This window comes from Ursus arctos, unplaced genomic scaffold (genome assembly GCF_023065955.2).
Source record: "Ursus arctos isolate Adak ecotype North America unplaced genomic scaffold, UrsArc2.0 scaffold_9, whole genome shotgun sequence".
Classification (NCBI taxonomy): domain Eukaryota; kingdom Metazoa; phylum Chordata; class Mammalia; order Carnivora; family Ursidae; genus Ursus; species Ursus arctos.
The window spans coordinates 41,784,263-42,360,978 of record NW_026623111.1 but is presented as its reverse complement, the minus strand read 5'-3'; the positions used below and the strand labels follow the sequence as shown (position 1 = coordinate 42,360,978).

The 576,716-nt window shown below is 39.4% G+C and overlaps 6 protein-coding genes, 1 long non-coding RNA gene and 1 other non-coding gene across 39 annotated transcripts in view; 5 read left to right on the top strand and 3 right to left on the bottom strand.

The window, feature by feature from the left end:
* The window catches only part of LOC130543233 (uncharacterized), a 136,211-nt gene extending 21,318 nt beyond the window's left edge, over positions 1-114,893 (top strand). The window contains exons 4-6 of one of the 2 annotated variants that reach the window (XR_008958407.1): positions 111,710-111,819; positions 113,530-113,763; positions 114,497-114,893. This is a non-coding gene — a long non-coding RNA (uncharacterized LOC130543233). Of the gene's footprint in view, positions 1-17,931; positions 17,998-111,709; positions 111,820-113,529; positions 113,764-114,496 lie in introns of those variants that run through there. The other variant, XR_008958408.1, reaches the window with a different exon arrangement.
* Positions 114,894-114,999: 106 nt separating this feature from the next.
* Positions 115,000-143,888, top strand: NMU (neuromedin U). Its single transcript, XM_026508929.4, has 10 exons — positions 115,000-115,290; positions 122,038-122,096; positions 129,006-129,053; positions 132,375-132,434; positions 134,065-134,094; positions 134,190-134,240; positions 135,841-135,915; positions 139,343-139,396; positions 140,652-140,691; positions 143,739-143,888. Exons 1-9 carry the CDS (start codon positions 115,182-115,184, stop codon positions 140,685-140,687), a joined length of 522 nt encoding a protein of 173 aa, XP_026364714.2. The 5' UTR covers positions 115,000-115,181; the 3' UTR covers positions 140,688-140,691; positions 143,739-143,888.
* Positions 143,889-157,644: 13,756 nt separating this feature from the next.
* PDCL2 (phosducin like 2) lies at positions 157,645-180,718 on the top strand. Its single transcript, XM_048211732.1, has 6 exons — positions 157,645-157,674; positions 158,693-158,813; positions 159,370-159,460; positions 173,027-173,170; positions 177,137-177,345; positions 180,561-180,718. Exons 1-6 carry the CDS (start codon positions 157,645-157,647, stop codon positions 180,716-180,718), a joined length of 753 nt encoding a protein of 250 aa, XP_048067689.1.
* On the bottom strand, positions 159,850-159,922 carry TRNAK-UUU (transfer RNA lysine (anticodon UUU)). Its single transcript has one exon. It is a non-coding gene; the product is annotated as a tRNA-Lys (tRNA).
* Positions 180,719-187,898: 7,180 nt separating the features above from the next.
* CLOCK (clock circadian regulator) lies at positions 187,899-325,398 on the top strand. 25 transcript variants are annotated; one of them, XM_044387756.3, is made up of 26 exons: positions 187,925-188,076; positions 189,316-189,394; positions 216,470-216,556; positions 219,964-220,106; positions 232,116-232,213; positions 242,032-242,123; positions 248,821-248,910; positions 251,292-251,351; positions 255,028-255,176; positions 258,420-258,511; positions 276,637-276,726; positions 282,440-282,560; positions 285,405-285,518; positions 285,645-285,763; positions 288,047-288,129; positions 288,821-288,927; positions 289,641-289,788; positions 290,325-290,400; positions 295,105-295,246; positions 304,450-304,550; positions 305,071-305,160; positions 308,373-308,525; positions 309,363-309,572; positions 310,288-310,493; positions 314,665-314,920; positions 317,826-325,398. In XM_044387756.3, the coding sequence occupies exons 7-26, from the start codon at positions 248,864-248,866 to the stop codon at positions 318,003-318,005; spliced, it is 2,544 nt and encodes an 847-aa protein (XP_044243691.1). In that variant the 5' UTR covers positions 187,925-188,076; positions 189,316-189,394; positions 216,470-216,556; positions 219,964-220,106; positions 232,116-232,213; positions 242,032-242,123; positions 248,821-248,863; the 3' UTR covers positions 318,006-325,398. The 25 variants fall into 25 exon arrangements, with proteins under 25 accessions (XP_044243690.1, XP_048067720.1, XP_044243691.1 ...); XM_048211764.2 differs by having other exon boundaries at positions 220,062-220,106; positions 310,291-310,493; positions 317,826-320,016; XM_048211762.2 differs by lacking the exon at positions 187,925-188,076 and adding an exon at positions 188,113-188,375 and having other exon boundaries at positions 317,826-320,016.
* Positions 325,399-326,367: 969 nt separating this feature from the next.
* On the bottom strand, positions 326,368-350,636 carry TMEM165 (transmembrane protein 165). Its single transcript, XM_026508928.4, has 6 exons — positions 350,182-350,636; positions 336,956-337,181; positions 332,086-332,261; positions 331,359-331,541; positions 328,074-328,179; positions 326,368-327,204 (listed from the first exon to the last, which is right to left on the bottom strand). Exons 1-6 carry the CDS (start codon positions 350,386-350,388, stop codon positions 327,128-327,130), a joined length of 975 nt encoding a protein of 324 aa, XP_026364713.2. The 5' UTR covers positions 350,389-350,636; the 3' UTR covers positions 326,368-327,127.
* Positions 350,637-370,162: 19,526 nt separating this feature from the next.
* Positions 370,163-384,999, bottom strand: SRD5A3 (steroid 5 alpha-reductase 3). The gene is made up of 5 exons (XM_026508915.4): positions 384,671-384,999; positions 377,728-377,870; positions 375,685-375,882; positions 372,021-372,155; positions 370,163-371,133 (listed from the first exon to the last, which is right to left on the bottom strand). Exons 1-5 carry the CDS (start codon positions 384,889-384,891, stop codon positions 370,874-370,876), a joined length of 957 nt encoding a protein of 318 aa, XP_026364700.1. The 5' UTR covers positions 384,892-384,999; the 3' UTR covers positions 370,163-370,873.
* Positions 384,866-565,557, top strand: KDR (kinase insert domain receptor). 7 transcript variants are annotated; one of them, XM_057309526.1, is made up of 34 exons: positions 384,866-385,219; positions 386,188-386,260; positions 479,737-479,825; positions 484,358-484,453; positions 485,670-485,819; positions 526,963-527,056; positions 529,041-529,237; positions 532,181-532,311; positions 532,546-532,714; positions 533,308-533,447; positions 534,121-534,298; positions 535,723-535,837; positions 535,924-536,087; positions 537,902-538,055; positions 538,970-539,093; positions 539,624-539,732; positions 540,575-540,916; positions 543,177-543,323; positions 543,659-543,790; positions 546,062-546,168; positions 546,601-546,736; positions 547,105-547,209; positions 548,536-548,649; positions 549,225-549,313; positions 549,897-550,050; positions 551,942-552,039; positions 554,281-554,403; positions 554,555-554,666; positions 554,893-554,992; positions 555,389-555,494; positions 556,589-556,740; positions 561,485-561,584; positions 562,086-562,171; positions 563,887-565,557. In XM_057309526.1, exons 5-34 carry the CDS (start codon positions 485,795-485,797, stop codon positions 564,107-564,109), a joined length of 4,026 nt encoding a protein of 1,341 aa, XP_057165509.1. In that variant the 5' UTR covers positions 384,866-385,219; positions 386,188-386,260; positions 479,737-479,825; positions 484,358-484,453; positions 485,670-485,794; the 3' UTR covers positions 564,110-565,557. The 7 variants fall into 7 exon arrangements, with proteins under 7 accessions (XP_057165509.1, XP_057165510.1, XP_057165511.1 ...); XM_057309527.1 differs by lacking the exon at positions 479,737-479,825 and adding an exon at positions 436,044-436,194; XM_057309528.1 differs by lacking the exon at positions 479,737-479,825.
* The last annotated feature ends 11,159 nt before the right edge of the window (positions 565,558-576,716 follow it).

Genomic DNA, 576,716 nt, shown 5'->3' with positions numbered 1-576,716 from the left:
TTGTCACACAAGCCTGTGTCAAGTGGAAAGCAGTTTTTCATTTTCATTATTTTGAGGGAATGTGATTTACAAGTGTTTAACAGTTCTTATAGCAGGCTCAGGTGTGTATTATAATTTCCTTTTTATTTAAAACATATTTCTTAGGTTAATCTCATGAGTCACATAGCCTTAGTTTCAGGGTGATGGTGATCTAACATTAGTGGCCCTCAGGTTTTTTTTTTTTTTAATTTATTATTACTCAAAACAAATGGCTTTCCAAAGCTATTTAGGCCATGTGTTCCTACTCTGCCTTATAAATCTTGATGTGCCAGGTACTGGAGCGATTGCTTAGTTGATCCCTTGGGAAGCCTGAAGTGAAAGCATTGATTAGGCTCTTTTGGGCTGAGAGCCCTATTCAGCTATTTAGCTGGCAGAAAGTCTTTGTTTTTTCATTAGGGAAACTAGTGGCAGCAGAGTCTTGCCTGGAGATATTTATTATTATTAGTGTGGTCATAAGCACTGTCTACTGTCTCCTCACAAGTACTGTTGGTAAGCCATTCTGGAAGCAGAGGAATGTGCTTCAGTCTGTATTTATTTAGAATATTTTAAATGGATACCTTTGTCAGTGCTTATCAGATAAATCTCATGAGATTTTATGTATATTTGCTAGGATAAATCATTCTGTAATATGCTTCTCAAATTCAGAGTGGAATGTACTGTAATCTGATTTGAAAGTGTCATGGGAAATTTCCTCAACGTTTTAGTATTGATGAATATCAATTTAATAGATGTATGCTGTGTACTTCTTTACTGAGCAAGTGCTGTGGGAACATGATGGACAGCCACAATTATGGCCATAGTAAGTGCCATGTACTCAAATGTCCTATGAAAAAGAAGCATCACAAATACAGTGATATGCAGGATGTGGTTTTCTTTTTAAATATTATATTTGATTTATTATTTATGGACTAAAAAAGAGAGGTGAGCTCCATTAACCCAGTGACCTTTATTTTTTCCCAAGAAGGATAATTGCATTCTAATGGAAATATAGGAACAGTAGGTATTATAAACACAACTCTCTGAAAGAGTGGGGCTGCTTGCTTCAATGTCTGAAAGCATCCAACGGGACTCAGCATAAATTTATAAGCAACTCAAATTCTTTACCAAAGTAGAAAAATACTGCCAAATGTGTTAGCATTGGGAAAATCTAATACCGCCCAATGTGTTAGCACGGGTGTTACTCTTATATTTTCTTCAAGCATATTATGTTCTATTTAAAGTAATAGTCATTAGTCATCAGTTTCATTCAAGACTGAAACTAGAGCCTTATGGTAGGTGTCACTTGGGGTATCTCAAAGATTGCAGTGATGTGTTCCATACGTGTGAGGGCTATGTGCATCTTGCATGAAAATCGTAAATTGAGGCTCCCACTCTGGTACTTTCCACAGACCTTCTGTGTTCTCTGATTTGATCCCATCTTCAGCTCGTTCGTGCACCACTGGTATTCTGTGACTGTTCTCCAGCTGTCAGAGGCAAATGAGAAAGATACAGATGGTGTACATTTTTCTCACAAAGCTGAATTTATTCAAGTTTTTATAACAAGGTCCTCTATGTTTTAGGTAGTGCGCTTTCTTTCCTCCTCCTTCTCTCTTCTCTCTCTCTCTCTCCCTCTCTCTTTGGTGCTGAAGTGTCATTATTTCATGAAATGGTTTTCCCTATCCTTGGCACTTGTTGTTTTAATGTTCTTACTCGGCACACAAAAAAGTTGTCAGCTGTACATCATATTCCTCCACCCTTACAATTAAAAAAAAATTTTTTTTTACCTGACCTGGGACATCCCCAAGTCTGGAACCTATCTCCTTTGTCCGACTTTTTTGTCATTTGAAGGCTCTGATCTCAGTGTTAGGAAATGCTTCCTCTAAACTGCCGGTTTGCTATTATTTGTTATGTTGTCTCTCAAAACAACAATGCTTAGTCCTTAAGAGCCTAGGTGATGAACCCAGGCAACCAGCATTCTGGTTTCAGTACTGCCATTTATTTGACCTTCAGAGCCTCAGTTTCCCATCTGTGTAAACGGCAACAACAAAGCACCAATTTATGGAGTTGCAGGGACCATTAAATGAGTTAATACATATTGAATGCTTAGCACAGTGGCTGGCATAGAAGACACGTATTGGCATATATGAATTTTGCAATTGATCATATTTTTCCTCCTTGTTTTGGTAACAGGATATTTATAAGATTTGCCCATATCTAGCCCAAGATTGTCTGGGACACGATCAGCTGAAATCATATGGCCGGCCTGCTATTTCCCTGTCTGTAGTCTCTCCTCCCTTTGACTTCCTCAGTTGTCTCTTTTTCTCCATTGATTATACGCATTAAAAAAAAAAATCCCATGAAATAATAATACAACCTTCCTCAGAGTATAGATATGAGGATGTACAAACTCAGAATTTCTGGGGGTGGAGAAATCTACTTTTTAATAAGTGCCCCAGGCAATACAGAAGCACACTCAAACTAGAAAATCCCTGGCTGAATAGAATGTGAAATATTTTATATTGTGAGAAATTGTTGTATAAAATATAAATCAATAATGCCAAAAGTATAACTAACTAAATAAATATCTCACTGGTATTTGGGATTGGGGTAAGATATAAATTAATTGATTAATTCTAGAAGACCCATTTCATGCACCAAGCCTTCGCATGCCTCTTCGGGCGAAGTGACTTCAGGGTCATCTGACTCCAGGGCTGCTTTGATTACACAACTCGCTTGGCCACTCATAGATTTCTAGAATATTATAGCTGGGAATTTAGAGGAGGTGGCTGTGGCCATGAGGCATTAGGGCAGTCCAGGGAGCTGGCTGCCAAAGAGGCCATCAATAGGGCACCTGGGTGGCTCAGTTGGTTAATCATCTGCCTTCAGCTCAAGTCATGATCTCAGGGTCCTGGGATCGAGCCCCACATCGGGCTCTGTGCTCGGTGGGTAGTGTGCTTCTCCCTCTGCCTACTGCTCCTCCTGCTTGTGCTCTCTCTCTTTCTCTGTCAAATAAATAAATAAAATCTTAAACAAACAAACAAACAAAAACAACAACAACAACAAAACAAAGAGACCATCAATAGAGCCAAGACCAAGCAAGATAGGATTAGAGGAACCAACACTGTTGTCACTCATAATATCAAACTCTACCATTTACCGAGCACCTTTAAAAAACCAGATTTGTACCGAGTATTTTCCTTGCAGTATCTCATTTAATATTCACAATAACTCCGTTAGCTACTATTTTATTCCCCCTTCATAGACTGAAGAAAGAAAGCTAAAAGATGTGAAGCCAGATGTTCCAGGGACCAAGACTAATAACAGAACTGACTGTCACACCAAGAGTACCTGACCCTAAAACTTCCACTCCTAACCACCATGGTTTCCGGTCTGCTGTTAATCCCAGTGAGCCACGCAAGGGAAGGCAGAGGCCTCCCATCAAGTTCCCAGACATTGTGCTGGCAAGCCTGGAGAGCTGGTTGTGAAACTTCCTGACTTCCAGGGTAATAAAAAAGGGCTCTTTATTCATTTGTGTCAAGATTGACTGTAGAGTGGCCCATCCTATAATATGCCACAGGAACATGCATGCGGCCTGACTCACCGTCTTAATCACAGACTTGTGCACCCGGTGCTTACTGCCTGGTTGAATTGTGGGCAGAAGACTTGCTATTGTATATACCTCAAATTTGCCATAATACAAAGTGGTGTTGGGTATGGAGAAGTAAGCAGTTGGCACTCCTACGCCACCTGGCACTTGGCAGCCGAGCTCCTCTCCTGAGCAGTAAGGGAACCCCGAGCAGTGGAAGTTCATCTCGGGATAGTAGCCAGCCTCAGAAGTCAACAGCTCCTGCTTATGATTCCCTGCTGGTGTGTCTGGTACCGCGATGGGTGCCCTGGTCTAGCCAGGCAGTGGTCCCAGCAGCATTTGCCGTTTGGAGAAAACAAATACTGTGACAGAGACTGAGTAGCCACCAGAAGCTCGAAGTCCTTGTTTTGCGTTTTGAGCACACACATGACAGGTTGGCCCTCAGATTGAGCCGTAGTACCTGGGGTGGTTTCCTAAGAAAGTTTCAGTGGGCGTCACAATTTCAGTTTTCTTTCACTGGTTTGGTTTGTTGTTTGCTCAGGAACTTGGTACATCAAAACCGTTTCAGGTTTTGTTGGATTGGAGTCCTAGAAAAAGGCTTCTGATCACTGACAAATAGATGTTCCTCTGAGAACAGTGATTAAGCCTCTCTAGCAGCGCAGTGCTGATTGTTCATCCAAGGGCCCGATTTTGCAAAATCTTGTCCCCAACAAGTTTAGCAAATTGAGCAATTTTGGGATGTATTTTACAGTTATTCACAGCACACTTGCAATTTCCAGTTTTACCTTTATTTCTAACTTGCTCAGCAGGAACAACTCATTTGATATGAGCAACTTATTCAAGAAGTTTGAAGGCACTGTAGTGTATAGTAAATACAGTTTTGCCGTCAGAGAGAGTGAAGTTCTAATCCTGGCTCTGCCACTCACTTCCTGTGGACTTGGGATAAATGTCTTAGCCTCTCTAAGCCTCTGTGGGCTCATTTTTATTTTTTTAATTTTTTTAAGATTTTATTTATTTATTTGACAGAGATAGAGACAGCCAGCGAGAGAGGGAACACAGGCAGGAGGAGTGGGAGAGGAAGAAGCAGACTCATAGCAGAGGAGCCTGATGTGGGGCTCGATCCCATAACGCCAGGATCATGCCCTGAGCCGAAGGCAGACGCTTAACCACTGTGCCACCCAGGCGCCCCTGTGGGCTCATTTTTAAATTGAGGATGATAATGCTTGTCATACAGAGTGGATGCAAAATTAATTCAATCACGGTGTTTATTGAGCCCTTACCATGTGCCAGGCACTGTTCTAGGTTTTATGGATACAGTGGTGAACTTGAGCTTGCCTTCAAGGAGCTTGTGTTCAAAAGGGAGAGCCAAGCTAACCGCTGATTACAACAAGATTAGATGCTGGCTAAGACAGTGAGGAGCTTGAGGGTGCCTCAGGTGCTTAAGGGGGAAAATAAATAACTCAGTTCAGGTCAGTGGTTCTCTGCCTTGACTGTTCATTAGGACCCCCTGGAGAGTTTTTTTAAAAAACTACCAATACCCTGGTCACACCATAGACTAGTTAAATCAGAATTGCTAGAGGTGTATCTTGGGAACCAGTAATTTTTAAGTTCCCCAGGTGATTCTAATGTGGAACCAGGTTTGAGAAATACTGGGTCAGGCTGTGATCAGGGGAGTTACTAGAGGAAGCCAAGGTCTTGAGGCTGAAGCCTGCAGCATGTTCCAAAGTTGGCCACGTGTAGAGAGGAGGGAGCTGCATGGAGAACAAGAAAAGGCATGTGTGTGTGCGCGTGTACGTGTGTGTGTGTGTGTGTGTGTGTGTGTGTGTGTGTGTGTGTGTGAAGAGCTGCAGGGGTGAAAGAATGTGATACATTCTGGGGAAATTCAAATAATTCTGTGTGGATTGAACATGGAGCCCAAGAGGAGTAAGGCAGGAGAGGTCAGCTGGGGCCAGAACACAAGGGTCTTTGAATTACCTTCTAAAGAAATGGCTCGTGTGAAGGGATCAGTGCTTGTACATAACAGGCCTTCAGTAAATGATAATGATGGCTATTAATAGTAGATGCTTGAGTTTTGGAATGGCAGAGGTCATTCTAACTATGTTCACCCCAGGGTCTTAATGGAAGATTAATTCTCAGAACATTTCAGTATACTGACCATGTGAGTGGGAAAAAGAGGTTGCCGTGTCTGGGCTACTGGTTTTGCTCCTTTCAAATTGTGCCTTCAGAGTCTAGAGAGTAACTAATTTCTTCCTGGATTTTGTGTGTGTGTGTGTCTGTGTGTGTCTGTGTGTGTGTGTTTTGAAATATACATAGCATAAAATTTATCATTTTAACCATTTTTAAGTGTACAGTTGAGTGGCATTAAGTACATTCACACTGTTGTGCAACCATCACCCCTAACCTTCTCCAGAGCTTTTTCATCATCCCCAAGTGAAACTCTGTACCCATTAAACACTAACTCCCCATTCCCACCCCTCCTTTCTGCGGCCCTAGAACCCTCTATTCTACTTTCTGTCTCTATGAAGTTGATTATTCCAGGTACCTCGCATAAGAGGAATCATCTAGGGCACCTGGGTGGCTCAGTTGTTAAGCATCTGCCTTCGGCCCAGGGTGTGATCCCGGGGTCCTGGGATCGAGTCCCACATCAGGCTCCTCGGCTGGGAGCCTGCTTCTTCCTCTCCCACTCCCCCTGCTTGTGTTCCCTCTCTTGCTGGCTGTCTCTCTCTGTCAAATAAATAAATAAAATCTTAAAAAAAAAAAAAGAGGAATCATCTAGTATTTGTCCTTTTATGTCTGGCTTATTGCACTCACACAATGTCCTCGCTAGATTATAAATCTTAGCCTCCTTTTCCTAAGGCCTTAGGTCTTTGGTTTGGACCTTAAACTCTGATGTTTTAAAAGCATAGAAGTAGCTTTGATGTTAGGGAGTTCATAATATTTCAACACAGCGTAATAGAAGATGACAAAGCAGCATACAGTGTGCAGAAGGCCGGCCTAGCCTCCATGACAAAGGCATGAACGTGCTGGGTTGTCTGCTCTGGTTTATCATGCTCTGTTCCCTTGGATAACAAGCACAGCATAAAGGTAGCTGTTTATCCACCTTTTCATGGGTTGTTATTCTCTCCTTCTATTCATTCAGGGACATTCATGTGCCTCTTTTCTTCAAGCTGGATAGTAAATATAAACAGGAAATGATTTTTAAATAATCTCAGTTTATAGTAAAGCATGTTAGTTTGCAACCTTCTAGGGAACTTCTCAAGTGTAACCCAAAACTAACCCCCATACACAGAGGGCAGGAAGACTGAAGAAAGAGGCAGTTCACTCCAGATTGGTAGGTGGCAGGTATAGTAAGCAAGAGAATTACATATGAGGCCTGTCTTGGGTGGTCTCAATAGGGGTAGATCTCCATACCTGCCTGCCTGGTTGTAAAAGTTGACATAAAGGCCTTAACTGGGTTCGGTCACAAATACTCAACGCCACATCACTATCTCAAGGCTATACCCTTGGGGGCAGCTTCTAGGAGCAGGAAAGGCAAGCAGGATGCACATTCCAAGGACAGGGGATCGGTGAGGAATCTCTGATTGCTGCGGTCCAGCTCATAGGTCACGTCCTCTCAATGACCTCCCCCAACAAACAGGAACACCACGAATCTTCACGGCCTCGTATTATAATGAACAGACCAATTACATGACTGATATATATTCATAGTTCTCTCTGCGTCCAAACTCTTTTATGAATAGCTGCTCCAAAGGATGGAAACCACTTGGCATGATAGTCATATGAAAAGTCATCACATCTCACTCAGCAGCTTAATCTGGAAAGAACCTAAATTCTTACCCTATTCCCTTATCTCCCTTCCTTTCTTAAATTTTTATTTATTCAAAAAAATATCTCTTGAGTTTGTAATACAGGTCAGGTAGTGTATTACGGCCCACAACAAACAAAATAGATATGGTGGCTACTCTTATACAATCTAATGGGTTTAATATTGGTTATTGATTTATATAGTTGATTTCTGATTCACATAGTCACTAGTGCTAAATTCACAGGATAGTAAGTGGATCATGTATTCTTACATTTTTTTTACATGTGGAGGTAGAGCCACTTAAGGGGGGGCTAACCAACTGGCTGCCAAGCTGCCCCACAAGGTGGTAAAATTCCTGTTGTCCTGGTTTGATGTTTGATTTGTGGTTCTAGAAGTTTCCATGCCAGTGCCTCATGAGACGCGTCCTGAGACAAGAGAAGAGGACAGACAGATGTTAACTTACAAGAGAATGGTGTATATCTGAATGTTGATTTATTAATTTCGATGGGGACTATCCCTTTTCAGCCACTAAAATATTTATTTTTATCATTTAATGAATCTTTCCTGTATCAGGGTGACTGAAAGGCTGAATTCATAGAGGGATGCTAAGTGAAGACAAAATTGAAGTAATGTTATGTAAATAGTCTCAAGGGATCTTTTATCCAGGCCAAGGGGATGCCTGATACAAATCCAAGTCCTGTGGCTAAGAGCACCTCTAGAGTGAACCAGTCATATTGCACAGATGCTCGGTTCTGAGTGACACATTCTTTCATCATGTATTCTGGTATCGTCAAGAGTGACTTACCATCAGATCACACTCTTAATTTAGCCATTCTGTCTCTTTAAAGTGATTTTGCTTATCTGTGATCTCATCCGTAGTGGATTATGATGACTGGCCAAACTCTTAGCGTTCTCAGACTTTTCTTGTACCCTTGTCTAATCAAATTGTTCTCTTTACCTCCATCTACCACTGCATTCCAAAAGGTGCTTTATTTCAAAAAAAGAAACATTATCTTTAAATAATCCATGGATTTTTCTTAAGTTAGGCCTTTCCATTCTTTCATCCTTTTAATCCATGTCTATCTACTATGCTTGCCTATTGACTAAATTTTAGGGAAGTGCTTTGAACTGAATGCAGACTGATGCTTTTAGAGAAAGAAAATCTGGTTATTAATCATGACTTAGACTCCCAATGGCTTAGTTTGGAATAATATCGATAACACCCATTTCTCACTCTTTTCTCGCTTTCTCAGGGTTCTCACTGTGCTCTGTGACTGGGTCCATTTCCCTGGTTCTGGATTCTCTGCCTTTCCCCCTGAGTCCATTCTAGAAGCATCTTGACTTGGCCCTTTTGAGTTGTAACCATCTTGGATTTATGTGCTCTTTTTATGAGAGTCTTTGAAATGTGAGAAGGTAAGCAGCTGCTTTACCTGTACTAAGTCTTAGCCTTTGGTTGGATGGCTAATCTTTATATTTTTAAAATAATGCCTACTTAAACTTCCTGCCTTTATATTATATCCCTGATAATTTTATATTATTCTTCATAGCTGCACAGAATTGAACTTCTTTTGTTCATGGACTCCTAACAGTGACTCCATGCCCCTGGACCTCATCATCCATTTGCCACCATCTGTTGGTAAATGCAAGCTATAGAGTTGAACTGCTCACACTTCCCTGCCAGCAACCTAGTTTGTTGGTATCACCTTTGTCATCACTTTTGCTGTTGCTTACTTCAGGGAAATTAAAGTGCTGGCTAGAGACATTTCACTTCCCATTCTAGGACTTTTGGGTGTGATGTGTTTTTAAAAAGCCTATCCAGTATATTAATAATGGACAAAAGATGGCGTCATACAAGCACACAGGACCTTGAAGACCAAGGTCTCAGGGGATTCAGGAGAGCAAATTATAGAGTACATTTTATGTCTTGGAAAGGGAACAGATACTATAATGAATTTTTAAGTTAGCAATTTGTTTAGTCTCCTGAGGCCCTGGCAGCTTGCTGAGGTTATGGGGATAAAAGCACCTGCAGAGAGGAATTTCTCAGTCAGAACCAACATTTAAAGTAGTGGTGTGTTAATGCTTAAAAAGAGGTCCCACATACATTTTTTATAACTTCTAGCTTTTGCAGCTGGATCTAACGAATGATGCTCCGAGAAGTTGAGCCAGCGTGCCATTGTCCAGGCTCCACTTTACATTATTTATGTTCTTTCCAATAGAGCTTACGGCACATTCTTAAATTAAAGACAGCTTTGCTAAAAGTACAAGGGCCTCAATGGAGGCATGTGGCAAATGCCATGGAGTCTCTACCTTTTTTTTTTTTTACACTACTCTTCTTATTTAGGAATACTCAGTGATTTAACTTAAAATTAAGTACATTTTCAAGGATTCTGATTTCATGGAGCTGATCTTCAAGTAAGGAACCCTTTTGTGATTAGTGTTTGATTAAATGTTCAAAGAGGACGGTTTCCATCGCAATGTCAAGTGGAGATGTGTCATAAAAAATTAGACCAGAGCTCAAAGGTAAATTGAAGATTCCATGAATTTTTATGATCTGGGCACAGAGTAATTTGAGTTTAAAAAGAGAAACCAAGTATTTTGGCAGTCTTCAGGAATAGGCTAAAGAAGTTATGACCTAAATTCAAATGTAGTCCTGTAGACCATATTTTTCTATGGCACCAGGAGCATGGAAATAAGAAACTTATCTATTGGAGCTCCTACAGGGCTTGAGTGCAAATGCAGCCTTATTCACATTGTTGCCCAAATCATGGGAAATCTTGGCCTCTATTTTATCTCCTCCCTGAAATTTTCTCCTTATTTCAGGCATCCCCAAGGTGATGTCTGCTTGTGTTTAGAAATTTATGCACTCACATTTTTCTCTTCCTTCCTCACCAGGCTCCTTCTGCTGCCCTGGGAACGTTGCCGGGCACAGGGCTGGTTCCACATTGTGGTCTCTCAGTCTGTTGTGGGATGGGGAGGGCTTCCTCTCCATGCCCTTTGGGTTCATAGTTAGACCTTCTCTTCATCACAGTTCGAAACCGGAGTCGTGGACTATGAAGGAGGCAGACTCCATGATATTCCACTCATCTCCTTGTCTTCCTCTTCTGGGCACCCCTCCTCACCTGGAAAAGAACAGCTTTTTCTTCCGTCAGAAGATGATCTTTTTGATGACTGACTCGGTGCTGATTGCTTTTCACAAAGATCTGTAGGTCACCAAGTCTGCAAACTAGATTGCAGACAATCTATTTGGATACAGGACACCCTGCTGCAAATGCAGTTTTACTTGAAAAACAGGAAATGTAAGGAGCTACATGCAATAGTGAATGTTCAGACAAACTTAAACAACAAACAGGAACATGTTCTGAGGAACATGAGTACCTTTTGATTGACCTTTGAGATTTTCTGCTGGCCATGATAGATAGACCCTTATTTATTTATTCCCTGTTCCTCTGTGCTACAACTGAACATGTAAAAAAGGTAAAGATGGAAGAAACTTAAAAAAGGAACATTCAATATTTCTACTCTAAAGAAGTAACCCCGAAAAAAACTATCTATCATAAGTAACTCTTTTTCCTGTGTGTATTCTTTCTGTGTCTCTCTGTACACACACATACAGTCATTCTGCATGTTGTGTAATAGTTCTTCCTTTTTCTCACTTTACTGGCATATATAGATATACCTCATTTTTTAATAGGTATATTGTCTGATATATTATGTAGTTGTATTATAATCTCATCAACCAGCCACTCATTTGTGAACAGTTGAATTATGAAATATTGTATTTAGAAACAAAACAGTATGTCCACAAGATTATCTGTCATAAATAACAAGTGAATGCCCGCCAACAGCACAGTGCCTTTTTCAGCAGAATCAAGTCTGAATACTTTCTGTTCTGATGATACTCATCAATGTTCACAGCAAGAAAGAACCCTGAAGAAGGATCTTGTTTATGCTTATTCCATCTAAGTAAATCATTTGTGTGTTTTAAGTCTGGATTCACTAAGTCGTTAGAATTCAAGTATAGTCAAGGGGCGCCTGGGTGGCACAGCCGTTGAGCGTCTGCCTTTGGCTCAGGGCGTGATCCCGGCATTATGGGATCGAGCCCCACGTCAGGCTGTTCTGCTGGGAACCTGCTTCTTCCTCTCCCACTCCCCCTCCTTGTGTTCCCTCTCTCGCTGGCTGTCTCTATCTCTGTCAAATAAATAAATAAAATCTTTAAAAAAAAAAAAAAGAAAGAAAGAAAGAAGCTGATTCAATACTTTCTAATAACTAATATTTTAAATCACCGTCCTATTTAAGCAGGTAAATTATTATTCTTTGTTATACAATAGAAGCAGAACTATGATGAATTAATTTTCTAATTCTTTTTTTCCACTCTGTTGTGCCTGTACTGCTAGCCCCTCCCTATCTCTGAACAGATGAAAAAGGCCTCACACTCTGCCTTCCAACAAGGGCCACCACCACCACAGTCAGCAGGAGAGGAATGTGGCCCTATAACCCCATGTTGTTTGACCTAATGTGGACACCAGGCCTCCCTGTAGGCTTATCAGAACTAATCCCATCATGCTTCACATACCCCAGAAGGCCACATCCCCCAGGCTTCCACATTGCCTGTACCCTCTGCTACTGTTCTCTACCTCCACTTATTTGACCCAATTTCCTGTTCTTCCCCAACCTCCCAAACTGTTCCCCAGGCCATTTGGAATTTATGGGCTATCACGGCAAACCCTCCAGATCCCCAGCTGCTGCTCTGAATGTCCTCATCACTTGTTTGTCCTGACTGAAACCTGGGTGCTTGCTGTGTACATCACTTCCGCTGCAGTCAGCTCCAGTGGAAGCAGCTTATTATCAGTGTTCTGGCATCATCATTATTATTATTCATAGTTCGAATACTATGGGGCCTGGAGATTAGGGTGAATGTCCTTCTAGCACCCCATTCATCTCTCTTCCTTCCCTTCAAACACCCAGTTCCTCTGGGTTTTATGCCCTCAGACTTTACCACCCCTCTCTGTTGCTGTATCTATGGCCCGTAGACCCTCCTCATTCACGGCTGGCCAGCCTGCCTCACTGTTGTCCTGTCACACATCCCTGGCATCTTTTCTGGAGGTTTTGCCTTCAGCACCTTGGCTTCTTTGATTCTGGATTATTCCTTCTACCTCAGCCACCACTCCTGACGTCTTAACTTTGACATTCCTGGTGCCTGTAACTGGACTATGTCTACATCTTTACTTCAAGTATCTGACTCTTGACCAGCATCTCCCATGCTTCTAGCCTGCCTGTTCTAGTCCTCCCAATCCAGCAGTCCTTCACATGCATCTCCCTTTAGTTCATTGAACTTTCTTTCATTTTTTAAAATTTTATTATTATCCTTCCTGCTTTTATTGTTGGTTCCCTCCATATCCAGCTTAGGTCCTTCGCTCTCAGTATAATCACACCCTGCAAATATCCTCTCCCTCTCCTGTCTCCCTCCCTCTCTCAAGCCTGAACCCAAACAGCTAAATAACGTGGAGAAAAAGCACTCAAGCGTGTTAGCCAGCCTCTCTTTAAATTCTTGGCTACTGCGCACCGTAATGTACTTTATTTCCTCAGTATATTAGCTTCCTCCCTCCCTAACATGACTATTTCACTTCCTTTCCTCTCTCCTAAATTCTTCTCCTCACTTACATTCATTTGATAATCTTGTCCTGTCTACTGCTTAATAAAGATACAAGAAAAGCAGGAGCCCTCTCCTCATCATCGCCTGTCCAGCAGACAGCTTCTCTCTATCTGTAACCAGAGTTTTTCTTTCACTCCTGTCTCTGCGAATGAAGCATCCCTGAGCATACTGAACACCAACATCTCTTCTGGTACTGGGCTCCCATCCCCTCGCACTTCTTGGGGACAGGGCCCCCTCAGTAGTTTGCCTTCGTGGCTAAGTACACAGGCCATGAGAGACTGCCTGAGTGTGAATCTTGGCTCTCCCACCTCCCAGGTGTGTGATGTACCATCTGTGTACCTCAGTTGCCCCGTCTGTAACATGCAGTGTTAATGGTGTCTACTTCACAGAGTCATGCAGATTAAAAGGGAGGATTCGGTGAACAGCTTAGGACAGGCTGAGGCTCACAGTGAGAGCTGTGTCTGCACTCGCTGCCCCTGGTCAGGGCCAACCCCCCACCCCCCATCCTTCCCTTCAGCATGCAGACATGCTCTAGTAATTTCAGGTCTTCAACAAACAGATAAACAAAACCTTCCCTTCTCTTTGCATTTCCCCAGCCCCGCCTACTACCTCGTTGTTTCTCTGGTCCCGCAAACAACAAAGTTTCTCAATTCCATCCACTTCTCTTCTCCTTCGGTTGTCTTACTTTAGTCCAAGCCTCTCTTACCTGGATGGTTGCAAGGGTTTTATGATCCATTCATTGTAAATCAGAGAATACTGCTGCACTCCTTAAAAACCTCTCCCAGGAATAAAACCGACACTTATTCTGGCAAACAAAGCCCTACACTATCAGTATTGGTTAGAGATTGCCGGGGCGATACTGAGGAACAAACCACCCTAAAAAATCTGGCTTAAAACAACTCTTTTTCTCATGGATCCGCTAGTCAGCCAGGGCCGCTCTGCTGATGCTGCCGGTTTGCTCACACGTGTGCAGCTTGGCTGGTGCTTGGATGGGCAGCTCTCCTTCATGCTGCAGGCTTGCTTGGGGCCATTCTGCTCCACGGGCCTCTCCTCTTCGTGGCACAGTCACCAACAGGCAAAGGCGGCACACCAGGGCAGACCTAAGCACTTAGCACAACTGACATCCCATCAACCAAAGACAATTTCAGGGCAAATTCCAGGGGTAAGGGCGATCTACTTCCTTTTTGAGAGGAATTGCAGTGATATGTCAAAGGAAAGGATATGAACGTGTGTGTGTGTGTGAGAGAGAGAGAGAGAGAGAGAAAGGGAGAGGGAGCGAGACATTGGGGCTAATAACTCATTTTACCACACCATTCTCTGACATCTCACACCAGTGACCTCCTCACCCATGGTGCTCCAGCTGTATGGGGGCCTTTTCTGTTCCTTGAACACAACAAATTCCTTCCTATTCTAGAGCTATTTGCACTATGTTACACCATGCTGTAAATTTACTGGTTGCTTTAGCATTGAAGTTTGCTTTCCAGAGGATTCCAGCGACATGACAGCTATTCCTTTTCTTCATTTTTTTAAGCCCTTAATTTTATTTTTGATGATCTATACCCTTAGAGCATTCATTGACTTGAGGATAGATCGGAAAGCCTTTCAGATGCACTAACAAGTCGATAAAACACTTTTATTTTCCTCTAATACTGTGAAACCTGCCAAAAGATGAAAAACAAATTAATTTGCTCTCCATTTGCTCAACGGGAGTAATGGGCTGTAGGTAGAACGCTGAGGAAAAGGCAAATTCAGTGGAACTTTAGAATTTGGAGGTTGAGAGGACTTCGATTTTGTGAGCCCCTGAATTTCATAGATGTGATTTTCTCAGCATTCGTAAGCTAATTTTGGTTTTCTTTATTCACATTACCACATATTTAGTGGTCGTTTGGATGCTAGTGTGCCTCCCAGGCACCTTGTGGGGTGGTCTGTGACCCTGAGGAGCAGAGCTGGCAAGGATAGCAGGAGTAGGGCTGGGGGCTGGCCCCAGAGGTGCTTTGGCACAGTTTCATGGATGAAAAGGCCTCATGGAGGCAGAATTCAAGGTGTTGTACTTTGTGCCTCTGAGGGAAGAAGGAAAGGAGAGGGATTTGGTGCCTGGGGACAAGGCATGCTGCTTCCTCATTCTGCTGGCTTAGGGAAAGGAGCTACCTTCCTGGTGAAGGGAAGGGGAGGGTTTAGAGAAGCACTGAGTGAATCCAGGCCCAATAGCAGGCCGTGTGTGTGTGTGTGTGTGTGTGTGTGTGTGTCCGTCCTGCCCAGCTGAGCAGCATATCATCACAATCATGATTAACATAACAGTAGCTAGCATAAGTGAGGGCTTTCTGCAGGTCAGATCATGGGAGAAATGCTTTACACCTGAACCCATCTGACCCTTACAATAACAACTCTTGGCAGTAAGTACTATTATCCTTTCCATTTTAAAGATGAGGTAATGGAGGGGCAGAGTTTTCAAAGGACATTCGACTGACAAGTGATACAGTCTGATTTATGCTCAGGGCTGTCTGATGGTGGCATTGTTGTGCTTCGCCGCTGTACCACACTGCCCAGAGCAGAGGGCGAAGAGTCCGGGTAAGAAGTGCTGGGACCCGCCCCAGCACGGTGGACAGGGAAGGCAGTATAGCTCCTGCAGCTCCAGGGTGGGGGAAGCAGCCCCATAAGAACCAAGGGACGCGGTCTACATGTTGCTACTGTCTGCATTTCAGCCACGGTAGGAGAAAAAGGTGTCGTGACTGTGGTGACCAGAAGTGAGGATCTACCTAGGATTGTGGCAGAAGCAGTGAGCAGGTTGACATGTGGGTCAGGAACAATCTGTGGGTCACCCAGGGCCCCTGTTGGAGACTGAAGAGTTGAACACCCTTGAAGGCCCTGGCTGAGTTTCATCAGCTAGGAAGCTCATGTACACCATTACCTATCTCAGCATGTGATTTATTAGCAATTATCCAGAAGGTTCCCCTGGAGCAGGCGCTCTGCGTTCTCGCTATGTAACACTTCAATCACTCTCCAGGACGTAGCTGCACTCTGGTGGTGGCACCATGTCCTCAGATCAGATGACCAGGCTTCACTACACTGGGGGGCCTCCTCATGTCCCATGGCAGCTCTGTCCTGTTGGTGATCACTCCTCTAGCCTCACCCACGCACTCCATTCCAGGGAATAGCAAAGAATACAAGGAATTGGGAGCACTCCAAGGCAGGAAGTAGGATGCATGAAGCTGGTAGGAAGCAGAGCCATTTGGAAGGGGCCTTGATCTGGCCTTGTCCCACTCTTTGCGCCAGTCTGATCAGCTGATGTGGAAGACCAGAAATAGCAGAAGCAGTGAACGTTGATGAGATGGTTCTGCTGAAAGGTTTTGCAGCACACCACCCATACCTTTCCCATACCTTACATCACAAGGGGTTGTTATCAGGATCAAATGAAATAAAGCAGAGAGCTGATTTCACAAACTATAGTCCTAGGCATAGAGCACTTTTAGAGCTTGTGGCAAACTGTATTATTTATAAATATTCGGTGTATCTCTTGGTGGAAGAATTGTTCATCCCCACCCTGTTAATACAGGTGTGGTCCTGTGATTTGCTTTGGCCAGTTGCCTGTGAGCAGAAGTGATATATGTCATTTCTAAGCAGAAGTTTTAAGAACCAGCACGTGGTTCTCCACATTCTCTTTCCCTCCTCTGACTTTGTCAGGACGCGGCCTCTGTCCACGTAGGTTCCCAGTGATTCCAAGAGCAAGCAAAGTCCACTGCGGACCCAGAATATGCACAAGAGTAAAGAATAAACATTGTTTTAAACTGCTGAGAGTTCTCAGGTTGTTTGATACTGCAGAATAGCCTCGCCTTGCCCAAATGATGCACAACTAAACCCTGGAAGTCTTAGGATATTTCTGGAAATTAGCTACTGGAAATGTGAAAGTTACTATTTATAACCAAGATTGAAACACTTAGGAAAAAGCCGAGGAAAAATCCTTAGTTTCAGTTTGAACCAAAGAGAAAGACTCCTTTTTACTCATTGTTATATTTTTAAATTTTCTTTGTATCTTGTACTTTGGTCTTTAGCTGGAGTTCAGTTTTTAACTGGCATATACATGTATATCCCAGTGTGCAGAAAATACCATACATACAGAATATTTCTTTTTTTTTTTTTAATGATTTTTTATTATATTATGTTAGTCACCATACAGTACATCCCCGGTTTCCGATGTAAGGCTCGATGATTCATTAGTTGCGTATAACACCCAGTGCACCATGCAGTACGTGCCCTCCTTACTACCCATCACCGGTCTATCCCATTCCCCCACCCCCCTCCCCTCATACAGAATATTTCTTTCCCTTCAATGCACAAATTTGGGTTTATACAAGTGTTAGGAGATATGGTAAAACTGATTATTGACTTAAAAATCATTTTATACATTTGAAATTCACTATCTTTTTATGTAGCATTGTGTGGCTTGTTGAAAAATATCATCTATGAGACAGAACAACCTGTTTGAAGGGTACTTAGTAATGTCACCACTGACAAAAATTATATAATTGAAAAATCAAGAAAGGGTCTATTTTTTTAAAAAATTAAGGCTACCTGAAACTATTAGGCATTTATTTTTAAGTGAAAAGAGGAATACTTTAAAAATATTACTGCCATTGGAATTTGTTTCATGAAATAAGTAAAGAATTATTTTTTAATAAATCTTTACTCCAGGAGAAGTATATGATATTAAAAAAAAATCATAGTCATGTGACTTGACCAGAGAGAAACAGAGCAAATGACTTTAGAAGGTTACTTCATAAGTGTGTATGTATAGTGTTCTGTGTGTGTGGTATGTATTGTATATATGTGTGAGTGGCGAGAAAGATTTATTCTTTTTAATTTTGTCTTTAGGATTTTTGCTGTATTCTTGCACAGAGTACAAGAACAATATCAAGAAACATGCAGTTTTCTAAGGTACACATTTTCTGTAGACAATTCTTACTGTAGTTTAAAGGAAAGTCATTAACAGATTCCTTTGATTTTTTTATTTGAAATTTAGGCTAATCTCCTATAAATGTTGACTGGGGTTGAAATTAATAACTGGGGTTGAAAAGTACATGGGCCTTGAAGACATACAGACCTGGATCTGAATCCTAATGTTACCACTTACTACTTATATGTATTTGGGCAAGTACATAAATACCTTCTGCCCTCAGTTTTTTAATTATATAAATGGACATATTAGTACTGTCCTCTATGCCATTGATTAAAAAGATAAGAGAGGATCGTCTTATCTTTTCTTGTTGCATCTGTTTGTTTTCATCTGGATACTTAGAACAGTGCCCAATACCACTTATTCAATAAAGGAATGAATGATTGAATGAATGCACAACATGGGTCAAAAAACTAAAACAGGTATATAAACTTTATGAGTTTGTATCAATTTCTGGATCTTTTATTCTCTCTACTGCACTATTTCTAGAACACCACCAAATCAGGCTGTGTAATCATCTATCAGAAACCAGTAGCATATTTTTGTGTGTGTGCACATGTGCACTCTTTAGAATATGGTTCATTTTAAGATTACCCAATGAGGTAATACAGCATCATGCTTTTAATTAACATATGATTCATGTATTCACCACAACTGATATAAGACCAGCTATGTGTTACCTTACCTACAATTAAATGCATGAATTAAACTATACTATAAGACAGAAAACGGGAACATTTTTAAAATCAAGGATAATAATCACCAACTAGTGGAAAGCCATATACCTTAAGAGCAGCTCAATTGATTTTTAAATTTCATTTATTTTCGGTTTTGTTATAGCAATATTCTGATAGCTCATTCATGCTCATGCCTCCCTCTTGTAGCCCAGACATTTATATGGGGGATAAAGGCTCAGAGAAAGAGAAGAAAAGGAAATTTGGCATACTTTTGCCAGTAAGAAGTTTTAATCTAAAAGGAGAGACCAGACACAAAAAATGCATTGTCCAATCAGTGCTCTAATAAGACACTGTGTAAAGTTCCAAAATGTGTAGCACAGACTATGGGAGCATGAGAGTAGATAACAAGGAACACGATGTGTCTAAGTGCACCAAATTCTGAAGTCAGCGTGGGGAGAACCAAGGTGAAAGGGCATTTTCAGCAGTGGCTTCACCTATCAATCTTGAGGTAAGGGCTATTGATCCTACAGTGGCATACTCACATCACAGTCTTAATAGCATCGTAGAAACAGGAAAACCACTATGTATCTTAGCAAAAGACCAACCATACCGTGATATGTAATATCAATTCCAAATGACAGGTAAGTGAAAAATGAGCCATTGATGTTCTGGGTAGGTGTGAATTCTGTGTTATTGCTTAAAGGGAACAGTGCTATTTTAGCTTGGGAGTTCGCTCCCTAAAATGGTATTTCCCCTCCCCTGAAGGATCAAAAAAATTCTTTGTGTTGGGTTTTGCTTTTGCTACTGTAGAGTTGGGGTCCTGCACCCCTTATTATCCTCAGGGACTGGAGGCCCCAGGCCAGCCCCAGGTTTAGTCAAAGCACAACAGAGGCAGTGTGGCATGTTAGCAAAGAACTTGGCTTATTTCATCCTGGTGTGGCCTCTGATTAGCCCTGCAACTTTGGACCAGTTTCTGAACCTATTTTAGAGCATGTTTGGATGTAAGTGTGTTAACCGTGTTCCTAGTTTCTGTAAATTTGATGCTTTAACATCTGCCCTACACGCATATGCTGGATATGCCTTGTTCTGGATAACCCCATCCTATGCCTCGGTCACCTTGCCTGGGCCTCCTGCATCCCTCATTCCCTCCCCAGCCTCCTCAGGAGCCCTGACTCCAGTGGCATGTTTTTCCAGTACAGACCAACTGATGCAAAGTCCACACTCCAGCCATCTCCTTTATCAGGCTCTTACACTCTGGGCCATTCGCACTGGCCTTAATGAGCCCAGAACCAAGTACCAGGCAACTAGGGACAGCTCCTGTGCCCCACAGCCTACTGAAATTGTTCGGATAATCCTAAACCTATTTACCTTCTTTACCCGTTCGTTCCCACGGAAGCCGCAATAGAAGCTTTTGCCCACAGTTCCCCCTTCTCTCTTCTTCATGACCAAGCCCAGTGTTTCCTCATGTGGCCCCCTCCTCTTGGGAACTCTGAGTAACAAACTAGCTTTGCCATGGCAGTTGTCTCTTGATCTGTTGGACTCAGATTTTCTATTAGTGCACTATATTTTATTTTATGTTAAAAACTTTACTTATTTTAGAGAGAGAGAGGGTGTGTGTGTGTGTGTGTGTGTGTGTGTGTGTGTGTGTGGTGTGAGCAGGAGGAGGAGCAGAGGGAGAGAGACAAACAGACTCCACATTGAGCACAGAGCCTGACATGGGGCTCAGTCTCACAACCCCGAGAGGATGACCTGAGCTGAAACCAAGAGTTGTATGCTTAACCGACTGAGCCACCCAGGCGCCCCGATGCACTGTGTTTTGAAACCGTAAAGAACTGATTCCACTGTAAGTCTTCCTAACTACAGTGGAGGCTCAGAAGGATGAGAACTGGGAACCATGGAGAAAGTCTTTGTAGGTTGCAGGGGCCTCTTGTCTTTGCCTTGCCCTGTATACCGGCTCCATTCTGCTTGCTTTCTGAGGGCTGGTGTCCTGTGCTATGGGTCATGACTCATCTAAGTCACCCTCAGTGGTGCCCTTGGGTGACAAGTCTGTTCAAATCCAACATCCGTATCTTAACTGCCTAAGGCTTTCTCTGTCTCTCTTCTGAATTCTTGTGAGAAAAAAATCTGATCAGGCCAGTAAAGCCTTAAATAAGCTGCCCATGAACCAGCTGCAGCCAGCGGGTAGGACAGACATGGCTGCAAGGCTTTGAGAGGGGAAGTGGGAGGAACAAGGTCACTGACTAACACCCGGTACCTGAGGGCGTCTCTCAGTATTATTTCAAAAAATAAAGGGATTCTATTTTTAAAAATTATAAATAACTGAAAATATTACAAGTTATTGTTCAAAACCAGATTTGTTTAGTCAGGTAGCTCATATCCCAAAGCACAAAGGTGAAATTGAGGTCTGCAATGTGCCTGAGCCCAGTCTCCTAGCAGAAATGATCAACCGATGACTCCTCAGCATTCTAAAGGAAATGCTGATAAAAGCCATACCTATTGTTCACACTGGAAGTGATGCCTTGGAGTTCTGTGGAAAGCTAAAACTTGGAAATTATTTAACAATAAAGGAATAATTGTTTCAGAGACTAAGTTGAGACATTACAAAAGGCTCGCAAATGTAAAAATTAAACACTGAGTGTGCTTATTCGAGTTTAGAAGGACTGTAGGTCAGGATAAGGGATTTAAAATAATTGGGTTAAATACAACATTAGGATTTATAATTTTTAAAAAAGGAGATGCTTTAATTATTTTAGTTTCAAGAGATACTATGCAAATGATAAAGAAGTACATCTGCCCCCCCCCCAATTTATATGTTGGCCCTAACCCCCAGCACGCCTGTATTTGAAGATAGGGCTTCGTAGAAGGAAAGTTAAACCAGGTCAAAAGGGTGGGGCCCTGATCCAACAGGAATAGTGTCCTATAAGAAATGACAGCAGAGAGCTTGCTTATGCTCCCTCCCTCGCCACATGCATGCAACGAGGAAAAGCCACGGGAGGACAGGTGAAGTGGTGGCTGTCAGCAAGGCAGGACGAGAGTCCTCACCAGCACCTGAGTCAGCTGGCACCTTGGTCTTGGACTTTTAACCATTGTGAAGAAATAAATTTCTTTCTCTTTTCTTTTTTTTTTTTTTTTTTGAAGATTTTATTTATTTATTTGACAGAGAGAGAGACAGCCAGCGAGAGAGGGAACACAAGCAGGGGGAGTGGGAGAGGGAGAAGCAGGCTCCTAGTGGAGCAGGGAGCCCAATGCAGGGTTCGATCCCAGGACCCTGGGATCATGCCCTGAGCCGAAGGCAGACGCTTAATGACTGAGCCACCCAGGTGCCCCAGAAATAATTTCTTTAAAAAAAAAAAAAAGATTTTATTTATTTATTTGTGTGTGTGTGTGAGAGAGAGAGAGCACAAGCAGAGGGAGTGGCAGGCAGAGGGAGAAGCAGTCTTCCCACTGAGCAAGGAGCCCAACATGGGGCTCAATCCCAGGACCTGGGATCATGACCTGAGCTGAATGCTTAACTAACTGAGCCACCCAGATGTCCCAGAAATAAATTTCTTTTGTTTAAGCCACCCAATCTATGGTCGTTTGTCATGAAAGCTGAGTAGACATCCTTCAAGTCTTTTTGGCCATGAAATTTATTATTAAAATATCGCTGTTACACCCTCTGAATTTTTTCCATGCTGAAACAAACCCCAAAAAACCCTGCACTGTTTCCCAGAGAATTCTGAGGAAGGAAGCTAATATTTTTCTCTTTAAAATATGGAAATGGCGTCAGCATCTTTCCTAAATCAATTAGCAGTAAAGTGCCCCTGGTCACCTCAGTAGGGCGTGTAGAGATAAAGATGGCCAAAATGTTAGTTAAGGTATTTTTAACTTAAATATATTTTAGAACTTACATATGAATTTGTTTGGAAATGCAATGCAAACTTCAAGCCCCTAAGCCCCACAGCTGTTTTTCATAGCTCTGCTAAATGGTTTCTAGTTGGAGCCAAAGTCTGAACCTGGGTTATTTCAAGGCTTGTGGACAGTCACAGGGATGAAAGGCTACTTCCAGGCCCTTCTGACTCTCCACGATCCTGTAATCTGACTATGTGAAGTAACAGGGGGTAATGACATGGAGTTGCTGATTGAGAGGTGGTTAGAAGTCCTGAGGCATGGCAAAAGTGATTTGTTTGGGACCTAGGGTGGACTGATTTAATAAAATAAAATTAAATTGCTTGATTATTCATATTCTGTCATCTGGTGAATGAAGTCCAAATTCCCACACCTTTTTTTATAATTTATTTTTAAAATTCAGGTAAAATTAACAGTGTTATATTAGTTTCAGGTATATAATATAACGATTCAGCAATTCTATACATTACTCAGTGCTCATCACAATAAGTGTACTTTTAATCCCCTTCACCTGTTTCACGCATCGCCCCCTTCCCCCTTGTCCAGTTCCCCTCTGGCATCCATCAGTTTGTTCTCTATATTTAAGAGTCTATTTTTTGTCTTTTTCCTTTGCTCATTTATTTCTTGAATTCCGTATATGAGTGAAATCACATGGTATTTGTCTTTCTCTGACTGACTAATTTCACTTAGCATTATGCTCTCTAGACCCATCCATGTTGTTGCAAATGGCAAGGTTTCACTCTTTTTTTATGACTGAGTAATATTCCTGTGTGTGTGTGTGTGTGTGTGTGTGTGTGTGTATACACCCCACATCTTCTTTATCCATTCATCAAAGGAAATGAAAACACTAATTCAAAAAAATGTATGCACCGCTATGTTTATTGCAGCATTATTTACAAATTACCACAATTTTTTTTTTTTTTGAGTAGGCCCCACACTTAGCATGGAGCCCAACATGGGGCTTGAACTCATGACCCTGAGATCAAGACCTGAACTGAGATCAAGAGTCAGACACGTAACTGACTGAGCCACCCAGGCACCTGTCCTACAACTTTTAATCAGAGGTTGGCCTGTGAGCCACTGTAAGTTGGCCTATGGCATTTTTATGAAAATTTGCTAATATTTAAACATGTGAAGATCTCTCATAAAAATCAAGCTTTTTGGCTTGTTTTTAAAAAACTGGAAGAACTGGCTGGATCCGAATAATGTATATTATTATACATTATTATAATATATCCCTGTAGACAAGTCATGAGGTCTCCAGGTCCTCAGTCTTTATGACTTCTTGATGTCTTTGACCTGTCTTTTCCACTTATTCATATTATGGGTCTTTTGAGATCAGAGACCTTTAAGAAGGTTGCTCTATACCCACCTCTTTCTCAGAACCATTGGTTGCTGGATCAGAACAATAGGCTAAAACACTGTAAATGAGTCAACTTTACTCATTATGTACACATAAATTATGAAAGAGGGGTTTCATTAGAATGATTGTTTCTGTCTTAATCAATGAAAAACCCCTCCTTGGGGAAACACAAACCCACCCCTGGGCACAAAGATTCAGTCTCGGCAAGAAAATCCAGTTTTGCAACTTCAAATCAATTTGCCTTTCTACTTGAATTTTAGAAACTTCTTAGATTTTATTAAGTCAGGCATAAGTAAACAAGCTTCTTCGCCACTCTGAAGACTCAGCAATACAGCTAGGTGGCATGGACAAACTGAAAGTAAACAGAGGCAGGGGAGGTTGGATAGGCAATGAAAAGAAGGAGAGGAAAAGAAGGAACCAGGGCCAAAGTAGAAAGAAAAGAAAAGGGATGAGCATCATAGGTTCCATTACCTACTATTTCAGAGCCATTTTGATTCACTTTTGTTTTGGATTGTTATTGTTAATTAATCCACCAGGTGGTGCTCTGAAATACCAAATAAACTTCAGTCTTTACATTAAAAATTTATATCGCCTGGACCTTCTGCTGTAGACATTTATCAAAACTGAAAATGATACATGTCTGATTACTCTTTATTTGAAAATATGTCTGTTATGTAAATACATCAAATATTCTTATTAGACGAAATTTGGGAGGAAAATTAGAGATTCATTTAAATTGTTATTTTCATATTTCTTTAAAAATGTCTTTATAAAGTATAAATTTAAGAAAACCAAGAGAATTACAATGGGTATTTGTACCCCCAAAAATCTATGTTACATATTCTCCTCCCTGTTTCTTAGGGATGAAGTCGGCCCCCTGTTAGAGCCTCCTGTCCCTGTTTTGTCTGTAGATGCTGTGGGATGCTGAGAAAACTTCATTAGAGGAGTCTAATTTTCTGCATTCCATCTGGAATCACCAAACACACTGGCTCCCTACTCCAAGTTTTGGTCTCTGCTTCTGGTACACCTCTGTCTTCTGGGGATCCCACAGAAGCTGAGGTCCACCTTGCTCATCCAATACCCTGGTTTCCTCTTGGCTGCCTCCAAACACAAATTCCTATAAAGGTCTGACTCTACTCCCCCTCTCATAGCTTCTGGAGGTGAATTTAGACTTTTTTTTTTTTCAAAGTCTTTATGGAACAATATAATTTAAAGAGGAAAAAATAAATGACAAGAGAAGATATGCACTATGGGCTATGTTCTCAAAGATTTGGCATTAAATAATAATAATTATGACACATGACATTGCGAATATAGCAATAATATCTTTGGAGTCAGACTGTCCTGAGTTCAAATCCTGCTACCCCACATGTCAACTGTGTGATTATGGCAAAACTGTGAACCTCATTTTTCTCTTCTGTATAATGGGAATAATGATTCCTACTTTGCTTGGTTGTTGTGGGGATTAAATGAAATCTCAAACTTAAGGCACCTAGTTTAGTAGGCTGTCTATCAATTTGAATGCCCTTTCCTTTCCCTTTCTTACCTTATTTCTGTGTTCCAACTCAAAATTTGTTCAGTATCAGTAACAGGGGCACTTCTATGTTCGCCTAAGCCTTGCTCTTGCCTTGGTCATTGGTTTCCAAATTTTCCTCATGTGACTACTGCCTGGCTCGCCACCACCTTGCCACTTCCAGGTCCTCATGGCCTCGAGCTCTGTGCTGCTGGAACAACCACCCGATGTGGTTTGCTGTACCTCTCCGTGGCCTGTCTGCCTTCTAGAATGGCTATTACCCCTAACAGCCAGCCCTCTGGGTACATCCTCCTCCACTCCCATGGCCCCAGTGAGGTCCCCATTCCCGCTGCGGGGTTAACTTCCTCAATAACTGCCCTATAGTGAAGGCCTCCTTTAAATTACTGGGCTTGATGATTTAGGAAAAGTGTTGCCCAGCTGCACTGTGCACAACATCTTTGCTACCTGGGCACGTGCAAAATGATGGTGATTTTTAAATTGGACGTGGAAGATGGTCTGTGTCCTGACAGAGAGTGCTGGCTTCTGCAAAAGTTTCACCTGAGGTGTTGTATCATCATAAAGCCTGGGTCCTTCCAAGACAGGAGTCCACTTAGGGGAGCCCCAGGCAGCAATGCCAAGGTTGTAATAGGAAGTCTGAAAGATGAAGTGGGGTCATCAACAGAAGACCAGATAGTGACCTCAGAAGCTGTATGTCCTCAGAACAGGTGGTTCAGGCCCAAGGCCAAATCCACTGACAGAATGAGTTATAGGAGCCTGTGGAACGCAAAGCTGCCAGCTGGAAAACCCCATTAGGACACATATTGTCTTACTATAGCGGCTTAGCAGGGCACTCCTATTTACATACATTTAAATACCAACCCAGTAATTCCTGGATATAACTTTCTATCATACTTCTGAAACTGTTTTTATGCTAAAAAGTGCCCTTTAGAAAGTCCATTTATCTGAATTATTTTTTATTCCCCAAACTGGTATAATAACCACAAATGCTTTTTCTGCTATGAGGAATTGACTCAACTTATATGAATTTTAGCCTCATGCAGATTTTTACTTTCAATGCTTAAAATCCAAGCATTTAAAATTCTGAGAGAAGTAATAAACATATTTTAATAGAAACTCTGCAAATGCGCCACTTTATTAATGGTGAAAATGGTTGTGAATATCTGCTAGTTTTCATAGTGTTCCTAATTATAGACACAGAAATATTCTAGTAATTGGCATTTTGTCAAGTTCAAGATTCTTTGAAATTGGTTCTCAATGCAAATTTTATCTCCAAAACTTTAGTCCGCTCTCCACAAACAATAGCACTATTTGAGCAATAACCCAAAATGCATATGGTCCCAGTGAACCTAATGTCATAGTTTTAAGGAGGCCAAGATAAGATGCTTCAAGTTTCCAAAACCATTTCTTCTTTATCTCCTCTGAAGAGTAACACCATTGGCAGCTCTGCAGTTTATTCCAAATCATACATGCAACCATTCTCTCTCTAAAAAGCAAAAACAAAACCCCAAAACACTGATTATTCTGAATGCTTTTTTCTCCCTGATCCTATTTTGATCATAAGGTGGTGTTGGTTTACTTTAAATTTTGCTTAACGGGAACTTTAAAAATCAATGTAAAGGATGGATCTTAAGGGCAAGCTCAAAAAGCCAATCTCAAAGGGTTATATATATATATAATATATATATATATATATATATATATATATATATATTATATATATATATATATATATATTGTATGATTATATAACAGCCTCCAAATGACAAAGCGATAGTACTGGAGGAACAGACCAGTGGTTGCTAGGGCTAGAGCTGGGTCTAGCACTGGGGGAGGGGTGTGACAATCAAGGATTAACACTGGGAAGTTTCTCCGTAGTGATGGAACCGTTCTAAATCTTTTTTTTTTTTTTAAGATTTTTATTGATTTATTTGACACAGAGAGAGAGAGAGCACAAGCAGGGGGAGCAGCAGAGGGAGAGGAAGAAGCAGGCTCTCCGCTGAGCAGGGAGCCCAATGTGGGACTCAATCCCAGGACTCTGAGATCATGACCTGAACTGAAGGCAGACACTGAACTGACTGAGCCACCCAGACGCCCCTGAACCATTCTAAATCTTGATCGCAGTTTTGGTTACTCAAATCTGCACATATGATAAAACTTCATAGACCAGAAAAAGAAAAGGAAAGGGAAAGAAAGAAAAAAGTGTATATAAAATCTGTGAAGTCGAAATAAGGTCTGTAGCTGAGTTAATAACATTGAACAACATCAATGTCCTGTTTTTGACAATGTGCTAAGGCCATGTAACATCTTATTGGGGGAAGTTAGGTGAAGGGTACATGGGAGCTCTACTACTTTTACAGTTTCTTGTGACCCTTAAACTATCTCAGAGATAAAGATTTTTTTTTTTTAAATCAGTGGAAAGAAGTAATTAGATGGGTGAAGGTTTTCTTTCTCTTTCTTTCTTTCTTTCTTTCTTTCTTTCTTTCTTTCTTTCTTTCTTTCTTTCTCTCTTTCTTCTTCCTTCCTTTTTTCTTTCCTTTCCTTCCCTTCCCTTCCCTTCCCTTCCCTTCCCTTCCCTTCCCTTCCCTTCCCTTCCCTTCCCTTTCCTTTCCTTTCCTTTCCTTTCCTTTCCTTTCTGCCAGCATGTAAGTTCTTGGAATAATCATATAAGGTAGTGACACTAAATGCTTTAGGGAAAAAGAAAGGTTTGCAATAATTCATAGCAATTCTCCAATAATAATTTCCTAAATAGCGTTTCCTTCCAGTGATAGTTTCTTCTCTCCCTCCTGTTTGTCCAATTTCTGTCAATCTCCTATGCTCCTTTGTAACGCATGAAAACCCTGTGCTTCTCTCTCTCCCACTGTCTTCTATTTCTTGTGCAAAATGTAATCTCCTTATTATCCTACAAAACCCAAATCCAGGTCAATAACTTCCATTTAGAGCTATGAATTTGGTCCCTAGTCTATGTGTAGTTTGTATTTCTGGAGAGAGGATGGGGTGTTGGAAGAATCTTGACTAGCTGGGGTAGTGGGACAGACAAGAGAATTTCTCTTTATTTAAACTTTACTAAGGGTAAGAGTCTCAGCATTTAAACCTCTGAATTATTTTTTTGCATGGCAAGAATGTATCTAGATTTAAAAAACTAAAACTGTAAGTGAATAAAGGTACTTCCAGCTGCCCCCAAATCCCTATATAGCTCACTTTTAGAAATGTTCTTCAGAAATGGGAAGGGACTGGAATAAACAAGAAATAAAGTGGTAATATTTTCTGGCCTTGGTCAAATGTTGGCAATATAAGTTCACACTCAAAATAGCTAATTTTCTCATTCCAATGCTTTTGCTTCTTGGTACTGCTGAGGTCAAAGTAGATTTTCCAGAATTGTTTTAGGGTTCATGTTTACCTGAATCTTTAGGTCAATATGATACCAAATCTCAAGACAATCATCTGTAGTAGATTTTTATTCTATCTTTAAAGGGGAAAAATTGTGGGTGCAGAAGTTTTCTGTTTGATATTCAAGAATGATTCTACATTGCTCAATTATATAAACAAACTTTAGAGGTTCTTGGAAATGACTTACTAAATTCAATTTTCTTTATGGTTTTGGCCAGTCTAAACTCTTCTCCAAAGTGTTTGGAAATTTGGGGGTCAAAGGAAGGCCAGAATAAGAATTGTAATTGCAGCTACACGGAGTGTCTATGAGGGATGGAGAAGATGACTTCTTTTATTAAATATGACACAAGAAATAATTACCAAAGTGGACCCTGGTGTCTACTGGTATATAATACAGTTTGGTGTTGTGGAGTAATAGTAGTAGCAGATGAATCATGAAATTAACATTTATGAGTATCAGTCAGATCCTTTCAGATATCATCAGTGTCTGCATATTTTTCTGGCCTTCATTGATTTTGAAATAAAGAAAAAAGATTACCCTAGTTCTAGAGAGCCTTATAAAAATGAATACAAAATTCTCGGGGGGGGGGGTTCTTATTGACTTAAAACTTGGCTAGCATTGTCATTCCTTTTCAGTGTCTCTCTACACTTTCTAGAGATATCTTAAATGATCTTAAATATCCTGAATGATGATTTGGGAACCCCTAGAATGTAGACTTTCTAAAGGCAGTGACTTTATTTGTGTTCTATGCTATGTTCCCAGTGCTGGAACAGTGCCTGACACAAGTGCTCAAGAGCCTTTTGTTGCGTTGGATTGGTAACTTGATATCGGGGAAAAAAACTTTGTCTCTCCACTCAGACCACCCTTGGTTTGGAGCCTGACTCTGCCATTGGGTGACTGGAACAAGTTACCTCACTTCCCAGAGCTTCAATTTTCTTGTGTATAGGTGCTGTACAGACTAATTAAGATGCACACACAAAGTACTGAGTACAGAACTTGGGAAGTACTGGGTGCTTCGTGGATGGGGATTGTTCCCTCATTAACTCACATGCATCCCATCCTTTGTCTGTTAGAGCTTTCTATTTTTCAAAATGCAATTGATTCAAAAGGAAGTACATCAGAGAAGACCATCATGATTTCTAAAAGGAGTTTCCATAAGCTGAATTCTGGGCAGAGGAACTCACTCCTTCCTGATTTCCTTTGCTTTGCTAACCCTAAATCAACTAACCGCTTCCACATTGGATCTGTGCCAATGTAAACATGGAAAACATCACATCACATTCTAGATTTTCATCAACCTTCACATTCGTTATTTTCAGGCAGAAAGGTAAATTTGGGTTTAGTTGTTTGTTGTATTTTATTTTCCACCCAAGTAGGTTGATAAATGGACCTCTTGGATGTCTAGGATGACCCAAGGAACTAAAAATGCAGAACTTTCTTCTCCTTTGACATGGTTGACATATTAAATTCCTCAAACAGGTGATTTCCAAGAATTCTTGTCTTTTAGTTTGATCATGAGTTCTTACTTTCATTCAGCTGTGGTAGGCCTTAAATCCCTCATTTACTTTATTAACTAATATTGTAATGAATTATTGGTTGCTCACTGTGTATCTGTGCATTCTAGTGCTGTGAGGAATAACTAAAAATAAGAAACAAATTGAGGGTATGGGATCTATTCTCAGCGAGAAAACAACTATAAAGAAAAATTTAAATATATTTATCGTATTATATGTGTTTACAAAATGTATTACATAAATACAGGAAGTGATTATTATTACATGTGATTATTATTATAATTACTAGATGTAGTTAAACTGAAAAGACAAATCTTGTATACATGAAACAACCAAGAAAAATTATTTGGGAATATAGGCAAATGCTTGACAGTGTGGTACAGCATATATTTATTTATATACTGGTGGGTTTTTTTTTTTTTTTTTTAAGATTTATTTATTCCTTTGAGAGAGACAGTGAGAGCATGAATGGGAGGGGCAGAGGGAGAAGGAGAAAGAATCCCAACCAGACTCTGGGCTGAGCTCAGACACTAGTTGGGACTTGATATCACGATGCCAGCTGAAACCAAGGGTTGGTTGCTCAACCAACTGTGCCACCAAGGTGTCCCTTATACATTGTTTTTAAAAAGTTTTAATTATTGAAGTATGTTGACACACATATATCATACAAATGTAGTTTCAAGTGTACAACATAGTGATTTGATAATTCTGCATGTTATATAATGCTCACCACAATAAATGAAGTTACCATCCATCACCACACAACATTACTGCAATATTATTGACTATATTCCCTATGCTGTACTTTTCATCTCTGTGACTTATTTATTTTATAACTGAAAGTTTATACTTCCTCCCCTTTAGCCACTTATCCTATCCCCCTCACCATCTCCCCTCTGGCAATACGACGTTGCTTTCTGTATTTACGAGTATCTTTCTGTTTGTTTGTTAATTTGTTCTATTTCTGAGATTCCACATATAAGTGAAATCATATGGCACTTGTCTTTCTCTGACTTATTTCACTTAACATAATATTCTCTAGGTCCATCCCTGTTGTCACAAATGGCAAGATCTCATTCTTTTTTATGGCTGAGTAATATTCTATTATATATGCATACACACATGCACCACATCTTCTTTATTGTTTCATCTATTAATGGACACTTAGGTTGCTTCCATATCTTGGCTATTGTAAATAATGCTGTAATAAAAATGGAAGTGCATATATGTTTTTTATTTTATTTTATTTCTATTTTATTTAACGTGTAGTGTTATATTAGTCCCAGGTGTACAATATAGTGATTCAACAATTCAATGCATTACTTGGTGATCAATGATATGTGTACTCTTAATCCCCTTCACCTATTTTACCCATTCCCTTACCCACCCACCCTCTGGTAACCATAAGTTTGTTCTCTATTAAGAATCTGTTTTTTGGTTTGTCTCTTTTTATCTTTGTTCATTTTTCTTAAATTCCACACTGGAGTGAAATCATATGGTATTTGTCTTTCTCTGACTGACTTATTCACTTAATATTACACCCTCTCTATCTATTGATGTTGCAAATGATATGCAGATATCATTTATGCAGATATATATACATATATATATCTTCTTTATCCATTCATCTATCAATGGACACTTGGGCTATTTCCATAATTTGGCTGTTGTAAATAATACTTCAATAAACATAGGGGTTCATACATCTTTTCAAATTAATGTTTTCATGTTCTTTGGTTAAATACCCAATAGTGGAATTACTGGATCATATGGTAATTCTCTTTATAAGTGTTTGAGGAAACTGTATACAGTTTTTCCATAGTGGCTGCACCAGTTTGCATTCCCACCAACAATACAAGAGGGTTCCCTTTTCTCCACATCCTTGCCAACATCTATTGTTTCTTGTTTTGTTAATTTTAGCCATTCTCACAGGTGTGAAGTGATATCTCATTGTGGTTTTGATTTGCATTTCCCTGATGATGAGTGGTGTGTGTTGAGCATCTTTTCATGTGCCTGTTGGCTCTGTTTGTCTTCTTTGGAGAAATGCCTATTCATGTCTTCTGCCCATTTTTAATTGGATTATTATTATTATTTTGGTGTTGAGTTGTATCAGCTTTTTATATATTTTGTATACTAACCTCTTATCAGATATGTCATTTGCAAATATCTTCTCCTATTCAGTGGGCTGTCTTTTAGTTTTGTTGGTTGTTTCCTTTTTTTTTTTAATTTTTTATGTTATGTTAGTCACCATACAGTACATCATTAGTTTTTGATGTAGCGTTCCATGATTCATTGTTTGTGTATAACACTCAGTGCTCCATGCAATACGTCTCTTCCTTAATACCCATCACCGGCCTATCCCAATGCCCCACCCTCCTCCCCTCTGAAGTCCTCAGTTTCCCAGAGTCCATAGTCTCTCGTGGTTCATTCCCCCTTCTGTTTACCCCCCCCTTCATTCTTCCCTTCCTTCTCCTACCGATTTCCCTGGTTATTTCCTTTTCTGGGAAGAAGCTTTTTATTTTGATGTAGTCCCAATAGTTTATGTTTGCTTTTGTTTCCCTTGTCTGTGGAGATATATCTAGAAAAATGTTTTTATGGCTGATGTCGGAGAAATTACTACCTGTGCTCTCTTCTAGGCTTTTTATGCTCTCACATTTAGGTCCTTAATCCATTTTGAGTTTATTTTTGTGTATGGTGTAAGAAAGTGGTCCAGTTTCATTCTTTTGCATGTAACTGTTCCATTTTCCCAACACCATTTGTTAAAGAGACTGTCTTTTTCCCATTGCATATTCTTGCCTCCTTTGTTGAAAATAACCATATAATTGTGAGTTTATATCTGGCCTCTCTATTCTGTTCTATTGATCTATGTGTCTGCTTTTGTGCCAGGATCATTCTATTTTTATTACTACAGCTTTGTGGTATATCTTACAATCTGGGATTGCAATACCTCTAGTTTTGTTCTTTTTCAAGTTTGCTTTGGCTATTTGGGGTTTTGTGGTTCCATACAAATTTTAGGATTATTTGTTGTAGTTTTGTGAAAAATGCTGTTGGTATTTTGATAGGGGTTTCGTTAAATCTGTACATTGCTTTGAGTACTACAGACATTTTAATATTCTCTCAATCCATGACTATGGGGTATCTTTCCATTTGTTTGTGTCATCTTCAATTTGTTTCATTAATGTTTTATGGTTTTCAGAGTACAGGTCTTTCACCTCCTTGGTAAAGTTTATTCTTGGGTACTTTATTATTTTTTGGTGCAATTACAAATGGACTATTTTTCTTAATTTCTCTTTCTGCTACTTCATTATCAGTGTATAGAAATGCAGTGGATTTCTGTGTATTGATTTTGTATCCTGCGACATTACTGAATTCATGTGTCAGTTCTGGTAGTTTTTTATTGGGTCTTTAGGGTTTTCTAAACATGGTATCATATCATCTGCAAATAGTGAAAGTTTTGCTTCTTCCTTACCAAATTGGAAGCCTTTTATTTCTTTTTCTTGGCTGATTGCTGTGGCTAGGATTTCCAGTACTATGTTGAATAAAAGTGGTGAGAGTGGACATCTTGTCTTGTTCCTGACCTTGGGGGGAAAGCTCTCAGTTTTTCTCCATTGAGTATGATATTAGTTGTGTGTTTTCCATATATGGCCTTCATTATGTTGAGGAATGTTCCCTCTAAACCCACTTTATTGAGGACTTTTATCATGAATGGATGTTGCACTTTGTCAAATGCTTTTTCTGCGTCTATTGAGATGATCATATGGTTTGTATCCTTTCTCTTATTGACTTGATGTATCACATTGATTGATTTGTGAATATTGAACCACTGTTGCATCCCAGAAATAAATCCCACTTGATTATGAGGAATGCTTTTTAAAATGTATTGTTGGGGGCACCTGGGTGGCTCAGTCGTTAAGCATCTGCCTTCAGCTTAGGGCATGATCCCAGAGTCCTGGGATCAAGTCCCACATCAGGCTCCTCCGCTGGAAGCCTGCTTCTTCCTCTCCCACTCCTCCTGCCTATGTTCCCTCTCTCACTGGCTGTCAGTCTCTCTCTGTCAAATAAATAAATAAAATCTTAAAAAAAATAAATAAAAAATAAAATGTATTGTTGGATTTGGTTTACTAATATTTTGTTGAGGGTTTTTGCATCTATGTTTGTCAAGGATATTATTCTGTAGTGGGTTTTGTTTTTGTTTTTGTAGTTTTTTAGTTTGTTTTGATATCAGGGTAAATGCTGGCTTAATAGAATAAATTTGGAAGGTTTCCTTCCTCTTCTATTTTTTTGGGCTAATTTGAGAAGAATAGGTATTGACTCTTCTTTAAACATTTGGTAGAATTTGCCTGTGAAGCCATCTGGCCCTGGACTTATGTTTGCTGGGAGATTTTTAATTACCTCTTTACTTTCTTTTCTGTTTATTTAGTTTCTTTGCTGGCCTGTTCAAGGTTTCTATTTCTTCCTGTTTCAGTTTTGGTAGTTTATATGTCCTAGGAATTTGTCCATTTCTTCTAGGTTGTCCAATTTGTTAGCATATAGTTTTTCATAATATTGTTTTATAAATTATCTGTATTTCTGTGGTGTTGGCTGTTATTTTTCCTCTCCCATTTGTGATTTTATTTATTTGGGTCCTTTCTTTTTTGTTTTTGATAAGTCTTGCTAGAGTTTTATCAATTTTATTAATTCTTTCAAAAAATTTATTTGTGTTCTAATCTTTCCTATTTACTTCCTTCTACTGGTTTGAGATTTTATTTGTTCTTTTTCTAATACTTCTAACTTAGGTGTTAAGGTTAGGTAGTTTGAGATTTTTCTTGCTTCTTGAGGTAGGCCTATATTGTGATATACTTCCCTTTTAGTACAGCTTTTGCTGCATCCCAAAGATTTGGGACTATAATGTTTTCATTTTCATTTGTCTCCATGTATTTTTTTATTTTTTCTTTGATTTCTTGGTTGACCCATTCATTGTTTAGTAGCATATTATCTAACTTCCATATATTTGTGGTCTTTCCAGATTTTTTCTTGTGGTTGATTTCTAGTTTCATAGTATTATGTTTGGAAAAGTTGCATGGTATGGCTTTGATCTTTTTAAATTTGTTAAGACTTGTTTTGTGGCCTATCATGTGATATATTTTAAAGAATGTTCCATATGCACTTGAAAAGAAATGTGCTGTTTTAGGATAGAATGTTCTAAATATATCTGTTAGATCCATTTGGTCCAATGTATAATTCAAAGCCAGTGTTCCTTGTTGATTTTCTGTTTCTATGATCTATCCATTAATGTAAGTGGGGTGTTAAAGTCCCCTACTATTATTGTATTACTGTTGATTCCTTCCTTTATGTTTGTTATTATATGCTTTATATATTTGAATGCTCCCAGGCTGGGTGCATAAATATTCACAATAGTTCTATCTTCTTGTTGGATTGTCCCCTTTATTATTATATAGTGTCCTTCTTTGTCTCTTGTACAGTCTTTGTTTTAAAGTCTATTTTTGTCTGATATAAATATTCCTACCCTAGCTTTATTCTCACTTCCCTTTTCCATCCCTTCGCTTTCAATCTGCATGTCTTCAGGTCTGAAACAAGTCTTCTGGGAGCATATAGAAAGGTCTTACTTTTTTATCCATTCCATCACCCTGTGTCTTTTGATTGGAGCATTTAGTCTATTTACATTCAAAGTAATTATTGATAGGTATGTATTTATTGCCATCATGTTAGTTGTTTTATGGTTGTTTTTGTAGTTCTTCTCTCTTCCTTTCTTTTGTTCTCTTCTCAAATGGTTTGTGGTTATCATTAGGTTTATATACAACATCATATGCATAATAGCAGTCTGTATTAAGTTGATGGCCGCTTAAGTTTGAACCCATTCTAAAATTAGTAAATTTTTATTCCTCTCTCTGCCACATTTTGGGTATATGGTATCATATTTTACATCCTTTTATTTTCTGAATACCTTGAGATAGATAGATAGATAGATAGATAGATAGATATCTCACTTAATTTTACTGCTTTTATGCTTCCTACTTTTTAAACTCCTGCTTATAGTCTTTCCTTCCTCCTCAAAGAGTCCTCTTTAACATTTCTTATAGGGCTGATTTAGTGCTCATGAACTCATTTAACTTGTCTGGGAAACTTTATCTCTCCTTCTGTTCTGAATGATAGCCTTGCTGGATGGAGCATTCTTGGTTGTGGGGTTTTTTCTTTCAGCACTTTGAATATATCATGCCACTATCTTCTGGCCTACAAAGTTTCTACTGAAAAATCACCTGATAGCCTTATGGGATTTCCCTTGTATGTAACTGTTTTATTTTTCTTGCTGCCTTTAAAATTCTCTCTTTATGATTGCTTTTTGCTATTTTAGTTACTATGTGTCTTAGTATGGACCTCCTTTGGGTTGATTCTGTTGGGCTTGCTAGATCTGGATTTCTGTTTTCTTCTCCAGATTCAGTAAGTTTTCAGGTATTATTTCTTCAAATACATTTTCTGCCCCTTTTTCTCTCTCCTCCTTCTGGGATCCCTATAATGCATATGTTATTACAGTTGATGGTTTCATTGATTTCCCTTAATCTATTTTTATTTTTTTATTATTCTTTTTACTCTCTCCTGTTCAGTTTGGTTGCTTTTCTAGTCTGTCTTCAGGTTGCTGATCTGTTCTACTTCTTCTAGTCTACTGTTTATACCCTGCAGTGTATTTTTAATTTTGGTTATTGAATTCTTCATCTCTGGTTCTTTTTAACATTTTCTGTTTCTTTATTGAGGGTCTCACTGAGGTCCTCCACTCTTTTCTCAAGTCCAGTGAGTATCTTTATGACCATTACTTTAAATTGTCTACCAGGTATATTACTTATCTCCATTTCATTTAGCTCTCTTGTGATTTTGTCCTGTTCTTTTATTTGGGATGTATTCCTTTGTCTTCTCACTTTGTCTAACTCTCTGTATGTCTGTTTCTATGTTTAGGAAAGTCAGCTATGTCTCCTGCTCTTAAAAGTAGTGGCCTTATGAAGAAGAGGTCCTGTAGTGCCCTGCAATGCAATATCCCCTGTCCACCAGAACCTGGTACTTCAGAGGTGTCTCCTGTGTATGTTATGTGCACCCTACTATTGTGGCTGAGCCACATTTGCCTTCAGCCAGTCATCTGCAATTGCTGTCTTTGTCTGGTACGAGTAGGGTTTTGTCCCTATATTGTTAGTGGGCCAGTTTGGGGCCATGCTGAACTTGAGTTGGGTCAGACCAGGCATTTGTCAGAGCTGTGGTAGTACTGAATCACTCTCCCTATGTTATCTCCTGAGACGTTTTCACTGGTGGGTGAGGCCCGCAATCAGACCAGATGTCTGCCCCAGCCCACTGCTGGGGCTGCAGTCAGACTGGTATCTGTGATTATCTTCCTCTTCCCAAGGTAGGAATCATTTTGTAATGGTGCTGGCCCCTGTTGGGACTCTTGCACACTGCCAGGCTGCTTGTGGCACTACTTTGGATGGACTCTTGCCAAGGACATTTTGGAGGGGGTGGGGCTGCAAGAGAAGGACAGGGCAAGGTGTGCTGTTAGTAAGCTAGGTGGAGAGTATTTGGGCTGTTCTGGTTCCCTCAAGTGTCTGTGTGTCTAGGCTGTGATGCAAAGGAGGGAAATGGTGCCCACCAATTCCTTTGTTTCCAGAAAAGTCTCCCAAAGATCCCTGTCCCTCCAGCACATGTTCCAATATTAATAAACAAATCTCGCTGCCATATACCCCAGGTGGTTTTCAAATTGCTGCTTCTGTGCTGTATCTCTGCAGGGCTGCTTTTCATGCTGTCTCTTTAAGGGTGGGGATTCAGTTTCCTATTGCCCTCTGGTTCTCCCAGAGCCAAGCCCACTGATTTTTAAAGTTCTAGGTGTTAAGATCCTTTGATTGTAAGAACTCATGAAGTTAGGTCATTCTTGTTTTCAAAGCCAAATGTTATGGGAATTCATCTTCCCAATGTGGATCCCCTGTGCCTGGGGTGCCAGTATGAGGTCTGCTCCATTCCCCTCTCTGTATCCTTGGCATCCCTCCTGCGGACACTTTGGCTCCCAACCATGTCTCTGCCCTTCCTGAACTGAAGAGGTTCAGTGTGCACTCTTCTCTACATTTAGCTATGCAGAATCTGTTCTGCCAGTCGTCAGACCATTTTCTGGGTTATTTACACACTGCTGTGGGTGTTATCTCATTGTATCTGTGGGATGAGGTGAGCTCAGGATCCTCCTACTCCACCAAATCTGCATTTATCTTTTTGAATTAGCATTTTTGTTCTTTGTTGAAATGTAAGAATTATACAGTCTGCTTACATCATAGGCTGTCCAGAAAAAAGGAAGTTGCCAACAAGGGCCGAAAGAAGGTAATGGGTATAAAGAGGTGGTGCCCTCTGAGGAAGAGATTAAAATCACCATGTCCATTAAGTGTGGAAAATTCCTTTCTGCTATGGGCCTGTAACACTGTTCAAGAGAACGGATCCAAGGGGTACGGGAGGTGTAGGTAAGAGTCTCTGGTAGGGATGGTCCTCAGGCAAGTGCCACAGTCATTCTGGGTAAAAGAAGTGTCATGATCAGGATGATCCTGGCTGTGAGGCATGCTGGGAGTATGTAAGAGAGAAAGGTGTGACTGAGGCTGGCTGGGGTTGGGACCAGAGAAATTAATTGGGATGAAAGGATTGACAAGCCCTCTAGAAAGAAACTAGAAATTACCAGGTCTACAAAGGCACAGCAAACTCTAATTCGGTATTTTCTTAAATGCCAAAAATTCCTAGGGATCATCTAGGATACCTGTTAAAAATATATTGTCAGGCGCTACCCTAGATGTCCTGAACCAGAACTTCTAGGAGGCAGCTTGGAATTCTGTATTTTTAATGAGTGTACTTGATGACTCTTTATGACTAAGTAATTTTGGAAAAGACTGCTTTAGTCCAGCCCAATCTGGAATCAGAATTAAAATTTTCTTACTCAAGAGGCAGGACAAGGCTGGAAAGCAGGGCTTTTGGGATTTAGGAGGATTATTAAAAAAGTATATCAGGAAGGGATCCAGGAAGCAAGATGCAGCCTTGAGAAATAAGACTGCCATGTTCTAGGTGTGGAAATCAGGGCTCCAGTGAACTACACCATTAAATGCAAGGCTCTAGTGCTTGTGGGAAAATAGAGTAGGTGAGATCTTGAGAGACAAGATATCAGTCAAGCACCCTGGCCACAGATGAGTGTGGTGGTAAAACTCCCATCCTCTTGATGCAAATGAAAGATTTAGCCTTGTGTGGTATACCTGTTTGATGACTGCAGAAGTTGTGGGGTATGACCATAAGCAGCAGATGATGTCTGTCTTAAGAAGGATCTTGTACTGTATGGAAGCCACTGGGGCAAATGAATGGTCCTCAGGAAAACAAAATTCTCCAAGGAGCCTGGACAGTTGGCGAAGGGACTCCAATTTTTCCTCAAGGCCTTGTTCTTTGGGTCTACATATACAAGTGTCTAGTGAATCTTCTGTTGAAGGTCCTTGAAGCTTCATCATCTGGAGTTCATTAGGGTCATGGTGGGTATAATAATGTGCCAGATCTCCATAAGGTGAAGGCAAATCTCAGAGGACTTGAGTAGTACTGTGAAGCCTAGGAAATCCTTCTCATAAGACAGCCTTAGTTTTCTGCAACCTCAGATGATGTCCTGGAAGTGGACATTACTTTCAGATGAGGTTCAAGAAGTCAGGTGGAGGTGAGCGTGAGATGTAAGGAGATGATTAGGGGATTCTATTGGACCAAGAGTAGGAACTGTTAGACTGGGAAGTAACACAATTTGACTTTAATCATTTTTATAGACTGAATGTTTGTGTCTCTTCCCTCCCTCCAAATTCATACGTTGAGACCTAATCCCTAATGTGATGGTGTGTAGAGGCCTTTGGGAGGTATTAGTTCATGAAGGTAGAGTCCTCATGGATAGAATTGGTACCCTTATAAGGTGCTCAAGAGATCAGAGTTCCCCCATTCCACACAGCAAAAAAACATGGCTTATGTAAACAAGGCAGTGGGTCCTTACCAAACACTGAATCTATTGGCACCTTGATCTTGGACTTTCCAGTCTCCAGAACTATGAGAAATAATTTGTGTTGTTTTTAAGCCACCCAGTCTATGACATTGTTATAGCAGCCTGAATAGACTAAAACAATCACAAGATAAATAATAGAAATTTTAGCTGCTTTTTAAAAATTCAAATAATAGCCTGGAGTATCTTTCTAAATTCTGATAAATTTGTTTTCCTCTCTCAACAGGAATCTCTCATTATTCTCTTCATGGCCAAAAGAAAAGATAGACTTTCTGGTTCACTGTTTTTTATGCTGATACGATAGGTTATATTGTCATGTTTTGCATCCTAAGCTTCTCTTTTAGAATCAGTAAATAACTGAGTAAAATTTATTGAATGAATTAGAAGACTTGGCTCTCTTCATCTTTCCGAATCCTCTCTGCCAGTCACACTCCTTTGTACTACTTATAACCGTGTCAAAATCACTTCTTCCGTGAAACGTCACCTGGCTACTCTGTCTGTGTGTGACTTCTGCATCCTTTGAGACCCCATAGCACACTGGTTTATAAGTCCTTTATGGCACTCCCTATTTACATTCTTCCTTTTACCTTTAACAGCATTTTGCTTCTGTTTATGTAGTATTTATTTATAACCCTTCCTGTCCCTTCCATGAAGGAAACCTATAGAAGAAATAGAAAATAAATGAGAAAATGGTAATGAAAGGAAAACAAAGATAGGACTATAAGATGAAGCCAACTGTTATAAACATTTAGTGGATACTTGCTATGTCCCACATGCTAGTCTCTGCTCTTCTGGAATGCAGAACTGAGTCAGGGCAGGGCTGTGACTTATGGACCAGTTCAACCCTCAGAGGCACTCAGGAATCAACTTCACACCATCACTAGAGGTTTGGTCTTAGTAATTTAGTCCCCTACCTACCTATTTCCTCACTGATTTACCCACTCTTACTAGTGTTGATGCTAGAAAATGGGCCACAGTGTATTCTCAATTGTGCTAGTATTTTTTATTCAAGGACTTCTTTTCTGACTTCATAGATACCTTGGTAGCTCTTCACCAAGTTTTCTTCAAGGTTCAATGGTTTCCATGCCAAGGCAGTAAGACCGTTCATATAGTTATGCTGGGGAGACAGGGTATCCCTAAATTTTTCCATGGAATTTCCATTCCAGCTTGTGTGTACTTACTATAGGTTATCTAGTAAAAGGAATCCTTGGCAGTTTTTCATCAAGTTACAGCTGCCTCTGTAAAAGAAACTGCATTTATAAGTTGTTTTCTCTACATTGGCTAAATGGCAGCAAATAGGATAATGATCATTTTCCAAATGTCGTAAGAGCAACTGATGGCACCAACATAGTCATTTATGGCTCCAGAGTAAACTATGGGTGGAATGTTATGACTGTACAGATATCTGAAAATGTAGATTATTACCATAGCAATGTAAAAAGCTGCAGATTTCCCCCGAATCAGTACCTAGTTTCTGTATTTGACCAAAATATGTGTAGAGGAAAGTCCCTTCTGGGCCATTAAAAACAAAGCATTTGCATTAGGAACTTTTTTAAAAATATAAGGATATTTCATTTAATTTTCAATTTATATTTTTATGTATGAAGTAAGAATAAGGAAAAGTATAATTGCAGTATAATGTTGATTCTAACTGACCTAGTAAAATAGTACTTTTATTACAATAACTATCACCTCAGATAATAACTAGTAATTAGAATTTTTCTCTCACAGGACTTATTCCTTCAAAAATGCTGATTTTTTTTTGCTGTTCTATTTTCGAAATTTGACTAAGTTCTTAATTTAAGATCATAAGTTTAAGTGCTCCTCCACAAATTAGAGTTTTACTCCTAGGCAGCTCTAAAAAATGTTAATTTCCTGAGTCTTTTCCTCCGTATATAGTAAAGTCAGTTATTTTAACAGAGAGGATATTAGATCCTGCCCTCCAAAAGCTCAAGTGTATGCATTTATGTATACCAGGAACTTTGCCAATATCATTTTTGGTCTTTTTCTTGGGGCAAGGTTGCATCTGGTATAGTGCAGGGGAAAGGGTGTCAAGAGGCATCCAGGCATGGTGGGTTGATGTGGATGGCAGTGTGCAGGGGTCAGCCTATGTTCCAAGGAGCAGGCAGAGTTGAAACTGGGAGGTCATCAGGTGATGCTTGGAACCAACAATGGAAACCACCAGCAAAAGCCAAAGGGAAATAAGCCAGAAACCTGGGAGCAACTGCTAAGGGGATCTAAATAAATTTGTAAAAGGTTTCACGCAAATATATATTAAATACCTGACCGTGTTTCCCAAGTGTTCCAACCACAATTAAGTAAGAACTACATTTTATATCTTAGCCTAACACACACTGACACATAGCCCTCACTGTGTCAGAGTTCTACAAAGATCGTTACCTTCACCTTGGGTGAGACACTCTGAAATTTTCCGTTCTCTTAGGTTCTATCCTATTGCATTTAAAGATGTTGATAGGATGGGTGCCTAGCTGGCTTGGTCAGTGGAGCAAGCTGTTCTTGATCTTGGGGTTGTAGGTTCGAGCCCCACTTTGGGTATAGAGATTACTTAAAAGTAAAAAATCTTTAAAAAAAATTAAATAAAGATGTTGATAGAAGACTTACAAATCGCTTTCATGATCTGTTAATTGATAGAAAGCCGTAACTTAAAATGTACTGTCTTGGGGATGGGAGAGATGGAATAAAGTGAGTTAAAAAAAAAAAAAGTCTAAAAGACTGGAGGATGTCGTTTCTGAATTTAAGGAGATGGAAAGCTCCTTAGGAAGTTGGAATGTAACAGGTGAAACAACCAAATATAACACATTTATAGTAGAAAAAATGGAAACAAGCAAATTAACAGGGAAATTAATATTAATACAAGTTAGTTATAGAAGTGTTAGCTTGAGAGTGAATAGCTGAGGTCAGCAATGAGGCCCCCCATAGATGGGGTTAACATCTTACTCATCTTCATAGCCCTTTACTGCTTGACACACTACCTTGCACTGAGGTTTGAATAACTTAGCACAATGAGACTACACAGCATTGTTGTTATTCCATGTCTCTACAGGGCTGAAGTTAAAATTCCTATTTTTTATTTAGGGGAATACCCTAAATGATTTCCCATGACACTTTAGTAGAAATTAGTTTATCAAATTACTGTAGTTATTTGATCTTGGATTGGCTCTGAGGTTGTGGATGGTGAATGTCAAAGGGAGACCTTAGGGAGGTGCTGGGAAGCCTCGGGGACACCCATAGGAAGGAAATATATATCAAAGCACTGAAGTTGAATTTCAGCTACTTAAATAATTTTACTTCAAATTATTCTGCCTACAGCACTGCAACATTTACTTAAATAATATTTTATAGTTGTCTTCTCTCATTTTTTAATGATATGTTTCTTCAATATCTCTACCACAATAGATTTTATTGTTGCTTTTCAAGACTAAGCACTATGAGTTCCCCCCACTTTCCCACCACCACTGAATCTATAATGTTAATACATTGAAGATGCTCAAAAATTACTTGTGGGTAGAAAATATATAAAGCTCCATGCAATAAGTAATTATCTCTGTCTTGCTCATTTTATCTTTAGCCTAGCACACAATAGTCATAATTTTTATATGAATAAAAAAATTTTCTCAGTGGTCTCTGAATTCCACACCCTCTTTTCTTTCAATTCTCATTTCCTTGTATTCATCACATGTGTAAGTACACAACAGAAGCATTAACTTTTGCAGTTAAAATTCTGACAGGGAGCTACAAGTGATGATTAAATACTCTAAATGACTTTCATATGTGATTAGCTCTAGAGCTAGCGGGCTAGTTGAATCTGACCACAGATTACCCAGTGACCTTAAATGATTCAGTAGTATCAACTCCTTTTTGAAGTTGTAAGTTAAATAATCTTTATATGTCAGTATAGAAGATGGTGCATTTAAGAACTCCCAAGTTTCTTTCATACTCAGCTATCGAGTCTTTTTTTTGGGTTGTTGTTGGCAATTGCTCAGATTAACTATGAGGAAATATCCATAAGTTCCTGTGGTCGTTAAGACAGGTTCTTCCACCCTGAAAAATTTCCATACTGTTCTTCCACCAAGAGCAACTCTTGATGTAGCTGGAAGAAGTTTGAAAAGTCACAATATTTCTGTGTAATAATGTTGCACAAATATTGGAGTGTATTTCTGAATTGCAGTCCACCAATTCTGCAGTTTATATCTATCACATTATATTTCTTTATATTAATTACATAAAATATTTTTCAATATCCCATAAAAAAGAAAAAAATTTAAACAGGCATTTCCTTTTTTATTAAATATCCTTCTATAACATCATTTCAAGAAGTGCCTAGTCTTCGACTTAAGGAATGGACCATAATGTGAATAAGTTTAAAATAGAATTTGCAACAACAAAATATCTTATTCAAGCATCCACAGTTTCTGCCAAGACTTCAGTCTCAGCTGCTAGGAAAATAACACTCAACACAAAGAAATGTCAGCTTCAGATAAGATAAATGATTTAAATTTGATGTTTCAAATTTGAAAGTCTGTTTCTTTTCTCTCTAAAATATCAAGAATCTTTGTTCCAGGGGATATAAAGACAGGAAGATCCTTGTTGTCTTCACACTCACCAAGGGAGGACCTAGAATTCCTGTGTTAATTTCTTTAATTTTTAGATGGTACCTAGAAGTTAAACTGGTAATTTACTCTTTCAGGAAGTTTTTAAGATGAGAAATCCACTCTTTGTGATACAGGGTAGTCTAGCAAGCTAGATAAGATAAATAGCAAGACTTTGTAGATCTTTCTTGATTATATTTAATAACACTCTTTATTAAATAAGTATATTTAATAAAGTGTAAATAAATATATTTAATAAAAAGTGTTTATAAGTATATAAATAAATAAGTATAAATAAATTTATAAGTATAAATCCAGTCATTTCTTAAGCAGCTACTCTTTGTTGGAATTGGGGAACAAGTATGAGTAAGACCTAATTTTGTAAGGAAGAGAGCTTTTAATCTTCATTGACAAAGTGAATCATCGCTTGCAATTGCTTCTGAAGAGTATAAATTATAGCAAATAACATTTGTAGTTTTTAAGAAAAATGTAATTCATTATTATATACACCTGTGGCACAGATGGCCTGGTCTGCTTCTTGCAGAGTATTAGACTTCTGTCTTGAGGCCCCATTCCTGGACCTTTGGGTTGCTTCCATATTTGCAAGTTCTTAGTAATAAATCACCAAAAAGAAATGTTTAATAACTACATACAGATAGTTGTATTTGATGTCCACATTGATCATCATTAACTTGGTGCCATTCCTTAATGTCCCACAACATCACATGCTCTTTCCAATAGAGATTCAGCCATTACGTCACCCTCCATTATCCTCTGAGGGATGTCCTATCACCTGTTCCTAAGGTTGATGGCTCCCTGTTCAAGAGGGTTTTTTGTCCTCCTGACAGCATTAACTACTTCTTTCTTTCATTGATTTGTCAAATATTTATTGAGCACCTAATCTATGGTGCTGCTGCTCTCTGCTTATAATACCACATGTCTTGTGCGTTTTTCAAAGTCCTGTTTTGATAATTGTTCTAGCATATGTCCTGAATACACTGGGGATTTCCTCTGGTACTTGGACAAAGTAAGGTAACTCAGATTTAATTGAATGTAGTATGTCTTACTTGATAGAACCAGTGAAAATTACAGGCATTTAAAAATTTGAATTACTTTAAGAAGAACAAAGTAATTTCCTAAATTAATTAATATATCATTTATTAACTGCCATTAAGCCCTTGTTAATTAAATAGAATGGTAAAGTTAAATAAAAAGATGGATAATTTCCTAAAGGAGATGTAATTGTGATTTAAATATCTTTCTTAATTGGTTTAGTAGACATGCCCACTATTACATAATTCATCTAGGACTTGGAACTGCAGGGTGATGAAAGACTCCACACAGGTAGAGTATTATGAGACAAGAGACAGTGAGGAGCACTTCCAGAGAATGACTCTATTCTGTTTTATTCTATTGCAGTGGTTATTAACTTTTTCTTGGTGAAGAATTCAATATACATAAGTCAACTAATGTTTACCAATTATCTTGTATATGCCAGGCATTAAAGGCATAGAAACTAAGGATTTATTTGAACAAAATAGATCCTTTTGAGAATTTGGTAAAAGCTAAGGACTCCTTCCAACAGAAAAAAAAATGAAATATATACATGCATACTCATACCAGTTTTTGCACACAAATTCTCAAGAGGTATATAGACCTTTGAAGTTCATCCATGGGAACCCCTAGGTCTGTGGATTCAATTTAAGGACCGCTGCCCTATTTGAAGTTATTCAAGCTAGGAATGTTGTATATGTGCCTTAGGACTAGTCACTTAACTTCCCGAGGCTTCCATTTTCTTGTCTGTTAAATGAGTCTTCCACTTCTAAAAATCTGTCTGTGAGCAGATGCTGCAAATATGCTTGTCTATTTATGTCATTATCTCTGTTGCTCATATTTGTGTGCGGGTATAGGAAAGAATAGTACAAGTAGAATAGGAATCAGAGAATGTCCTGGAATTTAGAGACCATTTAAACTCCATGAGAAGAGGCAGTGGGGCAGTCTAGGTGGTAAATGGTCCCTTGGTGAGTGAATGTCAGAGTTAGGACCTGGCTCTGTATTTCCTGACATCTAGCCCACGGCTCGTTCCATGATGCCACAGCATGTATGAAGAGTTATCCCCACCAGTGCCCATAAAGTAGTTATACTAGATTAAAACTATCTCCTTGGGGGGTGCCTGGGTAGCGCAGTCGTTAAGCGTCTGCCTTCGGCTCAGGGCGTGATCCTGGCGTTTCAGGATCGAGTCCCACATCGGGCTCCTCCGCTGGGAGCCTGCTTCTTCCTCTCCCACTCCCCTGCTGTGTTCCCTCTCTCGCTGGCTGTCTATCACAGAAATAATAAATAAAATTAAAAAAAAAACTATCTCCTTGAATTGATATGCTAAATCTCAAATGTTTACTTGTTGAATTAAGATATTTATCTTTAAATAGAGGTATTACTAATGAAAATATTCTGTAGACTTGGCATGAAAGATACTTGGTATGAAAGCCACTTATGAAATTCAAGGATATTTGGGAAATCCAGAAAGCTTTACCAGTGGCAATAATCTTAGTGTTATTGGTTGAATTGTGCTCCCCTCAAATTTATACATTGAAGTCCTAACCCTCAGTACCTCAGAATATGACCTTATTTGGATATAGGGTCTTTACAGTGGTAATCAAGTTAAAATGAGATTATTAGAGTGGGCCCTAATTCAGTATGACTGGTGTCCTTATAAAAAGGGGAAATTTGGAGACAGGCACTCACACAGGGAAAACACCATGTGAACATAAAGGCAGAGATCCTGATGTTAGGTAAATGCATGAGTCAATATCTAAAATAAGTGATAGTTGAGGCTGTTACAAAAGACTAACATACAAGTAACTTATGTTGACATAAGTTGTCAACTTATGTTGACAGTCATACAGTAATGTGATTTTAAAAGTTTCCACTTATTGTTACAATGTGCCAAATATTATGAGACATATGGGTATACTATAAGCTACTTTGTTACATTTATATCTTTCCAAAATCTTTTTGATAATTCAATAATGATAATTGCTATACCTTTTTTATTCCACTTAATGACTCATGTACTTACTGATGCCAACGGTGTTTGAGTTAAAGCTGTGGTTCCAACATTAAATCATTCTACCACATTTCACAATGAATATTTTTAGCAAATATTTTCCAGTAACTATTTTTGTAGAAAAATAGTAAAAAAATTCCACTAACTATTTTCCCTGATCTGAAAAATATTTCTGGTATCCACAGTTAAATATTTTAACAGTCATGTGAGTCTAATATGCATAAAGCAAATTCTTAGGTACAAGGGAAGACACGACAGAAAGAGATAATTGTTTTGGAGTAAATTATTATTTGTTCCATGGCATAATTTAAATGCATAAAATGAAAGCATTTTAGACGCTTATAATAATTTTTGTAAGCATATTTTAAAAATAATTATCACTATAAATTATTGGAGAATATTCTTAGCAATATTATAAAATGTATTGAATGTTTTAAGTTTGAGATATTTATGATGATGGGGTGGGTCAAGACAGCAATTTGGGACTCTGAGGAATGGACCCTTATGCAGTTAAATCAGTTTAACCAACATTTATAATTTGATAAAAATAATGTATCTTATTTTCACGTCCCAAATGTGTAATAATGTTTACATGTGATTCACATTTTATTACGTTTAATTACATCAAATTATTCATGCAAAGCACCAAGGTCATTGGCCTGGCACAAGGAAACATGTTCAGGGTATTAGTTGCAACCCCTTACCTCCTAATTAAATTTAACAAAGACGTCAGTTGCATACTATTGTACCCAACATTATGCTAAATTGTCTAATTAAGAAAATATATTTTTTGTTTAATTTACTTAAGGTATAGATGTATCTCATGGTTTGAGAAAAACTTTAAAGAGTAGTATTCAATCCAGCAAATGTAGATTGAAGTTTCAAGCTAAAGCAGGAAGGAATTTTAAAAAAAGATTATGACATTGTCTCTACCCTGGAGGAGTTTAGCTGCCACAATTTGAGAATGAAACCACATGTAAATAAGTACTCTGTTGCCTCATATAAATGGTAGATAAGTAGCTGTTTAGGGAAGGGCAATAATGTGACCTGGAGTGGTCAGATAGAACGTGAACTGAATCTTAATGAATGGAAAAGGTTTGGACAGGCAGTGAAGAAAGAGAGAGCTTCCTGGGAGAGTAAATGTTTTCTCATTAATAAGCAGACCAAGTAGTTTTTAAAACTATTTTAAAATTCACTGTACAAACTGTTGTGTTTGCTGATGTCCTCTTAGGTTTGAGGTTATAAGATCATCCCCTAATATAGGTGCTTTGCTTAGGGTCGTTTTTAAATCTCCTTGAGAGATTCCAAGGACCCAGAATAGCCAAAACAATCTTGAAAAAGAACAAAGTTGGTCAAATTTTGCGTAAGCCTTCTTAGCCACTTTGAGGTTTAACTTTTTACCATGGGGGTTGTATGTGGCTTCGAGTTCAGGGAGTTAACTTTTGTTGTTGTACCTTTTCAGCCAGGAGCTAGTAGCTTGGAGCTCCCTTTCCAGATGGCTCCTAAGTGTTGGGGAAATATAATTAAAAGCAAAATCTTCTCCTAACCCAGAAAACCTCACCATAGGTGTAGTGGAGAGAAAACAGTTCTGTTGTTGAATAAGCATTAAACCAGAATGTCACGTGCATCACGGGCAATCCTCTAAGACATGGCAAAGACTGAAAGAAATCTCACCCTGATATATAACCAAGCAGATACAACAAATTATGTACGTGTTTTCCAGATAAACAATGTCTTGTCAAGTAAGAGGACTTGGCAGTACTTTTGGCACACACAGTTCCTACTTGTTTTACCTGGTAGTTGGAGTGGCCATCTGTGTTGACAATATCCAGGAGGAAAACAAACTTCTCTTTGTGACAGGATGTAGTTTTGCAACCTGGAACAAGGCCCCACTGAATTTAGACTCCTACCTTCCCGCAGAAATTGGGAGACAGGAGTGCTCTCTCCCTTGATGACTCCCAGGTCTTTCTAGACATTACTGGGTCACAGAGTAAAAAAAGGCTGATTTAGTCTCCAAAGGGATTTATATATATTTTAAAGAGAGGAGAAAGTACTTACATTTAAAAGTTTTCTACGGCAAATAACCTGAGGGAAAAAAAGCCGGGGAAATGTCTTGCCTTGTTTTCAATAGGGAGAATTAAGCCTCTTATTTCTAATTGCATTTGCTTTTAAAAGGGGATGCAACCTTTGGCATGCCCAGGCTGCCAGCGATGACTGTGATGTTATTTTTAAGCCTGTTTTCCTAGGAGTTGCCCCTTAGAGCAGCTTATTGTTCAGTCTGTTTGGTCAAGAGGTTGGATCTAAGCCCTTTGTGCCAGTGAGTCTTCTCTCCTATGTTGATGAATCCATGTCCAGCTTGGGGAGGGCTTTCAACGGTGCCTCATGTCCTGATGGCTCTAAGTGGGGGCAGCTGAGTGCATTTGCACCGCCTTCCTGACCTCCAGAGTTGACTCTGACCCAGGACACCTCTTGTTGACTGCCTCTTTCCTTGACTGTCTGCATTAAACTTGGGCTGCTCTGCTGTTTTGCTCTATCAAGGAGCTTCCAGGCACTTCTTAATTGCCCTCCACTAAGATCTGTATTGTTTTCCAACAATGCCCTTAGGCATGGAGCTCCTCATTCTCAGTTCCAAATAAAGTCAGTTTTCTCAGAGCTGTAAAGCTCTTTGTCCATATGGCCTGCCTTTCCTCCAGGGCAGAAGCCCTGTACCACTCTACCATATTTGGATGTGAGGACCTGCTTACCCTGGAATGACACCCCTGCTCTATGAGTATGCACTGAGGTGGGAGGAGGAAGGTGTTGGCAGCCCCTGGTCTCCTCAGCTTGCCCCTCCAGGCGTGCAGCCTCCACCCTATGACCTCCACTCTATGAATGAGCTGGAGTGGCGGTGACTGGGGCCCCAGCACATTTGGCCTTCTGTGTATGGGGTAGAGCTTCTGCCTTATGAATAGAGGGCTGGGTGGAGGAGGAGAGACCTGATCCTCTTAGCTGGACTTGCCTAGAATAGAGCTTCCTAGAATAGATGAGAAACATCTGCACCCTGCCCATCTTGGACTGAAACTGTAGTCCCAGACTGCGAGCTGGCAGGGAGGTAGAACTCCCATTTTTTTGGCTGCACACAAATAGAGCTTCTGTAATGAAGAGCTAGGGGAATAGTGAAGTAAGTTATGGTACAAATACTACTATTTTTACTGATATTTAGTAGATTTTCTTGAATGAATGTTTCTCTATTTGCTGTATGCCCTTAGGACAATTTCTAGAGACTTTAAATAAGTAAAAATTATTTTTCACTAGTCAAATTGCTTTGCTAGAGAATCAGTTGAGCTCCTTACTCCATCATTCCAGAAGTCCCACTTCTCACTTTCATTTTGAAATAGATTTCACTGGATATAAAATTCTGAAATTATGGGTTGACTTTTGTTATTATTATTTTTTTAAGTATTTTAAAGACATTTCTATATCGTATTTTGGCTTACATAGTTTCTGATAGTCTGCTGTCATTTGTATCTTTGTTCTCTGTATGTAAGGCTTTTTTTTTCTTCCTCTTTTTTTTTTCCTTTGGTTTTCAGCAGTTTGAGTGTAATATGATCAGATATATTTTTTCCCCATTTTTTCTCACTTGGGATTCTCTGAACTTTTTGGATTTGTGTTTGTTGTTGATACTAATTTTGGAAAAATTCTCAGCCATTATTCCTTCAGATATTTCAATTCAATTGTTCTCTCTTCCTTCTCCTTCTGGTGCTCCAATTACATCCATATTAAACCATTTGATATTGTCCCCCAAACTCTCAGATGTTCTCAATTTTTATTGTTTTTGTTATTGGTGTTTGTTTTTTTCCCCCAGTTTGTTTTCACTTTGTGTTTCAGTTGGGATAATTTCTGGTGATTTATTTTCAAGTTCATTGATCCTTTCCTCTGTTACATCTAGTTGCCTCATAAGTCTATTGAAAGAATTCTTCAACTCTGATGCTGTGGGTTTTTTTATTTCCAGAATTTTTCTTTTCTTTTAGAGAGAAAACATGTGTTCACACAGGTTGGGGGTGGAGGGGTAGAGGGAGAAGGAGAGAGAGAATTTTAAGCAGGCTCCATGCTTAGCAGGGAGCCTGACACAGGGTTCAATCTCATAACTCTGAGATCATGACCTGAGCTGAAATCAAGAGTCAGACATTTAACCAACTGGGCCACTCAGGCACCCCATATTTCTAGAATTTCTATTTGACTGTCTTATATATATTCCATCTTTTTTCTAAAATTGTCCATCTATCATTCAGCTGTCTGCTGTTTCTACCAGAGAATTTAACATATTAATCATAATTATTTAAATCCCTACCTCTTAGTTTTAACATCTGTTTTTACCTCTGTTGGCTACTGTAGCTTTTTTAAATTTTTTTTTAAGATTTTATTTGTCAGAGAGAGAGCGCGAGTGTGCACGAATGGGGGGAGGAGGCAGAGGGAGAGGGAGAAAAAACAGGCTCCCCACTGATCAGGGAACCTGATGCGGGACTCGATGCCAGGACCCCAGGATCATGACCTGAACTGAAGACAGATGCTTAACCGACTGAGCCACCCAGGTGCCCCTGCTGCTTTAGCTCTTGACAATGACTTAGTTTTAGTTGCTTTTCGTATCTCTTATTTTTTTTAATTGAATGTCAGAAATATGTAAAACATCAAAGACTAAGGTAAAAGATAGTTGCTGCTGGAAATGGACCTGTTTCCTCTTCTTCAGGTTAATCAGTAGTTTAGCTGGGTTTATTATTGCCCTGCTTATCTTAAGTACAGCATAGACTTCAAATTCCTCCATCAGAGGTTTACTGATACTTGTACTTGGTGTGTAACCTGGCATGAAAAAAGGGTTTTTCTTAATTTTCCTACTTCACCCTCAGCCTTCAGTGGGCCCTGCACACTTGTGCCACAAAGTTTTCTCTTCATGCTCTTATTTCCCTACTCCCCACAAAGTGGCATACTGTTATTGCTTGTTACTTAGTGCAATAATTATGATGGGGCCTTGGGCTTTCTCAGTTCTCCTGCTCAGTGATGAATACCTGCTGTATGCCTGACCCTCCGTGCTAAGGCTTTCTCAGTCTTTCTGCCCTTTCATGGCAAGGCACTTTGCTTTGTATTGTTGGGGAACTTTGGTAGGAGCAAGTTTTTCACCTCACCTCCAATAATGGAAGACTTTTGCTTTATATCATGCAGGTTCCTGGGCCTGAGTAGGTTTTCTAACCCCGTTCCAGCAGCAGATAGCCTGTATTGCTATATTTCTACCTCTTCCTCAGTGGTAGAGAGCATGCTCCTGGAATGTGGGAGGATGGGGGATTTCCTATCTCTTTTCCAATGGCAGCAGGTCTTTGTCTGGGACCATGAGGTGGAATGTTTCCTTTTCTTCCCCTAGAAGCTAAAGGTTTTTGCTTTTTATGAGTCAAAGTTCTTTGAAGCAGATGGATTTCATGTCAATGTGTTCTCTGGGGTGGAGAGATTCTCTCAATTCTTGCACCCTGACCCCAGTCCTTTTTGTGAGCACCCAGTGGATGCCCATGGAAATAGCTAGTGAGAAAGTTCAGATTCCTGGGGTTCCTCGAAATTCTTAAGTGTTACGCTAGCCCACCCTCAGCCTTTAAGAATTCTTTGAAATTTCAGCAGTTTTCTTTTTACCTGCTTTGTGGGTGGCTACCTTTTCTTCCCACACTCTGTCAGCTCATCTCTCTTTGGAAGGGCTCTTTATCCTTTGGAATTAAACTTACCTGGTTATCTTATGACCTGAACTCTCTGACAGTGGTGTATCAATTTATTGCAGTCATTACTCTTTTGGTGCTTAATTGTAGCCTTTATTTTTTAAAAAATCACTTTAAATTAATATTGGGTCCTGTGCCTTTGAGGATAACCCAGTAATTTTAAAGTGTTTCCTTTCTTTCTGATATAATAAGATGTACCAGGTTCATTTTGTATTTTTCCTCCTCTAGACCTAGAACTAAATATTTCTTTAAGGATATCTAGTTCCTTTAAATGAGAAATAATATCTAGAAATCATAATCTGAAGACTAGGGCTGCTCTTTGATATTGAGTTGTCATTGCTTCTAGGCTTGTACAGTGTACAGAGCTAGAAAATACGTGCTTTTCTTTAAAAGGAAACAGTCCCATAGTTCATACTGATATTTCTAGTTCAAATATAAGATCACATAACATGTTTGATTTTATACTTGTATATTTTATGTTACAGTTAAAATGTTCCTTGGTTCCTAATGGCATTAACAACATACTTATTTGCTTTATCCTATTACATATGGAATACTTTCAAAATAACAATGCCTTTACTATTATTAACAATAAGATTCTTGAATGCAGTTTAAGATTACTTTGTAATTCTTTTTGTCATTAGGATATATACTAGTGAAGTACAAGGGTCCAACTCAAAATCTACTTCTTCTAAGAGGAAGATAATGTCAGAAAGTAATAAGATCTCTGACTTTCTGACATTTTCTATGTGCTGACCCACTCTGCCTCATGCCTTTTTTCCCCTCTGAACTTCTATAATTCCAACCTTAGATCTCACACTCTGTACCTGACTCAGATGGCCTTCAATTGACTTTTACTTATTTAAATACTTTAAATATGAAAGTTGAGTATAATGCAACGAGATCAGTCTTCCTGAGAGGTCTATGGAGTTAATCTAATTTATTATTGCCACAGTAAACTCCAAAGTGTAGGTGCATTTCTTCTTTTATATATCAGAAAGAACAGTTTCTTTTACTAAATGATTAAAGTTTAATTAAACTCTTTTGGGAACTTGTCTCAGAGTGAAATTAGACCATCTTCCAGGATCAGGAAACCAGACAGGTCTCCATTACCCAATGCCAAATGACAGGTGGAACTTGGGTCAGAAAAAAGCTAGGCAAGATATCTGAGGATCTGTGCCAGTCCACTGGGGCTGGATAAGTGAGCATAGATGGATCTTGTGTACAGAAACCTATGCTTTAGAAACCTATTTTCCCCTTCACATTTAGTAAAGTTTTCCTTTAAAAATTTTTTGCTCATCTCATATAAGGACAGAAGTATTTGCTAAAGAGAAACAAGGGGAGGAATACTTCTTTGTCCATGAATGGACCACCATACTTTAAGAACTTGGACCAGATGGGAATGATAGAAATCAGAGCAAAAGAACCCCAGAAAGCAGCCACATCCAGGAAGGCAGAGTGAGAGCTGGGGCATAGTCACCTCTTCCATGCCTTCCAGAGCTTGGTCAGCCTGTGTTTTATGTGGGTGAGTGGCTCTTCCCTCCCATGCTCCCCAGTGAAGCAGAGCGGCAAGGGGGAGAACAAAGGAACCTTGAACTGTAAGATCCAAGCTCTGACCCTTACTGTTTATGTAGCATCAGAATAATCCCTAGAGCCCAGCATGATCTGGCAGCTGCCTCCCTTGCCAGCCTCATCCCCCACTCACTTGGCCCACTCCCCGTGCTCATTGGCCAGTTGATTCTTGTTTCTGGGCTGACCACTGTGCTTGCTGTTTGTCTGCCCGGATGTTCTTCCCACACACTTTACACTGGAAGGCCCTTTCTCTTTGTTCCCATCTCAGGCTCACATACCTCCTCTTCAGAGAGGCCCTCACATCAAAATGACCTCTTTCCACCCAGTCCTCCACATGATTTTGTCAAACCTTTCGGAGAACTTACTACTTTCTGACATTTTCCTGTATATCTGTTTGCTTTCTTGCCTTTGTCTGTCTTCCTCCTTCTGGGTTATCAGCTTCACAGGCCAACAACCTGGTATGTCTTGCTAGCTCCTCTGTTACTCACACTAGGGCTTAGCAGTTGGTAGACACTCAGTAAATATTTGTTGAATTGATTGAATGAATTATTGTGAAATGAAAGAGACAAATAGTTATATACATGTGTATGTGTATACATGCATTTATTTATGTTTTGATTTATTTCACAAAAGGGTATGAAGTGGCTTACAAGAAGCACCCAACTTTGAATCTAGGAATCAATTAATTTTTCATTTTATTGATACTAATGCCATTTTCATTGTGACCTGCTTATTCAATTGCAATAAAGGGCAGAGATTTCATTTTCTGGTCCTCACTGACTATATAAAATGGCTGCTTCTTTTCTTCCTGTCTGTCATACTGTTATTAACCTATTGCTACAATTGAGTTATTTATCAAATCAGCCACTGATTGGTACAGTATAAAAATCTAGGAGCAACTAAAAACAAATGATATGCTTTATCAACAAAAAGATCAAGGAGAGGATAGTCCAAGATGGCAGAGGAGTAGAAGACCTTATTTTGTCTGGTCTCAGGAATTCAGCTAGGTAGCTATCAAATCATTCTGAACACCCTTGAACTCAACTGGAGATCTAAGAAAAGAATTGCTGCCAACTCTACAAACAGAAAAGCGACCACTTTCTGCAAGGTAGGAGGTGCAGAGAAGTGAATGCCAGGTGATATATGGGAAGATAAAAGTGGGGACATGGAGCCTCCATAAACCGACACCAGAAAGTGACAGAGCTGCAGAGCACAAAATCAGAACTTTTAGAAGTCTGATCCGGTGAGGGATGTCCCTGCCTGAAAGGTGCTCATGTGAAGACGTGGGGAAGAATCCTAGGTGGGACAGTGTGGTCTCAATCCTCGGGGTCACAGGAAAACCAGGGGTGCCTGAGTGCAGCAGAGTTCCCAGGTATCAGAGTGGGGAAGTCAGCTGCAATCAGTGAACCCAGGAGAGGGCTCAATCCTCGGGGTCACAGGAAAACCAAGGGTGCCTGAGTGCAGCAGAATTCCCAGGTATCGGAGTGGGGAAGTCAGCTGCAATCAGTGAACCCAGGAGAGGGCTCTCAGCTCAGGGTTACCATAAACTGATCTGCAGCATGGTCAGGTGACTGCTGTCCGAGCAGGGGCCCAGCAACCAGCAGAACCAGTGAGACCTTCCTTACTCCCCCTGGGAGAGTGGCCTGGGTGGGGGCCCACCCATGCTGCAGGAGTCTGCAGGGTTTGGAGACTTGAAACAGGGTCATGTGCCTGAGATAGAAATGCTCAGTCACAGGCCAGGTGAGCACGGAGTGCAGACAGAGACCAGGGAGAATGGAGTGACTGACTGCTTTTCCCTGAGGAAGCACTGAAGAGTGAGGCCCCGAACTTTCGGCCCTGGGGCTGGAGATTGGGAGGCCACCATTTTCATTCTCATCCTCTAAAGCTGTGAGGAAAGCCTTCAGGGAGCAAAAGCCGCATAGAGCAATCTGGAGCTGCTTACTTAGCCTGGCCCCCCTGGCAACGGTGGTGCAATTCCATCCAGGCAAAGACACTCGAGAATCAATGCAAACAGCCCCTCCCCCAGAAGATCAGCAAGAACATCCAGCCAAAACCAAGTTTACCAATCAATGACAACTGCAAAACTCCAGCACTAGGGGAATATAGCACATAGAACTCATGGCTTTTTTCCCATGATTCTTTAGTCTTTCAACTTTAATTTTTTAATTTTTTTTCCTTCTTTTAAAATTTTTCTTCTTTCCTTTTTCAACCAAATTCTTATTTTATCAACCTTTTTTAAAAGTCTTTTTTAGTTTTCATCTTTACACTCGCATCCTAACCCTTCATTGTATTTAAACTTATATTTGTATATACATACTTTTTTCTTACTTTAAAATTTGGGGATGCAGTTTCTTCTAACAGAACAAAATACACCCAAAATCTAGTGTATGGCTCTGTTCTATTCACCTGCTGATCATATGCTCTTTTCTTTTTTTTTTCTTCTGTTTTTTTGTTTTGTTTTGTTTTCGTTAAAGTTCTTTTTAATTTTCACCCTTACAGTTACATTCCATCCTCTCAAAGTATTTAATTTTATTTTTGTACATATAAGTTTCTCTTTCTTTACAATTTTGAGATGTGGTTTCCTCTAACAAATTAACCAAAATACACTCAGGAGATAGTGTATTGCTCTGTTCTGTTAACCTGTCTGCTTATATCCCTTCCTTGTGTGTGTGTGTTTTTGTTGTTGTTGTTTTTGTTCTCTTTTGTCTTTACGTGTTTTTTTAATTTCCATTATTACGGTCACATTCTATCCTTTCACTGTATTTAATTTTACTTTTATACATATACAAATTTTTCTTTTGTAATAATTTTGGGATCTAGTTTTATAAAAAACAAAAAACAAAAACAAAACAGACCAAAATACACAGAGAATCCAGCATATTGCTCTATTCTGCTCACCTGTCTGATTATATTCTCAGACCCCCCCCAACCCCCCCACCCCCAGTTTCAGGTCTCTTCTGATTTGTTTAGTGTATATTTCCCTGGGGTTGTTGTTATCATTTTAGTATTTTCTCTTGTTCCTCTATTCTTCTCTGGACAGAATGACAAGACAGAAAAACTCATCTCAACAAAGAAAACAAGAGGCAGCACTGACAGCCAGGGACCGAATCAGTATGGATATTAGTAAGATGTCAGAACTAGAGTTCAGAATAACAATTATAAAGAAACTAGCTGGGCTTGAAAAAAATATACTAGTCACTACAGAATCCCTTTTGGGAGAAAGAAAAGAACTATAACCAAGTTGAAATAAAAAAGGCTATCAAACGCAATAAAAAATGGAGGCTCTAACTGCTAGAATAAATGAGGTAGAAGAGAGAATTAGTGACATAGAAGACCAAACAATGGAGAATAAAGAAGTTAAGAAAAAGAGAGATAAACAACTACGGGATCACAAGGGGACAATTCGAGAGAGAAATAATACTATAAAACAAAACAGTATTAGAATAATTGAGATCCTGGAAGAAGAGGAAAGAGAGAGGGGGCAGAAGGTATATTGGAGCAAATTATAGCAGAGAACTTCCCTAATCTGTGGAAGGAAACAGGCATTCAAGTCCAGGAGGCACAGGGACCTGCCCCTCAGAATCAACAAAAATAGGTCAATAGCCCAACATATAATAATGAAACTTGCAAATCTCAGAGACGAAGAAAAAATCCTGAAAGCAGCTCGGGAGAAGAGGTGTGTAACCTACAGGAGTAGAAACATTAGACTGACAGCAGACCTAGCCACAGAGACCAGGCAAGCCAGAAAGGACTGGCATAATATATTCAGGGTGCTAAATGAGAAAAATATGCAACAAAGAATACATTATCCAGCTAGGATGTCATTCAAAATAGAAGGAGAGATAAAAAGCTTCCAGGACAAACAGAAACTAAAAGAATTTGTGATCACCAAACCAGCTCTGCAAGAAATATTAAAAGGGATCTTTTAAGTAAAGAGAGAGCCCAAAAGGAACAGACCATAAAGGAACAGAGATAATATACAGAAACAGTGACTTTACAGGTAATAAAATGGCACTAAATTCTTATCTTTCAGTAGTTACTCTGAATGTAAATGGGCTAAATGCCTGAATCAAGAGATACAGGATATCAGATTGGATTAAAAGGCAAGACCCATAGATGTGCTGTCTGCAAGAGGCTCGTTTTAGACCCAAAAACATCTCCAGATTGAAAGTGAGGGGGTGGAAAACCAGTTATCATCCTAATGGACATCAAGAGAAAGCTGGTGTGGCAATCCTTATATCAGGCAAATTAGATTTTAAACCAAAGACTGTAATAAGAGATGAGGAAGGACACTATATCATAATTAAAGGGTCTATCCAACAGGTAGATCTAACAATTGTAAATATTTATGTCCCTAACATGGGAGCAGCCAATTATATAAACCTATTAATAACAAAATTAAAGAAACACTTCGATAATCATACAATAGTAGGGGACTTTAACATCCCACTCCCTGCAATGGACAGTTCATCTAAGCAGAAGATCAATAAGGAAACAAGGGCATGGAATGACACACTGGACCAGATGGAAATCACAGATATATTCAGAGCATTCCATCTTAAAGCAACAGAACACACAGTCTTCTCGGGTGTACATGGAACATTTTCCAGAATAGATCACATCCTGGGTCACAAATCAGGTCTCAACTGGTACCAAAAGACTGAGATCATTTCCTGCATATTTTCAGACCACAATGATTTGAAACTCGAACTCAATCACAAGAGATAATTTGGAAAGAAATTTTTCAAATACATGGAGGCTAAAGAGCATCCTACTGAAGAATGAATGGGTCAACCAAGAAAGTAAAGAAGAATTTAAAAAATTCATGGAAACAAATGAAAATGAAAACACAGCTGTTCAAAATCTTTGGGAGGCAGCAAAGGCAGTCCTAATAGGGAAGTATATAGCAAGACAAGCCTTTCTCAAGAAACAAGAAAGGTCTCAAATACACAACCTAACCTTACACCTAAAGGAGCAGGGGAAAGAACAGCAAATAAAGCCTAAAGCCAGCAGGAGAAGAGAAATAATAAAGTTTAGAGCAGAAATCAATGAAATAGAAACCAAAAGAATAGTAGAACAGATCAACGAAACTAGGAATTAGTTCTCTGAAAGAATGAATAAGATTGATAACCCCCTGGCCAGACTTATCAGAAAGAAAAGAGAAAGGACCCAAATAAATAAAATCATGAATGAAAGAGGAGAGATCACAACCAACACCAAGAAATACAAACAATTATAAGAACATATTATGAACAACTATATGCTGACAAATTAGACAATCTAGAAGAAATGGATGCATTCCGAAAGACATATAAACTACCAAAACTGAAACAGGAAGAAACAGAAAACCTGAACAGACCCATAACCAGCAAAGAAATTGAAGCAATAATCAAAAATCTCCCAACAAACAAGAGCCCAGGGCCAGATGACTTCTGGGGGAATTCTACCAAACATTTAAAGAAGAATTTATACCTATTCTTCTGAAGCTGTTTCAAAATATCAAAATGGAAGGAAAACTTCCAAACACTTTTTATGAGGCCAGCATTACCTTAACCCCAAAACCAGACAAAGACCCCACCAAAAAGAAGAATTACAGACCAATAACTCTGATAAATATGGATGCCAAAATTCTCACCAAGATACTAGCCAATAGGATCCAACAGTACATTAAAAGGATTATTCACCACGACCAAGTGGGATTTATTCCTGGGCTGCAAGGTTGGTTCAACAACCACAAATCAATCAATGTGATACACTACATTAATAAAAGAAGGGACAAGAACCATATGATCCTCTCAATAGATGCAGAAAAAAACATTTGACAAAGTACAGCATCCTTTCTTGATTAAAACTCTTCACAGTGTAGGGATAGAGGGTACATACCTCAATATCATAAAAAACTGAGAGCTTTTCCCCTCAGGCCAGGAACGTGGCAGGGATGTCCACTCTCACCACTGTTATTCAGCACAGTACTAGAAATCCTAGCCTCAGCAACCAGACAACAATAATGCATTTATTCAGAAATAAAAGGCACCTGAATAGGCAAAGAAGAGGTCAAACTCTCACTCTTTCCAGACAACATGATACTCTATATGGAAAACCCAAAAGACTCCACCCCAAAACTGCTAGGACTCATAGAGGAATTCAGCAAAGTGGCAGGATCTAAAATCAACACACAGAAATCAGTTGCATTTCTATACACTAACAATGAGACAGAAGAAAGAGAAATTAAGGCATCAATCCCATTTAAAATTGTACTCAAACCTATAAGAGACCTAGGAATAAACCTAACCAAAGAGGCAAAGGATCTGTACTCAGAAAACTAAGAACACTCATGAAAGAAATTGAGGAAGACACAAAGAAATGGAAAAATGTTCCATGCTCATGGATTGGAAGGACAAATATTGTTAAAATGTCAATGCTACCTAGAGAAATCTATACATTCAATGCAATCCCTATAAAAATACCATCAACTTTTTTCACAGAGCTGGAACAAATAATCCTAAAATATGTATGGATCCAGAAAAGACCCCAAATAGCCAAAGGAATGCTGAAAAAGAAAACCAAAGCTGGTGGCATCACAATTCCGGACTTCAAATTCTATTACAAAGCTGTAATCATCAAGACAGATGCTATAGTAAATGGAATCAATTCCCTAATTTCTCTTTCTTCAGTCTCATTGTGGTGTATAGAAAGGCAACTGATTTCTGTGCATTGATTTTGTATCCTGCCACATTACTGAATTGCTGTATGAGTTTTAGCATGGTAACGGCACAAAAACAGGCACATAGATCAATGGAATAGAATAGAGAACCCAGAAATGGACCCTCAACTCTATGGTCAACTAATCTTCGACAAAGCAGGAAAAAACATCTAATGGAAAAAAGACAGTCTCTTCAACAAATGGTGCTGGGAAAATTGGACAGCTATATACAGAAAAATGAAACTCGACCATTCTCTCACACCATATACAAAGATAGACTCTAAATAGATGAGAGACCTCGATGTGAGACAGGAATCCATCAAAATGATAGAATAGAACATAGGCAGTAACCTTTTTGACGTGGACCACAGCAACCTCTTTCATGACATGTTTCCAAAGGCAAGGGAAACAAAGGCAAAAATGAACTTTTGGGACTTCATCAAGATAAAAAGCTTCTTTTTTTTTTATAATTTTTATTTTGTTATATTACTCACCATACAGTACCTCCCCAGTTTTTGATGCAATGTTCCATGATTCATTATTTGTGTATAACACCCAGTGCACCATGCAATATGTGCCCTCCTTAATACCCATCACTGGCCTGTCCCAATCCCCTACCCCCTCCCCTTTGAAGCCCTCAGTTTGTTTCCCAGAGTCCACAGTCTCTCATGGTTCATTCCCCCTTCTGTTTACCCCCTCTTCGTTCTTCCCTTCCTTCTCCTACCAATCTTCCTATTTCTTATGTTCCATAAATGAGTGAAACCATATAATTGTCTTTCTCTGCTTGACTTATTTCACTTAGCATAATCTCCTCCAGTTCCATCCATGTTGATGCAAATATTGTGTAATCATCCTTTCTGATGGCTGAGCAATATTCCATTGTATATATGAACCACATCTTCTTTATCCATTTGTCTGTTGAAGGGCATCTCAGCTCCTTCCACAGTTTGGCTATTGTGCACATTGCTGTTATGAACATTGGGGTGCATATGGCCCTTCTTTTCACTACATCTGTATCTTTGGGGTAAATACCCAGTAGTGCAATTGCTGAGTCATAGGGTAGCTCTATTTTCAACTTTTTGAGGAACCTCGACACTGTTTTCCAAAGTGACTGTACCAACTTGCATTCTCACCAACAGTGTAAGAGGGTTCTCCTTTCTCCACATTCTCCCCAACATTTGTTGTTTCCTGCCTTGTCAATTTTTGCCATTCTAACTGATGTAAGGTGGTATCTCAATGTGGTTTTGCTTTGAATTTCCCTAATGGCTAATGATTTTGAACATTTTTTCATGTGTCTGTTAGCCATTTGTATGTCTTCATTGGAAAAGTGTCTGTTCATATCTTCTGCCCATTTTTTGATTTGATTATTTGTTTTTTGGATGTTGAGTTTGAGAAGTTCTTTATAGATCTTGGATACCAGCCCTTTATCTGAGGTGTCATTTGCAAATATCTTCTCCCATTCCGTGGGCTGCCTCTTTGTTTTCTTGACTGTTTCCTTTCCTGTGCAGAAGTTTTTTATCTTGATGAAATCCCAAAAGTTCATTTTTGCCTTTGTTTCCCTTGCCTTTGGAAACATGTCATGAAAGAGGTTGCTGTGGTCCACGTCAAAAAGGTTACTGCCTATGTTCTATTCTATCATTTTGATGGATTCCTGTCTCACATCGAGGTCTCTCATCCATTTAGAGTCTATCTTTGTATATGGTGTGAGAGAATGGTCGAGTTTCATTTTTCTGTATATAGCTGTCCAATTTTCCCAGCACCATTTGTTGAAGAGACTGTCTTTTTTCCATTGGATGTTTTTTCCTGCTTTGTCGAAGATTAGTTGACCATAGAGTTGAGGGTCCATTTCTGGGTTCTCTATTCTATTCCATTGATCTATGTGCCTGTTTTTGTGCCGTTACCATGCTAAAACTCATACAGCAATTCAGTAATGTGGCAGGATACAAAATCAATGCACAGAAATCAGTTGCCTTTCTAAACACCACAATGAGACTGAAGAAAGAGAAATTAGGGAATTGATTCCATTTACTATAGCACCAAAAACCATAAAATATCTTGGAATAAACCCAAACAAAGAAGTAAAGGATCTATACTCTAGAAACTACAGAATGCTGATGAAAGACATTGAAGAATACACAAAAAGATGGAAAAACATTCCATGCTGATGGATCGGAAGAATAAACATAGTTAAAATGTCTATGCTACCCAGAGCAATCTATACTTTCCACGCCATCCCAATCAAAATACCAATGCCATTTTTCAAAGTGCTGGAACAAATAATCCTAAAATTCGTGTGGAACCAGAAAAAAACCCCGAAACACCAAGGAAATGTTGAAAAAGAAAACCAAAGCTGGGGGCATCATGTTGCCTGATTTCAAGGTATACTACAAAGCTGTGATCATCAAGATAAAAATTTTTAAATGATGTTATTATAAGGCAGATTGCCAGATCCCAAATAGCCAGATCCCTGTGAAAATTCCTTTTGCTATTCAGGCAGTAGAAAAGATGTATAGAATTGGTTTGCTTCTTGCAAATAATTGTGTATGGAAAGAGAGCAATCCAACATTATAGAAGAAATTAAAAGGTGTGAGACTATTATTTGAGGTAGCGGTCAGGAAAGTCCACTATTGTGGTTTTCAGTAAGTTTCTTATGTTTTTGTTTACTTTTGCCACCTGTTTTCTCATCTGTAAATTTAGAGGTTAGACACCCTAAGCATCAACTTATAGCTCTGAAATTCATTGACAGGTCTCCCTTCTTTCTTCCATCTCCTTTGGTCATTTCAGAGAACACCAGTAGATATCCCCAAACTAATTGAAATTTATTTAAAAGAACTGTTATGGGTTTGGGGAGAGTAGAGAAGTTTCCAGAAGAGCTGATAGACAATACTGCTGCCTGCTGGGAATCACTTCAAGTTCATGTCACAGTCAGCCATCTTAAACCTCAAGTCTGACCTGCCACTCGTGGTCAATTTGTTGGAGACCTTGCTTAGAGTATAAACATCGAAAGATAGGGATTTTCCTTTTGGCGTTAAGAACAATCTTCCTATTAAAATTGACCAATTATCAGCTATATCTGGACATCCAAGCTACATGTGGGATAGGTTGTTTTTATTAATCAGTTGCAATGCAGTTTATCTAAAATTATGGTTTGTGAATTTCAAGCATCAGAATCTTCCCCTATCATCTATAGTGTGGCTAAAAAGCAAATTCCTTGGCCTCATCTCAGACCTGCTGGATCAGAATCTGGTGGAAGGAGATGGTGCCCAGGGACCTGCAAGTCTCACAAAATCTCTAGGTGATTCTTATTCACAGTCACATTTGGAAGCCATCATGTTGATAAGTTGGAAATAGTTCCTCTCTAACTATCCTGCTCAAAGTGTAGAAACAGGTAGACTACACAACTTATTAGGGCAAATCCTACATTATTATACTGAAAGGAAATGAGCTTGACCTATGTAATAGGCTGATTTGCCTTGTAATATAATCCTTACATAACTTCATTTGAATATCTTTCTCCTTATTTTCTGTTCTTGAATTTATTTTTGAGTGATTGTGAAAACACGAAGAATTTGTGGTATTTCTGCTTATTTAAAGCTGCTATTTAATTCAAGGTACTAGATTAAATCACTTTATTCCCTTCTTAATGTTCCAAAAGTACATACTAGTTTAGTTTAATGTAACATCTAATGGCAATATAGTATATAATATTTTCTTTAACTATAAACCACTACCTCCCCCCAACCAAAAAACACAGAAGAAGAAACTCTTCATACTATAAATGTTTTTAAACTAACTCATTTATATGGTGATCATTATTCATACATCTCTTTAATGCATTTTAATCTATTAACAATCATCAATATATTTTTTAATTGTGGTAAATACGCTTAAGGTAAAACTTACCATCTTATCCGTTTTTAAGTGTATAGTTGTTATAAATATGTTTACATTGTTGTATAACCAATCTCCAGAATTTTTTCATCTTGTAAAACTAAAGTTCTATTCGCATTAAACAACACCTCTCTATTTCTCCCTCCCTATAGCCCCTGGCAACACTGTTTTACTTTCTGTTTCTATGAATTTGATTTCTCTATATACCTCATATAAGTGAATTCATAAGGTATTTCTCTTTTTGTGACTACCTTATTTCATTTAACATAATGTCCTCAAGGTTTATCCATATTGTAGCATGTGTCAAAATTTCCTTTTATCGTTCATTGCATGGATACACCACACTTTATTTATCTTTTCATCCATCGATGGACACTTTGACTGCTTCTACCTTTTGGCTATTGTCAAGAATGTTCCCATGAATGTGGGTGTACAACTATCTCTACAAGACCCTGCTTTCAAAGTTTTTGGATGTATATACCCAGAAGTAAAATTGCTAGGTCATACATTAATTATATTTTTAATTTTCTGAGGAATTACCATAATGTTTCCCATAGTGGCTGCACCATTTTACATTCCTACCACCATTGCTCAAGGGTTCCAATTTCTTTTTTTTTTTAAGATTTATTCATTTATTTTAGAGAGAGGGAGAGAGAGAGAGCATGAGCAGAGGGGAGGGGCAGAAGGAGAGGGAGAGAAAGAATCCCAACAGAATCCCTGCTGAGTGCAGAACCCGATGTGGGACCCCATCCCAGGACCCCAAGATCATGACCTGTGATGAAATCAAGAGTCAGACACTCAAATGACTGAGCCACCCAGGCACTCCAGGGGTTCCAATTTCTCCATATCCTCACCAACACTTGTTATTTTCAAAGATCATCAATATTTTGATTTATTCTTTTTAGGGACCTTCACCAGTAATATGTTTTGTTGAGATAAGAGTTCTAGAACAAGGTTGAATTCTTGTAAGTTTCCACAGTTATTTATTACAAATTCATTTCTGATTAAAGAAAAATACTTTGTTTCATAGGTTTATCTATTTAAATAAACACATAGTTACATAGAATTCATGTTTTATCAATCACACATGGTCTATAATATAGCAAATCATGACTTTTATTGAACTAATAATAAAGTCAAATATTTATATAGTGGTTATTTATATAGTGATCTGCAGTTTACAATAGGTCTTCATATGTTTTCTTACAATATTTTCATACTGATTCTTTATAGCCATAGTCTTTCTCAAATGCAAATCTGATCATTTCACTCTAACTTGTAGATTTCTAAAGATTTCCTAATATCCATAGAACAAAAATAAACCTTCTCAGCGTGGCAAATTATCCTCTCTAGCCCCATCTCTAGTTGCATTGTCCTCCCACCCTACATTTCAGATGAATTAAACTGCATGTAGTTTGCTGACTACCACACTATATCACATCTTAGAGTATTTCTTTATGCGGTTCCCTGTGGCTGGAACACCCTTCCCAATATCACACCTAGATTCACTGGGAAAAATTACTCTACTTTATCAAGACTCAGCTCGAGTGTCACCTCTTTTATAATGCCTGTCCTGCCTCTCTTGGTGCCAGTGAGATGTCCTTCCAGTCCATCTCTTACCAAGTAGAAGTGACTTCTCTTTTCTGCCCAATGTGGCCAGATTCTTTACAGGATCCAGCACAGTTCACTATATTCCTTTATACTCCCGCCAGACTCTCTTCTAGACCTTGGGTTTCCTGAAGGGGGAGGCTGAGTCTAGTTTAACTGTAAAGTGTGTCCAGTGACTGGTACTAAGTAAATGTTCAATAAATGTATATTGAATGAATAATTGAATTAATGGATGGATAGGTGGGTGAGTAGCTGGCTCTATGAAGTAAGTAGATAATAATATACATATAAGATTAAAAGTGATTAATGTGCTGCCCAAGATCATACCACAGTAATTTGGGGGCTACAAATCAAATCCACATCTTCTAGCCTAAAGCCCCCCCCCCCCAGTGTGGCCTCCAAAATATAAAATGCCAACATTAAAAACATTGTATAAAAGAAAAGTAGGGGTGCCTGGGTGGCGCAGTCGTTGGGCGTCTGCCTTCGGCTCAGGGCGTGATCCCGGCGTTCTGGGATCGAGCCCCACATCAGGCTCTTCCGTTATGAGCCTGCTTCTTCCTCTCCCACTTCCCCTGCTTGTGTTCCCTCTCTCGCTGGCTGTCTCTATCTCTGTCAAATAAATAAATAAAATTTTACAAAAAAAAAAAAAAGAAAAGAAAAGTAATACATTTATTCCAACTATTGAGTCTTTTTAAATAGGTGAATAAACTAATCTGATTCTTTCAACACATTTAATTGGATTTCTGCTTTCTGATGCTCCTACTTTGTCTCATTTATGAAAGATTTCATTAAAATTCAGTAAAGACACTATATAGTTTTGTTAATAAAGTCTTGTCATTAATATCATTCATATCCAAGCAGTTATAAACATTTGCAAATTCTTTTTTCTTTCAAAGTGATCTCACAATTTCTTTTCTCCCATTTTCCATCTCAGTGGTAATGAAAATAGCATGGACATTGGACCCAGAGTTTTTGGCCTGTATTGGCTTCTTTTAAAAAATTTTTAAAGTTATTTTTTGAAGATTTTATTTGTTTGTTTATTTATTTATTTATTTATTTATTTATTTATTTATTTGAGAGAGAGAGCGTGCAAGTGCGTGCGTGAGCACACAAGCAGGGGGAGCAGCAGGCAGAGGGAGAAGCAGGCTCCCCGCTGAACAAGGAGCCTGATGTGGAACATGATCCCAGGATCGTGGGATCATGACCTGAGCCGAAAGCAGACACTTAACTGACTGAACCACCTACGCATCCCAGCCTGTATTGGCTTCTTGAGACTTCCTTGTTATATGACCTTATCCGAGTCATCTTGTCTGTATGCCTTAGTTTCCTTACTTACAAAATGAGAAGAATTGTATCTACTTCATAGCACTGCTATGAAGATTAAGTGAGATAGTATATGCCCATTGCACATATTAGGTAGGCAAAACATGTCAATCCCCTCCTTACATGAATTAAGTTCATTTAAAAAAAAATAGATCATTGTATTTTTCAGAATGTGATGAGATCAATTTGAAGAGCAAGTCTTGTCTTCCAAAGGAGACTGAAGTTTCTTCAAAGCAAAGATCACATCTCATTCATCTTTCCTACAGTCTCTCACACATGCTAAATAAATATTTCCTGATTGCCGGTCATTTTCATCAGGCATGTATATTTATATACTTATCATGACAGTAACTTTTATGGATTATCATTCACTCTGTGCTTCAAAAGAAGAAATGTCTTTTCCAAACCTTCAGGTGGTGACCAGTGAAAGAAGATGATAGATTAGGGCCTTTGTATGTTGTCACCATACTGTGCCTTTCTGGATGGGGCTCAGGCAGAGAATCAGAAACAAAACTCATTTGGCCTCACATTCTGGCTTTTATACTGGCTCCGTTTTTGGTAAACTCTGGAGGAATGAGGCTTAAGATTAAATTACAGTCTTCTCAGACCCTGCTATTAGAAGTCCAATATATACTATATTTAATTTTTAGTTTGCATATATGTAATTAAAACAGTCATTTTCAAATGAATATTTACATGTTCCCTCATAGTCTAGACAACTGTTAATTTTTAGATTGAGGATGTCTGTGCTACCTCATACAAACAGAAAATCTCCCATTCATTGAGTAACCAAGACAAGGACATTTGGAACCGTTAGAGGTTTCATGTATGTTTTCTCATTTGATCCTTACAATGACCCTGTAAGTTAATTATTACGCCATTTTACAAGTTAAAAACAACAACAACAACGCTGGGCTCCATGAAGTTAAGGATTTGGCTCAGGGTCCCTTAGGTAGTAAGTTGCAAGACAGAAAGTGAGATCTATCTATCTGATTCTAAAACTCCTACTCTTCATTACCAATGAAGAGACAAAAAATAAGAATACAGAAACAAATAAGCTGGGATGATGTGGGTAAACGTAAATAAGAACAAGGTCCATCATGAACACAGGTACTGTAAAACATCACTGGACAAATTCAGATATATGTTTCAGAAAAATGTAGTGTTTCTTGAGGAAGAGAATTATTATAAAATTTCTTTTTGGCAAAACCTATATTTTATGAGAAAAATATTTTTTAATTATTTGAAATTGTTGAAGAAGGCCAAGATAGTTCAATTAATAATGGCTACATTAGACTAACCAAACTGTTTGTTGTACAGTGACATACACTCGCACTTTGAAATTTTCTATTTTTCCCTCCACAGACATTTCCTTCAGAGACATTAGGGACACCTAGCTTCTGGGGGCTTGCTCCTCAAATTGATTTGCAGGTTCCTACTTACTACAGATGTTTACTTTCCTGTGTGGAAGTGGAAGTTCAGTGTTGATCAGATGTTTAACAGTAAATGGTCTTGTTCTGGGTTCATAACTTAAGAGGAATGTGTACAAATTTGTCTCATGTGTTAAGGAATGATAATCATGTGTGGGTGGTAAATAAGACTCATACATATTGATTACTAGGTACATGGGAATTAATTTAGATCATCTGCCCTCCTGAGCAAAAGCTATTCTGACCTGCCAGTTCTAGCTCAAGTGCCACTATTCCCAAAAGTAATAACCATCCATTTGCCATTAAGAAGAATTTCTTAAAGTTAACAAAGATAGATTATCTGCTTTGGATATGTTAGGTTTTAATTGGTGGTATGGCTCATTTCTTGTGAACATATGATTCTCAGTTTTATGTGGATTTTAGAGTACTGTAAACAGAGTTTAGATTACCATTTTATTTGACTCCTGGAGAACCATGTGCAATTCTGTTGCTACAGTAGAATTAATCCAAAATCCATATTTCTGATTTGACTTTCCTTGTCTCTTGCTTAATTTAATTGATAAAGAGATACCTTTAGTTCTAGTGACTTGGGTTCTCTTACAATTTGGGGGCTTTCCAGAAGCAGTGGACAATTTGTGTCATCTTCATTTGTGCTTGGTGGGAGCATGTCTTTTTCCAAAGGGACTTCTGAATCATTCTTAGAAAAATCATATGCTTAGTACATGTGGTCAGCGCATAGGAGCTCACAGACAAGATGGAGTTTTTAGCAGTATTCACAATGTAGAAATCCAAAGAGGAGGATGACCTCATGGTAATCAAACCTTTAGTTTCAGAATTATTGAAGCAATTTAAATAGAATTAAACATTTTTAATTTGTCTTGGAATTTTATTTAGTCTCACTGTCTTTTTTTTTTTTTTTTTTTGTCAAGAGTAAATATCTTTTTTTTATTTGACATTTTCCATGCCGTAAACATATTCAGGATTTATCCTGTGTTAACTGGAACCTTAAAAGTCTCGGGCTTTTTTTCTTGCTTTTTGAGATCCACAGAAGTTTTCAAACAGTATAAAGTAAGAGCATTCAAGGAAGTTTTGAAACTCACATAACTAGAGCCTTGCCTGTAGAATCTATACAGAGTCAACCTGCAGAACAGTTCACTATGAGGTTGACCTCTGTCCTCTAGAGCAAGCAGTTGCAATGGAAGAATTTGTATTGGAACAAAGGGAAAACTCTAGAAGAAAAACTACTTACATAATAAGGGACTGCATTCCAGGCATATTCAACCTAGAATATTCTCTTTACTTCTTTTAAAATCTTAAAGGATTCTAATTCACTCCTACCAGGCTACAGACACTATTTAAGAGGCTCTAAAGTCTGATACATTGGTATTGGGCAATAGCAATATTTTGAAAAACACAAATTGCAAAACCAAAAGAAATAACCCTGATGAGCCTTGCGGGAGATAGAAATTCTGAATAATTGAAGTTAGAATGAAGTCTACTATGAGAAATTTTCTTATTCACAGTTCTATCGCTGTTATGTACGGACCCATCTAGAATATAGAAGTGTACAATAGAAGTCAGAGGCATAGAACCTGATCCAGTAGAAAAAGAGGAAGATCTGGACTTGGAGCAGAACAGAAGCACAGAGCACTATGTCCTCTGTTAACAGGACAGTTAACACCAGACTTACATTCCATACTGCTTGAAAATTGTCATTTAACTACTTATCTTATATATGAGTTGTGTATGGTTTGTCCCATTTAGAGTTCATATTTTCTTAACTAATCCTTTTATAGATAGTCCTTATGCAGATTCCCTTAAGATATTGCTAAGGAAGGGTGTTAGGATTGGATGGACCCAGAAGACTTTTACATTTGCCATCCTGGTTCCCAGATTGGGTAGACCAGTCATAAACCCACCACATCCATGTTGATTGATTAGACCCTTGAATTGATGGGCACTCTAACCCTTTAAAATCATGTTTGATTCTCAAATATATTTCCTTTGTGAATTAAACAACTAAACATCCCTGTATTTATATTCTTCTCTTCTAGATTAGTGGGGTAGAATGCATTTTTATTTCCCAAAATTTGTTTCTAGTGAAAGCCAGCACTGAATTCAGGAGAACTGTTTTAGAGAGGTGACCATTAGGGAGCACCTGGTCAAGAAACAAGTATAGAATGAGTATAAGGCCAGGCTGTAGGCTCAGCAAATGAAGATAGGAAGCTGACCCACTAGCTCAGGTCATTTTTATTTTTAATGAAAAATTTTAAAAGAGATTGAAAAACACAATTAGAAGGTATTTCAATATGCACTTAGGAGTGCCTTGGTAGGGGTCAAGGCATGGGGTTTATTTAATGTTTGCTTAAATAAATGATGCCACACCCTAACTTGCTCAAAGCTCCAACTGGTAACTTCCTCATACTGGAAAACATAATTGAAACTTGATAAGATATATTGTTGTTTTCATTGAATTGTGTATTTAAGATTTAATTAGTAAAGGGTATCACTTCACATTGGAAATTGTTCTCAATGTATTTGTTAGTGATAAAAGCAGTCTATAAAACCATGACTAATATGTTTTCAATAAAGATATATATGCATTTTTATCCCACAGTAAATGGCACACTATTTTAACAATGATAATCTATGAATGATGTATTTTTTTGGTGTTTTAAAGTTTTATTCTTTGCATATTCTTGTATTTTCAAAAATATTTTAATAACAGATGACTTTTTTAATCAGAAAAAAAAAATCTTTAAAAATTCCAGGCTCTGCCTAGGAAAAGTTCCGAAGGAGAGCTTCCTGTAATATGAGACGTGTATCTTGTCCTGGCAAAGTTAAAAATATTACTATCATAAGACACTTCGGTAGATGCTAATTGGCACCCCCACCTCACATACTCTAGCTCACCTCCGATTTCAGCTCTGGCATGTTGACAGCATCCCACCTCCAGTGCCCACTCTGGGATTGGGATTTTGCAGATAAATGCCTCAGCTCCCAATCTTTGGTGGAAGGTTTTTGAGGTATTCGTCAAAGAGTCCTGTATTAGTTACCTGTTGCTGTGTGGCAAACTGCCTTAAACTTGGTTTAAAATAACAAACATTTCTTGTTTCATAGTTTCTGTAGGTCAGGAATCAGGGAGCAGCTTAGCTGGGTGGTTCTGGCTCAGTCTCTCACAAGACTGCAATCAATGTGTCAGCCAGGGCTGCAGTCATCTGAGGCACGGGTCTGAAGGATTCACTTCCAACACACTCATGTGGCTGTTGGCAGGAGGCTTCACTTTGCCATATGGACCCATTCCTGGGGCTCCTCACCACATGGCTTCCCCCAGAGCAAGTGGTCTGAAAGAATGCGGGTCAGTGCCCAAAATGGAAGCCATAGTCTTTTTTATGACCTAATCTCAGAAGTGACATACCATCACTTCCATTGTTTGCTATTGGTTACTCAGATCAACCCTGGTAGAGTCTGGGAAGACACACACAGGGGTGACTACAAAGAGGTGGGTACCAATGGGGGCCTTCTTAGAGGCTAGCTACCACAGGTCCAGCAGGACTGAGAGATCAACAGGTAATGCATCGCTGGGTTGTCATTCTCTTTTTCTGTGTCACCCTCCTCATTCCCTTCTTTCTGCTTCCTGAGATCACCCTCCCCCCTAACCAAGACCCCCCAAAAACTGACCTAAACATAAGTCTGACTTAGGTTCTCATTTCAGAGGGAGCCCTAATAAGAGAAATCTTGGCCCATTATGCAAAATGTCAGTTACAGTCTTCATTGAATTTTGTTAGTTTAGAAAAAATGGCCTCACTTCAAATTTTTAATTTTTATTTGAAAATAATTTAAAACGTCAAGTTGCAATAATAGTATAATGAGCCTCCATATATCTTCACCCAGATTCACCAATTTTTATGTTTTGCCACATTTACTTTTATTCTCAAAGGCCTACATATTAAACCCAGGTAAAATATCAAGTATCATTCATGCTTTGCTTTTATTCTGTATTCAAAACATGATTTAATTTTATTTCATTTTAATTTAATTTGTAGCTTTCTCAGGGGAAGTCCCTTCATCTTCTTACATTTGTTTTTCTCATCTGAAATGTGAAGATAATAACATTTATGGGTTAGGGTTGTTACAAGGGTTAAGTGAGCTTCTGCACACAAGGCGCTCGGCCCAGGGCCTGGCACACAGTAGGCCCTCAACAAATATTAACCTTTCATTCATTCATTTTTATTAACAAATATTTACTGAGAAAGTTGTTGCTAATGTTCTTATTGTGTATCTTTGATGACTGATAAATAATTCAACCCCAGGAGGAAAACACTGGTAGTAAGAGTTAAAATTATAGTACATTGACACAGATGAAATAAATTGATTTCGGAGTTTTGCTTCAAAATAATTTGCAGGAGGAATGGGCAGGGATGTAGATAAAACAAGATTTTGAAGCTGGATGATAGGTACATAAGGTTTCATTATAATATCTTCTTTCTTGTATATGTTTGAAATTTTCCCTTATACAAAGTTAGAAAAAAAATACAAAGACACAGACATACAAATCAAATTAGCCACTCTCAAATGCCTAGTATATGTCATATTTTCTCAGATTCGGGTCATTTAATTGGTTTGAAAAATAGTAAAATGAGACAATGAATCTTACGCTTCTGACGGCCACAGAAGTTGACTTCATGTTCCTACACCATTAATGTGACAGCCAGTTTTCCACATTATTTTAGTATCGAGCTTTGACACAAATTATGTCTAGGCATTTTACCCATTGGCTATGCCTGAATAATAAATTGTTTACTTATATCAGGTTTATTTCATTAAGTAGGCATTTATAAGATTATATTTATAAATGTGATTCTTAAATCTGCTAATTAATTTAAGCCCTAATCAATGGACCCAAACATTTTCCATGCAATGAGGCTGGTATAGTTTAAATTTGTGTGATGGTGGCTGTATTCGGAGAGCCAAACAGCAAAATTTTCTTGAATGATCATTTTACTTTATTACTTTGATAAGAAACAAACATAAACAAGAGAGAGGTCGTAAACTTGAATAGTTTCCAAGTTAGAGATCCCTGAGTATTTTTAGTGAACCTCTTGAACTCGGTCTGAAAATGACTGTTCAGATGAACATGCATGTGTTCCACCCTTCCCACCTTCTCCAAAATCTTGCTCCAGTATCTCCTCCCCAAACTGATTTTTCAGCCTCTCTCCATGTTCTTACTTATTGTGGTTGTGTGGACTAGTCTGGTGTGGTATTCCTTATCTTAAAATCTAACACAACTCTTCTCACGCACAAAACTCTTGCTGATGTGCAAGAAGAGGACAAGAGTATATGCTGTCGGTGTTAAGACATTGTGGACAGAGAAAGCAGTTGGCTGCTCAGTATCCCAAGGGCAGAGGACATGAATTGTGGCACTGGTTTCCTTCAAGCTGATCCTTACAAGGCCATCTCTGGGCACCTTGTTCCAGGGTAGGTAAGAGCAGATATGTGTTTCATAGAATTCCATGAGGCTCCCAAGCAACTCTGAACAGGCCAGCAAGTAAAGAACAAAATGACAAGTTGCACAAAGAAATATCAGCAAAGGGTTCAGTTTTTCCTCTCTAAGCCCAGAACCAGCTCTGCCGTCAACCTTCCTGATCCACACTGCCTACCCCTGCTCACAGAAAGAGCTGCAACTCTGACTTCATTCTTTCATCAGAAGAACACAAAAGTGACATTTTTAAAAAGCAATGGATTCTAGGGGGAGACGCCTGGGTGGGTTAGTCGGTTAAACATCTGCCTTCGGCTCAGGTCATGATCCCAGGGTCCTGGAATGAAGCCCCACATCAGGCTCCCTGCTCAGCAGAGTGCTGCTTCTCCCTCTGACCTTCCCCCCTCTCATGCTCTCTCTCACTCTCTCAAATTAAAAAAAAAAAAAAAAAGCAATGGATTCTGTATAAGGACTTTCACTGCTGGTAACATCCTGGAAATTTTTCTCATCTCTGTTCTTACATATTTGAACTCTTTGGAAGGACTCCATGGAAACAGACTCAGTTGGGTTTTAAGTGTATACTCAGTGGTTACTAAGAAAGGTTAGTTTGAATCCCTGGAATGGTTCTTTATTTTCGTTCTCACAGTTGTTTTCCATAAGATATTAACTTAATTCTCCCTCTCTGTTCTCTGTTAATTATAGCTATGGCTTGCTGGAAATAAGTAATTCCAATATTCAAAGTCAATTATATGTATTTAATGAAATTAAATAGGACTGTAGTTTGGGATGGAAACCTGGTGCAGAATGCCATACATTTTCATTTTTTCTTTCTTTTTTCCATCTTAATGTACTAAATGGATTTGCTTCATTTAATCACCAGCTCTTAGAATCTAAAGGTTCCTTATACATTAGAGTAGGGATTGATTCAGTACTGTATCATCTGCATCTAGCATCTGGAACACTGAATGTGCCCAGCAAATATCTGCTGAATAGCTTTACTTCAGTCCATCTTCCCACTCAGTGCAGGAATATTTTCAACCATTTTCCTTCTGCTTGAACCTTTCTGGTTCCAGGGAGTCTCTTCCTTTCTCCTTCCTTCTCACCTCCTCTCCCTTCTCTTTGAGTAGATCCATGTTAAGTAAATCTGTGTTGGGCACTGTGCTGGGCTCTGGAATGTTAACAGTGAAAATATGCTTCCTGCCCTCATGAAATTCATAGATGAGTAGAGAAGACAAACACTTTTTTAAAGATTTTATTTATTTATTTGAGAGAGAAAGAGAGAGAGAGAGCATGAGCAGGGGGAGGGGCAGAGAGAGAAGGAGAAGCAGACTCCCCGTTGAACAGGGAATCTGATTTGGGACTCTATCCCAGAACGCTGAGATCATGACCTGAGCCAAAGGCAGATGCTTCACCGACTGAGCCAACCAGGCACCCAACACATTTATTAAAAGGTCAAGTGAGAAAAATAAAGATAAATGCTAGGATGGAGAGAGAGCACAGAGGGCAAAGTGGCCTCCTCCGGGAGGTCAGAAAGGATTCCATGAAGATGGGAGAACTGAGACCTGAACGGTGAATGGCAGTTGGTTTGGTATAGAAAAGAAGGAAGACCACCCAGGCAGAAGGACCTGAATGTTCACGACTGGGAGGTGGGGAGGACCTTATTGTGCACCGGTACTGAAAGAAGGTCAGTGTGGCTGCAGCCAGCTGAGTCAGGGGGGAGTGGGGACAAGCTGGGGCTGAGCACCAACAGGAGGGCCTGCCACAAAGGGCCTTGTAAACTCTCCTGAGGAACTTGGACTTCATCCTAAGAGCACTGGGAAACCATCCAGTGGTTTTTATAAGGGGGTGACATGATCAAGTTGGCACCCCACTCACTGCTAGATGTGTGTGTGTGTGTGTGTGTGTGTGTGTGTGTGTGTGTTACAAGGTTTTTCCCTCTACTGCCTTAAAACGGCCTCCATATGACTTTGCCTCACTGGTCTTTGTTCTGTCTCTCTTCTGGAGCTCTATAGAAACAAATCCACTTTTCTCAGTGAAGCCCTTTCAAACTGCAGGTCTGTCTCAGTGTCTTACTATCCTCATCACATTCTTCTGTCTTTTCTATATTATCAGTCTTCCTAATGACATGTGGCTCATGGTGTTGAATACAATCGTCCAGAAAGTTTTGGAGAATAACAGATACGCTAGTTTCTGTGATCTGGACACTATTCCAGAGACACATGCATCACCAACCATTTCATATTAAGTTTGTAGTTTACCAAGCAACCCCAACCCCACTTTCAAGGTGCAAAGCTAATAAATCAGAGGGTGTCTCTCTCATTCTGTTTTTGCTCTATTTTTTAGTACAAATAAATACAATAGCCCTGGGGTTCAACCCTGACACTGCCATCAACTTACTGTCTAATCCTGGAAAGGTCACATATTCTCTCCAGGCCTCTCTGCTTTACAGAGGAGAGAACTTCTTTCCCCAGTCCTGATGTATCATTCTGTGTGGTATGAACCCGATTCCTGAACAAGTCTTGGGCTGTGTCCATCCTTCTCAGTCAATCTCTCCAGAGTAGTGACTTAATCGGATGGGTGAGTTTGGAAGGAGAACATGGACACCTATAGCTCAAGCCTTTCTCTCTCTTCTTCCTTTGGGAGCAAGCTGGCCCACAGAAAGGATACACCCTGGTCTGCTCCCCTGTGCTAAAAGTTTTTGCAAGGAGTGTGAGTCCCCAGGGAGGCCTCAGCAGTCCAGTGGGGTTCTGTATTGGGAGGCCCACTTGCCTGCAGATTTAAGCCAGTTTCTTCATCATCAACTTCAACAGTAATAAAATAATAGTTCTATCCCTAACTGCCTTATGTCACTGTCCTATTTCTCAATTGGTTCAGATACAGTGCTATTTATTGGGCTCTCCCAAACAATGAGAGGTAACCAATGTTCATTTTGTAAAATTCCTTGTCTCTAAAAGCAGGACTTTGCATTTATCTCATTAAATGTCTTTAGGTTGGTTCCAGCCCATTCTTCACTACAGCCAAAATTAGCACTAATTGGTACCCAGTGGTCTGGAGGAGTTAACTCATGTCTTTAACTAATTAACTAACTCCGACTAAGTGATGATGACCCTGGAATACATTCAAGAAAAAGAATGCAGTATGCTGAAACGTTGCCATGGCATTACTCTCAATGCCATACTACACTAATATGAAGCTCCTATTAGTGAAATGCCATTTCTTTGGGAGGCTTAAAATCAGATATGTTCTGCATTTAATTCTACTCTATTGTAACTAATATCGTAGAAGGTCATATGCTGCACATATGACACATCCTCTGAAAAGTTTGTCCATGGTGCCTGTCATGCAACAAATGCAGAACTAATCATACACATTGGTGACGGTGGTGTGTCAAATTGTTAGTAATAGTAGTTTATATTTGCCAACTGCTTTATGTGATTCAAAGAACTCAGGTACAGTATCTCACTTGGGCTTGCCAGCAGCCCTGTGCAATAGACAGGATAAGAAGTATTGTATTCATTTAACAAATGAGGAAATCAGCTCAGAAGGGTTCAATAATGTGTACCAAACTACACAATATATTTAGTAATGGAGTCAGACTTGCAAATACTGTCTAAAATTTGCCTCTAATCCTCTGGCCACCCCAATTATGTATTATCTTCCAGCCTGAATGGGTTCTTATTTATGACCCTGATATAAATGTGAATATCACATATTCATCACTAGACTCAGTGCTCCTAGTAAATTGCCTCTTCATGTTGTTCACTAGTGGCCATAACACAGAACTTGTGGACATTAGGCCATAGCTTCCCCAGGTCGGGGTCCAAGTGCATGCTATGCTGTCCTTTCAGCACGACGTTTAATGTGGAATGGCAAAACCATATTCAATTTTTTAAAGAGAATGGAGAATGTGTTTGATATTTGCCTTCTCTTTTTTCTCTCTTGGCTTTATAGATACAATATTAACGCAGGGGAATGGCTCTAAGACCCTAGGTATCAGAAACAGAGTTCTATGTAGCTTCCATTCCTGGCTCTACAAATTGCTGTTTGGTTAAGGGCAAATTACTTAATCAACTTGCCTTATTTTGGGTTCTCCTGAAAGCAGAGCCTGAAACAAGAATTTGGGTGAAGATAATTTACTTCAGAAGTGATCCCAGGAAGCAAAGGTGGGAAAATAGAGATTTGGAAGGGAGAAAAGCCAACGAGAGATGTTTTAATGGTTTGGTTGCTGTTGTGGGCAAACGAGACTCACTTGTGCTGGGGACCTTTTGAGGACCTGTATAAGAACAGTCTCATCACAAGATGGGGATACTGGTGCATTTACCTACTGATTGCTGCCCCCATTGGTTGAGAATAGACCCTAAGGTCATTGTCTCTACTCCTCCCCCCTTCTGGATTGCTGTGTGGCTGAGGAGATTCTCAAGCCTTCAAAGAAACTCCTGAGGCAGCAAAGCAAAGAAATGTTGAGGCTCAGAATTGATGTGGGACCTTGCCAACATGCATGCAACTACATCCAAGATGCACTGGAATCAAGCATACTAGGGCATGTAGCATGGTCCTTCACAAGCATCTGCTACAGTCCTTAGGTCTTGATTATTGCATCTGTGATAAGTGGTTGCAAGATACTTCTTCATGGACTGATGATGTTTGAATGAGATAATGAACAATTCCTGGCAAACTTGATATAGTTGTTCAATATTAGTGATAATGATGATGGGGATAAATTATTTATCTTATACCAAATCCACAGTAGTTCCACCTGAAATTAAGGTCAATAGGCAGTTCATATATTTGCCATTTCTGTGTGATTATATTATTGGTTAGACTATAACTAATCTGAAACTATTTAGAACTAGCTATATGCTATATTGTTGCATTGAAGATAATTTATAATCTGTTTTTTAAGTTAAATATAATCACCAAAAAGTAAAAGTAGCAAATAATAATCCTGAATGTCTGTCACCATAGAATTAAAAGGAATACATTTATAGGAGTATGGGAACCCAAGGGGTGTGTGTGTGTGCCTGCGTATGTGTGTGCCCACATGCACACTTAATTTTAGTAATTCATGAAAGATTTAATCCATATGATCTTCATATTTCATAGGTCTTATATTTTGGATCCCTCATTATGTTAGTCTGCAGTTTGGCATTTTCTTTTTTTTTCTCCAACATTATTACAACAATATTGATTATACTCCCCGTGCTGTATTTTTCATCCTACTGATTTATTTATATTATAACTGGAAGTTGTACCTCTTAATCCCCTTCACCTATTTCTCCCATCTTCCCAACGCCCTCCCCTCTGGCAAACACCAGTTTGTTCTCTATGTTATTCTGTTTTTGTTTTGTTTGTTCATTCGTTTTGTTTTTTTAGATTCCACATATGAGTGAAATCAGATGACATTTGTCTTTCTCTGACTGACTTACTTCATTTAGCATTATATTCTCTAAATCCATCCATGTTGTTGAAAATGGCAAGATCTCATTCTTTTTTATGGCTGAATAATATTCCACTGTGTGTGTGTGTGTGTGTGTGTGTGTGTGTGTGTGTGTGTGTATACCGCATCTTCTTTATCCATTCATCTACAGATTTTGACACTTGCATTGCTTCATATCTTGGCTATTGTATACAATGCTACAATAGGGATGCATATATGTTTTTGAATTAGTGTTTTCATTTTCTTTGGATAAATACCCAGTCCTGGAATTACTGGGTTGTATGGTAATTCTATTTTTACGTTTTTGAGGAACCTCCATACTGTTTTTCGCAATGGCCGCACCAATTCACATTCCTACCAACAGTGCATGAGGTTCCTTTTCTCCACATCCTCACCAACACTTGTTATTTCTTGTCTTTTTAATATTTGTCATTCTGACAGGTATGAGGTGATCTCTCGTTGTGGTTTGGATTTGCATTTCCCTAGGGGTGAGTAATGTTGAGCACTTTTCACTTGTCTGTTGGCCATCTGTATGTTTTCTCTAGAAAAATGTCTATTCAGGTCCTCTGCCTCTTTCTTAATCAGATTGGTGTGTGTGTGTGTGTGTGTGTGTCTGTGTGTCTGTGTGTCTGTGTGTGTTGAGTTGTATACACTCTTTGTATATTTTTATATTACCCCTTATGAGGCATATCATTTGAGAATATCTTCTCTCATTCAGTAGGTTTCCTTTTAGGTTTGTTGATTGTTTCCTTCACTGTGTGGAAAAATTTATTTCGATATAGTCCTAATAGGTTTTTTTTTGCTTTTGTTTCCCTTGCCTGAGGAAACATAGTTAGAAAAATGTTGTTTAAGGTTGATGTCCAAGAGATTACTGCCTATGTTTTCTTCTAAGAGCTTTGTAGTTCGGGTCTCACATTTAGGTCTTTATTAATTTTGAGTTCATTTTTCTGTGGTTTAAGAAAGTGATCCAGTTTCATTATTTTGTATGTCACTATCCAGTTTTCCCAACACCACTTTTTGAAAAGACTGCCTTTTTCCCATTGGATGTTCTTCCTCCTTTATCATAGATTAATTGACCATATAAGTGTAGGTTTATTTCTGGGTTTGCTATCCTGTTCCATTGATTTAAGTCTATTTTTTGCCAGTATAATACTATTTTGATTACTATAGCTTTGCAATATGTCTTCAAATCTGGGATTGTGATACCTCCTACTTTGTTCTTTTTTTCTCAAGATTTCTTTGGCTATTTGGTGTCTTTTGTGGTTCCATACAAATTTTAGGATTATTTGTTCTAGTTCTGTAAAAACTACTATTGGTATTTTGATAGAGATTCATTGAATCTGTAGATTGCTTTGAGTAGTATAGACATTTTGACAATATTAATTCTTCCAACACATGAGCATAAAATATCTTTCATTTGTTTGTGTTCTCTTCAATTCTTTCACTGATATTTTATAGTGTTCAGAGTATAAATCTTTCATCTCCTTGGTGAAGTTTAATACCTATGTATTAAGGAATACCTAGGTATTTTATTCTCTTTGGTGCAATTGTAAATGGAATTGTTTTCTTAGTTTTTCTTTCTGCTACTTTGTTATTAGTGTACAGAAATGCAGCAGATTTCTGTATATTACTTTTGTGTCCTGGGACTTTACTGAATTCATTTGTTCTTTTTTTTTTTAAGATTTTATTTATTTATTTGACAGAGAGAGACAGCAAGAGAGGGAACACAAGCAAGGGGAGCGTGAGAGGGAGAAGCAGGCTTCCCACCAAGCAGGGAGCCCAATGCGGGGCTCAATCCCAGGACCCTGGGATCATGACCTGAGCCAAACGAAGGCAGATGCTTAGTGGCCGAGCCACCCAGGTGCCCCTCATTTGTTAATTCTAATAGTTTTTTGGTGGAGTCTTTAAGGTAGTTGCTTCTCTCTTACTACATTTAAGATTCTCTCCTTATCTTTAATTTTCAACATTTAATTTTTTAATTTTTTTTAAGATTTATTTGTTTGAGAGAGAGCACGTGTGTATGTGAGTGGGAGTAGGGGCAGAGAGAGAAAAATCTTCAAACAGACTCCACACTGAGTGTGGAGCCCAACGCAGGGCTTGATCCCACGACCCATGACATCATCACCCGAGCCAAAACCAAGAGTCGGTTGCTTACCCAGCTGAGCCACCCAGGCACCCCTTATCTTCAACATTTTAATTATTATGTGTTTTGATGTGGACCTCCTTGGGTTCACGCTTTCTGAACCCAGATGTCTGTTTGCTTCCCCAGGTTAGGAAAGTTTTCAGCTATTATTTCTTCAAATAAGTTTTCTACACCTTTCTCTCTTTCTTCTCCTTCTGAGACCCAAAATCAAGGGTCTAAGAAGTGCCATTTAAGATGAAATCCATAATTCTTGATTATGGCAGCATGCTTAAGTTATAATGTGCCCAAATTTATACTAAGAGGCCTCATTCTAATTTTGGTTCTAGGAACAATAATGAGATGCTGAAGTGAAGAGGGAGAGAAAGGTTGTTTTCTTTCTCTTATCTGAGCAATCAGTACAAAGTTCTGAACTGTCTTTTGCCTCTTACTCCTTTTTCTAATGCATCTCCTCTCCAGTCCTGTTTTCTACTTCTGCCCTGTTAAAAGGTGTGAGCCTAAATGCCCACCCTTCAAAATAATCCAAGGGTGACTAACCTGACTTCAACAATCCCTGCAGTATTTGGATTTTTTAACAGATATTTGTGAGCCCAAAGGAACTGCTAATTGATAGAATTTCTGGCTAGATGACGAAGCAAATTTTAAAGATCCAGATAGTGAGGGAGAGAGTTTAAGGTTTTGCAGACTTCAGTGAGGAGTTGGCAGCTCCTCACTCTGTCACTGCTTATCGCTGCTCCTTCCTTTTCTCTCCTTCCAGCCCCTATTTTTTTAAATAACTCTAAGATTATTCCCAGTTGTTCTTTGCAACCACAGAAGAGATATTTGGGTGAGGAACAGAGGGTGGAACATAGCAATGTGGCTCCTTGTGTGGACTGGAAGTGAACTGTGTCATATTTCTTTGTATTTACATGGATTTTGAATGGCTCAAAACTGCTATTTTCAGAAGAAATTTTTCTTACAGTCTGATTTATAATACTAATTTGCTTAGCAAATGTATCTCCTTCCCTCCCTCCCTTCCTTTCTTTTTTAAAGATGGGACCAGGTTAAATTTTATCCAGCAATTATCTTCATTACAAATTCTGAACTAGTCTAAAATAATGAGTAATCACAAAACATGAGCAATTTGGATAAAATTCATAATCTGCTGTTTCTCAAGGTGCTATGCTTAAAGAATAAGTAACAAACTGAGTACATGGGTAGGCAAATATGCATACACTCCTGCATGCTATTCCTTTTCTCTCACATTTTGTCACCATAATCTCTCTGAATAATAAGGCTACTAGGTTCTATTAGACTGTCTCTCACATCCATCTCTTCTCCACACCCACTGCCTAAATCTGCGCAGCCATTCCTATCTCCTGGCTCATTCTTCTCCCATTCAACCTCCCACACTACATTAGAGAGCTCTTTCTAAAATGCAGATCTTACCATGGCATCACCCACTTGAAACTCTTGATGGCTTCTCATTGCCCTCCAAATGAAGTCTGTACATCTTAACACAGTTAAAAAAAATGGCCTTTAATATTTTGCTGAGCTCATTTCTCCAGACTTGCCTACATCCATCCTTCCCCATATTTCTCACTGTCATTTACCTGGACATCCTGTGCAAATTCCCACCATTATATTGTCTCCCCTGCTTCTTCCTCTGCTTGAAATTTGTTTTACTTTGCTCTCCTGAAGTCATCCTACTAGAGCAAAAATAATCATTCCCTTCATTCTCTTGTACTTTATATAATACAAAACATTATAATTTATTGAATGTATTTATTTTTGTTTGCGTCTATGAAATGGGCACAACATCTGAATGATCCAGTGCACAGGGTATTGAGTGCATCCACAGAAGAATCAGATCCAGATCCCAGCTCTGGTGCCAAGCAGTTACTGTTCTCTAGTTTCTGATAGTAAAAGTCCACGAAATACTTTTTTAGTTTATTTGCAAAAAAAAATTTCTATATAGAGGCATGTATATAATACTCTTCAGCTTAACAAACTTCCACTGAACACCTGCTTTGCACAAGGCAGAATGTTGGGATTGGGGGATGAATAAAGTCTTCATAGTAAGGGTGAAGCTTATGATGGTCTTGAAAAGCCATAAAAATGGGATAATAGCCTTTTAGGAAGAGGCATAAGGATGAGCAAAATCAAAGGGCATTTCACCCCAATGTTCATAGCAGCAATGTCCACAATAGCTAAATCGTGGAAGGAGCCGAGATGCCCTTCAACAGATGACTGGATTAAGAAGTTGTGGTCCATATATACAATGGAATATTACTCAGCTATCAGAAAGAACGAGTTCTCAACATTTGCTACAACATGGACAGCACTGGAGGAGATAATGCTAAGTGAAATAAGTCAAGCAGAGAAAGACAACTATCATATGATTTCTCTCATCTATGGAACATAAGAACTAGGATGATCGGTAGGGGAAGAAAGGGATAAAGAAAGGGGGGGTAATCAGAAGGGGGAATGAAACATGAGAGACTATGGACTATGAGAAACAAACTGAGGACTTCAGAGGGGAGGGGGGTGGGGGAATGGGATAGACTGGTGATGGGTAGTAAGGAGGGCACGTATTGCATGGTGCACTGGGTGTTATACACAACTAATGAATCATCGAGCCTTACATCGGAAACCGGGGATGTACTGTATGGTGACTAACATAATATAATAAAAAATCATTAAAAAAAAAATCAAAGGGCATTAAGCTGAATACCTGAGGAACAAGAAAAAGTCAAGCATGAGCGATTGTAAGGTAAAGGGACAAAACTAAGGTGAATGACTAGGCTGGAAAGGGAGGGATCAACATAAAAATGTTAATGAAGGCAATGTGAATCTAGAGAAGTTGTTTTTAAAGATTTTTTTATTTTTAAGTAATCTCAAACTTTCAAATCAGAGACCAAGAGTCTCATGCTCCACTGACTGAGCCAGCCAGGTGCCCCAAGAAGTTTTTAATCAGAGAAATTACATAATTGGAATTGGAGTAGCCAGTATAGGTGCTAAGATTTTATGCCCTGAAGTTATATTTTCTGGTAACAACCCTAGCTCCACCAATCTTTAGGTGAAGGCTCTTAAACAAGTTACTTTAACTTTCAACTTTCAATTCCACACTTGCGGAATGGAGCAATAATAGGTAGGGCCTAGCTTTTGGCATTGCTCTAAAGATTATATGAGTTAATGCTTATATGGAGTTGAACATAGTGTCTGATACTCAGTAAGTATTCAATAAAAGTTAGCTATAATTATGATGATGATTTGATTTTAGAAAGAATTTTGAGTTGAGAATGGTAAAAAGGGTGGATTAGAAATGAAAAAGCAAAAGTATAGAGAACAGTATCCAGATGAGAGATGAGAAGGCCCTGAGCCACACAAATGTGTTTTGTGTGAGTAGCTCCCCAAAACCCTGCCAGGTAAATTATATCCCTGAGAGCTGTATAGCACTGTGGGAGGAGCAGAAAGGTAATATGGCAAATAGCATTTTTGGAGATGGCTGTGACAAAATCACTTATACCCAGTGTTGTTCTTAGAATGTGATGGTAATGTTTTTCCCATCCAAAGGTAGGCCCTGTGTTCCCTTCCCTTAGAATTTGGGTGGGCCTGTGAATACCAGAGGTGACTCTATCTGACTTTCGAACCTAGGTCATAAAGGGATACAACTTCCACCTGGTCCTCTTTGGACACTCCCTCTTGAAACCAAGTCACCAAGCTGTGAAGAAGAGTCATCACATGAAGAGGCCACATTTAGATGTTCTAGCCGATAGCCCTGGCCAAGGACTGGGTAGAGAGATGAGACAATAGGTTTAGGTTTTGACACATAGTATTTGAAATGTCTAAGGACAGCTGCATTTAGATGTCTTGCAAGCTGTTGACTCTCAAACCCAGAGGAATTAGGGCTACAGAGACTGATTTAACTATGTTAAGCCATGGGATGACTAAATATTCCCAGGAAAAGAGTATAAAGTGAAAAGAGACTCCAAAACAGAACTCTGAGAAAGCATGCATTCAAGGAAAAAGAACCAGAACAGATCAAGGTGTAATCAGAGAAACAGGAGGAGAATCAGAAGAAATGATTGGCAGAGACACCAAGAAATGTGTGTCAGGAGGGGCTGCTCATTGGTTCAAATGCTCTAGAGATGCAGAATGAAGTGTGAGAAGAAGCTGTTGGGTTTAGTTCTTAGAAGCCATTGTTGAACTTTGACAAAGGAATTTAGTAGAGGAATTGGAAGTCAGGTTGTAGATAGTGAGTAGTTAAGGAGGAATAAAGAAGCAGAAATGCAAATTACTCTTTCTAGGGTTTGTGGCAGTGTAGAAATAATAGAGCTAAAGCTAGGTGCAGTGAAGTTCAGAGAATCCACCCATGGTCATGAGCTGTGGAAAAGGAGCCATGAGTTGGGGAGATTTGTTTTGCAATTATGAACTGTACAGAGTTGGCATTTACAGCATAGTATGTTGGCCAAGGTGGGTGATTACACAGAGAAAGTTTATTTCTTGCTGCAAACTGAGGTGGAATACTGGTAAGTGAGACAGGTTTTGTTTTGTGGCCTGGAAAATGATTCTGAGGGAAATTCCCAAAGTAAAGTTCCAAAAAAGTTTTGTTTTGTTTTGTTTTGTTAATGTTGTTTTTAAGTAGGCTCCATGCCTAATGTGAAGCCTAATGTGGGGCTTGAACTCAAAACCCTGAGATCAAAACTTGAGTTGAAATCAAAAGAGTTGGATGTTTAACTAACTGAGCCACCCAGATGCCCCCCCCCAAATATTTTTAATAGTAACTTTTTTTTTTTTTGAAAGAATATATTGATTCTTAGGATGACTTTGGAAGACAGTGTTTATTTGTCTGTATAAGTTCTGGTGCCCTGGCAGGAGCAGATACTATGATTATTTCCATTCTACAGTGAAGATAGAGGTACAGACTATCCTGGTATCCTCCCTCCAAAGCGTGGGCTCTTCATACTGTACTGGCCCTCTTTGCCTCTGTGTTTAGAGAAAGTTTTCTTTTGTATATGTTTTTCCACATTTACTGCTAATGTGGGTAATACTGTCCAGTTTGAAGGTACGGAGGTCATCCGGGGTTGGGGGGGATTAGCTGGTTTTCCAATCTGTGAGGCAAGACCTCATAGATCGGCCCTACCTTGGTGAAATCACCACCTTCCAAGTCTGGTTCTTAGCTTTGTGCCCCAGGAGCTTCACTTTCCCAGCCTACCAAAAAAGCCAGCTGACTCAAGTGATCTGACTTAGACTAACCACAATGCTCACCAAATTATCATTTTATGCTGGGGGCTGTTCTTTTACAACAACATGTTCACATCTGTCCTCCAGGAAGCTCTTCCTGGTTTTGAGATATCTTAGAGCCTGTGTGGATACAAATCAGTTGGTTGCTTTGTGAGCACAAAATCAGAACAAAGGGAGGTTGATATTATGGCCAGATATATCAGGAAGCCAAATGAGTCATTTCTGACTCAGAGCAGGGTACTGCCTTTAGTAAGCATATTTACTTTCCTCAGGGTCAGTGTTTGTTCCCCTGGACAATGTTAGATAGAAGGACACTACCAACTTTAGTTGTTCTGATCCACATTTTCATATTTTGATGTAGACTACCCTCTCTTGCCGCAACATTCTTTCTTGTGAAATATTTATATCACACATATCCTGTGTGGGGGCTAGACTTTTTTTAAAATTTGGCTACCTTTTCCATATGTGTTGATATTTTCAGTCAACTCAGTTTTTTACCCCCTCTGCCTGCCTATACTGTACTGTCTGCACAGACACGGCATGCTCTGAACAGAGTAAGTCAGACAGCTCCATGCAAGAAGTTATTTTTATAATTCTTTTTTTTTTAAAGATTTTATTTATTTATTTGACAAAGAGAGAGACAGCCAGTGAGAGAGGGAACACAAGCAGGGGGAGTGGGAGAGGAAGAAGCAGGCTCCCAGCAGAGGAGCTTGATGTGGGGCTCAATCCCAGAACACCAGGATCACAACCTGAGCCGAAGGCAGACGCTTAACAACTGAGCCACCCAGGCGCCCCAAGAAGTTATTTTTAAAACTTGCATTTTGCTTAGTAAAATACCTGTAAGAACACTGCTGGGGAACATTAAAAAAATAGCATAGCGCTACTATTCCCCCTAAGCTATTATTATAGATTCCAGCCATTTATATTTTGCTCCTATATTGGTTTGTTCTTCATAAAACTCCCTTATCAAAACCCAGAAGAGATCCTTAAACCACGAGCACTGTGTCAGATGGCTATTCAAGTTCTTAATACTTTTCTCCTTTGGAATGTACTCTCCCAGATCCTATCTGCTAACTCCTTTGTTAACTTGATCTTTAAATGTCTTTATGTTTATTTGGCTTATATATCTGGGTAAAGGCCATGCTCTCCATTGCAATTTATGGTCTTTAACTAAAACCTTTTTTAAAATTTCTGGATTTATTGTGGATATTCACCTATTCCTTGAAGTTATAACCTCATTCATAATGCAAACATAATACCAGTACCAATTTATATTAGATTCTATCTGCTGGTTCAGTCTCATATTACTTTCAGGCTTCCAACTACCTATGTTCTCTAGCTCCATTGACAGGGAATTTGTGTTCTGTTCTAGGAGTTAAGAAACTTCACTATCAAGTGAGAGTGACTTAAAACCTTCCAAAATACTAACTCATGTTCCCCCTGTACAACCCTGGGGAATTTCAGAGTGAAATTCCTGCATTTGATTGCAGCACGTGCTATCAGTCTGTCAGTGTCTTGCCCACATTCCTCCTTTTGCCACTTCAGCATGACCTAGCCTACTTCTAGCAGCTGGTATCTCCACCTCTTTGAGCGCTCTCTCCTGATACAAAGGGGCAGGCTGGGAGGAAGGAATGGGGAATGAAGATACCTGAGCTCCCTCAACCAAGGACTGATAGGACATGGTGTACAAATACTCAACATAACACTTCCTCCAGAGTGGACAACTTTGAGGTGTATATTACACCATTTCCCCATGTTCCTAGCAGCACTAAGCTCCAGTTGCCCACAATGATAGATAGCTTGATAACGTACCCTTTATTGCTTCCTTCCTTTCCTGTTTCACTTCCTCATCCCCTACCAGTGCTTCCTGCACTTTACATATAAACTACTTTCACTTGAATCATTGTCTCAGGGTTTGCTTCTGAGCCTAAACTGAGGCATGATATAATGGAGAAAAGGAAACTCCCTACCTGTAGGACCAATCAAATTAATATTCATAAGTCACAGCTGATGAACTATAATGAACATAGTGCCTGATAAATAATAATAATTGTTTTATGCATACTCTGCAAACAATCATTGCTTGTGGTCCTCCTTCAAGGAGCACCCAACCCATTGGGAGAGGTTGACATATAAACTATGAGACTTTAATACAGTTACAGCTAGTGCTGTAAGGGAGGTATGAGAAACCTGCTGTGGGAGAATAGAGATGAATTAACAGTTCAGCAGGATGGAATTGGAACTGGAGGAGGGGTTACAGAGAAAGTTTTATTGATGAGGTAACATTAGATAGGGAAGTTGGAAAAGAGCATTTCAAAAGGAAGAGCATGAACAGAAAGAGAGAGAGGGAGAGATTTGAACAAGCTGGGAGAACTGCCATGGTAAAGGGAACAGTGGGCTTGAGCACAGGGTGTTTGGGCAACAGTGAGTGAGATGAGATAGTGAGAGTCCTCAAATGTCATGCTAAGGGGAGTCAGCCTCTTTCTGAAAGTGATAGTGAGACGTCAAAGGTTATGAAGCAAGGGAGCACTAAGATCAGATCTTTGCATTAGAAAATCCTACTTCCAGGGGCGCCTGGGTGGCACAGCGGTTAAGCACTTGCCTTCGGCTCAGGGCGTGATCCTGGCATTATGGGATCGAGCCCCACATCAGGCTCTTCCGCTATGAGCCTGCTTCTTCCTCTCCCACTCCCCCTGCTTGTGTTTCCTCTCTCGCTGGCTGTCTCTATCTCTGTCGAATAAATAAATAAAATCTTAAAAAAAAAAAAAAAAAGAAAATCCTACTTCCAGATATCTGTGGAGTAACTATGGGGCTTAAGACTGTTCTTGGTGCTCTGTTTACATAGATGGGACAGTAGAAGGTAAGTGGTTAAACATGTGGAGTGCTTTTGTTTGAATCTCAGGCTTGCCACTTGCTAATTGTGTGATAAAAATAACTAACCTTTATTGATTCTACTGTGTGCTTGGCACAGTTCTAGATATTTTACATATAAAATTACTAAGTCATTTTTCCTTCAGATTCCTCATCTATACGATGGAGATATTATTTCAATGACAATATTGTATGTGGCTGTCTGGCAGAGTAGTTACATAAATAAGTTTACTTGTGTAAAACTCTTAGAACAGTGCCTGGTACATAGCAGGTAGCAGGTGATTAGTAAATGCTATTGTTATTATTATATGTGCCCCTCTGCTCTCAGAAGAGCTGCTATTAAGGGGAATCCATGGCTTTGCTAAGTTCTCCTACATGTGAGTTCAGACATTACTGAACAGTATCCTTGGTAGGCACATGGCCCACTTAAAGAACAGGTGGGAGAATGATATGGTGCAATGTCGCATAGCCTTACTTTTCTTATACAGTTCTAAGAATTTTTCTCCACTGGAAAAGTGGCATACCTGCTAGACCAGGGCCTTTGGAGAGCTGTCCATTAGTGGAGGTGCTGAAGGAGTTAGAATAAGTTTTTCAATAGCCAAGGCACCTAAGCAGTGTTCTAGGTCTTGGAATCTAGGAGATAAAGGAAGCATGAAATTGGAAGTGAATTCCAGGATCAGAACCTGGAGCAGTGTCTGTCTGTGTTTGATTTCAAGGAGCTTCTGCTCTATTGTCTGTGGAGCTGTCTGTAGAGCCTCCAGTGAGCAACTAGTAAGTGGCCCAGCCCACAGAGAAGACTCACATGGCTTTGATTGTGAAGAGGGCTGCAGAGAGTTTCCTTCTGGAAGGACCTTATTTCTGAAGCTTAAGTTATGGTTCTAAATATCCCAAATGAATCAGGCATGACATCTTTTTTTTTTTATTTAAGATTTTATTTATTCATTTGACAGAGAGAGAGACAGCCAGCGAGAGAGGGAACACAAGCAGGGGGAGTGGGAGAGGAGGAGGCATGCTCCCAGCAGAGCAGGGAGCCCAATGCAGGGCTTGATCCCAGGACTCTGGGATCACAACCTGAGCTGAAGGCAGATGCTTAATGACTGAGCCACCCAGGTGCCCCAGAATCAGGCATGACATCTTGAGAGACAATGAAGACTATGGAGAGACAAGTTATTAAGCTTCTTACCCAGATCTTAGGAAATTTGAGAGTCATAATTATGAATGTGGGCTCTAGGTACCCATGATAATTTTGGATTAGAACTTGGCTTTCAGATTTCTAGAAACAAATGAGGTTTTCAAAAAGAGAGGTGCACTGTACTGTGATTTAGTTTTTATATAATTATAAGTTGAACTAATTTTAACTTTCATGGAAAAGCATTGCATGACCATGTTGCTTGCTTGTATGTATCCTTCCTTATTTTATCCTTTTCACTAAATCTTCTACCCTGAGGAGAGTAGAAGAGGTGGAACTCAACTTTCTCAATTAACATGAGGAACTTGAATCTTAAGAAATTTCATGTTCATGGGGCACCTGGCCGGTTCAGTTGGTTAAGCGACTGATTCTTGATTTTGGCTCAGATCATGATCACCAGATTGTGAGATTGAGCCCTGCAATGAGCCCTACATTGGGCTCTTCATCAGTATGTAGCCTGCTTAAGATTCTCTCTCTCCCTCTTCCTCTGCCCCTCTCCCCAGCTCTCTCTCCTAAAAAAAAAAAAAGAAGAAGAAGAAATTTCATGTTCATATGGAACTGATGGGCCATTTTCTGGTTTCCTAAAAACAATGGGAGAAAACTGTTTACTATAAATTGGGCCATTTATCTATTTTATTGGGTGTGTTTATACCAATGGTTCCTTAATTTAGATCAAGGAAAACTTTTTTTTTTAAGATTTTATTTATTTATTTGACAGAGATAGAGACAGCCAGCGAGAGAGGGAACACAAGCAGGGGGAGTGGGAGAGGAAGAAGCAGGCTCATAGCGGAGGAGCCTGATGTGGGGCTCGATCCCATAATGCCAGGATCACGCCCTGGGCCGAAGGCAGACGCTCAACCGCTGTGCCACCCAGGCACCCCAGATCAAGGAAAACTTTTATTATTGTATCCTCCTTCCTCCACATAGATTCCATGTTTTGAAAGATTTTGCTTACCAAACAAACTGCTTCTACTGAGAGATAATAATTGTTGGTTCATGAGAATTATAGTAAGGGATCCCCAAGAATTTAGATATAAGGAAAATGAAATTGAAATGATTGCCTAATGGATCAGAGGAAAGAAATCTAAAATGAAGGAGACAGAATTGATGCAATTATAATCAAAAGCAAATATACTTGATGTCTCATTACTATGTATAACCCAATCGTAGGTGACTATATAAATTCTGTAATGGAGCCCAATTGGCTAACTCACCATCCATTCTGACACCTTTTTAGTGTGTCTTCCCATCCTGAAGAGGCTCAGAAGTTAAGACCTACGTTCCTAAATGTTCCTTGCATCTGAAGATTTGGGTGTGAGCTGGATTCTGCCATACAGATGCACTTTCAAAGAGACTTGAATTGGAATGGAAATAAGTAGGGAAAGAGGCAGGGTGTTCTGGTACCCACTAGCTGGTGTGTACTGTACTAGAGAAGCATGGATCAAGCTGCCCAATTCAACAGGCAGCTCCCTGATTGTGTCAGGGGCAGCAGCTTCCTTGACAGCCCAGTTCTTGAGAAGTGCCTTCAGGAGATGGCCCAGAATGATTCTGAAGCCTATTATTTCAGCCCTCCCAACAATTCCATGAGCCATTAAATACCCTGTAAAATATCTCATCCCACTTAATCTAGCTAGAGTGGATTCTGTCTCTACAAATGGACTTTGACCTATGGAGTTTCCACTGGGAATATTTAAATATTGAAAAGAGATCAAGAACCCATGACTACCTTTTCATATCAATCTAGGCTTTTCCCAAAGGAAAAAAAAAAAGTTGGAACAAAGTAGAATCTTCATTTAATCCATTCTAAATGTTTAGCACCTGTATGGGTATTACAGAGAGCACTTGTTATGATGAGCATCGGGGGTTATATGTAAGTGATGAATCGCATAAATTCTACTCCTGAAACCGATATTGTACTATCTGTTAACTAACTAGAATTTAAATAAAAATTTGAAGGAAAAAAGAGTGTAAACTCCAAAAAACAAAACAAACAAACAAAAAAAACCCCACAAATATTCAGTAATTACATTAAATAAGTGGGCTAAATATTTTAATTAAAAAAAATAAATGGACCAATGCTTATTTCCATAAGTATGTAGAAAGTGTTCATTTTATATCAGCTTCAAAATCCTTACTCTCACAACTAAGAAAATTGATCATAAGTATTTTCTTTTTTTTTTTTTTAAGATTTTATTTATTTATTTGTCAGAGAGAGAGAGAGAGGACAAAGCAGGGGGAGCAGCAGGCAGAGGGAGAAGCAGACTCCCAGCTGAGCAGGGAGCCCAATGTGGGACTTGATCCCAGAACCCTGGGATCATGACCTGAGCCAAAGGCAGATGCTTAACCAACTGAGCCACATAGGCATCCCAGTCATAAGTATTTTCTATATCATGTTCATACCTCTCTATTGGAGAGTAAATAAGTTAATCAGCTAATGGTTTGTGTCTACACTGATACATTCCCCTCCTCCTCAGGGAATTTTAAGGTGTTTGGGAATTTTTAAGCTTCATAAAAAAAGCAAAATATGGCAGCACAGAATTAACTGTGGAATTTAAAAATAATTTTGAGGTGCTGCAAGTTTGCTAAGAACAGTTTGAAAATCTTTAGCTTCATGACAAATGAGTTATTTTGGGGGGAAAAAACTCTACTATTGATTTGCTAATGTTAACTAAGTCAGTCATAATTGACCAGAATATACATATTTTTCTTGGCTTACTAAAATAAAAAGATTATAGATCACATTATTTTTTTAATTAAATTTAATATTTTTCCTTGATTATATGTTCATTGTAGAAAAAAATTTCTACAAATCACATTATGGAAATCCATAATCCATAACCCTACTGCCTGTATATAACTATTGATAAACTCAGTACATATCCTTGTCTCTTTCTTTTGTGTGTGTGTGTGTGTGTGTGTGTGTATTTGTGTATTATTGAGATCATACTATATATGCTGATGTGAAACCTGTTCACTTTTTTTTTTCTTTTTTTAGAGAGAGAGAGCACGAGCAGTGGGGCAGGGGGAGGAGGAGTGGCGGAAGAGGGAGAGAGAGAAACTTAAGCAGGCTCCACACCCAGCACAGAGCCCAGGTAGGGGCTCGATCGCATGATTCTGAGATCATGACCTGAGCTGAAATCAAGAGTCAGATGCTTAACCAACTGAGCCACCCAGGCACCCTCTTTTTTTTTTTTTTTTTTAATAAAACATCAGATTACAAAAATACCTTTGATGTTCACCTAACTTTTAAATTTAAGAAGGATGTTATTTTGCAACTTGTTCTTTCTTGTGCCATGTAGGCAACAAATGGTATTTAATCTACATGTTATAGTTCTGTTTTTTAAATACAAACTTCAGCATCTCTTCAAAATAATGTTATAAAATATTGTTATTGTTTGTTTTCCTTATAACAGAGAAAAATAAAATATACTTGTGTCTACAGTTAAATTAAATTACTGTTCTTTACTACCCATTTGGTTAATATGTTCATTATTTTACGTAAAATCTGAAACATTAAGCAGGTTAGGTACCAACTAAGGAAATAATATTAGCAACTATTATCATCAGTGAGGTAAGAAACATACTTTGGAATACCTCCATCCTAAACATATCAGTGATACTAAATTACAAGAATGAAAAAGATTCCAATTATCACCACACAGCATCAGGAACCATCTGACTTTCCTTCTGCCCATCTGTAGAGCATTTCTAAATCCTATGAACAATTAGATAGGAGCAGCTTCACAGGCCTCTGGAGTGAAATGCTTCTTACAAAATCTATTTAACGAGAGGTGAGCCTGAGTTTATGCATTAAAAAAATATTTATGCATCCTATGGCCTTGCTACTCAAAGTGCAGATTCTGGACCAGTAGCATCGGTATTACTTGGGAGTTTGTTAGAAAGTCAGAATCTTGGGCTCTATTCTAGATCTTTGAGTCCAAATCTACATTTTAACAAGATCCCTGACTCATTTGTATGCACGTTAAAGTTTTAAAGGCATTGCATTGGGAGGTAAAATATATACTAAAGAGTATTTTTTCTCCCATCTAATTGTAGAACTTACAAATGCTCCCCAGATGGGCGAGAGAGAAAGTCAGATGGTCTCTTTTCCTTTCCCATATTGATTCTCTATGCAGTGAGGTCTACTATTTCATGTAAAAGATATCAGACCACCTTGGGTTGAACCCTGCCTTTACCATTCATATAACCTCTCCGTACCTCAGCTTTCCCACCTTTATAAAAGGAATAATAATAGTATCTCAAACAGTTGTGAGGATTAAATAAGTTAATACTTTTAAAACTCTTATGGAGTGCCTGGATGGCTCAGTTGGTTACGCATCCGACTCTTGATCTCGGCTCAGGTCTTGATCTCAGGGTCGGGAGTTCAAGCCCTGCATTGGGCTATGCTGGGCATGGAGCTTACTTTAAAAAATGAAATGAAAAAAAAAATAAAAAAGCTCTTAGAACAGTGCTTAGCACATAGTAAGTGTTCAAAAAAGACTCATTAGCATCATAATTTAATTTTTGTAAGCCATTCTCTTAAAACCTCATGTCCTACTTTAAGGCTGCTCCTGGCCAAATGGTCCAGAGACAAGGCTGGTCAGTTGGAAGAAGCTGAGATAAGCAGATCTGTCTGTAACTCCTTTAGGACAGGTCTAGGTCTGGCATGAGACTACTGTTTAATAGCTTAGTGCCCAAGTGTAAGGACCATGGGATATTAATTACTGACCTCTCTTTCCCTAAATTCCATTCATTAAAATTCACAGAAGATTTTTTAGCCAATTCCCTGAAACCTTATTATCTCTACTTTGTAAGAAAACAAACTTCTTGAGTATAGTGAAAAGCCACTGTTAACATATCTTCTTATTATATAAATTGATGTCATTGGTGGATTCTGGCACCTTTCCATTCTTCTCTTTACCCTCTCCAAATAAGTAAAGATGATAGACTGAGTGAAATGAAAATGACAGGAACCTGATTCAATCCTTCCTCAATCATCTATAAGAAAGAAATGTGCCAGGCCAAGGAACACTTATCAGCCAGAGATTTGGGCTTTAACCCTAACAAGGAGCCTGAGAGTACAAGGAGAAATCTATTGCCTAGGTCACTGCTTCTGAAAATATACAAATAAGTCACCCAAACATCTTGTTAAAATGCAGATTCTGAGTAGGGCCTGAGATAGCTGGGTAGGGCCTGAGATTCTGCATTTCTGACAAGCACTCAGGTGAAGTCAATGCTGCTGGTCCATGGACCACACTTTGAGTGAGTATTAGGCTGTAACTGGTTACATCTAAGTAAGTCAAAAGGATTCTTCTGCCCCTGACTGCCTGAGCCCTCACCCGAATCTTGACTCTCTACATCAGTGTTTCTCAGTCCCAATGGCACATTACAATCACCTGGGATCCTTGTCCCCACCTCCAGATGTTCTAATTTAATTGGTTTGGGGTTCATGGGTGGAACAGAGCCAAAAAAAAAAAAGAGTCAAAAAGAGATGATTCTGGGAAAGTTTGGACTTTCCATCCCTCTACATTAACAATGAAATTCTCCCTTGGTGTTGTGATAAAATAACCTTACCCTCCTGATCCAGACTTGGAGTAGGGAGTCAACAAGAGTGGGAACCCTTGAGCTTTTTGTGGAGGTGAATAATACTGCATGCAGTCAACATGGATGTCAAACCATTTTAATACAACAGCCCTGGCATGGTTTTTAAAATATAATACTAAAACATGTTCTTGGGAGAAAACTAGGTCCAGGAATTCAGAAATGCTAACTTGCTCTGACTCTGGCAAAGGGCCAACAAAGTACATATTCACTTGGGGGAACAATATATACATATACATAGATATAGATATAGATATATAAAATCTATATATGATCCTTTTCTTTGAGGACCTTATGCTCTAGTGCTCTAGTTAGGGAAATAAAACCTGCAGGTGTGCAGTAAAGTGTTAACTCAGCAGGTCTGGGTAGTTCGAACCCCGTACATTCCAAAGAAAGCCTATCTTTATAGGACTGGCCCTGGGCTAGCTCCTGGATCATAATCTCTGAGCCTTTAGAATATCCTGCCCTGTTAAGCATGTTTTTGTATGCCTGAGGCCCTGGACCATGTTGTATCAGTTTGACCTCTGGAGGGCTGCAGTCTGAGTAGTTAAGGTTTGTCATGTGGGCACTGCATGCCTACATGACTGACTTACAATAATAATCCTGGATACCAAGGCTCAAGTGAGTTTCTCTGGCTGGTAATACTTCACATGTGTTGTCATATATCATTGCGTAGAGAATGAAATGCATCCCCATGCAACTCCATTAGGAAGAAACACCTGAAAACTCGTGCCTGATTTCTCCTGTACTTCGTCCCATGCACCTCTCTCATTTGCTGATTTTAATCTCTGTCCTCTCACTGTAATAACAATAACCATGGGATAACAGTTTTTCTGAGTTCTGTTGAGTCTTTCTTACAAATCACCAAGCCTGAGTGTGGTCTTAACCATTGATAAAACATGGAACAGGCAAGACTAATCCTGGATCTCCCCATGAGGAAGTTTATTTGGGAGGTGATCCAGAAAGCAGAAGAGAGAGAAGGACATAAAGTATGTGTTATTGCATCGATCATCATCGTAAGTGTCTATGGCTTGATGTTCCTGGGACATTCCGAGGAGCTATAAAATACGTCTCAGAACTGTCTTCCTAAAGCTTGGCGGGAGCATTTATCCACCCTGCTCCCCATCAATGATTTCTTTTTTTTCAGAAGGATATTGGCTCCTTTAAATTTTGATTACTTAGATTATAAATTCCTGAGTATATCCCACCCTGAGGCATCAAAGAGGCTCCACAGTAGGAAGCAGGAGGTAGTTGGCAGAGCCTAGGCAGGGTGTTGTCAGAGCTGTGCAAAGCTGGTTGCCATGGTAATGGCTAGAGCAAAAGATGGCTGAAAGCATATGAGGCTGAGCATAAGAACTGTTTATTACAGTCCACCCTTTGTACCACAAGATCCACTTGTTGCCCTGCATTAAGTCCAGTCCAGAACCCTCAAGATAGTGGCTGGCCACAATCTTTATAAAAGATTCAGTTCGGGAAGGTTAATGGAACAAACTACAGTCACTACTGCGGCCAGTGGTCTCAAGGCTACAGCTGATATTTATGACCTACCTCTTCTGTTGTCCATTCTAGACTCCCTTCACCCTCGGCCTGCAACCTAGGCCAGCAAAGTGCAAGCTGTAGGAAGTAAGCATCCAGAACATTGAAAAGGAAATATATAAAATGTGTATATAAAATTATTAAAACTCAAACTGATACACTGTCTGGTTCTGCTGGACCCCATGCATGGGAATGGTTGCTGGTTATATAAACAATTTATTTTGCGAACTGCTGTTACTGAAGAGAATACGCTGTATCCTCAATGTGTTCTGAGGCGGAAAAAGGAGATTGAAAACTACTGATCTAGAAAACAGCAAATATTTGAAAATCTGATTGAAATTTAAAATTTTCTTGAGAGTAAAGAAATATCTTGATTAAATATGTACAACTGATCATCCATAATCTATGAGACAAAGAAACACGTTTTATGCTTCTATGAGAATTATACCCTGTCACTTTCTTAGTATCTGCTGGAATCCTGTTTCATAACACTGGTCACTAAGGCCCTAATCTATTACAGTAGTCTAATTATATTAAGACAACAAAATAAATGTTAATGCCATCCCTGTTTAAATCAAATCACCAGAGAGCCTTAGATTTAAGAAAAGCTCAGAAAGAAGAAACACAGACATATACACCCATATATATATATAAAACAGCATTCTCTATTTCTGTTTGAACTAATTTCCTATTTAAGAAGTTAAAACTCAGTTTGATGTCAGATATACATTTATCCAAAAAACATCATGAAGTCAAGAGTTTAGTCATGTTTTTCCTTCCTTCTAAATAGATAATCAGGGCAAACCTATTTAGAAAAGTTAGGACATATTCACATTATGATGACAAATGCTATATATAATTATATATAATCTTATATATATAATCATTTTGTAAAAAACATAAGGTGAGGGGTCCCGGCTGACTCAGTCGGTAGAGCACGCAACCCTTGATCTCAGGGTTGAAAGTTTGAGCCCCATGATGGGTGTAGAGATTACTTTAAAAATAAATAAATAAATAAATAAAATCTTTTTTAAAAAACCCATGAAGTGAGATAAATCTATAGAACGTAACCTTTACCATCATTGTTATTATTATTATTATTATTATTAATTATTCGGGTCTATAATTCCTTGCTAAAGCCCTTGGAGTTAGATGTGTGTCAGTTCAAAATTTTTTAGACTTTTGACAAGTAATACCATATATTTACAGTGTATTACAGAACAACTGCCATTTGGTCTGGGAAAGAATCCTGGAATGAACAAATAAATATTTATGCTACAAAATGTTGGAAATTCACACTAAATGGTATAAATGATATAAATAAACGGCTATGAGTAGTCTTTACATTTCAGGCCAAGTTTTGCTACCAAATTAATTTAGTTTATGTCAGTTTTCACTGCCAAATGAGTTATGAAACCTAGCTTGGGGCTTTTTGGATTTTAAAATTGCAGTTATGAGTTTGTGGACTCTTCCATTATTTTCATTTTATAGCTCAAGCTTGGATTAAAAAGGGCAAATATCACCTGCGCCCAGAATGTTTGCTCAGTGTCAATGCTTAAAGCCCCACATACGGCAGGAAGGAAATAGGTTTTTTTGTTAGACAGACCTGGTTTGAACCATCTTGAGAAAATCGCTTATCTTCCCTGAACTTCATTTTTCTCATCTATAACGTGTGCATAGTAACTCTGTGGACCTTCGACATTCCACAGGATGTATCTTGAGATCTTATAAAACTACAAACTTATGAATCTTGCTTGATAACTCCCTCACAAAATTCAATCTGTTTTTAGTGAACCCAGTTGCTTATCCACTAGTTAATCTGTTGGCACTTACAAGTAGTGAGACAGTCTAGAGTTAATAAAAAATGAATATTCAAAAAAGCACTTGGAACAAAAATTACTGTTGTTGGTTTTTTCACTACCTCACATACAACAACTCTTAAATTATTTATGTGGAGACATGCTTTATTCTTTATATGTAACTGGATGGTGCCTTGGGCATGACATATCCATGAGAAACATCCAAATATGAAAATAAAATACGAGGCTTAAGTATGACTTTTTAAAAATGTTTTATTTTATTTTATTTTATTTTATTTTATTTTATTTTATTTTGAGAGAGAGAGAGTACATATGAGGAGGGGGTGGGGGCAGAAAGAGAATATCTTAAGCAGGCTCCACACACACAGCCCAACGTGGGGCTCGATCTCATGACCCTGAGATCATGACCTGAGCTGAAATCAAGAGTCAGACGCTTAGCCAACTGAGCCACCCAGATGCCCCAGCTGGAACTTTTGATGCCATGAAAAGAAACTGCATTTGAAGGTCTCTACTTGGAAAAAAAAAAAAAAAAGTATGGAAAGTATTGAAAAGAACAGTCATTTACATGAAGTAATTCAATAATTTGAACTTAAAATTTCCCCCAAGAGATTGAGGAAAAATAGTAAATAATTTTTAGATAATGCCTACGAAAACAAGAGAAATTTAAATACTTAAATTTGCAGGAAGCTTTGTCATAAAACAAACTTTCAAAAACTTAAATTTTCACTTTTAAGTTACTTGTATTTCTTGTACAAAAAAGGCATCTGAAAATAGACATTTCACTGAGGTTGTTATTTTTAATATAATGAGTGACAAGTATGTAATTTCAGGTACTTTTGTGATGTTTAAGAATCCTCCATTTAAGGAGATATAGGATTTGGGGACTGTCTAGAGCCATTTGCATTTACCATAATCACTTACAATTTAGCTGGGCTTAAGTACAGTTCATAAATCTAGAGTTGCACAGGATAAAGTTAAATAATTCAGGGTGCCTGGAGTGTGTCATTTTTGGTATATAATATTCAAAAATGAGTCAAATGAATTTCAAGATTTTGTAATTAATAACCAAAAAGTAACACTTCAATTCTATTTCAGACTTAGGGAATTAAAATGACTCTCACAAAATCATATCCTCACAAAGTAGAAAGTCACAGAATTAAATAATCAATCAAGCCTTGGGAAGAAAAGAGACATTATGCACTTGATATCTTTATAAGTTTTAAATGAGTACTATGTGTGCCTGGAAATGAAAGTCTAGCTATCAAAGCTACTGACAGGCAATAGGACCCTTCTCTGTCCCAAGAGAATGTTAATAATTCTGAGAGATGATATTAAGAACGAACTATTTTCTCTGGTCTATCCTCTGACGTAATAAAAATGATCAGTTATTTTGTGAGACTGGGTCTCGATGATGTCCTTTCTCGAGTGTCCTTACTGTGATTTTTAAAAATGGCAACCGTTGTAGATGAGAATGCTAATAGTTGGCAGTTGTGGTGTCACTAATAAATATAAAAACTAATTTCTAACAGATGAGAACAAAAATAATACATTAGAAGTCTATACCCAAAAATAATATTTCTTACTCATTTATTCATCTATTATCTGGGCAAGTTATTTAATCTCCTTAAGAGATTGAAAATAATGCTAATGATTTAATAAAATTTGATTACAATGTCTTTAAGTAGTTTTCCATGCTCCTGGGATAATCAAAGTGCCCACTAGAATGGCTGTAATCAAAAAGACAATAACAAATGTTGGCAAGGTTATGAAGAAACGGACACCCTCATACATTGCTGGCGGGAATATAAAATTATGTAACCACTTTGGAAAATAGTTTGTTTCTTAAAAAGTTAAACATAAATGTACTATATGAGCCAGTAATTCATCTTCTACTTCTCTACCCAAGATAAATGAAAACATATGTGAAAACAAATACTTACATATGAGTATTCATAGCAGCATTTTTCATGCTAGTCAAAAAACAGAAACAACCCAAAATGCCCATCCACAAATCAATGGATTGAAAAAAAATTAATGGATAAACAAAATAAAATATGTCCACATAATGGAATATTATTTAGCCAATAAAAGGGAATGAGGTACAGATCTATGCTACAATATTAATGAAACTCAAAAATACTGTGCTAAGTGAAAGAAACCAGACACAAAGGGCCACATATTGTAGGATTCCATTTACATGGATTTTCCAGGAAAGGCAAATGTGTGAAGACAGAAAATAGATTAGTAGTTGCCTGGCTTGGGCGTGGGTTTGGAAATTACTCGAAAACGAACATGAAGAATCTTATTAAGATGCTGAAAATATTCTAAAACTAGATTATATAATTGCTCATCTGAGTAAATTTACTAAAAGTCATTCAACTGTACACTCAGAAAGGGTGAATGTAATGATATGTAAAAGAAGCCAGATGTAGAAGAGTATATTCATGTATTATTCCTTTTATATGAAGTTAAAGAATAGGTAAAATTAGTCAATGGTGTTAGGAGCTAGAAATTGGTTGCCCTGAGGTAAGAGTGGGGGACTACTGACTGGAAACAGAAGGGAACTTTCTGGAGTGATGAGAATGTTGTACATCTACATCTCATTTTGGGTGGTTGATATTCAAATTGTTAAAGGGGATACAATTGTTAAAACTTGACATACTGAGCACTCAAGATCTGTGTGTTTTGTTGTATGCAAATTATATATTCATTAGAAGTATAACAATAATTCCTTAATACTACCAAATATCCAGTTTTGAATCCCCTGTTTATTTCTATATACGTGATTTGTTTAAATTAGTATCTAAACAAATTCCACACATTGCCCTTAATTGGTATGTCTCTTACCTTTTTTTTTTTTTTTCTCAAGAAAAATAGCAAGGGGTGCCTGGCTAGAGCATGTGACTCTTGATCTCAGGGTTATAAGTTCAAGCCCCACATTGGGTGTAGAGATTACTTAAAAATAAAATCTTAAAAAGAAAAAGAAATATAACAAAATTGATTTGTTAGTAGTGTGTTTTGCACATACATTTCGTTTGCTCTATTTTTAGTACCTTTTTGAGAAATTATATATAATAAAATTCAAACGGTTCAGTGTATATAGCTTGATGATCTTATAATATGTACATGTATTTCTAATTAGAAAAGTAATTTAACCACATTGTGCAGTATATGAAAATGAGAGAAAATAAAACAAAAACAACCATAATTACCATTTTGGTGTATTTCTTTTTATCTTATTATGCAACTGCCTCTTCTTCTGTGAAATGATATATGTAAAATACAGTATTTATTATTATTACTATTATTATTTCTTCCACAGGCATATATTCCTGAGGAAATGGTCAAATTTGTAGCTATAAATCTTAGTAATGCAACCATATTGAATTTTGAAGCCCCAAGCATACTATCTGATACTACTTTATCATGGTCATAACTAAGATGTAATTAGGAAAAGGATATCCATGTGTGCAGCAGCATTACGCACAATCACCTGTCTTCTGATGGATTGATTTCTTTCTCTAGGGTGTACACAAACCTGCTGAAACGTTTCTGAGGGTTGCAAAGGTCTTTGTGTGAGTTTCAGGGGAAAAGATATGGAATTAGTCCATACACAGGCCCATATTCACTTTCCAGTAATTTTCCAGTTAACAGAAGGAATGTACGGGTCTTTCCTTTGACATTTTCAGGTTCTCAACTGAGTATGTTTTCTTGAAAATGAAGTTACATCCCAGCATATGTTTTGATCTCTTGTTGTAAGCTGACTTACTCCACACATGGGCTTTTTGAAAATAGTTTCCATGTAGCACTTGAAGCATTGATCTTTCTGCAATCTCATTAACTCCCATGTAAATGCCAGGTTTTGCTGAGGAAGAAGAAACTATGTTAAATGATGGGAACCTTGAGGTTTGGGTATTACTTTTACAAGCAGCAATTCTTCCTGGTTTGGAAAAGGTCATAGCTTTCCTGCTCTTGTGGGGCGGGGGAGTAGGGGAGGGACTGGGCTGCTGCTGTTCCTTTTCCTGAGATGTAATGAGATGCAATTGATCTGTCAACAAAAATGACTTTCAGAGGCTACAGTAAAATCAAATCAACACAAACAAGATTATCTGAAAGTGATTTTTGAATAAAAGTGGTTATCCTACTTTCTAAATAGCTTTGAAAATACCAAAAGGATGAAACACAACCATAGGTAACTTAATGTTTTTAAAAGTTTATGAGAGCTGGGTGCCTGGGTGGCTCAGTCGGTTAACCATCTGCCTTCAGCTCAGGTCATGATCCCAGAGTCCTGGGACCAAGCCCCATATCGCGCTATGCTCAGCCGGGAGCCTGCTTCTCCCTCTCCTTCTGTCTCCCCCCTCCCAAGCTCATGATCACTCTCTCTCCTCTCTCTATCTCAAATAAAAAATAAAATCTTTTTAAATATTGAGAAAAAAAAAGTTTATGAGAGCCTTTTCAAAAGATGGTGCAGGAGCAAGTGGACATCCACCCATCAAGATTGGACAAAATCTTGACTTAAACCTTATACCTTATGTAAAATTTAACTTAAAATTAATCACAGGCTTAAATATAAAATATAAAACTACAAAACCTTTAGGAAAAAAGGTGGGAGAAAACATTCAGAACCTAGAGTAGGTGAAAAACTTTCTTTCAGATGTGACACCAAAAGCATGATCCACAAAAGGGAAAATGTGATAAATTGGACCTCATCAAAATTAAAACTTTTGTGGCTGGCATAGTCAGTAGAGCATACAACTGTTGATCTTGCGGTTGTGAGTTGGAGACCCACCTGTGGCACAGAGTTTATTTAAAAATTTTTTTAAAAGATTAAAACTTTTTCTCTGTGAAGGACCTTGTGAAGAGGCTGAAAGGCAGGCTACAGACTGAAAGAAAATATTCAACATAGACCCTGTATCTATTATATATAAAGAACACTTAAAACCCAACAGTAAAAAAAAAAAAAAAAAATCTAATTAGAAAATGGGCAAAAAGACATGACCACACATTTCATTGAAGAGGACATACAGATGGCAAATAGGCAAATGAAAAGATGCCCAACATCAATAGCTCTTAGGGAAGTGCACATTAAAACCACAAGAAGATATCACTATAGCTAAAACAAAACACAATGATAACACCAAATGCTAGAAAGGATACAGAGAAACTATATCATCCACTGCTGATGGGAAAGTAATATGGTACAGCCATTCTAGAAAATAGTTTGTCAACCTCACAAAAATTAAATAAGCACTTAGCATATGCTTTATTCATAATAACCAAAAACTGGATGTCCTTAAACGGTTGAATGGCTAAATATACTATAATAAAAGGAACAAACTAATGATACTACTTGGAAGGATCTCAAGGGAATTACTGAGTTTTTTAAAAAGCCATTCTCCAAAGGTAACATACTATATGATTCCATTTATATAACTTATTTAAAATAACAAAATAATATAGAGGAAGAATAGATGACTGCTAGGATTAAGAATGAGGATGGGGGGGCGCCTGGGTGGCTCAGTCGTTGAGCGTCTGCTATCGGCTCAGGGCGTGATCCCAGCGTTCTGGGATCGAGCCCCACATCAGGCTCCTCCGCTAGGAGCCAGCTTCTTCCTCTCCCACTCCCCCTGCCTGTGTTCCCTCTCTCGCTGGCTGTCTGTCTCTGTCAAATAAATAAATAAAATCTTAAAAAAAAAAAAAAAAGAATGAGGATGGGGGTCTGAGTTTGACTATACAAGTGTACCATAGGGAGCCTTATGGTGATGGAATTGTCCTATCTTGATTCTGGTGGTGGTTATAAGAATTTATGCATTTGGGGACGCCTGGGTGGCTCGGTCAGTTAAGCATGTGCCTTCAGCTCAGGTCACGATCCCAGGGCCCTGGAATTGAGTCCCACATCCGGCTCCCTGCTCAGTGGGGAGTCTGCTTCTCCCTCTGCCTGCTGCTCCCCCTGCTTGTGCTCTCTCTCTCTCTGACAAATGAATAAAATCTTTAAAAAAAGAATGTATGCATTTGATAAAGTTGCATAAACTACACACACACACGAGTACATATAAAACTTACATAAAAATTATACACTTATGGGGGCGCCTGGGTGGCACAGCAGTTAAGCGTCTGCCCTCGGCTCAGGGCGTGATCCCGGCGTTGTGGGATCGAGACCCACATCAGGCTTCTCCGCTATGAGCCTGCTTCTTCCTCTCCCACTCCCCCTGCTTGTGTTCCCTCTCTCGCTGGCTGTCTCTATCTCTGTCGAATAAATAAAAAATCTTTAAAAAAATTATACACTTATGAATAATAAAACTGGACCTTTCAAAGGTCAGTTATCATCCCAGGTCTTCCAGCTAGCAGGTGGTGTTGCCATGACTCAAAGCCAGCTTGGCCAGCTCCACTGCTCTGGTTGTCAATCCTCAGGTCTTACTGCCTCCAAGAATTCTTGCTCTCCTGGTTAGATAATCCCAGTTCCAAACAAGATTTCCACATTTATTTTTATTTTCTACCATATGTTTATTGACTTTTTAAAATAAAATTTCAGGTTCTGAAGTCTCCCAAACTGAGTAGAACAGAATAGGAAATAGAACCCAGGAAGATTCTTTTTTTTTTTTTTAAAGATTTTATTTATTTATTCGACAGGACAGAGACAGCCAGCAAGAGAGGGAACACAGGCAGGGGGAGTGGGAGAGGAAGAAGCAGGCTCATAGCGGAGGAGCCTGATGTGGGGCTCGATCCCATAATGCCGGGATCACGCCCTGAGCCGAAGGCAGACACTTAACCGCTGTGCCACCCAGGCACCCCAGAACCCAGGAAGATTCTAAGCAATGCTTTAGACAGTGAAATATCTCTTCATTATTCTCCTATGATTTAAAGGTGTATCACCATTTATAGAGTAGATATATGCCTAAAGATTGTATAATATTATAAATAAAAGTTTAATAAATTAGATTATTTTCCTTATTCATATATATAAATACTTAAATTCATTCATATGTATATTAATTATATTGATATATGAATGAATATAAATGAATGACATATATTCATATATATAATATATAATAATACATAAATGAATATATATTTATATATATGAATAATATATGAATATAATATGTATTATATTCAATATATATATATATATATATATTTAGTGCCCACTATGTGCCAAGCACTCTTAACAACACCAAGAACTAGAGACAATAGAACAATATGAAAGTGAACATAAAATAAGCATTTTTTTAAAATTAGGCTTCATGCCCAACATGGGGGCTTAAACTCATGATTCTGAGATCAAGACCTGAATTGAGATCAAGAGTTGGGTGCTTAACCAACTAAGCCACCCAGGTGCCCCTAAAATAAGTGTTTTTAAAATGATAAAGGAGATTAAAATCCTGACTTGGAGTCCCCCTCCCATAATGGGAGACAGATCATAAGCAAAACAACAACTACATTGACAGATATCTAGTATGGTCTACCAGGTGGTAGTATGGTAGTAAGTGCCAAGGAGGAAAGGTCAAGCTGTGTCAAGGAGGTAGAAAGTGCTGAGAGGAAGAAGAGTGCTATTTATTATCAAGTGATCAGAGAAGGAAGACATCATCAATTAGGCAGCATCTTATCTGCCTCCAATGCTTTGTCCAGTAAAGAATTAATGATGTGGGGGGATAGGTCAGGAGTTAGAGGTAATTCCTTGATATATTTTTAAGAGAATGAAAGTACAAGGAAATAGAAGGGTGAGAAAAAGAAGTTCAGGTTGATTTTGATTGACCAATGACAATTGCCACAAACCAACTGTTGGCAGTTGAACCCATAGACATTAAACATAGATGTCATGACAGAGAAGACCAGGGTGACCTGCTTAGAAACCACTCAGTTAAGGCAGTGATCGCCTTCACTTTAGTTTGCAGTTTTCTCTAAGAAGTAAATATATTATCTAGTCTATTTCTGCTTTTTCCCTTAAGCTGTTTAAAACCTCTTAAATTGGGGTTGAAACTCAGTCAGATTGAAAGTAGCTTATACCTGAAATCCTACCAATGGGTGAAAACATAGGGAAAGGACCTGTGATTCATTTTTGAAAGAAAGGTATTTGATTACAAATGAACAAAGATATGGCATTGGCTAATTTTATCCTTTTCAGAAATTTCTTAAAATGATATCAACTAGTATTTGATTTAGAGCAGTATGACATACATATATATAGCACTTGCAGCATTTCATGTCTGCATGGTCCACTTAAAAAATCAGAGCTCAAATTATTTGAGACACTAGAGATAAAATGAGTAGTGATTACTCCTTTTATGAGACTAACTGAAATATCACTAGTTTTTATATTCAGAAATTTACTCCAGGTCTCTTTTGATTATTTTAACATTTTTTAGAAAGATCAAATTATACCATTTTCTACTCTTTATTTCTTCCAATTACCTTTGGCCAAACGCAATAAGATTTTTTACTTGAACATGTCTATGTAAGGAAATTATGTATTTTTTAAGTACCAGGTATCTTTAGAAAATGTAATAATGTTTTAATGCATTTTTAGATAGATTGAAAACCATCTAGTGATTAAAAAATGGTTTTACATTTCACCGTGTAGAAATAATAAAATTTACTTTATTTGCCCTTTTATTTTTATAGCTATCATTTAATTGTAGGTTCTGTTTTTATAAAACCTCATATGTCTGGAAGTGTTTGTTTTTCTGCCAGCTTTGCCCTGATGTGATTCATAAATATGTCAAGAAAATCTAATAAATCTTTCATTAGTATGTATTAATATTTTAATTGCAATTTAAGGAACAAAGAAGAGATTCTGCCTTCAACTGACTGAATTTTTTTTTGTCATCATGTTTCAAATTAACAGTAACAGTGCTGCTTCTCTGTAATGGCTTTACCCTCAGAACATCTATCATATGAAAAGTCTAGCCCCGTGGGCATTGATGTAACTGCAAAAAGTTATTGACTTTTGCCTTTTAAAAAATTCTCTTATTACTTTTCTCTAAAGGAATTTATCTCTAAAGGCTTTGAGATAAACCTGTGCTGCTTTCAGTCTGCATGTTAACATTCCCTGGACTGTGCTGGGAGAATTCATAGACAATATTTCTACCCACAGTGCCTCCTGACTTCAGGAGGTTGAAGAGATGAAACCTAGCTCCTTTTGCAAAAAACAAAAAAAAAATTTTTTTAAACAATAAAACCCCAAAACATTAGCAAGAATGTCTCTTGGACATACAAATTTTTTACTGGTCATAAGTCCATATCAGTCACCATGTGCTTTGGAAAACACCATTAAGGAGAAGGACTTATAATAATGTTGCTTATTATTTCTGAAACTGTTTAAAATTAATTCTATCAAAACATTAAATTAAATTAAATCAATTTTATCAAGTAATTAGAGAAAAATTTTAAAAAGCTTCTTTTTCTTGTAAAAGATGTTGTATTTCTTACAATTATGTGGCTGCTGTGTCATTATCAAGGCAGTTAATTATCCAACAACAGAAAGTCTCAAGAAGTGTAGATGTATTTGGTCTCTGGTCCTCCATTTTTTTGTATTCATTGTTCTTCTGTTGTCTTCTAGAGGAGTTTTTCCTGGAGTGATTTCTCAGTATAGTGTGGTTCATCCAAAAGTCCTTCTGAGTCAAGAGATTTTCCTGGAAGCAGAGAGGTTGATATCTACATAGTTTGAAGAGATAGATGGGAAAAGGAATAATTAGGATTATTGGAGTTACTATAGAACTTACGCCAATATTAGTGCTCAAAGAGAAGGCAAACTCAGTTATAAAATGGGAATTTCATCCAGATGCCAAAGATGTTTGTGGAGAGAGCTGAAAGGTATCCTTGTCACTAAATAATAAATACCCATCTTCTGAACCAAATAAATCCACAATCACTTGGTCATTTTCCTGTTGCAAATGACCATCTCCTGTCGAGCCTCAGCTCTGTAGCTCTACAACTAGCTTCTACCCTGAGTCCTATTTGGAGACCATAGGCCAAATTGGGTCTTTGGAGTCACTGGCTGTTTTATTTATTAATTAAAAATTTTTTTTGAGTGAACTATTTATTTACTTTTTTCTTTTCTCTTTTTTTTTAAGTGGACTCTACGCCCAGTGTGGAGGCCAACGCAGGGCCCGAACTCCTGACTCTGAGATGGAGACCTGTGCGGACATAAAGAGTTGAATGCCTAACCGAATGAGCCATCCAGGTTCCCCTATTTATTTACTTTTTAAATTTTTTTATTTATTTATTTTTAAGTGAGGTCTAATGCCCAAAATGGGGCTTGAACTCACCAACCCAAGATCAAGAGTCGTGTGCTCTACTAACTGAGTCAGCCAGGTGCTCTAGGAATTGTTAGCTTTCAACTTCCATAACCTCTATAGAGCTTTGACTCTTAGGTATTAGAAACTCTTAAGCAAAAAGTTTTCTCTACATTTCAAATTTGATATTAGGTTGGTATTTCTAAAAGATTTATCCTACATGAGTTCGGCAGGAAGTAACAGGAAGTAAAGAAATGGATGGTAGGTGGTCTTAGAGAAGACAGAACAGGACACAGACTTTTCAGCATTTTGTGAGTCTATAACTCTTACAGCTGACACTGGCTTAATAAATGCTCACTGAATGAATGAATGAATGAATGAACATCCTATAAAGCATTCAAGTTATCATTATTTCACAAATAGTATCCACTTCCCATGTTTTAGATAATGACAGTATTCATAGTTAACAGTTATATCAAAGTGACCATAAAGACAAGGTTCTCCATCTGGGTGTAATGAAGTATTCCCTGACCTGAAAAAAAATCAAAGCTAGCGACTATAGCATAGTCATTGATGCAAACATGACTTAGGTGAATGTCTTCACCAAGTGAGAGAGAAGGATCTCATAGTTGCCAAGAACATCCAGGAATTAAATAGCAAATTTTGTATATTTCCTGCCAAAAACAGGTAAAACTTCCCTATGCTAAATTTTTAGCAAAGACTGCCACCATCTACTCCAACAGGTCACCATCATCATATCTGACCTAGACTTCTTTCCTCTTTGAAAATTGAGGTATAATTTACCTATCATAAAATTTATCTTCTTAAGGTATGGAATTCAATGGTTTTTAGTATTTACAAGATTGTGCAGCCATCACCATTGTCAAATTCCAGAACATTTTTATCACCCTGTAAGAAAACCCCCTTACTTATTAGCCACCACTCCTGTCTCTCTGAGCCCCTGGAAACCACTCATCTATTTTCTGTCTCTGTGGAGCTGCCTCATACAATATGTAGCCTTTTGTGACTAGCTTCTTTGACTTAGCAAAACATTTTCAAGGTTCATCGAGGTTGTAGCAAGTATCAGTCCTTCATCCCTTTTTTATGGCTCTGGTATGGACTTCTGCAATGTCCTCCCACCTTGTCACCCTACCTGCATCTACTACGGTCCTCAAGAACCTGTTCACCATTGAAGCCAGAGTGATCTTTGGGCCATGTCCCAATGGGGACAAGAAACAAATGGGTATTTCACTGAAGAGAAAACAATTATAGCCAATACATTTGTGAAAAGACACTCACCCTCATTAATGATGGAAACTGTAAATTAAATCCATAATAAGATGCCACACCCACCAGGCTGGCAAAGCTTTTTGCAAGGACATTTCATGCACTGCTGGTGAGTGTAAATTGGTATAACACACTGGAAAATAATTTAAAGTAGAATTTAACCAGATTTTCTCCCATGATACCTCTACTTCTAAGTCTATACTCCTGAAAACCCTTGTGCACGTGCACCGAGGGCATGTACAAGGACATTCCGAGCTGCCAGGTTCATGCAGAGAAGCACTTGCAATACATGAGTTGTTTCTTTTGCTAAAAAGCATTGAGGCCACTATTTTCAGGCTTCTCTGTTCTCACTGACATCTCAACCCCCACAGGCTGCTGAGGCAGACATCTTTCAGTGCACCTCCAGCAAACCCAAGGAAGGCAGTGGGGAATCAGAGCCACCTCCACCTGCTGACATCCTTTGTACTACCTGTTGACTACTTTGGGAATAAATCAAAGCATAAGGAATCTTGAATCAAATCTGTCCTCATCCGTCCTTGATTCTGAACCATGACTCGAATCCGGCCTTGCTCACATGCTGCCTGAATATAAAGGACTGAAAAAAGGTAGTGATTATTATTTTTTGTTTCACATTACCTGTCAGGATTACACGCCTGCCTCACTCCACTTCTGACAGAGCACTATCCCAACCTGCCTTGTAATACAGCAGGGATTTCTTCCTGCTACTAAATGTCCTAGTCTCTAAGGCCATGCTTTGCCGAAAGTGGGTTGCACAGTGCATGTCTAACGCATTAAAATCCCCAACTTAGAGAAGAACCATCTTCACAGAGGGGCCTCCCTCACAGGCTGATGTCCTTGGGCAAACAGTTTAGTATCTCCAAGCATCATCAAATGAGAGTCATAATACTTTTATATCCCTGAGATGCCATGAGTGTTAAATTAAATAGCATGGGAAGATGTCCCTTAAGAAATGTTAATGTACATCCTTTCTACCCTTTCCTCTGTGTTCCTTTCGAAAGGAGGTCAGATGAGATCAGTCTTCCCTCTTTCTGTAGAAGGAAATTAAAACAGTATCAGCCAGTATTTCTGGAAGAGACTGCTTCCTGGACATTTCCACTTAGGAAGTAAAGAAAAGTATGGAGGGGGATAGCAGAGCTCCGATCACCCTAGAAAACAGAAGGCAACAGCTAGGGCGTGACAGCAGGAGAAATGCATAGAAAAAGGAGTAACCTTGGACTTGGAAATCCATAAGACAGCCAAAGACCTTCCAGACCTATTGGAACGTTTGTATGTGTGGTCAAATCTCAGCAATCCTTTCTTCTCGACCTTCTTCAACAGATAACTGCGTTTTCCTAAATGATCTCAGACCTTGCAGTAATTTGGGGCACACCAACATCACCACTGCTGATATGCACTGAGCTGGTGCTGGGAGCTGGGGATGAACGAGTCGTGAGCAGGACAGAGGCGCTTCTACAAAGGTAGAGGCATGCACAGTTGGTGGGCACAGAAGGCTTCCCGAGAGGGTGAAGAAGGGGCATCCCTGGCAGACGTGAGAAATGAGAGAGCGTCGCCACCAGCAAGCTTAAAACCCCCCGATCCCAGCCTCTCCCGGCCTCCTGGTTTGCCATCCTCCTCCGGCTCCCAATCAAATCCTTGCCAAGAAGCCAATGGACGTGCAGTGTTTCATTTCCATGCTCATCCCAAAGCCCGAGGGCGGGCAGAGAGAAAATGCGCGGTGCCCTGAGTCACAACTATGGCCGGGGGCGGATCCTGCTGCGGGTGGGGGGCCGGGGGTAGGCAGCGGGTCGCGAGTGACGCGACGGAGGCCGGGGGCGGTGGGCTGCGAGGTGACGCGCGTGGGGACCGCGCCGCCCCAGCCCACGTGTCCGCGAGATTTAAAAGTTGGCGGCGTGCGGAGCCCCGCGAGCAGCGCGCCGGAGACACAGAGGCACTGCCAGGCCCCCGCGTGGAGTGCTGGTCGGCGCAGCAGACTCTGAGCCCCGAGCCTCCCGCCAGCGCCGAAATGCCGCGAGCAGCCAACCGCCGCCCCGCGCCGGCCCCCGGACAGGTGCCCGCCGCTTCCCGGCCCCTGCTGCTGCTGCTACTCGCCTGCTGCGCGGGCACCTGCCTAGGTAAGCGGGCCCCGCGCGCCTCCCGGGCTCCCGTGCCACCGTCCCACCCCGCGCCCGCCGCTTCTTGCGCCTTTCTCCTGGCCACCTGCCGCGCTCTCTTCCCTCCTTTCTCGCCTCTTCGGTTGGCTTTTGGTTCTCTCCTTCCCCTCCTGCTGTGGGGCTCCCCAGCATCTCGCCTTTGACAACCCGCAAGCGTCGCCGCCCACGGGCAGCGAGCGGCGCAGGTGCTAGTGGCCGGGCTGGAGCGCAGTCCCTGCCCGGCCGAAATCCCCAGGCCCTGGGCAGCCTGCGGTTGGAGAAAACTTGTAGGCCTCCCTCACACTCGGGATGTCCCTGGCCCGCAGCCCGTGAAAACTTTAATAAATTAACATAGTGAAAGTTAAAATGCGTTCCCTTTCATTGCAACTACCAGAGGGATTGATGGCTGAAGTAAAACGAGAGTTTGGTATTTCACCTGCTGATGCCAGGTAAACTTGGAGAGGGCGCATCTTTAGTGAGTGAGCTCCTATTCCGTCTAGATAACCCTGACAGGCCCCATTCTAGCCGTTTAGAAGAGGCCATGGGTGGGCTCTGTGCCTTTTAGGTTTTGATGAACCAGATCAGGAAAAAGAATGGAGACTTTTTTTTTTTTTTTTTTTAATCATAGTGTTGGAGAAGCAAGTGCGCAAGCCGGTCTTCCAGTCCCTGCTACAGCTAAAGCCAGTGAAGGCAGATGTGAATCAGTAAAATAGGGACTTCTTGTGCGTGGTTTAGAGAAAAGAAGTGGGAAAAACAAAAGCGAGGTCAGGGAGGGCTGTCTGATGCTTAGAAGACAAGGTAGAGGCAAGCCCAGCATGTTCGAATGGGGAGATCACTTCCCTATTCCCTAAAGGTTATGTTTCTAGGGACCTTGAGGGATCCATCCCTTACCTCCCACCTCTAACCCAGAGTCCTCTCCAGGGCCAGCCACTATCCTGCTAAGACCACGAATTTTCTAACTCCACAGCAGCTTCTCTTAGCTTCCCTCTGCTCTCCTGTCAGTGAGGCAAAGGTGGGCAGGCCATCTCATCATTGTTCAGAACACTGGAGACTTGAAACCCTAACTGCAGGGACCTTTCAGAGCATGCAGGCCAGCCCTCAATTAGAAGTGGAGAAACTGGGGGCGCCTGGGTGGCGCAGTCGTTGAGCGTCTGCCTTCGGCTCAGGGCGTGATCCCAGCGTTCTGGGATCGAACCCCACATCAGGCTCCTCCCCTGGGAGCCTGCTTCTTCCTCTCCCACTCCCCCCGCTTGTGTTCCCTCTCTCGCTGGCTGTCTCTCTGTCAAATAAATAAATAAAATCTTTAAAAAAAAAAAAAAAAAGAAGTGGAGAAACTGAAGCTAGTCTTCTTTTCCAATGTATTTATTTTTATTGCTGTCCTTTCATTGTTGTGACTTTTCCCCCTTTCCTGGGGACGTTGGAGAAGGGGGCAAGGAGGGGCACTCCTGCTTAAAAAACGAGGTCATGTGGCTATGGAATCTAAGCAGTCAGAAGCTAGACCTAAATCTTCTCCATCACACAGCCAGCAATGATATAGCATAACTTATGCAAAGTAACGTTATTTACTTTGTTTTATTTTTGGGTTTTTTTGTTTTATTTATGTTTTAAATTTGTTATTGGTAGAATTAGGATGGCAGTTTTATCTATGTTATTAAGGAAGCAGATAATTAGAGGGTTTTTTTGGTTGTTTTTTTTTAAAGATTTTATTTATTTATTCAACAGAGATAGAGACAGCCAGCGAGAGAGGGAACACAAGCAGGGGAAGTGGGAGAGGAAGAAGCAGGCTCACAGTGGAAGAGCCTGATGTGGGGCTCGATCCCAGAACGCCGGGATCACGCCCTGAGCCGAAGGCAGTCGCCCAACCGCTGTGCCACCCAGGCGCCCCTAGAGTTTTTAAAGTGTCTTTTTCTTTGTAAAGCAAATGTACTTGCCATGCATGTTACATGTTATGTGCTTACAGTGATATTTGCATCAGCTGGAGACAACTGCTTTTTTGGGAGGCGGGGGAATTTTCAGGCTGCTGGTGATTAAGCAGAAACTGTGGAAGGCTGCTTTCCAAAAAAGACAAGTCTTGGGTTTTATTTCGAAAAAGAGCCTATCTGCTGGCTGACCAATCATCTCATAAATATTCCCAGTATTTCTCAAGCAAAGGGACAAGATGTTTTTTCACCTCACAGAGACCCCCTAGACTACCATTTTGTATCTTTTCCCCCTTTAGACCTGCTCTTGATATTAAAAAAACAAAAACAAAAACAACTAATCTTATCTCTCTAAAGATGTGTGGGGGAGGGGAGAGGGAGGACATATAGTGTGATCTTCCCTGATCTGGAGACCCTACAAATAGCACTGGAGGGGAAGCATGACATATATAACCAACCTGGGAGATAATCTACCAAGATTAATTATTATGCAAGATGCAACTGGATGTACCTAAAAAAACAACAAGACAAATGTCACAAAGCCAGAGGGAAATAAAAGTGTCGGTAAGCGGAGCATCCTTGGCAAAACGAGTTAGCCGAGCCTGCAACAGCAAGAGAAGATGAAGAGCCGCTACAGGTTTGGTGGATGAAGCAGTTTACTCTTCGGAGAACATTTTTAAAATAAAGAAGGAAATTTCCTAAAAAAGGACACATTTTGGATAACTGCAACAAACCTTGATTTGGTTTGTGATGGTACGTGATCAGAGACTAAATGAAGAAGTGTTTTTTCCTACTCAGACCCCTACCCATAGAGTAATTATTAAAATTCAGTCAGCAGTAACAATTTCTCCCTTTCAAACCCTACACTAGTGAAGTGCTAGCAACAAGAAGAGAAAATGAGCACCAGGTTTAATCAAGTCTGTTTTTCAGAGAAAGATAAATACTGTATGATCTGACTTATACGTGGAATCTAAAAGAATGAAAACAAAACAAAACAAAAAAACCCAACAAACCAAAATCAAACCAAGCCTGAGGATACAGAGAACAGATTAGCGGTTCATAGAGGTGGGAGGTGGGGGTGTGTGAAATGGGTGAAGGGAGTCAAAAGGTACAAACTTCCAGTTATAGAATAGATAAGCCATGGGCGCGTAATGTACAGCAGGGTGACTATATGGTATATTTGAAAGCTGCTAAGAGTAAATCTTAAAAGTTATCATCACAAGAAAAAAAATCCGTAATTATGTATGATGATGGATGTTAACTAGACTTATTGTGGTGATCATTTCACGATATATACAAATTTAGGATCATTATGTTGTACCCATGAAACTAATATAATGTTGTATGTCACTTATACCCCAATAAAAAGGTCAGCTTTCCTTTCTCTTACAGATGGTGTATTTACAGATGCAAAAGCTGTCTTTCTGTATGATTTACATTAGTTAGACTGTAAAAATAAGGCTAAAGGTTTTACTTTACTAGATAGTACGTAAGTATAAGTACCTCAAAACTGATCAAAAACAGTGCAGTTTTCATGATCTAGAAGATAAGGGCAGTATCTCGGACTATTATTTGAGAAAGTATCTAGTATCTGTATTTGACAATATAAAGCCCACATCTAGGGTATCTTGGTGGGGAGAGGTGGAGAATCACATCAACTTTCCTTAACGGTTACACAAAGGAGAGAAAAATAATTCCCCCTAAGGTTTGCGTTGGGTACTAAGATACTGGTGGGTTTCTAAAATTAAAAACATTTAAAAATGTTGGCTCCTCTAACCTTTTTACCTTGGAACTATATTTACATGTGTTGTGTAAGAGCCACAAAGTACCCCTTTTTGATTACATAAGTGCTTGGGACTAAGTTAAATATAATGGCAATTTCTGTGTGGTCCAGGCAAGCTCACCGTTGCTGGGAGAGAGTGTGGAGGTAGGAGCTTCCACTTGTACCAGAGGGTGGGAGACAGGCAGGTGTAGAAAGAATATAAAATTGTATTCTTTTCACAGGAACACCCTGTCACACAGAACAGTGGTAGAGTGAGTGGAGAAATCAGAAGTACGTCCCGGGGAAGACTGAATCCAGAGTGGAAATCTTTGCGTTTTCCCTTTGCATCAGTACTTGGCTCTCGTTCTGTTCTTTTCAGTCAAATCCTGCTCTTGCCCTCCATTCCTCTTCTTTCACCTTCCTATTATTCAGTTTTAGTAACTGTAGACAAGACGCGCATCCAAGTTGTGAGGAATGGATGGGGCAATGGCCTTTCATTTTTTAAAAAATATTCTTTATTTTTTTTAATTTTTTAATTTTTTAAATAATTTTTATTATGTTATGTTAGTCACCATACAGTATATCCTTAGTTTTTTATGTAGTGTTCCATGATTCATTATTTGCGTATAACACCCAGTGCACCATGCAATATGTGCCCTCCTTACTACCCATCACCGGCCTATCCCAATCCCCCACGCCCCTATGGCCTTTCAAGACTGTTTTCATGAAGACATTCATATCCCCCTTTTGGAAATGGTCAGACTTGTTAAAGAGAAGCTTAGACCCAAAATGTTTGTTGGAGCTGCTTCGTTCTGTTGAGTAAAGAGGCATCCTCCATTTCTTTCTACAATGCAATGCTCTGTCCCCCTGGATATTCAGCGTTACCCATGGTCCAGCAGCATTAGTGTCACCAGAGAGCTTGCTAGAAATGCAGACTCTTGGGGCTGCCCTGACTGACTGAATTAGAATCTCATTCAGTAAGATCACCAGGTGTTTTGTATGAAAAGTTGAGAAGCACTGCTTTAATCCCTTCTTGAAAACAGAATCAGCTCAGGGTAATGTCCACCAGGCAACAGAAACTTTGAGATATATGTTCGTATGTTGCTATGGTGAGAAATATGTAATTGAGAGGTTTACCCACCTTGAACAGCTGTCCTATAAAAGGGGATTCAATTACGTTCTGAGATAAATCAAAGCTCTATTACAGACTGCATTGAGTCCTGTAAGTTACTTTTAATGCTTGGTACCACAGAAAATGTAGCTAATAACGTTAATATTATTAGAACTTAAATAATAGTATAAATTTGTGTGAACTTAAGGCAAGACTTGACTGAAAAGTGGCAGAATTAGGGGAAAAAAATTTGTCAGGATTTGGAGTCTGCCAGAACTAGTTTGAAATCAGTCTCTGTTATGTATCTATATTGGTGACCTGAGACAAATTACTTCATCCATCCTTCCTTCGGTTTCCTCATCTTAAAGTGGGAATAAGATAATAGCTACTTCAAAAGTCTGGTTAAGGGGCACCTGGGTGGCTCAGTTTGTTAAGCGTCTGCCTTAGGCTTGGGTTATGGTCCCAGGGTCCTGGGATCCAGCCCCACATTGGGCTCCCTGCTCAGCAGGGAGTCTGCCTCTCCCTCTGCCCCCCCCCACCCCTGCTCATGCTCCGTGCTCCCACTCTCCCTCTCTCTCTCATGCTGTCTCTCTCAAATAAATAAAGAAAATCTTTTTTAAAAACTCTGGTGAAAAGACATATTTTAAATGCTCAGGATAGTGACTGACATCAAGTAAATGTTCAATCGGGGCTGGTAGATGCTATCTTATTATTTTTAAAAAGCTCTTTTCTTTAAGCCTGTTCTGTTAAGTATTTAACTTTGCTACATTTGAAATCTTAGGAAAATTTAGTCTTTTACTACAGGATGTTTTCTTGATTTTATTAAAGATAAATGTGTATATATAGGAAAATAAGTAGTATTTACATTTAATATTAATAAATATTATCTCAGTGTTTTTACTGAGATAACTTATATAGCATGAATTAGAAAATTGAATCTATGGAGAAATTATTATTTTAGAGGATGTAAGCTAGTTAACATTTTACTTCAATAATAATTAAGGGCCTAACAAGTTATTCTTTTTTTAAAAAGACCTTTATTGAAATATACTTTATATACAACTTAGTGGGGTTTTTAAAAAGATTTTATTCATTTATTTTAGAAAGTGACAGCACGACAGCAGGCGGAGGAGCAGAGGGAGAGGGAGAGGGAGAGAGAGGTCATCTCCAGCAATCTCCACACTCAGTGCAGAGCCTGATGTGGGGCTTGATGCCAGGACCCAGAGATCAATACCTGAGCAGAAACCAAGAATGGAACACTTAACCAACTGAGCCACCTAGATGCCCCAACTCAGTGGGTTTTAAGTAGACTTCAAGAACTGCGCAGCTATCACAATAATACAATTTTCCATGACCCCCCCAAAATCTGTTATGTCCATTTGTAGTCAGTCTCCATTCCTACCCCCAGCTCTAGGAAGCCACCAATCCTTCTATTATTATAGATTTGCCTTTTCTGGACATACCATATGAATGGAATCATATGATACTTGGTCTTTTTCATCTGGCTTATTTGATTTAGCATAATATGTCTGATATTCCCTTTGATGCAGCATATATCACTTCATTCCTTTTTATTGCCAAATAGTATTCCATTATGGGCACTCACCACAGTTTGTTTATCTATTCTCAGATAACAGACATTTGGGTTGTTTCCACTCTGGGGCTCTTATGAAAATGCGGCTATGCACATTCACGTACATGTTTTTGCATAGACGAAAAGAAATTCATTCTTAGAGTAATGTCTTTGAAATGTTATTAAGGTTTATTTAATAATTATGTTTCCTTATACTAAGTCAAATGCTGAAATATCTATTTGAATAGGAGGGTAATGATGTACAGTGAAAATGAAAAATGTCATTCAGAACTGAATTATATATAAATATTTAACTTTAGAAGAAGTGCTATAAAAATAACATTAAGTATAACTTTATTTTTAGGTGCTCCTGTATTATCTCAAGGATTGCAGCCTGACCAAGAACTACAGCTGTGGAATGAGGTAAAGCATTGTCCTTATACAAACTGGTGGAAACTTTACCTACTTTGAATTAGCAAATGAAATAAGATAGTTGAGTTTTGGGACAACTATGATTTTACTAACATTCTGATACCATAATATTCAGAATTATTATTCTTGAAATGAAAGAAGGAAAGACAAAAAGAAACAAAACAATTATAGTAAATGGTAAAGTAAGATGGCAGAAATAAGCCCTAATAATAGAGTAATTACAATAATGTGAATGTACCAGAAATACCACCTAAGGATAGAGATTCTCAGATTGGAATTTTTTTTTCTTTTAAAGATCCAACAATAAGTTGTCTATAAAAGTCAAAAAAGAAAAAAAGGCTAAGCAAAATGTATGGAAAAGGACAGACCAAGCAAATATGAATTGCAAAAAAATTGGAGTAGCAGTCTTAATATCTGATAAAACAGAATTCAAATAAATAAACCATCATAGCAAAGAGGAACCTTATTTTATGCTTTTGTTAAATTATGCTCAGTATCTCAGTATGCTCAGATCTTAAATTATGCTCAGTGTTTTATGCTGATAAAAGAACAGGGCAAAAGATACAACCATTATTAATATGTATTTTTAAAAACTCAAAATTTACTTAGTAACTGATAAAACTTAAGGGAAAAATAGATAAGTGAACATTCGTAGTTAGAGTTTTTAATATATCTCTCTCAAAACTGATAGTTAAATCAAATAACACATCAGTAGACATAGCAAAGACTTAACCATACAATTGATAAATTTGATCTCTTAGAAATATTTTTTAAAACCTACACTAAATAGTATACACATTCATTTTGAGTATAATTGGAACATTAAACAAAAAGAGACCCCTGGTTAGGACACAAAGAAAATTTCCGTAAGTTAAAAAGGAACCCTTTTAAATGTTTGCCAATCATAATGCAATAAAATTAGAAATTAACAACAAAAGTATGACTTCAATATCCCATCTGTTTGGAAAATAAGTAACATTTTGGTAAATAACCCCACACTAAAGAGGAAATTACAAAATAGTTAGAATTAAATGACATAAAAACATTAGAAGTCAAAATGTGGGGGCACCTGGCTGGCTCAGTCAATAGAGCATGCAACTGTTGATCTCAGGGTCATGAGTTCAAGCCCCATGTGGGGTGTAGTTGGACTAGAAGGACCTGAGAGTAAATGCTCCCACCACTAAGAACACCCCTCAATTGGTGACCCAAGGGAGTTGGTGGATAAATAGCACAGCTGCCTCTTCCCTCAGTTGGGATAACAGATGTATTCTGCATTGGTTCCTAGAGATCCCCAGACAGACTGATCCCAGTTACGCATGGTGGTAATCTGCTTGATAACATATCCTGGCTTCCTTCTCTTCCATGCTTGTCTTTTCACTATTCTACCAATCATCTCCCTAATAATCTACTCATAGCCACATCACTATTTCAAGGTCTGTTTCTGGGAGAACCCAAACTGTGGCCGAAATGCACAACTTACAATAAAAGTAACATTAAAAATCAGAGGAAAAAGCACAGATTGTTTGGCAAGTGAAGGCTGAGAAACTGGCTTGCTGTATGGAGAAAAATAAAGCTAACACCCCATTCACCATTTTGTAATGTATATAAATAACAAATCACTATGTTTGCACTTGAAATTAATATATTGTATGCCAATTATTCTTTAATTAAAAAAAACTAACAAGTGGGCTCTAAGTGGATTAAAGAGCTAGATATAAAGGGTAAATTATAAGAGTTAATAGAATCTATCTTTTCTATTAGGAAAATATCTTTGTGAGCTAGGAGCAGGAAATGACGTCTAAAACAAAATTTCATATATAAATCAGAGAGCCAAAAAGATGATGGATTGAATTACATTAAAAGTGAAGATTTCTTTCTAAAGGACTACATTTAAAAAATAAGAGCCTTTGAAAGGTGTTGGCTATGTCTAAAGTTGACAAAGGATTAATTTCTAAAATCTCTAAGATACTCCATCAAACCAATTGGATAAAGATAGCAAATGTAGTCAAAAGATAGAACAGAGAGTTTACAAAGAAGAAACCTAAAGCCCAACAAACATCTAACGAGATGCTCAGATTCATTAGTAATAACGAAATGAAAATCAAGACAATAACAAAGTGTCACTCTCTACTCATTAGACTGGCAAAAAATTGGAATCTAGATAATGGCAAGTGTTAGCAAGGATGTGGGATGTACAAACCTCATGCATTGCTGGTGAAGAGTGTGTAACTGGTGGAGCTATCTGGAAAGCAACCAAGAGAGCCCCAGGATCTAGCATTCCCTCTCCTGGGCATGTAGCCCAAAGATGTCCTCCTACAGATCCCGAAGTGGGGGACAGATACAAGGAGGCTGGTTACAGCTTTGCTTGTAGTGGAATTGGAGGAAACCCAGCTGTCTATCACTGGGGAGTGGGTAGGCAACAAACATAGGGTAGGTGCACATTATAGAGTATTCTATAGCAGTTAGGAGCAACATACTAGATGTCTCCAGGAACATGGATAGATCTCAAAGTATAGTGTTATGTGAAAAAAAAGGTAAGAAAATACCATACATGCACACTGAATAGCAATACAAATTTTACAAGAACATAAATAAACGAAGAATACACTTCAAATACGTTAGAAGAGTTGCCCATGGAAGGATGGGATAGGAGTAGGAAATTGAAATATAAAAGAACAAATAGGGGCGCCTGGGTGGTGCAGTCGTTAAACGTCTGCCTTTGGCTCAGGGTGTGATTCCAGCGTTCTGGGATCGAGCCCCACATCGGGCTCCTCCACTGGGAGCCTGCTTCTTCCTCTCCCACTCCCCCTGCTTGTTCCCTCTCTCGCTGGCTGTCTCTCTGTGTCAAATAAATAAATAAAATCTTACAAAAAAAAAAAAAAAGAACAAATAAAGAGAGCTCAATAATGATCATGAACTAGGAGCTGAGGAGAATATTCTGTATACCCGAGCCACCTCTAACAAAATACATAAAGGAAGAGATAAGATGGATAGTTAAGTGCCAAGTACTATACAACCCCTAACAGCATAGGAATTCATAAAGTCTATTACAAGTTTCTCTGCCTTGGTGTATCAAAATACATACTAGAGGTATATAAACAAAATGAAGAGTAATTTAGACAACAGACATTAATGTATAATACAGAAACTTTTATTTTAGCTTGAAATTATCTCTATTTCTGTGAAAATTCTTTGAAAAAATATTTTAGATGATAAAGCTGGGGGAAAAACTAGACTTGTAAAACACTATAAATTCTTTTACAGAAAAAGATTTAAAGAAATTAAGACGCTAAAACATGTACTTTTTTTGCTAGAGGTTTTAAAAAATGACTGAGCTATTCAGACACTAGAAACACATCCTTTTCAAACCTTAGACAGAGACCTAACCTTTTCAAACAGATTCATCAAAAGACTCTACAGAGTTCTCAAAAGCAATTAGTGGCACTTAAAACCATTAGGGCCACAAGCTGAGTAAAATGAACAAATGCTTATCCAAATGGAAAGTGGGTGAGCAGCGTTGCTGTGCCTTTTAAAGAAAAGAGAACAAAGACTGAAGAGCTTTGCAATTATCTCCTAATTTGATTAATTGGTGTTTTTTCTTATTCTGATATTTTTATTCAATGTTGATGCCTGATTAGTTAGCCCTTAGGCTCAAGGGTTGGCGGTTCTTGGTCATGGCCACCTCCCCTGGGGGGCAGCCTGGTCTGCAGGTGGGCAGCTTTGCCTTTGAGCACGTGGTATCCTCGGTACCTGCGGACCACGACAACATTACAGAGGAACCAGCCACTCCGACCCTATTGGTGCAAACGAAGTCACTTTTGGAGGTGATATATTAAAGCATCGGTCACAATTTGAATCTTTAGAAAGGCATCTTTTTGCCTTTCTCCTCTCAGTTGACTTCTCTTTTTATTTTCTTTCCACAAGTTCAGTGCAATTTAATTAAAGAATATTGATTGAGCGCTTATTCTGGGCAAGTCAGATATGGCATATAACCCCTGCCCTCAAGAAGTTTATCCCCGTGTGTGTGTGCCTTTGTAGTCATGATTCCGAATTTGTATGGCATGGAAGAGGAGCTGGAGGGTGGGCACAAGAGATGAGAGGAATAAAAAAAAAATTTCTAAATATTTGCGACATATGGAGAACATGACAGGCTCTGTAAAGATAAAAAGGAAAGAGACATTAAACCTTTGGTTTTCTGTAATATTGTATCCCTTCGTTATTCTCTAAATTGGAGAATCATATGTTATAGTACAAGTTCATCTTGGAAGCAATAAGAGGCGTGAGGAATTATGACCAAAGAGTATGATTATCCCCTCTCCGGTACAGTATAATAATGGAAACTAAATTAAGCTGATCAACAAAGAATTCTGAGATGTTAGGCCATAAACAGGACTCAAATCATCCCATACAGACAAGAAATCAGTACTATTGTTCCCAGTCCCATTTTAAAAGGCCACCAAAGAAATAAATGCCATAAACTACTCCAGACATCCAGCTTTAGGGCTTAACTTCACAGCACAGTTTTTTAATGTTTAATATAAATCTCTTACACTACAGTTTAAAGTCTTTCAGTTTTTCTCTTTAGGATAAAGCCTGCAAACGGCTGCAACTGTAGTTCAAGAAACCTTTTTTTTTTTAATCTGTAAAGATTTCTTTATTTCAACCACAACAGCTAGTATTCCCTACTTCTAACTATTGCCATGACAAAATGCAACAATATTTTGTTGTATTGCCACCTTCTTTTTCATCAAGATCATCTGATACCACATTTTATTTATAAAATTCAAAACATTCCTTAGTAATACAAAACAGGAGATTTCCTAAACATCTCTATCATGGTAACATACATGAATGTTATAAGTCAGCCACAAACAGTATCGCCATTTGGATTTTCATCATATATCGTGTATGATATTGTCGTTAATCTTCAAAGGAAAATTAGATGTGCACGAATCCCCGGAATGAAGAAGGGCATCATATTACCTTTGACGCAGCACAATCACCCATATGACTTCACACACCCACTAGGAATACAGGCGTTTCATGAAGTGATTGGAGAGTAGAAGTACATTAAAATTTGTCAAATAGGGTCAGTATAAAAAAGCATGTTGTACTTAATTATACCTGTCCAAAAACCCATCCCCTTTATCTTTTGAAGCATACTAGCAAATACCTAAGCATTTAACTCATATCCCTGTGATAAATGCTCTGACCTGAAGTAATGTCTGAAAAGAGTGACTGACTTACTTCTGTTGATTGTGACATTTATTGACATTTGATGTTCCATGAAATACTTTTCTCAATTTTTCTATCTGTAAAGTTATTTTTCTTTATGCACACCCCGGTGTTTCCTAAGGTGTATTTTTTAAAACAGAGGTCTTTTTTTTTTTTTTACATTTGTAGGGTTTGAATCTAGTGTGACTTTGGGGATCCTGAGTAATGACTGAATTTCAGTTAAAGGGTTTGCCACTTTCTGTACATGTTATGGTTTCCCTCCTATATGAGATCTGTGTTGGTGAGTAAGTTGTGAGTTCCAGCAAGAGGCTTGCTGCATTCTTTCTATTTGTAAGGTTTCTCCTCAGTATGAACTCTGTGACGATGGATGAGGGTTGAGAAGTCCTTAAAGATTTTACCACATTCTTTACATTAATAAGGCTTCTCTATGAATTCCACGATATTGAATAAGCTTTCAGCCCTGATTAAAGGGCTTCCAAATTCTTCATATTTGTAAAATTTCTCTCCACTATAAATGCTCTGATATCGAGTCAGGGATTAGCATTGTTTAAAGTCTTTCCACATTCTTTAACTGGCACTCAAGCCTTACTGAACAGCACAGAATTCAGAAATCTATGAACTTGTTAAACGTGGGACGATGCTTAACGATCCATCAGTGCCCAATAAGTATCAGAGTATCAGTCATCGGGAAGAACTTTACCTGTGCAGTGAAATGAGAAAGGCCTTCACAGAGGAGTCAAACATACAAAACTACCAGAGCCCCTGGGGGAGGGAAGGAAAAATAAAATAAGGAAAACAGAGAGGGAGGCAAACCTAAGAGACTCTGAACTCTAGGGAACAAACCAAAGGTTGCTGGAGGGGAGTTGGTAAGGGATGGGGTAATTGGGTGATGGGCATTAAGGAGGGCACGTGATGTGATGAGCACTGGGTGTTATATGCGACTGATGAATAACTGAATTCTACCTCTGAAACTAATAATACAGTTTATGCTAATTAAATTGAATTTAAATAAAAATTTTAAAACCCTACCAGAGCCTTTATAATGGAGAGAGAGTAGATCAATGCAGTGAATCTGAGAAAAAGTTTAAGCAAGGCTCAAATGCTATAAACACCTGAGGAGTCACTTTCCAGAGAACCATTATAAATGTAATAAATGTGCAAAGGTCAGACCTTATTATACATCAGGGTATCCAATATGGAGAGAATCCTTATAAAGGTAATGAATGTGGGGAAAGCTTTAAAGCAGTCCTCCAGTCTTGTTGAACATCAGAGAATTCCGGCTGGAAAAACCGATAGAGATGTAATAAATCTGGGAAAGTCTTTAGGCAGTGGTCACGTCTAAATAGAAGGATGACAAGCTGAACTGGAGAGAAAACTTTCAAATGTGAAGAGTGTGGCAAAACCTTTACTGATCCCCCAGTAAACCTTCGCTGAACTAGAACCCTTTCCTAATGCTGGCTCCCTGCTAGAGAACGGGTAGACTGCTGTTGTGTGGAGTTTCTTCTGTGTGCTATTTATCATTTAGCACTTATGCTATTATCTTGTTCATGTAGATGATGTGATCAGATTTATGTCATAAAGAACCACATGATAACAGGATGCTCCTTAATCTTGAGGCCGTTCTTTCTATTTCCAAGATGTAACCTGCATTTTTATTTTCTACAGATAGATGACGCTTGTTCGGCCTTGCTGTCCCTTGATTCTCAGCCTCAGGTAATTCCGATTGGAGGTGTTTTGTAGTGACATAAGTAGGTGTCACTCCATTTCTCCCTTTGGACCCGTCATAACTTTATGGACTCATTAAAACATGTCAACACATTAGAAATTATTACATCATCGGCAGGTAATAATCAGTGCCCTGAGTTTATGTTGTAAGGTCATGCTGGGGCCTTTCTCTCTAAGTGAAATAGATTTGCAGATAATATGCACATATTTTGGAAATGAAAATGCTAATTTCAAAATCAAATTCTGTGTTAGATTAAAATTAATGTATCTGTTGTTGCATTTGGAGGCCAATATCCTCTCCCTCAATTGAGTTTGAAACCCATAGAGAGAGAAACACGGAGTCAGACTTACAGAGATCAAAATATCACTGTAACTAAAAAGTCAATTTATGAATGTGGCCTTAGATCTGACACCAAGCGTGTTTGCTACTCCCAGAATTTAAACTGGGCTTAGATAGTGACTCGAGGCCTCCCGGCCAGTCAGGTCTCCTGGCCCAGGGCAGAGAAAGCCCCCACGAGAGTAGTCAGCCAGAAAGCTGGCTCCAGAGGAGGAAAGAGCTAAACGGAGCCTGCCCGGTTTCCTCCTCCCAGTCATCGATCAGGTGACTCCCTCCTCTTCCCACAGGAAAGAGTTCAGAGAGGGCTGGGAAGTGAGGAGTGTTTGTCTAGCTCTTCCTGTACGTGGAAGCGTGAGGCGTTGAACATAAGCATGCCCTCTCTCCACCATCTCGACCAGGTGCTGCTGCTTCTGCTTCCTAGTGCGACTGTGGCAGAGTTAGTGTCAGTAACTAGTATCTTTCATCATCAGTATCACTAGTTTCCTGGGTGGAGAGGAGGGCCTCATTCAGACCAGTCAGCGGTGTGCCTGGGGCGTAACCCCTACGTGGTCTGGCTAAGGTGCCATGCTATGCCAAGGTCACGTCGTCCTTCCAGAGTGTCATCACAACCCAGGTGCAGAAGCAGCCTTGTGCAGGGCTATATTCTTCCTGCCTCGTGCGCGGAGCTCGTGGCATGAGATGGAAAAGCGAGACCAGGATCACAATAGATGACATTTATGATTTGTATCTCAGGTTGCTGGAGGAACACTGATGGCTGTGTAACAGGAAGGATGTTAGCCAGCGTATGAACTTCTGCATTGTATTTAAAATTCACGAACACCCTCAGAATCATTTCATTTCTTCAGTACTAAAAGGATGAATTTAAAACACTCACCTAGACACCATGAAGCCAGACGAAGATTTACTAGATTTGGAGACTGTGCACCTTTTGAGGAGAGCTTTGGTAAATTTACTATGGAATCGTTTACATTTGCTGATACAACTTTTAAAAATCATTATTTTTCGCATTAACTATAATTTTATTATTTATGTGATTATCCAAACATTCACATATGAAACACTCACATTCAAAACACTTTTACTAAAGAGGAAAGAAAGGATCTTTAAGGTCCACAAATAAAAAAGAAAATATTAAAAACTTAGTATAAGAAAAATCCTTAAAGAATAGTTGTAGTTCAGAGAATAATGACTTCATGAGAAGAGTGGCTGGAGAAAATGCAACATGTTTTGAAACTTTTTCCGTCAAACTTCAGTCTTGTTGCCAAGCCTCGTCCGGCTTCAAAGCTGTGTTCTCAGGAGACACTGAATTTATTCTGTGTGTTAAAGACACATGACATCACTAGATATTTTCTTCTTATTGTTTTGTATTTTACAGCATTTCTAGATGGGCCATAAAAGGAGGTTTCAGGAATTTGTTTCCAGATTTTTATGGGGTGACCTATGTAGCCAGCCCTGATGGGAAAAAGTGGGAGGGAGTATATCAGTGTTACTCTTTCTCTCATCCAACCCCACAGCCACAGGCTTAACAGTCAATGCCAAGGAGATACAGGAATGTAGACGGCCGAGCTCCACACTGGATCAACTACTGGCCGCTTCCTTCACACACGAAAGATCTCACAGTCGTGTTTTAAGGACAGTATGCGAATTAAGTATCTGAAAGTGTTTTGCAATTTATTGAAACACTTATAAATAGGAGCCCTTTCATATTATTCCTAAATATCCCCACAATCTGCATGGCAGGCACACAAGTGGACGAGAACAAAGCGGACCTCTGATGTGCTGGGGGGATGCTCAGAGAAGCCAGTTCGGGTCTCTGTCTGGATCCCTAGCTACAACCCACCCTGTAAACACATTCTGCTCTTCCAAGGGTGAGACTCTTGGCGGCCCCAAACAATCCTTTATGGCATGTCTTCTAAATTAAGAGTCACTGCCATCGTAAATCCAGCTTTACAGGCCACACATTCTTTAATGCTATTATTGTCAACTAATTGCTATGTACCTGGCACTGTGCTAAGAGCTCTACCTACACTTAATCCTTCCAAGAACTCTCCGAGGTGATGTTGTCATCACCAACTTGCAGCTGAAGACACCGAAGTTTGGAGAGGTTAGGTAACCAGCCCAGGGTGACACAGCCGAAGAGCAGAACTGGAACTTGCGCTGCTTCCGAGTTGCACGCGGCTCCGCTCTACAGCCCATGTTTTTAACTACTAATGCTATCACCCCCCCCCGACCTTCAGCACTGTTCCAGCCCCTCCGTACTTCTATGCATTTATTAAGGAATCAATTGTTCATGGTGCTAGTGTGCTTAATTCTGTGCAAAGCAGGTTTCGCCCCTGCTTGTCCATTTGTGTTACTTCTCACCACACCCAGCTGGCTCCTAACCACAGGGAGCCCTGCCCTACTTCTGTGCTCTGATGCTTTGAAAAACCTGATCCTGGGGTGTGCAGTCAGCAGCCTGGAAGGGTGGTAACTCAGGTTAGGTGCACCGTGTGCGGCTTCCTCCCCTCCAACTCCCATTGTTTGCGAGCCACTGCAGGATTTTCAAATTAGCCAATAATGAGTAATATTCTGCGAGGCTCACAGCTTTGGCATGTAGATTCAAACCCTGCTACAAGCTGGAAAGAATAATCCCCTTTTGGCCCTGTTCTGGTTTCCCTCAGTCGTAGAATTTCATGGGCCCTGAGCAAGTACTGAGAACTGTGTATCTGGACCATAGCGGAAGCCTTAATCCACGCGTATGTCCAGCATATAACATTCACCCCTCTGGTCGCAAGGAAGGTTTTACTTTCAGGAGCCAAGTTTTTGTCATGAGAGAAAGCAATGGATTCCTACAGAGTTTTAATGGGACACAAGAAGGATTCTATTCTGGGTATTTGGAATATCCTTGCGCTCCTAATATTCGACAGTTCTATCTTCTACGTCAGTGTTGTGAAAGCAAAAGCTTGGCCTATGTATCTTCTCATTTGCATTAGGCATCCAATGCATTGGAGGAGCTTTGCATCACAATTATGGGGATTGCACCAAAGCCCCAGGTAAGGTTGAAATAGTGTTTTATTTATAGGCAAAAAATTGCTCAGTGATACCTTGGAATTCCTTCTGGAAGAAAACATGCCCAATTTAGGAAGCATTTCTTGAAGAGCTAAAAGAGCCTAAGTTGATTTTGGATAAGAAACAAATACTTCAGCTTCTCAGATGTCTGAGAATTTAGCATCAATAATAATGGAGTTTACAATCGTCTAATTGGAAAATCATATCCTCCCCTCATAAGATGTATTCTAGTTCTGATGAGAGAAATTTGGGGTCATTTTGGCTCTTTTGGTCTTCCTAACTTATACTACAATTGGAGAACAGATATGTCTCAACTTAGAGGTTAAAACATTGTACTTTGTCAGAGAGAATATGAAAAAAGCAAACTATATTGTCAACATCAGCTTGAAAATTATATTCTTACTGAGACACCTGGGTGGCTCAGTCGGTTAAGCATCGGACTCTTGATTTCAGCTTTGGTCATGATCTTAGGGTTGTGAGATTGAGCCCTACATTGGGCTCCTCGCTGGGTGTGGAGCCTGCTTAAGATTCTCTCTCTCCCTCTGCCCCCTCCTCACACACACTCTCTCTCATAAATAAATAAGAAAGAAAGAAAGAAAGAAAGAAAGAAAGAAAGAAAGAAAGAAAAAAGAAAATAATGTTCTTAGTGTGATGTCTTGGTTTCTTATTAAAATTATTTGATTCTTCTAGGAGAACTTTTTGTCCTGGAATGAGGATAAGTAAGAACTTGAAAAATAGCATAATGCACTGTACCTCAGATTGTATTCTGTATCCTATAGATGAACTTATTTTAAAACTACTTGATTAAGGATAAGAGCCACAGATTTAGAATTACATTTTTCATTAACAATTCTATCTAACTATGATCATTGGTGCATTCTGACTTACACCTTTCACATACAATAATTCAAAGAAATCTTGATATTTTAAAAGCATAAATGTTTCTGAAACTAAAATAAGTGTTTACAACTGTATTGTTTTTAGTGTTTTTAGTGGTGTTATTTTCCAAAACACTTAATTGACTTTTTTTCTTACTAAGATAGAAGAAATGACAGTGGTGTTTACCCATGAGATTATTTTTGTATTAAAAGCAATGAGAGCAAAAAAGAGCAACAAAAAGGAATGCTATGACTCATTCTTAATAAAATAGACTTTTGGAGGGAGAGAGGAATATAGAAAAGTTTATGGAAAAAAACAAAACTAACTCGTAATCTTATTATTTAGTGGTAACAGCTACAAGGATTTTGATGTGATTCCTTATAGCCGTTTTCTCTCACTAGTCTATCGTGTGATCATATCATAATTTCCCGTTGAACTATGAGGATGCTTCCAATTTTATTATTTACTTATAAACAGTATTTATTTAGTTTGCCATTTATTTTTAGAGCAATATATGCTTAACCAATTTCAGTCTTATACTTTATATATAACATATGTGTCACATATTTTTAAAAATTAGAATTAATTTTACAATGTAAACTTTATACTACATATATTACAGTATAGGATTATAAAATATTCTACAATAGCATAATATAGTATTTTATATATTATATATTATAATTGTATAATATGTTATATATAATATGATATTTATTTCTCTTTTTTCAACAGGAAACAGATGAAAAAGATAATGCCAAAAGGGTAAGGTGATTTCCATAAATACATGTGCTAAAAAATAATAAAAGAAACCGGTAACCATCTATAGTAAATCTCACTACTTTTTTTTTTTTTAACAGTTCTTATTTCATTATTCGAAGACACGGAAGTTGGGCAATTCAAATGTTGTGGTAAGTTGTAGAATTACTTCTTATTAGTTACCACTGGTATTTTTTTTAAAATCTGTTTTTGCAGTTTCTCTACTAGAGCTAGATCAGAATTCATGTTTTTTCCTTTAAAAGTTTATATGTGGATAAACAAATGGAATTCAATTTTTATTACACATTTAATTTATTTTATATCTTAATAACTACATGTACATTAAGTTTACTTATTCGTTCATTCAACAGTTATTTACTGAGTATCTATTATGTGCTAAGCACAAGTCTAGGTACTAGAAATATAGCAGTAAATAAAATATAAAATTAAAAAAGAAATCCCTCCTGGTATGAAATTTACATTCTAGATGACAAAAAAAAAAAAAAGCACAAATGAGTAAAACATATTGTTTTAGATATCGATTAGTACAAGAAAAAAAACAGATTTAACCAAAGTCATTTTAAGAATTAGTTTTTTAAAAATGATTGCCAAAAATGTCATTAAATATAACTAGAACTATCCACTTCTGTTCCTCAGCTCTCTGTATTTGTAATTAGGCTTTTAATGTGAGAATTTACTAAGATTAGCCAGATACCAGTAACGTGAATTCAGTTCACTCCTAAATTGTGTGGTTTTCATGGTAGTTTTTCTCTTTATATGAATGGATTTTTAAAGTGCTATTCTGGTGTTTCAATCTGGAATGCTTAGTAATTATTCGACTATAATGTTCCCTCTATGCTTGTGACTCACTCCCATGGACCAACTTAGGGAATGAGGAGCATAGTGTATTTTAAACATGTGTGTACCTGTGAAAAGTTAACTATAATATAAACTCAGTTTTAAATGTTTGTCATATTGAATATTCTTATGTATGAGGAGTTGAATGTTAGGTTGAATTAGTTAACAAATAACCATTACATAGGGCTTAAAGCAATCCATTCAATAAATGAATTTAATATTTGTGAGAAGGTTCAATTCAAGCCATGCCTTTGAAATGAAACTGTATCAGGTAGCCACACGTCTCAAATGTACTTTCATTTTCTTCCACTTGACACCTTTACATTTTGAGAAAATGTATCTTAGTCACATTGGTTCACGATCAATGACACGTCTGTCACTTTTTGTGTCCCCTGTTGTCTTGTCCCGTATGTTCAGTTTTAAATATAATATATATTTTGTGAAGGAGATTCCCAGACGTGTGTCCAGAATAATTTTCCAGACAGACATCTTCATAGTGGGAAACTGATTCTCACAGAGTTGGTTTCATCTGTCCAAACCATTTTGCGTAAGTCTGGGAGCAGACAGCTTTTTGCCTCTCAGAGACGCGGGCGGATGACTTATTTGCTGGCAACTCGTGATGGAGCTGAGGCCCTAGAAAAGTGTTTCTTCAGCGTAATGACAAGGATCCTAGCATTGAGCCACCACATTTTATTCAATCTCTTGGCTTAGTCTCCACGTTCTTTGAAGTGCTCTCAAAGGGCTACATTACGTAACATCTTTCTTGTTCTTTTTTGTCTGGAGCAAGTAGGGTGGGTAAAACCAAAACCAAAACCAAACAGATAGGAAACCGTCTTTATGCCCAATGCCGAGAAGCTTCTGTGCTCATCACGTGTGTGTGTTCGTGTCTCTCAGTCGTCTGTCGTGCATCCCTTACTGCAGCTTGTGCCTCAACTGCATGAGAGAAGAATGAAGAGATTCAGACTGGACGTATGTAACACAAACTGCATGCTTGCTTTGCCACTCTTCGTGGGGCCGTTAATTCCCAGTTGTGGTGATTTGTAAGACACTCTTTTTCAGGATAAGCCCGACATAAACACCCTCTGGAAGAGCATCTGTTTGCAGAAGTGTTTTCACTCAGGAAGAAGAGAATGGTTCCCCGGCACCATAGGACTTCCCCTTGCATTCAAGCTGAGGGCAATGAGGGAGGCTGGGGTTACATTCCCGTCCAAGGCCCGTGACCCTCCCAGTGAGGAAACCTATTCTTGGTTTAAGGAAAGGACACAGCAACCTGCCTAGTCCTTAGGTAGGAACAGGAGAAAAGATGAAGGACAATTTTACCGCCCCTCGGTGGACAGGTTGGCTGTTGGCTAGGATGGTAAACTTTCTACCCAAGTATTAAAATGTTAGGAAGAGTAAGGCTTGTGAGGTAAATATATCAGAAACTAAACACAGGCATTTTGGGCTTTTCACTATGAAACAGAATTATGGCCCCAATCCAGAATCTGTGTTTAAGAGGAATACAACTGAGTTTTAATACGTTTTTAAGTAGAGATTGTGGAGTTTTAATTGTCATTTAAAAAGAATGTTTAACTCTTTCATTGATGAAAGTTTCTAAGTATTATTTTTAAGTAATGCCTTACGTTGTCGTAATTCATTATAGTTTTAAGTCTTATATTATCTCTGTTTATTCTTTTGGCAATTCTGTTAGTACTAACACAAGTATTGCTATCCCCCAGTTTACTAAAAGAGAAACAGCTCAGAATAAAGGTGTTTCCCCAAATCATACTAGTAAGTGAGATTAGAGATTACAGCAGAGTTTTCTGACTTCTAGTCTAGGCAAATATTTTTTTTTCACTATGCTGTCTTTTTATTGTCTAATCTTGGATACTACTATTGTTTCTTTAAAAGATCTTAAGTAATATCTACAACCTAACATGGGGCTCCAACTTACAACCCTGAGATCAAGAGTTGCACACCCCACCGACTGAGCCAGCCAGGCACCCCACATACTTCTATTATTTTATTGTTAGATTTTCCCTTAATTTAAGTACCATGTTAATTTTATTCTCAAAATACTACGAACAAACGGTCTTCAAATACTTTTTAAAAATGCATACAGTTTAGGCAAATAAATTCCTCAAAATTCATTTTTATGGTCACTATTTCCTTCCTAAATTCTTCACATTCTTAAACTAAGCTTCCATCAGGGAAGACAATATCTGCTGCCAACTCGAATAAGAAATGTAAGAGGGACCTTAATAGCCTCTCAAAATTTTAGGATTTCCAGTATGAAAAAAGGAAATCGAATTTGTTGTCAACAAACTTCCTAGAAGTAATATATGCTTTTTTGAATTAACTTTTACTTTCCGAAGACTTTGCTTGACTGATGAATAGTGTAAGATTTCAATTTAAAGATGCACTTTCTTAAAACACACCAATAAATTATTAGTTTACTCTATCACTTCAGTGTCATTGTTTACCAGAGCTAAACACTCATGTTGTGGCCAGTTTGGTACTTTGTCTGAATGTTCCACCTTGAGTGAGCCTATATTTCCAGAAAACTAGCTGAATATGTAACCTCTGACTTAGCAGTCTATCCTGTTGGACAAATAACTCCTAAAAGTATTTTGCAACAAGCCAAGTTTCAAAGGAACCGATGAAAGAAAAGAATGTAAGACATGAACAGAAAAAAAATTACAGTAGAGTGTTAGCTTTGCTGGGCCTAAGTCACCTAATTTTTAAAACAGATTTTTGAGGGTGAAATGTTTTGGGTTCCTAAAGAAAATGAGTTTTCAGATCTTAGTGCTTTCAAATACTGTTCTTAAATGTTCTTTGCTAGACATCTTCACTTCCATCCCCACATCTTTTTTATCTCTACTTCCCAAATTCTTTCACCACGAATAAGACTAAAAAGACCTGTCTGTTTGGGCTTGAAAGTTTTAAAATTTGACACTATTTATGTTACATTTTTCCCTGCCTTTTTTTCTGTTTAATATAACATACATAACTTTTCTTATATAAGCATATAAATATATAGTTTTTATGTGTACATTTAAAAATATTAAGTAATTTGGGGAGTTTATAGTCAGGATGAGAATTAGGTACAAAATATTGAGAATTTAAGATACATTTCTTGTAAAGCAAGGATTTCAAAGTTTTTTTTTAAGTTTATTTATTTAGGTAATTTCTACACCCAATGTGAGGCTCGAACTCATGACCCTGAGATAAGTCATATGCTCTTTCGACTGAGCCAACCAGGCACCCCAAATTAATATGGGATTTCAGAATTTTAATAGATGCCAGAGCCATTTCTTAGAATTTAAAAATTTGATTATACTTACATTATGGAATAATTTCAAAAGGCCTTCATGCCAAATTCCATGGTGATTGCCATCCTCATACTTACTATAAGAAGTAGTTGTTGAAAATAGGAAACCATAAGAACCTATTTTATGGAAACCATAAAACATTAAATCTTTTCCATTGTTTATTTTTTTAAAAAGATTTTATATTTGACAGAGAGAGAGACAGCAGCGAGAGAGGGAACACAAGCAGGGGGAGTGGGAGAGGAAGAAGCAGGCTCCCAGTGGAGGAGCCTGATGTGGGGCTCGATCCCAGAATGCCGGGATCACGCCCTGAGCTGAAGGCAGATGCTTAAGGACTGAGTCACCCAGGCACCCCTCTTTTCCATTGTTTAAAATGAAATGTTTTAAGAAAAGAAGAACTTCAAAATATACCCATTATGAAAAATTAGTTTGTTCTTATTTGGTATTTTTTTCATGATCATTTCTGTGAATATGATTATATTTGGAAAATCTACTCAAGTCTCCTTGAGTAAATATAGTTTACCAAAGTTGTCCCTCAATTTCAATTTCAGTTCCTATAGAAATACAGTATATTTTAGCTCTGACATGATCCTATTTTATATTCTTTCCTGTTTCTGTGTTAGCACATACAATATGTATTTTAAGGAAACTATTTCATTGTAACAAAATGCTGAGAGGAGATTTTTAAGTACAGGTAGTTATCTATGAACTGTCATTTCTCATTCTGCTTACTGATGAATATACACACAACTGACAAACTTCCTAGAAGCTGTTATGTTGATAAGGAAATTATTTTATTATAAAAAAATTTTTTAAGTGGGCTCTACCCCCAACATGGGGCTCAAACTCATGACCCGCGATCAAGAGTTGCACACTCCACCGCCTGAGTCAGCCAGCTGCTCCTAGGGAATTATTTTAAAATACAACATTCTGGTGATATTGCTAGGTGAAAAGGATTATTTATTGATAGGAATGATGTACTCAAGTCCTTGAGTTTCATTATGGTAGTTAAAAATAACTTGGAGCTTCACTAAGAATTTGCACTTATTTTTCCTGTTGATTTGTAATGCCCTCATTTTCTCTTCCAGGAAGAATTCCAAAGTCCTATTGCAAGCCAAGTTCGAAGACAGTTTTTGTTCCGGGTATGCAAATACCATATTTTAAAAAATCACTCAACATTAAAATTGAAAAATACCCTCACTGTGCATGTATTTACATTAAGTTTTTAAGTTTGTTTATAGATATTTGACATCAGGTGTTATAGTCTGAGATTCACTTCTTCCCCCACCGTATTGTTTTAATATTATGGTGTCTCTGATCTTTTCTCTAATCCACTCCTCATGTTTGTAAATACCCCAAGTGACATTCACCTATTAAACAGTTTAGTTCTATAAAATTTCATGTGCAGGAAACAAATGTCTTCAAGATGCATTACTCCTTAAGTTCCGAAGAATCATTTACTAAATATTTGATTCAGGAGACTGGAAGAGTTATGACTATTTTCATAAGTTTTTAAAAGTAAAAGAATCAACTATTCTAGAGGCTGTAAGTAGACAAAACTTTGTAATTGCATTTCGTATTTTGTATGTCCAAATTGTGTACAAAATATGAGTTTGATTCTTTTTTTTAAGATTTTATTTATTCATTTGAGAGAAAGAGAGAGATCTAGAGAGTGCACAAGCAGGGGGAGAGGCAGAAGCAGACTCCCCACTGAGCTAGGAGCCCCAGGGTGGGACTCAATCCCGGGACCTGGAGATCATGACCTGAGCGGGAGGCGGATGCTTAACCATCTGAGCCAGCCAAGCGCCCCTATGAGTTTCTTTCTAAGCAGCTTTACTTTCTATAATGTTTGTATCCTGACTACATTACCAGAGATTTTTTATTCATTCGTTTAGCAACTTTTAAAAATTTCTCCTGGGTGCTGGGCAATGTTGCAAAGACTAGAAGCATACGGATAGATAGAATTCCATTCTTATGCTCTAAGAGTCTACAGCCTAATACAGAAAACTGACAAATAAACAAATACAAAATTCTCTGTTAAATGCACCTTCAATCCAGGCGCTGTGGTTTCTAAAAGAAAGGCATTTAACCAAGCCAGAGAGTGGAGGAGGTACAGAGAAGGCTTTAAGGGCTGAATTTGAAGAATCAACAGGAATTAGCCCGTGAAATAGTTAACTAAGGAATTTCAACTTTATTGTTAGGCTAAAAAGAGCCATACAGTAAGATTTAAATTTTGGAAACTAATTCTAACAACAAATTGGAGAATGGATGGAAAGAAGAGCAAAACTAGGTAAAAGGAGAAAGAAGAACTCCCACCAAAATCGTTAGGTTGCTTTGTACGAAAGTTAACTTCACTCCTTAGTTACACTGATTTATTTCTTATTTATTATTTTCTAGCCACGCAATGGAAGAAGGTCAGAAGGTTACATTTAAAATAGTATGTATTTCCCAATTCAACCCAGTTTGAAAATTTCTGTCATTTTCAGATATTCACAAATTAAACTATGCACAGTATATTTCTATTACTTGATTGCATGTGTACATTAATATTCTGTATCTACTCACCATTATGGGGCAGTGGGGGCTTTATATGAGGGAAAATGTCAGCATTTTAGGGCCAGATTTTCTTTGCCCATGTCGTGTGTTCCTCAGACTATGCCACAATAGTCCTCATTGGTTTTGTAGACATTTACTTTATCATTTATTGTGCAAGTGATATATCAGGGATTGTGTTCTTATTCTGGTAATAATTATTGTGTTAACGTCCACAATAATGGGCCGGAACTCACAGATTGAATGCATTTCTGTCTTCCAAGTGACCTGTATTCAAAGATTCTTTATAAAAGCTGTGATTTACCACTTCTAGAGAACTAAGAAAATGTGGAAAGAAATGAGAGTGTGACTTTTACTTTGGGACCCACAGAGTTTCCACATCAAGCCTGGAGATAGAGTAGATATATGGGTGGCCCTACATAGTTAATAAATACGTTAATCCTAGTAACTTATTAGTCTGTGAATTTTGAAATTAAACCCAAATGCAGATTGATAAATTTATACCACACAAATAAAAGTACGTTTTATTAACTTCATGTAATCTTAAATGCAGATTCTATGCTTAACATATTTTTGCAAATATTTTTTCATATCACTATCTCAACACTTAAATACATAGTTAGCTTAAGAATGTTAAAATTCTTAGTATTTTCTTATAGAAACAAAAATCAAAATGCACTATTTCTTTTCTTTTTTAAAGATTTTATTTATTTGACAGAGGAGATACAGCGAGAGAGGGAACACAAGCAGGCGGAGTGGGAGAGGGAGAAGCAGGCTTCCCCCTGAGCATGGAGCCTGATGCGGGGCTTGATCCTAGGGCCTGGGATCATGACCTGAGCCAAAGGCAGACACTTAACGACTGAGCCACCCAGGCACCCAAAATGCACTATTTCTAACTAATGAAGATAATACCAAAAATTATACAATATCTAGAAAATAAAGAGATAATAAAAACACTGCATGTTAAAACTTATGGGCCTCTGCCAAAGCCATATTCAGTGGAAAATCAAGGCCTTAAATGCTATCAAGCCAGAAAGAATGAGTGAATTAAGGATTTAGTTCAAAAAGTTAAAAAAGAACAACAAGGTGAACCTCAGGAGAGCAAAAGGGAGGAAATTATAAAATGAAAAATGAAATTAATAAATTGTAAAATAGTAAAACAGAAGAATTGGTAAAGCAAAATCCAAGTATTTGCAAAAAATAAAATGAACTAACCTAATCAGCCTACCCTAATCGAGGAAAAAAAAAAAAGAGAAACCATAAATATACAAACATACAAATGAAAGTAAGGAAATTAAAACAGATATAGAAGAAATGGAAATCATAAGTCAGTACTTTGCAAATCTCTGTGCCTATCAGCTTGAAAACCTGAATAAAATGGAGGATTGTCTGGTAAAGTAGGTACTACCAAAATTGGTGTCAGAAGAAAGAAAAAAGAACCTCTGAACAGACTAATGGCCATGGGAAAAAAATTGAAAACATTATCTAGAAACTCCCCCCTCAAAAGTACTAGACCAATAGATTTTGAATTTTTATAGCTCAGAGATAGAAGAAAATCTCAAAATACTTTTTATAAAGTCAGCAAATACTAATACCAAAACCTTATAAAAGTAGTATAAAAAAAGAAACTCTAAGTCAATCCTATTTATACATATCAATGTAAAATGTAAAGAAATATTAGTAAATTGTATTCAGCAGTATATTTTTAAAATTATATAACTCCACAGAAGTGAACTTTGTTCCAACAACTCAGGGTGGTTCAACATTAGGTCTATTAAAATATTTTCATTATTAGAAGAAAAATTACTTGATCATCTCAAAACTCCACATCCGTGTCGGATGTTTTAAAAGAACATCTTATAGAAAGAGATGAATCTTTATTAACATTATTTATATAATGGTCTCAAAGTCAGTAGCAGTCTTGATAGTAAAACACTTTGGAGAATTTCTGCTAATGTCAGGAACAAAACAAGAATACTCCGTCACCTTTTATTTAATGTAGTTCTTATACATTAGCCAACTCAGTTAGATAAGAAAGAAAGAAAAAAGACAAATATATTGAAAAAGTGAAGAAAGAAATTAATGTGCTCATGGGACATAATTAGGAACTTAAATTTTCAGACTATATTTGGCATTAATTCCTGTTTCAGCAAAGGCCTGTTCACATCAGAAATACGAGCAAATATATTCTGAATTTTTTTCTTTTTTTAAGGAACTAAGAACAAAAGGATAATGGAAAAGGAGCTATCTTTTATAATATTACAAATGTAGAGACATTTATAAAATGTGAACAAAAAATAGTTTGATACTAAGTGGAAAAAAATGTCTGTACTTGTAACCCCAAACTAAGCAGTAGAGTGCTCACAAATGTGAAATGGAATTTAATCTGTGATTTGGTTAATGTCGTAAAAACTTGTCTCTGAGGAAAATAGATTTATTTGGATTTTTTTCAAGATTAGGGCTTACACGGACTAAAAGATTTCATTTTATTTTGTCAATAGCAAAACAGTTCAATAATGATTTTTTCTTTGTTTTTCTCTTCTGAGGACTTATATTTATTTAGAAAATGGTTAGACATAAAATAGGGTGATTTAATTGCAAAACAAAAGGAAATAAATACATGAGGAGTAACTGCAACTTTTGAAATATTTTATTCATATATCTTATTGACATCAATGAACTTTAGGAAACCACTTTTATATAGTTAAATACTATAAAATTTTGGAAAATTCAAACATATAGAAGTGTTCTATCAGAGAGATATTAATAGCTAAAAATATACAGACTGAAGAAGAGCTGAGAAATCTCTCTGATGTCGATTTTATCATATATGAAGAAATATTTATAGAAATGTCTATATACTAACATTACATATACACCTTCACATACTTACTTATACTTGACTCTAATATAATTTTTCTTTTTATACAGGATACCAACTATTCTCCACAGAAGCGGCCCCAGGGAATGCAAAATGTTGACATTTTGTTTTCTTCTCAGAAACAATTCTTGCTAAACTTACCATGTTTGAGAATCCCTGGGTTGTAAACATTCTCAATAAAAGTTGGTTGAGATTATAAATGTTTAATTTGTTGACAATTTTAAAAGCATCTTAAAATGTTTGTTCTTATGTAATAAAGCTCTAAATAATGCGGTTCCTTAGATCCCTGCAGCTTCTGACAGTACTGTCGACCCTTGAACAACACGGGTTTAAACCGCAAGAGCCACGTGTACATAGACTTTTTTCAAAAAATACAGTACAGTACTTTAAATGTATTTCCTCTTATTTTTTTTAAAAAGATTTTATTTATTTGAGAGAGAGAGAGCACACACACAAGGAGGGAGAGGGGCAGAGGGAGAAGCAGACTCCCAGCTGAGCCCTTTGCTGGGCTCATCCCAGGAACCCAAGACCATGACCTGAGCTGAAATCAAGAGTCAAAGGAACGCTCAACTGACTGAGCAACCCAGGCACCACTGTTTCCTCTTATTATTTTGTTAATAACATTTTCTTCTGTCTAGCTTACTTTATCGTAAGAAAACAGCATAGAATACATATAACATACAAAATATGTGCTCAATGACTATGTTATTAGTAAGGCTTCTGGTCAACAGTAGGGTATTAGCAGTTAAGTTTGGGGGATTTGACTGTGTGGGGGTCCTTCTAACCCCTGTGTTGTTCAGTGTGTACTGACACACGTGCTCTTTTTTTTATTTTTATTAAAGTCACTCCGAAGAGAGTTGAGATTTAATGAGCTATATTTTAGTTCATCCTATTTGGATTTCATCAGTGACAAAATCACCAGCTCTTATAAATACCATAGTGTCCAGTAGCTAACTATCTTAGAATGTGACTAGCAACTGAAACTACACTAGTTGGAGAATTTGTCCGTGATCCATCCAAACAGTCCAAGAAGCAAGTTCTGATTTGTCTACCGTAGAAGAGATGTCTGATTGCTACAAACATATCAGGGGATTAGCTTTTTCTACCAACTGGTAGTGTTCAATTTATCTCAAAATAAGTCATTTCACCTGCAACATCAGAAATTAAAATTGTGTCACTAAAAACATCTTTTCTTCTTTTCCAAATCCTATCAGTGTATCTCTGTGACCATGTATATAACCTTATTTGGTGATAATATCAAATGTTTTCCTCATGTTCCTGGCAGCTCCCAGTAAACATCCTTTCCTTAACGTAACCACCAAGGAACCCGACTGTCTAGGTTTCCTACCTAAAGCCAGAGCTCCTGTCTTATAGGGCAGTGGGTTTTTAAGATGGGGCTGGAGAGCCATTTGAGAAGCTGATGAAAGCTCTGGTCCTAAACCACCAATCCCTCCCCCTCCTCCAATCAACAAATGTACACATACACAAAATTATGTACCATTGGGGGTTGTGGGCTAGGGATCCCCTAAAATCCATCCAAATATAGGCTATGGGCTCGGGTTAAGAAACCCTCCTCTGGAGGGTTGTCTCCCCAAAATTTTGTTATTTCTCCATGAAGACAGGACTCGGGGTTGAAGGGTGCCAGAGGCTCAGAAACCACTTGCTGATTTGGTGGTAGTGGAAAGAAGGGTGGGAAGAATGCGAGCACCAGTTCTAGACTGTCAACAGGTGAGGCACCACTTAGGATACAAGCGGCAGACCTGGTGCATCTGTACCCACAGCAACCCCCAGGCCACGCCTCCACGTTGCCTGGCAACAGAGCCGCACCCTGCGCACAAGCGTAGGAGGCCGTTGTTCTCCCCTCCCCCTCCCCTTGGGCGGTGGAAAGCGCTAGGCCTGGCTGGCCTCCGCCCGGAAGGAGACTTCGGTGTGAACCAGGAGTCCCTCGCCAGGGGCAGGACGAGGTCGGCACGCGAGGGGCGAAGGGGAACACCATGCAGGTGGGCACCCAGGGGATTCCGGCTGGGCCTACAGTGAGCACCAAGGTGGAGGGCGGCCTACCACGGGTGGGTTCTAACGTTTGTTCTGGTACCAGCTGTGTTTTGTGTGCGTCTCTGGCGAAGTTTGAGGGAAGTCCGAATTGGCTCCAGAAGAGCACCATTTTTCAACACTCAAAACTTCGGTTTGTCTCTGGGAGGAAGCATTCGGGGTTGTGGAGGATTGTGTGTCACGCCTGAGTCCTTGGAGCTACTGCTGCACTATTTCTGACTTGAGAAATAGACCAGCAACTTCAGCCCAAGTGTAATTCCATTTTAGTATTCTGCTCCCCTATCTTAAAAAAGATCAGAACGGAAACCTGGTAGTTGCATTGTTTTGAGAGAAACCAGCTGTCCTGGAGTTTCTCCTACCTGATCGCAAAAGCTATTAGACTTCTATTTATTCCTCAGAAGGAGGCTCCTCTGTCTAAAGCTTCCTTATTAACCAGAAGCCTGTGCCTTTGTCTCTTCTTTTATCAGAGTAAAATTCTCACTTCCTGACTTTCTGAAACAGCTTCTTCACACCTGCTCCCCCAAATTAAAACCAGTGTGATTTTTCTTGTTTTACGTATTTTTTTATTTGCATATACTGTATAATTTACTAGGATATTTTGAACATAAGTTATGTATAATTTTTAATGGATAGCCCTTTTGTGTGAATAGATTCCTAGCAAGTACATTTTATCCAATCTGTAAAAACATTGCAGATTTCTCTGGACTTACACCTGCTCTTCAAGAAGTAGGCCAACAAATAATTGAGAGTGAAGTTAACAGCACATTAACCTTTTTTCATTTATTCATTGATTTATTCAATAGCCAGTTATTCAGTGTTTATGTTTAGTTATGGACTTATTCTAAAAGAGTTTACTATGGGGGAATAAGAGGGAGACAGATGTAACTATTTGTGATATGATAAAAGCCATAATATTTCAACAAATAGATTATACCTATTTTTTTTTTTTAAGATTTTATTTATTTCTGTGACAGAGAGACAGCCAGCGAGAGAGGGAATACAGCAGGGGGAGTGGGGGAGGAAGAAGCAGGCTCCCAGCGGAGGAGCCCGATGTGGGACTCGATCCCAGTACGCCGGGATCACGCCCTGAGCCGAAGGCAGACGCTTAACGACTGCGCTACCCAGGCGCCCCTTGTACCTATTTCTATCAGATATAATTTCATAGATAATTTCTAAAAGTGAAGGCAAGAATAGACTAGAGAGCATTTACTGTTAAATTCCATTGTAGTGAACTCCTAGATCAGTTATGGATACCATGGGAATGTGGTATCATGAATATCAAGGAAGACCATTTTAACAAGAAAGGAATGAGAGTCTCTCCAGTTCTGCTTAAGAGATCAAACGATGAATATCCATTGAAATGAACAGCATGGAGCTCGTAGGTGACATTAGCTAGAGCACTTTTGAAAGTATTGGAAGCAAACTTTGGAGTGGGTTTAAGAGTTAATGGGAGGTGAGAATGGTTACAGCTTATGTAGACAATTGTTTCAGGAAGTTTATGAAGGAAAAAAGAGAAGACGGTAGGGGATGTCAAAGGCAGAGGGAGTTTTTAAAAAGGTCGTGCTGGAATTTCTGATGATAGTGAGCTACTCCCCTGCTGCATACAAGTAAAAATGTTGGCTAACATGTAAAACATAGTTCCTTAAAAGCGTCAAAGGGATGACATGATGGTAAGAAACTATGAGACCAGAACTGAAGGCAAATTGGAAAGCTAGGTAAATGGATTTCCACAATTCCAAAACCGCTTTTACCCTGGAGGCATTAGCAGTCTGTGTTTCCATCCTGGGTATAATCACAGGGTGAGAAGGAACCAAAGCAGTAAGGTCCACCAAAGGATGGAAGACTAATGGGAGTAGGAACAAGAGATAAACTCATGTCTAGGGGAACTCAGGGAAGGTTGTCTTGATGCTTAGTGGAACAGGGGAGAAAAAGAAAAGGAGTAATACCTGTCCCCAAGAATTTGTGGCCCAAGGCAGCTCTCACATAGATTTTAACCTAAGGCATGTTGTCTGGGTGGTCTAGCAAGCCTCAAATTATGAATTTGATACATATTAGTTATATACTTAGTGCCCATAAATGCCTGGAAGAAATAAAAAATTCCTCTGTGTAGGGGCGCCTGGGTGGCTCAGTTGTTAACCATCTGCCTTCGGCTCAGGGCGTGATCCCAGAGGCCTGGGATCGAGCCCCACATCAGGCTCCTCCTCTGGGAGCCTGCTTCTTCTGCTCCCACTCCCCCTGCTTGTGTTCCCTCTCTCGCTGGCTGTCTCTCTCTCTGTCAAATAAATGTTTAAAAAAAAAATTCCTCTGTGTAGGGAGATATCTTTATCTTAGGCCTCAAAGAATTCCCTCAGGTAAGTTCTCAAGGACAACAAACAAAATAATCAAAACTAACCAAGCACACAAGGAAACAAGGCACCATGAACATGAACCAACAGAAGACTTTTGTTAGAATAATCAGAAACAGGTTATAAATTATGTTTATTAGTTTAAAAAAGTAAAAGACTAGTTGAAATTATCTGCAGGGAGTAGTGAGCTTAAAAATTTGATGAAGACATATCTATACACTACAATGAATAATCCAAAAGAAAATTAAGAAAGCAATTCCTTATACATTTGCATCAAAAAGAATAAAATATTTAGGATTAGGGATACCTGGGTGGCTCAGTCGGTTAGGTGTCTGCCTTTGGCTCAGGTCATGATCCCAGGATCCTGGGATCGAGTCCCCCACATCAGGCTCCTTGCTTAGCAGGGAGCCTGCCTCTTCCTCTCCCTCTGCTTCTCCCCCTGTTTGTGTGCTCTCTCTTTCTCTCTGACAAATAAATAAGTACATCTTTAAAAAAAATAGAATAAAAAATAAAATACTTAGGAATAAAATCCAAGAAGATAAAAGACTTGTACACTGAAAGAAAGTGTTACAAAACACTGCTGAAAGAAATTAAAGAAGACATAAATAAGTAGAAAACAACCCATGTTCATGGATCGGAAGACTTTAATTGTTAATGTGTCAGTACTTCCCAAAACAGTCTACAGATTCAGTGTAATCCCTACCAAAATCCCAATGACAGTTTTTGTAAAAATAGAAAAACCCATCTTAAGCTTCATATGAAATCTTAGGAGACCCAAAATAGCTGAAACAGTCTTTTAAACAGTGAACAAATTGGAGGACCCAATTTCTGATTTCAAAATATACTGCAAAGCAGCGGTAATCAAAACCATGTGGTACTGACAGAAAGATAGACATCTAGACCAATGGAATAAATTAGAGAGCCCAGACAGAAACCCTCACTGGTCAAATGATTTGCAACAAGCATGCTAAGACCATTCAAGTGAAAGGACAGTCTTTTGACAAATGGTGTTGGGAAAACTGGATATCCACATGCAAACGAATGAAGTTGGGCTTCTAACTCACATTATAAACAAAAATAAACTGAAAAAGGATCAAAGACCTAGATGTAAAAACAAAAACTATAGAACACTTAGAAGAAAACATAGAGGGAAATCGCTGTGATATTGGACTGGCAGTGATTTCTTGGATATGACACCAAAAACAAAGGCAAACAAAGAAAAAATAGATAAATTGGACTTCATCAAAATTTAAAACTTTTATGCATCAAAGGACATTGCTCTATCAATTGAGGAAAAAGACCACAGAATGGGAGAATATATTTGTAAATTATATATTTGATAAAAGATTTTAATATCCAGAATATATAAAGAACTCTTAAAATTCAATATCAGAAAGACAAATCAGTTAATAATAAGCATAGGAAAGGATTCTCCACGTCTATGTCATCAGGGAAATGTAAATTAAAACAATAAGAGACCACGACACACCTCTCAGAATGGCCAAAAGCTGGAGCTCTGACACCACCAAATGCTGGCAAAGATGTGGAGCAACAGGGACTCTTGTTTATGGCTGGTGGGAATGCAAAGTAATGCAGCCTTTGGAAGACAGTTTCTTATAATATTATACATACTCTTACCATTCATTCCAGCAATCACATTCCTTAGTATTTACCCAAAAGAGCTGAAAACCTGCACATGGGTGTTAATAGTAGCTTTATGCATCATTGCCAAAACCTGGAAGCAACCAAGATGTCTTTCAGTAGGTGAATGGATAAACAAATGTGGTATATCCAGAAAATAGAACGTTATTTAGTGCTTAAAAAGAAATGAGTTATCAAGCCCTGAAAAGACATAGAGGAAACTTAAATGCATATTACTAAGTGAAAGAAGGCAATCTGAGAAGACCACAAACTGTATGATCCCAACTATATACCATTTTGGAAAACTATGGATACATTCAAAAGATCACAGGTTGAAAGGGGGGAAGGGATGAACAGGCAGAGCACAGAGGATTTTTAGCACAGGGAAAGTACACTGTATGATACCATAATGATGAATACGTGTCATCATGCACTTTCCCAAACTCGTAGAATATACACCAAGAGGGAACCAACAATATACACTCTAGACCTCGGGTGATTATGGTGTGCTGATGTAGGTTCACCACCTGTAACAAATGTGTCATTCCGATGGAGGATGTTGGTAATGGTGGAAGCTGTGCATGTGTGGGGCAGAAAGTATATTGGAAATCACTGTATCTTCCACTCAGTTTTGCTGTGAACCTAAAACTGCTTAAAAAATAAAGTTTTAATAAAAAAATTTTGTTGCTGTTTTATTTTGGCTTTTTTTAAAATGTTGAACCACCATTTTATTTATCTGTTTATTTAAGATTTTATTTATTTGAGAGCATGAGAGCAAGAGAGAGAGTGCAAGCAGGGGGAGTGACAGAGGGAGAGGAGCAAGTAAACTTCCTGCTGAGCAGGGAGCCCGACTTGGGGCTTGATCCCAGGACCCTGAGATCAGGACCCGAGCCAAAGGCAGACTAAACCACCCAGGGACCCCTTATTTTAGGTTTAAATGAGGAATTTGCTTTAAACAAAGGTGCCACTCTGGTGGAGGATGTTGATAATGGGAGAGGCTATGCATATGTGGGGACCAGGGTATATGGGAAATCTCTTTACCCTTCTCTCAATTTTGTTGTAAACCTAAAACAGCTCTGAAACAATTGTCTTAATAAAAAAAATTAATAAAAGGTGTTTAAAGATGGGCAAAGAACTTGAATATATATCTCTTCAAAGAAGATATACAAATGGCCAATAAGCACATAAAAAGATGCTCAATACGATTAATTGGTAGAGAAGTATAAATCCAAATCACAGCAGTACCGAGCTAGCTCAGTTGGTAGAACACATGACTCCTGATCTCGGGGTTATGAGTTCAAGCCCCACATTGGGTATAGAGCTTATGTAAAAAAAATATATACATAAAAATTAAAAAATAAAAATAAATAGGGGCACCTGGGTGGCATAGTAAGTTAAGCATCTGAATCTTAGTTTCAGCTAAGGTCATGATCTCAAAGTCATGAGATTAAGCCCCATATCAAGCTCCATGCTCAGCGCAGAGTCTGCCTAGGATTCTCTCTTCTGGGGTGCCTGGGTGGCACAGCGGTTAAGCTTCTGCCTTCGGCTCAGGGCGTGATCCCGGCGATCTGGGATCGAGCCCCACATCAGGCTCTTCTGGTATGAGCCTGCTTCTTCCTCTCCCACTCCCCCTGCTTGTGTTCCTTCTCTCGCTGGCTGTCTCTATCTCTGTCAAATAAATAAAAAAAATCTTAAAAAAAAAAAAAAAAAAAGGATTCTCTCTTCTTTTCCCTCTGCCCCTCTGGCTTGTGCTCTCTGTCTCTGTCTCTCAAATAAATAAATAAATCTTTAAAAAAAAATAAAATCAAACCACAATGAGAGACCACACTCACAGGATAACGATCAAAACAGAAAATGACAAAAAAAATTTTTTTAAAGATTTTATTTATTTATTCGACAGAGATAGAGACAGCCAGTGAGAGAGGGAACACAAGCAGGGGGAGTGGGAGAGGAAGAAGCAGGCTCATAGCAGAAGAGCCTGATGGGCTCGATCCCATAACGCCGGGATCACGCCCTGAGCCGAAGGCAGACGCCCAACCGCTGTGCCACCCAGGCGCCCCAGAAAATGACAAATGTTGATGAGGATGTGGAGAAATTGAAACCCTTGTGCATTGCTGGTGAGAATGTAAAATAGCGCAACTGCTGTGGAAAACATTCCTCGAAAAGTTACACATAGAATTAACATATGATCCAGCAATTCCACTTTGAGGTATACAGTCAAAAGATTTGAAAGCAAGACTCAAACATATTTGTACATTGATATTTATGGCAGCATTATTCACATTAGCTGAAAGGTGGAAACAACCCAAATGTCCATCAGTGAATGAGTGGATAAACAAATTGTGGTATATACTTAAAATGGAATACTATTCAGCCTTATAGGGGAAGGAGATTCTGATACACGTTTCCACATGTGTGATATTTGAAAGCATGCCAAGTGAAATACACCAGTCACAAGAGGACAAATATCGTATGATTCCACTCATATGAGGTAGCTAGAACAGTCAAATTCATAGAGACAGAAAGTAAAAGAGTGGTTACCAAGTCTAGGGGTACAGCTCAAGAATGGGCAGTTATTAACTAGTAGGTACAGAATTTCAGTTTGGGATGATGAGACATTGTGAAGATGAATAATGGTGATGGTTGTACCACAGTGTGAATGTACTTAATGCCACTAAACTGTACCTTTAAAAACTGGTTAAGGTACTATTTTTTTTTTTATTTACATTTGCCACAGTAAAAAATTTTGGTAAAGAGGGGCACCTGGGTGGCTCAGTCGTTAAGCATCTGCCTTCGGCTCAGGTCATGATTCCAGAATCCTGGGATCGGGCCCTGCGTGGGGCTCCCTGCTCAGTGGGAAGCCTACTTCTCCCTCTCCCACTCCCCCTGCTTGTGTTCCTTCTCTCACTGTCTCTCTCTGTCAAATAAATAAAATCTTCAAAAAAATATATATTTTTTTTTGGTAAAGAGCTAAATGAAACCTCTTGAAGTGAAAATGTGCAATAAAAAAAGTAAAAAAATATTGGTGGATAGGTTTATCAGGTCACTATAGAAATATGGAAAGACAAAAATTAATAAATAAGGAAAAATCTGGCATTTCAAATTGGATTTCATTTGTAGAGGTGAATTTTCTAGAACTTTTAAAAGATACTATTCTACAATTTCTAAAAGCCCAGTGATTCCACACATGATAAATGAAAGAAATATGTGAAGGGAAGGAAAAATTCTCTTCTACCCTCAAGGTCTTCCAGCTGGACTAAATTAAATTTGCATGAGATATATGAACAAGAGAAAAAAACCAAAGTTTTATTATGTGCACATGGAGACCCAGTGATGCTACTGAGATTTAAAGAAATGACGGAGGCAGACAGTTTTATACTTTTTAGATAGAGACAATAAATGTGTGAGGAATTGACAAATCAAAGAAAACTTAACTTTGGGAGCTTCTGTTAGTAAGGAATTCTAAACAGAATTTGGGCTGTGGTAGTAAATTAGTAAAAAGGAAAAACGGTTATTAATACAGGCTTCTGGGCTCTTAATTTCCCATCTCTGATGATAAGGATGTGTCTTTACCTCATGGTGCAGGGATGGTACTTTTCACATGGAAGATTTCTTTCCTGCTTTCAGAGGGACAGAAGACAGTCTGAGCGTCCTTGCATAAGGCTGTCTCTCAAGTAACTTTAAAATACCCAGTGTGCCAAAGTGGCCCATCTTGAGGCAGCCTGCCCGTGGGCCCTACATACACAGCTAAATACATTATGCGAAATGCAGAGAACTACAAAGAAAATCTCAAATGCAGGCAAAGAAGAGACAGATGATCTTCAAAAGTTTAAGAGACTGACAACTGATTTCTCAACAGTGGATCTAAAAAGTGACTATCTTAAAAAAACTATACTCAGAAAAATTATTTTTTTAGGCTTCCAGATTTGTTAGATTCTATTCTATTTCATTGTTTTTTATTGAAGTATAATAAATATACAGTGTTATATTAGTTTCTGGTATACAATATGATTCAAAAGTTCTATATATTTTTTCAGTGCTCATGAAGATAAGGGTACTCTTAATCCCCTTTAACTATTTCACGCATCCCCTCACCCCCCACCCCTCTGGCAACCACCAGTTTGTTTTCTGTATTTAAGAGTCTGGTTTTGTTTGTTTGTTTGTCTCTTTTTTCTTTGTTCATTTGTTTTGTGTCTTAAACTCCACATAGGAATGAGATAATATGGTATTTATCTCTCCGGCATTTCACTTAGTCTTATAGCCTCTAGGTCCTTCCATGTTGTTGCAAATGGCAAGATTTCATTCTGTTTTATGGCCAAGCAAAGAAAAATTATTTTTATAAAGAGACCAAAATAAAAACATGCTTAAGATATTTGAGAAAATAATGCTCTGGCAAGTCCTGACTAAGGGGAATTCTCAAGGTCATACTTTGGGCTGAAAGAGTATTTCCAGACAGATGGTCTGAGATTCAACAAGGAATAAAGAAAAAAGTGGTAAGTAATATGAGTAAATCTAAGGAAATGTTGGCTAAAATAACAGCAATACTAAAAATGATAATGTATTATTAAGAAAAAATATGAACAAACCATAAGAGACTCAATCTCAGGAAACAAACTGAGGTTTGCTGGAGTGGAGTGGGGTGGGAGGGATGGGGTGGCTGGGTGATTGACATTGGGGAGGGTGTGTTCTCTGGTGAGTGCTGTGAATTGTGTAAGACTGATGAATCACAGACTTGTACCCCTGAAACAAATAATACATTATATGTTAATAAAAATAAAAAATATTTTTTTAAAAGAAAAGAAAAAATATGGAACTAAAATGAGTTACATAAGAGTAACTTATGGTCTGAATGTTTGTTCCCCCTCCCCCAAAATTCATGTTGCAATATGATCCCCAATGTGATGGCATTTGGAGGTGAAGTCTTTGGGAGGTAATCAGGTCATGAGGGTGGGCCCTCATGAATGGAATTACTGCCCACATAAGAAGAGGCCAGAGAGCTAGCTTGCTATCTTTCAGCCATGAAATGCTGCAAGGAGAAGGCAGCCATCTGCAACCCAGAGGAGGGCTTTCACCAGGACCCAACCGAGTTGGCACCATGATCTCAGATTTACAGCCTTTAGAACTGTGAGAAATAAATTTCTGTTGTTTATCAGCCACCCAGTCAACAGTAATTTGTTATAGCACCCAAACTAAGATAGTAACATATAAGTTGGAAAAGGGTAAATGGAATTGATGTATTATAAACATAAAACGGAAAGGACCAACAGAGAAGCACAAAATAAAATGGTAGATCTAAACCCAATATATCCGTATTTACCTACAATTTAAATGGACTCTATGCTCTAGTTAGAGACTTTTAGATTGGATTAAAAACAAAAAACCCTAACTATATGCTATTTATGAGATATGTCTAAAACTTGTAGATACAGTTGAACATAAATGGGTGGATAAGCCACAAAAGGGAAAAGGAAATTCTGCTTTTGAGTTATAAGTAACTGTGAGCTTTGAGGAGCCCTCACTATCCACAAAAAAATCCATAACAAATACAGTCTGCAAAAAAACTTGTATGTAAACTGAGGGTTGTTGGAGGGGAGGTGGGTGGGGGATATGGGGTAACTGGGTGATGGGCATTAAGGATGCACGTGTGAATAGAGATTGAAAGAACGGAGGAGACATTTTTAAATGGGTTAACATACGTGTAACTGGAATCCTACAAGGTGAAGAAAGACAGAGGGCAGAAAAAATTGAAAGAAATAATGGACAAAATCGTTCAAATTTTAAGAGAAGACATAAAGTTAAAGAGGATTACTACTAGAAATAAAGAGGAAGATTTTATAATGATAGAAGGAGAAATTCTTCTGGAAGATATAACAAATATAGCTGTGTATTTGCATAATAATTATACTTCTAATACATAAAGCAAAATCTGACAAAATTCAAGGGATAAATAGACAAATCTGCAGTCATAATTTGAGATTTTAACACCTCTCCTCTTAGTAATTGATAGAACAGCTAGATATAAAAATTGCTAACAAAATAGAAGATTTGAACAAATCTGTCAAGTGTCCTTTGATTTTTAGAGAAATCCCATCAGTGGCAGAATGCACACTTTTTTCAAGCATTCATGAAGATACATTATATACTGGGTTATAAAACAAGTCAATATGTTTCAAAAAATCAAAATTTAACAAAGTATGTACTCTAACCAAAGAGAATTAAATTATAAATTATTAATAAGATATCTAGAAGAGTTCAAATTATTTGAAAATTAAGCAGCATCCTTCCAAATAATTACAATGGCAGTAAAAAATTACAAAAGAGTTAGAAATATTTTAAATTGAATGATAATAAAGGTACAGCATACCGAAATTTGTATGGTGCAGCTAAAGAATTTTTTGTAAAGGGGAAATATATAGCCGTCAGTGGTCATATTAGAAAATAAGAGTTCATAGTCAGTGATCTAAGCTTCCACCTTAAAGTAGAAAAAAAAAGGGGGGCACCTGGGTGGCTCGCGTTAAGCGTCTGCCTTCAGCTCAGGGCATGATCCTGGCGTTCTGGGATCGAGCCCCACATCAGGCTCCCCTGCTGGGAGCCTGCTTCTTCCTCTCCCACTCCCCCTGCTTGTTTTCCCTCTCTCTCTGGCTGTCTCTCTCTGTCAAATAAATAAATAAAATCTTTAAAAATAATAATAATAAAGTAGAAAAAAAAAAGCTGAGCAAAATACAATAGAGAGGACCCTCATTTAAAATGTTCATATCACCTGTCAAGAGTTCCCCTTTTACATTGCTAGTATTGGTTTTTTGTGCTTTTTCACTTTTTGTTTTTTGATCAGTCTTGGTAAATGTTTATAAGTGTTTATCAATTTCATTAATCTTCTCTAAGAATCAGCTTTTCTCATTGTTGATCCTATTATATATTCACTTTTCATTGCACCATTTTCTATTTTCAGTCTTTCTATCTTTATTTTGATTTTTTTTTTTTTGCCACTTATCTTGATTTTCTGAGATTTTCCGACTTCCTTGGTTGGATTCTTAATATATAAACCTTTTTTATTTTATATAAATATCAAATTAAGGGTATAAAATTTCTTTTATGAACTGCTTTAGTTGCAGTGCACATATTTTTGATATGTGGCTTTATTGTTATCATTCAATTCCTAATGCTTTTTAATTCCCATTGTGATTTTTTCTCTGACCCATGAGTTATTTAGAAAGTGTTTTCTTAAATTCCAAATATATGATGATCTCCTAGTTATCATATTGTTAACAATTTCTCTCTTTGGTCACTGTGCTCAAATCTGTGAGCCTTTATTCAATTTCTCAGCTTCTTGGCCTCTTCCAGAATTAGTAGTTGGTCCAAGGGGAATGGCCCCAAACACAGAACTCCTCACTAGGTCTCTTTCTCCTCTAAGATCTTCTCCTGATAATGCTCTTCACTGCCTTGTTGATTCTCCAGTGCTTTCAAATTTTACTAGATGTTCTCAGCAAAAGGCTTGATTCAAATTACTGAGTCTACCATTACCAAGTGCAGAACTCCTACTGATGCTGATTTTTTTTATTGTTGTGTGACATATAGACAGAATAGGGATTGGAAGATCTCATGGAGAGACCAGTAAAAGACAAAGAGTAGATAGAAAAACAAAACTTCGGCCAAAGAATAAAATGAAGAGGACAAATAAGATGATACTTGTATTTGTGATTTATTTTTACATGAAAAATCACCACAAACTTGGTGGCTGGGGTCAGCCAAAGCTAGGGTCTCATTTGAAGGCACAACAGAGGAAGGATCCACTTCTAAGTTCGCTTACATGGTATTTGGCAGAATTCAGTTCTTTTGGGGCTATTTGACTACGGACCTCAATGTCTAGCTGATTTTGGGGTATGCATAGTCACATAGTTCTCTCCATACGGCACCTCACAATATGGCGGCTTGCTTTATCAAAGCCAGCCAGGTGAGAAGCATGCTGGCAAGATGGAGTTATAACATGGAGTATAATCACAGAAATGACATTTCTTCATCTTTGCCATGTTCCTTTGGTTAGAAGCATATCACAGTTCCCACCCATAATCAAGGAGAGGAAGCTATGATGTGATGTGAATACCAGAATGTGGAGCTCATTCAAGGTCATGAAATACTTTGCCACAGTATTCCTTCATGTATATAAAGTTCTCTCTTTTTCTGGAAATATCAGAGAAAATGGACAGCAGACTAGAAAGAAAAGAGTTAATATATTACAACCTCTGGAAAAGTGGCAAATAAAATATCAAAGTCTAAGTTACAAGGAAAAGATTAACTTTCACAGAAAGAAACTACGATTAGACAGAATTTAAACTATGGAAAAATTCCTAGCCTCTTCTTTTTTTAAGATTTTATTTATTTATGTGACAGAGAGACAGCCAGCGAGAGAGGGAACACAGGAGGGGGAGTGGGAGAGGAAGAAGCAGGCTCCCAGCGGAGGAGCCTGATGTGGGACTCGATCCCAGAACGCCGGGATCACGCCCTGAGTCCTAGCCTCTTCTAACATTTAGCCTGGGAGTAGGAGCCCTTGAAGCTGTACAGTTGGAAAAGAGATGCATGTTCACGTGGAGGTCTTAAATTCCTATGTAGAAAAACAAAACAGTATTTGTGCATGATGTGAATTGGTTTTGGCCTCTATAGTCATCAGAGAATTTTCCATGATTTATGAGTTTACTTCATTAATATTTGATATATGTGTTCCAAATTGATTTTTTATTAAACATCTCAGGGTAACTTTGAGGGTAGAAGATGTATCCTATTTATTGAAGTATATATACCACTAGTGCTGGGAAGTGAGGAAAAAGTAGGCCTTTCTTCTAGTCTTTGAAACTAATTATCTAGTTATCATAGAGCTCATGAACAATTGCATAGTCGAAAATGCTATATATCAATTTCACATACACATATTAAAATGCATAACTATGTTAATAGATTTTCTATTTTTTTAATAGGATCCAAATGAAGATACAGAATGGAATGAAATTTTAAGAGATTTTGGCATTCTTCCTCCAAAAGAAGAGCCAAAAGATGAAATTGAAGAAATGGTTTTACGTTTACAGAAAGAAGCAATGGGTACAGTTATGCATTTAGTGGGCTGGATGAAGGAGATAATGATAGTGAAAATTTATTTCATAAACTTAGAGGGAGAAAGGACATTAGAAATCCCACCCATATTTTTGAAATTAGGATGCTGACACGTAAAATTTTTAATTGATGTGTCAAATGTCACAAGCTAGTTAGTAGCAGAGCTGAAATGTCCTGGTATCTAATCTAGTGAGCCTTTTCTCTGCCATATTGCTCTACCTCGTGATTATCTTCTATTTTGATCATTTATATAGTTTGTTTCATTTGTCAAGATTTTCAGGTACTTGGGGAATCTAAATTAATCAGGTCTAATTGATGTTCACATCTACTTTAAATGTAGCTTGATAGTTCTGTGAACTTGGAGGGAAACTCACACTTTAAACAAACCTGAATCAGTCAGCCACAAAATAGATTTATATACTGGAGAACCTGGAACATTAAAGATATTCTTTATCTCCATTTACCTATATATTGTTTTTTTCTAGCCATGTATTTAAAAATTGTTTTTAAATAATTCAGTTATCTAAAATTTATTTTGTTTTAGTTAAACCATATGAAAAGATGACTCTTGCACAGCTGAAGGAAGCTGAAGATGAATTTGATGAAGAAGATATGAGAGCTATTGAAATATATAGGTACAGTGATTTATCTGGGCAACTTATGAGTTTTTGAATGGAGAAGTATTATAAGAATGAAACAAAAAAAGCGCTATTTTTTCCTACAGAATAGATTTTTAAAAGAACAAAACTAGTTTTTAAGAACATTTTAGTTTTTTTAAAGATTTTATTCATTTATTTGAGAGAGAGAGCACGCAAGCATGAGCAGGGGGAAGGGCAGAGGAAGAGGGAGACACAGACTCCTCACTGAGCAGGGAGCCTGATGGGGGGTCCTTAATCCAAGGACCTGGGGATGATGACCTGAGCCAAAGGCAGATGCTTAACTGACTGAGCCACACAGGCGCCCCAGGAACATTTTAGTTTTTTGTTTGTTTGTTTGTTTGTTTGTTTGTTTTAAGTAAGCTCTACACCCAACATGAGGCTTGAACTCACAACCCTGAGACCAAAAGTCACATGCTCTACCAACTGAGCCAGCCAGGTGCCCCTTTAAGAACCTTTTAAAACCAACTCACTTTATATAAGATGAAAATTTTTTTCTTGAATATTTTTCCTTTGCTTAAGTAAAAAACTATCCGGGGCGCCTGGGTGGCACAGAGGTTAAGCGTCTGCCTTCGGCTCAGGGCGTGATCCCAGCGTTATGGGATCGAGCCCCACATCAGGCTCCTCCACTGGGAGCCTGCTTCTTCCTTTCCCACTCCCCCTGCTTGTGTTCCCTCTCTCGCTGGCTGTCTCTATCTCTGTCGAATAAATAAATAAAATCTTTAAAAAAAAAAAAAGTAAAAACTATCCAATAATACACGGTGAAACTTCATCAAGTTACATATAAGTAAAGTGGAAAATATCAATAAAAGACAAATAAGAGCCACAGTTTTCCTTCTAAGATAATGTCTATCATTTAATAAATAATTATGTACCAGTCATAGACAAACTCTTTCAAAAATTAGAAAAGGTGCATATATCTCCCAACTTATCCTGATACTGAAGCCAGATAAAGAAATTTTAAAAACAGAATGTCACAAAAATATCTCTTATGAACATAAGCACAAAATTTTTAAACAAAGTATTAGCAAGTTAGGTTCAGCAATTAAAAAAGAAGAACAGTACATCCTAATCAAGTGGGATCGGCCCCAAGAATGCTTTGTTTTAACATGAAAATGAAAAAAAAAAAAAAAACAACACACCAACAACAGTGAATAGGGTTAGAAGCAGCAATAGTCTGGTAGCAATGAGTACACCTAGCTCTTAGCTCTTGTTTTATGATGCTTATTCTTTAATAACAGGAACCAGTGCTCCTTGGAGAACACTGTGTGAATTGGGAAAGTACAATATGAGTTTGGAGCATCTTGTGGTACCAGAAAGTAAAGAAGTACTAAAGAAAAAATGTGTTTTAAAGGTATAGGAGCCAAACTAAAGATTGGAGAATGGCCAGAGTTGGAACAACTTGAACAGCAAAATAAATAATCATAATACTGGATGAGAAAATAAATATCCAGGAGTCCCTAGTGATGTAAATAAATAACTTAATACATGAACAAAATCAGAGAAAATAACACCTCTTCCTCCTGAAAATTCCAATATATGTGTTAGATGGAATGAGGAAAAAAGAAGAATCACCATCAGGGTACCTGGGTGGCTCAGCTGGTTAAGTGTCTGCTTTTGGCTCAGGTCATGATCTGAGTCAGGGTCCTGGGATTGAGCCTCACCTCAGGCTCTCTGCTCACAGGGGAGCCTGCTTCTCTTTCTCTCTCCCTCTGCCCCTCCCCCCAGCTCGTGTTCACTCTCTCTCTCACTCTCAAATTAATAAATAAAATCTTAAAGCAAAAAAAAAAAAAAAAAAAGGGAAAGAAAAATCACCATCAGAACACCAAATAATAATCCCCCATGGGCCAGCTCTGCTGACAGATGCTGAAATGAGTGGGGAAGTTTAAACAGAAGCAGGATATTTTCATAATCATATATCCCCCCAAATATTTAGTAATTACGAGGAAATAGTAAGTCTACAGTGTAGAGTTTTGGCAGATCCCATCTTATGGAAGTGACCAAGGTTAACGAGACCAATAACGTATGTTGACATCCAGTAACCCCTGATAGGATGCACTGAGGAGGACATATTACCTCTGTAGTATCCTTGCCGATAATTCATAATCTCTGTCAAATTATAAAAATACATGAGAGAAACCCAAGGTTGAGAGACTTTCAGAAAACAGCTGATCAGGTTGACATCAGGAAAGATGGCAGAGTAGAAAGCTCCAGGAATCCATATGTCCACCTAGATAACTATTATACTGGTAGAGACTGTCTCAAGCAACAGCTTTGGATTTCCGGAGTCTATTTGAACGCTTGCAGCTTCTAAGATAAAGTTTAGCTGGTAAGTTGTAGTTAATATTGGTAGATGTCAGTCCTCAGTGTGGTAATAGCTATCCATCCCTTATCCCCAGCCCCATGGTAGGCAACTGTTTGGACAGCAACCTGTGTTTCTGGCACAGCGTGCTGGAGCCAGAGTGGACAATAAAGACTTTGTCCTCAATATCCAGGTTGTGTGTTCTGATTATGAGTTGTTGCTTCTGAATGTGGAGGTATAGGCACAAAGAGTGGTTGCCATGGTGTCAACTTTCAGTGGCTCAGGTGGCTTCCAGAGGATTTAAAGGAGCCACATCTGTTAGTTTGTTTGCTTCTTTTTTGGAGATTCAAGAACTACCATATGAATGAAGGAATTTAGAAAGCCCTGGGAAAATGAAAGCTCAGAGGAGACCTGAGACAACCTTAATGCTTTTATCTCAGGCTGATCTCTGGCACAGATGCACCATACAATAATAAAAGAAATCATAGGAGGCGGGGATCTGCTTTCTAGAGTTACCACATTATAAGAATCCAGTGTTCTTTTCAACAAAAAAATCACAAGACATACAAAGAAACAGAAAAATATGGCCCATTCAAGGAATGAAATAAATCGATACAAAATATACCTGAGGAAGCCCAGATGTCAGAGTTATTAGACAAAGATGTTAAGCCAGCTAAGTTAAAGTTGCTTGAAGAGCTAAAGGAAGACATGGACAAAGACAGGATCATACGAACAAAGTGAGAATAACAATAAAGAGATAGAAATTATAAAAAAGAATGAAAAAGATATTCTGAAACTAAAAAGTACAGTAAAAATTGAAGTGAAATATATATGAGGGCTTCAGAAGCAGATTTGAACAAGCTGAAGAAAAAAATCAGCAAATTTGAAGATAAGACAATTGAAATATTGAGTCTGAGGACCAGAAGGATAAAAGAATGAAGAAAAGTGAACAGAGCCTAATTGGCCTTATCCTACACTAAGTGAGCCAACTTATAGAGCGTAAGAATCTCAGCAGACGAAAAGAGAAAGGAGCAGAGAGAATATTGGAAGAAATAATGTCTGAAAGCATCCCAAATTTGAGAAGAGACTATAAATCTATAAATCCAAGATGCTCAATGAATTTCAGGTAGGATAAACTGAAAGAGACCCACCCAAAGACACATCATAATCAACTTAAAAAAAAATAAAAACAGAAACTCGAAATCAGTGAGAGAGAAGCGACTTGTCACATACAAGGGACTTATAAAAACTGTCCGTCAATTTCTCATCAGGAATCTTGGAGACCAGAAGGCAGTGAGTTGATGTATTTCAAGTGCTGCAAACCACCACCACCACCACCACCACCACACACACACACACACACACACACACACACACACACACACCTGTCAACCGAGAATTATTCATTTGTCAAAACTATGCTAGAAGAATGAAGGAGAAATGAAGATATTCCTAGGTAAAAGCTAAGTGAGTTTGTTACTACTAGAATGGCCCTAAAAAATTAGCTAAAGGGGTCCTTCCTGCTGAAATTAATGGGCACTAGACAGTAACTCAAAGCCTTCTGAAGAAGTAAGTAAGATAGGTAAAGATAACTACATAAGTAAATATAAAAGAACTACTCAACTTTGGTTCTTAACTCTGTTTTTACCTGTATGATTTAAAAGGCAAATATATAAAACAACAATTATAAGTTGATGTTAATGGACAGACAATATATAACAATGTAGTCTGTAATAATAACAGTATAAAAGGGGAAGGATGGAGGTGTATACCAGCAGAGTGTTTGTGTGGTATTGAAACTAAGTTGGTATTATTCACGGTAGGTCATTATAAGATAGTAATTTTAATCCTTAAGGTAACCACTAAGAAAAAACTAAAAGAATAAAGAAAAAAAAAAGGAAAGAAAAGAAGCAAATTAAAATGGCACATTATAAAAACCAACTAAATACAAAAACAAAACAAAACAAAACAAAACAGTGATGGGAGAATTACCGGAAAAAAGCACATAAAAAACACAAAAAAGAGTTAAATGGCAGAAGTTAAGTCTGAACAAGGGATCTTCGAGGGTGGGGGCAGCCTAATTCCTTATCTGGTTATTTTGCTAGTAGCTGTGTCATACAGCTGGCAATATATTTTTCAAGATGGATATCTTTTGAAATGGATGCCTCAACGATCAGAAGCTTCATGTCAGGCACTTAACACTGCATGGTTTAAGTGTATTTTAGATTAATCCAATTGATCTCCAATTACGAGCGGAAATTGGCAAAATGAAAACAAAGAAACATAATCCATGTCCTGAAAACCAAAGAAATCTTGAGAAAGAACAAAGTTGGAGGACTCAAACTTCATGATTTTAAAACTTATTACAAAGTGACAGTAATCAAAACAATGTAGCAGTGACATAAGGATAGACTTACAGACCAATAGAATAGAATAGGAAGCCTAGAAAGAAATCCTCACATATATATATATATAGTCAAATGATTTTCAACAAGGTGCCAAAACCATTCGATCTTTTCAACAAATGGTACTGGGAAAACTGGATTTCTACATGTAGAAGAATAAAGTTGGACTCCTACTTTATATCATAAACAAAAAATAAAGTGGATCAAAGACCTAAATGTAAGAATTAGAACTATATGGGGTGCCTGGGTGGCTCAGTCCTTAAGCATCTGCCTTCAGCCCAGGGCATGATCCCAGGGTCCTGGAATCGAGCCCTGCATTGGGCTCCCTGCTCCGCTGGGAAGCCTGCTTTTCCCTCTCCCACTCCCCCTGCTTGTGTTCCCTCTCTCACTGGCTGTCTCTCACTGTCAAATAAATAAATAAAATCTTAAAAAAAAAAAAAGAATTAAAACCATAAAACTCTTTGAAGAAAACATGGAGGGGGAGGAATGTCCATGACATTGGATTTGGCAATGATTTCTTGGAAATGACACCAAAAGCACAGGCAAAAAAAGAAAAAAATAGATAAGCTGGACTTTATAAAAATTTAAAACTTTTGTGCAAAGGACACTATTAAGAGAGTGAAAAGATAACCCACAGAATGGGAGAAAATCTTTGCAAATTGTCTATATGATATGGGATTACTAACCAGAATATATAAAGAATTCCTAGAACTCAACAACAAAAGACAACACAATTTAAAAACATGTAGAAGACTTGAATAGACATTTCTCCAAAGCAGATATGCAAATGGAAAATAAGAACATGAAAAGATGATCGACTTAATTAGTCATTAGGGAAATGCAAATCAAAACCGTGAGATACCACTTCATTCTCACTAGGCTGGTTATAATAGAAGACAGAGTTGGTGAGCACGTGGAAAAATTGGAACCCTCAGACATTGCTGGTGGGAATGTAAAATGGTGCACTGCTTTGAAAAACAGTCCGGATTTCCTCAAATGTTAAACATAGAATTACCATATGATCCAGAAATTACTCTGGGATAGATAGATACAGAACACATACATGTACATGAACGTTCATAGCAGCATTATTTATAATAGTCAAAAAGTACAAAGAACTCGAATGTCCATCAACTAACTGGGTAGTAGAAAGACAAAGTGCGGTGTATCCATACGATGGAATTTTATTCAGCCATGTAAAGAATGGTGGTACTGATCTATGCTACAACATGATTGAACCTCGAAAATACTATGCTAAGTGAAAGTAACCAGTGACAGAGGCCACATTTTATATGATTCCATTTATACGAAATGCCCCAGGACAGGAAAATCTGTAAAGACAGAAAGTAGATTATTAACTACTAGGGTCTATGATGAGGGAATAGGGAATAACTGTAGACTGGATTTCTTTGGGGCAGTAAAAATATTCTAGAATTAGTGATAATGGATGCACAACTTTCTGAATATTTTAAAAATCACTGAATTGGGGGCGCCTGGGTGGCTCAGTCCGTTGAGCATCTGACTCTTGACTTTGTCTCAGATCATGGTCTCAGGGTCGTAAGAGGGAGCCCCACTTGGGGCTCTGCTCTGCGCTCAGCAGGGAGTTGGCTTCTCCATCTCCGTCTTCCTCTCCCTCTGCCCCTTCCCCTGCTTGAGCTTTCTCTTTCTTGCTCTCTAAAATCAATTAGTAATCAATATTTTTTAAAAATCACTAACTTGTAAACTTTAAGTAGTTGAATTTTATTGTGCAGGCATGCCTCACTTCCCTTTATTGCATTTTGTAGATATTGTGCTTTTTACAAACTGGAAGTTTGTGGCAACCCTGCCTTGAGCAAGGCTTTGGTGCCATTTTTCTAAAGCATTTGCTCACTTCAGGACTGTCACATTTTTGTAATCCTCACAATATTTCAAGCTTTTTTATTATTATTAAGCTTGTTATGGTGATCTGTGATCAGTGAGTATGACTCTCTGAAAGCTCAGTGATGGTTAGCATTTTTTTTGCAATAAAGTATTTCCTTATTTGCTATTTATTTGTATTTTATGAAGGTATGTACATTGTTGTTTTTATTTGTTTTTTAAGATAGGCTTGAGATTTTTTTTAAAGATTTTGTTTATTAATTTGTTTATTTGACAGAGAAAGAGAGAGAGTGAGTGAGTACAAGCAGGGGGAGCAGCTGAGGGAGAGGAAGAGGCAGGCTCCCCCCTGCACAGGGAGCCTGATGCGGGGCTCCATCCCAGGACCCTGGGATCATGACCTGAACCGAAGGCAGACATTTAACTCACTGAGCCACCCAGGCGCCCTACATTGTTGTTTTTAGACATAATGCTATTGCACTCCTAACAGACTACAGCATAGTGTAAACATAACTTTTATACACACTGGGAAACCAAAAAATTCATTTGACTCACTCTATTGTGATATTCACTTTATTGAGATGGTCTGGAATTGAACTCACAATATCTTCAAGGCATGCTAATATATGAATTATATTAAAATTAAAATGTAAAGATCATGGAGGAACTGAAATCTTCACATAACCACTCTGGAAAACAGTTTGGCAGTTTCTTACTAAGTTATGTATACATTTAACATATAAACCAGCAATCACATTCCTGAGAGAATTGAAGATATATGTCAATAACAAAGAACTGTACATGAATATTCATAACAGCTAAAAACAAAACAACCTAAAAGTTCATCGATATGATGAATACATGAGAAGTGAATAAAGAAACAAATTGTAGTATATTCATGAAATGGAATACTACTCTGTGAGAATAGAAAGCAAACTACTGATACATAGAATAACTTTGATGAAATTCAAAAGCATTATACTAAATGAAAGATGTCAGACCAAGAGAATATTTGATATATGATTATATGCATCATTTAAAAATATGATTTTTTGATGAAAATATAAATTGCCAAAATTTACTCAATATGGGATAGAAAAGCATAAGAGAGAAGACAGACTGCTTCCTAAAATTTGTTCTCTAGCTGATTTTTCTGTATTTTCAAGGCACAGATAATCTCTTATGTTTTTATAAAGATGGAAAGCTTACTAATCTATTGCATAAAACATTGTTATATTAATCGATAATATAACCCTGACTGTCACAATCAGACAAGGCTCATAAGACAGGAAATAAGACTTATGATTCTTAGGTTGGTTGGTCAAAATAACCACCCAACATTGTTAATAAAAATGTATATTTCTCATGCGAATTGACTTTTTGATAATGCATCCAGCAAAATGCAGACTGTGGGAAACCTTGGACAAGCAGTCTGGTTTCCTCCAACAACGAAATTGCTAGGGAAAAAATAGATGGAAAGGAATCTGTAGATTAAATGAGATTTAAGAGATATAACAACCATTTTTATAAATATAATTTGGATCCTCATTTGAATAAATAAACTTTTAAAAGTGGATACAGTACTCAATGCCACTGAACACTCAAAAATGGTTAACATGATAAATTGTATGAATATTTTATGTATTTTAGAATAGGATTATTTGAATAATACCTGAATATATTAAGGATTATATATACAATGTACTATATATATATATATATACACAATATATATAACTATATATAATATATAACAATAATATAAGATTATAATGTAATATATAACAATAATATATAACAATATATAACAATAATATATTATTGTTTTTGTTGTGATTATGCCATGTGAGTTAAAGTTTTTAAAGTATCCTCATCTTTTGGAGATATGCAATGAAATATTTACAGATGAAAATACATGATGTCTTATATTTGCTTCAGAATAGCCCTTGAGATGGGAAGTCAGTGGGGGTAGAAATGCAAGAAGATTGGCCGTTCATACATCTGGGGGTCTCTTTACCTTTGTATATGTTACTAAGTATCCATAATATAAAGTTTAAAAATGTTCATTCCTGAGACCAGCACCAAGAGGTAAATATTCAGTGAATTTGGGTTGGATCCTAGGAAAATGCCCATCTGTGGAACCTGCTGTAGCTGAGTGATTCTCGTACAGGCTGTCCACATGCCTTCACTTGAAAAACATCGCTTTCGACCAGTCTCACTTTTGAAACATAGATGCCAAAACCTTAAATACCATATTGGCAAATAAAGCAGTGTATTAAAATAATCACATAGAGTGAATAATTGTTCATTCAAGGATTGTTCAAGGATAGCAATCCTGATGTAATCATTTGTGTCAGCAGAATTTATCGAGATGATGAATGCTGCTGTAACAGCAACTACAGAATCGCGGTGGTTTCAGGCGGGACAGTTCCTCACTCAGGAGGGTGCGTGTCCTCCAGCTCTCCCGAGCAGCTCTCCTCCAGCGGATGACTGGGGATTTGGGCTCTTTTCATTAGGTTCTCTTCATCATGTCGAATCCTTTCCCTCCAGGCTTGAGGACTAGGGAGATAGTGTGAGTGATAGCATAGAACATTTCAGGGGTGAGTCACAGAAATGCACATATCACTTTCACTCTTGTTCTGTTGGCCATAATCCAGGCTCCTGGGCCTAATCTAATTACAAGGGAAGCTGGCAAATGTAGTCTTCCCATGAGCCCGGGAAGAGGAAGCTGTCCCAATGGCCACCCAACGAATCTCTGCCACAGAGATTAAAGAGAGAGATTATATATGGACGGTCTTTCACTTGCATATTCCATATCAAAAGCCCAACTCTAATTGCTACCAGTTTATGGCATTACTTTCGTATCTCTGTTGTTACTTGGGATCTAAGGAACAACGAACCCGTAGTCTTTCAAAAGTTGTTATTAACAAGGGACAATTCTGTTGTCATCCTGATAGTGGTGGTTTAAATAAAGCAAGTTCCTCATTTAAAGCCAAAACAAAATAACAAAAAATTTTAAGACTTTTTAAAAAAAGATTTTATCATTTATTTATTTGTTTGACAGAGAGAGGGATTGTGCAAGCAGGGGGAGCGGCAGGCAGAGGGAGAGGGAGAAGCAGGCTCCCCAGTGAGCAGGAAGCCCGATGTGGGGCTCCATCCCAGGACCCGGAGATCATGACTTGAGCTGAAGGCAGACACCCAAGGACTGAGCCACCCAGGCGCCCTGAGGAGTAAGCAGTTTTACGTTCATAGCAAAACTGAGTAGAAGGTGCAGAGATTTCCAATATACCTCCTGCCCTGGCACATGCATAGTCTCCTCCATTATCAACATCTCCCACCAGAGTGATAGATTTCCTATAGTTGATGAGCCCACATCAATACATCATAATCACCCAAAGTCCAGAGTGTACATTTTTTACTAAGTTTACCCTTAGTGTGGTATTTTCTGTGAGCTTGGACAAATGCATAATGACATGTACCCATTATTATGGTATCATACAAAGTATTTTCACTGCTCTAAAAATTCTCTAGGGTCTGTCTATTTGCCAGCCTCCTCCTCTCCCGCCAATCCCTTGCAACCACTGAGCTCTCTATTGTCTCTGTAGTCTTGCCTTTTACAGATTGTTATATAATTGGGGCCATAGAGCATGCAGCCTTCTCAGATTGGTTTCTTTCACTTAGTAATATGCATTTAAGGTTCCTCTGTGTCTTTTCATGGCTTGACAGCTCATTTCTTTTTAGCACGGACTAATACTATGTTATGTGGATATACCACGGTTTATTCATTCACTTACTGAAAGACATCTTGATTGCTTCCAAGTTTTGGCAATGATAAATAATATTAGAGCTGCTATAAACACCTGTGTGCAGGTTTTTGTGTAGACATAGTTTTCACTCCTTTGGGTAGATACCAACGAGCGTGATAGCTGAATCATATGGTAAGAGTATATTTAATTATATAAGAAACCTCCAAACTGTCTCCCAAAAGGTGTACATTTTGTATTCCCACTGGCAATGAATGAGAGTTCCTGTTACTCCACATCCTCTCAATCATTTGGTGTCAGTGTTCTGAATTTTGGCCCTTGTAATAGACGCGTAGTTGTCTCTTGTTTCCCTTTGCATCTCCCTGACGACATAGACGGAGAGCATCTTATATGCTTACTTGTCATCAGTATATTCTTTGGTGAGTTGTCTGTTAAAGTCTTTGGCCCATTTTCAAATAAGGTAGTTTGTTTTCTTATTGTTGAGGTTTTAGAGTTCTTTGTATATTTTGGGTAATAGTTCTTCATCCGATGTGTCTTCTGCAAGTATTTTCTTCCAGGCTTTGCAAAGGGGATGGTCCCTATGGACAATAGCTGCTACAGTGGCTTTCTGATCCCCAGTGTAGGCTGTTAGGGGGACACATTGAAACAGTAGTTCCAGATTCCCCCGTTTCTGGATTGCAGCAGAGAAAGTTATTCCCGTGGCAGGCCAGTTTTCAATGTTGTTTTGGGAGTCATTCCTGGTAGCTCAGCCTAGAGTCTTCATCTTTACATCAAGTATATAAAACACTTAATCTCCTAGATTAAGCCTGTTTAAAATAGCTGGAGGGCTTTCTGGTTTTGTGACTGAATCCCAATTGATAATGATTGCTAGGTGAAAAATGCTGGCCATTGAACACTATGTCCCTTTCTGATGGCAAAACTAACTCGAGTGTTTGTGACTCTCCCTGCCCAGTCCACTGAAATAACAAAGAAAAATGAGAAAGTGCAGGAGTAGAGGACGAAGAGAAGTAGTTGACAGTCACACTATTAAGTAGGGTGTGGTACCATCACTGGAACAAAAACGTTTTGAAATTTTTGGTAGGTATAGCTGGTGAGGTGGTTAGGTCGAATTGGAGGAATTAATGATAGTGATGACAAGTACTCAGAGTAAACAAAACAGGGCTCCGGAACAATTTTTGGAGTAACCGTAAGTTCTGAATATCTGGATCAATAGAGGGAAACTTGAAGGACCTCAGTTTGAAAGTTGTGAAAAGGCGCTAGATTTGGATTCCTATTCTTGGCGTTCTCCTCTAGTCTTCATTTTGCTTGGCTTACTGGTTATGTAAAGTGAGTGATTTTACCTGACCTGTTTCTAATACATGAAATAAGGACAGAGTGTTCTAAAATATGCCCAGGATTTTGTGTTTATTCGGGTATGGTCATGCCAACAGAACGGGAGATCATTGCCATTGCAAAGACAGGTTACTACTCTGTTCTCAAGAGTAGCGGGCATGCCCAGCAATGCAGGGCCATAGAAAAAAGCACCAGGGTTGACTAAGCGGCAGAAGTGAGGTGACAGTATGGACACAACTCTTCATTGCGATTTCCGTGGAAAAGGCAAGCTATGCAGGGTGAGCAGATTTAGGATGGGCTAGTTCACGTAATTTTGGCAGGCTCTGGGCTGTAGGAGCTGTCCCCAGTCGTCTGATTCCTGGTGCAGGAATGGTTAGGGAGTAGGAATAGTGAGACTCAGGCCAATAAAGGAGGTGGTTGAGGGACTGGGCTCTGGATTGGTTGGTTTGCTTTTAAGCAATGTGCTCTGCAGTGGTTATTTGCTACCTTTAGAAATTACCTAGTCCTAGGAGAGGCAGTCTGTCCAGGATCAGTAAGGTCCCAGATGCCAGAACATCAATACAGAAAATAAGAAAACAGGGGGCCTGGCTGGCTCAGTCAGTAGGGCACGTGACTCTTGATCTTGGGGTTGAGTTTGAGCCCCGTGTTGGCCATAGAGATTACTTAAAATTTTTTTAATTATGCAGAAAATAAGAAAATATAGTTAATATGCAGAGAAAGAATGGAGCATGTACTCCCAGATAACTTAGAGATATAGACTCAGTTAACTATTAAGAAACTTGCAGATGTGTTAGAAACCATTTGAATTTGCTTCATGAATCCAAGCATTCAACAGCTAAATCAAAACATGCCAATTTTGAGTTGTTTAACAAAGTTTCAAAGTTCTCTATGGATGAATAACTAGGTAACATTTATTGAACGCTCATTGTGTACTAGGCACCATCCTAAGAAATCTACATGTAATATCTCCTTTAATCCCCAACATGTTGATCTTATGCAAGTAGGTATTAATATTATTTCCACTCACAGTTGGGGAACTGAAGCTTAGAGAGATTAAATCACTTGTCTGAATTCATGCTGCTCCCAAGTGTGAGCTGGCATTTAAACCCAGTTTAGTCTGACCTTAGAGTAATCACTCTTCTCTACCACTTCTCTTCCTGCAATAAATTTATAACAAGTAATTACACATATTTGCAAAGGCTTTGGACTGAAGGTCAGCTTAGCATGATTGTTAAGAGCACGTAAACTGGATAATAATAGTACTAACTTGATGAAGTTCAGTTAGTTAATGTAACGCACTTAAAACAGTGCTTGGCAACATAGTAAGCACTCAATAAATGTTATTATTATGTATATTCCTTAGTAAGTCTAAGTATCTAAGCTAAGTAACGAAGTAACTAAAACTAAGTCTTAGTAACTCAATGTCTAAATAAATTCTCTATAGTTATGATTAAGACCTAGTCTTAAATAAAAACAAATTTAAAAGTCAATAGCTAACTCCTTATTCTTTGCAATATCTGTAACACAAATGCCCATATGAAAAGAGAGAGTGGGGGGCCCCTGGGTGGCTCAGTTGGTTAAGTGTCTGCCTTTGGCTCCTGTCATGATCCCAGGGTCCCTGCTCAGCAGGGAGCCTGCTTCTCCTTCTCCTTCTGCCTTTCCCCCCAGCTTGTGCTCTCTCTCTAATAAATAAATAAAATCTTAAAAAAGAAAAAGAAAGAAAAGAAAAGAGAAATTGGCATTATAAGACCATTAATAGTTTTTCTATCATTCTTTAAAGTGTTTGATATGTACTAGCATTACATTCATGGCCCTAAATTGTTACTATATACAGGGATGACCTGAAGACTATGACAATTTTCTTTTCTCATTTCATTTTTTTAATTAGAGAAAAGCGGTTACAGGAATGGAAAGCTCTTAGGAAAAAACAAAAATTTGGGGAATTAAGAGAAATTTCTGGAAATCAGTACGTGAATGAAGTCACAAATGCAGAAAAAGATGTATCAGTTATAATTCATTTATATAGATCAAGGTAATTACCATAGCATTTTTGTAAAATGTTAATATACTACTAATGTTTTAAGATATTTATGTCTGGTTTTGACGTTTTATAAAGCATATAACAAAGACTACTCAAGAAAAGAAAACATATATATATATATATACACATACATATAACATATATAATATATAAACATATAAATATAAAAAACAGAATCCAGCCAAGTAAATTTGAAGATCTAATTGGTTTTTATTAAGTGATTAATGAATCAGGCAGCATCCTATGCAGCAGGTAGAGGGGCGTTCCAAAGGAGTTGTTCAAAATGGAATGTTTTTATAGCAAGGAGGGTGGGACAGGAAGTTATTAGTAAAAGAAAAGAAAGGATTATTTCAGGCAAGGTCACCTCTTAGGGGAAACTCCAGGGGGGGGTTCTTATTAGATGGATCACCTCATCTTCCTTTGGGGAATGTAGAGCTCATGTAACAGATTACCTCATTTGGTACTGACCAGAAAATTCCAGATCGATTGGTTTAAAATATCACTCCTGGAGAGGTTGAAACTGTAATTAAGTCTCTGCTGTCCTGGGGGCAAGTGACTCCACCTTGGACCTTGTGGCTTTCTTTTTAACGTATACATACATATGTGTAGCGAGCAATTGGCTTCAGGGATTTAGGTATTTTATTATGTTTTCATGTCTAATTTAAAGAACTTGTCACACTTTTTGAAGAATAGCATTCTTTCAGGGTGCCTGGCTGTCTTAGTCAGAAGAGCATTCAACTCTTGATATCGGGGTTATGAGTTTGAGCCCCGAGTTGGGTGTAGAGATTACTTAAATAAATAAACTTTAAAAAGAAAAAAAAAAAAAAAGAAAAAGAACACTCTTAGGCAGTTAATTTTTTTTAACTTATTATGGAAAATTTCAAACATGCAGAAAAGTAGAAAGAATGATCAAATGAACACCCTAAATGGCAGCCGGGTAGATTCAATAGTGAACATTTTGCCACTTTTGTGTGTTTTTATTTGTATGTAGGTGTGTGCATGTGTATATATTTGTAGAATCATTTCAAAGTAAATTATACACAGCATAAACCTTTATTTCTGAGTATTTCAGCATGCATCCTCAAAATACAAGGGCATTTTTCTTATAACCATAATACTGTTTTCTCACCTAACAAAATTAGTAATAATTCCAAAATTTATAATAACTGACAAAGGATCCAGTCAAAGGTTATGCAGTGCATTTGGATATATCATGTCTTTTAAGTCTCTTTTAACAGAACAATTCCCTTGTACTCCCCTATGCTCCCCAAACAGTTAATTTATAGTGCCTACTTGTACTAAGTATAGCCCAAATGTCCCCAGACCTTACCAGCCTGGTATAATTGCATAGAGTGGACTTTTCCCCAACTCTGTGCCACAGAGACACTGCGAGCGCCCAGAGTTTCACAAATCTCTCTAGTATTAGGTCCCAGCTACTCTGCCTGGGCTCCAAGCCAGTCCAGGAACAGAAGCCGTGCCAGTTTCCTCATTGTCTTCATCTCGTTCTCTGAATAAAAAATTTCTTCTCTCTTTAGGTCCTCACAGAAACTCTGCACAAAATAATTTATGCAAATTAGAGCCCCGCTGTTTACCAGCTCACTAGTTCCTCACACAAATTTTGAAAGGACACCATGTCCCATTAAAGAAGACATTTCTGTTATTGTAGCTAAAATGCTTGGTAATTAATTTTTGAGGTGTTTAAAGCCTTAAAAAGAATCATTTCCCATTTTTCCTGTACCACTTATCTGGTAAAGCCAATTTGTAAATGCTAGTAAGGTCTGGGGACATCCGGGTTATACTTAGTACAAGCAGGCACTGAAGAGGGAGTAGTGAGTTTTATCCTTGGAGGAAGGAAGTATGGAACTTTCTATAGAGTATGTAATTCTTGGTCTTGGCCTCGGCCTCAAAAAGTGAGATTCCCCAAAGAGGAAGTAGACAGGATGAATGGGGAGTGTTAGATGGAGTATACAGCTTGAAGAAAGATACAGAAATAAGACGGCCTCTTGCTTTGGAGGGCTTTGCGTAATATGGTAGCAGGCAGAGAAGAATGCTGGAGAGATCACAGAGAGCCTTGAAAGCTACACTGAGGAGCCCAGACTTGAACCTGAAGTCAGTGAGGAGCCACGGAAGGATTTTAAGCTTGAGGGCAGGGCATTTGTGACGTAGTGAGATTTTCATGCTGAGCTCCCTTTACCAGCAGGGTCAAGGATGAATTTGGGAAACCAAGACTGGAAACAGATCGCTTAGGATAATCTGATGAAGCTCAGATAAGAAAGCAGAAGAGTAAGGTAATCGAGAAAAAGAGGAGAGGTTAGGTATGAGATAAGGAAGTAGAAGCAACATGATTTGATTACTGACTAGATGCTGTAAAGAAAAGGGAGATTTTTGGCCCGAGTGCCAAACTAAGAACGTACAGAACGAGTGTATAATATATACAGATATACATTTTTTTTTTTCTTTGAGGGAGGAGGGGAGATGAAGTTCATCAGTGCTGATATCAGAATGGATAAGATTGCACAGTGAATGTGTCTAGTATGGGAAAGAGGGTCCAGGACACAATCACAAAGAACATCTACATTTGAGTCATAGATAGAAGAAGAAAGTCAAAGAAATAAAAAGGAAATTAATAGAAAGTATTATCACAGCAGCTCTTCCTGCCCACGGATCTTGTCCCTGTGCTCTAATAAAACCATATTTTTTGCACCAGGAAAAAAAAAAGGTGTTATCACAAAAGCCAAAAAAAGGGAAAACCTTTCAAGAAGGGCAGTGGACAGAACGTAGAGATTGTTATTTTCCTTTTTATTTGGGCTATGAACAGGAGAGTAGTTATTTGAAGGAGAAACAAAGTTGTAAGGAACTTTTAAAAAATTTAGTGACTTAAATATATAGGAAGTGGAGAAGATGGAAAAAAACAGGAATAGAGAGGGCAAAATAACAAACAGAGAAAGGTCCCATGCGAAATGAATATGGGGTAAAGTAAAGGACTGAAGGACTGGCTCTGAAACAGTTTGATAAGGCTGTGAGTGAGTGGTAGAGAAAACGGACTTACTGAGGAGTGGGTATATTGAGAGTCAAATTATAGAGAGCAGAAAGAATTGCAGGCTCTGGTTACACTTCCAGGCAATTTTTTAAAGTTTATTTATTGTTAGTAATCTCTATCCCAACATGGGGCTCGAACTCATGATCCCAAAGATCAAGAGTTGCATGCTCCTCCAACTGAGCCAATCAGGTGCCCCTTAAATATATGATGGGGAATAGTTCTGGATAATGGGGAACAGGAGGCTGCATGGAGTGGGATGTCAAAGAAAAGTGTGGGTGAAGTATGTTAGAGTCAAGAAATTCAAGGAAGTTTGAGATAAGACACTTTGGATGTCATAATCTCAGGTGGAAATAAGCCCAAGATAGTGGAAAGAGTTGGAATCTCTTGTTTCAACTCAGAACTGCCAAGAATTCCCTAGAAGTGTCATGTCTTGTTTTGTTTTTCCTGGATCCTATAAACTGGGAACTAACTTGATTAAATTGATGTTAAATCAGATGTCGTTAGCCTTAGGCATCAAATTCCCACAGTAGCAAGCTTCGCTCCCAGGCTGTAATTGTGTTTATACTAAATATGGGAGGACTCTGCAGTTTATCATTACTGAAGGTAACAATAGAGGATGAGAGTTGATATGCTGTTATATTAAAAGAATATCCAAAGAGGGGCACCTGGGTGGTTCAGTTGATTAAGCTTCTGATATCTTGGTTTCCAGCTGGGTCTTAATCTTATGGGTCAAGGGATTGGGCTCTGCTCTCAGCAGGGAGTCTGCTTAAAGATTCTCTCCTTCTACCCCTCCCCCCCCAAAAAAAACCCCAGATTATCCAAAGATATATTTTTGTCATGGAGATGTTTCACTTACTTCATTAGACTGAGATAAGTAGTCTGTTTTTAAAGATATTGTGTACTATTTCTCTTTTTAGCATCCCAATGTGTCTATTGGTTAACCAGCATCTTAGTCTCCTAGCAAGGAAGTTTCCAGAAACCAAATTTGTTAAAGCCATCGTGAATAGCTGTATTCAACACTACCATGACAGTTGTTTACCAACAATTTTTGTTTATAAAAACGGTCAGATAGAAGGCAAATTCATTGGCGTTATAGAATGTGGAGGGATCAATCTCAAGCTAGAAGGTAACGGTATTATTTTTTAAATGTTTTTTTAAAACACAGGTGAAAACTTTCATTGATTAACAAATATCATGAAAGTTTATTTCCATAAAACAAAACCCCCTTCTAGTCTCTTCTTGTATGCCTCCAGATTAATTTTCCTATAATAATACTCTTATTACATCTTCTTGCTTAAATCCTCAATGGTTCCTTGTGTGAAATAAGTTAAAAATACAGAATCTTCTGCTTGAAAATTTCAGCCCACCTATCCAACCATATTACTCAATGCTTTCTAGTTTCTGCTCCAACCAAACTATTCTTCAACTGCTACTGCAGGAACACCTTATTCATTTGTGCCTTTATTCTTTGTCTCATGCTCGTTCCTTGTACCTGAAATACCCTACCATTCTTTATTCTTTCTCCCTTACCCTATTCTTTTGTAGTTCTCCTAGGTTTCCATTTCTCTCACTATGTGATTTTGGGCCAATTCATAATCTTTTCTTCCTCTTCTCTACTAAATTTCTCTAGCATATTTTATCTGTACAATTTATTTTTCACTTATCCACATACTATCTGATTTTGTCAGTTAATAAATTCCCTTTATTTTCTTTTTCATAGCACAGTACTTCATAATTTTAACTTCTTTAGTAATTTTTACTTGCTAACCTATTTCTAAGGCCATATCCTTGATCTAGTCATTTCTTGAAACTGCTTTAATCTGTATTATTAAAATATTTTTCTCACACCATCATGTGAAAGCCATTGAACCTCATCCTTTTAATTAAGAAATTAATACATAAGAGTACAAACAATAATATAGCAAACGTTCGTGTAATCAATTAGTGCCAAAAATAACAAATGTGAACATTTATACGTTTGCTTGAGCTATTTGTTTGTTGTTCAAATAAACATTACAGATATAGTTGAAGTTACCTATATTTTCTTTCTTTTTTTTTTTAAGATTTTATTTATTTATTTGACAGAGAGAGACAGCAAGAGAGGGAACACAAGCAAGGGGAGTGTGAGAGGGAGAAGCAGGCTTCCTGCCCAGCAGGGAGCCCAATGCGGGGCTCGGTGCCGGCTCAGTGTGGGCTCAATGAGGGCTCGATGAAGGCTCGATGCGGGCTGGATCCCAGGATGCTGGGATCATGACCTGAGCCGAAGGCAGACGCTTAACAGCTGAGCCACCCAGGTGCCCCAAAGTTACCTATATTTTCATTCCTAGTCCTATTCCCCTTCCTGTCTCCCTACAGGCAACCACTGTGATGAATAGTGTATTATCTGGTCCGTGTTTTGGGGGTTTTGTTTTGTTTTTGTATGTTTAAACAGTTTTTTAAATTGTTGTAAAATACACATAACATGAAATTTATTATCTTAACCATTTTTTAAAATGTATAATACAGTATTATTAACTGTAGTTACCATGCTGTACATTACACACCCAGGACTTATTTATTTAACCATTTTTAAAGTATATAGTTCAGTGGCATTAAGTACATTCACACTGTTGTGCAACCATCACCACTGTCCATCTCTAGAACTCTTTTCATCTTGCATAACTGCAACTCTATACCCACTGAACAATAGCTCCCCATTCCCTTCTCCTCCAGTCTTGGCAACCACCATTCTACTTTCCGACTCCATGAATTTGACTACACTCAATACCTCATATAAGCGTATCATATTGTATCTGTCCTTTTGTGACTGGCTTATTTCACTTAGCATAATGTCTTTAAAGATTCATTCATTTTATAGCATTTGTCAGAGTTTCTTTCCTTTGTAAGACTGAATAATATTTCATTTTAGGTTTAGTCCACATTTTGTTCATCCATTCATCTGTCCATGGACACTTGGGTTGCTTCCACCTTTTGGCTTTTGTGAATTATGCTGCTATGAACATAGACGTACAACTAATCTGTTCTAGTCCCATCTTTTGGGTATATATTTAGAAGTAGAATTGCTGGATCATACAGTAATTCTATTTTAAGTTTCTGAGAAACAGCATTCAGTTTTGCATAGGGTCTGCCCCATCTAATCTTCCCACCAACAGTGCATAGGAATGCCAATTTCTCCACATCTTCACCAACACTCGTCGTTTTCTTTGCATGTGTATGTTTTGTATAACAGCAATCCTAATGTATGTGAGGTGTTTTCCCCACTGGTTTTTAATGTTTCCTAATGTCATTTTTCATGGTTCCAAAAATGCTTCAATTTATTTCTGAAGTCTCTACTATTTGTCTATCCCTGAATTAATACAGCACTGTGTTTATTACTACAGCTTTGTAACAATCTAGTTGTCTCCAGCAGGGCAAGTCTTTTTCAAAATTTCATATAAATGTTGGAATTAGTCAACTTACATGAAAAATCCTGTTGATTATTAGAATCATATTTATAGATGATTTGTTGGAGACTTTATATCCAATAACAGTAGATGTTCTAATCCATGAATGAGATATATCTCATCATTTATCTTGGTCTTTTATGTTTTTTGTGATTTTCCTCATAGATATATACATTACATTTTGTAACATATTTTATAATTTTCCTCGGAAGTGTGTTTTGTAATTTGCCTCATAAATGTTCTGTTCATCCGTATAGTACTTAGGAATGAATTTACAGGGATTGGGGTTTTTGATTATCAGTTCAATTCTCTTGGTTTCTCTCTCAGATATATTTTGGTAATTTATATTTTTGTTAAAAATTTTCCCATTGAAGTTTTCACACATCTTGGTATAAGTTTTTCATAGTCTCATAGCCACATTAGAATCTTTACCTTGGTTATGTCCCTTGTAAATTATTTTTATGAATTGATTTCTTTCCTTTTGTGATCATTTTTGCCTGAGGTATGTCTGTTAGTTTCTTCAAAGAACGAGCTTTTGATTTTGTTGAGCACCTATACTGACTTTGTTCTTCTACTCTTGTGAAGTCTTCATTATATTCCTCTTTCAGCTTTTCTTGGGTATACTTTATTGTTCTTTTCCTAGCTTCTTAATTTGAACCTTTACGTCACTTATTTTCAGTCAATTTAAAATAAACATTTTAGCTATAATTTCTCCCTATAACTTTGCTGTACCCAATATGTGTTTTGATATTGTAGTACTTTCATTGTTACTCAGTTCTAAGTATATCCTCATTTACACATTAATTTTATTAGCATCAATTACTGTTTCATGTAGATGAGGAGTTATTTTCATTTTCCAAGATTTTTATCTGATTTCATTATGGATTATTTATTGCAGAACTTGAATGGAAACTAGCAGAAGTTGGAGCAATACAGACTGATTTAGAAGAAAACCCCAAAAAGGGCATTGTAGATGTGATGGTGTCTTCAATTAGAAACACTTCTATTTATGACGACACTAATAGTTCCAACAGTGATAATGATGATACCAAATAGAAATATTTAATAAATGACTTCAAAGTATTTATATACTGAATGTTTTGTCACTGCCTTTATAATCAGAGATCAGAAAATTTATGGATTTATTTTCATTTTTAGATTAGAATTATAGCTTATATATCATTTCAGAAACTTTCAGGTATTTCAGAATATTTATTGCCTCCAACAAATCCAGAATTTATACTGAACCCTTAATGTTTTTCTGTGGTTTATCCTTTTTTTGGACCCATGTTGGATAAAAGCACAAATATTTTAAGTCCTCTTTGTTGCTTACTCCCAAAGAGGCCCATGAATGAATATAATGAAAGATGACCATGAAATTTCATTTCATTTACATCAATAGATTTTATTTGTATTTTCTTATTATTTTTATTATTTTTTAAGTAGGCTCCACACCCAATGTGGGATTTGAACTCATGACCCTGAGATTGAGTCACATACTCTACTGACTGAGACAGCCAGGTGCCCCATATCAATAGATTTTAAAGTCTGTTATTTAGGAGCCTTGAGTGAAAATACTTAACTTTATGACCATACATTTTTTCCTTGAACTCTCTCACCTGTTAAAAAAATTAACCACTCGGGGCGCCTGGGTGGCACAGCAGTTAAGCGTCTGCCTTTGGCTCAGGGCGTGATCCCGGCGTTCTGGGATCGAGCCCCACATCAGGCTCTTCCGCTATGAGCCTGCTTCTTCCTTTCCCACTCCCCCTGCTTGTGTTCCCTCTCTCGCTGGCTGTCTCTATCTCTGTCGAATAGGTGAATAAAATCTTAAAAAAAAAAAAAAATTAACCACTCAATAGAAAAACACAATTTAAGGATTCTGAAAAGTACATAAGAAACACCGGCACTCATTATTATTGTTTTTAATAGTTCTGTTATGAAGTTAGAAAATTACTAAATTACTAAGTACTGTCACTGATAGACTGTAGAATCAGAAGTAATGACATGTAAAGTTTCTAAATTAGGAGAAGTAAGAAAAATATGTTGTGAGGCTTACCTATGTTTTGATAGTAATCACAGAGGAATTCATCATGAAAAAGTATACAATATTAGGACACTGCAGAAGTCCTACAGGATGTTTTATCTTGGCTTAGTAATGAACAGCACTTTTAGAGAAAAGGGTGGTAAATCCAGCCTGTCATAGTCGCTCAATAACATTTTATTCTACTTTGTATCGATGACCTATCATTCTGATTGTGGATGTTCACTGATATTTGTGAGAAATCTAGACTATGTTTAAATGATTAAAATACAAAAATAAATTGGCAAGAATTGAGACAGTTTAACGTGGAGTCAAGAAAAGACTCTGCTGCTCTTGGGGATGCGGGGACTGGAATCATGGGGGTGGTGGGACTGGAATCATAGAGGCTGCGGACAATGAGGAAGCGGGAGGAAAGTTGAATACAGATTTGACTACATTAACTAGGTAAGGTACAACCAAGTGTTCTAACTTTGCAAAGGGTTAGATAGCTAAGAAGGGCTTTTGAAAACATGTATCTTGGGACGAAGGGAGGGAAAGTTGAGGGTCACACAAGATGGTCTTTTTTTATAGCATTATGCACACATGTAAGAGAAATAATAACCTATCCCGGTCCAACTCCTGAAATTCTCTTTAACAAATGGGTAGATATGTTTCTAAATAGGATAAAAGTTGTGGACATGAAAAGCCATTATTTTAAAGTTAAAATGAAACTTTAATACCATGTAATGCATATAAATACAAACATTATCGTATCTCCAGTTAAAACCAAATGCAAAAAGTCCCCTAAATGTAATTTTTTTTTAGTAAATACATATTTATCTATTTTCTTTTTTTAAGTTAAAATTGACAGAGGAAGTATCATAGTATTTAAGATACCTGAATAAAGATATTTATTTTCCTCCTAACTCCTAACTCAAATCCACCAGGTGGCAGTAAGTTTTTATTCACAAGAACAGTTCATAAAGATGTTAACATTTGTAAAAATCATAAAATTATAGCATGAAATAATATTATAGTTGTAGGTGGCTGTGAGTCCAGTCAGTTTTTTTCAAATGATGCATGCGTGCGCATATGCCCAAACACACGTTATTCCGGCAAGTCCTCACGCCTGCCATTGCAGGTCAGTGCTACTTCCATATGCTGTTTCATTTACACATTTTCATTTCAGGAGGGTATAAATAGTTGTCAGAATGCAGAGGAATTCTTTAATATTTGCCATCTTATTTAATGATTTTTGTTTAATGGGATACAAACTTGAAAGGTTTTTTTTTTTTTAATTGCCAATATTCAACAGTTTTGGACCTATTAAAAAAATGGATGTTTCATATATCCTAACCTAATATTTTTCTCTATTCCTTGCTGCCAACCAGGCAATTCCCTTCCCTACTTTACGGTGCCTTGTTTGTCAAAGTGTGGTCCTGGAATTTGCAGCATTCCCGGAAGCTGGTTAGAAATGCAGACTCTCAGGTCCCATCCCAGACTAACAGAGCTGGAATTTTTGTTTTAATGAGATCCTTAGGTGATTTGGGCAGCACCTTAAAGACATCTTGTGTTGCATTCTTTAACTCTTCCTCCACACTTCTGGTTATTAAGAGTTATCATAGTTCACTATTTGATTGCAGTTTATCTCCCCTTTGTACTTTAAAACACATTATATTAAGGGGCGCCTGGGTGGCACAGCGGTTAAGCGTCTGCCTTCGGCTCAGGGCGTGATCCTGGCGTTATGGGATCGAGTCCCACATCAGGCTCCTCCACTAGGAGACTGCTTCTTCCTCTCCCACTCCCCCTGCTTGTGTTCCTTCTCTCGCTGGCTATCTCTCTCTCTGTCGAATAAATAAATAAAATCTTTAAAAAAAATAAAACACATTATTAAGGCTAATTAATGCTTGATAGGATTATAATCTGCTGCCTGCATTCATAATCTAGGATATAAATATAATCCTAAAAATCTTTCTAGCATGTTTTACCTTTCATGTATTCATTCATACATTCATTTATTCACCTCAGGCACTGAAACAGATGCTGCAAATTCAGTGGTGGGCAAAAGACATAGTTTTTGCCTCTTGGAATTTATCATGTGGTGGCAGGGATGTTAGTTAATAAAAAGAACAGGGGTGCCTGGGTGGCTCAGCCGTTAAGCGTCTGCCATCGGCTCAGGGCGGGATCCCGGTGTTATGGGATCGAGCCCCACATCAGGCTCCTCCGCTAGGAGCCTCCTTCTTCCTCTCCCACTCCCCCTGCTTGTGTTCCCTCTCTCGCTGGCTGTCTCTCTGTCAAATAAATAAATAAAATCTTTAAAAAAAAAAAAAAGAAAAGGTGGGAAGGTGGTTCAGGCAAGGGCACAGAATGCCAATGCCAGAGAACAGAAAGAAATTAGCAAGGAATTGAAGGAAATTTCTAGGTGGGAGTGTTAAGGGAAAAGGAGAAAATGGAGAACATGAGGCTGGAGATTGGATGGAGCAAGGGCTATATGAAACAGGGTATCATGACCATGCTTAGGAATTTGAATGAAATGGGAAGCAAAAGGGTTTCAAGTAGGAACATGTGATTTCATTCATATTTCCAAAAGAATAGATTGAAGGGGACATGCAAGATACTTGAGATACAAGAGGAGACATCAGGTAGGCAATTGGATATGCGTGTATGGAGCCCAAAGGAGAGGTGTAGGCTGGAGTTACAAGTTTATGAGTCCTTTCAACTGTTCCTAGGTCCCAACAACAAACTGTAAACATCTAAAACCACCATCCTTACCATGCAACCTTTATGTAGCAGTTTATAATTTACATTTGATCATCACAATTCTGAGATGCTTATTCTTCTACCTTTACAGGTAGATAAATGCTCTGAAGCTCAGAGAAATTATTTAACTTGTTCAGTGTCTCTTAGTTTAGTATTTGCCAGGATTTAAGCCCAGACCTTTGACTACAAAGTCTGTAATAACACCTCATATTATTGTATACCCTTTATTTTAAAGGGTCTAGAAACAGTATTAGTAATTGGCTAAACCATGGAGATTTCTTTAAAAAAAAAACCCACGAACTTTCCTTATATTCTCAATTATACATATCTTAAATTTCCTATATTCCAATTTACTTTAAACTATAGTGGTGAAACTAGTATGCCAATGAAAGGATGGATAAGAGAGGTATTATATGAAAGGACAAAGGATTTTGTAACTGATGGGACCCAGGAACTAGGGGAAGAATTTGAGCGAGAGACGTAAGAATTACACAAAAGGGGTATCATTAATAATAGGCAACACTTAAGAGCACCTGGCTGGCTGAGTTGGTAGAGCTTATACTCTTGATCTCAGGGTCATGGGTTTGAGCCCCACATTGGGTGTGGAGCCTACTTAAAAAAAATACTAGCCAACACTTATATGGGATCTCTTATGTACCATGTACTATAACTTACATACACACATATGTACACAACTACACCTGTTTTCTATATCTCAATTATCCAATGAGATAGGTTTGCTATTATCCTCATTTTACAGATGAGAAAAATGAAGAGCAGAGAAATAACTTGCTCAAAGTCATGGAAATATTAAGAGGTGGGATTTAAATCCCAGCAGTTTAGTTTCCAATTTTGTACCCTTAACAACTAAGCTATATTGTCTCTATCAAGACATCAACTAGGAGAAACAGTTGGAAAGAGTGTTGGAAATGTGCAGTTTAAGTAACAGCGAGGTGTACGAGAAGGAATTAACAATGTTTAAATTATATATATAGTGTTTAGGCTAGGGACATAAATTTAGGATCTGTGAAACTATGAGGCAGAATGTTTTAGTGAAAAGTAGAATCTGGAAGTTGGAAAAGTTATTAGAAACATCTGATAGTTTTCTTCTTGGAGAGAATACGGAACAGATAAAATATGAACCGAACTGTGGGAACTGTTCAAGCAGTGGCAGAGGACTGAGCAGAAAAAGAGGAGTATCAACAGGTCTTGGTAAATGATTAAATACAGAAAGTGAGAGAGGAAGGAGTCAAAGATGAATGAGTTGATAGTAACGACTAAGAGGACAATGGAACCATTAAAAGGGGCAAAGGTATTTTTGAAGATATGAAGTCTAGTTGATGTAGAACTGAGGAGGGATCACTTTCTCTAGAATAGAATATAAATATCCTTGTCATAGGGGAAACATTCAAATCCTGTGGTCTGGCCGCAGCCAACCTTATCCGTATTATTAACCTTGCCTCCTCTCCTGCTACCAGCATCCCTTAGGATTCATGGTAGCAAGTGACAGAAAACCACTCACTGGTTTAAGAAATAAAACAAACACATAAAAGAACTAATTTAACTGAAATTTCCAGTTATTTAGTCCACATTGGATTCAGGGCATCAAATGTGTTTCCAGGCCAAATCTCCATCTTTCAATCTCCTTTTTTTCTGTGTTATCTTCTTTCTCAGAATAATCCATGAGTGTTAAGATGGCTTCAGGCCTTCCTTTTTCCAGATTTAAATCCTTTGGCAAAGACAGAGCACCCTTCTTGGTAAACCCAGCCTAGGGCAGAGGGTTAACTCAAATGTGCTTTGCCCCTAGAGTCCTGCCACAGCCATGTGGACTGAGTGAATAGTTTTCCAAAGGAAATTATCAGAATAGGGAATGAATGTTGAACAAAAATGTCTACTAAAATCCCTTCTATATAATGGAGTAGCTGAAAATCTTTCTTTTCTCACTCTTGACAGAAAGATCCTCAGGTGAAGGATGAGGGATAAGTTCCTCAATTTTGATGTTTTTTTTCCTCTGAGTGTACAGTAAGGATTTTTAAAAAATTTTTTAAAGATTTTTTTTATTTCACAGAGACCACGAGAGAGAGCACAAGCAAAGGGGAGCAGCAAAGGAAGAGAGAGAAGCAGGCTCTCCACTGAGCAGGGAGCCCAATGTGGGCTTGATCTCCGGACCGTGGGTTCATGATGTGAGCTGAAGGCAGACGCCCAATGACTGAGCCACCCAGACACCTCTTGCTTGCGCTCTCTCTTGCTGTCTCTCTCAAATAAATAAATAAAATCATAAAAAAATTATTTGTCAGAGAGAGCGAGCGCACACAAGCAGGGGGGAACAGCAGGCAGGAGAAGCAGGCTCCCCAGTGAGCAAGGAGCCACAGGTGGGACTCATCCCAACACCCTGGGATCATGACCTGGGCCAAAGGCAGATGCTTACCTGACTGAGCCACCCAGGCGTCCCCAGCAAGAATTTTAAATGCTTACTGAGGTGAATGTTACCTCCAAGGGAGCAATTTATAGCCCAAACGGTTGTTTACTTTTTGAAACAAGATGGCTTCTATTTTAAATCCAAAGGACATTCATTAAAACATGAAAATTACTGGGAATTATAACTGTGTAGACCTCTTTCCCAATCATTTACAACTACTGAAACGTGCTTTCCCATGTGGACGAAGTGTTTTAAGCATCAAGGGAAGTAATTTCCTCTAACGCTAAGTAGGAAGTATTCACACGTTTTTCTAACGAGGGAAGCCATGCAAATCAGGTCCTGGTTTATCCCCATTGCTTCATCTCCCATCTTCCACTACATCGTCACCAGGCCTTTAAGGCCAGGTGAAAAACTCCAAACGAACACATCTTGACCCCGTTTTACCTCCCTCCTCCAGCCCCGGGCGCATATCCGGTCTCCGCAGGCCCACCCACCAATAAGAAGGGACCCGAGCCGTGCTTCCAGAGAGAAGGAAGAGATGTCTCGGGATGTACGTCCACCTTCGCAAACAACCTCACCCAGTCCCAAGAGAGGAAACACGAGTGATGCCACTGCAGAATGAAAAAAACCTTCTGTCTGCCAACACCCGGAAAACCTTCCCTGGCGTGCTGGCAAAATGATTTGCTTTTCAAAGGAGAGAGGGTCCCCTTTTCGGCCCCCGGATGCCTCATCCGGCAACAAGCTCTCCCTCCTCCTCGCTCCCCGAAATGGGCGAAAGCCAAAGCCGCCCGGACCTAACGCCAACGCTCCCCCGACCGACAGTACCCTACAACCCGACCAAGTCCCGCCTCCCCGGCTTTCCAGTAATGAGTGCGGGGAAGGGGGCGCCGGGGAGATCCCGGTTTCCCTCCGCGGACAGCGCAAATGCACGGCCCGAGGGAGCCGGAGTCTCCTTGGCGCCCGGGATCCCCTCCGCGGCTCCGCGCTGCCTAACGGGGCAAATCGCATGCGCACCGGGTTGCGCCGGGGAAAGGGAGAGTGAGGGGAGGGGCAAATTCAGAGCGCCGGCCGTCGGAGCCCGCGGGGGTCACTGACGACGCATGCGCCGGCAGGGAGCGCAATCACAGACTAGGCTTGCGGCTACCGGCTTAAAAAGGAAACTCCCGAGAGCGAGAGCGCGAAGGAAATCTGGCCGCCGACGCGTGCGCGCTCCCGGTGAGTGGCGCCCCACCGGGTGGGCCCGGGGTCTGAAGTCCGCCGGTAGGCTTGCCGCGGTGGCGCATGCGTGCTCCCGGTGCCGGTGGAGGAGGGGAAGGGAAGGGAGGGGGAGGAGCGGGCGGCAGTAGCGGTGAATTTTTTTGGAGGTGGGTGGGGGGCGCCACTCACAGCCCCAGGTGCTGCTTGTGTTGGGAGCCGCGGTGTCTCCTGGACGCTCCGGGTTAGTGGTTCCGAGTCACCGCAGCCAGACTCCAAGGTGGGGGAGGGAAGAAGCCGGAGCCGCCGCAAGCCACACGGTGAGGGCGCGGGGAAGGGGAGGGAGCGGGGGGCGGTGTGCGTGTGGGGACAGGGGGCGGCGGCCAGGGGAGGGGAAGGCGGGAGCTGAAGCCTAAGTTTTGCCTATCGCCCTACTGTGCCTTTTCCCGGGAGTTGGGGTGGAGTCGCCCTGGTTGAGGGGCCCTCCGCGGCTGCTGGGGTTACCTGCAGGGCAGGGGCGGGATTGGGGTGCACGGTAGGGCCGGTGGCCGGAGCGCGCCTCCGGGCTGGGGCCGATTCCAGCGGCCGGGAAAGCCGGAGACGCGGTGCCGAGAGGGCTTTCGCTGGGGACCCGCTAGGCCTTGTGACCCACTTTATTCCTGTCACAACTCGGGCACGTTTGGAGCGGCGCCCAATGGGGCGCCGGGGCGGCCAGCTCCTCCGGGGAACCCCCGCCTTCCCGGCGCCCGGCCCGCGCGCCGCGGTCCGCAGTCCGAGCGGCGGCCGCCGCCCGTGGGCTGGTTCCGTTAGTGGTCGTGGTTCCGGGGCTCGGTTCCCGGGGAACGCGCCGCTCCGTGCGTCCAGCTCGGGCGACTGCGCGGGTTCGAGGGCTCGCGGCTCGGTGCCGGGTCTTCCTTCTGGCGACCCGCGCCTGCCCGCGCCCTGTCACCGCCGCGGCTGGCTGGTCGAGATCTCTTTCCGCCCGCAAAGCTGGAGTCTGTATCTGGTCTGGCCCCTGGTGTGCGATTTCCAACACGGAGCGCCGCAGAGCTTATGTCCTTTAGAGTGTTTTCGTTGGTGTAGAAGTTGTCCTGTTGATAGTAGTCTGCAGGATCCTGAAAGAGAAACGCCTTGGCCTCTGACCTGGCGGTGAAATATCGAATCAGGTGGTCGTTTTCTTGCTCTTAGGATGCCACGCTATAGGACCTCAAGGCTTACTAGCCTTTAAAAGAAAAAAAAAATCAATGTTTTCTTTTACAGTGAAAGAAAAGCACAAGAAGAAAGTTTTACAGTCATTGTTGATATGACTATTATGCTGATCCCCCAAATCAAGAAAAAGGTAATTTCACTTGAAGATTGCATTCTAATTTGTAGCTTTATTTTTACTGATAAGAGAGTTGTATGTGTGCCCCTTCACCTGCTTCAAAAACAAACGTTCTGAAAAGGATATAAGTTAGCTAATGAGTTGCGTTCTTGAAAGTTATCCCCTGGGACACCTCATATCTGGTTTGTTTTAAAATCTTGTTGGGGGAAGGAAACTAACTCAGGTATTACATATTTGAATGAACAGGATGTCATTAAAGGTTAGCCAGAAGAAGACAGATAAAAGCTGTGGTAGAACTAGTCATGATCAGCTATGAGAAAAAGAATGAGGAAGCTTTTTGTGCACTGGCATGGAAAGATCTCCAAAATATGTTATAAAGAGGGGGAAAAAAACCCCAAGGTGTAGCACAGTGTGAATAATGTGCTACTTTATGTGTTAAGATGTGGGGGAGGAATAAGAATATGAACTTGTGTTTGCTCTTCAATTGTAAAGATACTCTGGGAAGATACTGGGGAAATAATAACAGTGGGAGAGAAGGAGCAGTAGTATCCTGATGAAGGGAGGTAGGAAATGAGATGTACACTGTATAAGTCTTTGTATTCAAAAATTTTTGTGACTATTAAAGACTCATAAACTAGGTTAAACAAAAATCCTCCTCTCCAAAATAATTTGCTATATGGGTTTTGTCTGTCTGCCTGTTTTTGGTCCATTACTCGTGATTTAGGCCATTTTCAGTATGATTTTTCTTAACCTTTTTTAGAAAAAGAAACTAACATTGAAAGAAAGTTTAGGATAAGCTGGGCTCTTTATACTTTAATTTTTAAGATGCTAATGCCACGGACTAACTCGTAAAGATGCTTAGTTGTATTTTGCTTTGCTAAAATATATGATGGCATTATTTACATTGGACATTATGACTGGATTATGCTGTTTTCAGAGGCTAGTTTTGTGTCCCCCTTCCTCTTTTTTTTAGGAGTCATGGTTGTATAAATTTTTTTTTAAAGATTTTATTTATTAATTTGACAGAGAGAGATAGCCAGCGAGAGGGGGGAACACAAGCAGGGGGAGTGGGAGAGGAAGAAGCAGGCCCCTAGCGGAGGAGCCTGATGTGGGGCTCGATCCCAGAACGCTGGGATCACGCCCTGAGCCGAAGGCAGACACTTAACGACTTCGCCGCCCAGGCGCCCCATAAATTTTTTTTTTTTAACCACGAAGTTGTGATAATTGGAGAATATGGACACCCCATTACAGTGATAATAGACTTGATTGTCCGGGTAGTTTGCTTTTCAGACTGGGAAACGTTTTTCTCCTGAGGAAATCAAACACGAAACTCAATGAAATGTCAATTTGTAAATATAGTTCTTATGAAAAATTAAAATAAAATTGAGAAGCGGTATTCTGTTGGTGCAATAAAGTAAAAACTTTTTATGATTTATGGATTGCTGTAAAATTTTTGTTGATTTTTTTTTTTTTTTTAAGCTCTGCTAGCGTAACCTTTTTAATTAGGTTAAAATTGAAAAAGGGTTTGTTAGAGTGGATATAATTTTGAGGGGAGGGTACTGAAACTCCCTCTGGTGGCTAGTATTGTATAATCAAAGTAGTGAACATTGAGTAGTGGGTGACAGTTGCTATGGGCACTTATGTTACCAGTATTCGTTTTTATTTTGTAGGATAGGATAATTGCATTATTTCTGTTTGATCTGTAGGTCTGTAGTAGCAAAGCTTCTGCAAAATGGCATTTATTTTTTGTTCGAATTCCATATGGGTCTATTAACCCTTTTTGAAAAAAATAGAACCACATTTCAGAATTTTACTTAATATTGTTTTTAAAATTACAGAAGTAAATTGATGCTCATGAAGATAAAAACACAATATGTGTATAAGTGGAAACCTCCTTTGCACACTTCAGCTTTTATTTCACATCCCTCCCCAGAGATAACTGCTGTTAACACTGTTGTTAACCTTCTAGATCGTTTTCTGTGCGTTTACAAACACACTTTATAATATTGAAAATTGAATTCTCTTGTGTCAGTTTGCCTCTACTGTGGACTCTGTTGCTACTCAGGGGACAGGAAAACAACTTGGAGTGTGTAACATATGGTATACTCCCTAGAACATACTTATCTTTTTACTTGTGAGGGGCCAGTCGTCTTGAGGTGCGTTTACAGTTTGCAGTTAGATCATACTGGTGTGAGCTTTATCTGGTTGTAGATTGTATTCAGCTGGAACAGTTGGATTCCTTGGGTTTTATAGGACTCTTTAGAGTCCACATTCTAGAGTTTTCACCTGGTCTTGCAGACCACTAGAGGCTCTCTAGATTACATCAACGTCTCCATGTCCTCTGAAGGCAGACCCTGTTGTCCTTAACTAAGAGTCGCTGCTTGACTTGGATGGAATCTAGCCTTTGAAGGGGAAAAGGAAAAGGCCTTTTGGTCTGGTTTGTGCTTACCTGACAGCAGACAAGGAGTGTGCACACTTTCACCCACCTCCTATCTCCCCCTGCAAGAGAATGCTACTTTTCTAATAATTCTTTTCAGGTGGTAGTGTACAGAAAGTTCAGAGAATTAATCAAGACTAAATTTCTACTATTCAGTCTTTACTAAGTTATGTGACACACATAGAAAGATGCAGTACCATTGACCCTGCCCTCTGTGGGTTTGAAATTTAGTGTAGTTAAAAGAGCACGTATGTAATGACTATAACAAAAGGTAGGAAATGATCGATTCTAGAAGAAAAGTATACATAAGGTTTATAAAGGTGAGACTGTTTCCAGCTTTTTATTTTTATAGGCATGGGGTTTGGAGGAAGAGTTTATATCTCAACCTTTTAAATAAGAAAGGATAGAACAAATTTAGAAAGCTCAAATCTTTTAATGAGTAAGGAAGTAAGGAGTTAAGTTGCATTGTTATAGCAGACATTTATAAGACTAAGTGATAGGTGCTTTTTTGTCTTTACAGTAGTCCACAGGAAAGAGTTATTTGATGTTTAATTTGATAATTATAGTATAGCCTTAGATTTCAGGATTGTTAGAAATATTAGGAAATTTTTAATTCTGTCAGTTAACTGTTATCTGCCATCTAATTTGTCAGGCAGTGTTAGTATTAAAAGTAAATTGCTTCTTACTTCCTTTTCGCAAAGCACATATTTAGTGTACCCTCTCCCCCGCATTTTTACTTCTAGAGCTATGTCCGCTAAAATGTTTGCTGCAAATATTTTAAACTGTGAAAGCAGACAATGTTGTAAAAAATTGAAGTTCCATATTACATTGTTTGTGTCTCTTTCCAGTTCTTTGCAGATGCATAAATTTTTTTATGTGTAGTTTCTTACAGACATTGTACTAGTAAAGATTTGCATTTTGACTTTTACCAAGTCTAAACTTCTAGGTGGAGTTGTATGAATTACTTAAAGAATAAAGTGTCAGAGCAATTTATTTCCTGCTAATTAACTGTAATTACTATGGCATTGTGGTTGCTTTACAACCGTTTGTTGGTCATTTGTATAGCTCCGTTAGTGTAGCTTCTGTGAATTACGTGGATAAGAGATTCCCGTTTTTCTCCACATTTTTGGTTATGCAAATTTTAAGTTACCTAAACCCATCCTCTTGAGTATGGTGTCCTTTTTGTTACCTGTTTTAGGTGTGTATTTCACAAAGATGTAATTCTGCTTAATGTTTTAAGTCTTAGAAGTCAACAGAAAGAAATCACTTGTAAAAAAATTTTTATGAATTGCTTTTGACTTATACTGCTTAGGATGTGACTTACATTTATTTTTCAGAAATATTTTAATTTCTACAATTAGTAAAAATTACTGTCAAAAGTAATTTTATGACGAGTAAGACAGAAATTCCCATCTTTTTTCAGAGTTCACATTTAATCAGGTACTTTAATTTTTTAATTCTTACCCAGAATAGTGGAAAACAAGAATACAAGTTGGTTCATGTTAAGAGGTTTGTATTTAAAAACAAAACAAAACAAACCACAGATGGAGGTTTTACTAGTAAGGGTTAAGCCATATTTTTTGTTGTATTTTGTATTAAATACAGCTTGTTTATATTAAAATATGGCTTTAATGTAAATAATGCCTTTGTCTCTTTCTTAATCTCTTCCCCCAGTTATAAAAATAGCACATCCCTAATGTAGAAAATTTGGGAAACATGAAAAAGCATGAATTAAACTTTTAACATCACTGGAAATCCCGCTACAAAGAAGTGCCATTGTTAACCTTCTGTAATATCTTCTTCCTGCATTTTGTTTAGCCATTATATAAGTAAATATATGTGTACTTAGAGACATGATATTTACAAAATGTGCTCATATGCATCTACCATAGTGCAAATTATTCTATTCATTTAACAATGAATCCCGAACATTTTTATGTTAGTATTTTTCTACCACATGATTTTTAATGGCTGTGGAGTACTCTCATCTAGGTTTGTGTAATAATTTACTAATTGATTTTTTTCAGTTGGACACTTAAGTTATCAATTTTTAAAATGGTGTCTTTTTGAATTAGAATTTAAGTAGATTGCTACTGAATTTGTATTAATAAGCAGATTGAATGTTTGTGCTTTTTGTTGAAAAAGTATATCATAAGTATATAATAAATTATCTAGTAATGATCCATAATAGTGAATCCAAGATTTTTATAATGTTTCTTTCTAAAGTAAGTTTTACTTTGAATTGTATTAAACTAACTTTGCATTTCATGAGCATAAATCAAATATTTGGATAACAATATCTAGAACAAGCTTTCTAAGTAGGGTGGGGATCTATGAAGCAGTCCATACGCACAATTAAAATGAAGTTCAACAGAGAGGTTTTTTTGTTTTCTCCAAAACCCTTCCTTAAAAGGAAAATGTAAATAATAAGAAAGAATCCTTCATCACCCAAAAAATTGACATTAGCTTTATATAGGATTTCTGTGACATTTTATTCTACTCCTAGGTATCTGGATCTTCCAGTTTAAGTTGGGGAGAAAAACTAAGCTAAATTACTTTCAGGAGAAAATAGATCAGATCTTACAGTTTAATGCAGTAGTTTTTAGTCTGCCTTCTTTTGTCTATTTTTGAAGTTTCTCAGGTTTAATGAATATACTTTTGATAGCGACTGCTTTACTTTTTTCTCTGTCATGAAAGTAGAAAGTTTTTAGGTATTATTGTCTCAGTGACATGACCAGATAGTTAAAATATCTGGTTTTATTCTAAATCTTATATATGGCCTGAAACTTAATAAAAAAGACAGCATGCTACTTTAATTACTTACATTGATAGCATGGTGTAGTGATTAAGAGCACAAGGTTCTTTTTTTTTTTTTTTTTTTTTTAAGATTTTATTTATTTGACAGAGATAGAGACAGCCAGCGAGAGAGGGAACACAAGCAGGGGGAGTGGGAGAGGAAGAAGCAGGCTCCCAGCGGAGGAGCCCGATGTGGGACTCGATCCCGGAACGCCGGGATCATGCCCTGAGCCGAAGGCAGACGCTTTAACGACTGCGCTACCCAGGCGCCCCAAGAGCACAAGGTTCTAATACTAGCCTGCTTGGCATTCAAATCCTGTCTTTACTGCTAGGTGGTTGTATGACCTTGGACAAATGTTACCTCAGTTTTTCATCTGTAAAAGGAAGGTAATATTAGTTTATAATATGTTGTGAGGATTAAATGAGACAACACATGCAAATTACTTAGAACAAAGAGTATCCCATAGTAAAATGGTCAATAAATGTTAGTGATTATTCCAGTTTTGTTATTTTCATGGTGTATACCAGACAGGGCTCTTACCTTTTTTTTGTTGTTGTTTTTTTTCCTTCCAATTTAAATGTATTTCAATAAGTTGCCTAGAGTATTGTTTTTATATAGAGAGTTTGGGAATACTTGATCTTTTTATGTGACTTAGAATAATAAAGTTACTAGAATATGGTTCCAAGATGCGTGGTATTATATATTTTTCTTTCACGTCCTTTGCCAAGTTTTGATTCATGAAACTGGTAACTGGTTTTCTTGTGTGTTGAAACTTAAATTTTAGTTGAGGTAATATTAGAAAAAGTTATTTAGGAAACAACCCACAAATTAAAATGAAAAATGTTAGAACTTAAATTTTATTTTACAAGTTTAACATATAATACAGTACAATGGGAGTATCAGATTTATTAGAAGCCAGAAGAGAAGTGAGGAACCATTAGCTAACGGGAAAACCTGTTTCCAACTCTTACCTAATAATTTGTGTCTCCATCAGAAATGGTGATGATATAATGTAATTATAAAGATTTCTTAGTTTCAAGATCAGAGTTTATTGTGTGAAATAAAGTTATATTGTTTAACTTCTTTTTAGGCTTGATCACGTTCTTTTTCTGTAAGTCTGTTACTTTGTTGGAGCTGATCATTAAAATTTATAAACTGATTTTTTTTCCTTTTGAAAAGTGTTGTGGTTTTTATGAAAATGGGTCTTGCTCCTTAGAAAAGAATTAAAGTGCCAAAAACTACAAAGAAAATCTGTGATGAAGAATATCACTAAAATCACAGGGATGAGCCCAGTTAATTTTTTTTTCAGTATTTTCTGAGGCATTTGTGCGTATGTGTGTGTATACCTGTTGCAATTTTATAGTAAGTGGAGTATGTGGAGTTTTATAAACTTTCATGTTTTCTGGATGTCTTGGTGAATAAATACAGATTATCATTTTTTTAATCAAATGTTAGTCTTTTACTTTGAGCATTTAGTTCATTTACTTTTTTTACTGCTAAGTTTGCCATTACCGTCAACTTTGACTTCTTTGAATATATGCTTTGAATTCCTTTTTACCCTTCTGTTTTGCTTTCTTTTGAGTTATTTTTATTGTTTCTCCTACTATTTGCTCACAAGTTATGTATTTTTTCATTATATCTTCAGTGGTTATTCCAGAGATTATAACAAGTATACTTTTACTTATTGTATTTATTATGCTTATTATGGTACAAGTGACTACTTCTATCATTCCCTGATAATGCAAGTTTCTTACACTTTAATTCCTCCAACCTTTTTGCATTATTATTTTATATTTTATTTGTACATATTTTACATATCCTCAACTGTAGAAGGCATCATTAGTGTTATTTTAGGCAGCCAATTTTTGTGAATATTTTGTTAATATTTACCCTTTCTAGGTTTCTTTCTTCCTGTCTTTTGTGTGTTTTTGTCTGGGATCATTTTCCTTCTGTCTGAATAGCTTCCCTTAGTATATGTCTTAATACTGGCAATACTACCTACTGACAGTAATTTCTTAAATTTTTGAGAATGTCTTAATTTCGCATTCTTTTTTGAAGAGTATTTTTTACTGAATGTGGAATTCTAATTTGGTAGTTATTTTTCTTCATTAGAAAAACGTTTTGTTGTCTTCTGGCTCTTTGTTGAAGTCACCTGCCAGTCTTATTAGAAGGTAATTATCACCTTATAGTCTGGCGGAGAATAAGGTGTCTTTTATTTTTCTTTGACTACTTTTAAGACTTTCTCTTTTGTCTTAGTGTTTTGACTTAGCTGTTTGACTATAATGTGTTGAGGTATGCTTTTCTTTGTAAGTATTTTGCTTTATGTTCATACAGCATTTTGAATTAGTAGCTTGATGCCTTTTAATTTGAAGATGTTCTGTTATTCCTTTTCAGATATTGCTCCTGTTTCTGTCTTTTCAGATTGTAATTTAGACATGTTACAAGTCAGCGATCATGTTCCACATATCCCCTTACATTTTTTTTTTCTCAGTATTTCACTTGGGTATCTTCTATTGACCCTTCTTCCATTAGTAAAACTATTTTCTCTTTTGTTGAAACTGATCTATTGTATTCTTAATTTTACATTGTGATTTTGAGTGCTAGAACATTAATCCTATTTTATAGATTAATACTGGCAATTCTCCTGAATATATTGATTAGTTACTTAAGTGCTTGTCTGTTGATTCCAGTATCTGCGTCATATACTGGTCTACTTATATGGTTTGTTTTTCTGTTTGTTATTGGTCATGTTGTATATTTCTAGGTCTTCACATGCATGCTAAGTTTTTGAAGGAACTTGTCTGTTTTGTCTATGTTGTAGAATTTATTGGTAAAGTTGTTTATAATCTTAATATCCTTTAAATATCTATCTATAGACTCCATAGTGAATTAAATATATAAATCCATAGAGATTCAGCTGGACTTTAATCTGTGTGTTTTTTTTCACTTGATCAGTCCGGCTAGAGATTTATTAATTTTATTAAGGTTCTCAAAGAATCTGCTTTTGGTTTAGCCAGTTTTCTCTATTTTTTTTCATTGTTGTTTATTTTCTACTTCAGCTCTGAGCTTCATTATTTTCTTTCTTTAACTTTGATTTTAGTTTTTCTTTTTCTAGTTTCTAGGATATAAGCTGAGGTCATTGATTTCCTCTCCGCCTCCCCTCTCCCGATGTGCTATAAACTTCCCTCTAAGTACTGCTTACAAATTTATATGTATATATTTTTTTTCCATTTTCATTCAGCTCAAAATAGTCTCTAATTTACTTTTTTGGTGTCATCTTTGACCAATATGTTATTTAGAAATGTGTTAGTTTCTAGATATTTGAGGATATTCCAGAGGTCTTTGTTATTTTTAAGTTGGTATCATTGTGATGAGAGAACATACTTTTTATGACTTGGATCCTTTTAATTGAGATTTGTTTTTTGGCCCAGAATATGGTCTATCTTGGTAAATGTTTTATGTGCATTTGAAAAAGAATATTCTGTTGTTATTGGCTGATGTTATGTAAATGTAATTAGGTCAAGTTGGTTGATTGTTTTATAATTTTTATTGAATACCAGACATTGTGATTAAAAACAAAATAAAGTAAGCGTTACTGAGTGTTTTGCCAGACAGGGTTCCCTTTTTCTTCTAGACAGGTAGAATGGGGAGCCAATCATCTTAATCTATATGGAGGCTAGATTGCTGTTTTAGTAGTTTGATAATACTCTTCCTCTTATTTGCCTCATTTGTACAGTGTGTTCTTCCAGGACTTTCACTTCAGAGGCTGATGGTCTTTTATCCTTTTAGCAGTGCCAAAGGTGGGAAGTTTCACTGTGCTTTCCAAAGTTTTTCAGTTAACTTTTAGCCATCTTACCCTACACAGTTTTAAAATTAAGCACAGGACTGGGTGTTATACACAACTAATGAATCATCGAACTTTACATCGGAAACCGGGGATGTACTGTATGGTGACTAACATAATATAATAAAAAAATCATTAAAAATAAATAAAATAAAATTAAGCACAGGGCCTTGTGGAGATAGTAGCCTTGATCTTGAAGTCTCTGCAGTCTTCCAGTTTAATACTCCAGCCCTGTGTGAACACGAAAAGCTCTTTTGAGTTCTTGATTCTTTAGCATCAGTGTTCTGCACAGGACAAGTCTGTTAGTCTCCAGCCCATGCTCATAATCAGGAAATATACCCAATGACAACTGCAGATCATCTAAACACTTTTAAAAGATTCTCTCTCCTTCAGAATTTTAGACTATCTTGTTCTCCATCTTTCTACATCTTCTGCCTTTAAGAATAGGATTTTTGTAACTTATTTAGCTTTTCTGGTTGTTCTCAGAAAGAATATTGGCCTACTGTAAGCTGTTATATTTTACCTGGGTGTGGACTTCTTATTTTTAAAGCTACACAGAATACTTAATTTTCATGAGCTATTTTGTGTTAAGTATTCTATTATACATTAGGTAGTTGGATTTTAGTTTTTGTCCTAGCTTACTTCTTAAAATGCAGATTTATTTATATGTTAAAGTTTGTGCGTGTAAGTATGATTGAGTTTTGACAGATGCATTCTTGTACCCAACACCACAATCAAGATACGGAAAATTCCTGTCACCCTGAAAAATTCTCTCTCCCCTGGCAACCACTAATCTGTTTTCTATTAACACAGTTTTGCCTTTTCTGCAAATGTAATATAAAAGAAATCATACTTTATGTTGTCTTCTGGGTCTGGCTTGCATTTAGCATAATGCTTTTGATACTTCTCTGTCAATAGTTTCTTTTTCTTTTTATGGCTGAATACTGTTTCATTGTATGGAATATGACAACTTGTTTATAAGTGTCAGTTGGTGAACATTTGGATTGCTTCCAGCTTTTGGCCTTGTTGAACAAAATTGCTAAACGTTTTTGGACATGGGTTTTCACCTGGGCAAACATCTAGGAATGGTATTGCCGGGTTGTATGTTTAACTTCATAAGATACCATCAAACTGTTTCCTCAAGTGGGTGTACCACTTTATATCCTCCTCAGAAAGGTATGAGTTTCTGTTGCTGTACATTTTTGTCAACACTTGGTATTATCACTGTTTTGAATTTCAGCCATTCTAGTGGTTGTGTAATGGTATATCTCATTGTGGTTTCTATTTGGATTTTTTCTAATGATATTAAGCATGTTTTCATGTGCTTATTGGTCATTCCTGTATTTTCTTTTGTGAAGTGTCTGCTTAAATCTTTTGCCCATTTAGAAAAATGTTTGCTTATTGAGACATAAAAGGTTCTTTTTCTCTGATTTATTGATACGAAGTTCTTATCAGATGTTAGAATTGTGAAAGTTACCTCCCAACCTGTGCCTTCCTTTATTTTCTTGGTGGTATGTTTGAAAAGTTTTAAATTTTGGTGAAATACAATTTATCAGTTCTTTTATGCTTCATATTTGGTGTTCAAAGAAATATTTATCTACCTCAAAGATTTTTATCATGTTTTCTTACAGAAGTTTTATAGTTTTAGCTTTTTGTGTTTAAGTCTGATTCAATTCAAGTTAATTTTTATATATGGTATGAAGAAAAGGTTGAGATTCTTTAAAAAAAAAATTTCCCCCCACATAAATATACAGTTGTTCTAACACTGTTTATTGAGAAAAGATCATCCTTTCTCTGCTGAATTACCTTTCTGCTTTTGTCGAACATCAACTAACCATATATGTGTGGGTCTTTATGAAATCTGTTTTATGTAGGGATTTATATGTCTATCCTTACATCAATATCTTAATGTCTTGATGATTGTAGCTTTAAGTTTAGTAATGGAAGTTCTCTAGCACTGTGCTTCTTCTTCAAAATTGTTTTGTTTAGATTCCTTTCATTTCATATGAATTTTAAGATTAACTTGGCCACTCATATAAAAATGGCTACTGGGATTTTGATTGATTATATTGAATATATGGATCATTTTAGAAATGATATCTTAATACCAAGTCTTTTGATCCACAAACACAGTGCAATCTCTTCATTCATTTAGGCCTGTAATTTCTCTCAGCATTGATTTTAGTTTTTTAATATACTTTTAGTAGTGGACTTTTTCCTGCTCATTCAGCAAGCATTTATTGAGCATCTATAGTGTGCCAGGTACTGTTCTAGTTGCTGGTGTTATAGCAGTGAACAAAGTAGTCAAAAAGCCCTGCCTTTGGGGAGCTTATGTTCCAACTGGAGGAAGCTAGATGAGAAACCAGTAAGTATGTTGGATGGTCATTACTACTACTGGAGAAAAACCCATCAGGCTGTAGGGGGCTGTGGTATATGAATGTGAGGGGGACCAGGCAGGGTTTACAATTTTAAATTGGGCGAACAGAGAAGTCTTCATTGAGAAGTCAGTATTTGAGCAGACCTTGTCTGCTACATACATGAATAATGAAACAACTGTCAATTTCAGAAGGAAGAGGGGGAAAGAATGTGGGAGCTTGAGTAAGTGTGCCAAGTATGCTAATTACCTCCTATGAAATAACTAGGAGTCAATAGCATTTAAAAATCAGTAAGTGTTGTAATAGAAGTATACCTAATAGTAGAAAGGTAAACAGTGAGAAAGATAATGTGTTTGGTTGAAATCTAGTGATAAAGGGAGGAGGAAAAATAAGCACATCGAGTCATAGCTTGTAGTAGAGAACTAAAAGGTAATATATAAAGAGAGGACTAAGTTCATTATATATGGATATGACTACAAAGCTGTCCATTAGTACAGTAATAAAAACCTTATTAAAAGTAACAACTATTTTGTAAAATAGAGAGGATGGAATTAAGCAATACAAAGATGAGTACTCTAATTGTAACATTTCATTTTATAATGAAGTACCAAATATCTGTACAAAAATAATTTAAAAAATTAATATTCAAAAGACAAAAAACATACTAGAGATTTTGCCACAAAAACCATAACTGGTAGAAGACCATAGTGTATCAAATGAACAAAACCTTAAGGCAATAAAACACCTAAGTACCCCAGTTAATAAGCAAAACTTGATGGATAAACTGAATTCTACCTTGAAAATAGACACCATACCTTCTCAAGCACCTATAGAACATAAACAAAAATTGATTCTAATACTAGATTGTAGAGAAAATTTTAATACATGCCAAAAGATAGGAGTAATATAGAGCTGCCCACCTAATATGGTAGCTACTAGCTACATCTAGCGATTTAATTAATATGAAATAAAAGTTAAATTCAGCTTTTAGTCTCACATGAGGATTGATTGAGTTTGGAATGAGAAGAGGATGCAGATTGAAGATATTATAAGGGAACTAAATAATTCTCTTGCATAGCAGGGAGTCAGTAGACATAACTTGATACTAAAGACAAGGATGTGTTACCTACAATTATGGAGATAAATATAAAAATAAGTGAAATACAAAAGTAGGTGAAGGTGATTGTTTTTAGGCAGCAGGACTACAGGTAAGGGACAGTTATGCCGGCTGCCTTTCCATTATAAGCTTTTTTGTACTTTTTTTTTTCTAATCGTGTATATGTATTACATCAATCATATGTAAGTTTTAAGAAACTGATAGGATAGGGGAGCCTGGGTGGCGCAGTCTTTGAGCGTCTGCCTTCGGCTCAGGGTGTGATCCCGGCATTCCGGGATTGAGCCCCACCTCAGGCTCCTCCGTTGGGAGCCTGCTTCTTCCTCTCCCACCGCTCCTGCTTGTGTTTCCTCTCTCACTGGCTGTCTCTCTCTGTCAAATAAATAAAATCTAAAAAAAAAAAAAAAATTGATAGGGTAAATAAAAGCATCCTAGAAACGGTTTTGTACAATAGTTTCTTATCCATTAAATAATTATTTCATTCCTTTGTATAAAGTGAAAAACACTCTAGTTCTCTTAAGATTTAACTACAGCTAATTCATACTGAAAGTACAAATTTTTTTTTCAGGCACCACTAGCCTAGTCTTCTCTTCTACTTATGAGGATAGCAAGTAGTTCTCTATGATGGGCATATATTGCTTTTCTTTACCTGACAAGAATACTTAATTCTGATTTCAATAGTCAATAAAAGATTGGGAGCACCTTAAGATTTTAATTTAAATAAATACCTTTCAGACAACAAAAGCACACTTAAATGGGTCAGGAAGTAAAAATCAAAACATGTACTCATAGCCTCTAAAGATTTATGATATATTTCAAAGGCATTTTCTCTTTTGGAATTTCTAGGGAATATTTTAAATATAAGGAGTGACATCTTTAATAAGGACACAGGACAAATAATTATGAAATTTTTAGCATTCATAAAATGAAGGTACTGGTTATTAATTAAGGTACCATTTTGTATTGCATAATTTATTCACAACTGCTGTAGTTATTATATTTTTTCAAAATGTAACATCTTTTTTACAAAGTTACTATGAGAGAGGAAATATAGGTAAGGGTTAGGGTGAAAAAAAGTTTTGCCTTGTAATCTGAGACTATTACTTGAAAGCGTATAGGCAGACCATATCAAGACAGTGTCACTTGTTGAATGGGTACAGTTTTTGTTTCCCAATTTCCCAGATAGACTGGCTAAGCCAGTTTTTACAGCTTGACAGGCTGAAATTATCAATATATTGTAGTTAGACAATTCAAGTAAGCTTTACGCATAATTAACAAAAATTAAACACATAGGGATTAAATATAAACCCTCAGTCTAGAGGAACAGTATTACCCAGCAAATTCTCAAAAAGAAAATTTGAAAAGGAAATAGAAACCATTAAAATAAACAAATCCTAGAGTTGAAGAATACAGCGATTGAACTGAAAATTTCAGCAGATTCAACAGTAGACTCAACCAAGCAGAAGAAAGATGATGACAGGTCACTTGATACGTAATCAGAGCAAAAGTAAAGGGGAATGAAAATGAGTGAAGAAAGCCTGTGGAGGGGCGCCTGAGTGGCTCAGTTGTTAAGTGTCTGCCTTCGGCTCAGGGCGTGATCCCGGAGTTCTGGGATCGAGCCACATTGGGCTCCCTGCTCCCCTGGCAGCCTGCTTCTTCCTCTCCCACTCCCCCGGCTCGTGTTCCCTCTCTCGCTGGCTGTCTGTCAAATAAATAAATAAAATCTTTAAAAAAAAAAAGCCTGTGGAATGATGAGATACTATTAAACTATATGCATTATTGAAGTTCCAAAGGAAGAAAGGAGCAGAATGCTAATTTTTAAAGAAATAATGGCTAAAAACTTCCCAAATCTAGGGAGAGATCCGAGTTCATGAAGCTAATAGGTGCCCAAAAATTTCAAACCAAGAATCATCTTCTCCAAGACATTATAACAAGACTGTCTAAAGTCAAAAATAAAAGGGTTTAGAAGTTTCAAGGGAAAAAAAAATTGCTTCCATGTAAGTGGGCCCCTATAAGGCTATCAGCAGATTTCTCAGCAGAAACTTTGCAGGCCAGGAGAAAGTGGGATGATCTAGTTAAAGTGCCAAAAGGAAGAACCTGCTCACCAAGAAACTACCCAGCAAAATTGTTCTTCAAGATTGAAGGAGAGCTAAAGACTTCCCCAACAAACAAAAAGTTGAGGGTGTTACCACTAGACCTGACCTACAAGAAATGTTGAGAGGAGTTCAAGCTGAAATGAAAGGATGCTACTTAGTAACATAAAAACTTACAGAATTACCAAACAGGTTGGTAAAGGTTAAGTATATAATCAAATTCAGAGTATTCTTACAATATAATGTGGTGTGTTAATCACTTAACTAGTATAAAGGTTTACAGGGCAAAACTATTAAAAATTATAGCTGCAACAGTTTATATGGACACATAAATTCAACATCAAAAATAAAATATGGGAGGGGGGCATGAAAGAATGGAGTATGTGATTGCATCTGTTAGCTTAAAATAGACTGTTATGCCTACAAGATGTTTTATGTAAGCCTCGTGGCAACCACAAAGCAAAACCTGAAGTACATGCACAGAAGATAGAGAAGAGATTCAAAACATACCACTACAGAAAATCAGTTCACAAAGACAGCAAAAGAGGAAGAATGGAATAAGGGGACTACATGAAACAGCTAAAAAACAATAAAATGACATTAGCAAATTCTTACCTATCAATAATTTAATGCAAATGGATTAAATTTCCCAATCAAAAGGCATAGAATGGCTGACTGGATTAAAAAACAAGACCCAACTGTAGGCTGCCTACGAGAGACTCATTTTGGCTTTAAGGACACATGTAGGCTCAAATTAAAGGAATGGAAAAAGAAAATATATGCAAATGGAAACCGAAGAGAGCAGGGGTAGCTATACTTAGGCAAAATAGATTAAGTCAAAAACTGTATCAAGAGACAAAGTCATGATAAAATGAAAAAGAGGTTAAGAGGATATCACAGTTATATATGTACCCAACATTGGAGCATCTAAACATATTAAGAAAATAACAGATAATCAAGGGAGAAATAGTAATACAATAATAGTAGGGGACTTCGATACTCTACCTTTCAACAGTGGATAGATCTTCACATGAAATAAGGAAACACTGGACATGAAATATACCTTACATATAGAACAGAACATTCCACCCAACAGCAGCAGGATATGCATTTTTCTCAAATGTACATGGCGTTCTCTTTAGGATAGAGCATATCTTAAGTCACAAAAGAAGCCTTAGCAAATGTAGGAAGATTAATTTCATATCAAGTATCTTTTTAACCATGATGGAATAAAATTAGAAACAACAGGAGGAAAACTGGAAAATTCAGTCATGGAGATAACACCCACCTGAATAATCAATGGGTTGAAGAAAGTAAAAGAGAAATCAAAATACAGTTGATCCTTGAACAACATGGGGTTGAAATTCCCGAATAGTCAAAAATCCACGTATAACTTGGCTTCTTAAAAACATTACTAATAGCCTACTGTTGACTGGAAGGAAGCCTTCCGGTCAACATAAGCAGCTGATTAAAACATAGTTTACATAAATTTTGTGTATCATATACTATATTCTTAAAGCAAGCTAGAGAAAAAATGTTATTAAAATTATATGGAAAATTTATAGTACTGTATATATTTAAAAACCCCATATGTGAATGGACCTGTGCAGTTCAAATCTGTGGTGTTCAAGAGTAAAATGTATCCCTTAAAAATGGAAACACCAAAATACATAGGATGTAGCAAAAGCGGTTTTAATAGGGAAGTTCATAGTGATAAATACCTTAGATTAAGAAAAAAGGAAGACACAAATAAACAATATAACTACACTTCAAGGAACTAGAAGAACACACGAGGCCCAAAGTTAGCAGAAGGTGGAAAACAAAGTACAGAGCAGAGATAAATGAACTAGAGACTGGGACAGCAATATAAAAGATGAAGGAAACTAATAGCTGGTTTTTTGAAAAGATAGATTTTAGCTAGACTAATTTTTGAAAAGATAGACTTTAGCTAGACTAAAAAAAAAGACTCGAAATCAGAAATGAAAGAGGAAACATTACAATTGATACAACAGAAATGGAAAGGATCATGAGCCTACTATAAAAATCCATATATGCCAACAAAGTTAGTTAGCCTAGAAGAAATGGACAAGTTCCTAGAAACATGTAACCTACCAAAATTGAATCATGAAGTAGAAAGTAAGGAGACTGAAATAGTAATAAAAAACCTGCCAATAAAAAAAGCCCAGGATCAGCTTTCACTGGTGAGTTCTACCAAACATTTGAATGATTAACACCAGTCTTATGCTCTTCCAAAAAATAGAAGAGGAAGGAGTGCTCCCAAACTCATTTTGTAAGACAGGCATTATCCTGATAACAAAGCTGAATTAGGATACTACGAGAAAACTGGAGGCCAATATTCCTGAGGAATATAGATGCAAAAATTCTCAACAGAATCCTAGCAATCTGAATTCAGTGGCACGTTAAGTGGCACGTCATACACCATGATCAAGTGGCATATATCCTTGGGGTAGAAGGATGATTCAACATACACAAGTCAGTGAATGCAATACACAACATAAATAGAATGAAAAATAAAAATCACAAGTGATTATTATTGAATAGATAGAAGAAAAGTATTTGATAAAGTTAAACATGCTTTCAAGTTAAAAACTCTCAACAAATTGGGTATAGAAGGCACATACGTCATCTGCGAGGGAATAAGTATTTGTTGTTTTAAGCCACCCAGTTTGTAGTCCTTTGTTTTGGTAGTCCTAGGAAACTAATACAAGTTCCTATTTAAAAAAGTGATGTGAAATTAAAATTAAAAAAAATTGGCACAGGCCAATTTTTGGCAGAAGTAAAACTTCTGAAAAAAAAATGAACAGAAAAGTAACATAGAAAAGGCAGATGAGTCAGAATAAAGCTTATTTTATAGTAAATGGAAAGAAACTTTGTAGACAAAATATACTTTGCACTCAGTACACAAACAGTATAGTAACAAAGAAATAGCAAGGAATATGAAAAATAGAAAACAAGTAAAAACAGACACATAATAATTTACAAGGTGGAGAGCCTTTTAAAAATTTTTATTGTTAATTTTCTGGTTTTGCTACACTATAATTTCTACCAGGATTGTTTTATAGCACTTCTTGTGGTGATGGGAGTATTCCATAACAGTGCTGAATAATAGTAGCCACTAGTCATAGGAAGCAATTCATATATACGGAGTATCTTTCCATTTAATTTTATCTTTAATTTCTTTTAGCTGTATTTTGTAGTTTTCAATGTACAAGTGTTTCACCAATTTGGATTAAGTTTATTTCTAAGTATTTTATTTGTTTTGTTGCTATTGTAAATGCAGCTGCTTTCTTAATTTCCTTTTCAAATTGCTCATTGTTAGTGTGTAGAAACAAAACTGATTTTTATTTGTCAATTTTATATTATGCAGCTTTGTTGAAGTCACTTACTGGTTTTAACAGTTTTTTGGTGGGTGTAGGATCATTAGGGTTTTGTACATACATGTCATCTGTGAAAAGAGGTAAATTTTAATTTCTTCCTTCATTGTTTAGATGCCTTTTATTTCTTTTTCTTGCCTAATAATTGCTCTAGCTAGGACTTCCAGCACTATGTTGAATAGAGGTGATGCCTTGTTCCTAATCTTAGAGGAAAAGCTTTCAGTTTTTCATTGTTGAGTATGATGTTAGCAGTGGACATTTCATATTAGGCCTTTATTATGTTGAGGTAGTTCTATTTCTGGCTTACTGAGTGTTTTTATTGGGAAAGCGTATTTAATTTTGTTGGATGCTTTTTCTGCATCGTTTGAGATGTTCGTGTGTTTTTCCCCCTTCATTCTCTTAATGTAGTGTATTATACTGATAGATTTTCATATGTTGAACCATCCTTGCACTCTAGGTATACATACCACTTGATCATAGTACATAATCCTTTTAATGTGCTGTTGAATTTAGTTTCTTAGTATTTTGTTGAGGATTTTTACATCAGTATTCATCAGGGATATTACTCTGTAATTTTCTTGTTGTGTCTTTTTCTGGTTTTGGTATCAGGATAATGCTGGCCTCATAGAATGCATTTGGAAATGTTCCCTCTTCTTTCATTCTTTGGAAGAGTTTGAGGAGAACCTTTAAATGCTTTAGAGAATTTTCCTGTGAAGGCATGTGGTCCTGGGCTTGGGATCTGCTTTTATTTTTTGATTTATTAACTTTCAGTTATGTCTCTTTACTTCCTGCTAAAAAAGATGAGGCTTTAGCTTACTTATACTGTCTTTAATCTCCTCTTTTCTCTCTGTATTCCAAAGTTTAAAACTTACTATATTTAGTTCTTTTATTAATATTTTTACAAATGTAAATAAAATATTTGAATTCCTTAGATACTGTATTTTAAATCCCTACTATGTAAGATAAGAAAGAACACTAGGACTTTCGGGGTGCCTGGCTGGCTCAGTTGATAGAGCATGTGACTTTTGCAGGTTGTAATTTCAAGCCCCATATGGTGTGTAGAGATTACTTAAAAATAAAATCTTTAAATAATAATAAAAAAGGACATCAGGACTTTTATCTTTTTCTTCATCTTGTGTTTTCTACTCCTTCATTTCCACTCCTGTCTTTTGTATTTATTTGAGTGGGTTTATAATGTAACATTTATGTTCTGTTCTGTAATGAGAAGAATTCAGGCTTGTCAGATTGATTTTAAATACAGTAAACTGCAGTTAATCATTGAGCTAGGGTTAATTTTTGTTCTCAGTGGGTCCAAGATCATGATGCTAATGGAACTCAAAAAATAAAATATTTGATATCAACGTTAGATTGATTATCTTTACTTACAAATAGTAAGTTTTTCAAAATCATACTACTAGTTTGCTTTATAATCTGACTATATTCTTACTAGTTTTCTTTATATTGTTCATCTTCCGCCATTATCATCTTTAATTGCCTTTTTCCTTGATAGAGAAAAAGATAGCTTTACCATAGCCTCACATGTTTCCTGGCTGAATCATAATATCTATTATTTGTTGGATGGAATCCTACTTGTCCTGGAGACATCTCTTTTAGAGCCCTCCTCCTGCCTGCTTTAGGTTTGGAAGTCTGTATATCTTTCATTCAAAGGTATTCCTGCATTTCTGGGTTAGATATACTGTTTCTTAGATCCCACATTAACTCCGGTATACAAGGTACTTGTAATTAACTCAGTGTACAAGGTTCTAAATTCTTGCTGTCTTCAAACGGCTTTGGCCTGGCTCATAATTGCTTGATAGTTTGGCTGGGTGTAGAAATTTAGTTTCAGATTTTTCCCTCAGAACTTGAGGGTTTTGCTCAGTTTTCTCTGTGTTAAGATGAGAAGTCTGATGGTATTCTGAGACTTGTTACTTTCTAACAGACTCCTTTCCTCTCTCTTTGGAAGCTTCAGTATTTCTTTGTAGTTCTGGAATCTTATAGTTACTTGTCTAGGTATGAATTATTTTTGTCCTTCTCACTGGATTCTTTGGATTTGGTGGACCCTTTGTGATTGAAATGCATGTGTCTTCCTTCAGGTGAGAAATATTCGTTTATTATTTCTTTGGTAATATTTCTTGGTTTTCTATGTTCTCCCATTTTGAAATGCTTGCCAACAGAATGTTGGCTTTCTGGATTGATTTTACGTCTTTTATCTCTTCTCATGTTTCTACCTCTTCTTTTTTAATATGTATTCTGACAGATTCCTTCAGTTATATCTTTCTGCCTTTCTGTGAATGTCTGTAAACACATTGTTAATACTTCAGTAGCATTATTTATTTTCTGATTGTATCATTTCAAAAGGCAACATGGTATAGTAGTTACAAGCTTATGCAATAGAACCAGACTGCCAGACTGTGTGGGTTTAGATCCCATCTCTACCACTTAATAATCTTAGGTCACTTAATGTGACCAAAATGAAGATAATAACTAGTTTGTGGGTAAAGGAGTTTATATTTGTAAAGCATTTAGAATAGTTATTGGTGTAGCAAAATCTGTATTGTCTGTTAAATATATAGCATCCTAGTTTTGTTTCACACAGTGCAGTTTATTCAGGAGTGTGTTAAGTATATTTTGTTTTGTTTTTGCATTTTCTTCTGTACCCTAAATAATCTGATTCTTCCAGGGTTAATTGATCTACTTACTGATTTTGTTCTTTTTCTTAGCTGCTTTTTTTTATTGTGGGTATATAGTTCTCTGATTTCTTAAGAAAGCAAAATCTTCCTCAAATAACTCATGATTTTGTTTTAATGGAGTATTTTAAACTATACAGCAGTTTACAGAATAGAATAAAGAAATGACAGATGGAACTCTGTCACCAGCTTTAATAATTGGGTCTTTTTTCATCTATACCCTCACTCCTTTCCTAATATTGTTTTGAAGCATATTCCACATGTCATTGATCTGTAAGTATTTTAAAGTATATTTCTAAAACTAAAGACTTTGAATCTTTTTAAATTTTAGAAAAATTGATGGGCCCTCTCCTCCCCCTGCCTTTATTTTTCCCTCCATGTTGAAGGAACTGGATCAGTTGTTCTATAGAATATTTTACATTCTGGATTTGTCTGATTGCTTTTTCCTGATGTCATTTTATTTATTTTCTTCCAGTATTAATGTAAACTGGAAGTTTGATCCAAAGCAGTGTTTATTAACTTTTTGTTTGCTTTTTTCATTGTCTCTTTAAAGGACCTTTTTAGAATTTTTTTTTTTTTTTAATTGTCTACCTCCTGAAACCCAGGGGACAGATCATAGTATTGTGCTTTGAAGAGTAAGAAACTTTTAATTTGTTATTTAAGTTCTTCTTACCTGTTGGGTGTGATATTGCTCCAGTTAAGAATATATGATCTGAAGGTTTGATCCTATTTTGACTCTTTTTCAACAAGAATATTTTATAAGTAGTACTATGTATTACATATTACATCAGGAGGTACTTAATATTTGGTCATCTCATTTTTGGAGATGCTAAGATTGATTAGTGCATGCAGTTGATCCATTGTGAAATTGACTATCACTTTTTCTCTTAATCTTTTAAAATCTATTGATGATTACTGCCCATCTATTTATATGTCATTTCTTTTGTTCTTATTAGCTAAAATTCTTTGAAGGACTAGCCCTCTCATCAGTTTGGTCTCTCTGGCTACCTTGAGATACAGTTTGACAGGACAGGCAAGAAAAGTTCATGATTAATTTTCTTTTATTTACCAATTTTTGATTAGCCCTTAGTATATCATCAGTATCCGTTGGCTTTAATTTTATACTTTTTTTTTTTTAAACATTTCTGGCAATTTGTAAGGACTAGTATTTCATGAGTGTTATTCTTTCTTTGGGTCTTCCAAAGAACAAAGGCAAAATTTACTGTTTTTTAAGTTGAATAAAACTTACTCTATCTTGTACTATATTCATTTATATTTAAACATTCTGCTATTTCATCATTCTATGATTTATTTCATAATGACTCATCAGCTATTTCCATCTCTTCTAAGAAGAGATGAAAATAGAAGAATGGTGGAATCACATTGGATGATAAAATATGGGGGAAATTGTCATTGTTGCATCATTTTTTCAGTTTTTATTTTTTTGTATTACCCAAGTAATTGCATCATATTTCAACAAGTTATAAAAGAAGCCTGGAGACACACCATCTTTGTAGGCTCTTTTTTAGTTTTCATTGAATGCAGTTGCGAATTAGGAAGTTTTCATTTCTGTCCAAAGTGGTTAAGAGAAGAAAAATGACAGTGGAAGATGTCTCACAACTCTTTGACAAATCAGCAAATGAATGCAAAGAGAAACTAGCACTTCAGGTCCAGACCAGCATTGTCTGAGAGAAATATAATATGAACCAGAAATGTAAGCCACATACATAATTTAAAATTTGCTTTATAAAAGTTAACAAAGAAAATAATGTCATTGAGGAAAACAAGAAATACTTGGAATTCTGTTTAAAAATTAACACCCCTGGGACAACTTTGCTGGATTTTTCTGTCTCTTTTTTGGTCAGATAAATTCTCTCCTTTCCTCTTCTCCCCTGCATTCACCCCAAACAGGCCAAGTTTTCTGATGGCTCTGTATAGCTTGTTAATGTACTGGCTCATGTTTGCTTCGTCTCCTTATATGCCTTATTTCTCTTTAACTTCGTCATATCCTGGCATGAACCCTTTCTTCCTGAAGTGTCAGCTTGTACCTTTGCCCAAGGCTTGCTTTCTTTCTTTTTTTTTTTTTTTTTTTAAGATTTTATTTATTTATTTGACAGAGATAGAGACAGCCAGCGAGAGAGGGAACACAAGCAGGGGGAGTGGGAGAGGAAGAAGCAGGCTCATTTCGGAGGAGCCTGATGTGGGGCTCGATCCCACAACGCCGGGATCACGCCCTGAGCTGAAGGCAGACGACGCCTAACCACTGTGCCACCCAGGCGCCCCCAAGGCTTTCTTTCTTGAGCTGAAACAGTGGCTTCCAAACTTGTTTGACCACAACCTATAATAAGAGATATATTTTATTTTATGACCTTATGTGTGTGTGTGTGTGTGTGTTTGTGCACATACATACTCATAAACACGTATCTGAAACAAAAGTCAGGAAGTACCCTTACCATTACTCAGAGTCTTATATTCTAACTTTTTTTCCTTATCCTGTTTCATTTTTTAAATGTTGTTTATAGCCCACTATATTGCTGGACCAAAGGGTTAGACATTTGTAATTTTGTTAAGACACTGATAAATTGTTCTCAGTTTGTACTAATTTATACTCCCACCAGCAGGGTGTGAGAGTAACGTCAAAGCTGGTATTACAAGTGCTTTCAAAATTCTTCTCTTAGAGGATGTGACTCATCAATGTTCTCAAACTTGATGGACCCCTATCCTGCTTGGGGATAGAATATCTTATGCTTTAACTACTTTTTTAGTAGTAGTAGTTAGAAGGAGAAAAAAAAAAAACAAACCTGTGGGTTAGTTGAACTTTTGGGATTCCATCTTGATCTATAATGTTTTGATTGTATCTCTTTGAATAGCTTTTTTGTGGTTGCTCTAAATATTGTTTTTTGTATACATAATTTACTATAGCCTGCTGGTTAAGTCCCTTTATCCCCCCTCCATTTCTAATATATTGCCTTCTATATTTTTTCTGCATATTGTGAGAACCATATCACACAGTGTCATCATTTTTGCTTAAGCCATCAAAAATAATACAACAAAAGGAAAGTCTATTGTTTTTACCCATATTCTTTTCTATCCATTCTGCCTGATTTTCCAGTACTCCTTCTTTTATCATTTGTTTTCTGTTTGAAGAACCTCCTGTAGCTAGCGTTCTAGAGTAGGTCTAGACAAATTTCCCTCTCTTTCCTGAAGGATATTTTGTCTGGATACAGGATTCTGGGTTGGCAGTTTTTTTTCCAGCACTTGAATAGTGTTTCTGGGCATCAAAAATATGAATGTAAATTGAAATTTAAAATGTTTATTAACTGTGACCATAGTGGTCTAAGTGTTAAAGAATTTTCTTCTAAATTATAATTACTATGAGTATAACATAAATATATTCTTGATTTTGTTTATTAAATAGTTCTTAAACATAAATGTATCTCTTTAGAGGGGACTGTTCTTTTCATGGAATTTATGTATTCATGGATGAATATTATGTTAGAATGAGACTGGTTTCTGTGGAAATTAATAATAAAAAGAAAAGATATTTATAAAAGAGTATTGATAACTTTTTTAAGTATATCATTTATAGTAGAATATACAACGTATTCCTGATAAATTAATGTGTATCTAATAAGTTCACATAGGGATGAAAAACTGAGCAAAGAATTGGTTGATATGTGACAGCATGAAGGCTTGTCCAGGTTAGAAGAAAATACGGATTTACTGTGTCCAGTGTTCTTTTGACAAAAATTAATAAAAATGTTTCTCAATAAAAAATAGAAAACTCTAACTTCGGTGTTTACTACTTTTACTTGAAAACATGCTATTGATTTGACAGAAGTAAGAGCTCTTTTTTCTCTTTCTTTTTCTTTCTTTCTTTCTTTCTTTCTTTTTTTGGTGGGGGGGGTTATGTGCTCTTTTCAACTCATTAAAACCACGTAAAGTATCTTCAATTCACAGACATAAGACATGGGTGACTGATAGAATGTACTAATTTCTTTGTCATTTTTTGGAGAATGGTGAAAGTACAGATCTTGAATTCTAATTTAAGATGCTTTCCAGATCTTGGATTCTACATAATTCTAGATAAGTTATGTAAGGAGTCTAGTCATAAGCTTTTTACCTGGATGAACTAAATTATAGCACTCTTCAATATTTATCATCAGGTTTTCATTGGATTCTCTCTGATAGCTTTTTAATCAAAAATTTTTCTTATTCCCACCTCCCAAAGTTGTAGCAGCCCATTTGGGCCAAAATATCTCCTTTTACATGTCAGGTATTATCGTTAACAGAAATGTACGGGATAGGGAAAGACAAAACCACCTTAGTATATGGTTCTTCCATTAAGGGTATTCCCCTGATATCAATATTTCAAATTACTTCTTTGGTGTTTTGGGTGTTTTTCCAATCATGGAAATGCATTGTAGTGAGATGTTAGGTGTGTGAGAAATATATCTTTCTCCTGTGAACTGGAAGAAGGAGGATTATAAAATGTACTGTAGGAAATGTAGAGTGTAGGAAAGGAGAAATGAGTATAATGCTCTGACCTTAATATTAATTCTAGTAACTGGTTGGTAACTATGGAAATTAAGGATCTGGAAATTGATTCCCTTAAAACCATCTGGTCCCATTGTGAAGACTGCTGGTTAAAGGTTTAATTTTTCTTCACTAGATTATAGTCTTGAATCTGATGCTGGATAATATTCATATACTTTTTATTTTCATTACTGTTAATTTCCTTAAGGACCTTCATCACTGTAACTGATTACTATTTCTTTATGCTCTCTTTGAGGATTTTTTCATTCTTCCTGAGTATACTCCTCAGTGGAACAGTTTCTTACTCTCTTCCTCTTAACGTGTATATTTTTACTCACAATCCACTTCAAGTTTTGATTCTCTTCTGTTGCATTGGATTTTGTCTGTGTGGTTATTGGGTTTTCATTTATTCAAAAAAACTTAGGATATGTTGCAAAAATGTAATTGCCCAGGAGTGTCAAACGTCATTGTATTTCAGTGGCTTAAAATCCATGAGGTCTGGAATTTGGCGTGTTTTTCTTACCACTGGATATGTGGAATATACCCTAGTGAGTGAATGAATAAGGAGAAAAGGATTTCCCAAACTCTTTCCTTAATAGAACTGCTAGTTTTTAAAAAAATCAACCAAAATAATGTTGTAGCCTTTTATTTTTGTTAGTTGATATTTAAAATGGTACTTTTCTGGTAGAAGGGTAATGAAAATGCTTTTAATATTGTGGTGAGAAATGTTGTTAATGTTTCTGATCATTTTAACTTTAATTGTTAATAAGAATTAATGGCCATGTTTGGATAGTTTAATAAAATCATACTGAAAATACAGGGTAATAAAAGTACCTATCTCATAGGGATGTTGTGAGGATTGAGTTAGTTAATACATATGTAGAGCACTTATAACAAGGCTTCACACATAGTGAAGTGTTTGGTAAGCTGTTAGTAATTGAGAATGATGCTGAGACAGACTTCTTTCCCATCATTCTGCAGGGGGATTTCTTGATGGTTAGTTGATCAGTTCATTCATAGGGAGGCTGGCTATTGGCCCAAGGCAGTCTTCCCTCAGGCCCTTGCAAAAGCCCCCTAAAAGGATCACCCTCCACGAGCACTTTTTCCTCAGCTTCCTTCCCAAGGACCCCCCTCTCAACCCTCGAGGCTAGTGGGCTGGGAAGAACTTCAGAATGTGTAGTATATTTGCAGTCAGTTGATGCGGGTTTAAAATGGGCTCTGCCTTTTACCCCTGTGTGACTCTGTGACTCAGGGCAAATTGCTTCACCACTTTTTTCCTACCTTATCTATCTCATCTCAGAGAATGTTCTTTTTCTCTCTTTTCTTACTCTGAGCAGCCACACTGCACTTATTTAACTTCCACATAAATGCATATTCTCTCATATCTGGCCCTTTGAACATGCTGTTCACTTTGGATTGAACACTTTCTCTTCCCTCTTGCCTTGCTTTGTCTGACCAGATCCTATTCGTGCTTACATTAAATGCCCCTCCTTTAGGAGGTCATTCCTAACCAATTCCCACCAGACTGGTTTGTATTTCTGCCATGCTTTCCCCTCACAACGTCATGATTCTTAAAGCCTTTCATCTCATTTGGAGTTGCCCTACATAGTGAGCTCCCACAGGGGTTGATGGGATCTGACATGTTCATTGCTTCATCCCCAGTTCCTGGCACATAGGAGGCCCCAATTAATGCTGTATACGTGCATGGGAAAAAAAAAAATACCAGAGATACTGTTGCTTAGACTTTGGCTAACATCATCTCCACAGCTGCCCTTGTTTTACAGTATTTTTATTTTATTTTTCCCTGTAAAGCCGCTGAAACTTAGAAGCTGATTCTGTCACAGTTTAAGATGCCTTTGGAAAATTCTGCATTCTTCTTAGATGAATCTTTAGAACTTGGTGAGTTTCACTAGATACCTTCAGTTTTCATTTTGAGCTCAGAGGTATGCTGTGTTGTTGGTTTTTTTTCCTGCGTAATTCATAATCATTGGATAAAGTGAGGTTTGCAATCTCCTGGCAAGAAGCATAGGACAAAGTATTATAAAAGTATTTAGAGCATGATCTGCTACTTGCTTTGATAGTCTTAATTTATCTTTAGAATTTTAAGTTTTTGAGGAGTAAAGAGTTATTGGTTGGTAAGATAATTGACACGGAGATATGAAGTATTTTCACCAATTCTTAAAATTTTTCAGTTATTTAGAAGTAAGATTTTTAATATCTTTTTCTGAGATGAAGGTGATTTGCAAATGACTGAAAAAATAAGAATTATTTCCTGTTGCATTATAAGTATAGCGATAAAGAATTAGTTGATGACTTAAAGAAGAGCCAGTCACCCATTGCAGCTCCAGCTTATAAGCAAGTCTGTCAGGAGTCTGCAAAATACCAAATCCAGCCTGCTGCTTGTTTTTCTATGACCTATGAGCTAAGAATAGTGTTTACATTTTGAAATGATTGGAGGAAAAGAAAATCTCAAAAGAATACTATTTTGTGACATGAAGATGATATGAAATTCAAATTTCAGCATCTATGAATAAAGCTTTATTGGAATACAGCCACTCGTTACATATTGTGTATGGCTGTTTTCATGCTCTAGTGGCAGAGTTAATTTAAGTACAGTAGTTGCATCAGAGACCTTAGGGCCCAGAAAGTATATACTGTGTAACCCTTTACAGGATAAGTTAGCTGATCTATGCTCTTCATGGTTGGAGAAGTGCTTATAGGTTGAGTGCTAGTAGCTTCATTTTCAAAATAGGAAAAAATAGTATCTTTCCTATCTGAAAGCAGGGGTCTTGGGTTTACTAAATTACAGGTTTCCAAAGGGTAGATACCATGCTTGTTTTTTAAACAATGGATGCCTCCATGGCTATTGTAGGCCTGACACATGGTTGTCACACAGTCAGTGTTGAGTAAAAGAACAAGATCTGTTGTAAGTTAGCTCTAGTACCTATTACATCTATGTGTGATCACAATAATTCTAGTTTCTTTAAAGGTTTGCTTATTGGGATTGGGTGTTTTTTGTAAACTGTAGGAGAGAATTAAAAAAATAACAAAACAGGCAAAAAAAAACTGTAGGAGAGAATTTTGATGAAAACAGCAATTTTCTCTGGATCTGCTCTTTACTGATAGCCATCAAATCATTGGCCAGATTTATTTGTCTAAGTTGATTATATATTGTAATATTTTGACATCTTAAGAGACAAGATAAACCACTAATCCAAAAGTTACCAATCTTAGAAGACTCCTTGTTGTAAATCTTTAAAATGTATATATATACTAAAAGCTACTCTTGGATAGGAAGATTCATATATTCTCATCTAAGTCTTCTGAAACTTCCTCAACTTATCCACTGAATCTCTTTCTTAAATGAACCTTCTCTGTATAGTTTGCTCAAGAACCCAGCTTTTAAAATATTATCCTGCAGAACATCTTGTAAAGATCAGATAGTTTAAATGGCATTTAGTTGAGGAAAACTGTTGCACGTAAAAGGAGTCTGGGGAGATCGGACAGCTAAATGCAGTCAGTACATGACTCTGGACTGGATCCTGTATTAGAGGAGGAAGAAAGCCTTAGAGGACTTCATTTGCTCAGTTAAAAAAAAATTGGAAAATAGACATTAAATTAAAATTTTGTGTAATTGTTAAATTTCCTGAAGTTAGTAACTATATTATGGCTATTTAAGGGAATGTCTTTGTTCTTGAGAGGCATATGTTGATGTATTTAGGCGTGAAAGGGTATGATATATACAACTTATTCTCAAATGGCTCAGCAAATGTTTATCCATATATGATAAAAAAATTATGTGAATGTTAATTGATAAATCTGGATAAAATATACATAGGAGTTCTTTGAACTATTTGTACACTTTTCTGAAAGTTTGAAAGTATTCCAAGTAACAAGTTTAAAGAAATGCCATTAGCAATTACCAAAAAACCTAGAGATTATGTCCAAATACTGTTGCTTTTAAATTATTAATTACTTTCATTAAAAATACACTTACAGTGCTTGTACTTTTTCAAAGTGCCTTCACACATACTCTGTTTACATGGTGGTACTATTCTGAACAGTATTTTTTGGTTGGGTGGTTTATGATTAATTTGTTCCTCAGTGCAGATACTCTGTTCTATGATTCTTTACTGGATTTAATAAGTTGACTTACAAATGTTTTATAGTAATGTGGAGATAAATAGAACTTCGCAAATGTAAAAACTGTATGCAAAGATAGTCTTTATTTTAGCAGTATTCTTGCTGATTATCTCCTCAGTTCTTTAAATCATAAGATCATAGTTAAATACCAATTAGTACAATTTAGAACTTCAAAAAATCTTACATGTGATGTGTTTAATTTTCTTCCTGCTACTGTTCTTTAATATAATGTCCACTACAGCTTGTTTTATTAAAAATCTGTTGTGTTCTGTTAGCTCCATAAATATGCTTTGTTTTTAAATGTAGATCTGGTTTTACTACCTTACATTATTATATTTTGACCTTAAGTTATATTTTGAAGGAAATTCAAGAGTAAGGGTCTATTCTAACGTTTCTCAAACTGGTATTCATAATTGATGACCTTTTTGAGCTTTTTGTTTAGTGCCAGACATTATATTCTAAGCACTCTACATTTAGTAATTTATTTCATTTTCACAACAGCCTTATACTAACACCTTGCCTTGATTTGCTATTTAATTCTATCTAAAACTGCTGGTAAACCTCAGAAGCCTTAAGTTTTCTTACCTCTTTTTTTTTTTTTTTTCCAAATACAAATTATGGGAACTGGGGATCTGGAACTTAATATAGAAAAATTGATTAATAGGGGCACTTGGGTGGTTCAGTCAGATGGGCATCCAGCTCTTGGTTTCTGCTTGGATCATGGTCTCAGGGTTCTGGGATTGAGGCTGGCATTGGGCTCCGTGCTCCATGGGGAATCTCTTGAGGATTCTTTCTCCGTCTCCCTCTGCTCCTCCCTCCACTTCAGCATGTGTGCACTGTCTCTGAAGAAAAAAAGCCATCTTAGAAATTTTAGGGTGTAAATAATGGGACTGGTCTAACTTCGACCTAGACTTTCTGTTGCCTTCATAATGGGAAGGAACCATATATCAAAATAATTCTTCAGTAATTTTACTGCAAAAGGAAGTAAATATGACTTTCAGTATCCAATTAAGAAGCAAACATGTAGAAATCTAGTTTTCCTAGACCTGAATTTTACCAAGTAAAATGACCAAAAAGTTAAAAATTTAAAAATTAAGGAACTGATATAGTATTGCTAACTTTTAAAACTTTTTGCATTGAATTAAACCATGCTTTTTATAAAGTGGATAAATCTTGAGTATCCTTTTGATGAAATTTTATGAAGTCCACACTCGTTTAACCAATACCGAGATGAAGATATAGAATATTTTCATCAACCTAGGAGCCTCCTTCAATGCCCCCTGACAGTCAACACACATTTCCAAAGGTAACTATTATTCTTACTTCATTTACTGTTCATTAGTATTGTCTGTTTTTAACATCTTTTGACTCTTTTTTTAGATCAACATCTTGTTTATGTGAGTCACCCATGTTGATTCATATAACATTAATTTATTCTTTTTCATTGCTTTGTAATACTTCATTGTGTATTGGCACAGTTTATCCATTCTGTTGATGAATATTTGGATCATTGTGAGTTTTGGGCTGTTACAAACAATGCTGCCATGAATATTCCTGAGCATGTCTTTGGTGCATATATGCATGCATTTCTTTTGAGTAAATATCCAAGAGTGAAATTGTTGATCATGGTATTTCTGTTTAGCTTTAGTAGGTGCCCATAGTTTTTGAAAGTGGTTGAGTCATTTTATACCTACCAACAGCGTACAAGGGTTCTCATTGCTCTATATTCTCACCAACACTTAAAATTATTGGTGTTTTTTAATATTAGCTTCTTTGCCATATATGTGGTGAAAAATTATTGGAGTTTTAATTTGTAATTCCCTGCTAACTTTAAAGATTTAGTACATGTTTATATGCCATTGACCATTTGAATATCTTCTTTTGAGAAATGCCTATTCATGTCATTTGACCATTTTTCTGTTGAGTTGTCTATCTTATGGATTGGTAGGAGTTCTTTATTTCTAGGATAAGTTTTTTATTGCATTAAATATTGAGGATATCTATCCTCTACTTCTTTACTCTTTTAATAGTGTGTCTTTATAAGAAAATTTCTTAATTTTAATAAAGTCCATCTTAACCAAACTGTTCTTTTATGATTGGTATTTTGTGTTTTAAGAAATCTTTGTGCCAAAGCCAAGAAAGTATTCTTGTATGTTTTTTCTTATAAACTTGTTTTAACCTTCGCATTTAGGTTTATGCATGGTATATGATAAGATTCCTGGTTCATTTTATTTTCCATATGGAAACCCATTTTGTCAAACATTATTTATCAAAAAGACTATCTTTTCCCTATAGTAATGCATTAGTGCCTTTGTTGTAATTCAGGTGAGCGTTTATTCGTGGGTCTGTTTTTGGACTGTTCAGCTCCATTGGGCTGTTGTTGTTCCAGTGCCATACTCTTCTAATTACTGTTGCTTTAAATTCTCCAATTATGTTCTTCACAATTGCCTTGGTTTTTATTGGTCCTTTAAATTTCAATAAAAATTTCATATTCAACCTGTCAGTTTCCTAAATAAAGGGATAACCCGCTTTATAGTAAGCAAGTTAAAAAAAATAGCAAGTTTAATACTATTTGTTATTTAATATTATTATTGACTAGCTTAATATCAAGTCTATAAATCAAGTTAGATATATTGGACATCTTTCAATATTGAGAGATTCGATACCTTAACTGTGGTAGTACCTTGATATATTTAGGCCTTTTAAAATTTCTCTCAGAATTTCATTTTGTGTGTGGAGGTCCTATACATCTCTATTAACTTTTTAAGGTAGGAATAATGATATTGTGATTATGTTTTTTATTAGTCCTTGTAATTTGTAGATTCACACTGGTGTATTTACAGATGCAATGACACAGTTTTGGTGGTTTGCGTTTAGTAATGCAAAGGAGGGTGGGAAGGAATGGAGAAGGGGCAGTATAGATGTAACCAGATTGACCATGATTTGATAATCATTGAAAATAGGTGAAATGTGGGTTAATATTATTCTTTTTACGTTTGAAAATTTTCATGAAAATAGGTTTAAAAAATGTAATGACTACAGTAGGTTGATACACAAATATAAAAGATTGAGAAGTTCTCTGGAAATTTAAATATCAGTTCTCACAGGTATCAGGTCATTACTCTGAAAATCATTTGTAAATGAAAGAATCAACCACTTAATGTTTTTCTGCACAGATTATATTCCAGGATAACCAAATAGTTAAGAGGGAAAGTTTATCTTCATAGATGAATCACAGCTGATAAGAAATACTGAGCAAATAAAGGATTAGAAACTCACCACAGTGCAACTTCTAATGAAATAATGGATCTAGATAATGATCAGTCAATGACTACTGAAGCCACTAGGTGAAAAGTCTGTTGGGACAGGGATATAATACAGTGGGTAGACCAAGATGGAGTAAGCTTAATTCTCTGACTGAGGAGAACTAATGTATTTCCTAATGAAATACAAAAACCAACTATTTGAAGGCTGAAATTTAATAACAGGCCAGTTGAGAGGGGAAGTTATAATTTGAAGGGAATTCATAATTTGAAGGGTGGCCTGTATAATTGTGAGTTTATCATTTTTTTCTTTCCATGACCCAGCTTTGACCAAATGGTGGGCTGAATTGTGGAACTGCGCAGTGGGTGTAGCAGTTAGCAATACTTCAAGAGAAACCCCCATTTCTAGCCAGAGGATAAGGAAGAGGGGTCCCCTTATTTTCCTTTTTCTCTCTCAAACCTGCCCTAAGACCATCTCCAGTTCTAAAATTGCACTGCCATGGTGGCACTAGCACTTAAAACTCTGAGAGGAAATGATTTCTCTGCCCAGAGGATTTGGGAAAGGGACTGCTGGAAACTGCAGCATGCTGGGAAGATCTCAGGGAGAAGAGAGCTGAGAGGAGATTCCCTAATTGAGTATGAACCCACAAAGGTCCTACCTTACTTGTGAGCTATACATGCACAGAGCAGATCCAAAGAAACACAGCAAAGACTTAGATAACTGAACTACGGTATAAACCACTGTTCAGATCCAGACTTGCCCCTGAGTGTTGCATGCAAAGGATAAACCCAAATAACATAGTAAAAGTAAAGGCTTTAAAAACTGAACTGACATTTGAACTACCACCTACAGAAGGCAATACAGAACTTACAGTAAACTTCAATAAAAAAATCAAATTATCTAGAAGGCGTTAATAGAATCTGGAGTTTTATAACCTAATATTCAGAATATCTAGGATATAATCCAAAGTTGCTTGACATACCAAGAAACAGGAAAATCTGACCACTTTTTAAGGGAAAAGACAATAAATAAAGGCTGAACCTGAGATTATCCAATGATGGAGTTTTTAGAAAAAGACTTAAAAGCACCTGTTATATCTGTGAACACTCTTGAAATGAATGGAAGCACAGTTCTCTGAAAAAATAGAAACCATGTAAAAGAATGAAATGGAAATTTCAGAACCAAGAAATATATGAAATACAAATTTACTGTCTGGGCTCAGTAGCAGACATAAAGATACATCAATAGAAATCTCAAATCCTGTGTCTTCTGTATCGAGGATATGTCTCTCTTCTGTATGTAATACTTGTCAAGTCCAGGTTGCACCTTGTGAAACCTCGTCACAGGCCTTCTGGCTGTGAATTAGTGTGCCACTCACGCATCCTCTTTTGTCCTTAATTACTCCTACTTACGTGTTACTAAGATTCATTTGTGCGACGTGAGCCCCATCTCCCTTCCTATTCCACAGATTCAGATAGTGTCTTGGTCTGCTATTTTCTAAGACCTAGCATTTCAGGTGAGGATCTAGCAATCAGTTTAAATCAGTTTAATCAGGTTTAAAAAATAGTAATCGTCAACTAGGAGACCCACATATATTTATTTCAAAGTTTTGAAAGTAAATAGGGTAAGACAGAAAAGTGAAAATGGATAGCATATATCTGATTCATGCAAAATCTTACAATGTAAAGGAAGTACATTTTATCTTAAAATGTAGATATAATGATGATTTTAGTGAAGAAATGCTATATGGTAGTTTTCTGAATAATCTGTGATTCAGGATGCATCTAAACATATTTGAACTAGTTTTCACATGGTTGTGAACTTGCTTGGCCTACTTGGCTACACAAAACCAACCTGGCAGTTTATCCAGGTTTTAATAGGTCAGAACAACTCCTATTTTATAAAGTGATTATACTGCAAAAAGAGGAATACTTGCAGCCTTAAAAGTTGTTATATTCTTAGTGGCATTTTACATGGGTCTGGTGGCCTCATTGATGAAGTATATAATATGTCAAAACATCATCATATTTATACATATTAGTTTTAATTTATTAAATATCTCGTGAGCTAGCCCTAAGCCTAATATTTTCATAATATTACTTAGTAATCAAATTTCCTAACAGGTCCCTGGAGATTTTTATCACTAATGAAATTCTGTACTAGGTTTATAGTTTGTTCGTTCATTCTCGCCCTCCCTTACCTCTTTGCTCCTCTCCCTCCCTCTCTTCTCCCCTCTCCTCAGATCCATTTCAGGAATTTACATATACCCAGAGGCACCTGAGTGGCTCAGTTGATTAGGTGACCGACTTTTGGTTTTGGCTCAGGTCCTGATATCATGGGTTGCAGGATCGAGCCCTGCATCAGGCTCCACGCTCAGCGGGAGTCTCCTTGGATATTTTCTTGTTCTGCCCCTTCCCTCGCTTGCTTGCTCGCTCTCTCAAATAAATAAATAAAATCTTGAGGGGAAAAAAAGAAATTTACATACACTTGTCTTTTTAAAACAGGCCAATCCACAAAGGATTGGATTTAATTAATCTTCTTTGGACAACTGTTTGATGCTTAATAAATTATGCCTTTTTTAAAATGCATATAGCACATGAAATAGTTGTCCAAAAGGGAAAGTATGCTTTCATATTCTTTTGGACATTAAACTAACTTTTGCCATTCAGAAGAAACAGACATAGAGCCTCCTGGGGCCATATAGCAATGATTTTAGGCTTGGAAGTTGCAGCTGAACTCCTGGAACATGAATTATCATCCACATTATTTTTCAGTTCCCTTGAAGAAACGTAAAAGGAAAAGATAGCTCAGAAGTTACAATACTTCACTAATATAATACAAAACAAAATAAAAAGGTTACAAACTATCTGGCATGGTGGTGTAGTTGTTTGTCTGTTGATCAAATTATTCTTTAATGTCTTATCTTCCCCTAAGATACTTAATTTTGTCTTCACCAAAGAGAGACTTCTCTGGTCATGGAATGTGGTAGGCAGAATAATGGTCCTTCAAGATGTCCATGCCGTAATTCCCAGAACCTGTGACTATGTTAGGTTAAGTGGCAAAGAGGAATTACAGTTGGGAAGATTATCTTGGATTATCTGGGTGGGTGCAATATGATCAATTACTAGGGTCTTTGTATGGAAAAAGGGAGGCAGAAGAGATGGCAGCTTGAGAAGCACATGGCCTGCTGCTGGTTTTGAAGACTGAGGAGGGGAGCCGTAAGCCAAGGAAGGTGAGCAGCCTTGAGAGGATTGTAAAGGCAAGGAAACATTTTTTGCTAAGGTTTCCAGAAAGGAACATAGCCCTGCTGACACCTTCAGTTTAGCCCAGTGAGACCTGTATTGGACTCAGATCTGCAGAACTGGGAGAGAATAAATTTGTGTTTTTTCATTCCATTAAGTTTGTGGTAATATGTTTTAGAAGCCAGAGGAAACTAATACATGGTACATCCGTTTAGGTTTTCACTGACAACATGCATTTTACATACTGATTAATTGAATCCTGATGTGAATGACAATGTGGTTTCTTGTGAATGTTAATTCTAGTTTATTAAGAAGCCTTTTGTGTTGATAATATGTTGGGCGCTGATGAATGGACCTTTTTGTTTACCCAGGGGTCTTTGTTTGCTACCTCATGGGAATGGTGAGAAGTTCATTGTGGTTGGAGAATAGGGAATATGTCTACAGTGAGGGTGGAATGGGGCACGAGGCTAGAGAAATAGAATGAAGCGGAAAAGGAAAATGGTACCATGCAATGTAGCAACAGAAATGACTTTCAGAAGCCTTGGTTTCCCCTCCACTGTATGATTTATGCCTGTATTAATAAATGCCGTAAATTGGAATTATAAGTAGTTTTTATTATCAGTATGACTGGAGTTATATAGAATTGTAAGCGGCCATTGCATTTTGCCATAGAATGTCTCATGGAGTGGCTTACCCATGATAAATGTGCAAAGGATTCAGTGGCAAAAAGGAAGGCATTTAGACAAACATGTAAAAGAATTAAACATTTCTGTCTCTGTCTCTGATATTCCCTGACCATCTCAGATAAACTTGACTTGCCCCTTTGTGCCTTTTCTGGAGTGAGAAATTGTGAGGGCCCAGCAAAGATTAGGAGGTTAGGACAGGTTGGGGGAAAAAAAAGATGCAGGCATAAATGAATGAATTAGAGCTGTACTGCCAATTTAAAAAAAAAAAAATCTGTATTTTGTGGTTTTGAATCAAGCAGATCGCATGCTAGCTATCTCAGCTTGTGTGAGCTGTAGAGGGATCAGTGTTTAAACAGACAATATGGGGAGGCATGTAATTATTTCTAATGGTGAGTTCTAGAATGACTCGGAATGAATGGGAAGTAGGATGGTGCACAGGATTTCAGAGGACAGGAAGTGAAGGAACTGACTGGCTGACATGTTGAGAGGATCGTTGTTACAGATATTGACATTAAAAAACAGCCACAGAAGCGGTATTAGAGTAACAGCCCTGAGGGAATGAGAGGGCTTATTCTGGGAGTTTATAAATGGTTATAACATGGAGAGGGTAATAGCTGATATCGTCTGGAGGCATGAGATTCAAAACTGGATAATTTAGGGAGGAGATGAAGGGGAATAATTCAGCAATGACAGTGAGGAACAAGGAGGTCCGCCTCACCACTAGGACCTAGTCATCTGTGACATGGGAGAGGAAAACAGCTGTCATTTGGAAGGACTGGAGTTAGAGCAGAACTTCTAGAGTAGAGTGGGGTTTCATTTGGTGCAAGCAAGGTGAAGAGAGCGTGCAACAACGTGTTGGGGAAATAGGTTTTGTTAATGATATCACTGTGAGTTCCAGAGAACACTGTTAAAGGAGTTTGGAAATTGGGAAAGGAAGGGGAAAGGGATCAGTGCAGGGATATAAAGAATATGTAAGGACAAGAATCCAGGTGATGGTGTTGGGGGGGCATGGAGGGTCTTGGGCCTCTCTTGGTGACTGATATAAAAGGAAAATAGGGCATAATGGGATTAATCTTGATTGTTTCCAAGGCAGGTTATTGTAAATATTGAGGGGGAGATATTTAAGAAAGGCAAATTTATCAAGAGCAGCCAGAGATATTTGGACTTTGTTATGTTTCTGTTGCTGTCCTACAGATTACCACTTAATGGCATAAAACAATAAAAATGTATTATAGTCAGTACTGAAGCTCAGAAGTGCCACATGTGTCTCACTGGGCTAAAATCAAGGTGTCAGCAGGGGTGCATTCCTTTCTGGAAAATTCCTTTCTGTCTTCAGGGGAGAATCTGCTGATTGTGTTTTCAAGCTTCTTTAGGCCTCACATTCCTTGTGTTATGGCCCCTTTCTTCCACCTTCAAAACCAACAACATTGTATCTTTCTGACCCTTCTTCTGTTTCATAATCTCTCTGACCAGAGCCAGGAAAGTCTCTGGTTTTGGTTTCTTTTTTGTTGTTTTTTAATTTTTTTCAATTTTATTTCCAGTTTAGTTAACATACAATGTTATATTAGTTTCAGGTGTACAATACAAGATTTCCATACGTCACCCTGTGCTCATCATCACAAGTGCACTCCTTAATCCCCTCTGCCTGTTTCACCCCCCACCCCACCTCCCCTCTGCTAACCATCTGCTTGTTCTCTAGAGGTGTAAGGGTCTGTTTCTTGTTTGTCTCTCTCTCTCTCTCTCTCTCCTTTCCCTCCCTCCCGCTCCCCCTCTCTCCCTCTCTCTTTTTTCCTTTGCTCATTTGTTTCGTTTCCACATGAGTGAAATCATATGGTATTTGTCTTTCTCTGACTGACTGACTTCGCTTAGCATTATACTCTGTATGTAGCGCCATCCATGTTGTAAATGGCAAGATTTCATTATTTTTTGTGGCTGAATAGTATTCCAGTGTGTGTGTATACATATACATACATATATATACTACATTTTCTCTATCCATTCATCTATGAATGGACACTGGGGCTGCTTCCATAATTTGGCTACTGTTGTAAATAATGCTGCTGTAAACATAAGGGTGCATGTATCTGAAAGGTTCTCTGCTTTTAAAGACTCACATGATTGCACTATACCCACAGACATTCAGGATAATCTCCCCATCTCAAGATCTTTAACCTTAATCACATCTGCAAAGTCCCTTTTGCCGTGTAAAGTGACATTTTATGGACTCCAGGGATTAGGACGTGATCTTTTTAGTGGTGCCATTACTTAGCCTACCACAGCGCCCCCTCTTTCTTCCTGCTGATCCTAGTAAAGAGGCCTGGGGTAGGGGGAGTGTAGCTTCAGGGTTATGGTACCTGGTTCAGTGTATAGTTCACTCTGTGACTCAGGCTTCAGCTCTGCACCTTCAGATCTTCTCTGGGACTCAGTGGAGGCTGGGGACAGGCTCAGGCCTCAGTCTAGTCTCTGAAAAAGGAGTAGGGTGCTCCTATATTCTGTGGACCAGATCAGTCCATTACATGAATAGGGACCTCAGGCGTTTAAAGAAATACGTTAGTTGAATCATTGGAATAGTCTTGTGTCCTACTAAGAAAGTTGTACTGATTTTTTAGTATTTGTGTATTTAATGAGGCTTCAAAAATACTTCGCATTTAGACCTTTGAAAGGCCAGAGAGTTCTGGCCATTTGTTGTTTGTCTTGAGCCAGAATTTCGTCTGGTTCATAAAAGTTTGGTTTGGGGTATGTTTCTTGTTCTTACTGTCAGTTCTCATTTAGTCTCTGAAACTGCTATATAGAGTTAAGAATGTTTTCATCTTGCTAATATTTTATATCCGTTGTAGGGGTAGGCTGGGTAGGCTAATGTTCCCATTTAGTATCGAGTAAGTTAAGAACTATTTAATTTCATCCTTATTCATACGTTAAACAATTAATTTAAAAAGTATTTGAATCTTTTTTTACAAGTTAAAATTGTTCTTTTAGGAATAATCTTTTTAGCTATAATACAAACATTGAGTGCTCTGCAGAAGCAAGTTAGAATTTTTTATAAATGATGATAAACGTAGTTGAGGATTGATGCTTGGGTTTTGTATTATACCAGTCAATTAAATTTCAGCACTACTTTTAATTAATGTTAATAGATCCATCAGTGCCAGGAATATCTGTGATATCAGATTTAACTAACCTAAATTCCAAAGTAGGTCAGTGGGTCAATAGGTTATTAGGTTAGAAAAAGATTTATTGTAGTTTACATTTTTTTAAACCCAGGTTCCTGTGTTAATCATTTTAAATTAATAATTTAAAGATTATTGATAATTGGATGAAATTAAGTTTTTCCTTTAAATTATGTCAACAGTACATAGAAAAATAGCCTCTGTTACTCTTATTTTGTAACAGTAACATGTTATTTTGTTACTCATATTTTGTTTTCTGGAATGGATAAACATGTAGTTTATGTTCCTTATGTATAGCTAGGGCTCTAATGTTGGACTTTTAAAAGAAAAACAAAAAGGCAGCAGTTTTAAGTTTTTCTGATTATAATAATAGTGCATGTTCATAGGAGAGATTTTAGAACGTACTAAAGAAAAAAGTTTAAAATTTCATAAGCTACTTAGGAATAACTACAGTTTTACTTTTGGCTTATTTCAATTTATGTTTGATATATCTTGATGCCACTGTTACTGCTATTAGATGGTTAAATTCTTTATAACTTTACTAGATTGTGCACAATAGTGCAATGAATATAAAACTTTGGATACACCTCTGATTGTTCCCTTTTTTCTTAAAGTAAAATTACTGGGTCAAAGGGTATAAATATTTTCAAGCAGTTGATACATCTCACTAAACTTTTTCTCACCAAACTTTAAGAAAGGGATTTCCACTTTACTCTCTTAAAGCAGTGGTCAGTGTCTGTTTCATATCTCCCTCACCAGAGGTATCAAATTCTTTGTTATTAAATACAGTGGACATTTTAGAGTCATTATCTTGTCTGCACTGCAGTATTAACATTGTCAACTTCTTAAAACACTCTTTTCTGTAATTTTAGTGACAGCTAGTCTTTCTTGGCTTTCTTCTGTCTCTTTGATCCTTTGCCATCTAGGTGATACTGTTACCACTAATCATATTTAAAATTCATTTGCTGTTTTCTGTATACTGTCCCAAACATGTAACATATTTAATCCTAAGGACAACTGCATGTACCTACTATTATCTCCATTTTAAAAATGAAAAAAGAGATGCATAGAGATGAAGTGACTAGTCTGAGACCCACAGCTAATAAATGGACTAAGCTATAGTGCATACCCAGAAAATCTGTTTTCAGAGCCCATTTCTTTTTTTTTGTTTGGTTTTTGTTTAAATTACTTAAAAATTTTTGTTTTATTGAAGTATAGTTGACACATAGTGTTACATTAGTTTCAGGTATACAAGATTGTGATTGGATAATCCTACATTATGATGTGCTCACCGTAAGAGTAACTACCATTTGTCACCATACAACACTATTACAGTACCATTAACTATATTCTCTGTGCTGTGCCTTTTATTCCCATGACTTATATTCATTCTATAACTGGAAGCCTGTATCTCTCCCCTTCCCCCGTTTTGCCCATCCCTTGACCCCCCTCCCTCCACCTCTGGCAACCACCAGTTTGTTCTTTGTATTTATGGGTCTGTTTCTGTTATTTTTATTTGTTTTTTAAGATTCCATATATAAGTGAAATCATATGGTATTTGTCTGGCTTATTTCGCTTAATTTAATGCCCTCTTGGTCTATCCATATTGTCACTAATAGTAACACTTTCTTATGGCTGAGTAATATTCCATATCCCAGCACCATCTGTTGAAGACACTGTCTGTATTCTCTCCTCCTTTGTTGTAGATTAATTGACCATGGGTTTATTTCTGTGTTCTCCATTCTGTTTCATTGATCTCTGTATCTTTGTGCTAGTACCATATTGTTTGGATAACTATAGCTTTGTAGTATATCTTGAAATCTATGATTATGATAACTTCAGCTTTGTTCTTTTCTCAAGATTGCTCTGGCTATTTGCAATCTTTTGTGGTTCCATACAAATGTTAGCATTATTTGTTCTAATTCTGTGAAAAATACCACTGACATTTTGATGGGTATTAAACTGAATCTGTAGATTGCTATGGGTAGTACGGGCATTTTAGCAATATTAATTCTTTTTTTTTTTAATAAAGATTTTATTTATTTATTTAACACAGATAGAGACAGCCAGCGAGAGAGGGAACACAAGCAGGGGGAGTGGGAGAGGAAGAAGCAGGCTCATAGCGGAGGAGCCTGCTGCGGGGCTCGATCCCATAATGCTGGGATCACGCCCTGAGCCGAAGGCAGACGCTTAACCACTGTGCCACCCAGGCGCCCCAATATTAATTCTTCTAATCCGAGATCGTGGAATATCACTGCATTTGTTTGTGTCATCTTCAATTTCTTTCATTAATGTTTTATAGTTTTCAGAGTATAGGCAGAGCTCATTTCTTTAAATTCCTTGCTCTGCCTCCTTCCCATTTTATTAGTCTTCTTCTAGTTTCTAAAATACTAATTTTCATTCAGTTTCAATCTTAGCCTTTCTTTTTCTTATATGTTTTTCCTAGAAAATCCCATCACTGTCTTTAGTTTATATATTTATGTTGATGACTCCCGATTTACATCTTGGCATTTACAAGATGTAAATGCCAAGCTCACTTCTAACCATCTGCTGGATGTTTTTCATCTTGCATATCCCTTAGGTATCTTAAATGCAAGGTGTCTAAAACTGAATTCATCATCTAAAGTACATGTGAGGTATCTGTAACACAGTGATTAAGAGCATAGCTCAAGGGGCGCCTAGGTGGCTCAATCGTTGGGCATCTGCCTTTGGCTCAGGGCATGGTCCCGGCGTTCTGGGATCGAGCCCCGCATCGGACTCCTCTGCTGGGAGCCTGCTTCTTCCTCTCCCACTCCCCCTGCTTGTGTTCCCTCTCTCATTGACTGTCTCTCTCTCTCTGTCAAATAAATAAATTAAACCAAAAAAAAAAAAAAAAGCATAGCTCAAGCTAAACTATCAGCGTTCATATCTCAGCTTTATTGCTGACCTTGCTCAGCTTACCTATACTCTTTTTCAGTTTCCTCATCAGTAAAATGGAGATAATAATAGAGCTTACCTCCTTTGATTGTTGAGAGTCTTAAATGGGAGAAGACTTTGAGGAATGCTGGGCACATAGTAAGTATTTGTTAAATGTAGCCACTGCTTTCAACATCATTAGCTCTTGTTTTCCTCCAGCTTATTCTTCCTATGTTTCCTATCAAACCCACGGAAGCATCCAAGCCAAAACTTGGGTGATAGTCTCAACTGCTTCCTGACCCGCACTTCTGATTATTAATTACCAAGTTCTGTCTAGTCATCTTAGTATTTATTAAAACTTTTTTTTTTAAGATTTTATTTATTTATTTGAGTGAGAGAGCAAGTGAGTGCGTGCAAGTGGGGGCTGGGGCAGAGGGAGAGAGAGTAGACTCCCCACTGAGTGAGGAGCCCAGTGAGGGGCTCGATCCCAGGACCCTGAGATCATGACCTAAGTTGAAGTCAGACATTTAACTGACTGAGCCATCCAGGTGCCCCTATTTATTAAAATTCTTACATTTATATGACCTCTGTCTCTCTGTTATTTTGCCTGAACTATTATAATAACCTACTTCTATTAGTCTCCCTAACTCTAGTCTTGCCTTCTTCATTCCTTTCACTATATTGTAGTTTGAATGATATTTCAAAAGAACAAATCTATTAATGTCACTTCCCTGCTTAAAGCTACTTCACTGTTTTCATGTTGCCATTGAGGGGGCAGGTGATTTTTTTTTTTTTAAACTTCACATGGCTTTTCATGATATACACACCTCATCATTCTTATCTCTTACCCCAGTTTTTACCCTACCCTGTCCCTAGGTTTTTGCTCTAATCATGCGAACTACTTTTAGTACCCTAAAACTACAGTTCTTGTTTATGTCTCCAGACCTTTGCATTTATTGTTCTTTTGGCATCAGAGTTCTCTGTCTCTTGGCCTGGTGAATTTTACTCATCCTTCAGATCTCAACTTAGGGATTACTTCTTCCAGGAGGCTTCCTGAACCTCTGTGTCCCTCATATGTATTCACGGGGCATTTTGCGCATGCCTCTGGGAAGTGCCTCAAATGCAGTTGCTATGTCTGTTTTGCCATTGTAAAACTACCATTAGCGTAGTGTTGGACTCTTGGACTGGTGCTCAGTAAATATTTGCTGAATGATAAATATATGAAGTGTAATTTTTAAGGAATCATGAATATTTATGACAAGTTTTTAGTTTAAGTTTCTTTGATTTCTAGCCAGGAGTAATTTTACATTTATTAGCCATTTGTTTTCTTTGTGCCTCATTTAATTTCACTTTTTGCTCATTTTGGGGGTTTGGATTTTATTTTTTTATTTTTTTCAAATAAGTCTCAATTTTAGTAAGTGCCTCTACACAGACATTTGCTACTGAAAATTGAAATAGCACATCAAAAAATTTTTTATTACAATTCAGTTTTTGAAAAATCAGAAAATCTGGGCTATGCATCTTGCCCTAATTATGCTCTAACCAAACCAACCAGAGTTTTCCGTGTATTCCTTTTGCACAAGTTACTTAGCTTCCAATTTTTGATGTTAGGTTTTATCTTAATGACTTCAGGCTTCTCAAACACACAGGCCACACTCAAAACCTATTACCGCTTCCTTAGGTCAAATCAAAAAGTGGAAGTATATTGAAGTCATTCAAATGCAAACTACAGGATTCCTCACAATTACTGGTATCAAGGTAGAAAAGAGAAAAAAAGAGCTTATATCATAGATTGTAAAAATATTACACAGTTTGTCCTAACATAGAGCAGCTTTCCCAAGCTGCTGCATAATGCTCCTGAAATTACTAGCAAGAAGAAACAGTACAAGAATTAAGTTTATGTTTACATTGGCTCTGTGTTACAGTTATTCTCCATGCTGGTATCCTCAGAAAGATCTTTATGATACAGGCAATAATGATGACTACGTCTAAATCTTTTCACTCTTGATTCAGCCTGTTTCCTTCTGCTGTAGCTCTTTTTGAAGCATGGCCCACTGGTTGAGATAGCACTGGTATTCAATCAGTTGCATCATCCTTTCCATCCTTTCTTTCTGAGCAGTTAACAAAGTCCTTACTCCACCCCTCCTGCTGCTGAGGATGTGGTCAACGAGCCCAGTGGTTTCTTCTCTCTGTCCTGCTGTTGGGGTGGATATTCTGGTAGAGGGGAAGGGAGTTTGATACTAGGGCCAAGAGTCAATTTACTAAGGTTCTTTATTAATATTTCAGAGATAGTTTGAGAGGCAGCTGAGCCTTCCTGGGAATTCTCTTCACTGGGCATCTGAGATGATCCCGGGGCCCTCGTTGGGTAAAGCTGCTTTGGTGAATCCATTGGAAGCCTGGGGGGGTAGGGGGGTGTTGGATTTTAACATTTTTCTGAGTAACTTCTAAATATCCTTATGTGGTAAAGATATTAACCCCTTGTCATACTGCAAATGTTTAAGCCTTTTGTTTATTTCGAGGGGGCATTGCCATTTGTGTTTATTTTGTTAATAAAAGTAGGTATCCCTATGCATTGTATCTTTTATTCTTCACAAGAACCCTCTTAGCTAAGAATTCTGAAGCTTAGGGTGGTTAAGTTATTTTCCAAAGATTTCCATCTATGCCTTTCTAAATTTACAGGTCTTAAGCGTTTTGTACTGACTCTTCCAGCATGCTGTTTATTAGCTGCTTTAATTCTGACTGGGGAACGCTATCCCAAAGCACTTAAAACCAACTAGGACACAGGGATCTGGCTTCTGAATTTTGCTTCATGCACATTTTAGGAACTCAGTCCTGTTGCTCTGATGCTTTTGACTCAGACCATTTATTTTTGATTCCTTCAATTTCCCAGAGTATTGTTTTATCAGAAATCCCCTTTTCTCAAAAATATATCTTTTGCTATAAAAAATATCCTTTTTTGTTACTGTTATATTGCATATATAGTTATATTCTTTATTGAAAAAAATTGAGAATGGGGCACCTGGGTGGCCCAGTTGGTTGGGCGACTGCCTTCAGCTCGGTCATCATCTTGGAGTCCCCAGATCGAGCCCTGTCTGCGGCTCTCTGCTCAGCGGGGAGTCCGCTTCTCCCTCTGACCCTCCCCCCTCTCATGGTCTCTCTCTCTCTCAATCTTTCTCTCTCAAATAAATAAAATCTTAAAGTAAAAATAAAAAATTTAGAGTGGACATTGGGTGGGTCAGAAGCAAACTCGAGTGTAAAGTTTTACACGAATTTGTGGTAAGTTTGAATTGGTCTCAGTTAATTCAGTTATTCACCAGTGCCAGTTGAGTGTTTAGTATTTGCCAAATACTCTGACAGGTCCTACTAATAGATGAATAAGTAAATTATTACTCCTGTTTTGAAGAAACTCATGATTTAGAAGAATATTGTCAATGAGAATGTTATAGTGATATATTCCACTTCTACAATGAAAAATAGTAAGAACACAATAATTTCGAATTTTCCTTGTCCGTGAAAGAATATTAATAACTGAAATTGACAGGTTCCTGAAGTTTTCAACACCAAAAAATTAGAGTAAAATTCACCCTGATTTTCCTTTTTGAAGGTGAAAATGAAAACTAAAGTGTGCACATGTGCACTCACACACACACACACACACGAAGTAGGGAGACAGCGGGAAAAATGAAATATGAACCAGTCATATGTGAATGTGAATAGTTGACTTTCTAATAAATATTGTGTAAAAATGATTATTAGTCACTATTGGGTCATGACCTTTTTTGTATTAGCTGATGCAGAGACTTCAGTAAAAGTAAATTATATATAATTCATATATGTTCGTTGGCATTCTTAAAGCAAGTATTTGAACTATTGAGAACTAATTCACAGGAAAACTATTAAATACTTTGGCAGCCTCTGTCCAGTTGGTGTTCTAATGCTTTAGATCCTGTCATCAGTCTGTGCCACCATCTATTACAGGAAAAGTCCTAAGAAATTCCTTGTTGTTAACGAGTTACTTCAATTTATTAAGTACCTATAATCTCATATAGAGCTTGAACTTCTGTTGATCCTTAAATACTTACTGACTTAAAGTGTCCCCCAAAACAACACCTAGGTGTATCATTTTCAAACTACAGAAAATCAGATATGAAGAAAAAAATCCTGAAAGAAGCCAGAGGAAAAAAACACCTTACATGTAGAAGAACAAAGACTTACATTTGACTTCTTTCAGAAACCATGCAAGTAAGAAGAAAGTAGAGCGAAATATATAAGGTATTGAGAAAAAAACTCACCAACCTAGTGAAATTATTCTTCAAAAATGAAGAAATAAAGACTTTCTCAAACAAATTGAGGGAGTTTGTTGGTAGTAGACCTGCCTTGCAGGAAATGTAAAAAGTTCTTTGGAGAGAAGGAGAATGGGACAGGTCGGAAACTTGGGAGTTTGTAAAGTAAGAAAGAACATTGAAGAGGGAGTAAGTAAAGGTAAAAAAAAAAACAAAAACCTTTTATTTTTACCCTTTTTATTCTTAATTGACCTCACATAACAGTTTGTTCAAAATAATAGCAATAATGAATTTGAGCATGTATACTTGTGTGTGTGTGTGTGTATATATATAAGTGCTTATATATAAGTGCTTATATATAAGTGAAATGAATGACAATAATACAAGGGATAGGAGAGAGAAATTAGTATTATTTGGTTATTATAAGGTATACTACTTGTCAGGTGGTATAGAGTTTATCTAAAAGTGAACTTGGATTAGTTGTGAATGTATATTGTAGGGGCACCTGGTCCTGAGTTTGAGCCCCATGTTGGGGGTAGAAGTTACTTAAAAAATATATTTCTATATAAAAGAAAAAAACTTAAATAGTATATTGTAAACTCCAGGGTAACCACCTGAAAAAGTAAAAACCACTAAACCACTAAAAAAAATGTAAAGAAAAGAAACATAACCAATATGCTTAAGAAAAGGAGAGAATAGGAATCCTGTAAACTGCTCAGAAAATCATTTAAGATGCTGAAAATGGCAAAAGACAGAGAGTGGAAGACAAAAATGGGAACAAAGAACAAGGGCAACAAATAGAAACAATAATCAATATGGAGATGTTAGTCCAACCAAATCAATAATTGCTTTGAATATCAGCCTAACGTACCAATTAAATGACAGAGATTGTCAGAGTGGATTAAAACACAAGATCCAATTATATGTTGTCTACAAGATACCCACTGTTAATATAAAGACATATATAGATTAAATGGATGGAGAGAAAAGACCATATAATATGAAATCTGCTCTCTTAAAATTTTAAGCATGTACAGTACTGTTAACTCTGTGTACATTGTTGTATAGCATATCTCTGAAACTTTTTCATCTTGTGTGACTATGAAGCTCTATATCCACTGAAGAGCTTTCTTGATTCCCACCTCCCCCAAGCCCCTGACAACCACCGTTCTACTTCTATTGGTTTGACTACTTTAGACACCTTATGTAAGTGGAATCATGCATTATTTGTTCTTCTGTGACTGGCTTATTTCACTTAGCATAATTCGCTCAAGATTCATCCATGTTGTTAAGTATGAAAGGATTTCTTTATTTTTGAGAGCTAAATAATCCATTGTAAGTATACCACATTTCCTTTATCCATTCGTTTGTCCATGGACTGTTTAGGTTGTTTCCGCCTCTTGGCTATTGTGCGTATGCTGCAGTCAACATATAGGAAGGAGTACAGTGATCTCTTTGAGATCCTGTTCTCATTCCTTTTGCATAAATACCCAGAAGTGGAATTGCTGGATCGTATGATAACTGTATTTTTAGTTTTTTGAGAAATTTCTGTGCTGTTTTCCATAGCAGCGGCACCATTTTATATTCCCACCCACTGTGAATAAAGTACCAATTTTTCCACATCCTTGCCAAACTTATTTTTCTGTTTTCTGTTTTTGTTGTTGTTGTCTTATAACGGCCATTTTAACAGGGATGTGATATCTCATTGTGGTTTTGATTTGCATTTCTTTTATGATTAAGGATTTTGAGCATCTTTTCATATATCTGTTGGCCATTTGTGTGTCTTAGAAATATTTAAGTCATTTGCATATTTTTAAAATTGCGTTATTTGTGGGTTTTGTTGTTGTTTTGCTGAGTTGTAGGAGTTCCTTATGTATTTTGGATATTAATCCCTTATCATATATGTGGTTATCAGATATTTTCTCCCATTCTGTAGGTTTCATTTTCACTCTTGTTTCTTTTGCTGCACAAAAGTTATTTACTTGAAGGAGTTCCACTTGTCAGTTTTTGCTTCCTTTGCTTTTGGTGTCATATCCAAGATATTTTCCAAATCTAGTGTCCTGGAGCTTTCCCCTTTCTTTTCCTCTAGGAGTTTTACAGTTTCAGGTCTTACATTTAAGTCTTTAATCCATATCAGTTTGTTTTTTGTGTATGGTGTAAGGTAGAGTCCCTCCAGTTTCAGTCTTTTGCGTGTGGATATACTGTTTTCCCAGCACCATTTGTTAAAGACAGTATGCTTTTTGATTATTTAGTTTTGGCACCCTTGTTGAAGATGATTTGACCGTATATGCCTAGGTTTATTTCTGGGCTCTCTGTTCTTTACCATTGGTCTGTGTGTTCATCTTTATGACACTTCCATACCATTTGATTACTGTAGCTTTGTAATACGTTTACAGGTTAGGAAGTGTGAGGCCTTCAGCTTTTTTGTCAAGATTGTTTTTTATTACTTGAGATCCTTTGTTGTTCCATACGAATTTTAGGATTTTTTTTTCAGCCATTGGGATTTTGATAAGAGATTTTGAAACCGTAGATGACATTGGGTAGTATGGATGTTTTAATGATACTAAAGCTTCTATAAACATCCTCTGTATGTCCACTGTAAACTTCCCTCCGTGTATTTGTATCTTACTTCTTTCAGCACTGTTTTGTAGGTTTGTAGGTTTGTTACTAATAATTTTATTATTTTTGATGCTATTGTAAATGACACTGTTTTTTTAATTTCCTTTTCAGATTGTTTGTTGTTAGTGTATATAGAAGTGCAACTGATTTTTGTGTGTTGATTTTGTGTCCTGCAACTTTGACATTTGTTAGTTCTAATGGCTTTTTCGTGGAATCTTTAGGGTTTTCTACATATAAGATCATGTCATCTTACTTTTTTACTTCTTTCTGATTTGTGTATGCCTTGTTTTCCCTTACATAGTTACTCTAGCTAGAATTTCCAGTACAGTGTTGAATACAAGTGGTAAGAGTGGACATCCTTGCCTTGTTTCTCATCTTAGAGGGAAAGCTTTTGATTTTTCACTGTTGTTCATGGTGTTAGCTGTGGGCTTCTCCTATATTGCCTTTGTTATCTTGAGAAAATTTTTATTTGTTCCTAGTTTATTGTGTGTTTTTATCATGAAAGGGTATTGAACTTTGTCAAATGCTTGTTCTGCATTGACATATTCATGTGATTTTTATGCTTTGTTTTGTTGAATTGCTGTGTCATGTCGATTGATTATTGTATGTTGAAACATGCACCCTGGGGATAAATCCCACTTGGTTGCGGCGTGTTACCCTTTTCTCTTGGATTTGGCTTGTTAGTATTTTGAGGATTTTTTCATCTATATTCATTAGGGATATTGACCTGTAGTTTTCTTTACTTGTAGTGTCTGTCTGGCTTTGGCATCAAGGTGATGTTAGGTTCATAAAATGAGTTTGGATGTGTTCCCTCTTCAATTTTTTTGGAAGCGTTTGGGAAAGATTGATGTTAATTAATTCTTCTTTACATTTTTGGTAGAATTCTCCATTGAATCTGGTTCTGGGCTTTTCTTTGTTGAGAGGTTTTTGATTACTGATTCAGTATCCTTACTAGTTATATATGTATGTTCAGATTTTTCTACTTCTTCATGATTCAGTCTTGGTAGGTTGTGTATTTCTAAGAATTTATCTATTTCTTCTAGGTTATCTAATTTGTTGGTGTCTAATTGTTCACAGTAAGTAGTCTCTTACGATTCTTTGTATTTCTCTGGTGTCAGTTGTAGTACTGCATCTTTCACTTCTGATTTGAGTTTTCTCTCCTATTTTTCTTAGGCTAGTTAAAGGTTTCTCAATTTTGTTGATCTTTTCTAAAAACTCCTTTTCGTTTTTTTCCTATTGTTTATCCTCTGTTTTGTTTACATCTGCTTTAGTCTTTATTTTCCCTTCCTTCTGCTAACTTTGGGCTTGTTTGTTCTTTTTCTGCTTCCTTGAGGTGTAAAGTTAGGGTTCAATTATGAGATTTGGTTCTTTCTGTTTTTTTTTTTTTAAACTGGATTCTATTTTATTTATTTATGAGATTGATTTATTTATTTTTGAGAGAGAGCAGGGCTGGGGGAAGGGTCAGAGGGGTTAGAGAGAATCTCAAGCAGACTCCGTGCTGAGCATGGATCCTGACGCTGGGCTTGATTTTGTGACCCTGAGATCATGACCTGAGCCAAAACCAAGAGTCAGCCGCTTCACTGTGCCACCCAAGTGTCCCCAAGATTTTTTTTTCTTTTTTAATGTAGTATTTACCACTATAAACTTCCCTGTTAGTACTGCTTTTGCTGCATCTCCTAAGTTTTGATGTGTTATGTTTTTGTTTGTCTCCCAAGTATTTTCTAATTTCTCTTTTGATTTCTTCTTTGATCCACTGCTTGTGTGTGTGTGTGTGTTAATTTTCATATATTTGTGAATTTTCCAGTTCCCCTTGTGTTATCGATTGCTAGTTTCATTCCATTGTTGGCAGAAAAGATAGTTGGCATGATTTCAATCTTCTTAAATTTGTTAAGACTTATTTTGTGACCTAATATGTGATATGTCCTGGAGGATGTTCCATGTGCAGTTAAGAAGAATGTGTATTCTGCTGCTGTTGGGTAGAATGTTCTGTATATGTCTGTCAAGTTGATTTGGTCTGTAATGTTATTCAAGTTGCTTGTTTCCCTTTTGGTATTCTGTCTAGATATTTTATCCTTTTTGATACTGGGGTAGTGAAATCTCCATTATTGTATTGCTATCTGTTTCACTCTTCAGTTCCATCAGTATTCGTTTCAAACCCCAGGTGTTCTGATGTTGGGTGTATATACATCTTCCTGATGAACTGACCCTTTTATCATTATATAATGTCTTTTTGTGTGTGTGTGTGTGTGCCTCTTGTCAGTTTTTGACTTAAAGTTTATTTTGTTGGATATAAGTCTGGCCACTCCTGCTGTCTTTTGATTACGTTTGCATAGATTATCTTTTCACTTTCATCCTCTGTATGGCTTTAAATCTAGAGTGAATCTGTTGTAGACAGCAGATGGTTGGATCTTACTTTTTCTGATCCATTTAGCTACTCTGTCTTTTGATTGCTGACTTCAGTCCATTTACATTTAAAGTAATTACTGATAGGGAAGACTTACTGTGTCCATTTTGTTATTTGTTTTTGACTGTCTTGTAGTTTTCTGTCACTTGGTTCCTCCTGTTGTCTTTGTTTTTCTTGTTTTTGTTGTTGGGTTTTTTTGTTTTGTTTTTGTTTTTTTTTAGTGACATGCTTTGATTCCTTTCTCATTTCCTTTTGCGTATTCTCTATAGGTGTTTTCTTTGTGCTTAACCATAGGTCTTATATAAAACGTCTTACGGTTTTGACAATCTGTATTAAACTGATGGCGCTTCAGAACTCTTTTACGTGTCTCTCCCTTCTGCACATTGGTATTGACATCACAAATTCCATCTTTTTATTGTGTATCTTATTAATGTATTTTTGTAGTTTTATTTATACCTTGTGTTTTAACTTCTATACTAGAATTAAATTATTGTTTTCATTTATTCTGTAAGCTGTTGTCTCAGAAATAATTTGTCAAGTTCAACATTTGTTATGTACACTTTTGTGACTAAATTCTAAATTTTATATTTAAAAAATTACTTTAAAACTTTTTCATGATAAATTTCTATGTAAGTTGGTAAATCTAATAAATTTTTTTGTTGTTTAAACAGAATTCTGAGAGTGATGGTCAGCCATATAGAAGAATACATTGAACCTATAGTTTTCTGAAGAACCAGTTCAAAAGATCCAAAAAATACAAAAGGTAATGAAAAGGTTGTATCTTAGAGTATATTTCCAGCAAAATATATAAATGAATCCATAAACTTATTTTGACATACTAATTTGAGGAATGTTTTATTTAAAAATTTTTCCTGTTGTTTTAATTTATTCCAAATGCTTATTGTATCAGCTATATTCAGATATTAATTTAGATACTGAAAATACAGTGATGAACAAGACAGAAATTGTCCCTGCTCTCATTAGGATTACATTCTAAAGGGAGGGAGGACGAATAATAAATAAACCAATGAAACATTTGTTGTTCAATGCATAGAATTAAAATGGATAATGTAATAGAGACTGGTGACTGCTTTCATTATTGAAAGAAATAACAAAATATTTGAAAGCCCTCTTTGAAGAGGAATATTTGAGTTAAGATCTGAATGGCAAGAATAAATGAGGGGAAGAGTATATGGAATTTAGGTTGGAGAAGAAAACTGGGAGAGGACCAAATTCTGTAAATTTGCAGAAATAAAGAGTGCTCTGTAAGAAAGTGCTCTGTAAGAAGTGCTTTCTCTCTAAGAAAGTCAAGTGTTCTCTTTTGCTGTATAATATTTTAGCTACCTGTAAGATCTGTAGAAATATCAAAGGTAGTTGGATATAAGACTCTGAAGTTGAGAATCTGGTCCAGGAGTGTGGATTTGTGATTTATTGGCATAGAGAGATACTTACAGGAGTATGTGTGGATGAAATTATCTAGGAAGTGTACATAGATTGAGAAGGATTTTGCCTTAGGACATGCCAGTATTAATCAGAGGAGAAGGAATAGCCAATGAGGGGCGCCTGGGTGGCTAAGTCATTAAGCATCTGCCTTCGGCTCAGGGCGTGATCCCAGGGTTCTGGGATCGAGCCCCACATCAGGCTCCTCTGCTGGGAGCCTGCTTCTTCCTCTCCCACTCCCTCTGCTTGTGTTCCCTCTCTCACTGGCTGTCTCTATCTCTGTCAAATAAATAAATAAAATCTTAAAAAAAAAAAAGGAATAGCCAATGAAATGGGTGAAAAATCAGGAAAGTGTTCTGTCATAGAAGGAAAAAAGAAAAGTAGTAAATGCAGAAGTGATCATTTACATCATATGCTACTAAGAGGTAAAATAGAGAGTAAAGCAGCCATTAGATTTGGCAACATGAATGTCTTTTATAACTCTAATAAGAGTGAACAATCTCAGTGCGAGTGTGTGAGGGTGAAAGCCTGATTAAAATTGACAGAGAATGGGGAATTTCCAGTTAAAGATGGCAAAAAATGCAATTAAGTTCTATTTCTTCTTGAAACTCCACTAAAGCTAAAGTAGAAGGTTTTTTTTTTTTTTTTTTTTTTAAACAAAAGACATAACTTCACAAGAACAAAGAGAAGGGGAGAAGAAATAATTACAACAAAATTTGGGGAGCTGAAAAGCAAAAAGAAGTGTGGTATCTTATGGATCTTAGAATCCTGAGCCAGCTGTGAGAATGATGAGAAACGAACTTTATGGCACTTTATAGAACCTCTAAAATGTCAGGAATTGAGAGCACGCTTTACTTCTGCAAAGGAGTAAGAGTGGGATTAAACACAGGCTGATTTGTTGCCAGTCTAAGAAATCATTATACTTCATAGATCCTTTTCTTGACCTTGGAATTCCAGGCGACTACCCCTTCCCTATCTTAGCAGAAGGCTAAAGATTTATTTTCTAGCAAGGATAAAATAGAGATGCACCAAACATGGTTGAGAATGGGAGTATCATATTGAATATAGGGGGATTAAGGACCCAGTCTACCAGATTTATAATTTTCAGTTAGTAGTTTAGAAGATTCTTTTCTGGAAATTGTAACTAGCCTAAGAGAAAAGAGCTGAAGATAACGGACTTAAAGAATTTCCCTAAAGAAATATTCCAACCTGATATCCCTGCAATAAAGTTCATAGTCGGCAAGCCCTATCATATACAGCTTCAGTGATCGTTTTAGACCTCACCCTTAAATGAGCTGGTGGCCAGAGATGACTAAACATTTTAGGAAAACCTCTTAATGTGAGAGCCAAATAACCATGCCAAAAGAAAATACCAAGTTAGGGGAAATGGAGACCAGGCAGGCAGGTAAAAATTGAAACACAAAACTATTGTTTAATAGTTTCAGAGAGGTAAGAGGAGATGCTAAATCCATGAAGCATGAAAGAAAAACAGTTAAATTAGAAATGAAAAACTCAGTGGAAGAGTGGAAAAGTAAAACTGAGATTTTGAGAGTAAAGCAAAATTAAATGGGAAAGAAAAAAATAAGAAAATTGGAGGAACCATCAGAATCTCCAGTATTGAAATAACAGGAATTCCAGAAAGGGAGAAAAGAGGGAAATAGGAGAAATAAAGAATAGAGAATGATTCACCAAACTGTCTACAATTAGAGGACTTAAGTTTCCAAGTAGAAAGAGCCTATGGATGGAATGGAAAGCCTTGAGAGGTGACTGCATGGGGTTCAGAGGACTAGTATCATGTCATTAGATACTGCACAGTTTATTTTTAATATAGAATGTGTTGTTTTATGTATAAGGGTTCTTTTCCAAAGATGGATTTCCAGGCACTGAAATTTTCTGTTAATTATGTTTAATGTTGCATGCTGAATTAAAAACATATCTGCTTCTGTATTTGGGAAAGTTTGAATGTTTTACAAAGTTTCTTTAGTTATTAATATCTCCCCATTTCATTAATTTTTTATATATGTATATATGATTTTATTTATTTGTCAGAGAGAGAGCACACAAGCAGAGGGAGTAGCAGGCTCCCCGGTGAGCAGGGAGCCTCATGGGGGACTCCTGGGATCATGACTTGAGCCAAAGGCAGGTGCTTAACCGACTGAGCCACCCAGGCATCCCTCATAAATAATTTTGAAAGCTTGTTTTTAAAATGATATTGATACAAGACTTATGCCATTCTTGGCCTTTATCATCATAAAATAGTAATATCAATGGAAAGCTGGGAAGTCATCACTGAGTGACTTTGAGCTGAAGTTGTTTATGTAAAGGAGCGGTGGATTCCTAGCTGAAACTTGATCCTTGGTAATTTAATTTGTGAACTTTGGATTCACTGGTCCTTTCAAAGACATTATTGCATACCATGCTGGACTTAGTAATGTCCATATTTAAGAAAGAAGATTTTTAAAGACTGTATGCATGCATGTTGTATTTGAGAAAGAGAGAGGGAAGGAAGCGAGCGAGCCTGTGCATGAGCAGGGGGAACGGCAGAGGGACAAGCAGACTCCGTGCTGAGCATGGATTCCTGTGTGGGACTCCATGCCACAACCCTGCGATCATGACCTGAGCCAAAATCAAGAGTTGGATGCTCAACCAACTGAGCCACCTAGGCACCCCAAGAAGAAAGACTTTTAATAATAAAATTTGATCTGTATTAGATTATATACTTGAAATTCCTTGCTGTGTGTAGGGACATTGCTTATTTTTTAAAACTGAATCCTTAGAATCCATAGCATGGGAAGTGTGACTCTGGGTAGTTTTTTGGTACTGAAAATGTGAAGCCTAACAAGAACAAACAAGACCTTTTGGCTGTTCCCCCATTACCATTGTGTTTTGATAAAATTAATTTGGCACCATTTAAAGAAGTTAAGAGGAATCTTCTCACAGTTGTCTCTAGAATACTTAGTTCTAAGGGCCTATTTCACTTCTTCCCTTCCCTTTCCCTTAAATATATCCTGTCAGTTGACTAGAATGGGAGAAAAAAGATCTTGGACTAGACTGTTAGAGAAACATAGTCATTATGTTGTTCAGTTAGCACAATAAATGTTTGGAAGCCTATTGTTAACAACGTTAGTAAAATAGCGTAATAAAGCATCGGCCTGTATCTCCTAAACCATTTTGGGTTCAGTTAGGATGGCCCTTCCTATAGTCTAAGCCCTAATTCTTGGGGGTCCTGTTTTTTTTTCCCCCCTCCTAGTTTGCCCTATTTTCTACCTTTTGATAATTAAGGAAACATACATTTGGTGCCACATAAGGCTTAGGTCTGGCCTTTCAACTTTGAAGTCGAAACTGTTCTTTTTTGATTCACCCAACTTGGCTGTTACCTTTTACACTGGTCTTTTTGTTCTAGCGATAGAACCAGCCTCTGTTATTACTGTGATGATAGCTATGTCTCTTAGAGCAGAGGGTTGTGCTGAACTCATCTTTAAAGTCTCTTCTAACTCTCAAATTGTGTAATTCCATGTTCCATCTGCTGATGTTGACCCAGACACTTAAAGCCAGTATTTTATCTAGTGTTACTTCTTTTTGCTTTTACCCCTGACTCCCCACTCATTTTCTTTTAAGAGCTCTTAGCCCTTTGCAGTCTCACTTCTATAGCCATAACCACAGGGGCACTGCAGCATCATTGAGCAAGGACCATTTGTTTGCTCCTTCGTGCCTGTACATTTGAAAACAGTGATAGAATAGTTCAGAATCCCATGTTCTTTTTTTTTTTTATAGATTTTATTTATTTATTCGACAGAGATAGAGACAGCCAGCGAGAGAGGGAACACAATCAGGGGGAGTGGGAGAGGAAGAAGCAGGCTCATAGCGGAGGAGCCTGATGTGGGGCTCGATCCCAGAACGCCGGGATCACGCCCTGAGCTGAAGGCAGATGCCTAACCACTGTGCCACCCAGGCGCCCCAGAATCCCATGTTCTTAAGACAACTTTCATCTGTTCTCAGTTAGTTAGAATTCCACATTAATTTACACTATTTTCTAAATTTTAAATAAAAGATATAATACTTAAGGTAGAATTTCTCATGCCTCAAAAACTGTTAGGGTTTTTATTAGCATTAAGGTGGTTGTTCAATATTTCATTCACGACTATAGGATATAAGTATTTTGTGTGAATAAAACCTGCCTTATACTTTAGAAAACCTATAGAATATAGGATGACAAATTTTAGGCTTATGATTCTTTTAAAGTAGTAAATCTTAATTCTTCAATGTGGGTATGAAACTCCTTATAATAAGGCCCTTCCCTCCCTTTTCTCTTTCATTTATTTTATTTTATTTTATTTTATTTTTTATTTTATTTTATTTATTTATTTATTTATTTTTTATTTTATTTTATTTTATTTTATTTTATTTTATTTTATTTTATTTTATTTTATTTTATTTTTAAGTGATCTCTACACCCAGCGTGGGGCTTGAACCTACAACCGTGAGGTTGAGTTGGATGTTGTACTGACTGCGCCAGCCAGGAACACCCCAAGAAGGCTCTTTTTACCCATCTTGCCTTCACGCTTCTATCCACTCTTATTCTCATTTTATTCTCTAGTAATTAAACTTTAAGTTGTAACGTGACTAGATTTTTCTCTAAAGAAAATGCTAAACCTCTTAGGTTTCTTAAATAGGATGCTCCCTCGTCTCATAAAGACCTGTGCCTTTGCAAATTGCCATTCTTGTGGCTTCGCATCCTTTCAGATACTACCTTTTCTTGTCCTCTAGTCTATTACTTCTCATACTCAAATGGTCATACAAATTACATGGGGACCTTGTTAAAATGTAGATTCTGATTCAGTAGGACTTTTAACAAGGTCTCAGATGATGTCAGCGCTGATGGTCTCTGCACCATATTTTTAGTAACAATCTAGACTACTTACAAACTCATTGTCATCAAGAATATTTCCTCTGACTCCTCTCTATATACCTTCATTATCCTTTTTATTATTATTATTTAGGTATCTGTGTCCCTATTCAATTGTAGATTTTTGCCTGCAGGGACTGTGTCTTTTATCCTTGTATCCCTAAAGCTTAGCCTACTATTTAATAGAAAGTAGGCTTTAAACAGATGTTTGTTGTAGATTAGATTTTTTAAATTAAAGTTTAGTTGACATACAGTGTTATATTAGTTTCAGGTATAAACAGTGATTGAACAGTTTTGTACATTATACATGCTCACCATGATAGGTGTAGTTACCGTCTGTCACCATACAATGTTATTACAGTATTATTGGCTATATTCCCTATGCTGTACTTTTTATTGCCATGACTTATTTATTTTGTAACTTGCAGTTTGCACACCTTAGTTCCCTTCACCTAGCTCAGTCATCCTCCCACTCCCCTCCCCTTTGGCAACTACCAGTTTGTTCTTTGTATTTATGAGTCTGTTTCTGTTTTGTTTTGTGTTTTAGATTTCACACATAAGTGAAATCATGGAATTTGTCCGACTTATTTCACCCAGCATAGGTTCATCCATGTTGTCAAGATTGGCAAGATTTCATTCATAACAAACGTAATATGTTATGGCTGAATAATATTCTACCGTACACCCCCACACACACCCACACACCACATCTTCTTTATCCATTCATCTATATTGATGGGCACCTAGATTTTTTCCATATCTTGGCTGTTGTAAATACTGATGCATGAACATAGGGGTGTACATATCTTTTTGAATTATAGCCTATTCACAGTTTACATACTCTATGTATACTAAATATTTAGAGTAGACTATTTTATTACTTTTTTAATAGAAAACGAATCCTCAGTTTTTCCCCCCTGTGTTCCTTTTTTAGAAGGAAGCCTCACATGTGTCCCAGCTAAAGGTATTTGCTTGAAAATAATGTTTCAGCCTTGGGTACAAACCAAAACATTTGAATTCTCTATGATAACATACAGTGTTTCTCAACATTACTATGTTTGTAGAAATAAATTTTTTGAAAACTAATGACTGTTTATTTTTCCTTCCACCCAAGGAGAAGTACAAATGTCTACCACAAGACGAAAACGTAATATGTTATGTTGTTTACCGTAAGCTGTAGTAAAATGAGCTCAATTGTTGACAGGTATGTTTTTAGAGACTCTCTATTTTGAATCCTATAAAGCTATTTTAGAATTTATTATTAGAGTAGTGGTCTGTATTAAACTGATAAAAAGAGTTTCATGTTTAAACACAATTCCTGCTACATTCAGTTTCCATATCGAGCAAACAGACATACTGATACTATCTGTAGCCAAAGTCAGTAGCACATGGTTTGTGTCCTAAACAGATCTTGAACTGTAATTTTGAGTGTTTGGTCTGAGCTACTCTGAAAGAAATTGTGACAGTGGCAGATGTTTCCTTGGCATCTTATAGAATCTTCCATCTCCTTATGTCTTGTTCTTTTTCTCCTTAATCTGTTGGTGCTAACGCCATCCCTTTAAGCATTTTAGCATTTGTAATTGATAAATGGTAACTCTAATTAGGATTTTGTTAGTTAAAATTATAGTCTTTAAATCATATTCTTACAAGGAGGATAAACCTTGTTTCTTTGATTTTAAGACTTTCTGTTTGTTTGTTTACATTTTAACACCTCTGACACTGAGATTCATCTTACAATTGCCTTATTGTAGTTTAATTGGTAGCATTTTTTTTCATCTTGGTGGCAAATAAAATACTGGTAAGTCTTTATAAAGATCAATGGTGTTTTTAATTTGATGAAATATAGTAACATTTTAAGCTCTTACTCTTTGACAGCTTTTTGTTGTCGAGTACTTTTTATATGTTACCTCATTTAACCTCGCAATAATGCCATGAGATTTTACAGCTAAGGAAAGGATAGGTCAGGGAGGTTGAATAACTTGTTTAAGGTCACATAGTTAAGTGCTGAGCTGGAATTATGACCTGTGTTGGTCTGTCTGACACTAAAGTTCCTGTATTTTTATTATAGTGTACTGTGTGATTCTTCCATAGGGGATTCTTTAAGAGTTTTGTAGCTAGAGTTGTATACAGAAGTGACCTTTGACGTCTGGGGCCAGCCTGTCTCCCTTTCCTGTGAGATAAACAGTGAAGATATATACTCTACCAGAACTTAAGACCTAAGGGGCAAGGAGTTTCCTTAGAGAGGCCTGCCTGCAGCACTGCCATAGATTTGGGCTATGCCATATTTTCAGGTGGGCTCTATGTGTAGTTGTCTCCTCAGAAAGGATGTTCCTTCAGTGCTCCTAAGAGATTAAATATGATTGTGGTATTATGCTTCTTGATGATTGCCAATACCCATTCTAGACAATATGACATCTAGAGATAACATCCGTGTTCAGACAGAAGCAGTGATTCTTAATATGAGTTCATTATCTCTGGGAATATCATGAAAGTTATGGACTCTCTCCTCAGTAACATATATGTACAAAAGTTTTCATAAATTGCAGTGCACACACGGAACCCCGAAAGTCCAGACATGGAGCTCTATGATACATGGTTTGCAGATGCTCTCAACAGTGGGTCCAACAGGCACTATATGTGCCTTTACAGGCCACAGAAAGGTGTGGTTAAAGTAGTGAACAGTGAATTCATGTATAGCTCATATGAAATTATTTAATATTGCTACTTAGGTTAAGGAGTTAGCTACCAGTGCTCTTGATTTCATTTGTTAGAGTGCTGTTCCCCTAGATCTTCCCATAACCAATCCCTTCTTGTCACTTAGATCTCAACTTAGATGTCCGCACCTCAGCAGGTCCTTCCCTAACCTCTCAGATTAAAGTAAGATTGCAGTAACTAAAAAATCACCGCTTAATATAAAACTTGTCATCATATATTCCCTTCTTGATTTATTTCGTTCTACCAGATAATAAGTTGTAGGAGAGCAGGGATTTCTGTGTCTGATTAACTGCTTTAATGCTCTATAATCATGTCCAGAACAGAGCCTGGCACATGAGTATTAATATTTGTCAAATGAATCAGTAATGAATGAAATGTATTAATATAAGTTAAATGCTAGATACTGTGATGTTTATTAGTGATTTGTGGTTTTATAACATGAATGTCTCAAAATAAATTTTTTAAGAAATGCTATTATAATTAAAAATAATTTCAAATGAATCATTTTATGTAATGGCAAATACACTGACTTTCTGTAGTTTTCATTGATTACTAACAGTTTGAAACAAGTATTAACCTCTGATTAAGTTAAATTCTGGTTTAGCCTGTCATATATATAGTACATAAGTAGTTTAAAAATTCACATTTGTGATAAACTTTTAAAAAATGTAATTCAACATGGATAAACTTTAATGTTCTAATACTTGTTAGAAAACAGGTTAGCAGTTAATTGAATTAGAATTTGTATAATCCTTTAACTCTACAGAAATCCTAGGATATAACTGATTTGATTCAGATGTCATTTTGGAATTGCTGTTGTTTAATGAGTTTGCTCTTATTTTCTCTATCCACCTTTCTTTTTTCTTTTAGAGAAGATGGTAGTATTTTTGATGGGTTGGTGGAAGAAGATGACAAGGACAAAGCAAAAAGGTAGTTCACCTTAAGATGTAAAATAGTAAATAAATGAGTAAGTAAATGTAAAAGTAAATAAATAGTAAATTAGTGATTTCCAAAAGCTGCCTGCCTTAAGAACTTAGATATATTAGCAAAGTGGAAAAGCTTAGAATATCAGTATGCAGTTTATAATTTAAGTAAAATTATCCTGTAAAAGCGTTCCACTCATCATATCATATTATGAATGTATAATATCTATAAGATATCACTAACGATGTTAACTTTCATCACTCGGCTAAGGTAGAGCTTGCTAGATTCACCATTATAGTTACTCTTTTCCCCTTTGGTAGCAAGTTATTAAGTGTAGCCTACCTTCAGAGTAGGGATGGAGGGAATTAAGCTCCACCTTCCATAGGAGGGGATACCTACACACGTTTGGAATACTTCTATAAAAACATTGTTCCCCATTTTTTTATGTCTGTCTGGACTCCTGTGTTTATTTTATATTTTAGGTTATATACTCCAGTGCTATTTTATTTTATTGCTCAAATTGTTTCAGCTTTGGTGATTGGGAGTTCTTTCAGGGTAGGCCCCTGTGATCTCCACATGCCTCCATTCTCCTAATAGAAGGGAAAGTAGACAATGGGGAAAGGGAGGGAAAATTGTTGGAGAAGTATCCTCAAGTAGGTGAGGGAATGGAATCTACAGCTGTGGTGGTATTGATGGGGGCTTCTACCTTAAATAGGAGCATTGGCAGTTAATTATATTATCAGGAGGGGGAGGGTCCAGGTAGCATTATAGCAAAGTTTGTAGTCCCTCCGAGTGAGTAGTAAACACTTTCTGGGTTTTGTTTTTTTTTTTTCCAGCTGTGTTGAACTATGTGGACGCTTAGACAAGGGTAGAGGTTGTTGTATAATACACAGATACAAAAGATAAGCATGCAATAAGTAATAGTTCTTACATGTCTGTATTTAGCAAAAAAAAGGGGGGGGATACTGGGATAAGAGAAATACAATAACCAGGTAAGTTGCTGAATACTTTAATGAATAATTAAAACATATCTAAGAAGAAGATTTTTAGGAAAACTATACAACGTATTCAAGGAAATGAAAGACCTGGATTTGAAGCTAAAAATATATAGGACAACCCCTTATCCCTTAACCTCAATCTGGTGAAGGAAAGTTCTTCAGTCTTGCCTGAATGAAGAGGTAGAACTGTAAGGAATTGACTTGGGTAGTCTTAAAGGCCAAGTTTATAGATGGATAAATTAAGCTGAGGGTGTTCTATTTTTGAAGACTCTGAGAGTTTGATAATGTTTTTAGGGAACCAGAAATACTATGGCTCTGGAAGACACTGAAGAAAGAGAAAGAACCTCACTATACTGTCAGAATTAAGGAGGACCACACTGAACTCTGACTAAAACGATGAGTTCAAGTACCTTAGTGTTGAACCAAGAACAAAGGGAGTTTTATATCCACCCTCAAAATGAAACATCTGTGGCCTGTTCTCAGTGAAGTCATCACAAGGGCTGAGAAGTTCCAGCCTAAATGTAATATGAAGTGAAGTTTGCTTTAGTGGTTGTGATCCAGTGATAGAGTTGGCAATATGTGAATTCTGTATGTTTTCTTCCCTGGAATAAAAGTGGCTGATTGGAATTACTACTTCGTGTTAGCTGAATGGCACCGGGCATGTTCTCCTCTGTGCCTGAGTTGTCACCTGTAAAATGCAAAGTGGTAAGAAAGTCTACCTCATAGAGGTAATTGAGATGTCGTCAGCGCTTGTAGTAGTGCCTGGCACATAAGTATGCAGTGAATATTGGCTTTTATTTTTATCCCAGTTCTTGTGTTCAGATACTCCATACGTGCTAATTCTCAAATGCTTATTTCTTTTTTCTAAAGGACTATAACTAGATCTGTATATCTAAGCCTCTTGTGTATATCTTTTAAAATGTGAAATAGGCAGTTTCATCCTATCTAAATTCTCTCCAGACTATCTGTCCACCAAAACCAGTATCACATGTCATTATTTCACATTAATATGCAGCATTGTCAGTAACTTGGGAATCCTCTTAGGTTTCCCTTTTGCTTCCCACTGCAAACCAGGTCTGATTTACCTAGAATGGATAGTTCTGCCTCTTAACCCTCAAACCCACATTACTCTGTTAACACTGCCACTGCCATGACTTATAGGCTGGGATGCTGCACTTGCCTCCTAAATGGTCATCAGGTGTCCGGGCTTGTTTGCCACACAGTAAGTTTTCAAGAGTATTTGCTAAATGAATTTGTTTCACCAAGCTTTGATCCTTTCATCACTCTGATGCCAGAATGGTCTCATTAACAAGCAGTTCTGTTCCCATCATTTCATTGCTTAAAAACAGTTCAGTGCCTTTCCATGACTTTCAGGAGTCATAAAATCCTTTTATGTAACATAAAAACTTCATGATTTTTTCCAGCATTTATTCCCCCCGCCCCCAGCTCTAGCATACTGGGGCACAGAAAGCCTATTCATTGGCCATGTTAGCCAGATTGAACTACTTGTGATAGGTTTTCGTTCCTGTACAAGTTACCTGTACCTGCAATACCTTGCATATACTCCATTACCATCCTTTTCTCACTCAACCTTCATAACTCACTTTAGTACATGAGGATGCCATCTCCGGTTCCTCTGAATTTCCATAGGAATTAGATAAATTTCTTGAAAGAGCTTGTCTTTTCCCCGTATCCCTAGCCTTTATTAGCACAGTTTCTATTATTATAGCAGGCACTCACTGTTTGTTGATGCAGTCATTTTAACATCTATTATGTTTCTTAGGAGGTTTGAACCATTGTAATTTTTCCTGGTACTAATATAGAATAAATGCTTCTTTGGTACTGAAAAACAAAAAATAAATAAAATTATCCCCTGACCTTTTGGGAAATGAGTATACTTTGCTTAAACAAAAACTGAATTAGAAAATCTAACTTCACAAAATAGACAATTAGAGGTAGTATAGAATGATTAATTGCTATGTAAATAATTGCACTTAGTTGTCTGAAGGTCCTGGTGCCACTCAATAATTGTTTAGCTGCTTCACATACAACAGTACTAATTATTCATTTGGCACACATATTTTGAGTGCTTACTCTTTGTTAGTTGTTACCCTTAAGTGCTTAGATGAAAAAATTGGGGCTGTGTTATCAAGGTGTAGACAGCCTAATGGAGAGAGAGAGAGAGATGCAAACAAATGGTTTATAGCTCTGTGCTGGAGCCTGGCATACAGGAATAAAGAGGAAGACTACATGGATAAGCCTGAGGGTAGAGAGATTTTCATTTTTAGATTTGTTTGTGATTTAAAACTTGAGATGGATAACTTTCTCCTACCTAGTAATCTTGAATAATTTGTATTTGCACATTATATGCACTTCCACAAATGTATCTCAGTAATATTCATAATAACCTAAAACCTGAGATTTGAATGAAGTTTGTCTTATTGACATTTTCCTAAGAACATGTTTGCCAGATGCTTAATATGTAAGTTCTTCAGTGATAAACTGAGAAGAAAATATTGCCCCAATTAATTGTGCATTGTTGGTAACCTGTAGCTAAATACTTATTATCACCTATATTGATGGAAGTACATGGTGTGTAATTATGTCTAAAGTGAGCATTGTATTAAACTGTGTGTATAATCAAATGGATTGTTTGAAAGCCGCTTAATTTTTTTTTTCATCAGAGTATCTAGAAACAAATCTGAAAAGAAACGTAGAGATCAATTTAATGTTCTCATTAAAGAACTGGGATCCATGCTTCCTGGTAATGCTAGGAAGATGGACAAGTCTACTGTTCTGCAGAAGAGCATTGATTTTTTACGAAAGCATAAAGGTAAAATTTTAACTTTATAAGACGGATTTTTTTTAATAACGTATCTCCCTTAAAGCATAATGTGATAGAATCTTAACAGTGATTCTTAAAATTGGATGCTTCCTCACCTTTTTTTGAGAGAAAGAAATCAATTACCTTTTTAAAGGTTTCCCGGTATGTTCTTTATTTCATTCAACAAACATTTATTTAGTGCCTGCTATATCCTAGATTCTTGGGGTGCAGAGTAGCAATCCTGGCCCTCAGTTAACTCAAGCCAAGGAAAACAAATATATAAACAGCTAATTGACAATGCAGATACCTATGGTGTTTGTAAACCATAACTTGCCATGAGAACACAGAGGAGAAAAAAAAAATGTGTCAGGAAAGCCTTAAAAATAGTTGGTTTTTCAGCTGAGTCTTCCTTTTAGATTAAGTAAGGAGAAGAGCATTTCACCTGGAGGAAATAGGAAATAGTGTGTGCAGAAGCAGAGAAGCAGGGTTCAGTGTAATTGGAGCATAGTTGAGTTGAAAAATTATGGATATATTTCAAAGAAAGGTAAGAACCACATCATGAGGGCCTTGTATGCCATTTTAAAGGATGATTTCAGTCTATGTCTAGGAAATAAATACTGTTTCTAAGATTAAGTGATTATTAGTCGAAGAAAATCGTTTTGACTAAAGGAGTCATGAAAAAGTTAAAGAACATTGAATATTTTGGTAACAGAGATAATAGATGAAAAACTTGTAGAAGGACATTTCCTTTTCCAGATGCAAATGAAACCGCAAAACTTCTCAAAAGGAGAATTTGTAACTAGTACTTTTATTCACTCCTCCAGGGCTCGCTCAGTCATGCATTACCAGGCTGGTTTATGCTCCACCACTCTTTGAAATTATTTTTGTTAATTTTACAAATGCCGGCAGCCCCACCTGTTCTGCTGCCAATCAAGTGATAGCAGTAGCGTTTTCTTACACCTAATGCACTGGAAATTTTTTTTAGAAGATTTATTTACTTATTAGAGAGCGTGAGTGGGGGAGGTGCAGAGGGAGAGCGAGAGAGAATCCCAAGCAGGCTCCATTGCTTAGAGTGGACCCTGAGATCATGACCTGAGCCGAAATCAAGAGTCCAATGCTTAACCCATTAAGCACCAGGTGCCCCTGCACTGGAAGTTTTAATCCATCTGCCACTGGCTTTTTTTCCCCCCTTGGCCTGTGTTATACTGCACTTCTTCATTCACCTCCCCTTCCTAATTGAAACTCTTTCTTTTTTTCCCCCCCAAATGTCTTATCTTTTGTGCTCTTGCTTTCTCTGAGATAATCATTCCATAGCTTCCAACTATTGCCTCTCTATTAAACTACCATATCTGTATTTTTAGATGCCAACTCTTCAGTCTTTTGTTTCCAGATAACTTCTAGATCTTTCTTTTGCATGTGCTCAAACTCTGTGCATCTGAAACTGAATTCATTTTCATTTTGTCAAGTCACCTCTTTAAACTTTCCTTTTTACGTTTTTACACTACCCTTTCAGTCCCTAGGACTCACGCCTGAAAAGACTTAGATTTTGGGGCGCCTGGGTGGCTCAGTCGTTAAGCATCTGCCTTCGGCTCAGGGTGTGATCCCAGGGTCCTGGGATTGAGCCCTGCATCGGGCTCCCTGCTCCGCTGGGAGCCTGCTTCTTCCTCTCCCCCTCCCCCTGCTTGTGTTCCCTCTCCCACTGGCTGTCTCTCTCTCTGTCAAATCAATAAATAGAATCTTAAAAAAAAAAAAAAAAAAAAGACTTAGATTTTTTTCCACCTTCCTTAGTACTGTGTCACAGTTTCTGTTGATTTTTCTGTAAATGTATCAAAATTGATTGTCTTCAATTTTATTGTCACCATTATCATTACATTTTATCTCTTCAAATAGTATTCTCACTAACCTTAGTTTAGTGTCCCTTGTTAGCATACTCAGTGCCTTCAGACATTGCAGTTCAATAAATGATTGCTGAATGAAATGAAATCATTTGCCCCTGGTAATGGAAGATTAATTCTGGCATTAAGTGGGTCAGTTGTTTTTTTTTTCAAAATTGGGTATATAATTCTCATAAAAGTAAAATTAACCTTAAATTGAAAGGGAGTTCTTACATACTTTTGTTAGTACTCTAAGCCTGTGTTTAACTAAACTTGATGGATTTGCTTGTGTATTTAAATTCTTTTTCTGGATGTATATAATTGCTGCGAACTTGAAAAGCATGACTGTATTCCCCAGAATTAGTAGCTAGACTTCCTAGTTACTCATCATATTGTAGTACAGGCATTTTCAGTATGCCAAATGTTGGGTGACAATTTAATATCCTATGTTTATGTATGTGGTAATACAAAATCAGAATAGCTTAGTCCCTACTTTCACTGAAAAGTAGAATATATTTTGTGGAGTAAAATCTGTGATAATAGATTTTTATTTTGCCTGGTTGTTGAATATGTCTGCATTTAAAAATGAAAAAATATTTATTACCTAAATAGTTCAGGTTTCATCATTTATAAATAGCTTTCTCATAACCAAATGCATTAGAAAAATGTTGCAAAATAAACTAATAATTTTGTTAAAATGTGTGCCCCAAGCCAGGGATTTCCAGATTTTTGACCAGTTCCCTACCACTAAGAAAAGATTCAAGAGGACACTAAGCAAAATCACTCTGGGATTATTACTTTAAAGTTTTTTCCCAAATTTTAATTTAGTCTCCTTGATTAGTTCAGGATAGAGCACCTCAGATTGGGAGGAATCTTTCTGCCTCGTAACAGGCAAGCCTAAAGTCGTCTTAGTTAAAAGCAGACTGACTGACTGACCTCCTTGGCTCGTCTCCTCCAGGTTCATGTCCGTATGACTGCTCTAGCTAGGTTCTACCATTTGAATGTCAAGAGAAGGATGAGGAGAAAGAATTTCTTCCTAATGCTTGATACTAATATGCTTGTTCTGATTCTTATTTGGTCATTATGTCAAGCAGGAAGTAGTCTCAGGCCTTCAGCAATACAGACTCCCCAAAGAAAAACCGGGGACTGGTATTTCCAAGAGACCAAATCCAAGGAGATAACTTGCCACATTAGTCCATGTATTTCATCATACCCAAGCCTGGGCCTCCTGATACCTACCTAAACCAATGTTATTACCTGTGGTTCTCATCTTAAATAGAGAGGGAGGAGAGAAGGCAATTTGTTGGACTTTTGTACCACCCCTTACCCCTACCCTGTGTTTGGAGTATGCCACTAATGTGTCAAATAATCTTTACAGAAATCACTGCACAGTCAGATGCCAGTGAAATTCGACAGGACTGGAAACCTACATTCCTTAGTAATGAAGAATTTACACAATTAATGTTAGAGGTATGTCTAGATTTAATTTTTGAAAAGTTTTATTTCCTCAAAAAAAATCATTGAGGTGACGAATTTTAGTATGGTTTTAACAATATTAATTTAATATTGAAAAGTCTTAAATAATTGTAAATCAATAAACTATATCTTCAATTAAAATTAATCAATATAAGTAAATAGTAGTATGTGGTAAGATAATCTTAAATTTTCATATTTTTTATATGATTTTTGAGAGGCTTAATAAAAGTCAGAAGCCTATCGCTATCACATTCTTTACCTGAGGCTACACTAACAACATTCAAATGAAGAATAATGTATTTTATTCATCACATGTTAAATATTATTTTTGAGGGACACCTGCTGGCTCAGTAAAGCATAAGACTCTTGGTCTCGGGGTCATGAGTTCGAGCCCCATGTTGGGTATAGAGATTACTTTAAAAAAAAAATCTTTAAATATTATGAGATGTATACTACTGGATCAAGGATCTTTTTTAACAACTTGAAATTCACCTAAATACAATATAAAATGACAATAAATGAAGTATTTTGAAAATATTGAAACATGGAAACATACATTGAAAGGCAACCCTTCTTAATTCAAGTAGAAACTTTTAAAAGGAAATAAGTAAATGTTCTATAACAAAATTATTTTTGAAAACAATTCGGAACATACTTGCTTATAATTGAAAACCCACAAAAATCCACAAAAATTTTGAGTCACTTGTATCTATCAGTTTTACTTTTCTACTTTTTAATTGTTTCCTATGTAGAATAATATAGGTATCATCTTTGTACACAAAGTACACATTTCCGTATCAAATTTCCATGAAAACTTGGATAGGGAAAAGAGGTGGTATACTTCGGCAGTGGCAGTTAAGGACAGGATAAACAAACACTTAACAAAGTAGACATAGAGCTGAGGAAAGCAGTTGAGGTAGGGATGTTAGAGGTTGTTAAATAATTTACATCTCTTACCCTGTTTGTTTGGATAAATTATTTTAGACTGTAAGCGTTTATCTCTGTCATGTATGTATGTGTAATGACCATATTGCAAGTGTCTTTGTGTATCGATTAAAGTCTAAAGCAACATAAAATATATTGCAAATTAATGAGTTATTTTTTTGTTGATACTTTAGATGAAACAGTTAATTGCTGGATTAAGTACATATTCAGCAGAAATGTTACCATATGAAAATTTGTTGGACTATAAATACATGTATTTATAGCTGTGCTTAAAATCTGAAAAATAACTGAGCACTTTTCACGTATTAACCAATGAATGCTCACAGTAATCGTATGAAATACCTGTTCGTATCACTTTCTTACTTTGCTCAGATGAGAAGATAGAGGAACAAAGGGATTATGATACCCACAGTAACAGAGTAAGTAGCTCAGTTGTTAAGTAGCTCAGCTGGGATTCACTGCAGCCTCTGCTTTCCATGGCCTGAGCCTCTGTGCAGGCTGCCACTCATACAACTTCTTTACAGTGAAAGCTAGCCAAAGAACAGACCTTTTAGCTTAAAAACCAGCAATTAGCTCTTTAAATAGTGGACACTTCAGTTAGAAACCAAATAATAGTTTCTAATTTTAAGGGTTTTTTTCCTCTAAAAGGTAAGTGTTCTTCTCTAACAAAATTATTTTATTTCTTCTAAAGTTCATAAAAGAGTGGGCTGTAATAGCCTTCTGATCATCTACTCATCACTAACCTCATTGACATTGTCCAGAATTATCTTGTTAGATATAAGTAATGCGTTTATGAAAGAGTACACACAAACTAATGTCTAAACAGAAAGGAAATAGCTCATTTAATCACTCCTTAATTTTTATTTTATGATTATAATCTCAGTGCAGTGGTTTAATAAGATCCTCTGTTAATCATAAACTACCCACTTTGTTTTAATGGTATGAAAAATTTCTTATAAATTCATAAATTTGTATAGTATCTTCACTTATTTCTTAATACCTTAATGAAGGTAAATTCACTAATAAGCTAAACAGAGAAGCATTGTCTCCAAATTTTCTTTACACTGGTCAGATTTTTTTTTTTTATTATTTGTCAAGACACATGTACATATGTAGATTACTATAAAAAATAAATCTAGAGATTAGAACATTGTAATATGCAACAGAAAACTTGAACATACTAAAAATTTTGAAAATATGAATTATTACCCTTGCAGCTTTTAAGATTACATTCCTAAAAAGTGTTACATTTATCTATTTATTAATATCTTAAGGACATTTTTGCTTTTTAATGAATATTAACAACTATATATTCTATATATTAACTACATATACAATATATCTACTATATATTAACTATATATTATATAATATATATTCTAACATTAATATGCCAAGATATGTACAAGATACAAGGAGGATATGTATAAATATGTGTATATATTACAACCATGGTCCAGCTAACCTAGTTGTGTTACTGTTGGCCACTTGTGTTGATCAGATTACAGATGGGTAGTCCCAATACCATTTCCAGCAGAATTTTAAATATAGACTCTATGTTGGAATATTAGAGCTGCTAGTAGAAGGTATTAAATCATTCAGCTCATTTTATGGATGAGGCCCAGAGAAGTTGCAACTTGTCCAAGGTCAGGTAGCTAATTAATGAAAGAACTGGGAAACTTATAACTTACGTGTTGGCTGTTTCTCACTTTTCCTCCATTGCCACCCGTCCATCTCCCTTTTATCTTTGTTGCCTGGGGAATACTTCTTTTTATCCTTGAGAGTGAGGGGGGTAGCTTGAGAGTAGCCAGGGAAATCAGGATGATTTAGCCTGATCAGATCTTTCTACAAAGTCATATCTATGTGAAGTAATCTCCTAGTATGTAGCTCATTTTCCTTGGCAGCTGGCCACTCTCTCTAGTAATTTGCTAGTGCCCTGTCAGCTTCATCTTAGATACAGATCCACAAGGAGGTACTGTCCCTTTCTCTAGAACTTCCATTCCTGTCTTTCCCAGATTAAACACTAAATAAATAATAAGGGTTTACACAGTTCTTTTATGTGGGCCAAACAGATATCAATGGGAAGACAAGGAGTTCTTTTTTGAGTGTTTTATTTTAATTCCAGTTAGTTAACGTACAGTATTATATTATTTTCAGGTGTACAATATAGCGATTCACCAGTTCCGTACACCACCCATTGCTCTTCAAAAGTGTACTCCTTAGTCCCCATCACCTGTTTAACCCATCCCCCTACCCACCTCTCCTCTGGTAACCATCAGTTTGTTCTCTGGAGTTAAGAGTCTGTTTCTTGGTCTGTCTCTTTCCTTTGTTCATTTGTTTTATTTCTTAAATTCCACACAGCGGTGAAATCATATGGTATTTGTCTTTCTCTGACTGACTTATTTCATGTAGCATAATAATCTCTAGCTCCATCCATGTTGTTGCAAATGGCAAGATTTCATTCTTTTTTATGGCTGAATAATATTTCATTGTATATTTTTGTGTGTGAGTGTGTACGTACGTATGTACGTACATACGTACAACCTCTTCCTTATCCATTCATCAGTCAGTGGACACTTGGGCTGATTCCATATCATGGATATTGTAAATAATGCTGCTGTAAACATCAGGGCACATGTATCCCTTTGAATTAGTGTTGTATTCTTTGGGTAGATACCCAGTAGTGAGATTGCTGGATCATGGGGTAGTTCTATTTTTAACTTTTTGAGGAACTTCCATACTGTCTTCCACAAGGGCTGCACCAGTTTGCATTCCCACCAACAGTGCAAGAATGTTCCTTTTTCTCCACATCCTCGCCAACACTGGTTGTTTCTCGTGTTGTCGATTTAGCCATTCTGACAGGTGTGAGGTGATATCTCATTGTGGTATTGATCTGCGTTTCCCTGATGATAAGTGTTGGTGAGCATCTTTTCATGTGTCTGTTGGCCATCTATATGTCTTTGGAGAAATGTCTGTTCATGTCTTCTGCCCATTTTTTTAATTGGATTATTTGGTTTTGGGGTGTTAAGTTTTATAAGTTCTTTATATATTTTGGATGCTAACCCTTTATCAGATATGTCATTTGTAAATATCTTCTCCCATTCCATAGGTTGCCTTTTAGTTTTGTTGATTGCTTTCTTCACTCTGCAGAAGTTTTTATTTTGATGTAGTCACAATAGTTTATTTTTATTTTTGTTTCTCTTGCCTCAGGGGACCTATCTAGAAAATGGCTGATGTCAGAGAAGTTACTACTCATGCTCTCTTCTAGGATTATTTAGGTCTTTAATCCATTTCAAATTTATTTTTGGGTATGGTGTAAGAAAGTGGTCCAGTTTCATTCTTTTGCATGTTGTTGTCCAATTTTTCCAACATTTGTTGAAGAGACTGTCCCATTGGATATTCTTTCCTGCTTTGTCGAAGATTGACCATATAATCGTGGGTTTATTTCAGGGTTTTCTATTCTGTTCCATTGATCTGTATGTCTGTTATTGTGCCAGTACCATACTGCTTTGATTACACAGGTTTATAATATAACTTGAAGTCCAGAATTGTGATGCCTCCAGCTTTGCTTTTCTTTTTCAAGATCGTGTTGGTTATTTGGGGTCTTCTGTGGTTCCATACAAATCTTAGGATTGTTTCTCCTAGTTCTGTAAAAGATGCTGTTGTATTTTGATAGAGGTTGCATTAAATGTGTAGATTGCTTTGGGTAGTATAGACATTTTAACAATATTTCCTTTTCCAGTCCATGATCATGGAATTCCGTTTCGTTCTGTCATCTTCCATTTCTTTCATAAGTGTTACAGTTTTCAGAGCATAGGTCTTTCATCTCTTTGGTTAGGTTTATTCCTAGGTGTCCTATTATTTTTGTGCAGTTGTAAATGGGATTATTTTCTTAATTTCTCTTTGTGCTGCTTTATTATTGGTATCTAGAAATGCAGCAAGTTTCTCTAGATTGATTCTGTATCCTGTGACTTTACCGAATTTGTGTATCAGTTCTAGCAGTTTGTTGGTGGAGCCTTTTGGGTTTTCTGTATACTGTATCATGTCATTTGCAAATAGTGAAAGTTTTACTTCTTCCTTATGGATTTGGATATCTTATATTTCTTTTTGTCGTCTGGTTGTTGTGGCTAGGATATCCAGTACTGTGTTGAATAAAAGTGGTAAGAGTGGATAGCCTTGTGTTGTTCCTGACCATAGGGGAAAAGCTCTATTTTTCCCCATTAAGGATGATGTTAGTCTTTTGGGTTTTCCATATACAGTATCATATCAACTGCAAATAGTGAAAGTTTTGCTTCTTCCTTACCAAATTGGATGCCTTTTATTTCTTTTTCTTGGCTGATTGATGTGGCTAGAACTTCCAGTACTATGTTGAATAAAAGTGGTGAGAGTGGACATCTTGTCTTGTTCCTGACCTTGGGGGAAAAGCGCTCAGTTTTTCACCATTGAGTATGATGTATGATGTTAGCTGTGTGTTTTTCATCTGTGGCCTTTATTACGTTGAGGTATGTTCCCTCTAAACCTACTTTATCAGAGACTTTTATCATGAATGGATGTTGCACTTTGTCAAATGCTTTTTCTGCATCTATTGAGATGATCATATGGTTTGTATCCTTTCTCTTATTGACTTGATGTATCACATTGATTGATTTGTGAATATTGAACCACCCTTGCATCCCAGAAATAAATCTCACTTGATTGTGGTGAATGCTCTTTAAAATGTATTGTTGGATTTGGCTTGCTAATAATATTTTGTTGAGGATTTTTGCATCTATGTTCATCAGGGATATTGCCCCATAGTTCTCCTTTTTTTTTTTTTGGTAGTTATTTAGTTGGTTTTTGTATCAGGGTAAATGCTGGCTCCAAAAAATGAATTTGGAAGGTTCCTTCCTCTTCTATTTTTTTTGAATAGTTTGAGGATAGGTATTAACTCTTCTTTAAATGTTCGGTAGAATTCGCCTGTGAAGCCATCTGGTCCTGGGCTTTTGTTTTTTGTGAGTTTTTTGATTACCGATTCCATTTCTTTGCTGGTGATTGGTCTGTTTAAATTTTCTATTTTCCTGTTCAGTTTTGGTAGGTTATATGTTTCCAGGAATTTATCCATTTCTTCTGTGTTGTCCAATTTGTTGGCATATAGTTTGTCATAATCTGTTGCAATTGTATTTCTGTACAAACTTACAACCCCAAAATCAAGAATCATGTGTTCCACTGAGCCAGCCAAGCATTCCAGTCTTTGTTTTTATTTATTTATTTTTTTAATTTAAAATCAATTAATTAGCATATAATGAATTGTTTAGGGGTACAGATCTGTGATTCATCAGTCTTACACAACACACAGTGCTCATCATGACACATAGCCTCCCCAATGTCCATCACCCAGCCACCCCATCCTCCCACCCACTCCCCTCCAGCAACCCTCAGTTTGTTTCCTAAGATTAAGAGTCTCTTATGGTTTCTCTCCCTGTCTGGTTTCATCTTGTTTCATTTTTTTTCTTTCTTCCCTATGATTGATCCTATGCCTTGTTTCTTAAATTCCACATATCAGTTAAGATTGTATGATGAGTGTCTTTCTCTGATCATTTCGCCTAGCATAATACCCTCTAGTTTCATCCCATGTTTTTGCAAATGGCAAGATTTCTTTTTTTGATGGCTGGGTAATATTCTGTTGTGTATATGTGTGTGTGTGTGTGTGTGTACACACACACACACACACACACACCACTTCTTCTTTATCCATTCATCTGTCTATGGATATCTGGGCTCTTTCCATGTTTGGCTATTGTGGACATTGCTGCTGTAAACATTGGGGTGCAGGTGCCCCTTCGGATCACTACCTTTGTATCTTTAGGGTAAATACCCAGTAGTGCAATTGCTGGGTCCTGTGAGCTGTTAGCTCTATTTTCAACTTCTTGAGGAACGTCCATACTATTTTCCAGAGTGGCTGCACCAGCTTGCATGCCCAAAAAGAGTGTAGGAGGGTTCCCCTTTCTCCACATCCTTGCCAACATCTCTCATTTTCTGACTTGTTAATTTTAGCCATTCTCATTGGTGTGAGGTCATATCTCATTGTGGTATTGACTTGTATTTCCCTGATGTCGAGTCATGTTGAGCACTTTTTCATGTGTCTGTTGGCCATTTGGATGTCTTCTTTGAAGAAGTATCTGTTCATGTCTTCTTAGTTCTTGACTGGATTATTTGTTTTCTGGGTGTTGAGTTTGATAAGTTCTTTATAAATCTTGGATACCAGCCCGATATCTAATATGTCATTTGCAGATATCTTCTCCCATTATGTCAGTTGTCTTTGGGTTTTGTTCACTGTTTTCCTTTGTTGTGCAAAAGCTTTTTATCTTAATGAAGTCCCAATAGTTCATTTTTGCCTTTGTTTCCCTTGCCTTTGGAGACGTGTCTAGCAAGAAGTTGCTGTGGCCGAGGGTGCAGCTGCCTCTCTTCTCCTCAAGGATTTTGATAGATTCCTTTCTCACATTTAGGTCTGTCATCCGTTTTGAGTCTATTTTTCCGTATGATGTAAGGAAATGGTCCAGTTTCATTCTGTGCATGTGGCTGTCCAGTTTTCCCAACAGCATTTGTTGATGAGACTGTCTTTTTCCATTGGGTATTCGTTCCTGCTTTGTCAAAGATTAGTTGACCATAGAGTTGAGGGTCCATTTCTGGGTTCTCCATTCTGTTACATTGATCTATGTGTCTATTATTGTGCCAGTACCATTCTGTCTTGATGATTACAGCTTTGTAATAGAATTAGAAGTCCGGAATTCTGATGCTTCCAGCTGTGGTTTTCTTTTCCAACATTCCTTTGGCTATTTGGGGTCTTTTCTGGTTCCATACCAGAATCCATAATTTTAGGATTATTTGTTCCAGTTCTGTGAAAAAAAGTTGATGGTATTTTTATAGGGATTGCATTTTATGTATAGATTTCTCTAGCATTGACATTTTAACAATATTTGTATTTTAATGTACTGGATCCCACTGACAGTATTTTGGTGAGAATTTTGGCATCCGTGTTCATTGGGGATATTGGTCTGTAATTCTTCTTTTTGGTGGGGTCTTTGTCTGGTTTTGGGATCAAGGTAATGCTGTCCTCATAAAAAGAGTTTGGAAGTTTTCTTTCCATTTTGATTTTTTGAAACAGCTTCAGAAGAATAGGTATAAATTCTTCTTTAAATGTTTGGTAGAATTCCCCTGGGAAGCCTTCTGGGCCTGGGCTCTTGCTTATTGGGAGATTTTTGATTACTTGCTTCAATTTCCTTGCTGGTTATGGGTCTGTTCAGGTTTTCTGTTTCTTCCTGTTTCAGTTTTGGTAGTTTATACGTCTCTCGGAATGCATCCATTTCTTCCAGATTGTCTGATTTGTTGGCCTGTAGTTGCTCATGATACGTTCTTATAATTGTTTGTGTTTCTTTGGTGTTGGTTGTGATCTCTCCTCTTTCATTCATGATTTTATTTATTTGGGTCCCTTCTCTATTCTTTTGGATAGTCTGTCCGGGGATTTATCAGCGTTATTAATTCTTTCAAAGAACCAGCTCCTAGTTTTGTCAATCTGTTCTACTGTTCTTTTGGTTTCTAGTTCATTGATTTCTGCTCTAATCCTTATCATTTCTCTTCTCCTGCTGGCTTTAGGCTTTATTTGCTGTTCTTTCTCCTTCTCCTGTAGGTGTAGGGTTAGGTTGTGTATTTGAGACCTTTCTTGTTTCTTGAGAAAGGCTTGTAATGCTGTATACTTCCGTCTTAGGACTGCCTTTGCTGCATCCCAAAGGTTTTGAACAGTTGTGTTTTCATTTGTTTCCATGAATTTTTTAAATTCTTAATTTCCTGGTTGACCCATTCATTCCTTAGTAGGATGCTCTTTAGCGTCCATTTATTTGAACAAGTTCTTTCCAAATTTCCTCCTGTGATTGAGTTCGAATTTCAAAGCATTGTGGTCTGAAAATATGCGGGGAGTGATCTCAGTCTTTTGGTACCGGCTGAGACCTGATTTGTGACCCAGGATGGTCTGTTCTGGAGGATGTTCCATGTGCACTTGAGAAGAATATGTATTCCGTTGCTTTGGGATGGAATGTTCTGAATATACCTGTGAAGTCCATCTGGTCCAGTGTGTCATTCAAAGCCCTTGTTTCCTTGTTGAGCTTCTGCTTAGATGATCTGTCCATTGCAGTGAGGGGTTGTTAAAGTCCCCTATGATTATTGTATGATTATCAATGTGTTTCTTTAATTTTGTAAAAGAAATTGGTAAATTAATTGGTTTATATAATTGGCTGCTCCCATGTTAGGGGCACAAATATTTATAATTGTTAGATCTTCTTGGATAGCCCCTTAAGTATGATATAGTGTACTTCTTCATCTTTTATTACAGTCTTTGGTTTAAAACCTAGTTTGTCTGATACAAGGATTGCCACCCCAGCTTTCTTTTGATGTCCATTAATGATAAATGGATTTCCACCTCCCCCGCACTTTCAATCTGGAGGTGTCTTTGGGTCTAAAATGAGTCTCTTGCAGACAGCATATCGATGGGTCTTGCTTTTTTATCCAATCTGATAACCTGTGTCTTTTGATTGTGGCATTTAGCTCATTTACCTGCAGAGTAGCTATTGGAAGATATGAATTTAGTGCCATTGTATTACCTGTAAAGTTACTGTTACTGCATATTGTCTCTGTTCTTTTCTGGCGTATGTTACTTTTGGTCTGTCTTTGCTTAAAGGATCCCTTTTAATTTTTCTTACAGGGCTGGTTTAGTGATCACAAATTCTTTTAGTTTCTGTTTGTCCTGGAAGCTTATTATCTCTCCTTCTATTTTTGACTGATATCCCAGCTGGGTAAAGTATTCTTGGTGGCATATTTTTCTCCTTTAGCACCTTGAATATATTATGCCTGTACTTTCTGGCCTGTGAGGTGTCTGTAGATAGGTCTGCTGCCAATCTAATGTTTCTACCCTTGTAGGTTACAGACTTCTTGTCCCAAGCTGCTTTCAGGAATTTTTCTTTGTCTCTGAGATTTGTAAGTTTCACTATTATATGTCGTGGTGTTGACCTGTTTTTATTGATTTTGAGGGAACTCTCTGTGCCTCCTGAATTCTGATGCCTGTTTCCTTTCCCAGATTAGGGAAGTTCTCTGCTATAGTTTGTTCCAATATACCTTCTGCCCCCTCTCTCTTTCCTCTTCTTCCAGGATCTCAATTATTCTAATACAGTTTTGCTTTATAGTATCATTTCTCTGTCGAATTGTCCCCTTGTGATCCAGTAGTCGTTTATTTTTCTTAGCTTCTTTATTCTCCATTGTTTGGTCTTCTATGTCACTAATTCTCTCTTCTGCCTCATTTGTCCTAGCAGTTAGAGCCTCCATTTTTTTATTGCGTTTGATAGCCTTTTTTATTTCAACTTGGTTATAGTTCTTTTATTTCTCCAGAAAGGGATTCTGTACTGACTAGTATATATTTTTTTAAGCCCAGCTAGTTTCTTTATAATTGTTATTCTGAACTCTAGTTCTGACATCTTACTAATGTCCATACTGATTCGGTCCCTGGCTGTCAGTGCTGCCTCTTGTTTTCTTTGTTGAGATGCGTTTTTCTGTCTTGTCATTCTGTCCAGGGAAGAATAGAGGAACAAGAGAAAATACTAAAATGATAACAACAACCCCAGGGAAATATACACTAAACAAATCAGAAGAGACCTGAAACTGGGGGCGGGGGTGGGAGAGGGCAGTGTCTGAGAATATAATCAGACAGGTGAGCAGAATAGAGCAATATGCTGGATTCTTTGTGTATTTTGGTCTGTTTTGTTTTTGTTTTTGTTTTTTGTTTTTTATAAAACTAGATCCCAAAATTATTACGAGTAATAAGAAAAATTTGTATATGTACAAAAATAAAATTAAATACAATGAAAGGATAGAATGTGACTGTAATAATGGAAATTAAAAAACAAGACAAAAGAGAACAACAACAACAACAAAAAAAAACAAAGGAAGGGATATTAGCAGACAGGTGAACAGAACAGAGCAATACACTATCTCCTGAGAGTATTTTGGTCAGTTTGTTAGAGGAAACCATATCTCAAAATTGTAAAGAGAAACTTATCTATACAAAAATAAAATTAAATACTTTGAGAGGATGGACTGTAACTGTAAGGGTGAAAATTAAAAAGAACTTTAATGAAAACAAAACAAAAAAACAGAAGAAAAAAAGAAAAGAGAATATGATCAGCAGGTGAATAGAACAGAGCCATACACTAGATTTTGGGTGTATTTTGTTTTGTTAGAGGAAACTGCATCCCAAAATTTTAAAGAAAAAAGTATGTATATACAAATATAAGGTTAAATGCAATGAAAGGTTAGGATGTGACTGTAAAAATGAAAACTGAAAAAGACTTTTAAAAAAGGTTGATAAAATAAGAATTTTGTTGAAAAAGGAAAGAAAAATTTTAAAAGAAGGAAAAAAAATTTTAAAAATTAAAGTTGAAAGACTAAAGAATCACGGGAAAAAAGCCATGAGTTCTATGTGCTGTATTCCCCTAATGCTGGAGTTTTGCAGTTGTCATTGATTGGCAAACTTGGTTTTGGCTGGATGTTCTTGCTGATCTTCTGGGGGAGGGGCTGTTTGCGTTGATGAGTGTTTTGCCTGGATGGAATTGCACCACCGTTTGGGGGGGGGGGGGCGGCGCGGCAGGCTAAGTAAGCGTCTCCAGATCGCTCTATGTGGCTTTTGTTCCCTGAGGGCTTTCCTCACAGCTTTAGAGGATGAGAATGAAAATGGCGGCCTCCCAATCTCCAGCCCCAGGGCCGAAAGTTCGGGGCCCTACTCTTCAGTGCTCCCTCAGGGAAAAGCAGTCAGTCACTCCATTCTCCCTGGTCTCTGTCTGCACTCCGTGCTCATCCGGCCTGTGTCCGAGCATTTCTATCTCAGGCACATGACCCTGTTTCGAGTCTCCAAACCCTGCAGACTCCTGCAGCATGGGTGGGCACCCACCCAGACCACTCTCCCAGGGGGAGTAAGGAGGGTCTCACTGGTTCTGCTGCTTGCTGGGCCCCTGCTCAGAGAGCAGTCACCCGACCATGGTGCAGATCAGTTTATGGTAACCCTGAGCTGAGAGCCCTCTCCTGGGTTCACTGATTGCAGCTGACTTCCCCACTCCGATACCTGGGAACTCTGCTGCACTCAGGCACCCTCGGTTTTCCTGTGACCCCGAGGATTCTGAGACCACACTGTCCCACCTAGGATTCTTCCCCACGTCTTCACATGAGCACCTTTCAGGCAGGGACATCCCTCACTGGATCAGACTTCTAAAAGTTCTGATTTTGTGCTCTGCAGCTCTGTCACTTTCTGGTATCGGTTTATGGAGGCTGCATGTCCCCGCTTTTATCTTCCCATATATCACCTGGCATTCACTTCTCTGCACCTCCTACCTTGCAAAAAGTGGTCACTTTTCTATTTCTGGTGTTGCAACTATCCTTTTCTTAGATCTCCAGTTGAGTTCACAGGTATCCAGAATGGTTTGATTGTTATCTCGCTGAATTCCTGTGACCAGACGAAATTAAGGTCTCCTACTCCTCTGCCATCTTGGAAGCTACCCCCATCTTTGTTTTGAATTCTGATTTGTCCTACATAAGTATTGCTATTCTGGCTTGCTTGCTTTTTTTTTTTTCTTCCACGTTTTTATTTAAATTGCAACTAGTTAATATAGTTCAATATTAATTTCAGGTGTAGAATTTAGTGACTCATCACTTAACATACTACACTTGGTGGTTATCACAACAAGTGCCCTCCTTAATGCCCATCATGTGTTTAGCCCACTCCCCCCACCCCCCGCCCAGTAACTGTCAGTTTGTTCTTTACAGTTAAGAGTTTGTTTTTGGTTTGCCTCTTTTTTGATACCCATTTTCATGAGAAATATTTCTCCATCCCCTCACTTTCAACCTGCAGGTGTCTTTAGGTCTAAAATGAGTCTCTTATAATCAGCGTATAGATGGGTCTCATTTTTTTTATCCTTCCTGTCACTGTATATCTTGTTATTGGATCATTTAGTCCATTTATATTCAAAGTAATTATAAATAGATATGTATTTATTGCCATTTTATTACCTGTTTTGTGGTTTCTGAAGATTTTCTCTAATCCTTTCTTGTCTTTTTGATGGTTTGCTGGTTTTCTTTAGTGATATATTTGGATGCTTTTCTCTTTTTTTTTTTTTTTTTTTTTTTTTTTTTGCATGTATGGTAGTGGTTTTTGATCTGTGGTTATCATTAGGTTTGCATGTAACATCTTCTGCATATAGCAGTCTGTATTAAGTTGATTGCTGCTTAAGTTTGATCTCATTCTTTACACCTCTCCTCCCCATGTTTTAGGTGTATGGAGTCATATTTTATATCCTTTTATTTTGTAAGTTCCTTGACTGATATTTTACAAAAATATTCATTTTTACTGCTGTTTTGTTTTCTGTCTTCACACGGTCACTTTTGGTCTTTCTTTTCACTGAAAGAGGCCCCTTTAATATTTTTTGCAGGGCTGGCTTAGTGGTCATGAACTCATTTAGTTTCATTTGTCTGGGAAAAGTTTTTTTTTTTTTCTTTTTTTTTTGGTCTGGGAAATTCTTTATCTCTCCTTTGTTCTGATTGATAGCCTTTTTGAATAGAGTATTCTTGGCTGCAGATTTTTCCCTTTCAGTACATTGAGTGTATCATGCCCACTCCTTTTTTGGCTTGGAAAGTTTCTGTTGAAAAATCTCCTGCTAGACTTATGGAGTTTCCCTTATATGTGACTGTCTTCTTTTGTCTAGCTGCTTTTAGATTTTTTTCTTTATCAGTATATTTTGCCATTTTAATTAGATTTTGTTGGGGGTTCTCTGTGCCTCTTGGGTCTGGATATCTGTTTTCTTCCCCAGATTTGGGAAGTTTTCAGGTATTATCTCTTTAGATAAATTTTCGGTCCCCTTTTCTCTCTCCTCTTCTGGGACTCCTATAATATGAATGGTACTGTATTTGATGGAGTCACTGAGTTCCCTAAGTCTATTCTCATTTTGTGTTTTTCTTTTTTCTCTTGTTCACCTCGATTACTGTCCGTTACTCTGTCTTCTTGGTCATTAATTAATTCCTCTGCTTCTTCCATCCTACTGTTCATTCCATCAAGTGTATTTCTAATTTTGTTCATTGAGTGCTTCATCTGTGCTATGTTATTCCTTCTCTCTGTGTTGAGGGTCTCACTGATGTCTTCTCTTTTCTCAAGTCCGATGAATATATTTAGGATCATTACTTTAAAATTCTCTATCAGGCATATTACTTATGTCTGTTTTACTTAGATCTCTGTCTGTGGCCTTGTCCTTTTTTTACATTTGGAACAAATTCCTCTGCCTTTTCATTTTGTCTAAGTCTCTCCCTGCTTCTGTGCGTTAGGAAAGTCAGCTTCATCTCCTGTTCTTGAGGGTAATGGCCTTATGAAGAAAAGGTTTTGTAGTGCCCTGCCGGGTAGTATCACGTGACCTCTTCCCCAGATCCTGGTGCTTCGAGGAGTTTCTCCAGTGTGTGCTGTGTGTGCTCTGCTGTTCTGTCTTGGCCGCTTTATTCTTCAGGCCAGTTGTCTGCAGAGGCTCTCTTCACTTCTGTTGTGAAATGAGACCTGTCACTACCACCAGTGGAACTGAGGCCCTGCAAGAGTCCTGAGTGGGGAGAGGTGGTGTGGGCAAGGGTTTGGGCTAGTGTTCTGGGGCAGTGGAGGGGTGGCATCACCCTGGGACTGACACAAATGTGACTGGGTAGGGTGGTTCTGCTGGAGCACAGGAGGGTGGGCCTTGGTGTAAGCAGGTTAGGTAGCGAGTGTTGAGGCTATGCTTCTTCCCGCAGGTGGCTGTGTGCTTCCGCTGAGAGGTGGGAGAGGGAGATGGTGCCTGCCAGTTCCTTTGTTCCTGGTGGGGTCTTTCTGTGAATGCTGTCTCTCTGCGACACACTCTGAGATGAGCAGATAACCTCCTCACTCTGTGCCCCAGATGTTCTGCAGATCATTGTTTCCAAACTGTGTGTCCACAGGATGTTTGTCCTGCCTTCTTCCCCAATGACCCTGGGCTCTCCCTGAGCCAAACCTGCTGATCTTTAGAACTCCAGACGTTAAGCCCTGCTGATGGCCGGAACTCATGAAATTTGGCCCCTCTTGCTTTCCAGGCCCAGTTGCCATGGGGATTTGTTTTCCCCTTGCACTCCCCTGTGTGCTAGTCTGTCTTTTGCCAGTCTCTATTACTGGGGCTCCCTCCCTGCCACAGCAGCCCATCTTTTTCACTGCCTCTCTGCATTTTCCTACCTTCTTCATTGTGGCCTCTTTTCTACCTTTAGTTGTAGAGTTTGCTCTGCAGTCTTCAGATGTATTTAGGATGATTTGATAGTTATCAAGTTGTATTTGGGACAGTGTAAGCCTGGGGTCCTCCTACTCTGCCACTGTCATTGAAGACAAACAGTTTTAACTAATGAACTCTTTCCATTATATCATACAGTGTGGGAAAATGGATAAGCCTCACAGGCTTCAGTCTTAGGAGTAGGATGTCCTTCCCTGTCTTACTTTCTCTTCCATATCTCTCCAATTTTCCTCCTTTGGGCCCTCCTTAAGACCCTTTTAGTTTTTGGTGTACCCATTCACTGTGCTTGGAAATTAAATCCCTCCACCCAAAAGAAGTCTGGGCCCTGGGTTCTTTCTTGTAGAGTTAAGACTTTTGTGGTATGTTGGTGGAGGCTTTTCTCTGCTTAGTCTTTGCCTGTGTCAAAGTTGAAAGGGCAGGCTCTGGTTCTGGCAATGGCCTTATGTTGTTAAGAGTTCTGATTTCAGTTCGTTCTCTTCACAGAAGACAGCTTTACTCAGTTTCTAGCAAATATGCAAAGAGCAAATACAGATCACCGTAGTAAATGTTAATTCACTGTCAAAGATAACACAATCTAGCTTCACATGAAACATGTTCTTAATGTCATTTTGACCCCTTCATTATGAAATAATACTGAAATTATTGTACTAAGGAGTTTTCGTAAAAATAATTTCATGAATTTTTTTTTTCTTTTTTCTTTTTTTAAGATTTATTTATTGGCTTGAGAGAAAGAGAGAGAGAGCCAGCACACACATATGTGGGCTGGGGGCGAGAGGGAGGGAGAGTGAGAGAGAGAGAACCTCAAGCAGACTTCCCACTGAATGCAGAGCCTGACACAGGGCTTGATCTCACGACCCTGAGATCATGACCTGAACCAAAATTAAGAGTCAGACACTTAACTGACTGAGCTACCCAGACACCCCTTGAATTTTCTTAAATTTCACACTTCTCTCCCTTTCTTTCTTTCTCTCTTTCTTTCTCTCTCTCTCTCTCTCTCACACTCTCAGCCAAGAATGGGTTTTTCTGAGCCATTCTCTGAAGATAGGCATCTACTCATAATAAGTTCTTTCTGACATCCAGATCTGTCCCCCAGTAGAAGGGGAGGTGGAGGGTGCCTTTTTCCATATATTCAACAATTCTTCAACAGTTATTTAGAAGTAAGGGAGATTGCTCTAACTCCCAGGTCCATACATCATATATTACAGATATTTTTTATCTACTGCGTGCCACATATCTGCTAGGTGCTGCAGATAACAGTGTTGAAGAAGACATATATGGTTCTTACCAGCAATTGCTATCCTTTGAGAGAGCCCCGTAATTAAAAAGAAATTTAAATTTAGCATGATAACCATTTTGATAGGCAAAGAGGAACGCCTCTTATGGTGTATCTTTTCTGCTGTATATTTTCAACATCTTTTTCACTGGATCTTCTTTTCCTTCAGCTTGCATATATGCTTCAGTTACTTCCCTTGATAGTTGGTCCCCTTGGAACTTGTCCTTTCTCCTTTCTTCCCTCTGAAGTTCATAAAGGAGTAGTTTATAATAGCCTGATTATCACTTGTGTCTAAACTCATTGTAGTCTGATTCACCTTACTACCGATATAACTCTTTAAAGTCACCAAAATTTACTTCTCATTTTCTTAGTCCTTATCCTGTTTGATCTCATTTTACAGTGAACCATCCCTCTTCCTCCTCACTCACCTTGTCATTTTCTCTTCTGTTGCCTTCCCTTTTTTTTTTTTTTTAAGATTTTATTTATTTATTTGACAGAGACAGCCAGCGAGAGAGGGAACACAAGCAGGGGGAGTGGGAGAGGAAGAAGCAGGCTCCTAGTGGAGGAGCCTGATGTGGGGCTCGATCCCAGAATGCTGGGATCACGCCCTGAGCCGAAGGCAGACGCTTAACGACTGCGCCACCCAGGCGCCCCATTCTATTGCCTTCCTTGACGACAGTGTGTTCTCTGTTCTGTCATTTTCTCTGGCCCTTGTCCTTCTCCTCATCCCCATGTGTGGATATTACTCCAAGGATTTGTCTTAGGTATGCTTCTCTCTTTTGCAGATCACATTTCTTTAGCTCTCACTTCTGTGCCTAGGGTTCTCAAGTGAAAATACCTTATAAAATATAAAGTACAAGATTGCTTTATTATTAACTATTGTATCACCTGTACCAGCTTCTCTCCTGAACTCTAACTTCCCATTTCTCAATGCTTCCTAAGTCCTTCTCTGTTCTTTTTGTTACTAATTTTATTCAGATTTTTATTAACTTCCCTGACTCTTCCAAAAGCCACTGAAATTTTCCCAACTTAATTCTGTTTCTTCTAAATCCATGTACATACTGCTTCTAGACTACTTTTGAACAATATCCTTATGTCTTGACCTGGTATTCAGGGTCTTTCATGATCTGACCCCAGCCTACTTTTTCAGCTTAATTTCCCTTTTACTTTATCCCCCATGTATCTCCTTAAGCTTCAGACACCTTTTGTTAATCTATCCGAAGGGTGGTAATTTGTTGTTTTGTGTGTCAGACGTATCATTGAGGTCATGTGTGTGTCAGATACCAGCATCTTCAAATAAGGCAATTTTTATATAATATGCACGTAATGATGTTAGAACATTAGGTATCTATGTTTTAGAAGCCAGCTCTCCCATATATGACCATAGTGCGATTTTTTTTTTTCCAGAAGCATTTACGAATGCACAAAGATATGTACTAAGGTATCGTAAAGGGAAAAGCTAGCATGCTGGAAATTCCTCTTTTAAGTCCTTTGTTATTAGATTTTTTTTTCTGTCCTGTACTTTTTTTTCTTTTCACTTAACTGACCATTATGTTTAATTTCAGGCTCTTGATGGTTTTTTTTTAGCAATCATGACCGATGGAAGCATAATATACGTGTCAGAGAGTATAACTTCATTACTTGAACATTTACCAGTAAGTATCCTGTGATCTGTTTCTTATTTAATGCCTATTTTAAATATTCTAAAACACGAAGAAGAGAACTTCCAGAGCAATGTCGAACAGTGGTTAGAGTGGGGACCAGAGCTCTAACCATGTCTCGCTGTTTGGCAGCAACTATTTAACTGCCACTGTATCTAACCTCTGTCCTCCTTATTCTAATGGTGTTTTCAGTGTTTCTTTTTAAATCAGCCTGGTAACAGTGTTGCTAAATCACTGGAAGTATCTTGAGAATAGCTAATTTTCTAGGGAGGTATTTGTTCCTTTTAGAGGAACTCAAATAATTTTCTCAAAAGAATAACACTAAAAATAATAGATACAGAATTTTTGTGCTCTGTCCAGAAATGAGAATTTTATAATGACCATATTCAATTTGTTTTCAATATGACTGAAAGAGTACAAAATTAGAAAAGAATTATATTGTATAAATTTGATTAAGATGGTGAATACCTGAATTATATTTTGTTGTTTGCTGTTTTATTAAAAGTATATTTATTTAATACTCTGTGTCACACTGTATGGTAGGTGCTGTGCTGCAGTTGACAGTTTTTATAAATTTGAAGTTTTTATTTAAAATGTAATTGTTTAAAAAAATGTAATTGTTCTTATCTAAGATAGGACTTGTATAAATATTCTGAAATTACTTATAAATTACTCTTAAATTTTCCATCTTTTGAAGATTTATAACATTACAAAGTAAACTGTCTGTAAAGGTCTCTTTCAAGAAATAGCGAAAAGCACTATCTCTCTTCCTCTGATTATTCTGCTACTTTGTACTCTTACCAGAAGAATAGGCTCCACACTTAAAAGACCAGATTCTACAGCAGGTCTAGTTGGGATTTAAGTGTTTGATCATTAATGTTTTCCCCCTCAATAAAAACCCTCTTTGCCTTCACGTTCCCACCTGGGTTTTTGTTTTTGTTTTTTTTAACTTTTAATTTTAGAACTGTTTTTAGAGTTCCAGAAAAATGAAGAAGATATTACAGACAGTTCCCATATGCCCCATACCCAGTTATCTCTGTTATTCACATCTTCTGGATCTTTTTAGTTGTTTGTGTCAGCCAGAGCTTATAGACTGGCAGGTGAATTTTTTGGCAGAGGAGATTGCTGCTGATCGGTGGACCCATCATTCCATTCTGGGTTAATAGTAGCATTTTTTAGAAGAGTTTTTTGCTTTTCTGCAGTTACTGTGGATACTTTTCCTCACATCACTGACATTGCTGAATTATATGTTATTTAATGGTTTGAAAACATAAATAAAAGTGTCTTTTGAGAAAATGAAATAATACTTGTTTAGGATTATACATAATAAGAGAAAACAATATGTGCTTTCCTATTTTGAGTTGTCATTAAAAATAACTAACAAATAGTTTAAAGTAATTTATTTTTGTTTTAATATGCAAACCTTTTTTGTCTAAAATAGAATTTTGGCTATTGCCTGAAAGGAAAGAAACATATAGCAAATCCCCAAGTTAGGCTTTAGTGTTTATAATTCAGTTCTCTTGAGAAATTAAAATTTGCCATCTTAGTGGTCAGTAGTACTTAAAATTTTTAAATTCTAATTCTGACTGTAAAATTATAAAATTGGTACTTAAGGTCCTGCAAAAAATATTTTTCTTAACTTTGTCACGTCCTACTTATGAAATTAACTTGGGCACATTTTAACCTATTTGTAGCTAATGATCAGAAGGAATTTTATTGATTTCCCCCCTCTTGGTCTGATAGTCTGTGACAAAATCATAGGGTCATACAACCTCAGCGTCAGAAGGGATTTTAGACCTCCTTAGCCCAGCCTGCCTTTTATGTTATCAGCAGACATGTACCCAGAGAAATCGGACTTAATTGTGCAAGAATTTAGTGAAAGTGCCAAAAGTCAGGTCTCTTTACTGGGAACTTAAAATTGGTAACACTTGACAAGTTAAGACTGATTTCCTCACACTTGCTTAAATGTCTTCCTGAGAGAAGATATATTAAATTTATAATCACATGTAATATCAGGGGGGATGGTCAAATTAACCATGTTACAGTGTAACAGAGTCCAAGAGTAAAAGTGCTGCTCTGAAGATACTTTTCCTTTCCTTTTCAGCTCCTCTTAACTTGTTAGTTGGGAAGTATAAAGAAAGTCAGTACAGACTTTGGTATAAATATAGTATGCAGAAATACAATTTAGAGTTTTTTTGAATAGTTACATAATGATTTTGAATGCTTATTTGATACGGCCAGAATTTTTGTTCCTTATGCCTGTACATAAGGAACACAGTTGTTATATCCAACATATATTTGACATTTTTTTCAGAGGAGCTTTTAGTCCTTTTTAAGCAACTTGTGTTTATGTTTCCAAACCAATAGTAGTTATTTAACTGCTGGTTGTCTACCTGAAAGAAAAGGAAATTGGTAAGAGTGAATAGTTTCCACTAAATGGTCACATTGACCTACTGTAGAAAAAAAGGCCTGTATGATCCAGTAATTCCACTCTTGGGTATTTATCCAAAGAAAACACAAATACTAATTCAGAAAGATGTACGTACCCCTGTGTTTATTGCAGCATTATTTATAATAGCCAAGAAGATATGGAAGCCACCCAAGTGTTCATCAACAGATAAATGAATAAAGAAGATGTAGTGTGTGCGTATACACACACACACACACACACACACACACACACACAGACGATGGAATACTACTCAGCCATAAAAAAAGAATGAAATCTTGCCATTTGCAACAACGTGGATGAACCTAGAGGGTATTATGCTAAGTGAAATAAGTCCTAGAGAAAGACAAATACCAAATAGTTTCACTTACATGTGAAATCTGAAAAATAAAACAAATGAATAAAAAAAAAACCAATAGACTCTTCAACACAGAGAACAAATGAATGGTTGCCAGAGGAGATGGGGGAGGAGATGGATGGATGAAATGGGAGAAGGGGATTAAGAGGCACAAATTTCCAGTTTGAGAAAAGGAAAGAAAGAAAACCGGCTATTGATTTATGTTACATTATAAACAGCAGGTTTTATATTTCTTCTTCATGAAAATGATTGAGAGAGATACAAAGATCCAGATAGTAGCTACCATTTTATTTTCTTTGAATTGTGTTTGGGAACTGAGTGGGTGGTTTGCCAACATCGAGTATGATCGGTTCATTTAGAGATTTTAAATGTAGTGGTTAAAGGAAACTTCGACACATTAATTAATTAGTTGCCTGCTAACTCTGACATTTCAGATTAGCAGGTGACAGGGAAAGGAGAATGGTGGGGAAGCCTGTTACCATACCACTCTATACTAGTCATTCATATTTTCCCTATGAATATGAAACCTCCTATAAGTTTATAGGTGGAAAAGCAAGGGTAACATGGCTCAAATCATAGTTTAGTAGAAGAAATTGTAGATAAGAATAAATAATAGAAAACTATAACCATTTCCAAAATGAACATTTTAGTTTTTCAAATTGGTGTCTTATTTTTCTGTTAAGACAATTTTTTATATTAGTATCAATGCTTATACTTTATTTTGTCAATAAAAAGCATTTTTCTAGCTTTTGTCTTATTCATGCTTGAACTTTTAGTTCATTACTTCTAGAGGTTTTTCAGACTTTCAGAAAAATCTTATTAAAAACAGGTATATTTTTGGTATGGTTATCCCTAAAACCTTCATCAAATAATTCCTTAATCCAAAATATTTTACTGTACTAATAACTATTACATGCAAAGTGTATGCTAATGTGCCTTGATTTGAAGGACAGGAGATAAAGGTGTAGGAGATATGGCCCTTTTGTTCATTCACAGGGTAGCAGGGCGGCATAGACATTAAAATATAATGGATTTTTTTTTATGGAAAATGAATGATATGAGTAATAAATACTAAAGGAATTTTATTTTTACTGTGGATTATGGTGTTAAGAGAATGCTTTTTAAAAAATTCATTTCAGAGGTAGAATTTAATGATTCATAGTTGTATGTAACACCCAGTGCTCATTATAGCAAGTGCCCTCCTTAATGCCCATCACCCAATTATCCCTTCCCCCTACCCACCTCCCCTCCAGCACACCCTCAGTTTTTTTCCTAGAGTTCAGCATCTCTTATGATTTGCCTCCCTCTCAGTTTTCATCTTATTTTATTTTTCCTTCCCTTCCCCTACTTTCATCTGTTTTGTTTCTTAAATTCCTCATGAGTGAAATCAAACGGTAATTGTCTTTCTCTGACTGACTTATTTCACTTAGCATAATACCCTCTAGTTCTATCCACGTCGTTTCTAAGGGCAAGAAGAGAATGCTTTTTTGAAGGAAATAATTTGAACTGAACTTTGAAAGGTAGAGGGTATAGATCTGTGGAAAGGGGGGAAGGATATTCTACTTCATGGGGTGGACGATGAGGGCTAGAGAAAAAGAAAGAATATGGACGTATGGCTTGTGTGGAGAGTAGTAAAACACCCCTTTCTTACCTCCCAGTAGCCCCCATGGTGGATTTTTTATTGTTCTTTGAGGGTTTTTTGTTTGTTTGTTTTGCTTTTGTTTTTAACAAAATCTTCACAATGTTTAAAATAGAAACAGTGAAAGTGCTTTGGTTGAATGCAGGGAGAGAGACCCTTAGCCTGGCCTTCACAACCCCTTCTCACTTCCCTTGCCCTCCGCCCCTTCCTTCACGGTTCTTAAGATACCACTTCACTGTTCCCAGAATTCCATGGGACAGTTTGAAAACGTAGAGAAACCAAGTAGAATGATTTGGAAGGAAATGTGAAGTCACTGAAGTTTTGTCAGTGGTTCGTTATTTTTATTATTTTATATTATTTATTTATTTATCTGAGAGCCCACATGTGCATGAATGGGGGAAAGGGCAGAGGGAGAGGGAGAAGCAGACTCCCTGCTGAGCATGGAGTCCAACGCAGGCTTGATCCCGGGACCCCTGAGATCATGACCTGAGCCAAAGGTAGACACTTAACCAACTGAGCCACCCAGGCGCCCCTTGTCAATAGTTCTTAAGGATAGGAGCTATCGTAATCATTTTTGATTCCACAGCCACGGCGCATCATAGACAACCTGGTGTTCTTCAGATTACTGTTGTTACTAAATCATGATTAAAGCCAAATTTTTAGCAAGGATTGTAATGCTTAACATACTACTTGCCTCTTTTGTTATCTAAAAGCAAGGCTTTTTGACAATGGGATACAGGATAGATGGCTGGAAAAAAATGAAATAAAGAAAGGACACACTGGACAATTGAAATAACACCAAAATCAAATCTCCTCTTCGCTTAGCCAGTGGCTAATGCTTTGTCCTTTGCTATAGTGTACACCACCATAATTTACCAGAGGTTTGGATATATGGTAAGGCTATATGGTAAGGCTATATGGTATCTCGTAGCCAAAGATTTGTCTAATAAACTTTCTTAGTCCTGTTGTATAGTAAATGTCCAAATTTGGTGAAACTCACCTTCGCAAGTAATTTATCAGACTTTCAAAGTCATATTGATCATAGATCTGATGACACTAGTATCAGAGGCATGGAGGTCATGTTAACCCTCCTCCACCTTCTCTTGTTTTTTGAGTTGTGCTCTATAACTTGGCATTTGTCAGTTTTTATAGATAACTGAAAGCCATATGCTCATGTGATGTTTTAAGAATGATATACTTTTAAAATAAATGTATCTTGAATCACTAAAATTATTTTATTTTTTAAAAATTTCTTTTTCAGTCTGATCTTGTGGATCAAAGTATATTTAATTTTATCCCAGAGGGGGAACATTCAGAGGTTTATAAAATACTCTCTACTCATCTGCTGGAAAGTGATTCATTAACCCCTGAATATTTAAAATGTAAGTAGTTATTGTCAGTGTCATTATCAGTATTTGGTTGCATTTTCCTTTACTTTTGGAAGTTTGTAACAAACACAGACATGTCAAACCATATTAACACATAACATCATTCCATATACCCTATTAGATCCTTTTTAAATATTCATAACCATATTAAAAGTCTGAACTCTCTTTCAGGATTTATTGAAATCCCATCTTTTTTGTTATAATAGTTTTGCCATAAAAATGTATTTTACATAAAAATGGAACGTGGCAATATATTAAGAAAAAATCTTTTTGTATGTAACCAGAGAAGGTCTTATTTCCACCATCACTAACTTAGCAGTTGAACACTGAAACTGTAGGAAAAAATAACTTATGTATTTCAAAATATTATTAAGGAAATTCCTTTATTAATTAAGTTATTGTTTATTGGATATATTTAATATGCCTGGAACTTGTGCTGTATCATAAGAGTGCCAAGAATAGTGAAAAATAGTCCTTGCCTTCAAGAAGTACAAAATACTATGATATAATCAGACGTTTCTCTTAGATTCATTTGACAAATTCATTTGACCTAAATGTCTCATTTTCTTCACTAAATTACCCTTTGTTTAATCAGAAATTGTTATAACAGTGTTTAGTGTTTAATCACTTTTTTCATGATTTAAAATATTTGACTTTTCTGGTGATACTGATTAATCATTTTAAAAGTTATTTGTATTTTGAACCCTGAAATTCTGTAGCATACTGACTGTCCTAGAGACACACACACATACATTTACATGTAAGTATGTATGAATGTCTATCTTTGTTAAGAATAGATAGCCTGTCAGAAGGAGTTGAGAAGAACTGGAGACAAGGAGAATCCATTCGAAGCCTATTTATAATTGCTTAAAAATCAAGTTATTAAAAAATCAAGTTCTTATGACATTGACCAATAGACCATTCCAGAAAAGAGACCTAGGCTGGGTATAGAGGCCAGTTATATGTCTGTAAATAGTGCTTGACGTCATGGATTGAATGGCATTGCTTGAGGTAAACATATAGAGCAAAGAGAAGAAAGGGGAACTCTGGGATATAGCAGTAGGTGGAGAGAAAAGATCCACTTTAGAGACCTTCATAAGGGCAGAATTGGTTGGAGAACTGAACGCAAGCAAGCCTCTGGCAGAAAGACAGCTCTTAGACTTCTTCCAAGATCAGAGCTGAGGTTAGCAACAATACTTTTTGATAGAGAAAAGCTTTAGTTAAATGACTTCCTGACCTCCTAGTTAAATAAATGATATACAAAAAAATTTATTTCCCCCCCAAAAAAGTGTTCATGCCAAAGGAGTAACGTGATATGTAACAAGGGAAATTGCTTAGAAAATTCAGGATTCTGCAAGCTGGTCATTTGGGCCATAATGAAGGTGGGGTGGTACAGGTGGTATGATTTGTGTCCAGAGAAGGAAATCAGGCTTAATAGTTAATCCTAAGGAGTTTGATTTTTATTTTTTATGTAGTGAGGAGCCAGTGAAAGGGAATTTGAAAAAAAGTGGTCTGAAAAAATACATCTCAGATGAAAAATTTTGAAAGGACCAGACCAGAGGTAAGAATAGCAATAGAAGTAAGGGTGGAAAGGAAAGCCTATATATGAGTGTTGAGTAGATAAGCTCAACAGGTGACCAAGTGGCCAGGGATTGTCACTGGGTAAGGTTTTAGGAAGAAAGTAGTTAGATTTTGAATCTGTTGAGTTTGATAATAGAGCCATTCATGGTAATGACAGAAGAGTATGAGTTTGATGCTGTGAGCATAAAGAGGTGTTACTAGTCCTTGAGTGCTGAAATAATGATGAAGGTAGTATTAATCTAAGAGTAGTAGGCAAGATTGAATTCGAGTGACAGGAGTGTAGAAGCTTCAAGAATACATTTTGTGGTTACCTGGATGCAGGGTAATTTGTCTACTGAATTGGTGGTACTGGATGCTCAGCTGGAAAAAATGACTAATGAGAGCTTCCTTGGTGAAATAAATAGCAGGTCCTGGTGACAGATTAGTTTGGGGGCATGTGATATAGGTAGAGAAGAGACCAAATTGATAGGGTTTCTAACTGGGGAGATAACACACATAGGACAAAGGAGAACAGCTGGCTTAGAAGAAAGAGGGATAAATTCACTTCCAGATATTTTAAGTTTAAGTTACTTGGTGGGACAATCAAGTAGAAATGTCCTAAAGCAAATAGTGATAGGAGATTTGGTCTTCATAAAATTTTAGAATTAGGGAGAGAGATTTAGGAATAAATAAATTTACCAATGCCAATAAGTTTATAAGGGACAGTAAAAGATAAAAAACTTTTGTGAATGCCCATAGTTTGAAAATAGATTGACAAAGGGTTTATGGAAATAGTAAGGAAGGTAGGTTTCATGTTATGGGAATGAAGATGTAATGAGTTTTAAAAGAGGTAGAAACAACGAGGAAAGTTCACTGAAGTTAATACAAATGTTTGTGATCATCAGAAGAGAAGAAATGAAGGAATGAATGACAGTCGTGTGGCCCTTGTCCTAGAGAAGGTAGGAAAGACTGTTCTAGGTAGAGACAAGCATTAGCTTTGTAATGGGAAGCAAAACCTTTCTTTGACATTAGAGTGAAGAATGAGAAGGAAGGACAGATAAAAGTGGGGAAACATATAGTTGCTTATATCAGAAGATCTGTCTTCTCTATTAAGAACAAGGTGAGATCATCTAAAGATATTCTTTTATGGACTAAATAAAATGTCATTGAGGACTTCTATTGAAGAAAATAGGGATTATAAACTTACACAACTTCTGTCATCTTATAGATCATTCATTATGATAAGCCACAGGTATATCACATTTTTTCTCATTTCAGCAAAAAATCAGTTAGAATTCTGTTGTCATATGCTTCGAGGAACAATAGACCCAAAGGAGCCATCTACCTATGAATATGTGAAATTTATAGGAAATTTCAAATCTTTAAACAGTGGTGAGTTAAAAATATAGTGAATTTTAACTTGCTTTTCTTTAAACTCTTCTAAAGACACAGATGTTTGAACATCATTAATAACTAGTTACTGGAGTAACTGATGATATGTATTCCTTATTGTTTTAGTATCCACTTCAGCACACAATGGTTTTGAAGGAACTATACAACGCACACACAGGCCTTCTTATGATGATAGAGTTTGTTTTGTAGCTACTGTGAGATTAGCTACACCTCAATTCATCAAGGTATGTTTCTTTTTTTTTTTTTTTATCAGAGATTTATTGACAGCAAGGTAAGAACAAGAATTAAACACAGGCTAGCCTGATGGATAGAGGATAGAATAAAAAGAGAAGGGACACAGGTGGGAGAGGTCATCAAAGACTGATTTTACTTATTCCCCATTTTACTTAAAGTCAACAACAGCTGTCTTACTTGAAATCATTTACTATTCCTGATCCATAGTTTTTAGGACAAATCAATTACCCATCCCTGATTAACTGCTCACTTAATGCTTATTGATTTTTAACAGTGCCATTCTATAATGTTTCTAATTTTATTTTCCAAAGAGGATTTCACTTCATATTATGAGACTATCTTTATGTAATTTTTTTTGTTGTTTCCAGAACTGAAATTTCTTAGAAACATTAAAGCAGTAATGATCATGAGTCATTAAATATATATGGTCATGATCATTTTTTTTTTTTAATTTAAAATCAATTAACATATACTCTGTCATTAGTTTCAGGGGTAGAATTTAGTGATTCATCAGTTGCATACAACACCCAGTGCTCATTATTACATCAAGTGCCCATCACCCAGTTATCCCATCCCCCAACCCCCCCCCCCCCCCCAGCAATCCTCAGTTTGTTTCCTTGAGTTAAGAGTCTTACGGTTTCTCTCCCTCTCTGATTTTGTCTTATTTTATTTTGAAGCAAATGAGTTATCTAGGCACTCATTAAATTATAACTAATTTAAAAATATATCTCCTTTGCAGTTAGCCAGTGGTTATATATCACCACTGTCCTGCTTTTGTGCAAAATTGTAGTGTAGTTTATAGTTCACAATCTACATTAAAGGGGGAAGGCCAAAAATCTAGGCAATTTCTAAAGATTGCTTTCGAAATTTTCTTTTGAAATATGCTAGTGGTCTTTTACTGCATATAATTTACCTTTTCAATTTTAAAATTCACTTAAATAATTTATTTTATTCTCTGGGCCCAAGAAGTAGATGATTAGTAGACAAGTGGGAAAATGAAAGAGTTCAACCACTAGAAAGTTTCTTGAAATAAGCCAGGCTAAGATTTTAAATTTAGGGAAATACCATATTCTAGGACAAAATGCTGAAGTAGCAGTTCAAGGATCTTAATCCAGTCTTGCTCTCCTTCTTCTGTTCTTAGGAAATGATAGCAATGGCTAACATTTGCTGATCGCTGCATACTTCACATGTGTTATCTCATTTAATTCTTGTAATAACTTTATAAAATAATGCTAGTATGATCTTCATTTTATATATAAGGAATTGAGGCTTTGGGAAGTTACGTTACTTGCTCACAGTTGCAGCTGTTAAGTGGTAGAACTGGGGATTAATTATAATTCCCATTCTCTCAAAGCCCAAGCTCTTAATTCACTACATTGTGCTACAGAAGGTCATTCAAGGACACAGAGGAGGTTGGAATACATTGCTGAGTATGACTAGGGTCTAGGGTTACTGTGTGTGGAAGGGGTAGGGATGTTGGGAGATGAGGTTAGAAAAGCAAGCAGAGTCCAGAAATAAAATGTGTTTCTTTGTTGTTTCTCCATGCTAAAGAGTTTAAACTTTATCCTAACCAAATGAGAAATCATGAAGGTTTTTAAGCAGGGAAGTCATAATCTTCTTGAGTATTAGACAGTAACTGTGGCCAGAATAAAAGATGAGTTAAAACCGGGGAGACTTGTCTGAGGAGAAGCTATGGCAATGATGTGAGCCAGTGATGGCAAGTCTAGAGTCTAATAAGACCCTGAAGATGGATGGGATCAAATAAGTTTTTTTTTTTTAATTTAGATGGTGAAATTGAAGGGTTTGGTAATAGCCATTTAGATGGTTTTTAAAGGGAAAAATAAGAGTGTGTTGTGACTATCATATTTCTACACTGATGGCACAACACAGATATGCCTCCAGTAACAAGATGCAAAACTGTGTGAGTATGAGTAAGGTTAAGGTAGTTGTTCATTTTAGGACATACTGAGGTTGTGATGTGTGGGGACATCCAGACAGAAATATAGAACTAACTGTAAATCAGGAGAGATCTGAATTTAGAATTAGGGGTTTATAGGCATGTGAATGAATAGAGACGTATGTTGAGTGAGAAATATTCCCCTAGAATTTTGCATCTATTTATTGCCACATTCTTTAATACTAGAAAATTAAAATGTGATTAAAAAGTAATTTAGGGAAAAATTTTCTAATGACTTTCATGGCTACCAATAGTTAGGATTCTTCTAAGGGCACAGAACAGTATTTCTAAAATTTAATTATTAATTTGCTTGTAGGAAATGTGCACTGTTGAAGAACCTAATGAAGAGTTTACATCTAGACATAGTTTAGAGTGGAAGTTCCTATTTCTAGATCACAGGTAAGTTCATTTTAAATTCCATAAAAAGCTAAAAGTCATGTAACTCTTGAACTTAATGGGTTTCAGGACAAATGTTTTCTAATCAGATGTTCAAATCCATTATCCATTTTTCAAAAACTAAAGATTCCCCCCAAAATTGATTTCTTTTTTTTTTTAAGATTTATTTTTTATTTTCTAAAGATTTTTAAAATTTATTCATCTGAGAGAGAGAGAGAGAGAGATCAAGTGAGAGTGCAAGCAGGGGGAAGGGTTAGAGGTAGAGAGAGAAGCAGCCTCCCTGCTAAGCAAGGAGCTCTATGTAGGCTTGATCCCAGGATCCCAGGACCATGACCTGAGTCAGAGGCAGATGCTTAACTGACTGAGCCACCCAGGTGCCCCAAGATAGATAGATAGATATATATATTTTAATTTATTAATTTATTAGAGAGTGTGTGTGCGTGTGTGCAAGCAGGGTGGGGGGTGGAGGCAGAGGGAGAGAGAGAATCTCAAGCAGACACCGCACAGAGTGTGGAGCCCGAAGACAAGACGCAGGGCTTGATCCCACGACCCTGAGGTCATGACCTGAGCTGAAACCAAGAGTCTGACAACCAACTGAGCCACCCAGGCACCCCCAAAAAACTCTAGATTTCTAGTTGGGGTATTTCTTATGATAGAAAAAGTTACAATATTGATTGTTTTGTATGTAATTTAGGGCACCACCTATAATAGGATATTTGCCATTTGAAGTTCTGGGAACATCAGGCTATGATTACTATCATGTGGATGACCTAGAAAATTTGGCAAAGTGTCATGAGCACTGTAAGTAGGTTTTAATATTTCTGGTGATAATAACTGCTTTTAGTCAAGTAAATAACTAGTGTATTAATAGGTGGTGGTAAAATGCAGACTTGTAATCATTTTTGTATTTTTGAAAAATACTGGAAGATTTTCTTTTTTGGAAGATTTTACTTTATAACCAATCCAGTAGGAATCTTAGATCAAATTTAAACTTGTTTTACATATTTTAATCTATAATAGTAAGTACAGGTTTATAGTATGGCATCTAATGAATCTTGTTTTTGAAGTGTGTAAGTTCTACATCTGGAGTAAAAGAACCAGATTCCTTTGAAAATTGTGTATGTCAAAATATTGTAACACTATTTCATGAGTTTTGATATCCAGGCATGTAAGTCTGCCCAGGAGACAGGTACACATTTAAATAAACTCTTAGAAAGCCCATGGTGAATACTTAATGTTACCAGCTGTTACGGTTGTTAGCAGCAGGAATATTAGCATCTCTTTATGCCTGGCTGACACTAGTGACTCTAGTTGGGCACTATGGAAGATATGTTAATTTCTTGGGACCTTAAGCTATCTCTATAGAATAACATTTTTTTTGTAACTGATATATATGTTATTGAAAAGCCAGAAGAATTTTGTATATAGATTAAAATGTAATGATAGCTTTGACAAAAAACCAGATTCATAACTAATGATATGAATCAATAAATATTTTTCTTTTTTCTTCTTAGTAATGCAATATGGGAAAGGCAAATCATGTTATTATAGGTTCCTCACCAAGGGACAACAGTGGATTTGGCTTCAAACTCATTATTACATCACTTATCATCAGTGGAATTCAAGGCCAGAGTTTATTGTTTGTACTCACACCGTAGTAAGGTAATAATTCTTTTACAGTATTTCTGAACTATAGAAACACTGATAGTGAGTTTGGCAATGTAATTTTTAGGCATGACTTGTTAAGAGCTATAGTGATCTTTTTCCTAGTTTTCGATAATGTTTTCAATGCAATATGAAATTTACTTACAGGCATTATATAGAAATAGAATGCAGGTTATATACACATATATAATTCTTGACATAAATGTCACGGTTTAGAGCAGAAGCTGTAACTGTCTTTTACGTACCAAAGTCCACCATGTAAAAGGAGCACTGGAGTAGATAAGCCTACTTTTCCTTTATTTAATTCCTCTTAAGTACTGGGTGGTCACAGATCGTTTACTGTAGCATATAAAACTCTTGAGATACCTAGATTAAGACCAGAACACTATAGATGTGTGTTTGTGTGGTGCATAGCAAATAGTCCGGAATCTGTGATGAACAAGTAAGACACATAACAAACATGGAACACATCTCTGCAGTATTTTAAATGAATGATTAAGCATGAAAATTTTTTTTTTTTTTTCCATTTGTAGTTATGCAGAAGTTAGGGCTGAAAGACGACGAGAACTTGGCATTGAAGAGTCTCTTCCTGAGACAGCTGCTGACAAAGTATGTATCTTAGAGTTTAAAAAAAATAATTTCTTCCCAATGAAAGGCAAGACTTAATAATTTATAGGAAAAGGATTTTTCAAATATTTCATGGCTTCACTTGTGACAGGGTTATAAATTATATTTTACTATTTATTTTTATTTTAAATTTAATATTTTAAAACCTTATCTGCTTCTAGAAAATATTTGAAGGGCCTCCTATTTAGTGAGAGACATATGATCTCAGATTTAAACTACCATTTACTAATTGCCTGCAATGTGCAAGGCTCTGGCTAGTTCTTTATATGAAGCATGAAGTGTCATTTATTCCTCAGACATCCTTATTTCATAGGTAATATCCCCGTTTTGAAAAGGTTGAAACTGAGGCTTTAAGCAGGGGGTATGGGGAGAGATCTCCCCTAATAACACATGGCTTGAAGTTATAGTCAGAATTTGAACTCTGGTTTCTCTTTTCATTAATATCAGGTAGAAGTATAATATATTAGTTACCTATTGCTGTGTAACAAAGCTTAATGATGTAAAATAATACACATTTATTTTCTCATAGTTTCTGTGGGTCAGAGATCTAGGCACAGTTTAGATGGGCCCTCTGCTTAGAATTGATCATTGGCTGCAATCAAGGGGTCAGCCCAAGGTCTCTGACAAGGCTGTAATCAAGGTGTCAATGGGGGTCACATTCAACTCAAGGCTCCACTGGGGCAGAATCTGTTTCTAAGCTTCCTCAGTGCTTATTGGAAGGATGGGGTTCCTCAGCAGCAGCTGGACTGAGGGCCTTGATTTCTTGCTGGCTAATGGCCGGAGCAACCTTCAGTTCCTTTCCAGGTAGCTATTTCCATCCAAGCAAGTAAGTAAGAAGATCCAGGGAGAGACACCAACAGCAAGATGAAAGTCAGACTCTTTTGTAACCTAGTCACAGAAGTAATATCCCATCACTTCTATCTGTTCTGTTCATTGGAAGCAAATCACTAGGTTCAGCCTCTACTATAGGGGAGGGATTAAACGAGGTGGTAAATACCAGGAGGTGGGGATCATTGTGAGCTATGTCAGAAATTGCCTACAACAGTTATTTTTAGCATGCAAAAAATTAGTGGAATGAAAAGAATCAAGAATCTGTATAAAAAGTGAGTTAAATAGGCAGCATTGCCAGGTCAGTATGGGAGATAGCATTCAGTTTTTCAACAAACCTTATTAAGTACTCTTTCATGTGCCAGGAAGTACTGGACATGGCTCTAGATGCTCAGAATACATCAGTGAATAACCCAGAGAAGTTCTCTGCAATCATGGATCCCATGGGACAGAATTTTTTCAAAGAGGCTTTGTTTGCTTAGTGGAAGAAGATCTAGTAGGCTTTAGTAAAGTACATTTTCTGAGAAAAGTGCTTAAATCTAGGGTTCCTTGAAATGAGAGAGGACAGTTATAGAAATTAAGGTAATACAGAGGTCATTCCTCCTTGCTTTGTTTTCTCTTATGCCAGTGTCCAATCCTCAGTAAATTCAACTAGCCCTGTTTGTGAAATATACTCTGCCTGTGTCTGCTGTAGCTGTGTTTTACTCTTACACCACAGTCCTCCTGGAGATTAGGGAAGAGGTCCATCTGACATATTTTTGAGAAACTTTAATGTGTGGATGGTTTTAAGGTCATGTATCTAAATGTGGTCACCAAGGGAATGAATGGCGAGAGAGAGAGGGGGGGTGATGAAGGGCTAAGTACTGGGGCACTGCATCACTAAGACATGAAGGAGACTCAAGGGAAATATCCAGTGAGGTATGAATAAAACCAGGAAACTGAGTTGTCCGAGACGCCAGGAAAAAGTGTGTCCGTGAGGAGTGAACACTTAGCTTTGTCAGATTCCGCTGCAGTAGATTAAATAGATGAGCACTGAGAAGTGAGCACTGAGTTTAACAACATGTATTTGTTGATCAGTAGGAGCAGGCTGGGTGGAAGAGTAATATGAGTGAAAGCCTGATTAGGGTGGGCTTAAAGAGAGAATTTTCTGGGACAAGGGGAATTAAGAGACAGCGAGTAGGGAAGGTTTTCCTACAAGGAAGAGAGGAGCGGCGCGGTAGTAGGAAGAAGTAGGCTTAAAAGAAGTTTTTGCTCTTTAAGGTGGGAGAAATAATAGCATGTTTGTATACTGATGAGAATGGTCTGTTGAGAGAGAAAAATCACTGATAGAGGTAGAGGTAGAAATGCTAGAGCAATGTTCTTGAACAGATGAGAGAAGATGGGATCCAGTCCACAGTGGACAGATAGGGCTTAGCTAGTGGAAAAATTATTCCGTGACAGAGGATTTTAGCAAACTATGACCTTTAGGCCAAATCTGGTTCTCTGCCTGGTTTTGTAACACCCACAAGCTAAAAATATGTTTTCCACATGTTTTTAAGTGATTGAAAAAAATCAAAAGAGGAATAATGTTTGTGATACATGAAAATTATACCCTCGGATTCCATAGCCACACTCAGTTGTTTATATCTAGCCTATGGTTGCGTTTGTGCCGCAACAGCAGAGTTGAATGATTGGAACAGACTGTGTGGCCCTCAGATCTATGATATTGCCTCTCAGACCCTCACAGAGAGTGTCTGCTGATCCCGGATCTGCAGTGACATGAAGAAAGGCAGAATATATGAGTACAGATGCTGCTTATAGCAGCGTTCTTCGGTGAAACCAGAAGCAGGGTACCCAGCTAAGAGTGAGGTTAGGAGAGGATGTGTTAGAGGTTTCCTAGGAGAGTAGGAAAGTGAACAGACAAGGTAATTTTAGTCTGACAAGTAGGATTAAGGGCCCACTTGAGCTTCTTGGCCGTTAATTTAAAGAGAGAACCGTCACCATGTTGTATTTCTTCAGCCATGCTCAGAATAGATTAAAAATTTGGTTTAACCAGCATGGGATTTTTCTAAGGGAGTGTGGTGAAGGGAGATCGGAGCAGGAGAGTTGATGATACCCCGAAGGGTGTGGTTATGATGATTAACCATGAATTCAAGCTGGGTAAAGAAAGGAGAGAAGACATAAAATGAGAGAGTGATTGTGAAAATGTGGTGGAATCCATGTATTTTATGTTCCACTAAAGGATTACTGGAGTTGGGATACTAAAGAGAAATGAGTAGGAAATATGAAAAATGCTGGTCAAAGAGGAGGATGTTTGAAATTGAGATTATGGGAGGTTTATTCTTACTGGTAATGACAAGGTCTAAGGCATGATTAAGAATGAGTGACTGAGGACAGGTGGAAATTAAGATCAAGGCATCAAGGAAGAGAGAAGTCATGATGTTGAACATGTGAATTGATACTGATACTGATAACTGGAAGTAAAAATTAGTGAGGGTAAAACTGAGCCAGGAGCAGAAATTTGAATTCAGGTGCTTAGGGAGAAGTGGCCACAAGGTCAGTAGATGACTGACTATAGCAATGCAAGATAGTCATATAGTGATAATGTGAGATTCTGGCTCTGAGTTTTGGGAAGGAGGAGAGGGAAAGGTTCTGGAAAGAGCAGTAGGAGGACTTTTGTTCCCCTTCAGAGCAGGGCTCTGAAGGTTATGAGATAGAAAATAGCCACCACTTAAAAGACCTGTAAGGAAGTGGTATTTTCTGGAAACATCTGGGTTTTAGTTAGAGCAAGCTAGCAAATGGATGTTCAGAGGTGAGGTTGAGAGTAGGAGATTTTGCTGATGATGGATACTATGGTAATGTTCCATTGTACAGATAGACCACATTTTGTTTATCCATCATCTCGTGATGGACACTTGGCTTGCATACATCTTCTGTCTCTTGTGAATCATGCTGCTATGAACATGGGTGTACAAATACTTGTTTGAGTCTCTGCTTTAAAATCTTTTGCGTATACACCTAGAAATGGAATTACTGGATCACGTAGTGATTTTATATTTAATTTTTTGGGGAACCATCATACTGTTTTCTATAGTAGATTCACTGTAGGTTCCAGTTTATTCTTGTTAACACTGGTGATTTTCTGTTTTCTTGTTTTGTTTTCTTTTAAGTAATACTTGTCCTGATGGGTTTGAAGTGGTATATCTCATGGCTTTGATACGCATTTCCCTAATGATTACATTGAGGAACTTTTCAGTGTGTTTTATTGGCCATTTTATATCTTTTTTGGAGAAATATCTATGCAAGACCTTTGTTTTTAAATTGGATTGTTTTCGGGGGGGGGTTGCTGTTGAATTGTAGGGTTCTTTATATATTCTGGGTGTTAATCCCTTACCAGGTACGTGGTTTGCAAATATTATCTCCCATCCCATGGTGGGCTGTCTTTCCACTCTGTTTATAGTGTTGTTTGATGCACTTTTGCTGCCTGTGCTTTCAGTGTCACATCCAGGAAGTCATTGCGCAGTCCAGCATCATAAAGCTTTTCCCCGTTACTTCTAAAAGTATTATAGTTTTAGTTCTTATGTTTAGGTCTTTGATCCATTTGACTTAATTTTTGTACATGGTATAAGTTAAGAGTCCAGCTTTATTTTTTTGCATCTGTTTCTGTAAATAGAGAATGAAGTCAAAATTTTCTGGCTATAGAAGAGAAATTTTTATTTCTTTACCTAATAGTACACAGGTAAATATTACATAGATACCTTTGCCTCGTTGTGGGTAAAAACTGATTTTGGGGGGAGAAATGGTTAGCAGGCTGTATCACTAATCTGGGATCTCTGAACTGAATCACAAGAAAACATTTATTTTACTCTGTCTCCTTAGAGCCAAGATTCTGGGTCTGATAATCGTATAAATACAGTCAGTCTCAAAGAAGCCTTGGAAAGGTTTGATCACAGCCCAACCCCTTCTGCTTCCTCCCGGAGTTCAAGAAAATCATCTCACACAGCAGTCTCAGACCCTTCCTGTGAGTACCCTAGCTTGAAAGCTCTTTCTCTCAAGAGAGTGCTTCTAAATTGTGTTACTGGTGTCAGCATTTTTCATCAAATGCTACTTTATTTTTTTACATGAAAAGGTTTACTGTAGTATTGCTTATGTTAAAAAGTTAGAAACACTCTTTATATTTTTTATTTTTTTTAATTGAAGTCTAACATACGGTGTTATATTAGGTGAATAGTATGACGACTAACAGTTCTGTACATAGTGCTCATCAGGATACAAGTGCACCCTTAATCCCCTTCACCAAGTTAAGAATCAAAACAAATGAACAAAGAAAAAGACAAAAACTAGCCTCTTAAATATAGAAAACAGAATGGTTCGTTGCCAGGGGGGAGGCAGGTGGGAAGATGGGTGAAATGCTACTTCAAAATAGTAAATTTTTACATTTCTGAAATATACTAACCTTTCCAGTGAAAAAAAGGCACATTGCTCATATTTAACAAAGAATTAAGTTTATAAAGTAGTGTACAAAATATTTGGGTAGTAGTGTTGGTATTGTTAAGTTGCTTTTAATTATCCCTCAAAAAAAGCCCCCAAAACTGCTTATTCCTTTTTCACTAGTAGAACCAGTGTTCTTTAAGCTGGCTGTTTGTTTGTTTGTTTTAAGATTTTATTTATTTATTTATTTATTTATTTGAGAGAAAGGGAGCCAGTTGGTATACAAGTTGGGGGAAGGGGCAGAGGCAGATGGAGAAGCAGATTCCCCACTGAGCAGGGAGCTCGATGAGGGGCTCAATCCCAGGACCCTGAGATCATGACCTGAGCAGAAGGTAGATGCTTAATCTTAAGACTGAGCCACCCAGGCGCCTGTTTTAAGGTTGCTTTCTGAAATTTTTTTTTTTTTTCATTTTCCACATTAGTTTTTGTTTCATTTGCAACAATGCTAATTTTTTAAAATTCTATCAACATTTATTTATTGTTTTTTAATTTTTATTTAAATTCAGTTAAGTAACATATAATGTATTATTAGATTCAGAGGTAGAGGTCAGTGATTCATCAGTCTGATATAATAGCCAGTGCTCATTACATCATGTGCGTTCCTTAAAGTCCATCACCCAGTTACCCCATCTGCCCACCCCCATCCCTTCTAGCAACTCTGTTTGTTTCCTGTGATTAAGAGTCCCTTATGGCTTGTCTCCCTCTCTGATTTCGTCTTGTTTTATTTTTTCATCTCTTCCCCTATGAGCCTGTTTTGTTTCTTAAATTCCACATATGGGTGAGATCATATAATTTTCTTTCTCTGATTGGCTTATTTTGCTTTAGCATAATACCCTCTAGTTCCATCCGCATTGTTGAAAATGGCAAGATTTCTTTTCTCTCTTTTTTTTTTTTTGATGGCTGAGTGGTATTCCAGTGTGTGTGTGTGTGTGTGTGTGTGTGTATACCACATCTTTATCCATTCATCTGGCTATGGACATCTGGGCTCTTTCCATAGTGTGGCTATTGTGGACATTGCTGCTATAAACCTTGGGGTGCAGGTGCTCCTTTGGATCACTACATTAGTATCTTTGGGGTAAATACCTAGTAGTGCAATTGCTAGGTCAGACGGTAGCTCTATTTTCAACTTTTTAAGAAGCCTCCATACTGTTTTCCACAGTGGCTGCACCAGCTTGAATTCCCACCAACAGTGTAGGAGGGTTCCCCTTTCTCCTCATGCTCGCCAACATCTGTCATTTCCTGACTTGTTAATTTTAGCCATTCTGACTGGTGTGAGGTGGTATCTCATTGTGATTTTGATTTGTATTTCCCTGATGCCAAATGATGTTGAGCACTTTTTCATGTGTCTGACCATTTGGATGTCTTCTTTGGAGAAAAGACTGTTCATGTCTTCTGCCCATTTTTTGATTGGATTATTTGTTCTTTGGGTGTTGAGTTTGATACGTTCTTTATAGATGTTGGATACCAACCCGTTATCTACTGTGTCATTCGCAAATATCTTCTCTCATTCTGTCGGTTGTCTTTTGGTTTTGTTGACTGTTTCCTTTGCTGTGCAAAAACTTATCTTAATGAAGTCCCAGTAGTTCATTTTTGCCTTTGTTTCCCTTGCCTTTGGAGGCGTGTCTAGCAAGAAGTTGCTGTGGCCAACGTCACGGCATTTGCTGCCTCTGTTCTTCTCAAGGATTTTCATAGATTCCTGCTCATATTTATGTCCTTCATCCATTTTGAGTCTATTTTTGTGTATGGTATAAGGAAATGGTCTAGCTTCATTTGTCTGCATGTGCCTGACCTATGTTCCCAACAGTATTTGTTGAAGAGACTTTTTTCCATTGGAAGTTCTTTTCTGCTTTGTTGAAGATTAGTTGAACATAGAGTTGAGAGTCCATTTCTGGGTTCTCTGCTCTGTTCCATTGATATATGTGTCTGTTTTTGTGCAAGTAACATACTGTCTTGATGATTACAGCTTTGTAGTAGAGCTTGAAGTCTCGGATTGTGATGACACCAGTTTGGTTTTTCAATTTTCATTTTCAACATTCCTTTGGCTATTTGGGGTCTTTTCTGGTTCTATACAAATTTTAGGATTATTTGTTCCGGTTCTGTGAAAAAAGTTGATGGTATTTTGATAGGGATTACATTGAATATATAGATGGCTCTAGGTAGCATTGACATTTTAACAATGTTTGTCCTTCCAATCCATAAGCATGGAACATTTTTCCATTTCTTTGTGTCTGCCTCAATTTCTTTTATGAGTGTTCTGTAGTTTTCCAAGTACAGATCCTTTGCCTCTTGGGTTAGGTTTATTCCTAGGTCTCTTACGGTTTTTGGTGCAATTGTAAGTGAGATCGACTCCTTAAATACTCTTTCTTTTGTCTCGTTGTTAGTGTATAGAAATGCAACTGATTTCTGAGCACTGATTTTATATCCTGCCACTTTGCTGAATTTCTGTATGAGTTCTAGCAATTTTGGGGTGGAGTTTTTTGGATTTTCCACGTAGAGTGTCATGTCATCTGCAAAGAGTGAGAGTTTGACTTCTTTGCTGATTCGGATGCCTTGTATTTCTTTCTGTTGTCTGATTGCTGAGGCTAGGACTTCTAGTACCATGTTGAAGAGCAGTGGTAAGAGTGGACATCTCTGCCACGTTCCTGACCTTAGGGGAAAAGCTCTCAGTTTTTCCCCATCGAGTATGATATTCACTGTGGGTTTTTCATAGATGGCTTTTATGATGTTGAGGTATGTACCCTCTATCCCTACACTGTGAAGAGTTTTAATCAAGAAAGGATGCTGTACTTTGTCAGATGCTTTTTCTGCATCTATTGAGAGGATCGTATGGTTCTTGTCCTTTCTTTTATTAATGTACTGTATCACATTGATTTGCGGATGTCGAGCCCAGAAATAAATCCCACTTGGTCGCGATGAATAAACCTTTTAATGTACTGGATCCCACTGACAGTATTTTGGTGAGAATTTTGGCGTCCGTGTTCTTCGGGGATATTGGTCTGTAATTCTTCTTTTTGGTGGGGTCTTTGTCTGGTTTTGGGATCAAGGTAATGCTGTCCTCATAAAAAGAGTTTGGAAGTTTTCTTTCCATTTTGATTTTTTGAAACAGCTTCAGAAGAATAGGTATAAATTCTTCTTTAAATGTTTGGTAGAATTCCCCTGGGAAGCCTTCTGGGCCTGGGCTCTTGCTTATTGGGAGATTTTTGATTACTTGCTTCAATTTCCTTGCTGGTTATGGGTCTGTTCAGGTTTTCTGTTTCTTCCTGTTTCAGTTTTGGTAGTTTATACGTCTCTCGGAATGCATCCATTTCTTCCAGATTGTCTGATTTGTTGGCCTGTAGTTGCTCATGATACGTTCTTATAATTGTTTGTGTTTCTTTGGTGTTGGTTGTGATCTCTCCTCTTTCATTCATGATTTTATTTATTTGGGTCCCTTCTCTATTCTTTTGGATAGTCTGTCCGGGGATTTATCAGCGTTATTAATTCTTTCAAAGAACCAGCTCCTAGTTTTGTCAATCTGTTCTACTGTTCTTTTGGTTTCTAGTTCATTGATTTCTGCTCTAATCCTTATCATTTCTCTTCTCCTGCTGGCTTTAGGCTTTATTTGCTGTTCTTTCTCCTTCTCCTGTAGGTGTAGGGTTAGGTTGTGTATTTGAGACCTTTCTTGTTTCTTGAGAAAGGCTTGTAATGCTGTATACTTCCGTCTCAGGACTGCCTTTGCTGCATCCCAAAGGTTTTGAACAGTTGTGTTTTCATTTGTTTCCATGAATTTTTTAAATTCTTAATTTCCTGGTTGACCCATTCATTCCTTAGTAGGATGCTCTTTAGCGTCCATTTATTTGAACAAGTTCTTTCCAAATTTCCTCCTGTGATTGAGTTCGAATTTCAAAGCATTGTGGTCTGAAAATATGCGGGGAGTGATCTCAGTCTTTTGGTACCGGCTGAGACCTGATTTGTGACCCAGGATGGTCTGTTCTGGAGGATGTTCCATGTGCACTTGAGAAGTTCCGTTGCTTTGGGATGGAATGTTCTGAATATACCTGTGAAGTCCATCTGGTCCAGTGTGTCATTCAAAGCCCTTGTTTCCTTGTTGAGCTTCTGCTTAGATGATCTGTCCATTGCAGTGAGGGGTTGTTAAAGTCCCCTATGATTATTGTATGATTATCAATGTGTTTCTTTAATTTTGTAAAAGAAATTGGTAAATTAATTGGTTTATATAATTGGCTGCTCCCATGTTAGGGGCACAAATATTTATAATTGTTAGATCTTCTTGGATAGCCCCTTAAGTATGATATAGTGTACTTCTTCATCTTTTATTACAGTCTTTGGTTTAAAACCTAGTTTGTCTGATACAAGGATTGCCACCCCAGCTTTCTTTTGATGTCCATTAATGATAAATGGATTTCCACCTCCCCCGCACTTTCAATCTGGAGGTGTCTTTGGGTCTAAAATGAGTCTCTTGCAGACAGCATATCGATGGGTCTTGCTTTTTTATCCAATCTGATAACCTGTGTCTTTTGATTGTGGCATTTAGCTCATTTACCTGCAGAGTAGCTATTGGAAGATATGAATTTAGTGCCATTGTATTACCTGTAAAGTTACTGTTACTGCATATTGTCTCTGTTCTTTTCTGGCGTATGTTACTTTTGGTCTGTCTTTGCTTAAAGGATCCCTTTTAATTTTTCTTACAGGGCTGGTTTAGTGATCACAAATTCTTTTAGTTTCTGTTTGTCCTGGAAGCTTATTATCTCTCCTTCTATTTTTGACTGATATCCCAGCTGGGTAAAGTATTCTTGGTGGCATATTTTTCTCCTTTAGCACCTTGAATATATTATGCCAGTCCTTTCTGGCCTGTCAGGTCTCTGGATAGGTCTGCTGCCCGTCTGTTGTTTCTACCCTTGTAGGTTATGGACCTGTTCTCCACTATAATTTGCTCCAATATACCTTCGCCCCGCCACCCCTCCACCCCCGTCCTCTTCTTCTGGGATCCCAATTATTCTAATATTGTTTCATTTTATGGTATCACTTATGTCTCGGATTCTCCTCTCGTGATCCAGTAGTTTTTCTCTTTTTCAGCTTCTTTATACTCTATCATTTTGCTTCTGTATCACAGATTCTCTCTTCTTCTTCCTCATTTATCCCAGCAGTTAAGGCCTCCATTTTTTATTGCATCTCATTGATAGCCTTTTTGATTTTGACTTGATTAGATTTTAGTTCTTTTATTTCTCCAGAAGGGGATTCTCTAGTGCCTTCTGTGTTTTTTTTCAAGCCCCGATAGTATCTTTATAATCATTATTCTGAACTCTAGTTCTGACCTCTTAGTTTTATATCCATACTGATTAGGTTCCTGGCAGTTAGTACTGCCTCTTGTTCTCTTTTTTGAGGTGAGTTTTTCCGTCTTGTCATTCTATCCAGAGAACAGAATACTAAAAGAGCATCAGTGACCCCGGAGAAATATATATTAAATCAGAAGAGACCCAAAACTGAATTAAAAAAAAAAAAAGTATAATCAGGCAGGTGAGCAGTACACTGGGTCCTGTTTGTATTTTGGTGTTTGTTAGAAAACTAGATCCCAGAATTTTAAAGAAAAAAAAAACACATATGTAAATAAAATTAAGTACAATGAAATGATAGAATGTAACTGTAAAAGTGAAAATTTAAAAACAAAAACAAAAAAACTTAACAGGTAGGTGACCAGAACAGAGCAATACACTGTATCCTGAGTGTATTTTGGTCGGTTTTTTAGAAGAACTACATCTCAATATTGTAAAGAAAGAAAAACTTATATATATATATACAAAAATAAAATTAAGTACATTGAAAGGATAGAATGTAACTGTAAAGATGAAAATAAAGACTTTAACCAAAAAAGGAAAGGGAAAAAAGAGAGAATATGATCAGACAGGGGAGGGGAACAGAGTCATACACTAGATTCTGGGTATATTTTGGTCTGTTTGGTAGAAGAAACTGCATTCCAGAATTGTAAAGAAAGAAAAACTTATATATATATACAAAAATAAAATTAAATACAATGAAAGGATAGAATGTAATTGTAAAAATGAAAGTTAAAAAAATTTTAAAAAGTTCATGAAAGAAGAAATTGGTTAAAAAAGGAAAAAAAATTCGGGGCGCCTGAGTGGCTCAGTCGTTAAGCGTCTGCCTTCGGCTCAGGGCGTGATCCCGGAGTTCTGGCATCAAGCCCCACATCAGGCTCCTCCGCTAGGAGCCTGCTTCTTCCTCTCCCACTCCCCCTGCTTGTGTTCCCTCTCTCGCTGGCTGTCTCTCTGTCACATAAATAAATAAAATCTTTAAAAAAAAATTAAAATTGAAAGACTAAAGAATCGTGGGGCAAAAACACGAATTCTATATACTCTTTTCCCGTAGTGCTTGAGTTTTGCAGTTCTCTATGATAGGTAAACTTGGGCTTGCTGATCTTCTGGGGGAGGGGCCTGGTGCGTTGATTCTCAAGTGTCTTTCCCCCAGGCAGAAATGCACCACTCTTGCCAGGGGGCCAGGCTAAGTAATCTGCTTCTGATTGCTCTGAGGCTTTTGTTCCCTGAGGGCTTTCTCTGAAGCTTCAAAGTGTGAATGTGAAAATGGTGGCTTCCTAACCTCTAGCAGAGCTCGGTGCACTGCTCCTCATTGCGCCTTGAGGGAAAAGCAGCGAGTCACTATGGTCTCCCTTGTCTCTGCTGCACTCCGTGCTCACCTGGCCAGTGACCCAGCATTTCTGTCTCAGTCATGTGACCCTACTTTGAGTCTCCAAACCCTGAATACTCCTGCCGTGCACACTCAGTGCCGCTCCTCCTGGGGGAGGGAGGGATGGTATCACCGCAGTTCTCCTGTGCCCGGGTTTGCAGTATATGGCAACCCTGAGCTGGGAGACGACTCCTGGACTCACTGATTATAGTCAGCTTCCCTGCTCTGATGCCTGGAATTTCGGCCACACTCCGGCACTCCCAGTCTTCCTGTGACCCTGAGGATCCTGAGACCACGCTCTCCCACTTAGTATTCCGCCCTGCTTCGCCACCTGAGCACCTTTCATGCAGGGATGTCTCTCACCTGAGTAGACTTCTAAAAGTTCTGATTTTGTGCTCCACTGCCATATCACTTTCCAGTAGCCAGCTTATGGAGGCTCCTTCCCCCGCAGTTAGTTTATCTTCAGACATACGGCCTCGGATTTACTTCTCCGCACCTCCTATCTTGCAGAAAGTGGTTGCTTTTCTACTTGTAGAGATGCAGCTATTCCTGTCTTAGGTCTCCAGTTGAGTTCACAGATGTTCAGAAGGATTTGATGATAGCTGTCTAGCTGAATTCCTGGGGCCAGAAAAAACTAATTTTTCCTAATTCTCCACCATCTTGGGCTATCTCCTGAAAGCTGTTTTTAGTTCTTATTTTTAATGAACACTTGCATAATTATCATTGAATTAGTAACCTTGTTTTGTTTAAAGGGTTTAGTAGTTTCATTTCCCAGGATATTACAACTATGTGAGGAAAAAGGAGGTTGTTGGAACCAGTCAACACCATGGGTAGAACATTAAAGAGGTGTTGTTAAATATAGAATTTCTTAAATCTTAGGGAAAAAGTTTCCCCATTGTACCTGTGTTTCTCTTTTTATACATTTTATTTTACTGTGGTAAGAATACTTCAGATGAGATCTATCCTGTTAGATTTTTAAGCTTACAATATATTATTATTGTTTTTATGTATAGTGTTGGAGTGCAGATCTCTAGAGCTTATTCATTGTACTTAATGGAAACGTTATGCCTATTGATTATTAACTCCTTATTTTCCTCTATCCCCCAGCCCTTGTCAATCACTATTCTACTCAGATTCAATGAATTTCTCTATTTTAGACACCTCATATAAGGGAATCATGCAGTACTTGTCTTTCTTTCCATCATTGGCTTTTCTCACATAGCATAATGTCCTCAGGATTAAACCATGTTGTTGTATCTTGCAAAATTTTGGTCTTTTTAAAGGTTGGATAGTATTTCATTGTATATATAGTACCACATTTTGTTTTTCCATTCATCTGTCAGTAGACATTTTGATTGTTTCCACACTTGGCTATTAAGAATAGTGTTGCAGTGAACACAGCAGTGCTAATATCTGAGATCCTGTTTTCAGTTCTTTTGGATAAATACCCAGAAGTGGAGTTGCTGGATCACATGTGGTAGTTCTATTTTTAATTTTTTTAGAAACCTCCATTATGGTTTCCCACAGTGGCTGGACCGTTTCATATCCCCACCAATTTTAAGTATAGAAGGGTTCCAGTTTCTTTACATTCTCAGCAACACTTCTTGTTTTTTTGATAATAGCCATCTTGTCATGTGTGAAGTTGTGTCTCATTGTGGTTTTGATTTGCATTTCCCTGATGATGAGTGACCTTGAACATTTTTGCATATTCTAGCTGGCCATTTGTGTATCTTCTTGGAGAGATGTCTATTCAAGTCCGTAGGCCATTTTTAAATTATTAGTTTTTTTACTATTGAGCTTTAGGAATAGTAACCATTTTTAAATTTAAAGTTTTCCTATTTCAGATATTTTCTTTGTCCTTAAGAAAGAAGTAATTAAAATGAATCCTCCTATGGTCATGGACTTCACTTTTATGAAATAATTTAGAAAAATAATCGAAAGATATTTTTACTCATTGAAATCCATTTTGAGATTAATCTTTGCAAATTATATTTTATAAAGTACTAACACAATTTCATTTTTGTTGACTAACCTCAGCAACACCAACAAAGATCCCAACGGACACTAGCACTCCTCCCAGACCACATTTACCAGCTCATGAAAAGATGGCGCCAAGGAGGGCATCATTTAGTAGTCAGGTAAACTTTATCTGGGTAGTATTCTTTTGAATAAAGATTTATTAAAAGGGGGGCAAATCATGTAAATCTTTAGAAATTCATTAATTCATTACCCCTTTCTATAAAGATCAAAATAGCTGTTGATAAATAACACTCGAGATCTTTCCCTTTTTGTGAAATACTTCTCAGACATACTCCTTTAGATTATTTCCCAGGTAAAATATTAGATATTTCTTTTAATTAAGGAAAGTTAATAATTTAGAGCCATTTCGTATTTAATTTCGAATACCAATCACTTTTATTTATGTCCATTTAACTTTATTGGGAGCCCATGCGAGGTAATGTGGCAGATGTCTTAGAAGATAAAAGGATGAATAGGGACTAGGCACATCCAGCGTAGAGGGGGAGACATGCGTGCCTGTACTCAGCTAAAAATGCTAGGAGTCAAATTGTAGTTCACTTATAAAGATACCATGGTGGTATTTCTGGTGGAAGTATTATGGATGGGAATAAAAGTGTTACTTTTTGTTTTGCTTCCTAGTCCATAAATTCCCAGACTGTTGGTCAGTCATTAACACAGCCAGCGATGTCACAAGCTGCAAATTTACCAATTCCACAAGGCATGTCCCAGGTATTTTTTGTTTGTTTGTTTGAGTTGAGTATTTTTAAATGATGAATTGTTTTTAAGCTAATAGAGATTTAAATATATACATACTTTTAGTGCAGTGAATCTCACCTGTTAGCATTTATAATGTCTGGGGGATGTTTTTGATCGTCAGTGATTGTGGAGTATCACTGGCCCTTAATAGGCAGGAGCCAGGGATGCTAGTTGTCTTTCAGGATGCATGACAGTTTTGCCCAACAAAGAATTATCCCGGTTTATATGCTATAACACCCCCTCGAGAGACACTATAGACAGAAAGATATTAAAGATGAAATATAGCTCTTCTTTTTATTCTTCCTATGAATATTGGAAAAATCAAGTAATTTTATTCATATATTCATTCATTCATATATGGGACATTTATTGGGATACTTGAGTTATTGCAAGTGCCGGCAATACAAATACACATATACTATGAGACTTTATTACATCTGGAAGGAATGACCTAGAACTACAATGTGGTATTTATTCTATAGTCAGTGCTCAAGGTGTATAGGCTGATACGTGAGCACATTAGATGGACCCCTGATGCAGCCTGAGGAAGACTTTCTGGAAGAATTGTTGCTTGGGCTGAGTCCTGAAGGAGGCCTAAATATAGAAATTAGCAGGAGAAAGGAGAGGTGTTACAAAAAGGAGAGGTGTTACAAAAGTGACACTAAGTTCCCAACTTAGAATTTTTGACTCTGCATTCATTCATTCAATGCCTCAAACACATTAAAAATACAAGATAGTGGTAAAAATAATCCAAACTGTTTTCTTTGGTTAAATAGACCTTGACTTAGCAGTATTTCAAATAATGATAGTTAACAATAGATAAAAATGGTCCTCTAAGAATACCTTTGTTTTTATATAGTTCTTATTTAAATTATACATATATAATTTTAGCCATTATATGACACCTGTACAAGTAGATTGACAATGTTGTAAATTACCTAAACATCATAATCTTGACTTCCAGCAACATATGATCAGTAAGGTGCTTAAATATTATCTGTAGTTGTAATAGTTTTTATCAACATTTGTTCTGAAGGTAACAGATTTTTTTAATGTAAATATTTAGACATACTTTCAATTATTAGTTCACTAATCTTAAGATACTGAATTAGTATTTCTTAACATTTTAAGGGGATATTTTCATGAAATTAATAGTATCTACTGTGTCAAAAATGTTAATAAGTATTCAGATCTCATATTTCATTAAGTGATAAAGCCAAATACTTTGCCTTGTAGTTCTATGATTTTATTTCTTGTTATTCTGCCTTCTGTGTTTGTATCTATTATTTGCATTTAATAGAAATCCTTTAAGTGATGACAATGTAATGTTTACCCAAAGGTATAAATAACTTTTGTTAGGATAAAATACAACATTCTGAATATGTTTTAAAGGTATGAGGGAGCTGAGGTTGTAGTTTGTTGTAATGTTTTCTCATACTTAGTGTAATCTAATCTAAGATATGATCTTCAGAAGTCAGAGTTCTGTACTTTTTGAAAGGTAACATTCAGTATCCTCAACACAAACTTTTGAAGTTAAAGAAAAAAAAGCTTTTGGGAGGGCATTGCTCATTTTTAGATGCAGTTCACTGTAAGAGACTTTTTTTTTTTTTTTTTTTTAGATTTTATTTATTTGAGAGAGGGCGTGTGAGAGAGTATGAGTTGGGGGGAGAAGCAGAGGCAGAGGGAGAAGTAGACTCCCTCCTGAGCAGGGAGCCCAATGCGGGGCTCAATCCCAGGACCCTGGGATCATGACCTGAGCCAAAGGCAGATGCTTAATTGACTGAGCCACCCAGGTGCCCCTGTAGGAGACTATTTTAAGATCAAGACACATTTCCAATAAATTGGAATTATTTCTGCTGTACTATGTCCTGTGCTAAGTATTCATGGAAATAGTTAAACAAGCATGTATATGCTTAAGTGATGAATCACTAAGTGTGGCTAAATTTCAAGTAGTAGTAAATAGAAGCTGTTTATGACTCAAGTGAAACAGTGAAGTAAGATCGAAAATCCTGGAAGTAGAATAACTTTTCATTCATGTATGTATTTATTCATTTATAATGGCTTAGTCTATAAAAGCCTACATTTCATACTTGTCTGAGAACAGTTTCAGTTGAAAATAAGAGTAAAAATATGGCTAGTTATCGGTTAGATATAATCTTCTAATGATCTGTACAAAGAGGACATTCTAGGGATGACAGAATTTGATATGAATAACTCTAGGAGCAGGCTACTTTTTCATTTGCTAAATGATAGAAATTAAGTAACTTGTTCTAGGAAGTGGTAGAGCCACAATATGAGCTCTGATCTTTTTGTTGTTGTTATTTATTTTAGAGAGAGTGAGCGTGCATGTTCGTGGGCAGGGGAGGGGCAGAGGGAAATGGAGAAAGAGAAACTCAAGCCGACTTTGTGTTGAGTGCAGAGCCCGACTCAGGGCTCAATCTCAGGACCCAGAGACCGTGACCCGAGCCAAAATCAAGAGTTGCAGGCTTAACCAACTGAGCTCTAGTCTTCTAATGCCAGCGTGTACTTGTAATCAGTCAAGATCTAGTCAGAAGTCAGAAGCCATACCAGAAATTTGAAATAGGGGTAATAATAAAAAATTATTAACTGGTAACAGGGAATCCTAAATACTACAGAGATCATGGATGTAGAGAGCAGCCACCAACTGTGAGAGGGGGAGAACAGTATGCAAAGAAGGAACAACTTGGAAAACTCCGCCAACCGTCCTAAACTCTTCTTCCTCCAGGCCAGGTTGAAACTCAGTTCCCATTGTGGCTGGTGTGGCTGCAGCCACTGGATGAGAGGGAGGTTCACTGAGGTGCCACAGGTCAGGGCTGGAGAGCAGGAAGCCACCTGCTGGGGTACCAGCAAGATTTTCAGGGGAGCTTTCTATAAGGATGCCAGTAAGACTTGCTGGAAAGCCACCTCTTACAATATCCCTCCAGCTCCATCTACGGACATGACTAAGTGTGTGTCGGCTGACAAAGGAGAAATATTTACAGGGCCCAGCTCCAGTTGCACAAAGCCAAGCAAAGGTGGGCGAATTAGGACCTGAGAGGCAATACATTGAAAACTGGCATAACATTCTTAGCTCATGATATATACTGCTTATTTTCACACTGCACAATTACGAAGAGTAAGTGATTCTAAAATATGTTACACTTTTCCCATACATGGTACTTCAGTTTCAGTTTTCAGCTCAGTTAGGAGCCATGCAGCATCTAAAAGACCAATTAGAGCAACGGACACGGATGATAGAGGCAAATATTCATCGACAACAAGAAGAACTAAGAAAAATTCAAGAACAACTTCAAATGGTCCATGGTCAAGGGCTGCAGGTAGGTTATTATATTTGAATACAAGTAAAACATGCCATTCACATTTTGGTTTCTTAGGAAGATTGACTTTTCTTAATTAAAAATGAGATGCAAGAGATACACTTCATCATTTAGTTCAGTAAATACACTCAGTATGATTGCATTTCCAGTCTGATTCATTCCTAAGAGTAGTTCCATCAACATCCTTGTTTCTCCAGATTAGAGTCCTCTTCTAGCAGTCTTCATTTTAGTAACTTAAACCCATAATTTAGTATTTTATATAGACTTTGGGGTACATGTAGGTACAGAGTTTATAAATCATCAATCATTGTTTTAGTAAATTTCCAGTAGATATATTTGAATTAGTCTTATTTGATCAACGGACAGGGCCACTGAAGTTGTCTCTCTCAGAAGAGACTAGAATTTTGGAGAAAGGAAACTTTAAGAGAGAAAAAAAAAAGCTACTTCTATCTAATGCTATACATTATAAACAATGAGTGATGCAGAACTGCCAGTCCACAGACCTTTGAGTAGCAATGAGTTGGGGTAATGCTAGCTGGTAGAACAAACAATGCCCAACATGTGAAATATTCAAACAAGTAGAGGTCTTGGAGTTTATCACCCCATTTCTGACAATTGGAAATATGATAGGGTTAGGACGACTGGAAGAACGAATAAGAATTACGTTTTATCCAGTAATTGTTTATTGCTAATTGTTCACTCAATCACTTAGCCATCCTGTTATTTGTTTTTAAACTTAATTTGTAGCTTGTTTTTGCTTTCTTTTTTAAAATTGTTCTCATTCTTCTTCATTTTTAATCTACAAAGCTCATTTTAATGTAATCTTTATTTCTAAAGATGTTTTTACAACAGTCAACCCCTGGTTTGAGTTTTGGTTCTGTTCAACTTTCTTCTGGAAATTCATCTAACATCCAGCAACTCACACCTATAAATATGCAGGGCCAGGTTGTTCAAACTAATCAGATTCAAAGTGGAATGAATACTGGACACATTGGCACAACTCAACATATGATACCACAGCAGACTTTACAGAGTACATCAAGTCAGGTAACGGTATCAAGTGCAATGGATTCTGGAGGGTTGAGTGATTGAAATGTATACTATTGCAGAAACAAAAATGAAGGTCTGGCTGAAATAATTCCATATTTTAACCTTTAATAGTAATAATTAGAAGTTTAGTTTTGAGGGTGATCATTAAAATATTTTGTGCAAAATTGTTAAATTGCTGATATTCTAAATGCTTTCAGTATTTTGACATTTAAAAATTTTGCAGTTCATTTAAAATGAACATGCAAACTGCTTCTGTTTGTTAAAAAGGTTTGACTTACAAAAGAGGCTGGCCAGGAAACATGTTACTATATGTGAAGAATAAACTCTTACGGTAGTGATAGTTTAATCAGTATTCTAAGAAATTTAATGTAAATTCCTGGAAATGTGATGCAGGTAATTGGTATACGTCGGTGACTATAGATCCCAAGACTTCAAGTGAAATCTATAAAGATGTCTAATGTCAGTCACTCACTTTGGGCATTTAACAGAAGATCTAAAGTTCACAGCTTATATTTCCAGCAAGATACTGAAGACTAATTCATTCTCAATTACTACAAGTCTTTTTCCTTTGTAGTTATATTTCTCCCAGAGTAATATGTCCGCTGCTGCTTTTCGGTCATATCAGCTATTGTTAGAGTGTTGAATAGTGGATGTGTATTTCCTGAAAAAAAAATTTTTCGTTTAATTCATTGTAATGTCTTCTGTTTTCTAGCAGAGTCAACAAAATGTACTGAGTGGGCACAGTCAGCAAACATCTCTTCCCAGTCAGACACCGAGCACTCTCACAGCCCCACTGTATAACACTATGGTGATCTCGCAGCCGGCGGCCGGAAGCATGGTCCAGATCCCATCTAGCGTGCCACAGAACAGTACCCAGAGTGCTGCAGTAACTACATTCACTCAGGACAGACAGATCAGGTAGTTGGCATATTTCAGTAGTCATTCCACAGTTGTAAAAATCGATTAATTAAAAAACAGTAATTCGACTTTTAAAAATATGATTTTAGTTTGTAGCTAACTCCCGCCAGTGTTCTTGAATTAGTAATAAAAATGCAGAGGGGCGTCTGGGTGGCTCAGTTGGTTAAACATCTGCCTTCGGCTCAGGTCATGATCTCAGGGTCCTAGGATCAAGCCCTGCATCGGGTTCCCTGCCCAGTGGGGAGTCTGCTTCTCCCTCTCCTCCCTGCTCGTTGCTACCTCTAGCGCTCTCTCTCTCAAATTAAAAAAAAAGAAAGAAAGAAAAATGCAGAGTATGTCCGTTGTTTAAGGACATTATAATAGAAGAATAACAACAAATTTTGTTTCCTGTCCAAAAATGTTCTACCAAATATTATAGAATCCAGTATCCGTAGCGCACTGTTACAGGAGTTTCATGACAGGCTTTGTGGTGACTGTGAAACTTTCGTTGTTTTAATACAAATTGATGAGTTTTCATGCAGTCACAATGGTTAAGGTTTATACTACCATAGTTTATATAGGTTATGGAATAAAAGTAGCTTACCTTTCTTGAGTTTGTTGAGTACTGTACTTGGTACTCAAAATACACGATCTCATTTAATTCTTTTTTATTTTTTTTAAGTGTGTGTTGGGTCTTTTATTTCCCAGATAAGAAAAGAGTGAGTTTATAGTAATTATCTTAGGGGCTTATAGGTAGTTAAGGGGGTGGTGAGTAGTTTCTAAATTTAAGCCTGGGTATCTGATTTCAAAACTCAAGTGCTTAAATATATAGTACACTAAACTTTTGTGGGCCATTCTAGAGGAACAGCCATTTATGACTTATTTTAGTGGGCAGTCCAAATAGCTGACATAGAAACAAATATTTTGAAGAAATGCCACTATTTCATGTATCAGGAAGCTGTCTTTTAACAACTACAGGATCTCTGTGGTCTTAAAACTTCTATTTTAAGTATTTTTTAGTTTTTATTTATTTTACTACAATACAAGTAGGCTGCTTTTGTTGTTGTATCAAACTGCGTAATAGGTTTTATTAAAATCCTGTTAATTTCCAGAGAGTAAAGAAGCTGCAGGATCACAGAGGCAATGAGAGCACGAAGAACTCATTGCTTCTCTTTGGAACTCAGTTCCTCAAGTGAAGTCCAACTTTTCGCTCTGACATTCTGAAAGGAGGTATTATGAATGTGCTCCATAGAAATGTAGAGGGTTACTTTTAAAGCCCGAGGAAGATGCCATTAATCTAGAATGCTGATGTGCATTTTGGAGGATACAATTTAGCAACTATTTGTGGACCTCTTTTTTTTTTTTTTTGGAGGGAAAATATATATTTCAGCAAACATTGAAGTGCCTGCTGAAGTGATTATGGCACATTCCTTGTCCCAAGAGAATGATCAGACTCGTAAGCTGTAGAGGGTTAAACAAATCGGTATTATTTGGTATGATAAATACTTCTTCCTATGTCTTTAGAAAAAGGAAGTGAGCAGTTTTATGGGTTGAGGCAAACAAGTGAAGAGAGGAATGTGGTCAAGGTCAAGCTTCACAGAGGAAGTACTTGGCCTGAGTCTTAAACAGCCAGACTTTTTCATGTGACAGGGAGTCTCAGAAGGGTGCTGTGAGCGAAGCGAATGGTATATACAAAGTCACCGATGTGAGAGTTAAGCAAAAGTAGATTGAAGAACGTCTCTTGGTGCCAGAGATGGATGAAGTATTCTCATCACATTTTATCAGTGAGCAGTTTGGGCAATTTCTTTTAAGATTACAGAGAAATGAGTATTTAGTATTTCTGTGCCCAAGCCACTTTGTAAATGTTACTTTTTCGTTGGCCATCATTCTTGTTATGTGAATTTTTTAATTCTTTTATACATATTTTTTGCATTAAATAGTACATTCAGTCCTGAAGTATAAAAAATATTTTATTTTTAAGTTTTGGTATGGATTCAAAAATAGATTTATTTTGTCTTATGGACCACATAAATAATAAAATGCATTTCTACTAACTTTAATTCCATTATATATGTGACACAGTTTATAACTGCAGTATGTCATGCCCCATTCACAGTTGAGTCATAGCTCTGTAATGGCCAGTGTTAGAAACTGACTTCATCTCACAGAAGAGGCAAATAGAAATAATATTGTTCCCTGAACAGGTGTCATTTTGTTGTTGTTGTTTATTAAAATAGAAGATAGGTAGGTGGGGAGGGAGCGAATATTAATGGATTCTAATACAGTGGGTACTATGCTACATTGATGAATTTATAAATTGAGGGTACTTTTATTCACTGTTAGAAGGTTGTTTAATTTTGAGTTATGTTTATAAGATACAACTTGCAGTGAAAGTATCTTCTGTAAGCCTAGAGAGGCTTTTAAAAATCCCTTACGATAGCTTTAAGTTTATTCGTGATTAGCAAAATGAACATGTGCCGCATATAGCTGACTCCCAGGTACCTAATAATTTTATAAAAAGAAGATATTTTTTAATAGGTTTAAAACTTTTTTTCATTATGGTAAAATATACATGAAATTTACCATGTTAACTATTTCAACATGTACATTTCATTGGCATTGAATACATTTATACTGTTGGGACCATCACTACCGTCAATCTCCACAACTTTTGCCTCAGTCAGTCCCAAACTGAAACTCCACACCCATTGAACAATTATTCCCCCATTCCTCCTCCTCTCTAGGTCCTGGAAGCCACCGTTCTGCTTTCTAAGCACATAAGTCTATGAATTTGACTACTCTAGATACTCTAGATACAAATGGAATCGTGCAATATGTGTGTCTTTTGTGGCTGGCTTATTTCACTTGACACAGTATCCTCAAGGTTTGTCCATGTTGGGGCATGTGTCAGAATTTTATTCCTTTTATTTTGAGATATTTATTTATTCGTTCAGAGAGTGAGAGTGGGGAGGGCCAACGAGAGAATCTTAAGCAGGCTCCACGTTCAGAGCCCAGTGTGGGGCTTGATCTCAGGACCCTGAGATCATGACCTGAGCCGAAATCAAGAGTTGGACACTTAACCTACTGAGCTACCCAGGTTCCCCAGTTTTATTTCTTTTTAAGGCTCAATAATACTTCATTATGTGAATATACCATGTTTTGTTTATTTGTTTATCGATGGACACTTGGGTTGCATCCTGTCTTTTGGCTACTGTGAACCATGCTGCTGTGAACCTGAGTGTACAAATATCTGAGATCCTGCTTTCTGTTCTTCTTGAGTATATACCCAGAAATGGAATTGTTGGATCATGGTAATTCTATATTTAATTTTTTGAGGAACAGTCCTACTGTTTTCCATAGGAGCTGCGCTGTTTTCATATTCCCACCAGCAGTGCATGTTGGTTTCTCCACGTCTGCACCAACACTAGTTACTTTGTTTTATAATAGCCATCCTGATGGGTGTGATGTGGTATCTCATTGTGGTTTTTTTATTCGCATTTCCCTAATGATAGGTGATGTTGAGCATCTTTTCATTTGTTTATCGACCATTTGTATATCTTCTTTAGAAAAACATCTATTCAAGACCCTAGCCCATTTTTTAATCAGATTGTTTATTGTTATAGGATTGTTTTATATAATATATATCAGATATATGATCTGCAGATAATTTCTCCCACTCCGTGGGTTTCTTTTTCCCTGTGCTGATAGTGTCCTTTGATATATAGAAGTTTTTAATTTTGATGTCCAGTTTATTTTTTTCTCTTGTTGCCTGTGTTTTTAGTGTCATAGCCAAGAAATCACTGCCCAATCCAGTGTCATGAAACTTTCCCGTTTTTTCTAAGAGTTTCATAGTTGTAGCTCTTATGTTTAGTGCTTTAATCCATTTTGAGTTAATTTTTGTATGTGGTGAACGGTAAAGGTCCAACTTCATCTTTTCCATATAGATAACCAAAAAATTTACATTTTTGTTTGTGATCATTTCATTTTGCTATGTACATTTTTGTTTTACTGTATTCCCAAAAGAATCTTTAAAAATATGAAACATGAAACAAAATTGGAACATACAGCTTTTAAAAACCAAACCGGCAATATTGTTGGGTATTATCTTAGAGAAGTATTCAGCCCCACTGCCTTTTATAATGTGTACCTTATACTGCTGACTGCCCTTCTTCTCTTTCTTTCCTCTCCACAGATTTTCTCAAGGTCAGCAGCTTGTGACCAAATTAGTAACTGCTCCTGTGGCTTGTGGGGCGGTCATGGTACCTAGCACAATGCTCATGGGTCAGGTGGTGACCGCCTACCCTGCCTTTGCTCCGCACCAGCAGCCACCACAGACGCTGTCAGGCACGCAGCAGCAGCAGCAGCAGGGCTCCCAGGAACAGCAGCTCGCTTCGGTCCCGCACCCGTCTCAGGCTCAGCTGACCCAGCCACCGCAGCAGTTTTTACAGGTGATTCTCCCTACGGGGAGCCCTCCCAAACCCATTTACTTTCATATAGTGAAATTAGGCATTAAAAGAACAGTATTGTAAATCATCCGAAAAATCCATAAAAGCTTATTGTACAAGTTAAATTTCTGGAAGGGCAGAAAGCTTGTCCCAGTTAGCTGTTTTTCCTTCCCTTGTTTGGTCTTTGGAAGACTTTTAGCTCTGCCATGGACACACCCAATTATATGAATGACTGGAAAGAAAACGTAGCTACTTGCCGTCCCCATCAAGGTACTTTACATAGAGCTCTCTCTGGCTGGGGTTTCTGGAATTCATACCCTTTCTTCCTTTTAGCAGCCCATCAAACATGTGCTGCTACAGGGCAGGATATCAAAAGGGATTTTTGGAAAAATGAGTTACAGGCATTATCTTAAATTATGTTGGATTAAATTTTATGATTTTTTGGTTATAAGTTAGTGTTAGAGGAGAAATACTGTGGCAGGCTATGTATTGTCATCGTTGAGAGCGTGGGCTCTGAAGTCAGGCTGCCCTGAGACTGAGTCACTGCTCTACCACATACATGTGACCTTTGGTAGGTTACTTACTAAAATTCGGTTTCTTCATCTATAATATGGAGGTGCTAATAGTTCGTACTTCATGGGTGAACAATGCATGTAAGTCACTGAACATAGTTACAAAGCACAGAACTGGCTGTCATGTATGAGCACTGTCTTGATTAATGGAATAAACACTCAAATTAGCCAAAATGCAGACACATATTTCATCACATATTTCTCGTATCTCAGTAGATTGGATCTACTTATCTAAAGGATACAGAAGAAAATTACCTAGATTGGGGTTCTCAGCTAGGAATTGAGCAGGATACAGTTCTGGACCTCAGAACCCTCATTGGAATGCACCATAGCAGGTTATGACATCCAGAATTCCAGCTTTTTCCCTTCTGGCCTGTGCGAGCAATTCTGAATACAGGCCAGCCACATACATACCATATCATCAGTTTTAGAGTTACACAACAGATGGTATGATTAGAAAATTCAGTATTAGATTGTCTACTCAGGCATAAATACATTTAATTTATCACCGTTAGTGTTATGGTGCAAATAGAGTTCTTAACTTGGTGATAATGGAAAACTAAAACAGGTTAGTTGCCTAAATATCTCTGAGTCCTACTGACAGCCCCTTAGACCTGAAGCCATACTACAGTTATTAATGACTAGGTTAGCTGTTGTTATAAATGAATTAATAACAAGAATTTATGATAAATATAAACTGTTATCTAGAGGAAATAATACTCAATGAGAATTGAGCAAAACCTTAAAAAAGGAGAGAACTTGCCTTAAGATCTCAGTCTTCTAAATCAAGGAACAAGGGCCCTTAAAAGAACAAGCACTCTATTCTCTCTCACTTCTGAAAAAAAAATTCCAAAGATATGGGACCCCTAAAGAAATAAGATCGGCAGTATCGTTAGAAATACATTTCTGTATGGAGAGTTAATTACAATTTGGCTTTTCTGATTGTATAACGTCTAGTTCCAAATATGCCTCTGTTGTAATCCTGTAAGGCTCACAAATATCCTGAGTTCTTTATGTTACAAAAGCTTTTCCTAAATAACAGAAAAAGAAGTTTTGCCAGGTCTTTGGCAAAGCTTGAGGCTCAAGGATCTGTCCTTGTGTATGTTTATGTGTGTGCGTACATGCTTGTGCCCTTTAAACCCATTTGCAAAGATGTCCCTTCACACTCCCGTGTTTAGATTAGGAGCCCTGCATCAAGTTGTGTTGTCAGTGGTGAGGAAGAACATTCACTGTAAAAATTCACTTTCTTTGGGCTCATTTTCTTTGTATCACCAGAAATTGGAATCAAGTGAAAGAAACAGGCTCATGGAGTTGAGACTTGCCCGGGGTCACACAGTTGATAAATGGCAGAGCACAGCTCAAATCCAGGGCTTCCGGCTTCACATCCTGTGCCCTTGTTTGGTTTGGTTTTTTATTTTGTTGTTGTTGTTGTTGTTGTTTTTTACACCACACTTCTACATATATAGGACTTAAGTCTCTAACTTTGCTCTCATTTTTGTGGTACTTCTAATAATAATGTTAATATTTAATCTTCATAAAAACCCAGTGTGGAGGCACTTTTATCTTTATTTTGTAAATGAAGAAACTGAGGCCCAGAGAAGTAAATAGTTTGAACAAGTCACACGGTCTAGGAAATGGCTTAGCCAGAGTTTGAACCCAGTGGCCCACGCTCTTGGCTTTTGAAATGCTGCTCTAACCAGCTGAACGAGCCTGTGCAGAAGGCATTGTCTAACTTCTCGGAGTACTTGTGTTTCGTGTGTTCTTAGCTGTGCTTACATTTTACTGTCTGTTTAAAATTGTGGTCTTAAAGGATCTGTAAGGAAAGAGTACGTGTGGTTTATCTCGAGACATAGATTGCTTTCTTTTTTTTTTTTTTTTTTTTTAAGATTATTTATTTATTTATTTGACAGAGAGAGACAGCCAGAGAGAGAGGGGACACAGGCAGGGCGAGTGGGAAAGGAAGAAGCAGGCTCCCAGCGGAGGAGCCCAATGTGGGGCTCAATCCCAGGACTCTGGGATCACGCCCTGAGCCTAAGGCAGACAGTTAACGACTGAGCCACCCAGGCGCCCCTAGATTGCTTTCTATACCAAAAAATATCTAGCTCAGATTCCTTAAAAAATAAACAAAAAAAGAAATTCTGCTATATTTTCAAAAAGAAGGGAAACCTCATATGCATTTTCCAAAACATTATTTTTAAGTGAGAAAATAAAACATGATATAGATGATGTGGAATTTAAGGACTCCGTCCCTATCTGGAGTGGAAAACTTGAGTAACTCGTGATGTAGACAGCGTAACCGGGGTAAAGCAGCGTTGCGTAATGCGTTTGTCTTTTAGACTTCACGGTTGCTCCACGGGAATCCTTCAACTCAGCTTATCCTCTCCGCGGCATTTCCACTACAACAGAGCACTTGCCCTCAGTCACATCACCAGCAGCACCAGGCTCCGCGACAGCAGCGCCCGAATCGGCACAGGACTGACGGTCTGACCGATCCTTCCAAGGTTCAGCCACAGTAGCACACACGCTCCTCTCGGGCCTCAGGGGAGGAAGGAGTTGTCTGTAGCAGTTGCTCAGATGGTCTGAGGCCAGAAGGAAAAGTTCCAGCAGTTTCACAAGATGCAGTGTCGAGCGTTGTAGTTTCTGGAATTAGCCAGCAGGGAAACCGCTGCCTAGTGCTACAGATGTACATTAAATACCAGCCAGCGGGAGATGGTCACGGGGCCACAGCCAGTTCCGACAGTGTTTTACGTGCCCAGCTCGTTTTGGATGGAGAGAGTATATTGCCAAATGTTACGGAGCTCAGCTAGGAAACATGACCTCCAGTCAATCAGAAGGGCACTGACAATGTTAGTAACTTTTAGTGGTTCTGTGCCTGTTTTCAAGCGCTACAGAGGACACACCACTGTCATGTCAGGGGTTGCTTACAACGATGCCATGAAGACAGTCCAGTAGACCCATAGGCCCCCCCTTCCCCATTCCCTCTCCCTTTTCAGATAATGATTGGATAGTAATTACAGAATGTTGTGTGGTTCAAATTCTCTATGTACAGATGCTGTAAAAAATTATGTATATGTCTGGATAAAAGGAGAGAAAGCAAAACATGTTGTAAGCTGCATGAAAGCATTATCTCCTCGTAGGTATATTTCCTTAGATTGACACCATGTGCAAACTAGTACGTTCTCTGTTTCCCCTTTCGTTTACAACACAGTAGTGTTCTACTCACTTTTCCGGGGCACAAAGCTTTTTGTTCATACTTTGGCTGTGATGTCACAGTTTGTTGAGTGAGGTATGATGTGCTGCTGGGAGTGGATATTTTTTTCCAGGTTAAATTATTGAAGCAACAGGATTTTCAAGTTACTCAGAAATATCCCTCATTTCATTACTTTTCATTTATGTTTGAAAATAGGATTCGCACTGCTTTATTTTAGATGGTTGCGAGTTTGGTCACATATTTTGATATAGTTCATAGTTGGAAGTAGTTGTTTAAACGGCTTCCAATAAGCCTGAAAGTCATTTCAAGAATGTTCCAGTTATAGGAGTAAAATTTGCACACAAAAGATTTTAGGCACTTTTTAACATTCTCACTGGTGGGAATTTTAACTTTTAGGATTTGTTGGAATCTTTTTATTATCCTTCACAATTTCAATGCTTCTTTTAGTCAGAAATGATTCAGGGTTATTTGAGAGAAAAAAAAACCCATAGTGCCTTGATTTTGATTCAGGTGATAACTCACCATCTTGAACTCATTGTCTGGTTTCAGTAGCAGTTTTGAAACCTTAGTACATTTTTAACAGCATGTGGGTGTCAGTGCCATTATGATTCTCCTAAGTTCCCAGGAAGACTGCTTTGAGTCTCTTGGACTAGAAGTACAAGTAACTTAGGAAAAAAAGGTGACATCCTAACACTAGCAGAGTCACTGATATGATCACAAAATTGTTTTCCTAAATCAACATCTTCCTTTCAAGCTAAACAGTTAAAAATTACCTGTAAGTATTTTCTCAATATGATCTTGATATTCCTACAAAGAAAAAAGCAAGGGTAGGAATTGGCTTTGCCTTCACTATAACACTAGAATATTGTAACTCACGTGCTTTCTAAACATGAACTAAGATTTCATTTGGCAATATTAGATTCTAAAGGTAATAAATTCCAACAGCAATTACATAAAAAAGCATTTTATAGATTTTTATGGTACTAATAATTAAATTTCAACTACAGAGCAAAGGAAAATTAATGGAAATACCTTATTAGAATATCAAAAATTATCACTGAGGAAAGGGAGGATAGCAAGCTGTAATATATCAGAATTGACCTTCATAGAGAATGTGTACCGGAACTGAGGCTGCTCCGCAGGAGGAGGCTGGAGCGGTGACGGTGGGTGACCTGCTGCGGAGTTGCTCTTACGCTCGGTTCGTAAGGCTTTTCTGTCCTCCACTTTGCTCTCATCCCGAAGGGATATACTTTGTCTTTCTATAGACAACTCTACTTGGCCACAGTTAAATTAGAAAGTTATATTGAAAAAGAAAATAACCAAAGAAAGTTGGTACCTACCCTTCTACAAAAGAAGCGTCACTAGATACCAATTAATAATTAACATATCAAGAAGCTCCTCTTCTAGCTACATGATCTGGATGAAGAGATTTCTGACTTTCTCATGAATGTCAAGGGTAGTTGTCCGCGTGTGTGTGTAACTGAGCAGAGGTACACGTAGACGAAATTGATGTTACGGAATACGGCAACAGTATTAATTTTCTCCCCTTTCAAATTGCCTTTCTCAACCTTATGCCATTCCATATATATCTGAGTTGTGCCTCATTTGTTTATTGGCGATATCTAGGGGTATGGGTAACAAAAGAGACGAAGAACTGTTAAGATTTGCCCTGAGTACCGTGCTTACGGGAAGGGCGCTCGGCTGTGGGTGCTGCGCACTCCGGTGAGCCAAGCCAAGCGCAGGACAAGCCGCAGGGTGGATGTGTACGCTATTCACGTTCTTCGCCGCCGGTTCCTTCCAGTGTTTTCTGTCCTCGCCAGTATTTGGGAAGGAGAATTAGATAAAATGTTGTTTTATAATTCCTGTTGTTCCTCACAGCTCATTTTTGCCCTTAGAATTGATTGCTGAATTTAAAGGAACGGCTAGCTGCTTTGCCTTTGCCGTCAGAAGAGCTAGTGAGCGCCAGCCGCCTCAGCGCCTTGTTTCCCTCCTGCTTTCCTTGAACTTGGGCTGCAGAGCTGTCCCGCCCCTGCCGCCTCTCCCCCGTCACTGAGAGTTGAGCGTTCTGATGACAATTTGGCAGTCGCCTGTTCTTCGTTTCTGGAGCCAAAGTTGTTCCTTAAAATCCCAAGTCTGCGTGATGAAAGAATACCAAATAGAGCACCTTTCAGCTACTTAAAAGTCCTTCCCTTCCCTCTGCTTTACTCTCAGAGATTCGATTTTTCTTAAAAATCTTATTCTGGGTGGCACTTTCTAGGTGAGAAGCTATTGAAACTGGGGAAATGTTAGCTGCTCTGCAGTCACCCTGCTTTGGACACTCAAGTGGGGACTGTGAGGATCAGTCAGGTTGCTGCGAAGAGTGGCGTCAGACCAGAACCTAGACACTCAAAAGTCACTCCAATTTTTGGGTAGAATGTATCGGAGAAAAAGCAAATATGAGGGATGGGGATTGCGCTTGAGCAAATTCTACCTTTCAGTCTCCAAACTCTGTCCTAAGCTGGGGGGGGGGGGTCATTTGCGTCCCATGCTCTACTTTGTCACTTAAATTTGGTTTAGGAATGTACTAGAATTAAGAGGATGCTAGTGACTTTGAATAGTTGGATATAGAGTACTCAGTGCAGAATAGTGAAAATGTGATTTGGATTCTTCCGAAGCGCTAGAGTTTTTGGTCGTTGCCTTAAAGCGGTCTGCTTGCAGTTGGTTCGGGGCGCGGAGGCTCTCTGAGGGGCATCCTGCTGAAGGGAGACGAATCTTTGTTCCAGAAGCCTTAGAAAGGGGCCCCTTCAAATAGTACTCTTTCTGTGGCTCCACACAGGTGAAAATTATTTTAAACTGGAGATTACTTGTTTTCTGATGTTTCCATTACAGTGAGGTAAACCTTTTTTTTTCTTTTAAGGTAGAATGCAAATAGCATTTTACTCTAGTATTGCTCATTTCTCCCTTTTTCTTTTTCTCTAGTTCTTTGATGATTGAAAGTTTGCTGGTGAACATTTGTGTAAAACTCATTCAAGTCTATAACCTTTCCAATATCTGTGACCCTACTCTTCGTCCCTTGGGAGTCGATGTTGGAAGGTATAAACACTGGATATTACTATTGCTGAGTGAGTCTAGCCAAGAGTAAGCGGATTGGAACTTTCAAATGGTGGAAAAGAAACAGCACAAAGGCACTTGCCATTTTACTAGTGATTGGAGAGAGAGACCCTTTTAAGTTTGTTTGGGTTGGGTGAGCATTCCTCTGAAAGGAGCTTCTGAAATAAATGCAAAGGAAAAGAGTCGACTATTTTTATAGCATATTTAATATATTTGTATATAACTATGAATATAGTAGGAACCCTCCACATGCCTCCCACTTTTCTAATTTACTCCCCCTTTTGCCATAGCACTAGCATAGCCTCATCCGCATGGGGAACGTGCCTATTGTCAGCCTACCACGAGATAGTGCTGCTGCTTTCTGAGACAGGTGAGAGCGCCCAACTCTCATGCCCGGGGATCCTTTCTGTAGGAATAGCACACACTCTTCAAACAACATACCACAGTCTGAAAGCATCATTTTGAAACGTAATGAGCACTTTATTGCAACTATTCATTTTGATAAAGTTTATTATCTTAGGCATTACCATTTCTAAAGGATCCCCAAATCATCAGTTAGGTGAAATTTTAAAATGACACATTTCTGAGAAATGTTTAGATCCAGTGAACCGTAGCAGGTTTATGGGAGTGATTTCAAGGTAGCCAAATGAACTTTGACTTTGGTTTTGAATGTGGTGGAGTCAGGAAACTGTCGATGCCTAGTTCCATTTCGACACTATTGTAAACCTGTCTTGCCTATTGTGTGGACACCAAAAGAGACCAATGAGCCTGTTTATTTTCAGAGGTCTAGGAAAATTGCATCAGTGTGAATAGATGTATAGAACTAACCTAAAAGTGATTGGTAGTAATATTTTAGAATATGATAATTTCAAGAATTATTCTGGGTGTTTTAAATGTTGCTCTGAAATGTTGGCATGTCATTTCAGTGTTTCCATTTGAATTGCTCTTGTAATATTTTTGCACAAAAAGGACTGAGAAAAAGACTACTTCGGTTGAAGAAAAGTAGAATTTGGTCTTTTTAAATATGTCTCCTGTGGAAACACTGGGGATGAATTTTGTTGGTATAGTTATTAATTCAGGATATTTAAAGCAGTATTGAACAGCTCACAAGAAATAAGCAAACGTGGACGTTTAAAAATTAAAACTTTCTTTCCATGTGACTGTTTTTGCATATTTTTCCCCTTGTCGTAATTTAACACTACATTCCTTGTTTTTCGTAAATAAAATAATACTTTGCAGGTTCTGCTTTGAGTATTTAACAATATTTTGTAAGCTGCCTGGGTTTTCCTAGGGGAGCGGTCTTTAGTGGAATAGGATATAGTTTGTGAAGAGACTGTTTAAGTGGAATTCCATCACCACCACCAGCAAACACCGAGGTGCTGCATTAAGTGACAATCAAAATAGTGAGTATTTACACAAGAATTCAGAAAGTGATTTTGAAGACACAGTTGCTTTGAAAGCAGTTCTTTGGGTTTCTTGAATGAAAATGGCTAAATGTATTTATTTATATTTTAAAATATCTTTGTGTTGTTTTCTCATCAGTGGTTTCACAGTGTCATGTATTTAAGTTGTGGACTGTTTTGTTTTGCTTCGTAATCTTTTACGTAAAGAACTGACTCTTCTTATCTGGGGCGCAGTCTCTGGCCGTCATGAGGACTCTCCCCGGGCCAGTGCAAATCTGTGTTACTTCAGGACGGCAGTGGAGGGCCCAGCGCCAGATGCCCTTGCACTGCCCTCCTGTTCTCAACTGAATTCAGAAAAAATAAAGGTAACTCCTCTCAAATCTTCTTGGTATAGCTCCAACCTTTTTCTAGTTTCACTTGCTGCCTTTTCTATTTTATGGGTACTTTTTATATGGTTACTTCCCCAACACAGCCAAAGGCCAGTATGACAGAACCGAGGGCACACATTGCGTGTGTTTTGCCCATTTGGGGAAATGTTAGTAAGACGATCAGCATCTTCTAACGGCCGTCACTATCATATCCATATTAAAATCCATTTAAAGTCCTTAAATATAAGTGGAACAATGTGTGTGCACTGTACTCTTCTACAAAAAATGTTTGCCATTTTTATATAGTGACTGTTGCTTGGTCCTTTAAGAAGAAAGCAAATCCTTCATACACAGCACTATCCACTGAAAGTAGTGTCTGAGCATTTGAAGCCTAGAAATTCTGAGGCTGCTTCTTACCTAGTATAGTGTTGGAACAGAATTCTCCCTGTTGGGGCTCCCCAAGTAGCTCTTGAGTCCCACAGGCCAGGGACAGGGCATACTGTCTAGCCTTTGGGACCCCTTCAAGAATGGTAATTAAAGCACGTCAACCATGAGTTGGATTTAATAATGTAAAAAATGTTTAACTCTGAGGGTTACATTGAAAATGTGATGTTTTCAAATGTTTGCTTTTAAATTTCTGAGGAAACAAACTGTGACATCGCTTTAAAAATGACATGCAAATGTTATACGTGTGTTTTGAGTTGGTCTGTCCTGGTGCAGATTCACTGCTGGCAATGGTTGTGCCAGCGCTAAAGGGTTAAATTGGAGGGAAAGCTAGACCGTCCTTAGGTTGATGCATTATGTAACTAGACAATCAAGCAAAAAAGTTGGCCAGGAAATATCCTCATTTTTTTTTTTCATGTCAGCCAGAATAGCTGTACTTCTTAGACCATTCTAGAATAATTTTGAAATCTATGTTACTATGGCGTAAGTTGGCGAAGGGCCTCAGTAATGCACTTGCACATTCACTCTGTAGAGATTGAAGCCCAAAGATGAGTCATATTCAGTGCTGTATTGAAACCAGTTAGTGCAAAAAAAGTTTTATCTTTGTAAATTTTTAATTGTTAACATGAGTTAGTAGCTGTAAAAACAGACACCAAATTCTTTCTCATGTTCTGTGTGGTTTCTTGGTGTGCTACTCTTGACACTGCTGTCCTTACTGCTTGGTTCTTGGTTTTAAGTAAAAATTAGACGTAGCCCATTGTTCTTAACTTCCAAAAGGGTAGAGCTATAAATGGCTAACTGATCTTAAGAATAACCTGCTTTTCCTAAAGCAGACATTTAACTGAAATCCAAACTGATTTACAAAAATGAGACATTTTCTAGGTACCGTCTTCTGCCCAAATCCTAAATGCACAGAAGCACGAAGAGATAATGAACGGTTTCCATGGTGCTACATTAGGTTCTCTGATTCTCATGAGTTATGTTTGAAAGTAAACATTATATAAAATGTGGATCGTTCTGTTACCAACTTACTATTGACTGCCATTTCAATTTGGTGTTACAATTGGTTACACTTGTTTTTCAGAGCTGTCCTTTGAGAAGTGGTAAAATGTTTTCTTAGCCTACCTCCACTCAGGCCTCTTGGTGTATGATCATTTCTCCAGGTTATGATGTGCATCGTTTTTTTAAAACTACATGTGCTATTATTATAATGCTCTTTCCCCGCAGACTTTTGTATTGTATTCAGAACCTAAAACCATAGCAAAAGAGCCAAGCAGTAGCATTGGTGGTGGTGGTTGTTGTTTTGTTTTGGGTTTTTTTTTGTAAATGTAAAACTTAGATCCAGACTTTGTTTCCTTATTCAATTTTAAAAATAAAAAATACCTCAGTGCTATGTTTTTCAGTATCACCTACATTTCTCAAAAAATAACAACTGCTTTATGTGGCACATAACTTGTAAGAATCACATTATTTTGGATTTTAAAGGAAGACTATTAAATATTTTAAAATCAGTAACAATGACATTTTCTTCTCTTTTATTCAGCAGTGGAGTCTGACAGTATTAGCAATTTTTACCTTGTCACTTCAAGTGTGAGCTACCAAATTCTGTGAGTAGTTATGTCCTGTTAAAGACTGTGGTGCCTCAGAAAGCTATGCTCTTATTCCGGTATCAGCTAGTCCGTGGGCCAGGCTGTGATGGTACCAGCTACTTCCCAACATGGATTATCCTTTCTGTTCTTGCAAAAGATATAATGTAATTACTTGTTGGCTCTGTTTATAATAATCTAAAGCTGTTATTAGGGGAATAATGGTGTAGTCTGGGGTCTTAGCCTGAAATTTCTCTGAAAAAGTGTTTTATTTTCGCAGGTGGGCATTGTGTTTACTACCCTGTAACTGTACTTATTGTGGTGGCTAGGGAACTCTTTAAAAGTTTCCAAAAATGACTTTTTGACCAATATGTGCTATTGCTACTTTTAAGAGGCTATTAAATAGCAGGGCTGCTGCGCACGGGACCAGAACATAGCAGGCTGGGAGAGGCGGGGATGCTGTTTGGATAGAATAGTTAATAGAACAGACGGACATGACCGTGATTACTGAAGTTAGTGGGATAAAATGATTGGCGCTTACGGGCTCTAGAATGAAACTGTGTGGTTTGACACACTGCTCTACCATACAACTTTTTTTTTTTTTTTAAACCCTTGTTAGTACCTACTATGTCCCAGAGCTGTTTGAGGGTTAAAGTGAGACAGGCTTTTAGAAGATGCCTGGCTCCTGTTTTCTAACATCAGTTTTAGGAACTAGTCTATAAATATTAATACTACTTTGATAAATTATTGTTACAAACTCACAAGGGAAAACAAGCTCTGGTCATATCACTTTTATTTACACTGTATCTATGTTACATTGTTTATTCAATATAGAAAAAATATGAATACACTCATAGTATTCTCTTTTAATTTAGTAATTCCACATTGTCAAATATTGACTGTTTTTATATTGGGTTTCTTACCCAATTAAAAAAAAAAGGGAGGGAGAATGGACCTCGCAAACAATTCTTGTCACGTCATAACAGTAATACATTACTCTTTAAAAAAAAAATTTTTTTTTTTTAAAGACTTGTGATTACAACTGCTTTCTGGCTTAAGGAAGTATTTTAAAAGCTAAAAATTCATTCCTACCCCAAGAAAAATTTTAAGGCAAATATCTTAAAACACTCAGTGATCCAGGAGAAAATATATCTTCCTCATTTAAAGGGGTCAGTGCTGAAAGAAAATCAAAGACCCCATTGTACAATGGTTCTATGTATATACCCTCTCCTACCAAAAAAAAAAAAAAACAAAAACCATAAATACTAAAAAAACCAGTGACCATATTAACATAATTGTGTTGGAGAAAAGAAAAATCCACACTTATAAGGATATCAGGTTTCTTTTAAAAATCCATGTTGCAAATAGAATCAATGATTATTTCTTTTGGACATAATACTTTCATTAAATGGGTCAAACTCGCAAATCAATGCTACAAAATACAGTCTTTCCGTCACTTTTAGTTATAATGTACACTATGTCCATAAACACAAGAGTCACCTATCTTAAACGAGATACAAATGAACAAATGGCTTGTTAAAAACCGGAATCGGGACTTATAAACAGTGCAGAAAATGCAAACGCCAAAAATACGATGCCTCCTATGATTGTCACTGTAAGAGAAGAGAAAATAAGTGAAATAAGGCACAATTCCTCTATGGGGGAGCTAAGATGTTACCCATTACTCTTCCAATCTTGTGAGCTAACCTTGAAAAGAAATTAGAAACACTCAAACCCCACTTCCACAGCAAAGAGTGCTTAATACGCCTGACTGTACAGTAATAATCCACTGCTTCTCCAGCACTGTTTCAAGAAATGAGAGTATTAAAACTGAGACAGTGCTGACAGGCAACAACAGAATTATAACTCCTCTTAAAACCCAGTTATTAAAAAGAATGTTTAACGGCCTCTGACAGGCAGAGAAACTTCTCTTATTCCATTTTTAGGCCCTCTCAGCTACACAGGAAATTTTCAGTGGAATCCATAAACGGTCTCCACCTACAAATTCCAACAATTACAAAACACACTGTGAAGGCCAGGAAATTTTATTTCCAACATGATTTTTTTACTCAAATACATTGATAAAAAGCGACTATAAATCTGGTAAGGCTTTTAGATGAATTTGTATTTTACGAACATCTATGTATGTGAAAAACAGTCCATGTTTGCAGTAGCAGGGGCGATGAACCAGACCTCTAAGAGATCATCATTGCAGAGACCGAGTGTACTCCAGAAGTAAAAACTTAGCACGGACTCCCCCTTCTCTCATCTCTTAGTACTTCTAAAAGTTAAAACAGTATTTTCTTTGTAATTTAAAAAATAAAAGGGGTGCCTGGATGGCTCCATCAGTTAAGCATCTGCTTGTTAGCTCACCTATCCATCTCAGGGTGAGTTCAAGCCCCGAATTGGGCTCCATGCTGGGCGTGGAGCCTACTTTAAAAAAAATAATAAAATTGAAAAAAATAAAAAACCAAAGACTTACCAGTTCTGACAGAGATTTTCTGTGCAATCATTCTTCCTCCAATCACTGCCAATCCAGTGCATAAGCAGTGGCCCACGGTCCCACCCACTGCTACACCATACGGGTCCTGGAAGCAAGTATAGCTAATGTTAACTTAAAAGCAGTTGAAACAGTTACCTGACGACTGTCACTGAAGATGCAGACTGACAACAACAAAGCCTAAAACAGTTAAAACTCAAGTGTCTAACTTATGAAAAGTGGAATAGCTGCTCGAAGGAATATGCTCCAGTTATATCTAGGAATAGAGCTAAAAGTAGCAGAAACATTTCTAAGATCAAAATAACCCTAATACGGCCTTTCAGCAGTTGTCGCGCTTCATTCACAGGTGATCTCTAGCTCTCATCACAGGTGATGAGACTCCACCTAGACCTCTCTCCCCTCGGGAAGTGTCCGCTCTGCTGAGGAAACAAGGCAAGCCTCTACAGTACAGACCCTGCCTGCCTTTTCCACGGTGTCCTCCGAGCTTTAACTCAGCGCAGGAACACAGTATTCATTCACTAAGTGCTTGCTACCAGCACAAACTGGAGGTGCTCAGACTGGGAAGACCAGTGAGAGTTTTCCAGAAAAGAAAGCCCTGAAGAACGAGCAGGATGATCTGACTTTGTTTTGTGGAGGAGAGAACATACTAGAAGGCAGCAGGCCCCCAATAAGAGATAACTGCAGAATATGTTAACATAGAACGTAACATGGTGGAGGTCAGCTCATGAAGGACCGGGTCTATAAGCTTAAAATTTAGACTTTAAGACACTGGTTGGTTTTTAGCTGGAGAGTCACAGAACAGGTTTATGCTTTAAAAGTCTAGCGTAGAGAATGAACTGGAAGGGAACAAAATTAAAGGCAAGGTGGTCAAGGGGAGAGGCTATGGCCTGGATTGGGGTGGGAGACTGGAAGCCGAGAAAAGCAGGTAGGTTGGGGAAATTATGGAGGCATAATTGATAAACCTTAGCGATAAGTGAGTGTTAGGTGTTAAGGAAGAGAAAAATCAGGCATGCCAACCGTATTTCTCACCCATAATTCTCTGGATGAATTGTTAATACCAACATGACTTAAAAAGTTAGTTAGTGGAAGAAGTGAAGAAAGGGTTTATGGGTGCTGACAGGAGTTAAAAGTGGAGAAGTTCAGGAGTCCGTTGAGTTCAATGGTGAATAAACTATGGGACTGAAGAGAATGACCCCCGAGAGAGAATGCAGACGAAAGAAAGCAACCCCCAAGGGAAGACAGAGGCAGAGGAGCCCCGAGAAGACCGCGAAGGCGGCCAGGCAACGAGCCTGCCAAGACGAGCACTGTGGGGCCGGTCGGTGGCTGCAGCGAGCGCATAGCCCCACGTCAGCAGTTCTGGTGAGATCACAAAACAGGAGTCAGAAAAAATGGACAAACTCCCATTTCCTATCAGAGCCGAGCCTTTTGAGACTGGGAGAAGGGGAGGGAGAGGGTGGCATCTGGCAGAGAAGTGGAATTGAGGGAAGGGGTAAAACTTTTAGATGAGAAAAACTCACGCCTGCGAAAATTCTTCTTCACAGAACTGGGCTGAGAGGGGCTAAGATTGAAGCCACCGAGTGAGGGGGACATAGAGGGGCGGGGATTTGGAATGCAGCAGGGACAGCACTGCCACCGAGAGGGGGCAATGAGAAGTGGAGCCCTGCTCCCCTGTGAAGTGGGGGATAAGGAGGTCGCTGTGGGGACCGGGAAACGTCCACGGCGACAGAGCGGGACTGCGCCGCCCAGACTCTGTATTCGAACTTCCAAGCTGGCATCCTGGAGGATAGGGCCATCGTATTTGAGAGTGACGCTTGAAAAATCACTGGATTAAGTAAAATTAAATAGTTCCTTTAATACAGAAGTTTTCAGTCTTTGTTATTTGCAAAATTTATTTGACCCTGGAACCTCATACCCCCCCCTTTTTTTTTTTGCTTAGTACCTAATTAACATCTTAAAGGACAGTGTTGGAAGCAGAAATAAAGTTCAGACTAAGACGAACGGAACTTCATTTTAGCATGGTTTACATAAAAAAATACCCAAAAAGTTAGGAACATTAAGGGAACAAATCAGACAACCCGTATTTCTGACCCTGAAGAGCTCACTACGCACCCACACGATGCTGGTAGCCCGGCGAGCGGCTACGGTGCTGTGGGGGCCCCCCACGTGCATTACCCACTTCATCCACACAACCGCCCCACGAAGCAGGTCAATGCCCCATTTTCAGATGAAACGGCACAGTAACCTGGTCCCACAGCACGAGACTCAAGCCTGGTGAGCACACAGCACCCTGCCAGAAGGCGGCAGGACCAAGGGGACGCAGGACAGTGGACCCGGACCTTTCACAAGTCACTCTGTGCCACACAGATGACAGTATTAAGAAAAACGCAGTGATTTCTACCATCATGGCAGCTCACTCTGGCAGAACCACCCCTATTATCGCCATCACCACCACCACCAAAAGGTCACTTACTTTCAAGTCCCAATCCTGCAATCTGAAAGCCAATAAAAAAGGCTAGAAATCAAGAAAAATAGAGGGCACAGCCATTACGGTGACATTTAAGTGGCATCTGACAACTATAAAGATACAGAAGAAAATGCTACAAGGCAGAGAGCCTCCGCTTCTAGTCCTTGCCCCTGCTACCAACTAGCTTAGCTTTGGACAAGTCGCCCAGTGTCTGCGCCTCGGGTTCTGTATCTTTAGAGCAAATCAGAAATCTCTTCTAGCTTACCATTCTAGGTCTTAGTATTCAGGGACTAAGAGCGGCGAAACTGTGTGCCCAGAAGCAAGTCAGCGGTAACCGCACTACCCAGAGACAAGTGCGGTGAACATTTCGATTTCCTGAAGTCTTCTGTCTGCCGAGGAGTGAACATTCCCAGAGCTACACAGAAATCTGTGAGTGAACTAACTGCTCCGACACTGGATGGCCGGGCTGTTGGTGATTTGCCACTGATGATTTTGTAAAGTAACCCCCGCCACACTAACGCTCTAAGACCAAACCGAGTCAAGAAGACGGCCGCGGTATCATTTCGGCAAAACTGAAGGGAACAGGAGTCAACAAGAGAAATCTAAAGACGCCAATTCAGTTGGGACACAGGATGCCACCTGACTGTAGAAAGTGGAGACAGGCCATTTTAAAGAGAATCAGGATTATGAGGTCTAGAACAGTGTAGCATATGAAGCTTGGCCCAGACTGTCCAGGGTCCTCTGGAGCGAAGTAACATTGTTACGCTTGGTTTTACTATTAATACAGAAGCAGCTGTACTCACCTCTCTAGCTGCCAAAACAATTGTAGTTAGTTGTGAGCGATCACCCCATTCTGCTAAGAACGTTAATGTAAGAGCTTGAACAAAGATGGGAGAGATAAAATGCAGCCATCTTTTCTGAGGTATCGTTGTGCTTGCACCCGTTTCAACATCTCCTGGTCCATTTAAGAGTTTGGTTCGTTGAAACTAAATTTTTAAAAAAAGGTGGGGGGAAGAGAGAGACATTAATTCCAGGAAGCAAATCAAAATCGTACAAAATTACTTAATCTTTCTTTTAAAAAGTGTTTAAATTTTATGGACTATGCTCCAAGAAACTAAAATTATGTGACCCCAAACTTTTCTTTTGAACTACTCTCCCACAACAACACACACTCTATTCTCAATTCTTCCATTCCTCCGCAACAAAATCAGTATTTACTGCTCACTCTCCTACACGCTGGGGGGAGAAGCGGAAGATCCCAAGTACAGCTCCTGCTTCGCGGGCGCTCATAGTCACGACCTCAGGAGCTGGTCTCGCGAGGTCCGCCCGAGCCCGGCGTCCTTCCCCACCGCGTGGCCCTCACCCGGAGTCCGACCACACACAGCTCTAAGAACGCACACCAGGCACGACGTTGCTTTTTTCGCGGCCCACACACATCACACGGCTAGGGATGGCCACCGAGAACCTCTGATGGTGCCGAATCTTAGCTGAGTGCTTTCCTGGTCCCGGTATTAATACTGCCATACTTACTTCTTCATCTTTTTTCTTTAATTCCGCCTGAACTTCTTCCAGTTCCTCTTGACCTTCATCTGGACTCATCTTTAAGCCTTCTCGCAGCATTCTAATGCCAAAAATGGCAAATAACGCAGTTGAAACATAGTACGTATACACCCTGGGGATGACTGTGGTGGCGTAGCCGAACAAAACTGGAAGAAAATGCGGCAGTGCCCGGTTAATCCGCGCGCATCACAACAGCCCGCAGACTGTCCTCGGGGTGGCTCAGTCAGGTGAGCGGCCAGCTCTTAAATTCGGCTCAGGTCGTGATATCAGGGTCCCGGGACCAAGCCCCGTGTCTAGCTCTGCTCAGCGCGGAGTCTGCTTCAGATTCTCTCTCTCCCTCTGCTCCTCCCCCACCCGTGTGCGCGCTCTCGCTCTCTCTCAAATACATCTTAAAAACAACATGGTTCTAAAGGAAAAATGGTTCACATGAGAAGCTAATCTAATACATATGAAACCTTAAATAATTCCACTTCTTTCCCTCCATCAACTTTGGGTCCTTCTATCAAGCCAATGGTCTAATATAATGAATTCGATGGTCCAGCTGAAGACGGCACGTACTCCACAGGGAGATCGCGAACTCCTCTCCGGACAGTCAGCCAGGGGCTGGCTTGCCACAGGTCACGCAGGGCACAGTACTTTAGGTAGAAAGTTAACGTCGATGCCTTCTAAGGATCCTGAGATCTTATAACCTGGAAGCTATACCACTTTCGTAAGTGATATTTCATCACAAATCTTTAAATTACGAACTTCTATAGTGAAGAATCATGAAAGATTCTCATGATATGTAGGATTCAAACTCTGTTAGTTTTCAACTACTTCAAGTAAGTATACCTGATATAAGAAAATAATTCCTATACATATATTAAAATAACATTTACAACAGACTCAAATTTATTCAGTACCATTCTTTCCCTTTGTTACAAAGAGGACAACTGTATTAGTTATACAAAAAACTATACTTAGAACCATATCAAGAACTCAAATCCTAACTGTGAAAACACACTTATACCAGTATTATCAGTTAGTTCAGTATTTAAATCTTAACTAAGGAAAGGCCAGAGGACATTTCCATATACATAATAAATGCAACTACTCTTCACTTCACATGCTCTTTTTATAAAACGAGTACACTTAAAATCTGCCTGAACATCAAATGTACAACCACATCAGATGTATTCCCAAGTTGCTACATTACGAAATTGAAGATTTTAAAATCATGTTTAGGAAGACATCAAATCTATGCTTGTGTGTTTGTGTTCTAATGGTATGTGTGAACATGTATGTCTGCATATATGCGTGTGCACACACACGACAGATTTGCTAGCTCTCGCCACTGAGAAGGCCATGAAGTAAAGACATCTCAGTAACGAGCCCACTTTCCATGCAGATCTTGGTTTCTAACAGCATTCCTCCTGAAAAGGCTCCTCAGGAGAACAGCTAGTTCCAGGGTTGGGCAGATGGGGCTGGAAAGTAAGCAAGAGCAGAACAACGATGGGAGCATGACACAAGGACCGGGAGCCAGCTTGCAGGGGCTCCCACCAGCCAAATCTGGGACAATTTAAGCAATATAGTTAAGTAAGTAATTAAAACCCACGGAAAAAATGAATTCCCCTGTTTATATTGACCACACATAGACAAGCCTGTGGCATGGGAAGGAGCTCTTTGTTAGTGCGGTGTGCCAGGGCCCATGGGAAACGGGGATGGGGCCCCAGAACCAGAAAGTCATCCTTCTGCAGTCACGAAGGCAACACCGAGATCAGGTGAGAATCATCCACTCTAAACATCAGGGACAGAGTATCTGCATTGTCTTACAGCGTCTTTGTAAAGACTGCATATTGGGGCGCCTGGGTGGCACGGTGGTTAAGCATCTGCCTTCGGCTCAGGGCGTGATCCCGGCGTTGTGGGATCGAGCCCCACATCAGGCTCCTCTGCTAGGAGCCTGCTTCTTCCTCTCCCACTCCCCCTGCTTGTGTTCCCTCTCTTGCTGGCTGTCTCTATCTCTGTCGAATGAATAAATAAAATCTTAAAAAAAAAAAAGACTGCATATTATATGCAGGGAAAGAGACCACATACAAGAGAAATCTTGACATCAGTGAGGGACAGATGGACATCATGTTCTTCCAGACATGACAGTCTCAGAGGGACAAACACCACCTATGCAGTATTCTAGTCAAGAATCCACCACCTTAATCTAATCACGAGAAAACAAACTGAGGAGCAATCCATTAAAGGGGGAGGGGCTGTATTCTTTTAAAAAAAAATGTTAATATTGTAAAACACAAGAAAAGGCTGTGGAAGTACTTCGGATTAAAAGACTAAAAAGAACCAAATGTAATACCTGACCTAGAGTCGCTCCTCTACGGGAGGGGAAAACTGCTACAGAGGATATCAGGTCCACTGACAAAACTAAAATAGTAATGGTAAAGCATGTATCACTTCATCCGTGTATATAAATATACATATATTTAGATACATAAAACGTTATGTATATACGTACGTACTTAATGTATCTACAGATACAGCATGGATATGTCACATGTATCTATAAATATATAAATCATGCATGTACATCCACATGCATAATTTTATTTAGATACAGGTCACAAACGCTAAAGCAAATGAGGTAAAATGTTAACAGTGAATCTAGATAAAAAGGTATATGGGTGTTCTTTGTACTGTTCCATTTTTGCAACTTTGTAAATTTAAAATATTTTCCGTAAAAAGGTTTAAATTTAAAAATGGAATGTAGCAAACCTCTTTTAAATCTCCTAAACTCGGTTTTCCTTCTATCTTCAGATAATCTAAAAAAAAAACCTTGATACTTAACGGACACTTACAATGCCATCTTTTCTGCCTCACATCTCCAGAGAGAGCAAAAACTACCTGGCATTGTAACTTCTTCTTCTTCTGGTTACAGTCCCTCTATTTTCTCTTTCTTTAGAAACCTTCCCTCATAATCAAGCACTTTTGCTCTGGGAACAGTGAGATGTTACTTCTCTTTAAACAAGGACTTTGCAACAAGTCAGAAGGCAGCTGCACATGTCCTGGTCCTTCTACATCTTGGCACTGTAGAAGTTCCAAGAAAAATCACCTGAAGTGAAGACAGATTTGGGACTCACTTTCGGGTAATTAAATTGAGAACACTCAGCATAAGGACATTAGCGTGAAGGGGGAGAAATGGGCCAAGAATAAAACTGTGGGGAATATGAATATTCAATGGCACAAAATTTTTTCCCAGAGAGACAGAAACAGAACTATAAACACGGGGGTCACAGAAGCCAAGAGAATAAAAAGGTGGGAATGCCCAAGAATGTGTTCTGAGGGGGCTCGCTGAAATGGAAACTGAATTCTAATCAAAGGAAAGCTGATTACTGAAGCCTTTCCAAAGTGTCAGAAGCAGAAATCAGATTACAAGTGACGAAGGAGTGAAATGGGAGAAAGGCAATGAGGAGGAAGAGCAGCAGAAGGAAGCTCCAAAGTACCCGGGACTGTCATCGACGGACGGCACACGACTGTCACTGTCGGACGACACAGAAAGGCTAAGCGAAGCCCCGGCGACGTGAGGGGCCTGCCTAGCATACTGAGCCCTCCGCCAGCGTCTCAGCGGGGCAAGACCACAAGCGCGCCATCTCCAAACTGCGGCTGATGGACTCCCAGGGATATACAAACACTTCACAAGGGGACCCGGATGAATACTTTGTAAAGAAATCCATTTCCCAGTTCGACTTCCATCGGTACTCTTTCCTAAAACTCATCTGCCTGAAAACGTGCTTGTGGTTAAGGAGTCAGTCAGGCTCCCCCCTTTCTCACATCCCTTCTTCAGTTGCCTTTTGTCCCCTTTACAAGGATGCGCCTTTTACCCAGCTTTCCACGGTGCATTTCCCCATTGTGGAAAAATATGTTTATCCTCGGGCAGCAAAGAAGGGGTCTAAAATACTGGGGTCCTCAATCAAGGCATCATAAACTTGCTCTGTACTTGAAGAACTAGCTTCCGTGAGAGGTCAGAGAGATGCGGAGAGGTTAAAGACTGAGCACCCGAAACACTTCACACAGACCGAGACCCTACGAGGGAAGCAGGCATTATCGGCTCCATTCCACAGATGGGGACGCTGAGGCTCCAGGTGAAGGAACTTAGCAGTAGGCCATAGGCCACCGTGCGGCAGTCAGGTTCCCACCCAAGTCTGACTCTCAGGGGAAAGCTCCGTTTTCCACCCAGCTAGGTGGCTTGCGGTGGCTCCTGAATCAGACTCAACTATGCTTCATTATTTAGTGTTAGGTTTACCTTCCCATGGTCTAATTCTTTGAAAAACTGAAGCCTATACAACAGTAACACTAACTGGGAATCTAAGAACATTTCATCCCTTTATTATAAGGGGTAAGAACAGCTTAATCAAACACAACAAACCGAAAGTGACTCTTCATTTACTGATTACCAAATGTCCTTCAACAGTTAATGCTTTCAAACACGTCCTTGAAATGTCCTTCAATCTATAATCCTCTGTTGCGACTTGAGTCCTATTTCTAAGAGATCAGATAGAAGGTTGTCTGGACTGAAAAGAGAAAAAGCCAGGGTATACACAGCCAAACCAAGGATTAAAAAAACTAGTGAATAAATGAGGAGTATGGATCTTGGCTGTGAATGGCTGAATTTTAATTTTAAAAGTACAACATGGTTTTTAGTAATGTATGTAACTGCCACCATCTTCTGTTTTACTAAATTCTGGAACTCTGTCAATGGAAGTATACCTAACTAGCTAGCTCAATGAGTCAGTGACTCAATGCCCCACACCATGCTTTCTCCTTAATTCAGTAAAGCCCTGAGGAGGAAAAGCACACTCACCTGATAAGCACGTCATTAGGCCCAAGGCGAGCATAGCCCCAGCCAAGACCGTCAGCCGGTTATAGCGCATTGCCATGATGGCAGCTATAAAAAATGTCTTATCACCCAGTTCAGACACGATGATAACGGATATGGCAGCGACAAATGCATGGATAAATCCCAAATTCGTTTGGGCAGCCGGATCTTCTTTATTGCTATGAACCGGGGCAGCTGGTGTAAATCCTTTCTGAAATAAAAAATAAATAAATCTGTATCAGCTATTTTTTGGAAAAAATCATTACTTAAAATTCTTTTATTTTTGAATGTGAATTAAGAGTTTTTCTGTCATGGTCATTAGACTCACCGTCTAAGGACTGTGTAACGACCAGAACCTCTAATTGGTGGGTGCTACAATGCAGATCCACGTACAATTCTACAAAATAATTTTTTAAAAAAAGAGTAGAGCAACCACATATTAAAACTTCTTTATTTTCTAAGTATTTGTGATTTGAGATTTAATTCTCAGCTATGTCTCAAATTTTTATTTGTAACTTGAGTGGAAGAGCCAGATATGTTTATCAAACATTCAAGTAACAGAAAGCCAAGAGAAGTTCCTTTAACATTTTATAGGCCAAAATAGGATCCAGAAAGTTCTCAACAGGCTAGAGCAAGAAATGGCTCTAGCTAAGATGAGATTTAACATAGCTGGATATAAAAATATGTAAAGAATTTATACAACACCAAAAAACCCTAATAATCTCATTAAAAATGGGCAGAGGGGGGTGCCTGGGTGGCGCAGCGGTTAAGCGTCTGCGGTTAAGCGTCTGCCTTCGGCTCAGGGCGTGATCCCGGCGTTCTGGGATCGAGCCCCACATCAGGCTCCAACGCTGGGAGCCTGCTTCTTCCTCTCCCACTCCCCCTGCTTGTGTTCCCTCTCTCGCTGGCTGTCTCTATCTCTGTCGAATAAATAAATAAAATCTTTAAAAAAAAGAAAAATGGGCAGAGAACCCAAACAGATATTTTCCCAAAGACGTCCAGGTAGCCAACAGCCACACAGAACAATGCTCCACATCACTTGTCATCAGGGAAACGCAAATCAGAACCATCCTGAGGTATCATCTTAAACCTGTCAGAACCGCTAGAATCAAAAAGATAAACGAGTGTTGGTGAGGATGTAGAGAAAAAGGAACCCTCGTGCACCTGGTGGAAATGTAAACTGAGGCAGCCACTGTGGAAAACAGTACAGGGGATGCCTCAAAAACTTACAAATAGAACTACCCTATGATCCAGCACAGGGCATCTACCCAAAGAAACCAAAAACACTAATTTGAAAAGATCTATGCACTCCTATGTTTACTGCAGAATTATTTACAATAGCCAAATAGGGAAGCAACCTAAGTGTCCATCAACAGAAGGATGAATAAAGATGTGGTACGCGCACGCGTGCACACACACACACACACACACACACACACACAGAGTAGAATATTACTCAGCCATAAAAAAAAAAAAATTGAGATCCTGGGGCGCCTGGGTGGCTCAATCGGTTAAGCATCTGCCTTGGGCTCAGGTCCTGGGATCGAGGGCCCCTCGTCAGGCTCCGTGCTCAGCGGGGAACCTGCTTCTCCCTCTGCCCCTCCCCCCTGCTTGTGTGCTCTCTCTTGTTCTCAAATAATAAAATCTTTCAAAAAAAATGAGATCTTGCCATGTGCAATAACATGGATGGACCTAGAGGGTATTATGCTAAGTGAAATCAGAGAAAGACAATTACATATGGTTTCACTTTTATGTGGAATCTAAAAAACAAAACAAATAAACAAAAAGCAGGAACAGACTCATAATTACAGAGAATGGATGGTTACCAGAGGGGTGGGGGTAGGATGATGGGGGAAGGGGAGCGGGGATACAGGCTTCTGGTTGCAGAGTACACCATGGGAATGAAAGGGACAGCACAGGGGACACAGCCAACAGTACCGCAGCGGCGCTGTATGGGGACAGTAGCCACACGTGTGCCGTATGGGGACAGCACACACACAGAGCTGTCGCATCACCATGCTGTACACCTGAAACGTAACACTGTCAAATACACTTCAATAAAAAAAATTAGGGGCGCCTGGGGGGCACAGCGGTTAAGCATCTGCCTTTGGCTCAGGGCGTGATCCCAGCATTCTGGGATCAAGCCCCACATCAGGCTCCTCCGCTAGGAGCCTGCTTCTTTCTCTCCCACTCCCCCTGTTTGTGTTCCCTCTCTCGCTGGCTGTCTCTGTCAAATAAATAAAATAAAATCTTTTTAAAAAAAATTAGAACTTAAAAAAAAAAAAAAAATATATATATAGCTGGATATATAGATGGTCCTACGCTAAGTCTAAAAATACCCTAGGGGGTGTCATGTGGTCTAATAAAGACAAACTGAAGTCTTGGTTGGCATTAAGGTCATTTTAAGCTGAAAATGTAACCATGCTCAAACAAGCAAAAAGCACTTTAAGTATTTTTAACAGTTAGTGACAAGTCCATTATTCTGTGCTGCTCAGCGTTCTTCTCCAAAGTTCTGTACAGTTCCGGGGCACCACCGTGGAGAAGGTTCTGCCCCCTGAAGATCTTCCCAGACAGAAGAGGCTCTAAAACCAGGGATTGGCAGGCTGCCGTGAGGCCACGACCAGCCTGGGTCAGCTGAGAATGTTTTTTACATTTTTAAGGGGTTGCAAAAAACAAAAAGGATCGGAAGGGGGAGGGATGGAAGAAGGAAGGGAAATTATACAATGGAGACCTTAAAAACCTAAATTTTAACTGGCCCGTTAAAAAAAAAAAGTTTGCCAACTCAGGCTGTAAAAAACAATTAAATAGGGGCGCCTGGGTGGCACAGCGGTTAAGCGTCTGCCTTCGGCTCAGGGTGTGATCCCGGCGTTATGGGATCAAGCCCCACATCAGGCTCTTCCGCTATGAGCCTGCTTCTTCCTCTCCCACTCCCCCTGCTTGTGTTCCCTCTCTCGCTGGCTGTCTCTATCTCTGTCGAATAAATAAAATCTTTAAAAAAAAAATTGTGAAAACTGTAAAGATAAACGAATTCTAATTAAATTCTTATTGAAAATCACTTATCTTGGTATACCTAAATACCCTAGGCTTATTGAAAGATTATTGAAAATAACCTATTTTGATAATACATTACTTAATACCCTAAGTTGACAGGGGACACTGAAACTGAATGTGCTCCTTTGTTGCCACTGACACTGTCTGTTGGTATGATTGTTTTTAAGAGCAACATGGCAGTATGTAGGAACAGTTATAAAGATTCCCATATTCTTTGGCCCTGTATTTCCACCCTTAGGAAATTATTCCAAGAGAACAATTCATTGAAGATGAAAGGTTATTGTAACATTGAGCCTGCTTCTTCCTCTCCCACTCCCCAGGCTTGTGTTCCCTCTCTCGCTGGCTGTCTCTATCTCTGTCGAATAAATAAATAAAATCTTAAAAAAAAAACAACAACAAATAAGGGCCTGGGAAGGACTGGGTGCCTACGTTCCCATGACTGCGACGGTCCGTCTGTGGGTATCTCCGCTGTGGGTCCCAACACGTAGAACTATAAAGTCACGGGTGTTGGTTTAGGTGGCAGATTGTAGCTCACCCGGACAAAAGATTGTTTCCGCCGAGAGAGCCACGTGAAGCCGAACGGGACCGCCAGAGAAGGCAGTCCGTTTCCTCCTCCACGCCCGAGTTCCGGAGAAGAGAACCTGCGCTTAGAGGCACGCGCTGCGTCGGAGGGCTGCAGCCTGGGCCATTCTGTGTCTCGGGGGTCTCTAGGCACTATCCAGTCATTGGGTGTCCCAGCTGAAGGTGAACGACCGGCATCTGGCAGGTGGAAGCCACAGGTGTGGCTATGGACATGCACCATGCGCAGGACCGCCCCCCAACCCCCACAGCAAAGAATTCCCGAATCCAACACGTCACTAGTTCCCAGGCTGGGAAACTGGGCTAGCCAAATCACTTCTAAATGTCTCCTCCAAGCCTAACCGCCATTCTTGAATTAACTTTTAAGGCCTGTGAATCGCTAGAAACCTAAGAAATAAAAAAGAGAAAGAAACCCCCAAACACATGTGATATCTGACAGGGTAAAAACAGAAGTACTTTGATTTACAAAGGTCCTAGTCAGAGATGTCAGAGATATGAATAAAATCCTAAATTCTTAGTGCGCATGTCATTCCTCAACTCACAACATAAACTTGAGTCCCAATTCCACAGTAAAGATCAGCAAGGTTTAAGCATTTATCAGACGAGACCTTTGAGCTAAAAATCGGGGAAATTTAACATTTTAGAAAATATCTGGTGTTAGGATTAAGTCAAAGGGACGGCCTTGGAAGCCAGCTCTTGATAAAGCAGGTACCATTTTAAGAAATTCTTGCTTTCTCTCCATGACCATTTTAGTTCCGTCTACACTGATGTTCCTTTAAAGATGGGCTTCCTTTCTCATCAAATACTCTATGATCATTAAGCATCATAAAAAAATACAAGCATTTCAACTCAGCTCTCGTTAATGCAACCATTTTCCTCTCAGGTACACCTTTTGTATGAAGGAATTTCACTGTAAAGTATTTAGGATCTGAAATCCAAGAAAATGTTTAGGAATGAATATACACCATTTATGATCAATTAGCTCCAAGCTCAAAAACAGAAAATGTTTACTTTTAAAAACACAACAGGAATCAAAACTACATGTTCTCATGGCTTTATAATTTCCAGCTATAAAGCCCTGGCCACATTACTCGGCCTGGCTGTTTCTCTGTGAAATGAGGACAAAATAAAACTTGCCTTTCGAGCACAACAAAACAAAAAACTACATATTATTAAAAACTTGCTATACACAGAACACAAGAACATGACCTTGCAGCTTCTACCGTATAGGAGGCTGGTCCTGGATATCCAAACCGAGTGTTAAACCACCAACCACTGTGCTAAGAATTTAAAACCAAAGCAGCAGGGTATTAAGGAGATCAATTTTTAAAACTTAAAGTGCTAATAACAGGGTCAGAAAATGATCATCGGTTGTCAAGGGCCTAAGTGCTTACTGTGTGCAAGGAGCATGTCCTTTTTCTCATTCACCTTCAGGGTGACTCTGGTTGACTGCAAGCCGTCCAGGGCCAAGGCCTTCCCACTTACTCTACGACCTCGGGCAGGAAAACCTCCCCGGGACTCGAGCTGCGGGCCCCTGTGAAGTTAACTACATGAGCTACCACACAGAAAGCTGCTACGGTGACGCTAGCGAACAGTCACCACAGCGCACCACAACACGACCCGTTACATCTTTATAAAACGAGGTTAGTTCGTCATGTTACCTCACTGTTGAACAATGAGCCACAGCAGCTCTGGCCACTAGAAAGTAATGCAGGCCACAGAATTTACATTTCCTGGTAGCCACGTTTTAAAAAGTAAAAACAGATAAAATTATTTTTAATAATATTCTGTTTAACCCGATATATCCAAAATACTACTCTGGGAACAGCATCCTTTCTTCCACGCGGCGGCCGTCTGCTCAGCACACCCAGCTCCGCGCGGCTCCATCCGGCCCAGCCACGTCTCCAGGGCGCGGCGCCACCGGCTCAGGCCTACAGCTCGGCGCAGTGCGACGCAAGAGCCTTCGCCCCTGGGAACCACCAGCTCAATCGTGCAGTCCTACTGCCCTTCCCACCTCCTTTTTCTGATTCTCCTTGATTCCTCAAGATCCGACTTACACAGAACCTCGTAAGCAAGGCCGAGCGAAACGACGCCCGCCCCCCACGATCCTGCCATCCTCGAGCGAAAGTGAACGCATACCGTGGGCATGGCAGGTACAGAATTGAAACAAAGCTTAAGACAGGGACACTGCAGAGTTCATCTTTTTGTATCAGAAGCATATATAAATGTAATGCTGTCGTCTGTAATAACAAAAGACAAAATAAATGTCGGGCAACGGGGAACTGGTTAAATAGTCGCTCTGTGTATCAGAATATTATACTCTAAAATATAAGTAAAAAATAGAATGTTTTATTTATACCAATAAAGAAAAATCAGTAAGATATTTTTAAGTTGGAAAAAAGCACCTATTACACGTGTAGTCATCGGACGTATGTGTGGAGGGGCGTGGGAGGGAGGGAGGTTTACGGTTTAGTGCCGTTGTCAATGCGTGCCAGCTCTCAGCAAAGAGTCAACTGTTTGATGTTCACAGGGAAGAAACCAGGATGACTACAACAGAAGTCGGCAAACTTCTTCTTAAAGGGCCAAATATTTAACCTCACGTGACAGACTCAGACGCCGTAGCTGGGCAGAGCCACAGGTAATACCTGAATGAACGGCACGGCTCTGCTCTGATAAAAAACTGTTTTACAAAAACAAGCAGCCAGTGGTAAGATGCAGTTTGCTGACCCCTGAACCAGAATACAAGAAAAGGAGGAGACAAACTGTTTCTCTCTACGTTCTCTGTACTTTTGGTTTCTTGTTTTTACCACGCGCATGATTACAGACACCTGTTGTGCACTGCTTCAAAAATCTCTTGGCCTAATCTCGTGCTCTACTTATAGAGAACCAATTCCTTGAAGGCTATTAATTGGTTTCAGGCAGGTCCAACCACAAAGTAAGGGCTCTGTACTCCTTCACTACCCGGAAGTATGGAGGAGTTAACGCCTGTGGGGCAACCTTTGACCAAGGGTGAGGTCGGCTCTGAAATTCATCTCATAAGCCTCCCTGAAGCCTCAGCAGGATTTGGTGCGAGCCACCCACACACTGGACTAACTTCAAAATGCACTGGGGTACATGCCCTTATGTCATTCCCAAGACTGACAACTGGAAAGAATACAGGCATCTTCTGAGAACAGGGAGTAAACTCATCAGATGAATGGCTGGGGTAAAATGCGAAAAATAAATTGAGCCCGGACTGAAAATCCTGTCTGTTCTGACCAGCAAGAAGCCCTTAAAAGTTTCTGAGCAGAAGGCACAAATATGATTAAGGCACTGTGGCTAACAGATCAGGGCAGAAAGTAAAGAAGGCCAGCCAGTGGACCAATTAATGAGGTCAGCTGCATTAAGACCAATGTTGAAGACAATTCAGAGAAGGGAAAATTCTGCACATCATGGAAAGGGAAAATATCAACAGAACTTTAAAAATCGCAGTGGAGGAGAATGGATCAAAGATGATGGTAAGGTTTTCTGCTGGGTTTACTGGAATATTTATATTCCTACAAAATATTTGGACAAGTAGGAAAAGAAATAGGTTTGGCTTCAGATACGTTCGCTGTGAGGCAGTAAAAAGCATTTCAAATGAAGGTTTCCAAGAGGCCATGTGAGTTGAGGCCAGGAAAGTCTCAAGGTATGTGTCTGGCTGCTGGCAACCTACACTGATCAGCCAGAGCTTTGCAAGTAAACAGTATTTCCAAGGGAAAGGGAGATTAGATTAAGATGAAAAAATGAGCCTTAGAGAAGGTATTTACCTAGGGAAGGGGGTGGAGAGGGAAAAAAGACCACCACCACCACAACTGTCTTTGAAATACTCAGCCAGGCAGGCGAGCACAGCAGACGGTCAAGTTAGGGGCAGGCACCATTTGCTAAACTACTAACTAGTAGATGCCAAGTATTTTCACACACGCGGTTTAACCAGCTACTCAAAAAACCTGAGGACTGTTATCTTGACTTGAGAGACTGAAACTTATTAAGACTCAAGATCATCCAGCCCAGATGGGGTAGGGCTCTTAAAGAGGAGGGTGAACGGTGTGAAATGAGAGCTGAAAACGACCCCAGGATGTAGCAAGTTGGTGGGTTTTAGGTATCCTTCAAAACCCAAATTTCAGTAAAGGACAACGATTGAAGCCAAATAAGGGAAGCCTAAAGTGAAGCAAAAGAGCAGTGAATTCCCGAATTCCCAGTTAGAAATCTGGTTTAGGGACGCCTGGGTGGCTCAGTCAGTTAAGCATCTGCCTTTGGCTCAGGTCAGGATCCCAGGGTGCTGGGATTCGGTCCCACGTCGGGCTCCTTGCTCAGCACTGAGCCTGCATCTCCCTCTGCCTGCCCCCGACAAATAAATAAAATCTCAAAAACAAAAAAAAGAAATCTCGTCTATAAAACTGAAGAAATAGAAATGAATACATCAAGCAGTTAAATTATTGGTCTTTTTTATTCCCCCCTTTCCCAAAAAGGAGAAGCCCATGGGCATGTGTCAGCAGACAGAACGGAGCCAACGAAAGGGCGAGCATAAAGACTCCGAGGAGGGAAAGGAGCGGAGGTCAGAAGAGAACAGGGACACAGAGAGGAGGCACGGGGATGGCAGTCTCGCCCCACACACGGGGAAAGGCAGAAAGTGTAGGTGCTACAGGCGGGTCAAAGGCAGGGACAGTAACACAACTCTGCTACCCCACTATCCAGTTACACCGTGTCCTACCGGTCAGTCGTGAAACACCCGTGCCTGCCTTCGTACAAATACCACCATTTCAGTATTTTAATTTGAGTGTCAGATGCAAATTATTTACATCCTGAGAGGTTAAAAAAAATTGCTGAATAAAACTCATCTTTAAAAAAATTGCTGAATGGGGCGCCTGGGTGGCTCAGTCCGTTAAGGGCCTGATTCGGCTCTAGGATCGAACCCCACGTGGGGCTCCCAGCTCAGCGGGGAGCCTGCCTCTCCTTCTCCCTCTGCCTGGCGCTCTGCCTACCTGTGCGCGCTTTCTCTCTCAAATAAATAAATAAATCTTTTTTTTTTAATTGCTGAATAAAACATCTTTTACTCAATTAAAATTAGTTCCAAACTGAAAAACAGTGCGGCGGCGGGGAGCAAGTGCCCTGTGTGCTCTCATGATCTTCAGGAGAAGGATGCAAACGCCAACAGGACCAACAGAACTCCCACTCGCGTCCCAGAGCCCAGACACAGCGGGCGGCAGTGACCCGACGGAAAGCTGCGTGGGGACCCCGCCGCACCACACGCGGCCGCCCGGCAGAGCCAGAGAAGACGCCGAGGCCCCTGCGAAACAGGAGCCACAACCAGCGAGCCGGGAAAGGGCCGGGCTCCCCGCAAGAAAACAGCAATAAAGCCGCTCAACGAAAGGCATCAGAGGTGAAATCTGGAGGTAAAGGAGTCTAGAGGAAAATGCTTAGAGCTGGCTTAGAACGGTCTCCTCACCATTCCTTTACTGAATCAAGTCAGAAAAGCCTTTCCCACAAAGTGGAAAATGTGCACAAAAATATATGTGCAACTTAATTAAGACACCATGGAAAAACCTGGCTTTAAAAGATTTTGTAAAGGGTGACTGGGTGGCCCAGTCAGTTAAGCGTCGGACTCCTGATTTTGGCTCAGGTCGTGATCTCAGAGTGCTGAGATCCACCCCTGGGTCCTGTGTCGGGCTCCAGGTTCAGCAGCGAGTCTGCTTGAAATGCTCTCTCTCCCTCTGCCCCGGCTTGTGCACGCCCTCTAAATAAAATGTTTAAAATAAATACATAAATAAAAAATGAGATTGTATTTAAAGATAAAATTGTATTTTATTACAAATTTTCACTATCCTGTCCTTTCATTTGTGAATGGTTAGGTTTGTTGTTTTTTATTGCTACTTGTTAATTCGTATTAGAATACTATATATTTAACAATTAGATTTTTACAAATACATTTTATTTTAATGAGTTAAACAACTTTATTTTTATAAATGTTACTGTTTTGTAATGTATTTATAAACTGAGATTTGAAATGTATTAAACGTATTTCACTTCACTGATTTTTTAATTGCTTTGATGGTAGAATACCACCAAATTCAGTAACATAATGATCACTTCATTCTGACACACCAATCATGAGTAAGACAGGAGTCACCTGACAGCCTCTATCTTTGCTATAAAGAGGCTAGAACTGGGAGGTTGGGCTGAATGGAGCAGGAGTGCAACCTCATGAAAATGGAAAAAAAGTTTAAAATATCATACAGAAGGTCTTCTCACAGTTCAAAGATAATAAATAAAAGAAATGCCAAGAAACAGTAAAGCAGAAAGACAATAACAAGAATTTGTACTGGGTGAGGTAATAGGCTTTTGTGGCTTTATCAACCATGCTACGCGGCCAGAGCAGTTCTTCGGACTTCCAGAATACACAGTGAATGATAAACTGCCTTTATTAAATCTGTCTGATCTCCCTCAACTAAATGGACTTAATGCTTCTTGTATTATGTGCTCTGCCTGGGGAAGGAATAAGAAAACAACTGAGTAAGTCACTAGAAGCATAAACTGCATAAATGAAAAGATCCAAGTGGTCAACAACTACTCTTTCCAGGATTTGTAAACTGGGGTTTATTTGTAATTGTAAGTACAGAGTGAACCCCCCCCAACTTTTTTAGCTGATTATAGAAAAAAAAAAAAAAAACCCAATGTAGAAAGCCCTGTCAGAAGTTATCTTGTTTCAAAGTACCCTGAGATATAACATTTGTATAATACATCTTACATGTGAATGTCTACCAGTGAAGGAGAGACTCTTCCCCCTCCAGTTTCAGAAGTCCACTGTCACACAGTGGCACGAAAAAAGTTTAAATTTCCTATCCTTTTAAAATATACTGGATGTAGCTGCAAAGCAAATCAGTTGAAACTTCCAGATATCCAGCAACATTCAGCCCTTACTTATATGATTATTAAATTGAACCCTGACCATATCTTACTTTTAACAATGGGACAAAAAAAGCAAATGATACTTATATTACATAGTTTAGAAAACATGAAAGAAAAATCTCTTCCAACATACTGTAGCACCATAGAGAAAAAACCTGAGCCTTATCAAAACATTAGATGAAAATATAATTAAAACAAGATAATTAGATTCTACTACAATATAGAACAATTTAGAATAAATTCCTATCTTGGGACGCCTGGGTGGCTCAGTGGGTTAAGCGTCTGCCTTCGGCTCAGGTTATAATCCCAGGACACTGGAATGGAGTCCTGCACTGGGCTCCTTGCTCAGCAGCGAGTCTGCTTCTCTCCCTCTGCCTGCCGCCTCCCCTGCCTGTGCTCACTCTCTCTCTGACAAATAAATAATCTCTTAAAAAAAAAAAAAAAAAAAGAATAAATTCCTATCTTAAAAGAAGCACCGGGGCGCCTGGGTGGCACAGCTGTTAAGCATCTGCCTTCGGCTCAGGGCGTGATCCCGGCGTTCTGGGATCGAGCCCCACATCAGGCTCCTCCGCTGGGAGCCTGCTTCTTCCTCTCCCACTCCCCCTGCTTGTGTTCTCTCTCTCGCTGGCTGTCTCTATCTCTGTCGAATAAATAAATAAAATCTTTAAAAAAAAAAAAAAGAAGCACCAATAAGACAGCTGACCCCTGAACAATATGGGGTTAGGGGCCCCGCACAGTGGGAAATCTGCTTATATCTTTGGGCTCCCCCAAAACTTTACTAATAGCCTACTGTTGACAGGAAGGCTTATTGATAACATACACTGATATCGATTAACACATATTTTGCATGTTATATGTATTATATACTGTGTTCCTAAAGTAAGCTAGAGAAAAGAAATGTTAAAATCATAAGAGAAAATACATTTACAGTACTGTATTGAAAAAAAATCCACACGTAAGTGGACCCATGCACTTCAAACCTGTTGTTCAAGGGTCAACTGTATATCAAAATATTAAAGACAAAAACCATATTATATTGTGCCTGTTCCTTCCCTTCCCATCTCCAGTTTTAAAGACAAGAATCCTTAAGTCCACTTAAATATAGTCACTGCACACTGCTGCTTTATTTTACAAGGCTAGATTTTTCCTCACTGCCTAAAAAGGTATTATTAATAGCCACACCTACCACTATTTATATCTCAAAAATCTCTATATGACTAAAACTCTTGATAAAGGCCTGGAACGTTACATTCAAAATCTCTCACAAAATTACTTAACCAAAAGTAGTTTCGTTTGAAAATAATGAGGTAATGACAGATAATGAGTTTATATGACAGAAGGTTAAAGGATAAACACTAAAAATACATTTCATGAATCAGCATTTTAGTTCAATTTCAGAAGTGAAAATGGCTAGCAGAGTCAGCTGAGCTCAGGAGTGACAGGCAAGAGAGAAATCACTTTCAACCAGGAAGTTTTAGGGAAGTCTTCAAAGTGTAGGTATCTGCTGGCTCTTGAAAGGTGGGTAGGGTTTTGACCAGTGGGCTCCAAGCTCACCGAAGCCTTTTTAGGGAGGCTGCCTGCTGGGGAGGCTAGCCACAGAGTACATGGCACATCTCCTGTTTGAGTGGTTTGAGTATTGCGTAGGAGCAAGGGAGCGGTGTCGAAAAAGCCTGGAGGCCGGCTGGGACCAAATCAGGAAGAAATCTCAACATCCGGCAGAAGAGGATGGCCTGAAGTCAGTATGCAGGGGCAACTCACTGAGGATTTCGGAGCAGTGAAAAGGAATTCAATTTCAGAACGATGAGTTAGGTGGTGACTGGCTAAATGTAGCCTGGGTGGGAGTGGAGGCCTAGGAAAGGCTGAGCGCTAAACCTCTCCCACTAGAAGAGATCCCAGAGGCCTCAATTCAGGAGTCCTAATTGGAAATGAGGAGAAAGCTTCCCTGGTACAGGGAAGGCCTTTAAAAATGCCGCCGAGGTTCTGCATACAAGTGACTAAGTGATTCTATTAACATAAATTTAGATGTTAATAAGACCAAAGGAACAAGTTCTGGTAGCTTATGAATTTAGTTTTGGCATCCCACACCGCTGCAGCACTCTGTACTGCCAAAGACTGATTATTCCTCTGCGTTCCTGAGGGCTACTTCCTGCAAGCCAGAGCACGTTTTTAAAAAGTGAGAGTCACGCTTCATAATCCATATACATTTGGCAAAACACACAGGCCGTGCAAAGCTGAGTTTGGGTAAGCAGTTTGGGACGAGCGGTTTCAACAATGAAATGTCCTATGCTGTTATCCTCAGAGAACACGAAAAGCCTCCCACTGTCCTGTGTTAAAAACTTTCTACGCGGGATGAGTATCTGCCGCTCTTTAGGACACGTCCGATCATCACGAAGCCCATGCCTCGGCAGCATCCCGGTGCTCCGGGACTGGACAGTTACAGCGGACGCCGGGCTGGGCGCTCCCTTCCCCTCCCCCCGTAAGGAGCCAGGCGGGGCCGGGCGCGACCCGGGAAGAAGCGCCCTCCACCGTCTCCACCCCCAAGGAGCCGGGGCGGGCTCCCCTCCCCCTCGCCGGCCGCAGTGGCCGAGCGCCGGGCTCCGGGCGGCCACGAGCCTGGTACCCGGGGCACCGGCTGCCCAGCACGTCCTGCTCACCTCGGCCCGGGCTGGCTCGGGGCCCTGCACGGCCGCGGGCTGCAGCTGCTGGGCAGGCGCCTGCGGCTCCTTGTTCCGGTGGCTAAGGTCTTCGTCGGGGACAGCGCGTACGCCGGTCGGGGCCCACAGGAGCGCGAGCAGCAGGAGCAGAGGCAGCCGGGGCGCCGATGCGCGGCCACTCCCCCGGGCCGCCGACGCCGCCGCCATCCCGGCGGCCGAGACGGCCACGCACGGGCGCCGCAGGAGGAAGTGCGGGCGACGGGAAGCGTCGACCCCGAGCCGCGCCCGCCGTGCGTCCCTCACGCCTCGCCGCCGCCGCTGCCGCTTAGTGAGAAGTCGGCACCATGCGGGAAGTGGCAAGGGCGGGCGAAAGGCTTAGCGCAGGCCGGCGTCCGCAGCGGCCGGCTCGGTCCTCCCCCTCTCCCGCGGCGGCCAGAGACTCAGCCAACTGTCTCGCTGCGGCCCAGCCCAATTCCTTGGGGCCCCGCCCCTGCCGGTGACAGCCTCCCATTGGCCCGGCGTCCTCCTCGGCGTCGTGACGTCCTCGGGCAGGTTGAGGTGCGGCTCGCGCCCTCTTCCCATTGGACCCCGCGCTCCTGGGAGGTACCGGGCGGCGCGTGACGTTCCTTTCCTCGCATCCTTTTCGCGCTCCATGCGCTCCTTCCTCCCCGGTGTCTGTCCACCCGCGCGGGACAGCACGGTGCTTTGCTTCTGCTCCCACCCGAGTCTTCTGCCCTCATATCCGGGCCGGTCTACGCTGCCCGTAGCCTGTCCTAGATGTCAAATTAGTTGGAGCGCGGTGGTTACGTGGCACTCGTTGTGGGATCCGCTACACCTAGCCGAGTTCCGCGCTTCCTCACGATTCTCGGTGCCGCCTTGAACGTGCGGCCATCTATTGAGGGCGGTGTTCTTGGAGAGTCAAATGCGAGTGTTTAAAACAAATTTCTGAAATGGGACTTCGGAAATAACACACGAAAATCCTCAAAACTTGTTTTAGATATTACTTGTTTGCCTATAATTATCCTCAGACCAGAAACATTTGAAGCATTTCTATTTTGGATGTTTTATACTGCACCTATCTTAGACTGGTCTCTTAACATGTTTGGCTTTTGAAATTAAGTGTTTGGGGGTGCTCGGGTGGCTCAGTGTCAGCATCCAACTCTTGATTGTGTCTCAGGTCATGACCTCAGGGTCCGGAGATCCAGCCTCTGGTGGGGCTCCAAGCTGCTTAAGATTCCCTCTCTCCTTCTCCCTCTATCAATAATAATAATAATTAATAATAATAATAAAAGAAATTGAGTGTTTAGGATTTTTGAAGGATTTTTGAAGAGTAGAAAACAGGAAAGGACGGTTGTTGGTTGGGCTTGAAAGTATTTGCGCATCTTATACAAAAAAAGTCGAGCTATTTAGTTATCAGAAATTTGACTAAGAGTGCTAACCATGTGCCAAGCAATAATCTAAATACTTAACATAAATGCATTTACATTAAACTTGTACTTTGTGAAGAGCTATGGAAGTTATCTATTAAATAATGGAACAAGAAATGAATCCACCAAAACAATTTGTGGCAAGGTGGGCAAACCTACGTTGAGTTCACTGAGGATACCACGTTCTGTCGTCAGGTAGTAAAGTTTTTGTGCATGCTGTTCTTCCTGTCTGATTAACTTCCTCTGTTCTACCGCTCTAAACTCCTACTCATACTTCTAAAACCTGTTCAGGCCTGACCTCTCAGAAGTCTTCCTCCAACACCTCCTCTGACAGAATTCATCATCCCTGGCATCGTGCTGCTGTAGGTCATGCACACTTCTCTTGGCACGTAAGTAACCAGGATGCCTCCTACGTAGTTTGGGGTACAAGTGTTGTGCCTCTCAGTTTATCCCTAAAGTGTAAATGCTCGAGCCCTCACAGACCAGTCATAGATACCCAGAAGTCCAAACTCTCCTACTTCCAATGCCCTCTCCTTAATGCATACAGAATTTTCTGTGCTTGAGAGGTACCTGAAAGGGAGTCCTGTGACTCAGTCTAATGGCTGAGGCAGAAGGGTAAATGTGGCAAAACTGGCCATGTGTCCCTGATTCCTGGAAGGTGCTTGGCTTATTTTCTGGGGTGAGCTGCCCACACTCCAGAACTCTCTAACGGGAAGTGCTCCTGGCCAAATTCTCAGCGAGATAAGGCAGTGAGGATTAATGGATTACAGCTACAGGAAGCCTAGGCATAGCTGCTGCATGTGAGGTGGCTCAGGGGTAAGACAGCAAAGCTATTTACAGAACTAAAGTAAACAGACAACACCTTGTCCTCATGGGGAACCTGCCCAGCAGGGTCAGTGCAGTGTCAGAATCTGAGCCTGAGTAGGGCCCGTCCAGCCTGTCCCAGTGTCACCTGAATCCCATGGACCTCAAGCTCTGCCAGTTTAGGCCCCAGGTGTCAGATTTCAAAGTAATGAGTTCTTTGCATGATCAGGGGGGCTAATCAGAACCCTGGCTTCCCCACTCTGAGGATTTACAGCCATCATTGCTCTAACCTCACTGGTGATTACCTCCCTTTAAAAAAAAAAAAAAAAAAGTCTAAAAACATAGATTTCCTGAAACATTTCTTGGCAAACAAATGGAGCTACTTACTTGACCCCCTATCCAGTAAGGATGTGAGAGACTCAACAATTCCAAGATGTTTTGTAGGTTTTTTTGTTTTTTTTGTCCCGGCCTACATACATAGAGTCTCACTACAGTCTATCACTGGCAGGCATCCTTCTGGTGAAGAAACCCTACCATATATGTGTTACACTGTCTTTTAATGTTTTTTGATTCCTACCTCCTTCCTGAGTCTTGAGTTTCTAGACGGTAAGATTATGTCTTTTATCTCTATATCCCTAGCACCTAGCAGATTTTCCTAACGTGGTAATAGTGGTAGCCATCATTACAGTAATAATAGTAGTAATAAGTCACTATCGAGTGCTTATTCTGATCCAGGCAGTGCGCTGAATATGTTTCATGAATGATCTTACAAGGTAGGTACCAGTATCCTCATTTTTACAAATGAGAAATGTGAGACGTAGGTCAAGAAACTTTCCCAAAATTACACAGCTAATAAGTGGCAGAATTGTGCTTGATACCTCTTTGTCGAATTTAACTGTACCATACTCACTGAAAATCGAAATATATAAAACGAACCAATTAATGGTGAACATTTCCATTATCCGTCAGAGGAAAATGCCCTCTCTCTGCTCCAGGTTCCCATGGGGAGGACTGTTTCCTGGCTCTCTCAGAGATGTAACCATTTTACCACTGATCTTATAAACTAAATTTGGCAGAGTAATCTAGTATACTGGGTTTAGCTCTGCCTTCTTTTTCCTCTGAGGAGATGCAGCCCACAGGGAGAATTATCTCTGCTCCTCCCCTCCCCGGGGTGCGGGGCGGCAGGGGCGGGGAAGCCTGTCTGCTCTGAGCTCAGTGCTGCTTGCAAGTGGATGGAGACAGGTTTTGATTCTAGAATTCAGTATTAGCCCAGCACACCTGGCTACCAGACCTAAAGTCCCTCCTTCCAGCATAACCACCTGTCTCACACTTTGTTTCCCCCTCAGCTTTTCAAAAGTAGTGAAGAGGCAAGCTATTTCCTGCTCCTTTAGAGAACTCTCCTGCACTCCCAAATCATCAAGGGGTGGATTAAAGCTTTTTACTTTAAACAGTCCTCAGAGTAAAGGCTGGCTAGAGAAGCCAGAACAGGGAGTGATGAGAAAGAAGCAGAAACCAGAAACTTCATGCCAAGAGTCAGCTGAAGATCACTCAAAATTAAAGAGAAGGCACTTGGCAAATTGATATGTAGGTAAATGACAAATAACAATTTACAACTTGCTTGACCTCCTCGACTCTTGACACATTTCCACTATGTGAAATGAAGCATCCTGCTACCCACGGGCATGCCAAACCCTTCAGATGATAGGGATCTGGGCCTTGTAGGGGACCTCCACTGGTCCAGAGGAAAGAGGGATGCCCTTCCAGGCCCATTCTCAGACTTTCCTAGATTTCTGCAAACAGGCTGACAATTCAGGAAGACCACCAACGACCTGCTTCATTCCCACTTCTCAAGCTATCTGCTTGCTGTCTCCATCTGGGTGTATCACAGGCATTTCAAACAAAGCATGATCAAAACAGGTCTCTTGATTTCCTTCCAAAGACCTGTTCCTTTCCCAGTCTTCCCATCTCAGTAAATGGAACCAGCACCTCCCTGTTAGATTCCACTAATTTCCTCCTACCTCACATTCAATCCATTAGCAAGTTCTGTTGTCTCTGCCTCTAAAATAGATCCTGAGTCTGTTCACCTCCTTCTAGCTCCTTGTCCAAAGTAACCCCCTTGTCCAAAGTAGGTGTTATTTCTCACCCAGACACTTAAAAGAGACTTTTAATGTAATAGCCTCCCTGCTTCTGCTCTTGCCAATATGTAATCTAACCAGCAGCCAGGTGAGCTTTCAAAATGGAAACAAGTCATTTCATTCCCCTGCTTAACATTATCTAATGGCTTCTAAATGCCCTTAGAATAAAGTCCAAAGTCCCTCTCTCTCTGAATTAAAGTTCTGTGTCATCTAACCCCTGCCTTCTGTGTGACTTCATCCCTTGGCTTTCTCTACCTCATGTGCCATGTCCAACCAAGCCTGTTTCAACCTCAAGACCTTTGTCCAGTACTTGTTACTCTTCTTGGGTCTCTCCTTCTTCAGATCTTCTGGTCACGTAGGGTAAATATCACCTCCTCGAGGGAGACCTTCCTGTCCATCCATCTGAAGTAGGTAGACCTCTCCCTCCCCTCCACCAGTCACTCTGTCTCACCTTCTTCTTCTTTTTTTTTTTCTTAGCTTTTTCATTTTTTCATAGTACTTATTACTATATGAACTTATCTTGATTTTCTAATTGTTTACTCATTATATTTATTATTTGTATTCGTCAACCAAAACGTAAGCTCCATCAGGGCAGAAATCCTACCTGTTTTGCTCATTGTATTTCCAAGGTCTAAAATAGTGCCTGGCCATAGAACACTCTCTGATATGAATGAAACATTAGTTTAATGAAATTAAGCATTTGAAAAGACAAAGACAAATCTAGACATAGACATATGTCTCAGAAACACAGATTTTTGATCTTGTCATAGCTTCATCTTTGAAGGTCAGCCTCATTCCACACTCATACGTTCCTCCCACATGGCCTGAGCAGCTCTGAAGGGTCTTCTACGCCTTCTTTGTCTTTGGCCTGATTCTGAGAGACAGAGTTCATCCTACTTTCTGCTTACATCCTAGTGGCCTGAGTTCATTCACAGCCAAAGACAAGAATCAGCCTTTAACTCACCAAGAACTCTTCAACCCAGAATACCCCTTCTCCCCAAATGATTGCCTGGTCCATTTAAGCCTGACAGTGACTGAGACTCCAGCCTCTACCCCTCAGCCCGTGCCCCAGATTAGGGACATCCTCTCAGGCCCAACTCCCTCCATTGTCAAGTTAATGGAAGAAGTTTGGTGATGCTATCCAGGGCAGAGAGCCGTTTGGAAATTGGGTGGGGGCAATGCTCTTTCACTAAAAAATTTGAGTATTAGTAAGATATTAGGTCAAAATTGTGTGGACTAAAGGAATACAAATTTATTTGACTAGATGAAATAAATGAGAAATAGGTTCATAGCCAGGGAATGGAAGATCCTGTGTTTCTCTCCTGTCCTGCCTTGACAGCAGAGCTTGAAAGCCATGCCATGAAAAATCTGTGGACACTGAGACCTGTCCCTCCGACTACAGGCAAGCCTGCAGGACCGCTACTAATGTGGCATCTCAAGGGTGAAGGAATGCCTCACTTCCACCAGCATCAGAAACACCTTCCTTTGTGGACTACACCAATTTGAGAATGTTCTTGTGGAAAACGATGCAGATTTTTTATGCAAAATTTCCTGGTTTTTGAATTAGGATTACATCCCACTAACTATAACAGAAAATCCAAAACAGCATCTAGGGTAAATTAGATAGGAATGTTTTTCTCTTGTGAGAGGCAGTTGAGAACAATCCAGCAGCTCCATGGTGATCAGGGATCTGGGTTCTTTACAGGTTTCTGCTCTATCATTCCTAGGCTGTGCCTTTATCTCCATGACCCCGTCTGGCAGCTAGAGCTCTAGCAGCCTGTTTCAGGAAGCAGGATGGAGGATTGGCTGGAGAAAGAAGAGGACACAAGGTATGTGTTTTTTAAGGAAGCTGCCACAAAGCACATCTGCTTACATCTGGGTGAGAACCTAACCCCATGGTCACAGTTAATTGCAATGGAAGTTGGGAAATATCACAAATACGTGTGTGTGTGTGTGTGTGTGTGTACAGAGAGAGAGAGAAATTTATCTTAAGGAGTTGGCTCAGGTGATGGGGGGTGCTGGTGAGGCTGAAATGCTTCTGGCAGGCCAGCAGGCTGGAAACTTGGGCAATATTTTTATATTACAGTTCTGGGGCAGAATTCCTTCTCCAGGAAACCTCAGAGTTTGCTCTCAAGGCCTTCAGTTTATTAGATGAGGCCCACCTACATCATTGAGGGTAATCTTCACTTAAAATGATCACAGATGTTGGGGGGCCTGGCGGGCTCAGTCGGTAGGGCATGCGACCCTTGATCTTGGGGTTGTGAGTTCAAGCCCCACGTTGGAGATGGAGACTACTTAAAAGATATATTTAAAAAATGATTGTAGGTGTTAATCACATCTACCAAATATCTTCACAGCAAAATCTAGATTAGTGTTTGACCAAATAAGCACCATAGCCTAGCTGAGTTGACACGTAAAATTAACTATTACAGTCACTAATTCAAAATTTTTAAAAAACACCTATCTGTGCATTGGGTTTGGCTGGCAGCCTGCCTGTTTGTGATCCCTCCTCTACGTGCTGGGGCAGGAAGCTTGGTCCTTTAGAGACCCACAGTATGGAAGTACTCGAGCTGGATACCCTCGGTATAACCGGGATCACACATGTGTGGTAACAAGAAGCCTGCAGTGAACGTGCCAAAGTTCCACCCTTTCAGGGAGACTATACCTAAATAAATAGCTAGTCTCGTGTGTGTGTGTGTGTGTGTGTGTGTGTGTGTGTGTGTGTGTGTACCACTGTGTTGGTGAGATGCTGTATGGTAAACAACATGATTTCCTCTCTGACCCCTTTCTAACTCATTAAGTTATTTTCACTATAAAATCCAGGCTCTGGTGCTGGGTAGTCCTTTAGCGAGGCAAAGGAGGGAGGGGTGAGAAGGGAAATAGGGAGCTGGGGCTGACGAAAGCCCCATGGCTTTTTGGTCTATGATCACTGGCCACTCACCCAGTACCAGGGAGACAGGAAGGCCACTCTTCTCCACACACTCTTCAGACAGCTCTTTCTGACTTGTTTTTGTCTTTCAAAGTTAACTTTGATACAGTCAGCCGTGAAAGCGGAGGCATGCTGCAAAATCATTTTGTCACTTACTCGTAAGATACATTTATATACAAGATATATCTTATAAGATATATGTACCTCTCACAAATCTGTATTATGCATGTTTATTTTCTGATTCTTATATGTATTGCAATGTTCTTCCTAATTTTTAAACAGTGATGATACCTTTCACCATAATTCTGTGCACGCATGCACGTTTTCTCAGTCTATTTTAAGAAGACAAGCATTAGAAATGGGGCTGAAATGGGCCCAATAAAAGCATTGACATACAAATTATACCACTTAGAAATCCATTATGTTATTAAAAGGCAAAAAGATAGAACTAAAATTGTTTTGGGTAAATATGCATCTTTTCTATGTTTCTTAATTCCTGTAATAGTTTTATACAATAATCATTGTACAAAAATTAGAACAATTATAATTAAGTGGGTCTTTTTTAGCTTTATGGGAAGCAAATTTGGTTTATTTGGTGTAAGTTCTATTGCTTGTTGTTTCATTCTCAAATGTTAGTCATCTCTATTGTGATTTTGTTTCTCAGGCAGTTACTAGAAGGGGTCATTTCGAAAGAAACCAAGAATAGAAGGGGGACCCTTACTGTGGTGACCATTTCTCAGATCTTTGGAAAAATAGCTTTCCATACTTAGAAATCAGAGAATCAGGCTTACATTTAATGATGTACCTGAGTTTCACCTTCATTTGAAAGGGTGTTTGTCCTTGTTAAACTCATTCTTTTAGATGGCAGAAATCATATTTAATGAGTATGCCAACCCGTTGGAGGCATTGTCCTAAATTGTTCTTCCATGACATCTGTTTTGGATTAAATATAAACAGATTTTTCCTTATGCAAAATTCTGCACTCCAGCTCATACTATTACATTGTTTCACTCTTAACATAGATTAAATGTCTACTAGCTGCTAGATTTTCTATGGAACACATTAAGAACATGCATTTTCTTGCATTTTGTGCTCTTTTCTACACTTTTTAAGCATTCATAGCCACGGACTATCTTCAGTAATGGCTTATGACAAAAACCTTTTATACTCTTATCTGTGGTCAAGGCTGGCTACATAACTTGTTGGGCCCAGTGCAAAATGAAAATGTGGGACCTCTGTTCAAAAAGCAGGGAAAGAGGAGCCTGGGTGGCTCAGTCAGTTAAGCGTCCCACTCTTGATTTTGGCTCAAGTCATGATCTCAGGGTCGTGAGATGGAGTCCTGCTTAGGATTGTCTCCCTCTCTTGATGCAGAAAAAGCATTTGACAAAATACAGCATCCTTTCCTGATTAAAACCCTTCAGAGTGTAGGAATAGAGGGTACATTTCTCAATCTCATAAAAGCCATCTATGAAAAGCCTACAGCAAATATTATACTCAATGGGGAAAAGCTGGAAGCCTTTCCCTTAAGATCAGGAACTCGACAAGGATGCCCACTCTCGCCACTATTATTCAACATAGTACTAGAAGTCCTTGCAACAGCAATCAGACAACAAAAAGGGATCAAAGGTATTCAAATCGGCAAAGAAGAAGTCAAAATGTCTCTCTTTGCAGATGGCATGATACTCTATATGGAAAACCCAAACAAATCCACTCCCAAAGTATTAGAAGTTATAGAGCAATTCAGTAACGTGGCGGGATACAAAATCAATGCTCAGAAATCAGTTGCATTTCTATACACGAACAATGAGACTGAAGAAAGAGAAATTAGGGAATCCATCCCATTTACAATAGCACCAAAAACCATACGTTACCTTGGAATTAACTTAACCAGAGATGTAAAGGACCTATATTCTAGAAACTATAAATCACTCTTGAAAGACATTGAAGAAGACACAAAAAGATGGAAAAATATCCCATGCTCATGGATCGGAAGAATTAACATAGTTAAAATGTCCATGCTACCCAGAGCAATCTACACTTTCAATGCTATCCCGATCAAAATACCGAGGACATTTTTCAAAGAACTGGAACAAACAGTCCTTAAATTTGTATGGAACCAGAAAAGGCCCCGAATCTCCAAGGAACTGTCGAAAAGGAAAAACAAAGCTGGGGGCATCACTATGCCGGATTTCGAGCTGTACTACAAAGCTGTGATCACAAAGACAGCATGGTACTGGCACAAAAACAGACACATAGACCAATGGAACAAAATAGAGAACCCAGAAATGGACCCTTGGCTCTTTGGGCAACTAATCTTTGATAAAGCAGGAAAAAAACATCCAGTGGAAAAAAGACAGTCTCTTCAATAAATGGTGCTGGGAAAATTGGACAGCTACATGCAAAAGAATGAAACTTGACCACTCTCTCACACCATACACAAAAATAAACTCCAAATGGATGAAAGACCTCGATGTGAGACAGGAATCCATCAAAATCCTAGAGGAGAACATAGGCAGCAACCTCTACGACATCGGCCAAAGCAACCTTTTCCATGACACATCTCCAAAGGCAAGAGAAACAAAAGATAAAATGAACTTATGGGACTTCATCAAGATAAAAACTTCTGCAGAGCCAAGGAAACAGTCAAAAAAACTAAGAGGCAGCCCATCGAATGGGAGAAGATATTTGCAAATGACACTACTGATAAAGGACTGGTATCCAAGATCTACAAAGAACTTCTCAAACTCAACACACGAGAAACAAATAAACAAATCAAAAAATGGGCAGAAGATATGAACAGACACTTTTCCAATGAAGACATACAAATGGCTAACAGACACATGAAAAAATGTTCAAAATCATTAGCCATCAGGGAAATTCAAATCAAAACCACACTGAGATACCACCTTACGCCAGTTAGAATGGCAAAAATAGACAAGGCAAGAAACAACAATTGTTGGAGAGGATGTGGAGAAAGGGGATCCCTCCTACACTGTTGGTGGGAATGCAAGTTGGTACAGCCGCTCTGGAAAACAGTGTGGAGGTCCCTTAAAAAGTTAAAAATTGAGCTACCCTATGATCCAGCTATTGCACTACTGGGTGTTTACCCCAAAGATACAGACATAGTGAAGAGGAGGGCCATATGCACCCCAATGTTCATAGCAGCATTGTCCACAATAGCTAAATCGTGGAAGGAGCCGAGATGCCCTTCAACAGATGACTAGATTAAGAAGTTGTGGTCCATATATACAATGGAATATTACTCAGCTATCAGAAAAAACGAATTCTCAACATTTGCTGCAACATGGACGGCACTGGAGGAGATAATGCTAAGTGAAATAAGTCAAGCAGAGAAAGACAACTATCATATGATTTCTCTCATCTATGGAACATAAGAACTAGGATGATCGGTAGGGGAAGAAAGGGATAAAGAAAGGGGGTAATCAGAAGGGGGAATGAAACATGAGAGACTATGGACTATGAGAAACAAACTGAGGGCCTCAGAGGGGAGGGGTGTGGGGGAATGGGATAGACCGGTGGTGGGTAGTAAGGAGGGCACGTATTGCATGGTGCACTGGGTGTTATACGCAACTAATGAATCATCGAACTTTACATCGGAAACCGGGGATGTATTGTACGGTGACTAACATAATATAATAAAAATCATTAAAAAAAAAAAAAAGATTGTCTCCCTCTCCCTCTGCCCCTCCCTCCCCACTCACTCTTGCTCTCTCTTAAAAAAAAAATAAAAGCAGGGGAAAAAGTGCAGTTAATTAAAGGTGGTAATGTGATACAGGAGTAACAACATGAACTTAAAAACTGCAAAATAATATGTAATAATATGTCATAATACAATAAATTATAATAGTTCATTAATGTGATATCTTGATTGATTATGAAAATTTTCTGGCTTACTTGTCTGCAAATTCACCAAGACTTGTCCTGTCATTTTATTTTCATTTTCCATAGATAAGAAATTCATTTCATGCAGTTTCTTTTGCAGTAGATATGACTGAAAGCAACACCTGTCACTCTTGGCAAATGCAAGATCTCAAGAAGATCATTGTCATTTTGGAAAAGATCTGTTGATGCAACTGTTAAGAATGTTTTATAGGTTGTGACAACACTATGATAATTTCTAATAAATCATTTCGAAATATAAATTTGGTACTTCTAGAGTGTTGATTCTTGTGGAACAGTTTCTCCCAGCAGATTTAATTCCTCATATGAATTAGTTTTATGTAAATCTGAACTTAATTGTAAGTATAAATTCATACAATGGCATTTTAATGTTTCCTCACACACGAGGCAATGTTTCCTGAAACCTGTGGAAGTCATGCAAGCAACTGAAGTGGCTTCATGATTTGACTATAATTCAGAGGGCCTGTTTATGCAAGTGGGACACGAAGGAAGGAGTGGGATTTCTAACTGTGCCCATAACTTTTAATTAAAGACTGTCTCCTTTACTAGGCAAGTCACGGTGCTATGGCTCCATCAAGTAGCAGAAGTACATGCCTTGAGGTCCTTCTTGTTTCACTTACTATAAAAGTTTGGATTTTATGGTCATGAAGACAGACCTTGTCAAGCCATGAAAATGAAAGGTAGGCCTGGATATTGTAAGGCAATACAATGCCCAATCTGTAGGTAACCATGCCCTTGTGAACTTCTACTAACCAGGTTTAAGGTCTATCCATATCCCCAAATGCCTTTTCATCGTGATAAGTCAATGCCCTATTAATGAGTGAAATTTATTAGCATGCATGCCCAAAATGGCATACTCAGATGCTTATTCATTTCTGAGATTTTCTCATGCTATCAGGTGCTTCTGAATTTAAACCGCCACCCCCTGATAAAGATGTAGTCCAGTGAATCAAGTAAAACTCATCCGAGTTAAAAGCTCATGCCCCTCTTGTATAAAACAACAGTAAGAACAACAACAAAATTTAACAACTTGACAATCTGGAGAGTTGTTCTGAGAAGGGAAAAACATTACAGCACATAATATCATGAATGTGGATACGGTATACTGATTTGTTCTACACATTCTGGAATTCTACAATGGAAAAACAAATTTTCGAAGAATGAAAGAGAGAGTTTTATAAAAGACAAAAGTTGTGTAATAAAGTTAGAGGATACAGATCACCAAAGCTATTACTGAGATTATGAACAAGAGGCGCAAATGGATTTAGGTAAATTTGTAATAGATTAACACATTATTTAGAAAAATCAAGCATTTTGAGGTCTTTTCCATCTCCAGGTTTCTGAGCTTGATTTCATGGAAGGCCCTCATCCACTAACAAATTTTACTCTCAGAATTGTAATCCCTGGAGTATGGAAGAGAAGGAAGGGGATCCATCCCTATTTCATTGCCCCTCACCTATTGCTGTAGTCCTGAATTGGATGATTACTCTGAAATCTAAAGTTTTCTTCCATGTCTTAAAGCAAAATCATGGAAGGAGACTCCAATAGATAATTATAGATGGGTAGGGAGAAGGATGAATTGGAAATGCAATTTAGCCAAAATTAGGTGGGAATGAGAAATGGGATATTGAACTAATGTTCACCCTTTTCAATCATTAGCATGGGCCATATTTTGCGCTAAAAATGACTTATTCTCACCATTTCATAAGCATAGAATTGGGGGTACCTGCCTGGTTCAGTTGGTTGAGCATAAGACTCTTGATCTCAGAGTTCTAAGTTCGAGCCCCACGTTGGGTGTAGAGATTACTCACAAATAAAATCTTAAAAAAAAAAAATAAGCTCAGAATTGAAGGCGTATTACAGAGGAACAGATTAAGTTCTTTCCAATTTATTGAATTATATACTTCTGCTGGTGTGGGTTTTTGTTTTTTCTTTAAATCTCAAAGATTTTATCTTAAACACATGTTCAAAAAATGATGGTCATAGTTAGTCATAGCCTGCCACAGAGTAATAGGTCTAGAGGTCAAGAAGAAAAAAAATCTCAAAGTGCTGATTTTTTCTTTTAAAGTGTAGGGTAGGAACAAGAATTAGATACAGGCATCAAGTTGAAGAGTAATCACTTTCCTCTTCACTAAATAGGCTTTAATCTTCATATTTTGAAGAATAAATGTATTTATTCCAATTTCCCATAAATGCTGCATTTCTTTTATAAAACCTGATAAGAACTATGGGGGTGGGATTGTAACAATTTATAGATTCCTAAGCATTTCTTTGACTGAACTTCATTTTATTTCCTCTTTACCATAATTGTTACTGTTTTCTGGGTGGTATGAATGCACAATTGGATCACTGCTTTTCATGCTCATGAATATGAATGATGCTCAGTGCTCACAAGGTATTATTGCAACTCTGCAACGAAGTGAAGGCAGGAGGTTAGTGCTTATGCAGAAAATGGTGACAATAGGAGCATTCTCTAGATGAATATTTATTGAGTGTCTATTATGTACCAGACACTCTTCTCCTGCTGGGGATACATCTGCAAGCAAAACAAAACAAAACAGAAAACCTCAAAACAACATTTTACAGTCCAGTGAGGAGAGACAGACAATGAAATAATAAGCACAAGTGAAAAGGCACGTTGTAGAGTTGTTTTTAGAAGAGAGTGCATCAGTTAGCTATTGCTATTTAACAAAACCACCTCAAAATGAAGGGGCTCAAAACAGTAAGCGTTTGTTAATGCTCATAAGAGCAAAGGGGGTTGGAAATGAGAGAGGGCTAAGCTGCAACTTTAAGTGAGGAGGTCACTTCATTGAGAAGGTGACTGTAGTAAACAGGCTCTTGGATGGCCCCCCTTAGCCACACCTCCTGGCCATCCTGCCTTTGTATAATTACCTTCCTTTGAGTGTGGACTGGACCAGGGACTGCCTTCCAACAAAGAGAATAATATAGCAAGAGCAATGGGATGTCATTTCCAAGATCAGGTTGCAAAGAGTTGGTGTTCTCGTCTTGCACAGCCCTGCCTGCTTGCTCTGATGGGACCTGGGTACTGTGCTATGAGCTGCTCTATGGCTGGAATCCTGCATGGCAGGGAACCAAGGGAGGCTCCTGGCCCTTAGTTCAATAGCTCACAAGGAACTGAATCCTGCTAACAACTAAGAGCAAGTTGGGAGGTGGGTCCTCCTTCAGTGGAGCTTCCGGATGAGATCTCAGCCCCGGTGCCACCTTGACTGCAGTGAATCCTTGGGGTGAAGACACCCAGCTCTGTTGCGCCTGAAATCCTGATGCACGGAAGCTATCAGATGTTTGCTGTTTCAAGCTGATAAAATTTGGTGTACTTTGTTATACAGTAATAGATAACTAATATAGTGACTTGAAGGATGTGAGGGAGTTCACCATGAGGCAGCTGTCTAGGGGAAAAGCATTCCAGGCAGAGGGCACAGCCAGTGCAAAGGCCTACCAGAGGAACAGGACTGACATGTATAAGGAAGGGCAAGGAGGCCACTGTGTGGGAGGAGTGGATGAGGACACAAGTAGGAGATGAGGTAAGAGAGGTGACTGGAGGCCAGATCATGTGGGGGCTAGGAGGTTATCATAGGAACTTTTGCCTTTATCTGAGAGAAAGGGGGAACTGTTACAGGTTCTGAAAGAGTACGACACGAGCTGATACAGATTTTTGAAAGATCTCTAGCTTGTGTTGAAAATCAGCTGTGAGGAATTAAGGGAGAAAGCAGGGAGACCAATTAGAGTCTGTTGCAGTAAATGAGGCAAGACATGATGGCAGCTCAGATCAAGATGGTAAGTCAGTAGAGTTATGATGACAGAGACGGATTCTGGATGTACTCTGAGGGTAGAACCACAGATCGGTTTGTGGGGTGTGAAAGGAGGAGAAGAGTCAAGGAAGATGCCATCATTTTTGGTTTGAGAAAGTAAAAAATGCTAAGACTGTAGGTGGATCAGGTGTGGTGGATGGAAAGTCAGAAACTAACTTTTAATCATGTCAAAACTTGAGACATCTATTATACATCAAGGAGAGATGCTGAGTAGACAACTGGGTGTATGAGCCTGGAGTGCAGGAGTGATGTTTAGGCCGGGTATATAAACGCAGGCGTTGTCAGCATATAAACAGTATTTAAGGTCCTGAGACCGGATAAGATCACCAAGTACAGAGAGAGAAAGGGTCCAGGAACTGCGAATTGGTGCACTCCAAGCATCCGCAAGTCAGGAAAGAGGGAAGGAGTCAGTAGAGAAATCTGGGTGGGAGCAGCCAGGGGGCTAGGAGGAGAATCCAGGGGTGTGGTGTCTTGGAGACAATTAGGGCAAGTGACCAGGTGCTGCTGCTGTGTTGGGACCGATACTGAGAAGCCACCACCAGATTTAGTAGGGTCGTTGGAGATCTTTCCCGGAGCAGTTTCACTGGAGTCATGAGGTACAGAGTGAGGAAAGTGGGCTTGACAGTGGGAGAAGAACCAAAGCTAGTAAGAATATAATAAATCTTTATAGTTTTGCTGCAAAAAAACCAAAACCAGAACCAAACCAACCAAACAAAACCCCCAGAAATGGGCTTGTTATCTGATGAGGGAAATGGAGTTAGAGTATTTGTCTGCTTTTAGAAATGTTGAGGAAAGGGCAAACATGTAATGATCTAGCAGGAGGAACGGCCAAGCATTCTCCTTAGGTAGAATGTCGTGCTCAAGTAGGGGACCTAGCTTTGGGAAGAAATCCAGAGAGATTGTTTATAGTTTCAGGAAAAAATTGTAATGACTTTGAAGTGAGCAAAAAATATTACTGGTGTCCTTTCTAGCACACTCTTTGCGTTCTCTACCCCTAGTCTTTGAGCTATTTTACAACTCAGACAATTGATAGGAATGCAAATAATTTTCATAGACATACAAATGAATTTTGTCTGATGGAGGCACAATTGCTTTACCTCCCATGCTGTAGACGCTAGTTTTGCAACTATTGAGCAATTAATTTGCATCTATTACATTCGTTTTGGCATGCCTTGTTATCCATATATGTGCCTTTTAGGAATTCTTCTTTGAACTGGTTCTAACATTTACTGGTTCCTCCCTTACTTAATGAGTAAAGTAAAATTGTTGACACATGTCCATTTTATATTTGTATGAGAATCATGAGTTTACATTAAAAAAAAAAGTATCCTTCAATAATAGAAGCGAGGGAAAGTAGCATACGGAGGAACAGATGTCTTAGGTGGGTGGAGGAGGTGGTGATAACTTGTGGGGGATTCTCTTCCAGTAGCTTCATTCTCCTGGGGACAGAGATGTAACATAGTCAGCAGAGTGGGAGAGTGAACGGACTAGAGAATTTTAGTATGATTGCAGCATGAAAGACCACTTGAGCGGTCATGAATTTGAAGTGGGCTGTCCATGGACTGTATTTCTCTAGCCACTGTTCAGTTGCATGGGCATACACACCACACACCCAGGCGAAGAGCTGACTCTAATCGGGGTTGTGGCTTTGCTAAATCAGTAGGAAGAGGCAATGGAAGAGGCAAGAGTTGAAGATACACATGAAGGAATGATGACAGTGATTTCTTGGAATTTAAGCAGGGTAAGGAGATTAGAGAAGACTTATGGGTGAAGGACAATAAAAATGCCATGAGAGCAATAGATTAGAGATCTCAATAGGGTGGCAAGACTGTTGGAGTTGCAGTTCTAGAACAATGAGCTGGAAAGACAGGAGTCGGTAGTCAGAAAGTAAGCAAAATATTTTCTCTATTTGGGGCTGGAATTCCGGCGTCCAAACCGACATTCCACTGTTTGAGGGTCACTCACCTGTTGTCCATCAGATTCCCCTTTCTATAAGTGGAAGCACAGATGTTTTGCACGAACTGCTTAATTCCACCTTCTCCTAGTTTTATTCTTCTTTCTCAATGAGATGATTCCATGAAATCAAGTCCTGATTTTTCAAGAGTGAACAGAATCTGCAGAGATAGGCAGCGCAGTGAACCTGGTCTCTATGCTGTGGAACGTTGTGCGGTTGGAACACTGCACAAAGGACACCAGGCACAAAGGGTGAGCGGGGCTGAGATTCAGCCTGAGCTCTGCTCACTGAGTGGCAGTCCCATCACCAGCGGCCTTCTGTGCCCACAAAGGTTCATGCTCTGCTATTATGGGGATGTTCTCAGTGATATCTTTTCTAATTCCCAGAAAGGTGTTGTATAGGCCAAGGAGCCCTGATAAAAACTGCACACATGCCACAAAGTTTTACCAGAGGGCTGGACTCAGGAGGCAAGTTTGTCTTTCTGCTGAGAAATCCCTTGTGTTCTTTTGTCCTCTACATGCTTCAAGAATTGAGAATCTTTTCCTTCCTTCGTTCCTTCTTTTCTTCCTCCCTCCCTTCCTCTTTCCCTCCCTCTTTCTTTTCTTTCTTTCTTTCCTTCTTTCTTTCTTTCACAGAGAGAGAGCACACCCACAAGCACAGGGGAGGAGCAGAGGCAGAGGGAGAAGCAGACTCCCCACTGAGCATGCAGCCTGATGTGGGGCTCGATCCCTGGACCCTGGGATCATGACCTGAGCTGAAGGCAAATGCTCAACCGATTGAGCCATCCAGGTGCCCTGAGAATCTTTTTCAAGGAAGAGACTCAAACTAAACTTTCTCAATTATGTGCATACAGTAGCTCTTTATCATTCAGTTTTTACTTGGATAATTAAATGTTGCTTTCCCTAAAATCAATACCTGGCTTTCTAGGTCACTGGTATTTGAGAAACATGATGAAGTATGTGTAGCATGAATTATTTGTGGATCACTGCCAGCTCCCCTGTTTCTGTCCATTTATTAGAAAAATCTTAGAAGGTTAGACTAATACATGTAATTTATAAAACCAATTAAATGACTTTTTTCCCCTGATAAGCAACATGAAAGAGTGGGCAGAAATTACTTTAGACAGGTGTAAAAAACTTCTACTTGCCCATTTACTATTTGAAGATCTTTTTTAAAACATTGGTTCACTTTTAAAACAATGGTTCACAACATTGGTACATTACTTATCAATGTCCTGGCATTCTCAGGTAGCTATACAAAAATTTAGTCTCCTTAAACTATTAAGTGTCATGTAAAAATATCTGAAAAGGCCCCCTCTTTTTTGGTAGGAATTCTAGCAATAATCACTCATTATATTAAAAACATAACATAGGACACGGCTCTGTGGAGACAAAATGATCCATACTCACTAACAGCAAATGTTAGTATAGGGGGTGAGCTACAACTTGGAGACTTAACAAAAACAAAGGCTATTTTCAGCACACTTTTACAGCCGGTAGTTAGTCCAGGGAATGCTGTTGGGAGGTAGTCGGGTGCCGTTTCTCCTTAGTAGCAACAGAATGACAGGTTGAGGCTATGCGACTAGGGTGGCAGGAGGATCAAGAGCCTCCACCCCCAACCTATTTCTGGCTTCTGCACGGGACGGGTTTGCCCCCTCTCTGCTTGGGCGCACAGAGCATTTCCACTACCATGCAGAGCAAAGCCGGTCGTGATCTCGCAAGCACAGCACAATTCTCAGCTATTCTCCAGATTTAAGCTCTCATCAAAGAGCACGCTATTTTGTTCTGAAACCCTCTGAGGACATCACTACTTCCTCTTTAGCCTTCACCTGGAAATGCAGTATTTGGGCAAGAAGGGAGACAGAAAGTAAAAGACATGGAAGTAAGTGTGAGGGATAGTAGGGGACAGTAGGGGGTGGCGGGCTTGAGATGAGGACACTGGAGACTGGGAATGCCTTCTAACAGCCCCTGATAGGGCTCTTCACAGGGGATATCATCATTTTACTTAAAAGAACAATGAAATTCCAGAACATCATTCGAATTCCTAGACTAACCTAGGTATGAAATGACTTGCTAAAGCAAAATACATTTTTCCCTCAAATAGTTTGCCATTAAAATTTATTCGTGCCATTTGTGTGGAAATTAAGACCAAACTGCAATATGCTTTCCATTTAAAGTGTGGAAAGTTTTGTTCCTGAGTCCGGGTCCTTAGGATGGTGCACCTAAATGATAAATGAAATAAGTATGTCATTTACTGTAATAGACTGAGCAACTCTGCCCTAGTCGCATAGCCTCAACCTGTCATTCTGTTGCTTCTAAGGGGAAATGACACCCGACTACCTCCCAACAACATTCCCTGGACTAACTAGATTGAAGTGGTATTTGATGGATGGGAAAGAAAATGCTACAGCAGAATTATTTTAAAAACCATAGAATGTGCTTTCATATGCCTATATTGAAAGTTTAGATTAAGAAGCAGCTCAGTCTAACAGCTTTGGGTTACTACTCCAGGGATGATGGTGGGAGGAGGTTCTTAGACTGCATTTGATTATGCGGCTGATTAATAATGAGATTCTTTCTCCCATAGCAAGGTACCCATTAGTACAAAACTTTGGTAGCTAGACTATAATGTGACACCTGCACAAAAGCCATCAAGTTAATACCTCAGTCACTGATCCAGTAAACCTTACGCTGCACAATGTGCAGTTTTTACAGCGCTGCTTAGGCTGTAGTGGTACTTTTCTTCAAGTTCTTGTTTTCCTTTTAAACCATACATTTATTTCCCTTTGATTTAATCATGGGTATTTTCTTGAACGTAAACTGTTTTAGTGTAAAATTTATTCCTAAAAATCTTCAGATTCACTTTATTAAAATAGTTCAATAGTTAAACTCAGGCAAACCTTATTCCAGTGTGAGTCACTCCATATGAACGAGGGACAGCACTAGGCCATCTGCAGTGAAGGTCGGTCCATTCATGGAGGCTTTTTACACATAAATATAAAAATATTTTATTTTCAGATGCTTTCACTTTTAAGGTACTTCCTTGAAAGTCATGTCAAAAAAAGTATTAAATAAAAGAGGTTTCCTATGATTTGAGGGGGAGATGAGTGGAAACCACTCTTGCTGGTTACATAACTGGAAATCTTTGTGGCCGTATGTGAAAGCATAAACTATCGCCAACAAACTCATTTTCCCCTGACTCTGTTGGTGTGAAATTACATATTGTTATTTTAAAAGCTCTTCTGCTTTTATTGAAATGCAACAGTTACTGAGCACCTACTATATTGGTTACTATGTGGTCCAGCTCATTTGTCCCTGACAAAAAGCCACGGATGGTCTCCTCTCTTTCTCGGGGGATGTACGTGCATGTGTGAAGCCATTTGCATATTCTTGGTTAGTGTGCTTGTGGGGCAGCTTGGAGAAGTCTCATCTACTTGTTAGCAGTTGGTTGGTTTGATAAAGCGTTTCGGAAGGCAGACGCAGCACTCCCAGGCCTGCCAGAAGTATTTCTTCTTTGAAGATTCATTTTCTTGAGGGGTCTTGCTTTGCTAATTCAGTGAAGACTTTTGGGTGTAAAAACGGAACACAGGATTTCAAACAGTTCTGCAGAAACTGTGCTTTGGTCCCTAGACTTTGTTGTCCTGAGGAATTGAACCTGTCATCTGGTTTGCATGCTTCATGACTGAGGTTATCTTAAAACAGGAAAGGTAGGAAAGCTTTCCTATGCTTTGGATAGGAGACAAATTTGCTTTTGTAGAATTTGTGGCTGAGGAAAGCAGACAGGGCCTGGCTGAAGAAAACATACGTCACCACTAGCCACCAAGTTAAGTTATGGAATCCAAAGGTGACAGCCATGGAAACGTAGATCATCAGCTCTGCTAAGTAGTTTGGGGAAGAAACGTATTCAAACCAGTCTCCAAAAGGGATTCGGTGGTTACAGTGAATGACCACCCCTGAAACAGAAACAGAAGACTTCCTGAACAAATGAAGTTGTGGAAAGAGAGTTTACCACCTCAGGTCCCAAGTCATTTACAAAAACTCTTATTTAAAAAAGAGGCTTGCTGACCCATGTGCAAACCCACTTCCTGTCACACCTCCATTGCCAACCTACTATGTATTAAAAAGTTACATGCTTAGGTTACACTATCAGCTGAAAATAAGCACAGAGGAAAGCCTGTTTCTCCACCAGGCCTCCAAGCTAGTCATTAAGAGCTCAGACTGCAGAGTCAGACTGCTTGAGTTCAAATCCTGACTCTACCACTTGCATGCTGTGGAACTTTAGAGAAGTTGCTTCACATCTCTGTACCTTAGTTTCCACATTTGTAAAGGGATGATGAGACTGTCCCCACCTCAACTAAGCACTATGAGGCTATATGTAAAGCTCCAGGAACAGGGCCTGGCACAGAATAAGCACTTGATAAATGTTGAATAATATTATTCCATTTTTAATATTTAAAAAACCTAATAAAAACTGTACCTGTGATAAGTCAACACAAGCTAACTAAAAAGTCAAATTCGTTTTTGCTGTGGCTGGAATGACACTAACTCAGCATGGTAATATGAATGCTCACGTGCTGGTTAGGCACGTATCTGCCGTGCAGGCCCCCAGATGTGGGCACAGAATAGAATCACAGAGTGTCAGGGGCCGGGGAAATCTTTTAGCATATCGCTCTCATTTTACAAAGGGGAAGATCAAGACCCAGAGAGGTGTCTTGTCAAAAATAAGCATTTGATAGATGAATCAATTAATTTAGGGCCGGAGGGGAAAAAATAAAGGAACAAGGACAACTAATTTCCGAGGGTTAAAATCCACATGCAGTGGCTCTGAAAGACCTCTCACCTGCTTTATTTTTCCTGAGATTGCCGAGAATGACATGGCACTTGTACTGATGGACAGACGACCAGATAAACATCAGCATTCCGAGGATATGGAACCACCGAGCTTGCATCAAGAGATTTTTCCCTATCACATAGGCTACAGAAAAAAGAATTAGCTTATTAGCCAGCCTACAAAATTTCAGAGGCTCAGGGGATGATAGTTAGTAGACTTGTACAGTTAGCAGAACACAATTATCCACTTATTCTGTTCCTCATGACTAGAAAATTATCCTGACATAATTTACCAAGTCCAGAAGGGTGAGCACTGTCCGGTGTGTGAAGGCATATGCTACTCAGCTGAGGGCAGCTTCAGTGGCCCCTGACAGAGAGTGCCCCATAGACACATTCTGCTCCCTGCTCCCTCTTCAAATGCTTCAAGCACAGAGGTCGGCTCTGTCTCCTCCTCTTGTGATGTACTCTTATGCGGTGAGACTGCTTCGTGTTTATAATTCTCAGCCCAGTTTTATGTCTTCTTTCTTACAGTCTACTGTCAGGAAAACACTTCCTAAAGGAATCTCACCCTGAGCTGCCACCCTAAGCCATTCAGGGGAGACCCTGAATGCAGAATACTGACTTGACTGGCTCCAGCCGATGAAAAGCACTGGAAGTGAAGGCTCATGATGGAGCTTCTCAAAAGAGAAGAAATGTAAACTGCAAGATGAAAACACAAACAATATCCCTTTCTGATTAGAGAGAACCATGTTGGATTTCGTTCAGAAGTAGAAACACTCACAGTATCATCTTCCTCTTTCTTCTCTAGCTACCAAGAAGACAGGAAGAATGCAGGACTTCTGAGGACTGGCGTCAGAAAAGCAAATTAAGGACTTCCTTATGATCAGCAGGAAGCAGTCAGGCTAGGTAGGAACTTGACTGAAGAAACAAAGCTGTCCATTGACTGTGGACTGACTGTGGGGAAGAGCCTGAGGGTCTGGAACGAAGAGACAGCCCCTACAGAGTTGATTCAGGTATGAGAACCGAGAATCATGCGATTCCATAAAGGCACCTGGAGGTGGGACTCAGGTGATGAATGCTAATGACTAATGAGAGTCCACCGATGTCTACCTGTGTTAATTTCTTTTAAAAACTTGCCCTATATAAACAGTTCACTGTAGACTCTTAATGTTTCCTAGACTTCACCATTTAACGAACAAGTTACATTTTTAAAGGTTAAAGATAAACAAAATATGAAAAATAGCTTTAAATTGGAGGGCCCTAAGAGCAAGTCATTTTAGGATTAAAAACTGAAGCAAGTGTTTGAGAGTTCCCATCACTGCCAAGTCACCTACTCTGAATCAGAGAAAGTACCTATGAGGGAAAGATTCCTAAGAATAAGATGGAATTATAATACAGGAAAGGGGAGGCAAGTGGAGGCTGACAGTCCAATCTGCGTAGTGTTTAACTCTTTGTTTATCCATTAATTACTGATTGAGTGTCTACTGAGCCTGGCATCTTGCACAAGGGATAAAGCAGAGTAAGTAAGGCAAGATCTCAGTCCTCAGGAACCCACGTTCCAGTGGCAAGGGACAGACAGAAACAAGTAGGCAAATCGATAACCAAGACAAGCTCAGGTAGAGACAGCACTCTGGAGAAAATAAAATACAACAGTGTAATGGAGAGTGGCTGGAGGAAGACCCTCTAGACTTTGAAGACAAGGAGACGAGAAGGTCTGGGCAGCTTACAGACATTCTTTCTCTTCCTTTTCACAAGAACTCTCTGAAATCGGGATATGTCTCTGTTAGAGATGAAGGTTCTGAGGTTCAGGGTGGTTAAGTAAGCTGGAATTCAGACTCAGGCCCCCCTGACTGCCAAGCCCAGGCTATTCCTATCAGACCCCACAGCTGGCAAATGTCCCAATATGTTCTCTCTCAATGAACTCCTGAAACCAGTTCTCCCCATATTGTCCCAAATGCCTGCATACGACCTCATGAAAGACAAGTCGGTGCTTCAGAAAGGAGTGTCTAGAAAGCGATTTTGTTGGGTATCTCAGCTGCCTTTTCTTGACTGTTTCTATGGGAGGGAGAGCAGAAGCTGAGGTGGAGCTAGCAGACGAAGCTCTAGAAGAGATTATGTAATGCCAACAGAGGCCAACAGACTGAAAGCTAGCCGGTTAGCCGCATGCTTCAGAAAGCTCCTTTGGGTGGAAATCCTAGCACTGTTCACCACAAGTAAGAGTTCAAACCTTGATATCGGCTGCACATGAATGCCACAGCAGAGAGCTCAGGGGGGAAACACTGACTTGATTAAATTCAGTGGCATCAGATGGAGAGATGTTAGCTGAGTGGTTGGAGCCAATCAATAATTCAGGAATTAAGAGAGATCATTACTAAGTCGTACTCTAAAAGCATTCCACATATTGCATGGTGCACTAGGTGTTATACACAAATAATGAATCATGGAACACTACATTAGAAACTAAGGATATACTGTATGATGACTAACATAACATAATAAAAAATTATTAAAAAAATAATAAAAAATAAAAGCATTCCTCAAGCCATAGAGGCCTCGGGTTGTACTACAGCAACAGAGAGAGGACATTCGAGGGGCTATTCTGATGCTGAAAACAAACCTGAGGAGAAAGCTCACTCACTGAGTATTGGAAACATCTAGACTTTGGTCTCTATTTACACGGATGGCTAGGAAACATGAAGACTTGAACTTAGAGAAAACAGTCATGAATGGTCTGACCCACAGTGTCTGGGCGGATGGACACCAAAGGTCCAGGGTGAAGTTAGCCTCAGCACTAAAAACTAATGTCAGTCACCCCAAATGACTCGAGTTCTGTATAATAAGCATGCATTGTTTTTACAAAAATGATAGCCCTATATGTTAGATCTCCAGCCTTCCCCCCCCTCCCCAACACACTTCATTTCCTCCTCATAAACAAAGGTCAAGATTTTGCTTCCCTCTTCCTGGCTAGTGGGAGCTCAAAAATGTTCAGACACAATTCTGACTCATCACAGTACTCTTTTGTCCTCTCCCCTCAGGCTGCCTCCCTTGAAGAAAAGCTTTGTTATAATCGGAATCATCCTAAGAAATAATGACCACAAAATGGCTCTCTACTCCCTCTTCAAATCACAACTGTTCACCACTGGCCTAGGTCACCCCTTCCTCCTCCGGTTTTCTGAGATTTAATCCTGCACCAACCTTCCCCTTCCACACACGCACCCCAGGAAGACTGAACCTTCGGTGGAGCAACTTTCTTTGCTGATCTTTTCTCCTGTTCCTGGGTGTCCCCTGCTTCCTGTGCTACTCTTGACCATACTCCCTCTTTCTTTCCAGAGTAACGCCGCTTGAGTTCACAGACTTCAATCCCACCAAGGCAGACCCACATCCCAATTCTTTGCCCTTCCACCAAGCCTCCTGAACATCTGGTACTTTACTATCTTTACCATGGGCACGAGTGCTTATGTTGGTATCTTTCAGGCTTTAGCAATTTTGTAATAGTTGGTGTATACACTCTTGAGCATGTTGACTTTTTCTAAGGGCTAGCAGAGTTCAAACTCTTCAAATGCAAAGTGGGTTGGACTGGTCTACTTTCAAACTTCTGTCATGCTGGACTGCTTTGCCTGAAGAGCCCCTCATGTGCCCAGTGACTCAGCTAATAGACCCCAGGGATGACTCACCATTCCTGCCGTCCATTGGCACTTGACTCAGCACAGTTAGGCCGGTGAGGACATAGTAGACAAGTCCAAAACAGTACTGCACGATATGAATCACAGTATTGGAGAAGACACTGACATAGAAGCATTCGAAGAGCCTTCGCAAGCTGTGTAGCCACAGAAATACTAATACCAAGAATGCGGACAGCGCCAGCTCACCCCCTGTAATTCAAAATGCAACGTTAGCATCTCTCTTCCCAGCACTAATACAAAGTTAGATTTTTTCCCTGCTGTTCAACAGAGTATTGAATTTAAGACTAGAACTAGGAGAGGGCCCTAAAAATCATCTAGCCTACAAGTTGTTGTTTTTTTTTTTTTTTTTAGTCATGAGGAAGTGGGCCAAGTGAAATTAAGGAATTTGGCCAGTGACAAACTCAGGTCTCTGGACTCTCCTCCGTCATGTGAAAGCCTTCTGGTTACATGTATGTCACTGTGAAGGAGGCTGTGCACTCAGAACCTGTCTGTGGATCTCCACTTCCTGGCACTAGCAGCCAGCTGAAGATGGTCAGGAAGAATGCCCGGATGACCTCTAACAACCCCCCCCCCCCGCCCCGGTGGGATCCCTGGGTCAGAGGAGATGAGACACAGGCACCCGGACAGGCAGAAAAGGGGACAGGAACAGAAACAGAGGGAAGTACGCATTTCTTTCCATATTAAAAAAACAACAACAACAAAAAGAGAATTACACTTTCAGGGGACTGTGAGCCTTGAGATCTATCTTCCTACCTGCCTCTCATCCCTCTGCCAAAAGAATTCGGAAGAAATGCTGGTTTTTAAAATGACATAACACCTAGATGTTTTTTAAATGAGTGTCACATGTACACACACACAGATACATACACACACATAAGAACATAATAAGGATACAGTTTAACAAATTTTTACAAACTAAACCAACCTATTCTACCCATATACCCAGCACCCAGATCAAAAAACAGAACACAACCAGCACTCCCTTGTCTCCCCTCCAGGCACTGCCTCCCCCCACAAGGGTAAGAACTATCCAGACTTCTATCAGTACAGAATAGCTTTGACGGAATACGGTAAATCCTAGTTTTAATTCTTTAGGAATAGGTTAAAGCAAATAAACAAATAAAACTCACAACCAACCTTCCAAATTCCAGAACCCCAGCTAGCCCCACAGTAAACAAAGGGAGAGATGAAGTTTTAATGGGTGAAGTGGGATCTGCTGCGGTCTCCACCCCTCCCAAATAGGATCTGCAGAGTCTTCCCTCTGGCTGTCATCTTTTGTAACAAGTTCCTCTGGTTATACAGAAAAGGATTGTTCCCAGGGAGCCAGTGGTTTGGCTGCTGGAACAAAGGACAGAGAGAGCACGAGTAAATTTGTTTCTAATTCTGCCCTCACCCTCTCCCTGACACTGAGGCCACCTTATGGTTTTCACCTTCAACTCCTGGTTTTTAAAATTGTTCCACGTATCCTTTATCCAAGGTATAGTGAGGTGAATTTAAAGGCTATTTTATAAACCTCTAGTCAACAACTCTTTAGGGTCAATTTTATTACCTGACTAAAGCTTACAGTATAACAAAAACATCTTTAACTGGTGATCAAAAAGTAATTTTCTATTATGTGTCTGGGGTTCTGAGACATGACTTCGGTTCAACTACAGAAATGACAAATGTTTCAAGGCAAACCTGATGCATCCTAAGAGCTTTTCCACTGAAGTGTAAAGACTTCTGTATAAATTTATCGATAGTACTAAAAATATCAGAGGGGGAACAGCCAGTCCTGTACACAGCCTAGCACTTGCTGGGAAGGCAGGGACGAAGAGCTCACTCTTGGTCTGCTGTAATCTCAGTGAAGGACATGGAGACATCCCGTGGCCACCAGGCTAGGAACCATGCAGAACTCTTTTTGTGCCCTCACCCTCCACTTCCTAGGCCCACAGAGGAGCCTGGCGGTGGCTGCGAAATACCAGGAACAGCTCACTGCAGGCAGGAAAGGCGGGAACAGGATGAAACGGTTGTAACTAACCAGCAGAGTCGTACCTTGGAACTGGGAAGCCCCGAGAATTCTGAGCAGACCATGAAGCCAGATTGGAAAAGGCACTCCCAGGAACAGAGACTGAGTAAGGTGCCAAAGCAGGAAGCCATTCCACAGCACTGAGATGATGTAGAAGTGAGAAAAATACCTGCAAGGTTAAACGAGTTAGGCAATCATCAGAGGAGGTCCACTTTGAAGCATTAGGCAGGAAGACTATTTTTAGGCTCTGGAGCCTCTTTCCCCCTTTCCCAAAGTACAGTTTTTTGTTTTTGTTTTTTAATAGAACCCGAATCCTGCAGGCATTCAGACTTTTAAAATTTCCTTTCAAATGATGGGACTGGTTAACTCAGGAAAAACAGGCCTCCTGAGGTTAACGAGAACATGATTGACCTTGTTAAACCTGGAAAGAGGGTCAATTAGCAATCTCTCTTATCTCTGGGTAACAGGATTGGCTCAAGTTCCAAAGGGGGGCACCAGACCCTGGCATAGAGAACCTAGATTGTGCCAACAGAAGCCAAATGTGTGAAAGATTTCTAAATCCTGAGCCATGTTGCTGCAATAGCCATACAACTGTTGCACAAGATTTGCAAAACCACAAGCTCTCAGTGCTTCCAGAAACCTTAAAGGTCTTCTGATTCAATGTTTTCCTAAATTGTGTTGACCTAAATTACTTTTATAATAACACGACAAATATTAACTCATAAAACAAGGGATCCCTCCTGATCGTTAAAGCTCTCATTAAGTTCAGTGCGTATTTTGCAATCAGCACAGCTATAAATGAAATACAAATAAGACCAGAGCCAATGGACATTGAAATTAGCAAGGATACTTTAATGTGAAAGAGGATGCTGACTTACTGAAATGAAATCACCTACTATGGCACAAAGGCCTAACACAGGTTCTTTTGAGGTCCCTTTACCTAACCTTCTCCTATTTTTCTTTATTTAAATCAATTTAAAAAAATCTTTCTGACTCTGCAGGGGGTCCTCCCTGGTCTTCAACACATCACTTTGTATTAAGCCTCCTCCCCGTAGCAATAAAGTACATCAAACTCAGGGATTCTTCTCCCAGATGATCCAGAATATGTTTGTACCAGAATTTATAGCTCCCCCCAAGACCATGCCCACAACCCCGTCTGACAAATACTGATCTAATCTGATCATTCCAAAGAAACCCTCTTAATTCTCCCAACTACTGTTAAAAATTCTATCACTGGATCTGCCCTTGCTGATCTAGGCTGTTGTTTCTGATTCCGATCTTCTCTGGGCTCCAGAGCTTCGTTTCCTCAAAAGTTCACCCGTGTCACTTCCAATACCCCCTCCCCCACCCAGCCACTGGTTTTTGGTTGCCTTCCAGGGTCTTTCTTAAAGCACACTTCCTAAAACTGAGCCCAGGTATGGTCTGAGCTGTAGGAGTGGAGCAGAATGTCAGCAGCACCCTGCCCTGAAGGCTTCCATGCAAAGGGGAGGCGCTGACTTTTGAAAAGCATCTTCTGGGCCAGCCACTATACCTACTTCATTTCTTCAAAAATATTTATTGAGAACGTAGAATATGCCGGGCAATGTTCTAGGATCTGGGAACTCAGCAGGGAGCAAACAGACCAGGTCTCCGCCTTGATGTTTACCTTTCAGCATATGGTCAACAAATGAACCTACAGATATCTAGCATAATATTGGGTTAGGGGCCAGAGAGGGTGCAGAAGGGAGGCCATTCTGGATGGGTGGTCAAGGATGGTCTCTCTGGAAGTGATATTTGGCTAGAATGAAAAACCCCAGCGAACTTCTAGGGTTAAGAATTTTCTAGGCAGAGGAAATGACAACCACAAAGGCTCTGAGGAACAATAAAGGACACTTGTGTGGAGAAGCAGATGCTATAGGGTCTTAGAAGGACACCAGCTTTTATTCAGTGTGATGGGGAGCCATTTGTGCAGAGCGACTTAAATAAGTTATGTTTTAAAATCCTTCTGGCTGATAGAAAAGTTCTGGAAATTGATAGTGCTGATGGCTGCACAACAATGTGAATGTATTCAAAACCAATGAACTCCACACCTGAAAAGGGTTGAAATGTTAAGTGTTATGTCATGTATAGTTTAACACACACACACACACACACACACACACACACACACACATTGCTTATTCATTTCACTCTTTTTAAAGTTAAAAAGAAATCCCTCTGGTAAGTAGGCAGAAACAATCCTGTAAAGTTGATTTGGCTATCTTCATGTGGCAGATGAGAAAATGAAAGGTCAGATGTTAAGTTACACAGCCAAGGTCACACAGTAAGTGGCAGCATTTAGATTCAGCCTAGATGACTCTAAAGTTAAAAATCACACTTTTCTTTTTTTTTTTTAAAGTAGGCTCCACGCCCAACGTAGGGATTGAACTCAACAACCCTGAGACCAAGACCCAAGCTGAGAACAATATTCGGACACTTAACCAGCTGAGCCACCCAGATGCCCCTACACCGCTGCACTTGTAATTCATGCAACCTACACCCCCCTGAACCTGAACTTTTTTGTCTATTACATGTGTCAATTTATACCAAGCTTGAAGTCAACCAATCACTCCAATGGGTTTGGTATAACCTGCTAAACCACACTTACTATGCCCTACTGTGCCCTGATGTTGCTAATTCACAGGCAGACTGCTGTTCTTATTCCTACGTTTTATACATTCTATCTCTTGTTTTGCTTGCCTGATTTCCCTCTATGAGAAACACCTTCTACTCTATAAATCTCTTGCTTTTTACAAAGACCCAGCTTTAGCCTCAAACAACAGATCTAAGAACTCTACTTTTTGTTTTAGACATTCTCCCTCTTTTTCCTCCGTTGGCACTTTGCTTAATTGTAGCACTATTTTCCAAGCCCGTGGGAAAACATATAAGGAGACCCTTATGGTAACACAGGACTTGGCACCAAATAAGCACTCCTTTAATAAATATTTCAGTTTTAATTAGAAGCTAGGGACTGCTCTAGGGATACACCAATAAAAACAACAGTTAATTCCGGCCCTCATGGCACTTACACTCACACTCACACACAAAAGTAAAATTTATAGCATGCCAGCAGGTGGTAATTGTCACTGAGAAAATGAAAGCCAGGAAGAAGGAATAACGGGGGATGGCTGAATTTTACTTTTAAACAGGGTGGATAGGCAATACGTCATTGAGAAGGTAATATCTGAGTAGAATTATAGGAAGTAAGAACAAAAACCATGTATGTGGCTACGTGGGGGAAGAGCTTTTAGGTAGAGGGAATAGGTAGTGCAAAGGCCCTGAGGTAGGGAAAAAGTAGCAGAAAGGACTACAAAACTGGATTGGCACCCACATGGGGGGCTAACTATAGGACACAAAGTCAGTGAGGTGGTGGGAACAAAACTATATAGGATCTTGGGCTCTTCCTGTGAGTGAGCTGGAAGCCACTGGATACTTCTGAGCCAGGAGGCAAGATCTAATAATACATATTTGCTGATGGCTGGAACTGATCCAAGGCCCCATTAGGGGAGTAATGTTTACTGAGTTCTGACTAGGTGCCTAGCCTGTGCTAAGTGCTTTAATGTCATCACCATCTATATGACAGGGGGGTATTACTATATGAGCACTCTAATCCATACCACTGCCTTTTGCCTGGACCATTATAATAGCCTCTTATTAGGTCTTCTCCACACAATGGCTAGTCATCCCTTCAAAACATGAATCACATCATGCCATGCCTTCTTCCCTATCCTAAAGCCATCAAAGGCTTTCCATACACTCAGAATAAAATCTCATCTCCACCATGGCCCTGATGAGCCAACCCTGCCTCCCCCAGTGAGCTCATCTCCTGCCCCACCCCTCCCTGACCATCCTCTCCAGTGTTGTCACTGTCATGGCCACCCCATTTTGCTCATGATCAAGTAATCCTGCTGGATTTCCTCTGAAGCACTTATTACCATCCAAAATTATCTTGTTTTGTAAGATTTGTTTACATATTTACTGCCTGTCTTATAAGAACGAAAGCTCTTGGCACATAAGTACTCTATAAACACTGGTTCCGCAGTTAATCAACAAACCAACTAAACCTAAACCCTCTTTTTCTTAAATTCATTCAAAACATAGTGATCAAGGACCTTATTATTTGTCAGGTACTGCACCAGGGATATGGTAACAAACAAGACAAATGTAAACTTATGGCCAGTTTATAGTCTAGAGCAGGGGTTCTTAACATTTTTCTTCCACGGACTCCACTGGCAGTCCGGTGAAGGCTACTGGACACTTCTCAAAATGTTACTTCAATTATAAAACACATAGGGATTACCAAGGAAACCAATTATATTGAAATACAGGTACCACAACTACTAAAAAAAGAAATTTGTGATATAGTAATACAAGTGCTTAAATACTGTATCAAATAACAAGACCTAGGGATTTATTCTTGTGGTGATGAAAATGTTTTGATGTCTTTTCAATATTTTCAAAGTGATATTAAAAAAACCTGTCACAATATTGCAAGTACTGCTAATTCTACTGTGGTTTATTGATTACATTTATCACTAAGGAAATGCTGAATTTTGGCTAGAGGTTAGTGAAATAAAGACATAATTTTTTCTAATCCAGGTTTGCACTGAATTCTGTCCGTAGGTCCCCCAGACCTCTGGATAGGACTGCTGAACCCCTGGAGAAAAGTCTGGATGGCTCTTTGCCTCCAGAGCTCAATTCAACTGTAATGCTTTGATACCATTTTGAAATTTAGAAGCAGAAGTACTTCCACACACATTACACAAGTCAAGATCATTGTGACTCATGTTGGACATCGCCTATTTATTCAGATTTTCTGGGAAATCAATAATCTATGAATCAAAAGGAAAACAAGAAAACCATCATCACCTTAATTTAGGAAAAAACCCTACCCAACAGCGGTAATGGAACTGAACATGCCATGAACTGATTTAAGGTTTTATTCTTGCCTCCTTAGGAAAAAATAACCCCAAACAAAATTACCTAAGCACCATTTTAGATGCAGAAATGTGATTTGCAGCTGCCTCTAAGTGTAAAAATTACAGGCTTATTTTTGCTTTTAAGAGTACGATTGAATTTTCTGCAAGGAAAAGTATTTAAATATAGTATCTAGGCATATTTGTCTTTCTTTCTTGGCGTGGACTTGCTCTATCTTCTTTCAATACTAAAATAAATGGTTTAAATTTAGAACAAAAAAACAAAACAAAACATCACTTGGACATCATGGGAGGTTCTACTTTAGAATTCTTGAAGACAAAGGTGTAAATTATGGGAGAAATTACAACAAGCCCAAAGAGTAGTAAGGAATAAAGGAAAGGTACCAAGTCTGTTTCTTAGCTGTCATATAATCACCTGCTTGAGCACTAACAGCTGGGGAATGTGTCCTTTAATCTAGGGACACCAATACCTTTTTCAGAATTCAGAAAACAAATTGTTAGAATTCACACTAAGAAATATTTTTTCTTTACTTTATAACATTAAAAAATGGTAATCTGGGAATGCCATTGCTATAAAGCAGAAAAGGATGCACTGTAATCAAACTTAATTAAAAATAGGATGATTGGGGCGCCTGGGTGGCTCAGTCATTAAGCATCTGCCTTTGGCTCAGGGCGTGATCCTGGTGTTCTGAGATCGAGCCCCACATCAGGCTCCTCTACTGGGAGCCTGCTTCTTCCTCTCCCACTCCTTATGCTTGTGTTCCCTCTCTCGCAGGCTGTCTCTCTGTCAAATAAATAAATAAAATCTTAAAAAAAATAAGTAAAAAAATAAAAATAGGATGATGGATAATTTTTACTTAAAAAGAGCTTCTAATATATAGGGGGTTTGTCCTCAATACTTCTGTCTCTTCTCAGGGCCTCATTCCCTTTCCTCTTTCTGTGAATGACCTAGTTCTTCCTTCTCAGTGTTAACACCTGATGAATCTTTCTCCAACAGACAAAAGTGGGGGCGGGGTGTTACCCAGTTTCAGAAGCCAAGCTACTCTCAGCTGCCTTCTTGTCTGTGGACCTGGGACACTCTCTCAGAGAGGTTCAAGCGATAACCCTGGTGTTTTAATACATTGAAACCTTACCACGTTCCTCCAGATTCCTTCCTAAATGTCAACTTTAGATGCACCTTAAGGACAGAAAAGCCACAGCTATTTCCCTACCGTCTAGAAGTGTTTGGCTGACTCTTCCAAGCTATGTTCTGAATTCAAAGTAAAAAAGCAAACAAAAAACCTCCAAACAAAAGCAAACTATAACAAGTCTTTACACATTTCTGAAAGACTCCTACTTAAGCCCTAACGATGTCATCTTTCATTGAACTTGGTTATGAAATCTGTTGAAAGTCAAAGCTTCGGGGTCGGGCTTGCCAAAAATGTGCACTCTTGGGCCACTTTCTCCAGGGGCACCCGCCAAGGTGTTAGTTAGGACGGTCGGTGCGGCGGAAGGAGGTGGCGCCCGCGTGGTGACGAGCGGCTAGCCCCTCATCGGGACTTCGAGGGTCAGAGAGACTAATTGGGGAAACAGAGGAGCGAAGCGCCGGCCTGCCTTCACGTCTACAAGTGAGTGACCTCAGATTATGAGCCCTAGAGTGCAGGGGTGGCGAAAAAGAATTTGGGGCCAAAAGGCTTTAACCTGCCACCTGGTGACCAGGCCTACATTCGGAAGCGCTGCCATTTCCCCCAAGGAAAGACTCAGTGCGGGCCACAAGTTCACGTTCACCCGCGGCTCAGCATCCTCAGTGTCCGCAGGCCCTCGGGGCATTCCGCCCTCTGGGCCACGACGCGGACGCGGCAGAACCCTGCGGCCCAGCCGAGGCAGCGGCGCACCCGGAGACCCCTCAGGGTCGCCCGGGTCCGGGCCGCGCCGGCCCCGCGCCCGCCTCTGCTGCCCCCTGCCGGCTGCCCGAATCGGGCGCTCCGGGCTCTCCGCGCCTCGGCTTCCCGGGCTCGAGCCGGGGCGCGGTTACCTCTTGGGGACATCAAAGACCCGGCAGACTGCCGGGCGCGACTGCCCCTCACGCTTGGTTTTCCCATAGCGGATCAGGTCCTGGAAAAGCGCGCAGCCCGGGAGCAGGCCAGGCGGCACTAGCTGCAGCAGCAGGGTCAGCAGGAAGGCGGCGGTCAGCGTGAGCCACAGAGCGCGCAGCGGGTTCAGCGCCCACAGCTGGGCCCCAGCCCAGGGAGCCATAGCCAACGCGCCAGGCTTCCGCGCCCCACGGCCCGAAACACCCGCCCTCACTACAGCGGCCGCTCGCGCGCCGCACGCTTGGCTCAGCTGGGCGGGGCGTCGGTGACGCAGTGCGGAACGGGAACGTGCGCGGCCCCGCCCAGAACCCGCCTCGGGGGCGGGGTCACGCTGACGCTCCTTGGTCGTCTTCAGTCCCTAATGTGACTCAGGGACCTGCAGGCGGAACCCCAGAGTATGATTCATCAATATGATTCGAAGAACTGCAAGCCTGAGTGCTGCATTATTTTCAATGGAAAAATGGAAACAACCCTGAATGGTTCACTTTAAGGTACTTAGTTAAATTATGTTACAATAACACGTTGTGATATGCAGACAACATGGTAATGATGAAGACTGTAGAAATACGGAACGCCGTTTATGATAGCTGAAGCAGTAGGTTAAGTGAAAATCAGTTGACTATAAAATTCATAGCTGTCATTGCAAACAACCATACTAATACAAATACATGTAAATATTGATGAAGAAGGCAGGTCATACACAAAAATGAGTAGTTGCATTAGAATGTTGGGAATATGTATAATTTAAACCTGTGAAATAGAAAATCATCAAGGCAATTGCATAAAACCCAAAAGTGAAAGTGGTAAAGATCGTATTTGAAAAACAGCATTCCTTTCCTTAGGGTTCTACTCCTTAGAGGCAGTTTTTAACTCTATGTAATAACAATGCTATTGACTCATCAATTTTAAACTTTTAAAATTTGGATTTAATAAATTTAAATCAATAAGTTCAATCACTTTAAATACTGATTTTCAGTTACAATAAATGAAAATTTAACTCTTTTAGATAATTTTTTAAAAACCTTTAAAATGTCAATTCCAAAAAATACTGTATGCCTATTACATGACAAGCACCATTCCGGACAGTGAGGACAGAGAAGTTTACAGGACAATGTCACTGCGTTTTTGGAGCTTACATTCTGTGATTTGAGTGTCAGGTGAGAGGTGAGAAGGGGAGAAGCAGTTGGCTTATCACTTTTACCACAACGAGATACCCTACATGTGTGTTGAATAAACATCAAGCAACTGGGTGGGTAGGTTAATGTGACTTTGACAATCCAAAGGATTATTAGAGTTTTGCTTCTTTGTGCAAGAATACTTAAGGCTTTACCAGTACCCTGAGAGCCATGTGATAAAGGATCATCTAATTGACCTTCTAGCTGGGACAATGAGGCCTTTTTGTATGACTCAGGATCTCTTCAGCAGGAGTCACCCCTTCATTTTTCTTCATTGTTTTTAGGTCAACACCACAGAAGTGCAGCTGGTCTTTCTAGGACATCTTTCCAGACTACTTCCGGGACCAAGTTTCCTGGGTGAGTGAGATTCTCTTTTAATTATTTGACTTGGGAAAGATTGCAAAACAAGATAGGTGTGTGTGTGTGAGAGAGAGAGACAGAGAGAAAGAGTGTGTGTGTGTGTGTGTGTGTGTGTAATAAAATAGGAAAGATTGAGGCTAGAGGGACAAGTTATTTCTCTCTCCTTTTTGATTCAGATTTTAATCAGAGTGTACAGCTTATATTCAGGCAAACCCCCTGTAGAGGGCAGTGGCTGAAGAGGAAGTCACAAGTCAAGCCCTATGGAGAGCAATTTGTATTTGTTTAAATCCTTCCTGGAGTGAATTATTTCAGAAGTGGAAAACCATGCTAAAGTCTGTTCAAGAGATCATTACCAAAAAGTAAAAGCCAGTTTTTATCTTTCTTCATTTAATTACCAGCACTATATGATCAACAAATCTCTGGCCTTGCCTTCACTAAATGACAATGCCATTCTTCCAGTTGTTCAGGCCAAAAACCTTGAACTCAACCTTGATTCCACTCTTTCTTGCACAGCCTAACTACAATTAGTCAGCAAATCCTGCTGGTTGTGCTTCAAAATATGAAACCCAAATTCAACCAATTCAATGAAACCTTTGGAGTCAGTGCTTTACTAAAGACACTAGCCAGGTCAATAAATAAGAAAAAGAAAGGAAAGTTCTAAGGCCTGCAAAACAAGAAGCAAACTGTCATTATTTGGAGATAATCAGAAACTCCAATAGAGTCTAAGATAAGATATTAGAACTAATTGGAGAGTTTGGTAAGGTTGCTGGATACAAAAATCAATTTATAAATATTGATCATTTTATTTCCCAGCAAAACCAGAAGATTCGATTTTAAATGGCATAAAATATTACATTTAGTACTAAATCTCATAAAAGATATGTAAGTCTTTTTCAAAGAAAATGAAATCATACCGGTATTAAGAAAGACATATCTAAAATGAGAGCTATACTAAGCTCACAGACTGGTTAAGATGATAATTCTCCCCAGGCTGATTTATGGAATAAATGTAATCCTGATTAAATCCCAACTTTTTGTGGAACTTAACAAGTTGATTCTAAAATTTATACGGAAGGGGCACCTGTGTGGCTCAGTCAGTTGAGCATCAGACTCTTGGTTTCGGCTCAGGTCATAATCCCGGGGTCATGAGATTGAGCCCCGCCTTGGGCTCTGTGCTCAGTGGGGTGTCTGCTTGAGATTCTCTCCCTCTCCCTCTACCCCTCCCTCTGCTCTCACTCTCTTGCTCTCTCTCTATATCAAGTAAATAAATCTTTTTAAAAAATTTGTATTGAAGTAGGAAGGGTTAAAGATGGCCAAGGCACTCTTGAAGATGAAGGAGAAGGTTGGAGGGCTTGCTCTATGAGACACCAAGGCAACACAGAGCTGTAGTAATGATGTCAGTGTGGTATGGAAGTAGGGATAGACAATAGACAATGGAGCATGGTAGAGAGCCCAGAAACAAATCCCCATGTATACAAACACTTGATGTATGATTGAGGTTCCATGATACATCAGTTGGGAAAGGATGTACTTTATAATAAGTGAGTCTAGGACAAATGAGTAAATCTCAGGAGATAAACATGGGTAGTGACAGATAAGGAAAAGAGAGAAAAAAATGGGACGTCTTCCTCACTCCATTAGTAAAAAAATCAATTCCAGGTGGATTAAAGACCTAATGTGAAAGGCAAAAATAAACTTAGAAGGTAATATAGGAGACTACCTTCTCCTGTATCTTCTAGAAGGTTATATAAGAAACTACCTGATCTCAAGGTAGGGAAGTCCCCCCCCCCAGATATAAAAAACAACTAGAAGAAAATATCAGTACATTCTACAACATTAAAATTAAAATCTTATCTTCATTAAAAGACACCACAGAGTGAAATACAAGGCACAGAATGGGGAAAGGTATTTGCTATACATATAACCAATATAGGATTAAATTTAAAAAAATTTTTAAAATGCAAATAGAAAAAAAAAAGACAAGCAACTTGATAGAAAAATGGGCAAAAGACTTGAGTGGGCACTTCCCCAAAGATACTCAGATTACCAAGAACATACAATAATGTGACCAATCATATAAATAACCAGGAAATTGAAAATCAAACTAAAATGGAATATAATATTACATCAGAATGGTTAAAATTAAAACAACTGAGATACTGAGTGTTAAAGTTCTAGAGCAACTGGAATCATCGAACAGTGCTGAGGCAGGATAAATTGTTACAACCACTTTGGGAGACAGGTGGGCATTATCTAGCAAAGTTGAAGATATCATATTCTATGACTTAGCTCTTCCACTCCTGGATGTATGTTAAAGCAGGACCCATGCATGTGCTCCAAGAGATATAGACAATAATATTCAAAGGACATTCATGATAATTCAAAACTGAAAACAACCCAAATGTCTATCAGCAATAGAATAGATAAATACAGTGAGCCATTTTCAGACAATCCAATATTCTAGCGTGATTGCAAGGAACCTGATATAGGTCCGTGTAATATGGACAAATCTCATAAACAATGTTGGGTGAGAAAAGGCAAGACACAAAATTATGCACTGTATTATCCTACTTACATAAAATTTAAAAACAGGACAGAAAAGCAAAGACACAATCATCATAAAAGGCAGGTTACTTTCAAGGGAGAGAAGTTTGTGTTTGGTAAGGGATTTATATGAGAGACTTCTGGGGTCCCGGTGGTGTTGTATTTATTGACCTGTGTGGTGGCTGCATAGGTGTTTACTTTATAATTATTGTTACGCTGTATACTTGTGTTTATGTACTTTTACATATTTTTATTGCATTTCACCGTAAAAGTGTTAGAAAAGTATATTCATAATCTGACCGTTTCTTACCAAGTCATTCCTACTACCCCAGTCCAAGCCACTTTTGCCTCTCTACTGTATTATTGTAATAGCTTCCTAACTAGTATCCTGCTTCTATCCCTGTCCCCCTTACAATCTCTTCTCAACACAGTAGCCAGAGGTAATCTTGTTAGAAATGTAAGTGAATCATGTCACTCCTCTGCTCAAAACTCTCTACCTGTCTGCTTTCTATATGTTTACCTTAGATCCAATTTCCTGGACAATGGTTCTATCTTTTCATTTAGTTGTCTTTCTCAACTGAAAAAATAACATAAAAAATTGGTCTAAGCCTTTGATACTTCTGCCTGGCACAACCAAATGCCAAAACACTTGGAAAAGATTGTCAGAGAAAGAGAACTCTGGGTTCTTTAAAGATGGGTTCCTAAAAAGGTAATGAACTCATATGGAATCAATCTACTTTGAATGACAAAAATTAGGAATATAGAACTCTAAGAAACTGAGATAATTAAATTACAGTCTGAAAGGTATAAAATTAGTATGTTCAAAATGATCAAAGACACAATAGAAAGAATCAAAACCCTAGAAATAATGCACTATTGGAAAAGACCAGACAAGTTTTATAGACACAAATGTAAGTTCTAGAAAAGGCAAAAGTGGGGCACAGGGCATTTGGGTGGCGCAGTTGGTTAAGCTTCTGACTCTTGGTTTCGGCTTAGGTCATGGTCTGAGGGTTGTGGGATCGAGCCCTGAGTCAGGCTCTGTGCTCAGCATGGAGTCTGCTTGGGAATTTCTCTCCCTCTCCTTCTCCCTCTCCCCTGTCCCTCAAATCAATCAATCAATCAATTAATCAATCTTAAAAAAAAAAAAGAAAAGGCAAAAAGTGATTGATAACCCATTAGAGAGCTGAAGAGACTGGGAAGCTAAATCTGTGGTAAATACTCAGAAAGCAATGAATTGTTAGAGATGGAAAATGAAAGAAGAAGAGAAACGAGGAGGAAGGAAGTGGGCCAACCTATAACCAATAGGAGGCCAGAAGGAAAGACGAGAGAAAATGCAGAACAGATAAAATTTGAAAAGGTAGCAGTTGAGAATTTTTCCAATTTGACTAAAATTGTGACTCTTCATATCTAAGGAACAGAATGAAACTTAAGCAGAATAAATAAAAATATACATCTGGACCAGAAGTAAAAATGAGTCAGACAAAACACATATAGAAAGTCTTAAATGCAGCCAGAGAAAAAAGACGAATTACCTAGAGGAGTAATAATTAGACCAACAACATAATAATATAATTCAGAAATCAGTGGAATCATATTTCAAAATATTAAAGCAAAGTAACTGTCAATTAGAATCGACACATAAGAAACTACCACTCAAGAATAGAATTTTTGAAAATTGAAGGAATGTAATTTATCACTCATAAGGTCCTACTGAAAAAAGTACAGTCCTCTAGAACAAAGGAAATCAAACCCAGAAAGAAAGAGTGAAATGTAGTAAACGATGGTAAACAGTGTAATTGGCAAGTGTGAGTGTTTACTCAGGTTACTAAGTGAGCACTGATTTCATAAGATAATGTTATTGACAAGCTTGTATAAAAAATAAAGTTGGAATAAATTACTAGATAACAGTTGATGGGATGAAGTGGTACATTTCTTTTAAGGTCTTTGTGTTTGGGAGGCTAAGAACTACCATGTTTGACTCAAAGCCTGAAGTTAATGTTAAAAATGTAAGGTCAACTTATACTTAAAATACAAGTAGGATTCAAACCAGTCTGTATGTGGTGGGGAAAGGAATAAAGGAAAATATATAAATGGCCAGTAAGCATGGCAAAAGATCCTCAACATTGTTATCTTTCAGCAAAATGTAAACCGAAACCTCAGTGAGATACCACTTCACACCCAGTGGTACAACTATAATCAGATAATAACAAAGGTGGAGAAATCAGAACCCTCATACACTACTAGTGGGAATGTAAAATGGTGCGCCTACCTTGAAAAACAGTTGGGAAATTCCTCAACAAGTTAAACATGGAGATACCATGTGGTCTAGCAATTGTACTGCTAGGCATGTAACCACAAGAATTGAAAACATGTGCCCACACAGAAGCTTGGGCATGCATGTTCGCAGCAGCATTCTTCCTACTAGCCGAAGGTGGAAACAATCCGAATGTCTATCAGCTGATGCATGCATAAGCAAAAGGTGGTAGAGCCATACAACGGAATAATATTTAGCTGCAAAAATGAACGAAGGATCAATACATGCAATGACACGATGAACCTTGAAAACAGTATGCTAAGTAAAAGAAACCAGTCACCCGAGACCACAGAACAATACATTGAGATTTGGGGGCGGTGTGTGTGTGTGTGTAATGTATCACTCCCCACTCCCTCTCCTAGCCCCCACTGGCGCAGAGTCTGCTGAGCCTTTCAGTCTCAATTTCCTTTCCCAAATTCATCAAGCAGGTAAGTCATTCTTTCTCCCATGGGGAGGAAGGAGTGAGTGATGGGGACTGGAGAAGTACATCTGGTATCGTCCTCCTGTACTTTTTTTTCCTTTATCTTGGTAGCCCCTCTAAACATTGCCTGGTATGTTCCTTTATTCACTCATACACCAACTATTTATTGAGCCCTCACTGTGGGCACAGTGCATAGTAGGGAATAGAAAGACGGGGCTGTAGCCTCAGGGAGCTGGCATTTTGGTTGGGGGGGATGACAACATGAAACATCTGGACAGCTGCACAACAATCAGCTCAGCCCCTTTCGGTGTTGAATATTCCAAGTCTTGGTCCTGAAACTCCTCTCAGCTCTGTTTCCACTCACTTCTTTGGGGAATCGCGTGTCTCAGGGACTGAAATAATGCCAAGACCTCAACCTTTCCCTTGAATTAGTCTAGTCTATCTAATTTTAAAAATGAATATTTAAAAGTCATCTTAAATTCATCTCTAAAAGCAATTTCTTCCCTCCCTTCTTTTCCCCATGCAAATCTATTCATGTCTCAGTTTTCCCAGGAGGTGGTTATCTCCATTGCTCAAAAAATCTCGATCTTATCTTGTCTTCTCACACACCACATCTAATCTACCCGAAAATCCTGCAAGTTTCACCTTCAAAATATGTCTGGAACTTGATACCATTTCAGTATCCCTGTGACTATCATTCTTGTTCAAGTTCCCATCACTTCCTGGCTGCCTGGATTATTATAATAATCTTCTAATTCCTGCTTCTGCCTTAGTCCCTAAGGTCTATTTCCCTACAGCAGCTGGAGTGAGTCCTTCCAAAGGTGAAGTCAGTTCATGTTACGCCTCTGCGATAACCCTCTAGTGGCTTTCCTTGTGCTTAGAGCAACACCCAAAATCCTTACAGTGGCGTCCTTGGTCCTCCCTGATCTGGCCCCTGCTACCTCTCTGACTTCATCTCCTCCTCCTCTCGCCATGCCCCCCCTTCACACTGGCCTCTGTGATGCTTCTCAAACCGCTAAGCAGGGTCCTGCCTTATGGCCTTTGTGTTTTCGTTTCATTTGACCAGGCAGCTCTCCCCCAGTTATCTGCATGACCGCGTCCCTCCATTCCTTTGGGTTCCCACTCAAAATTAAGGGATACCACCCTGTATAAAATAGTACCTCCTTCCTTTGCACTCCCTCCCCCAGTATGCCCCACATCATTTATTACAGTCTGATATACCATGTATTCCATCATTTATGTGTTTATTTTCCGTCTTTCCCCACAAAAATAAATGCACCAGGGGGTAGCAATTGTTTTATTTCCTATTTTTCTAATTCCCGTGTCACTGCCTGCCATATAGGTACTCAATGTATATTGTTGAATGATTGGATAATGAATCATTCCGTATCTGTTCAAGACATCAATACAAGAAATGTAAGGCAGTGCACACTTCATTGCCAAATCAATGGTATAGAAATTAATATTTTTGCATATTATTTTCATTATTATTACATTCCAGTAATTATATGCAACAACTATCTGTCCATTGTTACATAAAACAGCAGGATTGATGTGCTATTATTTTATTTAGGTTAATAACAAAACCTGACATGAGTAATGGATAAAACATGAGGAAATGGGACAATTGAAAGGAAGAGAGTGGGAGTTAAACTTTCCTTCCTATATGACTTACATCATTTAAAAAAATTCATTTCATTAATGTGCTTCCTATTCCACTTGGTATGTTCAATTTATATAACACAGAAATTCATTTCCTAAGTTAAATCTACATTTTCCAGTTGGCATAAAAAGGCATAATGTCTTATGAGAGAAAACATTTGGGTCATATGCACATCTGTTAGTAAAAATCTTTACAAAAATGAGTGAAAATATTTTAACGACATCTGCTCCTTGGAATTCCTTGCCAATATTATTTTACCTGGAACCCCCTTTTTCTATGCAATGGATTATATTCTCACCACCAAAGTTGGTATCTATATGTATTTTCTTTTAACAATGTGCTTAATTACAAAGGGGTTTTGACATAAAAGCACTACTAATTTTAGACACGGTCCTACTTAAGTGTTTTCCTGAATTTCTTTACATTGTTACCAGACAATGTAAAGAAGGGAACATTTCCTGAGGTATAGAACCTGATCAACAGAAACTAATCTGCTCGTTCACCACATATTATTCAAAATCCTTCTGCGTGCTAAACATAATGCGAAGAGCTTGACATTCAAGGAATGAATAAGACCATCTTGCAAGGAGCTGGGTTATAAACTAAAACTCCTTCTTCTACCTTCTTTCTTATCCTGAAGGAATCTGTCTCCTTTAAACTGTTCTTGGCCATTTGCAAGGACGCAGCCTTGAGAAGGCAATGGGGACTATACGCTACTGACCCAGTAAAAGCTGGGAAAAAACCCCTCTTGTAAACCTGGCCTAACTCCTACCAAGGTAAACATAAAACCTCACAACTAATGGTCTCTCCTCAGTTCCTATTCCCTGAAACATCACATGTGTCTTTCAACAAAAAATTACGAGGCAAGAAACAACAACAAAGCAAGCAGTACACAAGATTCAGATATGGCAGAGTTTTTGGAATTTAAATTCCTGGAGGCCAGGAATTTAAAATAACTATGTTTTATGGTATCCAATGAAAAAAAGTGGATAACATGCAAGACCAGATGGGTAGGTGAAGCAGAGAGAGGGAGACTCTAAGAATTCAAAAGAAATGCTGTAAGTCAAAAACAGGGTAACAGAAATGAAAAATACCTTGAAAGGGCTGATCATTAAACTGGACATGGCTATGGAGAGAATCAGTGAGTTTGAAGATACTTCAATAGAAACTTCCCAGATTGAAATGCAAACAGAAAAAGAGAATGGAAAAATTGAACAGAATATCAAAGAACTGTGGGAGCAATTACAAAGAAGTTGATCTATGTGTAACGGGAATATCAGAGGGAGCAGGAGGAGAAAGGAGCAGCAAAAATATCTAATAATAATGGCTGAGAATTTTCAAAATTAATGACATTCAGATCCAGAAAGCTCAGAGAACATCAGCAGGATAAGTACCAAAAAATCTACACCCTAGCCATATTGGATTAATGTTGCAGAAAATCAGAGACAGAAAAAATCTTGAAAACCTATAGAGGAACAAGGATAGGAGTTATGCTGGATTTCTAAAAACTGGAGGCAGCCAAGATGTCTCTCAATAGGTGAATGAATGAACAAACCATGATACATCCATACAATTGCATAGGGAGGAGTAATAAAAAGAAATGAGCTATCGAGCCCCCCAAAGACATGGGTGGATAAGAAATGACTATGCTGAGTGAAAGAAGCCTACATACTGAGAAGGCTACATATTGTGTGATTTTAACCATGGGACATCATTCTGAAAAAGACAATTATAGAGTGTAAAAAAAAAAAAAAGCAGTTGCCAGGGGCTTGGCAGGTGAGTAGGGAGGGATGAATAGGTGGAGCACAGGGAAGTTTTAGGGTGATGAAACCATTTGTATCATGCTGTAATAGTGGGTACATGACATGCATTTGACGCAGTCCGTAGAACTGTACAGTGCAAAGAGTGAATACTGATGGAAACAGGATTTAGCTAAAATCTGAAAAGGAAAAAAAAATTGTTCTTAGTGACTCAGTGATTGGAATGCACATTATTGATTTCAAACTCTGGCCTTTTTTCATGCTCAAAGGATGTTATTTGTAGGAATGGTTTAGGTCCAGGTTTTGTATGTCTTATGTAGTGACTTACAGTGAATTTTGTACATGTGCCGAAGAATACCTTAGAATTCTGTTACAAATATCATTGAAGACACGATATAGTCTTATGTATTTATAATAATATTTTGTTTTATGCCAGTGAAGCAGCAGTCTGTTTTATTTTTACTCTGAGAGGGAAAGATACGCAGGAAGATACAGTGTTGGTGCGGTATTTGGCAGTTTCAAGACCCCCAGGCAATCAGACTTTAGGACAGCCAACTAGATAACCATGAACAAGCCACATTACCACTCTGGGTCTCAGTTTGCTCATTTGTAAAACAAGGGGCCTGGATTGTTTCAAAAGAAGAGTGCCCTGGGGATTTTGCTAAAATATAGATTCCTATTCAGTAGGTGGGGGATGGGGCCTGAGTTTCTGCATTTCTAAGAAGCTCTCAGGTAAGGAACACCCGCCCTGCTGATCCATGGCCCACATTCTGAGTGGTGAAGGCGAGATCATCATTGTCAAATAGAAAAATAAGGTGAGGTACATGTTTAATTTTAAATGTCTAGAAGCCACATTAAAAAGGTAAAAATAAATAGGTAAAATTAATTGTGGTAACATTTTAACCCGATAGAATCAAAAATATTTTTGTAACATCAATATAAAATGATGAATAAGATATTTAATATTTTTTCCATATTAAGTCTTTGAAATCTGGTGTGTACACATCTCAGTTTGGACTAGTCATATTTCAAGGGCTCAATAGCAACGTGTGTACCAAGTAGGACCACAGGGCTAGACCATCTCCGCTGCCCAATTTAGCACTGATAGCATTATCTCACAATTCAGGTCTACTTTCTAAGTAGAATCCTGCCTCCAGGTGGCGCTAATGTACTTTGTTTCGTCCTTGAAAACGTTTTTGCGTGCGGGAGAGCACTACAAAGGCCACTTGAACACTATTTATTTACTCATGTAGTTTCTTCTCTTCATTGATTCATTTCATAATTTATGTTTACAGGGAATATTAATGGTAAGCATATTATATTCTCTGTGAGTTTGTCCAATAACTAACATCCAACAAAATTATTGGTAATTATGCCAAAGTGAATTATGGAAGAAATACATAAAATCACTGTTACCCATTCTTGGAAGGGCGAGCTATAGAAGATTGATGTCTGATTATATAATATTTTTAGACATAGTATGGTGACCAGCTCTTTAATAGAGGACAAGTGGAAATAGGAGAACTGCTGACTTTATTACTTGCTGATTTAAATAGTTACTTTGTGACATTGTTCTTATATGAAGAGGAGGAAAATATTTCTCCTTCAGTTTTATCTAGTACAGGATGACTAGCACTTTGCATTGGTGGTTTTACATGCTGAATTTTCTGAAAGGGAAATGATGAATACAAAAATTAATTTTCAATTTCAACCCTGTAATTTTGTCTATATTTTAGTCATGCTATACCTGGGAGATTACATTTTCTGGAAGAATAATTTTAATACTTAGGCTTAGTTTTAAGAAGATATGCCCAATCTCCAATTTTTTGAAAGCTTTGTATTATTTCTTTTGAGTGTGTCTCTAATGATAACAAAAATATGTCAGGTATGGTGAACAAGGGGTTTAAATGTGTTAACAAAAAAAAAAAAATGTTAACTCATCTTCACAGTTAACCAGTAAGATAGATACTTTCATTATCCCCACATTTCAAGAGAGGAAATAGGTGCTCTGGGGATTCAAGAACTTGCGCTGGGCACATGACCATTAGGAGGTAGAGCATGGGGGCACCTGGGTGGCTCAGTTGTTTAAGCATGCAACTCTTGGTTTTGGCTCAGGTAAGATCTCATGGGTCGTGAGATGGAGCCCTGAGTTGGGCTCCATGCTCAGCAGGGAGCCGGCTTGAGATTCTCTCTCTCTCCCTCCCCCAAACTTAAAAAAATTTAAGGTAGTGGAACACGAATTCAAATCTAGTCTGTTGGGCCCTACAGTTCATTTCCATAACTACTACACTACTTGAAGAAACTCTTTTCCTCTATCTTAAGCTGAATTTGAGGAAGAGGGTTGTCTTTTGTAATGATAAAAGCTAACATATTTAAAATAAGATCAGAGAGCAAAAATTCCAGGTACTTTTGCTCTTAGTTCTCATGACTCTTTAATGACAACCTCAGCCAAGTCATTGAAACTGTATTTCTCCATCTATAAGACATGAACAAACACTTCTCTAAAGAAGACATACAAATGGCCAACAGACACACGAAAACATGCTCTACATCACTGGGCATCAGGGAAATACAAATCAAAACCACAATGAGATACCACCTCACACCAGTCAGAATGGTTAAAATGAACAGGTCAGGAAACGACAGATGTTGGCGAGGTTGCGGAGAAAGGGTAACCCTCCTACTCTGTGGGTGGGAATGCAAGCTGGTGCAGGCAGTCTGGAAAACAGTATGGAGGTTCCTCAAAAAGTTGAAAATAGAGCTACCCTACAACCCAGCAATTGCACTACTGGGCATTTACCCCAAAGATACTAATGTAGTGATCCGAAGGGGCACCTGCACCCCAATGTTTATAGCAGTAATGTCCACAATAGCCAAACTATGGAAAGAGCCCAGATGCCCATCGACAGCTGAATAGATAAAGAAGAGGTGGTATATATATACAATGGAATACCACTCAGCCATCAGAAAGAATGAAATCTTGCCATTTGCAATGATGTGGATGGAACTAGAGGGTATTACGTTAAGTGAAATAAGGCATATCAGAGAAAGATAATTATTATATGATTTCACTTATACATGGAATTTAAGAAACAAAACAGATGAACATAGGGGAAGGGAAGGAAACATAAAATAAGATGAAATCAGAGAGGGAGACAAACCATAAGAGACTCTTAATTACAGGAAACAAACTGAAGGTTGCTGGAGGGGGGGATGGGGTAACTGGGTGATGGGCATTCAGGAGGGCATGTGATGTAATGAGCACTGGGTGTTACATGCAACTGATGAATCACTAAACTCTGCCTCTGAAACTAATAATACACTGTATGTTAATTAATTGATTTTAAATTAAAAAAAGAAAGAATAGGAAATCTCTTTCATGGCTGTATAGGTTGAATTCATGATATGATTTCTGACAACTCACATCATAATATAAATTCCTCCCATATAACCGTTGTAAAAATATATGCATTATATTGTATCACGCATGGATTTCCCAGCAGTTTTTATGTGCTGTTTTTGATGCATATAATACAAAATGGTGTGTGTGTGTGAGAGAGAGAGAGATAGAATTCAGTTCAAATCCTTTCTTTGTGGCCCCCTGGCACTGTCACCTTGGGTAGCTTAGTGAAGGTCTCTTGGAACATACATTTCCTCACCTGAAAATTAGAGTTGATATATTTTTTTTCCTGAGGATATGTCATAAGAATTAAGTGAGATGATATATGCAAAGTCTGTGGCATAACTTAATACTCAATAATGTTAATTTTGTAGACTAAGAGAATTATCAATAAGCTACATTCATGCGTGCTGACTTTACTTTTTAGGGAAACTTGATATCCAGTGACAAATGGAACACAGAAGTGAGGCTACTCCTCAGACAAAGAAAGTCTACTCCCCCCAGGTCCCCTAATTCTCCATTTTTTGATGGAATTGGGCCAAGTTCATCTAACTTATGCAGCAAACTGCTTTAGTTCTTTGCTTTGGTGGTGAAAACCAGTCTGTTAAGTAATTTTGTTGAAGGGCTTATGAAGACATTATGGTACTTGGCTTCCTATCTTATCCTAGTCGCCTGGATGAAAAATCTGTCTTTCCTTCCTATCTTTCAGACAAAGGATTTATAACTACTTTAGCATATTACGGAAGCAAAGAGACACTATGGAAACGTGTCTTTGGGCTGACTTTCGCAGGTTCTGGTTTGGATGCCTTGCATTAGTTTCGCAGGAGGAAAAAGATACATTGTTTTTAAAGGGTCAACATTTCCCGATACAAAAGGGATTCTTTTCTTTTTGATTTGTTTTTTCTTTTCTTCTCTTTCTCCCTCTTCCACTTCTTTCTCCCACCCCCTTCCACCTTTTTCTTCTCCGTGTGTGACTACATCTGAGAACACATCAATCTTAAAACTTTTCACTAGGTTCTTGAAAACCAGCCCAAATGATTTTTCCTCATCAAATTCCCTCTTTTGTTGCTGGCCAGGAACAAAGCCACCTAAGCCAAGCAGTCACAGTTCACTACACACATACGGAGAAGGAAAATCTATTTTAATTCCCCAAAGATTAAGGGACAGTCTGCTTCTGATACTGGAAGGGGGTCCTGGAAAAAACGATTCAGGGACAGAACATGATCTCAGAATAGCCTCCAAGGATTCAGAAGATGCCCAAACAAATATGGAGTCTGAGAATTTCCCCGTGTTGTGTGTTTGGAAAAGGAGTGGAGAGCTGGAGAAAGGGGGAGAACTTTATCAAGTAGAAAGACAGACAACGGCCCTGACGTGAATGCTATCTTAGAGCAGACAGGGAGATTCAACCGTGATAGTTTTGGATTCTGTACAAGGTTGAATTGAGAGAGAATTTTCCCACGGAGGAAGCTGGTCTCTTCTATGGAGTAGCCACAAAGTAGATAGTGACATGGGATGAAGTGGGAGTGGGAGATAATCCAGAAGTGATAATGCTTTCGCCTCTCCCAAACCCTCACCCTCCTCACCCACTCCACCTGCACTCATTGCCCTTATTGAGTGATCAGTGGTAAGGTACAGCGGGGTGTGGAAGTGGGATAGGCTTCATAACCACACGGGTCTGACTTTGAATCTCTGCTCTCCTAGAGTCACTTAGCTACCCCGAGCCTCAATTTCCTCCTCTGGAAATGCAAATATTATCTGCCCGATAACCTAACCAAGTTGTTGTGAGAATCACATTAGGTAATGGAAAGGAAAGCGCTTTGCAAATTATCAAGGGCTGCAAATGTGGTCTAATGATAACAAAGACCTATGGAACCCATGAATCTTACGTCTGCGGATTTCTGTAGACTGAAGGTTCAAGGTTCACTGATGAAATCTCCTTCTCTTTTCTTTGTGTAATAACAGATGGGAGGTTGGTCAGCCCCCATCAGATGGAATTAATCATACTGCAGAGTAGAAGAGCCTGCCCGCACCTTGCCCCCAGGCTCTCAGCTCCCTATTGCCCCGCTCACAAGCATGCTGCCTTACTCCCTGCTGTGCACCGGACACCAAGCTACGCAACTTACCCGGGCTTTCGTCCTCACTTGTCTGCAGAATGGAGAACACAGGATCCAGAAATGAAGACGCTTGCTCAGGTTCACAGAGCTATGAAGTGGGAGGGTCAGGGTCCTAAGGCAGGAGCCCTTTTTTTCTCACAGGGTATGGAGGCAAGTGTAGTTCTCCCTAGTTTTGTCCACTTTACCTTCCTCTCTCCCTCCTCTTCCCCCTCTTCTCTCCCGCACCCTCTCCTCCTCCCCCCCTCTCCCCACCTTTTTCTCCTTGAGGTATGAAGCTTTCTTTACTACATAACCAGGGGAAATTTAAAAAGAACTTAGAACACACGTGAGCAAGAGTTGGAAGTCTTTTTTTTGCTAAATGTGTTTTTTTCCCCGAATTTTCAGGGAAAGCACCAAAGAAGTGAAGCCATAAATACATGGAGTTTCCCCAGTGGTTACAGCTTACATGGGTTTGTGCCCGTCTTTCTAAGAGCTTTTTTTTTTTTTTAAAACGTTTATGTTAACTGCACAGGAAATACACAAATACATTTCCATAGTAAATTCTAAAAATTGAATATTACAGATCAAATTAAAGTCTCTTTTGACCTCCTTTAGCCCTACTTCAAGTGTAACTATTGCTATCATTTTAGCGTGTATTTTTCTAAAACTTTTGAAATTAATTTGTACACGTTTATCTAGATAAACATATATTATTATTATTTTTACATGACTGGTGGCAGTTGCATTTATCATCCTACAGCTTATTTTTAAAATTTTATCCAATACCATGTCTTGGAGATATTCCCATGTCTGGACATACATATCTGCCTCATTCTTTGACTCCTTCATAATATGAAGCCAGGATGGTAAGTTAAGTACTTCCCCTACTGATGGACTTACAGGTGATTTCCATTCCACCACAGGGTTCCAATGAGTGATCTCGTATCATGTGATGTTTCTCTAAGGTAGATACTATAATGCCGTGAATCTGGATATAACAAAATCTGTTGACTGGCCTCCATCCTCCACCTAACTCTTGTTCTCAAAAGGCAGTTAACTAAAGATCTCTTACCATGATCACTTGAGATTCTCTCATTTCAGTACATTGCCAGTTTTGTACAATACAATTTTTAGGGTCTTTATTTTTATGCTTTTGTGATATTACAGACCGACTGAAAAGTATTGGGTTTTTGTTTTTTTTTTAAAGTATTGTGTTACTCTTGCAATAATCAAGTGTGCATTTGACCCAGTTCTGTGTGTTTATGTATGTGTAGTTAATGAATTAATAGTGCAATGCAAACTGCCCTCCCAAACGCCTATACCAACTTATACTCTTGCCAGCACTGTGCAAGAAAACACATTTCCTCAAATCCTCATCAATACCTGATATTTTCAAACATGAAACATAATGCCATTCTGATGGGATGGACGAAAAAGACATTTCATTGTTGTGTGGATTTGCGTTTTTACCCTAATTTTCTTCTTATGGCAGAAATGTCCTCCTTAATGAGTTCTTATGTCCTCATTAAGCAGTGAGGAGTCCCTTCCCAGATCTAGTCCTTCCCAGCACCCCTAGATAGGCATCGTGGTGAGAGAAAATGCTTGGCATCGTGGTGAGGTCCAGAGTTCTATACACAACAGGGCTCTGGGTCCCATACTGGAAATTCTCATAGTATCCCAATCCATGATGCAGCTCTGGAATATGAGGCTATATTTAGAAGTTCTTCAGAGATGCTATCCAATGATCACATGCTCACTTTCCCCTTCTTGTGTTTCTATGGTGGGTGTATTCTATGTCCAGTCTATGAAATGTTTTTAGATATTGGGACCTGCACTGTAGCATTTGAACAATAAGTATGTATTTTTTGATTTGAGACTACTACATGTGCATTATTCAAAACCTGAAAAATTTTGAGGGAGTATAATGTAGAAAATTCCACTCAGAGGCAACCATTGTTAAGATGAAATAGATGTCTTGAAGAAAATGCATTTTCAGATATAAGCATATCTGCCTTCTATCCAGATTTGATAAATGTCTGCTATAGTCATTTTTTTTTAACCACTCAGAGAGGTCATTTTCTCTTATTCCCTCTGTTATTTTCTTTATGAGTATGTTCCTGCATTGCTCATTTGGAATATAATACAGTTGGCCCTCGAAAAATGCAGAGGTTAGGGGCATTGACCCCCATGCCATCAAAAATCTACGTATAACTTTTGACTCCCCCAGCACACAGCTACTAATAGCCTACTCTTGACCGGAAGCCTTACCACGAACATAAACAGTTGATTAACACAGATTTTGTATGTTAGATGTGTTATATTCTCTATTCTTACAATAAAGTAAGCTAGAGAAAAGAAAAGGTTAAGAACATCATAAGGAAGAGAAAATACATTTAGAGTAATGCACTGTATTTACTGAAAAAAAATCTGCATGTAAGTGGACCTGCACAGTTCAAACCCATGTTACTCAAGGGTCAACTGTGTATCTTTAAACTTAAGAGTTGAAACCCAGCATGAAATGGGCGCTCCTCCTGCATGCCTACTAAAACCCCAACAATGTATGAGGCTGTCTTGGCTCAGTGGGACTTCAGGCCCTGAGGTGCTGTGGGTCCTCAGGGTAGACAGGCCTCTTAACTATTCTGGAGCGATTGGGCAACGTCACAATTGTCTCACAGTTGGTTCAGGAACACCTCCTACTCTGCACAAGTGGCAAGAATACAAATCCTCTCTGCAACTGTTGTCAGAAAACACAGACCTAAGGAGGTGCCTGAGGCCCCTGAGAAGAAGCCCAGCCACACGGGGCAGATTGGGTGTAGGGGAGCAGAACATCAGGGTTCATAGGAGCTTGCGCTTGCTCAGTGTCCTTGCTCTTTGACTGAGCTCCTCCATTGTGCCAGTGGGGGAGGCAAAGATACCTTCTTGCTCCCACTCCCCAGTGCAGCCAGAGTCAACTGGCTGGCAATTTTGCACCCCAAATTCTTGGAGACAGTTTTTCTTTCATAAACACAACGGAAATATTTGTTATTATGGCTAAGATAAATGCTCTATAATTTTCACAGTTGGTTAGAAGGAATGTTGAATTAAACGCTCTGATGATTTCAGTTCTATTGTGAACGTGATTTGTTGGCTGCTACTTGTTTCCTTTCTTGGTCCACAGTTTAATTGACTCTGAACATCAAGTGATGATTGAAATCATTTGATTTAGAATAGAGGGTTTCACGCTATCGTAGAGGAAGTGCTTTCTGAAATCTCCCACCTTATGAGCTGGGCCTGTGGTTCCTGGCAGGAATTTGTCAACAATAAAGCCTTATTTCCCAATATTGGTTGTTGTTTAAAAGTGCCATCAGATCTTTGGATTGATTGGCTGAAAGCAGTGGTTCCCTGGCTCTGCTGGGCCTCATTAGTGCATCAAGAGTGGAGGTCAGTTGAACGGGCCAGCGGCTAGCTTTGGGAAGAGTTGGTAGAAGATTCTTATTTGCTTGTAATTTTGGCGGCATTCTCAAGGGGGGACTCAATGTTCGAGACTAAGATGCTTGTGCTGGGATTACAGAAGAAAGCTCTGAATTCCAGGGTGAGCATGGTAGGATATGGCCAGCCAGCCAGCCAACTGGATATCACACCTAGCTGTGGCCTTGGAAGGGCCACCCTAAAGGAAATTGGGGTTTAGGGAGAGAAATAATGAGAGAGGATAAAGGGGAGATAATCTGAAAGTGAGGAGGAAGAATGGGGCTCAGGGTGGCGAAGTTCAGTGTCAGTGGCACCAGCAAAGGCCTCTGACTGGAGGCAAGTGGGTTCTGGTGTCACCCTGTTTCACTCACCAACTCCCTAAGACACAAGGCACCTCAAACCCTGTGAGCCTTCCCAGACCTGGATAATAACCTCTCTTAGGCTTTTCTGATACCTTAGCACCCATCTTGCTAATGGATGCACAAAATAAATCCAGATGAAGCACAGATGCTCACAGACACCGTTCAAAGCTATGGTGGCTTGATGGTGCTGAATACAGTTCCTGGGGAAGCAGCTTGGCAGGGCCCCCCTTGCTCACTGCTCGGGCAGCATGCAGCCTCTGTACTGCCTCACTGCAAGTCAACATGCTGAATGCTATTTCCCCCTTTCGCCTTTTTCTGCAGAAGTGAAAACCTCTTCGGATTTCTTTCAGTTAGTGAGAACAGGTACTAACGTAGGTCTTTCATAAACGCGAAGTGGCATAATGTGAACTTTTGAAAAGCTGGGGATACCTGTATATACAATGTCTCCAAGTTTCTGAGGACCAATGTAGGACATATGTATGCATATATAGAGAAACAGAACCAATAGGATTGATCTATCTATCTATCTATATCTATAAGTCAAGAGATTGTTATAAGAAATTGACTCACACAGTTATGGAGGCAGAAAAGTCTATTCTCAGGATAGCCAATGGGATAGGTCCAATCCAAGTCCAAAGGCCCCAGAAGCAGGAGAGCCAACGGTGTGACAGCTGAATCCAAATCCGAGGGGAGGAGAAAACCGATGTTGCATAAAGACAGCAGGCAGAGAGAGAGAAAGAGAGAGAATGAGAATGACAATGAATGCTCCCTTATTTTGCCTTTTATTCCATTCAGGCCTTGAATGGATTGGCTGAGGCCCGCCTGCACTGGGAAGGGCAAACTACTGAGTCTACTGGTTCAAATGTTAATCTCATCCAGAAACATCCTGCTAGACACACCCCAGAGTAATGTTTAACCAAACATCTGAGTACCCCTGTGGCCCAGTGAACTTGACAGATAAAATTAACCATCACAGGGCTCCTGGGTGGCTCAGTTGGTTGGGTGGTCAACTCTTGATTTCAGCTCAGGTCAGATCTCAGATTGTGAGCTCGAGCCCTGATTGGGTTCCATGCTTCATGGGAAGTCGGCCTGAGATTTTTGCCCTCTGCACACCCCTCTCCCCACCATCCGTGATCTTGCTCTCAAATAAATAAATAAATCTTTTAAAAAAATTTACCATCGTATACTCCCTTTAGAGTGAAACTCTAAATAGAAGATAGAAATCATCTAGGGAAAAGAAGATAACTGTGCATCCGTACTGTGAGGGTTCGCATAGGGGCTTAAAACAAAATACAGGGCAGGGAACTGGGAAAACATCTGAGGTATCGTGGCCCAAGTGAGAAATGTTCTGGGGGTTTGGCTTTATCCCATCTTGAATTTTGGCGGCTCTAACAAAATGAATGGACTAGAACTCTTCACATGGTCCCCTGTACTTCACTGTGTGCCCTGGAGTTTAATTTGCTAATGCTGGTGTCTGCATCATCGTGTGTGGCTGGACCCTTGTGTGTGGTCATGATGGTGCTCTCTAACTCGAGCAAAACCCATCCTGCAGAACCTGACATGCCAAGTCAGAGAACTCTCCTGGAGCCATGTGACAAGATCTTGGATTTTATACTTGTGATGCGTGTCTGGGGTGTACCTGCGATATCACCTTCAGAAAATAATCTCATCTCTTTGAAAGGTTTCCTCATTTGTATGTAATGAGATGTAGAAAATTTTATGATTTTAATGGCTATTATGGGAATTCATTTTTAAGGATAGACCAACTGTATTGTTTAAAAGTCTGCTATAGGGGTGCCTGGGTGGCTCCGTCGGTTAAGCATCTGCCTTTGGCTCGGGTCATGATCCCAGAGTCCTGAGATCCAGCTTCGAATCTGGCTCCCTGCTCCATGGGGAGTCTGCTTCTCCCTCTCCCTCTGCCCCACCCTTCTGCTCATGCTCTCTCTTTCTCTGTCTCTCAAATTAATAAAGAAAATCTTTTTTTTTTAAAGTCTGCTACAAATGACAAAAAAGCTCAGCTTAAAATGGCCTAAGGACAAAGGGGAGTTACTGGCTCAGTAAATGAAAAATTCAGGGATGGGGCTGGTATATTAGTTTCCAAATTGCTACAACATTGGTGGCTTAAAACGACAGAAATTCATTTCATAGTTCTGGAGGCCAGAAGTCTGAAATCAAGGTGTTGGCAGGGCTGTACTCCCTCTGGAGGCTCTGGGGGTCTTGTCTCTTCTAGCTTCTTGTGGCTACCTGGCATCCTTGGTGTTCCTTAGGGCTGGATCCACCGCCAGAACCACAAGTGGAGTGATTACAACCATGTCACTCCCCTCTCGGCCTTCATCTTCATATCAGCTTCTTCTTTGTGTGTCTGTGTTTTCTCTTCTTTGGTCTGCCTCAAATCTTCCTCTCTTTATAGGAATGTGTGTGATTCCATTTAGAGCCTGGATAATCCTCGAGATGTTCCTCCTCACATTTTTTTGCCATATAAGATAATAGTCACTTTTTACCATATAAGGTAGCATTTACGTGTTCCAGGGACTAAGATGTAGATATATCTTTATGGCCACCATTCAACCCGCTACAGACACTGGCTTCAGATATTGCTGGCATCGGGCCCAAATTATGCCATCAGGTCTCGGTTTCATACCATCTTCCAGCTATCCTTCATGTGTGGCTTTGGTCTCAGGCTCCATTTATAGCAAGATGGTGGCAGGAGCTCTCAATTTTATATCCTCTCAGCTTCATAACTGACTGAGTTAAATCCTCTCTCCCAGCCTCAGAGAAAGTCTTATAGGGCTTCCTTGCATCTGAGGAGTCACTTATCTGTTCCCAAACCAGTCACTGTGACCAGAGGGATGTGAGGCTCTGATTGGCTTGGCCAAGGTCATAGGATCATGGTATCAGCTATTTAGGACCACATGGACTGAGAACTGGGGAGAATGGCTCTCTAAAGAAAAATAAAGGCTTATTAACCACAAGAAAAGGAAGTAGATACTGGGTGGCAAGTTAAGAAACAAAATAATTCAAAGAACCGCCCCCAATTATCTAATGCATTAGCTTTGTTGATAATATGCTTTAATAGCCTTTTATTGATGTAAAAGAAGAAAACTACTCTGTGTAATATAGAAGAGAAAGCGGGGGTTGTGGGGGTGCATGGGGAGATCTGGGGAGTGGAGCAGGAAGAGAGACACCAGAGGGGTCTAACTGGGATTTTGTAGAGATGTGTACTGTATGAGATGACCCTTCCAGGGGCTCCATGAATCTTTAATAATTCTAGAAAAATTATGATATACTTAATTAAATCAATGGGATTTCTTATTGCAATGATGAAGGGGTTGAGTTTATGTCAGGCTTGGGGTTTGGCTAAAATATAGTCGGTTCTTGTAGATGAAGTTGAGAGCAGAGACCTGGGTTATATGTAAAATAGGCTAATGACGCTCTCTGTGTAACGGAGTTGGGCTGGGGGTGTCAACTGAGATCAAGGGTTTGAAAATGTTTCCTAACTGTAAATGGATAGACTCCTGGGAGTTACCCTTGTGTTGTTTTCATGACTTTCCGCATGAGTTCATATCCATGTAGCCTGTTAGTTTTCCTCAGCATCATCCCCAGACACTTATCAGGGAATCCATCGAAAATGTAGATAAATCTGCTGAAATCCATCTTCCCACCAACAAAGACCTCAGAGCACATCCCTACCGTTGGTAGGCTGTCTTGGCAAACAAGGCTGGCATCTATGGCTTCTTGTGTAGACGATGGTGCCAGACTTGGAGCTGAGCTTCAACAAGTCAGACAGAAGTTGACTTCTTGTGTTACCTGGGGCTCATCCACAAGTGTGGTTGCATCTGTCAGTCTTCTGAAATTATGTGCCAAATGTGTGCGTGTGAGCGGATGTACATGCATGCTTCTCCCATTGTCCTGGGAAGAGGGTTTATGGGTCTCAACAGATTCTCAGAGGAGTCATGACCCCCCAGAGGTTAAATACTACTGACTTGTAGCATTTCTGGTGATGAGACTTTGTTGAAAGGTGAATGAAGAAACCCGAGAATTATAAACCCACTCAATTGTCAGCTCACTTAGGTTGGCTCTTCTTTGAGGCTCTGGTGTACCACTCTGACACCAACATTTTAGGGAAAAGCAAAACATTTTGTTTTTTACAGACACGCATTCCTTCTTTAAAAACAGTTTATTTGGGGCGCCTGGGTGGCACAGCGGTTAAGCGTCTGCCTTCGGCTCAGGGCGTGATCCCGGTGTTATGGGATCGAGCCCCACATCAGGCTCCTCCGCTATGAGCCTGCTTCTTCCTCTCCCACTCCCCCTGCTTGTGTTCCCTCTCTCGCTGGCTGTCTCTATCTCTGTCGAATAAATAAATAAAATCTTTAAAAAATAAATAAATAAATAAATAAATAAATAAATAAATAAATAAATAAATAAAAACAGTTTATTTGGGGCGCCTGGGTGGCACAGCGGTTAAGCATCTGCCTTCCGCTCAGGGCATGATCCCGGCGTTATGGGATCGAACCCCACATCAGGCTCCTCTGCTATGAGCCTGCTTCTTCCTCTCCCACTCCCCCTGCTTGTGTTCCCTCTCTCGCTGGCTGTCTCTATCTCTGTCGAATAAATAAAATCTTTAAAAAAAAAATAAAAACAGTTTATTTTGTGTCTTTTTAAAGTGGAAAGATAATACTACTTTTAGAAAATTTAGACACTAAAGAAAAGCAAAAAGATATTTAAAAAAATAATTCTAATACCTCATGGAAAAGTTTGCTGACAGCACAGTCTAATAAGCCTAAGCTTTGGTGTCAGATACACCTAAATTTGTGTTCTGTGAAATTTTGGGAAAGTTGCTTAGTCTCCTCCAGTCCATTTTCTCATTAATAAAATTGAAATACTAATTGTACATCATGGTGTTCTTGGGGATTAAATGAGAAAATGTATATATAGTGCTTAGCACAGTGCCTGGTATGCAGTAAGTCCCTAATACATGGTAGGGTTTTGTCATGAGTATTGTTTTCTTTCCAATCTTTTCTACATATGGAAATCATACTGTTTTTTGTATGATACAATTTTATATCCTGCCTTTTTTCTCTTTTCATTGTAGTCATCCCCCATATCATTATATACTCCTTATAAATGTTAGTTTTAATGGCTAGTAAGTTATGTTAAACCCAGGAGATATATTCAAATTTACTTGACAATTCCCATGTTGGGAATGGGGGTGTTTTCAATTTTTAACTACCCTAAATGTATGTTGTCATGAGCAAGTTGGGATTTGTTGGTTTTCTAGTATCCAAACAAGATGGTGTCATCAATGTATTTTAGGCAAACGTGCTTTTGAAACCAGTCTGTTTTGCAGAACAGTGGGGATTTTTGCAGTGGATATATATGATTGCTTGAGGACAGTTGAAAGGCTGCAAGATAGAGAAACATTATGAATTTTACTTGTGACTGCAGCTTTGACTTCTGGGAACACCCAATTCTAATAGTTTCAATTCAGAGCAAAAGGAGGGGAAAGAAAAAACACATGAGACACAAAAAAGAGAGGTGCCTGAGTTACATAAGGATATGAGTTTGCCAGCTGGAAGAGAGACACCCCCCCTCCCCAATCACAGTGGCTTAAGTAAGTTAGAAGTTGGTCTTTTCTCTCATGTAACAGTTGTGGTGTTATGGCCCAGGGCTGGCATGGGAGCTTCAGGGACCTGGCCTACTTCCATCTGTTGTTCTCATCCTCATAGCCCACAATGGCTCAGTCATCCAGCTTGTGGGAAGGAAAAAATGGGGAAGCAAGCAAGCATCTGCTCTTTAGGAATTTGTGTGACTGCTTCAGCTCACATTCTAGTGGCTAGAATATGATCAGTGGCCATACCTTGTTGCAATGGACTCTGGGAAATGTAGTTTTAATTCTGGGCATCCTTGTATCCAGCATCATATTTGGGTTTCTATTTCTATAGGAGAAAAGGGGAACAGATATTGAGAGACAACAGAGAGCTTTTAAAACAAGAAGTAAAGCAGAAACGACCCAGGGTGTTAGGTGATAGGGGAGCGAGAAGAGAATAAGGACTCCTACCAGAGCAATGACTGTATCAGGAATGTCACTCACTTTTGTCCTGTGCATTACCTTTCCTCCATCTTATTTAGATTCAGTTTCTGTTCTAAACTAGATGTTTGGTCACAGTTTCTCCTACTTTTTCTTTTCCTTTCCTTGTTATCACCACATCTATCCACAAAGTCCTGTTTTGATAATGTCTTTTCCATTCAACAAGCATTCAGAAAGTGCTGGGGATAGCAGGCTATAATACATCCCATTGAGGGACTGAGGAACTTATAGGCTGGCTAGTGGCTGGTGGAGACAAATACACAATGAAGTATGATTAGTATAAACCAGAGATGGAATACTCTGTTGGAAGTCAGTAAGGGCGTTGTGGGGGCTCTAGGGAGAGAGGGACCTTTTCTGAGTAGAGTGGAGTTGGGGACTGGTCTAGAAAGGTTCATAGACGTGGTCTTAGAATTGAATCTTGGGGCACCTAGGTGGCTCAGTTGGTTAAGTGTCAGAGTCTTGATTTTGGCTCAGGTAGTGGTCTTGGGGTTGTGAGATCGAGTCTCCTGTTGGGCTCTGTGCTCAGAGGGGAGTCTGCTTGAGATTCTCTCTCTCTTCCTCAGCCCCTCGCCCCCATTTGCACATGCATGCCCTCTCTCTCTCTCTCTCTCTAAATAAAATCTTTAAAAAATAACTGAATCTTGAAGAGTGAGGTGTTTGGTAGATTGATAGGATGTGGTGAGGAGAAGGAGCAGAATGAAGCACAAGAAAACATCCTCCTTACATGAATCATGGTTGTAAGATGATAAACGGCCAATGCAAATGGGTTTAAGCATACAGGGAAGCTTCATTGGCTCACATAATTGAATATTCTAAGGGGGTGGGAAATGCAGAGCCAGTTTCCGAGTCAGCTGGATCCAGGCATTCGATGGTTGCCATTAGGCCTGGGCTTCTTCCTTCTCCAGACCCTGTTTTCTCTCTGTTGGCGTCCGTTAGGCAGGATCTTCCTATGAGGTGGCAGAGATGGCCACAAACACTCAGGTTTCAATCTAGCCTCTGAGACACCCCAGTGGAGAGAGAGTTTGCTTTTCCTAATGGTTCCAGCTAAAGCTTTTGGATTATCTCTGATTGGACTGACGTGTACCACATTCCTAACCTGGAATAGGAGTGTGGTAGGGCAGCCCCAACCAAATCACCTCACTGAAGGTGAATTAGGTGTTGTTTCCTGAAGGAAAATGTAATATTCGCAGAAGAAGGAAAAGTGGATGTTGGGCAAAACCAGCAGATGAACATGGAAGTTTATTTAGGGAACTCCTAGTTATCCAGGATAGGCAGAACACGAGACCGTTGATGGAGGGCTTTGGATGCTGTGGTGCAGAGCATGGGATTTAGTTGGGTGCTGAAGGGTTTGAATCAGAAGTAACATGGTCCTTTCACATATTATTAGTAACCGAAGTGCGTAGTTAAGTTTTATTCATTGTGTTGTACATTCTGTGGGTTTTGACAAGTGGGTAGGAACATGTATCCACCTTTACAGTCTCATACAGTGTAGTTTTACTGTCCTACAAATCCCTCATGCTTTACCTATTGATCCTTCTTTCCTTCCAGACCTCTGCCAACCACTGGTCTTTTCACTGTCTCCATAGTTTGTGCCTTTTCCAGAATGTCAGATAGTTGGAATCATACAGTATGTATCCTTTTTAGATTGGCTTCTTGCATTTAGTGATATGCATTTAAGGTTCCTGCACACCTTTATGTGGCTTGATAGCTCATTCCTTGTTATTGCTGAATAATATTCCATCGTATGGATGGACCACTTTGTTTATCCATTTACTTACTGAAGAACATCTTTGTTACTTCCTTATATTGGCAATTGCATCATTTATATGGACAGAAGTTTTCGACTCGTTTGGATAAATACATACCAAGGAGTGTGACTGCTGGATCAAACATGGCCTCTTTTATATGCTCTCACATTTATTAATTTACTTGATTTTCACCAGAGCTCTCTGAGTGGAGGCCCATTTATTATTCCATTTTTTATGAGAAATCAAGGCTCTAAGACTTCAAGTAAAACATGTAAATTCACATAGTTTGTTAATGTGTGACCCAGACACTCCATCCATTCTGTTCACGTGACCTGAAGTTTACAATAAAGTTCTTAGCTGTAGCCAGAATACTTCTCATGACCTCAGCCCAAATCACTCCAACACCGAGACCAGGTCAGTCCCGGCAAAGGGGGGGAAGCAGTAAGGTTCTTTTTAGTGTCTTCCTGGACCCACACCCAGAGTCTGTCTTTCAGACAGACGTCCTCTGGCCTCCTCCCCAGGATCAAAAGGCGTCTTTACTATGACTCTGGAAACTTCCCAGTAACTGGCCGGATAACTAGATGAAGTCATCCGAATAATTGTTATTATTAATGACTCAACGTGCTACCCCTCCCAGATAAAATGTGCATTTTCATAGTAGCTTTTAATGTCTTCACTCAAAAAAGTAAAAAATGTGGGAATTTTCAGCATCAGGCAGGGAGGGCTTAAGGGGTAGAAAGAAATGATGTGAGATCTCCCAGTGCTCCCCAAATCTCCCTCATAGTTAGTTTGGACTAAGTGTCATGCCCACAGGTAATGACATTTATTCTTTCATTTCATTCCTAGAGGGCAGAAATCATCACACTGAGTGGGAAGACAATATCCATGGATGAAACCCCTCAGGTAGCGTTGCGTTTCCTTCCAGTAGCTCGGCCTTAACGTCCCATCAGGAGTACTGACCAACCTCGTAGTTAACTACCCTTGGTGAGATACACCACGTTTGTGGATGGGTAGTGGTGGCATGACGAAAGGGTAGTTTGGGGTATTTTAGCTGCCTCTCTTTACTCTCCCAGCCATTACAAATAATCATACAATCTGAATAAAAACAGTGTGCTGGTTACACAAATGTTGCTTCGTGATGACTCTCTTCCAAGCAGGTGGTTGGCCCTAAGTCCCTCCTTTGTGGGAACTGTGCTGCTGCCACTGAGAAAGGCTTCTCACAGGGTTTGGAAAATAAAATAAACATTGCTGGTGTGAATTTTGACCTTATCCCTCAAACACCGAAAGAGCAGTGTCTTGATTATTACAATAGGTGGCTGGCCTCCATCCAGCATACTCTATTTTTACAACGAAAGTGACTCAGATTCCTTCCTTTTGCCTTTAAAATTTTAGTAGCTAACTGGCAAAGCCCTGGCCTTGGGCATCTCTGATCTTATGAGAATCTTTGGATAATCTTGGAGTCTTAACAGTAAATGAAAGCATTGCTTGCCTGAATAGCATTCCTATTTTAAAAAGAGGATTCCTGGGTTTTAGTCTGCTGAATAAAGTTTTACCTCTCCAAGACCTCAGGGGAGCCATTGCCTAGGCGTGCACTGCTGTGGGGGAGCACAATATAACTAAAGCCACCCCCAAAAGGAATAATCTGTGGGTGGTAATGATTTTGCAAGGGGAGGGTTTTTTTCTCCCTTAAGATTTTATTTATTTATTTATTTAGAGGGCTTGAGGGTGGGGGGTGTTCGGGAGGTTTTGGGGGAGGGGTAGAGGGAGAGGGAGAGAGGGAATCTTAAGCAGACTCCACACCCAGCCTGCTGTGGGGCTCAATCTCACGACCCTGAGATCATGACCTGAGCCGAAATCAAGAGTTGGATGCTTAACTGAGCCGCCCAGGTGCCCCTGCAAGGGGTTAATCCAGTTCATTCTGGGTGCCAGAATCTGGATGAGATATTTGGGGTTCACCTTGCCTGAGCATTTGTAACAATACTGGTAGAATATTTAACCTGATGTATCTTTTAATGGCCCCCGTGCCAAACCTTTAACAAGGCTCCAGGGCCCTTCGAGATCTTCCCTTCTAACCATCGCAGTGCTTCTGTAGCCCTGGGTGCTTCGTGCTCGAGCAGAACTCCAGCCTGCGGGGTTACAGTTGTTTACCATTCTAACTCCCCCGCTAAGCTGTTGGCCCTGGACTTGCATTCCTGAGCGCAGGGTGTGGAATTCTGCAGCAATCCATAAATATCTGCTGAATGAACAAGTGAAAACAATTCATTGATGAACCCCAACTACAGGATGAGCTATGAACACTTTACTGAACAGTTCGCATAAGCAAATGTCTTAAAAAGCACCGTTTTAAGTATGTGAAAAGAACAGGTCTGGTATTAACCCGTCTCTCCTCAGTAACTGTGAACTCAGTAACCCCTTCAGTGGAAAGAGGCCAGGGGAATCATTCTCCCCTGGCTCCATGTGCCTTGGCTCACTTTCTTTCTTGGCCCTGGCTTTGCGTTGTCCCAGAGGCTCTTTTCTGCACCGTACTCATCCACACCTCATGTTCACATGCATTGGAATGGGCTCTTTCCTTTATCAGGGTTTTGATAGAAATCAGTAGGATTTCTCAGTGCATCTGAATGAAGCTGTGCAAAATGCACAGTCTAAGGAGACCCAGTCGTACAGCTTGGGGTCTTGTTGTTTCTGCTTTGCTACTGTAAGACCTCTACATGGCCTGACCTTGAGGAAGCCTTGTGTTATACTGAATGTTTCTGTCCCTCCTACCCCAAATTCATATGTTGAAATTCTAACTCCCAATGTGATGGCATTTGGAGGTGAAACCTTTGGTAGGTGATTGGTAGTAGCCTTTTAAAAGAGCTCTCTTGTCCCTTCTACTGTGTGAGGACACAGTGAGAAGATGGCCAGTAATGAACCAGAAAGTGGGTTCTCACTAGACACCGAAACTGCAGGCACCTCAGTCTTGGCCTTTCGGGCTCCAGAATTGGGAGAAATAAAGGTTTGTTGTTTGAGCCACCCAGTTTCTGGTACTCTTATCATAGCAGCCTGAATGGACTAGGACACCTGGTTTCCTTCAGTGTGCCCTCTGTAGAAAGCAGAGGCCTGCTGCCTCTTCCTGGGGCACTTCTTTCTCTGTTCTGTCCTGCCTCATGGTTTTATGTGGGAGAAGTGGGAGGTGTAGTCAAAACCACCACCATACCATTGTCACCATCACTGCCACCACCATCACCCGTGCTGTTATCATTACTATCACCATTTATCACCATCAGCACTCACCTGTCACTCCCTTGCTTCAGCTACAGCGCTAAGTACCTCACCCATGTTCATTCACCTAGTCCTCAGGACAGCCTCATGGAGTAGGTGCCATTATTAGAATCTTCCTTTCGTGGACGAGGAAACGGAGGCACTGAAGGACTCTGACTTGCTCAAAGTCCCATAACTATCCAATGACCCTTGTAGTCTGGCTCTAGGACTGGTGTGTTGCACCCACTTGGGCTTTCTTGGAACAAGTTCCCCTCTGTGTTCTGTGTTACACTGTGCAGCACCCTCCCCCACCCTAGCACTAGCAGCCAGAGTTTTTATGGTATACCCACCTTCATGTGCACCTTAGAGGCAAAGCCACGGAAACAAAATATTTTCTCCTGTGGTCGTCGTTTCTTTGGTCTGCCTTTCTTTCTTGCTGACAGTCATCTCTTGGCCTTGTGCTGATGATCCTTGGGTGTTGGGTACTTTTCCAGTAATAAGAGAATCCTGCCAGAAGGAGGATGATGTGATAGTAGGACGTAGTGGGGGTTAAGTTTTGGGTGAAGGATTTGGGGGGGAGATACAGGGAAAGAATATCTGAGACCCTCTGGTATAATATTGCAGAGTGATGTAGGCTTCACACTGTCCATTTCTAACCCTCTTGAGAATTTTCAAAAACGGAAACTCATCTTTCTTTACCACAGCTTTGGGAGCTAGGCAGGGTAGGAATTATTGTTCCTTTTTGCCAAAGAGAAAACAGCAGCTCAGAAAGTTAAATGATTTGCTGTAGGTCATCCAGCTACTAAGCAGCGAAGCAGGTCTAGTGTTTCTGTTTCCTGTTTCTGCTTTCACTAGAACACCCTTTTTCTCTATCATGGTATGAGCAGATGAAGAGTGAAAATAGACACACTCAATCTTTATAATTTAAAATTTTCTTTTGTTGTTTCCCCAGAAAACAAAGAATGAAAAATGAACTTGGAGTCCCTGTTGAGTGGCTTGACTATTGCTAGTATCTTCCTTCTCACCAGCGAGTTATGGTTGAAATTTGTGATGAGTGCCTTCAGAAGGGCCAAAGCTTTGGTTGCTGAACCAATGATGTTCAATTCCTCTTGTCCAGAAATCAGGCTCTTACACTACTCTGGATTTTTGAAGCCAGCTAGTTTGTGTGATTGTGAGAAAGTCCCTATTACTTTGTTCCTGTTTCCATCTCTGTCCCAGGTGATGGAATTATTATGATTGAAGTGTAGAGAAGTGGGAGGAAAAAGATAGTTCTGGAGTTTCCAAATGATCCAATTCTATTCAGTTCCACCATTTAACATTGTACCCTGTGTTTGCATGGTATCTACTCTTACTTTCACCTTTCCACCTTTTACCAGGCTGTTTATTTTTTCATCATGAGAATGTATTATAATAACAACAAAGAACTAATATAAAATGACCAGCAACACACTAACTCTATTCATTTTAATTCTCCCTTAAGCCTCCAAAGTGGAATGAAGAACAAGTGCAAAATTTGCTTTGTAATAGGAGGGGGGAAGCCCCCACCTAACTCTAAGTATTCTTTACTTTCTTTCTCTGCGCACCTGCATACTCTATTTACTTAAATGAACATTCTTCATATTCATTTTAATTCAATGAAATTTTGTTCCGTGCCTACTTTTGGCTAGTTATTGATTTGATTTCCCAAACAATATGACATAGTGCCTGGCCTTCCAGATATGACAGCTTGGTGGACAAGACATGAAAACATGCTGGTTTCCCTAACATGTTCTCTTGAGGCAGAAATAGGGTCCTAACACACATGGAATTGCAGGGCTTCCAGGCATATCCCTTTCCAGTGCTGCCTCACCGGCCCCCACAGTGTCCGTCTTTCACGGGCTCCTGCTGCAGAGGCGGGTTGCCAGTCATCCCAGGTGCTCAGATGCTGCGCATGACGATGCCATCTTGTTTCTCCTCTGGCTGGTCCAGCTCCATTCTCGAACCATTGAGCCACTTTTCACCTTGGCTTTCCCCAACTTTCATATCACATGGGAAAAGCATCCTTTATCTCTAATTTTGGTGTATTCTCTCACATAGACCACAAAGGAGGTTACGCTCTGGTATCCCAGTCACACAGAAATACAAATTATAAACATAAAAATTAAAATTACAAAAAGTTATTAAAAAAATAAACAAACAAAACACAGAAAAACTACCCACTTTTTGGTTGCCACTCCCCTGTCTTTAGAGCTCCCACTAAGCTTCAAGTTAAGCTCCTTCAGGTCAGGGAATGGGTCTCTTTTGCTTGCTTGTATATCCCCAGTGCCCAGGATAGAGCCTGACCCAGAGTAGGTGCTCATTAAATGTTTGTTGAGTGCGAATGGGTGACTAAATGACTCAGGCATGCATCCCTGTGAACTTGGCCAAGGACAAGCTGAGTGACAGACACCATGCTGCACTCAAAATTTTCCCTTCCTTGGACACTGGCTGACTGTCCTTGGAACATGTTTGTGTGACTTGGCCTTCTTTTCCCTCAGGATGAGTTCATTTCCCAGGAGGCTCCTCAGACCCTCATGCAATAGAACCTTGGCAGACCCACCCTAGGGGCCCTCCAGGTTTGCCCAGGCCCTGTCTAGATCCTGGCGTGAAGATGGCCTGCGTTCAAGCCAGGGCTCAGCTACATAAACAATGACAGCTGGAATGTCAAGTGCAAGGACAAGAACCATGAGAGGGAAGAATGGTTACTTCTGACCGGGAAGGTCAAGGAAGGCATTGGGCAGGTGATCAGAGTGAGGACCAGCTGCAGGCGCAGGGTCACAGAGCACCTAGGAGCACAGTGTTCTATGTCAGAAAGCCCACTGTGGAGAATAATATTGGGAGAAGATGAAATAAACATTGTTTAGGGACAGTTGTGGACTTTATTCCCAAGGCCAAGAGAAACAAACTGACCTGAATTTGGGAAGTGTCAGATGAAGGATGGATTGCAGGGTGAGAGATTGGAATGCTGCTTAGGAAGCTCCATCAGTAATCCAAGGAAGAGGTTGGAGACTGACCAAAGGTGGGGCAATGGGAACGAAAAGTGCCCTCCACTACATAGTAGTCCTTTGTTTACTTATTTGTATATTCACAACACTTCCAAACCCAGTGTCAGGCCCAGAAATAGTGGTCAGTAGATGTCTGTAGAATGAAGAGTAAATAAAGCACAGATGGAAAAGACACTGGGGGTGTAGAATCCATAGGTTCTAAGGGTGGGGAGTAAGTTGGTAAGAGAAAGAGAGAAGATGAAGATAAGATGAGGTTTTTAGGTATTGCTGGGATGCTCCTACCTAAGGTGAGAATTCGATGGAAAGCAGAAGCAGGTGGAGGTTGAGAGGGGATTATGACAACATCGAACAAGCTCACATTCTCTGCCAGGTGTGTTTCTAAATGTTTTGTGTGTAGTACCTTATTTTATCCTTATGATAACTTTATGCAGGAAGTACTAGTATTCTTGGACAGACGAGGGCACTGAGGCTCAAGGAGGTTGGGTAACATCCTGTAGTCACATAGCTAACAAGAGGCACAGTCGGAATTTGAACCCTTGCCTGTTGTTTTGGGACCTGTTGCAGTTGAGATACCTGTGGCCGAATCTGCAGCTGTTGGGAGGTACCCCACATGCCACGTTGCAAATGTTTTTCATGTCCCTTTGGTAGTATGGTCAATTCTGTGATTCTCACTAGGAGTATTAGTCATTGTTCTTCAGAGAAACTGAATCAATAGGATGTCTGTCTTTCAATCGATTGGTCAATCGATTGATTTGTCTATCATCTATCCACCTACCTATCTAGATTCTTTTTAAGGAGCTAGCTCACATGATTGTGGGGGCTTGGCCTAAAATTTGCAGGGTAGGCTGGCAGTCTGGAGAGCCAGGGACGGGTTGCAGTTTGAGTCTGAAGGTGGTCTGCTGGACTTCTCCCACAAGGTGAGTCTTTTTCTACTAATGCCTTCAACTGAATGGATGAGGCCTCCTCACATTGTAGAAGGTAATCTGCTTTACTCAAAGCCTACTGGTTTACGTGTTAATAGTATCTCGAAGTGTCTTCACAGAGACATCTACAATAATAGTTGACCAAATATCTGGGTATCATGGCCTAGCTAAGTTGACCCATAAAATTAACTCTCACACGAGGGCTCAGAAAATAAGGATAGTGGCAGGTCCTTAGCATACACTGCAGGTGGCCTTGCTGAAGCGGGATTGATGAAGTTGGAAAGTTTGAAAACTTCGCGAGAAAGTTTGAGAAGTTTTAGGCCTGGATTATCAACATTTATGATAACGGGTTGATGCTGTCAGGGAAGATATGGTTAACTATGGTTTCTAGATACATTTAATAATTTCTGTGAATATAGAATGAAATGACTGGTTGTAGCACCCATATTAATGCAACCAATCTCCAGTTTATCAAATATCATGGTAGTAAAAGGAAGGCTGTTTCAGACACATGGAGGGTATTTCTGTCCCACGGGGAGGGTGTGAGTTTTGTGTCTGGCCCTGACTTCCCAGAAATGGTGAGCAGCACGTCACAGGCAGCTAGGGGAGTCCCGGGTTCAAGTACCATCACAGCCCAATCTGAGTATCAACTTACTTTCCTCCTTTTGAATCAATACACTTAGATTCCCACATGTTTTCTATGTGAGCATTTTTCTTGAATATTTATTGGCCTGGGTTATATTATCTCCTTCCCCAATATATATTTATTCTGGGACTAACACTTTTAAATTCTCAGAAATTACCACAAGTATTGACATTTATTTTCTAGGCTCCAAAAAAACATCGTCTATGCTGTTGGGAAAGATGTTATTTGGTGTCTGACTGGTTAAGAAATGGAGACATTGAAACCTAATTCTTAGTTTGGGGTTCTAGAACGCCTTTTTGAGTATGATTTTCATCTGTATATGAGAATATGCTAAAGATAAAAGTATATTTAGGCTTTGTATGGTACTTTATAAACATGAGCTCATTCTTTCTGTGTTCTTATGATGCTATGCAAAATACAGTTATATTTTCAGTGGAGTCAGTAAAACCTTTAAAGAGGTAAATTGGCCTAAATTACTTGGTGGTCAAGCCAGGAATTAAACTCTTGTCTCCAGATTCCCTGACCAGGGAGCCCTGGGAGGAGGCGGAGGTCTGGTTCACATCCTGGGAGGTCTGGTGGAAAGAGTATAAACTCTGGGGTCACAGGTTCAAATCTCTGCTCTACCTCTCACCAGCTGTGTGAACTTGGACAAGTTATTTGACATCTCCATGAGTACTAAAAGCACATATGAGATGCTGAAGATCACAGAAGAAAGAGCAGTTAATTCTATTTGTAACCAACCCTCGTACTGGTTGGAGAATAACCAAGTGTTTCAGGTAACACTTAAGTTTCTGTATTCTCAGAGCACATCAGTCTGAAGATAATGTTGTGCCAAATTAACAGGAACCAAAAAGCTCACCATTTCTCTAGCTGATGTCAAAACCCTAGTTGGATATCTCCAGTGGCAGAGTCTGAGAGACAGACGAGGGTCAGGTAGTTTGGGGAAAATAATCCCAGGAAGCACAATGAAGAAGTAGGGAGGATGAGACAGGGAAGGAAGAAAATCCAATAAAAGTATTTTATTGCCTGGTTGCTACAGTGGGCACCTGGCTCTGAAGAACCTTATAGAAGGCACCTCAGAATAATTCTTCCATGGGGCAGGAAACTGGGGCATTTATTTATCCACGGAGTCTGTTACCCCATTAGTTGAAGGCTGTGTCTGGGGGTGTCACTTCTTTTTCTCTTCTGGGCTATGGCTACATGCAGGCTCAGTTGTCTTCCTTGCTTTTTGGAGAAAATCTCTGGAGCAGAAAATCTGGAGATACGTTGGCAGGACCTTGAGTTGGAATCTGGTGTCGTAAGCAAGGGTGCCCACCATAGCTATGCTGAAATCAGGTGGGCCAAAGGGAGTCTGGCAAAGACCACAACCACCATTTGCTGCAGACCTCCGTCTTCTCCTCAACGGTTTCTGATAATGTGCAGGGGGAGCTTGATGTGTGATTGCACAGAGGTGGCTGGAGCCCGTGAAGCAATGTCTGATGTGAATGCTCTTGGCCTCCTCCGAGCCCTGCAAAGCTCCTCACCACTGTGGCAGCCACTGGACTGGTATGGCTCCTCAGTCTGATGCTCTCATCTCTGCCATCTCCCACTGAGGCATATCACAGCCACACTGTGCCAACATCAAACCACCGAGGTGGGGAGAATCCTTTTTGCCTGACTTTGTATCCTGTATTCTGACTTTGATCCTCAAAGCATTAAGGCAATGAGAATCTGGGAAACTTCTGTGAAGTTGTAAATATCATCTGGAAGAGGAACATCTCGATCCACCGTGACCTCTTCCCGCACTATCTTGGATCAGTTAATGTGTTTTGTACCAGAGAGCGCAGAGTTGAGGAAATGTGAAGGCGGATGGACAGTTTTTGTTGTGGGAATCAGGAGTCTAGACATAGCTGAGAAGAATTGGGTGCTTTCTTTTCCTTTTTGAAGTCCAGACAGAAAAGGCAAGGAGTCAGGAGAAAGGACCTCACATGCTGAGAGGCTTCTATGTGTCAGCCATTTTATAATATTATATCTTATTTAATCTTCATAGACCTTCACATACTTAAAGTAAAGGTTATTATTTCCAAGGTGATCAAAGCAACAAAAGTTCAGAGAGAACAAATAACTTTCCCAAGTTCACTGAGTTAGAAGGAGACAGAGGAAGGATTTGAACCCTGGTCTATGTAGTACTAAAGTCTGAACAATCATATAGCAGTTGAATGGAGAAAAGAAAGGCGAAAAGGCCGGGAGTTAATTAAATTGGAGGTGAGCGCTTGAAAGGTGGGTTGAGCCACAGATTTAGATTTCAATTTGCATTCTGAGCCATCCAAGCAGTTCTCAGAATGAATTCCACAGGTAGAAGCAAGCATTCATGTGAAAAAGGCCTGGGGGGTTGAGCTGGCTGCAAGTTCAGTGAGCCATCAGGTGCTGCTACTGCTAAGACTGGGAAGCGTCCTTACTTTGCATAATAGGAGGAGGTCATACGCCCACTGTGCTTTGTTCTGTTCAGAGTTTACCTGGAGGTCCATTTTTTGGCCACCACATTTTAAGGGGCACCAGGAGACTTCCAAATCAGATTGTTTGCTGAGAGAACCAACAGGAAGTTGAGTGGTATAGAAAGTCCGATAAGGGAGCTATGAAACTGAAGGAAGGGAACACGGAGGGAGACTGGGTGGCTGTTTTCAGATACTTAAAGGGCTGTACAGGGATTGGCACCCAAGACATTGGAACTAGGCATATAGAAGGGAAGGAAGGAAGCCCTTATTTATTGAGACCCATGTGTATCAGGTGCTGCGCCTGACTCAAGTACTCAAGCGCTAAGGAAGGTGGGAACAACAAGCTGAGATGTCCGTCAGTATGAGAGGATTCTGCTCTGACATTTCAAACAGAGACTGGATTAATGTGCAGAGATACTGCAGAAGGGGATTTCGGCATCACATGAGCAGTTTGAATAAAAGATGAATGACTTCTCAGATCTATTCACCATTATAACTGTGTGGATAACCTTGGCCATTTATTCATTCTTCAAGATCATTGAGAATAGGACACTCACCAATTAGATAGATTAAAGTGAAAATAAAGATTCTCAAAGACCAAGATAAAAAATTCTAAAATCTTCCTAAAGAAAAAGCAGACCATGTACAAGGGACATGAATCTTTTTGAAATCAGAACTGCAGATGAAGCAGTAAGATACCACATTATGAGGATAAAATTAACAAAAAATGGTAAGGTTTGATAATTCTGATCACTGGTCAGATAATTGCATTTGAGGAAAGAGAGACCCTCACATGCTAGCGGGTGTGATTTGGTGCAGTCGTTCCGAAGAACAATCTGGTGCTCCTTAGTGAAATTGAGAAGGATGCATATTCTCTGTCGCCCACAATCCCTTTTCTGGTCGTACGCTCCAGAGGTCTTGCACAGGTATAAGGAATCAACATAGGAGCATTTTAATATTTTTTGGCAACATTGTTTGTGATGATAGGGAGTTGGAAGAGACTTGTCCATCACAGTGGGAATGGGTAAGTAAATCACAGTGAATATCTAGTACCGAATACTATGCAGCAGCCACAGTTCAGCGAACAAGTGTATCCACAGTTTAAATGGATTGATCTTAAAAACCTAATAAAGAGCAAGAAGTTGAGTAAGATTTATATGCAATATCGCTAATGGGAAATAAAAACACGTATGTAAAATCGTTATTTATCTTTCAATAATACATCCAGATGCAAGGACATTTATCATAAACATGAATGTGGGGCAGAAAATGGAAGCGAAGCTGTGAAGGATATGAAAGGGGGAAGAGACACAGAAGAATAAAATAAAAGAATAAAAAAAGGTAACAGAAGGATCGTGCACAGAGAGCATGTCGTTGACTTCTGGACCTCCAATAATGTGCTGTGAACTGAAAAGGTTTACAAAGTTTTCTAAATGGCAGGAAAAATATAATTTGTGCTTTTTATAAACCTGGGTCATGTGATAACTTATGTGTTGGCCTGCTTGTCAATTTATCTTTTCAAATTGCGTATTCATTCATTTCATCATTTAACACATTTTTATTGAGCACCCACTCTCTACCTGGTACCGTTCATTCTAAGGCTCTAGGCACTGGGAATACAGCTGTGCATGGCACACTCACAGGATAAATACCCAGAGGAATTGCTGGGTCAGAGGGTAAGCACATTAAAAATTTAATAGATATTGCTAAATTGTCCTCCAAAAGTCCATACCAACTGGTATTTTTTACTAGGTGGGCTGTTATCTGATATAGTTTTAGCCAGGACACTTTCCAGTTATGTGCTTCTCTAAGTGTAGATGAAAGGATTGATAGGGAGGAAGTTGGGAAGAATCCTAAGGGAAGTTGGGATTTGAGTATTTGTGTTTTGTGTGAGTGCAGACAACCCAGACCTGCATGGAAGAATGGAAGCTCAGGGAAAATTGTGAGCGGTGTCAGAGGCACATGCTCCCCAGGCTTGCCCTGACCTGGGCATTTTCCCTCTTGGATCATTTAACAGTGGCCTCTGATATCAAGCACCTGCCATGGCAAGGGGAAAGGAAAACTCACTTCATTACCCATTGTCACCTTTTAGTAGGAGTGCAGTGTCTGTGCCCATGGCCAGCACCCCTCCTAAGCTTCCCGTGAGTTCCCATCTGACTGCCATAGCCCTAGATGGCAGCCTGTGGGCTCCACCCAGGGCCCTTGGTGGAAACAGGATGTAATGTTTCCAAGCAGGGTGAGCAGCAGCTGCTTATCTGCAGTGGTCAGTATGGCAGACAGAAACATTCTCTGTGACCTTCCTTCCTTGGAGTATTTGAAAACCATGACCCCACTCCCCTTTATGGAGGAGGTAACTGAGGAGTTTCAAGTACGTGGGGCATAAACATGAAATGTTTGTATTTTCTCCACTTATTGATTTTTTTTTTAAGATTTTGTTTATTTCAGAGAGAGAGAGAGAGAGAGAGAGACTGAGCAGGGAGGGGCAGAGGGGGAGAGAGAAAGAATCTGAAACAGACTCTGCACTGAGTGTGAAGCCCAGCTTGGGGCTTGATCCCACAACCACAAGATCACGACCTGAGCTGAAACCGAAGTTAGATGCTTAACCGACTGAGCCACCCAGGAGCACCTCCAATTATTGATTTCTATAGTGTTCAACTGAATTCCCATTTTCCACTCTTTAACATCTCTGACAGTTTCCATAACTTTCTGCTTTCTTTCAGTTATAAAAATTTCAGTCCATTCTTGTTTAAAAAGTCCATCTCAGACTCAATTTAAATCTAATCTCCTACCTCATCTAAACCACGGGTTTGACCTGAGGCCTGGGAAATCTGGGGCAGGAATGTATAAACTGCCTTCCCCCCCTGCTTTTTTTAAAAAGATTTTATTTATTTATTTGTCAGAGAGAGAGAGAGAGAGTGCACAAGCAGGGGGAGCGGCAGGCAGAGACAGAAGCAGGCTCCCTGCTGAGCAAGGAGCCCAATGCAGGACTCGATCCCAGGACCCTAGACTCATAACCTGAGCTGAAGGCAGATGCTTAACCAATGGAGCTACCCAGGCATCCCACCTTTTCACTTTTCCTCAGACCTAGCACTTTGGAACAGAGAGGGAGGTGATAAGCAAGAGGTGGGGGATGGAGGAGAAATAGTCTACCTAGAGATACAGACCTCCTCCCTCTCCTGACTCTACAAGTATGTTTCCCCATGGGGAGTGCTATTGTCATTTTGGGTGGGATGATTCTCAGAGTGGAAATGTTCTGTACTTTTCTGAATATTTAACATTTCTTCCCCTCCATCCCCAATAAAAATCCCCATAGCATGTTCATCTTTATGAGAACCAACCTCTTTCCCACTTCTCCAAACAGCTCCTAGGGGGACCATTCTGCCCTGTGGAGTACCACTGGAACCACCCTAGATTGGGGCCATGGAAAAGGGATGGAGGAGCAAGACCTTACTAGATTTATGGGCCTGAATCAGTGGTAGGAAGGAATCCCAGGTTGTCCTTTGGGTCTTGTTTCACCTGGATCTTTCTGCTGCTAGTATGGTGATGTCCATATAGACAATGTGACTGGAAGTCCTGATGGATGATGTTCATCTTCCTCTGGACCTCTCTATTGCTGAGGACCATCTTCGAGAGTAGGTGTGTCTTCCTTTGTCCCCACCAGTGATCCATGCCTCCTCTACTTTCTCTGGGGGAAGGGGTAGCCTCAGGGTAAAAGGAGGGTTCACTTCCCTTTGCCTGGTAGTCCCTTGAGCAACCCCCAAATTCTGCTTCTCTCTCTAACTCTATGTTCTTCTAACTCCATGTCCCATATGGTAGCCTTGGGAGCTACTGCAGCCCTCTTGTGAATCCTCTGATAGATATCGTTTCCATCTTCTTCTCAGTGCTATTCAGCAAGGAATCTGCCTTCATAAATCTCTAGACAAGCAGCAGGAACCAAGCTCTACATTCATGGATGGCCCCCAAATCTAGGAAGAGCATGCCAAGATCTCCTAGAAGACCTCTTACTACATTCCACTTGGATAACAACCCCAGTATGGGACCTTCAGATTGTATAATTCAGTGGGCATCCATCCAAGAGTGAGACGCCAGTTTCTTCTTTTTCAGATACCCTTAGTCTCTAAAAGTGATTTTTCTGCAATCCTGCCCATCTCTTGGCTTTGTGAAGATAAGGAAGCATACATCTTCAGTCTTGTACAGAAATATCTCTTTCCAAGGACCCATGTGTTGGTAGCTCTTAATTCCAACTCTTTATCCTTTGTCTTTCTTTCTTAAATTACATTGGAAAAGGTTTTATGTGTGCGGAGGGGGGGGTTGAGGTGGTGGTGATGATAGTAGGGCTGGTTCTGCTGATTTTCAGAAAGTCCTTTGTTGTGGCTCACTTCAGAGTATGGTGGTATTTGGCCTCTTTGTACTCAGCCAGGAGCCCTAGTCCTTTTTCCAGGGCAACAGGAAAAGTCCTACACAACCTCCTCTGACATAGGAGCACCCTGCTGGGGGAAACTTCCGGAATCTGGACACTTCTCCTGACACCAGATATAGAAACTGAAGGATAGGACCATGTTTTCAAAATTAAACAGAGAGGAAAGGGACGCACCCCCCTCATAGGCTAAAAGTGCACAGAACTGGCCTTGGCCATTGATCTCTCTCCTTAAATATTCTATGGCAGGTGATGGAGGAAAGAGGAAAATATGCATTGAGAGAACAAACTGAGGTGGAAAGAATATTTGCAGGGAAGGGAGACATGGTCTTTTGTTCTATCTCTGTTTAAGGAGTATAGAATGGCTAGGAACTTCTTGAGGTGGAAGTGGGAGTCCATCTCCTGATGCCACCACGAGGTAAAAGATTTGCAACTAAAAGCCATCCGTCTATCCATCCATTTATCTACTCATCTAATCATGTGCCTTACCCACTCAACAAGAATTAGTATATCTATTCTGAGGCAGGTACTGTGTAATGAAAACCATCTTTGTGCTATGCCTTTTCTCCCCTTTCTATTCCTGCCTCACACAGTCTTCCTGCCTAGATTTAGAATTTTTAGGATCATATATTCCTAGATACAGGACCTGGCTGGGTAGACATCCCACTACAGAGCAAAGTGGACAATGGATGGTCTCCAGGGGCTAGAGCTTTGAGGCTGCTGCTCTGCTGAAGTTCTTACTAGTTTCTTTAATTCTTTCTCGGTGTCCTTCTTTATAAAACGAAGCCTGACCATGACTTAATTGTTTTTTTTTCTATTAGCTACTGTGAGCTGTAGAGAAAAATGAATATGTGTATGTATTTGATTTGAATATTCAATTGAATATATAATGACTATGTATATAAATAACACTCAGTTATAGATGCAGATATTATTATTTCTGTTATTCAGATGAAGAAACAGAATGTCAGAAAAATTCAAGTTTTACCTAAGGACTCAGGGTACTGATAGAGTCTGGATTTGAATTCAGGCCTGTTTGATTCTAGAGCTCACCACCACCTTTCTGCTTATGCCATAATGTCTCTAATTAGTATGATATATAAAGGAAGGATAAGTAAAAAAAGAAGAAATCACATGTATTCCACAAAATATATTAGGCCTTCAGAGGACTATGTTTTGGGCAGTGCTTTGGAGAAGATGCTGAGGAATTCATTATTTCTGTGCAATAAGTGGTCATTTCTGCACAGATCATGTAGTAGGATTAAATTTAAATTTAGGTCTTTAACTAGCATTTGCTTTTCTTGTCATTGTTTTCAGATCTGCCTCTTAGTAATGTCCTTAGGTTAACATCTTTGTTAGAATTTCTCCATTCCCAGAGCTGTGTGCGGTTGAACTCCCTTCTCCGGCTTCTTTTCAAAGGGGAGCATAAAAATTTGTACTTTACAGATATGACTATGGTAGTGGGTCTCCAGAGATCAACCCAACATCTCTTGGAATTCATGCTTTTTTATAGGCTCCTCCCCTTGAATCCGGCTGTGGCTGGGACTCACTATTGACCAATAGAATTTGGTGGAGGAGATATGACAGGACTTATGAGACTAGGTCATAAACCTCTGCTTGGGTCTCTTGGAATGCTTGCTGTCAGGACACTCCTTTCTCAGAACACTCCTTCTTGGAAACTGGGGCTGTGCTATGAGAAACACATGTAACACAGGTGGCCATGTATTGGCACTCTAGTTGACATCCCCATCTGGGTGTGTACCTGGCGCCAGCATCACTGGACAGCCATGTAAATGTGCCATCTTGGACACCCAGCCCAGCCTGTTCATGCCCTCAGACAGCTTTTGGCCCAGCCATCATATTATTGCAACCGTGTGAACCTGCAAGAACTGCCTCACTGAGCTCACTCAAGCCACAGAACCCTGAGAGAGAAGAGCAAATAAAAGTTTTAAGTCATTAAGTTTTGGGGGTGGTTTGTACACAGCAATAGATAATTGGAACAATTCTTCTGGGAAGAGGCCAGACTCCCAGACTATTGCTGACCATTAGGACTTTGGAGTTAGAATCTGGAACTTGCTAGCTTCTTGACTTTGTGCAAGTTCCTTCACTTCTGTGTATCTCAATGTGCTCATCTGGAAAATGGGGATAATAATAGTACATTCTTCATAGGACTTTTGTGAGAATTAAATATGATCTTTGTAAAGGGCTTGATATGGTGCCTTGTATTTCCCAGCACTAGATGTTAGCTATGGTAATAATTATTGAAATGAGTGGTTTTATGAAACTGAACAAAGTTTCTCCTAAAACACGATCATTTATTAGCATTTTTCTTTATTTTTGTTTTGGTCTCTCTTCCACTGGTCCTAACCTACCAAATTGCCTGGAAGCCAAGTTACGCAAACTTTCTGGCAAAGCTGCCTTGTTCTAGTCTGCCACAGATTTCAACTGAAGGGCAGATTTTCTAAGTTGACCTGATCGTTTTTTGGGTTGAGGGGACATGAACCTTTGATTCACCCATTTTAACCTCTTTTTCAAGCATCCTATCAGTTGCTTTTCCTTCGGTCTCCTCCAGGGAATTGCTTTTCTTACTTGAAGGGCAGAGGAAACTGAGTAGGTAATTGATGTCTGATTAAAGATGACAGAAATGAGGGTTGTTGAGATGAAAATGAAAATTGACACCTACATTGTCCTCCATGGTCTTTTAATGACTTGTGGCTGAAAGCATTATGCTGTTTTTATAAAAGGGAACCAAACATATACTGGGGTTTGTTGAAATGCCAGCATGAATGAAGCTTTTCAGAATAGCAAACATTTTTCTACGGCTTTACCACTCCTGTGGTTATGTTAATGCTGGGGAGGGTGAGCAGGGACCTCGGTACAACATGACCACCATGAGTCCTATCTCCTCTCATACTCATATTTTAGATTCCAAGCTTCAATAACAAAATTGCATTAAAACAGCTCTCTGAGCAGTGTGCTGTATTCCTAACTCCGTCTCTCACTATTTTTGCACTCTCTCATTTTATATCAAGGCGTATTTTAGAAGAGCGTGTCAAGTGACTTATGTTGGGAATTGTATGCAAACTAAGAATCTGTATGTAGAAGTGAGATAGATAGGGAGAGATATTGCTATATTTCACTTAGCTTTTTAAAAAACTTAATACAAAAAATACCTAGTTTAGGTCTTTAATTTGTACCTGAAAAAAATCTAAGCCATTGAAGTCTTGAAGTAAATTTTATCACCTGCAATATCAAGGCGGGGTGGGGGGACTTATTTTCTGAGTCACTTGATAGCAGAAGTCCCTTTTTCGTAGAGGGGGCCCAGTTATTAGGAATCAGACTTGTGGGATGCCTGGGTGGTTCAGTTAAGCATCTGCCTTCAGCTCAGGTCATGATTCCAGACTCCTGGGATCAAGTCTTGCATCGGGCTCCTTGCTCAGCTGGGGGCCTGCTTCTCCCTCCCCCTGCTTGTGCACGCTCTCTCTCTCTCTCTCTCTGACAAATAAATAAATAAAATCTTAAAAAAATAAAATAAATAAGAAATTTAAAAAAGTAAAAAAGGAATCAGACTTGTAAGTGGTATTACACTTGTTGCTTGTGTGAGGATTTCTTGGCTGCCTGAAATTGCAGTATGGTTAATCCTGTTCAGCTCCCAGTGAGCTTGGCATACAGTAGGCACATAATAAATGCCTGATAATGGAATGAAGAAATGATACACATCTGCCAATTGCTCAAACCATCTGTGGCTTCCTCTGTTCATCAAGTTGATTTCTATCAGGAGTTTTGTTTGTTTGTGTTTTAAAATTGCATCAACCTCTGCAGTTCTAGCTGCTTCTTTTTTTTCCCTTTTCACTTCTGGGAGACAAAGCCTACTCTTTTTAGCTAGTGAGTTGCCTCCATATCTGGGAGAGAGGACCTGGTAAACTGAATTTCATGGATTGTGGCCTCGATTGAAAGCTGGGTCCTGACTCTTGGTTCATGAAAAATGATCTATGCTTGGTAATATAGTTCTATTGCATCTTTGTCAAAGGTGATCAAGATTTTTGAATTCTTGGTGATCCGTGTTGGTAGAAAATTATACATTTTGAATAAAAATCTTGAAAATCTAGATTTTGAGTCATAGATTTTTAAAAAGATTTTACTTATTTATTTGTCAGAGAGAGAGCAAGAGTGCATAAGCAGGAGGAGTGACAGGCAGAGGGAGAAGCAGGCTCCCCACTGAGCAAGGAGCCCAATGGGGGACTTGATCCCAGGACCCCAGGATCATGACCTGAGCCGAAGGCGGATGCTCAACTGACTGAGCCACCAGGTGTCCCAAGTCATAGATTTCTGAATTAATAACTAATTTAATAAAAGACCGAGTAAGTTAGTTCCTGTAATTAAGCTCTGTTGATTAGAATGGAAAAATTGTTACTCACTGAGGGGTGACTGCTTTTTGGCTCTAGGAGAAAAGAGCTTGTAGTCTTAATGCACTTTTAATCAAATTGGTTTCCTTATTAGAAACAAGCATGTTTGACAATTTTACCCAAGAGCTTGAAGTCAACAATGAGATTTCCTTTTTTTTTTTTTTCTCAAATTTGGAAGAAAGGCTTCCCATCCACAGTCTAGAGACTCACCTAGTCTAGTGTACCAGACTTGTGAAATCTGGAATTATCAATCTGTGGATGTATAGAAAAAAAATCTTGGCTTATCTATGACCATCTTTCATTTTCCAGTACTCGGTGGTCAAGGTGAGAGTTTGTAGTTCTGCCTTTGGAAGCTTCGAATGCCATCTCTTTTTTCATTCCCATCTTACTTTCAAGGGATTATAGAATATATATTTCTTTTTTTTAAATTTAAATTCAATTAATTAACATATAGTGTATTATTAGTTTCAGAGGTAGAGTTTAGTGATTCAGCAGTTGCATATAACACCCAGTGCTCATTACATCATGTGTCCTCCTTAATGTCCATCACCCCGTTACCCCATCCCCCTACCTGCCTTCCCTCCTGCAACCCTCAGTTGTTTCCTATCGTTAAGAGTCCCTTATGGCTTGTCTCTCTGATTGTCAAAGGTGATCAATATTTTTGAATTCTTGGTGATCTGTGATGGTGGAAAATTATACATTTTGAATAAAAATCTTGAAAATCTAGATTTTGAGTCACAGATTTTTTTAAAAGGCTTTATTTATTTGTCAGAGAGAGAAGGCACAAGCAGGGGAAGTGGCAGGCTTATTTATTTGCCTTTTTTCTTATTTTGTTTTTCTCTCCCTTCCCCTATGGTCATCTGTTTTGTTTCTTAAACTCCACATGTGAGTGAAATCAGATGATAATTATCTTTCTCTGACTGACTTATTTCACTTAGCATAATACCCTCTGGTTCCATCCATGTCACTGCAAATGGTTAGATTTCATTCTTTTTGATGGCTGAGTAATATTCCATTGTAAAATATGGAAAAAGCCCACATGTCCATCGACAGATGAATGGATATAGAATATATATTTCTGTAGTCTTTCCTTATTTTAAATCATCCCCCCCTCAATATTTTCCTGTCCCTAACTCTATGAAGTTTCAAGTGATAAACTGTCAGGGACAAAATTGATGGATGAACAGAAGGAAATGAATCCAATTTACATTTTAAATGTCCAGCTGAAACTTTGAAACTAAGAATAAATACCTAAAAAAAAAAAAATTGAGGCTTTCAGGTAAAAATTATGTCATTATTATAATCATTATTATTATTTAATCATTGTTATTATTTTTAATGGTGATAGTAATAATTAGTGACTAACATGTGGAAAAATCCAAGCATGTCTTTCTATCAGAAGAGCAAATTTGAAAGTGGATGTTCAATAAAGTAAAACTGCTTGTTATCTTAGTCTAGTTATTATCATACAGTACTGGGCCATCTTCAATAAGTAGTGGTGTTTGTGTATACTTACTTCAAAGGAGATGTCAATTTGAGAATAATAACAATTGAGATATTATTAGTTCCTATGAAACTAAGATTGCCATAGAATAGGAAATAAATTGTCTGAATTTCAAAATTAAAATGAATGAATGTGCTTATAGCAAATAATTCTTTTTTTTTAAAAAGATTTTATTTATTTATTAGAGAGAGAGAGAGAGAGCCAGAGAGAGAGGGAACACAACCAGGGGGAGTGGGAGAGGAAGAAGCAGGCTTCCAGCGGAGGAGCCTGATGTGGGGCTCGATCCCATAACGCCGGGATCATGCCCTGAGCCGAAGGCAGATGCTTAATGACTGAGCCACCCAGGTGCCCCAATATAGCAAATAATTCTAATCAGTAACATTTATTGAGGGCTTATGCCATGTCAGGTATGGAATAAATGCTCTATTTGTATTATTTAATTTAATTATTTCAATAATCCAGTGCCACAGGGAATTATATTACTCTATGTTATAGATGAGGAAATTGAGGCTTATGAATTAGATAACTTGTCCAGGTAAAGTAAGGTAATGTTGACAAGCTAGATGGGATAGTACCTGTTATCAAGCTCTTTTTCTTTTTTTTTTTTAAAGATTTTATTTATTTATTCAACAGAGATAGAGACAGTCAGCGAGAGAGGGAACACAAGCAGGGGGAGTGGGAGAGGAAGAAGCAGGCTCATAGCGGAGGAACCTGATGCAGGGCTCGATCCCATAACGCTGGGATCACGCCCTGAGCCGAAGGCAGACGCCCAATCGCTGTGCCACCCAGGCGCCCCTCAAGCTCTTTTTCTATGCCAGGGATTTGCACATACGTTATTGAATTTAATCTTTAAGACAGTCCTCTGGGGCTAGGCATGGATATTCCCACTTTACAGATAAGGAAATTGAGGTTCAGCAAGGTCAGGTATCTTGCTCAAGGCAATGCAGGTAGAAAGTGATGAAGGTGTCCAAATCTTCTGAGCCCAAAGCAGAAATGGGTCTCAAATTGTTAAAGTGGGAACACCTGGAAATCACAGTCTTTGTAGATTGCAATTAGGAACACTATGCTCTTTTTGGAACATGGGGGAAAGAATGCTATATTTACTTCCATCATAGGAAGTAAGAACAATTTTAGTAGCAAAAAATAAATCTACATGTAAAAAATTAAAAAATCAACCTGTGACAGTGATCCAAGTATGCCACCCAGATCTCCCTTCAAGACAGAACCTTCTGTGAGGAAAGCAGTGAGCCATAACTGTTGCACATTTGGGGTCAGCTCCAGCACTCATGCCAAAGCCAAGTCCCAGCCAATGGTCATGACAGAGATACTAGAGCTGGGCCATTTCTCTTTCAACTTGGAACTTCTCAGTGGGCAAATTTCCCAACGGGCTGTCTCAACGGGCAATGGGCAAACTCTGAGCTTCCCTATGAGTCTGGCTGAGACTTTCACAGAGGTCACTGCAGTCTGAGGCTCTTGCTACCAAGTCCTTCCCTCTCTCCTGTCATAGGTGTCAGAGCAGAACCATGGTCTGGAGTTTCTCTTGGCCTGCTCCTGCTCCTTCTCCCCTTTGTCCTTCATGAGCATTTCCCCCAATACATCTATTTATTATATTTCTAATTCTGCTTCCTGGAGGTCCTGTTTCCTGGAGGCCCCAAAATTATGCAAAATCTAAAACACTATTGTCTGTGAAAAAGTAACAATGGGTTATTAAATGAATTGTTGTTTATTAATATTTGTTTGCTATTTTATCATTCATTTTGTCAGCTGCTAGTATTTTCCAGCGGTAAGTGATAATCCCAACAACTTAAGAAAAAGTTATAAAAAGACAAACACTTTAAAAATGGAAATAATCTATCCATGAATCTAGTTTTTTGTGGGAAGAGACTGCCATTATCTTATGTAGTTATCTCGTATCTTTGTCAAACTTGAGGGATCATACAATAAGATAATCAAGACACAATCATATGGGTTTTTTAATTTTGCAAATTCAGAAATTTGATTTTCTTCCCAGTTATAACTGACCAAGGGAGATTGATTCATGTCAACTAAATTCACACTAAATTAATTTCTAAACCCAAATTCCAGCTAACTGATTTACAATGAGACACATATGAAGCCCAATCAATTAATAGAGGGACCATTTGTATAGTTTGTTATAAAGTACTTATTGTTATCATCCTTATAATTGCTATTACAGATACTGTTACTACCAAACAGAGATCAGTTGACTAGCACCAGTCTGAATTGTGTTGATGACATACAGGCAAATCATTCTTTTACTTGATATTTTCAACTTTAATTTTTAAAATTTTTTTCTTCTTCATAAAAGCAATACATATCATTGTAGAAAACAGAAAGTACAGACAAGCCAACAACAAAGCAAAATAAGACAACAACAATGAAACTATAATCTCACTACTCAGATGTTATTCCTGCTAATATTTTGGTGTATATTTTTTCCATCATTACTTATTAAGCATACATAAAAGTTAAATTTAAAGTTTTTGAATAAAGCAGATCACCCTCCATTAGGTGGGTGGGCCTCATCTAATTATTTGAAGGCCTTAACATTATAGACTGAGGTCCCTGAACAGGAAAGAATTCTGCCTCCTGCCTGAGTTTCTGGTGTTTGGACTCAAGACTACAGCATCAACTCCTGCACAAATTTCCAGTCTTCAGTTTGTCCTATAGATTTTAGACATGCCAGCCCCTACACTCATGAGAGCCAATTCCTTAAAATAAATCTGTCTCTACATATATCCTATTGGTTCTGTTTCACTGGTGAACTTTGACTAATGCAATTACTAATTGTTGTTCCCAAAGTCTTAAAGTCAGCCCTTCTGTTGTGTGCTATTCTTACTACTCTCCGTTATGAGGAGAAAGGCTTGTTGACCCTGTCTCAGATTTTGAAGACTCTATTCCTTTGGGCTGGTGGCACTCTGACTCCAGTTGAAATTTTGTAGATTTTTAAAAGCCTTGAGAAGAGTATTTGTTTAAAGAAATCAACTTCCTAAAATTGCTTTGGGACCATTTACTTATTATTTTTAATTGTGGTAAAATAGATGTAATACAAAACTTACAATCTTAGCCATTTTTTAAAAAGATTTTATTTATTTATTTGACAGAGAGAGCACAAGCAGGGAGAGCAGAAGAGGGAGAAGCAGGCTCCCCAGTGAGCAGGGAGCCTGATGCGGGGCTCGATCCCAGGGCCCCTGAGCTGAAGGCAGATGCTTAACTGACTGAGCCACCCAGGCGCCCCAATCTTAGCCATTTTTTTAAAAAAAGATTTTATTTATTTATTTGACAGAGAGACAGCCAGCGAGAGAGGGAACACAAGCAGGGGAGTGGGAGAGGAAGAAGCAGGCTCCCAGCAGAGGAGCCTGATGCGGGGCTCGATCCCAGAACTCCAGGATCACGCTGTGAGCCGAAGGCAGACGCTCAACGACTGAGCCACCCAGGTGCCCCAATCTTAGCCATTTTAAGCATACAGTCCAGTAGTGTTAAATATATTCATATTGCTGTGAAACAGATTTCCAGAACTCTTCATCTTTCTAAAAATGAAACTTTATACCCATTGAACAACGACTTCCAATTTGCTTCTCCTGACTACTCTAGATACCTCATATAAGTGGAATCATATACTATTTGTCTTTTGTGCCTGGCTTATTTCACTTGGCACAATGTCATCAAGGGTCATCCATGTTACAGCATATATCAGAGTTTCCTTCCTTTTTAAGGCTAAATAATATTCCATTGTATGTATTACCACATTTTATTTATCCATTCATCTAGCAATAGATGTTTGGGTTGCTTCCACCTTATGGCTACTGTGAATAATGCTGCTATAATCATAAATGTACAAATATCTCTGAGCCCTCCTCTTAATTCTTTTTGATATACATCCAGAAGTGGAACTGCTGGATCCTATCATAGTTCTATGTTTAATTTTTTGAATAACTACCCTACTGTTTTCAATAGTGGATATTCCACTTTATATTCCCACCAACAGGGCACAAAATTCCAATTTCTCCATATCCTTGCCAACATTTGTTATTGTCTGCTTAGTTGATAGGGGCTTACATTACCCTCATGATTAGTGATGCTGAACATCTTTTCATGTACTTACTGGCCATTTGTATGTCTTCTTTGGAGAAATTTCTACTCAAGTCCTTTGTGCATTTTTAAATTGTTTTTGTTTTTGTTGAGTTGTATGATTTCTTTATATCTATCTACCTATCTATCTCCTGGATATTAACATCTTATCAGATATTTGATTTACAAATATTTCCTTCTATTCCACTACTTGCGTTTTCATTCTGTTGGTTATCTCCTTTGGCACAGATGTTTTCAATTTTAATGCAGTCCAATTTATCTATTTTTGTTGTTGTTGGCCATGCTTTTGGTGTCATAGGGACCATTTCCCTTTTTTTTCCCTAAAATCACTCCATATTTATGTATATCACACCATATGGATAGTCCATATATCTTTCCAATAATACACATGTTTTTGCCTTCAGTAGCACTCAACTTTTCCCCCCCGGTCAACACATTCTCACAGGAATCCTAGCAAAAATGTCTTAGGCAGGGGATTTGGGCTGGTTTTTTTTTTTTTTTTTTTTATGACTATGGCCAAGACTTGGTCATCATGATTCACTACGGCTCTAAAATGAGTGAGGAAGACATTTGGAAGTAATTTTCTGTCACAACAGCTAGCACCAAGTAGATATCTAGGTCATATTTATTGAATGATTGAATAATTGTCTTGTTCTTTGGCATCTGAAAATATTTTCAGAATTATTTTCCTGTTTCTGTTAGTCTTGCCATAGTCATTCCTTCAGCCTGAGTATATGCAATTTGCAGACTGGAAAATCAGTTGAACGGGTTGTTGTTACAACAGAATGCCTGGAGATTGTTGTGTTGAAAGAATGATGTCATCTCTCTAAGGCAAGTTGATGTGATAGTGAAAAGTGGAGGCTCAGAGGGTTTAAAGGCTAATTTCAGGTTACATACTGAAGGGAAAACAAGAGAGCCAGTTGTGGAAGCTGAAAATTCAAAATCTTATACCGTTATCACTGCACAGTGAATAAATGGTCTTTTACTATATAAACAAAGATTGCCAGATAAATTCTTGCCAAGCGCATGACTCTAAGTGTAACTACTGGATTAAGAGCTCCTTGAAGGCAAGCGCCAGGACTGTCAATCTTCGTAGTCCCAGCAAACACACATACGTAAGCATGTATGCACACTTGTGTGTACACACACAAATGCAGACAATGAGCACACATCTCAGTGAGAAATAAAATTTTATGTCAGTTCTTTTACTTAGAGTTAGACTCCACCTATGCTTCTATAAATGAATTATATACACATAGTAAATGTGTCTAAATATAGCTGAATGTGAATGTCCAAGTTCACAAATATTTTATCAGGTTAGGAGAATTCTAATAAATTAGTGAAAATGATTCAAAATGTATGAGAATACATTCTGATTTTGGTTGCGAGCTGACCTTTGGGGAAAGAAATATAACATTTTCTAATTTTTCCTAGACCAAAATGAGAAACTAACTGAGTGTCTTAAAAATAATTATTGTTTGTGCCTTCTCTTTGGAGACCCTTACTTGTTTCTCTTTGTTTTTTGATATCACCACACTGGTTTCCCCAGAGGACATTGACGTTGACAGAGAAAGACCAAATGAACCTTTGTGACTTCATCCAAATGTCATAACAAAAGCAAGTCTTAGCATGCTTCTGAAGGATTGGCTTTCAAGCAGGAACTGGGTTGTTTTGGAAACTTAGTTAATGACATTGTTATTATTTCTCATGAGTGATAATTTCTCATGAGGGATTGATAGATCAGTCCCACTTGCATTTAGTGTAATCCCTGCAGAACTGAGTGATGACCCATCAGCACAGAAGTTGTGTGGCCCCGAAGCTTGGTCAAAGCTCTCTTCTCGGCAAGAAGGATGTGACATTTTCCTCTGGAATTTTTACATTTGTCTGTGAACTGCCACTCCCCCCCCCCCCCCCAGTAATGTTTCTTAGTAAGTATGCCTAAAGATCTTGAACCATCTCTGATCCTGGGACTATTAATAGATTTTGAAAAATTTGAAGGGTAAATTTTCAAAGCACAACTGACGTGTAAAAATTCAGATAAGACACACATTACAGGTATTAGGATTCATCTGACTTGCACTTTTAAATTGTGCCCTGCACACAGTAGGACTGCAATAAGTATTTACTGAATAATGAATGGAGGGAGCGAATTTGGAAGTAAGCAGGGAACCCTTGTGGCATTGTAAATAACCATCCAAGTATGTTTTTACAGATATCATTGGGACACAATCATATCTTCTTGACCTTCTTAGGTCTTTATTGATGTGTTTTGACTGATACTAAGAAGATGCTAGTTTGAAGGGAGACGCCTATAATTTAAAAACATGATTTTTACCATCTCCTAACACTTCACAAAGGTCAAGAGGGTAGATAAACAACTTCCTACAGCTGCTGCTACATCTGGCACACGCCTGCAGCAGAAAGTGTGCGCTGAAAAGATAAACACGTCAGGTTGTATCTACTTGCCTGCCTATGCTTTTTTGCGTCTGAACTTGACCCTTAGCAATTAATATTAAAACTAGGCTTGACATTAATGAATAAAAATTCAAAAGAAGTTATGCTGGTTTGAAATTACTAGCATCCCAGGGGAATACATTTCTCTGATGGTTTTGAGTTTAACTTTGATTTTGTAATCCTGGCTCAACATCTTATCTTTGTTGTTTCCCTCCGGGAGCCATCTCATGTTGATTTCTGCACAGTCAGGTCCCTTATGATCCTCTACTTGATTAACGCTGAACATGAATTGTTCTGTTCAGATTGATTTACTCATATATGGATTTTTGCCAAATTTTACTCCATTTTGTGACCTCTTGAGGATGCTTCCAGCTCTGAGATTCTGTGAGCCTCGGTATATCTAAAATTAGCAGGTGATTCTTTAGAAGTCATCACACAGAGTTTTGTACTAGCTTTCAAGTGAGGTGATCTGTTGGTTGATTATCTTGTATATTTCTTATAAGTACCATTGATGACTGAAAGCCTTGAAAAACCCACCGGACTGGATTTTTTCATGGAAGACTTGACAAAGCAAACTGTAGGGAGGAGCCATGACTTTATGATATTCACTCATTGTATTTGTGCTGAAGCTGGGAAGGCCCTCCATAAACACTTATTGAATCAAACAAAGACCTCTCAATTCCAGGTTGATTTTTCTATCCACGAAACCATGGCAACTTTCTAAAAAAGACTGTGGAACGTAATATTGTTGATTCTCTTATTTGCCAACTGAGCACCCAAATGCCATTATTCACATTGTTTGGAAATGTTTATATATTCCTATCACAAATATTTTTTAATAGAGTCAGGTTATGTCTCTATATATTAGCCTTAGATCCGTGAGCTTTATCATTTCAATCCCCCCTCCATTTTTTTTTTCTTTTGCCACAAATAACCTTGATATAAGTGAACTGGTTTTATTATTATTTTAAAGACATCTGAAATTTCTAGAAAAACATCTGAATATTCCATTTCCCTTTGTGGTGGCAGGCACAGCCTCTGTGGTGGTCATTTCTGTATTGATCCTTGACCAACAAATGCAGGTATCCAGGCATGATGTTTACACTCTGTTTTTACCAAATTGCTGGGTGAGCACTTTACAAGATCACAGAGTGTTCTCTATCTCCTGATTAGCATTTAGAGAACCTTGGCAACTGGGATGGAGCCATAGGAGGGAAGCAGGCTGCTATTTAAATGGAGGAAAGTCACTCTGTGGCTGATAAGCTGGAGGAGTGATGAATTGCAAAAGGCCTTTCAGCCTTAGGAATTCACAGTGCGGGTCTATGGTGAACCCCGCCAGCATCTGATGAACTTTTACTTTTCACAGCATCATCTGAGGGCAGTGATAGGGGCAAAGAAATGTCTGCGCATGGTCTGCAGTGGATACTTGTCAGTTGGTTTACAGATAATCTACAGACCATGGAGTATTTTGCTGACATACTTAAGACCAGAAACACAGCAGCAGGAAATGTTAAGTTCAGAAGGCTTCTGGGAATAAGAGTCACCAGTCTACAGCATAATAGTTCTGTTTTAAGAGAGGCCAAATATTGTTGATAAATACGAGGTTTTTGTACTGCCACAAAGCTCTATAAATGCATTTTTACGGAAGACTTCATAACACCACACCTGTTGACATGATAAAATACTAATAAAACTCCAGGGGGGAACTGTGAAGTCCCTTCATCTGCAAGGGGAAGCATGGTTTGGGGAAAAAAAGAAAAGGTGGTTGACCCGTGTAAAGACGGGGATGGTGGTATAGAGCAGCCCTACCATCTGGCACCGTGTCTGGCCCATCACAGTAATTAGGTAAATATTTGTGAATGAATAAAAGGATACAAATATGCCTTATTGAGTCACGTGCCTCGCTTTTCCCGCTGGTGCCTGTTTGGGTTAGGTTGCTGTCATTGACCAACAAGTACCCAGGTTGACTATACAGTCATAACATGGATGGATGTGTATGGCTTATGGAATTAGGCTCTACTTACGCACATTCCTGATGGCTACTAGGTGTTCAGTGCTGGGCAGAGGACAAAGAGGAGTAAGAATGATGCACGATCTCTGTTTTCAAAGAGATTTTCATGTAGTTGGGGAGACAAAACTAAAAGACTTTCAACAATACTATATTCATGGGAGTCTAAATGATCTAATACTAAGTTTTCTATCCTAGACTGTGTCAACTTGGGGGCTATTGCTCTCATTATCTGGTTTTATTCTACTTTAGACGGTTCTTGGCATGAAATAGAATCATAGAATGTTAGGGTGAATGGCACTCAGATATTTCTGATACCTTTTGCCTAAGTTCTTTCTTTTTTTATTTTTATTTTATTATTTTTTTTATTTTTTAATTTTTTTTAAGGATTTTTTATTATATTATGTTAGTCACCATACATTACATCCCCGGTTTCCCATGTAAGCCTCGATGATTCATTAGTTGTGTGTATCTTTCTTTCTTTTTTTAAATAAGAGCAGTGAGAGGTTAAGAGCCTTGCCCAAGATCACATGGTTACACAGTTGGTGGCAATGTTCACTTATTTCCTCAGGATTTTGGTTCCAAAGTATGCTAGAGCCCCAGGCTCATGCCAGGAGTTGCTTTGTTTCTAAATGAGGTCTTTGTTTTGTCATAATACAAACACTGTTGCATGGGGTCTAAGAGAGAGAGGCAACTTACACTGAGCTCTACTCTTCAGCAAATATGACCAAGTTAGCTTCCACTGTGTCTGTACTTTCTTTCTTTCCTCATTTAAAAAAAAATAAATTTAAATTTTATTTTATTTTTTTCTTTATTTTTAAAATAAAAAACAGCCCCTTGGGAGTATGCTCATAATCTGCACAGTGTAAGAAATGTTGGAATCCGCTAATGTCATCTGATATTTAACAGCTAACATTTCTTGAGCCCAAAGGCACAGGCCTCTGCTCATTCAATGCACTTAACTGTCATAACCATCCTATGAAGCAGATATGGAGGCTTAGAGAGTTCAAGGAACTTGTTTAGGTTCTCAGATATAGTGTGTACTGGGGTTATGCTGTAAAAACCCAAGTCAGGCTTCAGAGCCTGTGCCCTTAACTGTGGTTCCATACTATTCGTGTGTTTTTTTTTTTAAAGAATTTATTTATTTGCGAGAGAGAGAGAGAGAGAGCATGAGCCGGGGTGGGGGGCGGGTGCAGAGGGAGAAGGAGAAGCAGACTCTCTGCTGAGCAGGGAGCCCAATGGTGGGGCTCCATCCCAGGACCTCAAGATCATGACCTGAGCTGAAGGCAGACTTAACCAATTGAGCCACCCAGGCACCCTATATTCATGTATCTTAAATACCAGAGTCCTGGAAGTTGGCATGGTGGGCACCCACTGTACTTCTGAGCTATTGAAACATTCCAACATCCATCCAAAATCTTGGATGTGCTCTCCAGCTAGACTCTGTGTCCACCCGGTCCCTCTTCGATGTTCGCATCTTCTCAAGAAGGGAGATAGCAATGCTCGTTCTTTTTTTTTTTTTTTTTTTTTTTTTTTTTAAGATTTTATTTATTTGTTCGACAGAGATAGAGACAGCCAGCGAGAGAGGGAACACAAGCAGGGGGAGTGGGAGAGGAAGAAGCAGGCTCATAGCGGAGGAGCCTGATGTGGGGCTCGATCCCGCAACGCCAGGATCACGCCCTGAGCCGAAGGCAGATGCTTAACCACTGTGCCACCCAGGCGCCCCTAGCAATGCTCGTTCTATCATGGGGCACTGGTGAGCCAGTTGGGAATTTATTTATTTATTTATTTTAAGATTTTATTTATTCGACAGAGATAGAGACAGTCAGCGAGAGAGGGAACACAAGCAGGGGGAGTGGGAGAGGAAGAAGTAGGCTCATAGTGGAAGAGCCTGATGGGGGCTCGATCCCATAACGCTGGGATCACGCCCTGAGCCAAAGGCAGACGCTTAACTGCTGTGCCACCCAGGCACCCCGCCAGTTGGGAATTTAAACATAGGAGTCATAACCCTCTAGCTCTTGTATTTGCCATGACTATTCCTTCCTTCCTTTTCTTCTTCTTCTCCTTCTTCTGTTCCTCTATCTTTTCCTTTTTTTTCCTTCTACTAGTCAGATTTAGTGAAAAATCTGGAAAGATTGAATTGATTTGAAAATGTTACAACAATTATAGAATTTGTGATACATCATAGAACTGGTAATTTGATGAAAAGCTAATTATTTTAAGTGTTTCTTTGTTTCCTCAGCCTCTTTATTTATTTATTTGTTTAAGTAATATAAGAATGGAGAAAAAGGAAATGACCTCCATGGCTTCAGTGTAGCTCACTCCTGGTCTTTCTAGAGGAGCCTCCAGCTGTGCAGGGTGTTGGAGTCTAGGACATCTAACCCATTCAGAGATTGGGTGGGCGGGTGGGCTTTCAGATTTGATTAGGGCCTTGGAATTCAGCTTAGCAAATGAGCTGTTAAAAAGTTGAGGCAAAATAGAGAGAGGACCCCTGACTCTTAGGGTGGGATCGTGGCCTCTCTGAGCAGGAAGTGTTCTGATGTGCTGACAATGAGGAAACAGACCATGTTTTTGTTTATTTTCTCATAAAGTGCTGATGAACAAATGAGGGAGTTGCATTAAGGGGCTCCGAAGGCAAGCTGTGAAAAGAGATTGGGGTTTATCAGCCTTTTGGCCTGGTTTCCTCTGGAAAGAATGCTTATGACATGGCCCCGCTCTGCAAGTCTGTGTGTCCAGCCCCCCACCTCCACGCCCCTCCTCCCCTCACACGGCCTGATAACTTTGATTGTCTCAAACTGATGTCAGCCCTTTTTGGCAGATGGAGAGATGGTGGGCTTAATAATAGAAGCAAATGCATGAAAGATAAAGCTAATTTCTACACACTGAATAACGCTCTTTCTGGTTTTTTTTTTTTGTTTTTTGTTTTTGTGATGATGCACGATAGTTCTGAATTTAATTTCTGGACTTCTTTATAGAGGTCCCTAGGAAATTGGTTAGGGGTGGGCAGTAGGAGAGGGGTTTTGTTGGGAGGCACATTAATATTATTTTGGATCTAAGATCTTACCTGACACAAAAAATGGAGGGAAGTCAGGAATACGAGGAAAGCATTGCCTTTAGCTATGAATAAATCTGTCACTTTGGAAGATAAAAATTCTTAAGCGGAATACCTTAAAAAAACATGAGCTTTGAATCCTTGGTAGAGCAAGGCATGGAATAAAGAAATAAATGATCAAATAAATTTTATAAAATTATATATAATCCAGAAGTTTGCTTTGCTGCTAAACTCTATGTGTACAAGTTTTATGAAGAGTGATTCTAGAACAGGATAATCATTGCTCTTTTGTTGCAGTTTTATCAGCTTCAGAGGTCATCCCACCTTCCTCTGGGGGAGAGATGAAGTCTGTTTCCCCTGAGTGAGAGTTGACATCGTAGGAGGAAGGTAACGTCTGGTAAAATAACTCACTAAAAATCAAGTTTGACCAGTGTGCTTCTGAGTCGAGGGATTTAAAATGTTTCACAGATGATAGCAATTTTAACCACTGCGGCCTAGAGTAATTCCAAGGAATAAAAAACAGCAATAAACGTTTCAGCGTGGATTTAGCCCAATACTGAAGGTTTTTTCAGGTGGGTTTTTTTTTTTTTTTATTTCTTGCAATGCATGAATATGCAAAGAAAATAATAATAGGGTTTTGGAAGTGATTGGATTATATATTGGAAGGAGATGAAATATTTGATGTGAAACTCAGTCTGCTCAGAAATAAAGACTAGCATGAACTTTGCTCTTTTTTTTTTTTTTTTTGCTGTATATTTTAATAGAACGTGAGGATCAAGTGTCCGACAGCTGAAGCATTTACTATAGGACGCAAAGGTTAATGTGGTCTAGCAGAGTCTTCAGCCTGGGACTCACTAAAGACGAAGAACAGTGCAAGTTGGTGGAGCCGGTCCACGGTATTGATAGAGCTATTTCGTTCCTCTCGGAGTGACAGGCTGATGGATTGTCACCACGGGATAGTGAGTGTATGAGAAATAGGGACAGCCGTTCAAGTTACTACCCTTTCATGAGCCACAGCACCCTCACAAGAGGGTGGAGGTGATGACTGTGGGCTCTGGAGTCAGACGCTGGAGCTGAGTCCCAGTTTCATGAGTGACTAGCAGTCAGCCCTTGATCCAGGTTACTCCCTTCTCTGTGCCTCAGTTTCCTCATCTGTACAAGGAGATGTCATACGAACCTCCTAGCGTTGTGAGGCTCAAGGGTGTTAATACTCATAAGGTGCTTAGAACGATGCCTGGGACAGACTAGACACCTAATAAGTGCTTGCTACTATTACTGATAAACGTCACACATGTCTGGATTCTTCTTTAGAATCTGCCTCGATTCCGGTGTTCTACCTAGAAAGTGCATGGGGTGATGAAATGTCAGTTTAAACGAAAAGGTGCAGCACTTCCTGGACGTAAGGTGCAATTGAAGCCAAAGGCTGAGTTTATTATTAAGCGCCGTTGTGTTAGTTTGAAGAGCTCTCTTAATACCAAGGGTCTAGACATCCTAGCACTTTCATGTGACCTACCAAAACAAAAATAATAGCACTCATGTCTTACAAAAATACTATACAGGAAGACTTCAGATCAAAGATACTATTTAAATATGAAGCATTATTATTTTTATTTTGGTATTACTCAGACTTTCCTACATAAAAAGAAAAAAAATAGGATTTTGGTGAAAAATACCCCCGCTTTTGTTTTGATACGAACTAACTACAGAAATAAAGGAGTCAGATCAGCGTAATCAAAACCAAAATTACAATACCATACTGTAAATATTATGAATTTATTTGGAAAGTTTCAACCTCAGCAGCTTTAGAGCTTTTCCACCTCACATTGCTGACAGAGGCTCATTAAAATTCATGATGCCACGTATCATAACATTTTGACTTTATAAGTTTGAATTAAAAAAATTTTTTGATTTTGATTAATAGCTGAAAACACTGTTAGAAATCACCTACACCACATTCCTCACTTCACAGAAGGACACTGAGGCCCAGAGAGAAACAGCACTTCACTCAGCTGGGTGATGGTGCAGCCCAGGCTAGAACCAGGGCAGGCCTCCTCATGCCTGGTCCCGGCCCTCCAGTCACTTTTCTTCTGCCTTCCAGAAAGCTGTGTATCTGTGACAACATCCCTGCCTCCTTCATTCCTTTCCTCAACACTGTTTTCATGCCCTACTTTACATTTGCAGTCAGTCTGAAATCTTCACTCAGAAGCTTCTCTGAGCCTCAGCCTCCTCATCTGTAAGACAGGATTATAGCCTAGTGTGCAGAGTTGTGAGGTCTGACTGAAAAACATCTGGGAAGTGTCCAGCATAAGACGAACTCTCAATCAACATTGTTGTTGAAGATACTATGGTCCTTAAAACACATTTTTTTGAGGGAAAATATTTATATCTTGGGACTGGCAAGAAATTGTTTCAAAATATGTTTTTGGAGTCTGGACTTGCTGTGAACATAGCAAGGCTGTCTCTCATTCGGACTTGGTGAACGTTTTCTGCTTCTAGTTTATGGACTGGTCCTGCTGAGTGGTAGCTGAACCGAGACTCCGAAAGCACGTTTGAATATAACCACTCATTTGTTCCTGAAGGGGTAGGAAGCATTTCTGAAGATGGAGGAGGAGTAATAACACAACCACGGCTTCACTGGGGGCTCACTGTGGGACAGGCCCTTGCTAAGCTCTTCACAGAGGTTTGAACCTCACAGTCACTTTGTGAGGCAAGTCCCCATTCTATCTAGGAAAAGCTGAGGCTTAGAGTTTAGTAACCTGTGCAAGGTCAATGACAGAGTTAAGACCCAACACAGACATTCCGATTGCAAAGCCCCAACTTTTTTTTTTTATATAAAGATTTTATTTATTTATTCGACAGAGATAGAGACAGCCAGTGAGAGAGGGAACACAAGCAGGGGGAGTGGGAGAGGAAGAAGCAGGCTCATAGCAGAAGAGCCTGATGTGGGGCTGGATCCCATAATGCCGGGATCACGCCCTGAGCCGAAGGCAGATGCTTAACCGCTGTGCCACCCAGGTGCCCCTGCAAAGCCCCAACTTTTAACCCCATACAATTAAGTCCCTATCCCCAAGTTGCCGTTGGTCAAATTCACCAAACAACTGCTCAAGTAACTATTCGGTTTTCTACTTTGTTGGTGTGGGGACACTTGATTCCCATCACCTGGAATTTTCTCTCTCCCTTCTGGTGCGAGGGCAAAGGCACCCATGGCTGCTGTTTCAGCTTCCTGGCAGTGCAGTAACACAGCACCACAAACTGGATGGCTTAAAACCAGAGAAATGTATTCACTTACAGTTCTGGAGGCTAGAAGTCTGAAATCAAGGTGTTGGCAGGGCCGCACTCCCTCTGAAGGCTCTAGGGAAGAATCCGTCCTTGCCTCGCCTAGCTTCTGGTGGGTCCCAGCAGTCCTTCGTGTTCCTTGCTTTGCAGCGACCTCGCCGATCCCTTCCTCTGTCTTCACGTGGCCTCCTTCCCTGTGTGTTTGTGTCTGTATCTGAATCTCCTCTCTTTTCTCTTATAAGACACCAGTCATTGGATTTAGAACCCACCCTGATCCAAAATGACCTCATCTTAACTAATTATATCTGCAAAGACTCTATTTCCAAATAGGGTCACATTCTGGAGTTCTGGGTGCACACAAATTTTGGGGGGACACTATTCAACCCTTTATTTCTGTTTTCCCTGGGAAGAATATGAACTAGGTGAAAATCAGCACCCCCCAAATGACATATTTTTATTTTCTCTAGGGCCCTATGGCTAGACACAGGCAAAACATAAAGTAGTTTTCATTTTAAATCCCTATTATTTCTACAAACAGGTATTTTCTGTTGCAAATTGCAACGGTACATAGTCTGGAATCCATTTCATAAGCCTTTTGAAATTTTAATGAACTGCAAGCAAAATCTAATTTTTCGGAAGAAATAATGCAGTGGCTCCTTCTGGCGCAGACTCAGAGGGCTCATGGCCATGAACCCTTCAAAGAGTCCACCCTGAGCAGTGTTCCAAGGCTCACGTCTCCTTCAAGTCTCCTTCCTTTAGAGCCTCGGGCTCTGAAAAGTGGGGCCATTTGTCAGGAAGCCATTTATCTGTCTTCATTGCTGGTGGGAGTGAAAAGTGACAAAACAGTGTTATCAGAGGCTGTGTTCACAGTTGTGATAGGCGTCAAGGAGACCCCAACTGGTCCTACATGTATTTACTAGGGCTGCCAGTGAGATCTGCGCCCACAGAAACATGTACAAGCATCCATCACGGTTATGTTGCAATCCTGGTTCAATTGGGAAGAAAAACTGGCACACGCTTAAGCTGAATTTTTGAGCCCCCTTTCATGTTTAAAGCAAATTATTTATTTGTCGATTATGGCTTTGTCTCTGGGCTCCAGCCCTGCTGGTCTTTTTTCCATCCCCGGAAGATGCCAAGCTCATTCCTGCCCCAGGGCCTTTATATCTGTTTCTTTCTCTCCTTCAAAATCCTTTTCCTCTAAATCTTCCCGAGACCAGTTGCTTCTTGTCACCTGTATCTCTCCTCAAGAGTTCTTACTTGACTAGCCTAGAATCTGTCCATACCACCGTTTTATTTTTATTACAGCACAAGTTTAACCTGACTTGTAATTATTATTATTCTGTCTAGTTGTTTATATATCTGTCCTTTCCATCCTCTATTATAAACTCCATGAAATCAGAGATTTTGTTTTGTTCCCTGTTATACCCCCAGCATCTAGAGTAATACCTGGCACATAGTTAGTATCTGTCAAGGAGTTCCTGACCCACCCTAGATTTAATCTTTATCTTACACTAAATGGATTCCAGGAGCTCCATTAAAAGAATTCAGTTTCTAGTCTCTCTTCTCAGACAAGTAAGGGGCCAGGCCACTGGACAAAGGCTACTACTAGCCCAGCTGAAATCACCACGGCTTGGTATGGAGAAGGGAAGAAAAGACTGGCCAAGGGTTGCAAAGCAAGCCAGGCAACCCAGTTATCAACCTAAAGGGAATAGGCAAAGAGGGAAAATCCAGATTCAAGGAAACAGGAAGGAACCAGGGAAACCAGAGCAAAACAATAGGGTTCAAAGTAAAGAATGGAAGGTGGAACCTGGAGGAAGTCCCTGAGCCATGGAATCGTAGACACAGCTGCTTATAGGGTCTTTGACCAAGCGTGCAGGTGGAAAGGAAGTTATTAAGGGCCGTGAGTTACACTCATTCACTCAACATCGAATCAGACTTACTACTGGACCAGTTCTGATCTTGCATCCTAATCCTAATTACTAGATCTTGATCTTATTCCTAGCCTATTCCAAACCTAGCACCTTTCATATGTACCCAAGTCCTAGAATTGATCATTAATCTCATTCCCAGTTATGGAGAGACAGGTGAGCAGAAGGTAGAACTACTTATAGAATGACAGATGTTCTACTCTGAATATATTTGGCAAGCCTGATTTCTTAGTATTAAGTGTGAGCTTTGAAATGTTAAAATACTTACAGAAAATAATTAATAAAGGAAACACTTACTTGAAGTGGGCCTTAGGGATAAATGGGGGACGTATGTTGCTAATTAGATATTCCTATAGATAGAGACTGTTTAATCTTTAGCCAGAGCAAAAATGAGGTGTTTATGAGCTGTCTATTAAAGTTTCAAGTGTGCTTCATTCACAGTGTAATCTTAAAAGTCTGAAAAATTATTGTTGGCTGGAGTTATATGGGATAGAAAGTCCTCAAGGTGCAGCAGAAATGCTGGAAGGAAAGAGGAAAGTCAGAGTCCCTGGGCTGCTGTGTAGTGGCAAGATGTTGGGTCCCCTTCATGTTGGCTGCCTAATGAGCCGATTTCTAACATAATTGATTTTCTGTTCACCCATATGCATGAGATCAGGAGTCACATGGCAAAATATACATATAAGTAAGTATGTTTTCAAAATACATCTATAACTAGATTGATGTGAGTCTAAAAGTAAACCTGCCTGGTGATGTTCACATTCTCTGTGTACGCTAAATACAGAGTCAAATGAAGCTCAGGGTTTCTTTTGGATTAAGTTTCATACTTTGAAGCCAGGACTCCAACTTGTTTATCATCAGCCTTCTGTGCTTCTGCCGTGGGGCTATAGTGGACATCTCTGTTGTTTTACCATCTTAGCATCCATTTCTTGTTCTTTTGGTAGCAGCCTTATGATTTGCTTGGGGAAAATGTCTCCTCCATCCTCAGTTCCTGCTGAGCACAAGCCATGTGACCTAGAATTGGCCCCTCTTAGCCGTGGCCCCGTTACGTTCCTCTGGCGATGGTGAGTGGTTCAGGGATGGGTTTACGGCCCTGTCAAAACCAACTGAACTGCCTTCCTTTTTTCCTTTTTTTTTTTTTTTTGTAGACTATTGGAAAGACAGTATCATATTTTGGCTTTGTTGTTGAGGGCATTGGATATAAGTCTGGATTTGTTGACGGCCATCTTGACACCATCAGGAGAGCCTGGCTGATAATGAGCAATCACAAAGAAAAGGAGGCTGCAATTTCATGAGATATCAAGTTCCGAAGATTCCAAATAATCGAGTTATACATGGGCTTCAGTTTTGTAAACTCCCAAATTTTCTTTTCTGCCAAAGTCTGTTTGAGCTGTCTGTTGTTATTTGCAATGAAAGGAATCTTGCTAGAAGGTACTTATCTTCCCCACTTTAAATGACTGAGCAATAAAAATGAAGTCTAAATCACAAGTCTCATGAGAACAGGGATATTACCTGCTTTCCTGTCACTTAGATCTACTGGCCCATAGTAGGTGCTCAACAACTATTTGTGACAATAATTATAGTGCCGAGGCCCACTAACCAGTTCTGTTTTTAAAATGCCTGTTTTTCTTAGTATGGTAGTACATGTTTGTTATAGAAACTTTACAAAAAAGATAAAAAGGAATAATATCACTTGTTACCTTACCCTTCATAGATAAGCATCGTTAACTTTAGCATACGGTATAATCTTTCAATCCTATATCTTTATCAATCCTATCAATATATTTTTCAAGAATGGTGTTATATTTCGGGGCGCCTGGGTGGCTCAGTCAGTTGAGCGTCGGACTCTTGATTTCGGCCCAGGTCATGATCTCAGGGTGGTGGGATAGAGCCCCGTGTCAGACTCTGTGCTCTGCAGGCAGTCTGCTTGTCCCTCTCTCTCTGCTCACTCTCTCCCTAAAATAAATAAATAAAAGCTTTTTTAAAAAGGTATTTCATATATTGTTTTGCTCAGGTATGGTTTTTCCAATTACTGTGTAATGAACCAGTTTCCAAGTCACTACCTAATGTTTTGCAGTGTACTTTTAAATGGCTACATAGTATTTCATTGTATGGATGAAACAAAAATTACTTAAGAAATCCCTAATTATGGACTTTTGGGTTATTTCCAATTTTCAGTAATATAAATGAACTCGGTATCTGCAAGTATCAATGATGATTTTCTTAGCACCGTTTCTAGAAATGGACTTACTGAGCCAAAGAACACAAGCAAGTTTAAGACTTCTTTTTTTTTTTTTCAAGCCCTGATTCCAGATCTTTATTCATGGACTAACATGTTAGTGTTCAATACCATTGTAACTTCCATTGCAGATTATGTTTAAACATTTAATAAAACTCCAAACACAGAAACTAAGAATAAGAAATTTAGGGCTTAATAATACAAGCTTATAGAAAAAAAGTCCATCTGTAAATCTTAATAGAATTCTTCAAAGAGGTCATTTAAATTATAAAATTTAGAGCTGCTGACCTAACTTCTAAGCACATAAATATTAAAACCTAACTAACTTCATCATCTGGAGAAGTTAGAGCCTGTACAACCATGTATATTCCATAAGGCAGACACTCAACAATTAAACAATCTTAGGATTGGAAGGGAATTGGAAGATCCCTTAAGAGTACTAAATGGGATAATATAGCTGAAATGCATATTCGAGAGCCTAATACAGGACCTGGCACTTTGTAAGCATCCAATAAATATTTGAATTAAATCTATTTCCATTGTCAGTGATTAAAAATAAATATTTCAGGTAAAATCTCTACAACAAGAAGCATTGTTTACCATGATTCAGAGAATCCAGATAAGTAAGCACGTACATTAAATGCACAGTAACAGTATTGTGCAAGTAGACAGAAAGCAGCACTGACTTTCAAGTCAGAAAAACTGAAGTTTAAGACTTCTGTTACTTATTGCTAAATGGCTCCTCACTCTCCCTAACCTGAGTATGAAAAAGTTTTAAAAATCTTTGAAAAACTGATAGGTAAGGAATGTTATTTTTTTATTTTCTTTTTTTCTTTGTGGCTAGTGAGGTTTCAGTTTTTAAAAAATATTATAGGCCATTGATATTTCTCCTTCTGTGAATTTTAGGACAGTTCTTTGTGTCATCATCTGTATCTTAATATTTATCATATTTTATACTTGAAGCTGCTGCTCCAGGCCTGTGGCTTCCAGAATGACTGTTTTCCTGGCAGCAGTGAGTACTTGGCCCTTCCATTAATAGCCACGTCAACCTTTCAGGAAACTGATCACTGTGGACTTGGCCTTTTAGTCCCATGAACTGCTAAACATCTTGAGTCCCACTGCCATATTTATTTCAGATGCTCATACTGACAGTTCTGCTTGATTTTTTAAATCACCATTAAAGGCTTCTTTGCTTATTCCAGACCATCCCTGTCCGTAGTGGCATCATCAGAAGTTTCTGTTACACTAGTTCAAGCCGTCCTTCCCTTTCACCAGATTATTGCCATAGTCTCCCAATAGCCTTTCCTTCCCACTTTCTTCCCTGGTCACATCTCTCCCCTGCCTTCTCACCTGGGAAAGAAACAATCAACCGATCCAAAAATCAGAGCTTGGATCACATTACTGCTCCTAAACCTTCAATGACCGCATATTGTTTACTGAGTACAGACTGAGCTTTGAGCTCAAGGCCTTCATGATTTGGTCCCAGCTCACCCTTCCATTCCAGTTTTGCCTTACTCTGATAATGCATGAATCTTACCCACCAACCAAACTGAATTGCCTCTGAGTCTTTCTTTACATTGATATTCTTGAAGATGCAGTCCTTTTGCCCTCCCTCTCCCCCCATGAGGTCATTTCCACTCCCCCAGCCGGGAAGGTCTCTCCCTCTTCTTGCATCAAACACACAGTACATATAAATCTTAGAGAACTTGCCTCCTCCTATTGCCTCCTATGGTTATTTTTATACATGATTTGTCTTCCTTAATTAGAGGGAGAACACTCATCTAAATATATAACCATAGCTCTGAAAGGTTCTGGAGGAAAATCAGTCAAAATATTTAAGAGGCTTATGTTTTTTGCCCCCTTATATTGTGGGTCTTGTTCCTGGCATTTCCTGTATTTCTATGTCAACTTCCATCTTAACTAGTAACTCTATTGTTTCTAGAGCTCTGAGTGTCCCTGATTTTAATCCTGAATTCTGCACGGGCGTTTCTGAAATGCACTTCAGGATCCCACTTTGTTTTTCTTCTGTGTTTAGGAGGAAGAGAGGCAGGGAGTTGGTAAACACAACCTAGAGAGCTTCCCCAAACAGGCAGTCAGATACTTTGATCATTAGTTCTGTTAAGCGTCTTCCTTTCTGCTGCCTCATGAGGATCTATTTTCCAGGCCTGTTTTGAGGAAGCAGAAGTGGCCACTCCTTCATAATCAGGGAGCCATGAGACTGTTCAATAAGGTGTTCATTTCTTGTGAATTCAATTACTTATAGTCAGAATTCTACAATCTAGAACAAAAGTTACCCGTTCCCTTTTACACACAGATTAGGTTAACTGGGCAGAGGGGCTACGCTTTTTATCCATGGTGCCATATGGGTGAGAATCCCCTGCCTATCCATGTCTTGGTATGGTCATGATTTCACTTGGCACTGTCCGGTTGGAGAGCCTCTCTTATGTCACACCAATTTTAAGATTGCTAAAATAAAAATATCGCTGAAAGCACTCACAATATGCTGTCATAGTAAGGGAGGTAAAGGAGTTCCATTTCTCTAGCTTTCCCTTCAGCTCCCTTTTTGCTCACCAACACTCACACTACCAAGATATGGTGGGTAGTTGAAAGCAAACTTAATTTCCCTATGGATTTGAATACATTTGGTTCTAGCACCAGATGACTTGGCTTAAGCTAGAATCCAAGTCTTTGGCTTGCCAGGAGTCACCAGGGATTACAGGGAGTGTGCCTAGGAGCCAGGTACGGAGTCAGCCTTCAAGCAGAAGACTTCCCAGCCCCTGAGCCCTTACAGAAGAATCTCTGTTAGCCTCTACCATCTGCTGTCCGCCCACCCTGGTCTCCCCCCATGCTTTCTACCACTTTCCCGATTCCTTCATTTCTGTCCAGTATTTCTTCTGGGTACGTTGCTGCTGCATTGGCACCTGACACTGGGATCCTGGCCTGTTGTGGAAACTCTTGGTCTGAGAGGTACTGCTGATTTGGCTTCAGGTCCAGGCAGGGGCTGGGGCACTTCCCATGTGCTGGGCACTGAGCAAACTGGGCCAAGGGCAATCACAGTACAAGGCTGGAAGCAAAAAAGGGAGAAAACAGCTTGCTTTCATTAAATATTTAATGGGCCAGCCATCAGGATGAGCCATCGTCTTCACCAGGAGATACCTTCCCCTTATTTTGAGCAAAATGTATATTTTCAGTTAAGTGCTTCTGTTTGCTCTCTTGGTTCTGAGGGGCTGAACCAAGTCTTCCCAGTTCATAAACTTCAGCTGCCTCACTCCATTGATTAAGAAGCTGCTGATGGTTCACGGACTACATTATGTCATGTACTCATTCATTCATTCTTTATTTATCAGTCTCCTACTCTGTGCAAGACCCTGGGCTCACCACTGTGAAGGAAACAAATATGAATAATAAATTTATGGGGCCTGCTTTTAGCGAGCTTCTGGACTAGCAGCAAAGATACCATTATACAACCAACCATTACAGAAACATATAGAAAGTAAGTATTATTAGTGGTGCATAGTACAATGGGAACACAGAAAATGAATCATTAATTCCATTTAGGGATCTCTAAAGTGGTTTTGTAGAAGGATGAAACTTGATTTGCATCTTGGAGGATGAGTTGGACTTTGGTAGATGAAGAATGGGAAGAAGGGCCATCTAGGGTGAAGAAATGGGATGAACACAATAGCAAGGCCTGAAAATGCATGGCATATTCAGCTAATGGTCTGTTGGGCTTGGAATGTAGGTTTTATGGATAGATTTAAGGTGTCCAGGTAAAAAAGGTAAACTGGTGTTGGACTTTGGAAGGGCCTGCATACTATACCAAGGATGTTGGAACTTCATTCTACAGGCAAGAGAGAGCCATTAAGGTTTTCTGCTGGGGGCCAGGGGGTGGGGAGTGGCGAGTGACCCGAACAAAGTTGTGTTTTGCAAACATCGTTCTGGCATCAGTGGAAAGAATGAGTTGAAGGGAAGAAGTTGTGGACAGAGAAAGCCAGGTAGGAAAGCTTATCCAAACAAGAGATAAGGAGACTCTAAACTAGAACATAAAAGGAACTCAAGGCTATTTGATCAACCTAATCTACTAATTCTTTGCTTTGGTTTAAGTAAGGGTGATTTCCAGAAACGCTTGAAGAATGAGGATGATAATTTAATTTTTTTCAAAAACAGACTTTGAGAGGGCATTTCTAAATTTTATGTTAGATTGTCAGTATCAATGAAACATTTATTGAACCCCTAGAGTTTGAAGGCCTGCAGGGGGAGGGGATACACAGAAGGATACAAAGCACAGTTTCTTTCGAAGAATCAAACTTTAGGATCACTGGAAAATAACCAAGGATACCACGCAGTACATAAGATAAGGGGGTTATATAATTAAATGCTCTGGTAGGGTTGTTTTCCTCTCTCCATTTCTTGCCAGAAGAATTCCGTTGGCTTTAATAATCCCGACGGCATCAGCAACCCGTGGCGGAAAGCCAAAGGCAGGGGAGGAGGTTGAATATTTTCAGGGGTGCTGGATTGGAAGATGGGCATTTGCCTCATCCAAGGCCTTAAGCCTTTGTTTGTTGTTCTAAAAAAAAATCGGACACGAACATGCTTTAGTAATGTATCACCTCTTCAGGGAAATTCAGCTGGCTTTTGTGACATCTCTTTTATGTACGAGCCACTGTGCTGGAGGACAACGATGACGGAGAAATAATCCTCGTCTTTACCTGTGAGTGGGAGCGGTGGTGCTTGCTCGCACAACCGGACTCGATTAGAAACCTCACTGACATCCAACTCATGAGATAAAGTGCAGGAGCGAAGGTCAAATGTCCTGCGTCCTCTTTTTCCTTACGTTGTCAGAGACTTGGTTGAATTTTTGCTGTAATCACCCTGTAAAGTTTATTTAGTCCCTGTTAACGTGCCTCACCTGAAATATAGGAGTCATGAGCACAAGCGCGCCAGGGCCCGGCTCAGGGGCCCCCGGTACCCCGAGCATTTGTTTTCCTTCCCTTCCCTTCCCTGTTGGAGCTGATTCCCCAGCACCAGAACGTCACCTCTTTCTTTTATGAATTTATTGTTTCTTCTGAGGCTCCATAGTGGTTTCTTGTTCCCTTTTTCCTCCCTTGGCCTCTTTCTCCACCCCCCCCCACCCCCCGCCAGTGGTTTCTCTTTTCCTCTCCTGCCTTCCTGTGGACTTGCTGTTTGTCCTTTCCTCTGCTTCTTGGTCCTAAATGTCTGTCTCTCTGGATTCTAGTAGGGATTGAAGTTTCCATTTTAAGACTCCATCGTTGCATCAACCCTCATGTTCCTGATTGTAAACTTGAAGACAGACGAATGTTACGTCTCCTAAACAAAGAGGTGCCTTTTACTTTATTAACCTTGTCATCTCCCGTTCACCATGGAGCGGTGACCCAGAGTAGAAGGTCTGTGAGAGATAAGAACTGCCCTAGTAAACTTTGTGTTTGATTCTTGTTTCAGGTAATTGGCTAGGCCAGGTTTTGCCAAGGGCCCTCACTGTTCATTTTTTCACTGGGTCCAGAGCCAGCCCTCATAGGCAGCCAGATTTCAGCTCAGCTCTTCTGAGCAAAGCTGAGCTCTGGAATAAATTTTAGAAGGAAATTCCAATGATGGTGCTTTGCCTCTGCCTTTTGAGAGCATGTGTTCTCTGGTTTGGAGAGGTGATTTAAAGTGAATCTTTGGGGGTGCCTGGATGTCTCAGTCAGTTAAACGTCAGACTCTTGATTTTGGCTCAGGTCGTGAGATCGAGCCCTGCATCTAGCTCCACACTCAGCACAGCATCTGCTAGAGATTCTCTCTCTCTCTCTCTCTCTCTCTAAAATAAATAAATAAACCTTAAAAAAAAAGTGAATCTCTGGAAATCTATGTCAATTTCCCTTGCTGTCCACCGAAGTTATCGGCATTGATTTACTCTCTCACTACATGTGTCTACTTGGAGCCTGCTCTGTGTCAGATTCTGAGCTACATGCTTTATGTCGAGCCCTACCTAATAATATATCTCAATTTTACAGATAAGGAAACTGAGGCTCAGAGAGAGTAATGATGTCATGAGAGCAATTCTTTGAGATTTAGACCCAAATCTGTATGACTCCTATGTCTCCTCCTGTTTTCTCAATGTTTTCTATGGGTTAGCCTCAGTGCCCAGTGTGTTCATCCTTACTTTATACAGAAACAGTTAGAAATAAAGATTAATAACACATTTTACAGGTGAGGACCCTGGAATAATGGTTTGAACTTATGAGCCCTGAAGGCAGTAGTTTTGAGGAGTGGAAGCTAAGATTTCACCGGCAGACCAGGGGTCAGATTATGGAAGGACTTGAATGCTCAGTGAAAGAGTCTAGACTTTATCTGAGGGATAGTTATGAACCTTGTAGTTTTTGTTTTTATTTTCCAGCTTTATCTCCATAAGAGAAATCATTTTCTTCAGACTTTTAAAGCTTAAAGGTTATTATAAAAATAAGTGTGTGAAAATGTTTTCAGTTTTTCACAGGAAAGAAATGTCTTAAAGACATCATTATATTTAATTCTTTTAAAACATAGAGGGTGCCTGGGTGGTTGAGCGTCCAACTCTTGGTTTCGGCTCAGGTCGTGATCTCAGAGTTGTGAGATCGAGCCCCGTGTCGGGCTTTATGCTCAGCCCTGCCCCCTCTAAGACGTATAGAATAAATCTTTCACAAACCCATGAAATACATTATTCTTGTGGAATATATACATGAAATACGTGAGAAGTTGGCTAAATGGATTGATGAAAATTAAAGTCACAGAAAAAAAAAATAAATAAAGTATTGACCCAAAATGAAAGGAAAATAAATCTGCTCCAAAGAAGGGCCTGACTTTTAAAAATTTCACTAGAACCAAGGTCAAGGACACCTACAAGGTCAGAGTTGAGAAACGACAGGGAAATGTTATGATGATCGGGAGTTTACTCCAATCCAAAGACATTCTTGTTGATTGGATTACCATGGGTTCCAGATTCATGGAAGTTTACTTTTAATTATCTGTGAAAAAAATTGCCAAATAATATAATAATTTATACAAGAGGGCATGAAGATATTTAACATGCTTGAGGGAACTAATCATAATTAAGCACATCCTAGTGTTTCAGAAAAACATTTTATATACAATTTATAGACTATAGAGATTCTTTGCTCTAAAATTTATTTTTATTTTCAGCTAAAATAGCTTCCTGAGGACATAAGCCTCATTTTATTAGTTTGGTCTTAGTATGTATTTGAAGGGAAATGTACATATGTAAAATTAAGAAAATTCTTAATTGGTAAGAAGTGGGTTTTTCGTTCTTCAAAAATGTGTGTGTCCCTTTAGCGTATTATACCAAATAGATCAGGTCAGCTTCAAAAACTCATGATAGGCTAGAGGAGGCAAGCACATTCATTTCAATAAACTGGCAGAGCCATTACTTAATTTTAGACTTGCAACCTGTTTAATATATTTGCAATTAGTATCCACTGATTAAAATTAGCAACTTTCTTTTACTAATGGTATTCAAAATATTTTGGAAAACAAAGAGTCAGAATCTAATTTCATTAAATTCATTTCACACAATTCCATATTGCATATGCAAATAGTTATTTTTAATTTGACATAAGAACTAGGAGATTATATGATCCAGGCTGAAAGTATCATAAAGGAAGAGTGTAGTATACACAGCTGACATTGATCTTCATTTTTCTTCTCTATAAAACTTTATGTTTATATATGTAAGGTGGAGAGGGGATCTCAGGTCATTATCTAGATAAATAAAAGAGCTCCATTATGCATTATTTTCAATTATCTTTGTATTCCAGGTAGTAGTTTTTATTTTTTGTCTATAACTTCCTGATAATAATGTGAGTTTTTGATTCATGTTTCATAGATACTTATTGCCTTTTTGTTTTGAAACTGTTCTCAGACTAGCTCTGGTATTCGCAAGAATAAAGAACATGTGTTTTACACAGTTTGTATTTCCCCCAAGTGCGTGGTACTGTGTTCTGCACACACTAAAAGCTTAATGAAGGTTTTTAATGATGGTGGTATTGGGGTTGATGGTAGTGATGATGACGATGATGACGATGATGATGATGGTGGTAGTGGTGGTGGTAGGATGGTGCTACATTGGGCACACAGCAATCTCAAAATATCAGAAACATCATGGAATCCCATGGCAATATGAAGCCAGGCAGTGGACTATTTTAAGGTGGTTATAGCTTAAATATATTTAGAAAGTATAGTCTTTTTTTTTAAGTGTAGCATATAGGGCAAGAGTATAAATTCTGAAGTTGGACTGCCTGAATTAAAATCCGGGCTACTCTGCTTATTAGCTCTGTAACTTTGTGCAAGTACCTTAATTCTACTGAGCCTCAGTTTCCTCATCTGCAAAATGGGCATAGTAATAGGATCTATTTTTGAGGGTTGGTAATAAGGATTAAATGTTATAAGGTCAAGTATTAAATGAAGCACTTAGAAGAGTTCCTGCTACATAGTAAACACTTGGTAAGTGGTAGCTATTATTATTATTATTATTATTGTTAAAGTTTTAAAATAAAAAGATACACGTTCATTATAGAAAATTTAGGAAGTACAAAAACAGAATAAAAATCAGTATCCCATCTACTAGCACAAGCAATTATTAATAATGAGATATAGTAATTAGATTAATAATTAGATATAGCAATAATTTAGATATTAATAGATAATTAGATATATTAATAATTAGATATGCTAAATAATAATGAGATATATTTAGTTTTATTGGGTATATCAAGTTGTGCAACTTAGGAGTGTAGTCTTAGAATTGATAGGTTATGGGGGGTTCTGTCAGTTAAGCATCTGCCTTTGGCTCAGGTCATCATCCCAGGGTCCTGGAATCCAGCCCCATGTAGGGCTCCCTGCTTAGTGGGGAGTCTGCTTCTCCCTCTCCCTCCACCACCCCCCTCTTGTGAGCACGCACATACTCTCTCTCTCTCTCAAATAAATAAATAAATAAAATCTTTAGAAAAAAAAATTTCTGGACTAGCCAGTTGACATTAGTGATGACAAGATTAGATGAATTTTAAGTAAAAACACTGGACAGTCATTATAAGATGAAATGTTAAGATTATGTGGAAACATGGGAAAATGTTTAGCATAGTGTTAAATAGAAAAAGCATAAAATTACATGTGCATGCAATATATTCAATTATGTAAAATTAAATATAAAAAGTGAAAATTGGTATTCCCAGGGCAGGATTATGTGTAATTTATTATAACTATCATTATTAGACTTATTATTAGTATTTTTTATTGTTACTTTAATCTATGTCAAATTTATTGTTAAAACCGTGGTGCCTCATCAAATTGTAATTATTCCATGGCTGAGTCATGGGATGACAGTGTGAACTCTGCTATCCCCTTGTACCACGGGCCTGGAAGGGACATGCAAAGAATAGTAAAAATGGTGCTTGCTTGGTACTCACAAAAGACCAATGTGTTGGGTCAGTTGGAGCAAATTATATATCATGAGGTTGTTCAGATCAACAACATCAGTTAGACGTGGTGTTATGGTGATGTGGGGATTAAGTATGCCAAAGCAGGAAAGTGTGTGTGTGTGTGTGTGTGTGTGTGTGTGTGTGTGTGTGTGTGTTGGGGGGAGAGGAAAAGATAGAGGTAAGTACAAAAGAAAGAAGTGAGAGGAAATGAGATCTAAGATAAAAGAGACTAAAGAAAGGGAGATTCTTTGCTCTAAAAGTTGTGGGAAATGTTCATATCACTACAAATTACATATTTTGTTTTAAATGATAATTAATGCATGCTGCAACCTACAAATGTCTATATGTCCTTTGCTACCATTTTTTGATATTTAAATACAAAAATGTACTTGAGTTGGAGATTATGTGCCATCTCTATTGGGAATCCTGAGGAGTGAGTGGCATAGTGACTTGGCAGGATCGGGTGGGACATTTGTAAAGCCTCTGAAAATGTCACAGGACACATAACTTTTTTTTAAACTGCCTGAGGTTTTCCTAAAGCAGCAGCCAGATTATTACACTGTGCATCCCACTCTGCCAATGGTAACTTGACCCCTGGCCCAGGATGAATGACAATGTTTGCCAGGTTTCAATGAATTCCAACAGCAGTTATTTTACTAACTGTGATTATGAGAGCGGGGGGTGGGAACTACAGGCTGGTGAAAAGCCAGAGGGTGTTCAGAAATACTTATTTGTTGGACTTATTTCAGACGCATCTCTTAAGATGGAAAAATGAGGTGCCTCTATTTCACAGAATGGCTGCCTACTGCCAGATCAGAATTTCCCTATAAAACCTACCGAATAGGGTAGCAACAGCAAGTAACTCAGACACATGAGCTTCTCTTATCCGAAAGAATAAAATCCTTACTTAAAACCAAAAGGACATTTTAACTTTACCTCTTGGAAAAAAAATAATAACAATATATATTTTCCATTTTGCATAGTTTTTATAAATCTTTATCTCTAGGAGTTTCCTTTTACTCTTAGTTCAGAGAGGGCTACAGTTTCAAGGTTGTGGAGGTCTTCTTTTGGACGTGGTTACAGAAGCTGTCTAGAGCCAATGTTTTATTGAAAGCAACATCAAAAAGCAGAAAACAGTCTCTGCAAAAAGGAGCAGAAAGTGGTTCATGCCATGACACCGAAATATAAGAGCGGTGAAAAATTTAAGACTCAGAAGCAAAAACAGGAAGAACAAGAAATTCACTTTCAGGGAGAGCTGGAGGACTTTGGAGGACTTCCTCCGTAATCCTATCTTCTCTCCATGTGTTTGTGTAACTAATACCCTCCATCTGCGCAAACAGATCAAGGGACATGCATCTTTTGGGGTGTTTCTCTGGGAGGCATTTTCTCTCTCCGGATTGAGGTGGAGGGCTTCAGCACTAATTGATTCCACGTTAGAACGCAGGTTGGATAGTTAATGAGCACACTTTTCTTAGCACATTTCATAATGAATGTGCACAAAGTTGCAGGGAAAACAAGAGTTGAACTTTGGAGGTTTTCTAGCCTATTAAAGTTTCCAGCAACTTAATGAGGGACTGAATACATACCAGCAAGTTTAAAACCCGGTAATACCAGGCAGATGAGGCAACTGAGCTCGTGGGCACTCAGCGGGGGACCGAGGAATGTTGCGAACTGATTTGAATATTCCTCCTCCTTTTGGGTGACTGAGGTGTTGACAGGGCTAGGATAGGCATGTGTCACCTCTGGGCTGGGTCCAGAGAGAGGTGAATGGGAGATTCCTAAGCCTTTCTATAATGCCATGCTCTATGAATGCATACAAGTCTGTGATGTGTATGTAATATAAATATTTCATTGTGACCATAATCTATATATTGGGTACATGGGGTGAGGTAACATAGGGATCTGTGTTCAAAGAGCTCAAATGCGGTCAGAGAATAGACATAAAAAACTAACATTAAAATAGCATAACTATTGGAATAATGCAGAGATCTAGAAAGTGGTAAATACAACTACTTTGGAAAACTGTTTAGCAATATATGCTCAAGGAACACACACACACACACACACACACACACACACACACACACACACTATATGACCTAGCAATTCCACATCTGGGTATATACCAAACAGAAATGAGTGCATATGTGCACAAAAGAAGGTACAAGAATGTTCATGGCAGCTTTGTTCATAATAGCCCCCGAATTGAAGCAGCCCGCGTGTGTCCATTCACAGAGTAGGTAAACTAGTTGTGTTATATTCATGAAGTAGAACACACACAAAAAAGTACATAGTGTACGATTTCATTTCTATAAAGCTCAAAAACAGGTAAATTAACCTACTGCAGTAGAAGTTAAAATGGCAGTGACCTTTAGGTGGCAAAGTGTTGACTGGGAGGAAGTACTGAGTTTGCTGAGCTGCCGGAGTATTTGATTTGTTGATGTGGTGGTGGTTACAGGTGTACATATATGTAAAAGTTAATCAACACTTAAGATTTGTGTCCTTAATTGTATATGTTATATCTCAAGAAAATTTTACACAATGATTTCATTAAAAATAAAAGAGACGTGGTAACATTGATGAAGGAACCATGGAAATTTCCTGGGGGCTTGAGATATACACGAAGGATATTTGGCCAACTGTGTTGAAGGTGTCTGGGCCTTCTGGTCAACGCTTCAAGGATTTGGACATGAGTCAAGAGGCAGTGTTAATAGCCGGGAGAGAGAGAGAGAGAGAGAGAGAGTTGATGGGGGCAAAAGTAGGGCTGTGGGGACTGAGGGAGGCAGAGGTAAGGGCATTTCAGAGATAAAATGAATAAGGGTCTCAGGTGGCTGAAACCATATGTGTATGGAGGGAGTAGGGAGGGAAAAGGAGAAGATAAAGGCAAGAATGGCTCTAAGGTTTCTCCTCTGGGTGACTGGGCTGCTGATGCCATTTCTAAAGGAGAAGTTTGAAGGAAAAACACATTTGGAATTATGTTAAGTCATATGATCAGTGGACTTGACCTAGCAGCAATCAGAACCTGTATTTAAGTTAATTAACAGCACCTGATACATGACTTGAATTCTTCTTTTTGTTCTGCAAATAGTGATCTCGAAGTACAGATCCCTTACACTTTGTCTGTATAATATAGGTCCTAGGGTAGATCCTTTTTGGTGCCCTGAAGAGAAGTTTTAGAATGTTTAATTGTGATGATATTTGTATATTGATATATTTTGGCACATTCAACACTTGACTCTTCTATTTCTAAACTCAAACTCATTCCAGAGTATTGTTAAATCTTGTTGAAGAAACTTTAACGAAAGAAATGTTCCAAGCTGTGGGTGCACTTTTATACCAGATCTAGGAAGCTAGGGACAGCAATAAATATGGAAGTGTCTTATTGTTATATTTGCTAGGGGTGCTGTACGTCATCTTACTGTTTGTTCTCATTTCGAATTCTTATAGGTGAGTGCTATGGTATGGTGTGGTGTAGGATGGGATTCAACCAGAGGAGTTTTGGGCCCAACACAAGACTTTCGGAGATGGAGGGTAGCTTGTCTTCTGCTTGTTTACTGCTTTTTGACAAAACTGTTATCTCTCCTTTTGTTTAAAGCCTAATTAATGTGTTTTGAGTATACATTCCTTTTCATTTCCTCAGTATTCACACTGAGTGGACGTTATCTGGCTGTCAGGGAGAGTTACTGGGTTATAGCTGCTGTCTGCACTCTACCTACCCTCCCAGGTCTACATACTGAATAAGCCATCTTATTTCCTAGGCTGGGTCAAAGTAACTGATATGGCTCCTCCTACTGCTCTTCCTGCTCTGGGGGCAGGGTAGGAATGGCTGACAGAGAGCTTCCTGTTTCCTGTTTGCCTCCAGGAGAGCACAATTCTAAATGGCCCCATTTCTCTGCCTTGGGGAAGGCAATTGTCCTCTGCTCTTAATCAAGCCTCCTGGGAAGTCACCTGCGATTCTTCAGAGGACTTAGACTTCCAGAGATAACAACAGTGCTGTTAAAAATTCCTCACTGTGCTGCTTGTTCAAGGAAAAAAATGAAAATGGTAAAATTGCTGATGAATTACAGCTATTGTTATAACTAATTTGAGGAACAATTTATGAAATAAAAATATTCAGTAACCTTTGAATATTTTCTTTATTTTGATAAGAAAGTGTGCCTTTAATCTAGAAATCCTTACAATAAATTTTTGATTTGCGTTTTTTCAAGTAAGAGAAATTATTTTTCTAGGTCAGCCTGTTTAATTTGTGAGTTTGAACAGATTAATTTTATGCCTCATGACATCAATGAGCCTTTTCAGTTAAGTAATTTATTTTGTGAAATGTGTAAGAGGCCACTCAATCCCCATTTGGAGCCAGAAATTTACTCGTGCTGTGCCCCTTCACTGGAGAGCCCAGGCCCTGGTTCCATCCATGTAGTCTCAGTGTTTGTGTGCTTTAGGAATCTCCCCCCCCCCCCCCCCCGGTGAAATTCAACTGCTCCCAGCCCTCTGAACATGTTTTGCTTTTTTCCAAACTCTAGGGTAGCAGCTCTCAGAGTGGTTTAGTGTGTATCAGAATCACCTCGAGAGTTTGGGGACCACACAGGTCGCTGGGACTCACCAGAGTTTCTGATTCAGTAGGTCTGGGGTAAGGCCCGAGAATGTGCATTTCTAACAAATGACCAGGTGATGCTCTTGCTACTGGCTCAGGGACCACATTTTGAGAACCACTACATTAGACCTTTGCTTAAAACCTCTATGGTAGACTAAATAATGGCCCTCCAAGCATGTCTACATTCCAATCCCCAAATTCTATGACTATGTCAGTTTACATGACAAAAGGGACTTTGGCAGATGTGGTTAAGTTAAGGATTTTGAGATGAGAAGATTACCCTAGATTATCTGGGTGGGCCCAGGGTAATTACAATGGCCCTTTTAAGAGTAGAGGGCCGGAGGCAGAAAAGGGAGATGTGATGACAGAAGCAGAGGTTCATGATGCACTCCAAGATGAAGGCAGTGGCCATAAACCAGGAATTCAGGTGGTCTTAAGAAGATAGAATCAGATTCTCTCCTGGAGCCTCTAGAAAGGACAACATTCTGTCAACACATTGATTCGATCAGACTCATTTCAGACTTCTGACCTCCAGAACTATAAGATAACAAATTAGTGCTGTTTTAAGTCACTGGGTTTGTGGTGATTTGTTACAGCAGCAATAGGAAGCTAGTACAGCATCTCAGCTCATGTGGCAATCTACTTGATCCTCTCCATGTTAGCCCGGATGTTAACAGAAGTCTACCGCCCCCTGCATCTTCATGATGTTTTTACTCAACGATTTGAGTTCAGAGTGTTCTAACCTCCTCTGAATATCCCTAGAATATTTATTGTTTTGACCAGTTACATAGATTTGAAGAATCTCACTTATTTTACAGTTTGTTATGTTGCAGACCCCAAGCTGAAGCTGACAATGAAAAGCTAGAATTCTTGCTTTCGAGGAGCTCCTACTCTGTCAGAGGAGGCAGACATAAGATGACCACCCTATTCATATATCTCATATACATGAATATGTTACACAAATGCATGTTATTTATGTGTGTATCATATATCGTATATCAAGTTAACATATACTTCCTTAGAGTATAATCATTCATTTGTGTATCTATGTATTCTACATAGAGATTTTAAACTTCTGGCAGAAGGGGCAATTTCATATCCCATTAATTTCTTGAAGGTAGTAATGGGTCTTCTTTTGAGCTATGTTCATTATTTTAAAAAATTCAGTAGAAAAAATGTACTTTATATAAGGATTACATAACTCATCCTTTTGGAAATACATTTTTTTTTTTTAGTAAAGTTTTTCAAAAGTTTAAGTGCATAGTGGAGGAAGAGAGACAGATAAATAGAAATCACTTTTTCAAACTAACAGCTAGCGCTTCATCATGAAAAAAGCCTTGAGCAGGAGTTAAGAAGACAACGTTTTGTTTTGGAGCAAATAATTCTTCTTTTTTTTAATTTTTAAAAAATTTTTGTTTATTTTTTATTTTTTTATTATGTTAAGTTAGCCACTATACAGAACATAATTAGTTTTTGATGTAGTGTTCAATGATTCATTAGTTGTGTATAACACCCAGTGTTCTTCACACATGCCCACCTTAATGCCCATCACCCAGCTACCCCATCCCCCCCCCGAAAACCTCTTGATTGGTTTAAAGTGATCTGCTCTTACTCTGTATACTTGCCAGAAGCAAAAGTAAATAATCTCTGGGGGAATATAATATTGCACAGAGCCTCAGTTAATTGCCATAGCTTTTCATCTTCAATGTCTGGCATGCAATAAAACTTTACCAGGCATACTAGCAGATAAACCAAATGATCAAAAATCAAGCAGAAAGCCAGAAAATAGCGATAGACCAGTGAAAATATCCTGATATTTGAGGTAGTACACACAGGCTTTAAAATAATATGTTTACGAGATTAGATGACAGTGGAAAATTTCAGCAGAGAACTAGAAACAATGAAAGCAGTAGTTTTACAATTGAAAATGTCAATACTTGAAGTTAGGAATTCAATAGATGGTTTTAAGAGCACATTAGACAGCAAAGAAAATGTTAAGAAACTGGAAGATGGATCAGAAAATAATATCATGACCGAATAATCGAGAGAATAAAGTATGGAAAATACAAAATAGAATATAAGAGACATAGGAATATAAGGAATGAAAAGATCTAAGATGTGTGTGATTGGAGAACCAGGAGAGGAAATAAAGAATAAAACAGAAACAATACTTAAAGAATGATGAGAGTTCCCTGAAACTTACAGAATGTATCAAGCCACAAATCCAAAGAGTGATATGGAACCCAAGCAGGATAAATACAAAGATTTACTCTGGGGCCTGGATTATCAGACTTAGTTACTTTGGCAGACTATTAGTTTTATCCAACTAAACCATTACAATTTCCAAACTATTTTGAAATGAAGATTAGTCACTGAGATGTAAGTGGAATTTGTTGATTAAGATTTCCAGGAAAATCCCTTAAGAGAAATAGACCCTGTCACAAACCCTTTGTCCTTGCCCACTACCTCCTTCCTGCTTCTTGAAATGAGGTATGATAGCTAAGCTAGATTGCTTCATTAGGCCATGATAATTGTTAACTTTATGTGTCAGTCTGGCTAAGCCATGGTTCTCAAATACGTGGTTAAACATTAGTTTAGAATTTGCTGTGAAGGTATTTTTAAAAGAAAGATTAATATTGAAGTCAGAAGACTGAATAAAGCAGCTTACCCTCTATCATGTGGGTGGACCTCAAAAAGTCAATTGAAGTTCATAAGAGAAATAAAACATATGTCCGTTGAGGAAAAGGAGATTCTGCCTATAGTTTGCCTTTGCCCTTGAATTGAAATATCAAACCTCTCCTGGATCTCCAGCCCTATTGGCCTACTCTACAGATTTTGGATTTGCCAGCCTCCACAATCACATGAGTCAATTCCTTAAAGTCGTCTTCTGTGTGGATATAGACAGACACATCCTTTTGGTTCTGGTTGTCTAGAGAACCCTAGCTAATATATCGTGAAAGTCATGTGCAAGGAACAGTGGAGCAGAAAGATAAAGTGAATCTGGATCTCTGGTATCTGTGGAACTTCCAGCTCTAAATTGTTTACCTCTGGACTTCTTTTATGTTGGAGACAAGTAAACCTATACATGTTTGTGGGATTTTCACTAGATTTTAGAAATAGATAGCCTAAAATAACACTAAGAGAGAAAATGACATTTTACAAATCTGAATCGTGGCCAACTTTTGTTTTTACTCATACAGCATCCACGCAGGGTAAAAGTCCAAGTTGCTTCCATATTCTTGACTTGTTTAATAGTCTCTACTTATTTTAAAACATGTGAAGGGACAAGGAACATGGATTCTGTATTACTGCTTATTAATAATAAATGGCCATGAATCAGGCCACCTAAATCAGGTTTATCTGGTCCTATCACATGAAGAAAAATTTCTTCTGATGATATTAAACAAGGAAGGATTGGTTAAAATTATTTGCTTCATTCAGAGGCCAAATCAAGGCTAGAAATTAAGCTGTTGTACACTAGACTGTCTCATCTCTGTAGAATCAAAATAATGACTGAATATAAATTTTCATCTTCCATTTACCCTGTTCTACTGTGGCTGAGTTCTTAATTGTACCATTTGTGACAGTGATTTATTTCTTGCTTTTGAGGAAATATTTTTTTCCTTTAAATATAATTTTTCATGAAGTCTGTTGGAAGGAATGTACAGATGCTCTTGTGACAGTTTTTGTCTGGATTCTGAAAGAAAATTCCATCATATGAATTGTGATGTATGAATGCTGCACCACTGGCCTAAGAGTTAAACTTTAGTAAGATCTCAAATAGAGGAGATGCTTTGTAACTAACGATTAATGCAGTACTTAAGCTAAGATTTATCAGATGCATGTCTATAAATGGTATGGCTGGGGAAGAGTTGTTGATTTTTTTTATAGACTAATAATAATTTTTTCCCTTATGGTAACTGTAAAATTTTAAAAACCTCTCTTTGATAGCAACACATTTTCTGAGCCTGGGGACGTATTTTACTTTTGTCCTCCATAATCTTGAGAATTAACTGTGATATTCAAATTGCAAAACTACAACAGTAAAAAAGTGTGAAGGCTAAGAATAGAAAAGACTTTGAAAATCAAATACCAATTTGAAATTGGGTTTCTCTACTCTCTCTCCATTTAAATCTAGTCATCTAAAATATTTGTTTTCCCTTCTTTTGTCTGTGATGAATCTTTCAGGCCTTGTAGGCTCACAGGCCATATGTAACAGGTTGAGTGAGATCTTTCCACTTTCACTGGCTCCACGGTGTATTTTCTCCAGTTTATGTACACCCTGTTTTACTATAATGTTCAACTCTTTTCGTGTTACAATTAACCAACTGGTATGCAATCCCCTTCAAAAATTTCCCTCTTACTTTGTCTTGTTTTATCCTGAAAAGAAGGGGTTCCAATAGTTTGAAAATAAAAGTGGGAGTAAAAACTATATATTACAGTTAGCAGACTACATTTAATCTATTATGTTAACTTCATCTGTGTTTCCCTTCAACATGGTACCTTTTATTATTTTATAAAAAATTTTTAACTAAACTTTTTAGTTTGTGATAACTGTGGATTCACATGCAGTTGTAAGAAATAATACAGAGCAATGCTGTATATTTTATACACAGTTTTCCCCAATGTTAACATCTTGCAAAACTATAGTGCAGTACCATAATCAAGATATTGACGTTGATGGAGTCAAGGCACAAGACACAGAAGATTCCTATCCTGATGAGAATCCCTCATGTTAGCCTTTTATAGCTGCTCTGCTTCCCTCCTTCCCCTCCCCCCTTTCCTGTGTACCCCCTGGCAATCCGCTAATCATTCTACATTTCTTTTTTTTTTTTTTTAAAGATTTTATTTATTTATTCGACAGAGATAGAGACAGCCAGCGAGAGAGGGAACACAAGCGGGGGGAGTGGGAGAGGAAGAAGCAGGCTCATAGTGGAAGAGCCTGATGTGGGGCTAGATCCCAGAACGCTGGGATCACGCCCTGAGCCGAAGGCAGACGCTCAACTGCTCTGCCGCCCAGGCGCCCCCATTCTACATTTCTACATAATTTTGTAACTTCAAGAATGTTATGTAAACAGAAACATATAGTAGTAACACTTTGTGTTTGGTTTTTTTTCACCCAGCGTAATTCTCTGGAGTTCAGCATCATGTCATGTTCTTAATTTGTCATTTGACATCTTCTTCAATGAGATATATCTCCAAGTGTTTTACCTATTTTCTAATTTCTAATTTACCCACTTCTGGTTTTTTTTTTTTTTTTTTTAATCTTGAGTTTCCAGAGTTCTTTATATAGTTAAGATACCAGTCTTTTTTTTTTTTTTTTTAATTTGTGGTTTGCAAACAGTTTTTTCTAGTCAGTAGCTTGTCTTTTCACCCTCTTAACAGGGTCTTTCACAAAGCAAAAGTTTTCAATTTCAATGAACTCTGATTTATCAATTTTTCCATTTATGGGTTGTGTTTTTGGCGTTAAGTCTACAAACCTTTGTAGCCCTAGATTCCACAGATGTCCCCATTTTTCCCCTAAGTTTAATGTTTTACATTAAGTCTGTGATCCATTTTGAGTTCATTTTTGTATAAGGAATGAGACTTAGGTCAAGGTTTTTTGCTTTTTTTTTTTTTCTTCTTTTTTTTTTTGCCTATGACTGTTCAAATTCTGCAGCGTTATTTCTTGAAAAGGATTTCCTCCATTGAATTTTTTTTTGCATCTTTGTCAAAAACCAGTTGGGCATATTTGTGTGAATCTATTTGTGGGGACTTTGTTCTGTTTCATTGATCTGTATGTCTATCCCTCCACCAGTATTTCACAGTCTTTATTACTGTAGCTGTATCACTTTCTGAAATTAAGGAGACTTAACCTTCCACTTTATTCTTTTTTTCCAAAATTGTTTTAGCTATTCCAGTTCCTTTACCTTTCCATATAAATTTTAAAATAATCTTGGACCTACAAGAGAATCTTGCTGAGGTTTTGCTAGGAATTTTAGTAAGCCAGTAAAACAATTTGGGGACAACCGATTTCTTGACTCTATGGGGTCTTCCAATCCATGGGTATGGTATCCCTTTCTATTCATTTAGATCTTCTTTGATTTCTTTCATCATTGTTCTGTGGTTTTCATCATACAAGTTCTATACATGTTCCGTTAGATTTACACCTAAGCATTTCATTTTATTTGAGTGATTGTAAATGGAACTGTATTTTTAATTTAAATGTTCATGTGTTCATTGCTAGTTTATATAAATATGATTAAGTATAGTTTGCTTAATTGTATTCTGTGACCTTGCTGAACTCGACTATTAGGTCTGGATTTTTTTTTTTTTTTTTTTTTTTTTTTTTTTTTTTTTTTTTGGTAGACTCCTTGGGACTTTTCTCTGTCGACAATTACGACATTTGAAAATGAGGACAGTTTTATTTTCTCCTTTATGGTCTATATATCTTCTATTTCCTTTTCTTGCGTTATTGCACTGGCTAGAACTTCCCAACACTGTGTTGAATAACAGTGGTAAAAGTAGACATCCCACTTTATTGCTGATCTTAGAGGGAAAACATTTTCTTTCACTGTTAAGTAATATGTTAGTTGCAAGTTTTTGGTAGATGCTCTTGATCAAGCTGTGGAAGTTCCTTTCTGTTATTATTTTTCTGAGAGTGGTTAACATGCATGTCTTGAATTTGTCAATTCCTTTTCTGCATTGATTGATATATTATTATATAGCTATTCATATTATCTCTTTCATTTTGTGTGAATTGTGGTAGTTTCTGTTTTTTGAGGAGTTGGTCTATTTAGTCTCAGTTGTTAAACATGTGTGCGGTACTCCCCTAGTCTCCTTTTGATGTCTGCAGGGTCTATAGGGATATCCCTTTATTTTTTCTGATGCTTATATTGGCAATTGGTATCTTCTCTCTTTTCTCTTTGTCAATTTTGCTAGAGGTTTTTCAGTTTTATTGATCTTTCCAAGGCACCAGATGTTAATTTTCTGTTTTTAATATTTTCATTTTCATTGATTTCTTTTTTTTTTTTGAAAGATTTTATTTATTTATTTGACAGAGAGAGAGACAGCCAGTGAGAGAGGGAACACAAGCAGGGGGAGTGGGAGAGGAAGAAGCAGGCTCCCAGTGGAGGAGCCTGATGTGGGGCTCGATCCCAGGACCCTGGGATCACACCCTGAGCCTAAGGCAGACGCTTAACGACTGAGCCACCCAGGCGCCCCCATTTTCATTGATTTCGACTCTTTGTTATGCCTTCCTTCTTTTCGGTCTGCCTTCTTCTCTCCACCTTTCAGAGTCTTTTAATATTTGTTTTACATATCATGAGTTTTTAGTTGTAGTTAATAGGAGGAATAGAAAAAAGTGCATCTACTCTATCCTCCCAGACTGTACATTTTGTTTTTATGCATGGACAATGTCCCTGGATTTTGCTCTTAAACATAGGTCAAGATTAACCTTATCTTTTGCTGTGTTAAGGAAATATGGAAATATGGGGTATGCTGGGAAATAGCTTTTTGTGATGGTTTTTTGATCTTGTCATGACAGCTGTTCAGCAAATTATTGAAAGTGGATAAGCACTAGTACTTAGGGTACGTAGGGATGCCTAATTTAGTGAATATTTACAGTAGATCTAGAACTCCCCCTGCACTTCCATTAGATGGGTCCTGTCACCAGGACTGCCTCTGATAAGCTGACTTCTTGGTGGGGAGAGGAAAAACCGGTAGGCTCAGAAAACTTGTCAACTTCCCTTCTCCCTCTTTTACTATTCTTTCTTCCTTTGCTTCAAAATGATCTCAAATCTGGAAAGAAGAAAGTAGCACCCTTTCATCACAGAGATAACAGAAATCATGCTTCAATTTTATCATATATATATATATATATATATATATATATATATATGATATAGCTGCTTCAAGAAACAGTTCAGTTGTACTCATTTAAGGTTTTACACTAATGATGGGTCAGTTTGGTGCTGCAAGGGTTCTTATTTTTCTGTTACCCTTTATCATTCTGACGTGAAAATCATGTTGAAGGGGAAATTGTTTGTGCATATAATGAGTATAACTTGCATCCTAGGGGCCTTGAAATGCAGTTTACTAAACCGAATACAAAAGACAACAGTCTAAACATAGATTTCTACATAGTCAAGATCTTCCTGTGAAAGCTTAAAAAAAAAAAAAAAAAAAACTAGGGAATTGTCACACTTCCCATTGTTATTCACACGCTTGTTTGGGATCTGATTATGGCAGCTGCCAGAGGCCTGACATTTTAGCTGGGAGGAGAAGCAGGGCAGGAGTTAGAAGTCTCTGGATCTGAATAGCACCTTCAAATTCACTGTCGCTTTTGGGCTTTCTTGAAAATATAATGATTGTAGAATTTGTAGAGAAGATTCCTGTAGAAAAACAAATCCAATTAGCTGAGAACATGTATGAACATTACAGAATACAGAATTAACATACTACCAAACCCTCTAAGTTGCTTTAAACTCTGTTGTTAAATGGCTTGACATTCAAGTTAACAAATGTTTATCAAGAAACAACCATGTAGTAGGCACTATACCAAGAACTGTGGGGAATACAAAGATGAATAAGCCCCAGTTCCTGAATTAAAGGAATAAACAATCTAGAGGGGAAATAAAAATACATACAAAGAATTGCTGTACAATGTGCTTGAAATTTGGCTTTATGAAGGAATTGTCACTTGAACTCAATCTTGAAGGATCATTTAGTGGCTGCAGGCAGCAGAAATGGGCTCTGGCTAACTGAAGGCAGGGAGAAAAAAAGGAAAAAGGGGGCATGTATTGGGTATTGTGGGAGTCGCTCCTGAATTGAAATAAAAGGGAACAGACGTTGTGAATTGATGTATCAGGATTGGTTTCAGATTTTTTTTTTTCCAGAGCACAGTCTATAGGGATGGGTCAACTTCAACACTGTTGGGTCAGGTCACTTCTCTCAAGGTACAAATTTCAAGGTGGGAAGGCCTGACAGGTATCACTTGGACCATGTGCCCACCTGTTGGCCCATACAGTGCCAGAGGAATCATTCCTGAAAGGAAGATCATGGGCTGTAATCAAAGGCCAATGGCTCCGGTGATGGGCACCATGAACCATAGACAGGTGGTGGGAATAACTGAATAGAGACACAGAGGTGGGGAAATAACAAGAATGTCTGAGCATAGCAAATAATCTAGTCTGGCTAGGGCGTAAGGTGAAGGAGGGGTCTGAGTTGGGAGAGATGAGGAAGAAGAGGTTGAAAGTGGGCAATGGAAGGACTTCACCACCATGTTTGGAGTTGGTGATAGAGTCAATCGCTGGGAGTGAGAGCAGATCTGGTAAGATCTATGCTGTAAGAATACTTTTCTGTAAACAGACTTAGGTTGTAAAAAGGAAAGGCTGAGGGCAGGGAGGCCAAAGAAGAGACTGCTTAGGTGAAAAGAGGAAAAGGTTTATATATTATGCTTTACTTATCATTAAACAATAACAGTGAACACTTGGACATGTTTTATTTTTACCCCATAAAGAGGACAGGGCACAAATTATCTACCCCTTTAAACAGATACAGTACCAGAAGCTCGAGATTTTAAGGACCGGCTCTAGATCCCCTGATGGATGTGGAGGAGCCAGGGTACCCTCCAGCCCCAGGTCATCTGCTGGGGGCTCTCTCTAGTATGTAAGACATGGCAGCCAGAGCAGCGATTTAGCTTCCCTGCACCACAGGCTGTGACCCAGTTTTTTTCACCACCAGGATGATGTTCTTTTGGGGTGGTGCCCTTGCATAAATAGCTTCAGTAAACCTAAATCTTGGCTTGTGTCTGACATGCTTATGTGAATTGAATGGGGTTTTCTTCCTTCCCCTTGAGAGAAGATTTTGCAAAGGAGTTACTGAACCTGTGCTCAGCAGCTAAGTGCAAGGTTGAAGATAGCATAGAAGGAAACACAACAGTGGAGTGGTTAAGAACTAGGTTGGGGAACACCAGCTTAGCTAGGTTAAAATCCTTGCTCTTCTCTTCCCATGTTGGGTTTCCTTGGCCGGGATTCTCACCTTCCTCAGGCTCAGCTTCTTTATCTGTAAAATTGAGATAGTAAGACATCGGCTCCGTAGAGTTGTTGCGAGGGTTAGATGATGCTTGCAGGGACCGTGGGAGAGTACCCAGTACCCAGGAAGTGCTTAATAATGCCATCACTGCTTAATAATAACACCACTGGTGTTCCGATCTAAATGAAAACATGGCGGGAGAAATGGGCCACAGACTTGTGACATTTGAGCTTCGGTGCCATCTAGTGGCCAGGACGTTTCAGAATGTGCTGTCTGGCCAGGTGTTGCCCCCCACAGGTGATAAAAGGGCCTGTTACTCTGTGGCTGAACGCATTTCTGCTGACTTCAACGATGAGTCTTCCATGCGGGCCAGGACCAGGAATGTTGTGTGACCTCATTCCTGGCTTAAGTTACATGAAGAGGATAACTTTGTCTCTATAGACAGAAAGCGAAACCAGACTATGGAGCTTCTGGTGCCTTCTTTCTCTTGAGCTGGCCACACAGGGAAAGAATTCCTTGTGTTTTCAATTGGTTAGTAGCCTCCCAGAGCAATGCAGACTACAGACTGACTTGCTACTGTGGTGGATAGGAACGTGATGATGGTGGTCATGTGGTTTGTGACTCAACCAGCAGAAGAACTTCGGAAAGTGGCTTAACCTCTTTGAGCCTCTGGGGCTATGGAAGGTCACTTCACAGAGTTCTCTTGAGAATGCATCTATGCTTCTAGCGTAGGTCCTGATGCACAGAAAGTGCTCGGTAAACATTAGCCATACTTTTTTTTTTCACTTTTGCAGTAGATGCTTGTGTTAACGGAGAGCCATTCACTCACTCATTCATTTAATCATTCGACCATTCAACTGATATCTATTGAGAACATACTCTTTCCAGGAACTGAGCTGAAGCCAGGCATAAAGCAGACACAACTGCTCATGGTCGGTGTGATGGGCACGAAACAAGCGGTTCCCAGGGGAGCTGTACATCATTGAGCTTGAGCTTAGACTGAACAAAGTTCCTTCTATGGAGTGTCATTCATATCCTAGACGTCGTGGCTTTGTACAAATTTATATGATACTTTTAAAGCACATGGGAGTTAAGTTTCTTGTTCTTAAAAAAGGTCAGTATAGTACAGTGACTTTTAGAAGATGAAAGTAAAGTGCCTTGAAGGGGTGTCCTTTTCGAATTTGTCTAAAAGCACCACGTGGGCTGGTCACCACGTGACCTCATGATTGTATTTGAGCGCGCGTATTTGGATTCCTTCCGTGTTACAGGTCTGGTGGCGCGGGGCAGCGCTTTCACTGTGTGGAGGGGCTAAGGAGCATCATATTTATTTTTCACCAGTGTAATCAATCTATTCCTCTTCCTCGTGTAGCTTTTTTCCATAGTGTGTCTATGCTCCTGAATGCTCTCTTGCTTCAGCTCATGGGAATTCAGTGAGCTCCCGATGTCCTGCTTCTTTCGAAGACCACCCTTCAACCTGCATCAGAGATGGAATAATTCCCCTAAACTAAGTCCTAAAACAGTGATTTTCATGAAAGGCTCGGTGAGAGGTGTTGGGGAGAGGAGACAGTGGCTTATGTATGCTTGGGGAAAACATATTCAGTCTGATACCATATTAAAGCATGTAATATAAGGCACTATAATACTATATACGTGAAACATTCTGTATTATACTGAGCAATAGAAAATATGGACTCCTTTCATAGTATAATCACAAAAGTGAAGCTCAACAAATCCTTCCTGGCTGGCGAGCCCACATAAAAAGACAGATTCTTTAGGGATTCCCAGGGATATTCCCACACAGGGAACATACTGAACTCTAGTTGAGACAGCAGAGTAAGCCTTTTCCACTTAGCAAAATGGGACATAGCCTAAAACAAAAACTGACCAAGAAAACTAAAGGCTGAAAGATGTCTGTTTATCTGCGTTTCAAGTACTCCAAAATGGACATCTCCTGGGAACTCCCAAATAATAGCAACAACAATGATTGCAATGACATGGACTCTGTGCCAGGTTCTGTGCTGGAAACATACCACGTGGCACCCCCTTCAGTCTTCACTGCATTAAGGACTCATTAAGAAAAGTTTTGGTGGTGCGGCTGCTACCTTGCTGCTTTGGCAAAGCTACCTTGCTGCTTTGGCAAAGTGATTACACTTTCCTGGGGTCAGATGACTTTTCTTTCTGGGTCCTGCATTCTTGTTTCGGAGCTGTTTCTTCCTGAACAGCAAGCACCTTCCTTGATCCCACTTGGCAGCTTGATTCATAAATTAGTTTCCTTTCATTTAGATGAGTTCTGCAGCCCCTGGAGGATAATTACAAAGTTAATTTTATAATAATTAATATTAGTGTAGGGCTTCAGGGTCAGGGTCTTTCACCAAAATCCTGTCTTTTATATTTCCTTTTCGGCCTCTATTGCAGAGAGGCTCTGCAAAAGAGATTTCTTTTGACACACTGCCGGCAGGGAGAGAACAGAATCTTTGCTACATAACTGCTTTTTGACTTAGAAAAAATCTGGCTTAAAAATGTGTTTTTGCCTTGTTCTGTTCTATAGTACTGGTTTATGCTACTGAGCAAGTTTTGCCTAGAAATTACTATTATTGAATACATTTCCAGTAGATCCTGGACTGAAATGGCATAAACTCAAAAACTATCTTTTCAGGCAGTTACATTGGGGAAGAAATATCTATGTGATTAGAATAAAATTCTTTAAATCTTAGCCCTTAGTTTGTGTTCCCTGAAACATCGCAACTGTCTAAAATCTCCCCCCATTTTTGGTCTAAATGGGCACCTTTCGTGCATCATATGCTAAGGTTTATCTATCCCTCTTGAACTATAACTCTTATTTCTTGCTTCTGTGATATGTCTTTATTCTGTGAAGCCTGGAGTTTAAAGGATGTATTTGAATCTATTTTTTGGTGGTGGTGGCGGTGGAGGAGAGTTAATGTCCCTACTTCCCCTGATGGCTTGCTTACACAGGAAGCTTAAGGCGTAATCAGACTATAAAATCCTGACCAGAGAGGCGATCGTAATTTCAGCTACAGACTAAGCAGATAACAGACAACCGGTTATTCACTAGTCAGAAAGATAAGGGAATGAGTTTGATTCCTCATTAAAAGCTTCATGGTTTAAGTCTTCAAAAAAAAAAAAGTGCTGGGTCTTTGCTTATTAAGTTACATAAACAGAGTGAAGTGCCATGGGGGAGAATGGAAACTCTTGGTGTGACCTATAATTAGAAAATTTCCACACAGAGAATAAAAACAGAGACTGTATGCCACTTCCTGACCCCACTCACCCACAGAGGCTAAGCCTTTGGTGGGACACAGATAAGAAAACACCAAGGAAAGGAAACCCGAGCCAGGCGGCCTGTTTGCTCTGATGGGATCCAGCCTGAGAGCGATGGATGGAACGTGCCCTTGTAGTTTAAATCACCTCCAAGGCACTGGTGAGAAGGAAAGGCATCGCTTTCGTGAACTGCAGTTAACCAAATAACACGGGCGTGTTCCATGCCGCCTAATGAAATGGACAGAGATCGCCTACGGACTCGTGTAGAACGAGAGGTCCGGGTTGGTATACACGCTCCTGCCCGTCACTTCCGGCATTTTCGGGAAGCTGCTCCCCACCCCCTGGTCTGTCCATAGGATTAGGGTCGTGAAGCCTGCCCTCTTCCCTCGTCGTAAGGTCGTTGTAAGGGTTCAGCGTGAGGATGCGCACCAGGGCACTTAGAAAGCTGCGCAGCCCCTCTCGGATGCTGGTGGTTGTGTGAAGTTCCGCAGGTTAACTGTGCTTCTCCGTAGCATGTTATAAAAAATTATATCTGGAATTTAAAGTAGACTTTAAAAAAATAAATTCTGATTTTTCTCACATTAGACAAGCCCTGGGTGAGGAGTGTCGTCAGAGGTATCGAGGAGGTCCCCTCCCCCTCTGCTGTGGCTCACAGACACTGTGCACTGATCAAGGTCAGTCCTGAGACTCCCCTGCCCCCTCGCTCCGGGCTTCCCGATGCTAAACTCTCTGCTAGGGTTCGAGCAGGCTGTGCTGTGAGTCCTGGGAGGAAGGCGGGCAGTCAGAATCTTGCTCTCCCACTTATTATGTGACTTTGGGAAAATATGTTCACTTTTCTGGGCCTCCATTTCTTCCTACATATGTGTCACTCTCCTATGTGTCTCCACATATCCTCAAATGCGATAAGAGTATGAACTCTGGTGGGTTGTTGGTAGGTTCCCTGAGTCAATAGATTGGTAAACTGTTTGAGAACAGGGAAGGCATCCCAAGCACATAAAACAGTGGCTGGCATGTAGTAGATGTTCAGTTAATATTAACTGACTACTAACTCAATAAAATTAACTGAATAAATAGTAACACATTTAAAAAATCCTAACATGGTGACTGATACATAATAGGCACTGGTTAGAATTTCTATTCCGTTTCTCCAATAAATATTTTTCCTTAAAAAAGGTGTTACTAATTAACTGAATAATAAACTTAATAAATCCCTTAGCTCCTCTGGGCTTCATTCTTCATCTATAAAAGAAATTAGAATAGTTTATTTCTCATGTCTGCTCTGACAAAAATTTGCTTTTTTCAAAATCAAGTCTACCCCCAATGGAGACCAGTTTGTCTGTAATGCATGTCCTGTAGCTTTGGCGCTTGGCTTAAAATCAGTTGGTATAAAAAGGAAGGCCTTAAAATTTTAACTGATTTCAACTTTCACATGAAAAGCTCTCAATTTTGCCTTGAATTGTTCTGGCTTTTCCATATCCCATCCGGTTGGCCTACTTTCCACTCTCAAAAGTGTTCGGGTTTAGAAGATAAATTGTGTTGTCACGAACTATGAATGATGAGGGAGACTGGCTGTCTGGCCAATGAGCGCGGCCTCCCAAGCTCTCCAGCAGGAGGGAAGGCCTGGCCTCCTGAACTTAGTACCGATGGGATCAGCTGTCCTGGCCATGCTGTTGAGTTCAGGGAAGCTCCAGCACATTTGGAGGAATCTAGAACTATGCCATGTGAAGAACAACATTAGGAATGAGGGGTGTTTGGTTTAGAGAAAGTTCTCATATGGAAGCTAGCTGGCTGACCGGAAATGTTTTAAAACCATCAAGACTCTTTCAAGTGGCAGCAGAAGGCCAAATGAGGGCCTGTGAGAGGCCCGCCGAGGAGAAACATGTTAGATTCATCATGGACCGTCCTGGCAGTGATATCAGTCCTCGTGTCAGGATATGGGACTATGTCCATGATACACTATAAACAAAGCTGGTGGCAGAAGTCTATGTAGATTCTGGCTGGTCCCATTTATGTAAAAGTGCATGCATCCATAACTTTGTGTATGAACAGAAAATGTCTGAGTAAATAGGATGGAAACACTCCCGCTGAGAGGAGTTTTCTCTGGAGAGTAGAATTTTGCTGAGTGCAATAGGAGAACTTTAAACGTTGTGCTTTGCAAACTTTTATGCTATTTCACCTTACAAACTGCTGTGTTGTTTGAATTATGGATTTTTAAAGATAATAAATGAGAAAAAGTTGTAATGACATAAAGTAACACATAAGGTGAAAAAGAGAATTGGAACCATCAGAACTCAAAAAAAAAAAAAAAAAAGTCAGTTGCCTTTGGAAGCAGAGTTCCCCTCCTCTGGAGATACCCAAGGATGGAAGCAGGTGTCTCACTGGAGTTAGAGATCCTCATGTCTGACCGGGTGTTGAGTCTGTGGTCCGTAAGGATCTGACATCCCTGGGATTCCACTACACTTTGAGATCTTAGGAGATAAAACCATTTAATGGTTATACTTGGAGCCATTTTAAACCATAATCCTGGGCTGAAAAGCAAGAGTTTGGCTATTACTATTACTCTCTGCTCTAAGATTTCTCTGTTTAATGTTTTTCTTTTTAGTCATCACATGGTCATGGGACGTTTCCTGAGTGGCTACTGTGTTGCAGACTTTGTGCTTTACATACTCAATTTCATTTAGTATCAGTTTCTTGATAGTGCATGATAGCATCGCTATTATGTCCATTTTATGGATGAGGAAACAGGCAAAGAGTGGTAAAACCAGTTGCTCAATGTCACAGAGCTGGTAGTGTGGTGATTTCGGATGTCAGTCTTTAACCTCCATCTGATGCCTGCCCAATTACAGATAAAAAGGTGACCTTGGCAATTACCTCCTCTCTCACGACAGTTTCTGATTAGTCTCACCCAACAATTACGATGAAAAAATTTTAAATTAATTTTTGTCCTCCTTGTTGTAACTGGTAGGATGATTTGGAACTCGTTCGCGTGCTTTTGTGGGGTTAATATTCTGAGGAAATGACCTTAGCCCTGGTGAGACCAGGGCATCCATCTGCCTGAGTGGGTGGCGTGGGAAAACATAAGGGAGCAGTTTGGACATTGGCAATCTTACATATAGAATGCAAAGACAAAGGTGCAAGTAATAATCCCTCCCTAATGTTGAAAATGAAATTGCATTCTGCCGGAAGACAGTTATTGTTTTGAGGAGGGATTTTCTGAATTCCTTAATTTCCCCTTAAAACACACAGAGGAAAAGGCATTGCTTTCTCGACTAGAGATGAGATAGCTTGATTACTGGGCTTGTTGCTCTGCCATAGAACACTGGGTGGTAAACGAATATCCCACCCATTTCCAGCCCCGAGATTTGATGGAAAGAATAGAAGTGAGCAGGAGAGAGAGGAAGAGCAGGGAGAGGTGAGAAGCAGGCACCTGGGCCTGTCCCACTCTGGGCTGGAACTTCTCAGGGAGGATGTGTGTTAAAAGCAGTCAGAGAAGTTTCGGGGAGTCTGAGGGGTGGAGCCTTCTCCCAACTTCTTGGGTACAGTCTGGGACAGTTGTAGTCTCTCTGGAGAGGTCCTTGATGTATCAGACTCTGGAAAACTGGGTGGCCTGCAGACTTGATCAGACATGGCTGAGGGAGGCTTCTGGTGGAAGTTTCCAGTTTCTTGAGGTGCTGAGGCCGTTCAGGGAATCCCGTGGGCCCACACTGCAGAATGGGTCACAGAAAGTGGTCCAGTGAGGAAGCGGGCTGGCTTCCCCTGGCCCCACTCAGGCCTGCTTGTGGACTGGGGGACCATGTGAATAGACAAATAGAGCCTGGGCCTCTGTAAAAACCCTGGAGTCAGGGAGTCAAATAAGGGATGTTTGTGTGGGTACGTAAAAACTACTCAAGGGCCCCAAGGTTGAGGCAGCCTGAGCCCACAAAGACCAGCAGTACGCCAAAGGGCTCGTGTCCACCAAGCCACACTCTTTTCTCCACGTACCCAGAACCCTCCAGGCCTCACCCAGAACCCAGCAGCCAGAGAGGGGCCAGATGGCCCAGAAATCTGAGATGGAGCTTTATTTGGAATGGCACTCTCTGATAGAACATTCTGCAATGAGGCAGACATTCTAAATGTCCGGTAGGGTAGCCAGGAGCCACCTGTGGCTGTTAAACACTTGCAATGTGGCTAGGAACCTTGAGGGATTGAATTCCTTCTCAATTTTAACTTTTCGTATCGCAAAAAGGAAGTCACAGCATTGAGAGAGTATTTAAAATAGAAAACAGTAGCCCTCATAATCTTCGCACTATAACAAAGTTTTTATTCTCTCTTAGTCTTTATTCTCTTGGATATCTATTTTTCCATTCTGAAATCATAGAACACAAACAAGATAAAAATTAACTTCTAATTTTTTTACCTCTAAGGATAACTAGGAAGAGAGCTAAAATATTTCCAAATAAAGGGCAGGGAAAATACAGATTTATTTTGTATTTTTTTTTGAAAATTATTTGAAAGAATCAAAAGGAAAATCAAACAGATGTGTGTGGAATTGAAATTTAAATGTTAATTAATTAACATACTGGACAATGCATATTTAGAGGGACCGTTTAATGCACTAGATTGAACCGGGTTAAATAGATAGGATGAAAAGTTAAGGTTTCCCCTCTAACAAATAGGTATTATAAAGAAGAATGGGTTAGTTACAGATCCAATAGGGAAACTACCTCTTCTCTGCATACCCAAGATAAATTTGTGACCCCCCCCGGATTATTGCTGATGAATATGTGCTCACTGTCCAAAAAGCTGGAAAATTCAAATGAGCAAAAGGAAAGATTGACAAACATCTGTAGTCCCACCACTTCCCCTTTTATTTTAACAAATATCTGTCCAGTCATTTGTGTGGGTGTGTATGTGTGTGCCTGTGGCTACTTTTATGAGTGGAACGATCATGTCCTATTGTTTTATAATTTGCTTTTTCCTCCGAATTATGTCACAAATAACCCCCTAATGAAGACACAGGGGCTGTCTTCAGTGTTTCCAGGTCATGGACGATGTTTTGCTCAATGTCCCGGTGGCTAAATCTTTGCACACAGCCACACCACTTTTCTTGGCTGTTGCTCCTCTCCACCCTGTGTCTCCCTGACTTCTGTGACGTCTTCTCCCTGGAACTTGCGGTGTCACCTTCCCTTCAACCAACCAATCTACTCTGCCTTTTCTCTCCCCACAGAAACCCACCTTGCCCCAGTGAAGGAATTAGAGGAAGATAAATTGACCTCACCTGAGTTGAATATTTGCCAGGATTAAGCTGGATGGATGGGAGAAGGTAGGTCCTCTCTCCTGGTTGGGAGTGGGGTTCTCTGCTTGTCTCCACATAAGATGTAAGAGGTAAAGAGGCCATACGGTTGTTTCCTGTTTATGGAAATCTCATCTTTCTTCACCTGTCCTTCCTGTTCCTGTCTTCCTGTCCTTGCCTTCATGTGCCCCCCACAATTCCCTGCTCTGTTGACCTGCTATGAGCATATGGTGGGGATGTTTGAGAAGATTCCCCACCAGGTAGGAACTTTGTATACTCCACTCCCCTGGCTATAAACTGGTTACAAAACCCCATTTCTAATTTGACCGATTTCCACGGTTTGGGAATATGCTCCTCGCCTGACTATTCTCTCAGAGCAAATCATTGCTCTACAGTCACTTCTCTGAGACAGATTCTTTAAATTACTGAACAATGACAAGGGTAAGAGGAATAGGAAAGAGTTATTCATCACTGATAATTGTCTTCATGCTGCATGAATCATCAGTCCCTATTTGTATCTAGCGTGAATAAGAAGTTACCGTAAAAAAGTGCTGTAAAAATTATTCATTTTATTCTGAAAAGGCAATCCATGCACAGGCATAAAATTAAGAAAGTGTGCGCAAAAAGGTAGAGAGACAAAAGTAATTCTCACTTTTACGTCCATCCCCAGAGAGGTTCTTCACCAGGCAACCATTATGACCAGTTTCTTGTGGAGCTAACTATACCCACATGTCCAGTAGGGTGACTGCTTCCCACAAGTGCCAGTGTGTGTCCAGCTGCACTGAACACATGAAGAGTGGCCAGTCCAGACTGAGGTGTGCTGTAACTGTAAAATACACACCATATTTCAAAGACTTATGAAAGAAAGCATGTAAATATCTCATAAATAATTGTTGTATTGATTGTATATTGAGGTGATCATATTTTGGATATTCTTAAATGAATTTTGCTTATTTCTTTTTTTTTAATTTAATTTAATTTATTTATTTGTCAGAGAGAGAGAGAGAGCAAACAAGCACAAGCAGGGAGAGCAGCAGGCAGAGGGAGAAGCAAGTTCCTGCTGATCAGGGAGCCTGATGTGGGACTTGATCCCAGGACCCCAGAATCATGACCTGAGCCAAAGGCAGACGCTTGACCGACTGAGCCACCCAGGCATCCCTATTTCTTTCTTTCTTTCTTTCTTTTTTTCTTTCTTTCTTTCTTTCTTTCTTTTTTTTTTTTTAGATTTTATTTATTTATTTGACAGATGGAGTGAGAGAGCACAAGCAGGGGGAGCGGCAGGCAGAGGGAGAAGCAGCCTCCTGCTGAGCAAGGAGCCTGATATGGGGCTCGATCCCAGGACCCTGAGACCATGATCTGAGCCGAAGGCAGATGCTGAACCTACTGAGCCACCCAGGTACCCCTACCTATTTCTTTCTACTTTCTTTGTAGTACTAGAAAATGTAAAGTTACCTATGTGGCTTACATCTGCTGCTTGCATTGTATTTCTACGGGATGGTGCTGGTCTATACAGAACTGAGTAATCATATATACATATTTACATGTCATGGTCATATAGCCTTATTTAAAATATATCTGAGAATAATAGTAATTAATTTTATGTTGCAAACAATGGTTTCCAAAGCATGTCCATTGTTTTCTCATTCAATTCTTATAATAACCCAGTGACGTAAGCATTTTACCTAGAAGCGAACCAAAGCTGAGAAAAGGAAGAGAAATGAACCTTTGTGTGGGATAGTTTATATGCATAAATTCATTTACTTTTCAACAAATATGGAGGCAGGTTTTATTGAGTTTTTTATTTTTATTTTTAAATTTTTTTTTAGAGAGAGAGCGTACATGTGCGAGCGTGTGGGGGGTGGGACGGAGTGTGAGGGAGGGAGAAAATCTTAAGCCGTCTGCACGCTCAGCATGGAGCCCAACTTGGGGCTCGATCTCACGACCCTGAGATCATGACCTGAGCCAAAATCAAGAGTCATATGCTTAACTGACGAAGTCACCCAGGCACCCCTTATGGTTTTATTATTCCCATTTTACAAGTGAGGACAGAGAGGTTCAGCATGGTTAAGTGACTCACAGGAATCACACAGTCAGTGGAGGGTTAAGCGTAGAGTGAGCTGTGGCTCAGCCACTTTACTAGCTGCATGAACTTGGACACGTTAATTAAGATGTAAATGGCAAGGATAAAAGAAACTGTCACGGGCGTGTCGAAATAAATGGCATTAGTGTATATAAATGCTTCTTCGCACAGTGCTGAGAACAAAGCAAACCCTTAAAATGCTTGTGCACGTGTGTGTGTGTGTGTGTGTGTGTGTGTGTGTGTGTGTGTAGGGGTGCATGTGTGCATGTGTGTGCCAAGATTCAAACCCAGATTCCTGGTTTCCTGAGCTCCAACCTCTTCATTTTCCCCCTCCTGCTGACTCAGTCCCTTCTGGACAGCAAGACTCAGTTCGTCTGGCCCAGTTATGATCATTCCACTCACTCAGCTGTGAGTTGGGGGGGACGGCAGGAACAGAGAGGAGGCATTGCCAGGTCTTCATGTGCCTGCCGCCCCCTCTCCAGCTGAGGAAGGTGCTGACCCTCACTGTATCTGAGCATCTTCTTCATCAAATGTGTCATAGGGTAAGGGGGATAAGGTGGAGACTCTTATGGGCCTTCTTTGATGTCTTGGAGCAAAATTAGCTGCAAGCCACGGGGACTTGTGAATGAAAACCGGGGGACCTTCCTACAGGGGGTGGATGTGGAATCTGTCCGTGGCTTTGGGACACTGGTGATTAGGTTAGGCAAGTGGTGGTGTAGTTAGATGGCCCCCAAATCAAGCAAATAATTATAGTACAATAAACTACAGTTGTGAAATCGAGCAGAACCCTCTGTGATTTTCGAATGGTCTTTATTCTTTCCCTTTCGAAAAAAAATGACAGGAAGTAAGTGATCAGGAAATGCAGGAACAATGGTCTTTTCCTGGAAGAGTGGCTCCGAAGGATGACTAAACGGTCAGCCACGCCGCCCGGCTCCGCTGGGGAGGACGAGGCCAGGGGTCCTCCCGCAGAGAGGGGCCAGAGGTAACTTACGGCGGTGGGCAGAGCCACCCGTGTAGCTGGTATATTATTTACGACTCCCTATCTGGCAAAAATAAGTGAGAGATCGTGGCAAGGTTAGGTCGGACCTGGAGACCATCAAGTTGTTAATTGGCAAAAACTGCCACCTGACTTGAAGCCTTTAAAGTTCTTCATATCAGGCAGCAACAGCCGAGAGAGACTGCTTTCATTTATTCAGCCCAGTGTTGTTTTCCCTCTGTGAAAATAATCAATCATAATCTGTAAAAAATAAAACTACCCCTCAGAATGTCTCCCCAGCCTGAGATAATGAGTATTATACTGGATTACTGTAACTCTGGCATTGGCACGGACACGGGTTGCTTCAGCTATGCTAAGCAGCCTTGTAATCAGTGAATGCAGCATTTCTCCTAGGCTTCGAGAAATGTTCGAAAGCCCCTCTGGAGGCCCCCTTTCTTTCTCCTCAGATCCCTTAGAGGACCAGGAGCCTCAGTGTCCGTGTTGCAGGGGTTCCTAGGAAAGGAGGAGGCCCCTTTCCAGTGGAGCTTCGGATGCAAGTAACATTAATATTTTTATTTCTTTGAAAAAATTTAAAGTTGACAAGGAAAGACTTATACATAATCCCATCACTTGGACAAATTCTGTAAGTAGAGTGTCTTTAGTCTTCTCATTCCATGACTGTAGAAAAAAAAAGGTTCCTCCCATTTCTTTTCTTAACCATGCAATGATATCTATAAAACAGGCAATTTTAATACATATAGAAATACATACATTTGTAATATAAATATAAAATATTATACATATAAATATATAATATATATTATGATATAATATAAATATATTATACATACATTTATAAATATGTTATTTATATAAGTTAAATACTTATTTATAAATACATGTATTTATTATATAAATATAACATAAATTATATAATAATTATGTATATACCTACTTTCTTAAAATGGGATGCAATTTGCCACTCAGATTTTCCATACCAACATCTAAAATTCTTCCTTTTTAAAAATGGTTACAAAATAGTCGACATTTAGCAAAGTTTATGATGTGCTATGTATTCTTCTAAGCACTTTACAAGTATTAACTCACTTTAGTCCTCACAATGACCTAGGAGGCAACCATTCTTGTCATTCCCATTTTAGAGAGGTGAGAGAGGAAGACCGCGAGAGGCCAAGTCATTTGCTCAGGATCATACAGCATTCATGCACCCAGGGTTCCAGCTCAGGCAGCTCGGCTCTAGACCCACATAACCTCTGCTCCGTAACCTGCATCCGTAGCCGCTGTGCCATGGATGGACCAGTTTGGTTGGCCATCCTAGTTTCTTTCTTGTTATTTCCGTGTTTAATGAACATCTTTGTACATACATCTTTGTGTCTTTTGCTTTTCTTTCTGAGGTATAGTTATGTCCTAGAGGTGTTATGTCCCAGTGGGGGTTGCCAATTCAAAGAATAGATGTATTTAAAATTTTGATTGCAATAGGCGATTTAAATTTCTTTTTTTAAGCACGTGCTAGGTGCCAAGCATTTTCCCATTCACTATCATGGTAATCTTGTGCATATGTATTATGATCATTCTCATTACCTGTAGAAGTTAAGAGATTTGTCCTGAATCTCATAGCTAATCAGCACCTGAAATTCCAGCCCCAAACTCCTGGCTCCACATTTTATGTGAATTCCACTGTACGTTAGCATTTAATGCTGAAATTGCAATGGGGGGGGGGATTAGGATTTATTCTTGGGAGCTAGAATTTAAACTTAAACCACCAAGCCTGTCAATGTCATAGGGGCTCAGTTCTTCCCCAGTTAAGGGAGGGACTTAAGCTCCTAGAAAAAAACCTCCCAAATATTTCTTTGGAGCGCAACGTTATTAGAATATGTTGATCCTGAAAAATGATTTCTATAGTTTTAATTCTTTCTAATGTCTTTACATGATTTATATTAAAGAATAGAGTCTCTGCATTTATCAAGTGTTTGTTTATGGAAATTCTAGAAAAAAGAATCATAGCTTTACTTAAAAACATAAACATAGTCTAGTCATGGAACAACTGATCAGGCACTGGGTGGATTGTGTCCATTTCTTCTTTCTCCTCTCCATTTTTGTGTCATTTCACTGCTCTGCTACTTACTAATGGGTTCACCCTGGGCAAGTTACTTTATCATTTTAAACCTAATTTCCTCATCTGGAAAATGGGGATAACAAAAGTATTCCATTCTGTGGAATTACTGTGAGGACTGAGCCCAATAATCCATGCCCAGTGTTTTACACTGTGCCTGACACACAGGAAGCCTGAATGAATGTTAGCAGGTTGTCACGGCATCGGCACAAACCACTGTCAAGAATGGGCAGTTGGGGGGTGGGGGATGGGCAAAGTGGATGAAGGGGAGTGGGAGGTTCAGATGTCCAGTTGTGGAATGAATAGTCATGGGAAGAAGAGGCACAACATCAAGAATACAGTTAATGCTCTTGTAAGAGCATCTCATGGTGACAGATGGTAGCTACACTTGCGGTGAGCATAGTGTAACTTACAGAGTTGTCCCATCATGGTGTTGGACACCTGAAACTAATGTAATACCGTGTGTCACCTCTACTTCAAAAACAAAAAAAGACTGGACAGTTAGCCATCAGACTGGGTACAATACGCAGTCCATATCACAATTTCCTAAAGAGAGGATAGAGAAGGCTTCTAGTGAATAGAACGAGGTTGTTGGCGTTGGAGTAAATGAGGTGAGGGAGTCTACCATGAAATCAAACTAACCGCAAGCTAATAGAACTTCAGCCTTTCCTTTCTCATCTACAGTCTCTGCCTGGTGATCTGTTTATGCTTAGGCAGTAATAATTAAGGGTACATGAGCAAGAAGTCATTTTATGTGATGGGGATGGTAGGAAAGATGGTTGGGAGTGTCAGCTAACCTGGAGATGGGGGGTCGTGCAGGAAGGAATTCAGTTTAAAATGACAGGTTTTGTACTTGCTTTTCACCGTTGGCTTTTTGAGTTTTTGGTTAATTGAGTCTTTTTGCCAAAATGATAAAATGCTCCCCTTTGCATTGGGGTAAGTTGATATGAATTAATCAGGCTCTGTGAAGTGTGTCGAGGAGTTATGATCTATCTAGGTATGTGTGGGAGCAGTTCCACCAGATGTGAAAGTCAAATTAGTCAGTGTGGCTGCTCCCCGCAGCTGGGATGAAGGTTTATCTGGGATAGAGGCTGAATCTGTTGACTAAAAACAAGACTTTGGGTTTTATCCATGGTTGTCCATATTCTATGTCCTTCAATAATTAAGAGTTGGCTCTGTGCCAGTGGGAGCCTTAGAATTAATATATAGGAGTTTGGGTGAATAACATTTTGATGCTTAATATTACCTGGAGGTAACTATTGGGTCTGTAAGACTAGCCAGGAAATCTCATGAAAAGAGTTCCTTTGTTGATATATTGGCTCCTGTTTTATTGTATTTGGTACAGTGATCCAATGAAAATAATAATTTTTACTTTTCTGGTTTATTTGTGGGTTAGACCTAGAAGCTAAGGAACTCAGTACTGAAAAAGGACCAGGGGAAAAATGAATTAATTGAAGCCTCCCAAAACTCTGAGTGAAGAATGCTATAGTGACCATCTGGTGGTTGGCCAATGCAGTGCCCTTCTTCTGCACACATAATCCCTCTCTTTCTTTTGGAAAAATCACATCTCTCTGATACCAATCTTATGCTTTGGATAGAGATGGCACTACCCCGTAGGTGTGGTGGGGGCTCCACTCCAATCCAGGAGAATACCACATCCCTCTGGCTACAGTAACTAATTCTGGGGTGGGCCTTTGACCAATGCCAGATCAAACAGAGACAATCCTGATCCTCTTGCTCAAATTTTTTGGGAGAGACATAATTTCTTTCTGTTGGGATTGCTAAGCTGGCAGAAGGTACACCTAGATCTGCTGGAGGCCATCTTTTACCACAGTTGGGGAGTCTTCCAGAGAAGGAAGCCAACATAAAGGAAAGCAGAGCCAGGGATGGATACCAATTCCTGATGACACCATATGAGTATCTGGATCCAGCCATACTTGAAGCCAGAATAGCTTGGATATTTGTTATACGAACAAATAAAATGAATTTTCTTTTTGTTCAAGTTGATTTGAGCCTTTAAAAAAAAACTCCAATAATTGGTAATCTAAGTATTCTGTACTCAGCAAGGAAGAATCTATCAATATACAAATTTATAGCCTCAAGAAATTAATTGTCAGAATATGGTTAATTTTCATGGTGTTAAAAAAAGAAAAATATCTCAGTGATGAGAGAGTGTTCCTGTTGGCTGCTTTCCAAAATACGTTAGGATGAACATTCATATTATTCTTTTTCTTGCCCCAAATGTGTTTCTGACAACCACATGGTATTCAGATAGCCAGCGTTCTCTACAAATCCCCTCCCTGTCCGTCCAACCTTATTGTGTTCATTTGATCAGTTTTACAAAAACTAGGTGTCCCTTCTCCCTCTTTAGTCTTTACTCTTCACATTCCGATTCTTATCTGGAGCTCTTGGAAGCCAAGCTTCTCTTTTCAGAGGAGCATCTTGCCACGTTAATGCATGAATCACACTGATGTTACAGATTGTCGTTACCCTCCAGGTCCCGAGGAAAAGAGGAGGCTCAGAAGGCTTAAGTAGATGTGTGGTGGCAATCTACAGAGAGAGAAAAGAGACTGCCGAGACCACAAATGGCAAACAGAGGTTGACGTTAGCCCGATGCCAGAGGTCGTGTTCCCCCGAGAGCAGAGTTAGCACCGCCCACCCGTTACCAGCAGCCATATCTTAGACCCTTGATGTGGGTTTGTAAAATTGAGTTGGCCTAATACCAAGAGGGCATTGAGACTGGAACTTTCCAGTGCTAAATGTCTAGCTTTACACTGTGGGAAAACCAGACTCAATTGGCAAGTATTTATTTCATATTCTGCACCAGTTTGCAATGGTTAGATGAGACCCAGCAGTGGCCTGAGCATCCCTAGATTGGAATTAAAAACTCAGATGCCTGAGGCAGGCCAGGCAGAGTTGGGTGATGTGGACTGGGGGGAGGTATTGAGCACTTGCCTGATTAAAGGAAGCTGTCACTGTTCAATCCTATCCAAGGGGCATGTGTATGTGCAGCGTGAGCCCTGAGCTGCCAGATCTTCAATGCTTCACAGAGGGGCTGGAAACCCAGAAGTCATCAGTTTGTAATCTCTGACTTGATAATGACATCAGTGATTGCGCCAGGTGGCTGAATATCGGGTCGGGCTTAAACCTCACTTAGTTCACTTTAAACAGAACTCAAAGTGTCATGGTTTAGACCACAGACTCTGGTATCAAACAGACCTGGTTTTATGGCCTGGCTTTGACACTTGCTAATGTCATGACCTTGGCCAAGGAACTTGTCTTGGAGATGCTTTCACATCTGCTTTGTGGGAGGAGTTTTAGGGGGGTGGCAGAAGTTGAGGTTAAATAACACGATGCTCTTAAAGCTCTCAGAGTGGTCATGTAAAAGTGTAAAGCTTTAATTAATTCTAGGCAATTCTAGAGCTGACAGAAATCCATGTAAGAGATTGTTTTTGTAGTCTCCAGAAACATAAGGTCAGAGAGGGAATATTGTGAGGTGGTTAAAAGTAGTAGAAACCCTGGACTCAAATTCTGCTCTCTTTCTAGTTAGGAGCCTTCGGCCTCAGTTTTCTCTTCTGTGAAATGGGGATCTCAGGTCTCCTATTCCAAAAGATTCTGAGGAGGATGAAATGAGTTAACACATATAATGTTCCTAAAGCATTTAGAACAGAGCCTGACATACATTAAGAACTATGGGAGTGAAAGGTTATAATTCTATTATGGAAATAAAGTTTTAATAGCTTTCATAACTTTGTCACTTGAGTAAGGCTGTATACGCACCTGGAACTTGTGGTTTATATTATTCTAACTTTACTAACACCTGCTGCAATTATTTTTTTACCTTAAAAAGTTGGAAAGGTTTACTTACTATTATAAGGGTCACTTCAAATCCACAGTGAAAAGTATAAAATGCAGAGTATAAAAAACGAATGGAATTATGTCAAGTTCTTTAAAAGTAGGTTTTACAAAACTGACCCAGAAGAGGGTCAGGTAGATAGGAAACAAGAATTTTGCTGAGAGCCTGTTTTGTGCAACTCACATTGCTGGAAACAAAGCAAAAATAAATCGGGAAGGTAAGCACCGCTCCAGCAAGGCGACGTTCATGCGCACAGACGCTAGCGTGTGGTTGGCGTGGGGGCGTTTCCTGAGATCTTTTGCTTTTCTCAGAGTTTACCTGGTGGTGCTGGTGTACAGGGGTAATGATCGGCACGGAATTCGGAAGTAATGAAGAATCGAGTTGCCCTCAGGGCGGGCTGGAGGCACAGGGACCAGGGTCGGTGCGGGGAGCGCAGCCAGAACGCGTCCCGGTCCGGCGTCCGGTGGCCAAGGGGCCCTGGCTAGGGAGCGGCGCGCTCGCCACTTCTTCTCAAAGCCTAGGGAGCGAGAGCGAGTCTCCAAAAGATCTGAACTTCGTGGGTGTCTGAAAAAAGGCAAGACTGACATCTTCTGCCCCGGCTGATAGCCTGCGTAGAGGCGCAGCTCCGGGAGCGCGGGCAGGTGCCCAGGGAGAAGCAGCAGAGAGGGGCGGCCCCGGGGCGAGGCCTGGGCTGTAGGGCCCATTTTGGGCCGGGGCGGGAGTTAACGGCGCTGGGATGCGAGGAGCCGGGGCTGCAGCTCGCCGGGCATTACAGGAGCCCCGCGGAGAGGCGCGCCTCCCGGCCCGCGGTGCCACTCTCCTCCGAGGCCAGACGAGGCCCCCGGGGACACCCGCCCGTGGCCGCTCCGGCACGGCATGTGGAGGCCTCCACAATCACAGCACCCCGCAGCCCCGGTGGTCCACGAGAGGGGACCGCCTCCTCCCCTTGCGCGGCAGAGATGCCCACCTCGCCCCCACTCTGCGCCCCAACTCTCAGCCCAGGGCCACCCTTGACTGCCCGCTCCGGGAAGGGCGCTGCCTGAAATGAGTCCGCTTCATTAATCAAAACGTGATGGGAAGTTATGAAATCAGGCTGAGAGGTCACTAAGGGAGGTGCTTTCCAGCTGGAAAAGGGGGAGGAAGCTTGTCCTCCGCTGGTAGTAGTCATTTGAAAAAGTGAAAACATATTATGTATATACACCTCCGATGAATTGAGAGTCTTCCCTCAACAATCACACATGTGCAGGTTGTGAAACTGGGGGCTGTTTTCGCAACTCAGCCAGAGTGAGTGGGAGTGTCAGAGAGCTGGGTTCACTTGTTGGGGTGACCTCGGGTGAGTATGGTCATTTCACCTCCCTGAGATTCCGTTCTTTAATGTGAGGATGACAGTTACCCCTTAGCTACTCCCAGGGTTCTGTTTAGACACAAAGGAGGCAGTTTCTGTGAGTTGGAAGTTCTTTATGAATGATCGAGTAGTATATAAACATTGGCTATTATTACATGAGTTTCGGTTAATTCCTCCATCTGCTATTTGATTCATCTAATCATTTAGGGTACGACTGCTTGAAGTGGAGAGTTGGATATTTAGCTCAATATGATACGTATTTATTGAGTGGCTCCTGCTGTAAGCAGCTGTCTATATGGTCTGATCAGTGTGGACCTGTGGGTCTGAGTAACCCGGGCCTCCTACATCATGCTGTCAGCGGCTTTGGGGCATTTGTGGGGTGAGTTATCGGCACCATCCTCTGCAACTGTTCATTTTCTCCGTGATTGCTTGTTGAACCTTCCATTTTTTATTATGGAAAATGTCTATGTTATGAGTAATAATTGGCTTTGATTCCATGTTATTTCCTATACCTAATTCATTCCTTTTTAAAAATTTAATTCATTCTTATTTCAAATTGTAATTAAATACTATTAAATTGTTTAATGTGAGGTTTCATAATTCCAGCTAAGACAAATCTTATTCAGGGAGGAAAATATAATGTTATTATTTACTTTATTTCAGATCAGATTCGTTTTAAATAGTTGAATAAGGTCAAATATAGTATATATGTATATAAACTTGAGAATTCTAATGAGAGAAAAATCCTCTCTAAACAACTACATACTAGAATTTAGAGGAGGAAAAAGCCTAAAGTTGTGTTTCAAGAAAAAGAAGTATACTTTAGCTAGCATAGTTTGTATATTGAAAGAACTGAGCCTGTGGCTTGGGTTCTACGTTATCTCGTTATAATTAAATCCAAAGGACTATTTTCTTCCTTACTGGAACTCTAAATGCATGTATGGTCTCTGCAGAGCTTACAAAGTGTAATCATATACTGCCCCATATTACTGAAATCCATTGCCTAGCTAATATTCTAATAAGAAAGATGGTCGTTGGAGGGGCAAGGTTGTGCGGCTCATTCTTACGGCTCTCCAGCCAGCATCTTTCACGGAACCGGGCTCACAGTCATTGCATAATATATAGTTTTGACTTGATTAATTGTCCAGATGCTCTTGCTGTATTGTAGTTTGTTTCTGCTGAGCCAGATATTGTTATCCCTAATTTAATAAATATCTCACTGTCAACTTTAACTTTCTGTAAATTTAAGCCTCTTGTAAATTACCTTGGGCTGTCAGGCTTCTGTAACAATTTCCAGGGGGTTGTCACTTCCCTTCTTTAATCTGTATAAGATTAAAAGAATAAAGTCTCTTGGAGATAGTTCGGAATGACACTCAGTGTGAGTGACTTTGAAGAAATAAAGCTGGAGAAACGCCTTGCAGTTATGCCCAGCCAACACATCCACTATTATGTGCTTTGGGTTTTGGTTTGAGGCCCATAGAAAGCCATCTCCGTAAACAGAGCCATCTTGGACGATATCGCGCCTCTAATTTCAATCTGTGGAAGGGGAAAGGGGGAGGAAGAATTATGCTTCTTTTATCACTAATCACTTTGGTGACATCAAAGGATTAAGGGAAGTCTTTCTTTCTTTTTTTTTTCTGGGCCTCTCACCTATGTCCCTTCCTCTTCACTCTCCGTAAAAGCTTATCTTGGAAGCCAGGCACCGTTTGCCATGTGACAGTAAGGTGTGTGTAATATATGCCCTGCAAGGTTTGTGTTTGTAACACAAGTACATGGAGTGGTCACTGAGGCAGCAACTGCTCGCTTTCAAGAGGCACATCCTGAACGGGGATTCCCAAGCCTGGCCTGGGGTCGGACTGTCTTCTTGACATAGTTTTCTCTCCCCCTTAATATTTATATCTTCACTCGGGAGAGTCTCGCTTTGTTGCTGTTGCTCATTTTTTTTCCTAATCTCAACCTATGTGCGCATAAACTTTTGTTTCATCTCCCCCCTCCCCCAATACTCTTCCAGTTTCAAGGGTATAGAGGTGAAAACAAAACAAAACGGAAAGCTGTTCAGATAACCCAGGAGGATTTTAAGACCCCTTTGTTATAACAATCCTTTTATGTTTGAAATATTTATTGGGCCTCTTCCTGGTCATGATCAGAAGGGAAACCTGAATTGGTGCCCTCTAAGCGGCGTGGGCAGACAGAAGAGTACATGTTTGCAGTCAAGATGGTGCTTGATCTTAGAATGACAGGAAATGATTTTGCAAATCCTGATAAACCATTTTATCCTAGAAAGCATACATGCAAACCCAGTTTAAAGTAAACACATGAGAATCCTTATGTTGTGCCCCATGAGCACAGTGTAGGGAGAAGCTAACACTTAGCCAAATTAAGGACAATTCGGTGAAAATAGCTGCTTCTAAGTGACCTGTTTTGCCTGTGTGTGCTCTTGTCTTGCAGGTGTAAAGCTTTTAGATTTCCATAATGGAGCAATGCAGAGTGGAACAGTGGGATTTGTTTGAATGAACAAATGAATGAATGAATGGAAGAGAATAAATATAGGATAAATATTCCCCCACATAAATACTATGGGAAATCATCAAGAAAGTATGAAAAGGAAGATTAGGGAGAGGAGCTTGACACATCAGACATTAAAATTTGCTCTAAAGCTAATAATAAAACAATATATTACTCATATATAGATCAACGGAACATAAGAGAGTCTGGAACAGATTCAAATATACATATGCTATCTTTATATTGCTAAAAGGGGCATTTTATTAATTGTTTAATAAGTGGTGGCAGGGCTTTTCAGTGGGGTCAGTGAATAGCTAGTATTTAAGGAGCATTTGCTATGTGCCAGGTATTATTCTAAGAGCTTTCCATGTATTAACTCTATCCTCATAACAACCTTTTGAGATAAAAACTCTTTTTAAAATATTTTATTTATTTATTTGAGAGAGTGAGAGAGAGGGAGCAAGCGCGTTTGGGGGAGGTGGAGAGGTGGGGAGGGGCAGAGGGAGAGGGAGAAGCAGACTCCCTGCTGAGCGGGGAGCCTGATATGGGGCTGGGTCCCAGGACCCCAGGATCATGACCTGATCTGAAGGCAGATGCTTAACTGAATGAACCACCCAGGTGCCCCAAGATAGAAACTCTTATTATCCCCATTTGAAGAAGAAAAAATGGAAACACAGGGAGGTTTAGTAACTGATTCAAAGTTACACAGCTAATAAGTCAGGGAGTCAGGATTTGAACCTGGGCAGTAAAATTAGATCAGTACCTGGTTTATTCCATATAAAGACTCAATTTCAGGGGCTCCCAGGTGGCTTAGTCAGTTCAGTGTCTGACTCTTGATCTCAGCTCAGGTCTTGATCTCAGGGTTGTAAGTTCAAGCCCCAAGTTGGTCTCTGTGCAGGGCGTGGAGCCAACTAAAACACCCCAAAACCGAAAACAACTGAATTTCAGATGGATTAAAAATTTAAATGTATATGGGGCGCCTGGGTGGCTCAGTCGTTAAGCGTCTGCCTTCGGCTCAGGGTGTGATCCCGGTGTTCTGGGATTGAGCCCCACATCAGCCTCCTCCGCTGGAAGCCTGCTTCTTCCTCTCCCACTCCCCCTGCTTGTGTTCCCTCTCTCGCTAGCTGTCTCTATCTCTGTCAAATGAATAAATAAAATCTTTAAAAAAATTTAAATGTATAAAATAACATCTTTATGACACTAATACACTGTAAAATGATAACCCAAAGGAACAGTTACATAATCTTGAAATTAAAGAAAATTTCTTAAGCAAGACAGAAATTCCAGAAGAAATAAAGAAAAAACATTAGTCTGACATTAAACAAAAAACTCATTGACAAGATACCATAAGCAAAACCGAAAGTCCAGTGATTAAGTAAGAGGAAATATATTTGCAACACAAATATATTTGTGTCTGTAATCTACAAAGAACTTTTATAAAACTGACATTTAAAAAAAGTCCAATTAAAAAATGGGCAATAGATATGAACTGGCAATTCACAGGAGATAAAGTGCAAATGGTTGATAAATATTAACAGTGGCAGTGTGTGGGGTGCTAACAGGCTTTTAGGGAATCTCCCAGTTTTTCTCTTTGGTTTCTCTTTGGTCAGTAACCTAGGTTTTTCTTAAAGTTCTTCTCCTCCCTCCTGCTTTCTGACAACACCCCACTTCCCACCCCTATTATCTTTCAAGATGTATAAGTTCCTTTTCCTCTGTTTGCTGAGTCCAGGACGTTGGGGTGGAAGGTGGTTAGTGGTTGGGGAGTGAGCTGTTGAAAGTACACTCTTGAGAACTACCTGGCAGTGATTTCCTGCTGCTCTGTTTCCTGGTTCTCTTTGTGGAAGATATTTCTCCTTTCCACTGTGTGATCTGGAGTCCTAGTCTATCCATCCCTTTCTCTGCCGCTAGCTAGGATGGATTCTCTGTTCCTGATTTCCGCTTCTTCTTTGTTCTAGCCACAGCCCTATCTAATCTTGGGGAGAGGAAAAGCAGGCATTAAAGCCCCCCTACTCTGCCTTTAGGCCTGAGGTTTCTTTGAGTCTTTGTTTCAGCTTAGAGTGGGGGTGGGGGTGGTGATAGAAAAATAGCCATCAGAGTCCAAAGGTACCAGTGAGAGAACACAGAAAACACGTACATTAACTTAACACTGAGATATTATCTGACTGTAGGTCTATGTTTTTAATTTCTCCAGTACTCAGGAAATGCAAATAACAATGAAATGACTTTCCCCGCCTTTAGATTGTTAAATGTTTAAAATATCGATAACATCCCATATGGGCCAGAGCTGGGGGAAAGATGCTCTTTCTATATTGTTGGGAGATGAAGTGCTAAAATTTTTAGGATTTGCTAAAACATGTCTGTACCCATTAAAATTTAAATCGACATAGATTTTGACCTAGAAGTACACATCTAAGGATTTAGCTTGAAGAAACAAAAGCACCAGATACATGGGCTGACTTACAAGATTTATGGTAGAGTTATTTACCAGGGGGCTGTAGACAACCCAAATACCTATCAAGGAATAATTGAATAAATTATAACACATTCATATAACAGAATATCATGCAGCTACTAAAAAGAATATTAACCATTAATCTACTTTCTGTCCCTATAGATTTTGGCCATTCTGAACATTTCACTTAAATGGAATCATACAATATGTGGTCTGTTGTGACAGGCTTTGTTTACTTAGCATACTGTATTAAAGGTTTATTGTAGTACATATCAGTTCCTCATTCTTTCTTATTGTCTGATGATATTCCATGGTACGGATATAGCACTTTTTATTTACGTATTCATCAGTTGATGGACATTTGGAGTGTTTCAACTTTTTGGCTATTATGACAAATGCTGCTCTTAACATTCTTGTACAAGTTTTTGTGGAGACATGTTTTCCTTTCTCTTGGGTGTACACCTGGGAGTGAAACTGCTGGGTCATATGCTAGCCTTTTGAGGAGCTGCCAGGCTGTTTGCCAAAGCGACTGTGGTCACAGAATTTTAGGACTTAGATGGAACCACAGAAATTCTTAGAGATATTTAAGGTATCACTAAGTGTTCCATGGAAGTGACTTAACCAAAGTTAAAAAACTAATTTTGGAAGATTAAGAACCTAGATTTCGATTTTTTTGGTTTACTTTTGTTGTGCTTATATTTTATTCCTTTAACTTTTTTTATCTGAAACAGTTAGAATAGAAAAATCCTTATGCACGTATTTACACATATACATCAATATCCATTAATATGATTACAAACATGCTATTTTTAGTATAAACTTTTGGATTCTCTCCTTTTTTAATGCTTATCTTCTTCCCCCCTTCCACATTACCTTTGTCCCCTCCACAAGGTAATTAATACTAAAACCCTTAAAAGGGGCGCCTGGATGACTCAGTTGGTTAAGCATCTGCCTTCGTCTCAGGCCATAATCTCAGGGTCCTGGGATCAAGCCCCACTTTGTGATCCCTGCTCGGCAGGGAGTCTGCTTCTCCTTCTGCCCCCCCCTTGTCTCCCCCACTCCTGTGCCTGTGTGCTCTATCTCTCTCTCAAATAAATAAATAAATTCTTTAAAAAACCCTAAAAAATATTCTGTCATATTTTATCTATGATAATATAATGCTACAATACACACATACACGAATGGAATTTTTGTCACTGTTTTTACAAGAATAGGATCATATTATACTATTTTCCTGTATGTTCCCTGTGGAGTTCCCTCCAAATCAACCAGTGTTCCTTTATTTCAGTATTTTAAGTGCCTGCACAGTACTCAATAATGTGGATATTTTATAATGTATTGAGCCTGTTGATGAGTGTTCACTCATTATTTCTGGTTATTAATTTGATTTTTTAATGGATGGTGCTATCACAAACACCCTTGCTACTCAGGTGTGGTCCATGGATTTGCAACATTGGCATCATCTGGGAGTTTTAGAGATCTTCAGAATCTCAGGTTCCGGCCCCAACCTACTGAATTTGCATCACATTTTAACCAGATCCCCGGAAGATTCATATCCCATTGCAGACTGAGCACTGATCTAGGGTACATGACCTTTCATACTAGTGCTAGCATTTCTGTAGTCAGATTCCAAGGAGTGAATTCTGAGCAAAAGAGTATTCATACTTCTAATTATAATAATTTCCTGGAGGTTATGTTTACTATGTAAATGAGCTCATGAGTTTTTAGAGACTCCCTCCAACGCTTCCATTCCCAAGGTTGCTGTGGCCATTGAACCAGAAGACCAGCTGGGCGGCATGGTTAGGCAATGGTGTGGTTGCACAATGGCTGGACGTGGAGCGAATCATCTGCAGAAGATGTGGGCAGACTGATGAACTACAATGATGGGTCCAGGACAGAGCGATGGGCAGGATGTCACTGTCAGCTAAGCTCATGTGCAGGTGACTGCCCTTGGACAGAAAAAAAAGGTCAAGGGTCAGGAAACATGTGGACCCCGAGGAGAGCAGAGAAAGTACTGAGTCTAAACCACTTTTCCTGATTTGATTCAAGCCAAGAGGAAGGCAAAGGGCTGCGTCAACTAACTTTCCCTGACCTGGTGCATCAGCAGAACGGGCTGAGCCTCTCCCACTTACCTCCAGATCCCAAACACAGAGCTCGTGCCCATCCGGTGGCCCTGCTCAGAGCTCTAGCACACAAAGCGGAAGAAAGGCCACTTGGACATCTAGCACTCCTCAATCTCGCTCAAGGCTGGCAACTGTCTCAGAGTGTCGTCAGCCAACGGAGTATCCTATCAACATGTTTCCCACTTCTTAAGCCTGTAGCCTCTCAATCTGTGATCAGTTGCATGAGACATATGTTGTTTCAGCTTTGATACTCACGCTTCTGAGGGCTTGAATTATTTATCATCACCAAGAAGTCAAAATATTCATTCATCTGTTGCTTGAGGAAAATTTGATCTTCTGTGGGACAATGACTAATACTCTTAAATTAAAAAATTGGTGTGTAATGACAATTCTTCATGCATAATGGTTTATTTTTATGGCCCTTTTGTTAATATTCTGCCTCACTCATTCTAAGTGGACTATTCTAGGTCATTTGTTGGTAAAGCAGAGTATCTGAAAAACAAAGATGTCAATATTGCACATATACATACATGTGTATTAATAACTATTTTTTAAAACTATTAATGTAATATGTATCTAAAAATCTCCACCAGCACAGAAAATAAAATGAAAAATAGAAGGCAGCTTCCAAACTCACAGATATCCACATTGTTAATACTTTCTCATATTGCCTCCTGGACCTGGAATGGGCATGAGGTGCATTCACGAGGTACAGGTGTCCTCTTTTGTTTTAACTAAATGGGATCACATCAGAACACACCTACTTGGCCGTTTGCTTTTTCCATCATCAATATATTTAACTCCTCCCTATGGATAGATATTGAAGTTGTTTTCACTTTTTAAGCCTTCAAATCATCTCATACTGTAATGAATATCCTTGTCACGGGAACTTTGTAGACTTGTACGTGTACATCTTTTTCTAATAAAAGATTTTATTTATTTTTTTGAAAGAGAGAGAGAGCGTGCGCGAGAGCGAGAAGCAGACTCCCCACTGAGCAGGGAGCCCAATGTGGGGCTGGATCCCAGGACCCTGGGATCGTGACCTGAGCTGCAGGCAGATGCCTAACCGACTGAGCCACCCAAGCACCCCACATGTACATCTTTAAATCACTGCATTCTGGTGTTTGCTATTTAACCCTGGTGATAGTTTTAAAAACTGGAAACAGAACCTGAAGGCAAAAATAAAGGGTATGACATGTCTCTAGAGTTACCCTCTTTAGTCTCTCTCCTTAACTGGTACAGGTAATTGAAAGCTGACTATAGGAAAAGAAGAGAAGCAGAAAAGAAATTTATTTAGGGAATAGGGACAAAGATGTAGTCGGATACCATGAAGATCAGCTCTTAGAAGATATGTGACTTAGTAAGTTTCATTCCGGTAAACTAAAAAAAGTGATTTCATTTGTCACAAAATAAGTTACTATTTTTTTCTTCTTCTTCAAGTATTGCCACTAAGGGTTTACCTGTCATCCCAGCCCTGGGTTTTTGCTCCTAAGAATGCCAATGATACTTACTGCTTGTCCTGTAAATTTGACATGCTGTGTACTTAGCTTTACGTATTTATTTTCTAATGTTATGTATTCTGCCTTGCTTATCTTAGAAACTCTTCGTGGCAGGCTTTCTATCTCTCTAAATACTTTGTAGCACCTCTTTAGCAACATGCAATGCTTTGAAAAGAATAGTGACTACTTAACCACTTTAAAAATGGAATTCTCTGGACTCCAGTTCTACCTTATTTTCTATTCAGTGCCAACAGATGAATAAGGGAAGTTTTTGTTTTTTGTTTTTTGTTTTTTTTCCATAGACCCTTCCTAAAGTAGACCAATGCCTGACATCCCATTTGAGTTTCCCAGCCTGTGTTTCCAGGGTCTGGGTGGACCAAAACATGACATTTTGGTAGACAATGACCACGAACCTTTGTTTTGTTTCTTTTCACAGGTGGCCTTAGCTGGCATGTAAGTAGAAACAGATGTTGTGAAGGGTAAGGAGGTATGTGGTGCCAATGTCTCAGTTCTGGGAAAAGGAAGCACTTCACAGAGAGTAGGTGCCACCTGTAGGGGCTGTCGTTTGCCAAGTGAAACCAGTTTGGCTGAGATAGCTAAAAATACTTCCCAAGGGTATAAGCTAATGTTTGTTTACACATGAAATTGAATGAGGGTGTGTGTGTGTGTACGTGTCTCTTTCTGTGTGTGTACCTGGTACATGCTCCACTCCAATGAAGCCTATTGACCTATTTATGAATCCCAAGTGCAGAAGAACTTTTAAAATTTAATATTTGATCTCTTCAGAAGAATGGAGTTGTTAGATCTGTTATAATAGGCCTAGAAGAAAGAATTTGAAATTTCCTTTGGTTTTCAACTATTTCACTGAGAGTCGTCAAGCTTTCCAAAAGGACGTGGGGCTTTGAAGAACTATGGAACTCTACAGAGTGATTAACTATTACTTAATTCTTTCCCCTAGCAGAATTAGGTTACATTTGGGGGGATTAGAGGCCATTAGATGGAATTTACTAAACTTCTTTGTGCCTCAGTTTTATCATCTTAAAATGGGTATAATAATTGTATGTAACTCATAGGGTTATTGAGAAGAGTGAATGTTCTAAGAAAGTCATAGCATGTAGCACATAGGACATTATCTAGTCCTACTACTATTTTACTACTACTACCAATGCCATTACTATGACTACCACCACCACCACTCCATCCATCATCTTTTTTTCTCTCCACCTTTTCTCCTTTAATTCACAAAGATCTTTAATAATTTAATTTTGACATTCCACTGAAATTTGTGAAATATTTCCCAAATATGGAATCCATAATTCTTTTTGATGTTGGAATTTAAGTCATGAGGCCAGAGATCATGGAAAGATCACTATATTAGGAGTCCAATGACTTATGGATTTAGTTCTAGCCCTACTAAGTCACCCTGGGAAAGTTGCCTCATTTTTCTAGGTTCTGCTCCCTCAACTGCAAAATGGGGGTGAGTGAACGAATGAGATGATCTCTAAGGTCCCTTCTGAGAGAAACAAGGAGGTCTTGGACTATGTTATAAGACCAAGATGTAGAAAAACATTGTAATATCTAATACTACAAGCTAAACTGAACTGTTAATTTATTTTGCAGCAGGAAAGTTAAAAATAATCCATTACAGATGAAACAGCTTAGAATTGAACAGAATATTTTCTAAAATTAATAAACGGGACTAAAGGAGATCAGACTATAAAATCTTCAGGACAGGGAAAAATGCAATTAATATGTATTCTTGTATCTCTAGAGGCTAACAGAGGAGTTGGTGCATCGTAGACGTCCAAACAAAGTTTGCCAAAATGAATCAAGCAGAATTTAGAGTCAATGTAGCTTGTGAACTAAATAATATTCTACTTGGATGGAACCCAGAACATATATTGAAGAAATCTTGAAATTTCTAAAATCAGAGACTTTACATTAAAGCAGGAATTCTCTTGTGGTTGCTGGACCAACATCATCATGATCACCTAGGAGCTTATTAGAAATGCAGATTCTTGGGCTCTAACCCAAACTTACTGCATGAGAAACTCTAAGGTGGAGTTTGACAACCTGTGTTTTCATTGTCAGTTTTTAAATAGATTTTATTTTTTGCAAATGAAAAAACAAACAAAAAGCAGAATCAGACCTATAAATACAGAGAACAAAGTGATGGTTGCCAGTGGGGGTATGAACAAAATGGGTGAAAGGAAGTGGGAGATACAGACCTCCAGTTATGAAATGAATATGTCATGGGGACGAAAGGTCCAGCATAGCAAATGTAGTCAATGATATTGTAATAGTGCTGTATGGTGACAGATGGTGGCTGCACTTGTGATGCTCACAGCGTAATGTATAGAGTTGTTGAATCATTACGTTGTACGATTGAAACCAATTTAACATTGTGGGTCAACTATACTAAAAAAAAAACAAACAGATTTTTTAAAGAGCAGTTTTAGGTTCACCAAAATTAAGTAGAAAGTAGAGAGCTTCCATATAAGCCCTGTCTCCATGCACAGCTTCCCCCTCTATCAACATCCCACACCAGAGTGGTACATTCGTTCTACCTGACAAAAGTATATTGATACATCATTACTACCCAAACATTTTGACAAATGCATGACATTGTCCAAGATTACAGTAGCATACAGAATTGTTTCAGTGCCCTAAACAGTCTCTGTTTTAAGAGGCCCTTTGAGTGGTTCTCATGCATGTTAGTGTTTGACAACCATTGCATTATAGGATAGAATTTGTTAAAGCTAAGTTGAAGAAATAGCCAAGAAATTAAGATGGTTTCAAATCGCACATATAAATTGAAGCTGTAATTGATTTATTATCCTACTGTCCTCTCAATACACATTTGGATACTCATGACTAGTCCACTCTTTAAAAGGATTCGGGAACTCTCAGTGTCTAAGCCACTGCTTCCCTCTTCGCTGAAATTTTAGGACACTCTCCTCTCTCAGCATACTAACTGGAAAGTAGGATAGAGCTGTGGAAAGGACACTGATTTATTTTTAAGAGAAAATATTGTACTATTGAAAATTTCAAACATATACTGAAGGGCAGAGAAAAGTATAACAAATCCCCAAATACCTATTGCTAAACTTGAATAATTATCAATTCATGGCCTATCTTGTTTCATCTATATTCACATTCATCCCTCCCCCATCCCAAATTATTTCTGAGCAAATCCAAGATAATATTATCATTTTTCTTGTAAATGTATATGGTCCAGAAAATTAGAAGAAAAGGGAACACTTCCTAACTAATTTTATGAGACTACCCCTATCATGATAACAAAACCAGAGAAAGATACTACAAGGAAAGTAAACTATAGGCCATTGTTCTTCCTGAACATGGATTAAAAAATCCTTAACAAAATATTTTCAAATCATAGCTAGTCAAATAATAAAAAAAAAAAAATTAGCAAATCATGTTCAAGTGAAATGCAAGGTTGGTTCGACGTTCAAAAATCAATCAGTGCAATTTGCCAGTACAACCATATGATTATCTTAATAGACTCAGAAGAAGCATTTGACAAAATTCAACATCCATTCATAATAACTTCCAATAAATTAGGGCTAGAAGGGAACTTCCTCAGCTTGATAAAAGGAATCTATGAAAAATTTATAACATTATAGTTAATAGTAAAAGATTGTGTGCATTTTTTCCTCATGTATGAATATGAGGTAAGGATGTCCTCTTTCATCATTTCTATTTGACATTCTATAGAAGATCCTAGCCCAGGTAATAAGCCAACAAATAAAAGCACACAGATTGGAAAGGAAATAAAACGGTCTTCATTCACAGCAACATGATTATCATAGAAAATTCCAAAGAATCAACCAAAAAGTTACAAGAACTAATATGTGAGTCTAGAAGGGCACAGGTTACAAGGACAATATAAAAATTAATTGTACTTTTATATAGATATTAAAGATAATAGATATTAAAGATAATAGATATTAAAACTTAACAAACAGTACCATTTACAGTGGCATCAAAGAACATGAAATACTTTGAGTTAAATCTATCAAAATGGTCAAGATTTGGATGCTGAAAACTATAAAGCATTACTGAGAGAAACTGTAGTAGAGTCTGTGATAATCCCCAATGACCCCTATCTCCTGATATTCAAGCCCTGATATTAACGTCCTCCCACAGTGAATAGGGCTAAACTACGTAACTAATAGGATATTGTGCACATGACAGTGTATAACCTCAGTTTTAGTCACAAAACACACTGTGGTTTCCACCTTGCTATGTTGGATCCCTTGCTCTAGGGAAGCCGATTTCCATGTCACAAGGACACTTGAGTAGCCCTATGGAGACCCCCGACATTCAGTGGGGGATCTGAATCCTTCTTCAATAGTCATGTGAGTGAGTCACAGTGGAAATGGATTCCTCAGCCCCAGTCAAACCTTCCCAGGACTGCATCCATGGCTGACATCTTGAATGCAACCTCTTAAAGACCTAGAACTACAATAAGCTAAATTACTCCCCAGCCCCTGAGCCACACTCATGAACAACAGAAACTTTGCAATAATAAATGCTTACTGTTTGAAGCCACTAGGTTTTGGACTAATTTTTTATGCAGTAATAGACACTTAACACAGGTTTTGGTGTCTAGAACTGAGGTGCTGCCATAATAAATATTTAAAAATATGAGAGTGGCTTTTGAATAGGATGGTCAGAAGAGGCTGTCAAGACTTTGAGAATCATGTTAGTGGAAGCCTAAAAAATATTGAAGAGATGATCATGTGATTTTTATCCTTCATTCTGTTAATGTGGTGTATCATGTTAATTGATTTTTGTACATTGAACCATCCTTGTATCCCAGGGATTAATCCCACTTGGTCATGGTGTATAATCCCTTTAATGTGCTGTTGCATTCAGTTTGCTAGTATTCCATTGAGGATTTGTGCATCAGTGCTCATCAGGGATACTGGGCTGTAGTTGTCTTTTCTTGTGGTGTCTTCGTCTGGCTTTGAGAATCTAATCTTGGTTCATCGGGCACCAAAACTCCCACCCTTCCACTGTAGTACTATACTTCCCTTTCAAACAAATATGGAAGACTATGAAGAGAAAATTGTCTTCAGGACTAGCTATGTGAGACTAAATATTACTGTATACTATTCCATAGGAAATTAGTATTAAAAACAATAATGGCAGCCTTTATATGTAAGGTAATGTGAATCCCCTGTGTATTTTGAGGATTCTTCTCCCTTCAAAGTCATGTGGAATGTATTTTAATGGATTTCCCCCTTTCCAGTCATGGGGATAGTTATTTAGGAGCTACTAATGAAGAAAGGACCTATGCTGAAGAATTGAACAGGCATCAATAAAAAAATGCCATCAATCAATATAAAATTAAAATATAATATGGACCAAGCCCTGTATATTGAAGCTTTCCCACATAAAATTTTTGTTAAACCATTAAAATATGTATGTGTAGGAGGAATTGTATTTTTTTAAAAAGAAAATTGATGAGTTTGGTGGCAAAAGCATAATGGCATTTGAGAAGGCTGCCAGTATGAGCTCAAAGGAAAATAAAGAAGATATTACCAGACACTGGAGGCAGAAAGTTTAGCAGAAAGATCTAAGATATTGTCTCAGAGTTTATTCAGGCAAACAACTGGGCTTCTAAGAAACTTCAAGGCTATTGTTTCCCGGCAGTGTCATCAGAAGCCCAAGGTAGAGGAACACTCACTTCAAAGAGATTTATGGATGTGGATTTTGACTAATAGAGTGAATCTCTAAGTAGATTTGTAGGAAACAGGTATCTGGGTGGCTCAGTTGGTTAAGCATCCAACTTTTGATTTCAGCTCAGGTCATGATCTCAGGGTTGTGAGATTGAGCCCTGTGTTGGGCTCCACACTAGGTATGGAGTCTGCTTAAGATTCTCTCCCTCTCTCCTTCTGCACCACCTCTCTCCCTGCCCTAAAAAGGAAGAGCTGTAGGAGAACTACAAAATGTTTAAGAGAATTATGTCACCAGAAATATTACCATCTTAGACTGATATCCAGTTACTATTCAAAATTCTTGATTGTTTCATAATTTTAATTTCTTTCCATTTGAGGACACTTGCTGGGAATGGCCAGCAATCCCTGTACTGATGAATGAAAGATGATTCCAAATTTTGTTGTGAAAGAGAGGAGTAGGCAAGGGGGTCAATGCTCAGAGACGAAGCCCCTTTGCTCTTCTTTGCTCCCGCTTTTATTGGTCCTTCAGGCTAATCACAAATCCTTATCACTGTTTCTCAAGCATGTGATGTGTGACAAGGGGTCTTACTGAAACTGGGAGGATCTGTTTACGGGAAAGATACGATATGCAAATCTGCGTGTTCAAGAGTTCTGCTAAACATAGCCTAAGGGACAGTGCCGACATCTCTTAGATCACAGCGCTGCTGTTTGGGCTAAGAAAGCTTCGGGAAGGCAACTCCCCACGGCATTCCAATGGCAGAGTGGTCACGCAGGCCTCGGCGTTCCAAAGGCCTACGCCCTTCTCGGAAACTTTCCCTGCCATTAGCAGCCTCTGTGTTACATTTTAGCAAGCCAGGTATTATGGTATTAAAAAAACATTTTGTACAGCTGGAGTTTAACACATTTTAGATTTTAAAATGAATTGCTCCTGATAACTTACGAGTTCTCTGAGGTCAGGTTCTGCTTTGGCATTACCATGGAACACAGGAGGAGACAGAGAGAGCTATCCCATCCTTGGCAGGTGGAAGGGCAAGCATTTCTGGGCAAATGCAATGTCAATAAGGACACCTCCACGTTAAGATGAGGAATGCGTTCTTTAGCAGCTTTTTTCAGATTCAGAGTTTATTATGTTTATTGTTATTTGAATTATAATGTAAAATTATCATTTACCAATAAAAATATTCAAAAATATAAAAGAGTTTAGTGTAATAAATGAAATCTCTTCTCTGCTCCCATCCCCATCCTGGTCCTCAGGGGTAATTATTTTCAAGGTTCATGTGTGCCCTTCAGGACTTCTTCTATGCGTATATGTATAAAAGTATTATGTGATTCTTGAAGAAAATTTAAGTCATCCCCGTTTTTCTTACTGAGGACTAATCACTGTTAAATTCTGATGTGTATGCTTTTCGTCTGTTGTACACAAACACGTCATGCAGACATTTTTGAACTTTTTGAAACACAACCTCATAAAGAATTTTAAGGATTGTTGTAGTCTGGGGTCTTCATTTTGGACCCCGAAGAATTCTTGGAACTGGATGTAAGAGCCAGCACCACGGATGGCTTTCTTTTGTTGGAATTTAGCTTTTGACTTGAGGAGTTAGGGAGGGTGAAGGACAGCATCACCTATTTCATTGCATTCAGCAGTGTTTTTAGATCAGAGAAACTGATTTGGATGATTCATCTTTGTTGAAACTCAATTTTGGTGTCTGCCTCCCACCTGACCTCCCCCAAGCAGTTCTTTCGTTCAGAATAGCATCTAACAAAAAGCATAACTCAGAAAAAAATGGGAGAGTTGCTTCAGTAAACATAAAAAGCTTTTCTTCTGTTTGAAGCCAAGACCTGGAAAGTTGTAATTCTTTCTATCAAAATGAATTGTTGTTACCAGACTGTTGACTTCAGACCCTTACTTTCTTGGTATTTTCTCAGCTGTAGATAGGAACATGACACGTGGTAAATACTGAATTGTCATTTGAAGTATTCAAGGGTGTTTTAAGACTTTTTAATATTGTGGATGTTCTTACTTTTGGAAGATTTATGCTGAATCATGGCAAACACATTAAAATGCATTCACATTAAATAGATTTTTGGGGTCTATTTTAACTATTGTAGCTATTTTTTTGCTAAGTATTTTTAAAATAATTTCGAGTTTGCTAAGAAGTTATTTTGTTCTAATGAGTCATACTTTTAAAATTTCTCATATATTTTTGGTACTCTTTAGAAAGCTCACTGCGACTATAGTATTCAATGAATGAAGTGGTTCTGGAGCTATAATGTTTTAGTTTCTAAGTTTTGGAAGAATCTTTTCTGTTCTCATGAACAAGAGTTTAACAAGATTAGAATGATTAGAATTGCATTAGAACACACAAAATTGTCTGTTCTTCAGGTTTTCCTCCCAGAGATTCTGATTCATTTGATGTAGGATGGTGCCAGGTACCAGGATTTTTTTGAAGCTTCCCAGACTCAGGAGATTCTAATGTGTAGTCAGGATTGAGAACCGCCCGGTTTAACATTAATAAATACTTGAATAAATTAATTACTACACAAAATTTTAAAATAAAAATAAAATATATTATGTAAATACATACATATAAATAGTATACTATAAATAATACATAATATATCATTATAATATGTAAAATAAATGTAAATATATAATAAATATAAATAAAAATAAAGATAAATTCTCTAAGACAAAACAAGAACAATGTATCTAATTCATGGGCAATACTTCCAAAAAGTCTAAAATTCTGGTGCTTGCATCAATATGTCATAATTACCTTGCCATTAAAAAGTAAATTAATAATTTGCTGAGTGAATTGAGATTGCTGGACAATCTGCCACTTGTACTCAAGGAGCAGGCCTCTGGTATTACAGCAGAATTCTGGGTACAGAGCGTGGGGCAAAATCTTATGGTGGTGACATGCCGGAGTCACATGCCGGAAGAAATTCTGTGTTGCCAATTGTGACTGTGGAGGATCTTTTCAATACTTCCTTAAGATGCACATAATCAAAATCTGTCTTTAGAAGTTAATGACTCATTAACTGAGAACAGGAGACTGGGCTGTATAATCTCCTGAGGGCCCCCATAGTTCTATGATTTTCAACTCACAGGATGAACAGCACCAAGGAGTCAACTGACACACCGTCCCATAAGAATTATCGTCAGGGGTAACTCCAAATATGACCCAGCATTAGTTCCTCATGGGTTTATTCTCTTATGATCGTGAGCTGAAAGCCATGAAGCCTTTGATATTGGACATCAGGTCAGGAAGAGAATATTGAGGCACAGAGGATAGTTTTTGAAGATAGAAGATTGAATGATCCTCAGATCACTCATCCTAGGAGCCTAGTCAAGAGATATCAAAACTTGGATGGTTGATTTAATATAAGAACAAACTAGTAAGAACAGATATGTTAGGAAAGAGTAATTGGCAAGATTGTGAGATGCTCTGAATGGGAGAGCTGAAAGACAAGAAGTAGCTTTGTAACTGTTTTACCAGGAGATGTATTTTACTAAGCGATGAACCAGCATTAAGAGTCTTCTTTCAAGTGTAACTTTGGATTCATTCTGCCCTGGCTCAAGTCCTGGCTCTACCACACACAAGCTGTACGACATTGGGCAAGTTACTTAACCTCTCTGAGCCTTTTTTTCTACATCTATGAAATAAAGATAATAATAGTACCTACCTTGTAGATTATTGGTGAGGATTAAAGGAGTCAACATGAGTAAAGTGCTTATGACAGGGCCTGACACATGGTAACTCAATAAATGTTAGTTATTTCTATGATAATACCATTGAAGGAAGGGGAAATATTTCACAGGAAGAATAAAAAGTCTTGTCTTCAATTAATTAGAAGTTTAGAGAAAACAGTTATGAAAACTGCACAAAGCCTGCCGTCTACCTCACAATATGTTGGGGAAGACAGACACACGTAACCCAAATAAATCTGAAGTAAAGCAGAGTATCATATATGCTACAACAGATATTGAATGATGGGTTCTTAGAGTATGAGGAACACTGTGGTCATTGGTTGGTTGTCTCCTTAACAACCATTTCCCCTTGCATTCTTAAAAATCTTCTGGAGGGCGCCTGGTGGCTCAGTTGTTTAAGCATCTAACTCTTGATATCAGCTCAGGTCTTAATCTCAGGGTTGTGAGTTCAAGCTCCATGTTGGGCTCCAAACTGGGTGTGGAGCCTACTTTAAAAAAAAAAAATTCTCCAGATTTTTCTTTGAGAAATAATTTCAGTAATTTCCCATTTCAATGATATGTTTTTGATGTTATCAATGCCACTCTGAATTGCAGGGATGGACTCTGATTGATCTAAGCCTATTGGCATCCTTCCTGCCTGCTATGATCTAAATGTTTATGTCAACCCCCCCTAATCCATATGTTGAAATTCTCACTTCCAAAGTTGATGATATTGGTAGGTGGGGTCTCTGGGAGGTTATTAGATCATGAGGGTAGAGTCTTCATGAATGGGATTAGTGTTTTTACAAAAAAGACCACAGAGGACCTTCTCAAACTCTTCCACCATGTGAGGACATAGCAAGAAGATTGCTTTCTGTGAAGCAGGAAGTGTGCTCTCTCAAACCAAACCTGCTGGCACCTTGATCTCAGACTTCCCCGCCTCCAGAACTGGGAGAAATACATTTCTGTTGATTACGAGTCACCCAGTCTGTGGTTTCTTGTTATAATAACCTGAATGGGCTAAGACACTGTCCCTATAATTGGTGTAGGGATGTAGGCAAAGAAGATACAAGGAGATGTTTGCTGAAGACAATGAATCTTCCTCAGTATTTCTCAAGTTCTTCTGGCAAAGAATCTTCTCTTTCTGTGGACGGTGTATTGTGAGGATGTACAACCATTTTTTTTCCAACTATGAAGAAATCCTGAGAGCAGAATTAAGAAAATCACAGAAAAATGGCAGGATGACACACTGAGACTGTTGACAGAACTATCTGAAGCCAGTCTATAACTTAAAGCAACATGATCCTATACATTTAAGCCAGCTCAAGTTGGCTTTTCTGTTGCTTAAAACCCAAGAAATCCTGACTGTTGTAGTCAGGGAGACAGTAATTCACGTGGGCAGGGCAGGAAGGGTAGGGATGAAGGAAACTTCTTGGGGCCTGGTTTTGAAGAGATGCCAGCCTCCTACAGGAAGATAGTAGAATAAAGTACATTCCAAGCAAAGAGAACACCTTGAGCATAAGCCTGGAGACAAGAGAGTATAAGGCATTTTCTGGAAGTGGTCAGTGGACCCTGTCTGGCTGGGATAGAGAGTATGTATGTGGTACATTGAAAGGTAACCTAGAAAAACAGGAAGCAGGCAAAGAATGAAGCCTTTGAACACCAGGCTTAGGATTTGGGGCTTTATGCTGTGTGTAAATGCCAACCGTCAAAGATAAAAGACAGCTGAACCTTGTGTTTTAGAAAGATAACTGGCAGCAGAGTGATGGATGGATTGGAATATTCCAGGACAAAGGCGAAATGGTCATGAATCAGGGCAGTCTGATGAGCAAAAATAGAGGGTGGATATGAGAGATGTAAAGACGGTAGGCCAGATTGGATCTGGGTGGAAAGGAAAAGCAGGGAATGCCGTGCCTACGCGGTATGGAGTAAGTGTCTGGAAGGACTCTGCCCTTGAGAAGGCTGGAGGAGGCAGTGTAGGAGTGAAGTGATGAAGAGTTCAGTTTTGGACGCTTGTAATCAGTGGAACATACACATTGGAGATGTGTAGGAAGTGTTGGAGATTAGTCTAGAGCGACCGCAGGAAATCAGAGCTGGAAAGCACAATTCTGCACGTGATTCCCACAAAGAAGATAGTTGATGGCACGAAGGGGAATGAGATCCCTCAGAAAGTTGTAGAAAAGCACATAGGATGATGACGGAAAGTGGAAATGGAGATTCCCTATGTTTAGGGTTGAGCAAAGGAGTTCAAGCCTCTGAAAGGCTTTGGCTGGAGAGGTGGCGTGCACAGTATTAGGAGCGTGAAACAGAGGCAGGGCTTCAAGGGGGTGGACAACAGGATGGGGACTGTGGAGATGCCGGGCAGAGTCAAGACTAGGAAGAAGCTATTGTCCTTGAAGAGAGAAGGTGATGGATGGCCTCTCCTCCTTCAAGAACCTCTATGATGAAGGAAAGGCAGAAGTCCTAGACAGCGGAGTAGCTTTAGGGAAAAGCGAGGTCAAGTTTTCTTAAGATGAGGAAATGTGTTTTTGTACACAATCCAAAGACCATTCTAAGGTCTAATATTTTCGATGTGTTGCTTTGTTACTAGACTCATTTTCTCCACATCTGGAACTTCTGTTTATATTATGTGGTCAGATGCATGAAATGACTCCCTTATGGCCTTTCATGTGCCTATAACCAGCCTGACCAATTTTTGGATGATTATCAGTTAGATCTGAAGTTGTATTTTTTATCCTATTTAAAAATTTCCCTCTGTGTGGAGTTTTCCTTGGTGAGTAGTTTCATTTGGTGTGTGTGTGTGTGTGTGTGTGTGTGTGTGTGTGTGTGTTTAATTTTTTTGTATGTGCACCAAGGTAGTGAAGTACTAGAAATGAACGTTCAGAAACACTGCTCAAGAGAGAATTTTTATTTGTGCCGCAGGGGAATACTCACCAATGTTTTGGAAACTCTGGAGACTATATTTATATACAAAGAACATAAAACTTTTCTGCTGTCATTGACTAGCTCTTAATGCTGGTGAAGCAACATTACTGGGAAACACTCTTTATTCTGTAAAAATGTGAACGGCACTGAAAACTGGTACAACGAAGCTGGAATTGTATATATTTTTCCTGTGAAGGTTGAATGACTTGTAACACTTCTGCAGAAAACAAAGGCTTTTTTTTTTAAATGCACTATTCAGTTCTTCAAAAATTTTGATAAGCTTTTAAAGGGGGAGATGGTCTTAATTCACTGGAAAATGGTTACAATCTGCAAAAGACACAGACGTGAAATTCAAGTCACAGATTTGTTGTATAGCACATGCAAGTCTAATTAATGCTTTTTTTCTTTTTCTTCATTACTCAAAATCAAAACCAAAACTCCGATTGCCACTGCTTAATAAATTAAGAACTTTTTCATTCTTTTCGTGTCTATGTTGCCACTGTATAGTTCTCTTTATTTCAACAAGTTGCTCTCTGTAAATATAACTGTGATGGATACCCAAGAGGCATGTGATTCTGAGGGGAAAAAGTGAAGGAGGAGCAAAGGCTAGCATAAAAGAAAATGACAAAAATTATTTGAAATTCATCAATATATTGAGAGGCAAGAATGCACAGACTATTAGGCACTGAGCATACAAAATGAATTTGACCTTATTTTCGCTTTTGAGGGAGAATTGTTCACATAAACATATGACTATATAATATATGATATATCATATTGTATAAGTGCTGTGTGTATATAGAAAAAGGAAAGCGGGGTGCCGGGTGGCTCAGTTGTTAAGCGTCTGCCTTAGGCTCAGGGCGTGATCCCAGCGTTCTGGAATCAAGCCCTGCATCAGGCTCCTCCGCTGGGAGCCTGCTTCTTCCTCTCCCACTCCCCCTGCTTGTGTTCCTGCTCTTGCTGGCTGTCTGTCTCTCTGTCAAATAAATAAATAAAATCTTTAAAAAAAAAAAAAGAAAAAGGAAAGCAATTTCCTAGCTCTGTGAATAACAAAATAGTTCATATTAATTTATTTAGAATAAAGTATAAATTCAGTATAGCTCTGTATATATTTATTAAATGTATGACTCTTATTTAAATATGAACTTAAGAATGATCATGTAAGGTGCATGAAACATAGTTAGCATGTATAATTTGCACCCCATGGTATCTTTGACAATAACTATTTAATTAGACGTGTCACCATAAGTCTATGGTATATAAGATACATTTTATAAAATAAGCCTCATCATCATGCATTTCACCATTCTTATAAAACTTGACAACCATCCTTTTAAACTCAACTACCTGCTCAGGTAAGACTTAACCCCTGACTATTTTTTTCTGGGAAGATTTCAATTGAAGAAGACATGGAACAAAAAACTAAAACATACCACTTGGGATGGACATTTGAGCTGAGTATTGAAGGTTGACTAAAAGTTTTCCAGGAGACTAAAGGACAAAAAAAATTCATGGTGGAAAAGAAATGCCCCAAATGCACAAATGATTTTGTTTGTAGTAACAACTACCTTTCTTTAGAAGAAAAGATCAGTGGTGCAGAGGCTGGGTGAAAGGTAAAGACACAGTTGGGTTGGGATTCCTGGTGTGGGTGAAGGAGAGATCTTATTACCTGCTTTTCACTCTTTTTTTGTTTTTTTTTCTGTGTAGAAAGCATCTTTCTTTTTTAAATTGTTATTTTATTTAAATTCAATTACTTAACATATAGTGTATCATTAGTTTCAGATGTAGAGTTATTCATAATTGCATATAACACCGTGCTCATTACATCATGTGTCCTCCTTAATGCCCATCACCCAGCTACCCCATCCCCCACCCACCTCCCCTTCTGCAACCCTCAGTTTGTTTCCTCTTTCTTGGTCGTTTGTCCCAGAGTGATTATCCTAAGTCACCCTTGGCCTTCTATCTGCTTAGGAAAATGGAAGTGGTCATCATAGAGAGGCTGAGGAAGGCAGTGGTGTTGACTGACTCAGTCTCATCCCTTGCAAGAGACCAGCCGTCAATAAGAAACTGTCCTATGTGCTTGGAGGTATCTCTCTTGGATGTTTAAATCCTCTCTGCCTTGCAATTCTGATTCCACCACTTGTTGTGGGATTCTGGAAAAGTTAAACCTTCTAAATCTCATCCCCTCTGCCCCCGCCCTTGCCACAAGCCCCTATGAGTATCTTCTACATTGGGTTACTGTGAACATTAAAATAAAATAATCCGAGGAAACTACCTGGCACATAGTAAGTGCTCCCCAAATCTCCTCCTCCTCCTTCTTCTTTAAAAAAGTAAAGAGTGTCTTGACTTCTTTTATGTCATTAACTAATGGTGAGAAAACTATGTCATCTATTGTTTGCAAACAGATAAAGCAACTTCTCCAGCAAGACTTTTAGGAAAGCAAAGGAATACTACTTAAGTTAAAAATAAATAATTTGTCTTTACTTCTCTTCTTTACTAAGAATTGCTAATAGTGCTTGCCGCCCTCATGGGATGTTATAGGGACAAAGCAAGGGGTGAAGTCAAGTATTCAGAGCAGCGCCTGCCCAAAGGGTGCGCCCGATGCATGCTGGGTACTTGTATTGCTTCCCAGCATCCTTCTGTGGTGCTGTGTGGATTTGCAGTTGATTACTTAAATCCCCTGTGTGCTTTCCACATTTAAAAATTGTTGTTTATCCTTATGTGAGATATAACAAGAAACTATATGGGAGAGTTTGGGGAGGTCACATAGACATACCTGCTTAGAGTAACCGGGATTTTTCCTTGTGGGTGACAAGTAATGAAATTCTGTTTCACAAAAAGGATGAGGAGTTTGTTTTATATTTATTAGAATGTAAGATTTTATGAATAAAACCAACCACTGATAGAAACATGGAAGTCAAACCTGGCTTTGTGATGATATAGCCTTTTTTTCCTTGAACATACAAATATATTTGAATTTAAGTTCAAAATATAAATCACCCAGAGAGTGAAATAAATGTGGGTATGGAAGGACGGTGAATGAGAGATGAAGGGTATGCTCATAATCCCCCATGGCGTGATAGTCATGGGTATAGATGTGCTATGAAATCAAGCCAACATCTGGCAGGTCACAGGCTCTGGTAAGTTACAGCATAAACAAATATTGGAAACAAATTGAAAGGAGTAAACATGAGAAAATGCTATGCAAATATGTAATCAACAAATGTCAGTATTTAAAAATATAACAGCCACTAGAAGAGAGAGTTGATCTTTACATTTTTTTATTTGTAAAAGTAACACTTTTTCTTTTGATGAAGTGTTATAGAAATATATCAAGTAAAAAGTGCAAATTCTCACCCATCTGCCTCCTTGCCTCAGCCATTTTTCCAGAGCTAATGTTAAGACACTGACAGTGGAAAAGGTAGTGATAATATACTAGATCAGGCATCACTTCGGTTGTAGTTACTTACAAGTTTTTTAGCACGGAAAATTTTAAACATGTAAAAGTAAAGAGAATAGTAAAATGAACCCATATATACTCAGCATCCAACTTCCACGAGGATTAAATTTTGCTAGTTTTCATATTTACTTTCTAACATACGAAGTCCAAAATGCTTGTGGTGATGGCGCCAAATTTGGCATCACGGAGTATCATTTATGTAGTGTGCTTTGGTGATACGAACAACGTATATTCTGTGTGCACGAAACCCAAAGAAGTAGCTGGAATACAGAGCACTCTGTGATGGAGCTAAAGTTGCCCTAGACGGAGCTATGTGATGACCGCTCATTCATGCTCATATTGCCTCTATTTTCACCGTTGTCACTGTAGTTTCTATTAGAGTGCCAAGCACATAGTAGGTGCTCAGAAACTGCTGTCGAATGCATGAGCCTTATTTGCAGTGTAGATCTCTGTAGCACAAAGGAGGCCACACACTGTAGCATGACTAGCCTTCACAGAATGCTTCCCAATGTATTAGGTGCTTACTAGGCGCTAGGCGCCTGCGCTCACCAGCTGTTGGGTCCTATTCTGAGTGCCTTCCATGCAGTAACTCATTTAATTCTTGCAAAAAACCCTATGAAGAAAGTACTATTATCATCTTTTGTGTTCCATAGGTATGCGACCAGTAAGTGGGTCAAGAGCCCATGGATAGTAAGGGGTAGATCTGGGGGTTAAGCCCAGTCAGCATGGCCCCAGAGTCTGTGCACTTAGCCACAGTCTTTGCTGCTTCACCCCCAGATGTGTCTGAATCCCATCTATGAGCACTGAACACACGTGGGCACTTGGACAGGCTGTGGTTGTACCTGTACGGCAGGGTTAACTCGCACAATCACGCCCGTGGTGCCGGATAATGGGAGGGTGCTGCCCATAGACCAGACGTTTTTCAAAACACGGACTTTGTCATTTTTCATGAACATAAGGCACTTCTAAGTACTGTGTGGGAGGGAATGTGGTAGACTGATTTCATTGAGACCCTGCCAAATTCTGGTCTTGTGGCCATCAAAGACGCATCATTTCCTCCAAGACTTCTAAAGGGGGCTATTACCACGGGGCCTGCAGGTTCTGGTTTGCATTCGGAGGAGACACTATCTTCCTAAGTAAGACCTGGAAGAGGAAGTGTCATGAATTGTAAATAAGCCTGGGAGAAAAGAATTGTTTGTAGATGGAAATGGAGAAAAATGGCCTTTTCCAAACCAGGTTCTATCCCCTCCCCCATGTCCAGCTTTGCCAGAGCCTGTCCTGTTTTATTTGCTAAGTTTACTAGCAGGAAGAGAGGAATTTCTTTAAGGATACCTGTGCCTCTTACAAATAAATATCTCCTAGATTAAATATTGGTACATCTCTACAGTGGAACGTCATGCCACTATTAAAAAGAATAAGATGGAGCCCTACGGGTTGATGAAGAATGATCTTTAAGTTATATTTTATTTTTTAAAAGACTTTATTTATTTATTTGAGAGAGAGAGGAGAGAGAGAGAGAGAGGAACTAGTGGGGAGAGGGACAGAGGGAGAAGGAGAAGCAGGCTCTCCCTGGGATCCTGACCTGAGCCAAAGGCAGACGCTTAGCCAACTGAGTGACCCAGGCGCCCCTCAAGTTATATTTTAAAATGAAAAAAGCCAACACACAGTATTTATGCCAGAGCCACCCTTGGTGATACACCCATAGCTCTACGTGCATACAGTTGGCTTGGAACAAAAGAGGAAGGGTGAAAATGCTTGCCTCTGCTGAGGAAGGCCTTTTCATTCAAAACTTTTTCATAGTATAAAAAAGTTTTAAACATATACATTCATTATATTTCAGAGTTAAAGTATTTCAGTTGTCAACCTGGCAAAGTAGAAGAGTAAATACAGCAAACATTTTAAACATAGGAGAAGAAAAGCAACACTTTACATTGGGTATTTCAGGAAGGGGCCTTTGGCCTAGATGCAGAAATAATAATTCTACCTCTTCCTCACCCCGAATGATGGTCATTTACCGAAGAGAGTTCTGCAAGATCCCTATGTAATGAAGTTAGGGGACGTTTGCTGTCACTCTCTAGGGGTGGGGAGAATCGGAGAGAAAAGGAAAGAGAATGTCTAAAGGAATCTGAATTCTCCAAACAGCACCATGAGGAGTCTACACATGCCGAGGCAGATAGCCAGGAGGTTTGGTACGGCGTGTTCTGGGTGCCGGGGGTCTGGGAGCGTCTGCTTCATTGCTTCTCCAGGGAAGCCGGCCTCCTTCTCCTTGGCCTAAGGCTATCTTGGCTGGAAGCTCTGTTCTGAAAAGGGGCCTGGTCAAAAGCCCAGGAAGAGTCACATAGGGGTTCCTTGTCAGGTAACACGGTGAACAAAAGCCCCTTCCCGAGGAGAGAGCCTCGCTCAGGGACGGGTGACTCTCACGTTGCGGGTACATAAGGGCCCTGGGTACCTACAGCTCCCTGGTGTCCTGATGTAGGTTTTTGGTGAAAGCCCGGTAAGGGGGTCTCAAATTTAAATGCCTTTGGGAGCTAGGCTGGCAACTTAAAAACATTCGAAGCTGCCAGGTGTAAGAGGAAATAGGGGGAACTCTGGAGAACTGAGCGTGTGTATATTCTGACTAAAGGCATTCAGATTCAGATTTCTAAACTACAATTTTGCTAGCCAAGCAAAACACTCGTCCTGGCTGGAGTCGCTGCCGGTCTGCGATCCTGCATTCGCCTGGGCTCAGTACCCGCTTTTCCCTGGTTGCTTCAACCTGCTGCTGATCCACGGTCTGACCCCCAGTCACTTCAGGAACGTGCGGGCCCCGAAGGCGGTCGCAAATTTTGGCGCGCCTCCTGAAGGCTCAGTGTCCCTCGCCCGCGCTCGCCAAGCTGTCCCCTCCTTCGGCCCCACCCGCATCTCGGAGTGCCCCAACCTACTGAAGCTTGGAGTGTCTCAGAAGTCCTTATGGGCTACATTTCATCTCTACCAGAAATGGAGTTGTTGCGCCTGGGACGTTCCCCCTCGGGAGACTCGGGGCCAGAGGCAGTGCCAGGGGAGCGCGGAGATCGGGAGACGAAGAGCGCACGGGAAGCGGCGGGTCCCGGCCCGGGTACCCGGTTGAGAGGCGGGGCCGGCAGCAGAGGGGAACCCCGCCCCGGACCCGCCCCTCATAGCCCCGCCCCCAAGCTCTAGAGTTTCGGCATCCAGCTCCCACCCTGCACTGAGTCCCGGGACCCCGGGAGAGCTGGCGGTGGGTGGTTGTGTTTCCTCTGCCCGCGCGGGGCATCACTTGCGCGCTACGGAAAGCCCAGAGCTGTCGCGCAGCGGGGATTTCCTCTTCTCCCGGCACCCGCAGACGCCCCTGCAAGCCGTGGCCGGAGCCAGGGCACCCTCCCCTTTGAGCCCCACAGTCTTACGCTGCGGCGCTCGTTCCACCTCCGCGCCTCCTTCGCGGGGCAGGCCCGGGGAGAAAGAACCGGCGCCCGAGTCCTGGGCACTGCGCCCGGCGCGAGGTGCGGGATGGAGAGCAAGGCGCTGCTGGCCATCGCTCTGTGGCTCTGCGTGGAGACCAGGGCTGCCTCCGTGGGTAAGGAGCCCACTCCCTAGAAAGAAGGCGGAGAGGTCGGGTGCGGGCGGAGAGATGGGAGGATGCGGAGAGGTCCTGGAGGCCGGATCTAACTCGGAATCAGAGACCTGGAAAGATGAAAAGTGACTTGACACTTTGTGTTTTTTCATTTACCAATGAGGAGACAGGCTCTTTGATTGGCCCAAGATTATCCAGAGAGTTGGTGGTCTCCCGAGCCCAGGTCCTTTTCCACGACTCTGGTCTCCGATCAGGGCCTCTGCTGGAGCTAGTCCTGCGGAGCCGACACCCCCTCGGGCTCTCTGGGAGGCGGGGGTGGGATGGCAGGCGGGGGTGGGATGGCAGGCGCCCGGGGCTGGCAGACAGGAGGTGTCCCCGCAGGCGGGAACAGGCAGGCGGTGGAAAGTTGTCCGGCTGGGCGCACCATCCTTGCCCGGGTGTGGGCAAGGAAGCCTTGCAGGGAGCGCAAGCCGGTTCGCTCGGATCGCATGCATCGTGCACTCAGCTCCGCCTCTGCAGGAGTCGAGCGGACCCCGGTGTGCTTTCCCTTCTGGCTGGAACCCACAAACACACCCAGTGTATGAGGTGCAGTTCAGGGAGGGAAACTTTTTTTTCCTTCCTTGGTGCAGGATGTTGCTCTCCTTGCAGAGAGAGGGTGAAATTAGGCTCTGAGCCGGGGTTGTGACAGCTTCCCAAAATGTCTCCAAGTAACAGTCACCTTCTTACGTAAAACAATAACATCTTTCAAAGCTTTGGTCCTTGGGATAAGCGCATGGTCAGAAGTTCACGTTCTGAAAACTTACTCTGCGGGACTCGGTAGCTAGATTTAACGCCGCTTGGCACTTTCCTTACCACCTAAAATTTCAGTCTCCTTTAGGATTAGGAACACACATGCTCTTGATGCAATACCTGTCTGTCTTTCTCTTTTCGCTTTACCACCCCCCACGCCCCCTTCTCGTATCTCTTTTCTGTAGTCACAGTTCGCTGATTTCCAGATTTCCTCTCTTTGGAGGGTGAGAAAGGGGAGAGGGTGGAGGGAAAAAAAGTCAAATAATTCAGGGAAAAATTCCTTATATTGAAATAAAAGAATCACATGTCTTAAAAAAAAAAAAAAGACACTCGTATACAGTAACAAGATCATCTGTCTATAGTTATTAAATTTTCTTAATAATGACTTGGTTCATGAAGACCAGCTCCACCATGGACACTCATTTGTCCCCGACAAGACCTCTCTCTCCCCCTTTCTGGTCTGGAACATGTGGTTGTTCTGTATCCCACAAAGAAGTGAGTTGCTTCTAAGCCTGGGGTGTTTCATAGCGCAGCAGTAGTAACTGTAATCGGGTTGTCCTCAATATAATGATGAGGTTGCCCTTTTGGAGTGTGTGACTTGCTTAATTGGATTGGGCTGTAATTGGTGCCATCAAATTCTAGAGACAGAGGCACTGTTGTTTTTCCTTCCTGTCTTTGAGCTGGAAGGGTAATAGCGCACAAATTAATTAATTTTGGTTAAGGGATTTGAACATAGAAGGGCTTTTTATTGAGTAGCAGCATATGAACTTCTTATAGTTATTTCTTTAGAATTTTCTGAAGAGCAGAACTTCAACTTGCCAATGAAAATGAATGAAGCTTAATGGAGCAAAACAAACTTGAATGTTGGTTGGTCCACATACATGAATTTGAAGTTATCATTATTGATACAGCCTTGTTGAAAAGATTTTTGTTGTATACATGTCTCTAGAATAGTATGGTATTGTCTTAGCTTCCTATAAATGGAGAACATGTCTTTAATTTTTTTTAACAGAAGAAAGTGTGTCTAGAGTGTGAGATGATCGGTGACAGTAATTTATGAGAGATCTTCAAGAACCACTTATTTTGGTGATAGGATGAACATGGTTTATTTAGAGCTTTGCCTTTACTACCATTTTTTTTTCTCACATAAATGTGCCCAAATGATGGGTTCTTTCTCGTTTGGATCATTGTACGCATTGTATTAAGTCCTGTTTCCAACATGTTTCTCAACCTAGTGTTTCCCAGCCAAGTTTGATACTTGTACTCATCCAAATGAGTTGTTTTCGTTTTCCTTTTCCTAAAGTGAGACGCTATTGTTCGAAGGCTTTCTATTGCTTTTAAACACTTGGATTTATTGTTGGTCTCCTTTCGGGGCAGTTATTTCCTTCCATATTGAAAAGTGCTATGCTAATTAACTGAACATGATAAGCCAGATCAATAGCTGTCCAAGAGTGTCCCATAGACCACTGTGTGACTGAGTCATCTGAAATGCTTGTTAAAATGCAGATTTGTAGGGCTAGGGATGTCTTACCCGTCCTAAAGTTTAAGAATTACTAGCCCAAACACAAGTCAGTACCAATACCAATTAGTTTCTGAGATTTATTGATATAACTTAATTTCTAGGTGTTTTTTTTTTTTAAACCATGATATTGATCAACAAATCTACAGTTGTGTCAGCAACCTGTTTTGCACATCTGGGTGAGTGTGTAGAAATATGTGTAAGCAGTTGTTCATTTTGCCTGCAGCTGTTCACATTGAGGTCCATAGATTCAATGTACTGGATATTTGCACTGGGTATTTGCTCACTCTCTTTACTCATACTTTTTCGTATTTGCTAATACCGTCTTATTTACCCAACAAGATCAGTGCCACTTTAGGCCTCGAGAGTCAGTGGTTCTTTTTCTAAAAAAAATTTATTTACTTATTTTTAAAATTCTAGTATAATTCACATGCAGTGTTACATAAGTTTCAGGTCCACAATATAGTGATTCATCAGTTCTATATGTTACTCAGTGCTCACCCTGATAAGTGTCCTCTTCATCCCCATCGCCTGTATCACCCATCCCCCCACCCACCTCCCCTCTGGTAACCATCAGTTTGTTCTCTGTATTTAAGAGTCTATTTTTTTTATTTGTTTGTTTTGTTTCTTAAGTTCCACAAGTGAGTGAAACCTTTGGTATTTGTCTTTCTCTGACTGACTGACTTTGTTTAGAATAGTACTCTCTCGCTCCATTCACATCGTTGCAAAATGGCTAGGTTTCATTCTTTTTGATGGCTGAGTAATACCCCCTGGTGTCTACATCTTCTTTATCCACTCATCTCTTGATGGACACAGGGTTGCTTCCGTATCTTGGCTAATGTAAATAATGCTGCAGTAAACACAGGGGTGCATGTATCTTTTTGAATTAGTGTTGTCATTTTCTTAGGGTAGACAGTCATTTGTTCTTAGTTGATGTGAGTTAAGGATCATACTAAGCTTGGGTGCTTACCAGCACCCATCACTTTTTAAGGTGATGTTTTGGAGATCTGGGTATTAGTTAAGGCCCTCGCATGGCGGACAGTTTTTCTATCTCTGATAGTTTTTCATTACTTACTAGCTCTTCACATTTAGTTCAGGGAGAACTCTGTTTTCTTGCTGTGGAGGGACCCATGGTGAGGAATCTGTCCTGTGGTTTTTTTAGGTAAAGACAGCTTCCTTGTACTGTAAGCTTGGTATCAGGAAGACCTCAGAGCTTTGATTAATAAGTTGAGAGTCCCCAGTAGTAATTTGTTAGCATTACCCTTTTTTAGTTCCATTCTCTAAGGAAAAGTGTATTAATAGGAGCATTATATGGACACTGGCAAATATTTTTTTCCCTCAATTCCTCTTACCTAGTTTTAACGTACAGGATTCCAACTTTGGCAGTTCAGTTACCAGAGGAAGTGCACTAGAAAATTGATAAAGGAAAATGAGACAATGTCATGGGCACTGCTCCCCCCCCCAACAGGGAACATAGATGAACTGTATAGAAATCTCTCTTAGTAGTATTCATTAATCAGCAATTTAGTCCAATGTGTGCATCCTATGCTTTATAAGAAATGTCAGTGGGTCCTTTCCCAAGGGAGTGAGATCATCACATGAAGGTTCATTTGGTTTCAATGTCCTATATCCTTTTGTAAGACCTTGAAGTTGGCAATGCAGGAAAACAGGAACTCCACCCCAGCTCCATGAATTGCAGAACTTTTGTGTTGGTTTATGACCATCTGCCCATTCTTCCTGTTATGACACAGTTTGTGAACTTTTACTGGGAATGGTGAAAAGTAAATTCACAGTTTTACACAATGAATTGCTGAAGAGGCCTTTTAAAGTATAGAGTGTGCATTGTTTATGGAAGGTGTTTCCTAGTGGGTCTGACTCAGTAGCAACTATATTCATTTATTTAATTTGTTTCTAGGTTTGCCTAGTGTTTCCCTTGATCCACCCAGACTCAGCATACAAAAAGACATACTTACAATTACGGCTAATACAACTCTTCAGATTACTTGCAGGTAAGGATTCATTTTAGATTCAGATTTCCTGTGTTAAGTAACTCATCGTTTATTGAGGGAAAAATAATTTCCATAAGCAGAATTGTAATGGAGTTGTAGTAATTGTAAGTAGTGAGGTTTCTAATAAATGATTTAATAATGAAAAAGTGAGAAAGCTCTTCTCCAAAAATTTTGTAGGATTTTGCTGGAAGTTTTTTCCTGCTACTCCCTGCCAACACACACACACACGTACACGCACACGCACACACATGCGCACATGCACACAGTATAGCACCTGGCACATAGTATATAGGAGACATTCAATAAATATTGAATAAATAAGTGAAATGAGGACTTACCCTTTTACCCTTAAGGGATGGAGTTGAAGGAATTTGGGGTCATATTTATTATATTCAGAATGGCTCTTGGACATTTGTTTAGCCCTTGCCAGGAATTTTATTTTATGATAAAATTATGACTGTAGTAGCAATTTAATATTGAGCCATTAATATTGCTGAGTGCACGTTCTGCACAGGTAATGGACTTTATGCTTTGGCTTGATGTTCTGGAATGCCTCCCTTCTCATGTGCTAGCAAGAAGTCATGCTACTGATTTTTTGCTAACTGGGGAAGCAGGGTTCTTTGAAAGGATGAAGAAGCATTTAGATTTTGTCTCATAGCCCTGACCCCAAAAGGAAAGAGAAGACCTTGGGGTTTAATGCAGTGACCCGGAGGCTTCTCAGGAACCCTTCAGTGTGTTTTTGGCAGAAATGTGGAGGGACAGGTGGAGGTGATGCTGTCCTCTGAGAAGAGAGCTAGGGGTCCACAGAGAACCTTGGGCAACTTACTGCATTGCTTACGCTAATGAACACCAGTGTTCAACACGACACAGATCTATTTTAGACTGCAGACTGTGAAGAATACTCTCGTCCCCTTATCAAGGGTAGGCAACCGATACCCAGCCCTTGGGAGAAGACATAGTAACCATGCTGTTTCTCTAGCTGTGCTATCTGAAGACACATTTCTTAGTGGATTTTCCTCTTACCCATCCTCAATAACAGAGGCTATTTAAAATCCCCACAGATCCCATACTCCCTTTTAAAACTCGTTCGAAAGAATTTCTTATGTCCTGAAAAAGCTATGGAGTGCGTTAAAGTAATTTCACTAATGTAGCTGCAACTTCGTGGAAATTTCAGATTCTTTGAAAGAAGAATCAATGTTGTTACATTCTTTTTGATGTGGACTATCTTTCTTAGGGCTTTGCAGGGAAATGCTGCAATGGAAGTAATCTCTGAATGTAGTCTGTATAAGGTCTCATGAGGCTCTTAGACAGTTGCACCCTCTGCCTTCGGAACCTTACTCCTTATTGTCTTGCCTGCACACTGTTACCTGACTACTCCGGCTTCCTTGCCATTCCCCTGATACTCCAGATACTCCTGCCCCAAGGCCTTTACATTTTCTGTTCCCTCTGCCTGGAACACTATTCCTCTGTGTATTCATATGGCTTCATCAAGCCCCTCCCTCCAGAACTCTTTACTCTTCGTACATTCTATATTTTCTCCGTATACTTAGCACCACCTGACATTTTACTTACACCATATTATTTTACTTACTTTAAACAAAATCAGCTTTATTGAGGTTGACTTACTATTTTGTTGCCTGTTTCCTCTGATTAGACTGAAGTTCCATAAAGGCATTGATTTTTGTCTGATTTGTTCACTGCTGTATCCCCAGACTTTAACATTTGGCCCATAGCACCTGCTTAAGAAATATTTGTTGAGTGAATGAGTTAGTTAATAGAAAACTCAGGAATCCTTGTAAGTGATGTCTGAAGCTGAGTTTATGACTTTCTGTCATTCGTCCATCCAGCCTGTCATTGTTGGTAGAAGGCTGTGAATCTGTCTGTTGAGTTTATATAAGTTTGAGAAACAAACCTTCTGTTTTCTTAGAAACAGCCTCATAGTGTGGCATTTCCCATGATTACTTCCCTGGAATTAATTTTTCAGGGGACAGAGGGACTTGGACTGGCTCTGGCCCAACAATCAGAGTGGCTCTGAGAAAAGAGTGGAGGTGGCCGAGTGCAGTGATAGCCTCTTCTGTAAGACTCTTACGATTCCAAAAGTGATTGGAAATGATACTGGAGCCTACAAGTGCTTCTATCGGGACGCTGACACGGCCTCGGTCATTTATGTCTACGTTCAAGGTAAGTAGTTACATGAAATTCATTTCCTAAGCTGATTTACCAGCGATAAAACAGGATAGGCACAGAGAAGAATCGAGTACAATGGAGTACGACAAAAGGCTCCTTCCAAAGGCTGTTTGCCAACAGGAATACACAAAATTATTCTCTCTTAAGGCTTCCTCTGAGAATAAGACTCATTGATTTGTTCTGAAACTTGGCCCTGTTACATCTCTTTTGCCCAGTCAGTGTGGTTCTGATCTTTGTTTCTAAGGGAAATCTGTGTTCACAACTGGCTGTGGGGATTTGTAAAAAGCCTTCTGATGTTTGAGAAAAAGAACCTGAAATCCTTGAAAAGGAGGATTCAGGGGTGCGTTATGATGGAGTTTCTGTGGGGAGATAGGTTATCTACAACAGGGTAGAAGATTTTCTCAAGAATGCGCAGGGAAACAGCCAGCGGCTCTGGAGCTGCTTCGACGTGAGAACTTTCCTCTTCTGACTTATACTTTGTGAAAAACAATTTTCATCCTCTTGTGCAAATGAAGATACTACCTCAAAGGGCCTTTTGAGGACAGTGTTTCTTTCCTTTGCTTGTGTGGTCCAAGATCTTGGATGATACGCCACGTCTTTCCAGAGTTTGCAATTGATACCACGGAGGTCAGTTTAATATCCATGTAGAATAAAACAAAACGTTGCCCGTATTTAGGATTTATAATATAAATTATTTTTTCGTTTGTGTTTCAAAAATCTTGTACTACCTTAATTTTCCTGTAGAAACCCGACCATACCTAAGATAGTTATAATTCTGTCATATAATTTTGGGGAATGTTAGTGTTGTATAGTACTTTGCTTGAATATACTAAATATTTTTCTTTTCAGTGAAAATGAGCTGTTTAGACATTTTACTTATACATTTGTATATATATATTTGCATCCCTGAGGATTTGAGGCAGGTGAAGATGGCTTAGACTTTTTTCCAGAAGCATCTTTCATAGAACGGAAATTTCATTAGCTTTGGGAAACACACTTGCATATCTCCATGTTTCAACAGTGCAATATGGCCAGTACGGTGGGAAAACGGAGACTACATCAAAATAACGTATGTCATTCCTGGACTGCACAATATTTGAGAACTGTTTTTGCCCAGGGTGAGCACAGTCCAAGATAGAATTCTATGCCCTCCTCCTGCCTCTGCAGAATTTGAAAGAGACAAGGCTCAGATCTTCGAGAATTTCTGGCTCCTTTTGATCTGGCAGTCTTGGGAGATCAGGCTTTCTCAGAAGATTGCAAGGATTTCCTGCTTTTAGCCTGTCTGGAAATACTACAAGATGAACCTCTCCCATAATATCTCGTTATTTCCTTCTTCCCAAGTCAGGAAACCTGGAGACATGTGAAAATTCATTTCACGAGTTACAGTAAATATTTTATTTTGGGAGGACGGGTGGTTGTTTGGGTTTCTTTTGTTTATTTCCTTTTTTTGGAATCCTGAAATAGAATTGATTTACTAAATAGCTTTAGTCTTACGTAAGGGGTTAACTTAGCTTCCAAAGACTTCTTCTGTAAGCAAGCTTGGTAATATTTCATAGTACGTGGATGAGAGGTAGGTAATATTCAGAAGTAGCAATCCCTGACACTGTTTACTTGTGCACTGCCTGTCTTTGGGGATACCATTAAATTCTGCTTCCTGTCTAAGACTAATGTTCTAGGAGGTGAGCTGTCCAAGATTTTGGTCATGAAGTTTAACAATGAGAAAGAAAGCACTGAAGTATTCCCCATGGACAGCCCTTTAATGTCCTCCCGGTCCCTACCTTACTTCCTTAGTCTTCTGTCCCCGTTCCCTCCAGCAATGGATGGAGCCAGGAAGTGGGTCTTGGCCTCATAAGATAATGGCTATGGCATGTGGTGGGCTGGATTGGCTGCCTTTCTGTGCTTTCCAGCTGGGAAGGAAATCAAACTTCTGCTGTTGCAGGGAATTAGCTGCCTTTCTCCCCTTGGTTTAATTAACTCCTTCTTTACTTGGACCAGCCATCCTGAAGAGCTCTGGAAATGCTTGATCAGGTGTGTTGGGCATAGCGGTCTGAACCATTAGCTCTGCGAGTTCAAGTACTACTTCGTACTACAGCAACTCTGTCTCGGTGTATTCACATTGTACGAACAATGCTCGAATGACATTACAATCTCTTTTGTTTTCTTTTCACTTTTTGCCATGGCGGCTTTTTGAGTTTTTGTCATTGAAGATATTAATGATTGCTGAATTTTTACTGAATTCAATAACCACTAAACATTATTTTATAAAGAATCTCATATGTAGTGTTCACAATCTTAAAATACCCACATGAATTCTTCTCTTGAATAATTGAATCCAAAAGTTGTTAGTTATTTTTCTGCTTATTTTAAAGATCCTTTGGAATCCATTAGTTTATTCTCATGGCCCCTGGACATTATTTGCCTGAAGAGAGAATATGCTTTTTTTAGCATCAATAAAATTCAGTAGGTAAAGTACAGATTGAACTTTAAAATTAATTTAAAATTAAAAAATTACTTTAAAATTTATGTGCTTGAAAAAGATTTAGTGTATATGAAGAATGTATATGTGTATATGAAAGTATATATGAAAAATGAAGTATGCTCCTTCATTTTGAAAAAAATTATAATGATCCATCTGTTTAAATGTGGAACCTATAAAATATACTCTACTCGTTGATGATCCTAGTAAAAGGAGTCAGTTTCATTCTAGGGGTTTTCTTTCAGATTTTTCATACACACACACACACACACACACACACCCTTTCTCCAGCATATCTTTGGAGCCAGATATCTACCAGCAGACCAACCTGTGGACTCCTTTGCCTGGTGTGAAATGTCAGTTCTCAATCATTTACTTCTCTGGTTAGAGTTTATGAACAGGAAACAAGATCAACTTCTCTAGTAAATGCTATTAACTAAGGGAATTAAATTTTCTTCTAGATTACAGATCTCCATTTATTGCTTCTGTTAGCGACCAGCATGGAGTTGTGTACATCACTGAGAACAAAAACAAAACTGTGGTGATTCCATGTCTTGGGTCCATTTCCAACCTCAATGTGTCACTTTGTGCAGTAAGTTACATCCTCTCCAATCATCTGCCATGGTTTCATAATGTTAAGATGGGTAGCCTGTATATAATATATCATCAACCATGTGTTTTAAAGATCGTTTGGGAAGGGTCGAAATGGCAATAAATAAAACTAGTTTATATTCTTTAGTGATGAATTCTTTAGTGATGATTTTACATGGTTTTTCACTTTGGGATAGCACTTTATTAAATATTTGATATTTCTTTTTCTACCCAGAGGTATCCAGAAAAGAGGTTTGTTCCTGATGGTCACAGAATTTCCTGGGACAGTAAGAAAGGCTTTACTATTCCCAGCTACATGATCAGCTATGCTGGCATGGTCTTCTGTGAAGCAAAAATTAATGATGAAAGTTACCAGTCTATTATGTACATAGTGGTGGTTGTAGGTAAGTGGACAGTTTCTTTCCATATCATTAATATCAGTCATTACAGGTTGGTTTCCTATATTAAGATCCTGGAGGTTAAGGTATAGAGGGGAAGGACAAAGGATAATGAAAAATATATTAATTCAAGATCTGGCGTGGGGAAATTCATTACCTCTACTCTTCTCTACCAAATAAACCTATGTGCAATTGAGTTTTTCTCTTTTTCTTGCCAAGACCAAGGATGGAAAAGAGTGTTATTACCGGAGCATGTTTTATGGAAAATTCAGTGTTCAGAGCATTGCTTGGCATCAGTTCTTTTAATTATACCTATTTTATGGAAAGTTCAGTAATTTACTAAGGCTGGCTTCATTGGCTATTGACTACTCAAATTTACTGCTTTTCTGTCCACTGGGCTACATCTTCGAGGTTCCTGCAGGTTTGTTTTCTAAGTCTCCATAGGCCATTTTGCTGGGAGTTACCAAGTATTGGTGAGGCCCTCAGGGAAAAGCGATAATGGCACATTTTGAAGTTGCATCATTTTTGAAAAAAATCCATGCTCAGTTATAGATTTGTTTTCTCTCTCTTTCTCTATGTTTTCAATTTACTTGCTCCAGGGTACAAGATTTATGATGTGGTACTCAGCCCCCATCACAGAGTTGAGCTGTCTGTTGGAGAGAGGCTTGTCTTAAATTGTACAGCGAGGACTGAACTAAATGTGGGGATTGACTTCAACTGGGAATACCCTTCTTTGAAGGTAACACTAACAATTCAAAGCCAGACCTCTCGATACTTTGATAATAAGCCCCAACAGAGTTGGCTTGAGAGATAGGGACCTCTGGCCAGATAAAATGTAAGGGCCTTAACTCTCTCTCTCTCTCTCTCTCTCTCTCTCTCTCTCTCTCTCTCACACACACACACACACACACACACACACACACACACACTTTAAAAGAATTGCAGAACATATAGCATCCATGGAAAACAGATGCAATGCCAAGAACTTGGTCCCACTTTGTTACTATCAGGCTGAGAAGGTTAGTTTTCTCTAGGTGATTACATCTTTTCGGGTTGCATTATTTCTCTGTGCTCCGAAGTCTTTGTTCTGTTTTCCCTTTAAGGGAATTTGTCTTTAAGAGGTGGCATGAGACATACTTCTCCTTAAACAGTGGTCATATTTATTGTGTTTCTGCCATCCATATCCATCTCATTCCTGCTATATGAGGCTTTCAAAATCTTAATTCAGTTGGTTCCATTTATTTCTCCCGAAACCAAATATATTGGTTGTCTAGATGATATGAACTATTCTGAAGTCCCTATTACTAGCATGAATAGTGCTCCCCAGGGGTGAAGACTTGATCTTGTGGGTATCTAGAAGCTACCAGGTGATGTTATGCTGGACTTTGAGAGTTCAGTGAACTCTTTTTCAGCATCAGCATAAAAAACTTGTTAACCGGGACCTAAAAACCCAGTCTGGGAGTGAGATGAAGAAATTTTTGAGCACCTTGACTATAGATGGTGTAACCCGGAGTGACCAAGGCTGGTACACCTGTGCAGCTTCCAGTGGGCTGATGACCAAGCGGAACAGCACATTCGTCAGGGTCCATGGTAAGCTAAGATCTTTGGAGCGATGCCGTGCCTTGAGAAGTGAGATAATTTAAATAAATATAGGTCAGCCGGTGATTCCCTTTGTGTTCATTCAGAAGACATTTCTGAGCTCCTGCTAGGGAGGCCATATGACCTAGGGGTCAAGAGCACAGCTTGAGTTCAAATCCCAACTTTAATAATGAGATGAGCTAATATGGTAAGCGCTCACTAAATTTTACTTGTTGTGGTTGTTGTTGATGCTATTATTAGTAGTATAATAAGCAGAGTATTATTATCTAAGGTAGTTTTTAAATTTTCATTTTATTGCAAGGCTGAGAGGCCTGTGTGCATAAGCATGGTCTTTGTAATTGGGGAGGCCTGGATTCAATTACTATCTGTGGGGCTTTGAACAAATAACCTGCTTTCTTATTTATTCTCTTTTGCTTATAATGATGTCACATAATAACACATAAATGTCTCAGTTTAAGTGATAATTCATATGGCACCCAACTTATAGGCCTTGGTAATGATTTTGGGTTTTATAATATGGGAGTTCATAGAAGGGTTTTTGCAGAGAGAGGCATGCGCCGGTTTATGTTTTTGTAGGATTACTGTGTATTTTTTTGAGAAAACTTTAGGGAAGTAAGGGTGAAAGCAGAGGGACCAATGGGGGCTAGTTGCAATTATCCAGGTGAGAGATGGTGAGTGGCTTGGGAAAGTGATCTGATTCTGGATATATTTTTGAAGATAAGCCAGCAGGATCTGCTTTTTGACTCAGTGGCTCTGGGGGGTAAGAGAAAAAGAATGGAAGATGATTTGAATTTTTAGTGTGAGCAAGTGAGTGAATGGTAGTTTTATTTACTGAGTTAGGGAAGACTGACAGGGAAGTAAGATTTGGGGAAACAGTGTTGCGTATGTTTATTTGGACATGCCCACTAAACATCTAAGGGGAGATACTTAATATATAAACCTGGAACCCAGAGAAGTCAGGGGAGGAGATACAAATTTAGGAGGAATGTGAATGGCACTTTATGGCTGAGCCTGGAGGAAGCCTGTGGGTGTAGGTAAAGAGAAGTGGTCTGAGGACTGAGTCCTGGGGCATATGGCGGGTAGGTATAGGGTGCCATAGGAGCAGAGAAGGAGCACCCTAAGGTCCCTGGAGGACTTGGAGAAGGCTTCACAGAGGAGCAAACGTTTGAATTGCGACTTGAACAGTCGGTAGGCTTGCAGTGTGCACCTGGAGAGAGAGAAAAGCAAATGCAGAGGCCAGTTGTGTGGGAGAAGCTGGACCATGACCAAGGAAAGGAAGTGTGGGGAAATCCCTGCACTGGGGCAACGCAGACTGCCCAGATCTTTGACTCTTCACTTGAAATGAAAAACTAAACCAAATGACCATTTATAATAAGTCAACATTTATGAGAATAATTATTTTTATTTTCTTCCAGAAAAACCTTTTGTTGCTTTTGATAGTGGCATGGAATCTTTGGTGGAAGTCACAGTGGGGAACCGTGTTGAAGTCCCTGTGAAGTACCTGGCTTACCCTACCCCCGAAATAAAATGGTAAGTATTGCAAATAAGTGCAAAGTGTTGTTCTACCTGGAAGCAAACCCTTCAGTTATACTAATTCCTGGGACTTTCCCCCCAAGGTATAAAAATGGAAGACCCATTGAATCCAATCACACAATAAAAGGGGAGAAGGAACTAATTATTATGGAAGTGAGTGAAAAAGATACCGGAAATTATACTGTCATCCTCACCAACCCCATTTCAAAAGAGAAACAGAGCCACGTGGTATCTCTGCTTGTGAATGGTGAGTTCATTCAGTTTTCCTTCTCTGCCCAAAATTGATTATAAAGAGTGCGATTATATCTTCTTAAACAGCCAGGCCACCGTTCCTTTGTCACCTGTTGCTTCACTCACATCATGAACGGGCTCCTATTTATAAAAGTGACCCAGAGCTGTAGAGTGGAAATGAGGTGTAGGGCAGTGCGCTCTGGGCATGTTGGCTTAAGACGCCATGTAAATGGACATATTGACGTACATGATGCACTTCCTGGCTACATGCTGTGAAATAGGAATGCCGCCAGGGACAGTTGCTGTGCTACCTTTCCTCTTTTCTCATGAAATTGCACACCTGGCATGCAAACGTGTAAGTCTTTTTGAATTTTGTGGGAGGCTGCTAGTTGGATGCACAGGCAGGTTCCAACTCAGAAGACTTTTGCAGGTTGACACTGTTGGCTTGTTGGAACTTAAAATTTTTTTTTTTAAACAGTAGTCTAGGATCTATCTGACTCTGAGGCTATAAAGGGCAAATACTACGTTTTTGATTTAAGGATGATCTGAACGTTGTTTTTCCAAACTGCAAGTGTTCTGGGTGGGGAATAAAATGGTATCATGGTCAGTCAAGTAAGTGTAGGAGATGTTAAGTCGTTGTATAACAGATGTCTTTATAGCAGGACTTATCAGGATCTTCATTTGACACGTTCACGTATATTGCCATTCTCCAGGGGAAGACGTAGAGTATGGAGGGTTTGACAGTTATTTGACCAGAGCATTCCCCTCCCACCCTGGAAATCTATTAACCTCTTGTCCCAAACACAGTTTGGGAAATGCGCTTCTGTTGGAATTCTTTGTTCTCCCCATCACCATGGCATATGAAAACGTCACGATCTTCTTTTGTAAATTAAGGTGCTTTCCCATATATCCTGCCACTGCTCTGTATCAGTCTGCTGAGCTCGGCTTCATTTCTTTTCTGGGACATCAGCTTCAGGGAGAATTTTAAAGAAACAGGTTCCAGAAATGTCACTCAGAAGCCACTCAGGAGTAGGGCGTTGGGGCATGGCGAGAAGCTGGAAAGCTAGTAAGTAGGGTGGGGAGAAGAAAATGAACACAAAATAAAGATGTAAAAATGGACAGTGTCTAATCCATCTCAAGAATTCGTGAAGTCACTAAACGTTTGGCTCACCCTAGCATTTACCCTACTATATAAAATAAACGTAAAAGGTCAAAATCTGAGAGTATAATCTAAGGCTCTAAGTTGATAGTGATGGGGGAGTCATTTTGCATTAACGACTTTGGAACCAAGAAAAGGAAAGACAGAAAAAAAGGGTGAGAAAGAGGGAGAGGGGGAGGGAAGACAATGAAGAGAGGGAGGGAGAGAGGGAGGAGGAAGGAGGGAAGGAAGTGAAAGAAGGGGAGGGAGAAGGAAGAGAAGTGGGTGACCTTGGGCAAGATATTTAACATTTTTTTTCAATTTTCTCATGTGTGATTAAATGAATTTATCTATGCAGAGCACTCAGAACAATGGCTAGCCCGTAATGGACGTACTTGCTGTGCTAGTCACAATGATTTTCTTTCTTTCTGATCTTTTGAGATTGGGAGCATGGGGAGAGTTATCCCTATCATGTGGACCGAGAAAAACTGAGGCAGAGGGCGGCCAGACTTGCACACAGTCCTCCACTTAGGAGGATGACGGGTATAACTCGAAGTCACATCTCCCGTGTCCAAGTCTAGATGTTCTTTGAAAAAGGAAAGGAGGGCAAAATCATATGCTTATAGAAACGTAGGCACTTTCTGTTCCTCAAAGTGGACCGATGATTAAAACGTGGCTCTTCCCATCTCCAGTCCCACCCCAGATCGGTGAGAAATCCCTGATCTCTCTGGTGGATTCCTACCAGTACGGCACCACACAAACCCTGACATGCACGGTCTACTCCGTCCCCCCGCCGCATCACATTCGCTGGTATTGGCAGCTGGAGGAGTGCGCCTACAAGCCCACGTGAGTAGCCCACGTCCTCATTTGCCTGCTGTTGTGCGTTTCTTACAGCCACACTGTGGTATGACTCCATTCCATCCCAAGAAGGCCATTCCTAGAGAAAGTTATGCCCCACGTGGTACTTTCGCTATCCTTCCATCTTTCTCCATGTCTTAACGTTTTAGGACATGTCTTTCCTTGGGGTGTCCCACCTTGAGATGAGCTAGCTCCCTCTTCCCAGCTTAGCCCTGGTGTGCACGCCTCTCCAAACGCAGGCTCTTTGCTCACTTTGCCAGTTGCTAATCTTTGGTGTTTCTCCTTATGCCAATCAACTGGTGAATACCACCTCTCTCCTTCTTATCTGGGAGAAGGTCCATCTCAGAGGAAGAGCTGATGGATATGGGGGAGCCACAGGTCTAGCTGCAGCCTTTGGATTCTCAGGCCCGGCTTATCAGGTTCTCACACAAGTCCAGACATCCTTAGGAAGACAAAACAACAGGCCACCCACTGCCACCCCGAGCAGTTCACTTCCTGTTGTTGTTTTTGAGATGGCCACCACTAGTTTCTTCCTCAGATGCTGATCATTTCCTACACAAAGGCCACAGTCCCAGGGAGATTACTTTAAGAAGCCCAATGACTTCTGAGTTTCCTTGTCTTCCTTTGAACTAAATTAACTTGAATTGTCTTGTCGATTCAATTTATGAATGGAGGTTTGTTCCCAGAATAGCTGTTTCCCTCCTGTATCCTGAATGAATCTACCTAGAACCTCTTCCTTCTTTGCTGAGGCCTATTTTTAATTGGCGCCAAATCGCGTAATGTGGTAGGTAGGGTGCGTTGAAAGTTATTTCTAAGAACATAATAACCAAAGTCTGATTCCTTTCCTTGCTGTGGATTTGAACTAAAGAAAAATAACAAGAGCTGTGATTTCTTCCTTACAGCCAAGCTGTCTTGATGACAAACCCATATACTTGTAAGGAATGGAGGGATGTGGATGACTTCCAGGGGGGCAATAAAATTGAAGTCAACAAAAATCAATTTGCCCTAATTGAAGGAAAAAACAAAGTGAGTTTGAAGTTCTTTAATTTCAAAATCTGTCTCTCTCTCTTTCCTGGAAGGATAGAAGGATGGAGTGGAAGCATGGGGTCAATCATACGTGAGGGATATTGGAGATTGATAGTCACATTAATTGTACAATGAAAAACTAATATATTAAGTCAGTTTGAAAACACCAAAGACTTTAGAAGTGCCATCGACTTACTGATATCTTATCGGAGAAAGGTAAAACGTGTCTGCTGTTAAATCCATACGTCTGTTGTAAGGTGATTCTGATTTTACAGGTACGGAAATGAGAAAACGTGTACTGTGTTAGAGCGCTTTATTTCCTTGTCGGTTTCCAATGCCCATGTTGTGTGATGCATGAGCCACGCCAGCGTAGTTGTAATTGCGTGGATTTGAGAGAAGTCAGTGCAGCAGTATGAATGGAGTAGGCGGGTCTCACGGGTTGACTTCTAGTCTGAATGCATGTGCATAAACACAGCCTCCATTGTTTATGGCCCGGGATTTGTGTTTGTTTTCTTTTTTTTTTTCCATAGACTGTAAGTACCCTTGTTATCCAAGCGGCAAATGTGTCAGCTTTGTACAAATGTGAAGCCATCAACAAAGTTGGGAGAGGAGAGAGGGTGATCTCCTTCCACGTGACTCGTGAGTACCACTCTCCGCGGGGGGTTGGGTCTGTCGCCAGGTGGGCGCTGAGCGTCTGATACTCTGTGGTCCTTCCATTCCTGAGTGGCGTGGTGTTTCAGGGGAGGGCTCGGGCGGATTCCGGGTGCTTCTGCTCATAAATGAAGACTCCTCAGCTAGCGCCTGGGCTCCTGTGAAGTCGGGACAGCTGACCCTCCCATCCCCTCAGGGGAGAGAATGGTGTCCCATAGTTTTTACCCACAAGTCCTGCGTCATCGTTATGTCTCCACCATCCGAGTCTAGCCCAGCGCTTGGCTTCTTGGGGTTCCTTCGGTGTTGGTGGGCTTGCTGCTGAGCGGATGACAGCAGTGAGTTTTCTGGAGGCAGTTGTAATGTCATCGGGGCAGTTTCCTCCCCATGCTGCTGAGTCTTCGTGTTCATCTTCGTTCTGTGGATAAGCTCTAGCTGACCGGACTAGGTGGAAGAGTTCAGTCCGGGCTAATGTGTTGTCATAAATACAGCTTTAATGTCATTGAGTGTGGTGCGTCAATGAGGAACTAATTTTTAAAGTTCTATGTTATAGTGATCTGCTTTGAACATGTTTTAGATTTTTTTTAAATCTCAAAAACTGGGTTTAGAGCTCAAAGTGGAGATATCATATGTGTCTGTGGAATGCATCTTGGTAAAATAAGGCATTTGGGGCCCAAACCACCTAATTTGATTGTCTCCTGGTGTTGCATTGTCTGGGATTGCTAGAGCTTCACTGTTCTTGGTGCGTTATAGCAGTCCGAAGGCAACAAGAAGAGACTAGCGTGCTGCCCAGATTAAATCATCATTTTCTAACCATGGGTTTTATATTTCAGGGGGCCCTGAAATCACTTTGCAACCTGACACCCAGCCCACCGAGCGGGAGAACGTGTCCTTGTGGTGTACTGCAGACAGAACTATGTTTGAGAACCTCACGTGGTACAAGCTTGGCCCACATGCTCTGCCAGTCCATGCGGGAGAGTTGCCCACACCTGTTTGCAAGAACTTGGATGCTCTTTGGAAAATGAACGCCACCAAGTTTTCTAATGGCACAAGTGACATTTTGATCATGGAGCTCCAGAACGCATCCTTGCGGGACCAAGGAGACTATGTGTGCTTTGCTCAGGACAGGAAGACCAAGAAAAGACATTGTGTGGTCAGACAGCTCAAAGTGTTAGGTAAGGAGGCAATTCTGGGTCATCAAAGACAGTTGGAATGCCTTCAGTGTAGTGCGTTTAGGGACTGTAAGAAGATTACTGTCCCATAGGAGCATACGAGGTAGACTGGTGCACACTTACCTTATTCACTGAACGTTCTTGAGGCAGAAAGAGGCTAATAATGATGAAATGATGTATTTAAAAGAGAAAATAACATGTTTCTTTCCAGCTCTGATGATAGGATTTCACTAGTATCTCCAAGGAATAAGCTTAAACTGGGAAAATTCCTGCTTTATTCTTGGCATTCATTTATTTTCATAGAGAATTCCTACTATGAGCTAAGAAGGTTTCAGAAATTCACAGTGGTGAGTAGGTAGACGAGGTGAGAACACAGGCAACCACTGGGCAGTCATGGCACATTGAGGTCTCTGTGTCCGTGAGGACAGGAATTGTTTTCTGTCTTACTCCTTGCTGTAGCTTGCATCGTGGAACATAGCGGCGTATACTAGGTGCTCAGTAAGGTGTCTGCAGCATGAAGAGTATGATCAGGGGGTTGTTTAGGACCCAGCATAAAGATCAATAGGATGATAATTTCAGTGAGCAGATAGCTTTGTACATTCCCCAGGGAGTCACTCCCCACACCTCAGCTAACCTTCGTCTTGCACAAAAGCTATGCAACCATGCCTCTGTCTCTGGGGAAATCAGACAAATGTGGAAAGTTCTCTTTGTGTCCACTCTCTCCATTTTCTCCTCTTCTTAGTGTCCCTTCCCAGTCTCTGGGATGCATGTGGTGTCTGATTTTACTCTTAAGAAGGGAAACAAACTGCCCAGGTGAATGAATCTGCCCAAAGTTTTAGAGGAATAATATCTTCTTCAGAGGCCTTGGCATATTTTAAGAGGTATCTTCAGACAGATCCTAGGAAAGTGTTTGCTAGTGTTAAGACTTAGGTGTCAAAGGAAGGAATACTTTTGGGTGAAGTCATTCCCAGGGCCCTCATATCATATCACGTGCATGATCGTTTGTTTTCGGTTCGCCTTGGTCTGGTTTCAAATTAATGGAAGAATTCAGAGAGAGATGTGAAGGAGGCCATGCCCAGGAAATTTGTGCCCACAATGAGCTGGTTTGCTTCTCTAAGGACTCCTAAGTTGTTTTCCTAAAATTATTCTTAGAAATAGACTAGAGCCCAGGACATTTGCTTAAACTCCAGTGTAGTTCACCACTGAGGTAATCTCATTCTGTTAAATGTTGAAGGGGATCCTTTCAGCAAGATTTCTCTGGGAAACAAACTGAGGGTTTTAGAGGGGAGGGGGGTGGGGTATAGGCTAGCCCAGTCGTGGGTATTAAGGAGGGCACGTATTGCATGCAGCACTGGGTGGTATACGCAAACAATGAATCAGGGAACACTACATCAAAAACTAATAATGTACTGTATGGCGACTAACGTATTATAAAAAAAAGATTTCTTTTGCTTGCTTTGGACAAGATATTTCTATAACCCTTTGATGGAATGGCAAATCTGAAGTTTTGCTATACATTGAAACCATGGGCTTAATTTTCTTGAAATCTTTGACTTTTCTTTAGGGATTATTGTCTTGCTCATCTATGTTTTAGTGGAAACAGCACTGGACTAGTCTTTTAGGTTCACCAGATTCTGTTATTAGTTCAAACGCTTACTTAGTTATAGGGACTGGGACAAGTTGTTTACCCCCGGCCCCAAACTGCAATTCTTTCATCTGTGACGTAAGATTAATGTTCTTGTCCGTCCTAGGACTGATAGTGAGCAACAGAAATAGCATAGGTGAGTTTGTAAAAAGTGCCAAATAAATATAAGGCATTCTTTGTTGAATTACACTGAAGTTTCACACTTTCCAAGAGAAACATGGCAGCATTCATGGGTGTCCCTGGCTAGAAGTTTCATGGGAGGGAAAGTTTCCCCTTGGGGAAGCTGTGTCTGATTAGAGGAAAACCCCATAAAGGTGACAACCTTTATTTTGTGATGTGACAACCAGCTAGAATGTTTAATGTTAATGTTTAATAGTCGTTCTAATTGGATGACTAATTAGGAATGTTCAAAGAGGTGTAGTGATCTATCCCAACTGTGCTGACTTGTTGCACTTAACTTGACTCAGTGACCAACAGTACCGTCATCAACTTCTGTGTATTTGCAGTTTAGTAAATCAACAGCTTAACTGTTTATGAAGTTTAAACTACTTATTAGTTTACTGATAAAACCATTTCAAAAGTTATAACTAAATGTGTGATTTTTGTGTGCGTGCATAGAGCGTGTGGCGCCCATGATCACTGGAAACCTGGAGAATCAGACTACAAGCATTGGGGAAACCATTGAAGTCTCATGCACCACATCTGGGAATCCCCCTCCACAAGTTACGTGGTTTAAAGACAATGAGACACTTGTAGAAGACTCAGGTGAATACACTATGTCTATCTCTCGTTGGTTGCAGAATTCTCTTGGAGACGTGCTCTAAACCCCACATGACGTCTTGATTTGTTTTAGGTAGAAAAAAAAAGCAATATTAGTGTCCATGGTCTGGCTCATTTCCTGGACTCAGAATTAAAGTATTCAGAGCCTTGGTGAATTCTCATGGAAGCGGGGTGGTGAATCAGCAGTGCGTCCTGTGCCACTCTTTGGAAGTAGATACTAGTCCAAGAAAAGGACACCGTTGATATTTTTAGATTTTTTTCCTGAAAAACTCCGCCAGATCACATCACAAATAGAAATAATCATTTTTATTTTCTCTTAGGAATTGTACTGAAAGATGGGAACCGGAACCTAACCATCCGCAGGGTGAGGAAGGAGGATGAAGGCCTCTACACCTGCCAGGCATGCAGTGTCCTTGGGTGTGCAAAAGTGGAGGCATTTTTCATAGTAGAAGGTCAGTGGAGATGCATGGACATGTCAGGTGGTTTTAAAAACTTAGCTTGTATTGTATATACACTCACTCACTTTGAGTGATTTTTGGTATTCTTTGTACTTTGTGTATGTTCTACTCTAAGTGCGTATTATTTTAACCAGAAAACATAATCAGTGTTATTTTAATTCTGCTTGCATCACACTTCCTATCCTTGCAGTTTCTCGCTTTGGAAAAATTCTTAGCCAGGCAGGTGGAATACCCTCCTTGCCCTTATTTTTTCTTCATTTGAATGGTTCGGTTAACTTGTTGTGGAAGCGATACCTCTATATTTACTTGGAAAAACATTGGAATTATTGCTCAGCTATGAAAATCAATGCCATCCTGATAATCACAGGGGTTCACAGTTTTCACTGGACTACAGACAGTTAAAATGTATTTGTGAACAATAGGCCCTTGCTTCTCTGATGTGGAAGTTTTAGGGTGTCTAGATGTGAAAGGAAACTCCCATGTGTATGCAGGAGTGAAGTGAAATCTGGCATTTTCCCAGATGGGAAAGGTAATTTGCGACAGGCTATTTTCTCTTCAGAAGTGTATTCCATCAGGGGAGCAATGAAACTCTATTACGTGGGTGAAGGAATGGTATGCGCAAGGGGAAGAAAGAAGGATGGTGACAGAAGGAAGAACTGATGAATTTTTATGAACTCAACTTGTCTCTCAAAGTCTAGATTTTAGTTCCCTACATCTGTCAAACGTTGATGACTTGTTTTCCAATTTGTAGGCTTATCACCATTTCATGAACTGCACTTGCAAAAAAGATTTCAAGTGTGTGAAATAAATAAAAATTTCAAGTGACATGGTGTTTTGTCACTTCCAAGGGGCTTCATGTTGAGGGCAGATCCTAGCAGGGCCTTCCGGCTCTCTCCCATGCTCTGCCTCATCTCTGTTGGCTGTTTGCAGCGGGCTCCCCGTGCCTAAGCAGGGAACACTGGCACAGAGCTTGTATTTACTGAGTACCCGAAGGGAATACTAAGAAGAGAGGCAGATATTTAATTCTTCTGTAGGTTCCCAAATGTTACTATGGGAATATTAACACACTAACTTCATAGACAATTGAATCTTTGAACTTTGTACTATGTATAATGGACCTTTAGGCCTCTGTGTATAAAAAGAAAATTATTTCAATAGGACCACCAGAGAAACAGAATCGACTTTCGAGCCATACTTGGTACTTGGTTCTCCAAGGTTAGCTCTTACTTGGCTAACTAGTTAATTCCTTGTCCTTCTGCCTTTTTGAGGCTGCCTTGAGCCATGTGACCAGCTTATTTGATTCACACCGCACTCACCCAGGGGGGGCCCTGGGTGATAACTGGTTCCTTATCACCTCTTTGCTAATCACTCCTAGTTGAAAGCCTCCTCTGGCATTTAATTTCTCCCACTCAGAGCTGTCCTCTGGAGCCCTGAGCATCTGCAGCTTTCCCTACCGACCTCTACCTTACCTTTCATGGGTGGTTTAAACTCATTTTATTGCCAGACCATGCAGGATGCACTCATCTCTGCTTTCTCTCTTTTCCTAACTCAGGCTCCTGTCACACAAGGGCAGGGAAGTGTAGTGGCTAACTGGTGTTGGACAGACTTTGTTTAACTCTTGACCATTCCCCCAACTTGCTGTATGCCCTTAATGAAGGAGCTTAACCTCTCTGATCTTGTTTCTCCATCTGAAAACTGAACGTTGTTGAGAAGATTAAGTGGGATGACGTATTTAAAGTAATGAGCACCTAGGGGGTGCATGGCAACCAATCACTCACTGGCCATTTCTTATATAATCCTTTCTCGAACTCTGTACAAATGAAAACAGACTATCCGTGCAAAACCAGACATTTATTTTCCCCAGAAAAAGGCCACTATAAGTCATTCTAGAACTTCCTGTGAATTAAAACATGCTTCTTTTCTCCCCTATAGAATGTGATCTGTTTTCTTTCCACCAAAGACTTCTCTTTCTCCAAACACTTCATATGTTTTTCTTATAGGACATCGACATTTCTATCCTTGATATCCTTAATTTCTGTCCTTAAATTTGGAATTTTATCGTTAGAGGCTTTCATGGGCAGTGTTTTGCAAACTTTCAATTATCCGTTAAGAATGTTATAGACTCCCTCCAACTTAGACTATTACTGTCTAGGATTTTTTCCAAGTTGGCGAACTTGAGATCTTGCTTTAGTGTAGAACTTTGTCATCTTATAGCAAAAGGTATGAGTTTCCACTGTTGATGCTCATTCAGTTGCATCTTTCCAGGTGCCCAGGAGAAGACAAACTTGGAAGTCATTATTCTAGTAGGCACGGCAGTGATTGCCATGTTCTTCTGGTTATTACTTGTCATCGTTCTACGGACCGTTAAGCGGGTAACAAAATCATTTCCCTTCCATCCCATGTACGTTGGTTTTCATGATTAATGAAAGCTGACTGGGGCTCTTTGAGTTGTTTCTTCCCATTGTTATTGGCTCAATGGGCACAATTTTATTTCAATACAATAACATTCTTTCCCACTTTCTTTTGGCTGGACCACTGGGCTTTAATTGATAGAAGCCACTAGAGGAGAAAAGGGCTTGGACTGTCTAGTGTAATTAAGATTTAAGTACTTCATTCTGAGCTCATTTGAGGGTTGAGGGGACACTGGATGCAGGATTATAATAGGACTTACTCTCAAACTCCATGAGTTTTATTTGAAAATGAGACATCAGGAATGGGGCTTCTATAAACAACAATAATAAGCACACAAGAAACAACAGACAGACAACAGAGCGTGTGTAACTGGAAGGACTAATACTTTCCAGGCCAATGGAGGGGAACTGAAGACAGGCTACTTGTCCATCGTCATGGATCCAGATGAGCTCCCCTTGGATGAGCACTGTGAGCGCCTGCCTTACGATGCCAGCAAATGGGAGTTCCCCAGAGACCGGCTGAAACTAGGTGTGTTTTCAAGTGGTATTAATTTGACGTTGAGTTTATCAGGACATCTCTTCCTTCTTTAGGATGATGACAGATCTAGTCTATTCACATGATGGATCCAGGTTCAGAGTATTCATTCTGTCTCTTGAATTTGAGTAATCATCCTTTTGGTCACTTAGAAGTAGGGTCCCTGCACAATTATCTAAAGCAGGACATTTGGAGAGCAATGGGGGAGGTATTAAATAATGAAGCCAAGACAACGGAGTTGACCTGCCTTCTCCAAGTTAACCTGGGATGTGTGGTGACCCAACGTAGTCGGAGTCTCTGCAGGTCACTTTAGTGCTGTCATAGTCCGAGTCTGTTTTGTTTGCTCTCATCGTTGACTATAGGTAAGCCTCTTGGCCGTGGTGCCTTTGGCCAAGTGATTGAAGCAGATGCCTTTGGAATCGACAAGACAGCAACTTGCAAGACAGTGGCCGTCAAAATGTTAAAAGGTAAAAGCAAAATTGTATGGTGATACATCCCTCTGTCTGTTTCATCTGGTCTGTAAACATGATGAAAGACTTGTATCAGCAGCTCTGTGGTTAGGTGAGCCCGCTAGCCAAGAGTGCAGCCAGCCTAGGTGATGCCTTTGCACAAACTGGGAAACAGTTCCTCTCTGATAGCCTCATGTCAGGGTGCATGGCCTGGCAGGCAAGTTGAGGATGGGCTGCAGCCTCACCCACTTCCCCGCCTATGCCTGCACAAGGCCATAGCTTATACAACTGTACTTAGTAGCCCAACTATAGGAAAATAGTACCTTGCTTATGTAAAAATTGTTTCTTAATATAATACGGTGCATTAGTGAGATAATTATAGACCATGTAGAGACATGGAAAGAAATTTAATAAGTAAAAATAGTAGAGTGTAAAAACAGCATGTTTCCTAGAATTGGGATATTATGTGAAAGATTTTCTCCTATAAAGATAATGGTTGCACTAGGAAGAAATGGACCACAGGTGGCATTTTAAAAATTGAAAGCTTTATAAACAATGGTGAATCCTAATAGTAACGGAATTCTGGTCTTGTCCTTTTAATTTGGGGAGGTGATGCGTGGACAGCCGTGGGCTCCAGTAGTGATGTGCTTTCCTTGATGGAGGCAGGGCTACAGACCCTGGGCCAGTAGATCCTGTGCATTTCAAACCCATCTCTCTCCTTTTGCCTGTTTTTCCTTGTGGCTAAGGGGGAATGCAATTTCGAGGTGGCTCAGTAGGGTCTGAGGTGTGGACCGCGTGTGAGTTAGAGGGAGGTGTACCGGTCTGTGCAGGATCACACTTGCAGTTTTAACCTCATCAGCCTCTTGTGCCAATTGGCCTTGCCAGCTGGCCCCTGTTAAGTTTCCTGCTTGGCACTGATTGGCGGGAACTTCAGCATAGCCCCTAACACATAAGGATATTTAATACATGGTGTTGCTTCCTTACCAGGAAGGACTGAAATAATCAGGCCCTAAGAAGCATAGTCAACCTGATATATGAAAATCCAACTTTGTAAGAGAAGAAAATCTGGGCATGATTCCATTTGCAGATGTATTCTCCACTTTGCAAAAGACTTCACAATGGATTCCTTTAAATATCAAACATTCTGGGTGCACTTAAAGTAAGAATTGGATTTAGAATTGGAAAATATAATTTACACGTGACTTTCAGTGCACCTAGCCTGTAAATTGGGTTGCAGTTGTATTATCCCTAGAGGGTAAGCTGCACACATGCGTGCAGTGGGGCACCGGTCCTCCTCCATTAATGCCCACATTGATGATTTTCTTCTTTGCCATCTATTTGTAGAAGGAGCAACACACAGTGAACACCGAGCTCTCATGTCTGAACTCAAGATCCTCATTCATATTGGCCACCATCTCAATGTGGTCAATCTTCTAGGTGCCTGTACCAAGCCAGGAGGTGAGTATCTGTGGATGTTTCTGGTTGCCTGATGATTTTGGCATATAATTGTCTGCTGGTGTTTCAGGGAAACCACTTAACTCCCATGGCCTTGATTTCCTTAACTTAGGATACTTTGCCAGATTCCTAGATAAAAATATATTTCATGGAGTTTAATGGGCACTTTATTAATTATTCTAGAACTTCTGTGAATTAAAAAATGCCATCTCACTGTACTGAAGTTTGCTGCTTGAGTAAGAGGTTCATATGAGAAAAGTAAACCTCTCAAAAAACTTGAAAGCAAAGTCCTTAAGAGTTGTTCCCCCTAAAATGGAATCATCTTAGGTGATTGTGCTGAAAAGCAAGTGGGTGGATTTTCTTCCGAAATTTTGGTTCATCTTGCTGTGAATTGCCAATTGGTAAAAGAAAAGCAATACTCTAAGGGCATTGGGACCGGCTGATATCTATGATCCTGTCCCCAGTGAAAGTTTGTAGTGTCCTTCTGTGAGGTTTTCTGGCTCATCCATGTATTAAACACTTGATGAGATACATGAATGGAAATGTTTCCCTTTCTTGACATGCTCTGCTGTCTGCAGGGCCACTCATGGTGATTGTGGAATTTTGCAAGTTTGGAAACTTGTCGACTTACTTAAGGAGCAAGAGAAACGAATTTGTCCCCTACAAGGTATGGCATTTCTTAACTCAGCTCTGGCCACATTGTAAAATGGAGGAAAATACAGGTTAATCTTTCTCTGGTAAAACACTGTGAAGAACTTGTGAGGAGTCTTCTTTTGGTTGTTGTAACTTCCTCTTTTACCTGCTGGCGGACATCTCTTCTCCTGGTCGATTTTTGTTTTTGTTTTTTTGTGACTTTAATCTACTGACCCATTAGAGATGGTGTTTGAGGAGGGGAGAAGGTGGGTGTAATTAGGGAAAGGGAAGGATGGAGCGGAGGATGTCTCTGGATTATTCTCTCTGTCTCCTAGCAGTATTTGGCCCCATGGAGTGTCAGTCCCTCAGTAAAGAGCACCCTAATGTTGGAAGTGTGTCTGAAACAGACTTGAAACAAGGTGTTTATCTCTTTAAGCTAAAGAAGGAACTAGGCTTTATGGAAGAAGATCTGTTATGCAGAACACTTACCCCAAATTCCAGCCCAAAGATTCCATATTCCTGAAATCGATGTAATTCTTGTCTGCTTTTAATAGCTATAGTTGTTTTCTAGAGATCTCTTTTGTATTCAAGGAGTTCGTGCATTTGTTTCTTTATAGAGCAAAGGGGCACGATTCCGTCAAGGGAAAGAGTACGTTGGGGAGATCACTATGGATCCGAAACGCCGCTTGGACAGTATCACCAGTAGTCAGAGCTCAGCCAGCTCTGGATTTGTTGAGGAGAAATCCCTCAGTGACGTGGAGGAAGAGGAAGGTACCTGCCATTGCTTTCTCCACACTTAACGCGTGCTCTTGCAGAAACGAGAAGGTGATGGGGTGTTAGGATGAATTTTGTCATGAAAAAAGTTTAGTACTCCCTAATATTTGGAAGAGACCTAAATTTCTAGACTGCCTCCATTCAGTTTTCCAAGAAGTGAGCTGTGGAAGCCCTAAATCAGCAGCTGGCTTGGTTGTGAGGCAAAACACGGGCGAGCCTGAGAAATCTCGGTACCCCAGGAGGGCGAAGCAGTCAGCAACAGCCGAACCAATGCTTTGAGACTGTTGGTTCAGCATTTAGTAGCAGGAGAGGCTCAGCGCTTTGTTCCCAAAGGACAAAGGAGGCTCTCTGGTAGTTGATTAGCCTCCCCGTTGCCCTAAGCAGTTCAGCCCCACATTTCCAAAGTCACCCCACCACTCCAAGGCAGCATAGGGGTCACTTGCTGTTTCTATCTCATTCCAAGTGGCTTATCAAGTCTTTCTTGCAGCCATACTTCCTCAGAGGAGTCTTGGTAAGCATATTTTTCTTTATCCAGTTATGCTTCCAGTGATATTTTAGTGCTCTCTCTGAGTAGAGCTGTGTTCGCAGTCTAACTTCCAGGATTTCTTCCAGCTCCAGGATACGCTGTCTGTCTGCTTCCCTCAGAAGGAGCAGAGACAGCTCCATGGATATAGAGATGGGGCTTCCTGACATCTGGCTCCTCTTGAGCATGAGCTTAGAAGAATCCAGTCATGAAATAGTGAAAGAAACCTGCTACCCTTTCCTTAGACATGAGGCTACAGATAGACCTTAAATGTGGCTTCTTTCTCTAAGAAGCCGAGTAGGGTATGCGAAGCTGGAACTTGCTCTAGAGGAGTGTGGAGAGGCCATCTAGACCTCACCTAACTGGGTCCACACTGAGTGGGGCCCTCTCTGTCCCGTCATTCTCTCTCACAAAATGGTGGCCGGTGCACCAGAAACCCAAAGAATTGGGGTACTCGGAGTAGAAAGGGTCTTGGCCTGGAATATGTCCTCCATTTCTTCATTTGGAAAATGATGGGATCGCACTAATTGCTCACTGAGAGCCCTCTAGCCCTAAGCATTAAAAAAAATCATTGAGAAAAATGCTCTGAGTCTTTTTAATACTTACAAGGTTATTATTACAAGTGAGTTTTCATTTACTCTGGTATTTGTCTCTAGGAGAGAAGCCATGTCTTATCTTATCTGACCAAAGTTAAGAGATCATGTTGAAACACCCATTAATGTCTTAGTGTTTATTTGTACCAGTTGCACGGAAATAAATACCACCAATTTACGTAAAACCATCTTTCTCTCGATGTTCCTGTCACCTCTCATTCATATCCTTGAAGGGAAAAAAGCATCCTCACAGGCCTCTTTTAATGTGTTTACAGCACTTTCTCAGCTTGAAAGTGAGAGAAGTAAATATATTTCTGGTATTTTTAGTTATCTGTTGTAGATTATAATTTGACCTTTGGCCTTTGTCCCAGGACAAAGCCTGGAGAGAAAAGATTCAATGACCCTGAATATTGTTGTTTTATTTTTAGAGTTCTTGATATGAAACTATTGTTTATCCCTCTGGGTACATGAAAAAAACCCCAACAGTTTAAAACAGCAAACTTAAACAAGTCCTCTTTCGCTCCCTGCCATCTCTGCTGGTTCAATTTGACTAAGATGGAAAAACTAACATTTTTTTTTTTGCTAAGGGGTATGATGAAAGCTAATAATACCGGGATTCAGCAAATGTACAGAAGATACAGGCATTTTCTCTCTGCTTCTATTTCCAGAAGTTTAACTCCCAAATGTTAAAATGAAGATTACTCTAACACACTTAGAAACGAATCGTTTCTGGTGGCAATACTGATCTCTGTCCTCCTCCCTCTCCCGCCAGTTTCCGAAGATCTGTACAAGAACTTCCTGACCTTGGAGCACCTCATCTGCTACAGCTTCCAAGTGGCTAAGGGCATGGAGTTTTTGGCATCCCGGAAGGTAAGACAGCCCAGGGGGGACCGAGATATCTCTTCACATCACATATCTGGAAGGAAGATGTCCAGTGCCAGCCACTGGTGTGTGTTTGGGACTGTAATCTGTTCTCCACTGCTGGGACCATGCAAAGAGTCCTGTTGGAGAGGCCCCGTTCCTGCTAATTTAAGGAGGTGTGAGGATTTCGTGAAATTAATTCGTTCATGGGATCAATACTTACTGACCATCTACTAAGTGCAGCCGGTCCTCTGAGCGCTTAAGGATGATGTGTGATCCAACAGGCGAAACTCTCCGCCTGCATGGAGTTTACACCCTATTGGGCGGCACAGGCGGTGAGCAATATAAACAAGTCAAGTACATGGTGGGCTGGATGGGAATAAGCTCGGCGGGGAAAAATAAGCAGGAAAGGGCTTGGACTCCACGGGACTGGTGTGTTTGAGTGTGTATACGCCTCTGTGTTTGTGACATCAATTTTAAACAGAATGGACAAGGGAAGCTTTATAAGACTGCGACATCTGAGCAGCGACCTGGAAAAGGTGAGGGACTGAGCCTTGCAGATATCTCGGCGTGAGAGCGTCTATTTTTAATTTATTTTACATTCATCACCATCCATCAAAAAGTATTTGTTAGTGGTATAATTAGAAAGCAGGAAGGACAGGCTTCAGATGAGAGCGATTATAAAAGCTAAAATTAGAAAAGTAGGCCAAACAAAGGCTGAGGTGGGGACGTGACAAGTTACAAATATTCCAGAGGCTGTAAACACCACAGCGGGAGCGGGGTCGGTTAAAGTCACCCCTCTGGAAAGGGTAGAGTGGGTGGTTTTCTATTAAACAGGGAAAATTCAAATTAAGGTTCGGGAAAAATGATCAGTTGGAGAATGCATGGGCTGCACCCTCCTGGGAGGGGGGAAGAAAGACTGAAGAGTTTTGTTTTTCTAATTTAGAGTGAAATCTCTAACCCATTTCTTTTTCTGAAGCCTAAAGCTGGACACAGCTCCCAGAGCCTCAGGATCTCAAAAGTGTCTGCCCGGGAGCTCTTGTCTCCTTTCTCCCAAGGGGAAAGGAGAGAAGTGTGGTCTTACGGGATTCGCCCACGGGGCAAGAACCTTTGCCTTTCTTGGAGATTCCGATTTTATTTTATTATTATTTTTAAAGGCCAGAGCCTGCTGTTTAGTCAGGGAATCTTTCGACTGGGAAGGGGGTGGGGTCCTCGGGGACCCTTAACTTCCCTTTGCGTCTACCAGCTGGTTTCTTGAAAACTACCTGGTTGTTGGGCTAAAAAAGGAAGCTGTTTGGTTGGGGGGAAAAGTAGAGAGGACTGTTTGGTTTTTGGAATCTCCTGTCTTGCTCAGTCATGCTTGACAGAATGCTTTTGAATACGCCTCTTTCCGAGGGAAGTGCCACACAGAGGCAGGGTGTGGGGCGGTCAGCCTTGCCCGGGCTCCCGGCTCGGCTCCCCATCCCTACCGCGATGGCTTCGGCATTCTCCTCGGAGCCTTTCATTCCCGTGTAAATGTTCCCCAGACTCTAATTTCCTTACAAATCTGCAGGTGCAGCTACAGCTGCTCAGTAGCAGGGAGTTAGATGAGGTTGGGGATATCAAGAAGAGAGAAACCGAGGACGGGAAAAGAGTGGAGAGAAAGCAGGGGGAATTTGGTTTTCCTCTTTAGTGCACGGGAGAACCAGCCTGACCCGTGAGAAGCCGACCTCTCTTCCGTAGACCTCGATGGTACCCCAACACTTTGAAAACAGGATGAGCCCCACGGGAGCTGGTTTATCAGAGCCGGGCAGTTTCAGTTCCATATGGAACGGAGAAACCAACAAAGGGCACCAAACCAAGGAGAGCCCCTTGTTCCTGATTTCCGAGCATTCATTCAAAATAGGAGGGCATTCGAAGGCCTCCTTAGAGTAACGCGTTTTAACTGTATATGGTGCCAGGCAAAAGGGATATGTGGATGTGACCAGAAACACATTCTTAATTGTGTCTAAGAGAAGTCTATTTATGACTCCATCATCCTACTATAACTTAATTATTTAACTCCAAAGTCTGGGACTCTTTATGGGATAAGCAGATGTGTGTCTCAACAAAAGTCAGACTTCTTTCTTGAAGTGTTGATGAAAGGTATTAGCCCAGTGCCTGTTCATCAGTTGGTTTTCTGATGTGGGGCTTTTTTAAGCATGAGGTCACAACAGATGCAGAAGACATCAGCTGTGCAGAAGCCTAACGCACACACGATTCTTTTTGCAGTGTATCCACAGGGACCTGGCGGCACGCAACATCCTCCTGTCGGAGAAGAACGTGGTTAAAATCTGTGACTTTGGCTTGGCCCGGGATATTTATAAAGACCCAGATTATGTCAGAAAAGGAGATGTAAGTTTTAAAGGTGAACGTAGTGCTCTGTGAAGTTGCAGGATCCAAATTCCTCGTTGCAAGCTTCAGGACCTGCGTTGGGAACAAAGGAAGTGTTTTCTTCAGATACGTGCTAAGTTGGGTTCTGACTCCTTGTCTTCTACCTTCTTAGGCTCGCCTCCCTTTGAAATGGATGGCCCCAGAAACAATTTTTGACAGAGTGTACACAATTCAGAGTGATGTGTGGTCTTTTGGTGTCTTGCTCTGGGAAATATTTTCCTTAGGTAAGTCACTTGTTTTTTGTCCCTCCATCCATACTCCAAATAAAATGACGTAAGTCAGTGTTCCGTGGTCCCAGTGCACCTTTACCTCTCCCATGTTCCACCTTTATCTAGCGAAAGTTACCGGGAAGCTTTGGAGATATATATATTTGGGATGATGTTCAAGAATCAGGGTTTTCTATAAGAAAAAAATCAAATCAAGTCATGTCCCATTCCTGTTTTATTCTAGGTGCTTCTCCGTATCCTGGAGTAAAGATTGATGAGGAATTTTGTAGGCGATTGAAAGAAGGCACTAGAATGAGGGCCCCTGATTATACCACACCAGAAATGTAAGACTTCGAAAACATCTTTCTATCCTTTCTTTGCTCATAAAACCTCCCCCCGCCCAGAAGACTTTTCATGATACAGACCTCTTTCATGGCCCCGTCCCTGTCCTACTTCTCCTGGAAGTCTTCCTTGGTAATCTCAAGCAGAGGGTCATCTCTTCTTGAAACAACAGCCCTTTATCTATACCCACCAGTTCGTTTTTATTAGATGTTGGCTTCTAACATTTTCCATACATACTTGATGCCCCAACTGTAGGGCTCTGTGTTTTATATGGTGTTGTATTACTGTTTAGCATCATGGGGGACTTTTCATAAATGTTTACTCATTCGAGTGCGTATTTTCAGCATCAGATGAGGAAGAAGGAGGCAGTTAGTGACGTTAGTGTTTTGCTTCTCTAGGTACCAGACCATGCTTGACTGCTGGCACGGGGAGCCCAATCAGAGACCCACGTTTTCAGAGCTGGTGGAACACTTGGGAAATCTGTTACAAGCTAATGCTCAGCAGGTTTGTGACCTCCATCCAAGCAGTGTATCCAAGGGCTCCTCTCCTCCCTGGACCCTCTCATGGCCACCATATTCTTGCACATTTGAACAATAACGCTATTTTAAAAGCTGTAACTCCCCTTTTAAAGACAGATGAGGTCCTAATGAGATCCTAATCCATAACCTGGGAACAGACCACTCATTCCTCCTGATGTTTCTTTTTGTTGTCTTCAGATGCTCTTCTAAAGTAAAATCAATCAATTAATCAATAAAAATTAGTTCATCCACAGAATATCAACAATGGACAGAATTTTAAGGAATTTAAACACTGTATAGGCAAAACCACATGTGAACCCTGCAAAATAAATGGGCTTTTTCTTCAGTAGAATCCCCGGCCCCCATAAATTCCACTGGAGGATTTTAGAATTGTAACCTTTACCATTAGAAAGTTATTTAATCTCCAGTCAACGGCCTCTTACTGCCACGAATGGAAGCCAATTTCCTCCTGCTTTTCTTTTGAACAGGTGGGGGACAATGGGTCAAATCTGTTTTTATCAGTAAGCCTTTCAAACATTTAAAGGTATCACATTGCCCTTTCTTTCTTTCTCTTGATGAAATAACGTTAAATTGTGCAACCTTTTCTCAGAAGACCCATTTTCCTGCACATTTATTGCTTTTCTCTCGACTGTCATCAGATTTTCCATTGCCTTGAAATGCAGAGGCTAAAATTGGATGACATGCCCTTTAAAAGACCTGGCTCCAGTAGGTAGGGCTTTGTGAAGAAATGATTTCTCAGCTCTCCGTGTTCTGTTGCCACGTCTCTGCCCACAGCCTGCTTTGTCTTCCTCGTGACCAGCGTTCTCTGCGGTTGGTCCCCTTACTCCTCTTGCTTTAATATTAACTCTTTTCACATACTTTCATATATAAACATCCCTTTCAAGTGCCCTTTTGTTTTTGACAAACCATGTTTAATGTTGTCTTTAAGTTCAGCGCTCAGATATGAAAGCGACAGACCTCATCACCAAGAAGCCCCCATGGCCTTTGTTTCTCATGAAAAGGCTCTTGAGGGGCTGGCGCCGTAGCCATAGCAAGAGCGTTCCGTGTTTGTTGTTTCAGGATGGCAAAGACTACATTGTTCTCCCGATAGCAGAGACTTTGAGCATGGAAGAGGATTCTGGACTCTCTCTGCCTACCTCACCTGTTTCCTGTATGGAGGAAGAGGAAGTGTGTGACCCCAAATTCCATTATGACAACACAGCAGGAATCAGGTACTGTATATGGTCAACATCCCCAGGGGGATGGGGGCACTTCAAGGTCATTTGGGGAAGGGGGTGGAAGGAAGGCTGCATCTCACTTCCACATTGAACCTGAGCCCTGAGACTGCCATCAAGGGAAGTGCTCCTTGAAGAGGGCCGGGGTAGGTGAGTTGCTTCCCATCTGTGGTCCACATTGCTGCCATAGCTGTTTCTTTCGAATTCTAAGCCCTGCAGCTGCAAATAGCTGGAATGCCACAGTTTGTTAATCTCCAGAAAAAGAGACCAATTTTATATAGACATCTGTATTTAAATTATCCCCATGTACTCTTTTATTAATGTGAATTAAATGGCTTAGGAAAGATTCAGGAAGGAAGGGTTTTATGCATAGATGAGAACACACTCTGCCTCTCTGGCTGGGATGCCCTGTGCCGTGGGGATGTGTCCTGAATTGGACTGGACAGCACATCTTCAGAAGCCCCTCCCTGGCCTGATTTTCAGCATTTTATTTGCATAATGGGACTTCTGGACTTATTTAAAACACATGCACCGCTGTCCTCTCCTGATCTATAAAGCGGTTCTGAAGGCAGCTTTCTTTTTTCTCTCTCCCAGCACCTGTGCCTGAGGACAGAGTGGATATCGTGTCTACAATATGATATTAAAATTGCCTTTTTCTAAGCCTGGGACTTCTTTGCTTTGTCCCCCCCCCCCACTCTTTTGGGTGTTTTCCTCTGGTACCCAGCCCCCCCTGACCGCAGGGTCCAGCCTGCACTCATGTGTGTGCTGTGGCTGCAGGGGGGGCCATGGAGCCCTAGGTGAGCCGGGCCGCCGGGTTGTGGGCAGTTTGTTCTGTGGAATCACATGGGGTGGCAGAAGCCAACATGTAAGCTGCCTGTTACATTTGGGTCAAGAACTTTTAGCATTTTTTCAAAGAACTTTTCCTTCTGTTACCAGATTTTGCCTACATGATACCTCGCAGAGTTTCGCAAGGGAGAAACTATTATCTCTCGTGAAGAGACGTTGAACGTGAGGCTCAGAGCAATCACGTGGTGGAAGTAAACAATTGTGGTTAAAGGTCCAGATTTTAGAGCCAGATAGAACTGGTTGGACTTCTCAGTCTGCCTCTTAGGGACCCGGCGCACAGCTTCACTGTGACGCAGGGGAAGACACTGGTGTTCAAAAATGATTATTTTGAGAATCACATGGTGTAACATATTTCTGCGTGCCTGGCGCTTAGAGAGCGCTGGATATGTGATAGCTATTCAGCAAGCTGCTTAAAATCACATCCCTAGGATGACTCCAGTTCCTCCGATCTCTCTCGCAGTCCTGTTTTCTGCCACACCAAGGGGGGACCCTCAAAGAGAAAGGTGAATGAACCGAAAGCCAATAGTTCCACTTCTCATGTTTAAAAACCTCTAGGTCAAGCTCGGCTGGCCTTGTGGTGTGGTAATTATTCCCACAACACGGCTTCCTTCTTTATCAGAAAACCATTTGATCATGAACTCCATGCCTTGGGTTTTGTGTGACCAGGTGGAGTGAGGACCCGAGCGGCAGTCTCTTGGCTCGCTTGGACGCTTTGCATATGGTGCCGAGAGTCGGTGAAGTCATGTGTGTGTAATGGAAGTGCCAAATGCAATGCTGAATCTAAGTCAGGGCTGCTAACGTTTATCCCCAGAAGCACGGACAAATGTGACACCACACTCTGAACGCAGGCCTGGCTCCTATTTTCTGTCTGTGATTTTTGAATTGGTCCAGTTTCTCTTTTATCCAGCCATAATTTGAAAAATAAAATGGAGGTTGGAATCTTTTGTCTGCAGCCCTCTCTTCAACCCCGCCATCCTTTTTCCTTTTATAAAAACAAGACTCCACAGTCACATTATAATCATCTGGGTTTAAAGAAACACAGCATTGAGGCACGCAGCACACCTCGTTTTGAGGCTCTCTTTTGATTCTGTTTCCCTGGAGAGACCAGAGATGAGGCTGGTGTCCTTCTCAGTGGACTTGTTCTGTCCTTTTTCCCATTTCCAGTCAGGTAGAAAAGCTGAGGAGTCTCTCTCATTTGCTTCCTCTTTATAGTTTCAATCTCATTACATTATAAATAGAGCTGGACAGAGACATCACAGTGGGCACCAACCTCGTGATCTGTTGCCCCTTTAAATTATTAAAAATATTTGTTCAGCATTTACTTAGCAAAGAGGCCAAGAGGTGTGGGGAGTGGGAAAGGGCGAGCAGGACGGATCACTAGTGTCTAGACTTCGCTTTGTCTCTAATTTCCCCTGTGATCAGCTCTGGCCCCAAGTTCACATGCTTTCTGCAAGAAAACACATATTAATTGGACTCCTCTTTCTTTGAGGGCAGTTTGGGGACCATCTGTGGTTGCTCCGTCATTTTCCCCCTGGGAGTTTTACCTCCCACTCCAAGCAGCTTATCAAAGATTTCTTTTCTCTCCCAGAGAAAGATTTTGGCACATACCATTTTTCTTCATTTTGGTTAATTGCTGGTGATGATTAAGTGCTCCTTGTGGATTGATGTCTGGGACAGCCTCCTGGCTAGACGTTCCTGAATTTGGCTGTGATATCAGACTGCTTGAAGTGAAACTGTCCTTTCTCCACTTTCTGTCTGTCTTCTCCCCCGCGCTGGTCCCACCACACGGTCAGTTGCCTGCGTGGGAGAGAGCAGTGCTGTGCACATAGTAGGTGCTTCATAAAGACTTGAACTGTCATATCCATTGTTCCCTTCTACTTTTTCCTTCCTGATACTTTTCCAAGGGAGTCAGTGTGGAGTAGGGTAGCAAAACAAAGCAAAACAATGGGCTTGAGAATCTGAAGGCCAATTTCGAATCCCAGTCCTAGCCATTTCCTCCCTAAGTCTTAGCTTCCTCAACTGTTTTTTTCCAAGGCAGCTGTATGATTGCAGTTGATTCTATATGCCGCAGACCTCTGGAATCTGTCTACTTCTCCAAACCCTATGGGCATCACCTCTCTTGGGCAGGCTGCCCTTCTTTCTTCTAGAGACATGGAAAAGAGTCCCCTAATTGGTCTCACTGCCTGTTTTCACCTTCCTTTACCCAGAGCCATCCTTGTAAAGGGCGCATCTGACTTTGTCAATCTCATGCTTCAAATCCTTCAGTGACTACTCATAACCCAAATAGCCTAGTTATGTGATTTTGGACAAGTTCCTTAACCTTTCTGTGCCTCGGTTTCCTCTTCTAAAGTTGGGATAGTAGTACCCACCCCTAACAGATACCGTTTATAATGATGCTGTGAGACAGCAGTTGGGGAACATTTAGCACAGTGCCTGGCATGTGGGTAGATTCTCAGGAAAGGATTCCTGAGTGAGTGAGTGAGTGAGTGAGTGAGTGAGTGAATCAATGAATGATTAACTGTAGTACCAATAGTTTCTAGCAACAGCCACTTCTAGGGACTGGACTCGGGAGAAGTGGGCTTTTCCTCTGTCTCCTTATATATTATGTCCTCTTTCTTATGGAGTTTCCTGAGTAAGGATGTCACTGGTGAACCTCATTCTCTCCTCTGTGTAAGGGGAGGAACCAGCGTCCTGGTTTCAGGGGAGGTGGACTTGATTTCCATTCTCCTCCTTTGGCTCAAGTGTGTTCTCACTCCACTTGGTCACAGAAAACACAGGAATATGTAACACGTCCAGAAGCCTGCCTATGGGGGGAAGTATGCTGGGCTAAGAGTGGAGAGTGAATTTGCTGTCCCTTGCTGTGAAAAGGACTTCCCTTCTTTCCACTTGGGCTGTTTGTGCTTTTAACAGAATCAGACTCCCCCAAAGCCACATGGCAGGGAAGGAGCACCCCCAGGAAACAAGTGGTATGTTGTCTGACAAGTCCTATTCTTTGAAGTCCTGAAGGAAACTGGTACCCTTTGGAATTCAAAGGAGGAAAACAAGCTTTGGCTGATAGAGCATCATTCTTTTTAAGAACACTTGCCACCCACCTCATTCATCCTCCAGATATCTCTGTCTCTGTGAATTGCTGACACATTTTGAAGACTGGGCAATAGAGGCATAGAAATATTCCTGTCTTTCCCAAGTTTGTATAGTCAGTGGTAGACGTCGAAGTAGATGAAACATCTCATGATTCTCTTGAACCACTGCCTTTTCCCAAGACCAGCAATTCGGTGGGCTGAAAATAGGGGATTGTGAGACTCACTCCCACCCCCCCACCCCCCGCCACTAAGCCTCTATTACATGCAGAAGGTGGAGGTCGTCTCTAGATCCTGCTGGGTTCAGTGTCCTGTAACCCAGGTGAGATCCAGTGAGATCTGCAGGTGTTTCCCCTGCCCTTCTTTCACTGAGTGGTTGCTCCGTGGGCATTATCTAGAAAAACTTTTCTGGAGGTGGCTGGAAAGATGTGTAATGCTCCGTAATATGTTGAGAGCCCAGTGGAGGAATCTCAGGCAATCAGGAAACCATGCAGAAAGCGGTCGATCACTTAGTTTGCCGTTGTTGTCTTTAGTCCAGCCCTGGCCCTCAGAAGTAGGATTCAAAGGAACAGGAGCTCATCTAGGCCCCTTGCTTAGATTATACTTTTAAATAGGCCCTCACGGGAAATGAAGCCTTCACTGTGTGCTTGCAGAGAAAGATTTTTGTTTTGTTTTGTTTTGTTTTTCTTTTTCGAAAGGATGTTTTGAAGGTTGCTATTAAACTTGTGGTTGAAGGATAATGAACTTAGGTATCACTTTTGGTCTTTGCAGCCAAATATACCACCACCCAAATATAAATATTGGTTTTTTTGCAGCCAGTATCTGCAGAACAGTAAGCGAAAGAGCCGGCCTGTGAGTGTAAAAACATTTGAAGATATCCCGTTGGAAGAACCAGAAGTAAAAGTAATCCCAGATGTAAGTACATCTTTTAAAAATAGTCTTAAAAATAACACGAAGGGTGAAACATTAGCTAGATAAATATTAGCCTAAGCATTAGAGCCTTGGAGCCTCATTATAAAGGTATGTATTGTGGGGTCACTATAGAGATGGAATTATCAGCTCCCCTCCCCCCCATTGGTTTTACTATAAGGACAGCCCCTAGTCCAAGGTTCTAGATAATCTAGCTTCATGCCCAATTCCACTCAACTGTAACTAGTATCATTGTGAAAAGAGGGATGGCAGCAGGTCTCAGCTGCTGCTTCCTGAATTCTTCTTTTCTTCTGGGCCTGAGTTTACTACTAGGAAGCAGTTATTTCTCCTTGTAGCTGATACAGTTTCTGGCTATGATATCTTTACCGCCCTCTGGGGAACACTGGAGCATATTGACTGATAGGTGGGTTAAGAAATTGGTTTAATTAAGTAGTTGCTCAGTGTGCACACTCAATCAACTGTGCCATCTCCTTGTCTCTTAAAAAGGACAACCAGACGGACAGTGGTATGGTCCTGGCATCAGAAGAGCTGAAAACCTTGGAAGACAGAACCAAATTAGCTCCATCTTTTAGGTAAGGCTCAGCCAAATAGAAAAGACAAATCTCAACAGGAATTTCTGGAAGGAACTCAGGACTTTCAGTGTAGATGCAGTTTTCCCTTTGTGTCTTTGTTGGTTAGGCAAATTTGCATCAACCGAACTAATAAAGAACTGCAGCTAATCAAACAAATAAATGACGTGGCACGTCTGAAATAGAATCTGAAATTAGGGGATTTGGTCAGTTTGTATGGTACTGGCTAAATAACAAAGGTCATTGGATATAATCCCTCAAATTGAGATGATTAAAATCTTTGTGGACTCTGAAGAATTTTCAAACCTGTCCATAAATGAGCGCATCTGTCTTCAGAAGTATGATGCATAAATAAGCCAATATCTATTTGTTTGAGATACTTAAATATTGTTGGCTGAATTATTTGTCTTATTATTATTATTGGCTTAATTATGGGAAAAATATTAAATTTGGTTTTGAATATGATTTCCCCCATGTGGTTCTGTAGGAATTTGTAGCTGTTTTGGATAGATGTACCTACTTTCAACCTAACATATAAATGAAAATCTCTATAAAAATAGTAAGATAAAGAGCAGTTACTTATTTGCTAGTGAGCTCACTTTAGGTGAGAATTGAGAAGACTTTGATGTACTTACAACCTAACCATTGTGTAAAATGGGAACACCCTTGGGTTATTGAGGGATGTTCATGTAAAGAAAAAGAAAATTAAAGCGAGTCATCGTACAATTTTATTGTTTGCTTTTAGGCCCAAGGTGAGAAATTTTTAGAGCCAATTATATGTTTCATTCACTGATTTAAAATATATTTATTCAGCGGTGGCTATGTGCCAGGTACCATGCCATTGTTTGAGACACTTAACTCATTTTCTTGAGGTTGGATTGAAAGAAAAATTGCATTTCTGGTCATTTGAAATAACTTTTAAACCATAAATGGAAGTAGAGTTAATGAAATCCTTTTTGTAGTTCTTAACACCAGTAATTTGGTAAAACATGTATTAAGGGGAAAAACCCACACCTCAGAATGGCTTGAGAAAAATGTAAATCCGAAGTTTTAGATCAACACAGCCTACACTTTTAGGCTTTCACATGATTATGGTCTGTCATGATTCTACGCCATTGAAAATATTCCCTAGCTGCTGCTGAGTGATCCGGGCCCTCAGTCCTTCCAAAGAATGTGGTTTTGATGAGTAAAAAGCAGTTTTTGACAGACTGGCTTGATTGCACACACACGCTTCAACTTACTCAAGTTTAAAGTTGCTCAAGAACTTTATTAACATCGTGCACATGCCTTGGAATCCCTGATCAACCCGTGAGGGAAGCAGAAGTGGACTCTCAGAACGTCCCAATTTCCTTTCACATCGTCAAAGAGTCCCCTTGGCTCCTATCGTTGTATACAAACCTGTCAATCTTCAATGCCGTAAAAATGCTCCGTTGGTTGGAGCCTTTGCATAACTCAGGAGAACTGCCTTTCATCTCATCACGGGCTTGAAAGACTTGGACCTGAATAAGAGGACTTATCTGAAACTACCAGCTCATGCTAGTACCTGAAAATAGACATTGTCTGAGTAAACCTGATACGTTCATTAACAAGTGGGAGAGATAGGGGCTGGTGTCTCCAGGGAGATTACAGCCCACATGGGGTCGGGAACAGGGTGAGGGTAAGAGGGGAAAGAACTGCCTTCTCTCCATCAACTCATTTGGTTGCCATTTCTTCCACAGTGGACTGATGCCCAGCAAAAGCAAGGAGTCTGTGGCATCCGAAGGCTCTAACCACACGAGTGGCTACCAGTCTGGGTATCACTCCGATGACACGGACACCACTGTGTACTCCAGCGAGGAGGCCGAACTGTTAAAGCTGATGGAGATTGGACCACAAGCTGGCAGCGCAGCCCAGATTCTCCAGCCTGACTCTGGGCCCACATTGAGCTCTCCTCCTGTTTAAAAGGAGGCACCCACGTCCCCCACTCCTGGAAATCACATGAGAGGTGCTGCTCAGATTTTCAAGTGTCGTTCTTTCCATCACTAGGAAGTAGCCACATTTGATTTTCATTTCAAAAAAAGGACCTCAGACTGCAGGGAGCCAGTCCCCTAGGCATTTCCTGAGAAGATGTTTGTGACTCAAGAATGTGTTTGTGTTTTCTCCCGGTGTTGACCTTCTGTTTATGCATTTAGAAAGCACGTATGATGCCCCTTACTGTGGGTCTCCCCATGGGTTATAAGAAAAGAAGTTCAAGAAGTGGCCGATTCCTCCATGAAGTGGCAGCACCTGGGGAGCTGACCCGTCTCTGTAAAAGCAGAAGATAAGCCAGGCAATGCAAGTGCTTTAGGTGTTGAAGATGGGAAAGACCTTTAGGGCTGAGTCCATCCAAGAAGCTTTGTTTGGGATCGGGTCCTGAGCCAAGTCTTACGTGTGGGGTTTGGATTGACGGAAAGGAAGACGTTGGCTGGCTTTGAGAGCGTACTGGGGCCTGCAGATGCATTGTGTCGGCTCTGGTGGAGGTGGGCACGGGGTCCGTGAGGAAATGTAAAGGCTTCAGATGAGGTTACTGGTTTTAGAAGGTTGCGTGCTCTTCCCAGTTGGGCTAAATGAGAGCTCCTTGGGCTGTTTCCGACTCCTAATGAGAGTTCCTTCCGGACTCTTACGTGTCTCCTGGCCGAGCCCCAGGAAGGAAATGATGCAGCTCTGGCTCCTTGTCTCCCAGGCTGATCCTTTATTCAGAACACCATAAAGAGAGGACGTTCAGACGTCCCTGTCGTGTCGAAGAGTTCTGTGTAAACCAGCTTCTGGTTTCTTCTGGATGAATACCCACATATCTGTCCTGATGTGATATATGTCTGAGCCTGAATGCAGTAGGTTCCGCATCAAGCTGTGGGGTCAAAGCTTCGGGAAGGATTTTACTCTTTTGTTCCTTCTCCCCTCCCTGAACCTTCGCCCTCTTTCCACCCCAGTCAGTATTTTAGTAATTTGGCCTCTACACGCTAGTAAAAGCTGATTTGGTTTGTTCACTCTCTGAATGACTATTAGCCAGATTTCAAAATTATTTTATAGCCAAAGTTTTAACAACATCTATTGTATTATTTAGACTTTTAACATGTAAAGCTATTTCTACTGGTTTCTGCCCTTGTTCTTTCCTTTTTAAAAAAGAAAATGTATTTTTCGTTTGGTACCATAGTGTGAGATGCTGGGAACCATGACTGTAAAACATGCTATGGCACATATATTTATAGTCTGTTTATGTAGAAACAAATGTAATATATTAAAACCTTATATTATATATGATGAACTTTGTACTATTCACATTTTATACCAGTATTATGTAGCATAACAAAGGCCATAATGCTTTCAGCAATTGACGCCATTTTATTAAAAAAAAAATTGAAAAACTTAAATGAGTCTCTTTGCAAGGTTGCATTTCTGTTCTTACCATTTCTCTCACTCCTAAGGTGGAGGAGGGGGAATCAGACGTAATTGCCACATGGTTTTTCATTTTTAATCGTTTCCTTACTCTTCTTATAAGGGGGGTTTTCATCAAGTAGTTTATACTTTTTAAACCAATAAATGTATGCTTAGTAAAAAAAAAACCACAACGGTCTAATATTATCACGACTATTTTGAGGGCAAGTACTTCTGACTTGAGGTAGAGTTGCTTCCACTTTTTGTTACACAAATAATTCATGCACATGTGAACTCTCATCATATTCTGAGCACTTTTGAGATTCTTAAAACATGGACTGAGAGATACAAGTACTCTAACAGTATCCGTGGCTCTCCAGGAAACCCTGTGCTTGTTACTACCGCCAACTACGAAAATCAGAGGGTGAGAGATCCCCAGCCAGGTGGCCAGACCCAGGCACTGCAGGGAAATGTGGAGCATACTTCCAGTTTTCAATGCTGACTATACTTACAGGCTCAGAACATCAGACCCCACGTTGCCATCTTGAGTGATTACTTTTACCTGGATACAGTGATTACTAAAAGTCCCTGGCACCTGTGAGTGGCCTTACTCTTTGTGGTATTTTTTTATACAAGTGTTGCAATATTTGTATAGTCCCATAGACCTATCATTTCTAAAAGATATTTTTTTTGTTTCTTTATTTTAGAGGTCATGAGCAGGGGGAGGGGCAGATGGAGAGGGAGAGAGAGAATCTCCGTGCTGAGTGTGGAGCCCGAAATAGGGTTTGATCCCACGACCCCAAGATCATGACCTGAGCCAAAAATCAAGAGTCACATGCTCAACCAACTAAGCCACCCCAGTACCCCTCAAATATACCTATCATTTTTGATGGCTTCTGGGTTTTTAAATCTTAGTGCAGAAGGTCTTCTCAGTTCTGAAATAAGTTCTAAATGTTCTTCTATTACACTTAAATCCAGTCCACATGTATTTTTGTATATGGAGGGAGGTAGAAATCTGCCTTTGTTTTCTTCAATTAGTTGTTGATCACAGCAGTGCTCTTGAGTCAATATACCTCTTTGCCTCCATGGTTGGGGAAATACGCATTGTACCATTTTCAAACCCTTTTATCTCACTGAGACATGCTGTACAATTTTATGACGGGGAAAAGGGTAGCCATGGGCGTGTGCGATTCCTGGGGCAGCGCTTACAGATGTGAGCTGTTGGCCAGGATTAGTGGGTTCGGGTCTCTGACAGACGTAGTTACACTATCTGTCAGGCCTGACCTCGTCTTTTCCTGTTATGACGGTGGCATCCAGCAAATGAATGGAAGAAGAGTCTAGGTGGTTCAAGATAGAGACACCCTGATAGAAAAACAGAATTTTCTTCAGTTTAGGAAAAAGAGATTTTGTTTCTCGTAAGCGGCCCCTGGCAGTGTCTCCAATGCTGGGAATTTGGATTCAGCTGAAACTTCACACTTTATAAAGAAATGCTTTCAGCACCTCAGGCAGGATGGTTAGGAGGTGAGGTTTGGCTCTCTCCTTCCTCTCTTTTCTGTCTTCCATGCTCCTTGTTCTTAGTTCCTTTTCTCTCTTCATTTGCCCTTGAATTGAAGAGAACTTTTGTGGCTTTTGAAAGTGCTTCCTGCATGGTCTCGTTTTCAGAGCTTTAATTGGAGACATTTGGTGTATTTGGGGTGTGACTACCCCCTCCCCTTGGCTCCCGGCCTCCCTCCTTCTGTCCGTTTACTTGCTTTGTTCGTCTGCCTCCTTTCAAACTCCTCCGGCCCTTCACCTTCCATTTCTCTCTTTCCACTAACCTTCCTCTGCCCTGCACCCTCCAGCCCCGTCCACTGCAGCCTTTCTCCTCCATCATCATAGGACAGAGAGAGCTGTGGGGGATTTGAGCTCATTACCCCACTAAGTTTTCCCATCAAGGCACATTCCTTTGTCCTCTTCAATGAAAGAAAAGTAGAAAAGTAAAAAATCTCAAACTCACAACTTTGTAGTTAACACTATTTTCCTATATCCCCCTAGCATGTCTTTCTTTCTACCTCTCACTCACACGTTAACCTCCAAGATGACAAAATGTAGGCAAACCCAGGAGGCTAAAGCCTTTGAGAGACTGGCTTTTCATATACACTTTTGCACATTTGCGTATTCTTTCCTTGTAGGGGCAGTAGGCATATCATGTCTATGCTTTTTTGGGTATGTAGTGAGCACAGCTCAAAGGGGGCTCTAATCCATTCTAATCTAATCTTAGACATAAGTGAAAATCTGGGCAGTCTTCTTGAAAGCAGTTTTTTTTTTTTTTAAGTAGGCTCCATACCCAGTGTGGCGCCAAATGTGGGACTCGAACTCACGACCCTGAGATCAAGACCTGAGTTGAGATCAAGAGTCAGATGCTTAACTGACTAAGCTACCTAGGTGCCCTGAAAGCAGTTTTAAGTCCGGTTTTTTGGGATAAATTACAGAATGCTCTTAGGTGATAAAGAAATTAAAAAGGTAAAATAAAGTCATTTACTCTGATTTTGATGAGAATGGAGAGAAGTGAGGAATCTAGGAAGAGCAACCCAGAGAGGAATTCAACAGCCAAGTTGGCCTGAAGCTCTGGAGCTAAAGTAGTAGAACATACCAGCCGCAGCTGAGATCTGCTCGGAGGCAGGGGCTCTGAGAAAAGAAAGTAGTCTAATGATGACTATGGATAAGGCAACTACTACAGCAAACGGTGATTGATATCAAGCAAATGTTAGTGAGAAGACATCAAAGTGCACCTTAGATTTTATTTTCTTTACAACACTATGTACGACCTATATGTATCATCTTGACACCTGTAAAAACAACATTAAATTCAGTAGTTTCATTCCAGTGTTTTTGTTTAGAAATAAAAGCATGAAACTCTGTGCTTTAATTTTTTATTTCAGCTTCGCTGGTTTATTCCAAGGACTTTAGAACCTATGATATGATCGGTGTACTCACCAATAACAATCGTACTTACCAACAGCAACGACGGTGTACCCTCATACCTGAATTGTTGAAGCTCCACTTTTGGATATATTGCAGTAGAAAGAGGGCAGGGAATAAGAAAACTGGACTTTGATCCAGTTTTTTCTATTCTTTGCCGTTTGTCCTCTCCCTTCTTCAGGAAGTGACATTTAGGGAGAATAACTTAAGGAACGTCGGTTGGGTTCTTCAGTGTTAAAGGTACTCTCACTGCCTGACTGAGTCCGCATGCAACTCACGGGATGTGGGGCATGAAATGACTCATCAAGAGCCCTCTGAGCTGCTGTTACTGGCTGCTGTGCATGGGGCATCTCTTAGGCTGAAATGCCTTATGCTGACGAAGGAAGATTGAAAACATTCCATTCATTGCCACAAGGAGAACAGGAATGGAAATGAAAACCCAGATGCAAAGTATGGAATTCAGGCTAGATATAAGGTGAGCAACAACATCTCACCTTCCTCCCTCTCATTGACAGAAAACTGGCAGACAATATCCTGAAGCACACGTGGGAGGAAAGCAAGGCCTTCCATAGAAATCAGATACCAAGATACAGCCCTTGCTACAAAACTTTTAAAGCAAGTAATATTTTATTTATTTTTGTTTATATTTAACTGTACTTATAAAAAACTTACAATGTGCCAGATACTCTTTTTAAAAGTTTATTAATATTAATTCATGTAATTAATAAGGAAGAAAGATGTAGGCATCACAAGGTAGACCAGCTGGCAAGCCAAACTAGGATACATAAAAAGATCCTCACTGATGGTTTCAACGACTGTCTGGTAGGCATTTATGATGTGCTGGTCACCTTAGCGGGCAGTGGTCCTAACTATTCCCTTAGCTACATGGGTTAAGAGCTATCAACGAAAACATAGAAGGAACTCCAATCTTATTCCAGAGCTCTCTGTATATCCTTAAGATCTCACCTTAAATTGATTCATAGTTCCTATTATCGGCTCATTGTTCATTCAGTCATTCTTGAATGGAGATCTGAGTTCAAAAACCCTTGCAGGTATTGTAATACATAGATTCCACCATGGGGGGACTTAACCTGACTTTATAGTCAGGATGCTCATTAGAAAAACCACTTAAGAAGCCATCTCACAGAGGGTTGAAGAAATTAGGCTTATATTTGTCTGGTTCACCTCATGTTGCAAAATTTGCATTTGGCTTGTATAGCAAGATGAGATTCTGATAGTGCTCCAGAATTCCAAGTTGGCGGGCATGGTATGGCAACACAGAAAAAACCTTTGGTTTAATCGTAAGTAACGCTGTGTTGTCCTTTATACTACTGTTCTGCATTTTAAACTTTTCCAGGGGATGAAAATCCAAAGTACAGAAAGAATAAATTCCACCATTGTTATTAGTTTTACTAGAAATTCTTCAGTACGGATTATTTTATGTAATTACTTCTTCGGTATTCAAAATATTATCAGGTACCATGCAACATTTCATCAGTACATCTGTTTCACAGATCAAAGTGTACTCCTGTGTAAACTACCCTGAAAATCTTTTAAGTAGCCTGTGCTTGAAGTCGATAGAAGTGAACTTTCTTTTATTCTATCATCATGAATAGATCATGGTATGTTGCTGTGCCTTTTCCCCCTCTCTCCTGTGTAGTATGGTTGGCAAATTGCCTTGAGGGTCTGTCATGAAGAGAGAAAAAAAGATCCCCATTCTTCTCTTATCACCCTTATTCATCAGTGAATTTCAGTGTTCTGCCCAGCTTTCGTTCTTGAAGTCATTTGTACCTGAGGAGAGTTGTTCCTTCTTTGAGGAGCAAGACACAAGGATGCCATGCCAGAAACCATTCCTGAGTCAGGTCTTACAGAATTAGTAATGTAAACTTGAAGTACCAGCGGGTATTAATTTTGGATGACGTATCTTAGAGCAAGTTTAATCATGACAGAATAGAATTTTTAGATAAATATATATGATGGATTTAACTTAAGCTCTGTTTCTCTATCTCATGGTGATAGATGTTTCAAGTAGCTGTGCAGTCACTCAGACCTGAGTAGCTGGAAGAGCAGAGAACTAACCTTGATCATCTACCATATGCCAGGCATTGAGCTATGCCCTCCTCAGATATTATCTCATGGAATCCTTGCCATGGACCCTTGTGTTAGGTGCCATTATCACCATGTCACAATTAAAAGATCAGCAGTTAAGATTTGAAGCCCCAGCAGGTAAGGTGATACCAGGATTAAATCCAGGCTACTTACACGTTGGGCACATATTCATATTTGAGATAGGAACCGGGATGGAATCTTCTGTCTTGATGGAAGGTAGTGAGCTGATTCATTCTCTGATAAATCAACTAACCAAATGAAAGGTACATAGTGAGGTGGCCTGGTTCCTATAAGTGTCTTAGTTAGTATGTGTTGGCTCCAATAGTCCCATCTTTCAGGCAGGTTTATCTATAAGATAAATCCACTAGACAATGATTAAACAGAAAAGCTTAGTGTTACAATAACCATCTAACTGCCAGTGGAAAGACAGTGTATTATTTACTAACCGTATGGTCTTGAGTGAGAACTTAACCTCTTCAGTCTTGCTTTCCTCATCTGGATGAGAATTAAAAGAGATATGTGTGCAAAGCACCTACCATACTACCTGACAGGTGGAAAGCATTCAGTAAAGGTTAGTCATTATTATATTCTGATGATGATGCTGGTGATAGGTAAGTTAGACAGATTTATAACTTGTTGAATGACATTTCTTGAAGATTTTTAATTTACCATCGACAAATAGGATGGAGGTCCAATGGAACGTACTCATCTACCTGGTGCTTTAAACTTGCATAAGGACTCTCATAGCATGAGGAACGAATTGCTGGTTGACATGTACCTGGGAAGACTGCAATGTGATAGAGTGTGGATTCAGAAAGACCTCACTGGTCAGAATTCAAAGGCTGAGTCAAATAAATCAATTTGATTGTTCTGCACAATTTTGAGATGAGGCACCATGGCTGAGCAACAGCTTTAAATTGGTTAATAAATGTCAGTTTGCCAAAACCAGTTAGACAATGACCAATTTGCTAAAAATCAGTTTGCCCAATGATTAACTCATCAAGTTAAATTCACCAAGAAATCCAAATTTTTAAATATTATTTATAAAGTTTACAAAAATTTGTATTGAAGATTTGTATGGATGATTTCTTTGAAGTTGTAACAGACTGGTTTTTACTCGGTCTTCACAGCCAAATTTTATAGGATGCTCAATTTTTCAGAAGTTGATGGACATAGGCTTAAATTTCCCACGAATATATTTGTTTCCAAGGATTCATTCATATTCATCAATTTCAGCACAAGATTATATTATATATTGCCATTAATGTGAAAATTCTGTGAAGGGATCCAAGCTAATCACATCAATATGAAATGATGAATTTTTCTTTCCAATTGCTAGAAATGCTAAATTGAGGCTTATATGCCAGTTGAGGCATTGTTGAAATGACATTCAAAAGGAACCAGAAGAACTCAAAAGTGTCTGGCACAATTCCATTGTATTAAGGATGTTAGCTCCATCAAGACAGACATTTTTGTCTCTTTGGTTCACTGCTTTATCTCCAGTGCCTACAACAGTGCCTGACAATAGTAGGCTCACATAAATAGGAATGCAAGGCTAAAATCAGTCAGTTGGTAAATGGAATTTCAGCCAATTGGCCCTCAGCAAATTGATTTTTGGCGTTTTGGCTTGCTCTGCTAGGCACTAGCAGGGGCAAAAAAATGTAGGGGTTTTTGTTGACTGTGTTTTCAGGGTATGTTGGGGTTTCCAGAGAGGTGAGGAAAATTTTAAGCTGGGTAACTAGGTAAACATGCAGATACCAAAGAGGGGAATTGTCTCGCTGTCTCCAAGCTGCTCAGACCCACTTGAATTCTGATGCTCCATTCTTGTAACCACATTTAAGAGGTAACTTGACAAGTGGTAACGTACCCAGAGGAAGGTTACCAGGATAATCTTACATAAAGAATGGCTGTGGAAATAGTTAGATTGGAGAAGATTTAAGGAATATGCAAAGGCTCTCTTTTAGTATATGAAGGGGCTTCCATGGAAAGTACTCTGACTTTCCTTTGTCTTCCGAAAGGGCAAATTCAATCAATGGACAGAAACCATGAGAGTGGCAGACCCTGGGTTATCTGATTCCCAATCACATGCCATTTCCTTTGTGCCTCATGGATTCTCCCTTCCCTGGAGTAAGTAGAGAGTGTTCTGTGCTATAGGGTTGTTGGAGAGGGATTAAGAAGTTGTAAGGAAGGGCGCCCTGGTGGCTCAGATGTTAAGCGTCTGCCTTCGGCTCAGGTCATGATCCCAGCGTTCTGGGATCAAGCCCCACATCAGGCTCCCTGCTCAGCGGGAAGCCTGCTTCTCCCTCTCCCACTCCCCCTGCTTGTGTTCCTTCTCTTGCTGCCTTTCTCTCTGTCAAATAAATAAAATCTTAAAAAAAAAAAAAAAAAAGAAGTTGTAAGGAGTTAAGGAATCAGAGCACCAGTTGCCTCCAACTTCCCTTTCAGCCCAGCACATCAGAGACCAAGAAGCTACACTCTGGAGTAATACAGTCTAAGTTTCCTCATTCATAAGGTAGAGATAGTAACACTGCATATCTTATAAGGTTACTGTAAGGACTGAATAAAGTAATGCGTGTAAAGCACTTAGTTCAGTGCCTGGCACACAATAAGCACTGGACGAATGCCTCACCTATTATTCTGAATCAATGAAAAGGAATATACTATAGCTACCTTTCTTTTTTGAAGGGGTAATAACCAATGTTTCAGTCTCAAATGGCTAAGGTAGACACTTCTAAGAGCTCACTAAGTTCTTCTGAGGGCAGGGAAGTTATTTTTTGCTTTCGAAATAGCTGCTTACACAGATGACGCCCAAATATATACACAACACTTTAGTGTTTGCCGTGGACTCCAGACTTCTGCTTTGTTCAGTGGTCTGGGCGGGATGGAGACAGGAAGAGGCACTGAGACACAGTGGCCGAGGAGCTGCAGTCCAGGCTGGGTTAAGCAGGGAAGTGGCCCCCGTGAGTCACAGGCTGGGAAGCTCCAGCAGGGCCCCTCTGGCTCCTGGGCTCCTCACACTGGGAGACATTTCCTGCTCTTTGCACTCCCCACACCCCCTCCCCCAAGAGTTCCTTAAGACAAGGTCTTTAACTGGATTGTTGTAAGCCCAGGGAAGGAGTGTTGTTAGTGTCTGCCAAGGCTGGGAATCTCCCAAGCCTTGAGAAAATTGTGTGTCAGTCCAGTTGGTTCTCTCGCCGGGGCCTACCTTGCCATCTTGGCCAAAGGAAGATGGTCGTATTGTTTCCTCAGGGGTTGGAGGAGCTTAGCTAGCTTGTGAGTTAAAAAGCCCACTGTTGCTACCAAAATAGTTCTTCCACGGCAGCCCTGGAGAGGACAAAGTTTTCACTTTGACTTTGGGTTAGGTACCCCATAATCCGTTGGGATTTACACACTCAAGCTCCACATTGCATGAAGGTCAACATAGGAAGCCCATGTCACCTGGGGAGAGGAACTAATGTGGATCATCTCGGTCCAGACTCAGCCTGTGACAGGTTTATGGATGGGGGAAGGCTCTGGCCTCCCCGCTGGTTCAGGTTGGGACCCTGCTCAGTTCCCTTTTTGGGCCTGCAGATGGATTAGGCCCCAGACTTTCCTGGGGTCATTTGGAAACTGCACAGGACCTCTAACATATGGCCCTGATAAGAATCTCTCTCTCAGAGATAAGGAGCTGTTTAAGGGAATCTGAGGAAGCCTGGGGGTTTGTTTCCATCAAGCTGGACAATGTAAAGTGTAATCCCTACACAGATGTAATTAGCTGTTAAGCATATTAAGTAGCGAGGAAGAGGTGCTTTTCTGGTTCACAAATTCATGCGAGACCACACTAGGGGAACTGAGAGCGCGTATCTTTTCCTGCCAGATCGTTAGTATCACAACTTGCTGATGGACCAAGAGACTGAGCTTATGGTAGCTGCAGCAACCAGGAGACTCCACAGGACCTGGGGGAGCTGCAGCCATGAACAACCCAAGCCCATGGGCCTCTTGTTTCTCTAATCTTGGGAGGGTCAGAGAGTCCTCTTTGGGGGAGGCTTCGAATAAGTCAGATCAAGGCTCACTACGGAGCCGGCTCACTTAGTGTTTCCTGCTAACGCGGGGTTTGGCACTATGGTCAGGTTGCCAGGTGGTCTTGGGGAAGGCTGAGCCCCACTCCCCGCCCCCCAGAACTGCCAGCTGGATGAAGCTGCAGTCTGTCAGACGGAAGTCTCGCTTGTGGCCAAGGAGCTACTAAATGGCCCTCACTGTGTGCACCAATGGCACCTCCACGGCACCTCCATTGATTCAATAAAAACGGTAACAGCAACACTACTAGTGGACCCTGACTAAGAGCCTGCTCTGTGCTAGGCAGAATACTCAGCAGTTATGGGTCTACTGTCGGGTGTCTTTCTCATAACAACCCTATGAGTTAGGTAGTAATATCATCACCAATTTATAGGTGAGGAAACTGAGGTTTAAGCAGGTTAACTTATTTGTACAAAGTTGTACTGTTAGTAAGTAGTGGATACAGGTTTTAATCCCAGAAGCTGATTCAGAGCTAAAATTTATAACAAATACATTAAGGCTCATTAGAAACCTCTCTCCACAAGGCTTGTGGAAAAATCTGCCATTTCTCAGACTCCAGTTGGTATCAAGATCAACCCAAAATAAAATGTATTAGAAAAATATGTTGGTAGAGTGTATCGTAATACTCTCTTCTCTATCTCCTCTTTGTCTGCCTGGTCTAGTCTGATCTTTGGAAATTCGTTTGGCACTTTTCTGTCATAGTTGACTTTATGTTGTTTAGGAACTTTCTGAAATGATGAAAGAACCAAGTGATCCGTGAAAAGCAATTGTAATCATGTCCTTTGAGTGTCTTCAAATTTTAGAGAGACAGGGTTTTCTAGGCAAATAACAAACAGGGTGGGATGCTGGGGCGATCACTACAAGTTAAAATTTGGGATTAATAAGCAAATCTAGAGACAGCGTCTTTCCTTTGAAATGGCCAGCTATCTCTTTGGAGTTCGTGTGCCTGGAGAGGATAAGATGCTCAAGGGTGGTGGTTGGCATGCTACCTTTTTCGGAGTTGACATTCTCTTTCTCTTCCAGCCTCCTCTATGCATCTTCCAATCAGAAACCGCTGAACACTAAAGATGTCTGAGCTGAGAATCCGATTTGCATTCACTGCAGGGGCAGACTGCGATGTGACTGCTGAGTGACGCAAGGGCTCTCTTTGTGATGCTGGCTGGATCTTTGATCCACTGACCTGTGATGGGAAATCCCTAGGGACAGAATCACTCTAAGAAGAAGCTTTTATGATTTCTCTGAAAGGACAGAAGATTTTCCCACCAGGCACTTAATTAAAAGTTGGTCTCAGGCTACTACTGACCTCCGCCGCAAGCCGCTGGCATTCTTAGTCACGGTCCTGCCCGGGCCCTGCGCTGTAAAGCACTGAGTCCCCGCAAGGGCACACTATGATGGTCCCGAGCATTTAGCGCACCGGGTAACAGAGTATGTCCAGTAGACTTGGGATGGCAAGGAAGTAAGTGGCTTTGTGGACAGCAAGAACCAGGTGGGCCTGGAGTAGAGTGCCCAGGTCAGCCAGGCGATGCCGAAACGAAAGCACAGCTGACTCTGTATCTTATCAATTCCCATTTCGTGTGATTTAACACAGCCCAGTATTAAACGGAAAAAGTGGTGGGGGGGGGGTGGAGTGGGGCAGGCACGGAGGGAAATCTAAATGCCGAGGTACTCATTTCCAGAGTCTTCAGGAGATAACGTCCCACCAGGCGCTGTGTGGGGCACTTAGGGCAGCGTTGCCCTAAGGTGAAGTAATCATCACAAAGCGATCTTTACATTTTCTGATAAAGCTCTCCCTCTTGCCTACTGGCCGCGGCTGACGAACATTACATTTGAATTAAGCGTTAAGAGCAGCAGGGAGCGTTGAGATAAACCACTGCAATTATGAACTTGCTCGCTGTTTAACGGCACGAAAACCATCAGTGGTGTGGTAGGCCTGACCGGTTCCCACAGGGATCCCGCCGTCTTGTCGGCCTGGCTTATTATGTTTTATTGGCAACCCACAGCTTGTGTTAATTGTGCGGCCATCCTCACG

What these genes read in the sequence shown, in the direction of transcription:
- NMU (XM_026508929.4), top strand. Translation starts at nt 115,182, where the DNA reads ATGCCGCGAGCAGCCAACCGCCGCCCCGCGCCGGCCCCCGGACAGGTG. An exon ending in AACTACAGCTGTGGAATGAG is followed by an intron (nt 122,097 to 129,005) that starts GTAAAGCATTGT and finishes TATTTTCTACAG; the next exon opens with ATAGATGACGCTTGTTCGGC. An exon ending in AAAAAGATAATGCCAAAAGG is followed by an intron (nt 134,095 to 134,189) that starts GTAAGGTGATTT and finishes TTTTTTTAACAG; the next exon opens with TTCTTATTTCATTATTCGAA.
- KDR (XM_026508912.4), top strand. Translation starts at nt 522,676, where the DNA reads ATGGAGAGCAAGGCGCTGCTGGCCATCGCTCTGTGGCTCTGCGTGGAG. An exon ending in TCAATGTGTCACTTTGTGCA is followed by an intron (nt 532,312 to 532,545) that starts GTAAGTTACATC and finishes TTTTCTACCCAG; the next exon opens with AGGTATCCAGAAAAGAGGTT. An exon ending in AAATTAGCTCCATCTTTTAG is followed by an intron (nt 562,172 to 563,886) that starts GTAAGGCTCAGC and finishes TTTCTTCCACAG; the next exon opens with TGGACTGATGCCCAGCAAAA.
- PDCL2 (XM_048211732.1), top strand. Translation starts at nt 157,645, where the DNA reads ATGGCGGCTTGCTTTATCAAAGCCAGCCAG. An exon ending in GCTTTATCAAAGCCAGCCAG is followed by an intron (nt 157,675 to 158,692) that starts GTGAGAAGCATG and finishes TTTTTTTAATAG; the next exon opens with GATCCAAATGAAGATACAGA. An exon ending in TTTACAGAAAGAAGCAATGG is followed by an intron (nt 158,814 to 159,369) that starts GTACAGTTATGC and finishes ATTTTGTTTTAG; the next exon opens with TTAAACCATATGAAAAGATG.
- TMEM165 (XM_026508928.4), bottom strand. Translation starts at nt 350,388, where the DNA reads ATGGCGGCGGCGTCGGCGGCCCGGGGGAGTGGCCGCGCATCGGCGCCC. An exon ending in CCTAATGACGTGCTTATCAG is followed by an intron (nt 332,262 to 336,955) that starts GTGAGTGTGCTT and finishes ATTTTCTTCCAG; the next exon opens with TTTTGTTCGGCTACGCCACC. An exon ending in TAAAGAAAAAAGATGAAGAA is followed by an intron (nt 331,542 to 332,085) that starts GTAAGTATGGCA and finishes TTAAAAATTTAG; the next exon opens with TTTCAACGAACCAAACTCTT.
- SRD5A3 (XM_026508915.4), bottom strand. Translation starts at nt 384,891, where the DNA reads ATGGCTCCCTGGGCTGGGGCCCAGCTGTGGGCGCTGAACCCGCTGCGC. An exon ending in CGGGGCTTCCCAGTTCCAAG is followed by an intron (nt 375,883 to 377,727) that starts GTACGACTCTGC and finishes TTTGAATTACAG; the next exon opens with GGGGTGAGCTGGCGCTGTCC. An exon ending in TCTCAGGAAAAATAAAGCAG is followed by an intron (nt 371,134 to 372,020) that starts GTGAGAGGTCTT and finishes TTTCTGTTTCAG; the next exon opens with GGGTGGTCATTCACTGTAAC.
- CLOCK (XM_044387755.3), top strand. Translation starts at nt 248,864, where the DNA reads ATGTTGTTTACCGTAAGCTGTAGTAAAATGAGCTCAATTGTTGACAG. An exon ending in CTACACCTCAATTCATCAAG is followed by an intron (nt 285,764 to 288,046) that starts GTATGTTTCTTT and finishes ATTTGCTTGTAG; the next exon opens with GAAATGTGCACTGTTGAAGA. An exon ending in TCCATGGTCAAGGGCTGCAG is followed by an intron (nt 308,526 to 309,362) that starts GTAGGTTATTAT and finishes TTATTTCTAAAG; the next exon opens with ATGTTTTTACAACAGTCAAC.